Source organism: Heterocephalus glaber, unplaced genomic scaffold, assembly GCF_053883595.1.
Source record: "Heterocephalus glaber isolate CG9 unplaced genomic scaffold, H.glaber_assembly_v1.0 deba00001724, whole genome shotgun sequence".
Taxonomy (NCBI): domain Eukaryota; kingdom Metazoa; phylum Chordata; class Mammalia; order Rodentia; family Bathyergidae; genus Heterocephalus; species Heterocephalus glaber.
Genome location: NW_028258435.1, coordinates 5,602,348 through 6,179,063, shown reverse-complemented (window position 1 = coordinate 6,179,063; position 576,716 = coordinate 5,602,348). Strand labels below are relative to the sequence as shown.

General features: G+C 45.2%; 1 protein-coding gene and 2 long non-coding RNA genes across 20 annotated transcripts; 2 read left to right on the top strand and 1 right to left on the bottom strand.

The window, feature by feature from the left end:
• Positions 1–31,415: 31,415 nt before the first annotated feature.
• LOC147821645 (uncharacterized) lies at positions 31,416–41,252 on the top strand. The gene is made up of 3 exons (XR_015446725.1): positions 31,416–31,613; positions 34,754–34,972; positions 35,488–41,252. It is a non-coding gene; the product is annotated as an uncharacterized LOC147821645 (long non-coding RNA).
• Positions 41,253–176,782: 135,530 nt separating this feature from the next.
• Myt1l (myelin transcription factor 1 like) lies at positions 176,783–562,228 on the top strand. 18 transcript variants are annotated; one of them, XM_087199650.1, is made up of 26 exons: positions 176,783–177,186; positions 218,054–218,158; positions 303,397–303,511; positions 384,815–384,959; positions 427,847–428,002; positions 440,607–440,661; positions 440,827–440,860; positions 441,135–441,197; positions 463,798–464,174; positions 480,526–481,497; positions 486,219–486,353; positions 490,838–490,928; positions 492,480–492,587; positions 498,012–498,226; positions 503,389–503,642; positions 505,897–506,133; positions 508,353–508,474; positions 509,341–509,409; positions 538,420–538,482; positions 543,739–543,822; positions 544,520–544,741; positions 554,657–554,748; positions 556,401–556,510; positions 560,845–560,988; positions 561,278–561,412; positions 562,023–562,228. In XM_087199650.1, the coding sequence occupies exons 6-26, from the start codon at positions 440,607–440,609 to the stop codon at positions 562,047–562,049; spliced, it is 3,609 nt and encodes a 1,202-aa protein (XP_087055776.1). In that variant the 5' UTR covers positions 176,783–177,186; positions 218,054–218,158; positions 303,397–303,511; positions 384,815–384,959; positions 427,847–428,002; the 3' UTR covers positions 562,050–562,228. The 18 variants fall into 18 exon arrangements, 17 of the variants coding, with proteins under 17 accessions (XP_087055776.1, XP_087055775.1, XP_087055768.1 ...); XM_087199649.1 differs by having other exon boundaries at positions 480,526–481,503; positions 556,401–556,504; XM_087199642.1 differs by having other exon boundaries at positions 480,526–481,503.
• Positions 449,199–473,839, bottom strand: LOC147821644 (uncharacterized). The gene is made up of 3 exons (XR_015446742.1): positions 473,719–473,839; positions 472,731–472,813; positions 449,199–449,336 (listed from the first exon to the last, which is right to left on the bottom strand). It is a non-coding gene; the product is annotated as an uncharacterized LOC147821644 (long non-coding RNA).
• Positions 562,229–576,716: the final 14,488 nt, after the last annotated feature.

The window sequence follows — 576,716 nt, the reverse complement described above, 5'->3', positions numbered from 1 at the left end:
GAGCTTCCCGGACCTGTCTGGAGCCCACAAGCAATTGGCCTCCAGCTGCCCCCAGCTCCAGCTGTCCTGCACATGCGGGACCTGAGCAGCAGGTAGATGAGCACGGTGCTGGAGCTTGCGATCACTCCCGGTCCAGGGTCCTATCACCCTCTGTCATTTCTGAGGCTGTGCCCTGAGCCAGGCCCCCTGCTGCCTATCACAACCTCCCTGCCTCCCAGCCCAGGATCACTTACATCTGTGGTCTTTCGCCTGGTGGCTGAAGATGAGAGGACACAGCACGAGACCTGACTCCAGCATCTCCAGGTGTCCAGGTACAGGGGCTTCCGGCAGGGCCCACGTGGGACAGTGGTGGAGGTCAAGGATGGCTCCTCAGAGGTGTCTGCCCTCCGCTGTCACAGAGAATGTCCTAGACCCTGGGCTTGCACATCTCCAGGAGTGGAGTTCCCTTCAGAATGCTGAAGCTGGAGATTGAACGACTTAGGAAAGATGGCTTCTCTCCTAATCATCTTAAGTGCATCCTCAGTGCTAGGCAAGTGCCAGGCACATACCTATTGTTCAAAAGACAAACACTATTAAATAGCCCAATTACTGATGTGGTTGTCAATGCTTAATAAATAGCTCTCCAAAAAATAGCCCTGGTGTGTAGCATTTGCCCACATCTGTGGTACAAACACTGCTCATTTCATGACACCAGCGTGCCATCACCGGGCTCCCAGAACTGACAGCTGGGCAGCTGGCACTCACCAACCAGTGTGAGCAGCCCCAGACCACCCAGAGGGGAAGCCACCAGTGCACAGTGTGTTCAGGGCCAGCTCACCTGAGCTACATGTCACCTGCACTGCCACTGTGGCCCTGTGAGACTGCAAGCGCCAGACGGGCCGAGCTTAGGTCTCACTGTCCTCGGGGCAGCTGCAGCTCCGTTTATCAAAGGTCGAGGATACTGGGATTGCTGGGATTGCATCCAGCATGAAATCCCTCTCAATTGTGCTGGCGGAGTTCTCTGATGTGGATGGGAGTTTGCTTCTCTGAAGTCACACGTCTGCTGAGAACCAAGACTCACCACCCCTGCTATGTCTGGTGGGAGACTCAGGGCCCTGGATGAATGAGGGCTTTGACACACAGGGCCAGGTGAGGAGGGGACTGAGCAGGGTCCAGAAGGCAGGGGGACACACGGGGGACCTGGAGCTTGAGTCCAGGCCCACCTGTCAGCCTCCATCCAAGGGGCTCAGGGTCCAAGTCTGCACTTGGAGAGAGCTCAGTCAGCTCTGGGTGCAGAAAGGTCACTCAGTCAAGATGTTTATTATCTTTTCACACCTTGGTAGAGGAGATGACAGCCAGCTCAGATGAAAAGAGGACAGAGGAGTTTCGGGAAGCTCCCGGGCAGCTTCAGGCTGGGCTGCTTCCCTGACCCATGTCCTGTTCCCCATGGTGGTCAGGATCTTTGCTTCAAGGTGTCTGAAGCCTCATTGTAACTTCCGGGCTGGGGCTGCCGCCACCACTCCTGCCACCTGCAGACCTGCATGTGCTCTGAGCGCTAGGCTGGTCTGCCCCATGGGCTAGCCTGCTGTCCAGGAGGCCCTGTCAGGATTCACACACCTTCCTCCACTGTGCTGGACCAGCCCTGGTGCCCACTGCAGAAGATCAGTCCTGTCCCATGCCAGCTCTATGCTCAGCCAGTCCTGCTTGGGTGAGTGTCATCATGGGGCTCCTAAGGCTGCTCTGACACATCCTGGACTCCTCAGCTTCCGGTGGACCTGCTGTCCAGGAGACCACCCTGAGACCATGGCTTGGCCCAACCTTCACAGGTGTTGGAAAACAATCCCACCTGAAATTCTTCCAAGGATATCCAGCTACAGCAATATCTCGGTTGACAAACGCTTTTGTTTGCTAACAGTTTGGTTTGTAAACAGAAATGTTTGACAAAATTTTGTTTCCTTTCTGGAACTCTGCATTGGGTGATGAACACAGCCACACACATCTTCCCCAGAATCTGGAACAACAAATTAAGTTTGTGAACTGAGGTGCCACTGTATCTACCAGGGCACTTAGGGAAATGTTTCCCTGGATGGAGAATTGTGTGTTCCAGCGCTGAGGGCTTTGTTAGCAGTGCACACTTTCCTCCCCCTTCTCACAGCGTGTGTGGTTGTGTGTGCTGTGTGTGTTGTGTGGTGTCTCTGTGTGTGTACAAGGTGTGTGCTTTATTTCCTCCACCGATGGGAAAAGCCTGACAATAAAATTACTTAGAAGCCTTTGGAAATCGGCTTTCATCTCCCCTGTTACAGAAATGAGCCATTTAAGTGTCTTTGAGGCCATTACCGGATCTTTCAGAGGGAGGACAGGGCAAATCAGAAGGAAAAAGCCACACACATCTGCTAATGGTGTTAATCTAATTTGCTGTCGACACTCATCGAGATGCCTGTCCCCGTGTCCCTGAGGCAGAGGCCGTGGAGGAGGAGAAAGAGCTGAGTGGATGGAGCTCAGCAGCTAGGACCACACTGCAGGGCCGGGACACCACGTGGTTTGGGTTGGGCTGGGACAGGTTCACAGTTGAAGTTGGGAGTGTAAGGGTAATAGAGCCCAGGGGGAGGCAACAGAGCCCAGAGCAAGGTGAAGGCCCTGGGGACCGGAGATTAGGCTGGTTCCCGCCCCCTGGCGCCTCCCATATCTCAGGCCCACGCCACCTCCTGCTCCCGCTGAGGTTGCTGCAGGAGTGGCCAGCCCACCTCAGAACCTCCACAGGACCCCTCTCTTCTCCCTCCTGCACTGGCAGGGACAGTGCAGTGTGAGCAGCGCTTTCCTCATCGCTGGTCTCCTACCACCTCTGTCAGCCCCAGGGCACAGCAGGACAGGGGCATCTACCTGTGGGCCTGGAGCAGGGGGTGCGGCCCAGAGACCTTCCTCCAAGTGAGCCGGGGACAAGTCCATGTGTTTGTGGACAGTGGGCGCCCACCTGCCCTGCCACAGAGCCCAGGAGGTGTACACAGACCCCTGAGCGGGGCCCCTTCTGCAAGGGCTGGGAGCTGTGTGCGTGGGAGCCTGGCCGCCTCCATCCGCTGGTCTCTGGATCACGCCCAGGTCTTTTGGGACCTGGGAGCAGCAGGTGGGAAGCAGAGGCCGTCCACACAGGGCTCCACACGAAGGGCGGCACTGGAGCCAGCTCAGCAAAGGGGGAAAGAGCCCCACGGGGGAGCGCACAGGCTTATGGGAAGGGGGCCCCATTTCCCCTGGGAAAGCTGCTCAGCGAAGCTGATGAGAGATGGCTGAGAATGAAAGCATGCAGGCTTCCACGGTGACTTCAAATGGATGGCGATGGCTTTCCACAGGGGGCAAACCTGACCGAGTCTTACCCGGGTGGGGCAGATGGCAGGACCTGAGCTGCGGCCCTCCCTACAGGTGCACAGAGTGTGTGCTGTGGGCCTGAGGATGGCTCTGGACCATGGGCCAGGCTGAGCCTTGCTTTCTCCAGTGAAACTGAGCCCCTTGGGGACTCACTGCCAAAGCCCAGATTCTCGCCGTACCTGGAGGGCCCCTCTGCTCTCCCGGTGTGCAGTGTGCGCTTAGAATCCAGACCTGCAAGTCCCAGTCTCTGTGCGCGTTACCGGAACCCCATTTGCCTGTCGTCAAACGTTCTGCCACAGAGATAAGGATGCTCGGGGTTTTGAGACCGCAACTAATTCCTAATGTTATTTCCTGTAAAATTCCTCTTAATTGTTATTGCTGCTCAATCTCTGGGTCCCTAGAATGCTCTGGTGGTGACGATCTGACCACAACTCGGAGCTCCCCTCTTTCACTACTTGCCTGGAGTCTGGGAAGGTGAGGTGGGGTGGACGGGCTGTCCCCATGCCTGTTGGAGGGAGCTGGCCTCCAGCAGCAGCCTCGATTCTCAGGACCTCTGCTCCAGTGATTCTATCTTCTCCCTCCCAGGTAATTATCCAGTTTTTAAAGTTTGGATGTAGGGTGGACGTCCAGCTCCTTCATCCGGGAGAGCTTCCTGAATTGTCGCTATAAGAAGGTCACCTCATGCCTGACCTGGGGGTGGAGTCTCACCACCTCAGACCATGAAGCAACCCAGCAGGCTGCAGTGGTGGTTGTGGAAGGTGACAGTTTTCCCTCTGTTGACCTTCACGGATTGTCACGCCTTGGTGTTTCATCCCCACCCCACCATCCCATAGCTCAATTCTGGATGTGGGACTCAGATCTGACATGCAGCCAATAGTGATGACATCATAATTCAGAGAAGTGGTTTTACCTGGCCAAGGACGGCAGCTGTGTCCACTTTCTGAGGAAGCTGTGTATCCTACCCACACTTCCCACAAATCCTCCAACGGCTTCCCTCTTGGTTCCTTGCAATGCCCCTCACCCCAGAGGAGCCAAGGATATGCTGATTCCTGGGAGGGGACAGATCTCACAAGCTTTGGGGTTCCAGAGTCAGTGCCCCCCCTTTCAGTAGAAGTCTGTTGGGCATGGATATGTGGATCATAGAGCTAGACACTGGCTCCCTTCTGTGTTACCATGACACCAATAAATCACTGACTTTTTAAATTTCAAGGGCTCTTTGTTCACCCCTGCTACAACCTGAAGCTCAATGGCCAGCCCAGCCCCCTAAAAGGAGGTTGACTACCCCATCCTGGACTGTAGACACCTGAAGTATGTCCCTTGCAGTCCATTTCTCAGATATAATATGGACCTTTCCTTGCTGTTCTCCTCTTGAGACATTTAATTTCCTTGGGGATAGGCCAGCCCTTTAAGAATGGTCTCTTTCTTTCCAGTGATGGTCAGGGAAGCCCAGGAACTAACACGGGAGCCAAAATGTACCCTGACCCCGATCACTTCGTCTTCCGCCTGCCAAATATACCTATGCAAGTGCTTACAGGATCGCTGCAAGGAGCCATGAGCCTGCCAACCTGCCTGACTTAGCATTTGCCACTCAGCTCAGCTGCAGGGTTTTCTAATTGGCACTGACCCACTGGTTTCCAGCACCCAGGGCTCGCCCGGCAGGTTCCTCCACCCAGTTCTCTCCCCATCTCTCTCTAGATCTTCTCCTCTGGGACCGTCTGGTGCCAGATGGAAGACACATCCTCAGAGGGAATTTCTTTGCCTCCTAATTTAAGCAAAGGATTTTATTCTATCAATCTGTTATTGTTGTGAGACTTGAGCCATGTTGGCTCTGCAGAGCCCAGGAACAGAGGAGGAGAGAGACACTCAGTCCCAATTCTGCTAGAGTCAACTTCACACACAGCTCCCTGCTGAGCAGGGAGGAAGTGAGGGCCACCAGGCGGGCATCATGGTGGGGAGGACCTGCAGGGTGGGTTCACTCTGACCTCCAGGATGAGGGCACCCAGTCACCTTGCTCATGCAATGGTGGAGCCAGGCACCCTTGGAGCTGGTCCTACTGCTGTTAAACACCAAAGCACCTGCACATAGTGTGTCAGTCTTGGTCCAGCCTTGCACTGAGCTTTTCTACATGAGATGCTCTATGAGCCTGCACTCCCTGGCCCTGGGTCACCCCTCACCATGAGCTCATGTATTTGAGAATCTGTTCTCATCATTGGCTGTATCTAAACCTCAGTAGAAAACAGGGCACAGAGAATGCTCTTTGGCAGTGGGTTAAAATCATGCGAGATAGCAAAAACTCATGGAGTTCGGCTCCACAGCATTGCAAGGAATAGACATTCAAAAAACTTCCAGCTTCCAAAAGAATGGGCTCCTAAACATCACATATTTCATATGGTGCCTTGTACTTTCTTTGTGACATTCAGTTCACTTCTGCAAGGTGATCCACTGGAAGAAACCTTGCCAGCAACGAAGTGGGCAAGACAAATTTATTATGCAAATATTTTAAAAATCAATAGCGTTACAAGGGAGGCCCCTGGGAGGGAAAAAACATGTATGACTCACAGGAAAGCAATAGAAAAACTCAGCCAGAATATGTTCTTCCCATAATGACTTCTGACAAGGAGGAACTATAACAGTGAAAAGATCTTGGTGCACCCCATGGAGCAATCTGAAGGATCTTTCTGAGGTCATGGCAGAGGCCAACCAAGCACCACACCCCACATCTCTGAATCCAGGTGGTCTTGTGCCTTTTTTTGGTGAGGTTTCCTGGTGACCACTGAGAGAAGCTGACCTGTGGGCTTCTATCCATTGTGGTGGTCACAGAGTCAGAAATGTCAGGGAAGGACACAATGTTGGCCTTATCTGCAGCACACCTCTCTTCCAGCTCACCTGTGATGACCCCACACCTGAGAACACAGGTGTCTGGTTCATCTCAAACTCAGAAAGATGTTTTTGAAGACAGGCAAGGACCAGCAGGTTCCATGCAGACATTAGAGAATTCTGCTTTGGACAGTTTAGTGCCAGATACAAACGATAATCTACAGCTCCTTCTGCTCAGCCCAGGTCCTGGTTTCGGTGTACACGCAGGCACCATCTAGCCCCTGCTTGTCTGCTTTTAAAGGGGGTCTCCATCACCGAGAATCCTGCTCCTCTTCAGGGCATCCAGGGTGCATCCCGGAGTTGGCATTTCTGACAGTCTCTCACAGGAGCAGGAAGATTGCAGTACACAGTGCTGTACCATCCTCAGGGGACTGTGGGGCTCCCCTTCCTCAGCCCCCACTCCCCCACCTCATGGCACAGCCCCCCACACACTGCGGGTTCATTCAGAGTGTAATGGTGACAGATACTGAGCCTTTTATGAGGGAGAGTCAGGCCAATTTATGTATAAGCTGCAAATTGGCAGGAAAGATGGACCCAGCCTATGTTCTGCACTTCTACCAGTCCATAAACAAAACAACCCACCTGTCCCCCACAATGTGCCTTTAGGCTAGCGGGGGTATCAAGCCATGTCATTAAAAATAACCTTCAAGTTGAAATATTGACTTCAAACTATAAAACCAATCTGAATAACAACAGAGCTGGGCTTTTTCAAAAGGAGACAATTTTATTATCTTATTTTTGTGAGAAACTTTTTTTTCAAACTGATTATAAAGATTTAAAAATTCTCTTTTAAAAGCCAGAAAGCAACCTTCCCTTTTCTGGGTACCAGGGTCGTGCGTGAGGAGGATCATCGTGGGGCATGCAGATTGGAGGAGCCCCAACCCCGGCCCGGACACAGAGTGCATCCCGTCAGGTCCCCTGCTACTTCTAGTCCGGCTCGGGCTGAGGCCACTTCCTGCAAGGGGACAGGAAGGGCCCCTGAGGGTAACAGCAATGACTGCCACAGATGCTGCCCACAGAGGGCTCCATGTCCAGGGTCTCCCAGGCCCTCACCTGCCTCTACCCCCTTGGCACCTGAGTCACTGCTTTCTGGAGACTGCCCTTCAGAGGCCACGGTCCTGCAGGGAGAGCACGGCTTCCTGTGCCTGGCTGTGCACCCCTCTCGAGCAGCTCGCGGGCCCTTCTGACGAGCAGCCTCTGTCCTCCCTTCAGACAGTGCGCCCCGTGCATTCCAGCTCTCTCCTGTGCCCATCAGCTGCAGCCACCTGATGGATGCCATGCGCTTGGTAGCTGTTCCTCACAGGTCTGCAGGACAGGAGTCCATGCCTGGGGTAGGGCAGGCTTAGCCTCTGCAGTCTCCCCTGGGGCTTGGAGACAGCCTTGCCTCTGGGAGCCCTCATCCTCAGCCTTGCTTCCCCTTCTGCTAGGAACCAGGCATGGTGAAGCCAGTCAGACCCCGTGTGTAATGTGTTTGTGTGTGTGTGTGCATACACAATCCTATTTGCAAGCACACACTTAGGTTTGTTTGTAGTCTAAGGGCTCCCATAACAGGTGGGGAACTTTTCAAGTCACGATGCATATTAGGAGGGACATAAGTATTCTAAACATTTGCACCCTGGCTCAGGGACAGTGGGAGAGGAGATAAACAGAGAGGGTGAGGAAGAGCAATCATCAGCACCAATCACCCAGCAGGGCTGCCCCAAGGCACAGGCCCCAGGGACCTGATCAAGATGCAGGCCTGTCTGCAGCCTGGCAATCTCAAAGCATAATGAGCCTCTAAAAGTGGAGCCCAGAAGGCGGGTGGTGGGGGCTGCATTTGCATTGCCAACTGGGGCGATCGTAGCTGCCCTCCTCTGACCCTCTCCCAGGCAGGAAGAGACAGTTGTGTGTGGGAGCCAGGAGGAGCTCTGTGAGGCTGAGTGGCTTGGGGGAGTCTCATTCGAGACATAATCTCCAATGTGGGAAGGAATGCAAAGAAGGCTTGGGCAAGGAGGAGGAAGTGCACATACCAGCAGTACAGAGAGTGCAGCTGGGGGTGGGGGTGCTGCTGTGTGTCACGGGATGCATCTTACCCTGTTGTCTAGAGTGCATCCTTCTGTTCAGGACAGGGCTCTGCGCAGACAGGTACCCTGTGACCATGGAGTCCCCGCCCTGTGAGCCCGGCCTTACCTGTCCTCATACCTCACCTGCTTCACCTCTCTCCCCTGCCCTCCTGCCCACCTGCCTACCTGCTTCACTTGCAGAGGGCAGCATTTGCACACTCCCACACAGGAAGAATTTTTCAGAAGCACCCAGGTGTGGGTGGTGAACTCAGGTGTAGGCCCCTGCAGCACCCCCTGGTGGATGGCAGAGAGGGGCTCAGGAGAGCCCTGGGCAGAAGGAGCTGGCTGCTCAGGTGTGGGAGGGCAGGTGACTGGGGTCTGTGGGGTCATGCTGCATGAGCCATGGGACTCTAAATACTCTGCTTCCTTTCTGGGCTCACTGCCAGAAGCTCCCCAGGGCCTGCAGAGTCAGGAGTGACCAGACCCCATCTGCTAGGGAAGACTGCAAGACTTGTCCCTGTGCTCAGGTGTAGAGGGAATCCAAACATGCATTGCCCAGAGACCAGGGCTCAGCCCTCATGCAATAACCCATGTTACCTGGACAGACAAGAAGCACAGCCACCCTTCATGGAGGGCTTCACCGTGGTCAAAAGGTACAAAATTTCAGTTAGAGAATGAGGTCAAGGGGTTCACTGTACTTCAGGTGAGGGTCATTAATAGCAATGTATTGCCCACATGGTATTGAGATGAGCAGATTTTAAGTGACTTCACTATAGGAACATACATAAAAATGGTAACTATGAGAGGCAATGGATATGTGAGCATATTAATTAACTTGATTGTACAAATCACTTCACAATATATGCATATATCAAAGCATCTTGTTTTACATCTTGAATATATTCATTTTTATTTGTCATCTAAATTGAAAAAAGAAACAGTAGGAGTGTATGTGTGCATGCATGTGATTTACTAAGCTAAACATTTACAAATAATCCAGTAGATGAAACATCCAATTAGTCACAATTGAATAAGAATAAGTGAAATAAAGATCTGCCCAAAGTTTATAGGAAGGAGAAGGTGTGAATGTCAGTTGACCTAAGGACAGAATAAGAAGGCTTGGTGTGCAGCTGATCAAAGTGCAGAGGAGCGGGTGTGGAAAATGAAGGGGAACAACCTTGGAGGAGCTGATATCTGAAAACTATCTAGAAATGCTGGGCAAGGGGGCACAGATCCAGGAAGCACCAGGTAACCCCAGCAGGAAGGATGGCTAGAAGTTCTCAGCTCCTGTTTTTCCAGTGGAGCTGAGACTAGCAAAGGGAGAAAGAAGATGCAAAGGGGAAGAAATGAGCCACAATCAGAATGATAATGGGTGCCCTCAAGAGCAACTGGGAAAGGCAGTGGAATGATGGCTTCAAAATGTTGTGAGACAGTGCCACTACTCAGCAAAGGGTCCTTTCAGTCCAAGAAAGAGACACTGCCAGACACATAAGGAGAGAGTGTTCACTAGGAATTCTCAACTCAGATACTTCTGAATAAAGAAACCCGATCCCCAAAGAAGGCTCTAAGTAGAACGTGATGGTGAGCCCATAAATGCAAGTCATGCTACAAAACATAAACACACACATAAGTAAAAAGAAACACCACCTATATTAGTTAAGAATGTGAGCAATAACTCATATCAGGGCTCAAAAGAGAAGATATCCTGAAATTATAAAGGAAGATCATGTGAGGGAAGTAATGGTGATTAAAGTTAAGTGATTTTTTCAGAATAGTGTTGGGATATTCTTTTACTCAAGATGTTATTACATTGGATATGCATGGAAATTACCAAGGTTAATCAAAACCATAAAAATAGACTGTCCAAATTTTGTGCCAGCAGAGAGAAAAACAGCAAGTAAAGAAAAGCAAAAGAGCAACCTAAATAAAAGAAAAGAAAGGGAATTGGGAGACAGAAGCAGCACAGGGCAGGCGAGGTAAGATGATAGGAACAAGTTCAAATCAACTAATGATCATAATTAATCACAAAGTGTAATTAAGCCAATTAGACAGACATCAGATTGGATATTTTTATCATGTGAGCAATTTTCATTCTTTGAGATTGATAAAGGATGGATAGTTGCAGCACTCATTTGGTATCTGATCTGTCAGTTTAGCTTCTCTGTTAAAACTTCCGTGTAAAATCCCATCCCATGTCAGACTCGCACACAGAGCCCACCAGAAGACGTTCCCATTGTCACCACCCTCCTTTGCATCGCCATTACTGCCATCACTACCACTACCACTATCATATCATCCTCATTGCCACCACTGTCACACCATCATCATCATCACCAGCACCATTATCAGTGTCATTATCATCACCATCAACATCAGCATCATCACCATCATTACTACCACCACCATGATCACCATTGCCATTACCATCATCACCACCATCATCATGATATCATCATCGCCATCATCACTGTCACCATCACCATTATCACCATGGTAACTATCACCATCATCATTAGCATCATTACTCACCCTCTCCTGTCAGTAGACTTGATTCATGCCAATGGATCTGTCTGGTATGAATCAGAGAAACCAGGTAGCCCTCTAGACCCCTCATGAACACCAATTTCCTAATCTTACAGTTGAGAAAACTGAGCTGTGGCATCACATAGAGTAGGATTATTTGCCATTTCTGACCTGGCTTTACCAGGGTGGAATATTTGGGCTGTACCCACAGCATACAGATTGAAATTGGCTGTGTTATCCTATAGGACAAAAATACTCTAAAATCTCCAGGATGCATCCAAACTAAAGCTATTGTTTCATCTCAGCAAGATAGGCTGCATATCTCAAGGATTTGGGGGATCCTCTTGGAGGTTGGCATGGGAAAGTTGGAACCCACAGTGGACAGCAACAGAAGCAGTCCAGCCTGGTGTGTGGGGGCTATAATTTGTCAGTATGGCTGGTATGGGGTGTTGGACATAGGACAAGAGGCATAGGGAGAAGATGGAGGGCTGTCCATGAAGTTTCTTTGGACTTGTTCACCTACCTGGACCCCACCGTTGGCCAGTGAAGGAGTGAACATTGACCCTGGAGTAGGGTCCCAGTCCAATCCTTCCCTGGCTCACCAGTGTCCCTGTGGATGATGCTAAGAGAGAAGACTCTTGGTCCATGCTGTAGTGTGCACAGAGCCCTGGTGCTGCTGTTGTTGCATCTCTGGGTTTTATGACAACCTTTAGTGGACATGGTCTTTCTGCTGGGTAGAGGCTAGAGAAACACTCCTGTGTGGAAGCATGAGTCCTGTGAGCAAGAAGGGCACACATACACCAGGCCTGGTACAAGAGCATGAAGGTTACAGGAAGGAGGGGCAGGGACAGTGTCCGCTTGGGCTCTGATGGTCAGCATCTGCCCCCATTTTGGCAGACAGCTGCCTACCTCTCCACATGAATGACCATCATCCTCCAGCTGTGATTCTCTTCTCAAAACATGGAAGATTTAAAGATTGTTGGGCTGTCTGTCTCACCTGTGGATCTCGGGTTTCATTTGAGCAGAGCTTGAAAATGCTTGTTTTAATGCTTACTGAGAGACAAAGAGGTGCCCTGTATGATGTGGGTGAACAGGATTTATTCTAGCCAAATGTTTGCTCCTCCTTATGTGCCACAAGGAATGCCAAGGTGAGAAGGATCTTCCCCGAAACTTTACACCTGCAGAATTTCTGTGGCAGTTATGGTGGAAGGTCAATTTGATTGGCTTTAGGATTGGCCCAGGGGATTGGTGGAGCACACTTCTAGGTGTATCTGGGTAATTTATGGAGATGTGACCTTGGGGTCTATATCTGTTCCCTCCCCTTCTTCCCTGGCATTCTTCCATTGCCCTGCTTCCTGACCACCATGAACTGAGCAGCTTTACTCCCCCAAATCTTTCCACCATGATGTTTCCACCTTGGAGCAGCTAACCATGGACTGAATCCTCTGTAACCATGAACCAAATTAAATCTCTTCTTCCTTAGGTTGTGAGTGTTGGATATTGTGTCTCAGCAACAGGAAAGCTGACTAACTAATAGAGTCTCCCTGAGTAGCAGCTGTCAGACAACCCCACTAAATGCATCTCAAAACAATTCCTTAGTTAAAAATAAACATGCCAGGATCTCTAGGGGAACCCAGAGTGTGCATTTCCAGCCAGCTTCTCAGCAGTGCTTTTGCACATTGAAGTGGAGAACCTTGATCCAGAGTTCAGGAAGATCATCCATGCTTGTGAAGAGGATGACATTCAAGGGTGACAAGGGGCCTGCTTAGCCCTTTGTCCCTCCCTCATCAGGGTCAGGGAATGGTGAAATCTTGCCACTTGTGTGTCTCAAAGGGACTCCCACAGCCATAGGAGACAAAAGCCCATGGACATCCTGGATAGACATCTGGAAATCTTTGGAAGAAACGGTTATGCTGAAAGCAGCACTTTTAAAAAGAATCAGCTTTTATCATGAGGGATAAAAAAGAATGTATAGATTCTAACTTGCCCAAATCCAGAAAACTGAGCAGAAGTTTTCATTACCTAAACCAGAAGGTGGGGAGAAGGAGCAGATGTCCTAATGGCCACATTCCTACTGACAAGAGTGTAGAGTTGCACCAGCAGGCAGGAAGAGGATATCTGGGGGCACAGCTAGCACCTAGATGCTGCCTGGGTCCATGACAAAGGGAAGAAGATTCCCTTGTGGGCATGGAGAAAAGTGTGGACAGCAGAGACCCTGAGGGAGCTCTCAGGGTGAGGGCAAAATCTGAGAGTAGCCCAGGACACTGAAACTCAAGGAAAAGAACCTCCGTTGGTAATAGGCAAGGCAGTCAGGGGAGCAGAGCAAAGCAAACCACAGCAGTGGAAGAGCCGGGTGCCAGGAGAGAGGACCAGAGGGACCTAACACAGCATGATGCAGAAGGCACTGGCCTGGGGCTGGAGACACACACGGCAGCAACTGCCTAGCACCAGGACCATGGTGTGGGGAGACCTGCTCCCCTGACCTGAGCCCCAGACTCACAGAGAGCAGTCCATGGCCTCAGTGCCCACACCTGAGCCCAGAGCACCCCAGGACACAGACCATCCTCAGAAGGGTGGAGGACAGTGACTGGGGAGCTCCTGACTGGTACTTTTGCCCCCAAATAAGCTCCAGTCTAGACCCAGCAGAACCATCTTGCATTGTGGGAAGCTCGGGTTTCTCCGCTACTGAGCAAAGGAGGTTTGTGTGTCTCTGATGGCGCAGCCTCAGAGGAACGGGCTTAGTTACACTTTTCAACCCCCCTTTCAGGACTGTACACCTTGAACCCAATGACCGAAGAGACACACAAATGGTAAATGTCACCCCCTCCCATAAACTGCTTTTATTGAGAGAGAGAAAAATTGCTGCAAGCTGGATGTATCCAGGACTGACCAAGGAAGAGGTGTCTCTTCAGAAGCCAAGATGTCCCCAATAAGTTAAGGACCTTACCTACCCTGCCCTGCTGTCCCTTCCCTGCGCTACCCTGCATTCATGAAGATAGAGTTGCTCTGTGCGGGTGACACTGGGGTGGGAAAAGTCCCATATCAAGGCCCAGTGTGTTGCGGGTAACTTGGGTGTGGTTTGAACAGTCATCGAAAAGGGCTGCTACAGAGACTGTTTATTAACAAATGATTAATAAAGGGCTACGTGCTTAGCAGGGATGACTGGTGCAGGAGACCTCAGGATTGCCGGGTGGAAGTGGAGACCCCTGTAAGCACGTGTACCAGCTGCAGGGACACACACCTCTCAGGGAGGCTGTGTGGTCACTGACCACTCTTCCTTATGACTCCCAGGAGATGCACAGAGGACCCCTGTGCCTGTGGCCGTCATCCACACACTGACTTTCTCCCTGTTCTTGAATCTGCCAACAGGTCAGATGCTGGCCCAGCTGTCACATCGGTGGCTCACCAATGCTGACCCAAGATTAGAACTGCAGTGAGCCAAATACAGAGATGAACATCCTTCTCACCTGAAGACACCTGCCCTGACTACCAGGCATCCCAATAGCAAACCACCCACCTGCAACCTGTCTATACTTCCTAGAAAAGCAGAAGGCAAAAACACCCACTGAGACCATGCTGTCTCGATCTGGAGGTCTCTCCCTACTGCAAGAGCCTAAAAAAACAAGCCTTCACTCATTTAGTCTTTGTTTTTGACAATAGCTATGTCTGCCCTCTGTTTGCTTTCTCTCATTTGTCTTTCTGTCATCTCTCACCATCTATTTACTCTATCCATCCATCCATCCATCCACCCATCCATCTATCTCCCTATCCTATCTATCTATCTATATCTATCTGTCTATCTATCTATCTCATCATATATTCACACACACCTGTATTTGTGCCTGTAGCATATTTGTATTCATTCCCAGAATTTAATCTCCTTTTTTCCCCCAACTTGACACATCCTTGACTTTGGGAAGGAAGGAGAATGCAGCTTCAAGCTGTTGTTGAAAATTTGCTACTCCGGATGTGGTCCTCTGACAGCAACCTTTGCATCACCAGGGTCGAGGTCAGGGAACTTTCTCTGTGAAAGGCCAGGTCATAAATATCACAGCTTCTGAGGGGCACGCAAGGTCTCTGCTGGACAGTCTTGTCTCTCTTTTGCAGCCCTTTAAAAGTGTGAATCTGTTCTTAGCTCACTGTGAGCTGGGGGCTGGATTGGGTCCTGGGTAGTGTTTTGCAGTCTTGACCTAGACTGTGTAAGCAATGCAGAACTGCAGCCTCATTGGACACCTACTGACTCAAAATTTGCATCTTAACAAGATCCCCAGGAGGTTCTGGTGCATATTAAAGTTTGAGAAGCAGGTAACTTATTAATCCCTGTCAACCTAGGTAGGGTTGCTTTTCATGTTTGTCGTGCATAAGCTGATTTTATTGAGATATTTAGCCCCTCCCTGGCTGCAATCTGTGCTCTGAACTACATTAAAAGCACCTTAAAAATCTCAAAGTCACAAACACAGCTATTTCATCTTCAGTGAACAATTCTCAGGATCCAAGGACATTTAAGCTGAAAAATATTTCCTGCCTACTCCAAGAGCTATGGAGAGCCAGTGACCTGCTGTGCTTAACTGACCCGGAAATAGCTTTGCACTTAATTTTAATTTGCTATGGGCGGCAGCAGCGTTCTTTTTCCAGAGGAAAAAGCAGCAACCCCTCCATAGGTGAAGGGTGGCAGTGGGACTGACTGTGGGGAATCTTGGCTGAGGGTGGACAGGGCTGTGTGGAGCCCATACCATCTTCCTGGGCTGTGGGGGAGGTGACCCCAGTGTCCCCAGGGCTTGGGGAGGCCCAGGACAGGATGGTACAATCCCCCTGCAGGAACAATTCTTTCTGCCTTCTAGACCAGGCCAGCCCTGGTGAAGGTGGGCATGTGGTCAGGGGTGTGCTCTGGGACCCCCACCCTACTACCTGCTCTGCTCCACTTCCTCCCCGTGTTGGCCTCAGTGACTTCTGTCCTGCTCCAAGTCTGTTCCCAGGGGTCAGGTCAGTGACCCTGCAGCTCAGGGCCCAACCCCACTCTCCAGCCCCCTTAAACTAACATGTCCCTGTGTCCCAGTGTGCTGGAGAAGAACCATGCAAGGCTCCTGAGATCCCTCCTGGGCCAGGAGTTGCGTATCTCTGTTCCCAGGCTGGGCTGGAACTTAGGACCCACCTGCCCCAGCCTCCTAGAGTGCTGAGATTACAGGTGCATGCCAGCTTTGCTTTGTAATTATAGCGGCCATTACTTGCTTTTTAGCCTAATGTCTGAGACATCATCTACAATGAGCTCTGGCCAGAGTTAAGTCTTCCTGTGTCTGGGTTTCTTGGAGGAAGAAGTTGAACCGGGCAGAGACTGGATTGGTGCATGCTTGCCTCCCCAGGAGGAAAGGTTAGGGTGACCTTGGAGACATAAAAATGCCTCTCAAACTGTAGGGAGCAGAAGTTTCCCCGAGTCTCTGACCCCAAAGGAGAATCCTAAATAGACTAACCCCCGGGTCCCCCAAGTATGTGGATCCCTCTGGCCTACAAGCAGGGTAGGAATGTGGTTTTGGTATTCAAAAGTGCTGTAAGAGGGAAGAGCTAGAATTAGAACGTGCATTTTCCCAGCATGACGTCGTTTCTTGTGAAGTCCTGGACTCCAATGGTGCTCATCGTCAGGCCCCTGGGCCCCTGTGCTTTGCTTGGGCCACCATTCTCCTACATGGTGAGGGCTGTGGATGTCTCAGCCAAGGGCACAATGGTAGCAGAGGCTGAGAATTGCAGATATGCATTTAGTGGCCTTGGCTGGCCTTTTTGTCATGAAAAATGTGCTTTGCAGCAGAAGGAATGTTGGTGCTTCCTATAGAAAATTTTCTCCTTTGTAAAAAGAACCCCAAATTTTAGCTAAGCACATTGCCCCCAGCTGGAAGACTTTCTTCCTTCAGAGCTTAGTGTGTCCAATGATGAGGTCTGGGCTAGTGACACACAAACAGGTGAGCTGTGTGTGCCTCTCAGGAAATGTCCTGAGTGATGGGGACAGCACGTTTCTGCTCCTGCCTCCCATCTTTGGAAAGTGGGTGGAATGGGGGAAGCAGAGCTCCATGCACGGTGAAAGGTCCCCGAAGAAGGGGGCACACACAGACGTCCAAGCAAGCTTTATTGGAGCGGCAGTCTGCAGCCTGCTGGGCTGACTCACAGGAGGGAGATCAGCCAGAGTATGGGCTGAACTGGGGGTTTACATGGGATTTTGCAGGAGGGAGAGCACTAGTCCACTGGTGCGGGGAGGTGGGTAATTGGGGCTGGGGTATGTAACAACAGGTTTTGGCTGGGGGGATGGAGTCACTGCTTTCCGGAAGCTCCTGTCTCACTGGAACATCTGACTCAGAAACCGGTGGGGCAGAAAGACCTTAACTAGGCAGAAGGTCACTAACAAAGGGAGGTCAGGCCTTAGCTATGCTGTTCCTTGTGGCCGGAGTGGGGTAAAGGGAAAGGAGAGGAGGGGGCTTGCTCTGTGGGGGCTCTGAAATACCTAACAGACAGGACTGGGACTGCCCCCAGGCTCTCACTCCTGGGACCCTTTGATGGAGAGAGAGGCCAGCGCATTCCCTCACAGTAACGCTGACTGTTCCACCCAACACACCGAGAACCAGGGCTCCAGGGAGTGTCCCCTAAGCTGTCTCCTGGCCCCGAGTCATGAGCTCAGCAGACACAGGGACTCAGGGGTGAGCTCACAGGCACCAGACCCTGCTTGTCACCCAACTTGAGGCATCTTTCTGGTGGGGCTCCTGGTGTATGGTTTGCTGATGCCCATTTGGAAGGATTGCTAGCTTTTCATTTCTGCCTGTTTCCTCTTCCTTTGCAGACAGCAGCTACTACATAACCTCGGAGCAACTTGTCCCTCTAAGGAACCTTGCCCTCCCCAGCCTCCAGATCATCCACCTTTACTCCCACCCCTTACGTGAACCCTGCAGCTTCCCAACAGAGACCCCCAGCTTGGCCTTCCCATGTCCGCATGTCCACTTTTGAGCATCTCAGCAAGTCCTTTTTATGGAAACAGACATCGGAATAGCCCTGTCTGCATGGGCTGATGATAATAGCTACTGCCTGGGCACGATTGCATTAGGGGACTCCTCTGCTGGATTTATAATGCGAGGAGATGCGGTGAGGGCGGACTGGGCGGGGGGAGTGCAGGGTTGGCTTTGCAGCACCCGAAAGTGCACTTCCTCTAGAACACTCAGCCAGGCTTCTGGAAGGGCGATTGTTTCAGGACTATGGTCTGATACCTGGTGGCTATTTGCATGGTCAAGAGCAATGTAGATGCAGGCACTGTTGCTAAGCAGCTGTCAGCACTCACTGGAGCCATGGGACCATCTCAGGGCACCTTGTGCCACAAGCTTCCTGCGCTGCCTGTGCTCCTCTCCATCAGGTTGGGAATGTCTACAAGAAGTGGGCAAACACTGACCAACTTGGCAGTCTTGCTCCGACAGCCTTTATGACCTCTTTTTCCAGAGTGGTAGTGCATAAGTGAAGGAAGAAGCCCTCAGAGCTGGTGAGGAACCCGCTCGCCCGATATCTAGGACCTCAGGCAAAGCAGCAACTTCAATCCCGCAGTCTGGGGCCCAGGATGTGACTCAGTTTAAGCCCTGTCCTCGCCTGTGAGAGGCCCTGGGCTCAATCCTCAGTATCACAAAAAGCAAGAAACAAAACCCCACAGGCTTAAATGTCTGCACCTGTCAGTGCAGAAGGCCATATTTGCTGGAAGGGACCTCTAAGATTTCATGTAGTGATATCGATGAGCTTCCGGAACAATGTCCACATCGATGGGTGCTTGGCAGTTATTTCTGCACTTCCCTCCTAAGCCTGGTGCTTGGTCCCCTTCCCTTTTCCTCTTCTCTCCCTCTGGTCTTTTCTCTCCAGGCCCAGTTGACACAGGAGTTCCCCTTCAAGAGATCTCTAGCTCTTCCCTGGAAATCGCGGTGGACACATGGACTGAGACTCTTGCAGGAGCATTACAAAGGGTTTGAAGATCGGACCAGAGCTGGGTGGAGAAAAGATGCAGAAGAGAAGTAGCTCAGGGGCCTGGGCTTGGACAGGCCAAGAGGCCCGGGGCCTTGGCTGCTCCCTGCTCTGCCTCTGAGACCACTCCAGCCTCCACGAGGGAAACGTGCTGATGTCCACAGCCACCATCCCTCCCACCCCTCCTTCACCAGAGCCCAAACTGTCCTCACTGTGAACATCCTCTGCAAAGAAGAGGAGCGTAAATCTCTGCATCTGTCCATTCTCTTGTGGGGCTGCCTGCACCCCAGAGAAGCTGGGTTCTTCTCGTCCAGCCACGCAGACATGGCAAGCTTCCCCACCCTCCCTGCTCCTGAGTCTCGGGGGAACACACGCTGGGGTGTGGTGGGCTCTGGGTTCTGCCCAGAAGAGTTTTGCTATCACTGGACACAAAAAGAACCACACTGCAAAATCTTGCAAGGGAAACCTAGGTATGGTGGAGTTGAGGCAGACAGGAAGGTTTCTCGAGATGGGCTGAGGAATCTGTAACCCCACAGGGGAGGAGGTGTGTGGGGTGGTACCCTTGGGTTCCTGCCTGGCTCTATGTCTTGGGTCCCCAGTCAGTCCTCGCAGATGACACCATGCATGTGGGAATGTGGAGGCCACCCTGCACTCAAGTTCTAGCTTGTCAGCCACATTGGAATGAATTCACGTCAGAAAACAAGGGCTCTAGGAGTGCTGACTGTACTTCCTGGTTGGCTACAACAGTCCTACAGAACGTGGCCCAGCAGTGCTGAGTCCAACCTGACGTTCCCCTCAGAACTTCCTGTCTTGGAAACAGAATTCTCTGGCCGATCTGATTGTGTGCCACATCAGAGCCCAGATTCAGAGGCTGCACCATCTGAAAAGCTCATTTCTTACACAATCCCTGCCTGTCACATGGGGGTGAGAACCGGGAACTGCAGGACCCAGCCAGTAAATGTGCCCATCCCCCACTGTCACTGCCCACTAAGGTCCAGCCTGGAGCCCGCCCACCCAGGGAGCCACATCTGGGTCCAGCACGGCAGGGATGTTGGGGTACAGGGAGGGGTGAGCTTTCCAGTCTGCATTCCAAAGGAGCTGCAGAGGGTCTGAGACTCTCAGACCCACAGTCAGCCTCTCTGCCCTTTCCTCAAAGCCTCTGCATTCCTGTCTTTGTCTTTAAAATGAGAGTTGTTTCAAATGCAGACTTTTCCCCTCCTCAGCAGTGTGGGGAGGAGGGCACCGGCAAAGCTGTGCTGAAGCCCCAGCCCCGACCCAGACCCACCAGGTAACCCTCTAAGGTAGCTTAACTCCTCCAGCCTCAGTCAGCTCAACCTCAACATGGTTTACCTCACTCATGTCTCTTTCCGTTCTTGCAAAATGGACAAAAGGGATGATGCACAAATCCTGTCTCTCCAAAGTGCATATTTAGCGTGCGATGAACACAGGCCCTTAGTGCTGTTGTTGTTTAAAAAGACAAAGGACTCTGAGAGGATTTAACACTCCATCCATTCTGTGCTCCCGGGCTGCTGACGTGAGCGGAGAGGATGACGGATGGAACGTGCCGGGCCGGCGCTGGAGGAGGAGAGAGATTTGGGTTGTGCAGGTGGACGGACTGGGGACACCAGAGCCCCTGCTGCAGGTAAATTCATAAATGCACCCCCCCCCGTCCTCCTCCTCCTCCTCCGAATTGAACCCAGGGCTTTTGAACTGAGCTACACCCCAACCCTTTATCATTTTTTATTTTGAGACAAGGTCAGTCTCCCTAAGTTGCTCAGGCTGGGCTCAAACTTGCTACCCTCCTGCCTCAGCCTCCTGAGCGCTGAGACGACAGGTGTGCTCCACCACACCCAGATGCCCATCCTCCCACTTACTGAGCCCTTCGTATGTTCGGCAAAGGCACAAAGAGCACAGCACATTCATTCCAAGGAGACCAAACCAAAGGGCCTTTTGCAAATATCGCAGAGGGAAAGGACTGGATGAGAGGGAGAGGAGCGGTGGCCACATAGGAAGGCTCTGAGGCTGCTCTGTTAAGGCTCCTTCCGGGCTGAGCTCTGCGGGATGAGGCAGCACAGGGGTGGGGCAGGCGGGGCGGAGGAGAGGGTGGGTGGCGCAGAGGGTCTGATCTCAGATGGTACCAGCATGCAGTCTTCATCTCAGGCGCCCTCACTTGCTGACTACAGGGCTCTGAGCCTTAAACCTAAGAGAAAGTGGCCCTCGCGGCCTCCCTCCCGGGCCCCTCTGATAGGCTGCACCACCCCCAGGACAGGGGAGGCGGGCCCCTTTGGCTCTGGTGTGGAACCCGGTGTCCAGTTTCCTGGCTGCACTGGGGAGATGGACACAGTTGGAGTTGGCACCCGGAACAGCTCCAAGAGGCCCCATCCTAGAACTGGAGGAGCGACCGGGAACCCAGTGTCTGGTCCTTAGAGGAGACTTGTGCCTTGGGATGCTGGTGCCCAAGACCTATTACATTCCAGATGCGTGAAGATGGTTTCCACGTGGGGGAAGAGCGGGGGCCCCTGGGCCACAACCCGAACGCCCTACTCAGCCCAGAGGACCCTCGATGCTTCCCACTGTGTGTACCAAGCAGGGACTGGCATTTCCAGGGCAGTTCTGGATGCACACATGACGTGAGCTGCCAAATGCTGTACAGATGTGAAGAGCCTGTGATTCAACACCCAGATGTGTACAGACGTGCCAATCTGTCTACACTCCTGACAGTGCTGTGCACTCACTTTGTGTGTTTCCTACAGTGGCAAGAAGAAAATCTGGAGAACAGCTTTCACTTGGAGAAAGTAAATACCACAGAGACGCTGAGGACAGACAGGCTGTGTGTACCCCAGAGGTGAAAATCCTCCTCTAATCAGCACAGCTGCTGGCAACTGTCTTGAAAATCCATGCAGGGATGTATAGCAACCATCGAGCACACGAGAAAAGCCCCAGAATGTCACCTTGCTGTATACCAAGGTACCATTGTGTGTCACCACGTCTGGCTTCGGGCTCTAATTGTTGAGATCCCAATGAAAGGCTCATGCAGATGTTTTTGCAAAATACCATCTCACTTACCCCTACCTTTCCACATTCCAACAAAGAGCTGTTGGCCTTGCTGATGTGGATGTGTGTATTACACAAAAATGATTGTTCAGATCGATCTAATTAATGTAAATATCATGTCGGCTCTGTTGTATTAATATACTAAAATAATTGGCTATGTGAAATATTTCTTGTTTGTGCATGGAGTCGGGGTACTGGGCATCCTTTCTTGTGAATGCTGTGTGTTTACATCCACCTAGCAATAGGTACAGCAGGAGGACGTTTGGAATTTCCCAGTACCTATAATCTAACTCAAAATGATTGGGCCATGCAGCATTTTCTTCAAACATGCATGTGATACATTGAAAATTCCCCCAAATAAGAAATCTCACATCATAGACCTTCATCTTTGTACATAGATCAGCTTCTATTTTAGTAAAGTTCAAATATAAATTCTGTATGTTTTAATAAAGCTTGATAGGTTTTCATAGTTTATTCTTCACCACTTTTATTGAAACAGAAGTCTTTTCTTGGTATAATGGGAGATACAGCACAACATTGTTTTCTTGAGCAAAATAAACAAGAAAACTGTAGGAAATACAGATCCTAAGGACTTTATGGCTCTGTCCCATAGGGTCACCAAATTCTGTGACACAAGAGAATACAACAGAGTCGTGGATAATGTCATTAACATGTTTGATATGCTGTATCATTACAAACAATCTACTATGATGTCAGTTAAGATATGCTCCCTGTACCCCAGTGGGATCCCTCTATACACCTGTTAGGATGTGTAAAGTTAGAAAGGCTGGGCTGGCCAAACCAGGGTTGGGGAGGGAGTACAGAAAATAGAAGTCTTCTGCGCTATTGGTAGGGACCTAATCAGAGTGGCCACTTTAGAGAAGAGTTTGGCCGTTTCTGATAAAGCTGAAGATACACCTACCACTTACATGACTCAATCTTTCACTCCTAGGTATCTCCCAAGAGATGAGGAAATATGCATGCAAAGAAGACTTGTGCAGGAATGAACGGTCACAAGAGTAGCAGTAAAACTCCAGAAACAACAATATCCACAGGAAAATGGCTATGGGGTACCACAGACTGTGCCTGGCAAGAGGAATGATCTGTCCATAACCCTGAAGTCAGGGTTCTGTCTCTACATGAGTGTGCTGCCAGAAAGAAACCAGATAAAAAGTTTCCCAGATTCCACTGATATCAAATCTTAGCATGCAAGTTGATCTGTTAGCCAAAGACAGATTTGCAGTTGATTTGGAGGTGGAGTCAGGGCTGGAGGGGGAAGGAGCAGAAAAGGACTTCTGAGGCAGCAACTAAGTTGGACATCTTGGTGATGACAGGAGTTTCCTGAGAGCACGCACACCTTTAAATCTGTCAGGTTGCAGACTTTTAATATGTGTGGTTCCCTCTATGTCAATTAGTTCTTAATACAGTCTTTGAATTTCTTTTTTTATAAAGGGAGTTTCCTCCTACCATAAGCAAACAGCAATGTCCTTGTAGCTCAGGTTTACTGAGAGGATGACAGTTTTAGTTATAATATTCCTTTTTGGTTATAATAGTCAACATTTTGAAGAGGGAGAGTATGTGGCATTTTCACCTACTCCTTGTCCCAATACAAAGTGTCTCGTTTATCTCAGGGATATTTAGTGACAAAGACTGAAAGCCCTACTCCAGGTTATGATATAAGATAAGCCAGGAGGCTTTACCCATGTGCATATTTTCTGAAATATCCAAAATGGTATCCAGAATAGGGAAAAAAATAAGCAACCAAAATCCATCTTGAAGGAATTAGTGAAATAAATATGGATCGTACAAGACTTGTTCTTTATCTGTCTTTTCAACTCTCTCTCTCTCCTCTCTCTCTCTGTCTCTTTCTCTCTCTTATATAAGGAATTTTGAAAATAAAAAGCACAACTTGAATAGTCTTTTGCATATTACTTTACAGCAAGCTCATGTATGTATCCCTTGCGCATATTTCCATATCAGCAACTGAGGAATTAAGTTGTTTTTTTTCAACACTTCATTGTAGATGTGTGTGCTACAAGTAATTTAGTGTGCTGTCAACAGACAGATTTAGATTTTTTCCTATCTTTAAAAAATTCCAACACTATAACAATAAACATCCAACTGCATATATTTTTCATTTATGAGAATGTATCCACCGGTAGAATAAATTCTAATAAGTGGCACTTCTAAGTCAAACTATATATTGATCGAAAGAATTAGTAGATATTTGATCTCCAAAAATTGTGCTCCAGATATTTTTATAGTCCAACACCTGTCTCTACACAGCTTCCCAACAGTGGATAACATCAGATGTGCTGATCTCTAATCTGATGGGCTAAAATGCATGTAATTATTGTTGTAGTGCTCATTTCCTTAAATTTAGGTTTGGTGGGGGGTTTTGGTGAGGGGGAGGGTACTGGAGACTGAACTCAGAGACTTCCCACTGAGCTATACCCCCAACCCTTGTTTTTTTTTTTTTACTTTGAGACAGAGTCTTGCTAATTGGCTAAGTCACCCAGCTGAGCTTGACTTGTGATCCTCCTGCTTCAGTCTTCCAGGGTGCTGGGGTTACTGATGTATACCACCACCTCCACAATTACAAGGCTAATTTTTCTCCAGTACTGGGGATCATACCCGAGCATACTCAGGTGTGCTAGGCAAGTGCTCCACCACTGAGCTACAGCCCAGGCCTTTAACGGTTCTGTGAATGTTGCTAAACACATTTCTAACCAGGAGCTGCCTGGGTGGCTCTAGCACACACGCCTCTGCTTGCTTGCCTAGGTTAACCCTCTGTGGCGATGGCCACCCTGCAGCCCCTGCCTGGGACCCAGGCCTGTGAATCCTGGCTCTCCTGCTCAGGCTCACTCCTGCGCCACCTCTGGCTGGGCCACACCCGAGCAGGTGCACTGGGTTGAGATGTGCAGGTGACTCTTCACGTCTCTGTATGCTCAGAGGTTCCCTCCTATGCTCCGAGAGGCAGCTTTTGCTGATCTGGGATCATACGGTATAGGAAATCTGGCCTCTGCTGAATTACTTTTTGTGCCCTGTGGACGGACTGTGGTTGTAGTAGGAGAGAATAAATCCAAATCACAGACCATCAGAGTCCGGCAGAGTGTGAGAGTGCAGAGAAGGCATAGGATGCTCTGTGGACTCTTCGGTCTGGCCTGCCTGCATTCGCCCCTTCTGTCTTTTCCCTGTTCCTTAAGCCAATGTTTCCCCCTGATTGAGGTGACAGCAATGTGATTCCACCCACGGCTCAATATCAAATGTCCTCTTATCATCACTAGAAAACTGGTTGTTGGTTTCATATGGATAAAATAACTTGAGAAAATTAGTCCCTGGTTACCAAGACCCTAATTAAAAATAAATAACAAGCTCAGGAAAAGTTAAGGTGTGCTGCAGTGGGGAGAGGTAACTGAGCCAATTATTTTAACCAAGTGGCTATTATCTGACAAAGTAAATTAGCTTAAAGAGAAAGATCCAACCTGAAGATCCAGCCAACTGGTTCCACTGGGGCAAAGGCATCCAGACCTCAGCAAAGCTCACTGTTTGTGAAGTTGAGTGGCCACTCTACTCAGACCAACAGCAAAACTACCGGTGCCTGCACTAGACCTTGGAGTCTCCTACCTCCTCTTCTAACCAGGTCAGCCCAGGGACCAGTTGGTGGCAGTGCCAGCCAAAAGGAGCATATGCAAAATGAATTAGGTGGTTAGTCAGCTCCTAAGACATTCAGGTCCCTCCCAGCCTGGAGAGGTGGCAGAGAGGTAGCCAAGCATCCCGAGACAGGAGTGGGCAGCCAGCTCCCGCTAGTAGGCCGGCAGCTCTGCTCTGCACCAGCTGTGGCTGCCATGTGGCAGTCTGTGTCCATGCCAGGTTGGAGCAGGCTACAGGATGGGCCTTGCTAATGTGACTCGAAGGACAGTTTCTTGCAGGGAGTTTGGCTCTCCTTACACTCAGCTTCTTTCATGTGGTGCTAGTAGACTGGTGCACATGTGCACACACACACCTATACACACACACACACACACACACGTGCACACTGAACCCCAGACTCCTGGGCCAGAGCTGCCTGCACCCCAGATGCAGAAGAGGGCACTGTGGCTGAGTCCCTGGGGAAGGAGCACTTCTTGGAGCGAGGGCTGAGGAGACATGGTGAAACAAACTTCTATCTTGACCTTCTGGGGGAACAGCAGGTCTCAAGCTGATCACAGCAGCCCAGTGCTTTCTCTTCCTGTCCCGGGCAGGCTGGGACAGGAGCCAGGTTGGCCCCTTCAGAAAGCAGCCAGACCACAGCACGAGCATTTCGCTTTTGGAGAAAATTCCAAGATCACGGCAGCTGGTGTCATTAGCATCCTGGGGCCTGGCTGGCACCCTATCTCTCCTTTCTCCCAGGGACCATCTTTAATGACAGCAAGAAGGGGGAAACGTGCTTGTCAGGTGAGCAGCGGAAGAATCGGAAAAGGACCCTGTAATCACGGACCTGGGCCTCAGGTTGTGGATGTGGAGAGAAGTGCACAGGTATCCCTTTCTGGATTTCAACCAAACAGGCCTGAGAAAGTGTCCTTCCCACCCCATCTCTCTGTCCTGTAGTCGCCCTCCCAAGGGGCTGCTCTCTCCTTTACCACCCAGTGGGCCAGGGGCCCAGTAAATCACAAGATGTCATTGAAAATGCAGCAAATGCTCACATTTCTTATAATAAAGGACAGATTGTTATGAACGCCCTCAAAGTCCTCTCCCTCTCTTTGCACACCCTCATCCCATCGTCCTTGCCACTTCCTGCAGCAGCTCTGGAGTCCTCTTTCCTGAGGGTCTTTAGCTGTGCTGTCCCGGCTGCCTCGATGTCCTGAATGGACTCAAAACATCTCCCTTTCCTGGTCATTGTGACTTTGGGGAAGAGCTGGAAGCTTCACGGTGTCAGATCAGGTGTCTAAGGTTGATGAGGACACAGCGTCATGCTTTTACAAGCTGCCTTTCTGCTGTGTGGCACTTAGCAGCAGCATTCACTGTATTTTTGATCATACTTCGTAAAGACACTCAGGAAACAGAACTCCAGAGCTGCTTCAGAAAGTGGTGAGAATTCTGGGATGAGTGTGCTCAAAGTGAGGGGAGGATTTTGAGGAGATTCACAGCAATGTGTCTTTTACTGTAATAAATTTTTTAAAATTTAAATAATCATCATAATTTTGTCCAAACCTTGTACAACTCACTCTTTTTTGTGTCGCTCTAGCCAGTACTCCCACACTTTAGCACTAAATGAACTAGTAAAACTTCATGAAGACACAGAGGAGGGGAAGCTGGGATTGAGGGGAGAGCTGTGGAAACATTACCACCTGTGCATTATTTCATTAAAGGTCAATCCTGCACATGCCCCAGGGCACAGCTGTGTCACATCACTGTGAGCACTATCATTTCAACAACTGTGCTGAGCCTCCTGGGTCCTCCCTGTGCTGTCCGCAGCCTCCTCTGCTCACTGCAGAACACAGGTTATAGCAGCTTGTAATGTAAGGACCATGTCATCCATCCAGTCCCCAAACCTGGCGTCTGTTGTTGGTCAGGTGGGCAGGGGCAAAGCTGCTGCCTCTTCAGGAGAGTTGACAAGGGCACTGCTCTCTGTAGCCTCTTCCATCAGGACTCTGCGCTCATTAACAACAGACAGAGCCTCTTCCTAAGTAAATACTTAGGTGTCATTTTAGACAAGGGGGCAGGCTGACTGAGCTGTCCACCTGGGCCCTGCCACTCCAGGGTGGCAGCACACCTGTAAGCTTGAGCTCCCAGGCTGCAGGCCCGGGTCCAGTGTCTTTACTGAGACATCTTGGGACAGAGACAAGATCCACACCCACCTCCCATTCACAACCCTGATAGCTGGCTCTAAACTCCTCAAGTTTTTCATCTTTGATAATTCAGAGACCTTTAATTCTGGTTAAGAAGGAAATAATCTAGATGACAGTGGGTACCTGCCTAAGGGCGGTCACATGTAAACTCTGACCTCAGGGTCATGGGAGACATAAATTTGAAAGATCAGTGACCTTAGGGCAAATCCCAAATCTTATCCTCTCTGGCACCATGGAAACTGCTGAGGTGGCCTTGCCACAGACATCATGCTGTGGACACAGACAGGACCAGCTCCACGAGTGCCTCTCCAAGATGCAGAGCTGAGCAGACACACAGAGATGGAGGGCGGTGAAACCTTCTCACAAAAAGGACTACACGGAGACTCCAGGTACCAGCTGGGCCTTGGTCTTCCCAGAGACCAGTGGGACCATAGCCTTCCAGTCCTACGTCAGCCGCAAATCCTGCCAAAGTGTCTCCATTTTTGATTCACTTTTTTCATTTCCTCCTTTTTCCTTGCTCATTTTAGTCCAAGTCAGCTTCTGTTACCTGTAACTCAAAACTTCTTGTAACCCAAGCAGGCAAAATACTTCTTGACCCTCCACTTCCTGTAGAATAATTACCATATTAACAGCTCCTCCTAGTGCTGTGGTGGAGATCACAAGCTATGAAGTATGGGAAGCCCTGCCAAGTGGTCAAGTTCAAAGCTGATACTGATTACTCCGCAGGGTGCCAGCAGGACCAGAAGCAGCATACCTGGCTCACATCACTTCCTGAGCTCTACCTCCTGTCAGATCAGCTGGGCTTTACATTTTCATAACAGCACAAACTCTACTGTGAACTGTGAGTATGGGGGATCTAGCTTGTGCTCCTCTGAATCATCTGCAAATAACCATCCTCCCAGTCTGTGGAAAAATTATCTCCCAGGAGACCGGTCCCTGGTGTCAAAATGTTGAAGACCGCTACTGTAAATGGAATTGTTGGTGGTCCCATGATGGTATGATTAAGCATGATGGTTATCTACTGTTTCATGATATATGTCTACACGTGCCTCATTGGGCACTGGGAGTTTGGGAGAAGGGCTCCTGTCCTAAGTGCTCTATGCCAGGTGCCAGGGTGGGGAAAGAAGAGGATGCTATGGGGAGGTGAGAGGTCAGATGAAAGTCAAGCCAAGCTGCAGAGCCCTCTCCCTCTTCCTTTTCTGCAAAGTCATTGGACAGGAAGAGAAGCAGGTGGAAAGTCTTCAAGAGGCAAAGCGCACAACCACAGAGCTGCCCTGGGAATGATGTCCAGACTCAGCAAACAGGAGGCAAGAAAGGAAAACAACCATCCAAAAACAAGGAAGCCATTAAAAATGTAAGAGGGGGCTGGGGGTGCAGTGCAGTGGTACAGCATTTGCCTAAGAAGTGTGAAGCCCTGGGTTTGATCCCCAGCACCACCATAGATAAACAGATAGATAGAAGATAGATAGATAGATGATAGATAGATAAAAGGAGAGACGTTAATGTAGTATAAAAAGCTCCAGGAAGGGACAAGATGCTGAAGAGATGGCAAAAGGAGTGAGAGCTAAACATGAGGCCTTTGATTTGGCCAGGGGAGTCACTGTTGAATTTTTCGAAGGCAGCTGTGGCGCCATTCAGGAGCCATAGGAGAGGGCAGAGTGTGAGGGTGCCCAGCTGGCTGGACCCCAAGCTTCCCCCTTAGAATTCTCAGAAATTGTCCGTCTGTGCATTAAATATTAAGAGACTTTCAGTTTTAAAAAATGTTACTCCAGTTTTTGTTTTTCCTACTTGCTATGCTGGCCTAGAAAAACTAAAAAACAAAACATTACTGCTTCAAAGCCTGCTAGGGCCATTTAGAATGTGAAGCTATCCTTTCCAGTTTTCAGAAGGCCGGTGATTTCCTGCCATCTGCAGGGCTTCAGCAGGTGCCTGGGGCCTCCCTGGGTGCTGCCCACCCACAGGGCTTGTGATTGGGAGCAGGCAGGTGGAGCAGTCACTGGGCAGGTGCGGCCCAGTGACACAGCTGTGCTCAGCAACTGCCTTCTAAAATACATGGCCCGGAGTCGTCTTGTGGATGCTGTCATGGATGGCCAGGAAGGCAGGCACCCCAAAACCATTACAGAAGAGAACCATCATCAGTACCCAAGGAAAGTAGAAAGCAAGAGCCACATGTGCAGAGCGACTTCGGGCAGGGCAGGGCAGGGGAGGGCAGGGCAGGGCAGGTCTCTGTCCGGGTCATGACAGCATCACCTACCCAAGTGCAGCTGTAGGTGGGAGTTAGCTGTGTGTCCTGAGGCCCTCGCCAGGCACCCTCCTCTTGCCCCCAGGGAGGAGGCTGGTGGGCACCTTGGCATGGCTGGAGCTTCCCTCCTCATGGTCCACTCCTTTCCGGGGCCTCTGCATTTTAGAAGTGAATTCTAACAAATGAAGGGGAAAAATTCAATTATGGGAGCTGATGGAGAAGATTTTGGCAGAAAGCGGAGCTTGAATTCACAAAAGCAGTCCAAATAGGCCACCTTCTGCCACCCCAGTTCTGTCCTACATACCCCGAGCAGCTGTGGACAGATCTCTGTCCCTGCTGTCAGGATAGTGCAGAATTGGGTGTGAGAAGAATACAGTTTTGGCTGTTGCTGGCATCAGAGTGTCAAACTGTGACTGTCCCTTCCACTCTGCATTTGAAAAAGAGGAAGGCAGGGCTTGCTGGGCTGGGCTGGGCAGTGGGGGCCTGAGGGTCCCCAGGGGCTGGGGTTGGGGTGCTGGAGACCCAGAGGGCCTTGCTGTAAGAGTGTGATGTGTCTCTGTGCTGTCCCGTACGATGGCCTTTTCCTGGTTCCTTTCCGCAGCTACAGAAAGGGACAAACATGACTTTGGAAATCTCATCCACAGGGTGATGGGGAGGCTCAGGGGCTGCTGGGCACGGGCATGCCTTGGAAATGCACCCTATGTGCTCACAGATCCCCCACCCCGCAGTGCAGGCTTAGGGACACTAGAAGACATTTTATTCCACCTCCTCACCCTCAGTACAGAGGAGCTGGAAGTGGGGAGATAATACAGCTGGCAGGGCCAGGAAGAGGGTTTGCGGTGAATGCTGGAAATACAGAGGGGATGTTTTGTGACCCTGGGAAGACAGCATCTCAAGCCTCTCAGGCTGTGCACATGTTCAGCTGTGAAGGGCTCTCAGAGCCAGAATGCTGTGGCTCCCTGTGTGTCTGACTTCCCTTAGAGAAGAGAAACCACTTCAGCACCTACTGAGGTACCCAGCTTGCAACTCCCAGCTCAGGTGCAGGCTCTTCCCGCTCAGTTAAAACCCTCCTTGCAGGCACAGCATGTGGCCTTCAGTCAGAGGCCAGCCTGACCTGCCTCTGAGTACTGCAAAATGTGCTCCCTCCCACGCTTTTTAATTTCAGAACCCTAGGCGATCCGTGTGGGGGTGACAAATGGCAGTGGCTCTCCTGATGTTGGTATTCTGAGGTCAGAATGTGGTTGCAGCCAGAAGCCCAGGGATGAAGTATAGCATTAAAAATAATAAAGATTAAAAATATGTACCCTCCCAAGTCAGCAGAGCAGAGCTAACAACCCCACATAAAGAAGCTCTGAGAGAGATGATCTGGGTCTGGGAGGCAGAAGCCGAGCAGCCAGTGATAATAAATCTTCCTGTATCCACCGCCAAGCGAGGGCCGGGAGGGGTGTGGGAAGTGGAGATGAAGGGTTCCGGGTGCTGGAGGTGGGAGTGGGGAGTGAATCTGTTCGTGTGTGTGTGTGTGTGTGTGAGAGAGAGAGAGAGAGAGAGAGACTATAGAGGGAGAAGGAGGGGCAGCCAGGTAGCTACAGACTTACCTGACCGGAAAGGAAAGTGAGGAACGCCCTCATTTCTCTTACATAACCTGAAATGGCAGTTGGACTTCCCTGATTCCAGCCTGTGCGTTTATCTTTGGAAATCACTTTTTGCCATATATCAAGATTCCACAACACGGTGTGTGTTTTTTTCCCTTCATGTCTATGATTCCTAGCGAATCTCTCTCTACTCCCTCTCTGCACCGGCACCCCTGGCCCATTCCCTTGCACCTTCTGGTTCCCTTCCACACCCTTAGTTCATGGATCATATTCAGAAGGCTCTCTTCTCTTCTACTCCTGCTATAAATAGTAATTTTTCAGATGACGACTTGCTTATTTAGGGGTAAAAATCAAATCTACTTTCCAAGCCACACACAAGTATCAACCACCTGTTTGTCATGTGTGAGTCTGTGTGCTAAGTGCTGTGTGTGTGTGTGTGTGTGTGTGTGTGTGTGTGTGTATGGGAGGCTGGAGCAGATGGATCCAACTTTGTTAGGGGGACTTCTCTTCAGGGAGCTTGAGCACGTCCCTGTGCTCACGGGGCTTGGAATCAGTAGGGTCCCCTGACCTGCAAGAGAAGACACCATGCATTGATATTCGACAAAGCCAGGGGGCTCAGGACGCTCCCACAGCTCCCAAAGCCAGGCAAGGGCATTGCTCTCCAGGGGCCTGTGGCTGGATTTCCACTCACCGTGTGTTTGTTGAGTGGACTTCAGCAAGCGGTTTGGCATAGCTCTGTTTCCTCATCTATAAATCCTGAACAATAAAAATACCTTAGTAATGAGGTTGTTGTAAAGATAGTAAGCAGGCTATGTGAGGTAGGGCACACACCAGGATTCCATCCATGCTGCTCTGAAAGGAGGCTTAGGATTCTGTCTGGTGTGATTCCTTACAATTCTATGATTAATGTATTATTTTAAATCTATCTACCTGTGCGGCCCAACCATTTGTGCCTAATTTAAACTTCCCTGCAGGCACATGGAGGTCTCTACTGGGTAGAGCACAGCTCCCTATGTTGTGGGGTCTTTTTATGGATGCTTTTTGATGAGGATGATGAAAGTACTATAGAGTATTCAAGCTGGAAGTGGGGTGAGAGCTCATCAATCAGAACCTTTCTTTTTACAGAAGAACAAGGGGCCTGAGAGGTTTCATGATTTGTCCTGTTCAAATTTGAGTTCTTCTTGATGGCTGGCACAGATCTGGGTTTGGGGGTGGTTGCTAGTGCAAGACTGCTGAGGGAACGGACAAATGGGTGGGTGGTGGGGAGATGGATGGATGCATGAGAGGATGGGTGAATGAGGGAATGAGTGGTGGTTGAGTGGATGGGACAGCTGGGCCAGTGGATGGATGAAAGGATGAACGGCTGGATGCGTGGATGGATGGGTGAGTGGGTAGGTAAATGGGTAGGGGTGGATAGATGAATGAAGAGGCATGGGTAAGAGGATGGGTGGAAGATGGCTGGGTGCATAGTGAATAGGCAGATCAGTGGGTGAATGTTTTAACTTTAATTTTTTTATTGTGCAATAATATAAGATGTCACTCTAGGGTGTAATTCGCCCTTGGGCTTTCAAGGAGGAAATCCAGGTAGTTATCCATAGGGAAAGACACTCAGGTTCAGACAGTTCCTTGAATAAAAGCAGGTAACTGAGAGAGGGCCACACAGCAGGAGCTGGGGCCCTGGGGAGGGCGGTAAGGAAGATACCGAGAGCAGCTGTCTCCCTCACACGCATGTGAAGGGACTCCATGCCGCACTGTTCTAGATGTTGTCTCAGTTGATCCTCCCCAGTGCCCTACAGGCAATTTTTCATCTCTTTTTTTAAAAGAAATAAAAAGCAGAGACAGAAAATAAGGTTTGGAGAGGTTGTACATTGTTATAAGAGCACACAGCAGTTGGTTTCCAAGCTGGGATTTAGACCTAGGGCTCCAAATCTCCAAGTGGCTGCAGCTTAGTGAGTAGCACCCCACTCTGGGGACAGGCAGGGCCCATGTGGCCCTCCCAGCACATGCTGTGTTCTGGCGAGGGCCAGAGGGCTGGCTTTCTGGGGGAGGCAGATGGTATTGGTGCAGCAGGTGCCTTTGGGGTTGTAGCTTTGAGATGGAGTCTGTCCCTGCATGGGGGGTTCCAGGGTGAAGCCTCTGAAGTCGGCTACTGCACTGCCTCAGGCCCTTCTTCTAAGAAGAAAGCTGGCCCTGTCAGTCTGGGAGCTGTGCTCACTCACTCAGTCCAAATGGCCCCAGGCTGCCATCATTATCCTCCATGCACCCTGCCCTTGGTCCACGGATCAGGTAGGAGCGGAGCCAGGCTGAACGGGGGCAGCAGGCTAGACCCACCCTGCTCCTCCAAGGACAAAGAACAGCTGGCTCTCTGGGTCTGCGAGGCCCCTGTCTGCAGCCAGTGCCCACGAAATCCACGCCCACCCAGCCCCAGGCTTGGAGGCTCAGCACCTGCAATTTGCACAGGAGGGGTTCAGCTATTTCAGACAGTCGGGGAGCTCCCATGTGGGGGGAAATTCACACTCCTGTCACCCCCACACACACACACACCGCCCTCAGAATCCAGGGCAGTGCAGGGTGAATGCTCGACTAAGGTGACACTGGATTAAAAATAGACAAATGGCACTAATTTCTTTTAAAGGCTGGGCAGAGAACTGGAGAAACCGAAGAATAAACGAAACTCCCCACATGTGGCCCTTCCTGGGAAGGCAGAACAATTGCTGATAGGGGCATGCAGTCCCCAGATCCTGTTGAAATGTGCATTCTGACCCTCAGTAGTTTGGGGTGGTGCCTGGAGTCTGTGTTCCTAACAAGCTTCCAGAAAACGCTGTTGCTTGTCCTTTAAGGCATGCTGGGTCACAAGGAGGTCCCTGTCTCCAGGGCACATCCTCTCTGCACAGCTGCAGGCAGCAGTTCCGGGGGCTCCCTCCATTCTCTGCACAGGGCAGCTGCTCTCTCCTGGAGGGGACACTTCCAGGACAGTGGCACTGGTCACTGGCAGTAAAAGCTCATGCTCTCCCAGCAGCCCCATGACACAGGACTGGGGGACGAGCTCTGCAGACCACACAGCAGGAGCTGGTCCTGTCCACTGAGCACTCCCGGAGCTTGCTGGTGGGAGAGGTCACCACAGCAGCCCTCAGATGCGGCCCCTGTACTGGGCAAACTGTCCCGGGCTTGGAAGCAGGGTCCACTTCCCTTCAATGACCTCACAAGACAGACTCTGCCAGCCTATGGCTCCAGCCCAGACAGACTCAGTATTTCTAATTATTTTTCCAATAATTTCAGGGAGATGCCATCACTAGCCAGCTTGATAACAGCTGCCATCATGAGCGACTGCGTGCTGCCCAGAGAGTCCCACGGGCACTGGGCTTCATCACGACAGGAAATGTTCTGCCATGTTTTATTTCCTCTCTGAAATATATCTGTTCTGGGATCCTGATAGGGAAGAGAAGGGGGATGTATTAGCTCCCGGAGAAACACCGTGTCTCCAGAAACACAAACTGGGTGAGTCTGGGGTCTCTGACCTCTAAGTCCTGCTCCTCCTGGAGACTCTGGGTTGGCATAGGGGACATCAGCTATGCAGAGGGGCAGATTCACAGACCAGTGGTCAGCAGGTTGGCTCACTGCACAGTAGCCTGTGGCTTTGGCAGCACACACAGTATCATCTTTCTGTGTGTGTGTGTGTGTGCATGTGTGTGTGTGTGTGTGTGTGTGGTTCTGAGGACTGAACTTAGGACTTTCAAACAGAGCTACATCCTCAGCCCTTTTTATTTTCACTAAGTTGTTCATGCTAGGCTCAAATGTATGACCCTCTTGCCTCAGCCTCCCAGAATGCTGGGATTACAAGCATGCACCACTGCAACTGGCTTATAGTATCATCTTAAGCCTGTCCCAGCAGCCACTCAGCAGTAGATATGGCTATTTTGATTTCCCATGAGAACTTGATGAAACCAGAGTCTGAAAGATTTTCTGGCATGCTGAGCTGGGACTTGAACAAGCTACCCTGCCTTAATTCCCAGCCTCCCTTCCCCGGCTGTGCACACCCAGTCCCTCTGGACCTGAGGAGGCTCTCCACACGGTGGCCCATGCAAGGACATCCCTGCAAGATGACAGCCCAGACCAGAAACTCCCTGCCACCAGGAGCAGGGGTGGTGTTTGATTTCTGGCTTTTTGGTTTCCAATTTTGGACTTGCTTGGAAGGAGTCCCTGCTAAGGACATCTGACCGTCCATGTTGTGACTCACCTTTATGTTTTAAGTGGACCTTGGTCTATGCCTCTCAAAATATAGATGGCCACTCACACTTCCAAGTGGATTTGGTCCTAGAAATGACATTGGCAGGAGACAGCAGAAGCAAAGAGGGCCCTGAGCTGGGCACCTTGCTCCAGCCGCACTCCTCTCCGATGGCCTCGACTCGCTGCATGCAGCCAGTGGCTGCAGCTGTGGGTGACATCATGTCTGATCAGAAAATGAGGAGCGACTAATGTGGTGACATCACTGCAGAAGCTTCCGGTCCTGCGACTCTCTAAGCATTGTGATGACCTGAGAGGCTTCATGGTACCTCTCGGGGCATGCTGGGTCCTCATGTCCACATGTAGAATGGAGGGATGCTATTTGTTAGGCTGTGATTAGCAGGGGACAGAGCCAGGGGAGGACAACGTGACTCTACGTGACAGGGACCAGAGTGTCCAGGCCCCACATCCAGCTCCTGCTTCGCTGTCAACAGGGCACCCCCTCCCCGGGGTTAGGAGGGCAATGGGCTCAGCTGCTCAGCTGGACACTGCCTCTCCTAGCCTGTCTCCCAGGGAATATGGTCAAGCAGATCAAAGGGAGAGCCACTGATACAGATTCCAAGCCAGCCTTGTCTCCCTTCCCTCTCACTCTTTGCTGTGGGACTATGGGTGTGATGGCTGGAACCCCAGAGCCATCTTGGTGCTACAAGAGGAAGGGCATGGCACTCAGCATGAGACGTCTGTGCCAGTGCCTGAGAGCATGTGGGTGAGACCATTTCTACCCTGCTGTGGACTCCTCATTATGCAAAAGTCAAATGCCCAAGTAAACAGGCTGGCAGGGCTGCAGCACCACCAGTAGGAGGTGTGGCCACCCCAAGCTGGCCAGGCTCACGGAAATAGCGGTGCTCAGCACTGTGCCTGGGGTCCCTCTGGGGTCAAGAAGGAAGGAGGTGAATTTTTAAATTTTTGGTACAGAGGATTGAACCCAGGATCTTCTCCCTGAGCTACATCCCCAGTCCTTTCTAAAATTTATATCGTGAAACAGGATCTCACAAAGTCCCTCAGTTGCCCTGGAACTCATGGCCCTCCTGCCTGCCTCAACCTCCCTCAGTGCTGGGATTACAGACACGTGCCCCCACTCCTGGCTTTCATGAGTGTTTTCTTAGACTGGCACTGAGTGAGATTTGGGAATGTGGTTTCTGTGCCCTGGGGAGGTGGCTCCACCTGGGTGCTCTCGATGAGCTGGTGGCAGGCACTCAACATCAGAGCTTTGAGGTCACTGGAAGTAATTCAGTACAGCACCTTCATTTTACAGACGAGGAAACAGCAGGGGAAGGTGGGGACTGGACTCAGGCAGCTCATGAGTGTGTGTGTGTGGGGCTCCGCACTGCACCTCTCCCCTCTGCAGGCTCTGTCCCTGCTGTGCCAGGTTGGGGACAGTCCTGTGAGAGGACTCAGGCCCCACACCACACTCCTATCTGCTCTGAATCCTCCTGGGCTCTGTCTCTGGAGAAAACCAGATTCTGTTGTTAGCTGGAATCATTGTTTTTACACAAATAAGGCTAGATGTTCAGGACAAAATCCAGATACAAGCTGGGCATGGCAGTGCACACCTGTACTTCTAGCACTCTGGAGGCCAAGGCAGGACTATCAAAGCCAGCCCAGGCTACATAGTATGTTCAAGGCCAGCCTGAGCTATATAGTGAGATCCCAACTCAACAAAACAAAACAAAACAAAATCTAAACCTAGTTGCAATGAAGTGACCACGGGTTCGAAGGGGCTGATGATGGAGAAGGAAGCTGCTTTAAAATAGATGCAAAAATTACAAAGTGTGGATGATCAGACCCAGAATGGAGGCTTTTTCCCTCCTCAGCCACATCCTCTCCATCCTTGGGGGAAGGAGCCTGGATGAACACTCTCCTGCGATGATGTGGATAGGATGCCTGTGACCACATTTAGGAATTCATTGGCTGGGATGATGCCTGTGTCCTGATACTGCTGTTGTTTAAGAAGTAGGGACAGTGGAGGGAGAGGAGCCCCGGCAGAGCTGGGCATGGCCTATTTAGATGGTGGTGAGGATGATGCCACAGAAGAGGGAGAGACACTGGGGCAGCAATGGGGGCAAAGCAACCAGGCCAGCAGAGCTGAGCATGGTTCTTGACCGAATGCCAGCCAGGCTGGGGCTCAGGTGCACTCTGACCTAGTTTGGGGGAGACCTAGATTGAGGAGGACCTAGCAGGGGAGTTGACACAGGGGTTGGGCTGTGCACCAAGCAGAGCCAAGATACCAGTGGAGAGTGAGGGTGGGGGTGGGGGACAATCACAGGAAGGAAGGAGGCGCCATGTGGCTCCCAACAGCCTGGCTGAGATGGATGGCAGCAGGAAGCTAGGTATGTCAGACTGTGGAACCCCAGAAAGCAGAAACCTCTGTTATTTACTCTGTGCCAAAGCAGGTTTTGTGATCTCAGTGACCAACAGGAGAAATTATAATGTAATATGTTGCAAATATGCTCAATAACATCTTATTTTTTCTTCCTAAAATTCACAAAGCAATTTCTATCATGTATTTCATGTTGTGGTTCCAACAACTTCCTCAGGGTGACATTTCTGTCTTCCTGAGAAGTTGGTGACCATGGAAGCTGAGTCAGTGTTTCCAAACTGCTGGCAAGAGACCAAACTTCACTTCCACCTCTCTGTCCTTGATGTGGTGCTGAGGGGTTGGGGATATGGAAATGTCTTAGTTACTTTTCTCACTGCTGAGACAAAATACCAGACACCTAAAGTTAAAGAAGGAAAGGATTATTTAGCTCACAGTTTGTAGAGATTTCAGTCCATAATCAGCTGGCTTCAAGGCAAGATGGCATGGCAGTGGGGCATTGCAGAGCAGAAACAGTTCATGGCAGGCAGAAGGCAGCAAAGCGAAGAAGTAACAAGTAGCAAGCGAGCAACAGAAGCCCTCTTTCTGTCCCTTATACTCTATCCAGGCTAATGCCCTTAGGGTGGGTAGCACTCACACCCCGGGTGGGCCTTCCCATTATCCACTCCCAGAACCATGCTAAACCAATCAGAGGACTAATTTAGTAATCACATACTTAGTCCCAGCATCACACACCCTAGATCTGGACACCTCTGAAAAGCCCCACCTATGACCACTTGAGGCTTTTGGGGAACAGCTAGACCAAGCCATAACAGAGAACCAGCAGCAGGTACACCAGCATAGGGAGAGGATTGCAAAGAGCAAAGTGAACTTGGGGGTCTTGAGTGTTCCTTGGTAAGAACCTGCATTGAATCCTTAATTCCTAGAAAATAGCTCCTCATGACCACTGTGTTGGTGATCAGAGTAGAATTATGATTGGCACCTTGTGGAGGTAGCTTATATACATCATTTACATTCCAAAGCCTGATTTAATAAAGCACACCTGGGACTGGGGATTTAGCTCAGTGTTGCCACACCTGCCTCACAAGCCCAAGGTCCTTAGTTCAATCCTTGGTACCAAAAAAAAAAAAATTAACAAAGCACATCTGTATTTTTAACAACCTCAGTTTGCTTTCATTTAACAAAGAACATGTCCAGTGAATTAATATTTATCTCACCTGGCTAGTGGAAAATTCACTGAAATCTATAAAATCACCCGGCTTGGTTCCACAAAGATGTGAGTTCAACTTCTCCCTTTATCTTTCTATCTATATATAAAGCCTTAACCTCTTCAAACCAGATTTTTCACAACTTCTGTATAAAGATAATAACCTCTCATACTTATGAGGATGTCTTCATGTATATAAATCATCCAACAAAATGTCTGGTGCAGTCCAGGTCATGAGAAAACGGTAGATAAAAATAATAGTATTAGTGAAGTAATAGTGCACTTAACAATACCAGATATGAAGAAAAATAATTTTAGCACAGCAGACAATTATTACTGGAAGGACAATAACCCATGTCTCTAAAATAAAAACAGAAAAATCATAAAATGTAAGAGAAAGACTCAAGTGACTTTTGGAAATAATACATGAGATGATCTTTCAACCATGGCCAAAGTTTCATCAGAACAGAGCCTTGGTCTTATTTATTCCTATGTCCAACTTTTCAAAAGCACACAATAATGTTTCATTGAATAAATGAGCAGAGTAATCCAGTAGTTATGACCAATGGGTTGACTTGAGATAGGAAACTTTGTAAGGTGAGACTGTCATTAGATAAGAGCTGAGCAGGTAACAGTGCTCACATATTGCCAATCTTCTTACAGGTCGAATGCCCCACATCCTTAAAGCACAATAGTTAATTTGGATGCATGTGTGAACATACTGATGATTTGTCTCACTAGCTACTCTTCAAAATTTAAGGTGTCATATGCACACACATATTCTTCTATCTATATACCCATCTATACTTCCAAATACCCCTTCATATTTCCAAATACTCATCCATTTACACTTCCATCCCCCGTCCATCCATCTACCTACTCATTTATCTACCCATAGATACATCTACCCACTCATCCATCTACCTTACCATTTATCTACCCATTCAGCCATCCACCCACATCTATCTATCCATCCATCCATCCATTATCCATCCATCCATCTACCTACTCATCCATTTGCCCTTCATCCATTTACCCTGCACCCATTTACCCATCCATCCACCAACTCACCCTTCCATTTATCCACTATCCAGTCATCTATCCACCTATCTACCATTCATCCATCCACCCACATCTCTCCATCTATCCATCCATCTTTCTGCCCATTTGTCTGTCCATCCATCTGTCCATCCATCCATCCATCTACCCTGAATTCATATAACCTGCATCCATCTACCCATCCATCTATCTACTCACCCGTCCACTTATCTCCCCATCCATCCATCTATCCATCCACCCATCTACTTTTCATCCATCCACCTCTATCTACCTATCCTTCCATCTACCTACTTATCCATCTATCCATTCATCCATCCACCCCATCTATCTATTCATTAATCCATCATCCAGCCATCCATTCACCTATTTATCCATCTACCCTGAGTCCATTTACCATGCATCCATCTACCCATCCATCCATCTATCCACCCTTCATATATCCACCCACCCATCCACCTACCTACCCAATTCATCCATTCATTCCAATCTCTCTACCTATCTATCCATCCACTCACCCATATATCCTGCATCCATCTACCTACCCATCTATCTAACCATCCACCTATCAACCCACTCATCCATCCACCCTCATCTATCCACCCATCCATCTATTTACCCACTTCTCCATCCACCCATCAGATGTTCACTGGACACCTGGGTTTGTCACACTATGCATTCAATCCTGGAAGGTACATCAGTGGTTCTGGCCCTCTACATTTCCTGTATAATCCTGTAGGCAAAGGACCATCACGATACATATAGATTTCTGTTTCCACTTTCCTGTAAAGAGTAGTTCTAATAATCTACCCTAACAGTGGCAACCACCTTTCGAATTCCATGCATTTCTGAGGCTACAGTTTTACCTATGTTAAATTAATTTATATAATTGTTTTTCAATATTCCAAGGCTGAAGGATGTTTATGATGCTCTTCTCATTATTAAAAGACTTTTACCAATTCCTAATTGCTTCCTGATTGCTCTATCCATCACTCTTAGATCATTTCCTTGAAGGCACCTCAAGTTATAAAGCTTGAATTTTGTCATGTAGGTTAATAATCTTTCTTCATTTCATTTTGGCACATTCAAGAAAATTTTTTTAACCATCATGGATCAAAACTGCTCATCCTAATGCAGAATAAATGGCAGAAGTGGAGGACATGGAGTTGCAGGATGCAGTCAATTAATGATATAATTGAGAGTGTGGAGAAAAGTGTGCGTGTTCTTGAATGGCACACATTTCAGCACAATTTGTGTTTAAAATGTTCTGTGGCGCTGTGATCAGAGCAGAGCCCCATGTATGCCTCCAGGGGCAGTTGCTCCTATAATGGAGCCCAGGGGCTGCTGAAGGACTGACACCAGCCTTCCTCTGTCTACTCCTTGCTGCAAGGATCTGTTGAGACCAAAGGAAGTAGAAGAGCAGAGTCCTCCTAACACAGGAAGCTCCACATCTAGGGTTACCGGGGAGAGTGATTTGGGATGGACGATCTCAGGGTCAAGGCCATGGTGGGTGAAGTCAGGAGATGTCAATGCCCAGTGCATAAAAGCCAACTGGGCAATGCCCTGAGGATCTTTTGGGGCGGGGGCATCAGTGTGACCTTCTTGGAAGAAAGGCAGCTCAGTCACTGCCAAGGAAGCCCTGTTACGTGTGAGAGGTTGACCAGAAGGCTCTCTGCAGACAGGATGTGCACCACCATGCCTAGCCCAGCCACTCTTAACAACAGGTCAACACAACAATAGGAACTGTGCGCCCCAGACCCATATCTGCTGCCAGCTTTTGCTCCTGGGCTCTAGTGTGCTTCCGGAAAGGCAATTCAACCTAGCCAGTTTCTGCTCTCCCCTCTTGTTCTTGCCTCCCTTTGGTCCAGGATTCTCCCTGTCTCCATGGTGACTCAGTCACTGCTCTTCCAAGATAGACAGTGACCCCAGAAGCTGACCACAGCAGGGAGTGTCCAGTGTGTGGCACACAGGGCAGTCATATTTTCTGGCTTCTCAGAGACCTGTGCACTGTGGGATTTTCACAGCCTGTTAGAGCACTGGGCTTCCTGGGTTTGGGTCCTGCCTGTCCTCACTCTGTGCTCTGTCCTTGGAGGACAGTCCTTCACTGTTTCTGCAAGCTCCCTCCTGGCTGACCTGGCCCCTGTGGTCTGGTGCTCAGCTCCTTGACCTCCCTGAGAGAGGGTGTCATGTGCTCCCGGCCCTCCCCATGCCCCTCTCAAAGTCCTTTGCACTCTGAATCTATGGCTGCTCCTCCAATGGGACCACAAGAGTCAGTGCCTCACCTCTCCCTGTCCTCCTGCCCATCGTCATCTTTCCCCAGATAATGTGGCTTCATTCCCTATGTCTCACAAGCCAAGCCTACTTCTGCCTCCCCTGGTCATTGCGCTTTAGACAGGGCTGGGGACCACACCACAGTGAGCGTATGCAGATGCATCTGCTGGTCCTCTAGGATGCAGTCGCTACAGGATCATCAAAGGGATCTGTTTTTCAAAATGAGAACCTTACATGGTCATCCCACTCCTTAAAGTCCCTCACAGGAAGGAAACATGTTCATTGTGTCCTACCCTGTCCCAGTGCCCAGGCCTTCCTCACTCACTCCTAGGCCACCTGGCATCATTTCTATCACCGCTCTTCACCTGTCCACGCTGCTGAGCCATCAGGGAATGGGTCCTCCCCTCTGTGGCCCATAATTCCCCATCCTCCATGTGCCAGCTTCACAGTGATCCCTTCCTCTCAGAAAGCATCCCTTTCCAGTGTGACCTGGCCACGCCTCCCTGCCACATGCATTCTTGGGTCTGCAAATGTCTCTCCCTAGTGCTGGCTGTGAATGAAATTTTCCATGGGTCCATGAAGTGATTTAATTAAATCCTGACATTTTCATCCTTCCATAAGCTCTGTGAGTATAAAGACAATTCAGACACACCACTGAATATGTTTTGGGTGGATGGGTAGAAGAACCCATAACTGGATTCCCTGAGATGAGCAGCCCAGACCTGCATTTCTTGGGACCCATGCATTGGGACAGCTGAACACCATGCAGCCCAGGACATGCTTGAGTGTGCTATGAAGTCAGGGAGGGCACAGCCCACACAGGCAGGGGAGTCTAGGACAGCCATGGGTGCCACCAGCCAGGGAAGCAGAGACTGGCCGAAGATATGATTGTGTGGGGCTGACTGTGTCCCCCCAGTTCACGTGTTGATGCCCCTACCTCAGTACCTGGGGATGTGACTGCATTTTGAGAAAGCCCTTTACAGAAGTGATCAGGCTGGAACTGTCCTTGAGAAGGTGCATCCTGGTGGCAGAAGCAGCAGCTGTTTCCCCACAGCTGTTCAGCCCCTGCCCAAGCCCTGCTCTGTCTGCTCTGAGTTCTACACTCCGGTCCCTTAGCAGAGGTGCTCCCGGAAGCCACCAGGGTTGCTTAGAACAGAGCATTCACCAGCTGTACCCACCCCCAGGGTCTCTGACTGCCGGGCTGCCTGGCCTAGTAGTTTGCTTTTCTGACATGCTCCATAAATGCTGATGCTGCGGTTCCAGCCTCCCCCGAGTAGCCCTGGCCCATGTCCCTGCAGGCCCTGCTGCCCTGCTGGCTGGCTTCTCCCTCCCCTCTCTCTGGAAATGTCGGCTGTGGAAGCAGAGCAGCCAGACATGCTCTGTGCTCATGCTGAAATCTCCTGACTCAGCATTGCCCTCGGACTCTGGCAGAGCCCTAGGGATGAGGGGGGCACAGCCTGGACAGGCCAGGTCGGCTCTGCAGGGTAGCTGGTGACCCATGGAGAGCCGCTTGCCGCCCTTCCCTCTGGTCGGTCTGCGGGTGATGAGCGGTAGCAGCCAACCCAGCCTCTCTTAGAGAGGATGCGGGGGTGGGTGCCTGAGTTAATCACCAATTGGAGCCAGGCTGCTGTTCCCATGGTGATTGCACACCGAGCCCTGTGCCCTCAGAGCTCACCTCCTCCCATCCGCTGCAACCTCCATTAAACAGAAACAAAAGATTAAAATGGCAGAAGCCATTTAATGAACTCATGCTGGCAGCGGCTGGTAGCATTTTCCTGGAACCATGACGAAGAGGCCTCTCCGCCTCTTCCAGGAGAACACAGGGGCTCCTGGCATCTGATCTCGCCTGTTGTCAGACATCAGTGGTGCAGAGGGGCTCCGGTTTGGGGGGACACCCTTTCCTTTCTCTCCCTGAGCTGGAAGTCATTTTATCTCTCCACACAGGGAAGGGAGGAAGTAGGGTATCAAAGGGCTGTGCACTCGGTGCAGGGGGAGAAGGGGATGCCAGGGCCGGGCTGGGCAAGGAATGGAGGCTGTGGAGGGCACCTCTCCTCCTGTACCCGAGCCCTCGGGCTGCTCTGTGGACCATGGGAGGGGCCAAGAGGATTGCACCCCTGCTTCTCTGCCTTTTCCAGGCCTCTTCTCTCCCTCTTTCCCTCCTCCTTCTGCTTGCTCTTCCAGCTCAGCAACCACCCCCCCGCCCCCCGAGGGCCAATGCTGGCTGCAGCCCTCCCTGCAGGAGTCTCTGGTGTTTCCTGAGCTCTCTCTGCCTCCTGTGCTCCTCTGCCAGGTCTTGGGCCCTGGAGCTCTCCCACAGTCTGCACCCCTGGATGTGGGCCCTGGAGATACAGCCCAGACTCCTCTTCCATGAGAGTTGGGGCCTCTGCAGCCTTCTAGGCCATGCACAGAAGCAACACAAAGGGCCACACCCTCACTGCAAAGGCAAAGCCTGATGCACAAGCTAGAAGCAAGTCTGGAAAGGGTCCAGAGGCAAAGTCACAGCATTCAGGGCTTCAGAGCCTGCCTCTAGTAGGAGAGGATCCTGGTCCCCAACCCAGTTCCACTGTGTTCTGCTTGTGCCAGCCGTACGGGTTCAGGGACCTCTGCGTGCTATGCTGGCCCATGCTCTGCACTTCCTAAGTATACAGCTTTAAGCCCATGTTCCCATCTCTCTGCTTTCCCCGTGCTGGGCACAGCCATGGCTTCTCTGGTGGCTTCCCCTTGCTTACCTCTTGGGGAACCTGGCCAGTGGACAAGGCCAGGCTGGACTGGATGCCGTGCATTGCCTGGTGGGGCTGTGTCCAGACACCAAGGCAGGCACTGGCCCAGATATATCTGCAAACTGGGACCACACGGGGAATGTGGTCAGAACCACTGTGAGGTGAAGGGCGGGGAGCAGATGAAGCAGGGGCTGGGAGGAGAAAGGGCTGAGTGAAGGCCGGGAGGCTGGGGCTCTGGGTGCTGGTCCTGCAATGCTCATCTCCTGTGCTGCTAGGTGGGTCCCGCAGTCTCAGTTTAGGCCCTCAGTGGGTGAAACGGCAGGAAAAGGGAGGAGATGCTGAGACTCTGTCGGGCGTGGGGGGCTCACCCCAGCTGAGATCCACCCAAAGGGAAGAATCCAGGCTGCACAGATAGTTGACTGTTTCTAGTTCCAACTCAATCCCCTATTTTCATTTTATTTTTTGCAGTACTGAAGATTGAACCCAGGGTCTTTTCACAGAGCTACATTCCCTGCCTATTATCATTATTATTATTATTATTATTATTATTATTATTAGAGACAGGGACTTGCTAAGTCTCTATGTTGCCCAGGCTGGGATTGAACTTATGATCCTCTTGCTTCAGACTCCCAGAGTGCTAGGATTTCAAGCATGTGACACTATACTAGGATCCCTGTTATTTTAATAATCAAATAGGCTTCACATTTTATCTCATGGAAGACGGTAACTCATTGACTCGGAAGCATGGTGACTAGGGGAAAGGTGGTTCTGACCCAGGTAGAAGGCTATGGTCTCCTTCTGGCACCATGGGACAGAGACCCCTCCAGGACTAGCTCTTTTCCAGCTCAGGACTCTGTTCTCAGTGACGAGGCTGCTCTCAGCACTGGTGACAAGAACATCCTCCTTCTACATAAGTGAAACCACACATACACAACTCACAAATCAGGGTAGCTTGTACTAAAAGTTGGAGAAAGACAAACTAAAATGCAACCTATGCATTTTCTTGCAAATTGAGTTAAAACAAGATACTCTTTCCTACAGAATAAGAAAGAAGACAGGAAGGAAGGAAGGAAAGAAGGAAGGAGGGAAGGAAGGAAGGAAGGAAGGAAGGAAGGAAGGGCTACTACAGCTAAGTTACTAATTACCAGGTGTAGGATACCTCTCAAGGTGAATGCACTGAATTTTAAGTTAGGAATCATCTGATCCATCTAAACTTAAAGCCAGTTTTTTGGGTGCATTTTGAGTTCCATCGCAGAACTCAGCATCTGTCCATTAGGCCCTGCTGGTGATGTTCTCTCTCTTACCTTGGTTGCATGAGGGACTCCCTGAACCCCCTGGAGTCTCTTCAACACCCCCAGACTTTAATTCCTCCTCACAGGTGTGGTGACATTGTCTTGGTGCAAGCTGACCTGGGGAGAGAGCCCTATGCCTGGTTCCTCCTAAGAGTGAGCCATCCCACATGGGCAGTGAGAGCCACCTCTGGTCTTTGGGAATACTTGCACCCCACCCAGGCACCTGTCCATGCTTCCCAAGCTCTGCAATGTGCCTTCTGACATTTGTAGTAAAGCATGCTGCTGGGACCTGAAGAGGACAAATCTAAGTGTCTCAGGACACTGAGTGCTACCCTGCACCCAACTGTTACTTTTGAAGGCACCATGGTGGTAGGCATATTTGAGAGAAGTAGCAGTGATGGGATAGGGTTCCAGAAAGACCAAAGTAGTGTTTTCAGGATTTATAGACTCTCACTGCAGACCCAATTCCAGACCTACGTTCTCTGATTGGACTAATGATCATCTGAAAGTCATGCTAGCTTTCCTACAGTGGGATGCATACATTAAAATTAAGCAACAGAACATAGGTTAAAAAAGAAACTAAGCAGGTCAGACTTCCCTTCCCCAAAAGGAATCCACTAGGTGGGGCAGCAGTGTGTACTCTTTTGAGATAAGGAGACTACAGAATCCTCCAAACTGGAAGATCAAAAAGAGCAACAGTTCCTTTCTCTTGGGCTGCTGTCCTGAGGAAACATGCAGGAAGTGCTCAGTCAGCCCCATGGGTAAAGTAGCTAAGGGCAAAGACACCCTGAGTGGGCAAGAGTCAGGGATGTTTGTGTTTCCTCCATGTCTCCACTGAGCATGAACATGATCATCCCTTCTGTAGGTCCCCAGTGAGAGCTGTCTACCTGCTGTCAGGAGATAGGAGATGCCTGTGGACATCCCCAAGTGTGGCCAAGGGACAAGGACGGCCTCTGTGCCGCAGCACAGGAGTGAACTGAGTATAGTGTTTTGGTTCAGGTCTGAAATGTCCCTGAAATGTCTCCTGTGTGTGGAAAGTGATGGGATCACGGGGCGTTATACTTATCAGTGAATTCACCCATGGATGAGTTCATGGCTAAATGTACTCTTAGGAGGTGGGGCCTGGTTGGAGGTGGTCACCAGGGTGTGACCTGAAAGGGTGGATTATTGTCCCAGGCTTCTCCCTTCTCTCTCTACTTCCTGGCCACCATGAGGTAAGTAGTTTTCCTCTGCCATGGCTTTCCACCATGCTGTTTCTGCCTTGGAGCCTGTGGACCATGGACGGAACCCTCTGAACCATGAGCTAAAACAAACCTTTCCTTCTCTAAATTGTGAGGGTCCCAGCAATGGGAAAGAGACACATATGGATGGGATAAATCGAGTGCCTGGCTCCATTTCCACATGTGTTAGGTGGGGAAGCTCTTCCCAAGGGCTGGGGGCAGGAGGGGAATCACCAAGATAGCCTATGGGAAAGCATGCAGCAGAGACTGGGTCATATTTAGTGACCAGAGCTCTCTGTGCCTGATTTCTCCCATCGCAGGCCCTGGCTGGGATAGAGGAGGGGGCAGCAGCTTGTGTCAGGGTGAGAGATGCTATGTGGTGTCCACACTGTCCCTGGAGCCCTGGACTGCACACAGCTGAGTGTGAACTAAATGGCACTGGCTTCTGGATGGAACTCCAGGTGTGGGTCCTAAAACACCTTCATGTCTGAGTTGAGGGGAGCAGAGCAAGACACTGCTGCGAAGATAAACAGTTGTCAGTGGGTCACACAGATGCTTTGGACAAATGTCTCTGTCCCTCCACTTACTTCCTCCTCCATGTCACTATATTTGAGTCAGCCTCACTAGCTTATTTTGAAAGTTGGGGTTAACTTTTATTAACTGCACTGCTTTGAGCCCTGGATTAACAGAAGCACCCTGCATTGCTGTGATCAGAAAAAAACGCCAATCTCTGCTCCATCCCAAGGCCCTGGCTCCAGACCAGACACAGATCTGCAAGCCTGGGGGTGCAAACCCTCCCTCTCTGCTCACAAGGAAATAATGACAAGGTCAGGCTGTGGTGTACCACACTGGGAAAGCCCCCAAGCCCCTGAACCTGCCCCTTACCCTGACATCAAGGCTCTCAGCAGTGTCCCCTGCACTCAGTGCCTCCACTTGGGACACCCTGCCACTCACCTGCTTCTAAGTACTACTAGGAAGCAGCCTGCTCTGTCCTCTCCCTGCCATCTCCTCCCCACTTCAGCAATCAGGTCCAGACGTTGACCAGGCCAGCAGAATTTCACCTCCAGATCCAGATGGTGGGGACACTACTACAAATGCAGACTTGTGTGTGTGTGTGTGTGTGCATGTGCACAGGGTTATATGCACACATGTGTGCATATGAGGCATGGGTGTGTATGTACGTGAATGCACATGTGTATGTGTTCATGTTTGCATGTACATTCACACATATCCGAATCACATTATCACCTCTTTGTGTGTTTTATCCACTTGCCCGACCTCTGCACATGTCAGGAACATTCTGTCATTTGGTCCCTCACTCAAACAAGGGTTCTCTGCAGCTGCTGGCCGATATCCTCCCTGGGAATGAGCAGAAAGGGGCTTCTCTTAAATCATCTGACTGCAGTGTGCAGCAAAGACAGGGACCAGGTCACAGTCCCTTTTGCCTCTGCAGCAATTACTGAGAAATCTGGGCCATAGTAGTCTCTCTTAAAATGAATAAAATAATGAGTAAGTGAAGTTAATAAAATTACTGTATAAATAATACATGGAAAGAAGAACATTGCTGGTAAACTATTAACACATGGATATGGATATGATTAACCCAAAGAGGGAATAACTGTATGTTAACACAAGTACTGCACACATCAGAGAGTAGCATGGCTCAGGGCCAGGCCCTGGTGTGTATGAATGAGTTCCTCACACACCCGTGCCACAGGAAATATGGGCTGGATCTGGCCTGAGGCCACTTTTAAAACAACTTTAAGATGTCATCTACACACAGTAAAATACCACACCTTACTTATACAGGTGGAAGGACTTTTATGCATGTGTAAACCCACATAGCTGCCACCAGGTGAGGGATCAGACACACGCATGCCCAGAAGGAACTTCCCTTGCATTTCCTCCAGGAGACAGCCACCCAGAGCTGAGTTCCCAGCACTTGTGAGCTCACTGAGAGGAGAAGCCTCACTGGAGGGATGGAGAGTGGTAAGACCAATGGGCACCCTGTCCTGGTGCCCTGGGAACTACACAGGCACCCTGCCATGGTTTGGATTGCGTTCCCCAAAGAGATACCTTGAAGTCTCAGGTGCTGTACCTGTGAACATCACTGCACTTGTAAATGTCTGTCTTTGCAGATGAAATTCATATAAACAAGGTCTTGGGATGAACCCTGATTCCAAATTCACTGATACTTTTAAAAAGGAGAACAGACACGGACATACAGACAAGAAAGGCCACAGGTCAGAATGATGCAGCCACCAGACAAGGATCACCAAAGACAACCACCATTCCCAGGGACCTGGAGAGAGGCCTGGAGTAGATTCTCTCTCAGAGCCTTCAGAAGGAACCAGCCTTGCAGATATTGACTTAGGACTTTTGGCTTCCTGAGCTATGGAGCATATTTGTTGTGTTGAGCCACACAGTACCAGGTGGCCCTATGAAAGCTGACACTTTTTGGGAAATGTCCTGCAGACTTTTACCTTGCTGAAGCCATTGACAACTGAGCACTGTGGATTGTTCCATGAATAGCCCACTAGCTGGGACCCAGGCATAATACCTACTTTGAGGACACTGTATCAGAAACAAGAAGTTACTCATGACAAAAGCAGTGAAATTCCACTCTATTTTCTATTCACTAGTTATCTGAAAGGCAGAAGAGGAATGCAAAAGTCATATCCCAGGGACACATCTATTTTTCCTTCTTATGCTCCTCTACCCTATTGCTACAGCATTATTTTCTAGCTATTTCCATGCAATTGGGTCACTTTCTCTGATATTACTCATCATCATTAAGTAAATTTGCTTCTTGATTTGAAGGAGGTGGTCACACTCCAATCACTTTGCATGGTCCACTAACATCATTCATTCTCTCTACAGAACAAAATCTCCAGTGCTCATTGACAGTGAACAGGGGATTTTTCATTAGTTCATTGACTTAGCAAATATGAATTGTCCACCCTGGACTTAGTGGTGCACAGAATATCAAGAAACACCTATGAGCCCATCCTCAGAAAGCACATGCTACTTAACAACACAAACTAGCACATATGGAAAGAACTTTTGAGCAAAATCAATAGAATTTTCTTTGGATTTCCAAAGTTTGTTCCTTGAAATCTCCTCAGATCTTACTGGTAGTATTCAAGTGGTAGCAAAGTTTCTTTTTTGAAAACAACCTCTACTGTAAATTTCCACTGCCCACTGGAAAGGGCCCTCCACGAGCTGCAGACACAACTTGGAGTGCTTTCTTGGTGATCTCAGTCATCACCACACTATTATAGACACTGGCCAGGTTTTCAGGCTAATAAGGCCACATGTGGCTTTGTGACCATCTTAGCTTGAAAACATTGAGTCATATGAAGAGCTTTTCACTCAGGGTCAAGCATTTGCAGTACTGAGTTTACGCAATGGGTACAGAAACCCTTGTTCTTGTCTTACAAATCAAGAAGTCCTATAGCTGTGCCTCACTTGTTTGGTGTGTAGTCCATGGCCTGAGCTGCCCCCAGTTCTCACTTGATCCCTGACTTCATGCAGGGTACAGAGCACACTGTTTCCATCAGCACAAGTTCCAACTCTCCTTCATATAGATCAAAATCTCAATTAACTGCACAGAATCCATAGCTAAGGTTTATAGTATGTCAGTTGGGCTGCGCTGCCACAAGTATCTGAAGAATTCAAATTACCCATAAATTACCTGATTTTAGGTGGTCTTGGGGGGAGTTTGCAATATTTAAGAAGGCAAACATTTTCTAGTGGTCAAAGCACATTCAGGCACTGCAAAATTCTTCACTGAAAACCTCGAATGGAAGTTAAATGTACTTGCCTGACATTTAGTCTTATACTAAAGAGATTGTATCAATGACTTACTCGATCTCACTTAACAAAGATGATCCTTTTCTCACAGGTAATCTAGAAAGCCTTTTGTGATTGCTGAGAGCATCTGAGGAAAGTGTGCTGCATGCTTAAGGGGGTGTGGAGCTGACTGCAGGATGGGAGTGACATGAGTCTTCCTATAGGTTCTGATGACACCTGAAGACCTCTTCTTCTCCCAAGTCCTTTTGCTCATGTATTTGACTCTGTCATGACCTTTGGTTACATATATCCACCCTCAAATCTGCATTTTCCTTTGATTCTCTAAATATAACTGCAACAGGAACTATGTGTCAATTGTGTGTGTAGCTTTGGCACCCACGATGATGGGTGACACTTGATAGGAACACATGTATATTAACTCATCAAGGCAACTACTGTACAGACTCCGCAGATCATCTGGAAATGCCTGTAGCAGTAACTAACATTGTAGGACTTTTTAAAAAATGTGTAGCTTAATCCATAACGATCACCTGTTCTGGTGAGACATGTCATCAACACTTCAATGAACATTTCTGACAGTTTTCCTCATCAAAGTTTAGGAGAGAGAGGAAAAAACCCCCAGCATTTTCGCTTCTCATCGTTTTGTTTCAACCTTTTCATGTAAATGGTCATGAGGCTGAAGAAATTGCTCAGACTTCTAATTATGCCTCAAAGCTTTTCAAAGCATTGCCCATGTTTTCATGCTTCAATATTTCCTTCTGTGTGCAAGTACAGGAGCGCATCTTCAGAGCTCACCAGTGTTTGGGTCTATTCTATACCCAGGCACCTCTATCTAAAGTTAGATGAATACCTGCAAGAAAGACAAGACTATTTTCTCTCTGTTTCTGGTCCCACTTGCTGTCCAACCAGCTTTGCTACAGAGAGGAGGCGCTATGGAGCTGTCCAGAGCCCTACCTGCACAGGTGGATTCTCACAGTGTCTAGGGCCAGGTAGCAGCATCATTCTTTTTTTATATATATATTAATTGGTACTTTTTAGGTATACAATACATTTACATTTATCATTGGGTGTTTGTACCTGAACATGATGTATCTTAGTTCTTATTTTTTCCCCATTACCTATGTGCCCTTCACCCCCACCACCCTTTCCTATTTACATAGACTTTGTTTCCATTTTTTTTTCTTTCTCATAATTTTTCCTTTCCTTTCTTCCCTTTCCCCTTCCCCTCCCACCACCCCTACCCCTTTGGACCTTTTCCTATTTCAAATTACCAATTATTCGTTTTAATCATTTTCATCCTTATTTACACTTTCAGTTCCTCACACTAGAGATGCTATTTGGTATTTATACATGTGTGTCCTATTTATTTCACTTAAGAGTATGGCCTCAATATGCATCCATTCAGCTATAAATGACTCTAGTTTCTCATTCTTTATGACTGAGTAGTACTCCATTTTATTTTAAAAAACCCACATCTTCTTTATCCAGTTTCCAGTTGAAGGGCACTTGGGCTGTTTCCAAACCTTAGCTATTACAAATTGTGCCACTATAAACATAGGTGCACATATATTGCTGTAGTATGATTCTTTTAATTCTTTGGGGAAGATACCCAGTAGGGGAATAGCTGGGTCAAATGGGACCTCTAGCCCTAGTTCTCTGAGGTATCTCCATATGGATTTCCACACTGGTTGCACCAGTCTGCACTCCCATCAACAATAGAGAGGGGTTCCTTTCTCTCCACATCCCCACCAGCATTTGTTATTGGTTGATTTCTTGATAGCAGCCATTCTTTGTGGGTTGAGGTGGAATCTCAGTGTGGTTTCCATCTGCATCTCTCGAATGACCAGTGATGTTGAACATTTTTTCCATATATTTATTTGCTGTTTTTACTTCTTTGTCTGAGAAATGTCTGTTCATTTCAGATGCCCATTTTTGAATTGAGTCTTTGAATTTGGGGCATCTGACTTTTTTCAATTCTTTATTCTTTATATATTCTAGATAGTAGACCTTTGTCTGAGGTACAGCTGCTAAAAATTTCTTCCCATATTGTAGGTTGTCTCTTAGCTCTGTTGGTAGTTTCTCTTGCAGTGCAGAAGCTTTTTAATAAGATGAAGTCCCAGCTGTTGATTTTTTGTGCTAGCTCCTATGCTACTGAAGTTTTGTTCATAAAGTCTTTTCCTATGCCAGTGTCATTGAGAGTTCTACCTAACTTATCTTCCAGCAAGTTTACTGGTTCTGTCTTGATATTTAGCTCTTTAATCCACTTCAATCTTAGTTTAGTGCATGGTGATAGGTATGGGTCTAGTTTTAATCTTTGGCAGGTTGAAATCCAGTTTTTCCAACACCATTTATTGAACAGGCTATCTTTTCTCCAATGAGGGCGATTGGCTCCTTTGTCAAAGACGAGGTGGCTGAGTATGTCTGGAGCTGTTTCTGCATCTTCTAATCTATTCCACTGATCCTCGGGTCCGTTTCTTTGCCAGTACCATGCTGTTTTTATCACAGTAGCTTTGTAGTATAGTTTCAAGTTGGGGACTGTGATACCCCCAGCCATGTCTCTGTTGCCCAGAAATGCTTTTGCTATTCTAGGTTTCTTCTGCTTCCAAATGAATTTTTGGATTGTTTTCTCTAGTTTTGTGAAGTATATTGTTGGAATTTCAACTGACATTGCATTGAATCTATATAGTAGTTGTGGAAGTATGGTCATTTTCACTATATTGATTCTTCCTAACCAGGAACAAGGGATATCTTTCCATTTTCTTATATCCTCTTCAATCTCCTTCTTCAGAGTGCTGTAGTTTTCAGTGCAGAGGTTTTTTGCTTCCTTTGTTAGGTTGATTCCTAGATATTTCATTTTTTTTAGATGCTATTGTAAAAGGAATTATTTCCCGAATTTCTCTCTCAATGAATCTGCTATTTGCGTATAAGACTATTGTCTTTTGAGTGTTGACCTTATATCTAGCTACTCTACTGAATCTGTCAATTAGGTCTAGAAGGCTTTTGACCGAGTTTTTTGGGTCTTCTATGTAAAGTATCATATCATCAGCAAATAATGACAGTTTCACTTCTTTCTTTCCTATCTTTATTCCTTTTATTTCTTTCTCTTTTCTAATTACTGTGGCTAATGTTTCCAGAACAATATTGAACAGGAGTGGTGATGATGGGCATCTTTGTCTTGTTCCTGATTTTAGCATGAAAGTTTTCAGTTTTTGACCATTTAGTATGATGTTGGCTGTTGGTTTTGCATAGATAGCCTTAATCAGGTTGAGATAAAGACCTTCTATTCCAATTTTCTGTAGTGTTTTTTATCATGAATGGGTGCTGGATTTTATCAAATGCCTTTTCTGCATCTATTGAGATGATCATATGGTTTTTGTCCTTGACTCTGTTAATATAGTGTATTACATTTATTGATTTGCGAATGTTGAACCATCCTTGCATCCCTGGGATAAATCCGACTTGGTCAGGATGTATGATCTTCTTGACGACCCTGTGTATTCTGTTTGCCAGTATCTTGTTGAGGATTTTTGCATCTATGTTCATTAGGGAGATTGGCCTGTAGTTCTCTTTTTGGGTTGGGTCTTTCCCTGGTTTTGGAATCAAAGTAACACTTGCTTCCAGGAAAGAATTTGGAAGCTTTGCTTCCCTTTCAATTTCCTTGATGAGTTTAAAGAGTAATGGTGATAGTTCTTCTTTAAATGTCTTGTAGAATTCAGCAGAGAACCCATCAGGACCTGGGCTTTTCTTTGTTGGTAAATTTTTTATTACATTTTCAATTTCACTCATTGTAATTTAGGTGTTTAGAATTTCTATATCTTCTTCATTTAACTTTGGCAATTTGTATGTATATAGGAATCTGTCCATTTCTTCTGTGTTTTCCACTTTATTAGAGCACAGGTTCTCAAAGTAGGTATTGAAGATCCTCTGAATTTCTGCTGGATCTGTTATGGCTTCACCTTTTTCATTCTTAATTGCATGGATTTGAGCCTTTTCTTTCCTTTTTTTGATAAGGTTAGCTTATCGATTTTATTTATTCTTTCAAAAAACCAGCTCTTCTATTCATTGATTTTTTTGTACCATTCTCTTAGTCTCCATTGCATTGATTTCTGCTCAGATCTTTATAATTTCCTTTCTTGTATGAGCTTTAGGTTTGTTACGCTCTTCTTTTTCTAGGAGCTTGAGGTTCTGCATTAGGTTATTTAACTGAGTTCTCTCTGTTGTCCTAATATGGGCATTCACTGCTATGAATTGCCCACATAGAACTGCTTTCATTGTGTCCCACAGATTCCTGTATGTTGTACTGGCATTATCATTTACTTGTAGGAACTGTCTAATTTCTTCTTTAATTTCCTCTGTGACCCATTGGTTGTTCAGGAGAGTGTTATTCAATTTCCATGTGTTTGTGGGTGTTCTGTGGTTTCTTATGTTATTAATCTCCAATTTTATTGCACTATGGTCTGATAATATACAGGGGGTAACTTCAATTATTTTACATTTACTTAGATTTGCCCTATGAGCTAGCATGTGATCTATTTTGGAGAATGACCTGTATGCCACTGAAAAGAATGTGTATTCTGATTTTGTGGGGTGGAACACTCTATAAACATCTCTTAAGTCCATTTGTTCAATAGCTTGGTTCAGTTCTAGAATTTCATTGTTAATTTTTTTCCTAGATGATCTGTCTATTTGTGATAGAGGGGTGTTGAGGTCCCCCACTACAATTGTCTTAGTGCTGATTTGGTTTTTCATGTCCATTAATATTTGTTTTGTATAGTTGGGGGCATTCATATTTGGTGCATAAATATTTAGGATTGTCATCTCTTCCTCTTGGATTGTTCCCTTCACAAGGATGTAGTGACCATCTTTGTCTCTCTTAATTAGTTTTCGTTTGAAATCTACTTTGTCTGCAAATAAGATTGCTACCCCTGCTTTTTTCTGGGATCCTGTCACATGGAGAACTGTTTTCCATTCCTTTACTTTCAGTCTATGAATTTCTTTTTGAGTTAGGTGTGTTTCTCATATACAGCATATTGCTGGGTTTTGCTTCTTAATCCATTCTGTCAGTCTGTTTGTTTTGATTGGTGAATGGAGGCCATTAACATTGATAGTTATAATTGAGAGATATTGACTCATTCTTGCCATGATGTTTTATTATTGTTGGCTCTTTTCTCATTTTTCCCCCTTTCCCTTTAGTGCCTTACCTTGCGTGGTGTCTTCTCTCTGTTGGCCCTCATAGAGTTGTGACCTTCGTTGTCTTTTTCTAGGACATTGCATAAAATTGTTTGGAGTGCTGGTTTGGTGTTCATGAAATTTCTCAGGTGTTCTTTGTCATGAAAGTATCTAATTTCCCCATTGATTTTGAAAGATAATTTTGCCAGATACAACAGTCTAGGTTGGAAGTTATTTTCTTTTAAGGCTTGAAATACTTCACTCCAGGCTCTCCTTGATTTGAGAGTTTGTGTTGAGAAATCTACCGTGATTCTGATGGGCTTTTCTCTGTAGGTGATTTGTTTCTTTTCTCTAACTGCCTGTAGAATTTTGTTCTTCTGTTGGGTTTCTGGGATCTTGACTATTATATGCCTAGGTGTAGATTTTTTTTTGATCATGGCTTGGTGGAGTTCTATATGCCTCACTTGTCTGTGTGTCCAATTGTCCTCCTCTGTCTGGGAAGTTTTCTACTATTACTTCTGTGAACAGTTTTTTATGTCAATTGTACTTTCTCCTGTTTTTTCATGGACTCCTATCAGTCTTATGTTATTCTTCTTTGCCTCATCTAGCAGCTGTTAGATTGATTTCTCATGGTCCCTTACTATCTTTAAGAAATCTCTGTTTTCATGGTCCTTAACTGCGATCCTGTCTTCTATATCTGATATTCTGTCTTCAGATTCTCTTAGTCTGCTCTGCATGCTTTCAATGGAGTTTTTAATCTCCCGAATATCTTTTTGAATCTGTTTCATGGATTCCATTTCTTTCTTATGTTGGGTGATCATGGTTTCCATTTCTTTCTTATGCTAGGCATTCATGCCTTCCAGCATGTTTCTGATCTCATCTATTTTCTTATCTCTTTCTGCTCTAGAGCCTCTAATCATGTCTTTCACTCTACTCTCCATCTCTGTATTTATCTGGGAGATTATTTCTGCTTTGAATTTTTCTAGAGCCTCATGCATCTGCTTTGTTACTTTCTGTGCTATCAGTTCAGGGTGTCCAGGTGGTTGATTATCCGACTTTTCCACCTCATTTCCCCCAGAATTTCCTTTTTGTGGTGTGGAAGCCTACATTTGTGCCTTGCTTAAATGTCTTTTCATTTTTGTTTTTGTTACTGTCCATGGTTTAATTCCTGGGTTGATATTTCAAAATTGCTTAATGCAGGTATCTTTGTTGCTTGTGTTTAAAACCCTTGTGGAATGATTGCTTTTCAGAGGTGCCTTCCAGATATGGCTTGTGTTTAGGCTTTGAGGCTCTAATGACTCCAAGGCTATTTTATTTTCCTTATACCAGGAAGGAAAACTGATTAGATCAATCACAACATGTTAGGCCAAATGTTACAATCAGCAACACCATAGCATCAAGTGCAGCTTAGAAAATGACAATTTGTGGTAGTTATTAATCTATCACATTTAACTATGTGAAGTATAATCCCCTGTGCCTCTGTTGTGAGGGACCAGGTAGCAGAAGAGCCGTAAGGCGGGGTGGCAGGGGAGATGGAATTGGGCCTTGCGGGAGCCCGCCTGGCTAAGGAGAGCACCGAATGAAGGCGGGGCTCCAAGCCACTCCTGGGACCTCACTGTGCCATGGGCAGGGACCAGAACACAGATGAGGAGCCCCAGGCTGCCTGGCCCACCCGCAGAGAGAAGCCGGTAGCAGCATCATTCTATGGGCTATAGTACTGAGGAGCCTCAAGAGAGTTCTCTGGGGCACTTGATGGTATCTAGCCACCTGGCCATGGAACTTCTCCAGTCTCTCCTGAGCACCAAGCAGAAGAAGAGAATGAAGTAGGAAGAGGTTCCCTTTTTGGTCCCCAGGACCAGATGTAGGGGAATATCCTTGTATGTCTTCACTTAGTAACACAGCTAGAGAAAGCTTCCCCCGAGAGTCATCTTCTCTAGTTTAAAATGATTTTGCCAAGCGGGAGGGATGATTAGTGTGCCAGTGGGTCCCCCAGTTCCAGGAGGACTCAATGTGGAGTTGGCTGAGGGTGTCTACTCAGCAATAAAGCATAATTGAGTGTGCTTTGGGGCTCCTGTCCTTGTTTTGTGCTACCACAATCTGCCAAGGAAATCATTCTGCCTGGATGCTCCTGATCAGAATTACCTTCCAGTCTCTGAGGAAGATCAGGCTGGAATTGTTATTCCACTCACCTCCTGTCCTTCAGGGCAACAACAATACCTGGAATGTGGAAGAGATTCTAGTTTTTAGAGTTTCAGGAAATTATGAAGGAAATTGTGTAGATAAAACATCAAAATCATAACACTGGACATAAACTCATCAATCATTGCTCTTGCACATACTTTTTTCATGTTTAAAACACCCCAAAAGCACATAAATAAAGGAAAGACATTTTATTTCACTTATTCAGTAAGCACAAAGAGTCATTCCATAACTTGCTAATATCCTCAGAGGTGACTAAAATGATATTTTTAAACATTAGGAATCTTCTAAACATGGTAAGAATTTAGAAATGATTGGATTGGTTGCTAAACATTATCTACATATGGTAATCATAAAAATCAGGGTAGAAAATTTCAGAGTGCCAAAATCAGTCAACACATTGTAGCCACCATTATGTGCCTGATACTCTGTCAACTCTAGGTACCAAAGTCATAAGGCTTATCCTCCCAGGGGAAATACAATTAGTAAGAAGAGACAAAGGATATACCTTAAATAATAATTAAATAAATGCAATAAGCAGCTTTCCTTTTGCTGGACACAATACTAGACACCTACAATTTAAAGGATGGCAGGTTTATTTTTGCTCATGGTTTCAGAAGATTTAGTCCATGGTTGGCCGGCTCCAAGACAGGAACATCATGTCTGAAGGGCATGGCACAGCAAAACTGCTTAGTTCATGAAAGCCAGGAAACAGAGCAGGGGAACAGCACCAGAGAGGAAGGGACCAAGGAACAGATATAGACCTGAAGATCATGCCTTCGCAAGCCACCCAGACACACCCAGAAGTGTCCTCCACCAATCCCTGGATTGGATCCCAAAGCAAATCCAGTAGACACTGAACCATAATCCCCACAAGTTACTGCATATTGTAGGATAAATCATTCTAAATTCTAGCACCATATTATTAGTCTTTAATTGTGCCCTGGAGCTCAGAAGGCTGGGGAAAAGGAAGTAAAGCACAGAGGTAAGTCCACAAGGCACCTGTAAGAATCTGCCTGCCATGTACAGCTGCCCCAGGGAGTGCAGAGCAAGGCACTGGGGGAGAGGGTGCCAGTCAGTGCTCTGCCGAGAGCATCCCATATGATGTATGCAAAATAAAGCTATAAAAATCAAAGACTTTTAGAAAAAATTGGCTTGCATACATGAAGACTGGCATGTCCCAAGATCCACACGGTAACAAGAAAACTCAAGACCCAGAAAGAACTGATATTTCAGCTCAAGTTAAAAAGTAGGCTCTGTATCAATGTTGCCTAGCTCTCTCTCTCATTCACAGGATGGTTCATCTTTTTGTCTTATTCATGTTTTCAACTGACTGACACAGCCTGCCCACATTAGGCAGGGAAATTTGCTTTACTTGGTCTATAATTCAACTGTTAATCTCGTCCAAAGATGCACTCAGAGAAACACCCAGAATAATGTTGAACCAATATCTGTGCACCCTGAGACCCAGGGAATTGACAAATAACATTAACCACGGGGGAAAATTTGAGTTGTGGGTGGCTTGACCAGCCATGGTAAGGCACTGGTCCCTCTGCCTCTGTGGGATGGGAGCTGGCAGTGGATTTGAGCTAGAAAATAGTGTCTTCAGGGTTACCTGGGTTCGAGTCCAGACTCTTGTTCTGTGAGCGGTGGAAAGAAGGGAAATGTAAGTTCTGTGTGGGAGAAATGGAATTGTATGCACCTTCTGGGATGAGTGCACTTCAGCTTGAGAACTTAACGATGGGTAGGGAACAAAATTGAAAAAGGTCAGATTGCCTGGTACTCAGAGAATGCAGGTTATAAAATGACAGAGACTAGGAAGAACTGGTGTGAGGAATAAGCACCACACACGTACCTGCACATGCATCCTGGGTGTGTATATGACCAGACATCGACCCCGGAAGCCCTGGGCTTTCCCTGGTAGGGTCCTCACACTGGTCCTCTCCAGCAGCCTTTTGATGCCTGGATTTCTGTTCACTCCGTGCACCTCTGTGCTCATTTCCTCTTTAGACTATTCACTACAATCCTGGAAGGCTTCAAGGATTCCATTGTCCCTTTCCCAGGGTGCATGTTCCATGCTACATTCCCTGTCCAGTTTGTCCCCTCCAGGGCAGACAGACACAGGTCTGCCTTCCTCAGGACCCGAGGCTCTTGTCCTTGGCTCCTTCCCATCATTCCCCAATGCCATGCTTCTCGGTCTCCAGTGACATCCAGCCAGATGAAGAGTGATGCAGGCGGTGAGCCAGGAACAGCTCATAGTGGGTGGCAGGGCCAGCGCTTAGGGCCTCCTAGCCAATAGAACCTAATCTTTTTGTGCATTCTGTTTGGAAGTCAGGACTTTTCTTCTATGCCTTATGGGCCCAGTTATTTTTATGGACTCAAAAATAACATTTGCTGCTTTCCATTGTATATTTTATTTTTTAGAAGAATCTGATGGAAAAGGACAAAAATTCAAAAAGATAAAGAAAAAAAACCAAAAAACCCTTACAAGCCAGGTAGGCAGTTGATAGTACCTTAAAGGTCACAACAAGCTTGGCTACTGTTTATTGCTTCTGTGCACGTTTGCTCAAATTATTGTTCTCTTTGTTTTTGATTTGTCTTCTCTCTTCCAACACTTGTCCCCTCATGGCTTGCTGTGGGGTTGGGATTTATCTGAGCAGAAGGTTGGCAAAGCAGGAGAGAAAACAAGATCTTTGTTCTTTTGAAGGGATCATAGCTCTTTGCTTTATTTCCTGCCTCCCTTCCTCCCTCCCTCCTTCCCTCCATTCCTTCTTTCCTTTCCAGTGCTGGGGATGGAGCCCAGGGCACTCCTATGTGCTAGGTGCCTGTCCTTCCCCCAAGCCATAGTCACCTAATAGCAAGTTTATTCTCCAACTTTCCCTTCTCATTCCTGTTTACCATCCCCAACATCCTTTACCTTTGCTCTCTCTTTTTCTTTTTTTCTTCTATCGACTTTTCATGAAAACTTTATCAAGGCCAGAGATCAGTACAAGAGGACATTCCTGGTTACTCGCTCACCCAGAACCTACAGTGCTGACCCAGGAGTAGGAGCCAGGTCCACTACATGAAGGCTTGTGACAGTGCCTTATGGAAACCAGGTGACATGATTTTTATGTGCATTGGTGACCAACATCACCTAGAGGAACCAGCTTATATTTCAATATTCTCATTTTATGACAGAAACTTGAGGTTTAATGCATACTTGGAAAATGGTGGTCTTTATTTAAATTCAATATTTGTGTTTACTGTGGCTGTGGTCCCATAAAATATCTCTAGACTCCATAGATAAGACCATAATGACTTTTTCAAAAAAGAAAAGTGAAAGCCAGTATATCCCTTCTTCTCATGTGTTTTTCTTCATAATGTTCTACCACGAAAAGATAAAAAAGACATTTTAGTTAATAAAAGTAGCAACAATAAGTAGAATAAAGACTATAAAGATAGTGACTTCATTCATTTATATGAAACAAGATAAATAGTATTCATGTGCAGATAAATCCCTTCAATGATCATTTTATGACTACAGAAAGTAATTTACAAATGCTCAAATTGACCACATGCAATTCTCAGCCACATCACATATCTTTTAGTCCACCTATAAAATCTTACATTTTTAATTAACCATACTCATAAAGGTTATCAATAGAAAAGCCAGCTGCCCATTTTCACATGATAAATAAAGATTTTCCCTATTTCCCAGTGGTCTCTCTGTCCTGTGGACGCTTACAATTTGGATTTCCTGTATGTATTTATGATCAGCATGAAGAAGAGTTTGCAAATTAAATGTAGGTAAGACAGCAATGAACTCTTTTTCTCTTATATCTTTGAAAATTCTTTACCTAGAATCAAGCTGATTCATATGTTGTGTTAAAACGATGCTACTCTACACATGATGTGCTTATGAATTTAGAAATTCCAAAAGTTTCTGCAACCTTTGAAAATTAAAATGTCAAAGGATGTCCACTATCACCACTCTTGTTCAATATAGTTCTGGAAACATTAGCCATGGCAATTAAACAAGAGAAAGAAATAAAAGGAATAAAGATAGGGAATGAAGAAGTCAAATTGTCATTATTTGCAGATGACATGATACTCTCTATAGAAGACCCCAAGAACTCCACCTAAAGGCTTCTAGACTTAAGAACCAAATTCAGTCAAGTAGCTGGTTACAAGGTCAACACACAAAAATCAATAGCTTTCCTCTACACCAATGACAGACTCACTGAGAGAGAAATAGGGCAAATAATTCCTTTCACAATAGCATCCAAAAAACTGAAATACCTAGGAATCATCCTAAAGAAAGAAATCAAAGACCTCTTCTCTGAAAACTATGGCACTCTGAAAAGAGAGATTGGAGATGATATCAGAAAATGGACATACATCCCCTGCTCCTGGGTAGGAAGGATTAATATAGTGAAAATGGCCATACTTCCAAAACTGCCCTATAGATTTAATGCCATTCCAATTGAGATCCCAGCAGCATACCTCATAGACCTCAAGAAAACAATCCAAAAATTCATTTGGAACAAGAAGAGACCCAGAATAGCAAAAGCAATTCTAGGTAACAGAGACATGGCAGGGAGTATCACGATCCCCAACCTGCAACTCTACTACAAAGCTACTGTGATAAAAACAGCATGGTACTGGCAAAGAAACAGACCTGAGGACCAGTGGAACAGATTAGAAGATGCAGAAACAATGCCAGACACACTCAGCCATCTGATCTTCGACAAAGGAGCCAAACACCCTCACTGGAGGAAAGATAGCCTCTTTAATAAATGATGCTGGAAGAACTGGGCTTTAACTTGCCAAAGATTAAAACTAGACCTATATCTCTCACCATGCACTAAACTAAAATCAAAATGGATTAAAGATCTAAATATTAAAATAGAAACTTTGAACCATTTGGAACAGAGGTTAGGTAGAACCCTTGAAGACATCAGTGTAGGAAAAGATTTTATGAACAAAACCTCAGTTGCCTGTGAACTAGCACAAACAATCAACAAGTGGGATCTCTTCTTATTAAAAGGCTTCTGCACAGCAAGAGAAACCACCAGCAGTGTGAAGAGACAACCCACAATGTGGGAAATAATCTTCACCTGCTCTTCCTCAGACAAAGGTCTACTATCTTGAATCTCTAAAGAACTTAAACAGATCAGACCTCCCAAATTTAAAGACCCAATCTGAAAATGGGCATCTGAAATGAACAGACATTTCTCAGACAAAGAAGTAGAAATAGCAAATAAGTACACAAAAAATGTTCAACATCGCTGGTCATTCGAGAGATGCAAATGAAAACAATGCTGAGATTCTACTTCACTCCAGAAAGAATGGCTGCTATCATGAAATGAACCAATAACAAATGCTGGCAGTGCTGTGGGGAAAGAGGAACCTGCTCCACTGCTGGTGGGAGTGTAGACTGGTGCAAGCACTGTGGAAATCAATATGGAGATACCTCAAAGAACTAGGACTGGAAGTCCCATTTGATCCCACTATTCCACTGCTGGGAATCTTCCCCTAAGAATTAAAAGAATCATACCACAGTGATATATGTGCACCCATGTTCATAGCAGTGCAGTTTGTAATAGCTAAAACTTGGAAACAGCCCAAATGCCTATCAACTGGAGACTGGATAAAGAAAATGTGGTGTTTTTTATAAAATGGAGTACTACTCAGCCATAAAAAATGAGAAATTAGAGACATTTATAGCTAAGTGGATGCACATTGAGGCGATACTCTTAAGTGAAATAAATAGGACACACATGAATAAATACCGAATAGTTTCTCTGGTGTGAGAAAGTGAAAGTGTAAATAAGGACTAAATGTATAATAGGTAATGTGAAATAGGAAGAAAAGGGGCAAAGGGGAAGGAAGTGGGAGGGCTAGGGGAAAGGATAGAAGGGAATGGGATTAATATGAGAAAATGGAAAAAAAGGAACAAATCTTTGTAAATAGGGAGGACTGGAGGGGTTGAAGGGAGGGCTGGGCAAGGGTGAAAAATAAGAACCAAGAGAGACTATGTAAAGGTGCAAATTTCCAATGATGAATGCCATTATATTGTATACCTAAAATGTACCAATGATTAGAATGAATAATCGATAATGTAAAATAGGAAGAAAAGGTCCAAAGTGGTAGGGGTGGTGGGAGGGGCAGGGGAAAGGAAAGAAGGGAAAGGAAAAATGATGAGAAATGGAAAAAATGGAAATAAAGTCTTTGTAAATAGGGAAGGGTGGAGGGGGTGAAGGGAGGGCTAGGAATGGGGAAAAATAAGAACCAAGATGCATTATGTAAAGGTACAATTCCCAATGAGAAATGTAATTGTGTTGTATACCTACAACATACCAATAAAAGAATTTAATACAAAAAAAAGTCAAGTTAGCAAGGTTACTATATGCTCAAATCAGTTGCATTTATATATAGTAAAAAAAAGTGGGAAAATGTATAGCAACACAAAAATATACAAGAATAAGTCAAACAAAATATGCAAGACTTGTAGGCTGGAAATGATGGAACATTATTGGAAACAATCCCACTACTCAAATGTCTCCCATGAAGAGTGAAGTCTGCACTGTTCCCCACAGCCAGGATGTGGGATGGGAGTCAACCCCGCTATCCACAGCAAGTTATGCGTACAGAAAATGCGTCACCTACACACAGTTCAACCTTTAAAAAGAGAGAAATCTTGACATTTATAAAATCTATGTGAACCTGGAGGATACTCTGCTAAATGAAATAAACCAGACACAGAAAGGCAAATACTGCATGATCTCACTCAGATGTGGAATCTAAAAAGTCCAACTCACAGAGGCAGAACGGAGAAGGCTGGCTCCCAGGAGCTGGAGGGAGATGGCAGGGTGGGAGAGGTTGTCAAAGACACCAGATTTCAGGGAGACAGGAAGGATCAGTTCAAGAGATTTACTGTGCAACATGGTTACTACATGGAATAACAATGGACTGCATTCTTCAAAATCACTGAAGAGTAGATTTTTAACTCTCCTCACCACAAAGTATGTGAAGTCATGTGTGTGTTAGTTAGTGCAACTCAGACCTTCCACAATACATATGTCATCACCTTTCAAATACATGAAATGCATATTTCAAAACATCATTTGATCCCATAAATATATACAATTTTCATTTGTCAAATTAATAATAAGCAACAATTAAATACCCCAATTTTTAAGAGATACATCATGCATGTGGCTTGGTAAAATAATACCATATTGATTTTAATTCATTTTGGCAGTGGAGAGTAAATCCTGGGGGCTCTGCTACTGACCTATATCCCCAGCCCTTTTTAAGTTATTTTTTAAGTGTTGAAACAGGGTCTCAGTGAATTGCCCAGGCTGGCCTTGAATTTTCAATCCTCCTACCTCAGCCTCCTGAGTGACTGAGATTACAGATATGCACCACCACACCCAGCCAATTTCAATTTTTATCATGCTAATTTGTAGATATAAGATAACTACAATTAAAATGCCAGCAGGATTGTTGGGGGGATATTGGAAAAGTGGTCCTAAAACTCTTGATGCAGTGCACATGGTCAAGATAGTTTTGAAGAAGAGAAATACAACTGGAGTACTAATGCCACCAGATATCCAGCCCTATTCTAAACCTGCAGTAACAAATACAATGGAAAGAGAAAAATGCACAAATGGAGCAACACAGAATCATCTCCATATACCAAAGTCACCTGGTTTATGACAAATGCCATACTAGGTAATGATGGGAAAATAACCATCTTTTCAGTGCATTTGGCTGGGGCAATTGGATATATACATGGAAAAACAATCAATATTAATTTTTAACAATGTACAAAAATATAAATTCTGGATGTTTTACAAATCTACATGTGAAACATAAGACAATAACTCTTTCAGAAGAAATGAGAGATCTTCTGTATGACTTGGGATAAACAATGATTTCTTAAATAGGATCAAAAGTGTGAAGAAGAATTTGGCTGCAATAAGGTCAAGTACTTCTGTTTCTGAAAAGACACTATTATGGAGGGCAGGGGATTTAGCTCAGTGGTTCCGCCACCTGCCTCACAAGCAGGAGGTCCTGAGTTTGATCCTCGGTACCAAAAACAAACAAACAAACAAACAAACAGAAAGACATTATTATGCGAGTGGGAAGAGAAGCCCTAGAAAGAGGGAGAAGATGCTTGGGACTTATCCATGCAACAAATCTTCACACCAAACTGGGTAAATAATTGATCCAATCAGTTTAAAAAACAGGCAAGAAATTTGCATGAATACAAAAGCATGTCAAAATGGCCAATGAATATATTAAAAGACCCTCAACTTCCTTCATCATAAAGAATATGCAAATTCAATTTTCAATGTGATACTATGATATAATCATCCAAAGAGCTAACATGAAAAGGAAAAAAGAAGACTTTTGATGTCAAGTATCCTCAAATATGAAGGGCAGCCATATTTGTTCATTTCCTGTGGGAAGATGAATGGGCATGACTTTGGGAAACAAAGACCAGCAGGTGCACTGAGTGTCACTACAGATAGCACCGCCATAATAGCTAAGAGCTAGAACCACCCAGCTGCCCTGGAGCAGGTTGAGGGATCTGGAAATCAAGAAGGAGTCACACATGGACCTTTAATGCACTGTGACACCTGAGCCACAGTTGCTTGCAGTAATGTGATGACTCTAAGTTACCCTTGGAGCAGGGTAGGGCTTGAAGGGTTGAAGGGACCAGGTGACTTCTCTGTTGTTGTTTTTTTCTTTTCTTTTTTTCAGTGCTGGTATTCAACCCATGGCTTTAGCACTGAGAACATCATAGTCCTTTTCAATTTTTCTTGAAAAATTTGAGACAGGGTCCTGCTAAATGGCTAAGTTGCCCAGGCTGGACTCCAACTTGCAATCAATCTTCTTGCCTCAGCCTCCCAGAGTGCTGGGCTTAAAGGTGTGCACCACAACGCCTGGCTCTCTAATGGTTCTTGGTGCGGGTTCTGGCAAACACAGATATAGTCTGTTTGTTAAAATTCCTTGCATCACCTGCTAGACACATGCTTTTATGCTTTTACTTGTAGATGTCATACTTTAATAAGAAACCTCCTGAACTATGTCTTATCCTATAAAACCATGTGCCTTGATGAATGTAATGATTTTTCAAACTTTCCTTTGGTAAATCTAACTTTTGTGGCTTACTGAAGTTCAGAATTCTTGACTTTGCCTGATAACCTTGCTGAAAAAAGTCACCTCCTCTCAGCAGTATTAATTCTGATTCCTAGAGTCTTCAAAATAAAATTCACACATTCACCAAAACTTTCTTTAATGTTCTACTTTCAAAGTTTCTATACATTTTGGCACATCTTATTTTGTGATAAGAGGTGTTTCCATAAGAAATCTTCTTCAATATCATCTTTCAGGGTGAAACACACACCATAGGCTGCATGTGTGTAGATTTAAGAATTCTTGGGTCTTTTTAAGCCAATTGTGTGAATGCCAATTACACAGGAAGTGCACCAATCCATTTTGACAAAGCAGAAATATAAAAGAGTAAGGAAGTCAGAATGCTTCTTTAAAGAGTAACTTTCCCCTTAAAAGTGGGAATCGATACTGTTGCATGGCAGAAGAGAAAAACATGGTGTTTCTGGCCTCATAAGGAGGGGTGGCTGGAGCATTGCCACACCTGCCGACCCTTCCTTGCTGGTCAGTTGTGCCCTGAGCCAAGGCCACAGGCGGGAGGCAGGCTGGCCACAGGGATGGTGGATGCTGGATGGGTCCTTACCTTTTTCTAGAAATGTCCCTCTTCAATCTCTCTCCTGTGTGTGTGTGAGTGTGTGTGTGTGCATGTACTGAGAATTGAATCCAAGTCCTTCATCCCCAGTCCTTTTATTATTTTTTATTTTGAGATGGGCTCTCGCTAAGTTGCCCAGCATGGGCTTGAACTTGGGCTTGAACTTGGGATTCCCGGCATTTTAAAAGAGTTCCATGGTCTTAGTTTGCAATGATCTTATAATCTATGAATATTTTATTCTGATTATGCATAAAAAATGAGGGCTCCCAGAGATGTGGCCTGTTCTCCCTTCCTCCTGTGCAATTCAAGCACACGACAGTGTGGAGCTGTGTCCTTTAGATGCTTCTGTTTCTTTTGGTCCTTGTTTCTCTAATACTGTTGATTTCTTTCCTCATTCTCCCAGTCCTCCTCACCACCAAGTGTGCACATGTGTGCACACACACACACACACACACTCAGCTTCACCCCAACTCATTCTGCAAAAGTGGCCATCATGAGCCCCTCTCCAGTACCCACCCTTGGTGTTGTGCACAGCCAGGCTGCTGCTTCTCTTCCTGCACATGAGCTGTGCTGTCTTTGTGGCCGCAAGCCTGTGTCATGGTGCCCAGCCTTCAGGCTTGAGGCACAGCCTCGAGAGCCTGCTGCCCCGGCCATGTCCCCAGCTCCAGGCCGCTGTGATTATGTGAATTTGAAGCAGTACTTGGGTCTGACAATCGTCCTTGAGTGTGTTCGGCAATAAATTATTTAAGTGAGATGTGGAAGAACTAATTGGTTAATAACCACAATTGGGATTAAAGAGTAATTTTGATTTTTAAAAGATGCTTAAAAAGGAAAATATTCAGTTGTCTCATTTGCTATTAAGAAGAAATAAGCCTCCTTAAATGACTCCACATAATGGAAAATATAAGTGGGTTAAGTACTACCCTGCTTGTGGAGGTGACAAGCCATTGTCAATGCCCCTGCTGGTGACCAGCAACAGGAAGCAAGCTGTTTGCTTGTGCAGTGCCCTGAGGACTTGGGCTATGATTATTTATGTTTTATGTTGCTCAGTAACTGTACATTGTGCAGAACAATGGATGAAATTGTGCTGAACAAAGAACATGATTCCCGCCCCCAGGAGGGGACTTAAATTTCAGACACTTAGGACACAGTGCAAGTCTTACACAGAGCGGGGAGGAATGGGGCTCCCTAGCACCATGAACTGGGGGTGGAGGGAGGCTTAACCAAGGAGAGAAGAAAGCAACTGTCAGCCCTTAGGAAGTCATGCAAAAAAAAGAATGCAAAACTCCAGCTTGAGGAGAAGAAAATACACTAAAGGAGGAAGAAAATCCAGACATAAGAAAGGCAAAAGCCACATAAATTTATCCCACAGTTGTACCAAGTCAAATTCAGTCCTTGTCAAGCCTGCCTGAACCATCAGATATTTTTTTAATAGACCATTCATGTGAATGTTAGAGTCGATGTCTTTTTCACTATCAGTGATTTGCAGAAACTGAGAGCACTCAGAGCAACGAAATTACCAAAAGCTGCTTACACCAATTCTGAGTGAATCCTAGAAGCCCAGGCCTCCTTTGTGTGTACCCCACAGTCACCTGCACATTTCCACATGCTAAAAGCTCAGTCAATACTTATAAATTGCCTCAGGATAGATGTAATACTCAGCTTTCCCATCCCTGAGACACATTACCCAATACCCACAACTTAAAGAAAGAGAGGTTTAATTTGGTTTATGGTTTCAGGGGTGTCATCCATGGTCAGCTGGCTTTAAGGCAGGAACACCACAGCAGAAGGAGGTAGGGGAGTGAAGTTGCTTAGTTCATGAAGGCCAAGAAGCAGAGCAGGGGAATAGCACCAGAGAGTAAGGGCCAGGGACCAGATATAGACTCAAGGTCACACCTCCATGACCCAGGAGTGTGCTTTATTTGTCCTCTAGGCAGCTCAAGCCAATCAAGATGACACAATTAAGCTAACCCACTGCACTAGAATTCAGGTCTTACCCTCCTTGTGTGCAAAGGGATTGAAAATGTATTTCAAATTCCGATGCCTCTGGTGTTTTCCTATGGACAAATTGGTACTGTGAGGCATGCAGCACTCATTGGACTCAATATGAAAAGGTTTAGGTACCCCTTAAATGTATAGGGGTACATTTCAAAATGATACTCATAATCTCAGGATGCATGCCACACCTTCTTCTGGAAATTGTGGAGACAGTCAGTTCTAGTCACATGTTTCATGACCAAAGCTGATGTTGCTCTCTCATCCCTTTCTGTAACTGAAGCCTTCCCAAATGCTGCTTGTTCCAAGAAATTTCTAATCCGAAAGGAAGTCCAAGTTGGCACAGGCAGAGCATCTTTCTTGGCACGAGTACCTGTTTAGAAAGTAGCATCTTGGATGTCTACAGGAAGCAGATCTCACTCACATTTTCTTGTCTCAGAGGCAGAGCACTTTGCTGTCAAGGAAAACCCAGTGCCTATCACTTCTCATTTATTTTACCTCTCAGCCTCTGCCCCCTTTACCTAAAGCACTTGCAGATATTCACCTGCTGGAGAAAACATGGTTACTTCATGGTCCTGAGCAAACCCAACTCCTTATCTCAGAAGACACAAAGGTCCTGAATTACTAGGTGTAACCTGTAGCTTGGAGCATCTTCCCTCCTAATGTTCCATCTTGGAAAATAGTCCTACACATCCCTCATTCTGCAAGAGCTGAATGAATAGTACATGTAGTACATTCCACTGGAGTTCAGGGAAAGAAGGATGCTTAATAAACTGGATAGAAAAAAAGATCTGACCTGTTTTTCCCCCATATATTTTTGTTGAAAATTTGATGACTGTAGCTCTGTATGTTAGTTTCTGGGTCTTTCATTCTATTCCATTGGTCTCTGTGGCTATTGTTGTGCCAGTTCTGTGCTGCTTTTGTTATCATAGTTCTGCAGTATTTTTAAAGTTGGGTGTAATAGTGCCTCCAGCATTAAGAACTTTTGGAGGAGTCACACTGGCTTGCTTTTTCTTATTTCTTGTGTTTATTGGCTGAGATTTGTGCAACTCTTGGGATGAACATCTCTCTCTCTTTTTTTTTTTTTTGGTACAGGGGATTGAACTCGGGTCCTTGCGCTTTCGCAGCAGGCAGCAAAACGACAGAGCTAAATCCTCAGCCCAGTGATAAACATCTCTTTTTACGTGAGGTTCTTCTTAATGTTCAGCCTTCTCTTGAGAGCTCAGTCAAGCTGGGAAAAAAACAAACCACAGTAATAACAACATAAAATGACCCACACATTGAAATACAGTAAATACAAACAAAAACATAGAACTATACCAACAATAGAAAAGAAAGAAAAAACAATGTTGAGTAAGCAAAAGAGTTACAAATTAATCAAGTAAAACAATAGTAGAGTAATAAAATAATAGAATGGGAAAAGGGAAAAATGGAAGAAGAAGCAAGATTTCAGAAAGGGAAAAGAAAATGAAGAACAGGAAGAGAAAAGAGTGATAGATAAAAAACAAAGGAAAGAATAACAAAATAAGTGAGTAGAAGTACAAGAAAAAAAGAAATCCAAAACCTCCTCCATGCTGAGGGGTTTGGATTGGTGGAACTCCTCTGCAGGACCTGTGGTTCTGAAGCCCACCATGTATGGGGGTGGTGAGCTACCCCTGAGCCTGTTATGTGCCCTCATTTATACCAGACAAGTTGGCCCTGCATAAGAGTCAAGCCTGCCCTGTCCTTCACACTGTGTCGGGCTGGTCCATGGTGTGTTAACTACAACAGGGCTGTATTCTTTTTATTTTTAATTAATTTTATTGGTACATTTTAGGTATAAAATATGATGACATTCGTCATTGGGAATTTGTACCTTTACATGATATATCTTGGTTCTTAGTTTTTCTCCATTCCCTTGCCCTCCCTATTTACAAAGACTGTTTCCATTGTTTCATTTTGTCATATTAATTCCATTCCCTTCTTTCCTTTCCCCATCCCTCCCACTTCCTTCCCCTTTGCCCCTTTTCTTCCTATTTCACCTTATCTATTATTCCTTTTACTCCTTATTTACACTTTCAGTTTCTCACACTAGAGAAAATATTTGGTATTTACACATGTGTGTCCCATTTATTTCACTTAAGAGTATCGCCTCACTGTGCATCCATTTAGCTGTAAATGTCTCTAAGTTTTCATTTTGTATGGCTGAGTAGTACTCCATTTTATTAAAAAAAAAACCCACATTTCCTTTATCCAGTCTCCAGTTGATGGCCAATTGGGCTGCTTCCAAGTTTTAGCTATTACAAACTGTGCTGCTGTGAACATGGGTGCACATATATCACTGTGGTATGCTTCTTTTAATTCTTTGGGGAAGATACCCAGCAGGGGAATAGCTAGGTCAAATGGGATTTCCAGTCCTAGTTCTTTTTTTTTTTTTTCTTTTTGGTACCAGGGATCGAACTCAGGTCCTTGCACTTGCACAGAAGGTGGTGAAACCACTGAGCTAAATCCCTGGCCTAGTCCTAGTCCTTTAAGATATCTCCATACTGATTTCCACAGTGGTTGCACCAGTCTACACACCCACCAGCAGTGGAGCAGGGTTCCTCTTTCCCCACAGCCCCGCCAGCATTTCTTATTGGTTGACTTCATGATAGCAGCCATTCTTTCTGGGGTGCTGTAGAATCTCAGCATTGTTTTCACTTGTATCTCTTGAATGACCAGTGATATTGAATATTTTTTCATGTATTTATTTGCTATTTCTACTTCTTTGTCTGAGAAATGTTTGTTCATTTCAGATGCCCATTTTCGGATTGGGTCTTTAAATTTGGGAGGTCTGATTTTTTAACTTCTTTATAGATTCCAGATAGTAGACCTTTGTCTGAGGAACAACAGGTGAAAAATTTTTCCCACATTGTGGATTTTCTCTTGACACTGCTGGTGGTTTCTCTTGCTGTGCAGAAGCTTTTTAATAAGAAGGGATCCCATTGGTTGATTGTGTTATTTCACGGGCAACTGAGGTTTTGTTCATAAAATATTTTCCTACACCAATGTCTTCAAGAGTTCTACCTAACCTCTCTTCCATCAGGTTCAGTGTTTCTATTTTAATATTTAGATCTTTAATCCATTTTGATTTTAGTTTAGTGCACGGTAAGAGATATAGGTCTAGTTTTAATCTTTGGCAAGTTGAAACCCAATTTTTCCAGCACCATTTATTAAAGAGGCTATCTTTCCTCCAGTGAGGGTATTTGGCTCCTTTGTCAAAGACAAGGTGGCTGAGTGTGTCTGGAGTTGTTTCTGCATCTTCTAATCTGTTCCACTGGTCTTCGGGTCTATTTTTTTTTTGCCAGTACCATGTTGTTTTTATCACAGTAGCTCTACGGTATAGTTTCAAGTTGGGGATTGTGATACTCCCTGCCATGTCTCTGTTGCCTAGAATTGCTTTTGCTATTCTGAGTCTCTTCTTGTTCCAAATGAATTTTTGGATTGTTTTCTCAAGGTTCATGAAGTATGCTGCTGGAATTTCAATTGGGATTACATTGAATCTATATAGCAGTTTTGGAAGTATGGCCATTTTTACTATGTTTATTCTTCCTACTCAGGAGCGAGGGATGTTTTTCCATTTTGTGATATCATCTTCAATCTCTCTTTTCAGAGTGCTGCGGTTTTCAGAGAAGAGGTCTTTGATTTCTTTTGTTAGGTTACTTTCCAGGTATTTTAGTTTTTTGAATGCTATTGTGAAAGGAATTGTTTGCCCTATTTCTCTCTCACTGAGTCTGTTGTTCGTGTACAGAAAAACTGTTGATTTTTGTGCATTGACCTTGTATCAAGCTACTTTACTGAATTTGGTTATTAAGTCTAGAAGACTTTGGGTGGAATTCTTGGGGTCTTCTATATAGAGTAGTATGTCATATGCAAATAATGACGGTTTGACTTCTTGATTTCCTATCTTTATTACTTTTATTTCTTTCTCTTGTCTAATTGCTGTGACTAATGTTTCCAAAATTATATTGAACAGGAGTGGTGATAGTGGACATCCTTGTCTTGCTCCTGATTTTAGTGTGAAGGATTTCAGTTTTTGACCATTTAGAATGATATTGACTGTTGGTTTTTCAAAGATGGCTTTTATTAGATTGAGGTAGAGACCATCTATTCCAACTTTTTGTAGGGTTTTTATCATAAATGCATGTTGGATTTTGTTGAATGCTTTTTCTGAATCTATTGAGATAATCATATGTTTTTTATCCTTGGCTCTATTAATATAGTGTATTACATTTATTCATTTGCATATGTTGAACCATCCCTGCATCTCTGGGATGAATCCCACTTGGTCAGGGTGTATGATCTTCTTGATGATCTTCTGCATTCTATTTGCCATTATCTTATGAAGGATTTTTGCATCTATGTTCATTAGTGAGATTGGCCTATAGTTCTCTTTTTCGGTTGGGTCTTTCTCTGCTTTGGGGATGAAGGTGATGCTTGCTTCCAGGAATGAATTTGGGAGTATTGCTTCCCTTTCAATTTCCTTGAAGGGTTTAAACAGTAGTGGCAGTAGTTTCTCTCTAAATGTCTTGTAGAATTCAGCAGTGAAGCCATCAGGGCCTGGTCTTTTCTTAGTTGGTAAGTTTTTAATTACATTTTCAATTTTATTGATTGATATTGGGTCATTTAGAATTTAGAATTTTTAGGTCTTCTTTGTTCAACTTAGGTATCTGGGAATCTGTCCATTTCTTCTGTGTTGTCCAGCTTATTGGTGTATAGTTTCTGGAAGTAGGTATTGATGATCCTCTGGATTTCTGCTGGGTCCATTGTAGTTTCACCCTTTTCATTCCTAATTGCATGGATTTGGACTTTTTCTTTCCTTTTTTTGATAGGGTTGGCTAAGGGTTTGTTGATTTTGTTTATTCTTTCAAAGAACCAACTCTTTGCTTCATTGATTTTTTTTGTATCATTCTCTTAGTCTCCATTGCATTGCTATCTGGTCTGATCTTTATAATTCCCTCCCTTGTATGAGCTTTGGGTTTGTCCTGCTCTGAATGAGCATTCACTGCTATGAATTTCCCTCTTAAGACTGCTTTCTGGAATCACCTCGCTGCAGACAGGCAGGTCTGCCCACACCCTACCGAGGTCCTGAGTCATGCAGAAGACCCCAAATCACGCTGCTGCAGACAGGCAGGTCTGTGCAAGCCCTACTGAGGTCCCGAGTCGGGTGGAACATGCCGAATCAGGCCGCTGCAGACAGGCAGGTCTGTGCACACCCTACCAAGGTTCTGAGTCTTGCGGAAGAGCCGAATCACCCCGCTGCAGACAGGCAGCCACCTGGTTCCACACTACAAAGATGCAGAAGACAGCAGACCACCAGAACACGGTATTGAGTCCCGCTGCTCCCGGCCCAGAGGTAGGGCCTTCTGAGCCACTGTCCCACTGCTCCTGCTCCAGAGGAAGGGGCTTTCCGGTCACCATCCCTCCCGCTGCTCCTAGCCCAGAGGAAAGAGCTTTTGGGCCACCTTCTGTCCCCCTGCTCCTGGCCCAGAGGAAGGGGCTTCCCGGCCACCATCCCTCCTGCTGCTCCCAGCCCACAGGAAAGGGCTTTTGGGCCACCATCCCTACCGCTGCTTCTGGCCCCTGTCCCACCTCTCCCAGCTCACAGGAGGTAATCCATGCAGGCGCTAACAGCCTGCCACCCCAGTCGAAATGAGAAAACATGTAAATAAGTCTCAAAACCAGACTTCCAGATCACCTACAGCAACCTCAAAGGGAAATGAGATGGAACACTCTGATACTCAACCACCTGGACCCACTGAACTGGCAACAAAAGGGGATCTGGTAAAAATGAAATCAGAAATAATTTCTCAGGTAACAGGAGAAATTGTGCCCCTAGTGCAAGACATGATTAATCAATCAAGAGTGGAGCTCAGGAACATGATGGAATCCCAACACATGAAACAAATGGAATCCATAAAACAGATGCAAATAGATTTCCAGGACATGAAAAACTCCATTAAAAATCTACACAGCAGAATGAGGCAATGTGAGGACAGAATTTCAGATATAGAAGATAAGATTGCAATTAGTGACCAGGAAAAGAAAAATTCCTTCAAAATTATAAGGGAACATGAGAAATCAATCCAGCAGCTGCTAGATGATGCAAAGGAGAATAACATAAGACTGATTGGAGTCAATGAAGAAACAGGAGAGAGTGGAGATGACATAAAAAATCTCTTCACAGAAATAATGGCAGAAAACTTCCCAAGCAGGGGAAAAGAGCTTGACATACAGATAAGTGAGGCATATAGGACTCCAAATAGCCTTGATCAAAAAATATCTACACATAGGCATATAATTGTTAAGATTCCAGAAACACAACAGAAGAACAAAGTTCTACAAGCAGTTAGAGAAAAGAAACAAATCACATATAAAGGAAAGCCCATCAGAATCACAGCAGACATCTCAACACAAACCATCAAGGCAAGAAGAGCTTGGAGTGACATGTTCCAAGCCCTAAAAGAAAACAGCCTCCAACCCAGATTGATGTACCCTGTAAAACTATCTTTCAAAATTGATGGAGAAATAAGATACTTTCATGACAAAGAGCACCTTAGGAACTTCGTGAATACCAAACCAGCATTCCAAAGAATTTTACACAATATCCTAGGAATAGGCATTGAGGATCACAACCCCAGGAAGCAAAGCAGAATGAACCCATCTGGCATGACAAGAAATTAAATGTAAAGGGGGAGAACCCAACAAAAAGAAAAAGTCATGACAATGATAAGTCAATATGTTTCAGTTATAACTATCAATTTTAATGGTCTCAATTCACCAATCAAAAGAAATAGACTGGCAGAATGGGTCAAGAAGCAAAATCCAATGATATGCTGCATACAAGAAACACACTTAATTCAAAAAGGAAACTCATAAGCTGAAAGTTAAAGGGTGGAAAACAATACTCCATGTGATGGGAACCTGAAAAAAGCACGAGTAGCTATCCTCTTTGCAGATCAAGTAGATTCCAAACCAACACTGATTAAGAGAGACAAAGAAGGACACTACATCCTTGTAAAGGGAAGAATCCAACAGGAAGAGATGACAATCATAAATATCTATGCACCAAACACTAGTGCACCCAACTATATAAAACAAATCCTAACAGACATGAAAAGTCATATATGCACTAATACAATTGTAGTGGGGGAACTCAACACCCCACTGTCACAAATAGATAGATCAACTAGACAAAAAACAAGCAATGAAATACTAGAACTCAATCGAACTCTTGAACAAATGAACTTAACAGATGTTTACAGAGTCTTCCACCCCACAAAATCAGAATACACATTCTTCTCAGCTGCACATAGGTCATTCTCCAAAATAGACCACATACCCATGCATAGAACATGTTTAAGTAAGTGCAAAGGAATTGAAGTTATCCCCTGTATATTATCAGACCATAGTGCAATGAAATTGGAGATCAATAGCAAAAGAAACCGCAAAAATTTCATAAACACATGGAAATTGAACAACACACTTCTGAATAACCAATGGGTCACAGAGGAAATTAAAGAAGAAATCAGACAGTTCCTTCAATTAAATGACAATGACAATACAACATATCGGAATCTATGGGACACAATGAAAGCAGTCTTAAGAGGGAAATTCATAGCAGTGAATACTCATATTAGGAAAACAGAACAAGATCAATTAAACAACGTGATGCTGCACCTCAAGCTTCTAGAAAAAGAAGAGCAGGACAACCCCACACATGCAAATCAATCAATGTAATACACTATATCAATAGAGCCAAGGACAAAAACCATATGATTATCTCCATAGATGCAGAAAAAGCATTTGACAAAATCCAACATGCATTTATGATAAAAACCCTACAAAAAATTGGAATAGATGGTCTCTACCTCAAACTGATAGAAGCCATCTATGAAAAACCAACAGCCAATATCATATCAAATGGTCAAAAACTGAAATCCGTCACACTAAAATCAGGAACAAGACAAGGATGTCCACTATCACCACTCTTGTTCAATATAGTTCTGGAAACATTAGCCATGGCAATTAAACAAGAGAAAGAAATAAAAGGAATAAAGATAGGGAATGAAGAAGTCAAATTGTCATTATTTGCAGATGACATGATACTCTCTATAGAAGACCCCAAGAACTCCACCAAAAGTCTTCTAGACTTAAGAACCAAATTCAGTCAAGTAGCTGGTTACAATGTCAACACACAAAAATCAATAGCTTTCCTCTACACTAACAACAGACTTAGTGAGAGAGAAATAGGGCAAATAATTCCTTTCACAATAGCATCCAAAAAACTGAAATACCCAGGAATCATCCTAACAAAAGAAATCAAAGACCTCTTCTCTGAAAACTATGGCACTCTGAAAAGAGAGATTGAAGATGATATCAGAAAATGGACAGACATCCCCTGCTCCTGGGTAGGAAGGATTAATAGAGTGAAAATGGCCATACTTCCAAAACTGCCCTATAGATTTAATGCCATTCCAATTGAGATCCCAGCAGCATACCTCATAGACCTCGAGAAAACAATCCAAAAATTCATTTGGAACAAGAAGAGACCCAGAATAGCAAAAGCAATTCTAGGTAACAGAGACATGGCAGGGGGTATCATGATCCCCAACCTGCAACTCTACTACAAAGCTACTGTGATAAAAACAGCATGGTACTGGCAAAGAAACAGACCTGAGGACCAGTGGAACAGATTAGAAGATGCAGAAACAACACCAGACACACTCAGCCATCTCATCTTTGATAAAGGAGCCAAACACCCTCACTGGAGGAAAGATAGCCTCTTTAATAAATGGTGCTGGAAAAATTGGGCTTTAACTTGCCAAAGATTAAAACTAGACCTATATCTCTCACCATGCACTAAACTAAAATCAAAATGGATTAAAGATCTAAATATTAAAATAGAAACTCTGAACCATTTGGAACAGAGGTTAGGTAGAACCCTTGAAGACATCAGTGTAGGAAAAGATTTTATGAACAAAACCTCAGTTGCCTGTGAACTAGCACAAACAATCAACAAGTGGGATCTCTTCTTATTAAAAGGCTTCTGCACAGCAAGAGAAACCACCAGCAGTGTGAAGAGACAACCCACAATGTGGGAAAAAATCTTCACCTGCTCTTCCTCAGACAAAGGTCTACTATCTCGAATCTATAAAGAACTTAAACAGATCAGAACTCCCGAATTTAAAGACCCAATCCAAAAATGGGCATCTGAAATGAACAGACATTTCTCAGACAAAGAAGTAGAAATAGCAAATAAGTACACGAAAAAATGTTCAACATCACTGGTCATTCGAGAGATGCAAATGAAAACAATGCTGAGATTCTACTTCACTCCAGAAAGAATGGCTGCTATCATGAAATCAACCAATAACAAATGCTGGTGGGGCTGTGGGGAAAGAGGAACCTGCTCCACTTCTGGTGGGTGTGTAGACTGGTGCAACCACTGTGGAAATCAGTATGGAGATACCTCAAAGAACTAGGACTGGAAGTCCCATTTGACCCCGCTATTCCACTGCTGGGGATCTTCCCCAAAGAATTAAAAGAATCATACCACAGTGATATATGTGCACCCATGTTCCTAGTAGCACAGTTTGTAATAGCTAAAACTTGGAAACAGCCCAAATGCCTATCAACTGGAGACTGGATAAAGAAAATGTGGGTTTTTTATAAAATGGAGTACTACTCAGCCATAAAAATGAGAAATTAGAGACATTTATAGCTAAGTGGATGCACATTGAGGCGATACTCTTAAGTGAAATAAATAGGACACACATGAATAAATACCGAATAGTTTCTCTGGTGTGAGAAAGTGAAAGTGTAAATAAGGACTAAATGTATAATAGGTCATGTGAAATAGGACAAAAAGAGGCAAAGGGGAAGGAAGTGGGAGGGCTAGGGGAAAGGATAGAAGGGAATGGGATTAATATGAGAAAATGGAAAAATAGGAACAAAATCTTTGTAAATAGGGAGGACTGGAGGGGTTGAAGGGAGGGCTGGGCAAGGGTGAAAAATTAGAACCAAGAGAGACTATGTAAAGGTGCAAATTTCCAACGATGTATGTCATTATATTGTATACCTGAAATGTACCAATGATTAGAATGAATAATCGATAATGTAAAATAGGAAGAAAAGGTCCAAAGTGGTAGGGGTGGTGGGAGGGGCAGGGGAAAGGAAAGAAGGGAAAGAAAAAATGATGAGAAATGGAAAAAATGGAAATAAAGTCTTTGTAAATAGGGAAGGGTGGAGGGTGTGAAGGGTGGGCTAGGAATGGGGAAAAAATAAGAACCAAGATGCATCATGTAAAGGTACAATTCCCAATGAGAAATGTAATTGTATTGTATACCTACACTGTACTAACAAAAGAATTTAACAAAAAAATAAATAAAATAAATAAAAAATAAATTAAAAAAAGACTGCTTTCTTTGTGCCCCATAGATTTCAATACGTTATATTGTCATTGTCATTTATTTGTAGGAATTGTCTGATTTCTTCTTTAATTTTGTCTGTGACCCATTGGTTACTCAGAAGTGTGTTGTTCAATTTCCATGTGTTTATGAAATTCTTGCAGCTTTTTTTGCTATTGATCTCCAATTTCCTTCCACTATAGTCTGATAATATACAGGGGATAACTTCAATTCCTTTGCACTTACTTAAACATGTTCTATCAGGAAGTTACGTGGTCTATTTTGGAGTACAACCCACGTGCAGCTGAGAAGAATGTGTAATCTGATTTTTGTGGGGTGGAAGACTCTGTAAACATCTGTTAAGTTCATTTGTTCAAGAGTTCGATTGAGTTCTAGTATTTCATTGTTTATTTTTTTGTCTAGTTGGTCTATCTATTTGTGACAGTGGGGTATTGAGTTCCCCCACTACAATTGTATTAGTGCATATATGACTTTTCATGTCTGTTAGGATTTGTTTTGTATAGTTAGGTGCCCTAGTGTTTGGTGCATAGATATTTATGATTGTCATCTCTTCCTGTTGGATTCTTCCCTTTACAAGGATGTAGTGTTCTTCTTTGTCTCTCTTAATCAGTGTTGGTTTGGAATCTACTTGATCTGCAAAGAGGATAGCTACTCTTGTTTTTTTTTTCAGGTTCCCATTGCATGGAGTATTGTTTTCCACCCTTTAACTTTTAGTCTATGAGTTTCCTTTTTGAATTAAGTGTTTCTCTAGTATGCAGCATATTGTTGGATCTTGCTTCTTGACCCATTCTGCCAGTCTATTTCTTTTGATTGGTGAATTGAGACCACTAGCATTGACGGTTATAACTGGTACATATTGACTTATCATTGTCAGGACTTTTTCTTTTTCTTGGATTCTCCCCCTTTGCATTTAATTTCATGTCATGCCCAATGGATTCATTCTGCTGGGCTTCCTGGGGTTGTGATCCTCATTGTCTTTTCCTAGGATATTGTCCAAAGTTTTTTGGCGTGCTGGTTTGGTATTCATGAATTTCCTAAGGTGCTCTTTGTCATGAAAGTATCTTATTTCTCCATCAATTTTGAAAGATAGTTTTGCAGGGTACATCAATCTGGGTTGGAGGCTGTTTTCCTTTAGGACTTGAAATATATCACTCCAGGCTCTTCTTGCCTTGAGGGTTTGCATCGAGAAGTCTGCTGTGATTTTGACTGGCTTTCCTTTGTATGTGATTTGTTTCTTTTCTCTAACTGCTTGTAGAAATTTGTTTTTCTGTTGGATTTCTGGAATCTTAACTATTATATACCTATGTGTGGTTTTTTTTATCAAGGCTATTTGGAGTCTTATATGCCTCACTTATCTGTATGTCAAGTTCTTTTTCCCTGCTTGGGAAGTTTTCTGCCATTACTTCGGTGAACAGTTTTTTTAATGTTGTCTACACTCTCTTGTTTCTTCATTGACTCCGATATCAGTCTTACATAATTCTTCTTTGCATCATCTAGCAGCTGCTGGATTGATTTCTCATGGCCCTTTACTATTTTAAAGAAATTTTTCTTTTCCTGGTCACTAATTGCAATCTTGTTTTGTATATCTGAAATTCTGTCCTCAGATTGGCTCATTCTGCTGTGTAAACTTTCAATGGAGTTTTTAATCTCCTGGAAATCTGTTTGCATCTGTCTTATGGATTCCATTTGTTTCCTTAGTTGGGATTCCATCATGTTCCTCAGCTTCTCTATTTTTTTATCTGTGTCCTCTCTGGATTTATTAATCATGTCTTGCACTATGGGCACGATCTCTGCTGTTATCTGAGAAATAATTTCATTTTTTCCAGATCCTCTTTTGTTGCCAGGTCAGGGAGTCCAGGTGGTTGAGTATCAGATTGTTCCATCTTGTTTCCCTTTGGGGTTGCCTTAGGTGATCTGCAAGTCTGGTTTTGAGACTTGTTTACATGTCTTCTCATTTCAACAGATGTAGCCTGCTGTGGCTTTTTTGAGGCAACTTTTTGCTCACCCAGTGGTCTTCAATTCTCAGCAAGCCACTGACCAGCCTTTTCTCTGCTGCTCACAAGTACACTAATTCCTGGGTTCAAAATGGTGGCCTTCTGGATCCCTGAGCTGACCTGTTGTTTGGGCAGGCTTCTGGCTGGGGCCTGTACACACTTGGGATGGTATTTAGGTGTGCCTCTGGCTAGGGCCCCTATGTACCTGTTGTCTGGGAGGGCCTTTGGCTGGGGACTGTACACTCCAGTTCCTGTTGTGTGATCAGTCTTCTGGCTAGGGTCTCACACACTTAACAATGGTATTGGGGCAAACCTCTGGCTGTTGCTTATGTACCTGTGCAGCTCTTTTCCAGGCAGGCCCTTGGCTTGAACTGGTGTGCTCAAGCCTCTGGGGTCAGGGCAGTGCCCTGGCTGGGATCTGCTGCTCCACCAACTAAGGTGGTCTGGTGTGCCTTTATTGCAGATTTTCTTCACTTTTTAGTGAGCTTCAATTTTCATCAAGGAGCCCCAGAAAGGCCCTCTTTCTGTTGTTCACTTCTACTCTATCTTCTGGAGCTCAGAACAGTGTCCTTTATGACCCCTGCAACTCTGTGGTGTGGATCCAGGTAATGGCTTGGCATAGCTACCATGGGAGGGGGGCAGTGCTGCTGGCGCCTGTGCACTTTTCCTCCTTGGTGCTAGGGGGGCTCTGCCCACCAGGCTTTATTCAACCTAGAGGCTTCACTGTTGTTGTCATTTCCTCTGTGCACCCGGAGCCATGGCCAGCCCCAACTAGCTTCATGGCTGGTGGCCCTACTCACTTCAGAGGCCCTTGTTTATGCACACAGGGGTGTGGCAAGTATCCATTAGAATCCAAGGAGTAAACAGACCACTGGGTTCTGTACTTTTGATCCCAGTGACTGGAACCAGCCTCTTCAGAAAACTACACACACTGGGTCTTTGTCCTCAACACAGAGAACAATGCTGCTCAAACTGTGCCTGCACAGCCTGAGATCCACACTGCTTAAACTTCTCTGCAGGTCTGTGACTAACCTTCAGCTCTCCTCAAATGTCTCTCACTGCATCTTTCCCACTCAGTCACTGAAGCAGGCTGTCCCCAGGGACCCTGAATGGTGGTCATTCTGTGACTTCCAATCCCCAGGGTAGCTCCATCCCAAACACAACTCCCCTCTTAAGATGACTCCTGAATGTGCTACTCCCAAATACAGCTGTCCTTCAAGGAAAGCCCCTCTCAGACTAAATCCCCACAGTGGATCCACAGCTTCTGATAACCATGAGTTTCTCCTGTGGCAATGGCTGTAAGCCCATTGTTTATCATTGGGGCTGCCAGTTCTTTTTAGGCTTCCTTTGCCTGGTTCCCACCCCTGAGAGAGCTGGGTCATCATTGGGAAGTGCTTCCTACTTCTCTTTAAATTACCTTTTTACTTATTCTCGCCTTTTATCTTTCTCATCCCACTTTTTCTTGATTCCTGAAGTTTTCTTCTCTTTCATCCTTGGAAAATGGTTTTTCTTTTGTTTCCTTAACCTTCAGATTCTCAAAGTCACATGAAAGATACTTCTTTTCTGCCATCTTTCCCAGAACTGAATATTATTTTGTCTGTGTGGTATATTCAACCAAAAATTATTAACTGTGACCTTAGCAAGGTGAGTGTGACCCATAACTAGGAAAAGTATCTTGTAGTGACTCTAGAGTTTGGAGTTACCAGTTGATAATTTAAAAAAGGATGTTATACAGATATTCAAACAATTAAAGAAAATGATGATCAAAGAAGTCAATGGAAATACATTATAGTGAAAGAACAGTTAGAGAATCCCAAGGGTGATATGAAGACCATAAAAGAGAACAAGTTGGAAATTCCAGAGATGAAAATCACAATCTCTAAAATAAAAATCCACTAAATAGATCCATCAGGAGCACTGATATAGAAGAAAACTCAACTTTAAAAATGACACTATAGCAAAAAAAAATTCTATTTAAAGAGCACAGAAAGGGCAGGGGATTTGGCTCAGTGGTTCCACCGCTTGCCCCATAAGCGCAAGGACCAGAGTTTGATCCCTGGTACCAAAAACAAGAAGAAGAAGACAAAAAAAGCACAGAAAAGAAGACTGAACAAAATTGAAGAGAGCTATGAAACATTATCAAGCATCCCAACATATCTATAATTGGTGTTCCAGAAAGTTAGAAAGAAAATACAGGTCATTAAAAATAATCAGAGTAAAAATGTCTGAAAATTTCCCATTGACTTACAAATCTATAAAGCTGAAAAACTCTAAATAAGATACATGGAAAAAGATATGCACCCAGGCACATTATATTTTAACCACTAAAAACTCAGACATATCAAAGTTCTTAAAAGCAGTGAGATAAAAGGAGGATTCATATATTGAAGAGAATAACATAATTTATAGCTGACTTTTATCTAAAACAATGGAATCTATAGAAGTTGGAATATAATGGTCAAATATTGAAAGAAAAACATCTTCTATAGTTATCCCCTAAACATAAAGGCATAATAAAGAATTTTTGATAAACACTGATAGTGTTCTTTCCTGGCAGAGCTATACTATTTAAAAAATCAAGGAATTTTTTTTTTAGAGTGAAAGTTTCAGATTAAAAACTCAGATCCATGAAAGCAGTAAAAAAGACAAAAAGTGAAAAATATACAGTAGATATAAAAGATTTTATTTCTTCGACCTTAAAATAAAATATGGGCTTACTATATATTATATATGTCTCTTTGGCTCTCTTGAGTTTATTAAAAGATGTGTGACTACTTAAAGCAAAATTTGTAAAAGTGCATTTAAAGGTTAACAATATATTTTGATGTAATAGATAGGGCAATAAAATAACAAAGTTGAGAGGAAAGGGAAATATTCCAAAGGAAATTATTTCCTTGGTATCAGATGTATATCAGTATTAAGTTGGATTTAAATATTATATTATTATATTGCCCAGATCATCAACAAAAACACAAAGAAACATGGCTCCATAGTCATGGTGATGATGGGGGAGGATTGGAAGAGGAGGAGGATCAGTATGGTGCTCTGGGTGTGTAGGTGGCCTGTGAAGCCTAAATATGAATTAGTGGCCTCCTATTAATAAATCTGCTGACACCTTGACCAGTAAAAGTCAGAGATTTTGAGACTAAACAAAAATAGAAAAATCAGCTCAGCATGGTGGTACACACCTGTAACCCCAGCACTCTGGAAAGCTGAGACAAGAAGATCACAAATTTGAGCCTAGCTTAATCAATTTAGTCACTTATCCTGTCTCACAATTAAAAAATAATAATAAAGGAATGTAACTCAATGTGAAGGCCCTGGGTTCAATCTCCAGTACTGCCAAACGAAAGAAAGAAAGAGAGAGAGAGAGAGAGAGAGAGAGAGAGAGAGAGAGAGAGAGAGAGAGAGAGAGAGAGAAAGAAAGAAAGAAAGAAAGAAAGAAAACAAATCACATTAGACCTTGTCAAATACCAGCACAGCCCCTATGAACATTAAAGCAACAATGATAACGAAGACATTGCAAGAAAAAAATTTATGTCTTCCAATGATTTAGGTCATGGCTGTTTAACCTTTTGGTCTGCCTGGGTGGCACAGAGTAAAGAAAAATTGTCTTGGGACACATATAAAATATATAGTAGAGCTAATGTGTATAAATAACAAAGCTTCCTTAGTTTTTGTAGGTTTACTCATTAAATTAATTCATGAAATTACACCAGAAGCCCAAGTTTAAATGATCAAATAAGAAAACTTCAGTTTTCTCAGCAACAATAAACGTCTGTCCTCCCACATGTGTAGCTGGGACAAAATGCTGTCCTCAATAATCGCTGCGTTTACTTCAGAAGTCATGCATGCACATGTAACATCTGATGCACATGGATTTCCACAGTTGGACTGCATGTGGCAGACATGGGAAGCAGAGTTAGTGCTACAATGTGCCCTCCCCTGCCTAGCTTTCTGTTATCCTCTAAGCTGTTCACTCCTAAGTGCTGAGCAATCAAGTCATGAAAATATTGCTAAAAACCACATAATAGCTCTGCATGGTGGCACACATCTGTAATTCCAGCACACTGGGACACTGAAGCAGGAGGACTGAAAACTCAAGCCCAGCCTGGGCAACTTAATGATCTAAAGAGATCTTGTCTCAAATTAAAAAAAAAAAAAAATTTTTTTAAGACTAGGGTTCCATTCCTGTGCCACACACACACAAATCACATAATACTGTGAAAAGTTTGGGATCTCGTAGAGACACATGTCTAGCTGTCCACAGCTGCACATGGCCTGTGGGCTGTGGGTTGGACAACCCTGACTTAAATAAAGTTATATATTATGAAATCTGACTCAGGAAGAAATAAAAATCTCACCAACCTCATCTGCGTTAAATTTTTAAGAATTGAATTTATACTATAAATGTGTACTACCTTAAATCTATATTACATTTATAATTTTACATATTTATGCATGTACATGTGTTCACAAAGTCTCCATGCCTAGGTGTTTCCTCTAGTGAGTTATCTCAAATAGCCTTTAAGAGGAAAGAAGAAGAGACCAGTATTATATCAAAGCCAGAAAACGAAAAGTAAATCACAAAATAAAGACTAGCATTCACAAAGACTAAAGACTAGTAGTTTCCAGAAACACAACTGTGAACACTCTCATCAACATATGTGAAAATCAAATAGACCAACGTAAAAAAAGGAGTCTGTATAAAAATTAGGTAAGGTTTATCCCGGGGACTCAAGATTCATTTAATATCTGAAAACCTATCTTAATAAATAGGTGAAGAGAGATCACTGGACAAAATGAAACACTTATTTGGGATGAATCTTTCTGTACAAAGGAATAAAAATGTTCCTTCAGCTGTGTACAAGGTGTCCACAAACACAGCTAACAACATATTTAATGGCAAATAACACTTTTCTGTCTATACTCAGGAGCAAGAAAAATATCCACTTTCATGAACTTTGTGTTGGAAGTTGTAGTGTAAATATGACAAGAAAGAACAAAATGCTTATACTTAGAAAGAAAAGATTGCATTTATTTACAGATAATGTAAATGTATGTGTATATATAGAAAGTGCTAAGGAAGTTACAAAATAAGCTATAACTTATAAGTGAATTTTGCAAGTTTTCAGAACATTATGTGAGTATACAAAATCTACTTTATTTCTTCATACTAACAGTAAACCATTCAAAAGCATCCATTCAAAACCAACCATACTAAGAAATAAATTTAACAAATATATATAAAGTGCATAGGTATTAGATATTATTAAACAAAGAAACTATAGAATGTGAAAGTAAGTGGAGAGATATATTATGCCCACCAATTGGACGACTTGATATCATCACCAAGGAAATGGTCCCCAAATTGACCTCTAAATTTAATCAATAGTCACTGAAATTTACTCAGGTTTTTGAAGCAATTCACAAGCTCATTCTAAAATGTACATGGCAGCGCAAGACACCTAGAATTGTCAAATTTTTTAAATGACCCAAGTCTGAGAACTTGTGCCATCTGAATTTGAGAGTTCTCTGAATACTGTTTACCCAAGATAGCAGGTGCCACAGGAGGAGAGACACACTGGTCAATGAAACACAACCAAACATCAGACATAGGGCTTCAATTGGTTTTTGAAAAATATGTCTTGGTTATTTTTAGAGAAAAGAATGGCCTTTTAAATAAATGGTACTAAAATATCTCGATATCTGAATGGGGGAAAAAAAAAGAATCTTGACCCTTTGCTCACACTGCACACAGAAATTACTTCAAATGGGTCAGAGGTCCTCTAAACTTTATGGCTGAAACTATGAACATTACAGGCAAAGTAGGAGAGAAATTGTGTCGTTTTGAAAAAGGCAACATTTCTTTAAAAAGACAAAAATACAAATCACTGAGGAACAAAGGTTGAGGAGAGGTAAAAATGATTAAGATATTTTGGACATGTACCAACTTCCCAAGATGCATGTAATTATTATGTATTGCAAGCATATATTAATTCAAAAAACAAAAAAGGGAAAGAAAGAAGAGAAAAGCTTGATAAATTAGACTGTTTTTAAAGACTGCCATTAAGAAATGAAAATGCAAAGTACAATGTAAGGGACAATATTTGCAATACATAAATCTTGCAAGGCACATATATAAAGAATATATAAATGATTCCTAAAACTCTAGCAAGAAGACCAATAACTACAAAGGGTAGGGAATGAGATTTGGACATTATTTCACATGATACACAAATGACCAATTAGCACAGGGAAAATCTTTCAGTATCACTGTCACGGAGGTAATATATTAGCAGCACACACATTAGTATGGCTGAAACTTAGACTGATTTCCAAGTGTGAGCAATATGGGAGAAGCTGGGTCTTGTACACTGCTGCCAAGAAGCAAAACCACACACCCACTTTGGAAAACACCTTATCAGTGCCTTCCAAGCTAGTGCATACTTATCTCAGCAGCCAGAAACCTCACCCCTCCATGTTCATCCAACAGTGAGGAAAACAATCTCCACACTGAGGTCACTATGAAGTATTCTTGGCACCTTCACTTATACAGACTGAAAGCCAGAAATGATCTAAAGAACTGTCAGTGGTGAGTGCATACATATAATGAATAGCCACCCAATGAAATATCACTTAGCCCTGAAAAGTAATCTGTTATGATATATACAAGCAGCTGAGTGAAACTTAAAGACATTGTGCCATGTTAAAGAAGTCAGGCACAAAAGGTATCCCACTGTGATCCATGGATATGAAATCCTAAAAAAGGTAACAGGTAACAGCAAAAGCCTGTTGGATGACAGTGTGGAGCTAGGGGTGGAGGCCCAGGATGGTAAGTGAGGTGGAGATAATTTTTTTTTTCTTTTGGTGCCAGGGATCGAACTTGAGACCTTGCACTTGCAAAGCAGGCAGCAGAACCACTGAGCTAAATCCCTGGCCCGGGTGGAGATCATTTTATTTTATTTTTCTAAGTTCTTTTATTGGTACATTTTAGGCATACAATTCATTTACATTTATCATTGAGTGCTTGTACCTGCACATGAGGTATCTTGGTTCTTATTTTTTTCCCATTATCTGTGCATCCTTCACCCCCTCCACCCTTCCCTATTTACATAGACATCATTTCCATTTTTTTTCTTTTCTCATAGTTTTTCCTTTCCCTCCTTTCCTTTCCTTTCCCCTTCCCCTCCCTTCACTCCTTCGTCTTTGGACCTATTTTCCTATTTCAAATTATCAATTATTCATTTTAATCTTTTTAACCCTTGTTTACACTATCAGTTTCTCACACTAGTGAGGCTATTTGGTATTTACACATGTGTGTCCTATTTATTTCACTTAAGAGTATGGCCTCTAGGAGTTGAAGGGAGGGCTGGGCAACAGTGAAAAATAAGAACTGAGAGATTATGTAAAGGTGCAAATTTCCAATGATGAATGTCATTATATTGTATACCTAAAATGTACCAATGATTAGAATGAATAATCGATAATGCAAAATAGGAAGAGAAGGTTCAAAGGGGTAGGGGTAGTGGGAGGGGCAGGAGAAAGGAAAGGGGGGAAAGGAAAAATGATGAGAAATGGAAAAAAGTGGAAATAAAGTCTTTGTAAATAGGGAAGGGTGGAGGGGATGAACGGAGGGCTAGGAATGGGGAAAAAATAAGAACCAAGATGCGTTATGTAAAGGTACAATTCCCAATGAGAAATGTAATTGTGTTGTGTACCTACAATGTACCAATAAAAGAATTTAACAAAAAAAAAAGAGTATGACCTCTATATGCATCCATTTAGCTATAAATGACTCTAGTTTTTTGTTCTTTAAGTCTGAGTAGTACTCCATTTTACAAGAAAACCACATCTTCTTAATCCAGTTTCCAGTTGATGGGCACTTGGGCTGTTTCCAAGCTTTCGCTATTACAAACTGTGCCACTATGAACATGGGTGCACATATATCACTGTGGTATGATTCTTTTAATTCTTTGGGGAAGATGCCCAACAGGGGAATAGCTGGATCAAATGGGACCTCTAGCCCTAGTTCTCTGAGGTATCTCCATACTGATTTCCACAGTGGTTGCACCCGTCTGCACTCCCACCAACAATGGAGAAGGTTCCTTTCTCCCTACACCCCTGCCAGCATTTGTTATTGGTTGATTTCTTGATAGCAGCTATTCTTTGTGGGGTGAGGTGGAATCTCAGTGTTGTTTTCATCTGCATCTCTCGAATGACCAGTGGTGTTGAACATTTTTTCATATATTTGTTTGCTGCTTTTACTTCTTTGTCTGAGAAGTGTCTGTGGTTCGGGATCCTGCCTCAAAAGCATAAGGACCCGAGTTTGATCCCCTGTACCAAAAAAAAAAAAAAAAGAAAAGAAAGAAATCTATGGGGATCATTTTAATAGGACAAAGATGCCAAGAACTCCCGAGGCTGGGTGGGAACTTCGAAGGAGGGGCTCCGGAGCTAAACTTCCTAGGTTCTTTGGACGTCATGGTCCTCTCTGTCTCTCTCAGCACTGGAGCCTGCACCCTTCCTCTTCTGGCAGCCACAGAATTCAGAGAGTGGTGCAGTCAGCAAGCTCCCAATCACTTTCCACACCTGGCTCTAAACCGGGGACAGAGGTTCTGGGGAGGAGAGAGTATCAGGATCCTTTCTTCTGGAACGGAGCAGGAGAACTTGCACATGTGGTGGTGACAATTAAGCATCACACATGGCCCACAGTACAAATCAAGTACTTGATCAGTGTTGTTTCCACTGGGCTCTGTGCTCTGAGATCAGAGCTGCAAGGAGAATCTTCCTTTGGCCTCCAATGGCCAGGAAACATCTTCTTAGGTGTCTTGAAAGACAGGTAGTATTTACCCAGAGAGGGTAGGATGGTTCTCCAGTTTGACCTAAGTCAGGGTTAGGAGGCAGAGGTGCCCCAGCATGGGCGAGGTGGCCTGGCTGGACTTGAGGGTGAGGCACAAGTGTTCTAGGGAGCAGGTGGAGAGCGGAGGACTGCAGCCAGATGGTGCAGAGCATTGAGGAGGAGAACTGAGGCTGCTGGGAAGAAAGGCTGGAAGCTGAATGAGGAGAGTGGAGAAATGACTCTGGCCCCAGGACAGGGAGTGACAGAAGAAAGAGCAGTAGAAATGGAAAAGAGGGAAATGAAGACTCTGCTCTGCAAGCAGCATATTGTGTTTCTGGGTGAAGCAAGAAGACGACAGAAGGGGGCGCTCTGTAGGACTCGGATCCAGGGGGCTGGGTGAATCTGATAACCAGAGACAAACAGGAAGTACATGGAGGAGCTGAAGCATAGGAGGAAGTGGAAGGGGTGAGTCTGCAGCTGACACGGAGGTTTACCCTGAAATGCACAACTGGATATTTAATGAGATGTGGGCAGTGAGGGTTTAAGAATTGCAAGGAGAGTAGTGTATTATCTTTTTTGAGTCAGCAATACAGAAATGATACAAAAATGCCAAGAATGGCTGCAGTCTCTCAGAATAGACTCATTTAAAGAAAACGTCTCTCCAAGTCCCTTGACATGTACAGGTCTGTTCTGAGTCAGATAATGTGTGTTTGACCCCATCCTTGTGACCCTGCAGTGTTCAGAGTCTGGACATTGCACTGATAGTGCAGTATGGCTATCAGAAACATCCTAGAGATCAAATTACAGGAGCCCCCTCTGCATTGTGGCTTCCCTGTGTGTTTGTAGGCCATGAATACCTGCACCAGGTGTATGCTTCCATTCTTCCAGACCATCCCTGCTGCATTGATAGACAGGATACCCTTTAAGCAGCCTTGGCTCCCCTGCATTAGAAAGGCTACCGAGTCAGCAGTCCACATCCGATCTCGTGCATTCACTGAGGATGCTAAATAAACAAGGCATAGGGCATGACATCCTGTCCCCTATACTGGGAGGATGCCACCTAAGGAGTTAACCTCTAAGAAATATGTACTGAGGTGAGCATGGCAACACATGCCTGTCATCCTAGCACTCTGGGAGACTGAAGCAGGATTCCAAGTTCGAGCCCAGCCTAGACAACTTAGTGACTTAGGGAGACCCTGTTTCAAAATGAAAAAAGGAAAGGGCTAGGGTGTAGCTCGGTGTGGAGGACCTGGGTTCAATCCTGGTTCAATAAAATGTGTACCGAGTGCACTGACAGCATTATAGATGGATGAACGGCTTTGGAATTTGGATGGTGGGAGGGAAAGAGGGCCTGTGTCACAGGAAGGGACAGCTGGTGCAGGTCTGGCAGAATGAGCAAGCTCACATGACGGTAAAGGGTGGGGGGCCAAGAACACATGAGCAGAGTGTGGATGCATGAAATTAGATGTAGTTTGCCTTTCCTTTTCACTCTGGTTTGTTCTGATGGAGGTCACATCATCCTTCCGTACCTAAATCTGTGTGCTGTGTGGGTCCACAGTGCTCATTTCGAGACCTGGACACCAAGTATCCCATGATGTTTTAGGCCCAAGAAGGGATCCCTGCAGCCTTTCCAGCATGGTCAGAGGCTCCCTTTGTGTAGGTGAGCACAGAGCAGGCCAGGATGCTGCAGAGAGTCGGATCCCAGGTCCACAGGAACCCGGCTTATTCTTCGTCTTCTGACACTTGAGAACCTCTGTGGCCCCAAGAGGGAGGAACCGAAAGCAAAGCATTGTGTGGTTCAAGAGAACTGAGCACCAGCCAGAATCCGTGCATTCGCAGTGATCTCTTAATAGCACAGTAAAAGGCAAAGCAGCTTTTGTGTCCTGTAATTTCTTGACTTGCCAAATTCTTCCAGCTCATTTCATGCATGTAATTGAGGCTACTGAGGCCCAGCCACTGGTATTTTTATTGGAGCGGTGACTCTTTGAACATGAGATCCATCTGTCTTTCTTGACTTTGCTGTGGGCTCCCTGCACCAGAGATGAAGGCAGTTTGGGAGCTGCAGCTGTCACCCCTTTGTTTGAACCCTCGGCCCCTGTGGCTCCTGCAGGAATGTGCCCGAGACAGCTTCAGTGTCAGCCAGCAGTGCAGCCTCCCCTTGACATCTGGCTGAGCTCCTGCTCAATTTGGGGCAGCCGTGGTTATTCCTCTGTTCTAATGACTTTCCTTATTACCTGACAATCTATCTGAACTATCGACTCATTTCCGACCTGCCAGTTCTCTCAGAAGTTATGGAAATGGTCTTCAAACTGCAGCTTCAGCATCTCCTCCTCCCACAGGCTGTCTGCATGTCAATGGATCCTGTCACTGACAGGAGGGAGCCAGGAGCCATCTATGTTCCTGCTCAGGTGCCTGAGAAGGAAGAGGGAGGTGGCTGCATGGCTCACCTGGGGCTCTGGCCTGGGAACCAGGGCAGAGACATCTGTCACTGGCCAGCATTCCTGCTCTGTGGCAAGGTGGGAGGTGCAGGAGCCACATGTCATCAGCTTTACACGCTAGGCAGTATGCTAGTGATTGAAAACTACAGTGTGTGATCAAACAAAAAATTATTACAGTGAAAGACACATTGGCCTGAATGCCCCTTAAGATCCTCTTCCTCACTTTGAACACACTCATCCCATCTTCCTTGTCACTTTCTGTAGCAGCGCTGGAGTCCTCTTTCCTGAGAGTCTTTAGCTGTGCTGTCCTGACTGTCTCAGTGTCATGAGTGGATTCAAAATGTCTCCCTTTCATGGTCATTGTGACTTTGGGGAAAAGCTGGAAGTTTCACGGTGTCAGATCAGGTGACTAAGGTGGATGAGGACACAGCAGCATCGTTTTATGAGCTACCTTTGTGCTGAATGGCACTCAGCAGCAGCAATCACTGCATTTTTGATCACACTCCATAAAGACACTCAGCAAGGAGGATTCCAGAGTTGCTGCAGGAAGTGCCAAAAATGATGGGATGAGTGTGTTTAAGTGAGGGGGAAAGTTTTAAGGGGGATTCATGACAATGTGTATTTACTATATTAATTTTTTTTCTATTTAAACACTCACTGTGTTTTTCAATCCCCCTTTTATGCCACTTTCCTATCCTTGCTTCCCTAGGACCAGGCATGCTCTGTAATACCTTACTGTCCCTTTCCATCCTTCAGAGGCCTGCGTCTCCTTGGAGGATGATTGCTTTTGAGCTTACAGGAAGCTCAACCAAGACAAGGACCCTCACCTGTGCTTTCCCAGCTCCCCTGGGTCTGCTACTGTGGAGAAGGTAGTGGGGGAGATGCCCTGGTGCTGAGGGCAGGAGACCCCCCACTTGCTGTCTGTCCCTTCTTACTAGCCAAACCACACTTCCTGCCTCCACATCTGTAAGAGAGCCTCAACACACCTTTCCCTCCTACACTTGTGTGCCTTCTGTTATAGGAGACAAGAGGAATGGAAGTGTGTTGAAAATTACTAAAGAGATGTACTAAATTTCTATTGGTCCTATTATTTTTCATGTACCACGAAAAGCTTGGTCTTTGCCCTTGGAGTGTCAACAGCCCACTTAAGAGTGAAAGCAAGCAGAATGCAAATAATTTAATACAATAAAGTCCTCCCATTCTAGAACCACTTGTGACTATATGAGGTTTTCTGTGAAGGGAGACAGGAAAATTCCATGACATTCAGCTTCTTTTTGTGCTTGAATTACTGTGTAATGAAGAAAATGGGAAATGGCTAAAAAAAGAAAACTAAACTTAATAATCAAGACATTTGGCTTTTGTTTCTAGGCTTACAGTGTCCATCAGAAAGCTTTAGCCTGCTAATATGTTGGCTTTAGTAAAATGCCACCGAGAGTGTCAGCTCCATCCTGAATCATGACACAGCAAGTCACCCAACTTATGCAAAAGTTTTGGATCCCATGGACCCTTGTTCTGCTTCCTGTACATTCAGTTTCTCCTTCTGGGCCATGTGATGACTGAGAGTTCATCAAGCTGATCACATCTTCAAGGCCACCATCTCCAGCTGTAGGGCTGGAGGCCAGGTGAAGTGTGCATTTTCAGGTTTCCTGCATGCAGTGTATGACAATGTGTTTTGCCACTACAGACTCTTGGTAAATGTCGAGGAAAGGAGAGAGGAAGAATAGGAACATAGGAAGCAAAGAACTGAACACAAATATGGAAGTCATGGAACAAGAAGGAAAGATTAAGACAGGAAATCGGGGATAAAAGTGTTTAATAATTAGTAGGAATATTTAGGAGAAGACAACAGTAAATGTTAAATTTTCTATTCAATCTTAAATAATTTTTATCTTTTCATTTTAAAGTAAGGCCAGATTTAATACAAATGTTGCAAAATGACTATGTGGTAGAAATTGGAAATTAGATGTGTCTGACCTTGATCATAGAGAAAAGGGGCTTGAAGCTTTACAAAATGTGAACTCAACTAATAATATTTGAGTTTATTTTTAATTATTTATTTCTGAAATTAAACACATCACTGTGCTCAAAATTTTGTATTCTTACTTTACAGAAATAAGTTTTTCAAATCAATCAATTAATCAAGATTGTACAAAAGGTATTTGTTTTTGTTTCAAAAGTCAGTGTAGAATTTTAAGTTAGTTTTATAATCAGAGAGATAAAAAATGAATAGATGTAAGTTCCTGTGGATTCATAATGCAAACCACAGTAGTGCTCTTTATATAACGATTGGACTTTGAATTCTCATCCCGTCTTCTCTCCAGGTACTACTCAGGCCTCCCCTTCTCTTCTGTCTTTTCTCAAATAAGCAGGGTAAATTTTACTAATCTGAAAGTTTTACCAAAGCTAGACTTTCAATGATGTCTCAGGGGAAGCCTCTCACACACGTGCCTTTAACTCATGATGTGCAAAACCAGCTGTATGACTTTTTCCTTCGCTACCCTCTTCTCTGAAACAGACCAGATCCATTCATCCATTTAGTCACCCAATCCTTTAAAAATAAAAGCACGCACTATCACTGTCCCAGTGACAGAAAAGGGCACACACATGTCCCGTTCCCACCACATTGAGGTTCCAATGGAAAAATAGAACAACTTCCCTTCTCAGATACCCTGCAAAAGAAGACCGCAGGACAGTGTCAGCAGTGCACTTTGCCGTGTTGGTTTGAAATGAGAAACTTTGCACTTGATGTATGAGTTGAGTCTGAAAGAACAACTCCTCACGAGCTAAGGAGAGAGGGAGGACACAGCCCAGACATTCAACATACACATTCCTGTGCACCAGTCAAGTTATTTTCCAGGCTGCCTAAACTGTTTTGTATTCCCACCAGCAAGAGGTACTAATTACTGCTACCCCACACATTTGCCTTTGCTTGGTATTAGCAGATTATTAAATTCTAGCCATTGTCATAGGAATGTGGTGGCTTTTCATCAGGATGTTCTTTTGTGCTTGTCTGATGACCAAATCTTCTGAGGGCATCTCCAAGAAGCTGATTCTTTGTAGTATGTATGCATACTGTGATGGTCATCTCCTGTCTACACTGCTGCAGGTAGCTGGACTGCTACTGGTGTCTTTGCTCTCTCCTTCCTGCCTACAGGTCTGCTCTTGAATGTGCTGCACTCTCTGAGCAGTCCTCCAATCACATGGAGCCTCTGCTCCACCTTCTCCAGCGCTCTTCCTGCTCCTCCTGAGATGGATCCTGGCATCAGATATGAGGCCCAGTGAGCGTGCCATCCAGCCCCATGGGGCATCATGCAGCAGCTGTCTCATGGAGCGCTGAGAGGCTGGCCTTGCTCTTCTCTAGATGTGCCTGGCCTAGTCCCAGTTCCATGTGTTGATTGCCTGATCCCCTCTCCCCAGCCCTCCAGCCTGCAGATGTGAGCTTAGATAACCACAGTATTCCTAAGAGACCCTTCCCTGAGCTTTCTAAACAGGCCAAGCAGCTGTATCATACATGCTGGCTTCCTTTGTACCTTTCACTTGCTGCAGAACTTGTTGCAACCAGGATGGTATGTAGTGTGGGATTCTTTGATGCATAGACATTGGCCTCTCCCACTCTGCCTTAGGTGTGCAAGACGATCCTACTCTTTCACACCCTTACATCCCTGGGGCCCAGTGATGAGTCTGGTGCTCAATGCACATTAAACAAAAATGGATTATTTACTATTAAATACTAAATGAGCAAGTAAGCAAATGTGCAGTCAAGGTGATATCCAGAGCTGAGTTTTGTGGCAATGGTAGAGAAATCTGAACGACTCTCATAATGAACCACAGGGATATTTTGACATTGCCAACAGGGAGCGGAGACAGTGCAGGGAGGACTGTGGGATCCTGCTGGCTGGTCCAGGAGTTGGCCAGGGGCCAAAGGGCCTCGGAGCCCAGGCTGTGTGTGTGTGTGTGTGTGTGCGTGTGTGTGTGTGTGTGTGTGTGTATGAATCTTTTGAAGTAAGTGCTTTCATCTTGTAGCCTTTTTCCAACATGTGCTATCGTAGGAAGGCCTGAGTGTGAGTACGTAAGGGATTTTGTGTGTTCAATGTATGTTTGTGGGTGCATGTGAAAGTCTGTATAGGTGTCTGTGCATTTGTGTGTATATTAGCTCATGAGTGTGTTAATGAGGCCAAGAAGGAGGTATGTTCCACGTGTCCACCAGGCAGGGACCAGGAGTCCAGTTGAGGCAGGAAACAAACAATTGAACATAAATTTCTCTCCTGGTAGAATTTGCAGAAAGACTGAGAAAGACTGTATTTTCCTCAATGAAATAAAATTGAGCTTTGCCATAATTTTACATGAAACACAAGGTTGGGTTGTCCCTGCTGGTAGCTCTGTCCCCACTGGGCTAGGAACTTGCAGGGCAGAGAACTTATTCATGTTTATCCCACTCATTGTAACTTGCACTATGTTTGCATATTAACATGTCGAAACAAATTGAAATCCTTTCATTTATTTTCATTTTAGAGTTTGCTTTGAGGACTTCTAGTTTTGCTGTTTCAAAATGGAAATAAAGGAGTGATTGGTATTTCTTTTTGATTAGTTTTCTGTAGGAAAAAATAACAGGTTTTATTTTAAAATTGCCATAAGCAAACTGTCTAGATATGAACACAGTTTCCCTACAGTGAGAAAGCTTTGCAGCTCATCACATGTGGTCCACAGAACCCAGGGGCTTTGGGATCAGAAAAAAGCAGGTTTCTCCACCTCTACACCCAGGTGGCCCTGAGACCCAGGTGTAGCCAGGGAGACCTGTGTGGCAGTCGCCTGGTACATGGGGTGTGTTGAGTCTCTACATTACTGTCTCGAAGGTGGCGCTTGTGGGGCAGCAGGGATCTCGTATCCGTGAGCCGGGAGGCTCCTGAGAGTGGAGAAACAGAGATACAGAGATGCTGAGGGCCCAGATGCTGGAGCCCAGTACAACCCCCACCCCCCACCCCGAGTGTTGTTCCCTGCCCCCACCGTGGGCTTTGTCCTGCAGAAGGGAACAGGCTCTTTGGGTGTGGATCTGTGTTTAGGGTCTTCAGATGTGCAGCTGAGCAATAAAAATCCCCAAGTTTTTATTCAAGTATTCCACCCCCACCCTGCAAGGGTGATTTCCCCAGCATCTGACTTGAACCCCAGCCAGCCTAATCTGACTTTGCTCCTGCTTCCTGTGCCACAGTCCCAGGACGGGATGCTATTTAAGCAGCCTCACTTGGAATCTGGAGCCAAAGCTGTTCTCTCTGATCAGAAAGAAGCAGGAAGCTGGTGATCTCATCACAGTGTCACTGCTCTGACCTTGTCATGAGTGCCAAGACTGATGCTGGGGGAGACAGGGCAGAGGGGATCTGCATTCTTGGTGACACTAAGATGTCAACCCAAAGTCACCTCTAAAATTTAAAAATTCCCAATTGTATGGGGCAAAAAAAGGAAGTTTATGCTGAATTTTCCATGGTGTGTGACATACAGGCCCCGAGAGTAAGCAGGGCTGGGGGCCTTTCACTCTGGGATTCTGCATCTTGCTCTTCTGGGTCTGGGTGAGGATGCCTCGTGTCACATTCAGTCAGAAGAATAGGAAGCAGTGGATCAGGCAAGGCAGGCAGGGCTCAGGGGGCACGGTTCTGAAGCAAGTAAAAGGGATACCAGGCAGAATGAGACATGATTCCCAGGCTTGGGATTGGGCCACATAATGTGCTCCCCTATGCAGCACAGGGAGCTGCCAAAACTCTGAATGGAAGATAACATCACTTCCAAAGGAAGCAGTGTGTGTGCTCAGGCTGCAGGAAAAACAAGTCTGCCAGGCAGGGAAGAGGGAGACATGCTTTCCAGAGATCAAGAAGCATGAAGGAATGTGACATTCAGGGCACAAGAGGGACATTTGCACATGTAGAGAAGACAGGCTCCATGGTGAAGAAGCCTTGCTTCATTGTGGTCATGGAAGAGCAAGTGGATGTGATAACTGGACTGAGCTCGTGGCTGTATTGGGGAGGAGAGGGAGGGAAGGCGGGAGGGCAGATAAGGGTCATTTCCATCACACAGAGGAAGACAAAGCCTGGACCTGGATCAGGGGCCCCAGAGATGGGGAGCAGAGAGAGAGAGGGCAGCCCTGAGGAGAGGCCAGTGAAGGACGACCTTCTCCTGACCTTCAGGGGAGGACAGAGAGGATGCTTCTGAAACCTGGGAAGAAGAGAGGAAGGAGTAGGAAGTGGGAGAGGGACTAAGGGAGGGGGCTCTTTCCTGGATTATAGGGGACCCGCAGATTAGAAGACACATGGATCTGAAAGACGGGAAGAGTTTGGAATGCCATGGAGGAAAGCCCAGCTGCTACATGGGACCAGGGCCAGAGGGCTGAGCTGAGACAAAGCTGGGGTCAGGGTCGGGGCGGAGCCTTCGCCTGGACTGCTGTTCACACTGGGGTCTGGGTTCTGCTTCAGCCCAGGCATTGTTCCTCGGCAGGAGACCTGTGCCACCTCTGAAAATCATGCTAAGGGTTCTGACCCAAGATATTGATAGGCAGCGATGGCTTCCTGCATGTGGGCTCTGGGGCCTTGAAGTGAGGGCCAGGGGTGATTTGGGTTCTAACGAGCTGAAGCTCCTTTGAGACCATCAGACAAACATGGAAGTGGGTGATGGGGCATCCAGGACAGAGGTCAGACTTGAGGTGGAGATGTGCCACTCATTGCTGGTCACGTGCAGTGGATTGTTCCACATTTGGTGGGCAGTCACTGAGGGCTGGGCACCTGAGCCACACGTAGTCCCTGTGTGAAATGGTTAGGTTAAAGGCGAGTGAATATCATCCCCACCTTCACAAAGCTCACAATGTAAGAGGACTCAAAGGATAAAGCTTCAGAGACCAACCTAAGGAATGGTAAAAGAGAGGTGTGCTGATGAACAGATTTTTAAATATATATATATTCACAGAGTATTATACAGACATAGAGAAGAATAAATTTGAATCATTTATAGGAAAGTAGATAGATCTACAGACCATAATACTAACTGAAATAAGTCAGATATAGAAGGTTAAATACAAGAAACCCAAAATATATAAATAAAGAGCAAAATAAAGGAGAGGTGGTAGGAAATAGGAAGTTAGACTCTGGAGAGGTGGGAGAGATTTGGGGAAGGAGGGAGGCAAAGGATATTGCGGGAAGGGGTAGTAAAAATGAGCAGAACAAACGGAAGTGGATTAAGGGATGGGTGGAAGGAAGCAGGAGGGGAAGGGAAAAGGGATGAAAAAAGGAATTGGGGTGTATGTCAATGCACCAACTCCCCACATTATGTGCTACACTTGTGTAAACATTATGTGCTACACTTATGTAGTAACAAGCTAAAATGATAAAAAATACATATGTACCCATTCCTCAAGAGGAATGTAATTAGTATGTCTTGTAAACATATACGAATAAAAAAGAATATAATAAAAAATAATGGATTTCTTAGTCACTGATCAATCAAGAAAACAGAACCCACAGGTGTGAAAGGGGTAGGGGCTCTGGGGAAAAAAGGGAGAACCGTTTATGGCCGGAGCAAGGAACCCTGGCTAGGGCTGCACTGCTCACCACCCACCCCTAGCATCACTGTGCAACCAGGAGGAAGCCACATTGCCTCTTTGAATGGACACTCGGAGCCTCACTCCCCTGCTGCTCTGAGAGATATCGCCGGCACTGCGAGAGCTTGCATCATCCACAGCCACCTTGCTCTGCCTCCCTAACAGCCTGCACCAAGCAGAAAAAAGTTCCACCCTCCACTTCCTAACCTTCATCCAAAATCTCCTGCCCTGCACCTACCACAAGCCAGATTGTGGGCCAGGGCACCTGTAGGTTCCCCCAAGACAGAGGAGAGAAGAAGGTCAGGACGGGCTGAGGACAGCAAGGGACCCAGCCCAGGCCACGGTTGTAGCTCCTCCTGGGCCACAGGCACCATCTACCCATTATATTCCTGCAGGCGCTGCAGTGACAGCAGGCCCATCTCTGCACGCTGCAGGGCAGCTGCCCTCAAATGCTATCTCATTCCCTACGACAGAGAGAACAGACTCCTGTCACCACCTCCATGTCTGACAACCGGGGTTCGAGCCTGAATCTCACCCGCCCATTCTCTGCCCTACAGTTAAAATTGTAAAGTTAGCCAAATTCAACAGTCCTCAGATAAAAGTGTAGAAGTGATAAAGGATGAAAGAAAAGGAAATTATTTGTTAATATATTCCCTGAATGAATATATATGTGTATGTATGTAAATATACAAACATACACACATATAGCATATTATGTACATATCTGTTTATAAATCTGCATGTCTCTTTTATGTGTGCATACACACACATCTGTATCTCTGTATCTGCATCTATTTCAGCTTGTCCATGTACCATTTTTGTCTGTGAATCCCTATATCTATCTCTGTACTTGTCTATGTACCTATGTATTTATTTCATATTTCTATGTATCTGTGTATCTATGTGTTTGTCCGTGCATCTATGTATCCATTTCTGTGTTTCTATGTATCTATTTCTGAGTTTGTCTGTTTATCTATTCCTGGGGTTGTCTATGTATCTATGTATCTATTTCTGTGGTTGTCTATGTACCTATGTATCTATTTGTATGATTGTACACATACATATCTACTCCTGTGTTTGTCTATGCCTCTGTGTATCTACCTCTGTCCTTATCTATGTATCTATGTATCCATCTATTGAAGAAAATATGCATACAGGTATTGCAGTCTGCATTTATGTAACTAGCCTTGAAGTTGAAATGATTATACTTCCAGTGTCTTTCTTCACTGCTAATTCCATTCTCCTGCTGCTCTCAGAGTATTTAACTAGTCAGAGTTCTTTACCTGGGGGACACAGGTGACCCAGACCTTATTCTCAAGCACTCTGAGTCCTTGCCACTCTTGCTGTTTGGGTTGAACCTCCCTTCTGTCTACTTTTCCAAATGGGCGTGGCTGATTTATTTCAGAGAATTTAGCAGGATCCTCCTTGTTCCCTCCTGTCCCCAGTGTATGCTGCAAGTCACTTTCTGCCCGATGATTTGGAAATCTCTTGGATAATTCAGTAGCTCCTTTCTTTGTGGGACAAGTTAATGGTGTGTAGAGTCCCAGATGGCAAGGCCTCTGTGTCAGCTGCCGGCTGGAGGAATGGCTGTCCTTTGCACTAAGAGAGGTGCTTGAATTTTAGGAAATTAGGAATTCTAAGCCAAGAGAATATGAGGATCCCGAAATCACAGCAAAATCATTCCCAGTGGCTTATTAGAGTTTGTGAGAAGAGTTACTCGACTTCTGGAGCTCAGGATCTGTGTGTTTGGACACTGGAAAGACAGCACCTCAGTTGGTGGCTGGATCCAAGCTCGTACCAGTCTGTAAGACAGCACCCGTCCTGCAGGTTGCTGCCCCTAACTGTGCAGGACTGAGTCTGTGCAGGGCACACTGTTCCTCCCCTGAGAATGTCTGGATGTCAAAGTGTGTGGCCTTATGCCTGCGAGGCTTGACCCCATCATCCCTGCTGGGCTGCCTGTGACCTGGTTAGGAGTGGTGCTGGGGGGGGGATGAAGATAGTCCTGAAGCAGCGTAGACACCCACAGCAGTGTTGGGTAGATCCAGTGCAGGGCAAGGTCTCTGACACTGAAGACAGACTGTCTGCCTTCAGCGAGAGACCACAGGGACACTCCATCCCCTGCATGGTTCATCTACATGCTCTCAGCAGGCCCCATTCCCCGATCCTCAGCTTTCTCTTCAAGGTCTGGCTGTCTGGCTATAGGCTCACTACTGCCACAAATCTGTAAGTGTCCATCCTGAAGCCATGCCTCCTTCCTGAGCACCAATCAACTGAAAGGTCACACTCTGCCCATGGCAGGATCTTTACTTCTCTACTCACTCACAGCCCGGGAGGATCCATACCGAGGCAGACGCTCCTTCAGCCTGGGTCAGCGAAGCATCCTGCATCACCTACCAGCTGGGCAGATGTTTTCTCACCAGATCCCCAGGGCTAGATGACACCCCTGTGTTCCTGAAGTGGGGTGAGGGACAGCACTGTACCTAGGCAGAATCTGTCTGAGTCTTGCACCAAGCAGGCCTAACTCTGTGTAACCACATCCCCAGCGTGTGCCCAGATTTGCATGTGCAGTCCGTCCCCAGTTGCCTGTCACTTGATACCCATGGCCAGGTGCTCTGCTCTGTCTTCACTGTGGCCCAGGAGGAAGCCAATGTCTCTTTCTCATGGGGACAGTCAGTATTTCTGGAAGGCAGCATGGTTTTTCTCACAGCCCAGGGACCTGTGAGCTGATTCCTGTGGAGCTTTTAGAGGCCCGTGTAGAATCCATCCCTATCACAGTGATGCAGGCTCTGTCAGTCACAACCCAGCCACACAGGGCTGAGCCACACAGCAGCCTCATCACAGTCTGGCCTCACCATCCTGGTCCAGGTTCTGTGCAAAATGGACTGACGGCCGCAGCTCCCCCATAAAAGGACCAAGTGGCAGGCTGGTTGATGGTCCATTTTGTCTCCAAAATCCAAAGAGGCTCTAAAAGCTATGCATTTTGTTGTAGTAAAGTAGCACAAGGCACATGATGTGTCTTCATCACTCCGGGGAGCTCTGACACTTCCCTGAATGCTAGATCCCAGAAACACCCATAAGATCCTCACCCTGTTTCCATGGGGCTCACCTCCCATCATCTGATGTGGTCTGTTTTGGTAATTCATAAGTAATTCAGTATGTCTGAAGAGTATGGCTTTCATAGGACATATGTGATCTATTTATATCTCCACCTAGCCATCCCGAGCTGCACAGACAAGCGGAGTACAAGCCGTGGAGTGTACAGTGGGACACAAGGAAGGGTTTGGAATAGATTTTGAGGGCTTGGGGGGACTTGCATGCCCAGTCATGTGCCCCGGAAGGACACTCTGGCCAGTGTGGCACATGGGTGAGGGTCAAGGCTGGTGGGGAGCAGCCTGGCCAGTCGTCACCTTGTTCATCATTAGGAGAATTAGGGCCATGAGTCAGGTAGTGCTGGGTGGACTCAGGAGACATCCATGGTTATAAGCAGGCAGAATCCCAATGGCCAGGCCAGTATGCAGTGGAGAGAAGGGGAATGCCTTTTTGTGAAGTTTACAGTGGCAGAGGTGACATGAATAAAATGATAAAGTACACATGATCCTCAGTTTACAGCAGATTACACTCCGATGAATGACATAAGCCCACAATATCATAAGTAACAAATGCAACCAATGCACCCACCCCAGACTAAGTGTCGCAGCCAGCCAGCCTCACGGCGTGCCATGGAGTGTCACCATCCTGCCGTCCCTCTCTGGGTAGGGGCTGACTGTGCACCCCGGCTTTTTGCTGCTGTTAGCAATGGGAGAGGATCACACCATCCATCATCAGCCCAGGAAAAGATAAACACATGACACCCAAGATACAGTTTCTACTGAGTGTTCATGGAGTTGACAACATCTTAAATCCCGCAAATCATCAGATAGACCATCATAAATCAAGGGCCATCCAGAACTGCATAAATTATTGTACAATTACAGGTATAATAAGCGGTTGGAAGTAGAGGAGTCTGGTGCTACAGAAGCCTTCAAGGAGCCGGGGCGTCACTCTCTGGGAGGTCCCAGAGGAGAAGGCAGTGGGAGCTTTTTAGCCCCACAAGGGACAGAAACAGATCTGGGCCCAGAACTGAGAGTGGGAGGAGCAGGGAGCCAAGTCCAGGAGGATGTGAAGGGGGGCAGGGTTGCTAGGGAGACGCTGTCACCCTCCCTGCCAAAGAGAAAGTGATCATGGGAGGCTGAAGAAGGGCCAAGTGTGACGGTTCTAACCTGGGGTCGTCCACTGGAACCTGCAGGGGAACAGCAGCTCAGAGCACCTGGGAATAAGCACAAGAGGGAGAGGCAGGACCCAGTGGAGGGGAGGCTGCTGGAGGAGCAAGTGCAGAGCCTTCCTCTAGGATGGAGGTGGAGGGGACCTCTAGGCTCCACAGCTGAACTGGGTTTACTCACATCCCGCGATCTTAATAAAGGCAGAAAGCACCATGTGAACCAACCATTCAAGGAGGACAAAGTCAGCAAAGTGAAGCCCTCCATGTGGTGGTAGACATGTGCTCTTTTGAGAACAAGTATCTTCCATACTTGTTTCTTTTTGCCTTATAAGAAAGAATATCAAAGGATGAAAAGCTGTGCTGTTTTGAAGTGTTGGCTCCAATTCTAACATTCTCATGTTTCAAGCAAATTAACAGGGTCTTTTTGACATTAAGATTGTACTGCTTATTTTTTATTGATAAGCTTTAATTTTTATAAGAGCTCTAGGTTTAAGGAAAATTGAGGGAGAAGAGCAGAGTGGCCACACAGCCCCAATATTCCACAGTTTCCATTGTTATTAACACACTGGGGTAGTGTCGCACAGAGTTCTGGTCAAGACACTAACACTGAAATGTTTTCACTAAAGCCCATAGCTCGAATTGGGGTTTACACTGTGTTTGGTGCCCTGTGGGGTATGGCAAAGACATGCATCTGCCTTTACAATACAGAGTAATTTCATTGGCCTAAAAGTTCTCTGTATTCCCTTTACTCATCCCTCTTCACTCCAGCCTTTGGCCACCACTGATCTTTTGCTATTGCATTAGTCACTTTTCTGTCCCTGGGACAAAATACCTGACACCTGCAACTTAAAGGGGAAGGATTTTATTTTGGGTTATGGTGTTGGAGCACTCAGTCCATGGTTGGCTGGTGCCAAGGCAGGAAAGGCACAAAGGAAGGGTCTGGTGGAGGAGAGTTGCTCATCCCATGGCAGCCAGGAAGCAGAGAGAAGGGAGGAGCTGAGGACAGGAATGCACCCTGCCAGGTCTCACCCCAGTGACCTCCACCAACCAGGCCCCACCTCCTACAGCACAGACAGCCCTGAATTCATCCATGATGGATCCACTGGTGAGTGCAGTGCCCACGATTCAATCTCCTTCCAAAATCCCCACTTCTGAACACATGATAGTTTGGGGGGACATTTTAGATCTAAATCATAATGATTGACTCCAAAGTTTGACTTCCAGAGCATCATATTGTTGGAATTATACTGCATTCAGCCTTTTCCAGCTGGCTTCTTTCACTTAGTGGTACACACTTAATGTTCTTCTACACCTTTTCATGTCTTGGTGGCTCATTTCTTCTTAGTGTCAAATAATATACCACTGTCTTGATCTACCACAGTGTATTTATCTACCCACGTACTGAAGGCTATCTTGGGCAATTATGAACAAAGCTGCTATACTCATTTGTGTGTATCTATGTGAGTGGATGTATACATTTTAAATTCATCTGGGTAAATATCAAGGAATGATTTTTGGAGCCTCTGAGAAGAGTATGTTACATTTTGTGACAAAACACCAAACTCTTCTAAAGTGGCATACCACTTTGTATTCCCACCAGCATGAGGGCTGCTCCTGCCTTTACATTGCTAGCATTTGGTGTCACCAGAGTTCTAGATTTTAACCATCCTGTAGCTTTCTGCCATTCTAATTTGCATTTCACCAATGGCATACGCTGTTTAGAATCTGTTCGTATACTTATTTACTCTCCATGTATTTTCTTTGATGAAGTGTCTGTTCAGACTCTTTGGTCACTTTTTAATTAGTTTATTATGTTTTCTTATTGTTGAATTTTAAATGTTCTTTGCATATTTCAGATACTAGAACGTTATGAGATATGTGTTTTGCAAAGATTTTTCTCCCCATGTGTATCTCGTCTCTGTGTGCTCTTAACAGTATCTTTCGCAGAGTGATTCAACTTTAATGAATCCTGATTTCTCTTTTTCTTTCATGGATATGTTTTTGGATCACCATTGCATTTTTAAATAGGTTAAGATATTTGGTTTGAAAAGAGTTTTCTTTAGTGTTATTACCTTAAAGTATCTTTATTTTGATAAGATGGGAAAAAGATGGATGTGCGTAAGTTTTCAAAATGATAAAGCTGGTGTTAGTTATGAAGTTGTATTCTTTTTGGTATGGTTTCAATGATGTTCTTGTTGACGATGCCATTGTTAAGAAAGGTGATGCTGATGTTGTCAGTATCAAATGAGTGTTTTGGGAGAGATACGTCACATTCTTCTTGCCTTCACCACCCAATGCTTCAAATCTTTGAGTTAAACAAAAATAATTTGTGTTTAAAAATTAATGATTTACATCAGATTTGCATTAGCTCAGTTCATTGGCAGGAGATTTTAGTAATAGTATATCATCAATAAAGCCATATGAAAACTGCTTTTCCCATTTTAAACCTAGATTCCATTTCTTTCCTATGTTCTGTTCTACAATTGCTATGCATCAGTCATTTCTTGTGTTTATGTAACTTGTAGATCCATGGCACCCCTGCCTCTTCCCAGGGAGTTTTGTGGCAGCTGTGGGCTTCCATCTGCTCACAGATGTTGGCTGAGACTCTACAGGGTATCATTTTCCCACACACAGGTTCCAGAGCAATCGAGTAAAAGCAGCCCTGTTCCACCTCCCCGATCCTTTTCTCTCTTTTTGTTCTCAGGCCACTTTTCCACTCAGAATTGTGTAGTTTTTCTGTCTATCTGCCTATGCTTCACCTTTTTCCATCTGATCTCCTGGGACCAGGGTTGCCCCTGCCTGGCACAGCTGCCCTGTGGTCCTTGGGGAACTTGAGCACATAGGAGCAAATCTTTTGTCCCATTCCTTTAATGACTTGCAAACTCATTGGAGGCCTGGGCTGTTTCAGAATGCTGTTTTAGGAAGAGTACAAAGCCGATAATGTTTAAATGTTCTATTTGGTTCTACTGTCAACTCAGAGCCTCAGTCCTGGCAGATGCTCTTTGCTGTTTTACAGGAAAAGAAAGCACAGATCAGAAGGTCTTTCTGAGTTGCAGTAATTTCCTAATACTATGCTTCCTTTTTTATGCTAATACACATTTTTGCAAAAGAGAAGAAAGTAAATACAGCAAAGAAAATGTGTATCACTGTTTCCCATGTTATATGGCATTCCCAGGACAGAGACTAATGTTGGTATCACCAAGAAAACTTGGAAATGCTTGATATCATATGCCTTGCAGGTAGACTTCCAAAGCAGCAGGTGTAGCAAAGGTTCTGAAATGTCAAGCAGATGTGAAAACAAAACACAAAACAAAACAAAGAAAGAAAGAAATGGTTACACTTTGTTTGGGCTAGCCGTTCACAAATTCACTAGATCTGTGTTTGCTGAAAAAAGTATTAATAATCTTTAGATCTAGTGTTACAAAGACTGCCCTTGGGAAGTATTGCTTTTTCCATTGCTGTTAATTTGTTTGGAAAGGAACTGAAAGTGTGCATCATTTCAGGTAGTTTTCCAGACTGATGAGAGCGAAAGGTGGGTACCTAAATCATTTGATGTTGTTATTTGATATTATGACCAAGACTTTACTAGCATAACTCATGGTAAAGAAAGCCTGTTTAATAGTACATGAAACACAAGCAAAAATTATAGGACATAATGTAAATCACTGAGTTTTGTTGCCACTTTCCCAATTCCAAATGTGACTGGGAGGACATCTTAATTACATGCAGTATTAACTGGGAACCGGTTCTGTAAAATATGTAGGATAACTGAATAAAAGTTCCTTTACCATGTTACCATGAAAGGGGCACTATTTTCCCATGTAAAATATCATTTCTTCACAAAGGCCATCTCAGACCTCTCAGTCTTCAATAGACTACCACCCTGAAGGCATTCTTGAAACATTTATTTTTTCATATTTGTAGTTGTATTAGCTGTTTTATTGTCACTGGAACAAAATACCCAACACCTGCAATTTAAAGGAGCAGATGTTTATTTTAGCTCACCGTTTTGGAGGGTTTTGTCTATGGTTGGGGGCTCCAAGGCAGGAAGAGCCTGGTGGAAGAAAGCTGCTCATGCCACAGCAGCCATGATGCCCAGAGAGAAGGGAGGACCTGGGGACAAGAATGCACCCCTCCAGGTCTCACCCCAGTGACCTCCTCCATCCAGGCCCCAGCTCCCACAGCACGGTCAGCCCTGAACTCACCTCACCCATGGATGCATCCGCTGACGATTGCAGTACCCCCTGATCCAATCACATTTCAAAATCCCCACCGCTCTGAACACATAGACTGTTGGGAGACAATCTATATCTAAAACACAACCGCAGTATATGACAGAGTTTTAAAGGCTGCCCAGAACTTTAGCTCACCTACCTCACAGAAACTTCAGAGAACTGTCACATCGCTCCCTCAAACTCAACACCAAGAATGGGGCTTAAAGCCAGCACAGCCTTGATAAACCTGCTTGCTGCCAGGCACTAACATGACCAGTGAGGAACTGACTCATGGTGCAGTGACCTTGAAACCACCCTGCAGTTAGGTAGAACAGTGTCATGTTCCTCTGAACTGGCATAGTATGGAGCTGTACACCATGCGGGTTATCAGAATTGTTAAGTGACTAATTCCTGTGTCACCAATGTTAGCCCACTGCAAATAGTGCTTTTCATGCTAAGAAATGCTTACTGGGATCACGAAGTAATCCATTAACCACCCAACAATTTCCAGCAGTATAGACACATGCCCTATTTGAAGGAATGTGCATCTTTGAACTTATCCATCAGCCCAACAAACCCTACTCTAATTAGGCCTACTCTACAGTTGAGGTGTGAGTGAGATGCAGAAGATGAAAACCTACATTGTGTGCACATGGTCAAGCTCCTCAGTTGGGGAGACCCGAGCTCGAAACCCTTTCCCCAAAGGAAATGAGATTGCTGCACCCACAGGTCTCCAACCTCAAAATACAGCCCTTTGGGACCCTTCTAGGATGCAGGATTTCTTAAGAAGTTAAGAAGTACGTAGCATCATGGTGGTTCCCAAAGACTTCTGGTGACTGTGTTTACCAAATTTCTCGGTTAAATTAGAATTTTCAAGAAGCTTTCATTCTTTTCTGTCTTGAATGCTTTTTTGAAATCATAAAACATTTCAAGGTAGGAAATAAGATCTTTCCCTGAAGACAGAGAGCGTCTCAAATTCTAGGCATTATTCTTGTTCTGGGAAAAAATGCTGAAACAACTGCAGTTCTCCTGCAGCGTAGACGGTGTACGACCACCTCTGAGGGCTGGCTTAGCGTGATGCACGGAGGCTGTGCACCTGTATCTATCATAAGTCCCAGGTCCTAAGTTATCTTTGTTAGTCCATGATTGCAATACACAACGCGTAAATTCCTGGTATAGAGCTGGTGCACGGACAGAGCACATCTTGATCCCCTTTTCATTCCCTTTCCCTCCCCTTCCTCCCTGCACCCCCCCCACACACACCACCTTTTGATTCCCTTCCTATTTGAGAAATATTTTTCTCCCTACCTCTTTTAATTGTACTCTTGGAGCATACTTTTTTTGGGTACTGGGGATCTAACTCCGGTCCTTGTGCTTGCAGGGCAGGTGGCAGAACCACTGAACTAAATCCCCAGCCCCTTAACTTTACTCTTTTTAACTTGAGTTTCTTACTTAAGAGAAACCACGTGATGTTTAAGTCACAGTTTTACTTACAGGTTTATGGCCAGCCGAAACGCATTAAAGAATATGCCTGGGAATGACCTGTTTCTCACAAACACAAACCAGAAGTACTCTAATGTGTCCATCAACACTAGAATGGCAAGTACCTTACTTTGTATTCACATACACCACACAGTGCAGCATGACATGGAGTGATATGGTGTAGAACAATGGAGCTGGGCATGACTCGTGATCTAGCCATCAGTGGGAATAGGAAAACTACTGCCTCATTCATCGTGAAAGAATCTCAAGAACAATGTTGAGCAACAGAAGCTGGGCACAAGGTGGGCATAGTGCTGCCTGCCTGTAATCCCAACTACATGGAAGGCTGAGGCAGAAGGATCTCAAGTTCAGGGTCAGCCTGGACAACTAAATGAGATCTTGTCTGTAACTAACAAAAAGTCTGAGGATGTAGCTCAGTGGCAGAGCACTTACTTAACATGTGTGAGGCCCTGGAGTCAATCTGAACACCACAGAAACACACACACACACACACACACACACACACACACACACACACACACATACCAGAAAGTAGGCACAGAAGAGCACATATTGTCCTATTTATATAAAATTGAAAAACAGGCAACATGATCCTATGGAATTACACATCAGCAGGGTGGTTTCCTTTGCCACTGATTATCATGATTTGGAAAGCCTGGTAGCAAGCAGACCATGAAGGACGATTCCTGCTGTATGGCCATTTGGGCTCATAGGGCTCCATGATTAGGTATTCTTTCTCCATGGATCACATGCCAGGTAGAATTTTTCTAAAGGTGACAGTTCTCCAGTGCTGATGAAATGGCCTCATGGCAGAACCCCAGAGTCTTTTACCATGGATTGACCATAGTGTTAGCCATAAAATCCAGGTGATTTCTCTTTCCAGCTGGCCTCTTGAATGCCATATGGTCTGATGGGTCCCCTAGTTCGAGATCTGTCTGCCTGGTAGCTTGGACCTGCTGCAATACCCTTCCCTCATTAGTCTGTACTTGAAGCTGGAATCCTTTTGTGTGGCCTTGTAAAGGACTGAGGTAATAGTCTCCAGTACGGGACAACCTCTTCTAAGACTTCAAGTAGTGCTTTTTTGTGATGGAAGTCAAGATGCTCTGACTTGTTCTTTATTTTGGCTAAGACACTTTGACCACTGGGCCCCTAAAATTTCCCAGAAGAGGCCTGCTCCTGAGATTGCACAGAGCTTCTCCACACACAGAGTGTGTGCATGACCATGACATCACACAAACACCCTCCTTGCTGGCCCAATGAACATGGCATTATAGAGTTGATCAACATGATGTTAACATGGGCAAGATCTCACTGACTGGATCCTGAGTGAAAGAGGGAAAGTTAATGTGGCCCTGACAGAAAACTGCAAATATACGTATGGTCACTTTTACAAAGTTCCCACAACTGTGAGTCAATCACATTTTGTGGATCATAAATAACTCAGCTGCGGGGGGGGGGGGTTGCTACAGCAGCACAAAACAGACTGGCACACTAATCTCGTTTTCCAGCAGAGTTGGCAATGTGTCTCTGAATCAAAGGCCCTTTCCAATGTGCCTGCAGCCCCGTTAATCTTCGGTGGCAGGGGTGTGGCCCTGAAGCTGCACTAGACCTCCCTGACTTTTTGATCGACTGTCACTGCCTGCTAGGACTGATCTGGTCTCTCCTTGGGACTGGCACCAAACAGGCTCAAGTCCACACCCGAACCAGGAGGCTGCTGCCTTCAGCCTCCAGACTGGGTATCATTGACGCACTCCCATGATGTGAGCAGCCAAGAGGAGCCTTGATGGGCCGCCTGTCACCTTTGTCCCCAGGCCTCTGTGTTCTCTGCACCATCCTCACATTTCTGAAGGTCAGGACCCACCAGCTGCCTCTCCACTCCTACCAGTCATGATGATAATTGCATCCACCTGCCTTCTGATCTTGAAGCCCTGCCACCTGCCTTCTATTTTTGCAGAGTTCTGTCACCCCCATGGCTGCAGAGAGCCTAATTCTATCATCACATCACGCCCCTGCTGACCTATGCAAGATGACAACCCCTGAAAGTCCTCATGAGGTCGATGTCCCTCTTCTCATATATTCCCATGCTGTTGGCAAATAGTGAATCTGCCAGACCTTCCTGTGGTCCATAGCCCTCTGGTGGTGCTCTGACCTCACATGGCACATCCGCCCAGCGTGCCCACTTCCCAGATCCCTCCGTACCTCCTTCCCCTGCCTGCCACGTGGTGCTGGCATTCTAACTCACTTAGCAGGTGCCATTGATTTTTTTTTCTGTGCTTCTGAGAAGCATCCTGGTAGCAATTTCCCCCATCTCCTAAGGCTGATCCAAGATGCCGATTCCTGTATCTCCAACTGTTTCCAAATCAATAAGCTCTCCTTTATTCAAGCTTTTTTCCCAGGTGCTCTCGATCAAACATCCTCAGAATTCAGTCCCCCATGCTCTCCTCTGGCTTCTCCAGAACATATTCGCTGGATCTTGTGCCTGTTTCTGAAGCCCAGATTAAATCAGCCATAGCATCACCTTGATTATGGTCAAGTGTCAGGAGAGTGGGGGCAGATCCTCAAACAGACACCTGATGTCTTACCAGTTGGTGGAATCTGCGGTTTAAGTGTTTGCTCTGAACAAGAATGTCTCGAACAATTCTGTAGTATCAAAAGTTTGGAGGATGATGAGAATTCAAGAGTTTCAGACCCCAGCCCAATGTCCCCAACTTAGGACAGGGCTCTCTTCTTTCCCAATCAGAACCCTGACCTTGACATTGCAGACCTACATCGGCTGGGAGCGTGGTTTCCTTTGGACTTAAACTCTGGATTTAAAAATGGGTATGGCAGGTGAAATGATGCCTTACCATGGCCACAGGACGCCCTTGTCTTAATCTAAAATGTGTGAGAATTTTAGCTTTCATGGTAAAGAAGAATTAAGGCTGCAGATGCAGGGAGATTACCTGGGACTTTATTCGCTAGTTCCAGTGAATCCTGAAGGCACTTACAATGGGATGAGGAAGGCAAAAGAGGAGAGTGGGAGGTAGACACAGTGACACAAGATGGATCAGAAAGATGAAAGCTGCAGAGTCTGAAGGTGGCAGAAGTGGACAGTGAGACCCCTGGGTGGTCGCGGGAGCTGAGCAAGGTAAGGAGGTGGATTCTCTGCAGTCCTCAGATGGAACAGAGCACGTTGATCTCAGCCCAGTGAGACCATGGCTTAGTTTCGACCTCCAGGATGTAAGGTAATCATTTGTATTGTTTTTGAATGTGTTATTTTATCCGCAAAAGGAATACAGTGTCCATCTCAGCTTTCTGTGTCCCTGGATAAGAGACAAGAAAGAGCATCTCTGCAGGCCTCTTCCTGTATCTTACACTTCTCTCTGAATTTCCTGTTGCAGTCTCTCCTTACATTACTCTGAAGCACTTATTAAGCTTAAATAATGGTTCTCAAGTGCATTGCCCTGCTTGCTACTTTTTTTCCCTTCTCATCAGCTGCCTGGAACTCACTGCTGGCTAGAGGACCCTTCCGGCAATACACACCCTTGGTTCTCCACCTGGCAGAGTTTCAGCAGTGTGCTGTAGCCTTGTCCCTGGAGGCCCTCTTTGATCCACACCTGAGGATAGGGTCCCCTCACCAGCCACCCAAAGACAATCCAGCTCCTATACCACATTTTAGCACCGCCATCTTGTCACTTTACAGAATTTTCCTTCTACCCTTACTTAATATTTTTCCTCTTGTAAACTTTGAAGATAGACACATATCTTTCAGTAAGGTCATGCAAAAATATTTTTACCGACCTCCACTGCAACAAAGTAGATTTTCAAAGAGACTAGTGGAATTTCACAATGCTGAAGCAAAATAACCATAGTGTCTCTCAGAAGTAAACATGCACTTAAGAATTCTTTACTCAAGACTGATAGAGAGGACTGCTGAAGGGTGTGCTTGGGAAAGAAGGAGATTTTTAAGACCTTGAGGAAAGGATGCAATGCAAGGAAAAGAGATGGGCAAGCCAGTGACTAAGCAGTGAGTGCTTCTGGGGATATACTGAAGGTGTAGAGATGATGCTTTGATATAAAATATCCCGGTGAAGTCACCATTATGGGTAACCACGGTGGCATTTCCATCACCAGAGATGATGCCTCTCTTTGCAGAGAAGTGACAACCTTTTCCTCTATCTTTGTAGTCTAAAGTCTCTTTTAGCAAAATTCTCAGTGAACAACACAACATGATCCTCCTGTTGTACATTCGATCTGTAAACTTATCCATCTTACCTAACTCCAAATAGGTGCTGTTTGACGTAAGTTTTCCCCATCTCCCTGCCCACAGCACAGCAACCAGTGTTCTCCACACCATTTCTATGTATTTAACATTTTTTTGAAAGATCCCACATATACATGAGATTATGCAGAATTTTCAGTTGTTTCTTCAGGATACTAATTTTGTTTCCTTTCGACATAAACCCAGAAGAGCTATTGCTGGGTCATATGGTAGCTCCATTTGCACTTTTTTTGAGGAAACTTCACACTGTTTTCCATAATGGCTACACCAATTTCCATTCCCAGGAACAGTGTGCAAAGATGTCTTTTCTCTGTACTCCCAGAAATGCTTGATACCTTTGTCTTTTTGGTGACAGACATCCTGACAGATGTGTAATGATATCTCCCTGTGCTTTTGATTTGCATCTCCCTGGTAATTAGGGGTTTTGACCACCTTTTCCTCTATCTGTTGGTGACTTCCACGTCTTGTTTTGAGAAATGTCTGTTCTAGTACTTTGCCCATTTAAAATTAGGCTATATTGTTTTTGATGTTGTATTACTATTGATTTGACTGAGTTTCTTATATATTTTGGATATTAGCATTAATCAGGAATATGGCTTGTAAATATTTTCTCTCATTACATAGGCTTCCTTTTCAGTATATTGATTGTTTCTTTTGCTGTGCAGAAGCTTTTTAGTTGGATATGTTCTCACTTGTTCATTTTTTGCTTTTATTGCCTGTAATTTTGGTGTCATACCCCAAAAAATCATTGCCAAGGCTAATATTAAGTGGCTTTTCAGATCTTAGCTTTAAATCTTTAATCCATTTTGAGTTCCTGTTTTGTGTGTGGTGTGTGATAAAGGTCTAATTCCATTCTTTTACTAAATAACAAGTGATGCAAAAAGAAGATAAATGCCTAAAAGTCTGAGCATAGCCACGGACAGTACCAGTAAATGAAAACACAGGGAACCATGTGAAGACTGAATCGTTCAAAAGTCCTTTCATTCTTGAAAAGAAAACAAAAGTGTTCGGTAGGTTTTGATACTGATAATATGTAATTAATATTTAATGAAAACAAAAGTATGGAACTAGAAAGCTTAATAAATCAGCAAAGTAATAAGTGAAAACATTTCTATCCATATAAGAGATAAGAAAGGAAAAATATGGTAAGTAAAAAATAAAAAATTAGCCAGAATATATCAATAACAATCATAAATTAAATATTTTAAAACTTTATGTCCGAAAACTCCAGAATAAATTTCCAAACAATATTTGCTATATGCATTTTATAAGAGATACACCTAAAACATGGTAGCAATTTTAAAAGGAAAGTAATACAAAAAGACACTCCAAATGCAGACAAGGGAAACAGGCATCGTGATGTTATTATCAGAAAAAGCAGAATCAAAGAGACAAAGTCAAGCATCTTTATCAGGTGTAAAGATAGGTGTAAAAAGTCACAGAAAACTTAAACTTATATGTTCCTCATAATATAATCCCAAAAATATAAGATATGGTAAAACATATATGGATAAAAAATTTAGAACCTTAGCTGGATATTTTCATCACACTATTCTTAGAGTTGGACAGATCTAGCAAATTAGAAAAAAACATTTTGTGCAAAATCAACATGTTTGATATGGCATTGGTCCAATGAATGTATGTACTCAACAATGAGAGAACACACATCCTAGTCTGTATGGACCATGCATCTAAAAATTAATCATAAAAGAAGTGTCTGCAAACACCCAAGAAATTAATGGTATTCAGACCACATACTTGTACAAAATTTAATAGCATCAAAAATGTGAAAAAAATCTTCCCATACATTTGCAAATTTTAAAACATATGTCAAAGTATTCATATATCAATAAAAAATTATAATGAAAATGAGAAAATTCTTACAAATGAACAATGTTAATAAGCCCCAGTCCATGCTGTATCCAGTTGGAGGGGATGTGGTTCTGCCTGCTTGCTGCACCCCGAATCCTCCTCCCAGACCCAGCCCTAACCCTTAAGAGGGACAGATGCAGACACAAAAGCATCCTTTGAAGCAGGGCTTTCCACCCAGGGCTGGACAGGTAGAGCCTCAACTTGATTGGCTCTGGGGAATTGGTGCAGCACACTTCTGGGTGTGTCTGGATGGGTCCTGGAGTCATGATCTTGGCTACTATATCTGGTCCCTGGCCCCTACTCTCTGGTGCTGACCCCTGCTCTGCTTCCTGGTCACCATGAATCTACCATGAAGATATATTTTTTCCACCACACCCTTCCACCGTAATGTTGCTACCTTGGAGCAGCTGACCTGGAACTGAATCCACTGAAACTGTGAGGCAAATTAAACCTCTCCTCCTTTAAATTATGGGTGTTGGGTATTGTGTCCCAGTGACAGGAAGTTGACTCAGACAGCCCTTATCGCTCCAACACATCTCAGTCCCACTGACCCATCTGGGTCCCCAGCAACTTCCCCACTGACCCCTATCCCTTCTCATCAGCTGCACTCTCTCCTCCTTTCTGCCTCCAGCATCAACCTCTAGGTCCTTCCTGGACTCCACTTGCTCTGTGAACCCTTGCCTTCCTCTTCCAATAGTTGGAACCCTTCCTGAGTGATGTCATGGACTCGTACCATGCCTTATTGTTGCTATTTTCTCTTTCCTGAACAGCCTGCAACTCTTTACAAGCCCTGTTCTTTGTTTCCTAACACAAAGCCTGATCCATGTATGGCCACCCAACTGTTTGCTGATTGAATACATGACTTGATAGAAGTTCTCAGTGCAGAACCTGGCAATGAACCATAGGAGGCCTGGAGAATTTCCTTGAGAAGTTTGAGTATAGCCAGAAGGAATGTAGGAGAGAGTGGACAGGCAGATGGCCCCAGAGGCCAACTTTAGGGGCCTGAGAAAGCTCTGTAGGTCCAGGTTTCTGACAAGGATACGACTCTTAGCCCCTCAGGCTTGGGGTCAGGAAACCCTATTGATTTAAGGAGGGAGACCCAAGCTAGGTGACAGGATAGAAAGACTCAAAACAAACAAGTCACACGACATCCTAGAAAAGCCCATGGCATTGGGATGTAGTGGCAGATGGTGGCCGGGGCTACTCTGCCAGTGCAGACACTGACTTCCTTTGAAGGCAAAACTGCAGACAAAGCCATGGTAGTGGGTAGCACCTGGCCGGGACCACCCCCGTGAGACCCAGACCCACACAGTGCCTCCTTCCCAGGTGGAGGGTTAGGATTTGGCATGGCAGATAATGGCAGTGATTAACTCCTGTCATCCCTGCTAGACTGCAGTGGGGGAGGGCGGAGGCAGCGAGAGTGGCATATTGGGCACTGACTTCCTGTCACACAATAGCACTCACTGGTAATTATTTCCTTTCAATTTGCTGTGCAACAATAGCCTGCAGTGACTTGAAATCTTTACACTTCGATGTTCATATTTAAAACATAACTGGTGAAAATTCAGGTTTTATTTTTCTCAGTAATGTGTGAGCTCAGTGCAGGGTTTTCAATATTCACCATGCTGCACTGAATGCTTATTTTTCTCCCTTTTTCTACAGTGCTTGATGTTCCTGTCTTCTTGGAGGGACACATATTTCTCAGCCCTTTTTTTCCTTAAAAAACAGTAATTAATTAAATCAAAGAATTTCTCAATTTGCTTCAAAAAACAATAGTGAATGTTTTTGAAAAGCAATAAATGCTAAGTATCTCATATCCTAATTGATTTTCTTTCTTTCTTTCCTAGGAATTGAACCCAGGGCCTTCTTCACATTGAACTACATTCTCAGCCCTTTTTAAATCTTTTTGTAAAATTTGGAGGCAGGGGCTCAACTTTGCTAAATTGGGAGTCTTGGGATTATAGATGTGCACCACCATGCCTTGCTTGCAATTGATTTTCTTACCAGTCAAATTACTTCTGAAATCTGCACTCTTCACCTTCCTCTCAGACACCAAGGGGCCAATAATTATTTTCTTCTGTCTCCACTATGCCTTTTGAAGTTGGCTTAGGAGCATAGTTATAGGCTATAGAGATAAACCCACTGACCTCAAGCTCTCCACCCCATTCTGCAAGTGATTATCCATGACAGGATCTCCTGAAATATTTGTTGGATTTAACTCTGGAATGCAGAAAGTTCATGAGTGGAAGCTGGCATTTCAGATTTACAAGTGACCTCGGGAGTCATGTGAAGCAGACACATTATTTTAGAAAGGAAACAGTGATTTAGTAGAGTCAGGAAGAAAAACGTGCAGTGGTCCCTGGCCTTAGGATCATTGTCAGCATGGGCTGTGGATGGAACTGTGCCCCTCCATGCCTCTCCAAAATCTATGTCGAGGTCTTGACCACTAATACAGCGGAGTGTGACCTTACTTGGAAATAGGGTAGCTGCTGATGTGATAATTTAGGATGAGATCATCCTGTATGAGATGGGCTCTTGTCCAGTGTGACTGTGGTCTTTACAGAGGGGAGGCAGAGACCCATGAGAAGATGTACTGGTGTCCATGAAGGCAGAGCTTGGAGAAGCTGAGCAGCTAAGGAAGGCTAATATGGTAATCTCCCACCAGGAGCTGCAAGAATCAGGAGGGACCCTCTAGTGGCAGGCGATCCAGAGGGAGTGCCATTCTGCTGATGCTTGGATGTGAGCCTTACAGCTTCCAGAACTGAGACAAGTCCTGCTGTCAAGTCACCCCTTTCATGGTATTTGTTAAAGAAGCCCTCCCTAAGGCTTGATCTAAATTCTTTATAGCCCTATTTCTAAATTTCAGGGCCTGTGCTGGTCCTGGGGTAAAATGAGCTATGTGCCTCTTAAAAGGTAAATCGTGGCTGGTTCCCTTTTCCTCTTGTCATGGCTTAGATCTAAAATGTCCCAACAAATCTCATGTGTTTAGAGGTGGGGATTTTGGAAGGTGACTGTATCATGGTGGTGCTATACACATCAGTGGATTAATTCGTGGCTGAATGTGCTGTTAGAAAGTGGGGCCTGTTTGCAGGTAGTCACCGGGACTGTGATCTGGAAGAGTGGATTTTTGCCACCAGCTCCTCCCTTCTCTATTTCCTGGTTACAATGAAGTGAGCATCTTTTCTTCACCATACCCCTCTGCCATACTGTTTCTGCCTTGGAGCCAGCTGAAGCCTTCTCTGCTTCCTGGTTACAATGAGTTGAGCATCTTCTCTTCACCATACCCCTCTGCCATGCTGTTTTAGCCATGGATTGAACCCTCTGAAAACCATGAGCCCAAATCAACCTCTCCTCCTTTAAACTGGAGGTATGTCTTAGTTACTTCTGCCATTGCTGGGACAAAAATACTTGACATCCAAAGTTAAAGGAGAATATGTTTATTTCAACTCTCAGTTTGAAGTTTCTGTCCACAGTCAGGTGGTTCCAAAGCAGGGCAGCTTGGCAGCGGGTATCATAGAAGAGGAACAGTCCATGGCATGGCAAAAAGAAGGCAGCAAGCAGCAGCAGCAGCAGTAGCCAGCCTACCTTCTTTCTGCCCCTTCATATTCCATCCAGGCTACAAGCTATTGATTGGTGCCACCCATACCCAGGGTGGGGCTTCGGTCGTCCACACCCTTAATTCCAGTATCATGCCTGTAATCCACATTCACACAGTATAACCCAAACACCTTCAAAACTCCACACCTATAACCACATGAGGCTTTGGGGAAAGATCTAGGTACAAGCCATAATAGGGTATTTGGTATTTTGTCCCAGCAATGGCAAAGTGATTGGTCCATGTCTCTACACCTTTTGATTTTTGAAAGGTCTTCTCACCTTCTACTCACTAGGACCCAGTACCTTCTTGGTCTCTATTTCCTGAAAGAGTAAAGGCCCTCCTTTTTTGAGGAGTATTTTACCACCTGCATTTAACTACCTCTTCTTTTTCCATGGCTATTTTTAGTTCATATGAATCTGTCTGATCTATTTTTAACAGTTGCTTTCTTTTAACCTGCTCTACATAATAGTAATGATTTGACATCTTATAGATTAAGATAATTTAATCTTTTTTCTTTTCACCAGATAATGTTGATGAATTGGATCACATAAAATATGTTAAGAACCTATGTGGGCACCCCATGTGCCTGCTCTGGTCTGGTTGTCTAATGTCAGCCTTGGGATGTGCAGGTATCTGCTCAGACAAGACCTTTCCAAAACGTGCTACTCAGCAACAGTGCTTGGCCCAGAGGGTTTTAGTGAGTGTGTGTGGTCCAAAATCAGTACCCTGAAGGAGGTTGCAAGGGTCTGCAGCACCTTTGGTCCTGCATGTGATCAGAAATTCCTAAAGATCGGGCAAACTTTCTTCTGACTTGGGCCCTGGTCATTGCCAAATAAACAGAAGCCAAAAGGGCATAAGGAAAACTTGCATGTTTGGATCTGAGAGAGAGGATGTCTAAGTTCCAACCTCCAAATCCTAGACCTTGATCACCAGTGTAACATTCCTTCAGAATATGTGTTCAAGTTTATCTTACCAGTCACACAGGCGAAATTCTTCACCAGTATGTAGTGACTGATGCAGAGACTGAACACCCTGTGATAATAACGCACATTGTCTTCAGTCTGTGTTCACAACTTTGTATGTCACTCACTGAGGGAACCTAGAGATTCAGAGATTCTACTCACAACATTTTATATGTTTTCTTATTTTTTCAGTAGTAGGATTGATTGTAGGGTCCTGCATTTTAAAACATTTATTTATTTATTTATTTATTCATTTATTATTTTCAAGAGAGAGTTTCTCAAAGTTGTTAAATTTGCCCAGGCTGGGCTTCAACTTTCTATCCTCCCGCTTTAGGTTTCCAGAGTGCTGGGATTATAGGTGTGCACCACCACATCCCATTTGTACCTGATTTTAAGAAACTGAAAGTGGCTCAAGTAAATTAAAAGCAATTTGATTTTCATTAAAGAATACTCTAGGAATTGATTTTCCCTTCTGGAGACACTTAAACTTGGAATAAAATGTTTAGGTTCTGGTGATCCTGTCTGTTAACACAGAAGGCACAGTGGGCTCCACATTGTACCTGCATATTCTTTTGTATGATGGAACATAAAAATACGGATTTTTAAACAAAAATTAAAAGTTTGACTTTGACTTTAAAGTATGCAAATTAAATAAAGTACAGTTTGTATTCTATTATGCCAATCTTTATGGTACATTTCGAGCATTACTCAGGGAATTTAAGATTTTTTTTCCTGAAAAAAGTAAGAAAAAAAAAAGATCTTCATCTGAGTTCCTCAAGTTTCCTAGAATTATTGATCTTGGGAGATGAAAAGGATAAAGGTGAGGTTTGGACTGAAATGGAAACAGTGCGTTACCAGCTTCCTGTCCACTGCCCAGGGACAGGAAGAGTCATGCAGCACTGGCACCCAGAGGACCTGAACCAAAGGGCTCCACCTCAGCAATGGCAGAATGTTCTGTTCTGCATCTTCCACTTGGAAATGCAGCAGAGCAAACAAAGGCTACAGACAAAAGAGCAAGGGATCATCTATATCCTCCAAACACACAGGCAAGAACTGCTAGATCTCTGATGAAAGTCAGCAAAATGAAAGTAATTGGACAAAGCAAGCACACAGAGAATCTCACTCCTGATGTCACAGAGCGGGAGAGAGAAAGTGTTGTATATCTCATGCAAGAATAGTGCATAGTAAAAACACAGAGCACTTGCTGAAGAATCAGAAAGAAGATTGTCAAGACCGGACAGTTGACAGACAAATCCAGCGTAAATGCAGTTGGGGAATAAAATCATTAACTAAAGAAAAATAATGATTTAAGAGCACATTGTCAACATCTGAACACATTAGATCATTGGGTGGGAAACAAACCTCAGCAGCTCATAAAGGGCAAAGATATATAGGTAACATTTTGTTAACTGTAAATCAAAGAAAAGTTAAGTTGCTGCCATACTGTTTAATTACTATAGCTTTGTAAGGTCTTTTAAAATCATTCAGCTTTGTCTTTTGTTCTCAAGGCTGCTCTGACTATTTGAAATCCTTTGTGGTCCCATATGAATTTGAGGACTTTTTTCCCTATTTCTGTAAAAAATATAATTGGGATTTTGACAGGGATTTCTTTGGACCTATAGATTGCTTTGGGTAGTATGAGTACTTTAAGAATATTAAATCATCTAAACAATGAACACAGGATGTCTTTCCATTTATTTGTGTGTACTTTAATTTGTTTCATCCATGTTTTTATTGTTTTTGGTGTAAAAGTCATTTATTACTTTAGTTGGGCTTGTGCTTAAGTATTTTATTCTCCCTCAAAGTTGCAATCATCCTGCTTCAGCCTTCAGAGTGGCTAGAATTATAGGAATACATGGCACAATGGAATATATATATTTTTAAACTTTTTTTTTCCAATCTGGATACTCTTTCTCTTTTTTTTCCTACCTTCCCTGGCCAGAACTTCCAGTACAATGTTGAGAATTGATGAGAGCAGGCTTTCTTTTTTTTATTTTAGTAGAAAAGTATTCAGTCTTTCCCAACTTCACAACTAGCATGTTATTATTTGTATGATGCTAGCTGTAGAGTTTTTGTAAATTTCCTTTACCAAGTTGAGCAAGTTCCTTTCTACTCCTAGATTTTTAGGACATTTTATCATGAAGGGGCTGGTGAATTTTGTCGTATTTTTTCGTCTATTTTGATAATCATGATTCTATTTCCTTTTATTATATTTCCATGATACATTATATCATTAGAGTTTTGCATTTTAAACCAGCATGGAATTCCTGGACTAAATCTCACTTGATCTTTATAAGTAATCTTTTTTATGTATTTTGAGATTTAAATTATTATTTTGTCCATGATTTTTGCCCCTACAGAGCACTTAGTATTTGTTTTCATTTTATAAACGAGGCAAAGGAAGACCTATGGAAGTTCATCCCATTTTGAAAGCTCACACAGCTAGGGAAGCCCATGCGTTCCATCATCAGAACACTTTTAGTTTAGGTGACATGTTCTGCTACTAAAACTTTAAATTCTGAAGCAGAATAAGCATAGTGTTCATCACCACGATGTTGAGAGGATTCAGTTCACCTTGATCAATCTCTCTACGCATAGTCATTTCTCAATGTACGCATATAGCAAACCAACCATCCCTTGTATACTTTAAATATATATAATTTTTATTTGTCAATTATACTTCAATGAAGCTAGGAGGGGTGGAGAAATAATGCAAAGGAGCTGCTTACCAAGTAATTTTTTCTTTTCTTTTGTGACTGTCAGGCTAGCATGTAAAGAATTGTTGAAATACATTCCAGCATTGCTGGTATTTTGCTTTAAATAAACCTATTCAATAAAACTGTTGTTTGGCATTACATTATTTCAATTAGTCAAGCCCATTTTGCATTTTCCTTAAATTCTCTAAGCATCTGGTCCAGTGCTGACTATATGTTAATCTGATTAAAATTTTAAGATATAAATTGCTTTATAATATCCAAAATGCCATACATATATGTGATGTAAATAATGAGTAAAATAGCATTATACATTCAGTAAATATGTGTTAAATTTCATGACATTATAATTCTTTTTTGTTTTGCCAACTCTTACAATCTAGGAGTCAACATTTACATGCATATTAGAAGATATAATTGGGCTCTTAATCATTTATAGAAGATCACAGTGAAGTTTGAAATGGGCATCTACACACTTGTTGGGCTAAAAGTACTAGGCTACATGGGCAAATACATATAGTATGTATATGAATGCTGGGGCTGTGAAGACTGGCAATCACAATGAGGTATTTTATGTACTTGCTTTGAGGATAAAACTGATACTATGCAAACTTTAATCAGGGCTATTTCAAAATGCAATGTCAAATTAATAATAGTAATGCTCACCCTAAAAGCAGAGTAACACAAGCACCTCACAGACTTCATGACATCAGCAGTCAAGTTGCTCAAGGGCACACAGAGAATTAGGGGTGGAGGTGGGACCAAACAGAATTTTCTTCTGGCAACCAGAGGGCAAAGGCTCACAGTCTTTCCGACTCGCTGACAACTACAGTTGCTAAACCTAGAATTTCTTTTGAACAAGCAGAGGAGGCACCTTCTATGGGAAATATAAAGCTATTTCAATTAGCTCCATTTTTGGAAAGCAAGTCAATAAAAATCCCACCCCAAGCAACTTAAGATTTATCCTCAAAATGAGAAATCCGGCAGGAGAGTGGCAGCTTCTGATGGTGACAATAATGATCAATGGGACCCCAGTTCTCTGTGCTTTGATGTGGCCTTTTCCAGGTTGCTGGGTCACCTCTGAGTTTTCCTGTTTTCACTGCTAAGAGATAACTCATTCTGGACTTTGCGTGCAGGCAGGATGGTGCTCTGGGGAAGAAAAAGAGCCCCCACCCCACATCTCATTTGTCATATTTTTAGTTTTAGGCCATGACCATCTTAATTCACTTTGCATGCCCTGCCTTTCCCTCCCTCCACCTCTTGGTCCCTTTCCCTTTTGAAAAAGATTTATCTCCACTTCCTATAAACTATCTTTTATTTTGCTCTTTCACTGACGTATGCTTCGGGTTTCTCCTATAAGAGAAACCATGCAATATTGAAGTTTATGCGTTTGATTTATTTCACTTAACTGTAACAAAGCCAGATTTCTTTTGGGAAACCTTCCTCAGTCCCCTCTGGGGTCTGCTTGGATGGAACTATGCTAGATGCTCTCACCTAAGCCCTTCACTAGAAGGAGACCAAGGACACCGTGAAATGGTGTAGGTCGAGGTGGTAGAAACACATCTAGCCAAGTCAGCCATGTGTCACCTAGGAAGAAGATGAGATAGATAACCAGTAGTGATCGCTACTGTTCTCCCCTTAAACCCGTGCACTGTAAGCATGATGTACCTCCCTGAAAATATACACCAAAGTAGTATTTTGAATGTATTTCCTTGCTACCTGGAAGTTTAACTCAGATTTACAATTTTTCTGACTCTTAAAAAAAAAAGGAGAAGATGAGTCTTGGGGGAAATTCTGCAAATACCATAAGACATTCGAGTTTTATCCTGAGAGGGATTTCATCCAGGCTTGGAGGTACAGCCACCGAGTGCCACTGTCACCCAGACTCCTGCCACTCAGCCCCCTGGGGCTCTTTCTGATTGCAGCAGTTGTTTCTCATATTATGCCTGCATTAAACATGAAATCTTAGCTGCCAGCACTGACAAGATTGCAAACAGCTGAGTTGCAGTCATTAGGATCTACATAAACAGTCTCTTGAAATGCGTAAATGAGTTCAAATGCACAGGCATAAACCTTAGAATCTGGAGACCATGAAGAGGGGTGTGATTGCTAGAGTGTCATTGTTGCATGCAAAGGAAGGTGCAAGACAAATGTCTGGGTGTTTCGCACTGGGCCCGAGAAATGTTTACCAGAAACAGTGTCCAGACCATTAGAGGGGCTGGCTTTGCTCTCTTGTCACTAGTCAGGGGTTGGGACAGGCTTTGGAGGAGTGAGCAGGGATGGAGATGGGTCAGGTGACCACATTTATGCGGCCTTTTGATCTCTCAGATCTATCTCAAAAATATCACATCCAAAGGAGACTCAGGTTTGTTTCCTAGAAACTAGAAAAGCAGTTTATCTTATGTAGTGAATTAGCAGAGGAACTCACAATGTATAACAGGCAGAAGAGCCCCAAGCTCCTCTTGGACACTTTTATCTTACTTTACCCACCTGACAGCTACTCCAATTGTGCTCTGTGAAGAAACAAGAACCCATGTAGACCTGTGCATCCACCTGCTTCTGCTTAACAGCTTGCCACTGCCTCCCTGTCCTCTCTCCTACACTCAGAGCTCTCCAGCCTGGGCTTGTCACCCTCAGTACCATGGTGGGCATCGATACCAAACCATCAGGGGCCTTTCTGTGTGCTGTAGGACCCATTCCAGCTCCATGCCACCACCCACTAGCACAACACTGAGGGTATGTGCACACACTGCCACTATTCCTACAGATGGGGACAAAGTTACCATCAAGTAAGAAGCACAGTTCTAAGCAACTCAGACCTTCTCTTAGATTTCTGCATCTACCTTTTCCCATCTCCACATCCTTCAAGAGAAAAGAAATTCATCAGAATCCATCCTTTTAAATTGGTGAATGAGGGGTCACAGGAGGAGTGAAGCAGAGGTCCAGACAGGAGAAAACCCAGCTCCGGTGCTGGAGGGGCACAGTGTTTGCGTCCCCAAAGCAAGGAGTGAGAGGAAGGGCTTCAGATGAAGATCGAGAGAGAGGGGGCCCAGGAAATTAGGAAAACTGAGAGGGGAGAGCAAGATGAGTGAACAAAAAGGATTCAGATCTAGGATCTGAAAGGAAGAAGGAAACACATTGTGACAGCTTCTGCTCTTCTGGGTGCTATGCAGCACCTCAGGTGCTGTGGGGTCTCTTTCAGGGGGCGAGGCTTGGTGGGGCAGGAAGGAAGAGAAGCGAAGAGATGAAGGAGTTCGATCACAGGAAGAGCCGCGGCTACGGGGAGCAGAGGGGCTGGGGCCACTAAACTCCATGCACCGAGAAGGGCATTTGTTAAGTGTTGTCAAAAATACGAAGAATGCATGCTAATATCTTTATGCTCTGTTATGCCTTATACATAAAAAGTGCAACATAAGAAAATTTGTTATATTAATCTAATTTTAGAGGAAAAGAAACTTGGATTCATGGGAGTTGAATCCAAGAGCTTAACTGGTCAGTAAGAAAAAGAAAATGAGGAATTTAAGAATAAAAATATTATATTATCAAATAAATAATATATAAACCCAATTAATGTTTCATAGTAATGCAGAAAGAGGTGTCATTTTAATATATATTTTAAATTGACACATAATATTTGTATTTATTTATGAGGTACAGTATTATAATTTGATGTCTACCTGTGGACAATTTTTAATGATCAAATCAGGACAATTAGCATTTCCATCTCCTCAAATATTATCATTACCATGTGTTGGGAAACTATGAACTCTTCTCTAGTTATTTTGAATATAGAACTAATTGTGTTAGACCATAGTTACCTTACGATACTACAGAACCTTAGAACTACTTCCTCCTCCAACTGTGCTTTGGTGACAGGTATCAAAGTACAATTCAAGGGGCATCATTTTGAAGGGGAATGTCCACCACCACCTGGCTTGGCATGTGAGGGGCCAGGAGATAAAAGGGGGCATCGATGAGCATCTGCTGTGCGTTAGGCTGTGCTGGATAGGTTACACTATATTTGATACTCACAGAAGTCCTATGAGATTACAGATTACAGACAAGAGGCTGGTAAGATCCATCATGCAAATGAGGGGATATACATGCTAAGCAGCAGTGTCAGGATTCCCATTTCAAGAAGTTTCATTGTTTGCGAACACAGCTGTATTTCAATACTGCATAAATCCTATCCTTCGATGGCAGGGGCGATGCACTTGCAAACCAAACAACTTGCCATCTGAAGTTTGGCATACATGTCAAAATAGTGAACAAAACATTTGTGCATAGCTCAAGGAAAAATCTCCAAATGGTTTTACCCACTAAGTCAGCAGCATGATAAAGAAATAGAACAAGGATAGGGCACTAAAATTCACCAGTTCGTACACTTTTCTTCTATGACTTTTTCTCCTGTGACTTTTCTTATTCAGGAATGTAGTCATTACTCTGACTTCTGAAATAACAGATGAGATTTAGTCAATACATAGGTGCATACAGGAAGCCAAGGAATCACACAGCATTTATTCTTCTCGTACAGCTTCATTTATAAACATTTTGTTGTGAAATTTGTCCACATTTCTGTGTGCAACCACTGGATAGCACAGAACTCCAAGTATGAGTGAACCCCAAGTATATGTGAACACCAAGTTCTACTTAACGTATATTCTTCATTATTTTCCCATGGAATAAGACATGATGATTAAATTTTCTACATCCTTGACTTTTTAAAACTTCTTTTATTCTGTTTCCACAGTCATTTGACAGCTTGACTAGGTATAAAATTCTACATGGAAATATTTTTTTCCTTCAGAATTTGAAGGTAAGTTTTTCATCTTATTATCTAACATAAAATGTCTTCCTTAAAAGCCCAATATCTTTCTAATTTTCATTCTCTTGTGTGTAACTGAGTTTCCTCATATCTGTCTCCAATGATATCTTTTAATAAATCCTTTCATACTTTCTCACTGGGAGACTCAGATATGACTTTTCAAATCCCGAATTTCAGTGTCCTTTTCTTGTCTTGTGATTGTTCCCTGGTCACAGCAACCTGTTATTCTTTCATAGATGTGATGCCTTTTCTTATCACTCTAAGCTTTAGAATTTTTTAATTGTCCTTTTCTCTCTTGCATTATCTCCATTTCCTCCACACTCAACCATTGCATTTATCTCAGATATATTTTTCCTGATGAGTCTTAAGAGGTACCTGAGTGTTTACATTTGCAAATGAAGTGGTGTCACACTGACCACATATTGGGAATACCTGGCTGAGCTTGGGGAACTGCTTGACATCACTGTGCATCGATAATCCTGGGGGCTCCAGCTCCCTTCAGGACCTTGAGGGCACTTGGGTGAAATCAGGGCTATGTAGCTTTCCCAGAGAACAACTCTGGTGTCTCCTGCTCCAGCACATGTGCTGGGGGCCTGGGCTCTAAAATTGAGTGGCTACTTGTCTTGGGGGCTATCTTTAACACACTCTGAAAAGATCCCCTATTCTCAGCAGTGCATTTCATTTCCTTGTAATATTATAAAATAACCTCTGCTACATTCTCCTGAGGAGTGGGTGGAGTCTCGTGGAGGGTGATAATGGAACATGTGACATCACCACAGGCAGAGAGTCAGGCGACACGCCTGTTCTTATCTTTGTATAACATCTCACTATGCTGTGCATGATGCCACCCCTTCCTGAGGTTTCCTGGTGAATTGCTCTGCACATCAGCCAGCTCCTCTTTGACATGACCTCGTGCACATATTTCACTGTAGCTTTATTCTCCTACTTAATAAATTTTGACTTCTCCCTCCACTTTTTTTCCATTCAGCATTTTGATTGCTGTAGATTTAGAGATTTTTAAAAATTCTCACTATTACAAGAAGAATAGGTAGATGCACGTGGTGAATCTGTGGTCACCACTCAGAACACAATTAGGGTATTTATTTATTATTTACTCATTTTCCATGCTACAGATTTGAAGCCAGGGCCTCAAATATGCAGAGCATGTGCTCTGCCTCTGACCTGCACTCTCAGATCAAGTTTTTGAAAGTGTTTTTGTCTTTAAGTAGTTTTGTGAGTGACCTAACATCACAGATGAGTGTTAGTGCATGGAATGAGGGAAAAGCAAATTCCTTTTATTAGTTTGTTTTATTTCAAATAATTCCAAATTTGCCAGCAGCAATCATTGAATTGTACTTTGCTTCCCTAATGATATGTAGGACTTTCATTAATTTATAAAGATACATGTTGGCTTCTGTCTCAAGGCTTCCTATTTCTCTCTCTCTTTAAAAATAGCTTTGTTTTCATTTTTATATTAAAATATGACTTATTCATTTAAGAAATTTGAAAAATAGGGAAAAGTGCAACAAGTCACCTTATAAATTCTCCAGACATTCTAATGCAAGTATGCACAACTGAAAATTGCAACTTTCTTTGTCTATTACTGAACAGTCTCCTCCAGTCACTTCAGATTATATGGCAAGCACTTTCTTATTGCATTAATTATTCCTTTACAGCATGATTTGTAATTGCTTAAGTGTATTTAATCTTACAGATGTGCCATAATTTGTTTCTTTAAACAGTTTGCCAACACTGGCTATTATGTAAATTTTAAGTTGTCTATTTCCTGTTCAAAAACAGTTCCTCTTTCTAATTGGTGATTCTCATATGCCTTGTGAATAAACGGTTTTCTCCCTCTGTTTCCTGGACATATTGTTCTTGCTGCTCTTTTTCAAAGCTCTGGAATCTTTCCAGCTAACTGACCAGCTTGCCCCTGTCAAGAGACGGGTAGTCTCAGGGCTGGGGCTGCAGAGCCCTGTGGCCTGGTGGCCGCCAGAGTCCTGTAAGCTCCTGTCACGCTGGGCCCTTGCTTTGCAGAGAACCTGAGGGTGATGCGCAGCATGAGGTTTTCGAAGGTGGCTCCTCCATGCTGCTCCTCCTCTGGGAGCCACTGATTCCTGTGTCCACTTCCTCAGACATCACTTTCTGAATCAGACCTTCCCTGACTGCTGTAATGAAATCAGCAGTCTCTCTCTCTCTCTCTCTCTCTCTCTCTCTCTCTCTGTGTGTGTGTGTGTGTGTGTGTGTCATCCTCTGTGCACACCAGAATGTGCCCCCAGTCCCTGGTCCATCCAAACACCTTTACAATGCCTGACGTATAATATAAGTCCTACAAATCTTCCTTTCAATGACTAAAATACATCTTATTTTTATTCTAAAATACATTCTGTTTTCATTCTCTTATTTAGTTACCACTTGCTGACCATTGGCCCTACTGTAGGGTGTGGGGAAAGGACTGATATCCGCCACCAAGGTCATGGCCAGGCGGGGAGTAAACTGGCAGCTGCAGGAGCAGCGCCTGTGCTCAGCATCACACTAGGCTCCAGGACACACAGTGGCCCCAGGAGGGTTTGGGAGAAGCAGCTGGCCTGTGTGCAGAATGGGTGTAGAGGATGCGCTTGCACGAATCTCCTTACTGCCGAAGACCATCAGGGTCAGAGCCACTCTGCAAGGGGGCTGCTCACTGTGGTGGTGGCAGGAGCCAGGTAGGGTCACAGCCTGAACCAAGATCCAGCGGGCACGGGTGGGACTCTGTGCTCTTCCAGGAGGCAGGAAAGTGGAGGGATTTGAAGAAACATCATCAGACAGGCGCTTTTGAAAGTCCCTTTGAAGCTCCATGGAGGATGAGCTGGAAAGAAGGTAGACCAGAGACTGGAGGCCACTTTGTAAAATGTTTCTGTCTCTGGGCCGGAAGTGACAAGGCCTGCACAGAATTCCCAGCAGGAGGATGGAGGGAAGGAGGATGTCATACACAGGCAGCACTGTGGTCCGTGGTTCTTGTGGATCAGGGGATTAGGAAATTGTAGAAAGAGAAGAAGAAAAAGCCCAGAAGTTGTTCCTGGGTGTCTTAGGTTAGGGACAATTAGAGTGACGTAGGCAGGCAGGCACAGGACAATAGGGTCAGCATATCTTTAACGTGCGTATGTTGATGCACAGAGTATGTTCAGGTGAAGTTCTCTTGCAATCAGATAAGAGGTTGCATGTAAAATTTTAATCCAGCAACCTTGATAAAAAATGAATGCCTGAGCTTTGTAGCCATAGGTGGTGTTCAATCTATGGAAAAGTAAAATTGCCCATTGCATATATGAAGTGTAAGAAAAGATGAAAACACAGAAGAAATCTTGAAAAGTACCAGTAGTTAATTGTCAAGGAAGGATGAGGATACAGAGACCCTCACAAGAGTGAGGATCTGGAAGGGAAAAGAGTTAACAAGAAAGAGGGGAATAGGAAACCAGTCAGAAACAACACTTCTGGAAGGAGGGGTGGTCAGAGCCCAAGAGGCCTGGCACCAATGCTGAAGTCCCCTGCCACCTCAGGGTGGGGATGAATCCTACAAAATGACAGAGAGGAAGCCATGTGGCCACCACTGTTCTATTTTGTTTTAATTTTATGCAACTTCATCTTTGATAACGAGGAAGAGCAGGTAGAATGGGCATCCTAAAGGAGTTTGTAGTTCTCGTTTCTGTTTTAAGTATGTGTCTAAGGCTGTGCAGGTGAGTGTTCCTGTCTACCTGCTGTTCTGGAAAGTCCAGGTGGGTGGGTCCCCTGGAGCTCCTTATACATCCACACATCCACAGGGTGGCTTGTAGACAAAGCACATCAAGGTCAGGAGAGGTCCTGGCTCACTTGAAAGGACTGTATTGGTGTGAGACATCTCTTGTTGGATCCTGAAACCTCTGGACCCCCAATGTCTTGTGACATCTATACTTGCAGCTGGTGGTCGTGCCGTGGAGACACCTCTAGCAATATATGGCTTGGAGACAGCTGTGGAAGATGCCTGGAAATGATGGGAATGGAGTTGTTTTGTGATTGCTGCCAGCATGACCTAAATCCAGCTTCGATAAGTTTGAGAAGCTATTTTTCTGAAGTTTTTGACAAGCAAGAGAAATGCTCCGCAGCTCTCTCCTGAGGCACCCGCACTCCAGTAGCAAGCAAAGCCATCCACAGTGCTGATTTCGGCCACTCGGAGAAGCCTCACACAGGCACTGAGTTGACCTCTGGCCTCATCAAGGGCAGAGGGTCCATTACTCTAGTGCAGGGGACAAAGTCGTCACTGCTCTTCCCAGTCTTCTCCTGCTGCCCCACATGCAGCCATGGCTGTGCTGGGCTCTGGTTTCCTGAGACCTCAGTGAATGGCCCAGCTGAGCCTCCTGAGTTAGGTGAAGGACCAGAAAGCAGTGTTTGACAAACACTTGACAAGCTCCAGGCATCTCACCTGGTACTCATGGACGTCAACCCACCTGGTCCTGGTCCTGATACACCGAGGGAAGCTCCTGTCTCTGTTGGATGAGGAAAGAGGGATTAAGAGCCATGAACCAGGTCTCATGGTGTTGAATGGAAGGACAGTGTGGTCCAACACTGAGGCAACCTGCCCCTTAGAATCAGAAAGAGCATGGATATTTAATGTGAGTGCTTAATTACCTTCACATCCCTGAGACCAGGTCACTTGCATCTAGATGGCCCTTCATGTCTACCCTTGTGGAGAAAAAGCCATTGCCTTTTACAGCGCTGCCAATTAACATCATTTCTGGCCCTCCCAACTGATTTCAGGGAAATGATCTCTATTTAAGAATTTTGCCGTGGTGTGCGCCATTATTAGCATTCCAGTGATGGAGCTGGGCCACTATTAACAAAAGCTTGCAACAACCCAGCGCTCACTCGAACAATGCAGAAGGCAATGAGAAATTTCAAATTCCAAATGACAAAACATCCCACAAGCTGAGGTGCTCCTGTATTTTCAATGCATGACTGGAATGTCAAAATCCCAGCTTCTCCTTTGAATATTAATTAGTATTTAAGACTCATTAAGCTGGTTTTAGTGATTTATTTCATTCTGTAATTAGATATTATAATTAGATTAGATCTATCAGATTTTCAACTTGTCTCTAATAAGAAACTGTTCAATACATACGGATATAAATTTATCAAATTATAACACATCATTTGAACTACATTATCAATCTTGTTTTGAAATAATTGAATGATAACAAATAGATGACATGGTTACTTCTGCTTTTGTATGAATGCATATTTTCTAGGTGGTCAGTGTGTGCCAGTGGTACTTTGGGACCTTAGCTAAGTGACATAAATATTTCTTCGTGTTTTGTCCCTGAGAAAAAGTAGGACATTTAGCTCCATGTCCCTGACACATACCTTTTTTTTTTCCAAGACTTTTGCCAAGTCAGGGGACATTAGACACATCCCAGGCTGGACTATCTGGATACAGATGATCCAAAGGACACTGGACTTGCGCAAACTAGAGCCACCTGTAGAAGCTGCCTTTCTGCCCCTCTGCTAAGGCAGAGGTTTGTTGGGATGCTGGTCACTCATCACAGCCCAGGGAGCTCCTAAGTCACTGTTGTGAAGTTTAACCTACAAACCCCTTCCCTGCGGCCACTGCATTCAGACCAGAGCATTGCAGAATGCTGTCATCCAGCTGCCATCATTGGACCCCTCTGGTTCTCTCTGGTGGTTTCTCTGTCCAGCTGGCCTTCTGACCATTAACTAGTCCAGTCCACTGCCTTTGGACACCATGAGTACCTCCTGACGACCTTCCTGTCCAGCCCACCACTGCCAGGCTCTGTGCTTTCCTGCTCATAACTCTCCATTAATCGTATCCTTTCCTTTTGATGCCTTCATGAGCCCTGTCTCTCACAAACCATCTCTTTGATCTCCTGGCAACCTAAACCCCTGCCCCAGCACTCCTGGGCTGTGAATGAGACAACTGGTATTACATTTTCACCTTAAAAAGTCAGAAGAAAATTTAAAGAATGATATCATATACTGCTTCGCTATGTCATTACTAACATTTCCAAAGAATAGTTCCTTCCTGTAACAGGAAATAGCATAAAAGAAAATAGAAAACAGAGTAGGGTTAGGGTTAGGGCTATAGCAGCTGTGCCCAGCCAGACTACACTCTGGCAGAGGTGAAAGCACTAAACATAGTTTTCAGTCCATGCCTTTATACCTTTGTGACCTGGGAGGTGCCACACCTGCAGGATGACCTGCAAGTAAACAGAGTCATGCTCCCTGAGGGACAAGAATTGCTGCTCTAGGCAGGGGTGCAGGCACTGTGGCTGAAAGGGGAGAGAGACAGGCATTTGCACTGTGAATATGAGAAGGCAATCTAGGCGAAGGGAAGTGTGTGGACATTTTTCTTCTTGGTTTTTTCGTGGTGTGTGTATGTGTGTATGTGTGTGTGTCTGGTACTGAGGAGTCAACCTTTTCACACTGAGCTACATTTCCAAACCTTTCTAGTTTTTTATTTTGAGGCAGGATCTCCCTAAATTGCTAAGTTGTCCAAGCTGGGCTCCAATTTTCAATCCTCCTGACTCAGCCTCCCAGAGTGCTAGAATTACAGGCCTGTACCACCTTACCTGCCTGTGCTTGGACAAGAAGAAAAGAACTGTAATCAAGAATTACTTCGAAAGGGGCCAGGCATTTAGCTCAGTGGTGCTGCAGCCTGCCTTGCAAGTGCAAGGTCCCAAGTTCAATCCCTGCTACCAAATAAAACAAAAACAATAAAAAAACAAGAATTACTTAGAAAGGAGAGAGATCGTGGAGCTGAGAGTGTAAGGTGCAAGTGTAAGGTAAACCTGGGCTCACAGGTGTAGCAGCTGGGACTCAAATCCCGGACATAGGACATGATTACGAGACTCTAGGAAAATGTTAAAATTCCCTGGGGCTGAGCTGTCCCACAGAGTATCCACTAGCCACATGTGACTACTGAATGTGACTAGTGTCCTGGAGGAACTGAATATTTGGTTGCATTTAATTTTAAGTAATATAAATTTAAAAGATGAAGATGAAAACTTTTAAATGTGTTTGAAACAACTTGAGTATGTGACTCACCTTTTTCAATTATGAAATCAAAATACACATCATTTATTTCTGATAAAAATCTGGCAAGCAAATTGTGATGTGCTGCTAGTGTGAAATACACACTAGATTTGGAAGACTTGGTAAGGAAGTAGAATGTAAATAACTCATTAATAATTTTGTTTTGCAGTGCTGCAGATTAAACCCAGGGCCTTCGAACTGAGCTACATTTCCAGCCTTTTAAAACATGCTTATTATTTTTATGAGATAGAGTCTTGTTAAGTTGCTAAACTTCCCAGGCTGACTTTGAACTTCTGATCCTCCTGCCTCAGTCTACCAGAGTGCTGGGATTACAAGCATGTGTCACATCGGACTCCATTAAGAATTTCTATATAGATTCTATGTTTTAAAAAGTCTTAGATATATTGCTTTAAATATAATATATTATTAAGATTAATTTCAGTCTTTGGGTTTTACTTCCATTTATGTGGCCACCAGGACACTGTAAACTAAGCATGAGGCCCAGTCTGTTTATGGAGGGCAGTGGTGGTTAAGGGCTGTCCCTCTCACACCCAGTCCATCTTACATGCACCTGGGTCCCCCTCTGTCACTCTGCAGTGTTATAATGGGGCCCTGCTCCTCACCAGGTCACCACAGCTGTGCTGTCTGAGCCTTCCCGCTACCAGAACTGCAAACCACGTAAACCTGTTAATGTAGCACCCAGCACCAGGTCTTCTGTTACAGCAACACAAAACAGATTCGACAGGTATAAAGGTCAATTTTTATGTGCCTTCAGATTGTCCTAGAAATATATTTAGAAAGACTATCCTTTCTCCATTGTGCTCCAGTGTGATTTGTATGCTAAACCAAGTGTCCATATTTGCATACATTTCTTTCTGAACTCTCTATTCTGTCTCTTTTCTGTATCTGTCTATCCTTGTGCCAGTTTCTCCCTTTCTTAACCATTACAGCTTTTAACTCAGTTGTGGCATAGAAGGGGTGAATTCTAAACTCCACAAGCTGCTCTGGACTTTTAAGCAGTTCCATGTAGTGTTGCACTAAACTTCTGAGCATGCACACACAGACACACATACACACACAGACACACACACACACACACACAAACCTGTTGATATTTTGAGATAATATTAAATAATTCTAAATAAATTTGAGAATTATTAAGATATTAGCTACAGTGAGGCTTTGAATCATTGAACATGAGATTTCTTCACATATTTCTGTCTTTTAGAATGTCTGTCAATCAGTTTTATAATTTTATCTATGATTCTTGTCCATATCTAGTTAGCTTTAGTGTGAGGAACATGGTTAAATGTCTTATTGCTATTTTAGAAAATATATTTTTCAATTTAATTTTATAATAAATTTTTATTTATTATTATATATGGAATGTTCTTTCAGCAACTTACTAATCTAAGATTTTAATTATTAGCAATTATGTAAAGAACCTGAGATTTCTAAGTATATAGTCCTACTGACTGTAAATAATAATATAGTGAATTTCTGATACAGATATCATGTCTTGGTTTTTCTTAGCTTACTGTCCTGGCTAGGATTTCTAGAGAGGAGACTAAAGAGAAGTAGTGATAAGCAAAAAATTTATCTAATTTCTGATCTTAAATGTGACACTTTCATTTACCATTGAGTGTCACGACAAATCCTTAAATCTCTACTACAGGGCAGGTTGCAATCCTATTCTAATAGGAGAAAGAAAGGCATGTCTGCCTGCTGTTCTGCATAATATCTGACATTCAACCAAAACTATGAAGCATGAAAAAATTAAGAAAATACCTCTGACTGGGAAGAGACAATGCTCAGAATCATACACAGGTATGATGCAGGTGCTGGAACTCTCTGACAAGGGGAATGAAATAATTGTCCTAATCCATCTCTAGTCTAAAAGGCGAATGCTACCCAAGTCCAGGCATGTGGACTTCTGAAGAGAGAAGGAAACAACACAAAAGGATCAAGTGAGAATTCTAGACCAAGAAAGACACAAAGAAAGGAGAGAAATGTCACAAACCAGCTCATCAGTGGAGTTGACACTGCCCAGCACAGACCCCTTGAACTTGAAGAGAGGTGAATAGAAGTCACCCACCTGCACACCTGCACCACAGAAAGTCAGAACTGACTGCACTGCAGTCAGCCAGAACAGGCAGGAGCTGGACAACCTTAGAGCACCAGGAGAACAGAGACAGAGTGAGAGGGGGGCAAAAGAAATACTTTTAAAAGTAATGGTTGAAATTTTTTTAAGTAATATAGCCAACTGGATTCCCATCAAGGTAATTACCAACAAAAGGTAAAAAGAAAAAGAGACAAATTCACAACCATTGTTGAATGTCTTAGCACAGCTCTCAATTCTAACTAAAGAAGCAGATTGTTTTTAAAGTATTGTAAAATCAATGTTTATATAACTCCACCTCCAAAAAAAATCATAGATAGAAGCTTTATCCCTCATTAAGATGGAGCCTTTGGGGGTGATTGGGCGTGATGAGGCCATCAGGATTTTGGCCCAAGATGGGGTGAGGGAAGCCACAGCTCTGTCTCTCTCACCATCTGAGGACACACCCAGGAGGCAGCCATCTATGAGCCAGGTAATGGGCCTTCAGCGACACTGGATTCACTGGCATCATGATCTTGGATTTGCTGAAGAACTGTGAGACAGATATGTCTGTTGTTTAAGTCTGTGCTATTTTGTTATAGCAGCCCAGGCTGAGCAATATCAGTAGACATATCGGAAATCACCACGCACGGTTACAGAATACTCATTATTTTTAAGTGCTTATGGAATGTTTACCAGAATGTACCATATGTTGCTTTGCGAAGCAAGAGTCACCATATTTTCTAAGATTGAAGCTCCATAGAATGCATAACACTCATGGTAGTAGAGTTCATGTGGGATATGTTTTATTAACAACCTTGATCTATTTATTCTATGTTCTTTAATACATTGAATATTTACAGATTTTTCTTTTCATTATTATTTTTTTTTGGTACTGGGGATTGAACTCGGGACCTTGCGCTTGCGAGGCAGGCACTGGAACCACTGAGCTAAATTCACAGCCCTTTTCTTTTCATTATTTATGGTTGGCACACATAGTTGTACATTCTCTGGGGGTAGAATGTAACATTTTGTTACATGTATACATTGTATAATAATCACATCAGAGTATGTAGATAACCACTACTTTAAATACTTACCATTTTCTTTGTGAATAGAATATTCAAAAACATCTAGTTGGGCCGAGGATTTAGCTCAGTTGTTCAGGAGCCTGCCTCACAAGCGCAAGGTCCCAAGTTTGATCCCCGGTACCAAAAAAAAACCTTCTAGTTCTTTTGAAACACATGCTATGTTTAACTCTAGTCATCATATTCTGCAAGAGAATACCAGATGTATTATTCCTATTTAACTGTAACTTTTACTTGTTAATCAGTCTCTCTCTGTCCCCCTCTTCTTAGTTGAATCTGTTTAGTGAAATAACCATGATAGAAAGACAAGTACCTTGTGATCTTTTAAACAGTTGCTCTCATAGGAATAGAGAGTAGCATAGTGGTTGGTTAATATTCACAGATTTCTTCCTTAACCACAAAGCCCTAGACATAAATGTGCCTTGAAATGGACAAAAACATAGCTGCCATTAATTTGGAATTTATCAATATGGCCACTTTAATCATTAATCCCTGAGAGAACAATCTTGCTAGAACACATCTGTCTCCAAGTGAAAAGCCATGCTACAAACTCCTGGTTGACCTGGGCTGGTGTATGGGAGCGTCATCTCTTCTCTAACCTGTCCACACTGCTTGTTTTCAGGATGGTTGAATCTGAGTTTGAAGGTCTATGTCATTAGTTCTTGCACAAATTCTGCCCATCTCCCATATTTCCAGCATGAGGAACTGTCCATGATAGGTTGCTTCCTTTGTTTTACTGCTAAGGCAAATGTGAGCCACGTTGTTGCCTTTGCCAGTTGGGTCTCCTCATCCACTGTGGGAAATCCTTTGCCAACCACCATACCTGATCTTCTACTGTCTAAATTTGGGTAGGACCTGAAATTAGATGTGTTTATGAACCACCACCAAAGGATCTTCCCTTTTTCATCCATGTAAGTACTCCTGGTTAAGTAATCATTCTTTCCCCCTGGTGCTTCACAGGAGCAGATCGCATAGACAGAGGGGCAAAGCTCCTGCTCCAGGCTGTCCTAGTCCCTGGGGCTCTCCACTGGGGCAGTGGGTTGATGATGTGGCTCCATACTTAGCACCCATACCAAGCCCACCGCAGGTCTGCGGGACACAGGCTGTCTTTGAAGCACAAGCTCAAGTTGGCTCTTCTTCAAACAAGGATGTGGAGGAAAACATTGCTTCTCAGTCCACCTCCAGTTAACATATCCACCAAGCTGACCACAATGGCTAGTCTACTCTGGATAGCACGACCTGGTGCATGGCTGGATAAAAGTCTCTGCCTCTGGGCTTCTTACCAACCATTGCTTCCTGATTCCTACTGGATATGATCCTGGAGTCCAGATTGAGTCAGAGGTCAGGACTCATGATGACAGTGCCTGAAAAAGGCTTCAGAAGGGATGAATGATCCTGATAGGTACACATCTTAATTGGCTGGTGTTGCTACCACACCAGACAGTAAGCACCTTGAGGGCCAGGGTGGTGGCTCACATTCAACGGTAGCTCCTCAGAGCCTTCCCAGGAAGGAACTTTCAAAGTACTAGAAACACACATCTTCAAACATTGTGGACTTATTTGCACAGTGAGAAAGACTCCCACGAAATCTCCGGTCAGATGTTACCTATGCTGTTAAGTAGGTCTCTAGAGCCCATGGGAGAAGTGAAAAAATGTTTGTGGAATGAATGAATTGAAAAGTCCAGTATTCTTGCAAATTATCATTTGCTAAAGATGCATTTTGGTCTCCATGGGAACCAGCCCTTTCCTCTTCTTGCTCTTCCTCCTGCGACATCATTATGTAAAGTGCAAAGCTAGACTCAGTCTGCTCTAACTTGGCAGTTGACAGTAATTTTTCAGTTGCAGGATCTTTGTGGGAGGATAGAAAGGCTCCTCTACCTGCAGGAAGTCATTGTTGGGCTTTCTTTTCCATGATAGTTATATTTTTAGTTTTAAAAGAAATCTTCATACTCTACTAATGTATATTCTCACCAACAGTATATGGGAGTCTCCTTTTCTTCGCCTCCTCATCAGAATTTATTGTGTTTTTGTGTTTTGACTTTTTGATAATAGACATTCTAATTGGGGTAAGATGATATCTCATTGTAATTTTGATTTGCATTTTCCTCATGATTTATGATATTGAGGATTCTTTCATCTATTTCTTGGCCATTTCTTGTATAACCTCTTTTGAGAAATGTCTCTTCTGATCTTCAGCCCATATTCTAACTGGATTAGTTTTTCTTGGTTTTGGGGTTTCTTATATATTCTGAATATGAATTTCTAGTTGGAAGAATAGTTTGAAAGTATCTCCTCCCATTATGCCAGTTGTCGCTTAACTGTTTTGAGTGTGTGTCTTGATGTACAGAAGCTTCTTAGTTTGATAAAATCCCATTGTCTATTTTTGCTTATGTTGCCTATGCTACCATCTGATCCAGCAATTCCACCACTGGCTGGGAACCAAGGGAAATAAAATTACATCAAAGAGATACCTGCACTCCCATGTTTATTGCAACACCATTCACAAGAACCATATATGTAATCAAGGGCATATTATTCAGCCATAAAATAAATGATATTCTGTCATTTGTAGCAATATGAATGTACCTGGAGGACTTTGTGGTCAGTGAAATAAACTAGACACAGAAACAAATACCACACATTCTCTCTCACTCCTTAGTGGAAACTACAAAAAAATCAATCTCATGGAAGAATGGAGTGGGACAGCGGTTGCTAGAGACCAGAAAAGACAAAAGGAGGGAATGGTAAGAGGCTAGAAAAGATCCACAAATCAGCGATACAGCAGGAGTGAGTCTTGGTATTCTATAGCACTGTAAGGTTACTACTGGTTACAACAATCATGATACACTTTATTATTTATTTATTTATTTATCTATCTATCTATTTATTTTTTGTTTTTTTGAGGCAGGGTCTCCCTTTGTAGTTCAGGCTGGCCCCAAACTCACTACGTAGCCCAGACTGGCCTCAAACTCGCAATGATCCTCCTGCCTCAGCCTCCCAAGCTCTGGGATTACAGGCATGCACCACCATACCCAGCTATGATATACTTTAAAGTAACTAGGAAAGTATGCAAGTTCTCAACATATAGAGAAAATTAATATTTGAAGATATGGAAGTATTTATTATCCTGATTTGGTCATTACATGTTGTATACATACTTCAAATTATCATACCATAATACACAAATATTGTGTCTCAATAAAAATGCAAAAAATCCCCAATTTTCTTTTTCTTGAAACATATTCTAAGGAGGACATTTCATGAACACTGGGTCATGGCAGCTGAACACCTAGAATGTAATTGTTCTGCTCTGACAATTTACCCCATTATCCTTTTAAAAACATATGGAAATATCCCTAACTTTCTAGAAACTTCAGCCAGTTTTGATTTTCTTTTATGAAGATGCATTAGTAGAAAAACTAAGAAAGATCTTTACTACCATACGCCGGGTATAAATCTTTACACGTGTGGGCCGAGAGCACGTGGTATTTGGTTAGCACTTGATAATCTTAGGTGCCCCTCCTTGCCTGCCTCAGAAAGCCAGAACCAATCAGAAAGCCGGAAGGAATCAGACGGTCATCAGTTTAATGGAAATGGAAGGCAAGTCACAGGAGGCCAGACTCTCCATTGGCCACTTTAGCTTGTCTTTCAATCTCTGTGGAAATCAGCTGACAAACTATGTAGCATGTGGTTCAAGGCAAGTTCACTGACTAAGCTTACTGATCAGCCAGGATTGAATTACACAGCACACTCCTAGCTTCATTTTTTCTGAGGCCTCCATGAATGTCAGATGAATTAGAGTGAATCCAGATATTTGTTTGATGGTGACTTTGTGGACTTGAAGCTTTTATAAAATAACCCAGGATAGCCCATGAAGGCCAAAGGTCACATAGATAATTTCTAATTTGGTGCATGGTATTTGAGAAAGTGTAATCTTCATGATGAAAGGAATGTCAGAGGCCACACAAGTCAAATTCTGCTTTTCACCAGTGGATAAACCAGAGTTTCATATGTGCTCAGGTTCCTCTGGCTATCAGAAGACAGCTGGAATTAGACATCTGGATTATGGTTCTTTGCAATATCCATCACCCACGCAGCCCTGGGATCTGTAACGTGAAGGCATGGTGTCCTGTAAGTCTATTTGGAAGCTGATAGCTTGGTATTTAGGAATATATTATCTTGTGAGCACAACTCTGCAAACAGCAAATGCATTCCAAAGTGTGTCCACAAAAGCTAATTTAACCTGAACTGTGGCCAAAATAGAACAAGGATATGGCAGTGTGGTAAATTTCTGACTAGCAAGGATCTTCAGGGACATACTCTAAATAATTGGTTTTTCCAGGTAGCTAAAGACTTATTATTGCAGTTCTAAAATTTTTTCAAATCTTGTTCCTTTGTGCACTGAAGGGAAACTCTGAGTACTTATCATGTGGTAATCACGGCTCTGTGCAGGGATACAGAGATGGGCAGGAAGGTAGACTACTGCTGCAGAGAGAGCCTGATCTAGGGTGAGGGACAGAAAACACACTCAATTACAGACCTTGTGGGAACAGGAAGAGTGCTGTGAAGGGAAAACCAGGCAGGGGATCATAAGGACTCACTGACAAAGAGGGACATGAGATTCCAAGTCAGCAGGTCCCCACAGATATCCATCCCCACACCTGCAGGAAGAGAGGGAGATGGTGACGTGTGTGTGTGTGTCTGTGTAGAGGAAGAGCATTCCAGGCAGGGGAGCACAGTTCCCACGCTGTGTGAGAGTGCATGGAGGCCTGCAGTGGTGGAGTGGATGGACACTCACCAGGATAGGTAGGAGCAAAATCAGAGAAGAAACAAAAAGCCACATCACAAAGGGCTTTGAAAACCAATGAAGAGGATTTTGCCTTTTATTTTTAATGAAATGAGCAGCCACTTTATGATTTTGAACAGAGTGGAGGATGATTTAAGTTCTTAGAAGGATCAGTCTGCTTTTTTTGGTGTTGAGTGCAGACTTGGTCCATGAAAAGGAAATGTAAGTGGCTATGTTCTGCAGCTTTTGGAATAATCAGTAGCTGGTTATAGTAAATGAGGAAGCAGGGGGTCTCATTCTAGATGGATTTGGGAAACTTATTTGTTGAGTTTTGCTCTCAGCAGCAAGAAAACATGGCCTTTCCATTCTGGTGGCGGGGGTCGGGGTATGCAAGCAGCAAGCCTGAGGAGGAGACAGAAAACACATCTGGACATGCTGGTGCTGTGATATTTACTAGATATCCATGTGCACTCGTCAAGGTGGCATTGGAAACTATGGATCGCGAAGGTAACCAATTCCTCAATAAATCAGACACACAAGCTTAAATACCACGTGGTTTCTCTTACACGAGAAAACCAAAGTATAAATAAAGAGCAAAGGAAAAGATAGACAATAGGAAGTAGGGAGGTAGCTTGAGAGGTTCCCTTCTCAGATGGGAAGGGATCAAGTGATGGAGGGAGGAGAGGGGAAGGGGATGAAAAAGAATTAAGATGTGTGATCTGCATGCACACAATGAATATGCTTATTATACACTGCAGCATGGACTCATAAAATGAAAACTGAAAAATAAGACAAGTGCAAATGTTCTAATCTCTTTAAACAAGAGCATGTGTGAGATGTTGTGACCAGTCCCTGATGTCTCAGGTGACATTTCCTGGGTCTCTGGGATACAAGATCTTCAGACACTCTCAGTGGCTGGAGGGCTCTTCATCCCAAAGATGCTGCACTGCCGTGACTTTAGAAAAATGAAATCAACTATTGTTTCCATTGTTCCTTGCTACTTATTGTCACATCTTGATGTGCCTAGAGGATCTCTGGCTAGGAATCCAGAGAACTATGTTAGAGGGAGGAAGGAAATAAAGATAAGGGCTAAATCTCTCAGAAAGAGCAGCACTTTGCATTTGGGAAAGGAATAGTTTCCTAACAAGAAACTAAAAGGAATTGGCAGAGGGGTTGCAGGAAGGTAGAGAGTGCGGCATGGTCGAATCGTGGGCAGGGAGATGGTAAGAAGGTACCAGTCAGCTTTCTGGGACTAGAGTGGTACCTGGGATCATCAACAGGAAGCAACCAGCGTCCCAGTCACCTTCAAGGGCACACTCCCAAGGACCAGAGGACTCCACAGCTCCACCTCCTAAGGTTCTTCCACCTTCTTATAGCGCCACCCTGAGGACCAAGCCTCCAACACATGGGTTTTGGGGAAAATCCAGGCCCCAAAGACAACAGAGGATACAGTTTTAGAAAGGTTCATCACCGTGATGTTTGCTGGCAGACCTTGCTCCCTGCACACCAGATGTTCCTTCCTAACTGTGAGAGCGGGCGCAGAGCTCTTCCAAAGCAGAGCGGTGAACACCAGTGTCCCAAGGGAGTCGAGACCTTACTGGGCCAGGCAGGGTGCTGCACTGTGATGTCTCTCAATGGAGCTGGTTCAGAGCACGATTTTCAGAAGGGCTCCAGAGGGCACCTTGCTGAGAAGGGGACCTCCAAGCAAACCCTTGCAGAGCCAAGTGGTGTGGCTGAGTGTGGGGACACAGGGGTGAAGAGCAGAGAGAGGCATAGCATGCTGGGGACAGAGGGAACTGCGTCTGGAGCAAAGGAAACGGGGCTGAGGGAAGCAAAGGGGTGTGTGCGGGTGTGTCGGTAACTTGCTGCTTCCTGTCTTTCCGAGCTGGTTCATGCTGCCCTTTGGTGAGAGCTGAACACTGGCTGTGAAATTAAGCTGGCTTTCCTCAGTCACAGTGCATCTTGGAAGTTGGTTTTCTTACATCCTATCTTCATCCGCTCAACTTTTCAGCTAGCACAGCTGTGTTCTCCTAGGGGTGGATGACCATGTCCTCTATCATCCCAGCCAGGTCCTGCGGAGCAGTGGGACCACTTGGCCACGTGCTGAACCACAAGACTATGTCCTGCAGTTCCAGAAAGTCCAGACATATAGTCACTGATCATCATCCTCATTGTGTTCTCTCTGGCATTTTGTGTTTAGACCTTTCATAAATCACCTCTATGACCATTTTAATAATATTTAAGGCTACAGCCAAAAATGCAAAGATTGTATGCATTTGATTTATTTGTTGGCTAAATTTTGATGGTCAGTTCTGATTTTTTAAAAGTTTATTACATTTTAGGTATTATCCAATAAATGTTCTTTATTGAGATGGTTTTTCCTCATTTAAGTTAATCATTTTATTATTATTGTTTTCATTGTACATGCTTATGGGGTACATAAACCAGTACATGTAACCGTGTAATGTTCAAATCCAAGTAGCTAACATTACCAGTTGCTTAAACAGTTTTTAAACATTTTTTATTTAGACATGGTAAGAGTACATATATTTGAGGTACAGAGTGACATTTAAATTTAGATAGGGGGTTGGGGATTTAGCTCAGTGGTTTTGCCGCCTGCTGCGCAGGTGTAAGGACCCAAGTTTGATCCCCAGTACCAAAAAGAAAAAAAAAAGAATATAGATTTAGATAGGGTTTACTCCTAGGAAAAAATCCTACTTGATTTTTTTTTTTGGTGTTTAAACAAGATACACACACATTTTTTTTTTTTTGCTAGTATTTTATTTCAAATTTCTCACCTCATTTTCTTAGGAAGTTTGGCTCTTTTCATCTGCTAAGATGTTTTGTTTCATTTGTCTTATTCAAGGTTATTATAACTTCAAAAATGATTTCAGTTACTCCTCTTTTTTGTGTACTTTGGAATGTTTGGGATAAATGTGGAGTTACTAACAATTACAAATTGGGGCTGGTCCACCTGTAAAGCATTTGGTGCTGGAGTTCCTTGGGGAGGTTATTTAACGACTCAGTTTTGTCATGGTTACAGAACTCTCCCGGTTTTATGCTTCTACTTGAGTCAATGTTTAGAAATTATAATTTTGTAGCCACTTGACCATTTCATCAAAGTTTTCAAATTTACTAGCATATTTGTTCATAATAATTTTCTTTCATTTATTTTCTTTAGCTTTTGTGGCTTTACACACTGTCGGTCCTAGAAATATTTACCTGCACCTTATCTCTTTTTTTCCCTTAATCAATTATGCAAAAACCATCTCAATTTATTTTTCATTGTTTAGCTTTTGGAACATAATCAACTCTATTGTAGATTTTTAAAATTCTGTTAATAGTTGCTCTTTATCCTTCGCACCTACATTTTCTTTCTGGGTGTTTTTCTACTATTTTGCCTGTCTTCTTGTTCTAAGCCCTGAGTGGCCTTCTGTCCCACCACAGGGCCCACAGCTGGTGGGCAGCTTCACCCAGCCGGGCCGACTCAGAGTTACACTGGGCACCACTTCTCGGGATTTCATATTGCCAGCTTGAGGATGATGCCAACACAGTGTTTCTAGTACATTTTTGTATTTTTCTTGAGCTCCATACTGGTTGGTTTGGTGGCAGCTAGGAATCATCCTGCCTGGGCTTGGTTGCATAAGAGACTTTGGTCACCTCTCCCGTCAACCTCCTTGTCCAGTTCTCTCCCCTAGTTACACATGTTTTGGGAGTTTTGGTGTGTAATATATTACATGCATTGCGTCCTGATCCCTCCTCCCCTTCCTCCTGCTCCCTACCTCTTGTCCAGTCTTAGTGTCCCCTCTGGGCTAGTGATTGTCTCCCCTCTACTTTCTTGTCATCTTTTTTGGATTCCACATATTAGGGAGAACACGGGACATTTGCCTTTCTGAATCTGGCTTATTTCATTTGACATGATGGTCTCTACATGCATCCATTTCCTTGCAAATGAAGAACTTCCATCTTCCTTGTGGCTCCATGGCATATATATACTACATTTTCTTTATCTAGTCACCTGTGGATGGACACCTAGGCTGGCTCCTTGTCTTCGCTATTGTGAATTGTGCCGAAAGAAATGTGAGACTGCAGATATCTCTCCTATGTGCTGTCTAACTCCTTTGTGTATACACCAAGAAGTGGTAGGGCTGGATCAAATGGTAGCTCTATGTTTAGATGTGTGAAGACCCTCCATACTGATTTCCATAGCATCTGTACTAATTCATAGTCCCACCAGCAGTGTAGAAAGGTCCCTTTTATACCCTGTGTCTTGGCCAGCACTTACGGTTAATTTATTGTGTACATGAAGCTTGGCTGTCCCAGGGCATAAGGGCCAGTCTCCATCTCAGAACTGGCCACCAAGCTTGCTGTTGGCTGTTCCAAGAGCCCAAAGCCTTCTTTTATTCTGCTGCTGGGCCTCCCCTGTGAGCTCAGCAAGATAGACCTGAATATAACGGCCCCCATATTGACGGGGCTCGACTTTCTCCTAACAGGAGCCTTATCCCCTATAATTGTACGGGTGCAGACAGATGGGCTCAAGGCAGAAATCAAGGCAGTAGCGGGTGTTGTTGCTCTATTTCTTCGTCCCAGATGTTTATGAATCTCAGTTTCCATCCAGCAGCGACACTAAGCTACACTTCTTTGACAAAACAACAGAAAAAGCAACAAGAGCAGTTGCAGTTTCATTGAGCACCAAACCTTTTAGCCCAGGAGGTACTGTTTTACAATCGTGACTATTTTTTACCACACCAGCCTGGGCCACTTAGTGCCTTAGGATAGACCTTGTCTGAAAATAAAATAATAAAAAAGGGATGAAGATGTAGCTAAGCACAAAGGCCCTGAGTTCAATCCCCAATACTGCGAACAAAAAGGGGATGGTGATAGCACATTTTGCTCTTTACAAGCAAGCTCAGAAAGTTTGTGAAGACCTTGTAGTCTTTATCAGGCTTCCCTCAGCCTTAGGGCAATCAGGATTTAATTTTACTAATACCCTGTGAAGGAAGAAACCAAGGCATTCTTGAGAGGGGAAATGACTTATTGGAGATCTCACAGCTCCTGCGTGACAGAGATGGCCTTTTGAACACACCCCCCCCCTGAGTCTTGCTCAATTATCTCTATATCCAGTTACGTGGGACCTTTCTCCTTTGAGTGAGGTTGGACATGCACATCTCGAGGTGACTGATGCTTTCCGAGTGCAGCCTGTTTTCATAGCCGGCTCTCTGGTCACCATGTCAGCCCTCTGTGCTTTTGGGAAAAGAGCACGGACTTGGAAAGGCCCAGGTCTGGGTGCCTGCAGAAGGCAGGGAAGACTTTGTCTGTGGTTTCCATGTGGACAGCAGCTGGAAGCAGCCGGGAAGGTGCTGCTGGGTGCCTCTTGCAGCCATCAAGGTGAGGCACTGGCCCTCTCCTGGGACGTGCTGGCCATGAGGAGGTTCTGAATATGGAGGAACCACTTTGTTCTGAATCTGAAACTGCTCTAACACTATTTTTTTTTTTTTACTTCTGTATATTTGCAATGCATCATAACTGCATTTGTTTGGGGGATTGGTGCACAGCTACAGCCATCTTGCTTATTCTTTATCTTTTTATCCACCCCCCACCCTGGCCTGCCCTCTCCCGCAGACCCCCTCCCTGTCTCCACCAAGTCTGCCTTTTTGTTTCAATCACTTCCTATGTCTATCTGGAGGTGACTTCTAATAGCCGATTGGCAATTATACCTACAAGATAATTACAAATATGTCAAGAGATATTGTGCTGGAAAGTAAATCAAATGACATGCTTTGGCTTTCTTTTTTATATGTATGACAGCGCTTGAAAATTACAGGCAAAAATTATTTAAATAACTTGCAAAACCACTCTGGTTCGTGTGCAACCTAGATGGGTGGAAACTGAGCTCTGGCAGTAATGAAAGTTCCTACTCCCATATCTATACAAATCTAAGTGGCACACAGTTTGTCAACCGCTTGTGTGTGTGTGTGTGTGCGCGCGCGCGCACGCGGCATTTCTCTTTTGTCTAACTTTGCTTTGCATTTGCATGATTTTTGTCAGAGAAGCACAGTAGGATGGACTTCTGGTACCACATTCCCCAGCCACCTGTGCAGTCTCCCTAACCTGCAGGTCTAGCACACTCCACGGTCTTTTTGTACTGCTCCCTTTTTATTGTGCCCTTTGGGTGCTCCAGATGGCATGTCTAGCACTTCTCTTAGTATTTTAAGCGGACCCTTGCTTGCAACATTCCTTCTAAGTGCTCTATATTTTATAATGGAGTTTAAAATAGCTCCAATCTGAGTGGAAGTCATGATATTGGGCCAAAGCCAAGTTTAACCCAAGCCTTCCAACTCACGGGAGCTCAGTTGTTGCTTTAAATTTTGATTTTTGTGTTTGTACACATCTCAGGGCTCTGTGAAATGACAGGTCTGAAACTGATCTCTCCTGATGGGGCTCACGAGATAAATGTGGTAAGCTCCACCAGTCCTGAGCTTAGATTGGAAAGGTCCCTCTTAGCCCCGTCATTTTATCTGAAGACTACTGTGGACAATTACTTTAAAATGCTCTTGTTCTTGCTTTGTTTACCCCTGCTCCATGAAAGTAGTTCTTCTGCAACCAGGAAGTCAATGGATATGGACATCTTCTGAGATGGAGGAGATTTTCACTTTCATTCATAAGAAATCAATTCAATTTTGCTGTCCTCTCTTCCCCAGGAATTAATCTTGCTAATTTGCTCAATAATTTTTTTTACCATTTGTTTTGTTTTGGTTTTGGATACAATCAAACATGATCTTTTCCCAAAGCCCTGTTATATTTGTTTGTTTATTGTTTGCTTTTGTTTTTGCCAGTTGATGTATTTGCAATAGGTTCTACAGCTCTGCAAAGTAATTCTGGTAGCAAATTTCTTATATGGCAACAATATTTGAACCTCCCTGTTGGCAGACTGGCCATTAGATTTTTTTCTTTTGTTACAATCTCATTCATTTTGGTGGATGATCATGAATCTTAGATATATTTTATTCTTTTATAGATGTGATTACATAGTTGCCCCAGGTTTCCTTCTTGCATAAATTGATACAACTGAACTAAAATTTATTTAGTTGAATTTATGTTTAATGATTGTCTTCAGCCAAGGAACACACTTGCCTTTGTTAGGATAATTTAATTGTCGTCTTTTGGGTAACAGTCTTCACAAGACCGTTATTAATGTGGTGGTGGTGGTATGTGTGTGTGTAGTGTATGCAGCATGTGATGTGTGTATTCACACGTGTGGGTAGAGTAACTCCCTCTTTCCACAGTTTCAGTTACATGTGGCCAAATGCATTCTGAAAATATTAAATGGAAAAATCCAGAAGTGAGTAGTCCGTGAGGTTCACACTGTGCTGTTCTGAGCTTGTGGTGAGATCTCTGCTGTCCTGTGTCCTCTCATGTCCAACATACTCATGCTGTGAGCCTGAGCAGCGGTCTTAGTTGTCAGTGGAAGGTCGTAGTGTCACAGGGCTGTGCTCAAGTGACCTGTATTTTCTTAATCACGGACCCAGAGTGCAATGCTCGTGATTTTATTACAGGGGATTGTTAGAATTGTTCTATTCTACAATAAGCTATTGTTTTAAATGTCTTCCTGTGCCTAAGTTATAAGTTAAATGTTGTCATAGGTTTACATGCAAGGAAAAAACCATAATATATGTTGGGTTCTATATTCACAGTTTCAGGCATCTACTACCCACACCCAGGAACATACCTTTTGCAGATAAAGGAGGAGTGTGAGTGTGTGTGTGTGTGTGTGTGTGTGTGTGATATACACATGCTCCACAATTTCTGATGGGCTTACATCCTCATCAACACATCATAAGTTGAAAATATCAGAAGCTTTAAATCCATGTAAGACAGCTAACACACCAAGTATCCTGGCTTTGGAGGGTGGACGCTGTAGAGTGGCTGAGGTTTACTTTGGTGATTATGGGGCTGCTGTTGCCCCAGGTCATGAGACAACATCGTACTGCACATGGCTCGCCTGGGGCAAGGTCAAAGTGCCAATTTCAGAGCATAGCTGCTACTGGTACATACTGCTTTTGCCTCAGTGCAAAGTTGAAAAATTATAAACTAAACCATTGTCAATCAAGGACCCTCTGTGTATATGTATGTGTGTATGTATTTGTGTATATTTGTGTATCTGTGTACATGTATATATGTATGCATAGATGTATTTATGTGTATATATATGTACGTGTGTGTCTATGCATGTTTTTGTGTGCATGTATATTGTATGTGTGTACATGATATGTTTGTGTGTACACACACACACACACGATTTCATTGGTTGTACTCCCTCCTCTCTGTTAGAACAGTCTTGGGAATTGCACTATTGTCCATATTACTATAAGAATTTTTAGTGTCTTCACATACTTACCACATAAAAACACAGGTCTACAATCTGTCATTGCAACTCAGAAGTTCAAAACCCCCAGAAACTTGTACTTCCTCTGTGTGGCCACCTGCTTTGCAGCAGCCCTGCCCTGACTCAGCCTTGCTAGAGAGGGAGCCAGCCCTGCACATATGGAGCCCCCGCTGCTTCTCCATTTGACAGTCCCAGCAGGGCTCCCCATGTGCTGAGCCCAAACCATTAGGGGTGATGTTGGTGTGCAGCACATGCACCCAAGTCTTCTCCATGATCTGAACCTCACAACTCAAGACGCATCTGATAGACGCTCTCAGGGTGTGATTTACAGGCCTGCACTTGGAAGTAAAACCAAATTTGAGCCTTTCTGGGCTGTAATCTTGTTTGAGTATAAATGATGAATTGTAAGTTTGATCAAGGTCAAAATCGTCTTGAGCTCTGATGAAATGCTGACTTTGCCCAGTCACTATTACATACAGGGGTTGATTAATTTCAAGAATGCAGATATTGAAAAATAACCAAGTATTTACTAAGTAATATTTCCCCTGAGAGTCAGGGCTTTCTCTCTAACTGGCCAGCGACGGTCTTTCAAACTGGACCTCAGGTAGTCTGGTCTCCAGGGAGCCTCAGCTGGAGTCCTCAGTATGAGAAAAGAAGGACTTTTGCCAAATGGTTAATGATGAGCTTGGTGGTTGTCTCAGGATGGCAGATGCAAGGCCAGCTGAGTCACGATGATGTCTCACTCTGGCCTCATGGAATCGCTCCCTGTGAATCCAAGCCCTCAACCTCACCCAAAGCCAGGCTATCTCCCCAGCTAGTGCTGACAGCTGCCCACGGTCCATGTCCTGGAAATAAGAGGTGCCAGTGTAGGTGAGACCCTGCTTAGACATTCACACTGTTAAAGGTGGCTCTCTGATTTTGAAAGCAAAGTCCCAAAGGACTGGGCCCATTATGCTAGGGTGCAGAATTAGGGTGGATGTTGAGGGAGGGCTTATTGTTGCAAATCTCCACAATCCTCGATCACGCACTCGTGCCTGTGGGTTCAGGACCACTCCTTTGTGCTCTGGAAATAGACTTCACTCACTCAGTTTTGTTTATCCTTCCCTGCATGCCTTTAAGATATGTATATATGAAAGTCTATTTAACTTTGCTTTAATGGACTACTTAAAGAGGATCAAATGGCTAAGAAAGGTGGCTTGCAGTAGGGTTTAATTAGCCTTGAAATGCAGAGTGTAGGAGAAGAGGCAGCAAGCAGCTCTCTCCCAAGGTCAAACATGGCTCAGAAACCCCCCGTCTCACAGAAGGGCTGGCTCTGGGCTGCTCCTAAGTCCCATCATTAGAGGAAGAGGAGGCATATAATGGTGGTCCAGGTGAATATTTGATTTCTGTCACTTTTAATATTCATTTTCATTTGTCTTTCACATGCTAACGGTTCACCATCTGTATAGGAATAGCTGCTGCCCAGCCCAGAGCCGCGGTTCACTGTCAAGCTGTGGTTTCATCGCAGATTCGAGGGCTGACACTGACTTGGGAGAATAAAGTGGCAAGAAGTGCACAAGCACAATGAAGCACTTTGGGTTCCCAGCTGGAAACTGTATCTTTAACTACACAAATTTGGGGGTATTAAACGAATGCTTTGCTATCTGTATGGTTATTTGTAGGTAGAGTAGCCAATAACTGGCGACAGAATATTTAATACTCTCTCCCTCTCCCTCTCCCTCTCCTTCTCTTCCTCTCTTCTTTCTTTCTTTCTTTCTTTCATTCTTTCTTTCTTTCCTCTCTTGTGCTTCTAGGGATTGAATCCAGGGCCTTTGCACTGAGCTATATCCACAGCCCTTTTTTATTTTTTGTTTTGAGACGAGGTTTGCTAAGTCTCTAAACTGCAATGGTTGGGAGTGAGCTTGTGATCACCCTGCTTCAGCCTCCCAGAGTTCTGGGATAGCAGGCATGTGCCACCATCCCTGGCTGAATTCTCTTTCTACATTGCTCGTTCTTCTGTTTCTGGTTGAGGCAGCACCTATTGGCTTTCTGGTCTGGAAGATGAGGCTTTAGATTTTTAATCCCCGCTAGAAATACCTAACACTTCACATAAAACCCATCCTCAAAACCCAATTACATTAGAATTTTGAGAGGAAAATCCACCATTTTCTTTATCATTATTACATAGGTAATATTCACAAGTGATAAGTTACTATAATGATACAGGTTTTTTTTCATTTCCCCTGTAAGCAATACAGTACTTGTCTTTTTGTCTTCCAGTATCTAATTTGGGTCCCAACTCTCTTCCAGAGTGCTGATCTCTCCATTGTCCTCGGCGGTGCCCAGACCTCTTGGTCATCCTGACCCAGGATGGGCCACTTCCCCTCTGGGGCATGTGCCCCACTATTGTGTTGGGAAAGCCCTCCACATCCTGAGCCCACTTCCTGCTCCTTTCCTGTCTGGTTGACAACTTCCACTTTGTGGTTTCCTAAGAAAGGGCACATGAGTGGCAAATGTTTGAACCACGTATTAGGCCAGCATTTGCTGTTTGCAAACAACAGCTAAAGGTGGTGGCAGGCACAGCCAAAGACTGAGGCTATGCAAGAAGCACGAAGGTGTTAATTCCAGGTACACAGAGTGTCTGCCCTGTCTTTGGGATCTCAACATCATTCCTCTCTCTACCTCATTCTAAGTGCTCATTTGTATCCCAAGAACAAAGACAGGAATGAAGATTTCTCCTTACATATCATTTTCTTTTTATTTGGAAAAAAATTCCAGTAGAATTCCACATACATCTTATTGGCCAGATTTATGCCACATAAATACTCCTAGACGTTGGGGTTATTATCTGGGGATTTTTCTGTTTTAAACAAAATAGTGATTCTGTTAATAAGGAAGATGGGAGAATAAATCATGATAGGTAATGAACCTCATGATTCATATATGTGCATTTACAGACACACATCCTTCCCCATCTATTCTTCTTTGAGCTGAGTGTAGAGTTAGGTCCTAGGTTTATAGTGTGTCCCGCTGTGTCTACAGCATAAAAGTTCACAGGCTCTATTCTCAGCTGCTTCTGTGGCTTCTTCCTGCCTTGTGCTGGGGTCTGACATCGAAGCATTATTCATTTTAACGGGGCTCCCTTGGGTCCATCCACTTGGGCTCTTTACTCTATGAACCTATATCCTTCCATTGAGGGTACAGTTTTGAATAATTTCCTAGTTTCTTTTTTTTTTTTTTTTACTTGATTCTCTCTTCCTGAATCTCTCAGACACGAGGGTCTCTTTGAATCCTCTTATCTGTCTTGCTATTGTCTTAGCTACTTTTCTTTTCTATCTTTTTTTTTGGCTCTACTTTCTAGGAAATTTTTGCAAGATTATATCAGAATCCTTCTATCAGAATTTTTGTGCGTGCAGTCAAATTTTAATATGTGAGGAATCTTTCCGGCGTTTGGAATCACCTCCCTTTTTATATGAACATTAATTCCTGTTTTAGATATATATTCTCTTATTTCCTGAAAATATCATTTTTTAAAGTTTGAAAGAGGAAAGGAGGTTGAACCTTTATCACATCACTGACTTCAGAACTCCTGCAGCTCCGATCCTCAGCCTGGTGGCATTTTGTCCGGAGATTCAAGAAATGGGGCTCTTCTAACCCACATCAGCTCGAGGAGTCTGCTCTAGCCACACCTCTGGGGCCCCATAGAGTCACTCAGGAAACCCCCCTTTCCCTCCCACACACTCCGCAACTCTCCATTTCCCAGGCTTCACACCTTAGGGCTTCCTGAGATTCCAGCTGACAAAGACCTGGAACCAGTTCAGACACTTTCTGTTGCAGTTATCCAATTACATAGCAACAATGGTGATGCCCCTGAAGACCCGAAGCCCCCTACAGTCCTTGTACTGTCCTTTTGTTTGAGACAGCATAAAAGCAGATGGGATCTTAGAAAGCTGGTTAACACTCCTTCGTGTATCCAAGTTATCCTAAGGAGTAGGATAAGAAATCATCCTAAGGAGTACTAAAAAGTGAAAATCTAAAAATGTGGAAAACCCAGAACTCACTGTCACTGAAACTATGGTGCACACATTTGCAGTAACCGAAGACCTACTTGCAGCCAGAAATCTACCAGTTTCACTGGTTTGGAACTTACTAAGGACACAAATGCAAACAAAATGACTCTGTTCAAAGCAAACCTTTTTACTTAGAAGCTGTCAATCATATGGCCACATGTCAAACTCTCACTTGGAGTCACTTTACTTTTATTTTGGAAAAAAAAATTCCAGCAAAATTAGCTTATTCTAAAGCCATATAAATGGAAAGAGAAAAAGTGATTTGCTGTAGGAAAATATTCTAATCAGAGAAAGCTTTACAGTTAATAAGGCAGAAGACACAAAATATATTCTCAGCAGAAACTGAGAAACAGATCAAACCCCATGGTACTGAGTTAGATTTGAGGCATAGTAGCATCTCCTGCTTAGTGTCATATAGAAGCAGATGCAGAGGTATGGACATACTTGCAGAGCTGGATAGTCAGCAGGATACGAACACAGGTCCCCAGTTCTGTCTGGAACTACCCAGGCTGGCTGGGAATACCCAGAAAGCAGCGAGCTCCCTCAGAATGCAGACCTTGCTCTCTAATGCTATCTTCCTACAAAAGGATACTGGGCTTGTTGGAGAAGTGACCTATCCCAGGATAGGCTGGAAGTACCCAAGCTGAGCCAGAAGGATAGGCCAGAAGTATCCAAGAATCTTTTCTTTCTGGAAAGAAAGGAGCAGCTCAAATCACACAAAGATGGGGACCTGTCTTGGGCATACATTGACCACCATGTGCAGCATCCAGTGACCAAACTGAATGGATCTGAGCAATGACATAAATAACACAATATGGGATCGGACCCCAGAGTATGAAATAAATACCCGTGAGTCCACACAAATACAAATAAATGATTGAGTAAATAAGCAAACATGGAAGAGAAAATTCATGCAGAGGAGTTTCAAATAAATTCTGTGTCTCCTCCACCGGGGGTTCCACCAGGCAGTTGTCAAGGTCAAAGTCAACAGTAGCAGCCATGAGTTATGTCAATGGTACATGGTACATAGCCTCGATAGGATGTGATGAGAACTAGGTTTTCTCTGTGGTCTTTCTCCACCAATTGCTTGAGTCTAATCCTGAGAGGAACATCTGGAACAATTGAAAGACACTTTTAAAAAACTGATCAAAGTCACCAAAAACAAGGAAAAACAGAAACTGTCAGCCAAGAGGAGTTTAAGAGGACATTACAACTAAATGGAACGTGGTGTGCTGGATGGGGTCCTGGCACAGAAATAGGGCCTTAGGTACACTTTGAGGGTATGTGAATAATGTATGGAAATGGACTTGGCTTAGCAATAACCTATCAGCAATCCTTCTTTCCAATGTAAAATGCTGTCAACAGGAGAAACTAAGGGACAGGTATACAAGAATTCTCTACTGAAATCAGTTAAGAAAAAACTGACATATACCTGTAATCTCAGCACTCTGGGAGGCTGAGGTAGGAGAATCTGAAATTCAAACCCAGCCTGAGTAATCTTGTGACTCTGTCTTAAAATAAAAATAAATAAAGGGCTGGGGATGTATCTCAATGTGAAGGCCCTAGGTCCAGTCCCCAGTCCTGAAGAAAAAAAAACAGGGGAAATCCAAATATGTTTGTGCAGTCTTCAGTAAGTCAGTAGGTGAGCAGGGAAGTTTACAAGTAGGGGGCCAGAGGGTCACCCTCCACCCAGAGCCTGACACCCGAGCTCAGGTTCTAGGAAAGCTTGCTGAGGCCTCTACTACTCGCAGGGACTGACCACTGCAGGGCAGATTTGGTTTCTAGTTTGCAAAGTGAGAAGAACTCTATCTACTTCCTAAGGCTTTGTGGACAATAAATGATTCAATTAATTCAAAGGACTCAGCCCAGCCCCTGGCTGGTGAGGAATACTCAATAAATGCTAACAATTGATAGAATGTTCAAGCACAAGGCCATGCCCACAGTTCACAGTGACGGACTCGGGTCCTTGTAAAAGGTGACTTAGTTATAGGATGATTTAAACAAGGAAAAGAGAAGTAACGCATTGTAGAAAGTCCTGTTCCAAATGGGAAAACAGAAATCTATCCACAGAAACAAGGTGCAGAGATGAGTGGGTAGCAGACCCTGGGAAGTGGAGGCCCAGCGGGGGAGGAAAGTTATCCAGAGACAGAAGAGGACTGGACCCCAGCCCCAGGTGGGAGTGTTCAGAGATCACTGAGCACTCAGACTTCTCCAGCCCTCTGTCAGATCTGCAGCCTCTCTGGTTTTGAGGGAGTAACCTTCAGCAGCGAGTCCCCACCTCTTCTCTGCTATTGTTTCTTTGTTTGTTGGTTTGTGATACTGAAGATTCAATCCAGGGCCTTCTCACTGAACAACAATCCCCATGAGGGATTTAGTGAGCTGCTGGAGTCCCTTGCCACACTGGCTTGAGCAGGTATGTTTAATGAAATAGTAGATATTTCTGTGCCTACTATGTAACTTGATGATGGCAAACATTTCAGTCTCCTAAAGGTGCTCTGGTGGTGGCTAGGAGACCCACATCTTCTACAGAAGCCCCATATCTATTTGAAACTTTAGTAGGCTGTTAATAACTTTTCTCTGAAATAATTTAGATTCTTACAAAGCTTGTGGAGAGAGTTTCCATAAGCCTCTCACCCATGTCCCCATCATATGACAACTCATATAATGGCGAACCCAGGAACCAGGCCTTGGTATCAGGGCACGTGTAGGAAATCATCTGCAGGCCTCCTTCCTGGGCATAGCCTTGTGCCTCTCAACTCTCCTGCAGTCTGGGGCCAGTCCTTTCTCTTGTCTTCCAGGACCTTACCGAAAGCAAAGACTGTATCTAAGCCAGGAATTCACCAAGAGGCACTGTTGAAGCCAAGGGAGGGGAAGCAGGACACCCCAACAGTGTCATAGGTCAGCTTCTCCTTCTTGATGCAAGGGTTGGTCAGTGCGCACAGGAAGCCTGGCAATTGCTGCCATGTTCAATTCTAACAGTGGAAGAAAAATGATGCAGAGACTGAAGGAGCCCAGTCTTATTTCAGTGTAATCCCACACCTCTAGTAGAGAATTCACTAAGTCAGTAAATGTGGTGAAGTTCAGCGTTAGAGAGAAGGTTTCTTATTTTTGCGGTGATGATGATAACACACATTTTTATGAAGCAAAGCCAAGAACAGATGATATTGGTACTAAACTGAGAAACTACAACATACATATATATACACATAAAATTGATGTGTCAAGTAATTATACCTTAATAAAGTGGACAAAAGTAAGCCCATGCAATACAAATACACCGGGACATATTTGCATGTAGTTTATATTTCCATCCAAACAACCTACATTAGAGAGAAGAAGCTATAATTTTCAAACACACACATGCCATATAGTGAACTACAAAAGTTGTTTGACAGTGATGGTGTTGACTACAAAAAGAAGAATTCCACATGACAATATGAATGTTCTCTTTTTGCTGCCAATTATAATTTTTTAAAAATATTTAATTCTAAATACAGATATTTTAAAAATATTTAATTCTAATGCAGACTATCTTGTGGGATGAACAATTCAATAGAATCATGATATTTAATTAGATAAATGTGTATGCAGTGAAATATTCAAAAGACATGCAGGAAGTTTATTTCATCAGCCTTTAAGTGGGGGAGGAAGAGGGACAGGAACAGGGACAGAGCACGTGGAGAGGTCTCAGGTGGCCAGCAAGGTGTGATCTAAGCAGAAGTCAAAGGGCAGCTTGCTTTGTGATAATGTGTTCATCTCTACACTTGTTCTAGACCATTTCCTCTATCCCTGATTTATTTCCTATATCTGAGTCATATCTTGTAACTTAAAAAAGTTAAAAGACAAAAACAAAGAAATAAAAAAGATGTGTTTACATTTTTTACTTTTGGAGCAGATCAATGCTATTAGACTATGCTGGCCAAAGTTGTATTTCAAAATATGAGCACTTTCACATATGTAGAAAAATAAAGGAATAATATACAGCAGCAAGTGGGTATCAGTGGGAATTACCAATGTTAGCACGTCATTTTTGTTTCAGTTGCTAAGACAAACATAACACTCTCTATAAGTTAGGTCCACTTGACTTCACCCATCGCATTCTGCTTCCTCACCCAGACGCCCTAGAAGAAGCTGCTCTCAGTTTATAGGCACAGCCAGTGACAATGACATCTTCCAGCACTGATGGGACCCTTGCTCTATGCAGACGAGTCTTCCACACTTGGCACAAATCAAGTCTTTGAATTTTCAGAACAGGTCCAGAAAGCAGGTGCTGTATTTCCCCACTTTGTAGATGAAAAAACTAAGGCACAGAGCAATTAAACAGCATCCCGTGGTGTCACAGAGGAGAGGCAGCAAAGGTGGTCAGCCCTGAGTGTGGGGACCAGCACAACGGGTGTGCCTGGGCAGAGCCACCATGGCCTCAGAAGTTGTGTGTTCTTTTCTCATACCTCTAACATTTACAGATTCATTTGGGGTTTCTATACATATTATTATATTGTCTGTGCTGAAATTATATTGCTTAGGACCACTAGCATAAAATTGAATATAAAATCGTGGCAAAATGGCATGCTTTTCTGAGACTGTCTTCTGTCCCTTATGATGTTTGAGCTGTGTGTAAATGATGGAATCACAGATCACACTAGCTGTGGTCCTAATTGCAAAGAGGGTCCACAGGGAGGTAGCTCCTCTCCTCTCCTGGCCTCTTTTACATCATCTACAAAGATAAATGAATTTACAAAACCTCAAAGTTTTACTTTATATAAAAGTTTCATATGTGTATCACAGCATCACATGGTACCCAAAAATATGCACAATTTTTATGTTTTTATGTATGTTAAAAATTTATAAAAGTTCTATGCTTCTGTTATTTATAATTTTTGCAACTATTGCTGACTGAATAAAATAGGATACTTTAGTCGTTATTTCAAATACTTAAGGACTAAACATTAGGGATAATGTAAGATAGATGTCTTACATTTTTAAAGAAGTTGCTGAGTAAAGGCCAGATAAATGGATTTTATTATTCTATGATATGGTAGGGTTCATAGAAAGAAGTGTTAAAAAATTCCTAGGTGCAACAACACAATGCTAGTTTCATTAAAAGCAGATTGGTGAATTTGGCATGACTTTTAGAATTCTCATTGTTTAGCCGTCACTTTCTAATTGATGACAATAGATAACTTGAACAATAAAATAGAGAACAAATCTAAGATGTCTTAAGTACATATACTGTATCTTTAATAAGCATTTGTCTTTATGAGATGTGATCAAAATATATGCTGAATGTTGAAAAATATTTATTACAATAAAAGACATTGCCATGAATTCCTCAAAATCCTCCCACCTCACTTTAAACACACTCATCCCACTGTCCTTGCCACTTTCTGTAGCAGCTCTGGAGTCCTCTTTCCTGAGTGTCTTTATCAGGTGTGGTCACAAATACAGCTAACGCTGCTGCCAAGTGGCATCCAATGGAAAGGCAGCTCATAAATACATGATGCTGTGTCCTCATCCACCTTAGTCACTGGATCTGGAACTGACTGAGAGACTTCCGGCTCTTCCCCAAAGTCAAAATGACCATGAAAGGGAGACGTTTTGAATCCATTTGGGACACAGAGACAACCAGGGCAATGCAAGGAAAAACACTCAGGAAAGAGGACTCCAGAGTTGCTGCAGAAAGTCCCCTAGATGATGGGATGAGTGTGTTGGAAGTGAGGGGAAGGATTTTGAGGGGGATTCATGGCGTATGTATTTCACTGTAATACATTTTTAAACATTTCAACGCTGTCAACTGACTGTTAGGCATCATCTTATCTTCCCTCTTGCCTGCCTGCGTCTCCAGCAGCCCCTGCTGCCTCTAATCCCTCTTCCCTTCCAGCCCCTACAGGTCTCAGTTTTCTTCCCCACTTTGCAAGCTCCCTTTTCCTACCTGATCTCGCAGCAGTTCTTAGTAGGGATGGAAAGAGGAGTCAGTCCCCCAGGACATCCTACCCATCCCCTACCCTTGGGGTACAGCACTGCAGGTGTTTCCTGCCCCCATATTTGTGCAGCATCCCTAGGGCCCAACCCCAGCCTGTTGCTGCGGCTGCAAGCTTGGTACAATTGCTCTTTCCTTCCAGCCCACACCCCTGCTCTGCCTGATGCTCTGCAGTCTCTCGCTGTTTCACCATCATCCAATTTCCTCCACCTTCCCTGGTATTCTTCACAGCCGAAGGGGACCCAGGGGACCCCAGAGACCTCAGTGAGCAGCCTCAAGTGACCCACAGGGGTTCAGTAATACCATGTTTCTGTGGTGCACATGTGTGTGAATGGCTTGATGTGCATATGTTGTCTTTGAGACCCACTTTTCAAGACCAGTCATTAGGCCTACAGTTTAAAATCAACCATATTCTACAGTACTGGGAATTGAACCCAGGGCCCACATCCCTTGCTTTTTAAAAAGGCTTTTTAAAAAAAATTTTGAGACAGAGTCCTACTAATTCACTAAAGTGCTCTGGCAGGACTCAAATTTGGGATCCTCCTGCCTCAGCCTTCTAGAGTACTAGGATTAACAGGCATGCACCACCTTTTCCAGCAGCCTTATTACTTTTTCAACATATTTGATTTTTTTAAAAAATTCACAACAGAGTATTCATGAAAATAGCATTTATTGACTTGAGTCAATTTTTGAATGATTTTGGCTCTAAGAAATCCATCTTCCTCTAAGACTGAATCTGCCCACACTGAAGATGTCTGAGAACCTGAAGGTACCCAAACAGCTCTGGACAACTCAAGCCTTGTCACAAATGGTATGCAGCTCAGGGGTAGAAGTCACCCTCCTGATAGCTCCCGGGCAGTGGGAAGTCACAGTACTGGTTAGGTCACACGTGTCACTGTGCAGTACAGCTCCCGACCTTTGGAGGAAGGGAAGCAATATGCTCAGTGCTAAGCATTGCTCCTCTCCTGCCGGCTGTGTTGGATTCAAGTAAAGGAACACAGGGAACTCTTGAGGTTTCCTGGACCAAGCTTGACATTTACCTTGGTGTAGGTAAATTCATTCAAGTTTGGGTCCATGTCCCATTTGAGCTCTAGTGGCCTAGAAATGAATTTTTAATTTCCTTCTAACCAAACACATTAGATGTCCTCTCAGGACACCACCAGGCTCAGTGTCCTGTGAGATATATTCATTCTCTCTCTCTCTCCCTCGCTCCCTCCCTCCCTCCCTCTCTGTCTCTGTTTCTGTGTTTCTGTCTGGCTCCATCTCCAATTCTCTCCCTCATCACTGATCTTGAACCAGACAAGATCTTTCTCAACTTTAGTTTCTTAAACTGTAAAGCCAATGATCTCTAAGGTGGCCATTTCACTTCTAATTTCCTGTAATTCTAACATCTGCTTATGCTTTTCTTCCTATTTGGAAAGCAAGTGCATTTGGGAAATGAGATTCTAACCCTGTAAATCAAGTGGATTGTCTAAATTGCACCACCACCTAAAATAAATTTAAATAGTGGCATCAGGTGCCCACTTCTCATGGCTTCCCTAAAGTGACATAGAGCTCAGCCCAGCCCCTGGGGTTCTTTTCTGGTGAGGCTGAATGGAGGACACAGAGCCCAGTGGAAAACACAGGCACTGAGAAACAGTACTGAAGAGGCATCTGGGTCATCTCAGTGCAAACAGTTGCAACTTGCTGCAGGGATGGTCACTGAGATTAGTGAAAGGAGCAGACGCCAGCACCATGTTTGTCTTTGTCCAAATTGGATGCTAGGGAATGGCAGCCAGAGGAAGCCAACATGTCCCATGGGCTTGGATTGTGGGTCAGACAGCTGGAGGAGCCACAAGGTGGTGACATCCCAGCCATGCCCCGCGGGGAGACCCAGGAGACAACAAGAGGTCGGCCTAGGCAGGACTGAGGAGGTCAACTGAAGGCCCAAGCTCTGAAATGTAGGTTCACCCAGACTTTCTTCCTGGCCCATGCAACTAAGGCACTCAGTAGAAAGAAGTATGGGGCTGTGTGACAGCAACCCCACGCCAGCACCAGGGTGGACAGAGCAGCAAGGACCCAGCTGTCCTGGGGAGACAGGAACAAGTGGCATCCCCTGGGCCAGTCCATCATATCCTCCAAGACTGTGTCTGTCTGGGAACAGGCTGGGTTGCTGCCTATAACTATTATGTCCTCTTTCTTGAAGTGGACATTACTATAGACTGGGGGAGCAAGCAGCTGTCCCAATCTGAAGACAGAAGAGAAGAACGGCAGATCCCTGCTGAGAACCCACATGGCCATCGCTGGACAGATGTGGCCACGGCACACGTAAAATGTAGCAGACTCTCCCTGTGCCGGCTCCAAGGGCAGAGGCACAGCAGATTAAAAGAAAATAAAACCTTTCACTAGTGAGCTGTCTGGATTACATTTTGAAATAATATTTTAGATTCACTTGACTAAGTTTCCCAGGGTAGGCTTGATATTGCAATCCTCCTACCTCAGCCTCCCAGAGTGCTGGAATGCATGGGGCTTGTGTTCTGTTTGTTTTGGAAAGTACTGATGGAGTTCAGGGTTTCTCTGTGATGCAGATTCTGATTCTCTGCTGTGAGAAGGAGGTTCAAAGATGCCTGGGAGATGCCCAAGAGTTTGAGGCCAATGCCACTCATCTCAGGAATAAGACAAGGTAGAAGACAAAGGCATTTTCAGTCCATAATTGGGCAGTGGAACTCCTGCTGTGTAATGTATTAGAAGGCAAAGCAAGAATTGCCCATTATCACAAATTAATAAGATCCTGCACTGGTGATATGTTTTTAAGATGCTTCTATTTGCAAAGTTTCTGCGATCTGGAGATCACAAGAAGCTGGAGAGCAACAGAGCTTGTGTTCACCCAGTTGCTCACTTCTTCCTGCTGTGATGGGGATTCTGGGCCAGGGTATGGTGCACCCAGGGCCTGCAGGACTTTGTGTGCATCCTTGGGAGTGGAAATGGCCAGGACTGGACGTGGACAGGGACTCCTGGATCTGAGGGAGGGAGGGAGGGAGGAAAATGGAAGCGAATAGGCCAGAATCTGGGAAGACAACCCTGATGGGGGCCAGCCAGGAGGGAAGTTGTCCATGAGCTCATGGTCTCAGCAAGGAGCCCAGCTTTGGTTTCAGAACCCATGCACATAGTCTTTGTGTTCCATCCTTCCTGCAGTATCAGAGTTCTCACATGCATGTCTAGTAAACCATCTAGCTCAATTTAGCAAAAAGACAGCTCATTCAGAAGATGCCAGGAGCCCTCAGAATGCCCAGGAGTTGGGACTTGGGATAACAGCGTGACCTTGCCAGGTACTTACATCAAACAGCTGAGGGATTCGTGTTCCTTTGGTCCAGAAGGTTAGAAGTGGCATTGATGGCGTCTCTCCTGCCATGCCAAGTCCTGCTCCTGTTGCCTCCCTTTGGCAGCCCAGTGAGTCTCTGCTCCTTGCCCCATGGGGAACTCCAGATGTCTGCACCTAAAGATGCATGTCTTTGGTGCCTGGCCTGCATACAATGGCTCAATTCTGGCATATCTACTAGAACAAGACATGTGTGCTGTTGTACAATCCCCCAGAATCCCCCTTTTTGTTCTGATATTTCTCCCTCCCTTCTGCTATGAGCCAACCCCAACACCATAAGCCCTACTGAGCCCCAGTTGGCAGCTAAAGCAGAAGTGAGGAATACCAGGCAAAGCCTCTTGTGCTTCTGTCTGCAGACATAACCTAGGTGCTCCAGACAGATAGACCCCATGCTTTGCCCTGCATTTTAGTTAAATTCACTTCCTGACCTCTGGTTAGCCTCTCTCTAGCCAAGAAACCTTCCTCCTCAGGACCTTTCAGCATTTTATTGTTGCCTCAGCATCCATCCAACCTCATCCCCGAGGTGAGAAGAGAATTGTGTTAGCTTCACAGAAGATGAATTGTCCAATGGGAAGCACACAGTGGAGATGTTCTGTTGGTCTCAGTAATGAAGGGAATCCATGCTTGGTCTTTTCCTGCTGTTGAGACATAGCCCACATCCTATGCATGGGGCTCTGCTGATTTGTTTGCGTGAAGAGGCTGAGTTTGGAGGAGCATGTCATCAACGCTCCCCTGAGGCTGGTCTTCTTCCCTACCCAAGCCAATGACTGAGAGGAGATAAGATGAGAGCCTCCCTCTATCACCTCTGGGCACCCTGAATCTATGATCTGCCCAGAGATGTCACATGCTTTTCATTGACTGCTTTGATAACACAAGTATTAAGAATTCAAGGCAGGGATTCCAGCAGTTGTTGGATAGGTCTCTTTCATCTCCACCTACAGGGATTTGGGGGAAATTCAGGGAAAGCTTGAGGTCCCTGAGCATATATAATCAGCCTCACACTCCTTCAGTCTGCACATTCCCAGGTGGATGTGTGATATTATGGTCCCCAGTAATAACCAACGTCTAATGATGCCCCCAAGGTCTGGGAACTTCCCTTTCCTGGTATGCCTCACTCCAACCATCCACTGCTACTCCATCTGGAAGAGGGTCATTTATTTTCTTCATGTTACTGCAAGGTCTTTTCTCAAGGCACCTTTATTCTAGATACCCTAGTCCTGGAAGCAAGTCATTTCTGCTATTGGCCAAAGAACCAGGGATCTTGTTGGCAGGGCTAAAGCCAGACTTATTATCTTTGTTATTTTACTATTGTTGAGACAAAATACCTGATACTCAAAGTTAAATGAGAAAAGCTTTATTTTGGCTCACAGTTTGTAGAGGTTTCAGTCCATAGTTGGCTGGCTCGAGGGCAGGGTAGCATGGCACAGGGGCATTGCAGAGGAGAAACAGTCCATGGAAGAGCAGGGCAGGTGGAAGGCAACAAGCAGCAAGTGACTACAGCAGCCCTCTTTCTGTCTCTTATATTTTATCCAGGCTACACTCCCTTAGGGTCGGTAGCACTCACACCCAGGGAGGGCCTTCACATCATCCACACCCAGAACTATGCCAAACCAACCTCATCAAACACTGTAGACCCAGCCACCTCTGAAAAGCCCCACCTCTGACCACATGAGGCTTTGAGGGGACATCTAGACACAAGCCATAACACCAATGTTCACAGTGTTCACCGATGTTCACAATGTTACTTCTGCAGGTGAAGCAGGACCTTTGCAAACCACCACCTAGTTCTGTTCAGCAAAGTATCCATATGGACATGGTTGACAAATTAATCACCAGATACCATGAGCAGACACATTCCTGTGTGGCTCAAATGTTCTCTACCAAGTGAAATGATGAACCTTAATTTATCCCATTTCTCCAGAGTAGATTTATTTGCATTTATTGCATTAATATGTATCTCTTAGTGCACTTGGTAGCAAGAGTGGTGGTTAAGCTGGAGTGTCAACTTGATTAACTTGGGAGATTCCCAGACAATTAGTAGATCCCACTTCTGGGTGGTCTGGGTAGTCATGGAGGTGTGACCTTGAAGTCTATATCTGGTCCCTAGCCCCTTCCTCTCTGGCTCTGCTCCCCTGATCTGCTTTCCGGCCACCATTAAACCGAGCATCTTTCCTCCACCATGCCCTTCTGCCATGATATGCCTGCTTTGAAGCCAGCTGACTATGGACTGAATCCCCTGAAACCATGAGGCATCTAAATCTGTCTTCCCTTAAATTGAGAGAGTGGGGCATTTTGTCCAGCAATGGGAAAGCTGATAATACAGAAAATTGCTACCAGAAAAATAGGGTCATTGTTGACTATACTTGCCCAAGTGGTGCTGGTGGTTCAGAAGCATTTAGAAGTGGTTTGCAGAAGGAGCTTGGAAAGTTTTTGAAGTGTGATCTAGTAAAAGCCTAGAATGATAAGAATGTGGCCAGTAAAGGCCAGGCTCATGGTGTTGCTGACTGGAATGTGGATTCTACTGGGAATTGGACTAGAGGCCATGCATGTTACATTCTGGCAAAGAAGTTGTTTACATTTTGCCCATTTCCTTATACTTTACAGAAGGTTAAGTTTAAGCGATATGGACTAATTGATCTAGCAGAAGAAATTTCCAGACATCCTAGTGTTCAGGTTGTGTAGCATGACACTTATGCCATCTTTTAGCCAGATATATAAGGAGAATTAGAAGGAAAAAGTAGAGCAGGTCACTTGAAAAACCTAAATATTGGCCTAAGAGAAACACATGTAAAGTTGAGACCAAAGGAACTGTGGTTGCTGAAGAGATTAATGCCATTAAAAAGATACCAAGTACTTTGAACCAAGACAAGAAGAAAGATGCCTTGAGGGTATCTCAAGAATCAGCAAGACCCCACTCATCATGAGTTCAATGTGCAAAAGTATAAATCATTCATTTGAGAAGACAGTTCTTGGGCTGTTTGCTGAAAAATGGCAAGCTAAGTAATTGGCTCCCTGGAATTCATTTTACCATACTCAGCTATCTAGGCATCCAGAGGCCATGGTCAAAGGGGGCACAGCTAATGTTTGAACTGGTGTCAGATGTTGGCATACTCCAAGTGATGCTGATTTTTCAGGCATGCAGAATGCAAGAGTTGTGGGGTTGTGGAGGCTTTGACCCAGATTTTAAAGAAAGGTCAGGCAGTGTATCCCTCAGAGGAGTATGTTTGAAGCTATAAGAATAAAGCCAAAGGTACAGTGGAGACCCCAGGAAGTTGGGGATTCCAGACATGTGGATTTCCTGTCTAGAAAAGCTATAGGCTCTGAGCAGCCAGCCCAAGAGCAAGATCATGTGAGTTGCAACTGGAAAGGCCATGGGGTGGAGCTCCCTAAGCCCTGTTGAATTCACATTTTACCACATGTGCTTTGGATTCCATAAATGGAGCTACTAACTTTGCCCTGTTGGCTTTTTGTCTTTCTTTGGTCCTTTTCTAACCTCCTATTTCTTCCTTTTAAAATGAAAATATTTACTCTATACCACTGTTTGTTGGGAATGTGTAACTTGCTCTTTTAATTTTATAAGGATTCACAGCTAAGTGTTTTCCTTGAGTCTTAGAAGAAATTTTAGACTTGGACTTTTGAGCAATGCTGGAACTTTGGAGAAGGCATTAGTGTCTTTTCATTTGTGTGAAGGATAGTTATATCATGTTAGGCACAATGAAGACCTTGCATTTATTTGGAGATGAAGCATTGTTTCAGGGGTCAAGTTGCTAAGGGGTGGAATGTGACAGTAAGCTGAGTTTTGAACTTTATTGACTTGAGAGCTGCCTAGGGGATCATTAAAGAACATTTCTGGGTGAGTCTGAATCGGTCATGGAAGCATGACCTTGGACTCTATATCTGATGCCTGATCCCTTCCTGGCACTGTTCTCTCCTCTGCTTCCTGGCTTCCATAAAGTGAGCAGTTTTTCTCCAGTATGTTCTTCCACCATAATTCTTCTGCCTTGGAACCAGCTGACCATAGGCTGAATCCTGTGAAATCATGAACTAAATTAAACTAATATTCTTCTAAGTTGTGTCAAGTATTTGGTCCAGCACTGACTATTACAGCAAATAAATATATAGGCTGACTTACAACAAAATAGCCAGGATGGTTGCCAGAGACTGGGAGGTTAGCTCATTAGTAATAATGCCTAAAGGCATATAGAAGGGCACCTCTGGGTGCTCCTGCTACCAATATCAGCATCTCTCTCTCTCTCTCTCCCTCCCTCCCTCCCTCCCTCCCAGTTTTATTACCCTGCCACCATTGGAAATAGAGAATCTTTGAAGGCTATGCATCCTGGAATAACCAACTTGCAATTAAAAATCTAGAATGAGCATGCTGTAGTGGTGGATTAAAGGCCACATGCCTAGGTCTCACCTGAAGGCAATGTTGAAAAATTAAGTAGAAAGCCATTTCATAATCTACAGTGAGGGAAAGTTACTACCCATAGCAAGACTCAAAGGCTGGGGAGGCTCTGGATAAAGGAAGAAGATACAAACACTGGAGACTCAGAAAAGATGAGAATGTTCACTGTAGAGTGGATGGGAAGTGTGCTGTCTTCCACCTTGATTATCTCTGTTCTACTTTTGTGTTTTTTCTAGATTCTCTAGATTATGTTTTCCTAATGATTTTCAGTATTAAACTTTTCTAGGATGGTAACTGCTATTTTCAGAAAAATATAGGAAAATACAATAGCCAATAAAGTCCGTGATCTAGAGTATTTATTTTCTTGCTTTTTCTTCTTCATTCTTCTTTTTTTATGACATCCATAAACTAGCTGGAACGTCAATCAGAATACTTTTATTAATCACCTATTTTGTACTTGCACTATCCTTATGTACTCCTGAGCTAAAAACGTACATCTTTTTCTTCAAGTAACTGGAATTAGTGTAAGCAACATTAAGCTGGTTACAAAGAGAGAAAATGAGATATAAAGACCCCTGAATGCAAAATAATTCAGAGGTTGATGACTGGGATTCTAGACATAGCTTGGAGACCCTTGTCAGAAGATTTGAGTATTTGTGAATTCAGTGGACTATCAAGGGTAAGTACTTATTTTTACAAAATTGTAGATAATGTTCTTAAAATTATGGACTTGGAAGTAGGATAAATACTTTTTATAGATTATCTTAGTTTTCTGGTTATAATAATTTAAGCTTAAATTATCTATGTTCTTTTAGATCTCAGAATCATCTTTGATGTAATTTATATCCATGTATATCACCGTAAAATGACTAGTTCTCATTTTATAAAATCAGGCCAAGGCCTATGTACATGGATTCTTTTTGGGCTGCTTCTCCAGACCCCCACCTTGATCACTCTGTGAGAGATGGGTATAGAAGTAATTCAGAAGCTTGAAGAGGCCCCTGGCCCACACTACCTGATCCAACAGTTGCCACTATGTGTGCAACTAAATCTGTTCATGCTTGACATATCCACTCCATCTTATTGTGTCATCAAATTTCTTCCTCATTTCTCTGTTTAGCAAGTTAAGCACCTTCACCTTATTTCTCTTAACCATTTGCTGCTGAAGAGCTGCAAGCATACTTTCACTCACTGATGAAAATCCATTTCCCATCTTTATCCTTTTTTTGATGCTAGGGAATGAACCCAGGGCCTTCACACAGAGCTATATCCCCAATCCTTTCTATATTTTTTTTACCTAAGTTCTTGCTAAGTCTCTAACTTGGCCCAGGCTGCACTGGAAATTGAGATCTTTCTGTCTCAACCTACCAGAGTACTGGAATTACATGTGTGCGCCACCATGCCTGGCTCTTCATCGCCATTTGCTATATTAATCAAACAGTCCTTGTCTCACTTATGCCCAACCTAGAAAGTTGTTTCTGTTCCCCAAGAGAGTGGTCCATGTCAGTGTCTCATTCGTCTTAGTCCACATCTGGTGTAGTTAAACTGGACACCAGGTTTTAACTATTTTCTACTCAACTCTAATGAGGCCATGTTATTTACTGGTACAAGATTCCCGGTAGGTGTGAGTGATGCAAGCATAGTTCTAAGAAAAGTAAACAGGTCGTGAGTTTCCTTTGGCAAAACACACATAAATCTTCATTCTCTACAGAGAGGTCTACTTCCTGTGCCCTCATCATGGGGTGAACTGTGGTGTCTAGGGAGATGTGGAAGCGCAGAAATCCAGAGGACAGGGAGAAGCAGTCACTCTCCTCCCTACACTTCAAGAGACAGAGCTATTGTTTGTTGTAACAATCAGAACACACACCCTGCAGACAGAAACACAGTCTGGGGTATAACTTGGGTATTTTATGCTTTGAGCCACAAAAATCTGGGATTTATTTGTTTGTCTTACATTAGAAGACATATTCATATAGAGGGACTAGATATTCAAATTTCTTTTCTCTTACAAATAAATAAATAAATAAAATCAAAGTACTGTGCATTCCTTAATACAGAGAGGCTTGAATCTGTGGAGTAGACATCTAAGTGAAGCAGGGAGTATGTTCACAGTAATGTAATGAAAAGTTTGATTTATATTTGGATGCAAATCATTTCATTGTATGGTTTAATTGCAAACTATACAGTGATTTTAATCTAAACTGTTTCCAAGTATCCCCCAATCCTCATTCATTCTGAAGGGTTTTACTGTACCTTACTGCAGAAGACTTGATTTAATTTTTTAAGAAATCATAATTTATCAAGTGTGGCTACAATGGAGCTGCTAAATGCAGACAGAGATGTTGCTCTGCTGTTGCTCTGTGGCTTCATGATTCATTCATTTTTTTCCCTTCTCTTAACCCAGCTGAGTGCTGGCATCTCCAGCTCTAAAAGTCACGCAGAGAATGGGTGGGAGGAATACAAATGCTTCCATGGAGCCAGATTCAGACCGAGGCAGTTGCTGTCTATTAGATGAGGTTAAAGGAAATTCGGGGAGAGCCATGAGGGAGGAGGTGGCTTCCTGTGGCTGAGTCCAGGGACACCTTTCCTTAAGGGCAAAACACAGGAGTCTGTGCTCACCAATGCAGCAGCCTGTCACACCAGGGAGACACATAGCTTTTGGTGACTAAACCTGTTGAACTGACACTGCACACATATACACACACACACTCACACACACATGTGTAAGTGCTGTCACCTATATCTGATTATGTTTTCATAGATGCGCATAAGAAACATACATATATAAATCTATGATTCAAAATATCATGGCTTATGATTATTTAGAGATTTCTTTCTTCATGTAAGACAAGATTGGAGGGGCAAATTTTAACTCTGTAAACTGAATTTATTCTAGCACAACTAAGACATACTCACAGGGGATAATACACATATGTGTCTGTGTGTGTTCTTTCAGTTTGTGATTTATTTTTTAAAGGTGCATTTGGAGATATTTGAGAGGTGTGATATTTATTGGAACTCTTAGAAGGGGCACAGGATCTCACTACTTGACCTTGCCACTCAAATCGTCATGGAAATTTTACTGGGCTTACATTTTTAGAAGGATGCTTTGTCCTTCACAAAATGGAAAACACATTCCCACTGCACTACTACCACTGGCCCACGATTGCTTTTGGCGTGCTCCTTTACCCCATCCTGAGCACACAGCCTCATGGACCATCCTTCACCGTGTGGCTGTCTGTCTGAGGAGATCAGAATCAGCGTCGTGGACACAGGAGAATACGTGCTCCCATTTTTTTCCAGGGACTGTAAGTGATTCCTATTCTTTGCTTCACAGAACATCCGATGTGGTACCCAATCAGCTGAAAAAGCTGCACAGACGTCATTAGCCATGTGTGTGTGCGTGAGTGTGTGTGTGTGAGAGAGAAAGAGACAGAGACAGAAAGAGAGAGAGAGAGAGAGAGAGAGAGAGAGAGAGAGAGACTGCAGCTGCTTTGCCGCGTGCTGAGTAGAACCTCTACTAGAGCAACTCTATTGATTTCTGGTTCACACTGCAGCAACAGGGGTAGAGTGCAGGAGAAAAAACACACCTCAGAAGCAGGAATCACAAAAGACAACAGTGAGCAGATAGATAGATAATAGCTCCATGTCGAAGCCCTGCATCTGTTACCCAAAGGAAACCAAAAGGAGGGGTTTTGACAGAAAAATTTAAAGATTATTTCTGATTGGAGTAAAATGTATAGAAAAGATAGAGTACAATCAGTTAAAAAAATCTTACTTTTTATTTTCAACCCCTTTCATTCATGAGAGGTAATAATGATCCAATTCCCAGGATGCCCTAAAAAATAGATTTTAAAAACCCTGTAAATTTGGCATAGATATTGAAATATATTAATTTGTTGGAGGCTAATATTAAAGCTATGCCTGAGAACTTTGAAAAAAATTAAGATTTATTTTTAATAAATTTTGTTTGATTATGGCATCACTAGGTTTCATTTTTCCATTTTAATTCCGTGTGTTGCATAATATCTGGGATACAGTAAAGGGCTGCTTGCAAGTGCTTGGGGCAGAAATAGGCTCCCACCACGGCTGCACTTCAGCGTGTCCCACTGTGAGCCCATGAAGTGTAGCAGCTCAGTGCTCATAGCCAGCTCTGTTTCCAGAACTGAGCTAGAAATGATTGTGTCTGGGCTGTAAAAATGTTGTCTTGGTTTCAGGCGACCTCCACATCAAGGCTTACAACCACTGTTCCTCCTGCAAAGAAAGGAAGACTGAAGTAAGTTCAGTTTTAAAATAATGGTGCTAAGTGTGAGAGGGGAATATTGGAAGAATAGAACAGTCCGTTCTCACCCACCCTCACCCATCCCTGGGCACGCACACGCGCATGCACACACACATATACTACAATGCCAGTCGGTTCGGGGGAAAGGGGTGATACCTTTTTAAAAAACGAAAGGCAGTAAGCCATTATTAGCAAGAGCTATATTGAGCATGCTTGCCAGACAGGCAGCAGAGCTGGGCTCCGGTTCCGCCCAGACATGTGCCTTGCCATTTTAATTTTAATCAGCCTGCTCAGGATGGCTGCTGATTCATTTCGCAGGATGTCCTCCTGGGAGCCAAGGTGGAGCCTCAGGCGAGCTGCTCTGCATCCATGCAGCTCACCACATCAGAGAGGGAGAGGAGGAGGAGGCGGGCGGAAGGAGAAAAGACTTCCACCCGTCGCCACATCCCCAGATTCAATATGGCTAGGTACATAGCCTGCCTATAGGGAGGGTGGAAAATGTAATGAAAAAAAAAGGAGAAGGCAGAGAGAGGGAGAGAGAGAGAGAGAGAGAGGGGAGAGCATTGTCATTTTATTATCCACCTACCCCCTCCCCCACCCCTCCCCCAACCCCCCACTCCCACTGAGTGGCTTGGAATTCTGGCTTGCTTCACGGTCACTGCAAAACACATATTATATCTATATATTATTTACCTGGTAACTAGCTGGGGTGGTATACCTGATTTAGCTGGAGACTTTGATTTGTAGGACTGACAACCTTATTATGCAGTGAGCTTATTATTGATATTATTCTGCTCTCGGTTGCCATGGCCACCTTGTGAGAGACATTCAATTTTCTCTCTTCCATCATCATTATCTATGAGGCCATCTGTTGTGGAAAATGAATTCAGCCTCATTTGCATGACTGATAAGCAATTTTTTTTTTTATCTATTTAACAGAAGGTCATATGCCGGGGATTTGGAGCTTGTGAAAAAAAAGTGGAAAAAAAAGCCTAGGAGAGGATGAGTGGAGCTGCGTGCATTAGGGGATGGATGTGGAAGCAAAACAGATCCCTTAGGCCCGCGAGCCTATCGTACTGCATTTGTCATTCTTACCCAGGCGACATTTTTTTTCCCCTAAGCTACCGCACACTAAACAGAGCGAGAGAGCTTTTCCCTGCAGCCCTGCTGAAGCCCCTGGTTTTTCACCCGTTGTTGGTGGGTGTATTTCAATTTTTTTTATTCCCTGGACGATGGGTTATGATATCAATGTTCACTGAAGACAAAAGCAGCTTTTTCTGCCTCTCGGTGGTATGCTATTGCTCCTCATCCTCTCCAACTTGTGAGGAACAGGGTTCTCGCTTCTCTGTGTGTGTTTTGAGCCAGCACAGTTACCAAAATTGAACTTGCTGTCACTTGTGAGCCGTGTGGTCAAGGTGTGAGGTACGTGATATTCCTTAGGTTAATTCTTTGGACTTAAAGGACAGAATCTGTTTTTACCATAGTTCAAGGGCTTGTGCTGCAATCCTATTGTTTGCTCCTTTTTAAAGTTATTTTTATAGTGTGACTGGTAGCTGAAAGCTTCTTGAGCTAGAGGTCTTGTAATCACAGAAGTCTGTCTTTAAAGCAAAATGGGTGTTAGGTTGCATGCCTTAACTAATGTTGTTTATAAAAACACAACAAAACTTACCGCATGTATAATACTTGGGTGACACAAGACTACTGAAACAAAAACTTCCCAGAGACTTTATTAGATTACTTTACAATACAGATGAAGTAGACAATTTCATACAAGGGCTGCTAAAATATTAGATATTCTTGATGTACTGTTCTATTTGTCTAATTCTAAGAAGAAACTTGATTTATATCGTCTAAACTGAGAAACTCAAATAAAGATTTTGAACAGTAACCTCAATGTTTGCAGTTCATAATAATGAAACAGCACTTCACTTCTAACAGAAATATGTCTTTTAATGCCACTTAAATTAATAAACTAAAAGTTTAAGCTGCATACTTTTTAGCTTCAAGAGAGATCAGAATAAGGCTCTAGTGATACTCCTGAGAGTTAGTTATACAAAATATACACTACAGATTCTGAAATTATCATTAATTTATTCACAACACTTTCTTAGGTCACTAAAAACTTTGTAAGATAGACATTTTGTTGTTTGTTTAATTACTGCAAAAATATTTTACAGTAGAGCTTTTTTGTTCAAGTGTTTATATCTTTACTGAACAAAATTAACATTATAGACAAAAGCATCCCACTACTCTCCTTACAGACATCAGAGACCCTTTTAAATGGCTCAACTTTGTAAAAGTTATGAAGCTTTTCAAATAAATAGTAAAAGCATGTCTTATATATAGGTAAAATATGATTATTGTTCAGATGAAAGTGCTTTGGTACAATACTCCTCCTGAAAACAATACCATTGCATCCCTGTAAGTTTTCCCCTCTTAAAAACTTAGAGCTCAAAGTGCTGACTGTACATTATAAATGCTACTAAATGACACATCTCAGATAAAGGAAGTCTGTGTGTTTTTTTCTCCAATTGACCTGAAGGGATACATATGATCCAATCACCTCATGTGCAGTAAGTCAATTGGTTAAAAGTCTCCTTGAAGTTGTACTTTAATGCTGAATTTTCTTTATTCCAGACAAGTGAAGAATGCTGGTATATTTATATGATAGCAAAACACTCAGTAACACTTTAAAAGACTCTTATCCCACTGTCACAGACCTTCTGAGGCAGTGGCCGTTGTTATATAATCTTTTCTTTTTTAATCAGCCATTTTTTAAATATTTTAGCTTGAGTTGGAGAGAAATAAATTCATTAAAAATACTAATTATATGCTTAAGAAAGTTTAAAGGCATGAAATATAAATAGTTTATGAAGATTATTGAAGTGGCATCAGTTTCCTCAGAGGACAATAATTCAAGCAACAGTAACGTGATACCTGGATGTGGATTATAATAGGAAAGATTATGCTGTTGCTTTTCAGGTGTACCTATGGTCTTCAAGATCTGTGAATCAAAATTTTCAACTTCTAGAAAACCTAAGAGATAGCACAGTTGATTCTTCTCCCCCCCTGCAAAAAAAAGTTAATTACCAATCTTGGTTGGATTCTTCCTTGCCTCCCTGACATTTGACTGCTGCTAATTCACTGATTAATCTCATTAATGTGATTATAGTAGGATTTGGAGCTGGCTGCTATTGTTCAGCAGACAGTGCTATTCAGCCCGAGCACTTGCCACCTCATTCAGTTTTGCTGTGATTTTTCAAAGCTGGTGGAGCGAGCCATTGTGAGCAGGGTCCCTCTGCCTCCCTTTCAGCACCGGGAGCTGTCCTCGGCTGATAGCAATTGCATTGAGCAGGGGGCTGGCTTCCTACAGGTTTACTGGCAATGTGAAAATAGCTCGCTTTCATCACCCTAATGATGTTGCTCATTGAGGTAGAAGTAGAAGCAGCCTTTACGGTCACAATTGGATGTTTTGAAGATGGTGGCAGCAAAGATCTCCCTGCTTGAAGATTTTTATTTTGTAAAGACCTTCCATCTGCCATTACATATACATTTTATCCTATGTTCAAAATTTTACCAAGCATATATAAATCGGGTGAAATTACTTGTGTATGCATAACTGGGAGTTAAAAGACTATAAGCACTACCACTTTTCAAATGGAGAATCTTTATCTAAATATTGGTGGGTTTCAATTCGATTTCACTTTTGAAAAGATGACCCAGGCTTATCTGGTGTTACATTAAGATAGGGAGTATGCAGGAAACTTAAATGTCAACTTCTCCTGAGCAAAACTTGCATCTGGTGCCCTAACTTGTGCCAGCTTCATAAATTTATGCTAAAACTGGGTTGGAGGTTGAAGGCCTAATTATTTGTGACTATGTATGAGCAAGATACAAAACTTCTTAAAGGGACATGAGTACACAGTCTTCTTTGGAATAATAAAAGCTGTATAGGCTTGATTTTTAAAATATGTGGATATTTTCAGAGAATGAGTGTTCTTTAAACTATTGTTTTCATTGTTCCTGCTGTCTTGTTCACCTGATTTATATATTTTTACTCTTTTGAAAAATATTTTACACTTTTGTTTATTCCTAAACCAGTGATTTCACTGTCTGATGATTTCTGTCTTGTTTTCTTTGTCATTTTTCAATGGTTTGGAGAAAGAAAAAAGGAAGTTATTTTGCAACTTCAAAGCTTTTTGAAAGTTTTTCTATTTATTAAAATTATACTTAAATTCAAAATGTTGAATTGATAATCTGATTATTTGTTCATCTGGCTTTAGGAATACTTAACATGTGTGATTTTAAAAAGCTAATTACTTCTATGAAAAAATTAACTTTGTTAATAAAAATATTTTAATGTCACAAGCATGAGCTAGACATTGCAAATCTGCAAACCAATCTAATTTGAGGAACAGGCATTGTTTTAAAAATACTTACCATGTCCTCTACAATACTTTGTTTACTTATCATGAGATTTGGTGGCCACACGTTTAACTTCAAACAACATAAAGTTTTACACACTCCTGAGTATTTTACATAAGAAAGTCTATTCTGTGGATAAGAGGGAATACTAAAATGCTTTTTTGATTGGAGTTGGAATTGGGCTCAGCTGGGTGCCCCCTTTAGTCCGAGACTGCAATTTCTAATCAATGACCATTTTTTAAAGTGCACCTAGTACTTTGCCAGAAAGCCTACCTTGATGCTGAGTCTCCCCAGAACTCTGTCCAGGGAGCAGATGAATGGCAGGTTCCAAGAGAGAACTTCAGGGCTGTGGATTCTCACTGCCAAATTACTCCACAGCTTACTTTGATTCCTGTGGCATTTCGCATGCTCTTATTGTTAAGGCTTTTTAAAGAGCCCTTTCCATGAATGTCTTTTTCTCTTTTAAAAAATCTTTTCAATGTTCCTTAGAAAGGAGTCATAGAGGATAAACTTGAACAAAAACTTGGAAATGATTAACAGGTTTCTCACCAAGCTAAGTTTCACCCTACTCTATTCTGTCCTACAATTCTACACCTGACACTGATCTACAATTATTCCAAACTAATGCCAAAAAATATTACAAGCTTTAAAAATAATATATAGTATAGATTTTTTATGATGGGGGAGAAATGTGGGAGGGTCGTGTACAAATATCACGTGGCTTATATGAAAAAAGACATTTTAAATTCCCATACCTCACAAATCAAGAATACTGCTTCTAGTGACCATGACTTGTGTAAGGAGTGATATCACATACTCCACTTTCTAGTGACTTATTGTATGATTTTTTCTGCCATCAAATTATTTTAAGAGCAATGCACTTTTCCATCGATAGACTATGTTTCAGGGCAACGGGGCTCAGTTTGGAGCATCTTTGTCTCTCTCTCTCCCTCCCTCTCTTCCTCCCTCCCTCCCTCCCCCTCCCGGTTTTCTGCCCCTTCTCTCTTTAACTCTGTCCCTGTTTGTCTCTCTGCCCCTCTGTCTCTTCTCTGCTCCTTCTTCACACCTGCATTGTTCAAGCACATACAATGATTTTTCTATGCATGTTTCCACAATGAAACTGTTTTTGGCATTGACACCCTAATGAGTCCTTAGGGTATCCACACAAGTATCAGAGATGGCAGAGAAAATGTAAGCCAGGTGTGATAAAACTAGAAAGAAGGCACTAATGCTTATTTATTATATGAAAAATCACTGATCAACCCTGCTGTATTGGGCTCTTCTGTTAAGAAAAATTTCCTGCAATGTATCGCTCTTAGAAAAAAGAGAATCCCTACTCCCTATGTGGGGGTTATCAGGAAAGTTGGGAGGGGGAGGGCATATCCAAGGGAAGTGGGGGGGTATTGTGCTGTGGAGATGGAATGGCTCGGGATATTCCCTGGAAAGCCTGCTTGTTTGCACACTGCGGCGGTTCCCGGCAGGGCTGGCTGGGAAGGGAGCTGGACCCTCTGTAGGAACCAGTGAGTTTGGTCTCCATGCGCCAGGCAGACTCTAGCTTCAGAGGAATTACCTTCGGGAGCTACAAGAGGTGTTCTTGGTAACTCGGGACTTCCGTGTCAGTCTCCCCACGGAAGCCACAGTTAGTGCTGTGTTCCGTGTGGGTCTCTTGCGTGTCTCTGCCTTCAACTCTCACTGTGGAGAGAGAGCTGGCAGGCAGAGGGTCCTGGCGGGTGGGGTGCACAGGATGGAAGCCCAAAGGGAGCAGAGACCAGCACGTGCATTGAGCTCCCCATGGCAGACAGAGATGCGTGAGTGAGAAACAGACTGCAGAGAAGCCCTGAGCTCCATGGCTACCAGCTCTTGCACAAAAAGGTACCTCTTTCCTTTTATTTCAAGGTGACATGTGGGTTTTATTTATTTGCCTGGCTGGTGTAGCTCCTAGCCTTTGAGAATTATTTCAGATATGCTCTGAAGTACTTCAACAGAAAGCTGTTTTTCCACCTGCCTAGCCATCTCTGGCTCCTGTCTGATTGCACATTACAGCACTTCTTAGCATCGCATGGTCTGGTACACAAACAGCAACAATGGCCCGGTTTGCAGCCGGAGTTGCCCCTCCGTCCACCTCCGTGGGCCTCTTGTCTGCATGGTGCTGGAGTTGTTGTTAAACAGGAGAGTGTGCGTTCACGGCGAGGTTCTGGGGGAGGGGGAGGTGCTAAGGTGGCCTTTATGATTTAACGGAGCCTTGGAGCCCGGAGTGTTACCAGAGAGAGCCTTGCTGAGCTTGATGGTGGAGTTACCACCAGAGGAGAGCATGTATTGCTGGACTCTGAAGCCATTTATAAAATCAGCACTTTTAAAAAATGGAAAAATGCTAATGGAAACCATCTATCTGTGCTCTCCTTTGTATTTTGAATCCTTACTGGGTCTTGCTTTGCAGAATAAACTTTTTCTGATTTTTTTTTCTGCAAAAAATACTAAGAAGGTTAATCATGCAACTTTCTTAGGGAAACAGTTCTGTCTCTTGTTTTAAAGAAACTAAGAAAGGAGCTTCTACTAACACAGAATAACGTGGTGTGGCTGGCAAGCCGAAAGAGATTTTAAGAATCACTTAAAGTTAACTCTTGAATCTCCCTTCTCCCATCTCCAGAAGTGGTGGGGGGAGGCCTGAGAACCTCTTTGTGTTTTGTTTCTATGTTAAGCAGAAGTACCATTGAAAACCCTGTAGGTTCAGCTGACTTTTGTGAGCTTTCTCTGGCCACAGCATGAATTTACAATAACATCAGTGATAGAGGAGATAATTTTAGATGCATTGCCTCGGCAGTAGCTGTGAACAGTCTGACTCTGGTATTTACAGTTCTCATCTATTACATTAAATACAGCACCACGCATGATACACATTCTGCTCTAGAGATTTAGGGGCCTATGGGTACAATGTAAGAAGCCTGTATCATTCATCCCAATCTTGTCTGACTGTATTGCAAGCTTAATAAACAGGAAGATTAGAAATCGCTGCTTTCATCCACAGCTGTAGCTTGAAAAAAAATCCCTAGATCAGCAGTGAAGTTCCCTCCCATGTTAGGGTTTGGGGCAATGGATATGTTTTGTGTTGCTTAGCAGTCACAACCCGAGCCAGGGTAAGTCGGCACTGTGCTCCAGTGTTATTCTGCTGCAGTGATGTGGTCTCTGAGGAAAGCAGAGCTCGGTTCCCACAGCCGGGGCAGGATTGGCAGCCTTGGGCTGCCTGTCTGCTGCCTTTGGATGGAGTCTGCGTGCTACCGACCAGGCAGGGCGCTGCAGCATGCCCGTCTCCCCGTCGTTTAGTGGTGTCAACTTATTAATTTCCATCTCCAACTTCAGGCCTGTTAGTTTCCTGTCTGAAAGCATTATTACTTTTGTCCATGTGGCAAAATAATTAGCATACAGATGAGAAGTGGCCCCAGGTCTGCGCGCCGATAGAGAGGAGAGAGAGAGATGTGCAGTGGAAAGTTGATTGGATGAATGGAGAACAAATGGTGGGCATTCAAAAGCATTAGAAGAGTTTTGTAGTCGTGGAGCAGGCTGGAGAATTTTCTGGGTGAGTCCCTAAGATGGAAGGCAGAGGTGGCTGCTGTGGGAAGGACCGGTTGTCAGAGGCTGGCTTGAGCTGATGGTGCCATGTGGGATTACGGGAGCAGAGGATCCATTCGGACTACTTTGTTTTGCAGTTCTTCAGGTTTGTCTTTGACACCCCCTCCAGGTAAATATATCCTGTCCTCCTGTGGTTTCCAGAGCTGTGACTCCGCTTTTCCAAAGTGGAGCAAAGTTCAACTCCTTATGGTCAGTAACAAAAGAATAGTCATTTGTTGTTGGCTTGGGGTGGCCGCTGCATCCGTCTTCCTGTGCATAAGTCTGAAGTGAAAATTAACTGTTTAGAGATTATTGTTTTCAGAAATTTACAGCAGCCATTATTCAACGTGTTTAATTAATATTTTCTGGAACAGTATACTGAGACCAGCAAAATTAGCAAACGTTGTGGCAACGAAAGCCCAGACATAATTAGTTTTGACTAGTATACATTTTTCCTGGCTGGAAGAAGATTTTAGTTTATTTAACCAGCAACTTACTGGAGAAGGTTGTGAAAACCAAACTGAAGTTGCCATTGATCTGTAGAATCTACAGATTGGAGATGGGAAAATGAGCACAACCTTTGATATTTCCAGTTCTTTTCAGAAAAATGGAGATCATTTTGCGAATCAGTTTCCTGAGTTGAGAAGTGAGAGTCAAGCTGCTAGAACCCTAATTTTCTATTGTCATGAGTAACACGGTTTCTTATATAATTCTGGGGCTGTGCTGCAACATGGGTGTTTTAATATTTAGTGAAATCAACATCCATCTGGGGGCTTCACTGATAAATACTTCTATCCTCTCTTAATCATTCCTGTTCTCCTTAAAAGGCAAGGCATTCATTTTAACTGACCTAATTATTTCATTTGTTTTTACAGTGGAACCTAAGTAGAAATTATTAGACTTTAACTGTATTTCTGCAGTTTCCTGAAAATTTTAGCTCACTTAATGCTTAGATGTGGCTTTTATTTTTCAGCTTTAAAAAAATGTTATTCTACTTTAGTTTGCTTTAGACAATGACAGTGAATATTTGACAGAAAATACAACTTTTGAGGGCGAGGGTGTGATTTCTTCTATTTAGAAAACTATGCCTTTCCAAAAAAGAAACAAAAATACCTTCCATGTACCTCAAGCTCAAGCAGAAGGCATTGGAAAACATATTAACCCTTCACCTAAAGCTGTGAAACTTGATTCTGATCATTTTTTTGGTCATATTGCAAGTTTCTGAATATTCACATTCAGCTACATTGTTTGCATAATAGCTAAACTATTTATTAATATTCTTTATTATATATATACACACACACCTTTTTCTATTTCATCTTTAAATTTGCTGGTAAACTAGAATGATGAAAGAATAGAATTTTAAACATATTTAGCCTAGAGTAATAAATACTATATTGCTCTCAGATTCCTAAACTCCTAGAGAAAAAAGTAATACTTGTGTTTTCATTGCTGCATTTCATTCCGGAGTTGAGTCAAGCTTTGTATGATTAACTCCTTTTCATTTTATGATAGATTGTAACTTTCTTGGGGCAAAATATCATTTTGTCTTTAACCTTAGCTGGTCTGCTTAGAAACAGGAGGGGCACTTGAATGTCACTGTGTGTAAGACTTTCTTTGTGCCTGGCTGCCTCTCAGAACTACAGCTTTAAGGTTTTAAGGGCCAAAACTATGTCCTATGAGTTTCCACTTGACAGAGTTACTTTATGCCAGTGGTTGTAACATTACTTCCCAGGCTCTGTGGAGAGGAGAAAGGCTTGCCCTGGAAGACAATGAAAAGTCCCAGAGCTGGAAATGTGTTGATATGTGCCAGCCTGAAAAATTGGATTTCTAAGATTTTTTTTCTTGTTTTAGTCTTGCTCTTAGGTTGAAGATCAACTTTGGAAGGAAATGCAGCTTTCCATAGCAGAATTGTCTAATCTGTCCATGAGATCCCCAAATATCAGCCCCGAACACCAGGGCTCTGTGACTTAGCTGCTCTGCAAGGGAGGTGGCAGTGGTACATGAGAGCATGACTGTGGGGTTGTCCTGGGCCACGCGTGGTGCAGGCTGTTGCCTCAGTGGGGCTCCCACTGCTTGTGAATGAAGAAAATATGCAATCACCTTCCTTCTAAAATGTCACTCGATCTTATTTCCTTTAAAATTCTGTGCCGTGATGAATTTTCGCACTCTTAGGAATATATAACGAATCTCTTCAGTGGTTTGGGAAGTGCATGGATAGATGTGTTTTTAAGACACCAGTGGGGATAGGTGTTGTGTAGACTACTCTGTTGGAGCCATGGGGCCAGCATGTATGCTGTGTGGACCTGCCTGATGTACATGTGCACTCATTAATATACTTGAAAGAACTTTACGACTTTACATTACATACTGACTGCCTTTTACTGAAGTCTGGCTGCTTAGATAGCACAGTCAGATTGCTTTAAAGGAAATTACCTCAAGGATATTGGACATTTGCTTGAGAAATTTTAAAGTGTGGATTTTCAGGCTTAGATCTCTAAAGCAAACAACTCAAGGATGAAAAATTTATTGGGAGGAGGCTTTGTTTTTTGTTTTTAATTTTTTGCTCATGGACAGTGATTTTTCTTATGGCCTTTCTAGCTTCAATCCTGTTTGAAGTAGGACCTTCATGCCATTATTTATCACCACCTGGAACAGAATGCATTTTCATGATACCCCACAGAGTGCTTTTTTCGAAAGTCAGCATTGCCCCCCCATTTCCAAGGGCTGCCACATCTCTGAACCCTGAAAGCAATGGGTAATTCTTAGAGGTTTGCTGCAGATTTGGTTCAGTCTCCCTCCCTGGTCCACGCATTGCCTAGCCCATCTGAGCAGGAGCTCAAAGCACAGAGCATTGTCGCCATGAAACAATGCTAGCCAGACTGGTGGTGGAGATAATCGAGTCTGCAGGGCACCCCATAGAGAGCCATCAAATCAAGTCTGCTCTGGAGCTGCCTGTGAGATTGTGAACATTCAGAAATCAATGCTGCATCTGCTAGTGGACCCTCTGGTTCACTGAAACTCCCACCTGGCTAATGCATCTGGGCAAAGAGCTTTTCAGAAACCAGTTTCCTTCAGGATAAATTTAATACATCTTGAGGGCCAGGCGCAAGCAAATTGATTCTATCTCTGTACCAGGAAAACTCATAAACATCTGTAAGAACACAGATTTCCAGCAACCCCAGGATTAGAGGATGCGATTTTTTGAAATATTCCAAGCCTACTCCCTTCATACCTCACGCCAGCATGGCATTTTTTCATTAGGAAGTTGATTAAAAAGGGCACAGTAGACCACGGATGTGTGGTCCTTTGGCATCCATCCAGCTGTTTGTTGTCTGAGTCGTGGAAAGCACTGCTCATCACCAGTTTCGGGGCGGGGGGGTTGTTATAAGATGAAGGACTGGCGAGATGGAATCGTCCTGCCTGTGAGCTCATGGCAGCTGGGGTGGCTTCCTCCCCGTCGCCTTTTCTGCAGACAGACTTGCTGGCTTACTTCATGACCCAGATCACATGCACTTGGCAGCCTGGAGCATAGAGCAGCAAGATGTATTACCCTCTGGGATTCTGGGGTTCTGGTTTTTCAGTGGTCAATAGGAGAAGTCAGCATGGTTTGCATTTTCTGTACTTAAGCTTAATTTTGACCTCATATACTATAGGCTGGAGCCAGGGGTAATAGCTGTTCTACTAGTACAGTGCTATTTACCCCCAAGAGTAAACTGGTTTTGTTTTGGTTTTTGTTTTCTAAGGGAAATTCCTTTTTTACTGGCTCTTTTTGAGGGCTGGAAGTATATTATCACACAAATAAAATTTTATGCCTAATTGCAGTGTTCCTATGGCTAATGTGGTGTGAATAAGTACCGTGTTATGAATTTAACCCTGTCCATTCCTCTCATTGTTGGAGCACTTCCCCAAGATGTAGTGCACTCCAGAAAGTAGAAACAGTAGCCCCCGATGGCAGATGTGCAGCACCAAGGCAGATCTCTAAAGCTTCAAGAGAGGCTCTGGGGCTTTTGCAGGACCCCGGGGACCCTGCTTGGGGCCCAAGCAGAGGGTGACATCCTCAACCCACTGGGATGCATCAGCTGCTGGCCAGCAAGGCTCTCTTTTGTTCTCCATCCCTCTGAACCTTCTTGCAAATTTACTAATTATTTTTAGAGTCTGCATTTTAGAAGAGTTCAGGGAGAGAGCAGCTGGAGTCAGCAGCCGTGGGGGGCAGGCCAGGGATTCCTAGCATCTTCTCATAGGGAAAATAAAATACCAAAGTTAACATCGAAGATTCCAGGCCTGACTCCTTCAAGTCAGCTCCTCCCTCTATTCCTACACCCCGAAGTAATTCATTCATGTAACATGCACATATTGAGCCCCTACTGTGTGCACAGTCCAGAGGAAGACTTGAGATTAATTCTTGCCCTGCAAGGAGTCAGGACATAAATCTCCATGTATATCCTTCAATTCCAGGATTAGAGGTTTTTGAAATATTCCAAGCCTACTCCCTTCCTACCTCATGCTAGCATGGCATTTTTAAATTAGGAAGTTTTTACAAAGGTCTTTATAAATACTTCTACATTGACTTTTTAAAATATATTTTGAGATAACTTACATCATTTTCTGACTTAAGAAGAAGAATATGCTGAGCCTTGATTTCTCCTGCTTGGATGGTTTGCACTGAAGGAATCTAGGTGATCATACTGAAAATTAGCATCCAATTGCACAGCATTGTCTGCCCATATTTTTTTAAAAATTAAATACATGATTTGAGTTTATGACCTTCTTATAAAATCAAGAGCTGGAGATTCCAGCATTTCAGGGTTCCACATGGCTGGTCTTTAATTGCCATGGTTGTCACATCACAGTGGCTGCCCCTTCATAGCGTGTAGAGGAAGGGTGGGAATTGGCCTTCCATCTTTGTACCTGGGAAAGCCAAAGACAGCAAATAGAGCCCTATGTAGAGGAGGGAGTGTTGGTAAACGTCAGGTCTCTTTTAAGCAATTTTGAAGCTCTTAATATCAGAGATCAAGAAGGAAACACTTCCAGTACGGCGTAGTCAAGGCCCAGACTGCTGACTGAGTCCCATTCTCCAGGTGTGGGCATTCATCCCACCTCTGGTCTGTGACAGGGCCCAGCCCCGCCACCTGCAGACCTAGAAGGGCAGCTGACTTGGTCACCCTGCTCATCATTGGCTGCAGAGGTATGAGAAAGAGGAGGAGGAGAATTCAAATTACATACAAAATGGGAGTGCATTTCAGGCCCTTTTGATGAGTACCTGCCCCATTTCCAAGAGTCAGATCCAAGGGAACATATCTGCCTATTCAGAATGAAGAATTTTGTCATTAAATCCTGCACAAGACAAGTTAGGTTGGAATTAGCATTTTATATTCTCTCAGAGTCTGGAGATTTAAGTAGCTCAGGCATCAGAAAGCCACATGTCTTTGCTTAAAAATGGAATTCTGAGATTACATAAAGCAAGAAGTATTGGTTGATGCTAGCTACTTGTATAAAACAGGAAAGAATGTTAATAATTTGCTCACATAAATTTTGTTCTAATTTATTACTTGTCTTTTGCCGAATATGACACATTTGGTTCTGAATTAAATGCATGAAATCTTCCACCAAATTTGTATTGTGAATCTTCCGAAATCTTTTGCAATTCCTTTCATAGTACCGAGAAGAAAGGAACTGGTTTTTTCCTGCCCAAATGTTTTTTAGCTAATATGCTGTTACTGGGATTTTGCTAGCTCAAAAACAATCCTTTTCCCTCAGAGACCCACCCCCACAGTGCAAGCCAAGAAGTGTCATGTCTGTCCCCGGGGACAGGCTAACACACCTGTTTACAAACGGGCTGGGCCACCTGGTCTTCAGGCTTCAGAGTTAATGATCAGAACAGGATCTGATCAGGGGGACAGTGGGAGGGGGAGACGATCAGATTTGTGACACAAAAAGTCACTTCTGAGCCCAGAGCCACATGGCACTACCTGTATGGAATGCTTTGAATGAATTAAAAAAGCCACTCAGCTGATGATAAATAATCCAAATTATAAATATCAATATCCTAAAAACTAAATGCAGAATACATACACAGAGTCGTATAGCCATTGGAATCTTGCGTTTCCTGCTTTACATTTTCAAAATCCAGCAAATACAGATTAAATCATTTCTTTTAGCCTCAAGGCATCAGTGAAATGTGAGGTCACTGATTAGACAATCAGCACTAGGAAAATAGCTGCTTTTAACAAACCAACATTCATGTAGTCTTTCCACACTTTTCTCCCCTCTGACACCTGCCTCTTCCCTTTCTTCCCTGACCAGGGAATGTGTCCTCTGGGGCCAGGTGACTCCATCCTCTCTAACTTCCTGGCATTATGCCATGAGCACCCCCACCTGCTCCTTCCCCTGCCCCTTTATTTTAGTAAGGGCAATGAGGAGTACAATTAAAGACATCACCAGTAAAGACTTTCCTTTCCTCAGTTCCTTGGACTCCACTCAGCAGGTTCCGGTTTTGGCAGCTGGGCTGCATAGAAACTTCTACTTTCTACCAAAGTATTAAAAATGACCTGTGTCCCAGGGAGATTTCATTTTTCCACACTTCGTTTTTCCAGGAGGATATATTCATCAAACACTAAGCACATAGACATTTTTCTGTTTTTCTTTTTCCTGTTCTTGTTATTTTCTGAGATCTTGCACCCATAGTTAACTGAAGCAGTGATGCCCTGCCTGTGTGACAGGGTTCAGATGGAAGGACTTGAGTGTGTGATTTGAGGATGGCTCTGAACCTGTCATCCCAGCTCTCTCTGCTCTTCTCAGGGTGAGGAAGTTGGATTCACTGATTACTCAGAGCCTTCTGGTTCTAATGGGTGACTCTGTTTGCCGTCCTCATATAGAGACAACTCTGCTAAGGCAGGGCTCTGCCACATTGGACCTTGGCACTCCTGGCAGAGAAGTGCAGCCTAGCCAACCCCACCACCTAGATTGGCCTAGAAGTTCCAATCCTCATTAAAAAGGACAAATCAACTGACTTGAAATTCACGCAATCAAATGCTTCTCAGTCATCTCTACAGTCACCTTGTGGAGCTCAGATATGGACCTAAGAATTAACTCTTTTAGCTTCTCCTCACTGTTAATCTCATCTAGTTTGTGACCATGAGTTGACTTCAGGCAAGCATTCTTTTAGGGCAGCAGAGTTGACAGAAATACGCATGTACTGCGTGGCTTTCTGGCTCCTGATGGGATCCTCTCGATTCTGATTTCCTGGATCTTCTAAACCCAGTCATGATGGAGGCAAATCAACTGCACATAATTTATATGACTCGGGCTACTTAAGGAAACAAACCTGCTGTCTTTATGGCTTAGGTTTCTTTTCAAAAAGCAGGATTTAGGATATACACAGGTGAAGTAGGAGCACATTTTTAGCAGCTAAAATCTATTATATAATCCATGTCCTATTTCTGGGAGCCTAGAGCAGAAGGTACCCAAAATGGCACTTGAAAACTTGTGAGGTCAAATAAACCCTAAGTTTTACTATGGTGGCCAAAGGCTATTCCTCACCAAGAGGAGTAGGCCCCGATACTGACCACAAAATAGCCCAGAGACAGAGGAGAACATAACGTCACAGTGAGAAAAGAAGGGACACAGGAAAGTGAGGACAGCTGGCTGTCCTCCTGAAGCTTGGACAGCTCCCCTGAGTTGAAGAAGCCCTTGCAGGTCACTTTTGATCACAGGAGGCACCTTCGAGAAAAACTCAAGTAAAGAGTAGGGAATTGGAGGGATGGGAGAGATTGGGCAATGGGAAGTAAACTACAGTTAGGTAGGAGCCAGAAGTCCTGGTGTGCCATCGCACAGTAGGGAACTAGAGATGACAACGATGTACTGTGTGTGTCAAAACACTGGCAAAAGTGGTGGGATCCCCCAACAATCCCAGCACTCTGGGAGGCTGAGGCCAGAGGATTGTGAGTTCAAGCCCAGCCTGGGCAACTTAGCAATTTAGGGAGTCCCTGTCTCAAAAGGGCTGAGGATATAGCTCACAATGCAAAGGCCCTGGATTCAATTGAGAGAGAGAGAGAGAGAGAGAGAGAGAGAGAGAGAGAGAGAGAGAGAGAGAAATGTAAGAGGAGGTGGCAGAGGAAGAGGAAAACAGAAAGGAATTAGAAGGGAAGGAAAGAAAGGAAGGAAGGGAGAGAGAAAGAAAGGGAGAAAGAAAAAGAAGGAGGAAGGGAGGAAGGAAGGAAGAAAGGAAGGAAGGAAGGAAGGAAGGAAGGAAGGAAGGAAGGAAGGAAAGCACTGGCGGACAGAAGTTTCTATGTTTACCCCATTTTGAGTATTACAAAATGCATATGTGTTTCTAAATATCACATGGCACCCCATGAATATGAACACTTTCTGGCAGTACTGGGAATTGAACTTGGGCTTTCACATTGAGCTATATCCCCAGACATTTCTTTTTAAAATTTTCTTTTGAAGCAGCATGTCACTAAGTCACTAAGTTGCCCAGGCTGGGCTGAGATTCCTCTGCGTCAGCCTCCCAGTGTGCTAGGATTACAGGTATTCACTCCCACGCCTGGCTAATATGTACAATTTTTAGGTGTCAATTTAAAATTTTTGGAGTTTTTTTAATGCACACATTCAATTTGATGGAACAACCCACTCTCTCCGAAGCTCACGGTGCTGCGTGTGGAGTTTCTCTGTGTGGTGGGAAGCAGTGACTGGGGGGTTTGGGGAGAGGGGACCGGGTGTGAACCGGGAAGAGGAGGGGAGAGAAAAGGAAGGAGTCAACGGTGGAGGAACATTTTCTCCTTTTGAGATTGAAGAGAAAAAAACCAAAAAGAGGCCATGGACACGTGCTTGTGACCTGCATCTGGACTGCTTTTCCATTCGAATTTCAGGGCGCGCAGCATAAAGATGGATCACCTAGCAAGATCATACTTTTAGAAGATCAGAAGTTCTGTAACATTGAATGACAAGGACCCACACGGTCTGTTATACAGGTCCAAGCTGCTCATGTATTATACGGAGAAATTAATGAGAACAGACTGTCGGGAAAACACCCTGTTAGCAGCAATCACCGACCATTACATTGTGGCAAATATCCAGGCTGAAGTCTCTATCACGGAAGGGCTGCCACAGGTGGATATCCTACAATGGCAAGCCCACCCACGGCCTGTTTGCTTTTTTAAAAATTTCAAAAATGTGTGTCACTTCTCAATTCATTTTTTTTTCTTTTTTTCTTTTTTGGTACTGGGGATCGAACTTGGGACCTTGTGCTTGTGAGGCAGGCGGTGGAACCACTGAGCTAAATCCCCAACCCCTCACTTCTTTCTAAGCATGGGACAACCTAGAGGTGTATCATTTCTACTGAGCAGTTGACAAAGACAATGAAAGAGTTATTCCATGTTGCCTATTCATAAAATATTTGCATCATATTTCTCATAAAACAGAAATCTTTAAGGAAATAATGGAAATAATTACTTCTCCTTCACTCTGAATGTCTCCATGTGCACGTAGGATTTATTGCTTTTTCACATGCAGAGGTGTGTTAGAAAGATGCACTTATAGTAAGCTCTCTCGAGGGAAGGGACATGTCCTTGAAAGGTTTGCGACCCTAAGAAAGAAGCTAAGCTGTCCAATTTCAGGTTTCACTGTGGCTCTCAAATTAGTAAGCGTTCACTCCTTCATAATGAGATCTAATTTAGCTGTGACTTATGGCATAATATCTCTAAGAGTAAAAGTATAAATAATATTTCTTAAATACTTTTCCAGGACAGGATCAAAGCAGAAGTACCCCAAGTCACCCCATGTGGCACCTAGCAGGGTCTTAGTCCCCTTCTTTTCTCCTTTTGACACAAATCACATCTTTTCAAAAAAAAAAAAATAGTTATTTTGAACTAATTTGTAAATTTAAATCATGCTTCCTTAAGCCTTATTCAGAATATCTGATTTACTATCTGCTTAATTTAACCAAGTATCACCTCTACTGAGCTTCAAGCCCTCTTAAAACCACAGCTGTACCCCACTTCTGAGCACACTTAAGATGGCCAGGATTGCAGAGAGCATGTTCAAAGGGTCTGTGGCCCCTCAGTACAGCTCCATTTCCCAAGAGTGGGTTGTTCATCAACTGCCACCTTCAGAGAACCACAGACTCAATTTTAACAACTTTGCTTTTTAGATGAATGCCTTTGCTATGCCAAGGATATTGAGAAAGAATTACTTCCTTCACTCTTTCCCACTGATGCCCTGAAGATAGTGACCGTGGAACAAGAACCCTTAATATGCATATGTTCTGAAAAGCATGGAGAGTGTAATTTGTTCAGGCTCTAAGTTCACTGCTGTTTCCATACTTTCCTTCCTGTGCCCAGATGACCCATGATCTCTGCATCTTCTGCCTCATTCATTCTTTTCAAACAGGAGCTGCTGTCCCTTAGTTGATTCATCGAGTATCCACAGAAACGTCCTTCTGCCTCGCTGCTGGCTATTCTTCCTGTCTTCCTCCTCTGCCCTCTCTGCAGGCTTCTGCCCGGAGCTCCTTCCTGCCTCGTCCTGGCTCTCAGCACCCTGACCTCACCTAGTTTCCTCGCATGGCTTTGGGTGAAATGTCCTTGAGGCAATGCGTGTGTTGTTTCTGTCCTTGGTGCACCTGATAAAAACTTTGTCTTCATCTCCGTGGGTTCAAATGCAGGAAGAAAGGGTCATGGGATAGAAACAGATAACGGAATCATCAGAAAAGCTGGTAGAGAATCCTCCATAAAGTTCAGAAGTGCTATGTTCTCACAGGCAGAAAGAGAGAGTTGTGATTTTGTTTCTCAGTAGTCAAAGGAAGCAACCTAGTGAGGAGCCCAAGATAGAAGCCACAGGAGAGGAACACAGTCGGAAAGGAGAGAGTCGCATCCTTCCTTCCCATTGGATTCCTTCCTCTCTTTCCGAACTGGGACTGCAGCCACTCCCCCATCATCCGTTCAGCCAGGCAGGCCTCTGTCAGAGCACCCAGTCACACACACAATTAGGTCCCACAGCACTTGTAATTCAGCCTTATGATTCATCTGCATCACACGATTTAACCAGGGAACCTGGCTGTCACAAGGAAATGCACTTGGAATCCCGAACTGTGGGTGCACAGCCCGTGAATCCACTGTGGCTGAGACTTGTATTATTGATATTTCAGAAGGATTTTACTGAACTGATTGGGCTAAGTAGCACAAAGCCAAAGTTACCAGGGTTTTGGGTAAAGTGAACTATCCTCAAAGCTCCAAGCAAAGTAGATGCCAATATGCGTTTCCTGGGGCTGGGACTGGAATGCCTGCCTAGGGACTTCCTATGTGTCTTTACTTGCTCCTGCATCCCTGTCGTGCAGCACTGTGCCATGTCTAAAAGCCAGCCATGGGTTCTTTATATATTCTAGGTGTTAGTCCTCCTCCCATTCTATAGGTTGTCTCTTCACTCTGTTGGTTATTTCCTTCGCTGTGCAGAAACTTTTTAATCTAATATGATCCCATTTGTTGATCCCTGATGTTATTTCTTACGTAATTGGACTTCAGTTCAGAAAGTCCTTGCCTGCTCCTATAACTTCGAGAGTTTTAGCTATTTTATCTTCCAACAGGTTAGGTGTTTCTGTTTTAATATTTAGATCCTTGATCCATTTTTATTTTATGAGAAATCCAAATATAGATAAATTAAAGAGCAAAATGAAAGGTAGAGCATAGGAAACAGGAAAACAGGTCTTCTGCCAAAGGGAAGAGGACTAAGAGAGGGAGGGGGCAGGGAGAGGGGAAGGAAGAAGATATCAGAAGAATGAAGATGTGCTGTGTACATGTACCAACTCCCCACAAGAAATGTAATCATTATGTACTGCAGATGTGCACGAATAAAATAAAAAATGTTAAAAAGCCATTCCTGATCAAATAGATGAGGGGCTGGGAGGGCCTGGCCTTGTCTCCAGCTGTGCATGACAGGAGGGGTCCATTTGTCCCAGCTGCACCCCCAGCGTGTCCTGAACCTGTGCATTCCAGAGGGCCCACTTCACTATTCAGATGGTACTTCTAGGGCTCTCAGGTTCTGGACCCACTTGGATCAGCTGTCCTGAGCACCTTCAGGATGTCCCCACTAGCTAAGGAGAGGCAGAGATACTTATTAGACCAAGCAGCATGGTGGGCTGACCCAGGAGGCTCTGCCACATCCTTGTCTGGACACATCAGCAGGGTGTGGCTTGTTCTGGAGGAGAGAACAGCTTGCTTAGCATCTTCATTCTCGCACGCCCCTGGTTGCGTGTGGCATCAGCTCTTTCCCTGGTGTCCCCTGTGGTCTCATGTCACATGTAGCCTGGAAATCAGATCTTCGTGTATGCTCAGATTGGGGTCTGGAGGGACCCAAAGCCACAGCTGAGACTTTGAGCTATCAGGATGGACTGTGAGACCCAATGTCATTGTTCTGATTGGGACCCAATAAGTAGGCTTTGCCTCTAGACTGGTGGTGGAACAGGAAGCCTCTTCATCTTCTGGTTTTTATTTGTTTGCTTTTGCTGATTGACAAAAGGAATTTTGCTCCGAGCCCCATCTCATCTGAAAGTTGCCCATGTAAATGTTGCTCTGTCCATTCCTTCAGCTACCCTGGTGTTACATGAGAATTAGATGGTGTGGGTTAGAAGAATGTGACTCACACCTGTCCTCTGGGCCCAGAAATTGTGCACACAGGTAGGGAAGGGAAGAAGCATTGATGAATCACTGTGACACACTTTGGATTTTGATGAACAGAGTAAGTCACGGTCAATAAAGTGTTGTGATTTGCTCATGAGAGGGGTGCAGGGATAGGAGCAGGGACACTGTGAAGATGGTAGTGTCTGTGACAATCCTCGAAGGGAAAATAGGATTGGCACGAACAGCAACAGAAAAGGAGAGATGTGCTGGCCAGGAAAGGAGCAGAAGCTCCTGGAAAAAATACCCTGGCTTTTCTAGGCAGTGGATAGGGGACCCAGCCTGGAGCCCAGGTAGGGAAGGTCTTGGGAGTCATGGTGCCATGCTCACAACAGTCTCTGGTGAGGATTATGACTTTGTTCTCTAGATAATGGGAAATTACTGAAGGTTTTGTGTAGCTGAATGGCAAGGCCCGAGCTATTCTTTGGGATAATTAATCTGGCAGCCAATCAGGGGCTACTTCCTGCCAATTCTGCCTCTAAAATAGCTCTCCCAACTGCTGCATCCCTCCATCCTCTCCACCACCACGTTAGCGTAGACTCTCATTATCCATCTCCTGGGCCGGCACCGCAAACGCCACCCTTCCATGCACCACAAATATGTTCCACTCACTGTTTGCTGATCAATTATCCCAAAGTATAATTTTAACATTTTTCTGCTCAAACAATGCCAGGCTCTTTCTATTTCCCACAGAAATAAAGTCTAACACCTTCCTCCGGAGTTTGGGGTCGCTCCCAGTCTGATCCCCATGCACTCTGCATCCTTGCTCTGTCCCTTACACAACTCCAGACAGAGCACCAAATCCATGCCGACACCTCCTGTCCACCCTCCAAAGGCTGATTCAGCGCCACTTTTCTACAAACCCCACCCCTTCCAGGTGAAACCCAGCGCTCCTTCCCTGCCCTCTCCTCCTATAAGGCCCTTTCCTTGCCCACCTAGCATTTCTAGCAACTTTCATTTGTTTTGCTTTGTTTTTTGAGACAGGCTCTCCTTGTGTAGTTCAGGCTTGAACTCACTATATAACCCAGGCTGGTCTGGAATTGGCAGTGATCCTCCTGCCTCAGCCTCCCAAGTGCTGGGATTACAGGCGTGGGCAGCCACATCTAGAGACTTACACATGGTTTAACTTTCCTAGGCAGCCAGGAAGCCCTGCTTTTCAAAGCTGTTTCCTCTGTCAAGAATGTTGTGGGAGGCTGATGGTGATAATGCTCTGCTAATGTGAGGGAGCCCAGGGCGGAGAGGCTAGACTGCACCCCGCCCCAGAGGTGACCGAGCCACTGCTCCCTGTGGGACCTTGCTGTCCACCTTCTCTGGCTGTCCTGATTCAACATGAGGTCAATTCTCCCAACAGCAATGGTCACCTCACGATGGTCTGTGCCGTCCGTGTATGCTGACATTTGGAAAGAGGTGTGTTGTCCTTGCAGGGAAAGCTACCATGAGGTGTAGGGATACAGGAATGCCCATGACAAGTGCTTCCTGTGTCCCTTGAGATGTCCCATAGTGTTGCCTCTGGGTGTTCTGACCCCAAGATCCAGCTCCTGGTAGGAAGCCTCCTCCTTCTGCACCTAGTACTTTGCTTTGTCCACTTATATGAGAAGTGTGCTCCTTATTGCTTGAACCATTCGATGCCACTTAACAGATAAATAGCTGTGTGCCAGCCTCTGGAGAGTGAGACACAAAGAAGGACCCTCGAAATCTCCAGCTCTAGGGCTCAGGCGCAGCAATCAATGCTAATGAAGGGGGTAGAAGTGAAATCTGAATGGATACTGGGAGAGCAAATCACCCTCTCCTAGGTTCTTCCTCCCACCAGGGCAAAACCCAGAGCAGGGAAGGACACCTGAGCATGGAGCACCCAGAGTCCCAGGCTCAGGGCCAGGCAGAGAGAAGCTGCAACCCCATTTCAGGCTCAGAAATCCCACCTTTCTGATGCTAAAAGCAGGTCCTGGAAGTTCAGTGTGGCTATGAGCAGTGGCCCTGCAGAAGCCACTTCAGAAGCAGTGGGCACAGGGTGTCTCCCTTTGGACGCAGGGATTCTGAGCAAAGGTCTTAGTGGAGCACCTGCTTCCGGGGCAATGGATGGAGGACGCTCCCTGTCTGATAATCACCTTTAAAACTAAAAGCAACTATTGTAATTTAAATAGCACACCGAGTGATTCCAGAAATAGACAAACTTATTCAGGAACTAGACATTTAGCTGTTATATTTCTTTTCTGGGTATGGCGAAACAAAGGTTGGGTCCAGAAGTGGACAGATTTTAGCCATCAAATCCAGGAAGGAACAGAACCAACCTAGTCTGGAATAGCCAGGCATGTGTATCAAGGCCTCTGTGACCCCCTGAGGTGTCCACCTGGAACCATGGTGTCCTCTCTGCCTTCTCTGATCTTATGACAGAGAGGTTTGTGACACAGATATACAACCTTCATCATCCATTTCCCCTCATCTCCAGGGCAGATCCAAATTCCAAATGTTACAGAATAAGCTTCTCAAAAATTTTAAGAATATGTTTTACCTTATTCAATATAGCAAACCTACTGTTATTCCAATGTATCACAAGTATAGAATAATTATTAGTGAGGCAAGTTCACCTTATTGTATATAACAACTTCTAACCCAAATGTGGCTCCTACACTCGGAGCTCCCTCAGACCAGACTAGCTATGCCCAGGGTCCAACAGCCAAATGGGGTCAGAGGCAGTCACACAGGACACCTGTTCTCAGAGTGATTATTCCTTCCAGACACCATGCCTGTGATTTTAGTGACCACTGGAGGATACCAGGTGAGATCATTTAGGAGTGATGGATTTTCTAGGGCAGGGATTGGCAAACTGTGGCCTGTACATATACCCAATCTAGCCCACTTCCTATTTTTGTAAATAAAGTTTTATTGGAACACAGCCATCACCATCCATATGAGTACTGTCATCTATGATTGTATTTGAGTCCTAGGATAAGCTTTCCCAAGCCTTTTGGATAACCGCTGATAGAGACAGAAAGGCCACCTGTTTCCGAAGACTTCATCATCTAAAAAAGATCAAAAGATTGGAAAAGTAACCCAGTGCTTATAATTAAATGAAAGAGAAGAGGAGGTCAAGGACTAGTATTGCAGAGAGCAGGAATAGGACACAGGGCATACGCCTAAGATGGGAGGAGACAAACTCTCCTCAAAGCTCAGTTTGCCTCACTCTTCCCGATGAAACCTTCCCACACAAGGTGTGGTGACTTGTAGCACCTGGTCTTGTCTACACCACTCACCTGCCAACATTCTAGTCGCCTGACTTCCCAGGCTGCTTACTGCCTAGTGTGTTCAGTCTGCCCATGGAGAATGTGTCCTGGTCCTGATTTCCACTGGGTGAACTTCTCAACAGATTCTGCTCTGGTTATTGGTGCTGCTCTGGAATGTAAATAACATACTGTATATTGTTAGGATTTTGTTAAATCCAGCTTGGCTATGGCTTCTTAGTTTACATTTAGCACCTTTTTTTGGTTTATTGCTTTTAAGTAATCTCAATTCAGATATTTTTCCTGGATTAAAAGCATCTTTGAGACATACAGAAGCACAAAAGGTGATCAAAATATACAGTGAATGTACAAATTTTTAAGAATTATTACAGTAAAACACACATTGCCCTGAATCCCCCTTAAAGTCCTTCCCCTTGCTTCGTACACTTATCCCATCATTCTTGCCACTTTCTGTAGCAGTTCTGGAGTCTTCTTTTCTAAGTACCTCTACAAAGTGTGATCAAAAATACGGTGAATGGCTGGGGTTGTAGCTCAGCAGCGCAGTACCTGCTTAGCAACCATGAGGCTCTAAGTTCAATTCCTGCTACCAAAAAGAAATACAGTGAAAGCTGCTATTCAGTGCCATCCAAAGGAAAGGAAAAGCTTGTAAAAATATGACACTGTGTCCTCATCCACCTTATCCCCCAGATCTGGCACCATGAAACTTCAAGCTCTTCCCTAAAGACAAAATGACCATGAAAGAGAAACACTTTGAATCAATTCAGGTCATCAATGTAGCCAGGAAAGCGCAACTAAAGACAGTCAGGAAAGAGAATTGATGCAGAAAGTGGCAAGGAGATGGAATGAGTGTGTCGAAAGGAAGGGTAATATTCTGAGGGGGATTGCTCTGGTTTGGATCTGAAATATCTCCCCAGTCTCATGTGTTTGGAAGGCGACTGTGTTATGAAGGTCACTGTGTTTATCAGTAGAGTGACCCACGGATGAGTTCACAGCTGAATGTGCTGTAGGAGGTGGCCCTGGTTGGAAGAGGTCACTGGGGTATGACCCGGAAGGGTGCATTCTTCTCCCTACCCCTTTCTTCTTTCTCTACTTCCTGGCCACCATGAGGTGAGCAGTTTTCCTCCACCACTACAAAAAGTGACCATGAAAGGGAATAAGAGCAATGTGCCTTTTACTGTAGTACTTTTTAAAAATTTCAACATTCACTGTATTTTGTGATCACACCGCATATAAAGAGAAAAGCGGGGACTACGGTCACTGCTCATGGTCAGGCAGCTGTGAATGAGCCAGGGTGCTCTGACATTGCCAGTTGTGCCTCTCTGTCCCCTGTGGACACTGGAGTCCAGGGCGATTCTTCCTGGAAGGGGACGTCTTGTTTCATAGGCTGGGTCCTAAGGAGTCAGGCACTGGGTGTCCATTTTTATAGGCAATGATTTCCATTACTTGGCCATGGTCCATGGAGTGTTGCTGCTCTTGTTTGGTTTGTTGGTTTGTTTAAGCCTCCTCTTGGCCTGTCACAGGTGTATGACTTGTGTGAACACATGATCCTTTGTGGAGAAGAGTCCTCAGGTAGCCTCCATGCCACCCAAGCCCATTCCTTCTGCCATTGGAAACTGGGGGCCTAGTGACACACCCTTGGGCCACCTGGTCCCTTCTCCCAGCCAAGCCAGGCTTAGAGAGCACAGCTCCTCCTGAGAGGACAGCCACATGTGCTTTGCAGGGTCTGAGAGCCTGGCTTTCTGCACACAGTGACAGGAACTCTCTGGCTGACCCCTGATCTGTATTGGTCGTGGTGCAGTGCAGGCGGCTCTGGGGGCGAAAGTGGGAGACAGGTAGCTCAGTGAGAAAGGGGGACTGCAGGCTTCACCCGACCCCTGAGAAGCAGGTGGACCCTGGCCAGCCTAGGTTTAGCTTGTCCACTTTCAACAAGCCACAGAGAATGGGACAGGGCATCCCCACTGTGCAACTGAGCAGAATGTAAAGAATTGAGTGTATCAAGGTTGCTGCAAAGAGAAAACAAGATCATGTTCATGAAAAGTGAAACAGGTCTGCAAGCTCTCTTACTACAAGGATGATGATCACGACAACACTTTTATTTGCTTTTGCAGCACTGGGGATTGAACCCAGGGCCTTTGCACTGAGCTACATCTCCAGTCTGCTTTGTTTTGTTTTGTTGAGACAGGATCTCCCTAAGCTACAGGCTGGGCTCAAACTTGTGATCCTCCTGCCTCAGCCTCCCAGGGTGCTAGGATTACAGGCGTGCAGCACCACATCTGGTTATTTTTGTTGTTTTATCATTTTTAACCTAGAATTGAGGATGGAGCCTCATTGCCTGCTCCTTGACAAATAGTAGATGCAGAGTAAGTGTAAATTGAATGGTTGAATAAATAAAACCAAAGATCATAATTACCCTGAAGGGTCTCAGTGTTGATGATGGCTGAGGGACATTCCTGAGTGGCCCTAATGCGGTCACCTGGGTCCACACAACCCATCATCACTATCTGTTACCATGTCCATAATCTATTTAATGATTTTGGTTTTAGTCACGTTTCAGAGGAGACAAAGAATCCACTTAAATTCTTTCACAGGCCCAAGGATTTGATCAGGTTCACACTTGTGTTCCATCCCAGCCACTTGCTCACACTGAGCTGTCTGTCTTTCCAGGGATGGGAAGAACTCATTGTTCGCTGCACACAGACACCAGCCACCGGGATGTGCATATATCAGCATATTTAGTGGCAGGCACAGTCATTGCGATTTGACATCTCAGTCGAGTTTGTCTTGAAGTCTGGCAAAAATAGAAGTCTCGCAGCCCCTCCTCCTCACCATTTCTGGGGAAGGTGGTCCCACGTCCCCAAGCGCCTCGCCAGGGACACAGGCTCACAGGAAGGAATGAGCCAACACCACTAATACACAGTTTTTATCAATCCGTCTGAAATATTCTGAATATTTAGACGACCTGAGCGGGCTGATTCATTAGCTAATTACTCATCACGTTACAGTCTGAGTACCCGTTTGCAGAATTAGTTTTCTCCTTCGACATCCACTGTGTCTTACATTTGTGAAAAGAACTGTGTATTGAGGCTGTTTCTCCGTCTCTGCTTTTTCTGCAGTGTTTGAAATGTGTTCGGGTGAATGGAGGGGAAACCGAGGAAGGTCATGTGAGCCTGTTTCAGACATGAAATTTGGAGTAGAAAGACCAAAGAGTGTTTTCTTTGTAGTTTATCAATAGGATCTAACTCAAAGCCTGGCCTATTGTATATATGTAAATGTTTTTGTTTGGGGAAGTACCCACAAACTTAATATTTGCACGTGATAGTGGATCTTTGTAATATTTCCATATTTAACCTTCCAATGAAAGAAAATGTTTAGGATGGTTACATTTACCAGTCCTTCAAATTTTGTCTTATTCTCTGTCAAAACCTAGGGCTCAGAGCAGGGCCTGGCGCACAGTAAGGCTCAAAGTGTGAGTTGCCTACTTGCTAATAAAGTGATGAAGAAATTAATTTGCCCACCTGCTCCCGTGGTGTGGCATACCTAGGAGATCAAGGGAATTTTCAACAAGTCTGCAGCAGATAGAGGAGAAAGGAAGCGAGACATGGAGGAAGGAAAGAAAAAAGGAGGGAGGGAGGGAAGGAAAGAAAGAAGAGAGAAGGGGAAAGAAGCCAGAAGGACAGGCAGGGCTGATGGGGCAGAAGCATGCGAGCCTAGTGTGTGTGCACAGGTCCGCCAGCCAGTGCAGGGGACAGCAGCAGAGTGTCCTTGGTGTGGCCACAGTGACAGGATGTCCGTGCTCATCCATCTTCCTAGAATATTGCAGATGTGGCCCACTGCCCACCCCACAGCCCCAAGACAGCAGAACAGGCGGTTCCTGGAGTCTGTTCATGCTACCACCTTTCTAATAATCATTACTATTCCTTGCAAGATTGTGCTTCATTTATTGTGTTTTGTTCAAACTGGGAGAATGTAGCCACAAAATGAGGTGGAGAAATACCTCACACGAGGAAGTCAGGAGAGCGACTTGTCGTGTCACCTTTTGTTGGGTTAGTTTTTTAGGGAGGGTACTGGAGATAGAGCCCAGGGCTTGCATACTAAGCTGCATCCCCAGGCCTTTCTTATTTTTTATTTTGAGACAGGGTATCTGCAGCACTAAGCTGCCCAGGGATGGCTGGGTTTGAACTTGGGATTCTTCTTCTCAGCCTCCCACAGTGCTAGGTTATGACAATGCCTCTATGCCCCAACTCTTTCTGACTTTTGACAGGATCTATTTATGGACATTTTCATATTACCTAAAATTGATTTTGCAAACCAGATAAAAGTTGACTTCTGGGAGTAACACATTGCTTTGGTGTAGTAATTCCTCAAGTAACTGGGAGATCAGGGTTACATGGCTTAGAAAAACCGTCATGCCATCTACTGAGAGCAAGAAGAAGGGACTCAGTCCAAGGGTGCCAAAAGCAAACGCCTGTCCTCACACAGAGCCAAACTGTGTGTTTGGGGAGGGTGTGTTTATTTGAATATCTGTAAGTTAAAAGCATTTTTACATTTCATAACTTGTATATAGTTGTTGGGCCCAAAGAGGAAACATTTCCATGAAAGAGTTTGGAATTTCTGGGGCTTATTTAATCTTCTTTTGTGACGTTTCCTGATAGACTCTCATTCTCTCCCAGGGTTCCATCCCATAATAATAAACCGACTTCAGGCCAGCTTCGACAGCTCGGGAACCACTCCAAAGTCCCCAACATACCAAACAATATTGATTTTTTTCCTTTTGATTTAAAGTTAATTAAAAGGACATAGTACATCAGCAGGCTGGTAGAGAACCCTCTCCTGCCAAAATCTAATTCAGGAGTCTGATGAGCAAAAATTGTGATAGTATGGAAAAGGTCATCATGGGGTTGGATGTTTTAAAAAATCACCTTGAAAGAAATTATCTAAGTGCCCGGGAGCCTCCTGCTGTGGTTTTTAAGGGCTACATCAGTCATTACTAAACAGAGCTAAAGAAAATCAGAAGGGGGGCAGCATGGATGCTCAAAGCTTTCAACTGCATTGATAATTATGGGTTCATCTAGAAGAAAGAAGCCCAGTTGTGGTTGGTTGTTTTCTTGCAAGGCTGACAGATGTACAGCACCAGGTCTTCTCCTGTGCTGTGGGCCCCAATGAAAGCGGGGACCTCTTTTTCCAAGTGAGGACCCCAGCCACTGTTACCTCTGCTACATACGGAGCACTTGAGGTCGTGAGCCAATTGGTGGACAGAATGGCTTCCAAGTCCCCACAGCTTCTACAGGTCAAAAGGCATTCCGCCTCAGTAGGATTTGTGGTCCTTAGAGGGGAACCCAAAGCCTCTGGTTCCTGAGAAAATTGTACCCCTTTTCATCAAGGCAGTCTGCCAGAACCTTGAGACAGCTGTCCCTAGTGCTACAGATTGGGGCACAATGCTCTTACAACAGAGGGAGGCGGGTGACCAGAGAGCACTGTGCCCTGGGAATCTTTCTGTTAAGATTTAGATTTAGACATGGGGAGCCTGGTCAATGCTCGTGTTTCCCTACAAACCACGCCTTCCTGGTACCGTCTTAGAACCAAGGTATTCACCATTGATCGAAGCATCAAAGATGCTTATCGTTTAAAACACAGAGTTGCTGTCTGCCACGTTCAGTATTTGCATTTTTGTTTGTAGAGGCACCTTTACTTTGAAAGTTCACAATATCTCATGCTAGAATGGCTGCTTTGCCATGGCAGGTGGCATATTATTACTGCCAAGCCTCCTTTAAATTAAAACATACCTTCTTACGGGCTTCCCCGGGCAGACCCATGCCAGAGGGATTTTGATGCTTGGTGCATGGACTGGTGCCACACTGGCTGCTCACCTGAGATTTCCCTGCTCTTGTCTGTCTGTCTTGCCTCCTCCAAACGGAGAAGACCTTCAAGCATGAGATTCAGGTTTCCCACCACCTCCCTCCATATTTCCTTACCAGAAAGTCACTAAACAACACGCATGTGTGGCCGGGTTGGAAACCAAGCATTTGCATTTTAATTTCAGCCCCTAATTGAACTCTGGCCCCGGCCAGAGACCATGATGTGCTGGGGGATGGACACTTGGGTCAGCGTGTGTTATGGGGAACCAGTTGGACGCTGGCTTCTTCCGGGTCCTGCTTCATGCTGCATCCAGGGTATATTTGCTGTTCCTCAGGCGATCTCAGGAGCTTTCTGAAGCACCCTGAGTGGTCACAGCTGCTGGTGGCAGAGGGGCCAGGCGGGAGGATCAAGAGCTGAAGGGCGCAGGTTTGGGTAGAGGGGGACCAGACGCCAGGACTGTCTGCAGAAAGGCAGGGGCTTGGTGAGAAGGAACATGGTTCACTATTGGGGACGGTGCTTCTGTGCCTGTCCTTGGTGTGGGTCTAGGACCGTCCCGGGTGGCTCCTCATGTCCAGCCGCCCCAGCCTCTCTGGTTTCCATTCCAAGCAAGGGAGCCCTTTGCTGACTGAACACCACTTGGTGATGCTGCCTGTCACAGCTTCACAGAGACAGGACACAGAGCGAAGCTGGTACCAGGCAGGACATCGGGCTGTCACTGGGTCCCTGGTGCCTCTGGGAAGCAGAAAAGCAAAGATCCAAGAACCAAAGTGTGTATTCTGCATAGCCGGCTCACTTGATGGTTGCATTATTGCTGGCCTTCCCAGTGTCGAAGCTGCGGGTGGCACCAATTCTCCCTGGAGAGTCCAGTCTTTCCGTGAACCATCCTGGTGCGGACACAGGTCTTACTGCTGGGACACAAGAGGATTCTTTAGTCCTTTGCTTCAGGATGGATCTGGATGCCCGGGAGCCTGGTGCTACTGAGAGCAAGGTGACCAGAGGCCGGGGGCACCACACATGCTCTGTTTCCCCTCCTCTGTACACTCTGTACACTGTTCTTCAAGCTGCCTCTGGCTTTCTGCTCCCCTCCCTTTCCCCTGGAGGATCTCGTGATGTTAGCCAGACAGTGCTTCTAGGAAAGGGAAAATGTATGTTTCATTGAAAGAAAAGAGCCATGGCCCATCCGTTCACAGAAGAGCATCCTGGCACTAATCACAAACTTTTTAAAGTTTTTTAAATTTCTTCAACAAAAGAGAAAATCTCCCAAAGTGGAAATAGTTGTTCCATGAATCATATTCCTTTGCTTAATTTTTTTTTAAATCATGTGAGTGGGAATAGCTAGCGAGCAGCTCGAACCTTCTCCAGGCAGAAGGTGCCTCTCCCGGAATAAACCTCTCATTCTTCGTGGCCACAGCTCTGCCCGGCAGTGGCAGTGCCACCTGCGTCCCAGTGATCTCACAGCTCGGCTCCAAGGCACCGCACACCCTTGGCCGACCAGCTCAGTTACAGACTGCACGTGGGAGGTTGGAATAAAGTTTCTGTGTTTTCTCTATTTGTCCTGCTGGGTTTTAAAATGTACCCCTGCTCTTGAAAGTGTCTTGGCTCTGTGTGCTTGGGTCGCACGCGTTTTGAGGATAGACAGTGGCGTTCTCTCGCCTCTCCTGTCTCGTCTCGCCCTCTGCCTCGCTTGTCTCTTTCTCTCTCCCGTGGATCTCTCAGTCTCTTTCTCCTCTCTCTGTCTCTCTCCTCTGTCTCTCTCTTCCCTCTGTCTCTGTGTCTCTGTGTTTGCCTCTCTCCTTTCTCTGTCTCTCTCCTGTTTCTCTCCTCTGTCTGTCTCACTCCACTCTCTCTCTTTCTCTCTCTCCCCTACCTCTCTCTCTCCTTTCTCTGTATCTCTCTCCTCTATCTCTGTCTCTCTGTGGCTCCCTCTCCTTCCTCCTCCTGTCTCTCTCTCACTCTTGCCTCTGTGTCAGTCTGTTTCTCCTCTCTCTCTCTCTCTCTCTCTCTCTCTCTCTCTCTCTCTCTCTCTCTCTCTCTCTCTCTCTCTCTCTCCCCCTCTCCCCCTCTCCTGTCTTTGTCACTGTCTCTCTGTGTTGCTTCTTTCTGTATGGTTCTTTCTCTCTGTTTCATTCTCTTTTCTCTCCTGTTTCTGTCTCTCCTGTCTTTGACTCTGTCTCTCTATGTCTGTTTCTTTCTCTCTCTGTTTCTCTCTCTCTCTCCTCACCCTGCCCCCCCCCTTTCCAGGGCAGGCGGGTGGCAGAGTGTCCAGACTTGCTGCACGTTACTCACACACAGGTGCCCACAGCCGTGATGTGCCGCCCTGAGGTCCCCGCCTCGGATGCAGTGAGACCTCCCATCTCAGGCTCCTTGCTGTTCTCCCTGCATCACTCCCAGGCCTCTGAGCTCAGCCCCTGCCTGCCCCGACTGCACCCCACTGGAGCGCACAAAAAGTCTGCTGAGTGCTTGCATGTCCCAGGCACTCTGTGGACTTCACGCCACCCAAAGTGCCTCCGGGGTCCTCCCAGAACTTCCTGGCGAGTTTCCATTGGCTGGGGCAGCATGTGCTTGATGCTTCCAGGAAGGAGGAGAAGGCGCCTTCGAGGGGCAGTTCACTGCCACCCGTGCCCGCTCAGTGTCCATCTTGTAAGCTGAATACTTCTCTCCCTGGACCATTAGCTTCCTGAGGACCAGGAATAAGATATGATATAATGAATATAACATAATCCCTCTTATAACGCCCCCCAGAGAGCTGTGCACATGCTACGGTCTTCAACAAACACTTTAAAAACTGAGTTCTTCTACAGGGTAAATGGTAAAATGTGCACTGGTGTGTACGTAATAGTAGACTGTGTATTTGTTCCTATTTGCTAGTGACTTGGATACCTTCTCCCTCCCCAGTAAAAAGAGCAGATACAAAATGAAGCATAATTAATCCACAAAGCCTCGTGGGTAAAATGGAGACAAGTGCTCCTTGGAAAGATGCCTCCTCCTCTTCCCTCTTCCCATTCACACACGGAATGAAACACAATCTCCATCCTTTGTCCCACGTCCTAAGGAGCCTGCTCGTCCTCCAGAGAATCTATAAACGGGGGACATCCGGTCAGGCTTTGGGGGGTGGCTGCTGAACTCCAGTCAAGTGCACATGATCTGAGGTCTTTTGCCAACTCTCTCCCCCCATTCCAAGTTAAAAGCCAGCCTAAACTGTGCAGCCAGGCCTCTGAGGGAGTCTGAGAATGTGTCTGGGCTCACATTGTCACATTGTGTCCCTGGGATAGTGCTTTGTTTGCTGTGACCAAAAGCATACCCCCCTGGTCACCACTGTCTGTGGCCAGCTCTGTTTCACACTCTGGACACCTTCTAAGTCCACCTCCTCTCCTCACCTGGCTGTTCTATACTAATTTAATATTAGACATCAGAAATGAAGACCCGTAATAGGAAGTACTTGGTTTCTTTCCCTCTTCCTCTTTATATATCTACATATTCATCTCACTGCTGTTTAAAGCTGGATCACATAATTCCCACTGGAAGTGGCAGGACAATCTCCAGCATTCTAAGAGCTGACTGTGACTGCCACCCACAGTGGACCTTGTCACATTTGCCGAGATGGCAGCACATTGAGGTCTTGGAGCTAAACCTTAAGAAGCTTGAGTTCCTTCCAAGGATCTCATCCTGTATCTTCTCCGTGTGTGTGTGTGTGTGTGTGTGTGTGTGTGTGTGTGTGTGAGAGAGAGAGAGAGAGAGAGAGAGAGAGAGAGGAGATTGAACCCAGGGTCTTCACACTGAGCTATATCCCCAACCTTTTTATGTATCTATTTTTTAAAATTTTGAGATAGGATCTTGCTACATTTCTAAGTTGCCTATGCTAAGCTCACTTGGCGATCCTCCTGTTTTAGCCTCCCAGAGTGCTGGATTAGAGGTGTGTACCACCATGCCCAGTAGGGTTTGTGCATTTTTAAACACTGTGACTCCAGAGGAGCTAGGAGGAGGTATCAGGGCCAGCCTTGCCCCTCTGGGCTCGTGTCCCCTCTCTCTGTCCCTGGGCTGAGGACAGTGCATCCATGTGACTTCCAGGAGGGACAGGGAAGCTTCAGGGCTGAAGCTTTAACTCTGCCACACCTGGAGGATGCACTGTCTTCTCCACGCTACCCCTTCCACTTGGTATGCTCCATTTCCCCCACCATCACCCACAGCCTCATCTGTCTCAGCGGCTCTCCAGCTCTAGAAGGAAGAACGGGCTGGGCGTCAGTTTCCTCTCTGACAGTGACACATCCTCCTTGTGAAGGGGAAGTTGAAGTCTTCTTTCTGTGACGCCTGGGCTCTGGGGATAGCACTCTGGAATCTTTGTCTCTCTTTGGAGCACTTAGCTGGCAGCTGCTGGAGCAGACAGGCATTGTTCTCCCTCATGCTGTCCTTGCTCCATCCCCCTGTCAGAATTTTGGACCACGGAGAAGAAGATAAACATTGCTGTCCTGGTAAAGGAGATGCCAGGCCCCGTGGGATCTAATCTCTCCCAGAGCGGCCAGGCTCTGTCCTCTGCATCCCCTGGCCCCAAGGGCCTGTCCTGGCTATAAGTCTAGTGCCTCTGCCATCATGATCTGCCCTCTGATGACTTCTGGTTTTGCCTGTGACCAGAGTGTGCAAGGGATACAGAAATGTGCAAGAGAGAGGAAAGCACTCTTGTGCAGCATGTGTTTCAGGGAAGAGTAAGCCTGGCTTCCTTTCTCTTCCATCTGATTTTCACATTTCCTTCCTCACTTCCAAGGCCTTCCCCTTCCCTGGGTTTATTCTGCTTTGCATAAAGACTTGGGGTTAAAAGAAGCAGCACGAGGGAGAACTGTTTATCAGTTCTTGTTTATCTAACTCATCTGATCCAGGGAAAGCTGACTTTGTGTGATAGTGGAATGCAGGCCCATTTTGTTATTTTCTTAAATTACAGATACACACTTGCCCTTCATCCAACTGATCACAGTACCGAGTATGGTATCCTGAGGTGGGGACCACGCGGGTCCCAGGGGGGCTGTGCCTGGCTGTGTATGAGCACCTACCAGCCTGGGCCCTGGGGAGGGGTGTGCTCGGCCTGTCCCTCACCCTGCAGAGGTGCTGTCTCCACTCTCTGGGGTGCAGTGTCCTCGATGTGATGATACATGTGGTCCTGCCATGTGCAGCAAAGTGAGAAACAGCCAGAGAAGTCTAACTGGAGAATTTTCCACCTAAGCAGAATGTGCATTTTGTGAGAATTTTTCTCTCGTTTCAGATTTGTTTTCACATCAGACCTTTGGGAACAGAATCACTTCCAGACTCCCATATCCTGGGAGCAGCCACACCCAGGTTCAAGGGGACAGGAGCTCAGCTTTGAGGGGTGATGTACCCCAGCCACAGCCCCGCCTCTACTGTCCCCACCCTGGGTCCCTCTGCAGGACACCCCTGTGTGCAGACAGCAGCGCCTCAGCCTGCAAGGATCTTTTCTTTCCCTTTTAACTCAGTGCCTTCCTTCTGACTCCACGCCAACAGGGGGCAGCAGAGGCCCAGCCTCAGCCAGCCAGAGGTGGGGTGTCAAACTCCGGATATAGGTACAGGGCTCCCCAGGGTCTGGGTGCTTGCTCTGCACTCATAGAATCACCGGTTTTAATTTCTCCAGGATACTCCGGGAAAAGGGTAGAAGACATCTGACGGTGAGAATGAGTCAGTGTGCCGTGAGGCTGATTTTAGGTGCCCCGGAGAGCAAGGTTTTCTGGCCCAGGGCTGATGCCTGGGAACCCAGAGCCCAGCTTGGCAGGGTTACAGCAGGGCAGACGTCCAGGGCTCCGGGCTTCAAGACCCGCACTTCCTGCCTCTGTAAGGGCTTCCTCCTCTTTCCCTGAGCAAATCCATGGGCCTTCATTTTGCGTTCGGTGTGCATGAGGAGGCACTGAGTCCGGAAGCCTGCATCTTCCTCTGGGCTGAGCTCCTGCCTCAGTCCCCAGTCACCTGCCCGCCCTGTGCAGGACCGAGCTCCTGCTGGATTAGCTCCTCTGGAACCCTGGGCACAGTCACTTCCGGTGTCAGCCCCGCCACGGAAAGCCTCAGGCTTAGACGTCTCATTGTCCTAAGCCCAGGGCACATCATCTTATATCATAAAAGGATTTAAGCTCAAACCACAAATCACCAGTGTCATAGTCAAGAGCTAGAAAAACTGTACCATGGCTTTGTAGATAAAACCCAAGAATATAACTCTTTTTTACTGAGTTTTCAACCATTCTCGCTTCTTATGTGGCATCTGTGTCTTATCCCATGGCTCTGAGTTTCCCTTCTTTGAGCTCTTCCTTAGATAAAAATAGGCAATATATAAGAGTAGCGTATTTATCAAGACTTTTCCTTTACATACATTCCCTTTTAACTACCAAGCTCCATTCCTGTGGCTAGGTCACTAGATGAATTGGTCACTAAAAGAGAAATTGTATATTCCATTATATCACAATATTCAGAACAAAGAAGTGGTCAGAGGAAACTCCTACTTGAAATCTTTGCTTCTATTTGCATAACTTTTACATGCAGTACTGTAATGTGTAACAGAACTTAAAACTATAGGACATACTATGCAATGCAATCAGCAAAATGACAGTGCTGTATAAACGAGTGTACAGTACAGAAAAGACATTGAGCCCTTATCAACAAGATGTACAGAATTCTACAAAAATAAAAGATGGGTTGTAAGTCCAACCAGTGGGTTGTAAGTTCAAACAGTTGTCAAACAGGTAGATCATTAAATGAGGAACATCTGTCATTGGAACTGATTTCATAATATCCCAGGCAAGTGGAAAAACTGTTCCCTTTGTGGGGTTCTTACCCAGGAAGTGGCTCAAATTTGGGAAGGCTCTTGCTAGTGGGATGTTCTCAGTCTTGGCTGAACACTGACATCTCCTAGGGTCTCAAAAACATGGGAGCCTGGGCCACACCCAACCAGCCAAATCAGAGTCCCTGCTGGTTGGTGTCAGGGTGATTCAGAGTTCCTGAGGTGACTCACACACAGGCTTCTGATCTGAGAGGAGACTTTCCCCACCTCTCCTGAGAGAGCGAGTGTGCTGGTGTGGACCGCTGCACAATCACAGAATCTTAGCTTGCGCTTCCTCTCCTTGCTGAGTCTAACTGGTGGAGATTAAGCTTGACCGACGCCCTTTCTTTGTTGCAATCTTTGTCTCACCTCCATGTTGTCTTTTTTAAACATGGAAGTAGATGAAGGCTAAGATATCCAGCTTGCAGTAAAGGCCAGGACCCCGGACCTTCCCCAGCTCAGCTCTGCCCAGTTTGAATCTCAGCTCATGTGGGTACTTGTACCATCTCTGCTCACTGCATCTAGAAATTGACTTTCTCTCTGCTGGGCTGGTGCCTGTGGTTGTGAGCCGACCTCGTGACACTCAGGGCCCGGGTTGTGATGGTGAATTTCCAAGCCAGCATCAGGACATAAATACCCTCGCTCCCACTGGGATCTGGAACTGACTCAGGGAGGACTTCCCCAGCGGCAGATTCCCTCCTGACCCACACTCTTCCCCTCCCTCCTCCTCGAGGGATCCACCTCTGGGAGGCCTGGGGCTGGGCTTGGAGTGCAGCTCTGTTTGTAGCCTGACGCAGGCGAGCTGAGGCTGGGGATTGCTGGCTTCGTGGGCTGCTAATTGGGCCTACAGCAATCTCTCCCTTTGCATCTCCTCGGACAATGTTGAGAAAGGCACACGATGCCTCCCATATCAAACACTGTGAGTACCGGTCACCCACAGCCCATTTAGAGAGGAGCTCTGGGTCGCTCATCCAGTCTGCTCTTATTGCATGGTAGCAGCACTGAGGGTCACCTGTGTTCACAGGCCCTCAAAGCTTGGGCCAAGAGGCGTTTCACTCAGTGCCGCAGAAGGACGGCTCCCATGACAGTGCAATGATGAGCAGCTGCTTAGGACCTTATTACTGTATTGTTGCCGTCAGTTGCCCTCTATGTTGATATATTGGGAGACCATTTTGTATTTACTTCTCGAAGCCCAGTTTCTCCACAGATGTACATGAAAAACTAGTTCACTGGCCTGAAAAAGTCATAATCCGCATTTTTAATAAATTAAAAGTATGAACCACTCTGCCACCATAATTGAAATATGGAAACATATAGTATAAGCCAGAAGAAAATGGGATACTATAAAGAAGTGCACACAAAGGAATAAGCATTTAGGCTAGTAAGCAAAGAAGTCAGAGCTTGTGTGCCAGCTTAAGATGGGACATGCTGTTTTGACCCTGTGGAGCTGCCCATCAATCAGGTGTCCCTCCTTCCGGGCGAGGGACAGTCCCCTCCTGCCTCAGCCACACGGTGTGCTCACTGGAGGGGCTCTGTCTCCCAGACTGGATTGCCACTGGCTCCCTTGGCCCCAGAGGAGCTTGACCTGCCTCTGTCATGAGCCACTGAAGCCTACAGAAAGCAAGTCAGTAAGCAGCTGGAGGTTTATCGAGAAGAGGCAGGAAGTTTTTAAAAAAATCATCATTTTAGAGAAGGTAACTTGTGTTGTTAAGTAACTCTGACTGAAGAAAGAGTTGACTTTGAGAAGAATGTAAACTGGACAATCCCGAGACTGACCTAATGAGTTCTGTTGTTTTCGAGGAAGGATATCTTCAAACTCAGCATCTTTATGTGGCCCGATTCTGATAAAAATCCAAATACGGTTCACTCTAAAATTAGCCTGATGAGTAAGACTCAATCAGTCTGTCCAATAGGAATATGATGTGAGTTGCAGAATTACCTAGGTGATATCACACATTCCAGTAAAGATGAAATGTGTTTCAGAAGGAAACAAATAAGACTGATTTTACCAACACAGCTACCTATGCTGAAATATGAGAAAGTTCCCAGGGAACCAGGACAGAGTGACTAGTGAGCCCTGTGACATTCTCTTTCTCAAGGCATCACCCTCCTTGGTGTGCACACGCGGAGCTCGGCTGCAGATGACGCAGAGAACAAGGAATCCTCGCTCAGTTCTACCAAGGATTTTGCTCTGTGTGGGTCTAGGAAGGTTTGATTTTTTTAAAAGTTAACTTTAACTGTACAGAGGGTTCAGTTTAGTGGTTAAGAGGACATGGTCAGAAATTAGATGGTCAGGTTTCAAGTCTAACAGTCTGTCATTTATAAACTGAGTGACTTCGGGCGAGTCACTTGGCATCTCAGTGCCCAGCTTTGCCATCTGTAGAAGTGGTATTATCAAGCATTACTTAGCCTCGAGGACTAAATGCCACAACACATGCCCAGTACTTGTGCTCAGTCCCTGTCATAGATCCTTCTCCACACATCTTCCTTCTCTGCAGACATGAAGGTTGGCCCAGCAGAAAACAAGAGTAAGTTTTCTTGCTAAGTGTGATGCCTGTTTTGAGAAAGCTCCAAAAGGCTGAGTGAACATGGCAGTGCAGAGGGATTGCCCTGGCAGCCAGCTGATGTCCAGCCTTGAGCTGGGACATGGCCCTGCTTAAATCTCCAGGACACTGGATTCCAGAGTCAGCCTGGTGTATTGGGGTTGCACAGCCAGAGTGTTGGGGTCACACAAGGTCTCCCTGCCATATTGGGGCCACATTATTTATTTATGATTTAATTACATTATTTATATATATTTTTTTAAAAAACCAAGTTCCCCAACTAGCTGCAAGCTAAGGCTGGATTCCAGAGCCCAGGCAAGCCCTGAAGATCACCTCCTCAGTTATTCTCACTTTGCAAGGGAAACCGTCACCCTGTTTCCCATCTTTAGAAGCAGAGTGTTTACATTTTTAAACAGATTGAAAGGAAAACATTAGGACTGACCCTGGCTGACTAAGGAATATTTGCCCAGTTCTTCCCAAGATTTTGCTCTATCTGGGTCTTTAAATTTTTTTTAAAGTTAACCTTAATTGTTCTGAGGGCTGAGTCTGGGAGTTAAGAGCACATGGTCAGAACTGAGATGGTCAGGATTCCAGTCTAATATTCTGCAACTTATAAACTAAGTGGCCTTTGTTTCTTCAACTCACCTACCACAGAGGGACTGTGCAGGCCTCGGTCCAGTAGTTTTCACTAAGACACTAAGACATTCAACAAGGATTACAAAAGCTAACGCACCAGGCGTAGTCTAGTCAATGCTTTCAGAATGTTTAAACTCCAATACTGTTTTGATAAACCAAGAAGTCTTAACCATTTTAGAATTATCTGAATATTTTAAAGAAATTAAATAATGTGACAAAACCCAAATAAAAGCAATGGTTATATTGGGTTCAAAGTGTGTGTGCGTGTGTGTGCGTGTGTGTGTGTACACAGGTATGTCTCTGTGTCCTCATTTCTCCTGTGATAACAGCAGGATGGGAAACAGAATTCGGCCAAGCTTGTTTGTTACTGGTCCTCACTCACTGTCCTGCAGGTGACTGGCCCTGAAGGGGTTGCCCTGCCCTGCCTGCAGCAGCTCCTAAAGCCAGCCTGTGTTGGGGGGTTTGGGAGTTGGGGCCAGTGTTGGCCACGAATGATGTCTTCTCTGCAGAGAGTGTTGTGCTGATTCTGTGCCCACGAGAGGCAGGCGTGCTCTAGCCCAAATTCACACTAGACTTGTTGCCATCTCACTTCTAAAGTAAAATCCCAAGGCCAGACAGCCCCATAAATATCTTCTAATGGGTTTTGGGTCTTCTTTTTATCCACTTATTAGAAACCATCAGAAACTTGGTATCTATATCACTTCTTTTAAAAGGATACATCTGTTTTCATTGGATTTGGAATGACCCAAATGGTCTCCACGTTTTAGTAATGACGTTGTCTCAGAAGAGCCATTGGCTGTTTGTGCAAGAGAATGTTTCTCTGTGTGAACCACAGTATATTCACTAAGGCTGGATTTTCTAAAGAACAAAGAGCCCAGGATTGATGTTTTGAGAGCCTGAGAAACCAGCCTGGAAAGGAGAAAACCCTGCAGGTGAAAGGAGCTGGTCTAGAAGCCTGTCCCACTGTATGCCAGCTATGTGTCCAAGAGCTACTGAGCCCCACCAAGCAGGGAACAGGGACAGTGACACCACTGTGAGGACTGGCAGAGATATGGACCCATGCATCTCATCAGAGATTTCTTCTAAATCCTCACTCTTGGTAGCTGTTCTTATTTGAGCATTTCTTAATACGAAGATTCCTTTTTGTTTCCAATTCAAATTTTGTGTTATTGCCTGCATTTGAACTGCACTGTGAATTTTTACTTTCCAGCAAGTTTTACTTCATTACATGTAATGTGTGTATTGGCTTCCCTAAAACAAATCAATTCCACTGTCAGACAGGAAGAAAGGAAAAATTTGGGGAAGGGGAATCTAAATACCAGAAAAGTGTGCTATCATTCTAAATGGTAGTGAGTCTGGCAGTGTGTGTGCATATGTGTGTGTGCATTCCCGTGAACTCCAGTGACAAGAAACCACACCAATATAACTGCACCATGTCATGAAAGAATGATGCAAATAAATGCATGCAAGAAAAAGAGAATGGTTAACATTTGTTAGGCTGTCTACAAGCACGGTGTCCCAGGAGTGACACCAGAGCGCAAGGTTTGACTTCTGGGGAGGCCCGGAGGCTCAGGAAGAGCCCGTCCCATAGAGCTAAGGCGCATACACACACTTGGAAGCAAAGAATTTCGTGTTTCGTTTTTCCTCCCACAGAGCTGCTAAAATTGGCATGAATGTGGTTAGTAGTTGGAAAAAGTTGAATTAATGTTCCAAAGGAATTGTCCTTTTCTTTGGAGAGCCTGGTTTCCCATGTGAACCTGGGAAATGGGATCTATCAGAAACATCCTTCCTCTGGGATTCTTTGCCTTTATTTTTTATTTCCATTAATTACTTATTTATTTTGCAGTACCAGAAATTGAACCCAAGTCCTTCACATGGAGCTCCATCCCCAGCCCCCCCTTTTTAAATTTTTTTTTGTTTTTTTGAGACAGGTTCCTTGCAAGTTGATAAATCACCCAGGCTGGGCTCAACTTTGCAATCTTCCTGCCTTCCAGGGTGCTGGGATTACAGGCATGTGACCCCAAACCTGGTTTGATGCCAGCATTATTTCCCCGCGGCACTGGTTCTGACGTGGCCTTAGCTAATCTCACAGATGTGAGATGGGGTTGGACCTGCTCGGGTTGCATCTCTGGGATGCAGGTGCAGGCTGAAGTCCCCAGTCTGTTGGTCATGTGGTCACAGCAGGCTGTGTCTCAGGCCCTGAGCTCCCCTCTGAGCCATGTGCCCTTTGCGGGGTCTCTGCAGAGGAGCCTGAGACAGTGGCATAGTCCAGTTTCCTCCACCTGACTTCATTCTCTCATCTTTATTAAAACACAAGCCTTAGGTTGAAAGCACCACACCCATAACAAACATGACAGACAGCCTGTCCCAGGGCTGGCCACATGCTGAGTGCAGACGTAGGTGCAAGGCCTCCACTGAGACATAGGGAAGCTGTCCTGACTGGTGAGGACGTGAGAGAAAGTCCCAGTCCCAATAATGGCTTCTCCTTCCTCTCTTGCACAGGGAAGGTCACGTGGAGGCTGCTGCCAAGGTCAAGGTGCAGGTGCGGCACATGCTCGGCCGGATCTGGCCCCACCCTCGCTGATGTTTGAGGAATCCTCCAGTGTGGTATGTTCACTCCAGCAGAGCTTATCATTGTCTTAGGAACAGTACCTGAAAGCAAGTGGAACTCGGGGTGCAGGCACAGCTGATTCGAAATGAGGCCAATTGAGTCAAAGCCCTTTTCTGCCACTTACTCATCTTTGCTTTTGATTTTAGATGTTTCAATTTGATGTCATTGTTAGTCATGAAATATACATGCAAAATGTGTACATTAGCTGGGACTTCTGCTTCTCTCTTTACACCAATGAAAGCACTGTTCATAATCCAAATATTTCAAAAACCAAATGAAGCAGAGAACATTATCTGAAAATGCATTTATGTATTTTGCATGGTGTTTTGGATTTCTTTTTCTGTTCCTTCTACTAACATGGTACCTGGAGGTTTGGGGTTACTTCCATTCCTGTCCTTGAGGCCAGTGTCGGGGGTGAGGTCCTCCGGGCATGGCTGGGGTCCTGCCCTCCTCTGACACGGACACGAGGCCAACCTGCCCCTACTCTGGGCTCTGCTACACCTGCTGAGCTGGGGGAGCTGAAACCTACATTCTTATGAAGATGCATGTAATTCTGGCAAGACTGTCGGGAAGGAATTAATCCCTGGGCCTGATGTTCTATGTCTACTATAAAATCAATTTCTAATTGTTCAAGAAAATCTCACCTTTCAGACATTATATCATTATTCTCTTTTACCTTTGGGGTCAACATTATCAGCAACTTATCCTCTAAATACTGTCATTTGCCTTAATGTCAAATTACCAGAGTGATAGGGTTTTTTTTTTAACATTTGTTTTCTTTACATAATTAGCATATGGAAAAGTTGAAATATTTGAATAATATATGTAATAATAAACTACTGAAAATTCCCAAATTCAGTAGTGACCACCATTAATTTAAAAGGGTTTAAAACTCCTTGTGATTGCTTTCTTTGGATGTATAGTTTTTTAACACTTTTATGTTTCTTAGTACATGTTTGCTATTATTTTTATTACCACATGTTGCTGAAAATGCACTAACACACCTTAATTTTTGATTTCACATCCTCTCACCCTCCCCTCTCTCTCCTCTTCTTCCAAGTTCACTTTGTCTTCCCATCTGGAGAGGATCTATCTCACTGTTTCCTGTTATCTATTTTCCTGCTTATTTCTACTCTGGGTTTCTCATATAATAGAAAACATGTGGTATTTAAACTTGTGTGTCTGATTTAACATTGTGGTCTCGAGGTCATCCATTTTCCTACAAATAACTCCTTTATCCTTCTTTGGGGCAGAGTAGTACTCCATGGTGTGTAAATACCACATTTTCTTTATCCATTCATCCATTAATGGACATATAGGCTGCTTCACAGATTTAGCTATTATGAGTTGTGCTGCTGTAAACATGGGTGTGCATGGATCACTGTGATATGTTGACTTTAACTCCATTGGGACAATACTCTGAGGTGTTATAGCTGGGTTAGATGAAATTTCTATTTTTTCATTTTTTGAGGAATCACCATACTGATTTCTGTAGTGGTTGTACTAGTTTACATTCCCACCAACAGTGTAGAAGGGCTCCTTTTCCCCTGCTATCTCACCAAGATTTATGATTATTTGATTTCCTGAAGATAGAAATTCTTTCTGGAATGAGGTGGAATCTCAGTGTTTTAATTTGTATTCCCTCATGGCCAGAGATGTTGATCATTTCTTCTTGTATTTATTGGCCATTTACACTGCTTCTTCTGAGAAGTGTCTGTTCATTTCACTTGCCCATTTTTGAGTGGGTCTTTTATAAGGGGGCTCTCATTTTAAAGTCCTCTATGTATTTTAGATATTAGTCCTCTGTCTGAGGAGTAGTTAGCAAAATTCTTTTCCCATTCTGTAGTTTTTCTCTTCATTCTCTCTGCAATTTTAAATTAAACCAGGTCAAATTGTACATTTTATCCTTTATACCTTTTTCTCTTTATGCATCATACATAGCTTTCTGTATCATTGAATATATCTCCAGAAAATCATTTTTACATGATGTATGATATTCCATATTGTTGGCTTTTTAAAGTTTTGCTTATTATACTTATTCTCCAACCTAGAACTTCACATGGTGTTGATTATTTCCTGAAGGTGAGTTCACAGGGGAGTCTGTGTCCACCGTGGGTTGAGAAGGGATGTCCTCTCCAAAGCTCCATGTCCCATCGTGGTCCTGGCTCTGTGTGTGACACACGGTGTTCTCACTATAACACAGCGATCACGGGGTTCTTGATGCCTAATCAGAGAACTGCACCAGCCCATCCAAGCACCGAGTTCACTGTTCTGCATCCAGAGTATGCTCTAGGGACACGTCTGCCCCAGGCTGCTGCCCCTGAATGGTAGCTTGGTCATCTCCCTTTCATTATTTCCAAGAATGGAAAGGGTTCCACTCAACAAGGAGCCCATTCCACCCCCAGAATTGCACTAACAGCTGAATTTTAGTCCATTTATGCCAAGTGCCCATCACTCTGCACTTAGCCTCTGAAGAGATATAGAATAAGACCGGGTCAGCCCAGTGGGCACCTGGTACAGATCTGCGTTCTGGGTGTGATCTGGTCTCCAGAGCGCATCTCCATTTCACCTGAAGGCATTTCAGGATCTGGCGGCCATTGTCAGGTTCCCTGAATACACAAGTGAAGCCATTCACCCATTCAAGGTGCTGAGCCACCCGGAGACCGAGCCTGCTGAATTCCTATGAAGGCCCCAGGGCTGGCCTTAGACCCTGACCACATGGAGAAGAGGCAGGAGGACACAGGCTCACACCCAGTCACCTTGGCATGGAATGCCAAGAATTGCACTAATGAGAAAACAGAAGCCACCAGCCCCAGGAGACCAGGAGTTTAGTAGCAGCTGTGATGCAGAGGGCCTCAGTGGTTGTGTAACTGGTGTGAAGGACACACTGGACTGGGAGACTGAGGAACCTGCTGGGCCCCTGCCATGCTGCTCCCTTTGGCCAATGCTGGTGTCCCTAGACATCAGTCCCATCAAGGGAGAGGTGAAGGTGTGGGGATCTCCAGGGGGCCATACTTGCAGGCCCTGGGCTGGGGTCTGAGCTTTGGATCACAGCCCTCTGTGCCTCCCAGATGTATGTGGCTTGTCTGCTGGAAGATTCCTCTCCACCTCCCGATGGCATCTCACGATGTACCACAAGTGCAAGCTCGGACCCCATATGCTTGTGTGGAGACCGAGTCCTTTGGCGGACACAAATTAACTGAGTTAATCCTTAAAATAACACTAAGAGCTGGGTGCGGTGATGCACATCTGTGATCTCAGCACTCTGGGAGGCTGAGGCAGGAGGATCACACATTTGAGCCCAGGCTGGGCAACTTAGTGACTTACCAAGAACATGTTTCAAAATAAAAATTTAAAAAAAATTTTTTTTAAAAAAATGAAGAAGAGCCAGGGATGTAGCTCAATGCAAAGGCCCTGGGTTTAATCCCCAGTGCGGAAAAACAGTGATAGTGTTAAAATACAAAGTAGTACCTCTGCATTTCACAGAGGAGGAAACCAAGGCAGACAGAGGGTCCTGTCTCATGCTCAGGGCAGAACCCAGCTAAAGGGGCTCTGAGTTTCTCAGCCCTGCATTGTGCTGAGTGGAGATACAAGTTTACCGCTCCACGTCTTAAACCAGAAATACTTTTATCAACCACATGGCTGTCAGAGCTCAATGCTTCCTTACCACCTTTCACATGCATAAAAAAATAGAAATATCAGCACATCACCAATGACAGAACCTTGTGAGTTGTACAACCAGGCAGGTAAAGGAGGCATAGCTGATTGACTAAAATGCCAAATCAGAGCAGATGAGCAGGCCGGGACCCTCCTAAGAAGAGATTTGAACATCGCTTTTTGTGTTAGCCCATGCGTGCATTTAGTTGCTTGTGCAAATTTCTAGGTCTTCTGCTGATAGATAGCATCAGTTGTCTATTTCTTCATTTCTTCCTTCTCTGATACCTGTGTTGAGTCCTTCTCTTCTCCTCCCTCTTGCTTCCCTTATGTTGGGTCCTTGAATCAGGACAACAATACTTTCCGTATGGAAGATGGAATTTTTCTGTCTGTACTTCAGACCATAGTTACATTTAGGAGTTGCTCTGAAATGTGGATTGGAACTGCTTTTAGCCCACAAGTCTCTGACCAGGACACCAGGGAGTAGTGGCCAGCGGAGTCACAGAGCGGCTGAAAGAAACCGAGCCACTAAGGAGATGTCCTCTGCCTTTGCATCCATCTCTCCTCCCAGAGCTCTTTGCTTGGGGTACACAGTGTCCCCTCATTTCCTCCAGCCTCCTTTGTTCCCCTTTACATGAAACACAGGCATTAATGTACAGCCAGCAAAAAATGTGCCTACATTATATTTACTCCTAAAATTTAAAGTACCAACTGTTTAAAATATCTACGTGGTATTAAAGAATTATTGTTGATCCAGGTATGGTGGGACATGCCTGTGATCCCAGCACTCTGGGAGGCTGAGCCAGGAGGATGGCAAATTTGAGTCCAGCCTAGGCAATTCAGTGACTTAGGGAGACCCTGTCCCAAAAAATGAAAAGGGCTGGGAATGGACCTCAATGTGAAGAAACAGGGTTCAATTCCCAGTACTGCAAAATGATAGGAATTATTAGTTTTTAGATATGCTAATAACATTTATCATGTGAGGTTTAAAGGTAGAACTCTTTGTATCATAGGGTTACACACTGAGAAATTTCTAGATCTGGTTCTGTGGCATCTGTAGCTTCGTTCAGTGTTGAAATGGTGATGGAGACAAACAGCTGTGGCCTGGCAACACTGTCAAAGTTGACTGGTGGGTGTGGGGGCTTATTAGGCTCCCCTGTTTGGCTTTGTGTCTGCCTGAAGTTTGCAGAAACATCAAAAAGTTTCTTGTTTTAAATTTTTATTAATCCATGTTGCAGTACATAATGTCTATACGCCTCGTGGGAGAGTTGCTACATGTACATAACACATCTTAATTCCACTTTTCGTGCCCTGCCCCTCCCCTCCCCCCACCATCCCTAGATCTTCTTCCCATTTGTAAAAGATCTATCTCCCTGATTCCTATTATCCTTTTTTTAATTTTTTGCTTTAATTTATTTATACTTTGGGTTTCTCGTATAAGAGGAACCATGCTGTATTTCAGCTTGTGTGTTGGTTTTATTTCACTTAACGTTGTGGTCAAAGTGCATCCATTTTCCTACAAATGACTCCAATTATCCTTCTTTATGGCAGAGTAGTACTCCACGTTTTCCGTATCCATTCATTTATTGATGCACATACGGGCTTTTTCCAAGACTTGGCTCTTATGAGTTGTGCTGCTAGAGACATGGATGTGCATAGATCACTGTGACATGGTGTTTTTAACTGAATGGGAACCCTCCTGACAGTAGCTGAAGGGGTGTCTGATAGTTCCAGGTCGCCTTGGAAACCTGGGATCAATGTCCTGTCTGTGCCTCAGTTTCCTCATCTGTACAACAAGGAGAATAACAGTATGAACTTCATTGGACCCTGGTATAGGCTGAGGTGTTGTTACATGTAGCACATTACAGGTACATGTTACATACAAACCATTCATGGCCCTACATATGGTCATTACCACTAGCTTTCCTAGAGACGGGAAGTTGTGTTTTCGTTTCCTCCCTGGATTTCTTAGATTTGCAATTGATATACAGAAAGCTATCCTTAATTTTGTACATGAAAAGCATGTTAGAATTAATAGTTATCTTTTCTATTTTAAAATAAATGACAGAATGAACTTGATAATGACCTTGCTGTCACTTGTTATATTGGGTGGATTTCTGCAGATATTTAATGAAATGATTTTAAAAATAAGTTTCTAAAATTTGCTAAGGATATATTGTGGGTTTTTTCCTTCCAGGTAAGTTAGGTTCATTGATTAGACAGCTTAGCCATAACACTGACTGAACCTTGGGTATTTAATTTTTTTCTGTCACAAGGGCCATAAAGCTGCATTTTTCCCCATAATTACAGTTATCATGAAACTGCATCCTCTTACATAGCCCTGGTAGGTGGAGATTTCACGTAGTTTCCTCCCTTCCTCTCCTCTTTTCTTTTCTTCTTTCTTTCTTTCTTTCTTTCTTTTTTCTTTATTTCCAGTACAAGGAATTGAACCCAGAGTCTTCCCCCTAAGCTACATCCCCAGTCGTTTTTTTATGTTTTACTTTCAGACACCATCTCAGTGAGTCACAAAGTTGCCCAGACTGGGCTGGAACTTGCCATCCTCCTGCCTCAGCCTCCCAGAATGCTGGGGCTCATGGTTTCTTAATGCTGCAATTTTTCTTTTCTGCACTGCTACATCCTAACTCATAGTTTTCCTATGGAAGGAACCAGTGCTGGGGATTTCCACAGGATATTTACCAAGGAATGCACACCCATGGTCCACAAAGCCAGGGTTTCAGAGCCTGGGGGAATGTTAGCTATTTTCTGCACAGTCCCTGCCCTCTCTCTGTGCAGTCAGCTCTCCCCTCTCCCGTATGGGTCACCTACACGATCCTGGGGTCACAGAGCGGAAGGGTCCCCACAGGGCTTATCTTTGAGAACCACTTGTGAAAGGTGAAAGATGGGTACAGACCTTGGGCTCTGGAAAATTAATCAGAATCTGGTGGGGAGCCAGGTTAACACACACAGCAGACTCATGGTGCTGACTTTGTCCTTGAGCCCCCAGGAAGGGGAGGGGGGCTGATTTGATGGACCCCCCTGAGGGCGTCCCTGGAAGGTGCAGATGGAGCAGACTCTGACATCTAATGTGGAGGAGAGAAACAGGAAGAGGAGGCAAAACTGGGCAAAATATGAAATGGAAATCACGCTCCTGTATACAGAGAGGGTGAGACTCAACGAACTGTCAGTCTTCCATCGGTGAACAAGGATGATGTCAGATTCAGCCTTCCCAAACTTCTGTTGGCTCCATAGGTCACGCCATCACTGTCACAAAAGCCCAGCGTTAGGGCCATTGGGAACAGGAAGAGGCTCAGATGACCAAGGGGAAGTGGAAATTACCAAGCAACCGATAATGGGCATCTCCCGTCACTGGTCCCACTGCCCAGTCTCTGAGCCTCAGATTTGTGAGCTTGTTCCCCCTACAGTTGGAAAGGACTTTGTCAATGAACTACCATATTTTTAAGATTCAGAAAGCTGCCTGTGCTGGCTGAGCTTGTAATCCCAGCACTCTGGGAAGCTGAGGCAGGATTCTGAGATCAACCCCAACCTAGGCAATTTAGCAACTTGGTGAGACCCTGTCTAAAATTAAAAATTAAAAAAAGGCTGGGGGTGGAGCTTAGTGCAAAGGCCCAGGGCTCAGTCCCCTGGGATGCATCGGGTGTGGGAGAGCCCCAGGCACGGAGCCCAGAACAGATGAGCAGGGAGCCCACCGCAGGTGGCACAGTGAAAAGCATGGGCCTTGTGACACGTAGGGTGGCAGGCACTGCAGGGGACCAGTGTCATAGGAGAAAGTGGTTGGGATTTCCTGACATAGGACAGTGGCTGGAACTCTCTGTTCTAGAAAATGAGTGCAATAGCTGGTATGGTGGGTGTGTTGACCGCACGTTGAGGACTGATATAGAAAGGCCTGGGACTGGATGAGTGCTGGAAGCCATTGTCCCATGGGTGACATGCTAGGGTTTATCTTGCAGGTGTCATGGAGCATAGAAAGTGTGCCAGCTGCAAGTGTGTGTGGTGCATGTGAGGATCGAGAGGAGCCCGCTGGTTGGGGGTGGCTCTGAGCAGGGGTAGGTGTATTAGTGATCTGGAGTAGGCTGAAGCATGCTAGTGCAAGCTCCAGCTCACCTGGCTCTGCAGCCCTGAGGAAAGCACATCCCCTCTCCCAGCTGTGGGGTGCTTACCCTAATAGCATCCGAATGGCCCCTATTGTGTGCTGAGCTTTGGAGCATGATATAGGTGGAAAGTCAATGGGGCACCCCCAGTGCTAAAGCCAGGGGTACAGTGCAGAGTGGAAAGGAGTTGGATCCATCCTCTGAGTCTCCTCCAGGGCTCCAAAGTAGAGTCCCTGCAGTGTGGCCTGGGCGGCCTGCTGTCCAGACACAGCTTGCCCTTATGTGTGTGCTAGAACATGCACATGCTCATGCATGAACACACACATATGCCTGTATTAGATCCATTCATACACACTCCTTTCCAAATACATTCACTGGGCCCTCCTGGATAGAGCTCACATGTCCACCTGTGGGGACACCAGCCCTTGATACCCCTGGTCTGGCCCCTAGATTGAGCAGACTTGGGTCAGGCTCTGCTGGGGGACTTACTATGCAGCCTCTCTGGTCTCATGATGGTGACCGAGAGGGACACCAGACCACCCCTGGGCAAGGTCTGTGGGTGACACATCCAAAGGGATGGATCTAAAACATTCCATCCTGCACCCACATGGCTAATGTTTGTACTGACTGCTTCCTTTAACAATATCTTTTAGGGGGGCCGGGGATTTAGCTCAGTGGTTCCACCGCATGCCCCGCAAGGGCAAGGTCCCGAGTTCGATCCCCAATACCAAAAAAGACAATGCTTTAGGGCCAGAGGTTTAGCTCAGTGGTGCCAGTGCCTACCTGGCAAGCACAAGGTCCTGAGTTTGATCCCCAGTTCTGAAACAAACAAACAAAAAAAAAAGCTTTAATTACACTAGACCTTCTTTCTCAGATGATTCTCAATTATTTCAGAAAAAGAAATGAAGCCCAAATTTGCTAGAACAAAATGCTTACTATCCTGAAAATAGAAGCTATGAATTTTCACTTATTAACAGTAATTAAGAATGTCCCTTTCCCTAGTCTCCTAAATTTTTGGAAGAAAACTGAATTGAGATTGCACAGAAATTCCAGAGACATGTGAGTACTTCAGATGCATTAGCCCGGCCTCCCTCCTGCCTCCTTCCCTTTTCCTTCCTCCTTCCATCCTCCTCCTTCATGCCTAGCATTCATTTTCCTGTATACAAGCCAATGAGAGGTATGTATTTGAGTTTCAGGTCCTTATATTCACTTCTTAATTATTTGTTTAGTGTTCTTGGATGGCTTTATATCATACTTCTTAATTTTAATGAGAAGTAAAAAGAACACAACTTTTCATTTTCACCCACAATACTACTTTCCGTGGGTGGACAGAAAGGGGCACTTTTACATAACTCTCACCTCCTGAGGTGCACAGAGCGGTGCAGCCATTGTCCTCATGATGTTTTCCTTCTTATAACCGTGGTGATCTGGAGCTTGAGCATGGTGACCTCGGCAGCTTGGTACCACACTGGGCAGCTGTGCAGCTGCCATGGGCCCAGCTGCGTGACCCCTTCCTGGAGCAGGTGCCTCAAGGGTCCTGAGCTCTCTGCGTCCTTTCCACCTCCCCCAGGAACTGGCTCAACTCTGTCTGAGGACTCCCGTGGGGACCACTTTCTAGGGAGGAAAACAATTTTAGTCCTGCTGGTATGATGCTTTGAAAAAGCTACAAAAATGATAGTTTTGAATCCTATAGGAGGACTACATGGGCTGATCAAAAAATACAGTGAATGTTTAACTTTTTAAAAATTATTACAGTTAAAGACCTATCACCTGAATCCACCTCAAAATAACTCCCTTGTTTTGAAGACACTCATCCCATTGTCCTTGCCACTTTCTGCAGCAGTTCAGGGAGTCTTTCTGAATGTCTTTACCAGGCGGGATCAAAAATACTGTACTGCGGCTGAGCGCCATCCAACAGAAAGGGAAGCTCATAAAAACATGACACTGTGTCTTCATCCTTGTTCAACCTTAGTCACCAGATCTGCACCATGTGACTCCTGGCTCTTTCCCGAAGTCAAAATGACCATGAAAGTGAGACATTTTGAATCCATTCAGGACATCGAGGCAGCCAGGACAGCACAGCTAAAGACCCTCGGGGAAGAGGACTCCAGAGCCGCCACGGGAAGTGGCAAGGACAGTGGGATAACGATTCCAAATAGGGGAGAGGATTTTGAGGGGGGTTAATAGTGATGTGTCTTTTACTGTAATAAATTTTTTTAAACTTAAATACAAATTTGAAACATAAAATATGATCACCCCTCATAGATTGGGATTTGGGGAGGTTCCCACTTAAACATTTTATTTATCAGTGGTCAGCTAAGTATGTTTTTAACCCTTATGCAGAATCTCTCTTCATATTGGTTTTGATTATCCTGTCATCCACTATTTCTTTCTCAATGGTTGAACATTATCAATTTTATATTATTGATTCCTGTGCTCAAAAAATTAAGGCTTGCATCTTAAACTCCATGAACACTGTAGGAAATTCTTGCCTGTAAAGAAAAAACATCTTGTCCATGTGCATGTTTAAGAGGGCAAACAATAAAGAGACAAATTAATTAAGATGTTTTGTATGAGATAAAGCTGTGAAGAAAAATTAGGCAGGACAGAGGAAAAGTAGCACAGAGGCAGGGAGGTGGCAAGGTGCTGTTGTAAGTGTCATGGATTGGGGGGAGGTCTAGCTGAATGAAAGACTGCAAAGTCCAGGAGATGAGGAGCGAGTGAGCTTTGTAGGTGTGGGGAAGGTGCCATGCAAAGGTCCTGAGGCCGCAGAATGCTTAATAAACAGTCAGTTGGCCACTGATGCTAAGGCAGAATAGAGACAGCGGTGGAGAGGGGCTGGAAATATAGCGGGGGGAGTGCAGAAAATCTAGGGGACACCAGAAGGGCTTTCCCTCACACTAGTGAGACAGGAAGCCATGTCCAGTTCCAGGCGGGTGGGCAACCTAGTGTCCTGGGTCCTTGCAGAGGAGATCGAGGGCCTGGCAGATGGAAATGGCACTGGCTTGGACGGGGGTGGGAGTGGTAGGGAAGGCAGATGGGGTCCGAGCGCTCAGGATGGGAGACAGTGGGTGCCTCCGAGCAGAGAGAGCCATCAAGGGACCAAGAGCGTGCTCACCACACTGCAGGGGCTAGGGGGACTTTGGGACACTGACAGGCACCAGGTGACGGGCAGTGAGCTAGGGGCACGCTGCCAGCTGTCCCCGGGGACGTGGGCATGGGCAGAGCACAGCCAGCCCTGACCACAGCAGGGGTGGTGGGGACAGAGTGGCCCAGCGAGCGATCCCCGGGAAGGCCTGGGTGGCAGGGAGTGGGAACTCCTGTCGAGAGTGGAACGGGTGACCGGCTGTGGCTGGAAGCAGACTCGGGCTCCCAGGGGATTTGCTTTTACTTCTGTTTCCTTGAGAAGGGAAATAGCAGCACCCAGGAGCTTGGGATGGGAAGGGTGCAGTGGAGATGGGAATTCATGATGCAGCAGATGGGGGGGACCAGGGCCAGTGCTGGATGGTGGCATTGATTCCTTAGGGACCAGAAGCCCAGGTGCTCCTGGGAACAGGAATAGGGACAGAGTGGAGGGCAGGGACAACTTTGGGGATGGGGAGAGTGAAAAGGCAACAGCTGGGGCAGGGGTCTGCCCTTGAGAACGTGCTGGTGACAGGGGTAAGCTGTGGCATTTGAGCATGGACAGGAAGAACGAGGAACAGCACATTGCAGAAGTGTGAGGAGCAGAACGGAGACAGTGACTGGACGCATGCACAGACAGCAGCCACGGGCCAGCCAGGGTTGGGGACAGAGGAGGGGATGGGCACCATCAGGACCAGAGGACCAGGGTCTGGAACCCAGGAAGCACTGGGAGAATCGGGGCGATGGGTTCCTTGGCAGTCTTTGGCGTTGGGGCCAGAATTTCAGCCTTAATGTGGGGCTGCCTCGCTGTGACCGTGCAGCATTCACCGGGTGCCACGTGTGCTGTGAGTTTGTAAGTGTGGCAGAAGAGACTCTTGTTTCCCCCTCTGAACTTTTCTGGGTTTTGATCTCTTTGTTTGAAGTCCTGTCTGTGTACCACCCATGGGTACAGCACTTCTGTGAGGAACTAAGCCCCAAGGTCCATGCATAAAGGCCTGTGGCCCAGTGTGACTGCACTGTGCTGGAGATGGGCTTGTAAGGGGGGATTCAGGTAGAATGAGGCCCCAGGGATGGGCGGGAACTTCGTCTGGTGGCAGAAACCAGGACATGATGCCTGCCACATGAGGACACAGCGAAGGGGGCCCGGGCCACAGCCTCACCAAAAACCAAATTTCTTGGCATCAACACTGATATTCATGAACCTCAGGTTATGAAAACAAGAAATGGTCTTTTGTCCACTGGGATAAGGGAGCCAGGAGAGCTCCCCAGGGCCATTCCCAGTGGGTGCTCCTGGGCTGTGTGGATGACTAACTTCTAGTGGGGTTCCTCAGGGATCTGACATCAAAATCCATGTTCTCAGCACTGCATTCACTTGTGACCCGGTCCAAACTGTTGAACCAAAATGAAACAAAAGTCACTGGTCAGTCCTTGCTCAGATTCTTCCCATGAGACAGAATGCTATGATGGTGAGAATCTGTAACCGGACATACACACACACACAGACGTGGAATCAGCGAGGGATAGGAAGCCAGGATGCATGACCCACATGCAGACAGGAGTCTGTAAGGGGTCAGAAGTGGCATCCATGCACACGCATGCAGAATGGGATCCTTGAGGACACGGCCACCTCTCCATCAGACCCCACCACACTGGCTCTGTGGCTCAGCATTGTCTAATAAAGCAGGACAGGGCAGAAAAGCTTGAGACCCTTGCCAACATCAGGAACTTGTGTATTCTGTCATAATAAAGTCAACTGAACTATAACAAGGGAGGCAGAAGGAGCAGGGCACGCTAAGGAGGAAGGTGGTGAGGGACAGGACCTGGGCGTTTGCTCCCCTCCCTCAGTCTGCAGCCCTGAGCTGACAGAGCAGGGGGAGCCTGGGGACACCAGGAGGCCCAGGGCCAAGTGCACTTTCTTTATTAAGTACTTTGGTCTGATTGCATTTTGTCCTCACTGCGCTTTATGACTGTACTTAAAAATTCCTGCGTAAGTTGAGTAGCAATTAGGGAGATTGGTTGTAATTTTTTCTCAGCTCATCTGTCATTTTTTTGGGCAAGCCTCAAGTTGGACTTGGGTCTACAACTTAAGTGACACATCGTCCCTTTCCCTTCCTCCCCCAATACCTGGCACACAGTGGGGTCTCAAAAAACACAGCTGCAAAGAGGATGCGTAATTTTGTGTGAGTGGGTAAAGGCTAACAACTGACCAGATGTGACTAGGGAAATACCAAGCTTGCCATCAATAGCGGTCAGTAAACACTGCATTCGTCAGCACAGGCTGCATAACAAGACTCCATATACCAGGGGACTTGAAGAGTGGGCATCTGTTTCTCTTGGGCTCAGAGAAGTCCAAGCTTAATGCCAGTGCACCTGGTGTCCAGTGAAGGTTCCCTTCCAGTTTGCAGAGAGCTGCCTTCTCATTGTGTTTTCAAGTGGGAGAGGGAGAGAGCTAGCACTTTCTTGCTTTGTAAAAGGCCACTGATCCCCCACCAGGGGCTCCATCCCTATAACCTTCTTACCCCCCAAAGGCCACATCTCCCCACACCACCACATTACAGCTTTGAGATATGAATTTTGGAGGAAGACCAACATTCACTCCGCAGCATACACACACACATACACATGCACATGTACATAGAGGAAGATTTCTAACACACATATATGTGTGTGTATGCATTATTATATGATTTTTGATAGTAGATTGGAGGTCATAAATATCTTTGGGACCAGAAATAAAGGACTACATGATTTGGGCATAGCAAAAGCTCATTCTATCAAGGCCTAAAGAGGATGGAACTATACAGAAGGACCCACTGAGATTCTGCCTTGTTGGTCAGAGGAAGAACACATAAGTCAAAGATACTGCAGAGAATAGAAAGACCTGAGCAGATCAAAAGCAACAGATGTTCCTCAGTTTGCTGGAGCTGGGGTGGGAGAGCTGGGGACACTGGGCTCAGCTGCAGGAGCTCCTTGTGGTGGATGCGCCAGGGGTTGCTTGTGGTTACCCAGCTCAGGTGTGGCATGATGGTGCTCAGCTTCAGCAAGGTGACTCTGCAGAGGCTCAGAGACAAATGCAGCTATGAGGAGTCTTAGCAGGAAGGAACTGGTGATGGCACTGACCTACAATCTGCCTGCACATAATAGTCACAACTATCATCTCATTTCCCCTTCACGCCTGCTGAGCGATGCGGTTTGGTCCTCCTTGTTTGTAGGACCAAAGAGACTGTGAGAAGCTACTAAGGTGGTGCTTAGCATGGGCTATGCAGCTGGAGCAGGGCCACAGACTCTTCTTCCCCACCCTGCCCCATGCACAGCAGGAAGCACATGTTTAGAAACTTCCAGAGCAGTTGTCATTGAGGCAGCATTCAAGGGCATGACCATTTGAAACAACTACTTTTATTGTACTTTATAAAACAATTGGCCTGAAATAATTACACTGGAATTTTTTTTCAAAATCTCGTGCCCTACCAACACATGATTTAGGACCTGAGACTCCATGACACCAGCAAAGAAACCGGGGCTGGGACACTGTGACCCAGGAGTTAATCAAATTGTTCTTTCTATTAGCTTTGTAGGTAGTTGTTTGTTTTTTCCCCCTTCCCTACAGATTTATCTACATAATTGTATTTTACTCAGACTAATAATTAAATGAGTCTGAAATCCCTGAACATATAATCCTCGCCTTTGAGCAGGGTGTTGTTAAGATCCTGGAAAGGGAAAGCCAGCCCAGATTAACACCCAGCTCGGGTTACTTCCAAGCCAGAAAGAAGCATCACTAAGAGCAGATTGTCATGTATTGGAAATTAATGGAAAATAGAATTCCCCTTGAAGATTCTCTGCTATTGTTTCCCAAGTGAACCTGATTGGCATTGATTTGTCAATTTATTATCCACCGCAGCGGTTTCCAAACTTTCCCCCCCAAGTTGTTTAACATGAATGCTCTACAGTGATTTTGGTTATACCTCCAGCTATTTTTCAAAACAAAAAATTCATGAATAATTTTCATAAGGTATGGCTTGATCTAAATGTGGGCAATTTGACCTTAAAAGAATAAATTTTTTATTTCAATCAAAGGTGTTTGTGTCCCGTTCCCCTCTGTTCTTTCTTATTGGCTACATCCCTATCAGAAAATTGGTAACTTTATGTTCAAATTCACAAATAATTATTCTACTCATCTCACTAACTTGTATCCTAGAATGGGTGGAAAATAAACTTCTGTAATTGGGAGGTGGATTATTTTATTATTTCCATACTTTTTTTCATTACTCTTCATTCATAGTTAACGACAGGAAACTTTGATTATTTGGAGTTCAGAAAATAAACTCCTTCCATCCAAAGTAGGTATATACCTGAATAGAATATGTATGGATTTATTGGAAAGTGAAAAATGACCTTAATTTAAACTCTACACTACATCTTATGTCTTTTTCTACCATCTTGAAATCCCCTTATGATAGTCCCTTTTAATTCTCATCCTTTATTGAAATTCATTAGAAAAGTAAATGAATTGTAAATGAATTTTTTAAGGTAGATATTCAGGGCAAGTATTGAATTTATAGACTTGCAAGGATTGGATGGCAGGGGTTTAGGATGCTATTCCCAATCCTTTGTCCTTGGTCTTTGTCCCAAGTCACACATTTGCTGGAAGGATGCTGTCCACCCTCGACCTTACCTCTCGTATTTGCAGCTCAATTGCATCTCCCTGACTGTAGCTGTCTAGAACGCCCCTGTGTGGACGCTGCTTCCTGGGTTCCCTGTGGGTAGCTGGAGCCACTCACAGCATCACGCCACCTGATCTCTTCTTCCTGCTGGGGTCACAGTGGTTGGGTGGTTCCATCCTCCTCCTGCATGTCAAGTGCAGAATGCAGGCCACCTCCGCTGCCCCTGCACCCTTTCCCTGACTGCACAGTCATGCCCGCGATCCCAGATCTTCTGTTAGTGATTTTACCCTCTGTGCCTTCATGACACTGTGCCCTCCTGGTTTCTGGCAATAAGGTCCGTGATCACATCTGCTTCTTACATGGTTTCTGGTTTTGCTTGTCCAACCATCTGCAGCACACACTCAGAGCCACCCTGGTTGGTGAAATTCGGCTCTGCTCTCTACCTGGCTGGAGGCCTTGGGAATTTGCTTAACCTCTCTTGGTGTCCCTGTCCCCATCTAACACCATAGAAAGGACAATAATGTGCAGGCTTCCGGTGAGTATGACTCACTCTGGAGGGAGGAGCACCTGGCAAGTGTCTCATCAGCAAGGGACACCAAAGTCACAGCGAATATGGTTTTTATCCTGGGTATCGCACCCCTCAGCAGACTCTTTCCTATTTTATATTTCACAAAACTGCCACCCCTGGCAAAAGCTGTGCCCCCTCTACCACACAATCTGCACAGGGTCACACTCCCTATACCATTCTGGGTGCCCAGCTAGGTTCTTCCTTGCTCCAACCCTGCCTGACTCTATGTCTCCTAGTACCTGTGGCCTCAGCCCCAGGAACCTAGGACACAGAGCCACAGTTAGTGGCGGGCCCTGCCCCAGCTCCCTGATCTTTGCTCTTACCACTGCACCTTTGATGCATCCAGGCAGAATGCAGGAAGGGCCCGCTAGGAGCACCTCTGTCCACCCTCACTGCTCAGCTGGGGTCAAAGCTGGGGTCCTGATGGAGACACCCTGGCTTCCTGTTGTGCATGGAGCAAATGTTCCCACTAGGAGCAGAGAACAGAGCAGTGAGAGAGAGCTGCATTGAAAGCCTTTCTCCTCCCTGTGTTATCTCTGAGCTTTGTTGAGTTATATAACTCTATTTATCTGTAGTTGGGGTGGAACCAATTTCTAACTGATAGAGCCATGGTGAAGACTGAATGAGCTGATGCTTGTGAGGTCCCTGGAAGTCGAGCTGAACGACTTGGGCTGGTGAGCTCGTGTGTGTGTGTGTGTGTGTGTGTGTGTGTGTGTGTGTGTGTGTGTGTAGCTGCTCACCCCAGCAGGTCGGTGCCTGGGGCTGTATGCTGAATTTCTCCCTTCTCTTCACCCAGCCTGCTCTCTCTACTGCTCACTAGGGATGGTGGAGGCCACCACACATCCCCAGTGTGGACCCCCATAGACTTCCATTTTGGGTTCCTCTATCCATCATGCCTCATTAAGTTCTTAGACCCCACCTCTTGCAGTGGTCTTCCCTTCCTTCCTGGCATCACTGTCAGAAGCTAAGTGCTCTTGTTCCTGCCACAGCTGTGGGGATTATATGCCCCGACTCTCAGCAAGACAAAGGATCTGCATCAGGCTCCACAGCACCAGAACCCAAACTCTCACAGGACTGAATTCTCCCGGGCTGCCCTGGTCTCACCACTTTCTCATCACTGAGACACAATATCTGACCCATAACTCTAAGGAGGAGAGGCAAACTGTGGCTCACCGTTTGTAGAGGTTTCAGTCTATAGTCGGCTGGTGCCAAGGCAGAGCAGCATGGCAGAGGGGCCAGGCAGAAGAGAGATGCTCATGGTATGGTGGATAGGAAGCAGGGAGAAATTAAGGGAGGAGGGAGGGGGATAGACCCTTCAAGGCCACACCCCCTGTGACCCATTTCCTTCCCCAACACTTCACCTCCAACACTGCATTTAGCTATAGACTCAGCAGTGGACTAAGCCATGATCCAATCACTTTCCAGAGCCCACCTATGAGCACATGAGGATTTGGGGGAACATCTAGATGTAAACCACTATACCAGGGTTATGGTTTAGATCAAAGACATCCCCTAAAGTCTCATCTGTTCAGAGATAGGATTTTGGAAAATGAGTGGATCAGGAGGGCTCTAAGTTCATCATTGGATTAATGCACTGATGAGATCAAAATTTAATGGCATTACTAGGAGGAGATAAAAACAGGAGATGGTGCCCAGATGAAGGGCTGCATCATGGGGGCACGACCTTGGGGAGTCTATCTGGTCCCTGGCTCCTTCCTGTCTGGCTTCAGCTCTCTGTGCTTCCTGCCTTCCATGAGGTAAGCAAATTTTCTCTGTCACGCCCCTGCCTGGCTCGCCTGTTTTCTCCAGTTCTACTAGAGCCCAGGGTCTCTCTCTTGCTCAAACAGTAAGAGCTGCCATGTATTGCACCATCTTTGGACCTACCATACAATGTTCTAAATGTTTCAGTTACCTGATCTCATAACTGATGGCAATTTTAGAAGGTAGATCCCCACTTCTCACCAAACAACAAACAAAAAACTGAACTTTAGCCACCCAAGATTTTTCAGAGTGATAAAGCAAGAATTGGAACCCAACTCTGCCTACCTCCCAATTGGATGCTTCTACCTCATTCTCTCCTCATCTATAAGTGCCCTTGAGCATTTACTCTGCTATCTTGTACATTAGAAGTGCTTTTAAAAAAACAAGGTGGCCAAATTGATCCAGTGGCCCTGGGACTTGCTATTCTGCAATCTCTCACCCTGGAAGGAGTGTCCAGTGTTCCCAGACAGTGCTGTGAGCCACCACTCTGAATTCAGTTTCAGCTCTGACCTTTCAGTATCATCGAAGTCCTGGGTGAGCCACCAAGGCTGCATGGTCCCCCAGGAGCTGTCTGGGTTCACACATCACAGGACACTCAAATTCCTCAGTAGGTGGCATAAAGAGCCTGGAACTCAACCTGTCACAGTCACCCATGCCAGAACCAATGTGTTATTGCTCTCTTGGGTTGTAAGGATGCTTGGCTATTATATTCATCAGCTTTCTCATTGCTGAGACACAATACCTGACATCCAGAAGTCAAGGGAGGAGAGGCTTAATTTGCTTATAGTTTCAAAGGATTTAGTCCATGGTTGGCTGCTCTAAGTCAGAAACATCATGGTAGAAAGACAGAGCAGAGGAAAGCTGCTCACCTCATGGCAGCCAGGAAGCAGAGAGAAGGGAGGAGTTGGTGAGGGAAATATACCCTTCAAAGGCTCTTCCTCCAGTGACCCACCTCTTCCAATCAGGCCCCACCTCCTACAATACACTCAGCTATAAGCTCCTCATGTATGAATCACTATCAGCACAGCATCTCCATGATCCAGTCACCTTCCAAAGCCCCAGCTCTGAACACAGGAGACTTTGGGGGAACACTCTAGATCTAAACCATAACAGCTATGGTCTCATTTTTCCAACTCCCATTCTTTTATAAAGTAACTTACAAAGCACAGTTCTTGTGAGTTTGCAAATCACTGGGGGTTTTAGAGGAGGAGGGTGAGAGGTTCAGAGCACCATATTTCTGATGTCGCAGGGCACCATGTGGATGTGAAGAAAAGAAAAGGTATTACCAACATATTTCAGGGCTCCAGCCTGGGTTGGGGATTCATGAAAGCAGAGACATTAGATCTCAAGAGAGCACAGTAGTTCCCACCCAAGCTGACCTGACATTAGAATCTGGAAACAGAGCAAGTGAGCTGTGCTGAAACTCCAGCTCACCTCAGATGAGGCTCCGGGATGGGCATGAGCTTCAGTCATAAGCATGGTGTTAAGTTCTGGCCCTGCTGCCCCAGGTCATTGGCCAGCAAGCTAACTGTGCTCAGCCCCAATGCTTCCAAGTGGTACAACACTGTAGAATTGTTGCAGGGATTACGTGACAGGAGCATATGCAGTGCATAGATAGCATCAGGCTGGATGTGGCGCAGAACATGCAGAAATCCTCCCTGCAAAGCCTGGCTTCCTGGAGGCCAGCACCAAGTCCCCTTTTCCTGCAGACTTGAACTCCAAGCCTGAGTCCCAGAGCTGGGAGGTGAGGGGGCCCAGGTGCTTTGCCTGCAAATAAAACTCTTCCAGCCTTCCATTCTCAGAGCGATTTTAAACACATGATTTTCTTAAATGCTGGAGGACCGTTCCGGAATGGTAATCAGTTAATTAGTCAAAAAGGGAAGCTACATTTGGTCATTCAGGGAAGAGTTTAATTTTACTACCTCCTCCAAGGGCAATGATAGTGCTCATTTAAATGTTATTAGTTTCAATGTGTTTTATATTTTAAATATTTGCTTGTGGCTTTTATACTGCCTTTTGGGGAAAAAGAGCATTTTATTTGTTTACTTTGTGCTATTTTTTTCCTTCCTTTCGAGAGGTAGATTGTTCAGTACCTGGAATGTACATATTTGTGTCTCCCAAATGGGTAGCACATCAAAAATCCTTCCTAACACTCAGAAAACTGACAAGAACTCTGCCCATAACATACCCCGGGAAGGGAAAATACCACATGTTGAAAAGTGACTTTAGTTAGACTTGGACTAATTTAATTGAACATTAAATTAGCAGCAAAGATGTTTAGACAAGGTTTTTTATTTTTATTTCCGGTACCAGGGATCGAACTCAGGACCTTGCACTTGCGAGGTAGGTGCAGCACCACTGAGCTACAACCCGGCCAAGAATCAAATTTTATAGTTTCAGTTCCTGTGACAATTCTGAAAACTGTTTTGCTTAGCAGGATAGTACAGCACAATTGGAAAGTCTAAGGAATTTCAGGAAGTTCGAGGATTTGGGAAATATAGGAATCACAGCAGCTATCTATTCATGATTTTGCACCAAAGGTAATGTTCAGTTATTTATTTCACAATATTTATTTAGTGTCTACTATGAGCCGAACACTTTCTAGGTGTTGTGATTCAATAGTGAGGAAATTAAAAGTGTGCAGAAACCCTAGCCCCTTGGAGAGAGAATCCCATCCATGGATCATGGAATTTCCATGACTGTAATTGGAGTTGTCTCTGTTTTATCATGTTCTGTTTTTATTGAAAACCACCCGTTATGGAACCATTAACTATTAAAGTTTTATCTTATTTCACTAGTGATTTTCTAAATCATATTTACCCTGTTAAGGGGTGAAGGACACCCTCTGTCCTGGGTGGCCGTGGGTGGTCTCCCTCAGATGTCCTGAGGTGGGGTATGCTCTGTCTTCTCTCACCAAAGCCCACATTCACTAAGCTGCTCCCCAAACCTTGAATGGTCCAGCAGTTACTCTAAATTTGTTAATTTTTAAATTGTGGAAGTTGTTTTGATATCTGCACAACTGTCTTATTTATTTATTTCTACTGACTTGTGTCATAATATGTTATATATCCCATTTTGTTGTCTGTCTGTTTGGCCAAATCTGAAAATCTTATGCCAACTCGCCACTGATAGAAGTTTTGAGGATTTAGCAATGGAAGATAATTCTATTTCATATCTAGATGGGAGAGAGGACTAATTCAAAACTCTCTTGGGGACTTCTTAATTATCTTCTAAGTTCCATTCAAATGATTCTGTTTCTACTTAACATGGGGGGTTGATATAGTTATGTTCCTAATTCATAATATTCCTTCTTCATTTCCGATTTGTCTGAAAGACTGTAATCAGGTTTATAATGCAAATGAGCAGAAATAGCAGAAAACGTGTGTAAGTCCATTAGAAATATGGTTTTCTGTTTTGCTTTGATGTTTCCACGAAAAACACAATGAGAAGAAATTGTCCAATAATGGGGGAGATTCTGTTGAAGATGTGTATTTAGGGGACACACACACACACACACACACACACACGCACACTCAAGGGTCCATCTGGGAAGAAGGGCAATAAACCAAGTTGCATACAGGTCAGGGATGGATGCCAGTATTGCCTGATGAGATTTTCCAAGATGAGATGTCGGGGCACTCAGCTTGTCTGAGTGACCTAAATATAAAAAGCCAAGAAATCAACTTAGTCTTAGAATAAGAGACTGAAATTTCAGAAAAGAGCATTTTAACTAAATGTGAAGGAAAGGCTCCCGACAGCAGTGTATTTTAGATGTCAGAAGAATTTCCAAGGAGAAATGGCAGGAACACTGTCCCAGAACATACTAAAATAATAAAAGGGAGCAAATAATGATCCTTTCTCATTGGACCAAAAAGCAGATCTGGTACCAGCTCAGGGTCGGAATCTGAAGATCCCATACAGGGGCCATGGTAGATACATTGGGAAATGCATACCTGTTATAAGCTAGGACTGTTAGCAGAAAGAAAAACTTGCCTAGATGCATTTCTTTTGGGAAATGTAAATAAATCAGTATCTGGGTAAAATGTAATAAAAATAATTCTCCAGGAAGTTAGCTTCTGTAAGATAGAAAGAAATGTGTAAGACAGGTAGAAAGGATGAAATTCCAAAATACCTCCACCCAAGACACAAGACTTGGCTTAGAGAGAGGATGAGACCATTCAGTCATCAGTCATTTGAAATTAGAAGCCTAAATGATTCTGGAACATGTGAGCTAATAAGAGATCGTAATCATCACATTCAATTTCTGGTTAGATGATATGACTGTTCAATAAAATTCATCATTTTTATTTGAGATGCAGTACAAATTCTGAGCTCTTAGATGGTAGGTCTTGCTGAAGTCTGTCTATCCCTCTATTTTTTCAATCTTTTATCCACGACTTCACTGGCTCACTGGTGGAAGTTGGAGGAGTTCTATTACTCTGATACCTACATCGTGGATGAGATCACTGAGGTACAGATACAGTGAACCAGTGATTTTCCAGGATGACATGTCCATGAAGGAGGAACATGTGTGAAAGTGGACCACTTGCTATCAATCTTGTGCTTTTTGATAATACAGCCTGCATGCTCATCCTGTGGACTTGGACATATTAGGGAAGGGGGGTGCTCTGGTCTTGTTGGCAGACAGTCGAGGCAGAAGCATATATGTGAAGTGCAGCCCACAGTCCTTGTTTGCAGAAAAACCCTTGTCACGGCACAGTCTCGTGTTCCCCAAACACGTTTTACATACATGAGGTCATCCCATCTGCTTAGTACCCCAAGTCAGGGTTGTTAGAAGCAACTAGATCTCAAGAAGCTTCAGGAACTGGGCCCAGTGCATCCCACGGTGCACAAAGGGAACCTGGATGCACATTCCCCACCCCAAACCTACCCTGCCCTTAAAGACGCCCCACTTGCCTGAGTGGGTCAAGGCCAGCCCTGTTTGCTCTATGATGAACAATGTCATTGATCTTAAAGATAAAGCAGTTCTCAAGTCATAATTTTCTCCTTTCTCCCCCACCAGTTCTGTTGGGGTCTAATGGACTCGTAGAAATTTTACATATTCAAGAGCTGCGATGTGGCCATTTGATACGGGTTCACACTGGGCGAGGATCACCATGATCAAGCCCACAAGCACGGTCACTACTGAAGAGTTCCCTTCGTCTTTCACTTTTCACGATGAGCATGTGTGGGTCTACCCTTAGCAAGTTTCAGGTGCACGGTGCGGTGTTAGGAACTATCGTCCCATGCCGTGCCTGGCTCGCAGCACTTACTCTCCCTGACTAACTGGAATCTGGTGTCTTTTGAGAGACATCTCTCTCCATTTCCCCTGCCTCACCATCTTCTACTCATTGTTCTGCTTTCAGTCCCTCCCACTTGGGCCTTTTTCCCTTTCATGTGTAAGATCATCTGGACTCTGGCGTTCTGTACCTGGCTTACGTTCTTAAGTCACCCAAAGGACAGGACTCCCTTCCTTTGTAAGGTAGGATGATAATTCCTTGGGTGTTTGCACCATATCTTCTTACCTGTTCAGCTATTGGTGGACACTGACATTGTCACATGAGGTCACATGATACGTACAACCTAAATGTGTGTCTCCCCAGTTCTCACTGTCCTCAGTAAGACCCTTCAGAATGAGCCATAGTAAGACTGTGTAACGTTTATTTATTCACTACAATTGGTACTGGGGATTGAACCCAGGGCCTCTGCACTGAGCTACATCCCCAACCCTTTCGGATCTTAGTTTTTTAGCCCTGAGTTGCTAAGATGCCCAGGCTGCGCTAGAACTTGCCATCCTGCTGCCTCAGCCTCCCAGAGTGCTGGGATTACAGGTGTGTGTCACCACAACTGGCTTGTAATTTTTGACGTATTAGAGCTGAGGTGAAACTGCTTCTGATGTCCAATCCAGCCTCATTTCCCGAGAAGGATGAGTAAGGTCAAACTCAGGCCCTAGCTTCTGCCTCTCCTCCCTGCATTGTGCTGAGGCCTGAGGAGCCTGGGGAGAGGTGGAAAGGGATGAGCGGACCTCCTGGCCTGCGGCCACAGGAGGACTTCCTCTTGGGAAAATGAACTGCCCCTTTACCTTGCCATGTTGTCCCCCTACAGCCTGGGTCTCAGCAGTGCAGCACAGGTCCAGGGAGGAAAGGCGTGACTTTAGCAGGAATTGATGACACCCTTTCCGGGCTTCGAGGTGTCCCCTCTGCTATGGTGGTGGGTGTGACTGGGCAAAACCATCTTCTACACCTGTCACATCGCTCCCATGTGGGCACACACTGCCAAGAGAGAAACACTGTGAAACGGACCCACCCTTAGCTCTGCAGCTCTTTCAGGCCCAAAAGATTCACATTTTTAAAAACTAGAATTCTTAATGAAAACTTTTTGCAAACCTAGTTGCAAATGGGAGCTGATTTAATGACTGTTCCCAAAGTGGTTTGAGTTTCCAGTGGGAAGAGTAGAATCCTCAGCTCAGTGGTTCTGAGGCCAACAGCTTCTGGGGCAAAGGTTACACTGTTTCTTGAGGCTGAGCCCAAAACGGGGCTTGCGGTTAAAAATATCCCACCCTCCGACCCACACCCCCCCACACCCCCCCGCCACATGCTGTTGAGGACAGTGTGCTCTGGGCTAATCGGCAGTGGGCGTGGGTGGGATTTAGAGGGGAAAGATCTCTCCACAAAAAAGGGCAGCCCAGGAGGAGGAGCCATCCCAAGGACCAGAAATGAAGGGCGGTGAAATGATCCCTCTCTCTCTGATCTTTTATTATTAATTATGAATGGTTCACATGCTTGTTGTTTTCAGTATTTTCAAGTCTTTCTTGGAGGTAGAAGTTATAATAATAGTAATAACTAAATTGGAAACACTGAAGTAGGAAAGGACGTGATATGTGCAGATTGTAGAAGTGGAAGAAGTAGCCGTGGGTGGGTCATTTCCTGTTGTGACGATCTAGGAAGGAGGAAGAGAAAGTAGCAGAGCAGCTGATGATGTGAATGAGTCAGGGGAGGCGTCCCTTTGGCCAAGAGGGCCGAGCTGGGACTCCCAGGACTGTGACTGAGTCTCCATTAAGTAGAATTGAAACAGGGAATGCAAAAGGCATTTTCATCCAGAGGAAGTAAACCTTTCCGTCGCCATGCTGCTAACTTGGTGACTGTGTCTGCGCCACCTTGTGCGGTGTTTACAGCTAACTGTTCCAGTCCTGACAGCAATTCCAGCCAGTACTCAGGGACGCGAGTGCCTCGTGGGCTCTCAGAAATGCGCATGCGTCAACTCACTTCCTCTTCACAGCCAACACTGGGCAGATGAGGAAACTGAGGCAGGGGCAGACCCAGGCCACGGGGCTCCAGAATCAGACCTCTCAGCAGCAGCTCCATGCCCAGGATTTGCCCCCACGTCCCTGTGGTATCACAGCAGCAGGGATGCAGCAGTGAGCCCCCACAGCCTCTGGCACACGGCCCCAAGCGACAGGGTTGGGCCCTGACACTGTGGTGCGGCTCCACACTGCTGTAAATTATTGAAGCTTTCTCCCAAATGGTGTTGACTGAATCTGCTACAAAAATCTGTTTGTCTAGTCCTATGTGCATTTGAACCAAAATAAGCAAAATCTTATGTGTAGGTCAAAAATTTAGCAAGCAGTTTCACACACTCAGGGATGTAGACAACACCAAGTGTGGACCCTGAGAGCCCAGCCCCAGGCCAGACTCCTGCTAGCCTCTCTTTTAATTGTGTGTATCACAGTACTGGGGGGGGCGGTGTCCTGTGTGTGTGTCCTCTGTTGTTTGGGAACTGTTCCCCTGGACTGTGATCTTTTTAAATGCCTTAAACAAGACTTAGGTGGAAGTGAATTTACAGCCTGACTCAGGGAAGTGCTAGGGGGTGGCACTGGGTAGAACAATTATTCAATTATTGGCGTCAAGTCCTGACCAGTTCTAATGTTCTGCTTCCTTTCCATGGTGCTGAATTCCTTCTCTCCTGAGGTTGTAGCTTCTGATTCATGCTCTCTCGCCATCTTCAGCCTCTTCATTCACACTTTCTGGCACTATTTTTAACTAATGAGTTCCAAGTCCTTCTCTTAATTGTACCCCCTTTTCCCCTATTGAGCACTAGCTAGGACGGCATTATCGCTGGCCATGCTGGGTGACACCATTATAGAGAGATGCCCCACTGCATAATGCTCTGTTTTGACAATTACTCAGAAATTTCATATGTTGACTCAGCCAAAGCCAAAGAAGTAAGAGAGTACTTTAGGTGTCTTTATCACCTCCAGAGCTATGCTTCCTGTCGGGTGACCATGTCACCACCCTACCTTCTGGGGTCTGAGGTGGCCATCCTCAGAACTGAAGGTCCAGCTGGGACTTGGACAGTGGGATGAGGCTCCTTCTATGGGGCCAGGGTCCTCACAGTCTCTCTCTCTCTCTCTCTCTCTCCCCACCCACCCCAATTTCCCCATCTCCTCCACTCCCTCTCTCTCTGTCCCTCTCGCTTTCAGCAGGGCTTTGATAGCACATGCCAAGATATTTTTATATATCCACCTCTTTGCCTTTAAAATAGTGTAGAAAGAGTCGTCTAAGAATTTCACTGAAAATGAAGGATTTGAGGTAATGGATAGGAATTTGGTTTTGTTTTTAAAGTTCCATTCCCTTGACTACACATGTAAATGAGGATTTAGGATAGATCCCTTAAAAAATGTGTTCTGAAGGCGAGAATCATCTGGTTTAGACATTTGTGGGCCTCTGAATGTTCTAGAAAGATTCAGATAGAGAAGAGAAAAATGAAGGGGAAGGTGGAAAGCATTTTGGAAGAAATGGGGTGCTCCCAGAGTACCTCAGATGAGGTCAGGAATATTTCCCATGCCAAGCAAACAGCCACCTCCCTCTCCCCTCCATCTCCCATCCAGCCCCCAGCAAAACTCCTCCATATGGCAGTTGCCCTTATATTTAATAATTTAGGAACCAGTTTTTAAATTGCCATGAGAGTCCTACTGTTTCCCAGTGGCTTCTGCATTGGCCCCTTGCAGAGATGTCTCTGTGATCCTCCCAGGTTGCAGAATGCAGAGACACATGTGTCCCAAAGGAGACCACATGTGCTCTGCACAGATGGTCCCGTGCAGGACAGACACATTCAAAGCTACAGCCCAGGCTGCAAGGTGGGTCAGTGCTGCAAGGGCCCAGAGCAGAGGTGAATCTCCCCACATGTCTGAGCATCCAAGAGTTAGTGGGAAACTTGGGCTTAACCATGAGCTGGACAGGGAAAGGGTAACAGAGGAGCCCTGATCAGACTGTCTGGGAAAACCACATGGATGAGGAAGCCAGAAAGGTAAACTGAGGCTCAGTGGATGGCAGCTCCATCTCCCTCCCAACCATTTGAACACTTGACAAAAGGAATAAAGCATTTATTAGCAAGGAGAGCTGAGTTTTAGTTTAATTTTCCCCCTGACTAAAAATGGGGGGCTTTTAGTCAAATCCCATTTGGCTTTGATATTCAGCAAGTGCCCACTTAGTACACGATTGCAGAGGGGGCATTTCTTCCTTTCTGCTCCCACACTGACCCTGCCCAAGTTCAAAGCTCCAGACAGCCCCTGAACAGGTCAGGGCTGAATTTCGGTGAGCAAAGCTTTCTTGAAAAAGGTCTGTCTGTGACTTGGGTCGCTACGGAGGACCTCATGGTGAGGCAGCTGGTGGTCCGAGTGAACTAGCGATCCTTGCACTCGTCCCACATGAATGAAAACAGTGTGCTTTGCCTGCTGGCCAACTCCTCCTCCTGCATCGTTCCTTGTAATAACAACTTTGTAAGGAAGGTGGAGAAGGTGCTTGTCTGGGGTGGGTGCTGGGTTTGGGCACCCAGCTTCCCCTGAGGTTGGAGATGTAAGGCACAGAGGCGAGAGGAGGAGCTTTTTCAGATGACAGCCTGCGGCTGGAGACAGTGGACTCTTCTGTGCACTTGCAGCTTTCTGCTGCTGAGGGTCACCAGGGCACGTCACAGAGCTCACAACGCAGATTCTCACTGTCATCTCTCCTGCTAGCTCTGCTTCAAATGCCCAGCTCCCACCGGAGAAGCCAGTACTGGGCAGAGGAGGCTGGAGAGGGTGGTGAGGTACCATGGTTCCTGCATGGATTCACTGCAGCTGCAACAGGGCCCACACGCCGGTGCCCAGAGTGTGTGATGCACTGTCTTACCGCTCTCCAGGCTGGAAGTCGGAAAGGCAGCTCCCTGGGTTCACACTACAGTTGTGGCAGCAGCGTCTCCCAATCTCTCTCCAATTCCCCAGCCTCCTCAACCCACACAGACCCCTGTGACTGTGCCAGGCCTAGGTGATCAGGAAGCTGTCCCCATCTGATGACCTTGGCTTTAGATGCCTGTCTGAAAGGGGTTCTTTCTGTTCAGAGGTTCTGGGGACCTCCTTGCGGCTATGATTCTGCCCACCCCAGGCCCTGTCATCTTTCAGGCTCCAGTGACCACTTAAGCATGTGTTAGAAAGACATTTTCAAGTAAGAAGATGACATCAACTAATTAAAATCAAGGGCTCAAAGTTAAATTCATATTACTCTTTTATATAAGCTTTTTATATTCATCTTAGTGGGTCTTTATCTTCCTTGTTTCCAGAGATTTTTTTTTTGACAGAGAAATGGTCAAATCCATTGACACATTTAACAGTCCTTCCATACTAAGCAAATTGGTGGGAACTAAAATGGTTTATCTCTCTGGGTTTGGCTCTGATTCGTTGACATCTGTGGGCAGCCAATCACATGAGAATGAGTCCTTGGCATCTTCCCATTTCCTACTGTTCTGATTAAAATTGTTCTCTGAAATGTCTGTCAGTCGAAATCTGCAGATGACACCTGGAATTGTGGGCTTTTGCTTCTGCATTTACAGTTGGTTCAGCACAATCTCTTCCTGACATCACTACAGTACAGCAGCTCACATTGAGCACTCTCCTCCAGGGTCCGAATTAGGGATTGATACCTCTTACTTTTATAGAAGGTTACCCTGTTATGGAGAAACTGAGGCATGTGAGAGCAAAAGAGAGCAAAAGTGCTTCCCTCAATCTCATTATTCAGAAAATCTCTGTCTGCCTTGAGTTAAGAAGAAACTTCACATCACGTGGGAGACTCTAGGGTTTTCTCCTGACTTCATGCTTTGAGCTAGCTGTAGAAATAACACAAAGATACATAATAGCATTAGTAGATACAACTCCCCACTGGGTGGTTGGTGAGGATAGATATTTTCCAATGGGTGTGAGTATTTCTTCACTGAACACCAACTTCACAGTCACTATTGTTTCATGGGCTGAGATGTGTAAGACTCAGACTTCACTATGTTACTGCAGCTCCCACCAGAATCCAAAAATGAAACCCCAAAAAGAAGGAAAAAGAAAAAGAAACAATACAATAAAGTTGTCCAGCTAATTCACATGTATTCTACCATAGGAGTCCTGTGCGTTCCTATAAACTACAACCCTGGGTCCATGGAACATGTGGCACACCGGGTACTTGTGTTTACTTGAAATTAGGCATGAAATCAAGATCAACTGCTCTGTATGTTACATGATGTATAAGTGCCTCCCGGGGGTGTTCGTGAGGTTGTGTGAGACCTTTCTACAACTAGCTTTCAATTTTTTGGTAGGGTCTGTTAGACTATATTTCTCTTTTGAAGGAGTCCTTAAATCCATACTAAAGAATATTCCACGAGAGGCCGTGGTGTGATTTAAGCAAGCCAGGGGAAGATAAGTTTGCATAGCAGATTGTTTATTTTACAAAAGAATTGTTCTATTTGCAAAAGACTTCGGGAAGAACATGTTTGGATTGTAAGCTCTCTTAGGGTTTTTAAATAGGATTTTCCTGTCTAGAGCTTGGTCCTAGCACTCAGGAAACTGGGATAAAGTGTATTTTCACTTAGCACAACTTTATTTTTTCAACATCCACATTACTGTCTTGTTTTTATTTTCCTACTTCTGGTGGGCCCCCTCTTCATGAATTCTCTTGCCTGGCTCCCCCTCTGCTCAGCCCTTCATTCACCAGTGGCCACACACAGCCCACCCTGCAGCACCATCTTCCCCAGCACCCAGCCCTCCCCTGTCCACCTCTGCATCCCAAGAACTTGGCCACCGTGAGATCTCAGGAGCTGGCTGGGGTTCCTTACCATCGGCTGCCATGAGCCCTCTATAATCACTTTCTGCTTTATGTCGTACACATTTTTGACCATAATGGGTATTGAACCCAGGACCTTTGTGCTGAGCTACGTGACCAGGTGTTTTTTAAAAATTTCGTTTTAATTTTTATTTTTTGAGACAGTGTCCCACTAAGTGACTAGCTACCCAGACTGGATTTGTCCTGCCTCAGCCTCCCAAAGTACTAAGGTTACAGGTGTGTGTGACCACCCTGGCTCATATTGTGATTTAAGTACTTGCTCCACCTATTAGACCAAAAACTAAAGACACTGATGCTTCTTGAAATGAGTCTCCCTCCTCCATTATCTAGCCTTATGCCTTCATGGGCATACAGTGCCCCCCTTCCCCACGGGGATACCTTCCAAGACCCTAAGGGGATAGATGAAACCATAGAATATCAAGCCCTGTATAGACCATGTTTTCCCCACATATATCTACCCATGATAAAGTTTATTTTATAAATTAAACACAGTAAAGGGGAAAGGGAAGAAGGGAAAGAAAAAATTATGAGAAAGAAAAAAAATGGAAACAAAGTCTATGTAAATAGGGAAGGGTGGAGGGGGTGAAGGGCACACAGGGAATGGGGAAAAAATAAGAACCAAGATACATCATGTACAGGTACAAGCACTCAATGATAAATGTAAATGTATTGTTTACCTAAAATGTGCCAATAAATATATAAATTTAAAAAATTAAACACAGTGTAAGATTAGCAACAGTAACATCAAAAATAGAAAAATTATGATGGTATGCAGTGCTAAAAAGTTATGCAAAATATATTCATTGTTTATTTCTGTAATTTCCTGTTTTTCTTAACACACAACTCTTGTTATTCTTTTGTTTCACTTTTTTTTACTAGTGTACGCTTACAGTGATTGTACCCACCATGGGCAGTTGGTCCATGGACAGACATCTTAATCCTTTCTGCTTCCCCTTCTCCCTCCTCACCACTCCCTCCATCTCTCGGTCCTCCGTTCCCCATTTAATGTTTTCACACCAAGTTTGGCCATGTGGAAAGGGAAGTGAGGAGCTGGTTTGGCCTCCTGTGAATGATATCTGGGGAAGGACCCTGCCTTCTGCTTCGTGGGGTGCTCACAGGACTCCCTCGTGAACAGTGCTCCACACGAAAGCTTCGTGGGAGGACACAGGGATTTATTCTGGCAACTTTCCCTTAGGAAGCTCCTATGTTATATAAGCACTGTGCTGGACTATGTCATGTGAAAACCACATTCTAGGGAAAATACTCAATGAGGGAGAAAAAGATCTAAAAAGGATGTATCCTGGCTAAATCATCACATATTTTGCCTAATGTGTAGTGAAAATTTGTAGTGTATCTTTAGCCCCTGAGCTGCTAAGGATAAATGGCTCTACCAACTATTTCATTATATTTCTACCAATATGAATAATGTTGGCCTGGAAGATATGTTTGTTTTACTTTTTCATCCATTTGGGAGATTCTTCCCAGGCCTGGGCTCCTTTACAGGGTATCAGTAGGCAGATATTTACAAAAGTCACAGAAAGATCTTGTCTCGGTGCTCACGGAGTTATTCTTAGAAAAGTTTTGCTTACTTTAAGCTTCCTAGGAATGAACTCTAATCTGTTATTTTCCAAAGTGATGAAATCCCATTCTACTGACATTTTTAAAATTTCCCCTCCTCCCCTTATTTCTCCTTCCTTCCTCTCATCCATGCATTTATTCATTCCTTCATCCATGTATCCATTCATCTATCCATTATTCCTTCCACCCACCCAACCATCCATCCATCCATTATTCCATCCATCCACTGTCCACCCATCCAACTACCCATCCATCCACCCGCCCACCCATCCATCCAACCATCCCTCCATCATTCCATCCCTTCACCTGCCCACCCATCCATCCACCAATCAGTGTTTATTGAGCAGTCCACTAAACACGGTGAGGTACATAGCACAACATATGCATTTGAGTTAGTCCCTGGCCTCACAGGGCGGTGTATGAATGGGCAGCTTGGGCAGCGCAGGTGGACTGAAGGAAGAAATTAACACAACTAATGCCATAGTGTGGGAGAGGAGCAGAGAGGAAAGGCAGATACACCCCACAGGGCTTCCCAATTTTATCCTGCTCTTCCCCCTTTTCTGATTATTTCTGTGCTACTAAAATGATATATTTTACAAGAAGCTAAGCTATATTTAAAAATCTCTTTTAAGATAATACTTTTTCATGCATTGGCTATGCCAGGATAAAAGGAGGGGTAAGTTCAAATGAGGTTCACTGAAAAGTGTGCTATTATGGATATAAGAACGCTCACTGCCTGCAAAATTCAGAAATTCAAAGAAAATTTCCTTGGTAGCTTTCCAGTGTCAAACATCAAGAAGAAATAAAAGGAGTTCCCACATCACATTTTAGATAATGTTTTCCCTTGTTTCCCCTCTGTCTCTCCCACAAACATGTAGGGTGAACATCATACACCAGAAAGCTGAGCCCAAGTAGCAGGTACAAATTCATAAATGGGAAAGGGGGACGTTATTCTGGTTCTGGTCCTGACAAAAAGAAAAGAATGAAATTTCCCTAAATTCTTCCATCCAGAAATGACCATGTTGGAATCTAGCTGTCGACCTTTTCCATAATCATATACATTTTAAAAATTAAGAGTGTCACACCCAGTTTTTAGAGCAAAGAATTTTCTTTTTACTCAGGAAACATGGCACAGGGAAAATTTACATTTTATTTAATAGGACGATCAGTTGTCAGAGTGTAAGATGAGGCAGAATGGAGAGAAAAGAAGGGCAAGGATGAAAGTAAGAATGGCAAAAAGGGGCGGAAAACTCAGAAGAGACTGAGAACCAGGGCCCCTGCAGCTCCTGCTCTTCTGGGAGACTGCTCCCCGCATTCCACCCACTAACTTGCTAACTAGTTTAACTAGCTGGTTACTCCCCTGCCTTTCTCATCGATGTGGATGCTGTTGACCTGCAGCTGTGGCTTGGCTGTCTTTGGATACCCAAGCCAGCCCACAGCAGGAAAAGAGAAGATGCCCTTGGGCCAGGACAGCAGTGATGAACCAATTAGGAGCCAGATCAGAGGGAGCAGTTCTGCTGCTCGAAGTTTGGGGGTGCACAGCTCATTCTGGGTGACCCTCGGAAGGGCCTATGAAAGGCATCCCTTCCCTGAAGAACTCCTTTGTCAGTGCCCCACAGCACTTTGCAGATCTCTTTAAGGCTTTGAGTTTCTTTCAACCCACGAAGTTACATTAACTTCTTTGCATAAGAAATTGAAATGATGTCACCTGCTACCCGCCATGCAGACACTTCAGCAGTAAAGGAGAAGAAAAGGGAAGCATCCTCAGCGTTCACTGCTCCGGTTGTAATGGTTTGATGGCGGGTGTTGTCTGAGTGACACTTTGTCCTTCTTTGCCGCCTTGTCTGTATACATATATGCATGTGTGTGCCCACGCCCACATTCGACAGTCTTTTGTGGTCATGTGTTTCCTTACAGGGGCTTCACACTCTGTGGAGAGGAGCTAGGTGTGGGCTGTCTCCTAGAAATATTAACTTCCACTCACCTCCTACTCCTGAACTAACCTTGCTTTTACATACCCTCTCAGGTAGATGATTGCTAAAGTGGAAATGACTTTTATCACCATTTGTAGAGGTCAGGAACCAGGCACTGTGTGGCTAGCAGTGTGGTCAAGGTCACATGAGGGTCAGGAGGTGAAGTACCCATACATCACGCTCACTGGTATGCTGTGGCTCATGGTTGCTCCAGGTCCAGCAATGGAGACCGGAAGGACACAGCCAAGAGATAAGTGTGTCTCTAGGGGCAGCCTAGGAGAAGGCTTCCAGTGAAGTGGGGCTGGCTCTGTGCTTGTCCTGTAAAGATGAAGCCACTGTTCTTTCAATTGTGTTTGCAGAAAGCATTCACACCCAAGTGCATCTGCAAAGGTGCTGCTGTAGCTGAGCTCACTTCAGCTGTGCACTGCACCCAGGTTTCATCCTGAGGCTGAGGTTTGCTTGTGGACCCTTGTCCCAGATTGTGCCCTCTCTGGGGCATGCTCCTGGCAGTCAGGGGGACACAGGAGGGCTCAGCCACCTGGCAAAGAGCAACCTCCACACACTTCTGAAGAGAGGAAGTTTTCTCTCAAACACAGGTTCACAGAAGTCAAATCCACATCCTGGATGTAACTGAAATAGCCCCAGCTGTACCACCCTCCTCTGCCAAAGACAGGAGTGGCTTCCTCAGAAGCCAGGGTGAAAGTTATTGATCCAGCCAAACACCCTCATTTTTCTAGTTAAGACGTTGAGATCCAGAGAGTGGGTGCTCCAGCAGGGACTCGAGCTCCTGAGCTCCAGGAAGGAGGCCTTTGGCAGCAGATGATGACCTTGCCTTTCCTTAGTTGTGCTAAGAACTGCAGTGCAGGCTTCCCCTGTGTCCCCAGGCTCTGAGAAAACCCTGAGGATCCAGGATGCTAAAGAATAATCCAGCAAGAACCCTGGAACATTCGTTCCCTTTCACCATGTGATGCTCTTATCCTTCACCTTACCTTTTTGTGGAGCAATCAGGACACCTCCTTTTGTCTCTAGGCCCCTAAGCACGAGAAATTCAAGGCTGTGAGGCTTTCTGGCCATTCTCCCCTCTGTGTGCGACCTGACACTACCTTTTCCATAGGTAGCAGGTGCAGTCGTGAGAAGTATAGGTGACCAACTGTCCCAGGCTGCCTGGCACTGTGGAATTTCTGGGCACCCTAAACATTAGGCAAAGAACCCAGATTTAAATGTCACCCCTGCCCCCCATACACACACAAATGATACAACTTCAGTTACTTAAGCTGCCTGTCCCCATCTTCAGAGGAAGGACATCCCCAATCCAGGTGCTGGAGTTGGTGTGGCTTCTGAGGAAGGGCCTGGCACCCCAAGACCCCTGCACAAGGGGTACAGGCACCCCTCACGCTCGGCAGGGGGGCTCATTCTCCTGACCTGTGGGTGTGCAGGACAGGACAGGCAGGGAGGGGACTCAAATCAGAACGAGGCTTGTGTGGGAGCAATTGGAAGCACTTCCAAGCAATGTGGGAGACCCTAAGATTCTGGATCCAGGTCGCTCCCTATATCACTCTATACCAACCACTGGTACTTCGAGGTGAGGACATTTGGATGCTTAATGCGCAAAGACAAGTCTTGGCGGTGCCTGGGTTTGACACTGGCTTAGGTGTGACAAAGCTGTAGGCTTGGCGGCATCGGACCAGGTGAGGTTCTGCCTGGGTCCTCAAGGTTGTACCAAGTGTCACGGCTACTTGTTACCGGATATGCCACACTTTCCAAACCTTTTGATGCAACAAGGCAAGAAGGGCAGGAGGGGCAGGAGTGGGGCAGGGAGGAGAGGGAGGAGGATCCAGAAAGGAGGGTGCGGGATGAGAGTGTTCAAGTTTCTCCTTCAAAAATATCCATCTTGTTAAAGAAAGGAACAGCAAGGAGTACTCAGCAATCTGCGGCAGGCTACGGAGATTGGAACTTTCCAGTGTGATGGGATGGGCTGCATCTCAGACTGAATTCCTGGGCTCCTGGAAGGATGAGAAGTGTAATGATACACTGTATCTGTTTGCTATCTACAAATTCAAATGCAATGCAAATAGAACCATTGATCTTTCAATAAAGAATAGATTTTCTGTGCCTCTTGCCGGCTAGCAGTAAAATCCATTCACAGCCAAGTTTCCCAACCCTGTAGAAATATTTTAATTAAGAATGAAGGGAGGACAGGGGATGGGGTCTACATTATAAAAATATAGAATGAAATGGCATGAGTGTCCAACTTGACCACGGAAATCAGCCAGCTGTCTGAGGTCTTAGTGGGAGGGCAAAGCGGTGATGGGTCTAGGGTGCAACATATAGGGACTGGGAGGGGCTGGAGCTTACATTAGCCAATCAGAATGCGAGATAGAAGACAAACAAACCCAAAGGCCAGAGGAAGGAAGACACAAGTTTCTCTTGAAGAACTAATCAAAAGTTAGTACCCAGGACAACAAGACTAAGAGTTGGGAGACATGGGGAAAAGGGTGACAAGGGCTAGGTGAGGAATGGGGTCCAGGGAAGGGACAGGACTGCAGGCAAAGGGATCAGAAAAATGAACAGGGACAGGAACATCACCAGATGGAATGAAGCTGAACTATCACCTTACTTTCGTATACAAACAACAAATTCAAACAAAGCCTGCTCTAAAAATAATAGTCTAAATCAATTCGGTCATGGCCGTCCTTCCCAGTAATCCCAGCACTCTGGGAGGCTGGCACAGAAAGACCACAAGTACAACCCCAGCCTGAGCAACTAAGTGATTTAGTGAAATCCTGTCTCAAAATAAAAAATTAAAATAAAAAGAAGGCTGGGGTGTAGCTCAGTAAGAAGACCTTGGGATAAATCTCTAGTACAGCAACACCAAAAAATAAAGAAAAATATCTTTAAGTCCAGCTCATTCCCTGGAGCCCTCCAGACCCCTAGCCCCAGTGAGGAAGCATAGCTCCACATTCTCATAGCAGGCTTGGAATCAGAGGCCGCTCTGTGATGCCAGCCAGGACCTTCTGCAACCCTCTTCCATTGCTGCTTCCTAAAAAGTCCCCATTGCAGAGGATTTTAGGTAAAGCAGACCCTCAAGGTGAGGTGCTGTTCATTTGTAGAGACAGCTAAGCAACAGTATGAGCTTTGTCTACCCAGCTTCCTGGCTTTCTCCTTATCTGAAATCTTTTCATCTCTAGCATTAGTAACCGGCAGATGCATATGTGATATCTCCAAAAATAACCTCTCTAACTTTCAAGATCTGCCTCCACTGTCAAGGCACCGTACAGAGCATGTGGTGCAACAGCAGAGACCTGGATTCAGGACGTGCGAATGCCCTATCCAGTGTCCTCAGGCTGCAGACCCTCATGGGGGTCCCTGTCTTCCTTTACGGCCTTCAGCGCAGTGAGCCAAGACAAGTATGGCACGATGAGCTCAACCAACACTAAGTTTTAATTGAAATGACCTAGAAAGCAGCCACATGTGTGAATTATATCCTCTTCCCCTGCTCTGTGCTTAATTCTCACATGTCCAGGGCAGGATGATGAGGGCACACTCCGGAGCGATGCACTCTTGCACTTCACAAATGCAGCTTCTAGCCTGGTACGTGGAGGAGAGTTGCCATTTCAAACTCACAGAAGAGGCTCTCCGTGTCGACTGATTTCACATGAGACAAGTGTGGACCTGTGTGGGAGCTAGAAGTCCAGCTTCCTGTGTCCCTCTGACCTACATGGCCTTGTACAAAAGAGAAGCCAGTAAATAAACCGAAACTCTCCACCATGGAAATAGTTCCAGGCAGTGGCTGTTGGCCCTGTGACCCCAGGACCTGGCCATGGCAAAGTCCAAGTCGCCAGCACAATGTGAGGGCCGGGCTCCCCTTGGTGGACCACTGCAGGCCTCCAGGCACAGCATGGTTACCAAGATGGAGCCACACCTGACCCCAAGGCAGCGGCTCCCGGGGTCCAAGTTTCATCTGTGCACCTGGGGCCCTGTTCTGCTCTTTCCTAAATCCCTCCGGGGCAGGGAGGGTCAGAGCCAAGGTTCCAAGGCGCTTCCTCTGTCTAGGATGCCAGACATCCTACTTTTTCTCCTTTCCAAGCCATGGACACCTTGATGATGGTCCCAGGCTCCGGGCTCACCCACACCAAACCAACATAGGACACAGCCCAGTGACATGGGGAGGGGCCCCAGGGCTGCTGGGGCATCCTGCCTCCTCCACCCCTTGGGTAAGGATGCCCCAGCAGGCTGGGATCTCCAGCACCCAGGAGGACAGAGCAGGCTGAGCCTCCGCTTTTCCATGGCTGCTGAATTGGGCCCCACTCTATCATATGGTCTGTCCCCTGAATAGGGGACCCCCACCCAGCTTTTGCTCCAGTGGGACTGAGAGGTGGCAGGGAGGGAGCTGATCCTACACTCAGCATGGCCCCACCCAGGTACAATCCAGTCCTTCTATTTTCCTAGGTTTTTAAATTTTTCATTTTTTTTCTATTGACAAATTTTAATCTTACATATTTGTGAGGCACAAAATGATGTTTTGATTTTTGATACAACATAGAATGATGCAATCAAGCTAATTCCATCATCATCACCAAATATTTAACTTGTTCATGTTGAGAGTGTTAGAAATGTACTCTTAGCAAAGTTGAAATGTGCAGCACTCTGTTATTTGCAATAGGTGCTGTGATGTGCAATTGACCTAACAGAATTCAAGTGAAATGTAGCTGCAGCTTTGTACACTTGCAAGATTGTCTCCATCTGTCCCCAACCCCATCCCCATCCCCAACCTCCAGTAACCACTTTTCTACTTTGCTTCTGAGTTTAATTGCTTTTGATTTCACATTGACTTAGTACACTTCTTGTTGCTATAGCAAAATACCTGAGGAGGAGACTTTATGAAGAAAAGAGGTATTCTGAGCTCATGATTTGGGGGTTGCAAGTCAAAGATGAGGCAACCTTGAATGCTCATCCTCTGCTGAGAACTTCATGGCAGAAGCCTCACAGTGGGAGTGGATGGAGCAATCACACAGCAGGGCAGGGTGAAGAGAGACTCAGGGACCATGAAATCTTTTTATAGCAACCTAGTCCCCTGGGAAGTAGCCACAATCCTGCAAGAACTAAGAGGCATAGTTGACAAATACAGGAAAGTTTAAACTTCAAGAGACAATTTACAGTAAAAGATACATTGCCATGAGTTCCCCCTCAAAGTCCTTCCTCTCACTTCAAGCACACTCATCCCACCATCCTTGCTACTTTCTGAAGTGGCTCTGGAGTCCTTTTTCCTGAGTGTCTTTATGAGGTGAGATAAAAAATGTGGTGAATGAAAACAAACAAAAAAAAATATGGTGAATGCTGCTGCCAAGCACCATCCAACAGAAAGGCAGTCTATGAAAACATGAGGCCATGTCCTCATCCACCTTTCACCAGATCTGACACTGTGTGACTTCTGACTCTTCCCTTAAGTCAAAATGATCATGAAAGGGAGACGTTTTGAATCCATTCAGGACATCGAGGCAGCCAAGACAGAGCAGCTAAAGACCTTCAGGAAAGAGGAGTCCAGAGCTGCTGCAGGAAGTGGCAAGGATGTTGAGATAAGGGCGCTTGAAGCAAGAAAGAGGATTTAGAGGGGAATCAATGGCAATGTTTCTTTTACAGTAATTTATTGTTTAATTTAAACATTGAGCAGACCTTTTAGCTAAGTATGAGGTGAGGGGAGTGGTTATAGCAGATAAATGGAAACCCAGTGGCTGGGTCCTTAAACCAGGTTTCCTGCTTTGCATCTGTTTTTACTGCTTTTTCCCAACAAGACTTGGATATCCTAGGTGGTGACTCATTCCTCCTGCAGATGTTTATGAATTAGTCAGCAGTAGATAGACAGACCAGAAACGGGTGGGTGAAGGTACAAATGAACTGATGATCTCTCTCCCACTCTTCCACGACATGGCACATTTGTTTCATGCTTGAGTGCTTAGCTGCTAGCATTTTCTCCATCTGACTCCCTACTTTGAGTACCACTGAAGTAAAAACCAGGGGATGCTACATCTGTATTTGTAGTGGAGACGGAATAGGAATAGGACCTCCACAACCTCATGCACTAGCTCTGTGCATTTGAGAAGTTCCTTGGCTGTTCCCTGTTCCTGGCAAGACTGGGGCAATTTCTCTGACAGGTGCACAGGTGGTGGTGGCCCTGGGTGGTGCCTGCATGTCTCCCAAAATGATGTTCCATGAAGCCTGACTCCCATCTGGCAGAAGTCCCTGATCCCCTCCCCTCAAGAGTACAGGGAGACCCTGGGAGGTGTTTGCCAGATGCCTGCTCCTCCCACATCAGGACTACATGCAGGGACCAAGGATCAAAGGTGTGTCAGAGAAAGTGGCTTCAAGTGACTTCCCTGAGCTCAGCGTGCAGCCTGCACCCCGACAGCCACAGGCAATGTCAGGTTGTCAGGCCAGTTCACTGCCCAGCTGCTGCTGGGGGGGTATCTCCACAGTGTGACATCTAGACAGGGAGCTGGCTGCTACCATTACATGTCACCTTGAAGGCATGCAGCTGCCTGGTGGCAGTTGATGTGCACAGGGAATTTTTCCGCATGCTCTCACAACTCAGCAAGACCCAGAAATCATCCCTCAAAGAGAATTCTGTTTCATATATACTGAGATTCATAGTTCTGATTTCAGTGCCTCAAAAAATGCACAAGGAAAGGGCAACATATTTTATTTAAATGCATTCTAATGAATTACTTTCAGAAATCAGAGCTGGAGGGTAAATCCCTGCCAGCCAAAATAAAACTGTATCTTCAAAGTGCTAAGGAATGGAAAGATCTTGGTTCCAAAGCAAGAGCCTATTTAGCACCTTGTAAGTTGCTTCTCCCCGCCACACACACACACACACACACACACACACACCCTGGTATCATAGACTGATCTCACACAACCCTGATTTCCTTATCATTTCTCTAAGTATGTTGTTTAGTTGTGAAACAAACTCAACTTGCTGATTTTCCATGTTGAGAAATCACCGTTTGCCTTATAAAAGGTTGTCAAGTGGGGTCACCAGGCTCCATCTACTGACAAGTTGCTGTAGAATTTGAGTGCAGTTGAAGTGCAGGGAAAGAGGAATTGATTTGTATTCAGAGCTATGTTAGGCAAATAAACAGTTAAAAATAAACCTAAAGAGGTTGTCAGGTATGATTTCCTGCTTAATCATGGAAGGACTTCAAAACAAGTTGATTTTTTTTTACCCCAGAGGGATTTATAAATTATAATTTGTAAACATGATTTCCATTTCAACTTTGAGAAGGCAGCACATTTGTGGTTGAGAGGACAAAATCTTTGCAGATATGCATGGCTCTGATTCTGATTCTTCCACAACTGTGTGTGACTTCAATACATTATGGGATGGTGACATGTGCTCTCTTGGGATGGTATGAGGTTCACAGATGATCCCCATAATGTTAGTCATTTATAGACCACTGGTTACCTAAGTATCAAAACACCAAACTTTTCTGCTTGTGGGGGTTTAAGTAGCCGCAGCCTTCTGAGTTGCAGGTCGGCAAGGTCACCCTTGTGACCCAGCAGTTGCATGGGCAGACACCCATCCTGCAGACACACCTGCAAAAGTACTCAAGGATGCCCAGAAAAGAATGTCCATTGTGCTGCATTTGCAGTAATAAAACCATGAAAATCCTTACATTTCAAATATATGGGAGAGGATGATAAATATTTATTCATATATACACTGGGATTCTATGAATTTTCAAGGGAAGAATAACACAGATCCGTGAAAGCCCATGAAGATATCAGACCCATGATCTATGATCTGTAGATGAAGAACTCATTTCAAACTTGTTGAATATGATTTCATTTGCATAAAACAGTCATATTAGTTATTTTTACATACTTAGATGTATGAAAAGTCTAATATACATATAAACATGTCTAGATATACTTGTATATTTTATGTATGTAAACATTCTTGGGAAAGCATATGAGACATATACCTGAGTCCCCAGTGGGCTATTTCTTGAAGACAGATAGGGACAAAGATCCCAAAGAAGGGCCAGGGATTTAGCTCAGTGTTGCTCCTGCCTGCCTACCAAGTGCAAGGTCCCAAGTTTGATCCCTGATACCAAAAAAAACAAAAGAAAAGAAAAAGATCCCAAAGACTTCTCTACTGCCCGAATTTCTTGTAGTTGGCTTACACTTGTCCTATATAGTTTTTTTAAATCTACTCCATTTTATAGATGAAACAATAGTAATTAAGTTGTCCTGTCACCTAGCTCATAGCAACCAGTAAACACTCAGAATTACATACAAGTTTGTTGACGCTCACACTTCCATATAAGAGTTAAGAACAAAATAACCACCGCCAATATCATCAGTACAGTTAACATTCATGTAAAAATACGAAGCAAAGGTGGATGTTCTGAGACTTATTCTACATCAGATTGAGATTATTGAATTAGGTAGTTTAGTCTCATAATTACTTAAGACCAAATATATGGAACAGTCCATAAGAATCTCAAATCATCAAAGAAGAGTGATGTGTTTAAATTTTGTGAAAAAGCTTATCATGATGATTTAACTAGGGTCACAGTTAATTTTCCCAGAATTAGATTTTCAACACTGTCAGATAGCAAAGAAACTCTGTATCATCCAATGAATAACTTCGCTAAATAATGCTAGCATTTTCAAATTAGGTTGCTATTTCTTACCCAAATCACAAACATATAGAACTTCCTTCCCATTGATAAGGTAAAGCTAAGAGGATGCATCTTTTAGAATATCTGAAAAATTGGGCAGGGGATTTAACTCAGTAGTTTCTCCATCTGCTGCACAAGTGCAAGGAGTTCAATCTCCAGTACCAAAAAAAAAAAAAAGAAGAATATCTGAAGAAGAAAATGAACCTATATGTAGATCAGAGAGCACAGGGTCTGACCAGCAGTAGGTGGTCAACAAATATTAATTCCCATACCATTTTGCTTCCTACATTTTATAAATGAGCACAAAACCATCATTAAACTAAAGTTGTTTTTGGTAACCTAATAAAATACTTTTTAAGCAATATGTGATGCATGAGTTTTAATTTTATGAGTAACAGCATGAAAATTATTTGTGCTAGTTTTAAAACAATGGTGTGGGTTATATTACAAATCTTATCCCCCAAATAAGTCTTTCCTAGCTCAAACAAATAGACATGGAGTTACTTAGGACACAGCTTTCTACGTTAATCCATGCTGGGCCAGAAGCACTGGCTGGTGGTGACAGCAGGTAGCCCTTACCAATGGCACTATTCTATAGCCCATCCCCAGTGGACCCCAATGGTCCAACATCCTGCTGGCTCACCCAGCAGATCAGGGGTGCAGGTTTGTGGGAGACACATAGAATTCCACTGTGGGCTGCTAAAAGCTGGTTCTGCTAATTAGATACCTCAGTGGAGGTTGAATCCATGAATCTAAAGTTCAGAGGTGAGTTCCATCCACAAATATGCCTTTGAGAGCCATCTATGTAGAGATAGTGTTTAATACAATGAAACCAAGTCAGATAAAACAAGTAGAGACAGGAAAGACAGAGCCTGAGGGCTGGGACCTCCAGCACTCCAGATTTGGGCCAAAGTGGGAATTAGAAAAAATTCCAGGGAAGAAGATTAACATCTAGAATATATAAAGAACTAAAAAAACTTAGACCCCCAAATAAAAGATCTGATCAAAAACTGGACAAGTGCTTCTCAGAAGAAGTACACACGGCAATAAACACATGTGAAAATGTTCAACATTGCTGGCCACTAGAGAAATGGAAATTAAAACAACGTTGAGATTCTATCTTACCACAAAAAGAATGGCCATCATCAAGAAGTCAAATAATAACAGATGCTGGTGAGGTAAAAGAAACCCTTCTACATTGCTGGTGGAAATAGTAAAACCACTTTGGAAAGCAGAATGGAAATTCCTCAAAAGAATAAAACTAGAAATTCCATTTGACCCAGTTATTCTCCTCCTAGGTATCTTCCCAAAGGAGTTAAAGACATCATATTGCAGTGATCCATGTACACCATGTACATGTACATCCATGTACATGTTTATAGCAGCACAATTTATAATAGCTAAATCTTGGAATTAGCCTGTATGTCTATAAACAGATGAATGAAGAAAGAAAATGTGGTATTTATATGCAGTGGAGTACTACTCTACAATAAAGAAGGATAAACTTGAATCATCTCTAGGAAAACGGATGCACCTTGGGACCATAATGTTAAATGAAATAAATCAGACACACAAACTTAAATATCACATGGTTTCTCTTATATGAGAAATCAAAAGCATAAATAAATTTAAGAGCAAAAAAAAAGGTAGATAATAAGAAAAAGGGAAAAAGATCTTCTGCAAATGAGAAGGGGACCAAAAAGATGGAGGCAGAGGGAGGAAGGGAAGGGGAGGTAAACAAGAATTAAAATGTGTTGTGTGCATGCACCAGCTCCCCATGGTGGATGTCATCATTATATGCTCCAAACATGGACTAATACAAATAAAAGTTTTTTAAAATTCTGGGAAAGAGCTATAGCTGCAGATAGAAGCTAAACAGGGAAGAAGTGGCCCCTAGAAACCAAGAGAAGAAGGTGTGTCATGGAGGAATGAGAGGTTTTCCCAGGCCATGTGCTGGCAGGGAAAACAATATGTGCATGGAGAAATGTCCATCATTTAGAAATCTCTCCAAGTCAAAGCACAGTTTCAGTGTCCCCGCGAGAGAACAAGTGTATAATCAGCTTGTTTATCAAATATGGGAGATGTGCGTGCGCTCTGTGCTGTGAGGGGGAAGCAAGGGGTCACCTTAGCCTGGAAAAGATGTCAGGGTGACCAGTGGCAAAATAGATTCAGTGACACACAGAGGACAGCTTTAGCTGAGAAGTGCTGAGTGCACCCCGGCTGGCCCCTAAGACAGGTTAGGTGCAAAGCAGGACAATGGCCCAGGCAGTTGGGGATCGCATCAGGGTATGAAAGCCCCCACCAGAGGCTGGCATTGCCCTGTGTGTGGACCTCCTGAGGCAGGGAGGCCCAGGCAGAGTGGGGTGCATGCAGGGTGTCAGGACCAGGAAGTAACAACATGGCTTGGTGATCTGAAGTCCAGCTGTCCACCATGATTGATGGGCACTACGGGGTGCAGGTAGACTTCCTTCCACCTCTTTTTACTTATTTTGTTCATTCCTTGTTATTTATGATATTAAGAAGTGCTGAGGATATTCCAGATTTTCACAAGTGATCAACGACCACACTCTGGCATATGGCCACACCCCCTGATCTTTTTTATATTTGTTTTATTTTTGAGACAGGACCTCACTAAGTTGCTCAAACTGGGATTCAACTTGTGATTCTCCTGCCTCAGCCTCCCAAGTGCTGGGATTACTGGCACATGCCACCATTTTGGGCCTCTCATGCATGTTATTATTTAGTTTAGATTTTTTTTAAAAAAATTTTCATATACCTAGTTAGCACAGACTGATCAGACAACCTTGTCTGATTTTTGCTTTGCAAAAGTGATATAAAATTGAAAAGAATATCTTAGCTCCCAGAGAGCAGAGCTGAGCAGAATCTATGCTGGCATGCTGGGATATGTGGAGAGATCATAACTTTAATAGCATCTGTGCTTCAATAATAGAAAACTAACTGAAGAAGGGAAAGCTGTGGTCACAAGATCAGTGTCAAGATTCTTAGACTAATTCTGACCGGAAGTTATGATGCCCTGGCCTAGGGTAGCTTCAGTGGCAAAATCACAGAATAAAAGTTGGAGACTGAGTCACAGGTGGTTTTCAGTCAGGGCAATGTGGGCCTCACTTCTGCAGCAAGTGAGAGGTGGAGTTGCCCGGGCCCTCCCTGCACTCAGCCAAACACTCACAGTGAAGGCAGCTCCTGACTCGGTTGCCAGCTACTGATGTTGCAGTTTTGTAGAAACTAGGAAAGTCTTGAGCACTGACCGGTCCAGGTAGGGTGGGGAAGTTTGAGGCAGGAAGAGATTCCTCAGTACTGAATGAGCTTACTCACAAGAAAAGGCCGGGCTTGGTGGTGGAAGATTTCCACTTTCACACGCAATCCTCCTTGTTTGCAGAGCTTTTACTTAAAACTCTTTAGTAAACTTAGAAGGTGACCAAAAGATGGAGAGAGGGTGTAAGGAGGGGAGGGGAAGGGAATATAAAAGAATTAAGATGTGTTATGTACATGAACCAACTCCCCACAATGTGAACAGATTTTTCACCTGAACTATCTCCTGTTTCTTCATTGACTCCAATCAGTCTTATGTTATTCTTCTTTGCATCGTCTAGCAGCTGCTGGATTGATTTCTCATGGTCCCTTGCTATTTTTAAGAAATCTTCCTTTTCCTGGTCACTAATCACAATCCTGTCTTCTATATCTGATATTCTGTCCTCACATTGGCTCATTCTGATACGTAAACTTTCAAAGGAGTTTTTAATCTCCTGGATATCTGTTTGAATCTGTTTTATGGATTCCATTTCCTTCCTATGCTGGGATCCCATCATGTTCCTGAACTCCTCTATTTTTTTATCTGTATCTGCTCTGGAGTTATTAATCATGTCTTTAACTATGGACACCATCTGTTATTATCTGAGAAGTTATTTCTGATTTTATTTTTTCCAGATCCTCTTTTGTTGCCAATTCAGGGAGTCCAGGTGGTTGAGTTTCAGACTGTTTCATCTCATTGCCCCTTGGAGTTGCCTTTGGTGATCTTTGGGTTTGAGTCTTGTTTAGTTGTTTAGTTGTCTTCCCATTTCTCTTTTTTGTTGTTGTTGTTCGTGTTATTGATGTTTTTGGTTTAATTCCTGTGTTGCTGCTTGTAAAATGCTTAATGTATCTTTGTTAGCATTTGGAACCCTTAGGGAATGGCTACTTCTTGGATTGTCTTCCAGGTTTAGTTGGCCTCTGAGATTTGAGTCTATAATGCCCCTTAGGCAATCTCAGTCTTGGTATACCAGGAAGGAAAACCGACTAGGACAATCATATCATCATGGCCAAAGTAATACAATCAGCATCAACAATAGCATCAAACACAGCCTACAAAATGACAAACTGTGGTAACTATTACTCTACCACCTTTGACTGCATGAACCGGACTTGTGGTTATATATCAAAACCTAGAAACAACCAGAAATAGTTTTGCAGTGAATAAGCCCTTCAGTATAGCGAATTTGCCCTCTGGGGAGATATAGGAGTTGGGGGATAGAGAAGAAGAAGGAGAGGGAAAGGTTTGAAGTAAGGTTAGAGGACACAGGAAAATCACTGGGAAAAACTTTGGGAAACTGGTGAAGACAGGAGGAAAAGAGAGAAGGAAAGAACAAAAACAAGAACAGAACAAACTGACAGCAACAGAAAAAACAGAAACTGGTTTTTGCTCCTATAAGAATAAGAGCAATTGAGAAAAACAGGACAAAAACAGGAAAAAGAAAAGCAAGAATGAAGGAGAAAAGAAGAAAAAAATGTCCCATTCAAGGCGAGTCTCTGTTGTCCCTGGTGGTCAATATGGGTAGAGTAAAGATCTGTGTCAACTGATCTCAGTGAGCCAGCCATAATCCACGGAAGTTCAGGCTGGTTTCTGGCTGTGAGGCTGGAATTGAGCTTTCTGAGCTCCTTCTGGTTTAAACTCTGCACAGTTCTACTGCGGGTTCGAGCTGCCCTTCCCCACAGAAATTCTGATTCCAGTAGGAGATGTTGACTCCAACAACTCACAACCACTGCAGTCTGTTGCACCTTTATTGAGGTGACTCTTTGCTTTTCCACTGGGCTTCAATTCTCAACAAGGCTGGGAGAGGCCTTCTCTCTACTGCTCACTACTATGCCAATTCCTGAGCTCAGAATGATGGCCTACTGGATCCCCACCCTGTGCTGCTGTCCCAAGAGGCCTCTGGCTGGGGCCTACACACACTTACAGATGGTGTCCAGGCAGGCCTCTGGCTGGGGCCTGTGTGCCCACGCTGTTATTGTCTGGGAGGGCTCTGGCTGGAACCTGCACAACTTACTGATGGCATCGTGATATTTGGGTGGACCTCTCAACTCCTCACAATGAATATGATCATTATATACTGCAAACATGGAGTCACGAAAATAAATAAATAAATAAATAAATAAATAAAACAAAATCATAGCAAAAAAGAAAATAACAAGTGCTTTAAAATAAAAATGAAATTAGAAAGTATGCTAGGTAGATCGCTTCCCCATCTGAAAAGATAAACAGACTTGGATTTTCAACTTTTAGCTATTGTGTTGAATCTAGTTTTATAAAAACAAAATTAGACCACAAAGTTTTGTAAAAATATACCAAAGAAAACAGTCAAATATGTGAATGAATACTGTCACAAGTCCCTGTGATCTACACGCCAGCTATTTTAAAGATGCCTGATATCACATATCAGTATGGCACTGGCCAAGAACTGGATCTTAGTTTTTAAAGCAATAAAACATGGAATGTTCAAAAAAAGTGAAGTGTATAAATCTAATTTCATTTGTTATAAATCCAGCTGTGCTGGGGCTCCCTCTCGGTCCAGAGGGAGTAGCTGTCATCAGGAGTTCAACTGGTAATGGATGTTGATGGGGCTGTGGGGAAGGGAGAGCCCTTCTGCACCATTGGTGGGGGTGTTGGACTGGTGCAGCCACCGTGGGGGTCAATGTGCAGCTTCCTCACAGGACTGGGGCTGGAGGTTTCGTTTGTCCCACCTGTTTCCCTTCTTGGTATATTCCAAGGGGAGTTGGGAGCATCATGCCATAGTGATATATGCATGCCCATGTTTGTGGTGGCTGGGTCTTGGGGTTGGCCCAGATGCCTGTCGGTTGATGAATGGATGGAGAGGATGTGAGTTTTTTTTTTATATGCTAGAGTACTACTCTGCCGTAAAGAAGGATGGGCTCGAGACATTTCTGGCCAGATGGATGCACCTTGGGACCATATTCTTAGGTGAGATAAATCAGACATACATGTTTCACTAGCACAATGATTCTCTGGTATGAGACTCTGAAAATGCAAATAAGGACCAAAATGTGTAATAGATACTGGGAAATGGGAAGAAAATGTTCAGATGAGAAGGGGAGGTTGGAGATTTAGCTCAGTGGTGCAAGGTCCAGAGTTCTATCCCCGGTACCAAAAAAAAAATGAGAAAGGAAACAAAGGAGGGGGAGGGAGAAAGGAAAGAAAGGACAAGAAAAAAAGAATGGAAGGAAAAAATGGAAAGAAAGCTTTTGTAGATAAGGGAGGAGGGGTCAAAGGGAGGCAAGAGGAATGGGAAAAAGCAAGATATATCTTATACAGATACAAATTCCCTATGATGAAGGTTATCATTATGTATATCTAAAATGTACCAATAAATATTTTGCTTCAATAAAAAAAGATCAGAACTTTTTAAAAAAATTTTTAAAAAAATAAATAAATCCAGCTGTGACACATGTACTGTAAATGCACTTAAATTACTTTTCAAGTCATCTTAGAGGACACATATTGGTATGAAAAGGATTGGGGGCACAGACTGGCTGGTGTTGTTCCCTTTATTTTAATACTGTCATAATGCTCCTTTCTGCTTGTCTTGAGTTAGAATGCAGTCAGCCCCAGTCTGAGTTTCAGGGGTAGCCCACCCTGGGTGCAGGACCACCCCAGGGCCGACAGTCACCTTCCCAGGGCTCCACCCTGCTGGATGGGAGGTGTGCTGCGAGGTGCACTAACTTCGAAGACAGCCCATGAGCGGCCATTCCCATGTGTATTTCCATCACCGTTCACAAGGCAGGAAAAATGTGACTTTTTGGATATACAGAAAGAGTCTTCTTCCAGTTTGGGATCTCATTATGGTGCTATTTTTACTCTGCATATTTTACAATAATTTCCAATATCATTTTAAAGGTACCAATTGTAAGAATTTTTTGAAAGTTCTGATGTTTTACTTTCTCTTGTCAATATATCACATTAAGATTTCATCATGAACATCTTAACATTTTTACTTTAAAATGTAAGTAGATAGCCCAAAGTTTAAAATGTACTCCTCTCAAGGAGGCGAGGGAGTATTTCAAAATGTTGGGCCTGAGGTAGTCCAATTGTATAGACTGTCTGTCTTATTATCTCTTTTGATTGGCTTGATAAAGCCAAAAGGGAACCAGGCAACATTATAATCCTCACGTACAAACACATACTTCTCAATACTTAGCCCCTATAATGTTCAAAATCATTTAGAAATTTAAGGAATTATGAAATACTCAAAATTTCCTAAAAAGATACTGAATTCTTTGTCACTGAGTATCAGTACCTTAAAATATATTTCATATATAATAGATTCTTTGTATAATATCATATTATATATTAAAAAGCATTATGTAAATACTATATGTTATAAAAGATAAATGAGTAGATCATATAAATATAATAATACAATATTTTCAATATAATTATACAAAATATAATAATACAATATAATATACAATATAATTATACAAAATATAATAATACAATAGCCCCCAATCCAACAGACTTTGAAGTACAATGGGAAAGAAGTTTGGTTCTATATATACACACATAATAAAAATAATTCAGTACCCAAGGTAAAGTGAGAAAAGGCAGCTGAGAATTTAGCTGGTGGCTTCAGACAAGAGTGAGCCATCGGGCCATCCCTTCCAGGTGGCCAGCATCGACCTCTGCACACCTGAGGACAAGGCTTTGGCAGGAAGTTCTGCAGCATTGCCCTAGAAGTTCCTATACCTTTGTCTTCAGATATCTGCTCCTAGAAACTAAACGCTTCTCCAGCTTTGAAATTTCTTCTAAAACTGAACACTGCAAAGGTCTTCCTGCGTAAGCTTTGTTTGTGGCTTAGGCAGGGGAGACCTCATTCAAGATCAGGTGAGAATACGGCATGCAGCTCTAAAGGTGGTGCTAGGACCTCAGAGGGGCAGCCCCGTTCCAAGCACATAGAGGGTGAGGGACTGTGGTCACCCCTGCTCCACACCTTCCCACTCAATCATGACTCTGTAATCCTCTGATGTTTCCATTCCCACTCTGCCTTGTCTTAAATGACATCACAAAGTGGCTGCAAGTGGTGGCCCTGTGAAGTCCCCATGCACAGACTCAGATGTGCTCTGTACCCACAGCAGCTCTGAACAGACTCCACCTCTGCCCTGATCCCATACCGGGAGCCACTCCTTGGTGACAGTCTTCATCCTGACCTTACTTAGCTGGAGAAAGTCAGTAGGCTCAGACTCCTGACTCACCATCAAAGAGACCCAAACACCAAACCAGGGCAGCCATGCCCAGCCCACCCTCCTGGGAGTGGGAAAGCTCAGTGCCAGGGCCTCTGGACAGCATTCTCTGGAGAGGCTGTCATGTTTCATCACCCCAAGATGCAGTGGGACCAGCTGTTGGCTCCATGACCAGCTTCACATAAACCTCCCCTCCAGGACTCAAGGAAGAAAAGAATGCAGAGGAACAGCCCAAAGACAGAGCTGGAAAACTGCTTTTCACTGCCCTTAGATGGCCTTGACCACCACTGTCACCAGTGTAACAGAATCTCCAGCTTCAAACTCCATCCTTTTATTGAAACAAAAACATAATTTCCATTTTAGCCAAATTTACCCATGCCAATGTGTTCCTTGTCCCTTATTCAAGATTTTATGCCTTTTATTTCAAATTATGCCACAAAAGGCTCTGACCCTTGGTCTTGAAATTTATTTGACCTTCCTCAGGAAGGAAGTGCTGGTGACACCAGTATGCTGGGACGTTGCCAGGATGCTGTGAGCTCAGCTTTAGCATCTGCTCCTCTTAGGTCTTTGAAGCTAAAAGAGGCACGACAGACCCTGGAGCAGAAGTTGAACTCTTGTTGTTCTAATAGCTCTGCTAACTTCTCATCAACACAGCAAAATCTCCACATGTGTGAAGCATTTAATTAAGTTCTGACATCTGTACACAGTACACAATAAACCCCACTTCATCACTCCACATCTCCTCCTGCTCTTTACAGCATTTTCCCCTGGGTCTTTCCTATTTCCATGCAGGCAGTCACTGACAACTTCCTGTCACTATGCATGAGTTGCTAGTTTTTAGGATTATATATACATTGTGTAACATGGTGGGTGTTCTTTCACTCAACATAAGTATTTTGAGATTCATTCATTCTGGATGCATCAATAGTGCATTAATTTTTATCATCAAATAGTATCCCATTGCGTGGTTGTTATCTGATTTGTTTAGCAACTCAAGTGGTAATGGGTATTCAAGTTGCTTACAATTTTTGGCTATCTGAAGTCGAGCTGAGGTGAAGCATTCATGTAAAATTCTTTGTAAAGACGGATGCTGTCATTTATTTCGGTGGGATACCTAAGAGTGAATGACAGGGTCATAGGACAGATGTTATGGACTACCAAACTGTGTTCCCTATTGATCCACTTCACATTCCCACCTGTGGTATATCAGCACCCTAATTTCTCCACATCTTCACCCAGACTCTGTTTGGGCAGCCTTTTTATTAATAGTGTTGTAACAGTTGTGTGAGATATCACATTGTGTTTTAATTTGCTATTTCTATAACATCCACTGATACTGAGCAACTTTTCTTGTGCTTATTGGCCAACTATACACCTTGTTTAGTGAAAGACCCATTCAAATTATTCACCATTTTTTAAAGTTGTGTTGCTTATTTTCTTGAGTTTTGAGAATTCTTTATGTATCCTAGAGACCCAGTCTTCTATGTGATGTGTGAACATTTTTCTCCAAAATTGGAGGCTCCTCTTCTCACCCTCTCAAGTGTGTCTTTTGAAGAGCAGGTATTTTTAATTTTAATGAAATCCGTATTTACAATATATTATCTCATGGATTGTGTGTCTGGTGTTATATTTTTTTAAAAAATATTTGTTAACTCTTGGTCAAAAAGTTCTTCTGTTTTCTTTATAGAAGTATCAATGCATTGTTTTATAGTTATATTTAGGATCCATTTTGAGTTAATTTGTATGTGGTACAAAGTGTCAGTCAAAGTTTATTATTTTTTGTCTTATGATTTTCCAGCTGTATTGGCACTATTTGTTGAAAGGAGACTCCTTTCCCCATTGATTTTCATTTTCACTTTTGTCAAAAATCAGTTGTGTGGTTCTGTTTCTGGACTCCCGATTCTTTGCTACTTCTCTGCTGTATCAGTCGGCTTTCTTGTTGCTGAGACACAATACTTGTAACACTCACAACTTAAAGGAGGAAAGGTTTATTTGGCTCATGGTTTGAAGGAATTCAGTCCATGGTTGGCTGCCCCAAGACAGGGACATTATGGCAAAAGAGCATGGTGGGACAAAGCTGCTCAGTTCATGGTGCCCAGGAAGCAGAGCAGGAGAACAGCACTAGAGAAAAAGAGGCCCTCCAGACACACCCAGAAGTGTGTTCCACCAGTCCTCTGGGTGGTTCCCAAAGGCAACCAAGTTGAAACTTCACTTTAACCACCATATCTACAATCTATTTTTATGTCAATACCATGCTGATTACTATAGCTTTATTAGAAATCCTAGAATCAGGTAATGTTTATTTTCCAACTTTGTTCTTTTGCACTGGGTCCTTTTCATGTGAATTTCAGAATGAATTTGTCAATTTCATTAGAAAATGATGCTAGATGTCAGTTGATACTGTAACAAAATTATAAATGTAGAGCTTTTTAGGATGAATTGTCATCATAAAACATGGCATTTTCTGATTGATAAACATGGTATATTTCTACCTTTACAAAGTTCTTCTTTAATTTTTCTAGCAGCAATTGTTGATGGTGTTTAGTTTTTACAATATAGGACTTGCACATTATTGACTCATTTCCACCTAGATATTTTTTCTTTTTTATTAGTACATGTTTGCTATAATGATCACATTCATCATGGTGAATTTGTACCTGTACACAATATATCTTATGTCTTTTTTTCCCATTCCCTTCCCTTTAACTCGTCTTCCATTCTCAATTTACAACAGCTCTGTTTCCATTTTTTCCTTCAGTTCACTCTTTTTTAAAATCACTTTTTCCTTTCCTTCTCTTCCACTTCCTTCTTCCCTTGTTCTCCTTCCTATTTAAACAAATTCTTCCTACTTCCTAATATCTATCCTCCACTTTGCTCCTTATTTACACTTTGGGCTTCTCACATAGGAAAAACAATGCAATATGCCTCATTTATTTCGCTTAAGATTATGGTCTTGACATGCATCCATTTGCCAAAAAATGCCTCAAGTTTATCCTTCTTTATGGCAGAGTGGTACTCCATTGTATATAAACATCACATTTTCTTTATCCATTCATCTGTTGATAGGCATGTGGACTGTTTCCAAGATTTAGCTATTATAAATCTGCTGCTATAAACATAGGTATGTATGTATCACTGTGCTATGATGACTTTAACTCTTTGAGGAAGATACCTAGGATTGGGACAGCTGGGTCTAACGGAACCTTTAGTTTTAGTTTTTTGAGAAATCTCCTACTGATTTCCATAGTTGTTGTACCAATTTACACTCCTACCATCTATGGAGAAGAGTTCCTTTTTCCCCACAGCCTTGCCTAGGTATTTGATATTTTTATGGCATTTAAATTTTAACTTATGATTGTTTGTTGCTGGTATATAGAATTATTTAATTTTTATCTTATATCCTGCTACCTTGCCACATGCATTTATTAGTTCTTGTAGCTATTTTGCAGACTCCATCAGATTTTCTATACTTAATATCATGTCGTCAACTAAAGTTTTACTTCTTTGTCAGTCTGTATGCCTTTTATAATTTTTTTCTATCCTTATTGCACGGACTGAAATGTCCAAAGCAAAGTTGAACAGAAATGACAATGAAGAACATCTATCTTGTTCCTGATCTTGGGAATAAGTTATTTCTTAGATCTTGTGTAAATGTTCTTTTCAGGTTCCTTTCATTCTTAGTTTGTGGAGTGTTTTAATCAGCAATAGATGTTGGATATTGTCATATAACTTTTGGCATCTGTTGAGAAGATGATGTATATTTTTTTCTTTTTAATTCATCTGTGGTGAACTACATTGGTAAACTTTGAAATATTATACTAAATTTTATTAAGGCCTGATCAGTCATAGTGTACTATACATTTTACATGCTATTGGATTCACTTGGTTAAAATTCTGTTTAGAATTTTAGCATATATTTTATTATGGGTATTGTTCTGTATTATTTTATCTTGTAGCATCTTTATCTGATTTCACTATCAGTTATTAGTGCACACATGTTAAGATTGTTTTCTCTTCTTGCTTCATTTATCAAAATTTAAATGGCCCTCTTTATTCCTGATAATATTATTTGTTCTAAAAGCTACATTTATCTATTATTAATAGATCATCTTTTTATACTTATCCCACTTTTATCTTTATATATAAGATGTGTTTCTGAAGGAAACATATACTTGGGCCTTGCTTTTTATCTAATTCAAGAATTTCTGAGTGGAGGGGGTGAAGGGCGTATAGCTAATGGGGAAAAAAATAAGAACCAAGATACATCATGTACAGGTACAAGCACCCAATGATAAATGTAAATGTATTGTTTACCTAGAATGTACCAATAAAGGAATTTAAGGAAAAAAAAAGAATTTCTAGCTTCTCGTTGTTGTGGTTAGACTATTTACATTTAATGTGAGCATTAGTACAGCTAAGTCCAAGACTACCATCTTTCTATATGTTTTATATTTATCCCAATTGTTCTGTTTGCATTTTCCTGATTTTCCTTGTTTTGAATCCTTTATCTGTGTATTAATTCTTTAGTTGGACTATTATCTGTAACTATTTTATAATTGCTGTTGTCATTTTATTTTATTTTTTCCCCTTTAGCTTATTGGTACATTTTAGGCATACAATACAGTTACATTCATTATTGGGATCTTGTACCTGTACATGATGTATCTTGGTTCTTATTTTTTCCCCCATTCCCCTGCCCTCCCTTCACCCCCTCCACCCTTCCCTATTTACAAAGACTTTGTTTCCATGTTTTTCCTTTTCTCATATTTTTTCTTTTCCCTTCTTTCCTTTCCCCTTCCTCTCACACTTCCCCTATTCCTTTTAACATTTTCTTCCTATTTTATAATATCAATTATACATTTTGATTCTTATTTACGCTTTCAGTTTTTCACACCAGAGAAACTATTCGGTATTTACACATGTGTGTCTTCAGGTATATAAGATATTTAAAGTTTACCATCAAATGATATTACACCACTTCATATGTGAGATGTGATCAAAATATATGGTGAATGTTTAAATTTTTAGAATATTTATTGCAGTAAAGGATGCATTCCCATTAATCTCCCTTGAATTTCTCTCCCTCACTTTGAACACACTTTCAAATTATTCTTGCCACTTTCCAAAGCAGCTCTGGAGTCCTCTTTCCTGGATGTCTTAATGAGTTATGATAAAAAACACAGTGAATGCTGCTGCTGAGTGTCATCCAAGGGAAAGGGGAGCTTGTAAAAACATGAAGATGTGTCTTTATTCATCTTATTTACCAGATCTGGCACTGTTTGACTTCTGGCTCTTCCCCGCAGTCAACATGAGCATGAAAGGCAAATGTTTTTAATCCATTCAAGACATCAAGGCAGCTAGGACAGCACAAAGACTCTCAGGAAAGAGGACTACAGAGCTGCTGCAGAAAGTGGCAAGAACCAAGGAATAAGTGTGTTCCAACCAGGGAGGAGTATTTTTAAGAGGAATAATGGCAGTGTGTCTTTCATTAATTTTTTAAATTTAAATTCCCATTATATTTTTCAATCACACCTCATATAATGTGAGAATTTTCCAGTATTATACCACTTCATATAAGAATTTTCCAATTGTATATTTCCAATTCTTTGTTCTTAGCTTTTGTTCTGTTATCATAACTTCATATGTATAATGCATAATATGCTACATTATTATTTTAACTTGCATTTATTTTGAATAAAACAAATACATGTTATATAATTATTATATACTTACCAATTCCAGTGTTCCCTGTTACATTGTGGCTACTTGCTTGAAGACTTCTTTTAACATTTCCTTTTAATTAAATTAATAATATATATTAATTGTAAGCATTAATGGATTTCACTGTGACATTCCCATACATGCATATATCATACATTGACATACTTTGATATCTTACAGAACTAATCTGCTGATAACATACATTATTTCAACTTTTCTCATGTCTGAAAACATCATTATTTTACTTCATTTTCAAGTGATGCTTTCTCTGAGTAAAGAATTTTAAGTTAACAAGATTCTTTCCTTCCAGTGCTTTAGTATCAGCACTGTACTCTCTTCTTGCTTGCATTTTTTTCTGATAACAAACATTACATTCCTTATCTTTTCTCTTCATATATAGCACCTATTTTCTTCTGTCTGCATTTAATATTTCCTGTTTAGCACTGGCATGAGCATATTTATTATTATGAACTGCATGTAATTTTATTCATGGTCTTTGTGATTTTTCTGAGTTTTTTTAGATCTTTGGGTTTGAAATATATATATTCTAGCTTATTGGAGTATATATATTAGGAGACATAGATATAGATGTTCCCTTGTCTTTCTCCTTTCTGTGATTCTGATTACATGCATATGAAAGTTATCTCAAAACTCACTGATGTTTTCTGCATGCTTTTAATCTTTTTTCTCCATATTTCATCTAGATGATTTCTATTGTTTGTCTTCTAATTCACTAACCTGTCCTTTTGCAAAGTCTAATCTGTCATCAACCCATCCAGTGTTTCCAGTGTGTTTTTTGTCTCAGACATTGTTGCTTTCATTTGTTAAAAATGTGATTCAGATTTGTTAACTGCTTTTATCTCTGCTTAACTTTTTGAATATATGAGATATAATTACAATAATTATTTCCATGATCCTGTTTTATAATTCTGACATCTGTCTCAGTTCTGCAATCACTTGAGTTGATTGGTTTTTCTCCTTGCTGAGGATTTTATTTTCCTACTTCTTTCTATGTCTGGTAAATTTTGCTGGAATCTGAGACATTATAAATTTTCCGTTTTTGGGTGTTGGATAGATTTGCATTCCTAGAAATATTTTGGAGCTTTTCTCTAGGAAGCAGTAAAGTTACTTGAAAACCATTTGATCCATCACAGTCTAGTTTTTAAAATTTAATAGGCAACCAGGGTGGTGGCTCATGCCTGTAATTCCAGTATTTGAGAGGCTGAGGCAGGAGGATTGCCTTGAGATCACAGCCAGCCTGAGCTACATAACAAGACCCAGTCTCAAAACACAATGAATGAATGAATTAATTAATTAATTAACTTGACAGGAAGCGTCTGAGCACTCTCCAGTCTGTGACTATTTTCTGCTATTGAGTTAGACTCTTCTGAGTCCTCTCCCTGGAGCCCCACAACTTGTGGGTTTAACACCTTGGCTGGGAGACTCAGGTGTCCTTCAGGCCCCAGATGAGCACTATCTGCCACTGCTGTAGTTCCCATCCTGGAAACTGTCATGGTCTGATATCTGGTTACTTGAAAACCACAGCTTCTTATAATTTGCTCAGTTGGTTGTTTCTAGTGAGAAGGTAAATTTACTAGCTGTTACCCCATCTTGGTGGGAATTCACATCCACTTTTTCCTTAATTTCTGTTACAGCTCTTCAATCCCACTGAAGTCCACAATTGATGAGATCATAAAGCCCACTTTCCCACCCTGCCCTACACTTCTCGTCCATGTATATTTCTCCCTGTATCCTCTTCATGAAAGAGAGTGAAACTACCATCACCCTTAGAGCAGACAGACAGGAACACCAGCCCCAGATTTCTCTTCCTCAGGCCACACACCGTGTGACCTCAGACATGGAACACAGAGCAGCCTTACCAAGGCCTAGGGCTGAGGTTGGCAGAACTCCCAAACACCTGGAGGGGTGAAAGGAACATGAGCTCTTCAGGAGCCAAACCCAAGATCTTTGTGTTTCAGCATTTGTTGATATATATGTGACAACAATGCAACTCCGAGAACTTGGGACGTAAGCAAAACCATAACTATGAGAGCAGTTACCAGGGGAACTATGGCTAATGAAGACAACAGTGGATGATACAGAAGGTAGACCGTACTGGGCTGGGGATTTAGCTCAGTGGTTCCGGCGCCTGCCTTGCAAGCGCAAGGTCTGGAGTTCGATCTCCGGTACCAAAAACAAAAAACAAAAAAACAGAAGGTAGACAGTGAGGACAGAAAAGATGGACATGTGACATCCCTGAACCAGTATTACTAATTAACACTAACCCCATCTATGCAACTTCCAGACCTGTTACCTTTACCTTCCTGTGACCAGCTGATCCTGTTGTACGGAGCCCCTCACCTTGGAGAAATGGTCACACTGGTGGCCAAAAGTGAACCATCCCTATTTCAGGTGATTTAAAACATGGCAGCTCTAAGAAAAATATTCAAACTTCTTTGTGTTAAAATTAATATACTTATTTGTAATAACATTAATTTGTTTTCCTAAAATAAAATATATCCTCGGGTCTAGACGCCCTTCCCTCTTCTCTTGTCACCCCAGTGTCCTGCACAGTGTCTGGCAGATAAGTGAGCCCCACCCCAGGTTGCAGAGAGCTTGACATTGGAACCCTTGCTCTTCCTTTGGCTGTTGGCATCTTGCTCTGCATGGTTGCCTAAAGGATGCAGAAATTATATTGCAGTATTTTATAGTACTTTCTAATGAAATGAAACACTACTCTGAACATCATCTGTCTCACCCAGATACCTGCTTGTTACTGTGTAGCAAGTCTGGTAGAGTTCTCTTCAACACGAGATACATTGTTCCTTTACAAAAGAACACATGCCCCTAAATTGCTATTAACTGATGACAGTGGCTAAAGTAGTGTGGTCCCACCAGATATTGGTTTTTTTAATACATTTAATCTTGCTTCAAAGTAAAATTAAGCTGAAACAGTTTATGAAAATCACTTTTAAAAGAACTTGGTACTATGGAAAAAAGGATGCTTAGGAAAATTGTCATTGTTACATGACCTTTAAAGCTCTGCAAACTTAAAAACTCTGATCTGTATACTTTTAAAAATTGGAGTCAAAAATGAATAAGAAATTTTTTAAAGTTTCAAAATTGAAATTGAATCATTTCAAGAATTTTGAACGTATTTGAGATATATACACACCTACTGTACATTTATATTTATATTTGGTTTTCAAGAGCACCCAGTGACACTTGGGAAGGATGGGAATTGAGTAGATGAATTTCAGTACAGTTGGAGTTAGTTTATAGATAGAAATGAGAAGTAACTGTTGTGATTTTTATCACACCAGCCAAGCTTCCTCTTTCTACTTTAGATAAATGTATTTTTGTGAGGTATCTGTCCAACTATGACAAGCCCTAAAAGCAAGTATCAATATAAATTGAACTTAGAAACAGAGATCAAACTTGGTCATTCACAAAGTGTCAGGCAAAACTTTAAAAAATAATGTTGCATTTGAAGATAGTTCCCACAGTCTAAAAATGTTCTTAATGTTCCTCAGAAATTTTGTGCTGTTCATAAATTCTACAGGTGCATACATCTGAGATATATGTGTGTGTATGTGCTTGAACATACATATCTATACAGGTACACACATATAAAAATTTATTTTTGAGTTCTTTTATATTCTAAATATCAGCCTCGAGCACTGGGTTCTTACTCTGGGGCCCACATGATCCCAGGACTCTGTGGATGTGTTTCAGGAAAGTCATTATTGTGGCTTGTATCTAAATGTCCCCACAAAGCCTCATGCGGTCATAAGAGGGGCTTTTGGAGAGTGGCTGGATCTGGAGTGCATAATGCTGGGGCTAAGGATCCCCTATCCTGGGTGTGGGTGGCACTGCCCAAAGGGCGGATAGCCTGGACCCAGTGCTCGAGGCTGAGGGTGCAGCATCTGACCCTACCACCACCAGTCCCTTCCACCTGCTCCCTCCCTTTGACATGTGTCACTGTCCACTCTGGCTGGATACCAGCTGAGCCCTCTCCATGTCCCGGGCAGTTGCTGTCTTCTTTTCATCAGGATTAAGCCAGTTGCACTGCCCGTGTACACCAAAGCGACTCCAGGTGCTGTAATTTGAGAGCTAATAAGAGGTACTAGGTACGGAGCATAGAGAGCAGAAGCATCACTCATGAGTGGCCCCAGAGCCCTCACAGATGGAGGACCAGGGCATGCAGCCTGAGAGGGCAGCAGACCTCAGAGGTGACAGAATCCGAGCTCTGCGCCTGCTTGGACCTGAGCATTTTTTTAAAAATCAACATTCCCAGTGAAAGGTGATGGTAAGACATTTTGCTCATAGGCTGTGGAGAGGGCTGCACAGGAAGAACAGGCAAACTGTCACCATGTTTCCACACAGCAGTGGGCCTGGCCTTACACTCTGTCAGTGTTCCACCCCGTCCAGGTGGGCTCTGTGTCCTGGGAGGGGAGCATAGATACTTCAGGCAGCCCTTTGCCTAGGAACTGAGCCTCAGTTTTAAATTTTTATTACTATATGTTTATAGTACTGATGTACTAATGTGTACATGCAAAATAGGGAGGAGGTACATGTCCTTATCACATCTTAATTTTGTAATTCCCCTTCCCCTCCTCTCCCTCCATCTCTAGATCTCCTTCCATTTGCAAAACCTCTATCTCCCTATTGTCTAACCTATAGCACGGGAAAAATTTTGGCTAGCTACAACTCTGACAGAGAACAGATAGCCTGGGTGAAATATAAAGGTGGGCTTGCTACTGCTGCTTCTGCTGCTTCACTGCTTGTCTGCTGAAGCTTCCTGCCAGCTCGGTGATGCCCCTTAGCCACACCATCCTGCCTTGGAGCTTCTAACTATAGATTGAAACCTCTACAAAATGTGAGCTGAGATAGACCTTTCTTCTTTTAACTTTGGGGTTGGGTATTGTGTCCCAGCAACAAGAAAAGTAAATGAGACAATCATTATCCTTCGGAACATTTGTGTAATGTTGCGTGAGTTCCAGTGTTTATATATTCTTAGAAGAGATCGCGCGACCTTCCTCAGATCTTGAGAGAATCCATGATCCAAACTAGTCCCACTGTACAGTCTCCACAGTACTAGTCACCACTTGCTTACAGGATGGGAGTTCTACTATTCTAACCTCCATGGTGAACAAAACAGATGGTACATTGCTCTATTCTTTTAGAGTCAGTAAAATTAAACGGTTAGTAGGTACTGTACTTAAAATAGGTGTCAAGACATACTAAACATTGTATTACACTTATATGAACTGGAAGCGTGTAAGGCTGCCCTGGGGCTGGGGTTGTAGCTCAGTAGCAGAGCATTTACTCAGCATGCATGAGGCTCTGGGCTCAATCCCCAGTACTACAAAACAAACAAACCAAAAAAGACAAGGCTAGACTCAGGCTGTCAATTTCATGACATTTCAAACTGTTTTCTCTTAACCAGAGGACAGTGACGGGACAAAAAGAAGCATAAAACCTCTTTTTAATTGATGGGTTGGGTTGTTCCAGGAGATGACTTCATTATATTTTTGTTTTATAAACATAATTTAGATTTATAATCTATAATGCATAGTAATTGTGCTTTATAAGAACATTCAATGAATTCTGAACATCGCTGCTTGCAGGGGTAACAGGAAGTTAGGTTCCTATGAGCACTTCCGTAAACTGATATGTGAGCTTGTGTTTTGTGTTTCTGTTTAATGAAACTTTATTTAATTTATATTGTTGAGTTGTTAGCATTAAACTCACCTCACCATAGGGCCGGGGATTTAGCTCAGTAGTTCCGCTGCCTGCCTCGCAAGCACAAGGTCCCACGTTTGATCCCCGGTACCAAAACAAAAAAACTCACCTCACCACCAATGGTACTTTGTTCGGGTCGATGCTGACTAGAACAAAGCTTGTTTAATACACATTGTAGCCTTCTTGCTTTTGAGGATATTAGACAATACTTTGGCACTGTGCCTGTGGGCTACTGTCTCACACACACACACACACACACACACACACACAAAGATAGAAAGAAAGAAAATTTAGCTCTAAATAGACTGCAAAAATGGCCCTTATCTGCAGCATGATGGCAAGTAGGCAAATTTATAAATACAGAAATGGCAAATCATGAGGACCAATCATATGTTCACTTTGGTGGCCTTATGGAGAATAGATTTCAGAAAGACAACCCTGCAGTAAGTTATTTGCATTTTTGTATTAAAGGATAAACTAAGCAATTCCTACTCTTCATATACTATATTGCTATGCTTGAATTTGAGTAGGTAATGAACGTCATATTGGGTAATGAAAATAGAAATATTCACAGACACAGCCTCATCCTGGTCACTTTCAGACCAGGCTTGGATGTATGCAAACCTAGACCAGTGCAGAAGCACTGAGTGAAGTGTGAGAAAAGTAGCATGAAGGTTTCATCAAGAGCACTTCCTGGTGGGCTACACTTGAAGGATGACTAAGACTTTTGCAAGGCAAACACCAAGACAGAAATAAACCAGTGAAAACAGATATTCAAAGACTTGAAGATATGAAACACTTAAAACATTTGGAAAAGTGAAAGGATTAAGATTGCCATAATGTGCAATGTTAAGCAGAAGAAAGGTGTTGATAACTGAGCATTGGTCACAACCAAACCAAAAGGCCCTGAGCTGATTGGTTAAAGATGTGTGGACTTTCATCTGTAGGTGAAGAGAAGAAGGCAAGGAGAAACAGCATTTGAAATGTGTTTGGAATGATACTTCTGGCAACATCAAGGAGCATGGTTCCCCGGAGGGAGCAATTCCAGGGTCCTGGACACCTGAAAACCAGCTCTGTTATTCTCCAAGGAAGCTTACAGGAGATGGAGAAATGAAGAGATATTTTTAAAAGAAATGATGCTGAAAGTAAAAGCAGTTAGTTGTTCCTCATGTGCATGGCTTCCATGTCCACAGATTCAACAGTGATTGAAAATCCTCAAAAACTTCATCTATACTGAACATGATAAATGAAGATCTCTTTTTCTTATATTTTCCTCCAAAACTACAGTACTACAAATATTAACATGACATTTTCCCTGTATTAAGTATTATAAGACTCTAGAGATGATTTAGCTATACAAGAGGATTTGTGTGTTATATGCAGATACTGCACAATTTTATATAAGACACTTGAGCACCCTTTGACATTGGTAACCCTGAGGGTCCTGGAACCAGTCTACTACAAATATTAAGGAAAGACAGCTATCTAAAATTCTGAGAATGAGTATCATTCAGTTTAGATTCTCCCTTAAACATATTATGTGCATTATTTTGCATGCCCTTCAATCCTTTTCCCTCTTTTATTAAGAAAGATGGAATGACAACTTAGGAAATATTACTAACCTGTGTCTTAATAGAATCACAGGGAGTCAGTAAGTTAAGAACTGTCTAAGTTTCACATAGTATAAAAAGAATTAAAGATAATTTAACAACAAAACCCATTATTTTATATGATTGGTATGCCTCATTTATAAGGACATTTATTTTATTGATTAGCTCTCAATAAAAAACTGCATTTCTTGCTACTGCAAGAAAGATTAAGTGCCACTAAATATAAGACTGAGAAGGACTCTAGGAGGGTTTTAGGATCTTGAAACCCTGATAGGTAGATAATAGGAAGTAGGGAGATAGCTCTTTCTCAAATAGGAAAGGGACCAAATGATGGAGGGAGAGGGAGGGCAAAGAGGGGGGAAGGGATGAAAAAGAATTAAGATGTGTTATGTATATGCATCAACTTCAGAGAATAAAATTATTACATGCTGTAAACAAGTACTAATAAAAAATAAAAACAAATCTTAAAAGTTAATTTATTAGTAGTAAACTATGATTTTAGGACTTCAGCTCAGAATACCACTAAGAATTAGATATTAAAATCCTTACTACGTTTTAAAAGCCTAACCCTCAACGTAGGTTTTTAAATGATAGATTTGACCATTTTTAAATTGGAAAAGTAAGCTAGACCATGGGGAAGACAGGCTTTGTCTGGGCTCTTGGAGCAGCAGATGGAGCCGGACTCTTGACCCTCCATACAGACTCCAGTGATTATCTATGCGCATTGTTGCATCTTATGTATCTGCTTGATTTTCCCCTCAATACACGCTTTTACTGTCTGTTTCAAGTTAGAGGTCTTCAGCATTTTGGTTCATTTTGCCTCCTTTGGTAGCTGGTGTATCACATATTGTATAAAACACTCAACCTTTGGTCACTGGTAATGGGTCAGCTTCGTGCTCAACTTGTCATGTCTTACCAGTTAAATGTTAATGAGCTTCGTGTGTTCTTCCAAAACCTCACTTACATTGTGCCAACCAAGTGCTCACAGGAATCTGATCTTGATGCACCAGCCAGAGCACCTCCTCACATGCTGCGCCTGAGTCCATGTGCCCTCGAACTTTCCTACACAGCTCCAGACCAAGAAGTGTGGGTTTACTAACACCCCTTGCCAGGCAGACATGCACCAGGGGCCTCTGAACACACTTTTCAGAAGAGGTGTCAGTGGAAAGTTTGGCCCACGATATCTCAGACTTCCTTCCAAGAACCACTTCCCATGGGCAAGGTGGACAGGGTGTAGTCCAGGGCTAATAGAGGCAGTGAATACCCTAGACTGGGTGACACAGAGATCTCGTGGAGCTGGCTATGTGAGGGATTTTGAGCTGAGAATGTGATCTGGGATTGTTGGGTGGGCCTGATACAATCACAAGAGTCCTTGGAAGAGAGAGGCAGAGGAATGTGGTTGAAAGAAATGTGGCTGTGGTGAGAGAGGCGTGGTTAGGGGCCAGGAGCCAAGTATGGTGGTGACCTCTGGACTCTGCATAAATTAGGGAATGGATTCTCTCCTAAGCCTTCCCAAAGGAACACAGCTTTGCCAACACCATGAGTTTGGACTTTTGCCTTCCAGAGCTGTAAGAGAATGAATTTCTGCTGTTTGCAACCATTAAGCTAATTCATTACTGGGATTCTGTGGCATTAGGAAGCTAATGTGATGCACATCCTGGGCCTCCTTGAACAGTCTCCGCCATCTATGAGTTGGTGATGGAGCTGCATCCACTCCCCACAGCACCCCATGGAAATCCAGTGGCACATCTGCAGAAAAGCATTTTATAAACTCCTATCCAGCATGGATGCCAGGGCCTTCCCTAAGTGAAGGCATGCATGGGAAGAAGGAGCAGCATTGTGATGTGTTTCTTTAGGTCAACTCAAGTACTCTATGCCAACACTGTGAGTGAAAGCTGGAACTACTCTGATCTGTGCTTTGCTCTCAGAAACACCCCCCAAGGGACCTGGTTGTACCCGGTCCTCTGGTGGGGAAACACAGTTGTCCCTCACCTACTCGTACATGGGAGGAAGGATGCAGCAAGCATGTGGTAGTCCTGCTAAAAAGGCCATGGTGAGAATAGAAAATGCACCAGAGGATGGAATGGATATTCTAAATAAAGAGGCTAAGGCAGGAGCGAAGACCCACCTTTCTAACACAACAAATATATTAGTCACTTTCCCATCACTGGGGAAAAAAATGCCCACATTCAGAAGTTAAAGGAAGAGCAGTTTATCTTAGCTTATGGTTTCAGAGGGTTCAGTCCCTGGTCAGCTACTCCAAGGCAGAAACATCATGGCAGAAGGGCATGATGAAGGAAAGATGCTCACCCCATGGCAGCCAGAAGCAGAAAGAGAAGGGAGGAGCTGGGATCAAGAACACATCCTTCCAAGTCACTCCCCAGTGACCACCTCCAACCAAGCCCCACCTCCTAACAGTATATTCAACCATGAATGGATCCATGGATGAATCCACTGATAAGTATAGCGCCCCATGATCCAATCACCTTCCAAAAGCCCCAGCTCTGAACATAAAATTTTTGGAGGACATTCTAGAATTCAACCATAGCACCAGATAACTGCTCAACACACCACCACCGATTTCTCACTGGATCACATGAACTCCTGGTTGGAAATGAGAAGTGTCTGCCCATGGCCACACAGAGGCCCACTCTCTTGTGTCACAGGCCCCACCATTTCCCTCTGATGCCATGGACAGAGAGGCAATAAAGGATCGTGGTCTGGAAGTGGGCACAAGAAGGGTGAAGGGCTCTGCCTTTCACATCTCCTTCACCTATCCCCAGGTTACAGGCTACAGCTGGTGTCACCTGGGGTACCCAGGGAGGAGAAGACGCTCTGAATGTCTCTACCCCACAGCGTTCTATGCATAGTTTTTCTGAAAACTCTTGTTTACTTTATAAATTGGCATTTCAAAATATCTCATCAAAAGTGTACAGTATTTGTTTCACAGAGCAAAGGATAAGCATTTTGTGAAATGTCTCTCTTCTTGGCTTTATTAGGGACATTGTTTCTCTCCATTTCCCATCCTTCCTGTGCCTACCCTTCCTTCCTTCCTTCCTCTTTCTTTCTCTCTTTCTTTTTCTTTCCTTTCTTCTTTTCTTTCTTTCTTATTTCCTCTTCCTTCCTTCCCCCCTTCCCTCCTTCCTCCCTTCCTTGCAGCCAGTTAAGAAGCCTCTCTGATCCTTTTGAAGACTAGGCGTCTCCTCATTCCCAGCTTGTCCTTCACTCATCTGGTCTATGATATTTTCTCTCTTGTGCCCTTTGTAAAGCCTTTCCTTCTCTGTTGTTTTGTAGGTAGTTCTACACAAACACCTGACTTTGGAAATGTGTGAGCTCAGGAAGCATACCTCTTCTTCGTGTAGCTCATGGTCCTGACTAAAGGGGCAATGCTGCATCCTTCTCTGGCCCCAGCTGGGTCACCAGTGCCCAGCCCTAACCATCCAGCAAGGCACCAGGGTCACCACAAACACCCATAACAATCCCTTACCCAGGCCCAACCAAGGTTAAACATCACGATCGCCAGTCTCAGGCCTACCCAGCAGTATTTTTTAAAGTTCCATGGATGGTTGATTTAGTTAGCCCTTATATTGGGTATACTTCTTTAGTCTTTTGTTCTCAATGTTTTTGCGTCCTTGTGTTTCAGCCATGGCTCTTGAAAACAGCATTTCACTGGGTGTGGATTTTAATCCAGAATGATGATTGCTGACTCTTAGGGTTTCTGTGTTCTACTTTCTCATTTCCATGTGATTGTTCATGGGCTGCATCCTCCAATTTAGTATTGCTTTCTGTTTTCCACCTTTTTAATGACTTTCTTACATTTATTTGGATTTAATATTTTGTATTATTCATTTTCTGCTGGTTAGCTTTGCTTGTTAGTTGTGCTTTCTTCACTGCTTATGAGTCACTCTGTGATTACTGTGTGCATTCTTGACTTATTAAAATTTAGGGTCAACTGTAGTTGGTCCATTTCCCAAAATGCAGTGACCTTACCAGTGCTTTACCTTCGGTTACCCTCCTCACTCCCATTTAGGTGCTGTTATGAGGGCGGGAATGCATATAACATGATATGGGAGTATCAATTACATATAATTATTTACTTTCAAATATATGAAATCCTGCCAGATATTGTTATGTGTTACCAGGGACTCCTTCTGTTCACCCACATGCTCACTGTCCAGTTTCTCTGCATCTCTTCACGCATCTCAAAGCTGCAATCATCATTTTCCTTCTGACCAGAGACTCTGTTAGTGTTTCTCTTATTCAAGACCTGCCCATGACAGTTCTTTCCCTTTTCATTTATCTGAAAATGTCCTTCCTCTCTGTGCATTATTGAGCACTTTTTCGCAGGCTTGAGAATACCTTTCTTTAAACATTTTTAACATAGAATCACACTGTCTTCCAGGCTACATCATTTTGGCTGGTGAATGGGCCTCAGCCGTTAGTGAGTGGTGAAGCCTTTCTCTCTCTGCTGGCTCCCGGCTGTGGGAAGAGCCTGAGGCTGCTTTTCCTCCCTGTTTACCTACTTGGGGCTCCCATTGCTGGTGGGACTTGGGGGTGGATGCCACGTTTGAAGAATTCTTAGCCTTTTGTCTTTTCAAACATTGTGCATGCTCTTCTTTGCTCTCTTTCTAGATTTCCTATTTTGCATTATGTTTTCTTTTCACTGTGCTTCATATGGATCTTAAACTCTTTTACATACTTCCCATCATTATATCTGTTTATTAATCTTATTGTTTTTTCTGGCCCATTTTACAGTTCACTGATTTTCTCTTTGTTTCATAAGCATAATCAGTTGTTAATCTGCCAACTGATTTCTTAATCTTTTGTATCATATTTTTCCGTTCTAAAATTTCCATTTTATTTTTAAGATAATTTTTATTGATTTCCTAAAGTTTAAAATTTTGTTAAATTCTGTACACATTTTGATAATTATATTCCTACAAGGTAATTTCAATGTATCTATTGGCTTTCCTTTTTTTTTTCTTGAGTTTTGATCAAATCTATCTGGTTATATGCCTTGTTTTATTTTGTTTGAGTTGCCAACATTGTAGAGGAACCTTGTCACTTTATTCTGAGGCTCTATACTGTGTGATCTCCCTCCAGGAAAGATTTATTTTTCCTTCTTTCTGGCATCCAGATTGGGACCAGGCACCTCAATGCAGACTTCAACACCTATCATGCTTCAAAGCTGTGGTTCAAGAGCTGAGAGGGTGGCACGGTTTCTGCTTTCTCTTCTTCCCAGGATACACCCCTGCAGGCAGCACCCCAAAGCCTCTGCAGTTTCCTAAGGGGCTTCCTTCCCAGCAGCTAGAGCCCAGTTCTTGATTCCCAGACCTGCAGTTTCAAACCCTCTGTTCAGATTATCAAATCACTGGTGCCAGTGGTTGTGTAAAGCAGGAAGATGGTGCTGAGTATGGGGTGAACCGCCTGGGCTGCTCTGCCTGGAGTCCTGGCTGTCCAAATCATCACTGTGTCCCAATGACCTAACAGGGCTTCATAGGGCCAAACCTGTATTCCTTTCACCAGCAGAAGGCTCCTGGAAACATGACTGTCTTCCAATACTTGCATAGCACCTCTCCCTTGTCCAGTCCACCAGGAGTGGCTCTGTGAGACAAGTAGCTATGTTTGAAAGCCACTCACTTGGATGGGTGATTTCCCAGACCCTCTGGTGCTAATACCAAGCAGTGTATATGAGAAGGGTGACATGACATTTCCTGTTATAGAGTACACTTGTCTCATCTTTAACCATCACTGGATTCTTACAGTGCTTGGTGAAGAACCCACAGGAGGGCCTGATGGGGCTGGAGCAGTCACTACACCAATGTGTGTTTCCTGGAGGGACAGACATGCTATGGCTTGCTCCTGCCACCCCTGACATGGGCCCAGGATGGCTGCCCACAGACCTCCCACAAGTGGCTCCTGCAGGCACAGTCCTGTCCTCCACTACAGCAGCAAAGAAGGCTTCAGCAGGCATGCTGCCAGCCCTTCCCCCACCCACAGCATCATGATCTGAGGATACAGTTGTGGAATTCAACTCCAGTGTAGTATAAAAGACTCTGAGGTCAGAGCATTTCTAGAATGTTCTAAAGAAGATATGGTAATTCATCTACAAACTTCATTAGCTTTCCCATTACTGGCACACATACCCAATACCCACAACTTAAAGGAGGCAAGGTTGTAACTGGTTCATGGTTTCAAGAGATTCAGTCCATGGTTAGCTGACTCCAAGCCAGGAACATCATGATGGAAGGAACATCACGTGGTGGAGCAAAGCTGCTTGGTTCATGGTGGGCAGGAAGCAGAACAGGGTAACAGAGCCAGAGAGGAAGGGGCCAGGGACCAGATACTGTCACACCTCCGTAACCCACCCATTTACACCTACTAGTGAGCTCCACCAATGCCCTGGGAGGCTTCCAAGCCAATCAAGTTGACATAACCAAGCTCAACTGTCACAAAAAATGACAATCATTGGGTGAATAATCTTACAGATCATTGTGTGAAAAACACAATTTAAATCAGAATCATGGTTTAGAGAACAAAAGCATTATTTTTATTAAACATCTTTTTATACATAGAGTACATTGAAGTAGTTTAAGTCTTAACTATGAGACACAACCTTGGACTGCTTAAATTTTGAGAAATTGCTCTAGTTCAAGCGTCACCCAGAGGAAGCACATTCACTCTCCTGATCTCTAAAAGCACCTCCACATGACCCAGGGTCCATGGTCTCCTTTTCTACAAATTGATCTGTTTGGGCCTGATAACTCTCCACATCTGATGAAGTTGCAGAATTAGGTGATGAGGCAGCAGAGTGCTAAGGAGTTATTTTTAATTCCTACAGGTTTGTCTTTTTATATAACTTGCCAAATGTGAGTAATATACCCAGCATTCTAATATAGACTGTGGGAGTCAAGTTCCAACCCTGCAGTGCATCCATAGCATGTTCCAAAGTTCCCCAGGTGGGAATACGGACAGCAGACCATACATCATTGCCTCATTTAATGAAGGTGAAAAACCAAATCTTGGAGCTGTAACTGACCATGAACAGTGACAAGACGAGGCCAGCATCTGACACCAAGGCCCGCTCCTTTACTGCCTCCATAAAAAAGGAGGCATTTTCCTGATTCTTAATTAGCAACACCTTTAGGAAAAGGTATTGCCTTCATCTTACAAACTCAGAGAGACAAAATGACTTTGAAATGCAGACACTGGACTAACACTCAAAGGTCCACCAAGTTCCAGCGTGGAACTGGGGGTTCAAACGTTACAGTGAGTATCTCCAAATCCACAGTGTCAGCACATCTTGGAGCCCCTTCGCCTTGGGGATTCCCAAGCCAAGGGGGCTCTTGCCTCTCTTAAGAGCAGGGCCACATTGCCATGGGCACACTCTTGGTGTTGTCCCAGGATGTGGCTGCACAGATCAGGAAGCCATCCAGCAGCGACCTTGCATGGAAAAACATGAAGCTAGCATGCTACGTGGAAGATGACAAAGAGAAGAGTACCAAAGGCCATCATTGGGATTTTGAGTCCTTAAAGTGTCGATATTATTTCCTGTTTCTTGTACTTGTTTAAAAAGACAGAGTAGGGCTGGGGATTTAGCTCAGTGGTTTCGCAGCCTGCTGCACAAGTGCAAGGACCCAAGTTCGATCCCTGGTACCAAAAAAAAAAAAAAAAATTAAAAAAATAAAAAGACAGAGTAGAAGGCTTAGTTCTAGATTGTGCTCTGTAAGACCACACTCAAAGTGTATGCATTGCATTCATTTCCACTAAAATATCTTTAAAGTGTGAAGTGCTTCAGATCAGTTCTCTAATTCTAGAAATTGGATCTGCTGGGAAAGTTGTGGCAAAAGGTAAGGTGAAACTGGAGCCAAAAGTCAGTCCCAAGCTTCCCACCCAGATTGCGTCTGACCATGGAAATGACTCCAGGAAGTGTTGGATTTCTACTCATTACTGATGGGATAATAGGATAATTGGCATCTGCTTTCCTCTGGGGATTCCTACAATCATTGCATCTACATGAAAAAGCAGGTATCTGTTGCAGGGTGGGTCCTCGGGAATATTTAGGAAATGAACTGGGTGGTGATGGTGCCCCTTCCACCTTTGGGGTTGCTGAGTAACTCACCTCCTGAAACCTGAGCTCATCTGTGCCCTGCAGGACCTTGTCCCAGGGCATCTTGGCTTAGAGCATGAGACAGGGAAAATGAGATTTGGGAGAAATCAAGCTGAGAAGTCATGCATGAAGCCTCAGCATCTGCATCATCAGGGTCTTCCTGGGGCTCAATGAGAGCTGGGCTCCCTACATCTGTGGGTGGTCCAGGCCCCAAAGGGGTGCACCCTGCATTGACCTTGTCTGCCCAGGGCCTCTTCTCCTCTGGAAAAGAAAGCCGTGCAGTCTGCAGAAAGCTGGGACCACAGCTAGGGAGCAATGCATAGGGCAGCCTTGAGTTCAGTTGGCAGTTTGTTTGCTCAGTTAGATTTTTTTAAATCTCACCACATGCTCTCCCAGAGTTTCCATGCAGGACAGGACTGTGACATTTTCCTGGGGTCACAATGGTATTTACCTGGGGAACTCCGATCTGACCTGCTGACTGCACTGGTTCCTATGACCCGGCTCTGTATCACCTCCACCTTACTCAGGAGTCCTAGAGAAGCCAGATCCTTGGGTGCTTCCTGGAACCCCACCCTGTGCTGTGAGAGGCCACCCTTAGCTGCAGGGTCTGGCTTCTCAACATATGGCACACATTCCCCTTCCAGCTTCCAACAAGATCTCCCTGAACACTTGTCATGCAGGGAAGAACAGCTGCACGTGTCAGTGTGGACCCAGCAGCTTCCGGTCTTTCATTGAGGAGTTCTGTTCTGAGATACAACCACCTCTTATCTTGTCCCTCCATTGACTTTCTTGTCAGGCATTTACGGAGCACCTGTCATGTGCCAGGCACTGTACAGACATTTAGGGAATAAGGTCGACAATTTGTGGATTTCAGTGAACTTCCTATTAAAAAAGCGAAAAAAAATTAGAAGTTAAAAGTAGAGCTCCTCAATAAAGGAAAATTACAGGATAGTACAGAAAATGAGGTGCCAGTCCTTGCAATAGAGAGAAGTAACACTTAGGCATCCCAGGAAACACAACAAGGGCGAAGAAGGCCCTGGGCCCACAAAGCTGAGCACGTGTGGGGACCATGACCTCCACCCTGATCCTGTGGTCCTCAGGCACTTTGTTCCGAGGCCTTTTTGTAGTTTTATATTCAATTCCTCACAGGGACTTTGTTTTTGAGGATTATAGGATTTTTGTCTGTTTGTTTGTTTTTGGTACTGGGGATCGAACTTGGGACCTTGCACTTGCAAAGCAGGCGATGGAACCACTGAGCTAAATCCCCGGCCCTTCAGGATTATAGTTACAATCCCCCAAATTAAAACTGAAACAGTGAAAACACCTCTACTTGGCTAATTAATTGATTTAAAATAACTAAAAACCCATTACAAATTAATATAAATAATACAGATTTATTTTTAAAAATCACCACATTGTCCGTAGCAGGCAAAGTTTTGACAGTTGTCATTTCACATTTGGAAACCTTTCTAGTACTTGTCTCATCTACAAGGGCACTCAGCACATTTTGTATGATGTTTCACTGATGCCTCTGAAGAGAATCCAGCTTTGCAGGAAGTGTAGGTGACCACAAAAGACCTTGGGGACCCTTTGGGGGGGTGTCCTATGGGCAGGTGTGAGGCTAGGGCTTTCAGGTGCTGCTGTACCATAGGGAGCAGCTGAGGGTCTCCCATGGGACAGCACAGCACCCTGTGACTTCAGACACAGACCCTCAGGCTTCCGGGAGAGCGTGTGCAGAGGAGGAGAAAGGATGGACCCAGACCGGCCCAGAGGAAGTGGCCACACTTCTGCTGAGGTCCCACAGTGTCTCAGGCAGTAATGCTGCCCCTTGAAGCAGGTGTAAGAGCCCAAGAAGAGAGGAGGGGTCCCAGATGTCCCTCCAAGTGAGGGCAGGACAGAGCTTCTGACCTTTCATTTTTTCTTGGAGATAGATTCAAAATTCGTCATACACAGCCCTGTCCCCTGGATATGGCCAGCCCATCAGCAAAGTAGCAGCTTCATTCTCCAGGTTTCCATGAGCTTCTACTATCCCTAGACAAGCAGTCAGCTTGGAGCACATGAGCGTCTGCCTGGGACAGATGCCAGGAGCAGGAGAGCCTGAGCAAAGACAGGGCAGGGAGGGAGTGCAAAGGACCTGGGGTCCCCTGGGAGGTCTGCACCCAGGGTTCCACACACCATCTGTCTGACTTCTTTCGGTGTATGTAGTGTATGTACATTGTAGTTACATTCATTTTGGGCATTGATATATGGATATAGCATATCTTAATCATTTATAATCCCCTGTCTCTTGCAGACATGGACCAGGACCTATGTTCTAGGCCAGTTCGAATAGAGTAGGAAAGGTAAGAATCTGTTAGATGATGTCATTTGGCATTATTAAGCACTGTGAATGCTTAATGCATGGCCCCTGAGAGCAGCCTGCTGGGTCAGGTCACAGCCACCAAGGTGAAGAGGGGTGCAGCAGGGGTCCCCCGGACTCCCAGGACCCCAGCCCCACGCCCAGGGCCCCAAGACCACACTGCAGACTCTAACTAAGCAGTTCCAAATTGATGTTCTGCTACCAGTCTGCCAATATTGCCATGAAATATCAGTAATACCCAGGAAGGTGAATTTTTGTGTTTAGTTCATACATTCATGCAGGTGTTTTGATATAGGAAGAGAGCACATGTGTGCATGCGCGCATGTGTGAGTGTGTGTGTGTGTGTGTGTGTAATTTGACCAATAAATGGCATATTTTTTTATCATTCAAAGACAGTTAGGCTCACAATTAAGTATTATTAGATCGGCCTTTAAAGCGTACTTTAAATTCAACATTTGCTATTTTAATGGAGATATGAACAAATGTATATACTATTCATTGACTATACATGAAAATATTAAATATATACATAATATATATGGGATGATTTGGGGACATTTTTAGAATGCTCTTAACTTGCTTATAAAGAATTAAGAATAACAACAAAGATTGACATACTTAACAAATGAAAACCCGGAGAGTCTGGGGAACACTGTTAGAAATGAAGATGGGTTTCAAGAACTTTGTGCACAGGATAAACAGGAAGTAGCCTGACACAAAGCAGCTGTGGTCGTTCCAGTGTGTTTGTGTCAGTTTCCGTGGCATATACCCCCAGGAGCAATTCTGACTTTTGGAGATGTATTTTTAGCTGGCTGTTAGGTGTTTGGTCCCTTCCCTGCCTCCAGGATTATTTTTAATTTTCTGCAGTGTGTTCCCCTCTGCCACTCATCCCCGTGTTTGGTGCTTGCTCCCTTTCATGGGGGCTAAGCTGGCTTCCTCTCTTTGCAGCTCATCAATACAGAGCTGATTTGGAGCCGAGCTGTATAATAATAAGCCTTTCAGCAGGCAGCCCCACACTTGCCTCGTAATTAACGCCTGATGGTTGTGTTGACGGCAAATGAAAGAGAATTGGCTTTGTTCTCCCTTCCCTGGGCTTGATTGCGGGTTCTCGCTCTCACCTGAATTCGACCCATTCTGCATTGTGCCTGTGATTGCTGGAGTGCCAGTAATTGCAGTCCTGGCAGATGACATTTCCACGGCACACTCTGTAAAGCTCTGAAGGGAGCCGAGGGAGCGGGGAGCCGGGGAACTCATCAAAGACAGATTTAGGAGATGCCTGTGCAGAAGTGCAAGTCCAGGACCAGATAATGTGTGGAAGCCTCTTCTCTGACGTTTGCTTTTCCCTGTGGGCTGAGCCTGCATCGGCTTTGTCTGAAGGCTGCCGCCACAGACTGGGTCCTGGGTGAGGAAGTGCTGCTCACCTTCGTAAGAGCCAGGATGAGATCGCACCTTTTCAAAGGAACCCTTAGACTGTTTCTCAGGAGAGGCATCCAAAGCAAATAAAACTAAATAAAAGCAAACCCTCTACAGAAACCAGAGTAATCCACATGATTTTATTTATCTGGTTGCTTAAAATGTATCCATCTTGGAGGTGTCTTCATCAGATCCTTGATGCGTAAAGGTAGAACTCACTCTTCAAAGCACATTAACCACCAACTTCTACAAGGGAGCTGGTCAGCACCCCTGGGTTCACCTGCCCTGGTATTTGGACATGGGAAGGGATCAGGATCACTGTTCGAAAAGAACAGTAGAAACTACTTGGGCATCCTCCAAATGCCTCAGCAGAAACATTGAGTTATATTTGTTAGTATTATTAGTATTCATTTTTTGAGGCAAGATCTCACTGTGTAGTCCAGACTGGCCTGGAAATCACAGCGATCCTCCTGCCTCAGCCCACTGAGTGCTGAGGTTACAGGCATGCACCACCACACCTGGCAAAACATCAGTAAATAGCATAAAAATTGACCCTTGCCATAGGCACTGATGTTCATTCATAACAGGGATTGACAGCACTATGGAATTGGCATTTAAGAGTTCCTTGCATTATTTTATATCAGTCTACTAATTTTCAATTTTTGATTCTTGTCTTTGCCAAAATTGTGTGGATAATTAACACTGTAAAGCAGGAAAAGCCCAGGGATCTTGCTGTGTTGGAGGAAAGGTGGGAAGGAGGGCAGAGATGGGGTGTGGACATTTCGGGGTGACATTGGAAGGGCCATCACGATCCATAGTCCTCTGGTGGTGCAGACACATGCTAGCCTTCCAAGGAGGATGAAAAACTTAAGATGGGGCTGCATCTACCAGGAAGGGGTACCCATCGGGAGGGCCTGGGCTTTCAGTCTCTCACTGTGGGCCCCAGTCAGATGGGTGGCTGAGTTGGCATGTTATACAGTTTACTGTGAGTTACCTGTTTTTGAGGAGAGCTGTTACGATACAAAGGAGTAAAGAATGCACAGTGTGCTGTGTGCCGGGAATATTTTAATTGAGCAGTGTGTAGATGTGACGCAAACTCGGTGTGCTAAAGATGCCCTGGTCTGGACTTTGTGTCATCTGTTTGCTGGACTTGTGTTTGCAACCTGTCCTCTTAGAAGGAGGTGTGTGGAAGAGTGTGAGCACCGAGCCTCACTAGGCACAGCCTGGAAAGGTCTGGGTACTGGGCAGGGGCTGCCTGGTGGTCACAGGAAGGCCTGCAGATTGAGAGGACTCTCGGGTGCTCAGTGAGTCTGCTGACAAGCCCTGCAGGGAACAGTTACCAATCCCATGTGCCTGCATCCCACAGACAGCAAAGCAGACGAGTCCCAGACCTGCCTGGCGTCACCCAGTTCTGCACAGAGCGAGCTCTGCCCCAGTGGGTCTCTATGCAGAGCCCAGCTGATGCCCTCAGTGTGACTTTGCTCTGCAGAATCCCTCGAGACAGCTGCAAAGTGTAAGTCACCTGGTGTACCCAGAGGCTGCACGGTCAAGCCTCAGTGGGTCCTGTGATTAGAGATTGGATGGGGCGCGTTTCACTCCAGGAAGAGCACAGAGTTCCCCACCCCCAGTCTGGGAGTCCGTGGCTGTTTGCTACAAAGAGCTGCTGAACCAATCCATGGCTGCCCAGGGCTGGGGGCTGCAGGGGTCCCTGAAGATCCTCTGTCAGGACATCGTTGCAGGATGGGCAAACTGCAGTGCAGGACATTCATGTTTGGAGACTTTTCTATTGATAAAATCATCCATGAAATAATCCCAAGTTTAAAAATTTTTGAAAATATGTTCTTTTGCCACCTAAACTTGCTATTTTAAAATTTATAGATGTACAGACATCTGCATAAAAATCAAGATGATGGGACAGAAACCCTAAGGGCCTTCATTCATCCTCTTCTGCCCTTCGCTGGTTACCCCTGGCCTCGGCCGCCTTGTCCCAGGACGTGGACTCCTCATCATTATTTCCCTCTCCACTCACCTTTCCTCACACATTGACTTCTAATATGCATTCATTTCTTTATCATCATTGGCAATTATGCATCTTGATAACATTGAAACAGTACAATTTTATTAGTGACTCCTGGATACTAGCAGTGCTCTTGTAGGCCCTGTGACCCTGAAGGGAGTTTCCTTTTATATTCCTAGGAAAGCTTTAAAAAGGAGCCACACTTTAATGTGAGGTACTGGGTGGATGGTTTGAGTCCCGGGCTCTGTCCCTCCTCCTCCTCCTGATGCAGGCACCTCAACTCTGCATGGATTCAAAAGGTATTCATTTTCCATGCAGGAAGTAGATGGTTGAGTTAGTGAGGGGCAGCTCCCTGCCTTCCTCCTGCCCCTTTCTGTCTCTCTGCCTCTGCCTCTGCCTCTCTCTCTCTCTCTCTCTCTCTCTCTCTCTCTCTCTGTCACACACACACACACACACACTCATTTTCAATCTCTTTTCTACCAGGAAAAAAGCCAGAGATAGCGATGAGGGGATGTGGATGTAGGATTTGGGGAGATGTGTGCCCTCGGCCTCTCCAGGCCCACACTTCCCCAGCACGCAGTCAGTCTTGCCCATCTTCCCCCGGATTCGCCCTGCCCCACCTCCACCCTCCACCCTCACTCCGTCCCCAGGTCCCTGTCCTGCATTAGCCTGACCCCCGCCCCCATCCCAAGATGAGACAGAAACCCACCAAGGGGGCTCTGCCCTGCCAGGTGAGACATACACTTGCCACACACACTGTCAGACAGGCGGGGCCCTTTTGCTGTTTCCTCTACTGGAGACATCTCTGGACCTCTTCTGAGGGTACAGGAACTTCTCCACACTCTGCTGTCACTCTCCTGAGGACCTCCAGTCCCAGGGAGAGGCCCTTCACCTCCAAGCAAGCAAAGCTGTGTGTGCATCTCTCCAGCTCCCTCCCTGCCTTCAGATGCAGTGGTCTGGTGCCTTTCCTGCTCTGCACAAGTCTGATTGCCTCGGTTTCCCCCACTATGGGCTGAGCTGGGACCCCCCCGCTCTTTCATTGTGTTTTGGTTTCCAAGTCTTTGCTGCTTCCAAAGGGAGAAAAGCACAAGCAACACTGCCCAGAGGGAAGCAGTGCAGCCTCACCGACCAGCTGCAGAACACTGATCATGCCTCTGCCCTGCACGTTGATGCACCCAGGCAGCTCAGAACCCCAGACCCCCAACCCTACCTGCATGCTACACCTGCATGCATGCAGTCATACCTCTGGCTTCCTCTGGAAAAGAGAGAGATCCAAAGTGAATGTGTGTGAGCGAGACACACACATACACAGACAGAGGGACAGACAGACAACGATGAAGGTAGACAGCTGAGCCATACTAACTCAACTATCCTTCTTGCTCCAGGGAAAGTGGGCAATTTTTTAATCCATAGTGACTTACAATATCGGCTAGTTCGAGATCATTGTACTCACGAAGGTAAATTCTTTAAAAAACAACATTCAGAGGAATGGATTTCTGGTGTTGAGCTGTGAGGTTGTCCTGGGAACTGGTTTAACAACCCAGAAACCTCCTCAAGCTCCTCAAAGAGGGTCCTGCAGGCAGGGTCCCTGCTCTTGGAACAGGGTCCTTAGGTACAAACAGACTGAGGACTGGGCACAAGGGGAATCTGGCCCTAGACATTGATGCTCAGAGTCTTTGGGAGCTGGTGGCAGGTGCAGAAATATCCAGGCGGGACTCCTGAGATCCAATCCCAGAACTGTGATCCTGAGCAAGTCACCTTCCTGAAAAATCAATTTCTCTCTGAAAATGGGGCTGCTCATATCCCCCTTGCCTATCCTTGGGATTGTTTTGAGGATCAGTTGAAGGCATTAGCGTGAGAATGCTGCGACTTGAAAGGTCTTTATCACACAGGATGTAGTTATCTGGAAGACAGTTCTGTGGGAGCAGCCTCATTTCTCCAGGGCAGCCCTTTCAACAGCTTTGCAAGAGAAGTGGCTGTGAGCTCCACCCGGCCCTTGGCAGGGCTCCCAAAGACAAAGCCACAGATTCCGCGGAAAGCAAATGTTGTACATGTGCACATCCTGTTGTTAGGGGTTTTTGCCTGAAATGTGAAGCCTTCATGTAAGTTGAATTAATAACATTTAGGTCCCAGGCTGCAATCGTAGCCCTCGACAGGCAGTACTTTATCTATGTGCTAAAAGTGGCCTTCAGCTGTGGCTCCTGTTTTCTACACAAGGATTCTGTGCAAATTTTGTGGAGTTCAGCGAGCAATCAGTAAGACAACCCAGGAAGTTGCTGTGTACCAGAAACTTGGGAGGGTGTGCACACACCCACACACCCAAGCGCGCAAGGTGTTTCCCTGCATGTCCACACACACCTAGCGCTCCCCACTTCCCACAGTCCTGGGCTCTGTCCTTATCTTTCCTCATTCAGGTTGTTGGTTTCCTTTTGAAAAATAGCTTGCATTTTTCCAATTGATCAGTAAATATCCACAAGTACATGATGTCCACCGAGTGCTATGCTAGGACCCTAAAGAATTCACGGTATAGTACAGGTACGTATGGTTAAAGAACCCATAGTCTATTATTATTAATTGATTCTTTTAACGAAGATGTAAAGGTGGACAGATACGGTTGTGTCTTCAAGAATTTCACTGTCAGCCAGGTGTGGTTGGCACACCTATCATCCCAGGTCTCTGGGAGGCTGAGCAAGAGGATCCCAAGTTAGAACCCAACCTGGACAACTTAGCAAGACCCTGTCTCAAAGAACTGTTTTAAGAAAAGGGCAGGGAGGAGGCCCTAGGTTCAATCTCCAGTACCACAAAAGAAAAGAAAGAAAGGAAGGGAAAAAATGAAGTAGAAGGAAAGGGAAGGGAAGAGAAATGAAAAGAGAGAAGAGAAAAGGAGAGGGAAAGGGAGGGGGAGAAAAGACAGACTCACAGTCTTTGATACAATGGCAGCCGCGGAGCAGGGAAGACCGTGGGCAGCTGGCTAGCTCTATAGATGCAATAGAAGCACTCTCGGGGCACATGACCTGTGGCCTTACGAAGGACTGGCTGGACGATGACTGCATTCATAATTTAGGGGCCACCAGCCCCGGCCAAGGGCTGGAGTCATCTGGAAAGCCTCTGCCTGGAAAAAAATGGTGGCTGTATGCTGTGAACCAGGTGAGGAGGCCCCGCCTGTGTCTGAGGGACACAGAATGTTATGTGTTTTAACCCAGGGCAGCAGTGAGACAGGAGAATTGAGAGGCATCCCATCACCATGCTTCAAAGGTCTTGGGAGCCAGGCTAAGGAGCAAGTTTTTCATCCCATCCCTGCCTGTTTCCCGTCCTTCCTCCACTCCCTGAACTCAATTTCCTCAAGGGAGAAGTGGGCTTGGATCTTCTGCCTACTTTACACATTCGTGTGTGAAACTATGTTTACCTTTCCATTGTGATGGGAGCGTAAGGGGCTGTAATGATGATTATGACTGTTATTAATGTGACGATTTATGACAACAGAAGCAGTGTTTTTAGAGCCTTTTTCTCACAGTATGGAAAGAAGAGAAACAGGGTTAGGAAGGCAGGCGGGGAAGGTGACGTGGATGCAGCTGAGTGCCTTTGGGATTTGGGTGGAGGGGGTTCAAGGAAAGAAAGGAAGGCTCGCCAAGGTCTCTGAATCCTCGGACTGGGAGCTAACTGGGAGGTTATCACTGAGAAGCTGTGGTTGCAGTGCAGTGCGGTTGGTTCTCCAACAGGACCAGTGGAGGCCACAGCAAGCCATTGACCCACTTCCAAGCTGTGGTGTGGGGCGAGTGTGCAGGTTCATTCCTGGAAATCTAGACTCATGCATCCCGGGCTCCCCAGCCAAGCATTGCCTGTGAGATGTGAACTGCAGACATCAAAATATTGCTCTTTGGCTAATGCTAATCTTCACACTTTCCACTGCATGCCCACTCTCAGGGCTGTGTCTCTGTTAACAAATTCTCACTCTCCAGAGTGGGTCACAGGCTCCAGCCAGCCCTGGTGTGACCGAGCAGCTGTGTGCCAGGGCGTGTGTGATCCCCCACAGCCTCAGCACGCAAGAACAAAGGACGCAGGATCTTGACATAGCGCCCATCCTACTTTGTCTTAATTGCTTCATTTTTAATTGCCTTGATATCATTTTGCTTAATCTGGAAGATTTTTTTTAATGAGCTACAATGATCTAATTGGCCCTAAATGTGATTTCCTTTTTGCAGTGTTTCTCAGCGTGTAAACATCGAGCAGATCCCAGCACCATCTTCAACTATGTGGTGCACTGGTGGGGGTTTGGTTGCCTTATGATTATCATCTGACTTTGGCATCATAAACCTTTAACCTCAATTTACTAATTATTCTTCACAATAATTGGGACATATCTTTGGAACGTGACAATAGATATATGAAATTATCATCATTTTATTTCAGTTTATTTTGTTACATGAATATTACATGAATTTGCTTTGGCCATAAAAGATTAAACAATTAGAAAAATGGAAGGGAAACAGTAGAAGTCTTTCTTAGTCCTCAGAATCCTGCTCTTTTTCCAAAGATAATCTGTTGGCCATTAGGTCTGTCTCCATCCTAAATGTTGTTTAATGTATTTGCCTTTCTGTCCACATAAACAGAAGCTGTCTTACTAGGTTCTTCCTCCCAACATTCAAAATGGTCCCAACCATGGGCGAACACAAGACACAGCAAGAGGTATTTGAGCATTAAAACATGAAAAGATGAGAATTTTAACATTTCCCTCCATTCTTCTGATTTCCTGTTATTTCTTCCTATAGCTTCTCCATTTATTACTTCTCTCGGCTGCTTCCTCTTCCTTGTCTATATTATCATCTTTACTTTCTGAAGGTGATTGTTGTTTCTTTTCTGAAAACCTGGAAGTGGACATGTTTTCCATTTCATAGCCAACTAGAGGCTGAGCAATGCTCCCAGCAGCATGTCCTAAAAACAGAGTGCAGACCCTGACACAGAACACGGGACAGAGCAACTGTGCATCCATCTTAGCCCCATCCCAGGGGCTCTAAGAATCCAGCAATGAGGGAGAGGGTCAGCAGCTGAGAGGAGCAGAGATGTCCTGGGAAGTGCTGCTTGCTCCCTTTGACCACTGGGACCCCAGATTTGATCACTGAGGTGCACATGAAAACCCTTGAAGAGCTGGTGCTCGGCCCAAACAACACAGAGCTCAAGATCCTCCGGACTCACTTCCCGAGCCACCTCCACCCCGGGAACTGTGCCTCCTCTCCAGTGACTGGGGCATCACCTCTCTTTCTTGTGCATGTGACAGGCAGACTGGCAGGCAGTTGCCTGGTTCTGATTTGCTTCTTGCTACAAGCCTCGGGAAGAGGCTGTGTGTGTCAAAACATACCCTTCATCTCCTAATCAATTTCACACAGGACTTTTTGGGAAAATAAAAAAGCATTTCCCCTGGTAGTGGTAGTTAGTCCTGCAGACGTGATTAAGGTCACCAAATAAGCACAGACAACACATCATTTCAGCAAAATTCAGCTAAACGAAAGGTCTTTTTAGCAATAAGAAATCTGAGGAAGCCAGAATGGCAGGGCCAAATGCCACAACAGGAAGTCCCTGTCCCCTGAGCACCTTCTTTCTGCTCTGCAGCCTGGGGATGGGGGCGATCTATCGGGTTAATAGCACCTGTGTAAAAGAACCATGATCTAATTTCACAATCAACAATATCAAGCTTATACAGGAATTGCCTTTATATAATCTGATTGACAAAGCAAGGGCCAGTTTCAGAAAGTTAGAGGAGACTAGATTGCAGGAAATAGCAACTAAGCACAACTTCGTCTCCACAAGGCTTTGTACTGGAAATGAGCAGCAGTGAGGGGAGGAATCGGCACATGTGCCCTGGCCCCGTCTGTGTCCTGCTAGACCTCCAGCTCTCGATTCTAAGCATTAGAATGACTCATAGGAGTGTCAGGAGGCCTGTGGTTTTGGCATGTGAAAATTAAGTGTACAAAACAGCTGTAAATAAACAATTAGAATTGTGTATTTGTGTATGTGTATGCACATGTGTGTTTTTGAGTGTGTGTAAGAGTGTTGAGCATTGGTAGACAAGCAAAGGATATGAAACAAGCCTTCCAGTTTAAATAGCTGTGCAATGCTGTACAGAAAAATAGTCTTTTTTCTTTTTGGTACTGGAGATCGAACTCAGGTCATTGCACTTGTGGGGCAGGCAGCAGAACCACTAAGCTACATCCCCGGCCCCCAAATCATAATCTTTATTAAAACCTTAGTACATTTAAAAACATTACAAAATAACCCACGCTCGTGATCCTAGATTGACACACAGAACAAATATACTAGGTTCTATTCACATCTTCAACCTTGATTTTGCAGGGTGATTTAAAAATCCCCCTAGTTCCCTGTACACATTTCCAGATTATTCTGTTCTTTATGTGTCTGTTTCAGGACATTCTTATTAGGGGGAACAATAAAATCAGTTCCGCTCGTACAACAAGGGCTGCCTGTGTGTTTCTGGGAAATTGCGTGTTAGCCTGTCTCCAGCCCCACTTGCTAAGCACGTTGCACATTGTCTCTATTTCGGGGGACTCTGCAAGAAGAGAAGTCGAGGATGCGATCTTTTAGAGGATTTATGGCGATGCTGCTGCGTGTGGCTGCTGGTAAGCAGCTCAGAGAGCCCCTGAGGGTCTCTTCATTCCCAGACACACTTCACTGCTGCCCATTAACACCTCCGCTGCTATTGCCACAGACTGGATTTAATGAGCTTCTGAATGTGGAGGTTTGCATCAGAAACAAAAGCTTCAAGGACCGACCGACCAAGGCACCTAGCTCCCTCACTTCCTGATTTTCTAGTTCAGCTTTAAAACAATGAATTCTCTCTTTGACAGTATTCTTTGCTATAATCTGCGTATGTTCCTTTTGAATTAGAAGAGTCAATAACTTCGAATGTGGAGACAGTATCACAGGCAATTTTGATATAAAGCTGATAAATAAATTCTAAATTTCCACTCATGAAGACAATTTCTCTTGTTCTGTTACGATACAACTGAGCTGACGTTTGGAAGTGCCCTTGGCATCCTCAGGCTATATTTTGTTATGAATGAAATTACATTTTTCCCAAGAAATAGTTAAACATATTCCTCAGTTATTACATTGTTTCCTAATTGCATCAAAGTATGGAAGAAGGCAATAATTGTACAAATTGGCTGGTAATTGGTCAATCTAAATATTAAGTGCACTTAGTTTTACCTTCAAACCCAGGCATGTATTTAAAACTGTTAAAGAGCTTAGATTTCAAAGTAAATTAACTAAATGTTTAAAGGCAGTTTCTTCTTATCCATTAGAAGCTTTCAAATCAAGGATCCCAGAGCGAAGTGATTCGCACATCTTTTTAATGTGTGGTTACCTATCTTTAAGCATAAGCCTTTGTTAGAGTAGGAGGGCAAAGGAGAGAAGGCACCTGGTCTCCTCTTCAGTTAGTGACCATGTCCTTGTTGTTCTGCCCTTCAGAAGATGCACTTGAAGGAGAATTGGTGAGCTCCATCCAGAGGCATCATCAGACCCCGTGGAGGAAGGCAGAGCACTGTCCCCGGGAGCACCCAGCGGGCACCTCCGGAGAGCTCAGGTACACCTAGCCCAGCACCCTGCCCTGGGGACTGGGGACCAGAGTCAGTTCCATATTGCTTTTTTATTTGCTGATCAGGGTAACTGCTCTTCAGTGTTTTGTGGATTCTAGGAGGCAGTAAAAGGCAGCCTTACATCCCCCCCCCCCACAGGCAGCGCATGCTAAAGAGAACCATTTGCAGTTAAATTAGATGATGCATATATTGTTCTCCATACTAAAGGGATATAGGGCAGGGAAGACCTATAGCGTGTCCCCATGGTCACTATGAGGAGTCCTGGGGTGGCCAATGGTGAGAAGATGAGAACAGTAACCCTCAAATGAAGTGTTGCTTTTCGGATCGGTGCAGACAGAAACCACACTCATAGAAGAAGCAGCTGGTTATGCATGCTCACAAATTCTGGTTGGGAGGAAGGGGGGTGGTGAAGGCTGGCACATGACAGGCGATCGCTGCCTGGCAGCACATGTTTTCAGGGCTGGAGGACGACGTGATTGTGATCAGGCCCAAATCTTGCCAAGTTCAGCTTCTAAATTCGTGTGTGAAAGTGAGTCAGAGGTCTGGTGTTACCCTCCCGGTGCCCACATTCAGGAGTACATTTTACACATGATCCCTCACTGGAGGAAAAGAAAACAGAATTCCTAAGGCAAGGTAATTTCTCAGAGTGCTCTGTAAGGAAAACTGTGCCCTGCATCTTAAGGTTCACTGTGCAATCATAATTTGTCTGTCTGCCGACTACCCCATTTGCCTGTCTGATAATAGAGCAGCGTCCTGCTCCCCGGAAATCAAGGCCCAGCATCGTCTCCCATCTGCTGCAGCTCTGGGGGTGCTGCCGTCTTTAAGAGCTTTATGAACTGCTGTAATAGGTCACAGTTGTTCTCATTATTTTCTCGTCTACACCCTACTCATTTCCCCTGAAGAAACCCACTGCTCTCATTGGTTGGGTTTGGGGAAAGCATTATGTTTAATTGTACATTTCTCTGCAGTTAAAAAAAAAAAAAACAGGAAAACAAAAGAACCTGCTCCATTGAGTATTAACCCTTGCTTAGCTTTCAAATCAGTTTGTTTCTATATTTTAGGTGTTTTGTACATATAGGCAATCTTGTTCTGTCTGACCTTGTTGAGTTTTAGGAATGAAAATGCTTAGTGAAATATTTTATGTGAGTCTAATTTTTAAATGTAACTTTACTGAATTGGCCCTTCTAAGGCCAAATGATCATATTAAAATGAGGAGTCTCAATGTAATTTAATATAAAGCATTCAGATACAAACCTTGCCACAAATTAAACAAAGCAACAAAAAAGAAATGTAAGCTAGTTTTGGACAAAGTTGGCATTGAACCTGCTTCCTTGTGGAGACATCTGATACAGTTTTGAGATACTTGTGTCCTTCTGCCTTAGACTTGTGACTTCCAGACACCTAGCCACTCCTGTGGCCTCACGTGACCATGCCCATCCTGGTTTAGGGTAAGGTGACGCCATAGTCTCTATGGTCCTGGAGGTCCAAACAGAAAATAATACCAGCAGGAAGTAGAGGCAGTGCTTGCATTTCACATAGACAATGTCACTGGATTCTCACTAGCACCACACTATGTCACTATCAGAGCTGCAGTGATGTGAGGGTCAACAGAAGACAGGGGACACTTCCTTTCATGCTGTGTCTGCCAGGAAGGCTCAGCCCCCTTCTCATTCTTCAAAGATTAGTGTTTGGCCCTTGGGGATTGATCAGTGTTTATTTTTGGTATGTGTGTCATAAATATATCAGTCTATGGGTGATGAAATTATAATCAAAATGCTAAGGTGAAATTAAAAGGCTAGCATTACAAAATGGCAATGTATAGTTATATTAATGAGAAGACAGTGCTATAGCATTAACTTCTAGAAATAAAGTAAATCTTCACATATCACCTATACAATGGCAATTTGTGAATCATCATATTGTGTAGATCAGGATGGGCGGGTTGGAAAGGACCAGTTCTACAGCTTTATTGTAAATGCCTCCTCCAAGTCAATGTGGTAGGGATATGATCCAGAGACCGTGGTGCTATGGAAGGTGATCGAGCCTTCAGGATGCTGGGCCTGGTGAGGCATCTCCAGGCCACTGGGAGTGTGCTCCCTCCTCTTCCTGTTCACATCCTGGCTGTGCGAGAGTGGGTGTTCTCTGCCATGTTCCACCGTATTGTGCTGCCTCACTACAGGCCAAATCGATCATGGACTAAATCCTCCTAAACTGAGCTGAAATAAACCTTTCCTCTTTAATTGCTTTGTAAGTCCCTTTATAATTACCTTATTACCTGGGGTATTTGTTATAGAGCTGGAAAGTGAATTAACACATCCAGATTCTGTCCACAGGGTCTCTGTACCAAAGACTCATGACAGCCATAATTATGCAAAATGAGCCAAGAGTATGAACAAATGCATAATACATTTCAATAAGGCTTTACTTACAAAATGGGCAGCAAGTGGATTTGGTTCATAGGCCCAAGTTTGCCAACCCATGGTAAAGATCTAAATTCAGAGTTCCTAAATAGCTACAAGAACTTTGTGAAGGAAGACTATGCTCCTTACTCTTTCAGATTTTAATACTGACATCCTGTGATGGTGAACCTTACTTGTATTGACTTGATTGCCTTTGTATCTGCCAGGGGAATTGATGGTGCACACTTCTGGGCGTGTCTTAGCCAGTCATGAATTTGTGACCTTAGGGTCTATGTCTGGTCCCTCCCATTCCTTTCTGGTGCTGTTCCCCTGCTCTGCTCCTTGGCTACCATGAACTAAGCAACTTTGTTCCCCAACACCATTACACCATGATATTACTGCCTTGGAGCCAGCTGACCATAGACTGAATCCCCTGAAACCATGAGCCATATTAAACTTTCCTCTTTACCATGTGGGTGTTAGGTATTGTATCCCAGTAATAGGAAACTGACTAATACACATATATACCTTAAGCCAGACATCCTCACTAGACTCTGGACTTACACCTATTTTCCCAAATACTCTGTAAGCACAAAACAAAAATATAAGAACATTGAGACTAAAATATCAGGCACAAAAGAAAATAATTTCAAATTGCAGTATATTACACATCAGAAGCTTGATCAAGAGGTTAACTTTGGAAAAGGCTAAAGATGCCAAGGATTATTTTTAAAGGCACTTTTATGAATGTTGCAAATGTTTTATTTTATTTAGGATGTGAGTTTGTAGCAGACCTCATTTAGTCAAACACAGTACATCAATTGATTTTTTCCACTGACATGGTCGGCCAGGACTAGTGGGGCTCTGCCTGATCAGACGGTTTCAGTGTGAATCAGAGGGTGAGGTGCTTCGAGAAGCCCCACAGGTGTGGTCCTAGAGCATCATCCTGGCAGCTCAGGGAAGGACAGTCATCTGGCCCCACACTAATTTAATATCAAGCCAAAATGTGGACACAAGGTAGAAGCAGGGAACAGGGAACAGATTCCAATTCTACCAGACCATTGTGTGTCTTGGGAGAAGTTACTTGTCTCTTAGAATCTGAGCCTCAGTATCCCCTCCAGCTAATGGCGATAAGAACTTCATTTTAATAAGACTACCACAAGGATTAAGAGAGATAAAGTACATAAAGCCCTAAGTTTAGTCCTTGAAAAACAGAGTTGGGTTAGAATTTCAAGCCACTCAGCTGTGTTTGAAACAGGGAGTGGATGGAGGTGCCCATTCCCACTCAGATTGAAGCTGCCATGGTAAATTGGCAGCATATAGAATGCATGGTGTTCAGGCCAGCCAAGGGCTAAGAGCAGAGAACTTTGGTGCGTCTTATTTCCACAACTTCTCAGAAGAAGGAACTCTTGGCAATGAGAATTGGCAGTCAGAGGATACCCCAGCATCTACCTCTGTGGCCTGGGAAAGACGCTCAGCCATGCATGTTCCATCCCAGCTGCTAACCCTCCCAACCCTCTGCATGCCCCTGCATCCTGTCCCCAGCAGGCACCTGATGTGTGGCGGCTCAGTAGGAATGGATCCGTGGTTTTTCTGAGAGAAGGCTTGTTATTATGCATTTATAATTCGTGAAGTGACCACTCTTAAAGGTTAATAAGTGTGTAAAATGGAATCTGGGACTTTCTGTATTGTGTCCCAACATTTACATAATAAATTATTTTACTCAGGGTCACAGGTGGTAGAAACACATGCTTTTCAATTCCTACTATTATGTGTTACCTGCTTTCCTTGGGTATGCACATGTTACTTCTTCCAGAGGACCACAATGCATCCCTCATGTCCCTCGACAGGCACTTTCTGGAGTTCCCACTGCCCACCCTCAATCTCCTTAGCTTGGCCCCACAGGCTTCCACAGGGTGCCAGACTCCTAAGTCTGCACTGGGTAACTCTACTGATTTAGAGTTCCCTGTGTTCTTGAGAGTTTCTGATAAATAGATTCTTCTGGCTGCAAGTCCAGGGAGAAGATTTTAACTATAACTAAATAAAATAAATGCCTATTTTTTCTTTTTAATTGAAAGCATTGTTAACTAAATTATTCCAAATGTCATTCACATACAAAAGTGCATTCTGTGCACTTGTGTAATACATTTTTGAGTCAACTATTTCAAACATTAATCACAATATATACAGTGATTATTTTAAAAACTTTTTTACAATAAAAGATACATTGCCATGAATCCCCCTCAGACTCCTTTGCCTTGCTTTGAGCACACTTATTCAATCATCCTTTCTTTCTGAACCAGCTCTAGAAGCCTTCTTCCTTAGTGTCCTTATAAGGTATGATCAATAATGTGGTGAATGCTGCTGCTGAGTGCCATCCAATGGAAAGACAGACTCATAAAAACATGATGCTGTGTCCTCATCCACTTTAGTCACTGATCTGCCACCATGCAGCTTCTGGCTCTTCCCCAAAGTCACAATGACCATGAAAGGGAAACATGTTAAATCAATTCAGGACATCGAGGCAACCAGGACAGTGCAACTAAAGACCCTCAGGAAAGAGGACTCCAGAGCTGCTGCAGAAAGTGGCAGGGATGATGGGATCATTGTATTCAAAGCGGAGGTGGGGTTCATGAGGGATTTGTGGCAATGTGTCTTACTATAATGAATTTTTTCAAATTTAAACGTTGATCATATTTTTCAATCACAACGTACACAGCAGATATAGATACAAAAGGGATCATAACTCTGCTAAAAAGCTGTTTATGTTAAACCATTTAGTAGGAGAAGTACATATATTTTAAAAACTAACCAGTCTGTGAAAAAAGAGCTATAAAAATAGTGTGCATGGAATAATACAGTGTAATGCCACCCAAAAGGGGAGAGCCTCAGTATTGCTAGAGAAAGCTGGGGGCTGGCCAAAAGCACCTCCCATCCCATCATCCCTGACAGCGGTGGCCTCGGGGAAGCCAAAGTCTGAGAAGTGGGGACAAGGTGGGACCATTTGCACGTTTAAGCAAAGAGCATACATGATCTGATTTTCCTTTTACAAAGACTGTGCGAACCAGGGGAAAGAGACGCTCCTGTGGGGTGGGAGAGGCTGCAGAAGGGTCCAGGAGAAGCTGCAGAAGTCTCAGGTGGAGGACATCAGGGTGAAGGCAAGGGAGTGGGTGGGCAAGACCCTGGGCAGAGGGTAGAGATGGTGTGCATGTCACAGAGGGTCGAGGTGAGCCGCAGCTCTTGCAGAGGTGGGCAGAACACCACCCTGACAGCAGGAGCTACACAGCCACCTCTGGCAAGCTCAGCTTTGTCATCTGTGACACTGTAGGAATGTTTCCCACCTCACAGGGCTGATGAGGATTCCATGGGATAATGCACATGTAGCTCCAATGAGCTATCCTTATCCTCATTGTTATTCATAAAGAACCAAGACACACTTGCTTTGCCGTAAAAGACCCAGGCAGCAGGCATCTGATTTACATCTGTCTTGTGCTTTCTGCCATTCCAATCAAAGTGCCTCACTTACGATGCCGGTCTGTGAGAAATGTAGCAGTGCTCTCCAAACGCAGGCAGGCAATCTCAGGATATATGTGAAAGAGAAATGAAATATGCAGAGGGGGAGTAAAACTATGAAGGCACACGTATGAATATTTGCCTGTATCTGCATAGCAATTCTAGAAGGATAGACAAGAAGCTGCAGAAAATGGTGATGTATGTAGATTCTGCAGAAAAAAGGCAGGCTAAAGGGGGCATTTTTTGTTGTTTTCGTCCATTGATTTATTTATTTGTTTCTTTATTACATGTAAATGTATTTATTAGTCAAAAAAATGAAAATTAGAAAAGTGAGGGTGTTTTCAAATATCAAATAAGCCATTGAATTTGTCTCCATAGGCCCTTTGTGTTAAGCAGAAAAGGCCCTGTTTGCTTACTTTATGTTGCAGATTAGGAAATTCAGGGTCCACACCTTCATTGACTCCAGCACAGTGGCAGAACCAGTGGAACCAGGGAAAGCCAGGTCTGGATTTGAACCTGAGCACTGAAGCCACATGTTGCCATGGTTCCCTTGCTAGGATGGGAATGGTTCTGTTTTCAGAATGCTACTTGGCATTGATTTGTGAAGCAGAGGCACGGGACTTGATCTAAGTGATTGGACTCAGAGATAAGAGAGGGAGCAGAGAAGCTGAATGGTGGTAATGGTGGGAGGAGGTGGAAGGGAGGTCAGAACCATGTTTGAGGAGGATTTCCTATTTAATGAGTACTCACCTGAGTAAAACATAGAAAAGCAGTCATACCAGTTTCAGTTTATTACAATGGAAAGGAGAGAGAGGGAGGGAAGGAGAGAGGAAGGAAGAAGGGAAGAAAAGAAGGAGGAGAACTAGAAGGGGAAGGAAGGGAGGAGGAGAGGAAGAAAGGAAGGAAAGGAGAAAAGAAAGAAAAAGGAAGGAAAGAAAGGAAGAAGGGAGGGAAGGAAGATGGGAAGAAAGGAGGGATTCAGAAAAGAAGGAAAAACACTAGGTTACTAAAAAGCTAAGGAAGAAAATAATGATTTGGGGGCCAGGGTTTTAGCTCAGTAGCACCCCGCCTGCCTGGCAAGCACAAGGTCCTAAGTTTGATGCCTGGTTCTGCAAAAAAAAAAAAAAAAAAAAAAGGAAAATAATGATTTGAGGAGAAAATAAATAAAAGAAGGGAGGGAAATTCTCCTAGTTAACAATAGCTACATATTATCACAATTACCTTTTAATAACTTCCATTTTCCATGATGTTTTAATATTGCATACATGGTCTTCTGAAATTCACTTGAAACTTGATTTACAAAATATAAGATAGAGATTATTTCACTACTTATTTTATAATAGAGTTTTAATTTCAAGGTCAAAGTCTAAGAATTATTTAAAGAAAGTGTTTTGAATATAAGATTAAAGAATAGCTATTAAATGAAAAAATGGGAACTATACCAGCAGTGATGGAAGAATTTCTTTAGAATACTAAGGGAAAAGTAATTTTATATCTTAATTATATTTTATGTATTGCAATAGCTACAAAGGACATATGAACAATCAGGAACTGTATATGTGACATGTGATGGTTATTTTTAATTGTCAATTTGACTGGATTGAGAGGCTTCTGGAGAGGTAACTGAATCTTGCAGCTTCTAATTAACCTACTGATGAGTGTGTAGCAGAATATGCTGTTGGGAGGTGGGGCCTAGTTGAAGAGGGATCACTGGGGAGGTGTCTTTGGAGGGTAAACCTCTCACAGGTGTTCCTCCCCTGTGCTCTGCTTTCTGGCTGCCATGAAGTGAGCAGCCTTTCTCTACCATGAGCACAGCCAACCATGAACTGAATCATCTAAAATCATGAGCCAAACAAACCTGTTTCCTTTAAGCTGCAAGTTTCAGGTATTTTTTTTTTACCTGCACTGGGAAAGTTGACTAATACAAAAATTGATAGCAGAAAAGTAGGATCATTGCTCTGATTATACCCAACCACGTGGTTCTGAAGTCTTCAGAACCTATTTGCAGGAGGCTTTCCATAAATTTTAAAGAGGCTGGCTAGAGAAGTTCTCCAATGCTATAAGCAGAGCCTGATCGATTCTTGTGGTTGAGCTCAGAAGACCACAATGCTGATAGGGATTTGAACAGTAAAGGTCAGGCTCAGGAGGTTTCAGATGGGAACCAGGATTCTGTTATGAATTGACCAGAGGCCATATACAGTGGCCTTGGTTGATGAACCTAATTTGTTTTACAATTTGGGGGAAGATGACTGCATTTGTGTTTGTGTGGGAAAGATGGCCATGGTCATGTTTGTCACTCAACACAGAGTTTGTGAATGGAAGCAAAATTTTCGCAAATATTTTGTTTGCAAATAGAATTGTTGCAGACAAAAGCATTCATTAACCAAGGTATTCCTTCATGTTACACTCTGACAAAAGTTTTATTCAAATTTTAAGACTGTGTAAGACTGAGTTTAAAGTTGACAGACTGCCAGGCATGGTAGTGCACACCTGTAAGCCCAGCATTCAGGAGGCTAAGACAGGAGGAACTCCATGTGCTCAAAGTCAGCCTCAGCTATATAGTGAGTTCAAAGCCACCCTGCACTGCATAGTGAGACCCTGTCTCAAAAAAAAAAAATAAAAAAGTTAAAAGACTATTAATCTGGTGGAGGGAATTTTAAGGCATCCCAGGGTTCAGGCTGTAGCATGGATATTGCTGGCAGCTTTTAGCCATGTTTATAGTAAGAATAGGGAGCAAAAAGCAAGGTACAAAATTTTGAAAAACTTACATATTGGCAGAAAAGAAGTACCTGTAAATTTGGGGCCAATGGAAGTACGTTTGATGGAAAGATTAACACAATTAAAAAGACACCAATTTACTTGAACTAGGACAAGAAGATATCTTGGGAACATCTCGGGAATCAGCAGGACTTCACTCATTGCTAAAGTGTGCAGAAGTGTCAACCTTTCATTTGAGAAGAGAGCTCCTGGGCTCCTGGCCCAAGAATGGCTGCCTATTTACATTTTCACTTTGATTGAAATGAATAATGGCTAATTTGAAATAGGAAGAAAAGGTCCAAAGGGGTAGGGGTGGTGGGAGGGGAAGGGGAAAGGAAAGGAGAGAAAGGGAAAATTATGAGAAAAGAAAAACATGGAAACAAAGTCTATGTAAATAGGGAAGGGTGGAGGCGGTGAAGGGCACACAGGGAATGGGGGAAAAAATAAGAACCAAGATCCATCAGGTACAGGTACAAGCACCTGATGATAAATGTAAATGTATTGTTTACCTAAAATGTACCAATAAAAGAATTTAAGGAAAAAAAAAAAGAATGGCTGCCTAGGCAATTGGCCCCCTTGAGGTGGTGGGTCACTGAGGGTATGATTTTAGAAGAAATATCTCTTGCTAGAACTCTTTTCTTGTCTTCTGCTTCCTGACTGTCATGAATTGAACAGCTTTGCTCTACCATGCCCTTTTGCCATGATGTTCCTGCTTTGGAACCGACCAAGCATGGACTGAACCCTCCAAAATCATAAGCCAAAAGTAGACATCTCCTCCATTAAGTTGCAGATGTCAGGTATTTGGTCCAAGCAATGAGAAATTTAGGTACTGCAGTATATTTTTTGGTATGATTGTAACAATATGAGTATTTTTGTTAAAATTATGCATAGGATATTTTGGAAAACAATGTGTTTTTTTCCCTTTGGAGGCAAATATCAAAGTGTTCAGGTGTGAGTTGCCATGATTTGTGCAATCTACTTTCAAAAAGTTCAAGGATATGTGTGTGAGTGTGTATGATGTGTATGTATATGCTAGCACTTTGTACAGTTTGCATATGTACATGATATATGTGTGTGGTGTGTACAAGTGTGATCAAAACCTAAAGCAAATGTTTCAATTTCTAAAAATTTATTACAGTAAAAGACACATTAATCTCACACAAAATATTCCCCTCACTTTGAACAATTTTCCCATCATTCTTGCCACAATCTGAAGTCTTTCCTGGATGTCTTTATTTGCACTGTTGTGGCTACTTCAATGTTCTGAATAGATTCAAAATATTGACCCCTAGTGGTCTTTTTGACTTTGAAGAAGATCCAGAAGTTACGCAGAACCAGATCTGGTGAATAGAGTGGATGAGGACACACTATCGTGTTTGTATTTGACAAAAATTGCTGTTCCAGGAGCAATATGTAACACGGAGTAGTGTCATGATGGAAGATGAAACCCTGCCCATTTCTCAGGCTGCTTTCTATGCTGATTATTTCTTAAATGCCTTAAAATGCCCTTATTATATTCAAAGTTGAGTGTAATGTTCCTGAGTACAAATTCAGCTTGTACAACTCCATAAAGGTCAAAGAGCACAATCAATATCACCTTGAAAAAGAATATTGGAAGAATATTCAGAAAATATGGACCAGTTCCATGAAGGAACAAACAAGAGGCCAATTTGGGTGCAGGGTATAGACTCTCAAATAGTATCACTACATCACTTTCATCAATTACTTAACTACAGAGTTCATCAGCAAGGGCTAATCATGTTCACTATTCCTTGTTCAATAGCCATAAAAATCATTTCTATATAATGCATAGATTTAAATTATAAATTATGTGCATTGCAGTAGGGAGTGGTATTGAAATTATTTTGGCCACATTAAATTATATCACAAGAATAACCTCTGTCATTGGAAAAAGTTTGTATCTCTCCATGAGAAAGAGAAGCGGCAAGTTTGCTTTTTTCCTGGCAATATATCAGCTTCACACCCAGCCATGGTCCTTCTTTATTCTGCTCCCTCAACACTTCCTTGATATGCTAAGGCAAGGGTATATGCAAAGCCCAGGACAGCACAGGACATGAAGACTGCTTTGTTTGTTTGTATTTTTTACTTCTTTTATTACCGGAAGAAGGTGATATAAATTCTATTTCAGTTATAAATCTTTACAACACTGTGCCACAAATTTGCAACTAATGACTTGCTCCTACAGAAAACAGGAATCCATGTAACATGAGCAGTGAAGATAAGCACTGGCCATCTTAGCAAACACAGAGGTGGCACAGATGCCAACCCCCAAGATGTGGAAATTTGGAACATCAAGTTGCCCTGAGCACTTATAAAAGTGGAAGTAAGCAGGGCCACCTGAGAGAGATAGCGTGTTCTCAACATCTGTAAACTTTACTAGGATCTGAATTCATCGGGACAAACTGGGATGTTTAAAAAATTAACCCAAACATGAACTCAGAAAGCATAACATGATGAATATTTACTTCTTGCTCCTACCCCAACCTGACACCAGCCGGGCAGCCTCCTAGCATCTTGTGCCTCTGCAACCTGGAATCTGTGGCTTTCTGGAAAGTAGAGGGCCATAGGGACGGTGCAGGATGTTTTGGGCAGGGCTATCACACTCCCTTCATCAGATCCAGGTGCTAGATTCCAGTCTGCCATAAGCAAAGCTGGCGCATGGGATTTCTGAGTGCCAGGGACCGAATTCCTTGTTCAACAGCCATAAGCAAATCATATTTATATAAAACATATGCATGGTTTTAAATGATAAAAAAAATATGTGTAGTGAACAATAAACATCACCCTGGCCCTGCTCTCTGTCCCAGGGCAAGTTAGCAAGCTCTTAGGTGCCCCAGACCACCTGTCACTGGGAGCACTCCCACCCAGCCAGCCTCCCTTATTCGGCCTCGATTCTGTCCGAATGAACCTCATGGACATGGCAGGGAGGCTCCACAGAGCTGCACAACAGGAAGGACCTCAAGGAGCTTCCTGGCCAAGATTCAGGTCCAGACATCATCACTGGTCCTGCAGACCAATGTCTACTCATAAGCCCTGGGCTGTGAAATTGGAGCTTAGCCTGTGTGCAGGTGTCCTCAGAGGAGGGACCTTGTGTGCACAGGCTTCTGCACATGCACAGTGAGTCCTGGACTCGTCCTCTGCAGAGGCTCTGAAAGCTCTGGCATAAGCATCACCAGTGGTGCTTTTGATTCTGTAAGAGATTGCTGATATCCATTCAAGATCTGTGGCATAGATCCATGACAAGATCTATGAATGAAACTTAACATAACAAATGCCCCACAAATTCTTACACCCATGAATGACTATGTAGCTACTGCCCTGAGCGAAAGCAAGTTCACCAGGCTGAGTCCCACTTGACACTCGGAAAGCTGCCCCTAACCCAATCCTGCCTGGCAACACCTGATCCAACCAGCCTGATTCATCTTTTCGTTTACTTTTCTTACTTGAGGACTGACACTCATCCCAACATCCTTGCCACTTCATGCAGCAGCTCTGGAGTCCTCTTTCCTGAGTGTCTTTAGCTGTACTGTCCTGGCTGCCTTTATGTCCTGAATGGATTTAAAAGATTTCCCTTTTATGGTCATTTTGACTTTGGGGAAGAGCCAGAAATCACACAGTTGCAGATCTGATGAACAAGGTGGACGAGGAAACAACGTTGTATTTTTATGAGCCTGCCTTTCTGTTGGATGGCCCATGGCAGGGAATACACCATATTTTTATCATACCTGGAAAAGACTCTCAGGAAAGAAGAGTCCAGACCTACTGCAGAAAGTGGCAAGGACAGTGGAATAAGTGTATTCAAAGTGAGGGCGAGTATCATAAGAGGGATTCATGGCAATATGTCTTTTACTGTAATAAATTTTCAAAATTTAAATATTCGATGCATTTTTGATCCCCCCTTGTTTGTATATATGGCAGTGAGCCTAAGATATACCTCCAGGCCAGGTGAATAATTGGGCTTGTTTTGAGTCTAACTAGTAATCCATCCTCCCCACACATGTTATTAGAAAAAAAATAAAAGTTAATGTGTAACTTAACTAGAAATAATTCAGTATAATATTTTTAAATAATGGTTCTTTTTATTTATAAAAACATAACCACTTACCAATTTTTTTTTTTTACCACTTACCAATCTTAAAAATGTCTTAACTAACATCAAATATGCCTGGCAGAATTCAAACTTCCCATTATGCCTCACAAATTCATTTGTAAGGTTTGGTTTTGGGTCAGAACCTAAGCAAGGTCCCCAGTTGCATCTAACTGATGCGGTCTTGATCTAAGAGCTGTTCCTCCCTCTCCTCCTCTGCCCTCACCTCTGGTGACCTGTCCATTGAGCAAGCACTGCTGTCCATCCTAATGAGGGTCCCCCTGTCTGGTTTTCCCCAGCTCAGCCCTGTGGTGTCTTGCGCAGAAACCTGCACAGCCCCAGTGTTGACCGTGAGTATGTTTTATTTGTGACAATGAGAAAGCTGCGCACTCTGTGACATTTCAGGACCTGCCTGGCACCCATTGCCTGCCTGATGTCTAGAGACCCCCTGGGACTTTGCTTCCTCTTGATGTCAGCTGGTATTGTGCTCCAGCCTAGATGACTCTGCTCTGGGGTAACAAGATGTGTGTCTTTCTCTCTTCATTTATTAGCAGAAATGTTTCTTTTTTAAAAAGTTACCTTCATCAACTATTTGGTCCCCTGTGTATAAAAAGCAAGATAAATCCTATTCCCACTTTGCTCTATTTCCAAATAATCCCATTCCTTCTCTTTCAATGAAAAGTATAAGCCCTAAAAAGTAAAAAGGCATTCATTAGAGCCAAACTTTGGCATCTGCTGAAGCATCTTTTCCTTTGTAAAGTTTACATAGTCCTTGTTACATGCACAGTCTTTCTGATGGTGGAAACAAGGACTAATGTTTATGTGACTCTCAGGAGCTATGTGCTGGACCCACATGTTGACACTGAAATTTCCCTGGCTCCCTCTTACCCTGGTCCCCTCTTACCCTGGTCCTGCCACTGTCATAGGAAGAGCAGGTTTCTGTTGCTGGTGACCACACAGCCTGGACACAGCAGGTCTCTGCAGTCTCTCATGCCCCATTGCATGCTTCTGGAGATCAGGAGAAAAAGAAGAAAAAGTAGCAAATGCTCCAAAAGAAAGGCAAGCTGTCAGCCATTAAAAATGAACAGTTGAGATGATAACATGGGGCTTTTCAAGGTCGTCTGATGGCTTCGCTGAGCTGAAGGTGGCCCAGGGACCCTAATGGCCAAAAGTTGCTAAGGCAAGATTGTTCTTATAAGATCATAGTTCCCTGGTGACACTGAGAGGGTTTAGCCCACTGGCTGACACATTAATTGCATTTTCTTGGGGTCTGGGCTCAGGTGCGGTGCGAGGGAGTAGAGAGGCAGGCCTGAACACAGACACATCTCAGAAATGACTCCCTGATGCTCCCAGAGCATCCCTAAGCAGGTAGGGAAGCCAGGCAGGATCCTGTGCATTGAGAGATAATTAGGGAGTTTCCAGAGGCTTCCCTAAGCACCTTCAGCCACCATTCAGCACACGTCTGCACACCTAATTAAAACAAGCAGCTGCCGTGAATTCAGAGCCTTCCTGCCTGGGCACGGAAGGGCTTAGGAGACCCCTGAGCCTCTGGAGATCAGCAGTGCCTGATCTCCTCCAAGACTGGCTGCTCCCCTCCTTCCTGGGGCTCCACGCCCCTCCCAGACAGCCTTCCCCATCGTCTCAGGGCAAAGACCCTGGCTTTGCAGTAGAGGTCTCAGGGGGCCTCCTGCAGTCCCTGTGCTGCCTGGTTGCTGGAGTGATGTGCAGATTGTTGATATGCATCCTCCCAGATGTTAGGTGGCCAGTTTGCTTTACCTGCCACCAGTCCTGAGATGACCATACCAGCAGAATGCCCTGTAGATAGGGGGTCCAAATAGTACCATGCCCTGGAGTTCTCCAGCTCTGAACAATGATCTTCACCCCTTCCCCTGGGGGAGCGCCAAGGCCCCAGGTGCTCTGGCCTTGTCCCCTGTGGGGTGACAGATATATGATGTCATGGATTATGGCTACCATGTTGCTGTCAGTGCCTGTATACTTGGTTTCATGTGTGTGTTTGTAAGCGTGCACATGTGTGATTGTGCACCCATGTACATCTGTGTGTACGTGTGTGGGCACACGTACGTGCACGGTTGTGGGCAATGCAATGAGAAGGAAGCAGCACTCTGGCTGTAAAGACAGCTTACCTGACACAGATCCCAGCTTGACTCAGGACGTGAGCAGCCTTGCTCAAGGCCTCCGCTCGCAGACTCCTCAGCACGAGAAGGAAGGAGCCAGCGCGGGGCACACGTTCTTGATAGGCCCGGCAGGTCCTGTCAGGCGCAGCCTGCGGATGACAGCCCGGAACATGCAAATTACTGCCGAGGTGTCTTCGTGCCAAACATGCTGTTTCACAGCTCCCCATGAATCCGCCAAACCTTGCCTTGAAGATTTTTTTTTTCTTTACAGGAAACAACAGCAGGGAATTGGGTTTTTTCTTTTTTTCTTTTTTCTTTTTTCTTTTTCTTTTTCAGTCTCCCTGGCAAGGGTGCAGGCATGTTGAAGGTCTGTCTCCCTGCTAACTCCAGAGCCCACTCATCCTGGGCAGCGTCACCTGGCTGCACCTGCTGATGGTGGCTTCTGGCTGTCAGGGTGGTGGAACAGGGAGAAAAGATGGGGGAGAGTGAGCTCTGCGCCCAACTGGAATGTGGACAGGAACCCTAGGAGGAGACGGCCAGGGAGGGCAGACTGCAGGGCATGGGGCCAGGGTGCGACTGGGAGCAGGCATGGCACTCGGGGAAGTTGTGTGTCATTCCTATCTCCAGGCCTGAGAGTGCCCAGCTTCTGAGAGGATGGCACTGTGGACCTATCGTCTGCTGTAAGAATTTAGAAAGATAAACCCAGGTCTTTTCACTAGAGAGACACTGGCTGCAGTTTAAAAAAATTAAAAACCCAAAACTGATATGCAACAATATCAGCATGAAAAACTATTTCTATGGCAACAGATACTCCCTTGACATCAAGTAGCACCAAGCAAAGAGTCGTCCTGCAAAGCGAGCAGGTAGAGGTGTCAGGACAGAAGTGATGGCTTCACTTTTTGTTGAATGTTTAGGAAATATGGGCGTGTTTCTCCTTTTTCATCTGCTGCCCTTTCTCATATGCTCAATGCATAAATCATGTGAATTTCTCACTGGCCTCTGAGGTTGTTTATAACAAAAATAAGGAGACAACAGAAATCACTGCTCTCTGAACAGGAGAGTGGAATTAAAGCAATAACCGCTGACCCCGTGTTCCCTGTAGTCACTCCTACCCCTGCTGCTCCCAAATGGAACAGAAAGCCCTCTCCCAGAGCAATAAAGATAAAATTATTAAATGGTTGTTTTACTGAAGTCTAGTCCATGCCCGTATTAAGTTTGCTTAATTACTTGGAAAAACTCTGAGCTGCCCGATACATCCTTGTTAAACTCATAAAGCCACATTATGAATAATAACAATGCCAGGCATCTATAAATACCATTTTCCTTTTTAAAGTGATTTTACTTATATTTTCCAATTTCATAATATATTTTTAAAGGGTGAAATAATACCTGTTAACAAAGCTCATAATTATTCTTGCAATGTTACGCAGTGGCCCACTGCCCTGCCCCACAGTTTCATGTTCTCCAGGTGCCTCTATTCTGTGCTTCTCAGTGGCCGTGGTTATATCAATCTAAGTCTTACTCCGTCTGTGTCTCCATGCAACACGGGCTTTGCCAAGCCAATGATAACATGATCCCAATTCTCCTGTGCTTGAATGCACTTGAATGAAATTTTGGGATTTCCTCCTGAATAGATGGAAGTAAGTGCACAAGAAAAAAGTTTTATTTTCACTGGACAGGGTCCAACTGAAGTGAGTCTGCTCTTTCCCAGTGTCTGAATCTCTTCCTGAAGCCCATTCTGTCCAGGCCTGGTGCTCTCAGCAGCCACAGTGTTCCATGCCTGGCCCCCATCCCTCCCTCTGGGTACCACCTCCCTCTTCCCTACCAAAGACTTCTTTACGGGAAGCTATGGACAGAGGGAAGCAGCAGCACTGTCTTTTAATGGCTCCAGTGAATTGAGCACAACAATTATCTCATCTACATTTGATTTTTAAATTAAATGTTTATTTTTCTCACTTGCCCATGAGAGAGGACTAGACGGAGGTTTACTGAAATGTTTTTATAGAACTTGGTAAAACCAGTGCTTTGCCTGTCTTGCCGTTTGAGGATCTAGCTGGTCCTTAAAATTGCTGCTAGTCAGATGTGCCTGTCACCTTAGCACTCTGGAAGGCTGAGGCAGAACGATCACAAGTTTGAGCCCAGCCTGAGAAATTAAGTGACTTAGTGAGACCCTACCTCTAACTAAAAGATTTTGAAAAGGCTGGGAATGTAACTCAGTGCAAAGGCCCATGGGTCAATAATCCCTAGTACATCAGTACAAAAAAAAAAAATTCCTGCTTATTTCTCTCCCCTGAGGGGTGCTGAGTCAGTGGCCCTCTCACACCATCCAGCTCCGGAAGGAAATAACCTCTCGGCAAGCACCTCTAGATCAGAGCTGAGTCTTCCTGAAACACAAACAGGCTCCAGACAACCTATGCTGGGGTCCATAGCTGAAATGCAACCATATCCTCTTAAGACAGCACCCCAGCTTGGCTAGTCCAAGGTTTTTTATTAGCAGATTTTATTAAGCATTTTATGACTCCACTCTCTGCTAAGGAGTAACCTATTTAAAGTAATGATAATAACAGCTTTTTAAATGCATTTATCTGCCTGCCTGCCTGTCTGCCCTTGCACCAGACCTAGCTGGGTGATGATTGTGGTATTCTCTTTGGCTGCCGAGTTGGGGGGGGGGTGCTCTAGACTTGGCTCCTTTCCATACAAAGTGCAAGAGCCTCAGAGGCAGGAAGCACTGCGCCCACCAGATGCCTGGAGCCAGCTTCTGACACATACGTGAGAAGGGCCAAGGGCAGCTCTGTAGAGAGAAATGATGTGAACAGACATCCAGTAAAACTGATCCCCAGAAAGCTACCCAGGTCTCCTCCATTCCTCATGGGTGTGAGGGTTCATGTCCTCAACAAAAGGCTTCTTGTATCTGGCACGTCTGTGCAGGATGTAGTAAGTTCAGGAGCTAAGACAGCACATTGCAGTGGAAAACCCGAAAGCTCTGGCTGCAGACAAACCCCATTCACATCCTGGTTCAGGGTGTAGTAATTTAGACAAGTTTGACTTCCTATGCACTGGGAGTAAATGAGACACACATAGTCTCTCAGTTTGGTGACCAACACATATGAGACTTACCGGCAAACAGTGAGAATTTATAAATGGAAAGATTTTCATCTCACACAGCTTATATTAAAGGCAAGACTTCAGAAGAACCTCAGACTCTTGCTGAGAATTGTGAAGGGCTGGGGGGTGTGGCAGACCCAAGTTCCTTCCAGGACAGACCTTGTCTTTCTTAGATGCTTGAGATGTTTGTTGACTGCAAGGCAGCTGAATATTTTTAATTTACTCATTGTAAAAATCCAGCCCAATACCTTTTAGAGGAAGGTCCTCCTATGGTACAGGTATGGATTTGTCTAGTGTTTATTCTTCAAGGATGCAACCAGTGCCTCATTAATTTCAGGTACCACTACAGGCTATCTTTCTTTAATTTTCCTAGCTATTGAGTTCATAAATCTTAGTTAATCTCAGTATTGTTTAGGCAAAGAAGCTCACCCAGCAGGTGGTGAATGAGACTCAAACCTGGAACTCAGGAACCAAGGAGTTAGGAAGGGTTTCTTCTTTCTCTAGTGTAAGGAGGCATCGGCCTTCCCAGGCAAACCCATGAGCTGGGCATAGCAGCCTGGGCTGAGTCCTTTGCTAAGTTCCTCGACTAAAGAAAGCACCTGCAGCTGGTTGCACTCAGAGCTACTGAGCACTGCAGCCTTGGGCCTCAAGATCCCCAGGCCCTGCCTTGGGCCCTGACTCCCACTGCCCTGTCCTACCCATGTGTGACCTGTCTCCTTCTCAGCATCTGCTAGTGCACTGCATGTTCGGGCTACCTGTGTGTCCTCCCCACCCTCCTGTTTCTTCCAGGCCACACTGGTGCCAGCCCTCAGAATCTGCCTCTTTCCCTGCTCCTCCACTGAGCACAGGCCCAGGGCACTGTGTCACCACTGGACTCCACACCCACCTGATGCCTTCCAGCTGGTCAGGCAGGGCCTCCATGCGAGCTCTGCACTTCTCCACCAGTTACTTTTACAGACCTTCCCCACCTCCCCATTTTCTGGTTCGCCCCTCCCCCTCCTTACTGCTGCCACAGAGGCCCTGGGGTCCCCACAGGTACCTGGTCCAATGTCCAGGGCTGAGCCACCGACAAGCTGCCAGCTTCAGGCTGGATATTGCTCTGCAGGCTCTCACTGAGGCCTCACTGGGCACCTGAGAGCCAGTCCTGAGCTTGGCTGGGCCTTTCTCAGCCCCGGTGCCCCACTGTCCTTTTCACTGCACACTGGGGCTGGCAGGAAGGTCTGAGTCCTGTTCAGTAGATGGAAGAGACTTCTGATCGCCATGCCAGGACACCTCTGCTCACAAGCTCAGAAGCTGGAATTTAGGATTTCATTGCCTCCCACTGGGATCTGTGTGTGTGTGTGTGTGTGTGTGTGTGTGTGTGTGTGTGTTGTAAGCAGAACCCAAGACCTTCACACTGAACTACATCTCCAGCCCTTTTTTGTATTTTATTTTAAGTCAGGGTCTCACTAAGTCACTAAATTGCCCAGGTAAGGCTCAATCTTGTGATCCTCCTGCCTCAGCCTCCCAGAGTGCTGGGATTACAGGTATGTGCCACCATGCCTGACCTCCACCTGGATTTCTCCAGGAGACTCACAGCTAGAATTGAGGATACAAGCTTACATTCCCTCAAACCCATCCTCCATATGGCTTTTCTGACACTCTCCATAAAATCCAAATTTACCCCAGCCACTTCTCTGCTTAGAATCACTGGGGACCTTTTCATCGGAGGGACAGACTCTGTGCCACCACTTCAGCAACAGCTGACACCAGGTGCCACCTGCAGCACCTCTGCAGGCCCCGAGCAGCTCCTGCAGCCCTGGACACTGGTCTTCTGTCTTCTGCTTGGAATAATGGTTGCCATTATGAGATCCAGAATCTCATCATCATTCACCTGCCTAGCCCCTCCCTCCCTCAGACTGAGTTTCTTCAAGATCTTGGTTCAGTCAACACTCATGCAAACATTGTACATTTCCTCTGGTATTTTTCCCTTGCTTCTGCTCTGTCCTAGACTCCAGGCTTCTTCGGATGCAAGCTGAACCCTGACTTCAGCATCCCCCCAAATCCCCGGGGCTGTGCACATCCTTGGGGTGTGGGTGGGAGGTGATCAGAGCTGGCTCATTGCTCCTCAGGTGCCCCTTCCCGTGGGAGTCTCCATACTGTGTGTGCACGTCCACATGGCATAGATTTCCTCTTTGTCCTCCTCTCCTACCTAAGCAGCAAGATCTTTCGGAGTCCCCTGTTCATAAAAGCCATGTCTCCCCTCACGCTGGCTCACAGCTCTTCAGAAAACACCTTAGCTTTGTTAGCCACCATGCTGTAGGTGCTGAGTTTAATAGGAGACATGAAAGCTGCCCAAGTTCTACTTCCTCCCTCCGAACATCTTCAAAGAATAATTTCTACTAGTTATCTTAGTGTGGACAGAAAATTTTTACTTTGGATTTGCTTACTTTATCAGAGAGGATCCACAGTCTACTTGCACAGCCTGCCCTTCCTTCCTCACCTTGCCCAGCCTGCATGAAGTAGCCCTCCAGCCAGCCCCCAAATTCTCAGATGCCCTCCTTCCCTCCCTTGCTCCCTTTGCCACCTCAGAAACTCTGAGCATTTGGCAACTTGAAGAACGGTAAAATTGAAAGGATGAGCAGCATGGATGAAGAGGTGGGAATCCCAGGCGGAAGAAGGAAGTGTCTTGATGCTCTTAGGTCAGTAATGGTCTGAATAGTCAGGGCCGGGGTGTGGGTCAGAGGTAGGTCGCTTGCCTGGCAATATGAGACTATAGGACCCAACCCCAGCACCACAAAACAATAACAAAAAGGAAGAAAGGGAGGGAGGAAGGTTAATATCATCACAATGTGTGATGCGATGCCTAAGAGAATTTTAGCTTTCTCTAAACTGCCAGCCGTCTAGACTCTTTTGGAGAAGAGACCTTCGTATCCAGGACAGATAAAGACAGCCCTCCTAATAGTGGCTCCAACCCACACTTTCCAAGCTGCCATTAGCTTGTTCCTCTCCACATTACCTAATGCACTACAGCAGATAGGAAAGTAAAATCTGCACTGGCTTTCTTCACTGATATTCATAATGGCTGTCTTTGCTTACTTTGAGTAGATGCCAGGAAGTTCAGGTGGGGCGCATTCTCTGCCCATGTGAAGACCGGGTTTCAGGCTGCTCTCTGTTGGGTTGAGGAGGGAGGAGTGTAGGGTGGGCACACCTTCTCTCCACTGGCCTTTCAGGGCAACGTCTTCATGGGACTCTGGCTAAACTGCCACTCCTGTCCCTTGGTGAGAACACCCAGGCCGCCTGGCCCAAAGGCTGCAAGATGAAAACTCAGGAGAGGAGAGGTGGAGAGACGTCCACCATTGGCAGGTCGTGGGATGTGAATGAGGACTCTCTCTCTCTCTCTCTCCCTCCCTCCCTCCTTCTCTTTTTCCTTTCTTTCTCAGTACCCTTCCCATTGAACTATGTGTCCGGGCCCATTTTTTAATTTCTTATCTTGAGTCAGAGTCTTCTTAAATTGCCCTGACTGGGCTTAAACTCAAAATCCTCCTGCCTCAGCTCCCCAGAGTGCTGGGATGACAGGTGTGCACCACCACGTGGATGAAGATTCTTATCACTTCCTGACAGTGCAGGGCTGGAGCTGGTGGTAGTGCATGGTAGAGTTAGGATGGGACAGCTGGGGTCCAGAGGAAGAAAGAGACTCCGGAGCCCTGGCGGATTAGAGATCCCAAGGGCAGATGGACGTTCGGCCACAGAGACACAGTGTGCAGCAGAATGCGGGTTTGGCTTTTAGCAGCTGTGCGGTCACATCTGTAACCCACTGTGTCCCGTGGGAGGAGCAATGACTCCACTCAGCGCCTGTCATTGCTGGCTTGAGGTGCAGTATGGTCTGTGTTGTTGGATGTGGGTTCCTTTCTCCTCCCTCGGACTCGGCAGATGGACAAGGGAACAGGGTGCCAGAACACCCCACCCAAGGCAGGGCTCTGCAGTCCGAGGACAGGCTTGGAGTCACCTAGGGTCTCAGCCATGGGGCTCAGTGATATGACCTTTTCCTGACCTTACACCGGCCTCGCTTCAAGCCATGCCCTCCATGTCACAATTTTCGTGTTGTTGACCTTTCTGATTAAGAGTGTAACTGGGAAAGAAAGGGAGTGTGGAAGTGAAAGAGAAAGGAAGAAAGCAGGGAAGAAAGAGTGGAGGGGAGAGAGAGGGAAGGATGGAAAGGGAAGCCAGCATGCATAGAGGAAACCTCTCCTCCCTGAGCCTGGGGACAGGAGTCACTCTCTGCACGGCTCACAGCGCGTGACAGACCCTCACTGGCCCAAGGAGAAGCAAGCCTGTCAGCAAGTCTAGACTCAGCAAGGACACACCGGGCACTGTTCTGGATCAACACAGATGAGCTCAGAAAGGATCCACAGAGAAATGATGCTGCACACACAGGCAGTAGTCACGTTCTGGGCTTACTAAAAGCTTTAAGGATCATCTTTGGAAAAACCTGTTTGGCATTACTTACCCCAGTGTTTTGGCCTTTTATGATCTAGAGTATTTTCTATGGAATATCTACTAATACTCAGTGCCCTGCAGAACCTGGAGAGAGAGATCATGCCCTGTAGTTAACCCCATGCTCTGATTCTGGATCCCTTTTTGGCTTCATTTGGGAACAAAGGGAGGCTTCGATTATACTCAAGCCTCTTCTTGTGCCCTGAGTAAAGAAATCGCTACTAGCCACCTCTGCCATGCTCTGGCCTGTTGAGATAATCCCTTCACATGAGGACAAAGGTGTGATCCCCGACCTGCTAAAATGAGAGGTGTGTGTCTGTCAAGAGGCTGCTTGCTAATTGCCTCCCGGGCTCTCAACTCTATGGATTCAGCTGGAGTTTCAAATCCGGGCAAGGGAAGGCAAAGTGCATTAAAATGCAAAGTTGGAAATCCTGGTAACCGGGAGGAGACATGGTAGCAGATGGACTTGTGTCTCGAGTGACAGGGAGCTGTGTCTGGTGCAGGGACTCCCAGGTGGACGGCACTGCATGCCATGTGCCCCAGCTGTCCTCGTCTGGGACACAGACATCCTGCCTCCCTGCACCATCGGCTGCCGTGGGACTCCGTGAGCCAGGTGGCAGCTTGTGGGCCCACTGCCAACCCTGAAGCCCCGGCCACCTCCATCCTGCAGGTGGAAAGAGCTCACAGCCCTCTGCTGTCACCTTTAAGGCTGAACACAATGGTAGGCTATGCTGCGCCACCTGAGCAGGGAGCCTGCTACAAGTTCTACCACATTCACCCGTCACATTCCACAAGGCTAAGCCAGCCGTGCTGGGGCCTGGTGGAGGTGGCCTCCGATGAGACGCTCTCCATGAGTCTCCCATCCCTGCTGCCCCAGAGCTGATCCCCAGAAAGTCTCCACCTAAGGTCCGGAGCCCCACATTCAGGCTCTGCAAGGTGGAATGGCCCCTCTCACAGTAGTATTTCCATGAATGTGTCCCAGGCCTTGCAGCTTTTTGTGTGGCACCAATACCCAGATGCAGACTTGAAAGGGTCCCCACTGAAAGGGCTGTCTGATTGGCATTCATCAGCGCTGGAAATTAGGCTGCCAGAGGGAGGAGGATGTGGTCACAGAATGGTGGTCTCCAAACTGCCTGTGTCTGCGGGGCTGCGTGGCACGAGGTCCTCTCATGCCTGCGAGCAGTTGGAGTTCAGCTGCAGCTCTGGGTGGCTTTGAATGCTAATCACTGCAACAGCCTGGCTGTCACTGAGACTCAGTGCTGAGAAATGTCACCCCGAGTCATCATCAGGCCGAGAGAGGGGCTTCAGAGGAGAAACAACAAGCACTCCAGATCACCTTCCTTCTGCGCCAAGTAACAAACTGACAGTGAGACCTGTATCTAGTGCTGGTGGGCATGAAGGACATTCAAGGTCACATCAGGTGCTGGCCTGAGTTTTGTGTCGGAAACACCAAAGCAAACACACTCCGAAGTGACCACACGTGTGACACAGTCTGTGTTTCGAAGGACGTCAGCTTCTGGATTATCCTAGGGAAATTGCAGCAGGAAAATTAAGAGCAATGAGACCCTGCTTACCCACAAGATGCACTAATTAATGGTGGGGCTTTTTTTCCCTGAGGTCCAACAGAGCTCTTGAGAAGACCAAATGTCACTGGGGACAGGGATGACTCTGTGCTGTTTCATGTTTGTACCCAGGGGTGGGTGAGGAGCGGTGGGAACACTGAGCATAACCCAGATGGTGCCTGCTGCTCGGGTTCACTCCTGTTGTCCCCAGTGCCACCCTGCCCAGCAGCGCCCCACCTCTTGCTCCTGCCGTGTGAGAAGCCAGGTCCTTCATTCTGGTGTCAGCCAACCCAGCCGATCTGCTTTCTTCATTTTTAAAGAAGTAAGACTCACTTCTTCCTAAACCAAATCATATAATATTTTGTAAAAAAAGTAATTAAAACATACAAAGCACTAACCTAAATTGCTTGCCTAGAAGTGCAGACTTACGTATCTCTTCATAGCTTACATAAAGGTTGTCAGAATCAGTCTTGGTTGCTATGAAGTCCTGAGACAATGGCACCAAAGACTTACTAAGACCTGAAAATACACTGAGACATTGTAGACCACAGGCATCTGCTGGGATGATGTATACCATCTTGGTTTCCATACTTTCCAAAGAGAAAGGTTTAAATTCATCTGGACAGTGCATCAGCTGACAGAACCATCATTCTATAAAATCCTTGCATGGAAATTCTCTGCCTATTTGAACACTCCTAAATGGCTTTCAGTTTTAAGCCCAATTAGTTTATGTAATTAATACATTTACCAAAATCCTCTACACATTTATTACAAACTACTGAATTATTTTGTGAAATCTGCCCCAAGCCACCATGTTATGCCTATCTTTCTAGCAATTTGTGTATGTGTGTTTGTGGGTGAGTGGGTATCTTTCTTTTTGGTGAAGACCAAAGATTTCTTCCCCTCCTTCCTATATCATCTTGAATATTTTACGGATGAGTTACAGCCTTCCTAACTTTTTCAGTTCAAATCTGGCTCTATGAAGACCCTTTTTGTCCTGGTGCAGCAGGTCCAGAAAAAAAAAATAGGAAGAAAGAGGTGAAGACAGAATGTTTTTATAGATTTTGTTATCTTGCCTCTTATGTACCTTGGCCTTAGCTCTCTGTCCCTGGTGCTGAAGGCTGTGTGTCGGGCAGGGCTGCTTAGCCACAGCCAGCAGAAAGTGCGCTGCTGGTTGTGTGTCATGTGTTCAGAGCATAGCTTTGTCCCTACGTGGCCATTGGGTGTTCAGTTTTATTTATGAATAATAATCTCCCCGAAGGTCTTTTGCTGAGGACATGGAGTAGCTGTGTGATCACATCCTTGGGGTCACATGGATGCAACTCCATGAAGTTAGCAGCAGGAAGCTTCTTGTTCCTGGGACTGTACTGTGCCATGGCCTGGAAGTTTCCTTATGGGTTCTTGCCCTTACACACACACAGACACACACACACACACACACATGCATACACACATGCATGCACTTTTCAACACAGCAGATACTAAGACAACTCATCTGCATATTCGAGTCATTTTCTATCCAATACATTTCTTATCATTTCCAGGGGAGGTTTATAAGAATAACTATATAATTAAAGGTGTAATTCTTTACAGCATTCTTCAGGTTTGCATGGCAAAAGAAGTGTGGTGTGGTGTTGAAGTTGTGAATGCAGTGTTACATCTCGTTAGCTACAACAGCACGAGGCTGGCTAACTTGTGAAAGTCGTTAAAAATTAAATTTCTAAAGCACACTGTAAGTTTCCTGCTTCCTTTGGTCCTGGAGAAACTTCCCCGTTTATGTAAACATGTGTCTAGGGCACTTCTAACTTCCAAGCAGCTGACTTTCAAAAAGTTGGTGGGAAAGCAAGAATTGGGGAATCAAAATGAGTTTTCCTTTAGAGATGAAACCCAAGCTGTGCTCTGATTCCCACCCTGGTCCATGAGTTCCATTTTCCGCTTCGCTTGGACCCTAGTAAGCCACAGTGTTGGAGATGTAAGGCCCAACTTTTCATTCTCTGATCTTACTGTTCACTCATATGTTTCTAATTAGTTACTGTCCATGGATTTGATTATATAAGGAGCAGCAGATCGATGGCAAATGAGTCAATTTATCTGAGGTTTTGCAGAATAAAGGAGCCAGCCATGCAGCAGCTAGTATGCTCTTCCCAGTGGTTGGGACACTGAGACCATGATGCAGCCCGAAAAATCTGATTGATCATTTCTTTGCCTGGATTCAGTCCCATGGTGGAGGTGACAGGGGGAGGGGGGAGCTGAGGGTGCCCCCATAGATAGTAGCCAGGATGCTGAGACTCGTGGTCAGGGAGGGAGGGCATGGAACAAAGCCCACTGAGCCCAGTCTGGCTCACACTGCAGCTGAACATCACAGAGCCTTTCAGACACAGGTCTAGCCACACAGATGCCATCAGGGACCCACTTGTGCAGGGCAAACTCCTCACCGCCCATCCCTGCACACACATGGCCACACCCACCTCAGTCCCCTCTACTGCCACCCCAGACCCCAGGTGACCTGGCCCTGCCCCAGACAGGTGCCAGGAACAGATCATCTTTCCAACCAAGATACTGGGAATGAGTGAGTGGACAGGCGAGTTGAAGGAGAATCAAGTCAGTGAAGCCTCAGGGGCAGATCAGGAAGTGTGGGGATGTGGGAGGAGTTCTGCTGCCCCAGGATGCTTCCCTTCACCCTCCCAGCAGCAGAGCCCACAGCTATTCTGAAAGCTCCAGGTGTGGTCAGCTTGTTTGGCAATATCCACTTGCTTGGACTCTTGCTATGGGATGCTGCCAGTCTGTACGTTGACCACCCACAAAGGCAGCACCGGACAGACAGGGATGTGGACGGACGTGGACATGGCCGTACATGCAGGCTTTCTTCTCAGCCCAGGATGCTTCCATATCCCACCTGGGAGCCACTGCTTTGTGTGTGGTGAGTTGGTCCTACACTGTCTGTGCCAGGGACCACAGTTTGAGCAAAAGTGTTCTGTTAAAGTGTTTGCAGTATAAGGCAAGGTACCCATGCCTGTAATCCCAGAATTTGGGAGGCTGAGGCAGGCGGATCACAAGTTGGAGCCCAGCCTGGGCAACTGAGCGAGACCCCTGTCTCAAAACACAGTCAAGCACATCTGCAAAGTTACCAATATGCGACAGGCATGGCAAATTTTAAAACTGCAGAATTAAGTCGTGTTGAGAGATGGTACGAGAAGGGACACCATGCAGAACAGTGACATCTCAGAAGGGCAGTGGTGTGGTCCGCAGAAGTGGTAATAGCGAAAGACATAGTGCTGAGACTAGAAAGTTACTCATGTATCCCCCCAACAAAGCATGAACAGGCAAGAAATAGGCTCAGCTATGAGGTCATGTTTTACCACACACAAAGAAAGCTGAAATTTGACATTAACTTTTGCCTTTCAAGAAAACAGGAAAAAATATCATCTTGCTAAGGGAAGACATTATTTCCTTACGTTAACTAGGAAGAAAACATTGTGATGGAGTGGGGAAAGTTCTAACAGCAGAAGATGTGCTTTGGTTTCTTACCACTTTTTATTTTTTAATTTAATTTGATTGAATGATTGATTGCTACTGGGGATTGAACCCAGGGTCTCTGCACTGAGCTGCATCCCCAGATGCTTTTGTTTTTTATTTTGAGACAGAGTCTTGCTAAGCTGTCCAGTCTGAGTGCATGATCCTCCCGACTCAGCCTCCCAGAGTGCTGAGATTATAGGCAAGCACCACCAGCCTCAAGTCTTACCATGTTTTAAATGCCCAAGACTAACTCACTCATATAGTCCCCTTACTTAGTTTCTCTATGATCTTGAGAAAGGTTCCTGGGTGGAGCTTTCAATTGAGAGACAGAGACATTCATTACTGGGGTCTAGTGCTCAGCCAGTCCATGACTTTTGTATTTATAAAATTCAAGCACATCCTCAGAGAAAGAGTGTGATGCACTAGAAATATTTTATTGAGCCAGAAGATTTTCAAAACCAGATTTCAGAAGAGATGTTAGGGATTTAATCACCCCACCTCTTTTGATGGGTGGCTTGGCCTCATGGACCAATGGTAAGAAAACAGATGTCCCAGCAGAACACAGGCCTAGAGTCAGACTTCTGAAGTGTATCCCAGAGGTGACCCAGTGCAGATAAAGCAGTGGAAAGTGAAAACATGTTCTCTGTGGTGGCTTCAGGAGATCAGGACCACCTTATGAACCATTTCATTACAACCACAGTGGCTACTAAGTAGACACTCAATGTTAATGTAAATTAAATGAGTAAAATGTGATGAAAACATCATCACAGGATTTGAGCAGAAAGATAGCTTATTAAGAGCTTATGTGTGATCCTACTTATACATAAAAAGCATTTTCATGTGTATGCATGTATGTGTCTGTGTTATATAGAAAGAATGCATGAAAGGACATCATAAAAATAACTAGCTGTATATGTATTTTTTGAAACAGTGTCTCGCTATGTTTCTCAGGCTGCATTTAAACTCTTGATTCTCCTGCCTCAGCCTCTGCAGTAGCTGGAAGTAGTTATCTCTTTGCAGATGAAATTTCTACCCATTCTTCACAGTATGTGAGCATCTTACCAAAATATGCTTCATGGTCACAATAAAAACAAGTAGTACTGAACTTAGCATAAGCTTTTCTGAGATATTTTTAAAGAAACCGGGAGTTTATAAATATATGAATTTTACTTAATTTTTACATTTTTATTTGATAATAAATTCCAATGTGTGATTGTCTAATTCTGAGCAATTAAAAAATCTATCCATTACCTTGCCTCAAATTAAGCAAAAAAACCCCAAATATCCACAAAAAGAATATAATAAATACCTTTTAAAGTCTTACCGGTTTCTGATATTTCATCTGTATTCTATTTTTAAATGCCTAGTGGCACATTGTTAAAGCATTGTATTTAGTCTAAATTGAGAAAATTTTACATTTAACAGTAATGCTCATCAGTATGTATCTGTTATTATGAAATTCTAATAGGATTCTCTTAAAGTAGGAATTATGATTGATTGATTGATTGACAGATAGCTGGATGATAGACAGATAAATGTTAGATCACAGGATTAAATACTAGGAAGAAATAAGCAACATGTTTTATTTCTGCTGTAAGAGATCCCTTCCTAATATAGTTTCTGGGATATTTCATGTTGTACTCTACATTTTTAAAAATTTTAATTAAGATGTAACTCACACATCACACAATTTCATGTTGCACTTTATAATTTCTCCCACATGATACAAAAGTTCTGACTGAACTTGGGTCTCTGCTCTGAAATGCTACCCTTAAAAATAGAACAAATGAACCAACAACCTGAGGAAAGGCAAATATGTCATTTCCTTCTTGAGAATAGGAGCAACTTTAATAGAGAAAATATCCTACCCCCCCAAAAATGATGATGTCATTTGCCACATGGATGGACGAGCTGTCTTTTGTATTTTGTCCTGTTCTCCTCCATCTGTGGTCAAACATCAGAAATGACGGCTTCTCTTTTGTGCAGATGTGGGGTCTTCCCAGGTCCTGCACCTGCATATTTGTTGACCTCCTCGGCTATATTTTGTTGGCCTTAGTGGGCTGTAATGTAAATAATAAAGGTGAAATGTGAAATTTCAGGGCTGGAGTTAAGTCTCCTGTTCCATCTGGTGGCACTAGTGGCCAAGAGACAGACAGATGACACTCGGCCAGGCCATGTCCCCATTCAGCGTGCTCTGCCCAAGTCTTCCGGGCCCCTGTGCCCTCTGGGTAGACCAGTGTCCCTTAGTCCCACACCTGGATCCACACTTCACCCAGTGCAATGCAGTCATGTCCCCAGCATCGGAGCTCCTTGCTAAGAAGTAACAAGATAATTTTGCATGCACCATTCACAATCCAGCTCCTGGTGGCAGGAGAGAGTCAGCAACAGGCTGGCACCGAGGGAAGAAGGCTGTGTCCAGCGCTGTCCAGGCGAAAAACTGCCAGGGGCTTCAAGAGGAGGTCTGCGTATCTAACAAGCCACGTGCCTGGTGGCCAATACGTTAGTGATCTCTCTAAATCCTGAAGAACATCTCAACAGTAAAATTACATAGATTTGCTGAAATTGAAGGTTTCATAACCAAAAATGAATAGAGAAAGAGCGCATATTGATTTTAAACCAACAAAGAAATTGGGTTATGCCAGCAGGCTGGGGCTCTCTGATTGACTGGTGAGTCCCCTGGGGAAGGGGGAAGGGGGAGAATCCTCCCTTCATTGACATCACTCAGCAACTGCTACCTGGTGCTGGAAAATGCATTCGCCTGTCAAGAAGATTCTCAGCCTTGGCCTGAGGAATTTAGCAGTTTCCTGGATATCAGACCTGATCTTATTGGTGAGGAATGGAAGAATTTAAATTTTTCACCCTTTGGTGACACATCAACTCTTTCCAACCATGGCAGTGGCTGTCCACCAGGACGCACATAGCTTCTGAAAGTGTTGCTAAGGATGCAGAGGAGGTATCGAGAGCCCCCTGGAACACACAGGTTGCTGCCTTTGCCCAGTGATCGCTTTCCTAATTGAATCACAGGCTAGCAGGGCATAAACGGTGGGAGATGCCAGGGGACCCAGAAAGAGCAGAGTCCAACTCCGCACTGCTGTGCCCAAGTTGATACGACGAAAGATGACTCTATTCTACCCACCTCATACATGCTTTCTGGTCCTTTCCCAGCTAGGAATGACAGGCGGTGTAATCAGAGATTTTTTTTTCCTGAAAGTAAAAGACCCAGCCCCTTCTCTGCCCATCCCTCTATCCATCCATCCTTCCCTTTCATCCTTTCTTCCTCTCCTTTCTCCATTCATTCATTCATTTCCTGCTTTCCACCAACAAACATACTTCATACTCTGGGAGAGAATGGTAAACACAACATGGACACTTCTTGCCCCTGCCACATACTGGACACCTCTGGAGGCCAGAAGTCCAAAGTGAAAGCACTGAGAGATTCAGTGTGCAGTGAGCACCCGTTTCCTGGCTTGTGATTGCCAGCTTCTGCTGTGTCTGCATGTGAAGGAGAGAGGAATTCCGGTCTCATCCTCTTCTTCTAAGGGCACTGATCCCAGCCTGAAGGCCCTGCCCTGGGACCTCATCTACCCCACCCCCCAGAGAACCTGCTTCATAATCTGTTGCCCCGGGCACTCCTTCAGCACTGAGTTTGGAAGGACGCCCCCATCCGTCTATAGTAGCACTGATGATTTTAATCAAGGGACGGATATGGTCACTTTTGCTTTTTAATAACGACATTCCAGCCTCCATCTGGGAAAGGGGGGCTCGAGGGAGCCAGGCTGGAGGGCTGGGTCTTTGGGGACCTCAGGAGCATGGACAGAGGGAGGGGCTTAACAGTGAGGACCATGGAGAGCCCCTCAGTGGCATTTGAGAGAGGAGCCACCTGATGCAGGGACCATGACACCACTAACTGAACCAGGCTGCCGCTGAGGGCCAGCAGATCTGGGGGGAAGGTGATCAGTCACTGAGATCCAGGTGTTTTCAGCTTTTTGGAGTAGGGACAAGGAGGTGGTTAAGACAGAGAGGGAGGCAGGTGGTGGCTTCTGGAGAGAACTGAAATCTCCTTTTCCACACGTAGATGACTAGTGTGTTGTAAAACACAACTGTGTGTGTGCCCTTGTACTTTGCTCCTAAAGCTGCTGTTGAATGTCTGTACACAGAGGACACTGAATGTGTTCCCAAGCACTGTACAAGGTGGAGAGTCAGGAACAGAGCCAAGAGCAGAGGGAGCAAGAGCCCAAATCCATACAGATGGGGTGACGGGGCCTCCCAGAGAGGGAGGCAAGGACCCAAGTCATACTGGTGCCAGGTGACTGGGGGAACCTTGGGTAACTGTGACATGCAGAGTAAGGGGGAGGGTTCATGGGCACCCATCCCCCTGAAAAATGAAATCTGTGTTAATGATATGAATGAGAGGATCGGCTTTGATGTCAGCTTGCCCAGAAAGTGTTTTATGCTTCCAACACATTCAGGTGCCTCTGCATTTACCTGAGGCTACTTCGAAGAAATTAATTTCCTTGGGACTTAACCTCCAGGAAGAAAACTGACTGAAAATTAGCACTGTAAAAGACAAGCACACCTGGAAATTATGAGAAGGACTGGCAAATTCAGTTGACCATTTAAACTGAACTTGTTTTCCATTTTTTGCTAAATTCACTGCTTTATGATATACCTCATTCCCTGTTTTCAGATAGATAGATAGATTGATTGATTGATTGAATGACTGATTGATTTTGCAGTACTGGAGATTAAACCCAGAGCCTTCATATTGAGCTACATCCCCAGTCCTTTTTTAAAATTGTTTTTAGGGGCAGCGGATTTAGCTCAGTAGTTCCGCCACCTGCCTCTCAAGCAAAAGCTCCTGAGTTTGAGCCCCAGTATCAAAAAAAGGTTATTTTTAAATTTTGAGACAAGGGTCTTCCTAAGTTGCTAAATTGCCCCGATTGGGCTAGAACTTGTGATCCTCCTGCCTCAGCCTCCCAGAGTGCTGAGATTACAGGTATGCACCACCATATCTGGCTCTGTATTTCCCTAATTGGCAATGTGGTGTGAAGCTGGGTTCCAGTAGCATGCTTTTAAGTAGACCAGGTTTAAGTTTCATCAACCCTGGCTAGGTCATCTCTCTCTTCCACCATCTACAAAAAGTTTTAGAAGTATCTCTGGAGATGAGCACAATTTGGGAGATGTCAGCAGGCTACCATCACTGACGTTCAAGAGGCACCATCCTCTAAGTGTGTCTTCTGTCCTCAGAAAGGGACAATCTGCAGAGGGAGAAACTGAGCAAAGGGAGACCCTCACTTCCTTGTCCCATTTTCCCTTCAATTAGCAGTTGTCAGAGAACATGAAGCAAGAAAATTCTAGCTGAAAAGAGGGGTGAGATTTTCTCAAGCACAGGATCCTGGACTCATTCAAGGCTGGATTACAGGAGTCCACTAACTATCCAGCAGGTGGCAGTGAGCAGTTCAGAGTATGACAGGTCCCCTGGAAGAGCTCAGTTCTTCATTCCCTGTAGCACTGAGTATGGGTCTCTTGATGCTACAGAATGGACTTCTAGGAGGCCCTTGGGCTCTGCTCAAGAGTGACCCACTTTCTGTGGAGCCCCTTCCAGTCTCGGCCCCGCCCCCGGGGCAGAGGGCACAGTATCTAAATGCCACCTCCAGACCTGACACCGGGCTGCCTGAGGCAGTTCCACTTCTGGAGGTGCTGTCTTTGCATTGCTAATTCTCATAATCTGCCTTGGAAAGTCCTTCCCATTGCCCTTATTGTTGAGACAGCTTGTCCTGAATACATTCCATTCGTTCTTCCACCTCAACCACACATCACAGGCTAAACCCAGATATTTGCAAGCTGCTAGCTTCTTGTGGACTCATTCACATGCTTTTTCCTCTTTCTATCCATGTCCCCAGCAGCTAGTGGTGGGCATTGGACCTACAACCCCAATCAGTAAATAAACACTCTGCATAGACCCTTCACCAATAAACATCATCCTTCATAAGAAAGCAGTTTTTAAAAGGGAGGTGACACTCGCCCTGTCTTGTTGCACACTGGCAGCCACAGGCATAATTTTGCCATAACTGTTGTATCATCCGCTCTTGGATTTATGTGCACCCGTGTGCTCGGGGTGTTTTCTCTAAGTCCATTAAGTAATATGCATCCAGATGGCATCTTCTTTTCCTGGGCCACACACAGGCAGTGCCATATTCATAGTGGATGGTCCCTGCCCAGTTTGGGTGACTTTTCTTCCCTCATATTAGTAAAGCTCTTAGAAGTAAGAGAGGGGAGGACCTGGAACAGCTTTGCTCCAGCAGTGGACTGGTTAAAGTTCATCTCTTTGTGCATATGTAAGGCCATTCCATCACGAGTCACTTCTCTTAAAGCTTTCAAAATAGAAGCCAGGTGTAGTGGCACAGACCTGTAATCCTAGGACTCAGGAGGCTGAGGCAGGAGGGTTGTCTCGAATTTGAAGCCAGCCTGGATTACACAATGAGTTCAAGGACAGCCTCAACTACATAGAGAGACGCTGTCTCTCAAAAATAAGACAAAAATTTAATAAAAACACAGAGGTAATAATAACTTAGCCTTTAAACACTGACTGATCCTGTGTAACATTTTTAATGTTGAAATTCCTTATTGGATTTATAAACATCTTTATGAGAAGAACTTTAATTTTCTTTGCCTGCATTTCTTTTCTGAAATTTCAAGAACAGGATTATAACAAAACAAGCAAACATGAGCACCCACAGAAAGAACTCACAGAGCTTCCCTGTTTCCCTCCAAAAGTTCAGGTCTGATTTTATCTCCCTATAAAAGCATCTATGTTGCAATAAAACTGTTTTCTCCTTGTGACAATGAGATTATGCCTTGAAGTTCTCTGCAATTTCCTTTTCGTACTTCATCATATTTCCATCACAGGCATCTCTCTGAGCCAAAGCAGTGTGGTCTGTCTCATTCTTTTAGAAGAGTGGCAGGGTGTTCCATGGTATGTTTTAACTTTAATTTACTCTACTGTTCCTTTGTTAATAGAAATTTAGATCAATTGCAAGGCTTTGCCACCTCCAAAAAAAAAATACCCACTGCCATGGACATCTTTGTGCATCTTGGACACCTGTGCCTTCCTTTCTGTGGGAGGGATTGGGGTCAATAGGGTATCATTTGGGATTTTGATCAGTAATGTCAGGTATCTGCACACATGGTCATCACAGTCTAGTCGCTTACCAGAATCTGCACCTGTTGCCAATCTTCTGAAATATTGTCAGCTTTGTTGGCAAAAGTATCCCATGTCATATGCTTCTCTCTGACTGCAACAAGCCTGGACATCTTTTGTGAGGTTCTGACATTTGTGCCTCCCTTTCTGTGACCTGCGGCTCCCTTTCCTGACCCTGAACCACTGAATTACATTTCTGTGGTCAAATTTCAGAATCTCTTTGTATTTGGGGAACCTCAACTGCTATTCTTTCTCATGTTGCGTTTTCTCAGTCTGCCATTTTTCTGCTCGCTGCGTAATAAGCATCTACGGTGCCTTTTACTGTGTAGAAATGTAATTTCTATGAAGTCAAGCCTATTTATTTCTATGTCCTATTTATTTCTTATGTTATTTAAGAAGTTTTTCCCCTTCTTTAAATAAGGATCCCCTAAAGCTTTCCTAATATATTTACAGTTCCTTAAAACATTAGGATCTTTCCTCAATATGAAATTTCTATTTGTGATTATTGTTCGTTGCTGGTCTGACTTTATTTTCTCCTGCCTGCACTTCCAACTTGGCAGGCATCTGTCATGAGAAAAGCCATCGATACTCATGAAAAGGCGATGCCATCTTTCTCACATGTGATTTGCTATATATACTTGGAGCTATTTCTAAGCTTTTTATTCCTTTTAGCTGATTTGGTTTTTTTCATTTCTATGCCAGTGCCATCCAGACTTAATAACATTAGCCTTATAGTAAGTCTTATTGTCAACAAGGGCTCGATCTTTGCTTAATTAACAATGAGCACCTATTCATTTTCCCAAGTGAACTTGAAGATAAATTTATCAGAGACCTTGACCTCCAATTCACCTGTTTGAAGACAGACTGAGGCCACATTCAACTGCAGTTGTGAGCTTTGGAGTCTTCCACTTTTCACAGAGAGTGCCGTGCCCACTCTGTCCTCACAGTGAGCGAGGGCATCGTGCGCTGTCTCTGTGACACTGCGGTGACAGTTCATGCAAAAAGAAGCCATTTGTGTTGACATATTTTCTTAACCATAGCCACGTTTTTTGCATCCCCTACTAGTTTTAATATTCCTTAGAAGTGTTTCTTCTGTTTTCTTGGTAAAAAATCATTTCATCTACAAATACATCATCCCTCTGTTAATATTCATGCAAACAGTGCTGGGCAATTGACTTGCTGTGTTAACTGGAGCCTCCTAAATAATGTTAGCTAAAAATGCTGATAAAGGGCATCTCTTTTTCCTGATCGTGAGGAAGTGTTATTAATATTTTACCATTTGATGTGATGCGAGTCGTCAGATTTTGTAATTATCTATGTCTACTCTTTACTTAAAATTGCTGTAAAATTTTTTCTGTTGCTTTTCCCTCATCTATTTATGTTTTTCTTTCAGTTTTGGTATAATAACTGATGTTTTAAGTTTTATAAGTAATAATAAATGGGCATATAATAAATGGGAATACAAAATTGATGCATATTAGCCCATGTCCACAAAAATGACCTTTAATAAGTGTTTAAATGAGTAGTGTCTTAGTTACTTTTCGCATTGCTGAGACAAAATGCCCCACACCCAGAGTTAAAGGAGGGAAGGTTTATTTGGCTCACAGTTCATAGAGGTTTCAGTTCATAGTTGGCTGGCTCCAAGGCAGGATGGCAGGGCAGAAGGGCATCACAGAGGAGAAACAATCCATGGCAGGGCAGGCAGAAGGCGGCAGCAGCAACAAACAAGCAACAAGCCAGTCATAGCTCTTTCTGTTCCTTATGTCTTACCCAGGCTACTCACCTTTAGGGTGGGCAGCACTCACACCCTTAATCCTAGCATAGCACTGAGAATCCCAGCATCACGTCCATGATCCCAGCAGCACACACCCTAGATCCAGCCACCTCTGAGAAGCCCCATCTATGACCACATGACACCCAGCATAACAAGCAGTGACTTTCTCCATTCTTATAGCAACCCATATGAAGTGCTATGGACAAAACCATTCCCAAACTCAAGCCAGAGTCATTTTACAGAGATGTCTGAGTAAACCAGAACCAGTTCTCAGACTTACAGATCTCTCTGGTTTACCTCACTCTCTTAACATCCAGGAAAAGGTTTTTTTAAGTAACTAGCACTTTATTGCACTTTTCAGTTCCAGTTAATCTCTCACCCACATTACTTCACTCAATCATCACAACAAATGTGTGATGATAAAAATTAATTCATACATTTATTTTTGAAAGACTTAAGACTGGTGATTTATTTACTTTCATGGAACTAGCAATTAACTGACAAACCAAATGAGACTAAACATCATATTGCATACCTAAAATGTACCAATAAACTTAATGAATTTTTTAAAATGTGCTTGTCATATGACTCGATACATATAAAGCTCAAGAAAGAGAAAAGCTACCAGTGTTCATGGATGGCAGGGCAGAGGGTTCTCACCAAGAGGGACACCAGGGGACATGCTGGACCCCAAGCTGTTGCATTTGGTGGAAAACTCAACCTGAGCTGGTAATCAGGTGTATGAACTTGGCCAACTTTAGAGAATTATAAAATATACATCAGATCACTGTACGCACTCAACTACATAGATATCACAGCTAGGCAAAAACACTCCGAAATATTACCTCCTTGTATTTAAGCGAAAAGTGCTGTCTTTATGAGAAAGTTGTGGGACAGTGACGGGGCACACTTTCCCTCAGCAAGTGTATGTCTACGCACACACGCATGTGTAGCGAACTCTAACCCAAAATAGGCAAAGAATTTAAAGTGCATTTACTATTTGGTTACTATTCCATGTCACCCCAGCTCTTTAGACATGGATGAGCCCAGAGGATTGTCCAGGATGGAAAAGCCACAGGAGTTTTCTTTATGAAGAAAGATTCCTGGTTTAAAATATGTGGAAACATTTTTGACTGCATGATGGGAGACAGCAATGTCCTCTAAAAGTCAAAGAGAGAAAACTGCCGGAGTCAGATCCAGTGCTCATTGAGGTGGTCCGTGCTCTAGGGGATATCAGTATGCAAACACCAGAACTGGACAAAAGCATAAGGAAAGACATGACCCTAGGATGCTCTTACAGCCACAGGGGCAGCCTTACTTTGCAAAAGCCAGCTAGCTCCAAAGGGAAGCTCTGCAGAGGGAGAAAGCTGAACATACACCCCTCTGCTCCACTTGGCTCAGATTAGGTTGCAAACCCATTTTTCAATCAGCCCCTGTGATCAGAACGAGCCTCTATGACCTCTGACCCTCACCCTGGACACTCCTGCATGCTGAGATGGGGCTGTCTGGAGAAACACAACCCAGCCAGGCCCCGAACAGGTCTCAGAGCCATGTAGGGGGATCCCAGTGGCTTCTTCAAAGGATGATTCTTCTAGTTAAAGGATGCTCTTCACAGTTGGAACTGAAGGATTGCTTTAATTCAGAGCAAATCTAGTGCAAATATTAGATGTACTTTATAGATAATGAGCTGCCTTGTTTACTGAGGACTGGCACGCTCTCTGTAAATCTCAAAATAATCACGACAGCTAGGACTGCAGCCTTAGAGCAACTTGGCCTGGAAGACAGGTAGAGAACTTTCCTTTCATCAGGGCTTATAGAAAACTGGGGTCTGGGTACAGGAAGAGGGTGTTCACCCCCAGTATCTTATTTCTCCCTTACTAAATGAGCATGCTCACCATCCAGGTTGGCCACTGTGGACACGGGGAAACATTAGGCATCTTCTATGTCCTCAGTCACAGTAAGGATTAAGCACTGTGCTCTGTGTGAAACTATTTTGTAGATGTGCGTAAGACATTAGCTCTGGATCTGTAGCATTGTGACAACATCACCTTGCGAGCTTGGAAGTCAGTGGAAATACAATCAGTTTCCTCTTTGGACTTTATACTAATTGAGATTATTTAGATTGGTTTGTGATATTAATGGTTTTCAGCACTTTTACTCTTACTCATTCAATTTTTTTCTTTAGTCAACTGCAACTCAAACATACTAGGGATGTTCAAAACCTAAAATATTTCATAATATTTCTAATTAGTTTTTAATTCTTCCATTTTGTTAAACTTGAGTGTCCATATATTGTGTCACCGTACTCTTGAGTGGTACTTAATTTTTTAAAATTTTTTTTCAGATTTTTGTTAGTCCGTGTTTACAGTTCATGATGAACACATTCCTCATGGGGAGATGGTGCATGCACATAACATATCCATCAGAATTCTTTTTTATCTACTTCTTCTCCCTTCTCCCTCTTATTTTCATGTCTCAATATTCAAGCATTCAACAAACACTTGGGTGTTTCAGGCTTGAGGCCCAACATCTACCACCAAAGCTATGCTCAGGTGAACTGCTATGCAGAGCCTAGAGCTCAGTAAAGGATGTGTACCGCTTACTTAAATGATTATCTGTTTAGAAAGAATTACAAGAAATTATTGTTGAAGTTTTAAGAGATTTTGAAGGGCTGGGCTTGTGGTGGAAGACAGGGGCTGGAGGATCATGCAGGAGTCACAGGGCATAGATCACCACCGGCCAGGCGTGGACTCCCAAGGCCAAGGGAGATGGGACAGGTGCATGTGGGGTAAAGTGATCACGTGGGCCCTCCATAATGCAAAGGTCCCGAGAGAGGAAGGAGGGGTAGATGGTGAGGACAAGGAGCTGTGAGAGAGTTATATGCTATTTCAGGCTTCCTTTTGTGACTCTCTAATGCTTGATGGCCCAGGTAAGAAAACCTCACCTGACTGTAGATAAAGTTTGGCTTTGAAAGTTTCAATTCTTTGGAAATGCAGGCATCAGGAGAGTGACAAAATATTGCCTGTAATTGTTGAAAAAGATAATCCACGCTGTGACAGGAAGTGTGGCTGGAGAAGTCCAGCAAGGACAGGACCTTCAGATCCTGGGGAGGGAAAATAAGTTGTGTGGCACATGCTGGATGGCTTTTGATGGGGAAGGACAGAGGAACAAGTTTACTCTTACACACTGGTCAGTTTTCCCCATGTCCCAAGGTTACTTAATAGTCAGCATTCACATAATTTACGTTTTGCTTTAAACACTGTATTTTGTTTAGAGGACTTGCCTTCTAGGTGGAACCTAAGACTGGTGAAGATGTCAACAGTGTTGCAATGAGTGCCACTCCGAAACAGTAAATTTACGACTTCCTGCTGCTAATTCGGGGGCAGCAGACCTCAGGCATGACCGCATCATTCACCAGCATCCCACGAAGTAGACCTTTCTGGTCCTTTTAAATTTCGTGTGGAGGAAAGAATGGAGAATATGAAAGAGAAAGCCACGGCGATAACAAGTCATCTTCCTCTCCTCCCATGGCACAGCTAAGTGGGCATGAGGTCTGCGCCTCTGACTGAGGACCGCCAGAGGCTTTGCGAGAGGAAAGGAAAGACAGGAAGCGTAAAGAAAACAGTCATCAAATCAAAAAACGTTTTCGTCTCAAAGTATTAAACCGAGGGAGTGATAAAAAGGACCATTAGGCACAATTACTCTGGATATTAAATAATTGTAAAAACTCAAGTTGTTAAATCATATAAATCTGGCGGCTGAAGCCCTTGGATGGGACCAGACGCCCCCCTGCCCCCCTCACCTCAAGGCAAAGCGCTTCTCCTGCCCTGCCCCTTGGACTGCCTGGCTCTGCTGTGACACCCAGCGCCACCTGGTGTCTGTGGAGCTGAAACTCAGGTTGACTGCAGGTGGAACTGGCAGGCAGGATTAATGACGCTAACAGAGCAGTGCCTTAGGAGCACAGGAGAAAGGTCGCTGTTGTGAACACGCAGTGCCCTCGAGGCGAATGTCCCGCAGTGGGGAATGACTAACATGGGATATTTTTTGAGATTTGCACATTGCTTTGTCTGAACAACCAATTCCTTCAGAGTTACCTGCATTCTAGATTTTCAGCTTCATTTAAGTTCCTGCAGCGACACCGGTTTTGTGAAGTCACTGTGTCCTTCAGCCTGCCTATTCTTCACCAGTGTGAACGGCCTGCCTCCGCGCCACAGTAATTTAGGGTTAAGAGAAAGGGGTGGAGAAGGACCGCTACATTGAAATAAAAATAAATGAGGGAGCCCTTAGAGGAAAGTTTAATGTAGCGGGAAGAGGAGGAAAACAGAGAGAGAAAGGTTAGCTTTTGAAACAAGTTAAGTTGTGGCCACCACATTCCGTAGCCACGGGCAAGTTGGGACTGAGTCCTCGACAGGGTCCGCGTCAGGTGGGAGGAGCAGCGGTGCAGGTGAGGGACCCGGTTGCAGGGTGGAAGCAGGGGACTCAGGGGCTGCCCTGTGCTGCGTCTGGGGAGCATGGACCACAGGAACCGGGGCTGTGGTGAAGAGAATGGAGCCACACCCAGGCCGGGTAGAAAATAAGATAATTAGCAAGAAACTCGAATTCTCTTGAGGCTCTGGTGGCCTAGCTCTGTGCCTTGGAACCTGAAGAACCGCACCCTAACGGGTCTGCCCGACCTGCCCCTCCTATTGCTGACCTTTATTGTCCTCCTCTCTAAACACTAGGCATTTTTAACCCGTTAAGTTCGCATTATTCTCTTTCTTATATACACACGCCTGCACTAGCACACAGATTGAGCCACGTAAATACTTCTTCTCTTCTATTTCGGAAACCAAATTTCCCTGTCAGGTACCTAAAATAGCCAGGATTAAAAACAAACACAACGTTTTTATTTTGCATTTGCTATGTATAAAAAAAAGTTAATGTGGCTTAGCTTCTGCACTTGAAATTGTATTAAACTCACAATTCATTGTATTAACTCGCAATTATATTAAAGAAATGCAAATAGAAAGTCAGACATGGTGGTGCATGTCTGTAATCCTCGCACTCAGGTGGCTGAAGCAGGAGAATCCCCGTGAGTTCCTGGCCAGAATGGGCTACACAGTGAGTTCAAGACCAGCCTGAACTACATAGAGAGACGCTGTTTCAAAATAATGCACATATAAAAATGTACATGCTCAAGTATTATTTCTAACCACATGAAATGGGTATCATTTCTTTGTGCCAATACTAATTGTGATGTTAATTCTTGTCACTAGCAAGGGGCAAATAAGGGATGAACTGGGAGCAAGCACAGGACTTGACTCTGGGGGGTCCTAGAGGTAGGCCTCCTGCTCCTGGTGTGGTATGAAAGGTGAAAGCTTTCTTAGGGCATAAAGAAGTGACTATTTCATCCTTTAAACATGTTTTAGAATTCAAAGCCTTCATCCAGTGTCCTGGATGGAGATAACTTTTATAATTTTATTAGTACGTTTTCAGTACATGCAGTTACAGTCATCTTAGGGGGTGGGTACATTGTACAGCTAGTCTTCTTTTTTAAATCCCCTTTCCCTTCGCTCCCACCTCCTCCTCTGGTTCCCCTATCCTGATTTTCGTTGTTGTTAACATTATTAATCTTAGCTCATGTTACCCCCTCAATAGATGATTGAATAAAGAAAATGTGGTATCTATATATAATGGAATACTACTCAGCTATAAAGAATGACAGTTTTGAGACATTTATAGGAAAATGGATGCACTTGGAAAATACAGTGTTGAGTGAAATAAACCAGACACACAAGTTTAAATACCATGTGGTATCTCTTGTTGAGTGAGGCAAAGTAAAACAAAGACAAGAGTAAAGTATGGATAGAAAGGGACAAGAGGGATGGACCTCTTGCAATAAGGAAGAGATCCAAGGGAACAAGGATGAGGGGTGAAGGGGGAAGGGAAAATAAATAGAATAAAGATATGCTAGATACAGGAAATAGATTTTTAATGCATTCATTACATAAAAGCTGAATTTTTGGTTTCCCTTAATTGCCTCGTGGTAATGATTCCCAAATAAGATGAGATATTTATGAGTTTCTACCTTACTCCACATTTTTCAGATTACTATTTGTAGATGGTAAACATCAATTCTTAAGTGCCTCTTTAGGTAGGTGAGAAGTACCCTGTGATTTTTTGAAGCCATACATTATTACAATTATTATTTACTCTCATCAAATTACCTACAGGTTGTTCTTGCACCATTTTTATTGATTTTTATTTGGCCACATCAAATATCCTGTTCATACCATGGAAAAATGTACACGAAACATTTCCTGTTAGTTTGGGGCTCTTATTCTGAGATAACGTAAAGCTTAACAGAGGCTTGCATGTTTAACCTAATCGATAAAACTGCAGGAAAACCAAAGGCGAATGTGCACTCTGCCAGCAGCTGCCATATGTACAGTTCTCCTGATTTCATACTCATTCTTCCTCATGATGGCTTATTCTGTTTATCTTCTTTTACTCATTACAGAAACATCAGTGTCGTAAACTTGGTCAGACAGCTGTAGGGAAAGTATTTGATGTTTTCTTGTGATATTTTACTTTGGGGGAACGAGGAGTGAAATTTGATAACAATCACTATTTTTAATTTTTCCCTTTGTCATAAAAATTCAAGTTTCATTTAAAATCTGGTGATCAAAAAGGTTAGAATTATTTTATATTAACTTGTAGTACCTAGATGGATATACTTGACAGAATTTATTGCCTTCTCAATTTTAAATTTTAGGTAATTTTCAAATATTTTGAATGGCTGCACATGATATAAAACCATTTTCAGCTCTTCTTTATTTATAACAAGAATCCCTGTAATTGATTTTATGGCTGCTGGACATCTGAGCAGAGTTCCTTTGGAAATCTGTGATTCTGGCATCTTCCCTTATTTATGCCTCCCATAGTAATGTTGAATAAATCATTAATCTCCGTTTTTATGCCCCAGTTATTTTGCTTAAGTTATCTTGAGGTAAAACTTCAATTAGGATATGATTCTCTCAGTTATTTTCCTGGTTAATAGCAACTAATCAGTATAGGTTTGAAAACTTTTAAGCCCACCCAAGCTAAGGCTCTTGAGATAGTTTGGAACATGCTGTGATCATAAACTATTACAAAGGAATGGCTTTACATCCTATAATGCCTGTCACAACTCTCCATATATACTCCATATACCCCAACTAGAAGGAGAGAGAGAGAGACATGTTTAAAAATGAAGCACTTTTTGATTTTCAAACTCTCTGTGTCCCACCTATGACCTACTCTGGCTGTTTTATACTTGGAGGAAGTGTCACCATGTTCTTCCTGTCACAAGCAATTTCTGCATTATCTGGTGGAACCACAGCTCTTAATGCTGGTTTGCTTCTTACTCTGTATTTGGATGATCCTCCTCCTGTCACTGTTTTCTTGCTCAGTCATTAATGTAATCAGCAGAGAATAACTGAAGACTAAGGGGACAGTTTCATCCAACAACAGGCCACTGATATTGGGTCACACACCACATGGCTCTCACTTGGTCCCAGCTCCACCTTGGGGCCAGGTTACTGGTCACTCAGTGTAAGAGCCTGGGAAATGTGGAAAGCAAGGAGAAGGAGAAGGAGACTGGAACAACACCTATGAAGTGCAAGGAGCCACGGAGTTAGGGAAGGGAAGGAAGAAAGGGAGGGAAGAGGGAGGGAAGAGGATGGAGAAGAGGGACAAACAAGATGAGGACTGAAGGTGACCGCCGGGTTGTAGAAACGGGGAGTCCTAGGTGACTTAGACAAAATCCATGTCAATGATGCGCAGACTCAGAAGTGAGAAATGCAGGGCAAATATGAGGCCACTGAATGGATTCAGAAACTACACAGCCCACGGTTTTGGGCTCTTCCATAAAGGGGCTCAGAGACGGGTGCTGGAAGCATATAATGAGGCCAGTGAAGACTGCTTTTACAGTGGGAGATCCTGAAGGATGTGTGCACTTGCAGAAATAAGTGGTTAGGGGAACACAGTCAGATCTGCCTCTTCCCTGACCCACTTCCCCGTCCCTAAGCAGGCACTTGGCACAGGGCCCTGTGGGGCTGGCGGGCCTGGGCACCGGGGGGGGGGGGGCTGAACCAGAGCATGCAGACCCCTCCTCCTGTGTCTCCACAGCGACAGAGCCGTGAAGGAGGCCTTGATTTAGAATCCTTCAGCTCTAAATTTATTCTGAAAGGATTTTATATACGTATCAGTACTTTTGTGAATCTGCCTCCCTGAAATTATATTTCCACACATGGCTGATTTTCTTCACGTGTGTGTGTGTGAGTGAGAGAGAGAGAGACATGGAGAGACATGGAGAGACCCAGAGTTAGAGACAGAACTTGAAAAATGCATTTGTCTGGGTGAAATCACTATTAAATTCTTAGCCAAAAACCTTAATAAAATCAGAACATCTGTCTAGCAAATTCCTTTAGCTTTCTGTGTCTCTCCCTCTCACACTCTCTTAAAACATCTCAAGAATTACAGGAAATTGTATTGAGTGGGACATGACTTAAAATCACTTCATTTTTTGTTTGCTTTTTTTTTTCAGACGATGTTAAGAAAGTTAAATCCAAAGCTGACTTTATTATAATACCCTGGGCATTCTTCCCCACCTGACTCCCTCTCAAACGCTACCCTTGCCAATCTCTGCCCCTAGACCCAGCTCCCCACAGCTGGGGGTCTGGCAGGTGCCCTCGGTTGTCTGGGGCTGTCACAGCTCTGGGTCAGGACCAGATCTGCAAGTGTGAGCACACCACGTGCCCAGGCCTCTGGGGACACACCCGCTCCTTCCGCAGGGAGCAGGGCAGGCTAGCAGGTTTCAACCAGGCTGACCCTGGCTGGCCCTTACAGCTACACAGGATCTGCTTTTGCAGGGGGAAGGTAGAATTTGAACCTAGGTCTTTGCACTGAGCTACATCCACAGCTCTTCTTAAATTTTGAGACAGGATCTCAGTGAGTCACTAAGTTCCTAAGGCTGGGCTCAATCCTGAGATCTTCCTGCCTCAGCCTCCCACAGTGCTGGGACTGCAGGTGTGCACCACCATGCCCAACCCAAGGAGCAGAACTTTATGTGGTGACTGTTCACAGTCACAGCTTCCACAGATTCTGCTGATTCTTGTGACCAGCCCTGAGGAGCAGTTTGACCTCAAAAAAGTAAGAGCCACAGACTTTGAGAAACTTGAGAATGGACTGCTTTGAGTTGGGTCCCCTACCTTGTTAGGACCGCCCTCAAGTACTGGCAGGAAAACAGGACTGCTGCAGGGACATGGAGGAAGGCCCATCACACACCTCAGCCAGAAAAGTGAGCACAGCTGATGGTCAGAAGCAAATCACAACTGCAGTGGTTTGTCACCTACACAGGGTGCAACATCCACGGCTAGAAACTCAGTCAGTGGAGAAAATGCAGCCCACAAATACCAACAACAAACTAGATACTCAACACCTACACCCAAAAGAGAGAAAAAAGGCACTGGGGACATTATACAGTCAAGTGTTGTATCTTTCTGGATCGGACAAAATATAAACAATGAATGATGGCTCTCAGGATCCTGCAGACGGAGGAAGGAGATGACCCTGCCCAGAGAAAACTGGGGTACACGGGGCTGGAGGCTGCTGTGTGAGTGGCACACTGGACCTTGGACAGCGCGGTGGCCAGGGTGCTTTCTGTCAAGGGTTAGATGGGACAGCGGATGGATGCAGGAATTTAGGGTTAGGGTTTTTGAAAGGTAAAAGAAGAAGGAAAAGAAGTGCTTAAGAAGTAGAAGTGCTTTCTAGAGAAGAGAAGATGTGCCCTGCACACAGGATGGCCTGCTGCATGAGCAGGAGGGCAGTGGTGGTGAAATCAGTGACCACCACCCCTTATATCTTCTTCTGACCTCAGATCCAGGCTGTTGGAAGCTGTTCTGCGCCGTGATTTGACAGCACTCTGTGATTGACAGGTCACACCCTGCTGTCCAGCCTCTTTGCCATCTCCTAATCTCCTGTCTCAGTAGCACAGAAGAACTTGGGTTGAACTTAACCAGGGAGGAGTGGAGACTGCTGAGGGGGAGCCCTGGTTCCTGAAAACCCACTTAATATGTCACAAGCTGAACCAAGCCCTGAACAGTACAGTCTCATCCCCTCTGTTCCTCATATACACAGTGTACTTAGGCAGAGGGAGGGGACAAGGATGATTTGGATAGACACTAGTCACCTTATGATGTGAGGAGCCCCTGAGTGTCTGACCTTTTGATCTGTCCTCTGGTGAAATATCATCAAACTCACCATGTTTGTCCAGAGAGACAGGCCCAGTGTTAGACCATGTTGGTAAGAGTTGGTCTCCTTGGCATCAGTTGACAAGCGTGGTACAAGCCCAGCCTTGGCTTGCCAGACAGGCACGTGAAAGAACATCCAGGCTGGCTGGACCTCCCTTGTGAAGGAGCTGGTCTAGATTCTGACACTGGGTCTCAGACCAGGACTTCCTAGGATGCCCAGGGTAGGGAGGTCCCATCTGTGTTCCTCAGGCCCAGGGTCCTGCTCTCTCACCTTCAGGGGCAGCTTCCTGTGTCCTCCTCCCGACACCTGTCCCCAAGATGTATTCTCTCCTGAGACACACTCTTCCTTCCAAATGGGCAGTGTTTGAACACTTCTTCCATTCTCTCCAAAACCAGTACCAGGCAAGCTGACAGAAGGAGACACTCCACCACGTCTAAACTGCAGAAGGCCCCTCTCTGCACCTTGGGCTTCAGTTCCCACCTTTTGCACACCTAAGTGCTAGGATGCTTGGTTGTCCCAAAGCTGGCAAGGCCACAAAGTTCTCTGCACCAGGCAGAAGGCCCTTGGTGAACCTGCTCATGTCTGCACAAAAGCAGGCATGGCCAACTTATTGTGAATGAGTGCATCAGCATTCCAATAAAACTTTATTCACAAGAACAAGCTATGGGTCAGGTGGGGTTCCTGGCTTGTGGGATCCCACAGAGACTCCGAGTTCTGTCCTTTCAGGTTTTTGTTGTAGTTGTTGTTGTTGCCACTGTTGTAATTCTTCTGCTTAGTGCCAGAGTCCGGGCCAGTGCCTCCCAATCACTGTTTACTGGAATGTAGTTCTTGCGAGAGTGACAGGGGACAGGTCCTGTCTTATCACTTTCCTGTCACTGGGACACAATACCCAATACCTGCAACTTAAAGGAAGAGAGGTTTTGGGCAGGGGATTTAGCTCAGTGGTTTTGCCGCCTGCTGCATGAGCACAAGAACCAAAGTTTGATCCCAAGTACCGGGGGGGGGGGGCGTTATTTGGCTCCCAGTTTGTAGAGGTTTCAATCCATAGTCAGTTGGCTCCAAGGCAGGGTGGCATGGCAGAGAAGTGCTCCTCATGGCATGGTGGACAGGAAGCAGAGAGCAAGAAGAGGAACCAGAAAGGAGATAAACCTTCTGGGCCACAACCCCATGACCTGCCACTCAACTATATGCCTCCATAATGCAATCGCTTTCGAAAGTTCCACTTACGAGCACATGAGATTCTCGGGGGACATCTAGATTTAAACTAGAACAGGTCCAATCTCTGCTTTATGAAGGGAGCCTGACAAAGACCCCTTGAGTTTTGGCTGGGCTGTAACTCACACACACCCATCCATCCACCCAGCACCTGGTGCTCACCCTCCACCAATAACCAGGCAAGCAAGGAGCCACCAGATCAGGATGGAGAGACAGGCTTGGGGTTCACAGCAAGCTCCACATTGGGCATATCAACCCCCAAATGCCTCTACTATATCTGATGTAGCAATGCTGCCACTCAGAGTTGGCTCCTAATTTAAAGGTGTTTAACTTTGGTTTCAACCAAGAATTGCTTTAAAGAAATGCACAATCACTCACTCTCTTAGTGAATCCGCCTATTCTTTTACCCTAATATTTACACACTCACACACATTTACTCTAATATTTACTTCACTGGATTTATCGAAATTCATTACGTTTCTCCTCTCCTAAACAAACCCCCAATGGTGTATACATAAATTCCATTTTTAGTCCATGTTATTTCAGAAGGTAATTTATGAGGGCATTCAGATCTGGCAAGAGCTTCAGATTGGTTTACCTCTCCTGTGCCTCCAATCATTTTACGAACACGCAAAAGTAAAATAGTAACTTACAAGAAATCTGCTGGCATCCCATGCTTTCTTACTTAAACAGATTAGAAAAACTCTGTGAGGACAATGTCTGGAATCAGTACCAATCCAGCTTGAACTGAAGTATATTTGTTTTAAAAATTAGCGTTTTGTTGTAAGAAAAAAAATCCAAAACATAGATCATATTGAACATGAAGAAAAAGCAATTATTCATATGTGATAGGCAGAAATGCAGAGGAGAAAAACACAGTATTAACTGAGTTTTGCTATTCCTATGGAGTCAGTGTAATGGCAGATGTCCCGGTGCTCTGCCGTGAGGTCCTAGTGCAGAACACAGATCCTCTTCCGTGTGCCCTGTCCCCCGTCTGCAGTCTCCCTGGTCATCCTGTGAGCTCACAGCACCCAGAGAGGTGGAGCCTGCGCTGCCACAAGCTTGCCACATTGCGAGTCAGATGCTCACTGCATCTGGTTTTTGCAAAACTGTGCTGCTAAATCACATTTTCTAAGATTGAGTCATTCTTGCCTTTGATATAACATAAAAACACCAATAAATAATACCAGATGACATTATGGGATATGAGAAAATAAGACACTTGTGTTCCAATAATAGAAAGGGTTAAGGCAATAATCCAATCTGTTATCTTCAATGGTGAAGGTGATGTCTCCACTTGAAGGATTTAGTAATTGGGTTGAGCGACCTGGGACAGTATTGGGGGTGGTAAGATTTTTCCTTCAGGAAAACAAGGATTGCTAATGCTGACATCGAGGCCCTTCCTGTGGCATGGGGATCCTGCCATGTCCACCCAGTGGTGCCACAGAGGACCCTCGGAGTCTGGTGGTGTGCGGGGGGGAGGGGGGGGGTCCCGTCAGGGGTATGAGGCCCAGGTTGAGTATTTCCTGCTTTAGCACTCAAAGACTTTGGACTGCAGAAAGGTCCCCTAAACTGGGTGGTTGGTGTCCAGTGCGGGGCCCCGTGCCAGTGGTTTCTGTCCCAGTTTCCATGCCAGGACTCTGAGAGGGCACTGCTATCTGTGCCCCGAGATGCCCCCTGCTCAGGAATTACACACAGGGCTCACGCACTTGCCGAGAAGCCAGCATTCATTCTTTCCCTTTTACCTTTTTTTGTCTAGATGATTACTTAACACATTTAAAATTTTAACCTTCCAATTCTATCTTCAACATAGTGGTTGAGTATAGTACCTTTCAGCACTACTCAGAAAGTCATCTTTACAGAATTTTAGAAACCTGGGCATGGTCGTGAATGCCTGTAATCCTAGCACTTTAGGAAGCCAAAACAGAAAGATCACAAATTCCAGCCCAGCAGCCTGAGTGACATAGTGATTTAAGGAGACCCTGTCTCAACATAAATAATAAAAAGTGTTGAGGATGCACCTCAGTTTGAAAACCCTAGGTTCAATTCCCTGTACTGCAAAAAAAAAAAAATTATAAGTGTTAATTGACGCTCCTTTCCTGTGGAAAATGTGTTACAGCGTTTTGGGGTTGATTTTGTTTGTCTGTAGTTTGTTTTTTGATAGTTGCCCCCTGTCTTCTATTACTTCAGGCATTCTGAGAATTTCGATCATTTGTCCTATCTGCTGAATCCTTACACTGTGAAGACATGAGGTGAAGTTCATGCCACTTGAATGAAGAATTTGTTTCTATCTTTATAATCCAATAGAAAGTCTTATCCCACACCACTGAATTTCATTCAGGTTGTGTTAGTGTCACAAATTCTGAGCTCTCAGAAGCGACCCTCATGAAAGCATTGCAATCACCTGATTGAAAAAGATGGGTCAGATGGCATCTGATGTCTGAGGTTTGGGGTCACCTCTGGCCCACAAGCCTGTGTCACCAAGCTGTGGGCGAAACCATTTTCCTACGTCCCCAGCTTCTGCTTTGTTGGAACTTTATGTTGCTCTGCCCCTCAGATGAACCCAAGGTGACAACCCCTGCCTGTTGCAATCAGAGTTAGACGGGCTTTGTTCCTCTGCAAGGCATCTGTTGAGCACGTTCGCCCCACTGGGGAGTGGGAGTGGGAAAGTGAGGGCTGTGTGGGGGCAGCACCCACAGTGTAAGTGTTGAGAATGCTTGAGCACCTAATGAGACCCCCGCACACACGGTGGGAGCCATGGAGAGTTGCATGAACAGAACTAAGCACTGCTTTTAACCTCGCATTGCAGCATCCCAGGTCCCTAAGGGTGCCTTTGTCCTCTTGCTGGCTAACACCAAGCCATCACTCAGAGGTGTCCCGCTGTGCCCTGCAGCTACTGTTGCTGCCTGTCTGGCATCCAGGTAACTTCCACAGTGGCCCTGGGGAGTTGGTACCCTGTGGATACAGACTGCACAGCAGCCAGGCCCCCCAGCCTTCAGGACAGTGGCAGGGTTCAGAGGCAGAGGCAGGGGTGACCTTGTTTTAAGTGACTAAGGATGACTCATTTTTCAAATGTAGGTCCTTGTGGAGGCCATTGTAAATGTGTTTGTTTCAGTACTGGTTTATTGCAGTGATAGGTGATTTCTTTTCCACCCACAAGCAGAGATTTCTTTGGGAATGAAAGGTGAAGTAGGCAGGCTTTCTCTGGTACATGCAGGCATGTGGAGGAATTTCTAAACCTCCTCTCCAGGACGGTGTCCATAGCAACAGAGACTGCTCTGTGCAGGGATTCTCAATTAGCACCAAGCACACAAATGGAGCACATTTCCCTGCACACTGCATGCACTTTCACAGGGATTAGAAGGTGTTCTTCTGTTTTATAATATTGTATGATATAAGGACAACTTATTTTTAAATGCTTGTATTAATCATGCAGAAGACTTTCATACAGATTCATCTTCCCCTGGAGAACTATGTTGGATATTGTAACTAGCTGCAGGCTACATTGAGAGCAGTAGACAAACAGGGAGGTCCGGGCCCCACTGTGATCTTACACAACTGACTTCACCTATCCAGGACTCAGTGATTTAGGGATTAAATATGTTACAGTCCTATAATGTTATTATATAATATAGAGCTCTGATTAACTTCATGAATATATTTCTAAGCCGTATTGCCAAATGAAGAGAACAAACTAACAAATGGCAGAACTGTACAGCAAAACTGCCTCTTCTGTAGCCAAAAGAGAGAATGGACATTTTTTTGTTTGCATATTCTGATAGTCTCTGGAAGAATCTGCAAGAAACCAGGAACCATTTTTGTATATTTAGGAGCCTTGAGGATTAGGCAGATGAGAGATGAGAAAGGAAAAAGACTTTTCACTGCAGATTCCTGCAAACTGTCTAGTTCTAAACCATGTAAACAACTAATCTATAAAAATTTAATTTAAAAAGAAAATGCACATATGTTGCACCAGGGGCTGTCAAACTAATCAAACTAATGAGTAAATTATAATTCTCACACCAAATTTGAGGTGTCATTCAAGCATTTATTGAGCACCAACCATGTGTAAGACTCTTTGCCAGGATCTTGCAAAAATGTATAAAATTTATTTAAAGGAGGCCTTTCTACGACAAGCATAAAAATAACAATGAAGCGTGTTCACACCGCGGTGTAAGTACAGGGCTGCAGGGATTTGGATGAAACAAAATGACAGGCTCTCTGGGGGAGGAGGAAGGTTTCTGAGATAATGTGATCCAGGAAAGGGCACAGCGGCAGGATGAAGAACGTGTGCTTAATTTGCTCTGCAATCAAGAAGCACTGAAGTGTTTGGAATGGGAGAAACCTAATCATAGATCCTGTCTTTCAAGAAGGGTATGGCTGGTGATCCTTTTCACACAAGGTACAGCAGTAATAGCTGTCACTTCACAATTACAGGGCAGACGCTGCACCAGGCACATTAGATGAAGTACTTTAAATGCATTGTCTCTTAATCCTTAAAACACCCCTATCAATGGAAAGATGGATGGATGGATGGATGGATAAGAGGATGGATGGATGGGAGGATGGATGGATGGATTTATTGCCTAGCAGAGATCACAGCTACTTTATTATTAAAATTTCATCCTATGTATGTTGAAAATGGAGCTTAGAGAGGTTAAGCAGCCAGCATGCGGTCACATGAAGAGCATGCATTAGTGGAAGATTGACCCTTAACACGGAAACTTGCATGCTAATCACTTCATAATCGCACACTGGTGGCACCTGCCAGTGGGGGAGGGAGAATATCTACTACAAATAAGCAGGTTTTCAAAACCCTCTGATATGAAACTCACTTCTTCTCAAAGCCTGTGCAGAACTACGTGCATAATATATAAAATATCAGACAAATTTGATTGAGAGTTTTTATTTTAAGATTGCAATGATTCTATGTGAAATTCCACTCAAGGGCTCTGGGTAAATGCTGGCAGGCAGCCAGGTTAGGAAAGCAAACCCTCAAATAGTTTAGGAACACTGTGTCTTTGGGTAGTGAGGACTCTGTGCTCTAGGTAGATGTGAAACTTGAATATTGTTTTATTTTTATAAAGGCTGTGTGCTGTTGTGTTTATTTTTCCCTTCTTAATGATCAACAGTATGGCAAACATGCTAATTAGGTCAACATGTAACCCAGTCTTTCTTGGGTTCCATGTGGAATTAGGAGGCAATGTGTCCTTTGTATATCTCAGGCAGGAGTGTGGACCCTGGACCTCACTAAAGAGACTGTTGCATGTGGATGGGTGGAGAAAACCAAGGGCAAATTTCAAGGACAGAGGAAGTGCCATGGAGTTGTAGACATCGGAGGCAATCGCAGTGGACACTAGAAAACACCAACAGCAGGAATTCTGTCACTCTTTCATGATGTGACCTCTTTGGGAGTCTGGTCCTCGATGTTACCAGGCATGACAGGAACCCAAGAGCCACCCATTTTCCATGGACATGTGACCCTCATCAGGCCTGGCTCCATGGAGACCCTGTGCACGATGATTTCCCTTGTGCTTGTGGATGCAGTGAATGCTTCCCTACCTCCTTTCAAGCCTTCTACTTTGCTATCCTGCCCTAGACGAGAAGCTGGAGTCTGGCCTTCTGGGTGATGAGGAGGCCTGGCCAGGGTAGGAGCAAGGCTGCAGCTCAGTGTCCACTCAGCAGTGAAGCAGTTGGTCACTCTGCTGCTGGTGACCTGGGTTCGTCAGGAGCAGCCATTATGTGGTTCAACACTTTCTTAGGGTGCTTTACTCAGAGTTAAAATGGAATATGGCGTCTTGGTGCCCAATGTCTGCACCTCCACATCCCAGTAAATGGTGATCAGGTTCAAGGCCAGATATGATTGGGGCCACAGCAGCACCCCCAGGCCAGGCTGTGAAGCTGTGTCCTGGTTGCTTTCTCTGAAGCCTGTCTGTGTGGACCCAGCTTCTCCTAAGGGCTCCTCAGTCTGAGATCTGTGTCAGGAGCCTTTCAGAAGCTGTTCAGGCTGAGCCAGTGGCTTCCTAATTCCTATCTTCCCCCGTTTTTCTCGAATGGAAGCATGAAATCCTCACAGTCCTTTTCATTACAGTGTGAATCCATCCCTAGGGAAAGTCAAGAACTGAGAAGAGCCCAGTGAGTGTGTGCCTGCTCCATGAGGTGCCAGTGACTTACGCTGGGGCATCAGCCGGAGCCATTGCATCGCTGGGAGAAGGTGAACAAAAGAGCAGGCTCAGGCCTGGGAAAGCAGGTGGACCTGCTGTGCATACCTCCTCCTGTTTCTAGGCCACTGGTGATTTTCCTTGGCCTGCAGGTGTCATGTAGAGAGCTGAGGTCCCACAGGGCTGGGCTTGCTATCTGCAGATGGCTGGGGTGTCTCTCAGGCCATGTCATTTCACCATGGGGTAGAGTGCAAACCAAAGAGTATGGCCCTGCTTTCTCCCCCAGACCAGGCCTCTGATGTGGCCTCACGTCCTGACTGCAGCAGATGGGACTGTCCAGCTAAGGGCGGCTTGGTGTCTTCTTTGTGTTTACAAAGGCCATTATATGGGCTGGGGAAGTTGATGGGTCAGACAAAGCTCTGTCACTAGGACTTTCCCTGAACTCCTGGCCTCTGTCTACTGCACACAAAAAACACTGCTCCTTCCTTCCCATGCTTTTTTAATTTTCAGATTCTTTGAAAAGCATAAAATACTGGTGCTGTTAAAAAAAGACAAGGTCTGTCTCCAAAGACATAAATGACTTACATGAGCGAAGGAGGCCCAGGGCCACCCTTGATCAATATGTTTATTGATTGCCCAATAAGTCCTAGAGAGGCCATGGCACTGTAACGTGGGATGCTGCCTTCTGCTCCTTGCCCTTTACCCTATCACTGGGGATGGAAGTGAGATGCATGCATGAGCAGATGTGAATGTTTCCAGAGCATGCTCTGCATTCTCAATGGGTCACTGTTAGGAACAGTATCAGTGGAGTGGAAATCCTCTGTCAACCTCAGGTCCTACACAAGCAGTGATTGTACCCGTGTCACACTATTCCTCCTGTGTGCCACCCAAACAAGAGAAGACAGCCCTTGAGCATGGTGTCCATCCTCAAGAAGCCTGGTGTCTCTTTGAGAAGAGTAAACATTCACCTGAGAGCAGCAGTCAAGGGCTTGAGACTTCCCCGGAGGGCCAGGGCAGGCTGTAAGCAGTGTATGCATGGGCTCTGGGGCTTCAGAAGTCTTTTTGGCAGCCACAGACAGAAATTTAAATAAGAATTCACACTCAGTTTTGGGCAGCTATGTTCTGAGTACTATGAAAAAAGAAACATCCTTTCTGGTATTATGGTTCATATCTGGATGTCTCCCAAAACCTCCTGAGCTCGAAGCTGGGGCTTTTGGAAGGTGATTGGATCACAGGGGTTACAGTTGACTTGCTGTCAAGAGGTGAGGTCTGGTCAGAAGAGGTGGTCGCTGTGGGTGTGACCCGGAAGGGTTCATCCCCCAGGCCCTCCCTTCTCTGCCCACTTCCTGTCCCCCGTGCTGTGAGCAACTCTCCTCCATTATGCCCTTCCGCCAGGCTGCCCTGCCTTGGCACCAGTCGATGATGGACTAAAATGTTAGCCAAAATCAATCTCTCCTCCCCTGAGTTGTGGGTGTCAGGTATTCTGCCCCAACAATGTGGGAAGTAACCAAGCCCCCTGGGCTTTGCCTCTGCTTTCTGGAATGCAATTTCCATCATAAGCTGAGAAGTGTCCTGGCTGAGTCAGGACTGGAATGTCACCACAGGGTGACATGCTGTACTGTAGTTTCCACCATGACCATCGTGGTCAGCCGAGTCTTGAACACTGGGCCCTGCTCTGCATGATCCCTCCATGACTGTGGACTTGCCTTTTCTTCTATAGAGAGTTTTCTATCTCTGCTCCTAACCCATTGCTAACCGCTAGAAACAATCTGAACTTTAAAATCTTGTGTGCACGTAAAGTAGATCGAATGTAAGGCATACTTCCCTGAAGCTCTGGCTAATGGTCTCAGGGAGGCATAACAGACCAAGAAAGACTAATTAGTGAGGCTCCTCACTGCCTGTCACAAGTGGAGGACAGCTGGTCACAGAAACCACCAGCCTCCTTCACATCCAGGGCTGGTCTCCTACAAACAAAGATCTTCCTGTGCTACTCCCTTTGTGCACCCAGAATTGCCCAGGAGCTGTGAGGTGTGGGAAGCACTGCTCGGATGGTCTTTCCCCTGACCTTGCAGGGATATCTCCTGATGCTCTCCAGAGACCACATCCAACAGGAGCAACATCAGGGATGATAGTAAAATGAGCAAAGCGCTGGCTGGCAAGAGAGGCATTTGAGTAAGTGGTGATAGAATTATTTAGAGAAGGAAGAGCCTCCATGTGCACCATGCTGCAGGTGGATGTGGCACAGAAGCTCCTGAGGAGGAAGGAAGCAGCTGGCAAGCACCACACATGGGCATGTCTCTCAAACCAAAAGGGAGCTGCAGAATAAGACACAGGTCACCTGCTGCAAGGACAGAGCTGTCCCCTCCTGGCCTGGGCAGACACAGGTCCTCCTCCTGTGGTGACCCAGAGTGGTCATGGCTGGGCTGTAAAGAAACTCCCTTGATGGGCAGAGGTTGCTGCTGGGACTTCCTGCCCATGCAGGGTCAGGTGGAAAAAGCTAGTTCCTTGCTCAGCACAGTCCTGGTATCAGAACCCAGTTGCTGATGGCCAGTAAAGTAACTAGTGCACTTCATGGGAAACATTGATGGGCATCCACCCTTGATCAGCCAGAGGATTCTTTCCTCTTCTTTGAAGTCAGTTTTTTGTGGGTGTGTTCTACTTGTGTATCTAACAGAATGAGACTCCCATTGTTTCCCATCCTCATTATTTAGCAGATATCTTCTACCATTTAATAGGAATAACAAAACTATTTATTCTGAGAACTTCATTTTGTGGGGAAAGAATCTAGAAAATATTTCCAGGGAGAAGTCAGTCTGTATTGGCAGGAGAGTGGAATGTTGTTTCCTTGTGGGTTGATCAAGAAATGAAGTCGACCTCACAGGCCTTGTGCTTTTGTTTTAAATAAGATACCAACCTTGTACCCCTGATCATAATGATGAAGTTCAAATTGCTGACACTTTCTCTTTTCAAGGGTGCTGCTTGGATCAGAAGCACCATGTCACATGGGCTCACACAATTGGATTAAATGAACAGAGTGACATGAACATCCTGTCTTTTGTGGTACTTTTAAAAATCAGTATCACTGTGTTCCAGTAAATCAACCCATGCCAGGTCAGACTCCTCAGAATGCAGAGTGGCCACAGCGGGCACTCTGTGTCCCCTCCACCTGGCCATCACTGATCACTGGGATTTTCTCATGTCTAGATCCTGCTGGAAGGGTTGAGCAGCTGCTTTGTCCAGGACACCAGGTCAGCACCCTGCTGCTACCACCTTAGTGCCAATCGCTGTCAGCTGCCCCATTCCTTCCTGCATCCCTTTGCTCCTTCTCTCATCCATTCTTCCTCCAGACATTCAATTCTGTTTTTTTAATTTTTATTTTATTGGTACATGTTTGCAGTACATAATGATTACGTTCTTCATAGGGCAGTGGCACACATACGTGACACATCTTAACTCTTGTTTCATCCTCTTCCCTTTCCCTTCCTCTTCTTCCCTCCATGTCTTGGTCCTCTTCCCTTTTGCAAAAGATCAATCTCCTGTGTTCTTTGCTCTTTTTTATATTTTGGATGGGACTGGACTGAATAATTTTTAGAAGATCTACTGAACTATGCAACTATCGATCCCTGTGGTCTCCTTTTAGGATTTCTTCAACACGCTAAGATGAAGCCTTGTACCAGTAGTGGTCACTTGTCGGGTTGCCCTCCCAGTGGCACTTGGCAGTGACTAATTGGACTGTGTCCTGTGGCTTTGTGTATTCTGGACAGCTAACGTAAGAGCAGTCAGACAAGATGAGGGAAGCCTGAGATGTGACTCGCTTCTTTCATTTGGAACATAATACTACCTGGATTCATCTGTGACTTAACATGTATCAGAACTGATCCCTTTTAGTGAATGAATCCATTGTCTACATCTCTAGTCTTACACTAATACCACATTCTTTGTTTACTGCAGTAATTATTGATTGGTTAACTGAGTGATTGATTTATTGTAAGTTTTGAAATCTGGAAGAGTGATTTCAACATCATTCTTTTTCAAGATTATTTTCCTTATACTGGGTCTTTGCATTTATATATGAATTTGGAAACCAGATTAAATAATTTCATTGAGCACACAGCTGCCATTTTGAATTGATCTGCAGATCCACTGGGAGGAGTGTTGCTATCTTGATAATATGAAATCTTGGGTTACATACTGTGATCCTCTCTTCTTAGATATATTCTCAGGTATTTTATTCTTTATGCTGCTATTATGAATAGAATTTTTCCCTAATTTTCATCTATTATTTTATCTCTAGTTTCAGTCCAGTCAGGCTGTTTTAACAAAATGTCATAAATTAGATGGCTTATAAGTAACAGAAATTGGCTGAGCGTGGTGGTGCATGCCTGTAATCCCAGCGCTTAGGAGGCTGAGGCAGGAGGACTGCTACAAGTTTGAAGCCACCCTGGGCTGCATAGTGAGTTCAAGGCCAGCCTGAACTGTAAAGCAAAAATAAAGTAACAGAAATTTATTTCTCCTGGTTCTGGAAGCTAAATGGTCCAAGACCCAGGCATTGGCAGAGTTGGTGTCTGGTAATGACCCACTTCCTTTTCGGTGGACAACTGTCCCCTCTTTGTGTCCTGGCATGGTATAAATGGCAGGGGAGCTGTCTGAGGCTCCCCTTTTATTACCTTAATCACCTTCCACCTCCTAATACCATCAACTGATGGGTCGAATTTCAACCTACAAACCATGGAAGAACACAAACACTTAGAGCAGTGATGGTGAACCTTTTAGAGCTTCCAATGTATGTGCATGCCATAGGTTCACCACCACTGATTAGAAAGTAGATTTAGTGAGGAAAAATAGAACTGATTTTGTTGTGTTGCTCTGTTATCCTATAAACTCGATGAAGTAATGTATTAGTTCTAATCCTAAAGATTTTCTGTATAATATATATGACCTTGTATCAAGATTGTTTTATTTCTTTACAATCTGGACATGTTTTACTTCTTTTCCTTGCCTAAATGTGATGGCTAGAGCCTGTACTACAGAATTAAGTAGAGGCAAATACCCTTGTGTGTGTATGTTCATGGGAGAGAGCTTTCTGTCTTCCACCAGTTAGAACAAGTTAAGCTGTGAGATTCTCATGTGGGCCTTTTGGGAAATAGAGTTCCCTTCTGTTTCTAGTTTTCAATTTCTCTGCTTTTTTTAGATGATCTTATGTGTGTGTGACCTTTAATCTATTGGTATGGTGTACTACATTAATTATATTTTCAGATATAGAGCTAACCTTACATGTGTTAGAGAGATCCATTTGGCCATGGTTTATAACCATGTCTGCTGGATTTGGTTGCTAGTATTTTATTGAAATTTTTGTTTCAATATCCAGAAGTGTTGTTGATCTGCAGATTTTCTTTTCTTGGATGTCATTGCATTGTTTTGCTGCCAGGGAAATACTGGCCCCACAGAACAAGTCGGGGATACAGCCCATTCTCTCTGAATTTTAGAAGGGTTTGTGAAGGATTACTGTTAATTTTCTTTAACTTTTAGATAAATTTACCAGGAAGTCATCTAGGTCTAGGTATTTTTCTTATTGAAAGTTATTAAAACAAATTAGTTCTCTATGCTTGGCAGAGAGACAAACTATGTGTTTCTTCTCACATCTATTTCAGTAGTTCATGCCTTTCTAGGTATTTTTCTCCTTCATCTATGTTATCTACTTTGTTGACATACACTTCTTCATATATTCCATGATTATCCTTTTTATTTCAGTAATATCAATAATGCTGTCTTCTCTTTATTCCTCAGTTTAGTACTTTTCATCTTCTTTCTTTTTTACCTTAATCAATCTAGCTACAGATTTCATTAATCTCCAAAAATTTCTATTTGTTGATTTTCTGTCATTTTTTCTTTATTTTCTGTTTTGTATCTTTCTGCTTTAATCTCTATTCTTGATTTCTGTTTATTTTGTGCTTATCATCCTTTGTTAAAATATCAGCATTTCTTCCTCCAAATTTCTACTTTAGCTGCATCCTGTAAATTTTTATATGGGACATTTTCACTTTCACAGTGTACTTTCTAATTTGATTCTTTTGCTGTTGCTGATTTCTAATTCAGTTTAATTTTGGTAAAGAATATAGTTGGTGTGATTTTGATCTTTAAAAGTTTATGGAGATGTGGTTTTGGCCCAGGAAGTGTCCCTCCCCTGTATGCATGCATCTTGCTGCTGGGGAATGGTCCAAGGAGCTCAGCTCATTGCTCTGTAGGGTGACTCAAGTCTTCTGGTATTTTGTGGACAATCTTCCAGGTTGTCTTGTTTTTTATTGAACATGGGGTATTGACAACTCCAACTATTAGAACTGGATTGTCTCTTTATCCCTTCTACTTGGTCAGGTTTTGCTTCACTATTTTGGGGCTCTTGTTGGTAGTGCCTGTGGACTTAAAATTGTTAAATATTCCTGGCTTATTGAACTTTTTATCATTGTAAAATGTCCTTAGTCTCTAATAAAAAATTTTATCTTTAGTTTATTTAATTTGATGTTATTATAGACCACTGATGGCAAACATAGAACCCATGCTGCAGCACACGCCATCACTGGTACAGACTCTCCAGTTGTTTGATTATTGCTTACATGAAATTTCACTTTTCATGCTTTCATATGCAACTTATTTGATCAAAACTGTGTTTTTTATATGTCAATCAGTTGAATATTTTTAATCCAGCCTTCCAGACTCTGCCTAGTGATTGAGGTGTTTCATCTATTTACATTCAATGTAATCGTTGATAAGATTTACACCTACAATTTTGAAATTTATTTTCTGTATGTTCTGTGTAATTTTTATTCCTCTACTCCTCTATTTTTTCTTCTTTTCATTTACTAGGTCCTTCCAGTGTATCTTTAAATACAGTATCTTCCTTATTTATTTTAATTTTTCTCTTGTTAAAATTTTCTCTCAGTAATTGCCACAGTTAATCTATTCCAATCCACAGTTAATCTATTTCAGACTGATATTAATTCAAATTCAGAAAGAAATAAAAATTTTGCTTTAAAATACTTTCATTGCTTCCAGCAACTTTTGTATTATTACTGTGAAACAAGTCATATCTTTCTCCATTGTAAGTCCTAAGCACAATTTTTAAATTATTCATTTTTGCTCATATCTTTTAGAACATATAGCAGAACAAAAAAGCAGTAATTCATTTATACTATCTTTCCTAATATCTGTGCAATTATCCTACCCTTTATGACTTTATTTCTTCATGTGGTTTTGCCTGTCCATTCAATTGAGGATAAAAGTTTACCATTTGTGATTACAGGACAGTCTTCTAACAAATTACTCTCTCATTTTTCTTTATCTAGAGATGTCTTAATTTAATATTCTGGGTTTTGGGGGGGTACCAAGGATCGAACTTGGGTTCTAGCACTTGCAAGGCAGGCCACGGAACCACTGAGCTAAATCTTCAGCCCTAATATTCATTTTTTAAGAGGACTCTTTAAAAATGTCCCATTAGCCTCTTCAATTTCAATTTTCATTTTATAAGTCTTCCTTGCACATGATACACCATCTTTCTCTTGCTACTTTTAAGATTGGGTTCCTCTGACTTCGTCAACTTGATCTTGATATGTCTGGGTGTGAGTCCACTTGAGTTAGTTCTATTTTTAGTCTGCTGAGCTTCTCAAATGTAAAAGGTAAGTTTTTGTTCATTTGGAATATTTTCAGCTACAGTGGTACCTCAGCTTATGAACTTGACTCTTCCCATAATCCTGGTTGCAAACCCAGTTGGATGAGAACCAAGTCAAATTCAATGATCAGTTTCAATGCTGACCTCTTGGGGAAATTTGATTTAGTTCTTGTCCAGTTTGCAACCAATTGTGGAAAGTATTGAGTTCATGAACTGAGATACCACTGTATTATTTCTTCAAATGTTTTTTCTGGCTCTTCTCTTTCTCTTCACCTTTTAATACTCCCTTTATAAATAGATCAACAGACATAGCGATGTGCCACAAATCGCTCTAAGGCTCTTTCCATTTCTCTTAATCCTTTTGTTTTCCTGCTCCTAAGACTAGACAGTCTCTTTAACCCATTTTCAACTTTCTGTTTCTTGGTGATACCGACTCAAATCTGTTGTTGAGCCCTACTAATGCATTTTTCATTTCAGTTATTATACTTTCCAACTCTAGAAATGTTATTTGGTTCTTTTTGATATGTATACAGTGGTACCTCAATGAGAAACTTAATTCATTTCACAATTCTGAAAAAGATGGCCATGTTCATATTTGTGTGGGAAAGATGGCCCTGGTTATGTTTGTCACCTGATGCAGAGTTAATGAGCAAAAACAAAAATTTGCCAAACACTTCAGTTTGTAAACCAAATTGTTCACAAACAAAAGCATTTGTGAACTGAGGTACCATTGTGTGTATATATAATCATTCCCTCTGTATTGATCTCCTTTATTGAAGAGACATCATTTCCATTTTTCACTTGAATTTTTTAGATGTAATTTCTTTCATTTACTCAAATCTATATCTCTAACGTCTGGTATAAAATCTTTGTCTATCAAGTCCAAAATGTGGGCCCATTACAAACATTTTTTGTTGACTGTATTTTTTTCTCTTGTATTATGGTCCATATTTCCCTGTATTACTCATAAATTTTGCTATGAAAAACTGAATGTTTTTAACTATGTCATAATAACTCTGCTATTAGGTTCTTCTCTCTCCTGACATTTGCTGTTGTTGCTGGTATTTCATTGCTATACTTTTCTTTTATTTTCCTATTGTTTCATGATTCCCTAGGACTAATTCTATAGATTGTTTGGTATAAAATGCAATGTATGACTACTGAGTTCTCTGCTGCTTTTTTTTAAAGTTCCTGGCGTTTGTTGTTTGTTATTTTTTAAGCCTGCCTTCTTAGATGTCACACCAAGGTCAGTGTAAATCAGAGCTGAGCCAATGGTCAGCCAGCAGAGTTTCTCAAATACTCTCCATTAGTCTCCCGTCCTTTGCCAAGGGGCTGTGTGTGAGAAGGCAGTCTCCAAACTTCAGGACTTTTGAGGATCCCCTACTCTCATTCTCTGCCTCAAGGTCACCCCGAGATGAGCTCCTTGCCTTTTTCTTGTCTTTATGGGCAGGCACTCAGCCTTTTAAATCCCCAGGCATAAGTCAGAGCTCTCTTAAGTTCCCTATGGTTGACTAGTTCTCTAGGATTTTCTTTTAAACTCTCAGCCAGACTTCTGTTTATCCCAACTGAAATTTCAGCCTTAGGCAGCTGAGATGTTGCCAGAGTTCCCTATTGTTTCAGCAACACTGGGAGGAAGGTCTCCCCAGCATCCTAGCTAAGAACAGAGATTTCCCAGGGAGCCAGAAGTTCAGACAAAATATCGACTATGCTCCAGGGATGGTGCCTTTAATGGAGCTCCAAAAGCCATTAAATCTCTTTGCGGTCTTCAAGCTACCGACTTTGGCTTCTGTGCCACTCAACTGAGATAACGGGGGATGGGAACAACCTCAAGTTAAATTTTCAGACCCTTGCTGCTTTCCCAAAATGCAATTGTTTCAGGTGGTTTCTCTTAGACTCCTGGATGGATAATTTTCATTTTATTCTGTGGCTTTGGTTAATTGGTATACTTCTGAAGTCATTTCTACTTCCATTTATTAAAAGTTGTTTTGCCAACCCATGGGTTAATTCTCCACGTTCTCGTGACTTTTAGTGCTACAGTTCATGATATAGTTCTGGCTGCCTTTTGAACATTGTACGACTGAAGAATATAATAATCCTATTCATCCAGGCTCTATTTATTCCTCCTCCTACAGTACACAGTTCAGTGCTGAAGATGGTAAATGGCCTTCTCTTTCTCTCAAGATGAGTTAGATCAGTCTTTAATTGCCACACCAGGCTGACCATTGCTTAGTACCTGCTTCCTGTCCTGTCCTCTCCTTTTACTTCTACAGCCTCAGATGAAAACTCTTAACCTAGCAGAGCATGCTGATGTTTTATGTGACTGGTGAGTGTGGAGCATGTGTAGATTATATCCTCCACAAGAAGAACCATGGCTTCATCCTCTTTTCAGAGGAATGAATGACCTACAGGAAGTTAAAATTTTGTTCCCTTAAAATAAAAACATCCCTTAGTTGTTCCTTCTATCCCAAAGTAAGCAATAATGTTATCATCTTATAAATGGCTTTCTTCACCTGGTCTGTTTCCTCTATCTCTTCCTGCATATCATCTAAGGTTTCTCCTATAAAATCCTCCCAAGATGGGGTTATGGTGAAAAGTGTGGATTCCTGGGTTTCACTGCCCAGGTTTTAATCCCAGTTCAGCCACTTACTTCTGGCGTGATAATGGAACTATGCCCTGACTTCATATAGCCTGAGGGCATTCCTCTGTAAGGTTGAGCCTATAGTCACAAATAATTAAACAATTGATTTATTCTCTTTCTACTGAGCTTTTCGGCACAGCACAGTTCAACATTCACTGAGGGATTTTCTTTCACTGGACCCTGTGCCTTGCTGGTAGAGTACAAAGCTACCATATTCTCAGGACCTGAAGTGTCTTGTGGGCAAGACACATGACCCCAATGGAAGTCATGCATATGCTAAGCCACATAGACAGAACTAAGATGACACAGAAAAGGTCTTGCCCCTGGCCCTTGAGGAATGGGAGAAAAATGAAAGGAAGGTTTCTTTGCAAATGCAGGTGACACCTGTCCTAGGTGGTGATGGAAAAGGAGGGAGAGAATGACACTCCTGGAAGAGAGTGACATGGATACAGGGACAAAGAGGCATGACTACATGGAGCATGGGAGCTGCCTTCAGATTGGGATCACTGGCATATGTCACCTACAAGGAGCAGTGGCAAGAGGCAGAGCTAGAGCCTCAGCTGATGGTCCTGTATGCAGAAACAGGATGATAAGCCAGATTTGTTGTTTTCTATAGTAGATGGGAATCCAGTAAAAGATTTTAAGAAATTCAAGACTTGGTCATAAGTTTGGTGGCTTTGGGAAGGATGGCTTTAAGAAGGGAAACATGAAACATAGGGTAGGTGAAAGTGGCCCTTTTATCTAATTGAGAGAAAATGAAGGCCTGGATTATGGAGGTGGTAGGGAGAATGGAGGAAATGGGATGGTTTGGGGAAATATCAATCCCCATAAAAGAGTGAGTGAGAAGATCGATCCACAGTGTGGCTAAGGTTTGGAAGTTCATGCACGGTCAAAATTTCAAATCTAGCCCCAGGTGGTGGATTGGGAAATGAGCCCTTAGGGATGGGATGAGGTTGTCAGGGTGGAACCTTATGAATGGGATCGATGCCTATAAAAGAGATCCCCAGGAGCTCCCTCCCCATCCTGCTACGTGAGGACAGGGGGAGAAGGCACCATCTGTGAACCTATCAGAGACTTAGCCCCACAAGCCAAATCTTCCCATGCCTTGGCCTTGAGCTTCAACCTCCAGAAGTGCAAGAACTGAAAGTCTGTAATTTGTAAGCTATTAAGTTTATATTGTTATCCTGTATGTGACTATATGGACTAAGACAAATATCTCACAGATTTATTCTTTGCACAACTGATGATAGGAAGAGGGTGCTCAGCGAAAGGGGCAGAAAGTCATGATTCACTCACATTGGAACATGGTGAATTTGAGGCACCTGTGAAATGTTCCAGTAGATAACTTCAGACATTTGGATTCCAGATTGTGGAATTCACTGAAGTGCTCAGTGTATAGGTGAGAGCTGTCAGCATGTGGGTGTAGGCAAAACCCAAGAAGAGTGATCATGACCTAGGGAGAATGAGAACAGTCAAAAAAGGCAATAAAAGCTCCAAGTACAATGTTGTTCAGAAGCAGAACCCACTAAAAAAAAAGGAAACATCACCAAGAGCTGCTGTGAAAGCCAGCCTGTGGTGCAGGTTTCAGAGACTGTGCATTTGCACAACTGTGCTGATCTTGCCAGGGAAGCCAGGCACAAAGCTTTCTGAGGATGATAACAGGATATGGAAGGCAATGGTAAAATCATCTGCAATTCCATATGCTCATCTTCCTACCACAAGGCTCCACCCAGAAATCCCAGGTTTATCTCAAAATCCAGCTGGAAAGCAGGAATCATCTTTCCCTCCTGACGTGCAGCTCTCCGCAGTTTTCTGGTGTTGTCAAGTCACCATCCTTACCACTTGGCCCAGGGCTAGGATGTCCCAGTGACCTCTCATCTGTGTATCTTCTGAGCTCCTCCCCAACCAGTCCTCCACATCCCAACCACAGGGAATTTCAAGACATCGGGTGCTATTGTCTAAGATTCCTTGTTTCAAAATCATTCTCTGTCTGCCTTTTGTTAGGATGAAGTTCAAACAACCTCTCCCCTTTTATTTTTGGCTTATTCTACTAGATCTCACTATGGGTGCTACTTTTTATGAGAATGCCTCTGTCAACCCCAAACCGAGGACCCTGCCCTTCCCATGTGAGCATCTTGTACTTCCTTGTGGCAGAACAGTATTCATGGCATCATGCAGTAATTATCTATTGACTTGCCAGTGTCTCCACTTCCTTCATTGAAGGGAGAGCTGGCTTTCTTATCCTCAGGGCCCAGCTCATAATAGAACCTGCAAACTTGGCAGATATTTGGCTGAATTAATGAGTGAATAATGATTAAACATATCCTCATCTCGTTATTAATGGAGGTCATCACAGAAGTTTATTAACTAGTAGCTTGTATTTCTATATGCATTTTAAAATAACAGAACTATATTTCTTTTAAAACTCTTAAGAAATTCAAATTGACTTTCCCCTAATTAGTCAGGATTTGTGAGATTTTTACCAGATATTAACATTTTTATTTCCCTGGCATAAGTCAGAATGCCTCCCGGATTTACCTGTGTGTTACATTTTAAAGCACTGTTCTCTCTTATTTTTAAACTTTAGCTTGCATCTTCCCTTCTCATTGATATTATTATTAACATTGCTATTAGTCTTAATCTTTCCTACCTTGAATTAGTATCAATTCATTCTGTCTAGAGTATTTCATCACTTTTGTCTCAATCAAACTTCAAAATAATTTATTATGAATGCAGATAAAAATGTAATTCTAAAATTTACCAGATGTAGATATTCAAACAGAATTTAAATGACTTTTCCAAGAGCATCCAAATAATCATGGAGAAGAAATCAATATCTGGTGCTCTTTCTATTTTATGTCCCTTTGCTTTTCTTCAAATGGATATCGTCACTATTTTTACTTTTTTCAAAGTAATGAATTATTGTAACAGATAGTTGCTGTTTTTAAATATTTGAGGGCTGGCAGAGATATGTCAGGATGTATTTAATGCATGGCATATGTGATGGAATAGATATGTGTGCAGCACATGCTTCACAGTTCTCTATCTTGCTCTCCAGAGGAAAGTGAATTGGGTCAGATCAAATCTCAAAAAGTGATTGCATGAAAAGTAAAATATCTCAAAATATCTCAATATCTAGCCTGGAAGATTCTTTTAGAATTTCTTCAATATCTTTTTATTGCTTTGGACATTTAATACCTAATAAAACTGTAACCTAATTGAAGAGTAGGACTGCATTTATTCACCTGTGAACATCCCACACATAAGAAGGGTTCAAAAATGTGGGAGGGTTAGATTAAGAAATCGTAAGTGGATGTATGGATAGATGGAGTGGTAGATGTAGAAGTGAATGGATTGGTGGATGGATGGGTAGATAAATGGGTGGTAGAGAATGGATGGGTGGATGGATAGATGGGTGGAAGGATAGTTAGATGAATGGGTGGGTAAATGAGTGATTGGATGGGTGGATTGGAGAATGGATGGATAGGTGAATGTGTAGATGAGTGAATAGATGGATAACAGACTGGTGAGGAAATGAAAAGATACTTGGATTATGTTGAAAAGAATGAATTTCCCTTCTGGGAAGAATAAGTAATATTGATGAATTTACTGTCATAGTTAATTTCTCTTACTCAATTAGTGTTTTCTTTCTTTTCTTGAGAGATTGTAGAGATGGAGAAGCAAGGAAGCTGAGATGTATAGGTTAATATCTTTATTCCTGGCCACACAGTCTTAATTACTAGAGCTTCAATTTCCCCTTCCCTGATTTTCATCTTCAAGAATGTCTTACATTTCCTCAGTCCTTCAATGCTACATATAAATATATATATGTATATATATACATATATATATATTTCTTTATAAAATCCATTCAGTATTTTTGTTGAAATCATATCACCCATTAATTTAGGGGAATAATTGACATTGTCACAATATTAAGGCTTCCTAATCATGATGTGATTTATCTCTCCATTGATTTAGGTCTTCTTGAACATCTCTTAATGAAGTTTTGTAATTTTCCCTGTGGAAGGATTCCAGTTCTTTTATAAAATTTATTATCCTGTTTATATGCTTGGATACTACCATAAATGCTCTTCTGAGCAGTAATCCTGGAAGTGACATCAATGAATATCAGCCACTGTACTAAACTGTTCTACTCATTCTAGTTATTTAATTGCTAATTATTTTAAGGACAAAAGCAGGGAGAAGTTCAATGCTTCCTTTTTTACTTTTCCCTCTGTCACAGTTCAATTGATTACATCAATTGGATTGGCTCAGGAGCCAGCCAGGGGATTGGTGGAGCACACTTCTGAGTGTGTCCTGGGTGGAGCATGGAGCTGTGACCTCAAGGTCTATGTCTGGTCCCTGCCCCTTCCTCTCTGGTGCTGTTCTCCTATTCTGCTTCCTGACCACCATGAACTAGAAGCTTTGCTCTCCCACACCCTTCTGCTATGATGTTCCCGCCTTGGAGCAGCCAACCATGGACTGAATCCCCTGAAACCATGAGCCAAATTAAAGTTGTCCTCCTTTAAAAGCTATTGCCTGTTGCCAAAAAAGGGCAATCTAATACACCCTCCTCCGGGTGTGAGGGACTGCTACCTGCCCCAGAAAAAAACATATAACCTACACAAACCACATTCACATTTATCCTTCACACCCACCCCAATTTTTTTCTTTTCTTGGTATTGCTTCCTGTTGTTCCTCTTGAAGTTGGCCTTGCTACAGGTGGTAGTCTTCCTAACTCATTGTTTTGATAAGAATCACAACTAATCCTTACTTAATTTCACAATAAATGTATGGAGACTGTTCATAAACAATGCCATCTTAGTGATAAAGAACCTGAGGTTTTCAAGGTCAAGTTCTGAGTCTACGATTACACAGATAATTGTAGCAAACCCATTCCCTGGAGGCTGCACCTGTAAGACAGACAACCCCCTATTACCTGTCTTTTGGGGTTGTTGAGAATTTGTTTGATTTCATAATTATGAAGTGCTGATAACACCTAGTACCTAGAGAGTACCATGTGAGCTTTTCTATCACCTTCATCATTATTATAATTGTATATTGATTTTGATCTCAAATATCTAGTTTAATAAGAGAAATAGAATGAGGATCTGACCCTAACAAACTATAATTGGTGCTAAAAATTTTAAAGAACTTGGTATTTAAGAACTATATTTCTTCAGCAAATTGAAAGGAAGTATTTTGTGAATAGTAGATGTTTTTAAATGAGTAGAATTTAAACAGGTAAATTTGTAGGTAAGAGCTAGTATGAAAAATGACAAAGGCCAGAGGACATATTTTGCAAAGGGACAAATTGCTCTTGTAAAGTACAAGAGGTTGGGATTTCTTTCTGTTCTTTTGTGCCTAATATCTTCTTTCTCTTAAAACTTTCAGCTAGTATTCTAGATCCTATAGGTATGTGTGTATCTGTCTGTGTGTGCAAAGTAGATAGATTGATAAATACTGAGAGGTTATCGAGGTCCTTAGTGTTTTTATGGATTCATTATTGGAATGTTCTTATCTGCTCTGATTAGGTAAATAAATACATGTTCGTCATGGAATAGAAAATTTCAGGATACAAGCTCACCGCAAGGAAACAGGACACTCACTGATAAACCAGAGGTGGACTTTTCTCTCTCACTATGGGATTGGTACAGGAAACCATGCAAGCCTTTTGAGGCTGGTAATCCCAAGTTGGAGCAGAGTACTTAAAAGGCTACTGTGAATGAATAGTTCAAAATGTCAAAGACTTGCAGGCAGGTAATGGATTTAACCAAATGGCAGTGATGTTGGGAAAGGCTGCCTTTTGGAAAGGATTAATAGATACACCAAAGCCGGGAGGTTATGCCATTAAGTTTTTAATATTGCTATACATTTTCACTTTATATGTTGCCCTGAATATCAGTATTATTATTTAAGAATTTTTGTTAATTTTTATTTGAATATTATAGCTACCACTATAATTTGATGAGCTTTTAGAAGTGCATTCCTTTCTTAATCTTGATTTTTATCACACTCACACAAAAGTGTTTATTCTAGAGTCATCTTTTTGTTCTGTGCTGGGAAATGCACCCAGGATCTTAGCACTGAGGTACATCCTCAGCCCTTTTCTGTTATTTCTTATTTTGAGAGTTCGATTGAGTTCTAGTATTTCATTACTTATTTTTTGTCTAGTTGATCTATCTATTTGTGACAGTGGGGTGTTGAGGTCCCCCACTACAATTGTATTAGTGCATATATGACTTTTCATGTCCGTTAGTATTTGTTTTATATAGTTGGGCACACTAGTGTTTGGTGCATAGATATTTATGATTGTCATCTCTTCCTCTTGGATTCTTCCCTTTACAAGGATGTAGTGTCCTTCTTCATCTCTCTTAATCAGTGTTGGTTTGAAATCTACTTGATCTGCAAAGAGGATAGCTACTCCTGCTTTTTGGGGGGTTCCTGTCGCATACAGTATTGTTTTCCACCCTTTAACTTTCAGTCTATGAGTTTCCTTTTGAATTAACTGTGTTTCTTGTATGCAGCATATTGTTGGATTTTGCTTCTTGACCCATTCTGCCAGTCTATTTCTTTTGATTGGTGAATTGAGGCCATTAACATTGATGGTTATAACTGAAACGTATTGACTTGCCATTGCCATGACTTTTTCTTTTTGTTGGGTTCTCCCCCTTTACATTTAATTTCTTGTCATGCCAGATGGGTTCATTCTGCTTTACTTCCTGGGGTTGTGATCCTCAATGTCTGTTCCTAGGATATTGTGTAAAATTCTTTGGAGTGCTGGTTTGGTATTCACGAAGTTCCTAAGGTGCTCTTTGTTATGAAAGTATCTTATTTCTCCATCAATTTTGAAAGATAGTTTTGCAAGGTACATCAATCTGGATTGGAGGCTGTTTTCTTTTAGGGCTCGGAATATGTCACTCCAAGCTCTTCTTGTCTTGATGGTTTGTGTTGAGAAGTCTGCTGTGATTCTGATGGACTTTCCTTTGTATGTGATTTGTTTCTTTTCTCTAGCTGCTTGTAGAACTTTGTTCTTCTGTTGAGTTTCTGCAATCTTAACAATTATATGCCTATGTGTAGATATTTTTTGATCAAGGCTATTTGGAGTCCTATATGCCTCACTTATCTGTATGTCAAGCTCTTTTCCCCTGCTTGGGAAGTTTTCTGCCATTATTTCTGTGAAGAGGTTTTTTTATGTCATCTCCACTCTCTCCTGTTTCTTCATTGACTCCAATCAGTCTTATGTTACTCTTCTTTGCATCATCTAGCAGCTGCTGGATTGATTTCTCATGTTCCCTTATAATTTTGAAGCAATTTTTCTTTTCCTAGTCACTAATTGCAATCTTATCTTCTATATCTGAAATTCTGTCCTCACATTGGCTCATTCTGCTGTGTAGACTTTCAGTGGAGTTTTTCATCTCCTGGAAATCTATTTGCATCTGTTTTATCGATTCCATTTGTTTCTTCTGTTGGGATTCCATCACGTTCCTGAGCTCCTCTTTAGATTTATTAATCATGTCTTGCACTAGGAGCACAATTTCTCCTGTTATCTGAGAAATTATTTCTGATTTCATTTTTTCCAGATCCCCTTTTGTTGCCAGTTCAGTGGGTCCAGGTGGTTGAGTATCAGAGTGTTCCATCTCATTTCCCTTTGGGGTTGCTGTAGGTGATCTGGAAGTCTGGTTTTGAGACTTATTTACATGTTTTCTCATTTCGACTGGGGTGGGGGGTGCTGTTGATTACCTCCTCTGAGCTGGGAGAGGTGGGACAGGGGCTGGGAGCAGTGGTAGGGATGGTGGCCCAAAAGCCCTTTCCTGTGGGCTGGGAGCAGTGGGAGGGATGGTGGCTGGGAAGCCCCTTCCTCTGGTCCAGGAGCAGTGGGACGATGGCTCAGAAGCCCCTACCTCTGGGCCAGGAGTGGTGGGACTCAGTACCATGGTCTGGTGTTCCGGTGTCCTCTGCGTCTTTGTATTGTGGAACCAGGTGGCTGCCTGTCTGCAGCGGGCTCTGTTATTTCTTATTTTGAGACAGGGTCTTGCTAAATTGCCCAGGCTGGGCTGAAACTTGCAATCCATCTACCTCATCCTCCAAAAGTGTATCATCAGGTCCAGCTGAGATTCCTCATATTTTCTAATGAAAAGCAATGGCTGAAAGTTATTCAGTTGAAAAAAAATTTTTTTATCAAACTTCTCTGAAATTATTTATTATACTAAAAAGGAAATACCTGTATGTTTGCCTTCATGGATCCTATTAAATATCTATGGGTTTTGGTACATTGTCAATGGTTTCACCTAAAAACAATTTAAGATTGTTAAGAATTGAGCTAGGGATTTAACTCAGTGGTTCCGCCGCCTGCCTCACAAGCACAAGGACCCGAGTTCGATACCCGGTACCAAAAAAAAAAAGAAAAAGATTGTTAAGAATTGAGGGTGTCTGTAATTCAGGAATTTATAGATTATTGAGTTGAAGAACCATGAACAACACCTTGGAGGTATGGTGAAGTCACCACTCCGGACCCAATCAGTCTCTCTGAAGGATGAGGAACAGATGTCTGCAGACCCCCAGAATATCTTCCTCTCTCATGAAGTTCAGATGGCTCTTTCTCTGGGCATCTCCCCTTCCTGGCCTCCACCTCTCTGTCAATCTTGTAGAAGCCAGAGGGGATCTAACTCGAATGACCACTAGGAGCTTAATCCCAAATAATAGGTAATAAATAACCATTTGTTGAAAATCATCTGCCCCAAGTTTCTGGGGGTGCTTGTTGTCACAGACCTCATGAATGCCCAGTATTAAAAGTCTTCAATATGGTTAGATTTAAGAAAGGAGATCTGGACATATATGTTGGGAAATGTCATGGAAACTTGTAAAATTTGGAGAAAAGGCTTGTACACTTAAAAAGAGTTAAATATCAAGCTAACCATGTGAGGTTAGGAGGGCAAGTCAGTGATGTTCTTTCACCAAGTACATGGAACCCCAAATCTGGTGCATGTGGGTTTATCTCCGCATTTATTGAAAGGACACCAAATAGTAAGGATATAAAATTGGGGTTGAGGGTTAGCCTCAGGGATCAGATAAGAAATAAGGTAGAGAACATGTTATTGAATACAAACATCTAAGTTACAACTGAGAAGAATGCAGGAGAAAACGGTGAGACACACAACATGAACAAGGTAGATATTTTTGATGTTCAGCAGATATTCATTGTGCATTGCCTGTGTTTTGCTAATCTATTTTTTGTACTATAATCTAAAGATACAAATATAAGCAAGCCACGGTGCCTGTCCTTGAGGAAGCCTAATGTTTAATCATTAAAAAATTATATCCAAGGACAAGACCACAGGAGAGAAAGAAGAGGATCCGAAAGCAGACAGGCAGGACGTTGTTTAGAAAATTTAGGAACATTGGAACTGAAAGATGTGGGAAGAGAACGTTGGAGAAAAGAAAGATAGAATTGCAAAAAGTTGTTATATAGTGGAAAACAAAGAAAAAGCTAAGGTGGAAAGTAATGAGGAATAATTATCCAGGACAGAGACACTGAGATAAACAGGAGGAAGTTCATTTTATTAATTGGTTTCAGGCATAACTGTTAGACTGTGATATGCAAATCTTATTTAGAGTCAAGTGAAAATAAAGATCAGGTCTTACATGGCTCTGATTTTTAGAAGGAAAAAGTTTCAAAAAATCTGATCTCTCTCGCCCTCTTGGAGTGTAGTCTTGTGTAAAAGAGAGTAATAGATGTTAAGTCTTTGGTGTTCAGTTAAAGACAGCAGAATGAAAAGCAGGAGGCTCTGATCTGTCCTGAAATTCCACTAGAACTGCAGAGAAGTGATGCTTCCCACAGCACTTTTTTTTTCTTGTGGCTCCGGACATTGAACCCAGGGCCTTCACACTGAGGTACCTCCCCCATTTTAAAATTTTGAACCAAGGCCTTGCTAAGTTGCCCAGGCTGGTCTCCAACTTGTGATCCTCCTGCCTCAGCCTCCCAGAGTGCTAGGGTTACAAGCGTGTACCACAATGACAGCAGAGTTTTGAGAGCAGGAAACAGATGCAAAGATGACCAACTGAGAGACCCCAGAGGTAGACACTGAACTGCACTGTGGGGAAGCCAAGGGGCCCCTGCCACAACTCAGAACCTAGAAGTCTCCATACTTTGCAGAAACAGCACCTGGGAGGGCATGAAGTGGGACTGAGCTGGAGGGTGGGAGGGAAGGCTGAAGTGGATGGACATCAGCTGCCCTCCTTCTCAGCAGGATATTCAGGGATTACCCTTTAGGGGACAAAGCAGAGGATGCTCCTTCAGCTATGAGACCTTAATATTTCTCCCTATCTGTCCCCCACATGGCTTACCCTGAAGCTACAGGCAAAACAATCTTCTTTTCAGTAATTATGTATCAAATGATTCATTCTAAAGATACTTCTGTACCAAAGATATGATGCTTTTATGATTTTTTAAATTATCGTAAAGTCCTCAGTGCCTATCAGTTTACCAAGCAGGATCTGGTACAGAGAAAGACTCAGGAACATGCCAAGGACAGGTAGGCAACACAGGGGAGAGTTATTGTCCAAATGCAAGTCCTGCTCCAGAGCCCGGCTCTCAACTGGGCACTCCACTGAATCTGGCTCTCACAAGGACCCAGAAGGCACCCACAAGGCCACCTAGGGTGACAAGCCATACCAGGCATAGCCTCCTGGGAGCTTCCTGACATTGCCCCTTTAAACAGGAACTCTGAGTGTTACAGCAAATGCTGTAACATGGAGGAGACCAAACAGGGAGGGTCAGGAGAGGAAATGGGAATAAGTAGACACACACAGGAAGGACAAAGAAACCAACATTAATCTCCTCAGAGTCACAGGAGATGAACTACTGAGTTTGTTTAAAAAAAAAAAAAAGCAGATTTTAAAAAAAAAAACATGTTTCAAATAACAAGAGATTATCTGGAAATTGAATATTTGTTAAAATTTAAATTCTAAAAACTCACTTGAAGGATGAGAAGGCAAAATAGAAAAAGGTGAAGTAAATTAAAGAGCAGAATGAAAGATAGATAATAGGAAAGGAAGACAGATCTTTTCCAAAAGGGAAATGACCAAGAGATAGAGGGAGGGGAGAGAATGGGGGGGTAAAAAGAATTGAAATGTGTGATGTGCATGCACCACCTCCCCACAATGAATATGATCATTGAGCACTGCATCCTGGACTAATAAAAAAAGGAGCAAAGGTAAAATAAATTTTGATTAGAAAACAGAATGTAAAATAATGAGAAACAAGAAAAGTTAGAGGATTTTTTTGGTAGAGCCACAGTCTGAATGATACAAGCTCCAAAGAGCACACAGAAGATGGGAAAGGAAGGGAAGGGAAGGGAAGGGAAAGGAAGGGAAGGGAAGGGAAGCAATGAGAAATGAAAAGAAAACAAAAGAAAGCAAAGAAGAAAATGCCCAAGAGGTCCCAGAGCACCCACCTGGGGATGAAGACAGATCCGCACCCCTTCCCATCCTGAAGGGATTTCAAAACATGAGAAGCAAAGAGAAAATCCTAATAACTCTGAACATGAGGTCCAGGGAAAGGGATTCCCAAATTGAACATTCTTAAAAGATAGAAGAGAAGGGAGTGATATACCTTCAAACATCTGAGGGAGAGTTATCTCCAGTTTAGATTTCTTTACTCAAATATTCATCAAGTGTCAAGGTAAAATCAGATGTTTTAACATTTGGAAAATATTAAAAATCATACTCACCCAAGATCGTTTCCTTAGGAAGCTGTAGGTCGATGTCTTCCACCAAAAAGAGGAAGCAAACCAGAGGAAGGCAAGGATGAGGGGTGGGACCCTGGTGATGGCCAAGGGAAACCCCGTCCTGGCCTCAGGAACCCCCCGTGTATCCCTGGGCCAGTGTCCCCTTGAAGTGAGAAGGGATGGCTTCATGGGAGAGGGGTTGAGGAGGAATCATAATAAGGATGTAGTGAAGTGTTGCCCACATGCACTGCCAGACGTATGTGGGTCAGACATATGGTGTAACCTATGGTCCCCCTTTGGTCCCTGTCCTTGATCACCTGACCATGGGATCCCTGTGAATGAGGAAACCTGAACTTCCAGCCTGGTATGATGCACTCTGGGACCAAACCAAGAGGAAAATCCCAGCCCAACATGTCATGCAGCCCTCAAGCTTCCCAGAAAATTATTTCCAGAACATTCTCCATGTTTTCAGTCAGAAATGATAGCTTTTAAGTATTCACCTACAGAACAATGTGTTTTGACATTTTTTAGTCTTTTTAGTCACAACAGTAGAGCATTTCTAGAGCCCATAGTGATGTCTGCTAGACCTGTGCTGGGCAGGCCTATGGTGCGCAGGGTGTGAGCATGTGCCAGTGTGGACATCTAGCATGCAGCTAGATGTTGCCACATGGACACCACAAGGCAGAAAACCCTGGTAACTGAGGTGTGCTGGTGCCCACTGTGTCACCTTCCAGGAGGAGATCCATAACCCAGGGGCTCTGCAGATGCTGCAAGGCATGGCTGTTTCATTTTTCTGTTAACAATGGTGCTAAAAATCACTGCTTCAGTTTCCATGTTTTAAATGGGTGACATAAATATTTTTCATTATAAACAGGCTCCAACTGGGACTCTAGTTTCTGGTGTCCTGGTAGCCTGCACATCAAGCTGAGATATAGCAGCCCCTCAGCCATCCCTCCTTCAGCAACTGCAGCCCCATGATCCATCTGCAGGGTTGGTGTTTATTATGGCAAAGCTTTGTGCTGCTTAATACATAAATTCCTATCCAACCAAGAAGCATAAGGAACACTGATAATGGAACGCAAACTAGCTAGGAGCAAATTTGGCCCCACATTTTCTGTACCGGCTCTCCAAGGTCAGTCACATGATCAAAATTCTTGACTTGCCGATTACCAATTCTCTGATACTTTTAAATGTTAAAAGGAAAAATAATACAAAGTTAAAAATATGTACAAAGGAGCTTTTTTCATATACTGATAATAAAAATGACCTCAGTTGTATTATACTGCATATGGAGATGTATTGTATTTACAAATATCTGCCTGGAGTATTCTTTTCTACCTTATCATTTGGAAATAAAGTTTAAAAGGTACACAAGAAAGGAAGGAGAGAAGAAAAGAGGAAGGAAAAAGGAGGGAAGGAAGGAAGGGAGAAAGAAGAAAAGGGAAAGAAAGGAGGAAGAAAAGAAGAAAGAAAATATATCTGGCTTTCTTTAGCTCCAAATGCAAAAATCTCAAACAGAAGGTCACTTTACATCTATTTGTATTACAACATACATTATTAAATTTTAAACTATCTCATAATATACATGAGTCTAAAGAACCAAACACGCAGTAATTGATCATTCTTGAATTTGGAGACAAATAATGTTGTTTATTGATTGCATAACTAATTTAAAGTAAACTGAACACACATCCGTATTACAGGGGAAAGAAAACTTTTTCATTCATCATGAATATTAATAAGGTTAAAATTAATCTTATAATACTACCATTAATAATTCAGAGATCTAAAACTAGGGTTTACTTGAAATCACTTCTTACCATATCCTGGGTTAAAATGAATAAATAGATAAGAGGTTCACAAGACTTTGGTCCCTGCCCTTGATCACCTGACAGTGAGGTCCCTGTGAATGAGGAAACCTGCACTTCCAGCCTGGTAGGATGTGCTCTGGGACCAAACCAAGAGGAAAATCCCAACCCAACATGTCATGCAGCCCTCCAACTTCCCAGAAAACTCTTTCCAGAACATTCTCTGATTCTCTCCTGAACAGTCTCCATGTTTTCAGTCAGAAATTATAGCTTTTAAGTATTCACCTACAGAACAATGTGCTTTGAATTTTAGCATATATATATATATATATGTATATATATATATTTTTTTTTTACTGCAATAATTCTGGAAGGTAAAGAGCCTAAGAGGAAATGACATTATCCAGACTTTGAAGAAGAAATTTCAGTAGAGAGCCATCCACCCTCCAAGTGCCCCTGCTGAGCCGCAGCCCTGGAGTGCTTGGTCTTGGGTGTGAGACACCTGGGGCCTAGTGTGTGAACCCAGTTGCACTCTCCTACCTGGAAAGGAAGGAGCCCCAGCTTGGGGAGACTGTGTATGTGGACAGGGAGGGCAGCCATGTGCAGCCCACTCCTGCGGGTGCAGGATGAGATGTGGTGTCTTATACAAAGGCCCCTTGGGTGAGAAAGCAGCTGTCTACAGGCTGCACGGTCCCTTCTGGACAGCCCCACTTGGGTGAGAAGCAGGGACTCTGTGGAGGTTGCAGGACCTGTCTTCCAGGCCAGAGCTTTTGTTCAGGGTTATTGACTCCCGTGACTATACTGACAAATCACCAGACAATGATGCTGAACAAGAAAAGCCAACTCCTAGAGCTTGCATGATCTCTAATTCTACTGAAAGAGCATTCTTTAAATGTCAAAAAGAACATAAAATATCCAAGGTCATGCCCCGGGATGGAAGGATCTCCCACATGTCCCAGTGCCCAGTGATCCCCAGCACCTCCCAGCAGCACCGCCGGGACCTTGAAGGACATTCGCCACCCACACTATAGTGCATGTGCACTGAACAGTCCACACCAGACTGGACCATTGTCATTCTGGGTGTTGTCATGTGTGACCGTTTTGCAAAATGACAACACTGAGGGCCACCGAGGGCCACAAGGAGGTCTGTATCTTTTTTCCCCAACTGCACATAGATCTACAGTGATCTCAAAACAAACATTGTAAGGGCCAGGGACTTAGCTCAGTGGTTCCATTGCCTGCCTCACAAGCGCAAGGTCCCGAGTTTGATCCCTGGTACCAAAAAAAAACCATTGCAAAACAAAAAGCTCTGCAATCTAATTTCAGAGAATGCCAGCGGCCTTGGCAAAGCCCCGACTCTGCCTAGGAGGCTGAGGAAGGGGAGAGGACATCCAGGGAAGGTTTAGCCTGCAGGAGAGAGGCTGAGCTGAGAGCAAGCTCCTGCCTGCCCGGCTGGTGTCGTGTGTCTCACAGCCCTGCAGCCTGCCGAACAATTCTCTCAGAGCCCATCCTGCAGGCCTGTTATGAACAATCTCACACAGCTTCTGTGCCAGCAAGCTGGAAGCTTCACATTCCCCACCGGGCTGGAGTAGCTGGGAGAAGGTGCCACCTTGAGCAATTCCGTCATCGACAGGCACACTGGGTCCATGGTTCTGTGACTCTCTACCCAGTGAAAGCAACATATATGTGTCTCTGTCTATGACACATACTTGGTAAGGAGCAGCTAGGACTCTTGAAGGGTGTTAAGTCCACAAGCCACCACTCAGGGCTTCTCGGTCCACCTCTCATAAATGATTCCCGTGCCAGGGCAGCTCAGGGCAGGGGTAGCATCAGCCATGGCGGCTGCTCACACTGCCACACTCCAAGGGGGGTGAGGGGGCTTCATGGCTGTGCGGTGGCCTTGGCCTAATGGGACCCACCCAGGAACCAAGGCACAATGGCCTGAGGGTGACAGAACACACACTGTGCCCCACAGCCCCCATGAGGAGCCTCACATGGGAAATGAAAGGGCACTTGTGGACTCTCTGCTCTGTGACCATGTGCGTGAAGGAAGCCCGCTCCAAATAAACCTGTCATTTCACCCACAAAGTTCTGTCTGGTAGATGCTACCGCTTTAGTGAAAATCATGTCTTTCTCCAGACAATTCTCATAGAATTAGTGTAGCTGCCCCACTCCTGGGGTGGGTCTGGAACCCAAGGTCTCCTCCCCACATTCCACAGCGAAGAGTAGGAAGTAGACTTTTCCCAAATGATGCCAGGCCATGGGATGGATTTGTGGAACCTTATAAGAACCTTACAGGATTACCAGAAGTGTGAGACATTGCATAAATCAAATTAATACTTTATGACAGCAAAATATTATGATATTTTAACACCATGTTGGTGATATGGCAGATAGAGCAGCTTTGATCATTAGCATCCAATCTGACTAATACATTCTCAATCATCTGTTTTGCTCTATGTTGTTTCATTTATAAAATTTATTTAAATCTATATATTTAGTGCTACTCGTATGACAAGAATCAACATGTGTTTTCATAAAAATACCACACTGAACACCATCCAAACTGTTCTCTGTCAAGTTAGTAAGTAGTATCACAGAGTATATTCAAAGTAACTGTGCCTGTCCTATAAGTTTTAACCATAGAAATTTATACATAAACCCATTTCAAACACTATATTTGGTAGCAGCCTTATACCTGTAACAAATGAAAGTTTAATTTATTACTTAAAATGTTGTCTTTTCTCCTCCTTTTAAATTGGGAAATAATGTGCTCTTATACAATCTCATAGGTGGAAATGACCAAAGCTTATTTGCTGTCTTTTGAACTGAGAAGGACAAAAATAAAACGCATACGACACCTCCTGATGATATTAGCTATGATATTAGCTTGAACAGATGCCTTTCTTCTGTCTCTCCCATCAGCCTATTTCACACTCTTGATGCTTTTTATTTAGAGTCAATCACAAAAATAACTCACCACGTTCCATAGGAATATGCGTACAGTTTTGTGTAACTTTCACATGACAACAGTAATGGAAGTAGTTTTCACTCCCAGGGTGAAGTAGTTGTCACTTCCAGGGTCCCTCGCCCTGCTGGTCTCCCTGCTGTCCCGTCACTCAGGCCAGGTGATTTCCCTGCCACTCCAAGTGCATTAGAAATCAGGTCTCTTTCCGATGACCACATCCCTCATGTGAGGGTTTGGATTTATGGTGAATATCAGCCTCATTATTCTGCCATTTTCTTCTTCTCTAGAGTGACCACATCTGGCAGAAGAAGGAAAAAATGTAGTTATTGAATCCAATCCAGTGTTTGTGTCTCTCACATTATCAACAAAAGTGGTCAAGAAAGGTTCCAGTTGGCCCCATGAACACATGGATATAGAAGGAGCCACATGAAGGTAAGGAATCTGTTGTATTTTTCATGCTTTACCTGCAGACAAATGTATATTTACCTAAACCTTTACCTGCTACTTTAAGGAAGCATAAAAATAGGTTTGTGAGTGATGGAGTTCTGATTTGCTAGGAGGTGCCACATCCCCTGATTTTGGAGAATAAACCTAACAGAAGTCAGAATGTGCTATCATTGCTCGATGTGGCCTCCAGGAGCCCCTCTGACCAAGCCCTGACATGAACCACGGTAACTCCATGGCTATATTACCAGGCCTGTCCACCCTTGGCACAAAAGCAAAGAGCTCACAAGAGTCAGGCCTCTGTGTCCACTCTGACTTCTACTCAGGGGCATTTCCTGCTTAAGGGGATTGAGCAGGTCTGTGACAAGGGCCTCCTTCATGGAGCAAGGGTCTCGGGAGCTGCCATCCATCACCTGGACAGACCTTCTCAGGGCCACCATGTGCAGTGACAGCCGTGCTCTCTCCAAAGCTTCAAGTTGTGGCTAAATTTCTTTTATTTAAAAAAAGTTCTTGGGTAAAACACACATAACATAAACTTTACCACTTAACCATGTTTAAGTGCACAGCTGGTGGCCTCAGACATTCTCACATGGTTGTATAATCGTCGCCACCATCTATTTCCAGAAATTCTCTCATCTTCCACAACCTCGCCTCTTACCCATTTCTCAGCAACTCTGTCCCACCCCCATCCAGCCCCTGGCTGCCACCTTCTCCCTTCTGACTGCTGCGGACACCTGGTATGAGTAGAATCAGAGCATGTGTGTTCTTTGGCAACTGGGCTATTTTCCGAGCACAAGCCTTCAATGTTTATCCATGTCATAGCGTGGGCCAGAACTTTGTCCCTGCCTTTAAAGCCCAATGATATTTAGCTGCATATCAAGGGACATGCATGTTGCTTCCACCTTTTAGTTATTGTGAATAGCGCCGCTCTGAACTTGGGTGGAGAAATACAGGTTTAAATCTTTGCTTGTGAGAATTTGCCCTGCTGTTTCACAGTGGCCACAGCATTTTGCATCCTCACCAACAGTGCCCAGTGGTTCTAATTTCCCCTCATCTAGGCCAACACCTGCTGTTTTCTGTGTGTGTGTGAGTGTGTGTGTGTAGCAGGGTACGTGTGTGTGCTTGAACATAGTCAACCTAGTGAGTGTGAAAGGGTTTCCCATTGTGACTTTTATTTGCATTTCTCTAAAGATTAGTGATGCATCTTTATCTTCTTCATAGAAATGTCTATTTAAGTCCTTTGACTTCAACAGATTTTTGTATTGTTGAACTGTAGGAACTCTTTATATATTGTGGCTATGAACCCACTCTCAGATACATGATTTGCAAATATTTTGTCCTATTTCATGGTTGTCTTCTATTCTGTAAATAGTGTCCTTTGATGCACAGCAGTTTTTGTTTTAATCTTTAGGGAGCCCAACTTTTTTTTCTTTTGTTACCTATGTTTTTGGTGCCATGTCTAAGAAATGATTACATACAATGTTGTAAAGATTTTCCTATATCTTTTATTCTGAAAGATTTTGATAGTTTTATCTCTTATGTTCAAGTCCATGGTCCATCAGGAGTTAATTTTAGTATAGATTTAAGATAAAGGTCAAAAATTGACTGTTGTGGTGCAATCCTATAATCCCAGCACTTAGGAGCCTGAGGCAGGAGGGTCACTGTGAGTTTGAGGCCAGTCTGGGCTATATAGTGAGTTCAAAGCTAGCTTGGACTACATAGTGAGGCCATGTCTCAAAAAAACAAACAAAAAGCTCATGGCCACATATGCAAATGTTCGTGTCTATCCAATTCCATTGGTCTGTGCATTTGTCTTTATGCCAATGTCACATTGTGTTGATTAATGTAACTCTGCGGTAAGTTTCAAAATCGGGAAGTATGAGATCACTAACTTTGCTCTTTTGCAACATTGCTTTCAGTTTGGGGAGGTCTCGAGATTCCATATGAATTTTAGGATAGATTTTTTCTATTTCTACAAGAAGATTCCCTTGAAATTTTGATAAGGATTGCACTGGATCTGTAGATCACATAACTAAGTCTCTTACTAGATGGAAATAGAAGTTTTCATTCTTTCTAGTAGTGGATTTCCATGTGTAGTTTGAGTATACACCATGAATGAAGTTAGATACCTCCTTTTGTTCAGTTTGAAAAGAAATTCAGATCTTTATCATCGAATTTTTCTGAGCCTAGTACGGTGAGCAATAAGCAAGACTAAATGTATAAGAATATTCAATAGAAAGTTTTCCAAAATCTGCCCTGAGGATGAAGATGCTGTTTCTATGTGGTTTCTTGAAATTCAGCAGCATCTTGAAGGCTCTTGCACTACGCAGTTGTTCCTTGAGTTGGGAGCCAGTGATGGTGGGAATGTTCTGAATGATCTCTGCCAAAGTGAACCTTTCCTGGCTCCCAGGACAGACCAGAGATGTGGACACATAGGTACTGTGGGGTGTCCTCCAAGGCCATGGTCTGTACCACCCATGTGGAGAGGCTGAGCATGCCTGATCACCCTCATGGGTCAATTTCCATGTAGTCAACGTCACATGTGTACCAGGCCTGTGTTAACTCCGCCAGGGGAGACCCCAGGATCAGAGGTCAGTGTAGGGAAGGCTGAGTGCTGTTTGAGCAAACTTGCATGGTATTATTAGCACATAAACACCAGCACATCCTTCCCCAGCCCTATGTACTGTGGCAAGAGGTCCAGGTAGGGAGGAAGGGAAGATCCCACAGGAAGGCCAGATTCAACACAAATCACTAATTCCAAGTCGCCTTTAAATTTCATCCATGAACCAAGCTTTAGAAACATATGCAAGAGTTGGCCTCAGAAATGACAGGACAGAAAACATCCCAGGTGAGAAAGCTGCTGCTCCCTGTGCTGGCTCCCATCCAGTGCTGTGGGTGGGAGTGTGTTTAGCGCCTTCCTGTCTCCTCATTCTTTCAAGCAGGTTGAACAGATCTTGGTGCCTGGGGCTCTTCTAGTCTCTGCAGATATAAAAATAAACAAGACAGGCCAGGGCCTCAAGGTGCCTGCCAGCTCTGCCACAGGAGGCTTGGAAGACCAGAAGGACCCAGAGGTGGGCACCTTCCTTGGTGCTGCCTGTCCTATCCCACCCTCTATCCGGGGCCAAGCATGCTTGCTGGCTGCGTCAGGAGCTGGGTCACAACTCATTGCATCCGCAGAGGTCTCTGGGGGGCACTGACACAGGGACGTGGTGGTACGTGGTGCTGTCCCACCCCTAAAAGATGTAGCACCGGACAGAGTGTCCCCCTCTACAAGTTTGTGTGCCTTTCTTTTTTGAGGGGAACAGGATCTCGCTATGTAGTTCGGGCTGGCCTTGAACTTACTAAATGACCCCGGTCGGCCTCAAACTCAAGGAGATCCTACTGCTTCAGCCTCCCAGGTGCTAGGATTGCAGATGTGCACCACTGTGCCTTGCTTAGCATCTCCACTTAAGAAGAACTATGAGGTTTGTGGTTATTCAAGAAATGAAAGTGCCATAGAACAAGCTTGAGATAGAGGGCATTTTTCTGTCCTCCTTTGTCCCAATTAGCCACCATGATTGCTGAGCCCCAAACACCTGTGACTCTTCTGCAGCTGGCCCTCTAGGAAATCCAATTTCCCCAAATTGGAGCCCAAAAAGAAAATCACACTGTGCATCCCATTTCCATGCTAAAGACTGCACCAAAAATAAAATCAATATCTGTTTCCCCTAAACCAGCGTGAGTGGCATTCTAAGTGGAGACTATTTTCAAGAAAAGTGGATCAGTGTCCAGAGGGAGAAATCTGCTGAAATAGGGCCGACTCTGTAAATCTGTGTTCTCTGACCCTTTGGAAAAATGCACTTAAAAATAGCTGACCATGTCGTTAGATTCAGCCCTGCAACTGCCCACAACCTTTATCTTTGGGCAAATCCCTTTGAAGTCTTCAGTTTCTTTTTCTATAAAATAGGGATACATGGGCTGTGAAAGGTCAAATGCGATGCAGTCCATGAACCCAGCGTAGACTACAAATGATAAGGAGAGTGGCTAAACACTATTACATGTTCCCTGGGTATCAAGCCTTTCAATTCCAACTTCCTCCATTCCGTCCTCAAAGCCCTATGAAGCTACTACTTTTTCTATTCATGTTTTTACCCATAATTTATAGTAGAGGAAACTAATGGACAGAGAAGTTAAATAATGTGTCTAACATTATACAGTTAGGAAGTTGTTCTGACAGTATCAATTCTGCGCAGACAGTCTAACTTCTGACTAACACTTCTGACCATGTGAGCACCCCTCACCAGCTCCACAAAGCTGTCCACAGGTGCCACACATTATTGTTACTCCTGCCTACTCCTCAATGTGTGTGATTATATTACTTATGTACATGTAAAACCTACTGTGTATATACACACAAAGAATTTACAAAACCACTAGGTTGCGGCTAAATCAAATTATTTCACTTAGCAGAGCAATGCTAGCAATACAGCTCTGAAGTTTGTTGATTTCACGCATCTTTGCCCCAAAAAGAGCCAAGGAATTTCATGTTGGGCTTTCTCAAAATCATCCTTAAGTTGTGCAAGGATGCTTTCCAGTCTTTTCCATACTAATTCACTCGTATTTCTTTAATAATAACTTTTATTATTTCATCAACCTCTATTATCATGTTATTTATTAAATGTAATGTCATAAGATATTGTGGTGGGTTAAAAATAAATACAGCTTCTGCTTCCAAGTTCCCTCCAAATAAATAAATAAATAAATAAATAAAATAAAGCTGAGCTCTGATTTTTCTGGGATTTAGGTTAGGTGACAGAAGAAATTGTATTTCTCATGACTTCCATTATTGAAGTCATGGACCACCACTCTTTGAGGAAGCAGGGTATCAGATTACTGACCCCTGTCCTCCTGCAGGGAGCATGGTGAAAACTGCACATCACGAGCTTTCTTTCCTCCCAGTGGAGGACAATTACCTGCGGCCTGTGGCATGTGGATCAAAGCAGAGCTGGGAAGTAGGCGAGGTTGTTTGAGACCATGGCTCATTGGGCAACTCAGACCTAGGGGCGGTCATATATTGTGGAGGATTTAGATAACACAGGTCCATCTAGGGACTGGAGGCAGAAGACCACAATGGGACTCACTTCTCTGCTAAGGGTGCTGGGGCAATGTGTGGAAGGAAACGTGTGAATCCCTACAGTGTGTAGGCCACAGCTGAGCCCATCTCAGGGGACAGAGTCAGGGACCTTGAGGTGCTACTTCCTCACCTAACCTGGCCTCAAGAAAGCTTCAGGCTCCCACATGCAAACATCAGAGCACAGAGGTCTCTTCTCCACATGCCCTTGGTATAGAGTTAGAGAACCTCTTAAACTCAAAAATGCCGCAAGAAGCCCACATTGTGCTGAAGCCACACATTCAAATTCAGAGAAAGGGCAAGCCACAGTATCTGTTCCTGACTCCTTCAGAATTGTTTCGTAAGTTGGATTCTTAGCGTTCACAGGCAGGCACCAAAGGTGTCCCAAGACAACCAGTGCCTGTTGTTTGGAACATCATACTAGATATCGTACATTTCTCAAAAGAAAAAAAGCCGAAGTGCTCGTTGAGCAGATGGGTGAGTGTGGTCGTTGCCCTGGTGCTGGGCCTCTCCCTTCAGCAGGCCACAGGCTGAGCTCTGTCGCAAGCCACCATGCACTCTGGATGCCCCACATCTTGGAAAATGCCTTGGGAACACATATTTAGGGGAAGTATTTGCTGAGATGTGCATCAGGACATGCAGGCTTTGCTGGGAAACTGTTCCACAGTGGTATAAGCTAAGCATAAACTTAATATTTCCTCCTTAATAATAGTCTGCATCCTTTCCATAGGTCTTAATTTTTGTTTGACAAAACAAGTGTGGACCATCTTACTCATACAGATCTACTGTTATTATTATGTTTGGAGAAGCATTAGCCTACTAAAAAAGCTGGTAACGTCTTTTATTTCAGCTTTTCATAGTTAAACTTCTTTTTCTGCAGATGTCAATAGTTCTCTTTCTGTGAAGTTAGCCAAATTTTTATCAGAAAAAAGATGATGCATTGAACTGTTAAATTCCCCTCCAAAAAATATAAAGTTGTAAGTTGTTTTAATATGGTAGGCCTTGCACAATACTTCTGCCAAAGGTACACGTGTCTTTTGATGTATAACCTTCATTGTCACTCTTAAAGAGAATTTTCATACAGTCACATTCCCTGGAAGGTTCTAGAATGGCCTTTGGAGGTGCATAGTTCAGGAGATTATCCTCAGAGGTCCTCTTTTCATAGCCTTTCAGATGCATCCTAACATGACCAGGATAAAAATCACACTAACCTTATCTATCTCACAGGTGTGAAAACCCATCAGATCTATAGCTGAGAATGAAGTTTGCCAAAGCATAATGAGCAACTATTTAAGTCATGAAAGGGTTGTTAAACGTAGATCCCATGGAAATGGAATGATCAATTCTCCCTGCACACACTGCTTTCAAGATGAAGGGGAAGAAGGTGGTGTTGGCAGTGGCTGGTTCTACACTGCACTTCTGGACCATAAGAGTCGGCCTCATAGGACAGAGCGGAAATGGGTAGCTTTAGTCACTTACTAGAAGTTTAACAAAATTTAACTAAAAAATGGGCAAAGAGCCCCAGGTGCCTCTCTGTCGCTGGTAGCCATCAGCCAGGTGACAGTGGCCATGTGGAGGAGTGACAATCATTGTTAGCAATGTGAGTACAACTTCACAAGGGTATGCCCACTCCAAGTTGTTCCACTTCTAGATGCTGTGGCACACATCCACACACTCAGGAGCAGGGTGCGAGTACCTAGCTCTCCTGAGGCTGCATCGGGTGCCACTGCCCAGCAGGACCTCGGGAAACACCTGGCATCTGTGATCTTATGCCAGCCGCTTAGTCTCCAGGCGCCTTGGTTTCCTCTTCTGTATGTCATGGATAATCTTGCATTTATATAGCCAAGAAGGTTGCACTTAGAATCGAATATACTTAAATGGCATCTGTCACATAGTAAGCCTTACAGCAGTGTGGCTATTCTTATAACGTTTGTTATCATCTTATTTGTAAGAGCAGGATATTGTAAGCAACGTATCGGTCTCCAAGTGGTTAGTTAAATAAATGATGCTGTATTCAAGTCCTGGCACATTATAATTCCTTTTGGAGGTGGTTATATGAATCTAACCTATGCTTAGATACATTTCAGGGTGCAAGGCTCTGTGTGTAGGGTTATCAGTGTGCATTTTAAGGTGTGTGCTCTTATTCCTGGATCAAGCTGCAAGGGAAGGAGGTGGGAGAGGCTGACTCCCAAGGAGAAGGAGTTTCTTTTCACCATCTGCCTTTCTTTGCTTTCCTAACACTGTGTCTGTTACATGTGCCCATTCCACTTACAGGTAAAGTTTATGTGCATATCCACCAGATACTCATGGAGAGACCATGTGCAAGCCACAGTGCTGAATCCACAAAGGTCCAAAGGCACAGTCTGGCATAGCTGTCAGGAAGATAAGGGTCCCAGGCAGGTTCAGGCGCATTCCCTAGGCTCATTGTCTGAGATAGGCCAGCAGCAGAGGCATGAAGAAGGATGGGTAGGGTGCTGTCATCAATGGCAGACCCTGGGAAAGGAGGAAGCTACCCACACACCTCAAATGCACTTGTGAGGGCATGGAGAGGGAATCTTTCACCAGCTTGAGCAAAGGCCCTGAGGCAGAAGGGCATAGTCCCCATCTGAGACAATGACAATCTAATTTCTGAGACACCATTCTCTGAGCAGGGGACAAGATGATTGCAACCGTTACTAGAAACTTGTTTAAAATGTTCTGCTTGCCCTCTTAGGAAAAATAAAAATAAAATTATGAGCACAGGCAGCGTGATCTCTACCCACAGGATAGAGAGGTATGCATTTCATTTCTCTGATGTTTCATGACCAGGTGGGTGGTTTTGATGGTGATCTGCAATTACTCAAACCCTTGTCCCCCCGCGTGTCCCGTGCACAGCTCTGCAAGGGCACCTTCCCAGGAACTCTCCCACAGGCCTCTGCCCCAGGCCCCGCTGCTTCCCAGCCCTGGGGTTTGGGAGGAGCAGCTCCGTGCAGCACAGCAGCGCCTGCCTGCTGGAAGCCTGCCCCGGAAACCACACCATCCACATGGTGACGGATGTGCTCATCTCCCACCGTTCCATGGGAGATTTACATGCATAACTCTCATTAGTGCTAATGGGAGTTTCTTGCATAAATCTTACATGTAGGAAGGTAAGCAGAGAAACCGATTTTCTTTATTCTTCCTAAGCCTTCCTGCTCAAGCTTCGTCCCTACAGTCTGGAGGCTGGCCCCGGTGTGTCATTGGGCACCTTGCTATCAAACTTGTCTCTCTCTCTCTCTCTCTCTCTCTCTCTCTTCATTTACATGGAAATGGACCCTAAACAGGGCTCTGAACTCACATGTTCAAACATCTCCTACTTGGGCCATCAGCCTTGCAAGCACAGATATCCAATTAGTGCAACTGATCCAACAAATTTCCCAGTGTCAGTTGTACCTGCTGCTAATGTCATTCTGTTCGGTGATAATAGGACTTGCATCCCAAAATAGAGATGGGGGAGAGGGATAGGAACACAGAGTCCTTGTTGTGAGCTGAATTATTTTTACAATACAGATACCAGGTCCTTTTGAAACTGAGAGGCCAGAGATGAAACCAGGATTGGATTTAGGAGCAGGAAGGCTGGATATGTCTCCTGCCACCCCTTCCCCAGCCTATGGAGTATGTGATTTATAATTTATAATTTAATGCACATTTATAATTCCAGTGCCAGTGTTCAGGAGACGGGTGGTTCTGCAGCAGATACTGAGATGCTAAATAGAAGAAATGTTTCCATAGGTCTAAGACGGACTGTAGCATATTTAAAGCCTATTGAACATGTTCGTGTTATTTCGTATGCGTGTCGCCTCCCCATTATTCATATCACAATCAGAGCTTTTGACCATCTGTGCTTGCAAGTGGAGAGGGGTTGATGAGGAATTTGACTGTATTTGCACTGGCAACAACGTGTCTGTGTAGCTGCTGATAAACTGTACCTTGACCTTGGGTACATGGTGACTTCCATTCAGATTGGGAGTAAAGAGTGTGGCATACAGGACCTTAATGTAAACTGTGTGACAACAGATAGGTGGATATTAACACCGGATGCTGCCCTGTGGTTGTATTATGCAGGTGGATATGGTTACTATGGTAACAAATCAGAACTCACTTGAGTGTGTACTGGTCAGCTTTGACAAACGTCTGACAAGTAAAGGAGTAGAGGTTTGTCTTGGCCCATGGTTTCAGAAGCTCCAGTCTTTGGTCAGCTGGCTGCACTGCTTGTTGGCCTGTCGCCAGGCAGAAGCATCATGGTAGAAGATAGTAGTGGAAGAAAGAGTGACCCCATGGTGTGCATTAAAATGATACAATCATTTCCCAATAAACCCATCAACTGGCAGCCTAGCCTGTACCACATGGGTTTTGGGGACATTTCAAATGCAAACCACAATAGAGTCAAACAAGACAGGGCATTAAAAAATGCATGTATATTAAGGGAACAAAAAAGACTACAGAACAACCACATTAAGAATGTCATCTAGAAAATCAGTACTTCAATGAGTTAAATTAAAAATGGAAGAAAGGCATCTTTCTGAGCTTTGGTTCTTATTAATCCTTTTCCTAAAATATTAGCATCGACCTGTGCACACTAAAATGGTAAAAAAAAGAAAAAATGTGTCTTTCTCTTTAATCAGTCATTCTTCTTTGGTCAAAATTTGGCCTGCTTTCTACCAGAGATGAATTGCAAATCAGCATTCACTTTGTCACCAATGGGCAGTTTGATCAGCTGTGCGCACCCACATGCAGGCACCGTCCCTTCTTCCAGCTAGCATCCCCGGCTCCTGCTGGGTGCAGGTCCTGCTCCAGGTGCTGTTGACAGGCAGAGAGCACAGAACAGGTGTCCCCTCCCCAGCCTCCCAGCAGAGAATGTGGGGAGGCAAGGGCAGACACAGATGGAGGGCACCAGGTAGGGACAAGGTCAGGGGATACTGAGCCCACAGCTCTGCAACCAGCAGGAGAGAAAGCAACAGGAGTGGGACGGTCAGGAGAGTCACCCTGTGTCTATGAATGTGGAACAGATACCTTGTCACATTTAATCCTCACCTCAAGCATGTACAAATGGTGACAGCTACTCTTCCCACTTCAAACATGGGAACTGTGGAGTGAAGAGACCAGACGTCCTTCCCAAGGACAGCCTTCAGACTGTCACTGCTGTCCTGTGTGGCTCTGTAGAATGACCCAGGAGTGGAGGGACAGAGAAGGATAGAGAATGGTGAGGGGAAGTGGCAGGAGAAGGCCCCAAGCAGGGAAGGAAGCTGTGCTCCGCATAGAGAAGGGGCTGCCCATGCACAGGATCAGGGGCACTTGAGGTGGTGACAAACAGGAGGGAATGTCACTTGGGAAGTTCTCTTCTAATCTGTTCCCTTCCCTGATGACATAGCAAGTTCACTATGGCAGAAGGGATGGGAAAGGGGACAGGCAGGAGAACAGGGATGTGTCAGGTCCCAGCAGGCACCATGGCACACTGGAGGCCAGCTTCCTGCTGTGAGGTCACACAGCCAGCTACAGGCACAGGACGGAGCTGACTAGGGTTCTGACACTTCCATGGGGAGCAGCTCAACATGAGAGAGCCTGGGATAACCAAGGGGTGGTGTGATCCTGACCCTAGAAAGGTCATGACCAAGGAAGGAAGTGAGGGCCTAAAGATGGTAAGGGTCAGCAAGGGGATGGCAGGGTCCTTAAGCGACATGCTGGCCCTGAAGTGGTTGCTTGAAGGATTGCTGGAGTCAGGGACTGGGAGAATGCTGGCAGACAGGAGTCAGGACACAGTGAGATATTTAAGTCTCCAGGGATGAGAGAGTGGTTGTTGTATGGCCAGGGTCTCAGCTTGACTAGGACAAGCAACAAATAAGCAGTTGAGGATCAAGGGTCCATGGTTTGGGAAGGGCAGTTAACATGAGTGTAGAAATCATCAGGAGCAGTTTTGGGGGTTGTGAATTGTGAACTGGGAGCTGAAATCAAGGAGAGTAGGTAGGTACCTGAATTTGGGTCACCTCAGGGGTGCCTGGGAGTCTTGGAGGAGCTGAGGTTCAAAGCTGGAGAGTTTTAGAGAAACACAGGGAGCATGGCCTGGAGCAAGGTGCCAGAGTGGCCCTTCCAGCTCAGGGCTACAGAGACAGAGTCAGAATGGACCCACTAGCAAGGAGGTCAGGAAGGCCAGGCCCGAGGACAGCAGCTGGGACAGCAACAGCTGCCGGTTCCAGCGGTGCTACATAATGGTTTCAGCAAAGAGGAGCAAGAGGGGGTGAGAGTCAGGCTAGAGGCACAGAGGCTCCCAGGGCACTGACCTGACGACCCAGGCTGGGAAGGGTGAAGGTCAGGTGCAGGCTGCTGGCCTCCAGGTGAGTGACAGAGTGGGACCCGCACTGGGCAGGACTAGCCTTCCCCATCATTTCTCAGCCTTTTTAAATGTCTGCCAATGGTGATAATCGATAAGAAAATAACAAGCAATGTCACAGGATTTCTGTTGTAATTTAGCACTAATTAAAGGCCATATATTAGAACAAGGCTCCTGGAAAATAAATGGAATTAGTGTGACTAAATTTAATATTTGCAGCACTGGGACTCTGAGTACAGAAATAATACCCAGAATGTAATCTGTATCACTCAAGTTGTGTTTACACAGTCTGCCATCTTCACCATGCTGCAGAGGTGGGTGCAGGGACTAGGCACTGCCATTGTCTTGAAAACAAAACTCTACCAACACACTGACTTGGGCAAGAGTCATTTGAGAAGACAGCTAGAGGTGGAGAGAAGCCCCGCAAAACCATTTCCTTGTGAGGGTTTAATACATTCATGACACAAGCAGGCTAGAAGGGAGAACAGTTTGACAGCTAGAGAATTTTTGTGCTCAAAGGTCCCGTATGGGATGGTTAAAGTAGGAGGATCTGGGCACGATGCACCTGCAGATGTCTAACTGCACACCATCTGCTATGCTGCTTGACAGAGGTACCAGGAGCCCTTCTCTTCTCCCCAGAAAATCTGCCAGGAAGCCAGTAACATGTGCCTGGGGAGTGAGCAGAGGTGAGGGAGGGAGACTCACAAATACTCTCTGCCCCAAGAGCGGGGGGTGTGGGGTTGGATAGCAGGGATTGCTCTGATGTTTAGGCATTTGATGAAAGACAAAATTAGCTTGGTAAGATGACAAGTAGTGATAGCACAATTCAGTTCACAGTCAAATGACTTCCAAAGCCTGGAGCAGTTCTCCAGGAGGCTATGCAGCTGGGGTCCCACAGCAGAGTCGCCCCTCCTTAAGGCTTGAATTCCAAGAGTGACCAGGCAGGGAAGAGCAGTCTTCCTGCTTCAAAGAAGGAGATCTGAGCTGGATTTTCAGGTGACCTTTGCAAACCCCAAAGGTGGCGATTCATAGTCTTCATCAACTTCCCCTAACAGTAAATCGATGCCGCACAATCCAATTCTCACCTTTCTTTAAAGCTTCCATTTAGTTCAAAATATCAAGTTGCCAGAAACAAAATTATTAATGCACCATTAATATAGTATATCTCTACATTCACCCAGTATGTGAAACTTTTGTAGGATAAAACTTCAGATAGTTCACAAACTTACATAAATATTTTATAAGCAAACAGTTTTCCAGAAAAGGCAGTATGATAAAAACCTATGTTATTCTTCACCATGACTTTTCGCCTTACTTGACTGTTTCTATTTTTCCTCCTTCTAAGCATATTGGTTGCTATGGAGATGGTGTCAGCATTGGTAATCTCACAAATGCAATAGAAATAAGTTCATCACTGATAGGTTTTTGACCTGAAATTAATATAAGGATAAGTAAAACAAAGGAAGATAGCAATTCCCTAAGAGGAAATACTTTTTCAATAATTTCCCCCTAAATAACCAGCCTGAAACAATGATTTATTCTTCAGGAACTGTCAGAAAATAAGATACGAGTATTTATTCCAAAATATCACATTTCTAATTTTCCCTGAAAAGAGGCCAAGTGATTCTTTATTTATAAAATCATATTAATTCTCATACAGAAAATGTGGATTTAAAAATTCATTTGTCTGTTTAGGGCTTTTGTATTCTCTTGATTCAATTTTCATAGGTCACAAGTAGCTAGAAATTTATTCTGGATTTTTTAATTTACTGGAATATAGGTTTTTCCTTAATGATTCTCTGGATTTCAGTTGTATCTGTAGTCATAAAAAATTTCGTTCTTTAATCTCTAATTTTATTGATTTGCCTCTTCTATTTCTTTATAGCATTAATTTCAGCTTACATCTCTATTATTTCCTTCCTTCCACTGCATTTGAGTTTGGTTTGCTCTTGTTTGGCTACTACTTTAAGATGTATCATTGGATTATTTATTTGAGATCATTCTGATGTGGGTACTCATAGCTATAAACCTCCCTCTTATGTTAGTTGCTTTTTGCTCATTGCTGAGACAAAACACCCAACACCCAAAGTTAAAGGGGGAAAGGTTTGTTTGGCTTACAGTTCATAGAAGTATCAGTCCATAATTGGCTGGCTCCAAGGCAGGGGGGCTGAGGAACCACAGATCATGGCGGTGGAAAACAGCAAAAGCAACAAGAGAGTTTAACAGTGTCTTTCTGTCCCTTTTATCTTATTCAGACTAACAGGATCAGAGCGAAGCCAAACCAATCACTCACATGTAGTGGCTTAGTAATCACATGCCCTTAATTCTAGCATCATACACTCTAGATTCAACCACCTCCAAAATAGCCCCACGTTATTCACATGAGGCTTTGAGGGGATATCTAAGCACAAGGCATAACACCTCTTAAGACCCTTCCCACAAATTCTGGTATGTTGTGTTTCCATTTTCATTTAATTCTAGAAATTTTTAAATCCTCCTTCCCAGATTTCTTTAAAGACGTGGTGATTACTCAAAAGTACATTGTTTAATCTCCATGTGTTTGTGTACTTTCTGTGGTTTCTATTGTTTTTATTTCTAGTTAAATTGCATTATAATCTAGTAAAATGCATCAATTATGTCAATTTTCTTGCATTTGTTAACACTTGATTTGTGGGCTAACTCATGGTCTGTTTTGGAGAAAGTTTCATGAGCTGCTAAAATTAATATGTATGTCACTGTGGTTGAATGAAACATTGTAGATATCTGTTAGATCCATTTGATCTATAGTGTAATTTAACTCTGATGTTTCTTTTTTGGTTGGTTTGTTTGTTTGGTCTGGATGACCTCTTTTATAGTTTGATGGGAATCCATCTGCCCCTTTATGTCAGGTAGTGTTTGTTTTATGAAATTAGGTGTGCCAACAGTAGATGCAAATACATTTACTATCATTATATCTTCTTGGTGGATTGTTTCCTTTACCAATATATAGTAACTTTTGTGGCTTTTGACTAGCTTTGATGTGAAGTTGCTTTGTTGGATATAAGCGTATCTGCTCCTACTTGTTTTCAGGTTTCAATTGGTTGGCAAATCATTTTCAATCCTTTCAATCTGTGCGTGTCTTTATGGGTGAGGTATGTATTCGGCATTTATTTGGATTTTGCTTCTTAGTCCAATTTGTCAGTCTATGTCTCTAAGTTGGATAACTTAGACCATTTTCTTTCAGGGTTATCATTGAAAGGTATGTACTCTTTTGTCTACTTTTTTTTTTTTTGTACTGGGGACCAAACTTGTGACCTTGCAATTGCGAGGGAGGGAGTGGAACCAATGAGCTAAATCTCTGGCCCAAAGAAACAGTTTTGTGTTTTCTTTTCTTTTCTTTTCTTTTCTTTTCTTTTTTGGTGCCAGGGATCGAACTTGGGACCTGTCTTATTCTATGTGTAGAGTCCTTTTAAGAATCATTTGTAATGCTAGCTTAGTGGTCATGATTCCTTTAGTTTCTGCTTACCTTGGAAATTCTTTACTTCTCCTTCAACTCTGAAGAATAGTATTGCTGGCTAGAATAATCTAGTTTGGGAGTTCTTTTTTTTCAGTGGTTGAAATACATCATTACAGTCCCTCCTGGTCTTTAGCGTTCCTGCATAGAAATCTGCACTTATTCTGATGGGGTTCCCATTATAAATGACTTGACATTTCTCTCTCGCAATTTTAATATTCTTTGTGCTAAATTTTTGGCAAATTTAACTATAAGATGTTATGGAGAGGTTTTTTTTGCTGGTCATGTCTGCTTGGGGTTCTAAAGGCCTCAAGTATATGAATGTTCACTTCATTCCCAATATTTGGTAAATTTTCTGCTATTATTTCACTGGATATGTTCTCTATGCCATTAGCTTGTAGCACAAACTTCTTCCTCAAGACTTGTAACTTTTAAGTTTGGTCTTTTAATAGATTCATAGATTTTTTTCTCCTTGTTACCATTTGAATGTTCTAGTCCATTCACTTTGTCTTCAAGCCCTGGTATTCTTTCTTCAGCTTGATCTACCCTACTAGTGAGGCTTTCCACTAAAATTTTCTTTGGCTTATTAAGCTATTAATTTCTAATATTTCTGCTCATTTTTTTCAGAATCTTTTTATATTAAAATGTTGTTAATATCCCACATTATTTTTCTTATTTCATTCAGTTGTTCATCTGTATCTTCTTTGAGTTTATTGACCATTTTTATAATCATTCTTTCAAATTCTTTTTCTGGTATTTTGTCCTCTTTGTTATCATTGGGATCCATTACTCTAGAAGCATTAACTTTTGGAGGGGTCATATTGCCTTGCTTTTTTCTTCTTCTTAAGTTTCTACTTTGCAATTGCACATATTCAGAATGGTGTTCTTTTACACTTTTTCGTGAAGTCCTTCATGAGCAGGCTTCTCTTAATGTTAGGTTCCATGATATCAGCCTATTGTATAGTTTGCTTGAGTTTACTTCTAAGTAGATTTGAAACATTTATAGTTAAGTAGATACACATTGAGGCCATAATCTTAAGAGAAATAAATAAGACACACGCGTGTAAATACCAAATAGTTTCTTTATTTTCTTTTTTTTTTTTTTTTTTGAAATAAATTCGACAACTTCTAAGAAGTACCTTGGAAGACAAATTAATGAAACTAACTCTGGAGGAAATATAAAATTTGAATAGCACCTATTAAAGAAAGTATATTCCTAGCTTGAAAACCTACCTATATGACAACAGCAGGCTCATATACATTTTAACTGATAAATTATATCAAACAATTAAAGCAGAAAAAAGAAGGAACACTTCTCCCCTCATTTTAGGAACTCAACATTGTGCTAATCCTAAAACTGGATAAAGATAATAGAAGAAAAAAAATATGAACATAGATAGAAATTTGTTTAACAAGAAAAACTAATAGAAGTCAGATCTGGCAGTATGTAGAAAGTGGTTTTGTTATAGGGATGGCAGTGTTGGTTCAGCACTGGAAGATCCATCCCCAAAAGTCATCATTTTAACAGAGGAAAGGAAAAAGCCATATGATTCTGTCACTAGTTGGAGAAAAAGTATTGGACTAAATTCTACAGCTGTTCATGGTAAAAGCTACCAGGAGACTAGAAGTAGAACAGAACCTTCTCAACAGATTAAAGACATGTACTCCATACTTCCAGTGAGAAAGCCTTATATGAATGGAGAAGATACAATGCTTTCTCCTTAAGGTGGGGAACAAGGGCAGATATGCTTACTCTTTATCTGTCTATTAAACTTTGAAACCTAGGCCCCACCAAAATAGTCTGGCAATACAATGACACAATCAGGACAGGATTGGCAAAGTAGAAGCAAAATCTTTATATGTAGATGAAATGATCATCTACAGAGAAAATACTAAGAAATCTCTAGGAGCCCCTAGAACTTGTATTTGAATTTAGCAGGATTACAAAACACAAGATACATATAAAAATTCAGGTCTGTGTATACTCGCTAAAAATGAAGAATTGGATATTGAAATTTAAAAGTTATGTAGGAGTACAAAGGACCTAGAAAAGTTTAAAAAAACAAAAACACTGTTGGAAGATGTTTAGTACCTAATTTTAAGACTTCCTCTAAAGCTACAATAATCAAGGCAGTGTTGGTGTAAGGAAAGACATATAGATCATTTGAATAAAACAGAGAATCTAGAAATAGAACCATAAATATATGGTCCACTGAGTTTTGAAAGATTATTTAACATTAGCATTTTATAGAATATAAACTCAATTCAAGAGCTGAGGAAGAGATAGTGTTTTCAGCAAATGGCACTAGAACACCTGGTATCCGTATATAAAAAATTAACCTCAACCCTTTATTTCCATACATAAAAATAACTTGAAGGGATCTATGAACCTAAATATGAAAGCCTAAAAGTATAAAACTTTAAGAAGAAATTATAGGGGAAAATGTTTATGGATTCAGGGTAGGCAAGGACTACCTAGTATACAAAAGACATGATGTATAAAAGAAAAAAATTGATAAGTGAGATTCCATCAAAATTTAGAACTTTAAATGACATCATTAAAATGAAAAGTAGTCCTTAAACAGACCATATTTACAATGCATATAACCTATGACCAGAATATATAAAGAATTCTTAGAGCTCATTAATAGACAACCAATTGAAAAGTAGACATAAGATGATAAATAGCCAGTACAGCACAAGGAAAGGTGTGCAACTCTAGAGTCAGAAAAATACTAATCAGTACAATAACAAGATTGAATTATACATTCATTAGGGAGATGAAGTTAAAAGTTTTAAAAGGCTTGTCATGACTTTTTCTTTTTGTTGGATTCTCCCCCTTTGTGTTTAACTTGTCACGCCCAATGGATTCATTCTGCTGGGTTTCCTGGGGTTGTGATCCTCATTGTCTTTTCCTAGGGTATTGTCTAAAATTTTCTGGAGTGCCGGTTTGATATTCATGAAGTTTCTGAGGTGCTCTTTATCATGAAAGTATCTCATTTCTCCATCAATTTTGAAAGATAGTTTTGCAGGGTACATCAATCTGAGTTGGAGGCTGTTTTCCTTTAGGGCTTGAAATCCTTCACTCCAAGCTCTTCTTGCCTTGAGAGTTTGCACTGAGAAATCTGCTGTGATTCTGATGGGCTTTCCTTTGTATGTGATTTGTTTCTTTTCTCTCACTGCTTGTAGAATTTTGTTCTTCTGTTGGATTTCTGGAATCCTAACTATTATATGCCTATGTGTAGATTTGTTTTGATCAAGGCTATTTGGAGTCCTATATGCCTCATTTATCTATATGTCAAGTTCTTTACCCCTGCTTGGGAAGTTTTCTGCCATCACTTGTGTGAACAGTTTTTTTATGTCATCTGCACTCTCTCCTCTTTCTTCATTGACTCCAGTCAGTCTTATGTTATTCTTCTTTGCATATTCTAGCAGCTGCTGAATTGATTTCTCATGTTCCTTTACAATTTTAAAGCAATTTTTCTTTTCCTGGTCACTAATTGCAGTCTTATCTTCTGTATCTGAAATTCTATCCTCACATTGGTTCATTCTGCTGTGCAGACTTTCGATGGAGTTTTTAATCTCCTGGAAATCTGTTTGCATCTGTTTTATGGATTCCATTTGTTTCCTATGTTGGGATTCCATCATGTTCCTCGGATCCTCTATTTTTTTATCTGTGTCCTCTCTAGATTTATTAATCATATCTTGCACCATGAGCACAATCTTTGCTGTTATCTGAGTAATTATTTCTGATTTCATTTTTCCCAGATCCTCTTTTGTTGCCAGTTCAGAGAGTCCAGGTGGTTGAGTATCAGATTGTTCCATCTCGTTTCCCTTTGGGGTTTCTGTAGGTGATCCAGATGTCTGTTTTTGAGGCTTGTTTACATATCTTCTCATTTCCACGTTGGGGGGGGGGTGCTTCTGGCACCTGCGCGGCTCACCTTCTCTGCCCTAGGAGCTTGGGATGGGGGTGAGGGAGCTTCCTTCCAGGTTCTGGGGCCAGCTCACCTTCTCTGCCCCAGGAGCTTGGGATGGCAGTGGGGGAGCTTCCTTCCAGGTGCTCAACCCTAAATTTTAAGAAAGATGTTATCTGTGTGCTGTGCCAAGCGACAGAGACTCAGTGGGGAACAACATGGATACAGTCCCATTTACCATGGAACTTAGAGTCTAGAGGGGCAGATGGCAGAAACCAAAAAATGTGCACATAAGACAATGGCAAACTGCAAAAAGTTTGAGGAGCAAAGTGTAGATTGAGAAAAATACTAGCAATAGCACATCCAGTCTTAGTGAAGTGATGTGGAAATGCTTCTCCAAGGAAAATAGCAGGTGAACTGAGAATTAAAGAAATTGGCTCAAAGTAACATGATGGGAAAGTAGGTCATGGTGGAAGAGAGGAAATTGGAAAGACTCTGAGATGGTAGTGGGTGAGGAACTTTTGCTGGAGTTCAGTGGAGACAGGATACCAGGGCACAAAATAAGAACAAAGACAAAGGGAGAAGCCAACCCATGCAGAAGTCTGTAATAGAACACTTCTACATTTATTTCAAGTACAATGGAAAGCACTGATAGGTTTTTAAACAAGAAAACCCCTAAAGCATATTTAATCATCATCTTAAAACTTATCAAGGGCTAGAAGGAAAATGGAGAAACCAAACAAGATGTGGCTTCATTAATCAGATGAGTTTGGACTGAGATGACTGTATTGAAGAAGAAAAGATTCAAGATTATGTTAGGACTAAAATCATAAACAAGTGTTGACTTGAGAGGCTGAGAGGAGGGAAGAATGGAGGATGCTCCTGTCTCTGATATGAACAGCAGTACAGAGGAGACCCTGTTCCCTGGACAAAGACATTAGCAGGGAGCAATTGTGGGGCACCAGTGGTGAGCTCCTCTCTAGTCCTATTAAGTTTGGGTATTTACAGAGATGCCAAGTGTTCTGAACCCTGCTTTCAGGACATCCCTTAACATCTGGACCCAACTTTCAGGATACAGCAGAATACATGAGTTGAGTTGATGCCACCATTCTCTCCTGCGTTCATTTCCACTTGGTAGCTGTAGGACTTCCAGAAATCCCAGAAAGAAATTTTAATAATCAACAAGAACTTGAGGAGAAACATTAAATGACTCATATACTGTTATAAAGCACCTGAAGGAAGAGTCTGAACCAGAACCAGGGCTGTTGGCTCCCAGCCTGGTGTGTTTTCCCCACCTGGTTTCTGACAAAGCCACCACATGTATTTGTCAGGATTCAGCTGACCCTCTGTGGTGTGTCCATTCTTATTACCATGGCTGGACTGGAACTGAAATGCAAATGGGACCTCTTGGTGTGAGGTCTCAGCCTTCCTCACAACACTTCTCACAGGGGAGCCTCCACAGCAAAGGCTGCCCTCCTCAGGGGCTGCTGGGACAGCACAGGGTCTTTCGGCCATTTCTGAGTAGGGACAAAGGAGCTGGGAGTGTGAGTCATCTTTTCCAGAGAGTTTAACAGAGCCCTCCTCATTCCCTAGCATTTCTATTAGAATATAAAGACCTAAACTCAAATTTCTTCAGAAATGTGAAACCTAGCATTGCTCTAAAGTCCTCATTCCTGATGTCACCTCCAAATATTGAAAAATGTGAGCATTTCATCATGGCTGGAGGATGCCCATTCTTCTCCAGCATCCTGTCTGTCTGTCCTATGATGGGACCTGGCAAGGGAACAGATGGGTGCCTCTCTCCTCCTACAATCTGTGCTGCTGCTTCCCTGGGTGACCATGGAAATGTCACCTTCTCTCTGCAGTCCTCACTTTCTTCTCTCAGTGTAAAAACAGGTGGTTCAGTGAATCTACTTTCCTCTCCCTCACCTTGGCTTCTCCCATGTTGTCTGAATGCTGTGTCTCCATGTTACACCAGCTGTGGGTTCCTGAAGACATTGGACGATCCTAGAGGTCCTAGCTAGGCTCCCAAAGCTCAATGATATTGACATGCCATATTTCTAAATTTATGGAAAAAGGAACTTTCATTTCTGAAGCCAAGATTTGCTTGGAAATTTTAAGAGGCATGCTGTTTCTTAGAGCTAGAGGTGAAAGACACGTCATTCCAGAAAGTTCCACCAAAAGAGAGCAGTGTATAAACTCAACATGCCCACAAGTACCACTGGGCCAGGTAACTTCTAGGGACCCACTGGCCCAGCCCTGCTGGAACCTAGTACCCTGAGACAGGCATGATGCTGCTGGGCCACTGTGACAGGACCTGAGCTCTCCCTGTCACTTTCGTACTTCCTGCTGAGGACCCGCCCATCTTCGCCCCAATCAGGCATGCAATTGGTTGGTTTAGATGTTTGTTTTGCTTCCTGTTATCTTGTTTTGGATTTTGAGTTTGAGTATAATTGCAACAGGCCACACTACCTTTTTAAAAAATTTATCCACTCTGCAGGTTTAGGAGCTGGGTGACTTGAAAGTTATATGGAAATGTATGGAAATGAGCACACTGATGTCCCTGAGCCCTTGCATCCACCACACTGCTGAGTGTGTGGGTTGTCACCCTGTCATACACGGGTCTGTCCACTGGGAGCTGGTGACCGCACACAGATTCACTCGCCCGCTGATCACTTTTCTCAAGAGTCTCAAAATTTTCCTGTGCCTTTCCTGTTGATGAGAAAGTCATACTGGGATCTCCTGACCTGTGGCTTTCCCATATAGGTTTCTTACATGGCTGGTTGTGAAGCTCATTTCCATTCCTGTGTCCTTGCCTGTCCTCTTGTGCAGATCATCATGCTAGTGGCACAGCCTGTTAGGAGCTAGCAAAACCCCTACCAGCAGAGCCCAGCCCCCCACTCCATCCAGAGCCTCTAGACCTCAGCATCCTTCATGCTGGGTTCGTGCAAAAGATTTCAGGAACAAAAATGCCCTCTGGGAAATAAATGATGGTACACAAGGTGACCAGACCATGGTGCAGGCAATAAAGACAGGGCCAGCCAGTGGCTCACAAGATTGTCCATGGTACAATGATGAGGCTGGACTCAGGTAGCCAAGCTGAGCAGGTAGAACCTAGCAACAAGATGCAAGTTGCTTCCACTCAAAGACTGAAAAGAATCCAAACCTTACAACTGGTTGGAAATAGGAAAGAAGCCAGGTGTGGTGGCTCATGTAATCCTAGCCCTGTGGGAAGCTCAGGCAGCCTAGGCCACTTAGCAAGACCCTGTCTCCAAATAAGAATTAAACTCAGTGTGAAGTCTCAGGATTCAACCCCCAGTACTGTAGGGAGGAGAGAAAGAAAGAAGGAAACAAGGAAGGAAGGAAGACAAGAAAAAAGAAAATGAAAAAGAGAAAGGGAAGAGTCAAAGATGACTTCCTGGTATCAAAGAATGATGACCCAAAAAATAAGCATGACATTGACAAAAGTAGTGAGTGGGACTTGGTTACTTGGTTGGTTGATGGAGAAAGAACCCGGGTGTGAGACCCCACTGAGGTCTGGTGGGGAGCATGGGCTGACACTTGAAGTTTGAGATAGATGTTTTGATGAAGAAAATCCAGGCTTAGTGCTAAAGCTTTTTTGAGTTGTTTAATTAGAAAGGAAAGTTAAATTCATGCCATAAATGAAATTTCCAAGGATGAAAGTGAAGATTCTGAAGAGAATTTTGGGAACATCTTAATTTGGAGAGGAGGAGAGTAGAAAGAATTATTTGGCAATCATGGAAAGAATCACCTGAAACAGAGGAGGACAGAAAGTAAAGACCAGTGGAATGACCAAGCTGATCAAATACCACAGGAAGAACAAAGCAGAATAAGAAAGTGTTCCTGGGTTTGGTAGATTTGGGTGACTTTTGAGAAAATAATTTTAGTAAGAGTAGTGGCAGAAGGTAGATAAAATATGTTAATTTTTAGATTATAGTCATGATAAAAAAAATTCAGAATTATTTGAAATTGGCATTTGTTTTCAGGGAAGTATTTTAAAATCCATTTAAAATGTCTTCTCAGCAGAGAATCCAAGTTTTCCAGATATAAAGAAAGCAAGCTGACAAAATAATTCTGCCCTGAATTTTTGTTTTAATCAAGGGGGCTTTAAAATTGGTCTATTTTTAAAGGTACTGAATGCCACAAATTATGTGTAATCTTATCACTGCTTTATAACTGTCCCCAAAGGGTCGTCTCACCTCAGGAAAAGTTTCCTATTGACCTTAGTCTTTGGGTGACAGTGAGTTAATGGGGTGCAGACACCCCTTATCAAAGGGCCACATAGGTGGTCCAAGCCCTGGACTTAGAAAAGGGAGAACTACTCGGAGGGTAGAGGAAGATTCATCAAGCAGCTTTTCGGCTTCCTTCCTATCCGACAGCTTGGTACTCTGAGTTTCTGGAGAAAGCCCAGGTTCTCAGTGCTAACAGGGAAGGACTCCAGTTCTGGGCCTTCCAAGATCAGGAGGAAGGATCCCAGGTGTCACCTCTCTGGGTCCCTCTGAGCAGGTGCTGAGACTTTCCCTTCTATACCCTCTTTTTTTCCCCAGCAAGGTACCCTGTACCTTGTCATTGCCTAGGGAACAGATTAAAATAGTCTGACTCAATTTCCAATCTGTTTCTAGTCCATGGCTATGGCTTTGCCCCACGCCACTCCCTTCTGACACTCAAGGATTTATTAGAGAAGTCAATATGCTTGAATATTTACTGCTTTATTTTGACTTTGGATTCCACCTGGAGGGTCAGTGGTGTCCATCTGACAGGAAATGGGCACTTTCACAACTGCCTAGTCCCTCTGCCTGGTGGACTATGCCAGGGCGACAGGCCATGCCTAGCATGTTACCATGACCACTTGACCTTCATCGCCATCCAGATGCCAGATCCCTCAAAGAGGCCATATTGAAAGTCCTGATACCAGACCATGATAAAGTAAGAATGGTTCATGGTATTGAGCACCTTCCTAGGCAGAGCCTCTTAGAGAGTTGGCAGACAAGATCACTGCATTTTGAGGGCTTCTATAACAAGCTCATAGACAGAGACTCAAACAATACATGCTACTCCATACAGTTCTGGAGTCAGAAGTCCAAGATTCTGGTGAGGAACAAATTGTCCCAGGTCTCTCTCCAGCTGCCTGTTCCCAGAAGTCTTTGGCATTCCTTGATCTGAAGAAACATCCTTGGCCTAGACCTTCGAGTGGCGTTCTGCCTGTGTATGTGTGTCCACATTTCCTTTTTGTGAGAACATCCACCATATTGGAGTATGGTGTATACTTCAGTATGACCTCATTTAACTAATTACATCTGAATTAGTCTTGGTTCATTTGTTCTGCTTCAACAAAATATCTGAGTCTGGAGAATTTACTAGAAATACAAATTTATTTTCTCACAGTTCTATACACTGGAAGATCTAAGATTAAGACACCAACATAACTAGTGTCCAGAGAAGGCTGCATCCTCCGAGGGCAGGAGGAGCCCTGTGTCCTCACATGGCAGAAGGTGGAGGCTAAAGGAGCTCCACTATGTGACCAAGCCATCTCCCAGATGCCCCACCTTTCCATACCATCCTGTTGGTGATTAGGTCCCACCATGAATTTCAGAGAGAACATCATGTTCCAACCATAGCAGACTCTATCCTAAATTAAGGTCATGTTCTGAGTTACTGGAGTTAGGATTTCAAAATAAGAATTTTTGAAAAACAAATTCAACCCACAACAATTTCGTTGGGTGAAACATAACATTGGCAAAAAGTTGGTATCATTCCTTCAGCAGTGCGGCAAGCTAACCCAACACATTTCCAAGATGTTTTCCTTTGGAGATGATGGAAAAAATTACCCAATTTTAAGTCCAATGAGTGGATCCTGGTTGTGAATGACATTTGATGCATTGGCCTCCAAGTACTGCTGCCCAATTCCTGGGTCGTCGTGGTCCTTTAAGATGGAATGGCCCTATTGGTATTTATTTCCAGGTGAGCAGATGATTCATCTTCTGCCATATTTGACCAAGTAAAGTATATCAAATTGCAGGCTTAAAAATAATTATTTTGAGGTAGGTAAAAATTAATTGACAATATACATCACCATATTGTATATTTTTCTGATCCCAGAGAAGGTCTGAGAGGTTAACAGTTGCAAAAGAAAAGACGGGGGTATCTCTTGATACCTGTCCTATCATCATTTAACAGTTGAGTTGGTTCCCATTTACTCAAAAACTATTCCAAATCAGTACTATGGCACTGTGAGTCTGCTAAGAAAGAACTACTCTCCCGAAAAACAAGGAGCATTTCAGTTTGTGTAGGAAGACACAACCCAGCGTAGAGTGCCACAGACTGTTTGTCAGACCATGTGGATGTAGGTGCCAGAGCTCGCTGGGACAATGTTTGCAGAAAGAGTGCCACTTGTTCCCTGGCAGAAATCCTCACCCAATTTGGAAGGCATCCTACATAGTATGAGTAAACGCATGCCTGTGGGGTTGCCAGGTTAAAGTAAGGCCATATTGAACCAATATTCTGAGGCAATTCCTTTGGCAACCAAAGACAGTGCCAGCATGTTCAAGGGAAATGAAGACAGCTGCCTGAAAGTTTCCCTCACACACACAGCTCTGAGGGTCTTAGTCCATCCTGCACATGCTTACACTCCACACATTTTTGGAACTGCTACTTATTTTCATGAATGTCTGTTATGTCAATAGAGTCCTGGTCAGAGGAGGATCTCCGTGGACTTACACGGTTAGTGAATGCAAACCTAAGTCGCATTCCTTGCCCTTCCCCAAGCATCTGAGGATCAGCCGGGTCTCAGAATGGGAAAAAAGAGCTATTTTCTAAGAAATATGTCCCCAACTACTGGTGCTCCCCACCATCTCTTTTCCAGATGAAACCTGCAAAACCAGGCAGTAGGGGTCTGTTTATAAATAAATTCTATCTCTTGCTCCCCTAGTTAAAGTCTTATAATTAGTTCTGCACAGATGAAAACAACACTGAGATTCCACCTCACCCCAGAAAGAATGGCTGCTATCAAGAAATCATCCAATAACAAATGCTGGTGGGGGTGTGAGGAGAAAGGAACCCTTCTCCACTGCTGGTGGGAGTGCAGACTGGTGCAACCACTGTGGAAATCAGTATGGGGATACCTCAGAGAACTAGGACTGGAGATCCCATTTGACCCAGCTATTCCCCTGCTGGGTATCTTCCCCAAAGAATTAAAAGAATCGTGCCACAATGATATATGTGCACCCATGTTTATAGCAGCACAGTTTGTGATAACTAAAGCTTGGAAACAGCCCAAGTGCCCATCAGCTGGAAACTGGATAAAGAAGATGTGGTTTTTTTATAAGGTAGAGTACTACTCAGCCATAAAGAACAAGAAACTACAGACATTTATAGCTAAATGGATGCATATTGAGGCCATACTCTTTAGTGAATTAAATAGGACACACATGTGTAAATACAGAATAGTTTCTCTAGTGTGAGAAACTGAAAGTGTAAAATGAGTAATTGATAATTTGAAATAGGGAAAGGTCCAAAGGTGTAGGGGTAGTGGGAGGGGAAGGGGAAAGGAAAGAAGGGAAAGGAAAAATTGTGATAAAAGAAAAAAAATGGAAACGAAATCTATGTAAATAGGGAAGGGTGAAGGGGGTGAAGGGCACACAGGTAATGGGGAAAAAAATAAGAATCAAGATACATCATGTACAGGTACAAGCACCCAATGATAAATGTAAATGTATTGTATACCTAAAATGTACCAATAAAAGAATTTAAGAAAAAAAAGTTCTGCACACTCAAAATAAACTCTGAGCCCCATACTAGGGCATCAGAAGCCCAAGTGGGCATGACCAGGCATGCTTTTCAACACCATCTCAGGATGCTCACTCCTCACACTATGCAAGCCCAGGCCATGCCTCCTTTCTACCCCTGTAAACCACTCTTCACTTGTGAGCTCTGGGCTTGCTGGGTCTTTACTGTGGAATTGCCTGTGCTGGCTTTCAGCTGACCTGCTCCTTCCAGTGGGACCCAAATGTCTCTTCTTGTCTTAGTTCCTTCCTCACTGCTGGCACAAAATACCCAACAACCACAATTTATGGAAGGAGAAGTTTGTCTGGGCCCATGGTTTTAGAGGTTTTGATCCATACTCTGGCTTCAAGGCAGAAACAACATGGCTGAGGAGCACAGCAGAGGAGAGCTGCTCACATCATGGTAGCCAGGAAGCAGAAAGAAGGGTGGATCCAGAGAGAGAGAGATACAAGATTCCAGGTCTTGCCCCCAGTGACTTGGCTCTCGGGACCAAGCCCTGCCTCCTAATAGCATGTTCAATTATGATCTCCACGATCCAGTCACCTTCAATCCGTGAGACTTCTAGGGGGACGTTCTAGATCTAAACCATAATACATCCTTAGAAAGCCTTTCATCTATGCCACAGGGTCATCCCTCTTCGAGGGTCATCCATATTCACTGATGCTGTGAGAATATAACCTTCCCAGGGTACCCAGGGCTCCACTACAGTGGCTAGGGGAAGCTGACCAGTGGAGGGGTCCTTCAGCTGGGAGGGGCTACCCAGGGCAGCAGTGCTGCACTAATTGTAGCTATGCTAACCAGCTAGGTTCCCACTCTCCCTAGATCCCAAATAAACTTGAGGTAATTGAAGATGTATATTTTTTAAATCAAATGTTATTTTGGAGAGAAGGAGGTACAGTATATCATTATTTTGGAGATAATGTTATTTTATTAGGAGATAAGAATTCAGAGAAAATCCTAGATTATGTCTTTCACCTTGGAGTAGAAAAAACCTTAGATACAAAATGAAAAGTAGACTGCATGGAACTGGGAGTGGTGGCACACACCTGTAATCCCAGCACTCGGGAGGTTGTATCAATTTTAGATTTGGGGAGACTAAAGAAACTAAAAGTCACTTGAAGAGGTGGAGAAAACCAAGCTTTATTAAACTGGCTGGCCCAGAGGAGTTAAACAATCCAAGTTCTGAGCCCTGAGCATTGGGGAGAGGGAGGTTTTATATTTTAGTTTAAGTTGGAATGGGCCAGGGGTGACCAGAGTGGAATTTTACAGAAGCAGAAGTTTAGCAGGTTTTGTTATGTTCTGAGGTTGAGGGTTGGGGGATACAAAGCAGAAGTTAACAGGAGCATTCTGTTGTTACGGCAAGTACAAAACATTACTTACTGGGAGGGGTCATGGGAGTGTGGCACCTGGGTGTAGCAGAAACCAAAGAGTTTGTCGTCTCAGTGTTGGGGATTTAATTTTTCTGTATGGGGGAGGCTGAGTCAAGGAGGATCACTGCAAGTTCAAGGCCAGCCTGGGCTACATACACAGTTCAAGGCTAGCCTGGAAAACGTAGTAAGGCCCTGCTTCAAAAAAAAAAATGTATAAAAAATTTGATGAATATAACCATATCAAAGTATAAACTTTTGGCACCAGAAAAGCATATGAGCAAAGCCAAGAAGCCATTGATAAGCTGGGGGAGGAAATATTTGCTGCATGCATAATACGAAAAGATTAAATATGCAAAGTGGATACTTATATGAACAATGTAATCAGAGGGTGACAGGCACCATTAGCAAAGTCACAGAGAAGGAAGAAGAGCTAGCAGAGGCAGCATGCTCAGACACAAGTTAGCACAGTCAGGCTTTGGCATGGGTCTTGAGGTGTGACAGCATCGAGTGTGATCAAGAGTACAGATGGCCAGATGTCACGGGGGTACAGCAGGACCAACGGAAGAGTTCACTTCATGGAGGGAATGGGATGGGAAGGCTGGCCAGAAGGCACTGCCATATCCTGTACAATGTCTGACCGTACAGTCCCAACAATATGTGTATGGTCACTTAACATCAGTGCACTTGGGTCAGAACCTTGGCTTGGATGCCAAAACTGATCTCTTGGCCAAAGTGGCCTTGGCCATGTAACCTGACCTTGCCTACACATCCAGTACTCATTCCTTCCTGTGAGATCCAGGAGTGATCCCTAGTCTGGAAGCCAGCAGAACCTGCAGTACTGGACGGGGGTGATGGCTCCACCCTGAGTCAAACTCTCCTCTCCTCCTACTTAACTGACAATACCTCTGTCTGGCACATGTAACTTATCCAGGCGAGGGGTCGGCAGATCCAGGGCCCTCCCAGGAGGTGCCCTGTCTCTCTGGAACTGGGCATCAAGCGGTCATCTGTTCTAGCCTCTGTACAAACATCAGGCTTATCTCTGGGGGCCTGCTGGAAGCTCTCTACCAGGACAGTGAGACAGGAGGCTCTGGGAAGTTCTGGTCCTGCTTGGGCCTCTTTCTTACCTCTTGGGGTTTTGAAAGACAAATACCAGCTCATTAACCCTGCAGGTGTGCTTGGCAGTGTAGAAAGCTGTGGCAGAAGACCGAGTAGGATAAAGTGCCACAGAGTGGGCACAGGGAGTAGAGAGGCGGTCACCAAGGACTTCGATCAAGGGGCACAAGATTTCCTTCCATAGGAGGATTGAGTCCAAAGATCTATTGCCCCGCATGATGGTCATAGCAACACACTGTGTATTTCAAAATTGCTAAAAGGTTTCAACACCCTCACCACAAAAAAGAAATGGGGGTGAGGTGATATGAATTTGATGGAATCGTCCTACGATGTATATGTAGGTCAAAATGTCACACTGGACCCCACAAATGCACACAGTTATTATGTTGTTCATTAAAAATAAATTTATTTGAGGGCCGGGGATTTAGCTCAGTGGCACCTTGCCTGCCTTGCAAGTGCAAGGTCCTGAGTTCAATCCCCTGAACCAAAAATAAATAAATAGATTTATTTATTTGAAAAGGCCAAACTTTCTGTCTATCAAATAAAAGCCCCAGTATGAGATCGACATCAGAATCTTTCTGGCCTGGAGATTTTGTGCCACTAAAATGACATTCACCTTGTATCACTGTGTTTCCCTGGTGCTGCCTATGAATTCGTCACAGAAAATAGGCTGTGCTCACATGCCCATGTGTGCACGATAAAGACACAAGTGGAGAGGAATCAATCTGATTTGGAGCATGGGTGCTTATGTACAGGCACAAGCAACAAATGTCTGCTTGCCTTAGATTCATGTGTTCTCGATGCTGCCACTTGGAGAAGACAGCACGTGGACTCTTTAGGGGTGCAAAACTTTGAAGAATACACAATAAATAAATGCTCAGCTGTCACCCAGGAACAGAGCATTTGCACACAGGAGGGAACTGGGAACACAGCAGGTCTCCATGTTCAATGGACTCTAGCAGGTCTCACACAACACCTTCTGCATTGTGAAACACTTTGCTCCTCAGATAGACAAGGATTTGCAAATATGTCCAAGGTCGGCCTGGAGAAGGACACTCAGGTGTCACTGTTTAGACTGGGTCCCCTTCATCCATCCTTTATGCCCTTTCTCCCAAGTAGCACCAGTCCTGCATTGAGAGGCAAGTGCAGGGACGAGGTGCCATGCTGGCCTTGGTAAGACATCCAGAAGGAAGGTGGACTCTCATTAGCAGCCACAGCACCTGGACACAAAGTGACATCAGCCAGCAGCCTACCAGTTCCAGTTCTTGATCAGTGCTCAACCAAGGTCACTGAACTTTGCCCTCTGCTAAAGCGTAAATAAACTGAAAAGAAAAATTATGGTCAAACTCTTCCAAGTGTAGCAGCCTCCCTCAGTCCTGAATGAGACACTATTCTTAAATGAGTCAAATGAAACTTGGGGTCCTGGAATTAGCAAAGAAGCATGGGCAACTTTTATTTATGGAAGATCCAATGTTTTCCAAAGTAAGCATGCTCTGTAGAATCTTTATCCTAGGGTTGTTTAAGCTCCTATTGCATTAAAAAAAATAGTTCAGTTGACAGTTAAGTTCAGAATGTCAGCAAAGCCCATTACTTTTTTCTACTGAAGGAGTCTTTAGGGTCTTTAAGAGTCTTTGTGTGTCATTAATTTCTAAGAGGGGGATAGGTGTGCAGTCTTTTGTACATGTGTTTGTCTGAGTGTGCAACTTGTTTCCCTGTGACACAGTGATTAGTGGAATGACTTTGGAAAATGCAGATAGGAATTCTAGGGAATTCTGATTTGTACTGCTTGGGCTTATATCGTTCCTGAAAAGTCGGTTCCAAGCCAAGTCCCGCAACTTTCCTAGAACACAAGTGGGCTGCAGGGAAGGTGGGTTGGAATCGGAATTCTGCCTTCTAGTAGCAGGATAATTCCTACAGCTTCCTGCTGATGGAACTAGAGGAAGTAGCATATAAGTGTATAATATATATTTTAAGCCTAGCATGCATATAAAATAAGACACACAAATGTTTTCACTCTTATTTATGTCCTCTGTAAAAACTAAGTCCTAACTGTAGAAAACAATGCAAAACTCTCTGGTATCGTTAGATTAGCATTATTGAGAAAAGGAAACTAGCAAGTGAATCTCTCTTTTTACTTGGAATTTATTATTAGCCAGAATGTTCATTCAACGTTTGAGGGCCATCTCAAAACCCGTAATATTGTCGTCACCAGTACTGGCTTAGGAGTGCAACTTAACAATGGTAGAGAAGGGCCAGGATTTAGCTCGGTGGTTCCACCACCGCCTGCCTCACAAGCACAAGGTCCCGAGTTCAATCCCCTGTACCAAAAAATACACACACAAAAAAAACCAATGGTAGAGAAAGTTTGGAGGCTAAAAAGCGCCTATTCCAAAATCACACCCTGTGTGATAGGTGTTAACATCTGTATTTATTTCTTGCTAATCTTTGCTCATGTCCATCATGAGTTTTGGTTATAATCATATTACAAATATGATTTTACAAGCTCTTCAAAATTACCACATCAACACTTACACATCACCCCGGAATCTTCATGGAAATGACTTGGTTTTTTTGGAGAAGAAAGACACATCTGTTGGGCACCAGTTGTGTGCTGGGTATTTGGTGCATTCCCTTGCTCAATACATGGAACAACCTAACAAGGAGGTATTGTGATCCCCACATTGTAAGGGTGGTCTGGACTCAAGCACTCAAGTACAGGCAAGGAGATTCTGCAGGGACCGGGCTGCATCTCAGAGCATCTTTGTCCTATAAAGTCTGTGGTCTCCCTACTCATCCTGGGGGGTAGGTTTTCCACCCAACATTTAGCCTGCCCTGCATTTTGGTTTTGTTTTGACACTGTCTCACTGTATTTTCCAGCTTGGTCTACAATTCACTGTGTAGCCAGGCTGGCCTCAAACTTGTGGCAATCCTCCTGCCTCAGTCTCCTGAGTGATGGGGTTACATGCATGCACCACCATGCCCATCTCCCAGGTTTGGATCTTTAAGTTGTGTTCTATTTTCCCCTCTCCTGAATAACCTCTGCAAAGCTGAGAAAGCAGAGATGCAGAGGGAAGAGTGTCATCACGGGGCTCTGGAACTGCTGGCTTCCCCTGTGCAGGAGGAATTGGCCACGAGTCTCTCTGGAGTGACCTTCAGCACCAAGTCCCAGGGGTCCATGAATAAAACAATACCCAGGCCTCTCTCCACCCAGGTACTCCGAGGGCTGCCCACCTGCCAGCATCAAGGGGAAGCTGCCATCTGTCAGGGGCCTCTGGACTTGATTACTAGCAAACCCTCAACGTTGCCTCCTCGAAACTGAAATTTAAGCAGGTAGATGCTTTTAATTGCCATCTGTGAGGTGAAACCCACACCAAGAGGACGAGGATCCTCTTTAATTAGCAGTGTCCTGGCTGGCTGGTGTCAAAACACCAGGACTGAGATTGGCAGGGAGTCCAGACACCCGGTGTCCATGGTGGCTGCTTCTCCGTGCTTCCTGTTTCTGCGTGACCTGAATAAATGCAGATGTGTGTGGACACGAGGACAGCTCTCTCAGTGATCCTTCTGCTGTTTCCTGGCCAGCTTCTCTCTGACTCTTGGTTCTGAGTAGCATTTTCATCCCTGTCTATCAAGCACTGCTTCTAACCGTGTTTCTCCTCCCTCCAGAAGTTGTCCCCAGTGCTGTAGAGTCCAGCTAGCCAGGGACACTGGGCTCACGTATGGCCACTGAGCCAGTTCCATCTAGGAAGCATGTGGCCATAGCCCCCAGGAGCCCCAGAGGCAGATGCCAGCTGTGTTGAGGGCATCAAAAGGTAGGAGGGAGGAGGGCCCCACTCATGAGCCCAATGCTCAGTCATCTGGGCCTCTGTCCTCTGCCCCTGCACCTTTGCACCTCTCCTGTGCACCTGCACCAGGCATCCTTGTGTTCCTGTGTCCCCTCCTCCTGGGTGCTGAGCTCCTGGGGTCAGTGACTCCTCTGGCTCTGTCATAGCTGTGTCTCCAGGACCTGAGCACCACCTAGCATGCAGGGTCACAGGCTCAGCTGCATGTGAGCCCTGGTGCTCACCTCCCACCAGATCTCTGCGTGGCCAGGAGCTGCACCCTGTGGGGGCCCCTGGGCTGTGCTGATCTCTGACCTTGCAGGGAAGGTGACCTCACAGACAGGGAAGCTGCTCCACTGTGAAGAAGCAAACAAATGACAGTGTGAGACAGACGCTGCCTTGGACCTCGGGCCTGGTGGATGTGTAAGAGGCTCCCCTGCCCGCACCTGGCCAGGCATCACCTGCTCCCTTTCTTTCCTTTCCCCAGAACAGTGATGAAGCCACAACAGCTGTGACTGTCACTGAGTTTGCAGGGAGCACAGTGCCTGTGTAGCATTTGGCAGCCTTAGCTGTGCCGTGTCCTCAACACAATGGTACCGATAAGTCCTATTTACAGTCGAGCAAGTGCAGGCCCAGACATGGCCATACCATTCTGGGCACCCAACCTCCCTCCACTCAGCCTCCTTATCTTTAAAGCACAATGACAGACTGTGACAAGGGCCCTCCTGGCGCGCTGGCTTTGTGTGACTGTGACATGCAGGGAAACATCCAGCTGTACACACTTACCGCTCCTCAGCATTACCACTGAGCCCACAGTGAATTCCCAGAGGCCTGGAATTTCCTGGAGAAGCCTTTGGTGGCAACACCCATCCTCATGATCCACTCTGTCTGGTGTCCATGATCGGGGCCATCCTCCGTCAAGTTCACAGACAGGTTGATGACGGACCGTGACAGCACACGTGGTCCCTCAGCGTGGATGTGCCCACCCACGAGAAGAGACTGCATTGTAAATCAGGACCATCGGTGCCTTAAAGTGTGATTCTGACAGCTGCCCCTGTCCAAATCTCTTTATTTATGGTCGTGGTGAGGGTTTTTTGTTTGTTGTTTGATTTTGTTTTGTTTTATTTTTTGAGACAGCGTCTCACTATGTAACCCAGACTGGCCTCAAACTCATTCTGTATCCCAGACGGGCCTCAAACTCTTCGGTATCCTCCCACCTCAGTCTCACCCCTGTTGCTTACTCCTCCTCCCTGGGATCCAGGTCCAAATGCCCTTCGGTCCCTCCAGCATGGACACTTGCTGACCAGCCTTGCTGGCGGTCTGGGTCCGGAGTGCATCTCCTCTGCCTCCTAGAGCTCAGGCCAGGTGAAGCCTCTGGGTGAGGTATAAACAGGAATGAGGCAAGAGCCTACCCTGCACCCACCCCACATGGTGGCTGCCTGCCGTCCCAAGACCAGGAGTATCTGGAGGAAGGGAACAGAGACCTCCTGGTTTCCACAGCCACCTCCCAGTCCCTCCTCAGCCTCTGTCTTTGGGTTGTTGAGCTCTGCCACACTCCCTTCCTCCTGGTAGCAGTGAGGGTGGATTATCATGTTTACCCAGAGCTCCAGGCTGCTGTGAGCATTAATTAAATCGCTGTTTGGAGGAACCCGGAGACGCCCCTAGAGGTGGCTCAGAAGTATGGGGGCTGATTATTAAAGTATTAAATCCCCACTCTGCCACTGGATAGGAGTAGCTCACCTCTCCCCAGCTGCTTGGAAGAAAACAGGATTCCTACACATCCCACCCCAGGGTGGAAACGGAAGCAGTGCCAGGGCTCACTGGGCTTGCTCTCAAACACATTCATTTCCATTTAGAAGGTGCAGCAGGGCTGTGGCCTTGGCCTCCTCAACAGCGAGGTATTATTTACTAGGCATTTGGTTCAGAGAAAAAAGGCTCAGGCATCAAATATCTGGGTGTAGTGGTGCATGCCATGGACCCACCACCACTACCCACCACCCGGCCAGCAAGGTTGTTGCCTTCCTTGTGAGAATCATCCTTCCTGCTTGAGCACTGTAAGTGAGCTAACAGGAATAGGTGGGTTCCCTGCAGGACATCACGGCAGCCCCCCCAGGGCTTCTCTAGGGACAACCTGGTCCCCAAGGGATGATGACCCCATGCATCAGAGGCAGGAATGGGGCTCAGGAAGCTTGGCCCCATTCACCGAAAGCTCCTGAGTGTCCCTTAGAGTATCTTAGGAGTATTTTTAACATTATTGAGATATAGTGCACATACTATAAAATTCACCCATAGAAACTATTCAGTCGGTTTTAGTACTTTCACAGATAGGCACGAGCATCTCCCAAGCATTTTAGAACATCTTATCACCTCAGAAAGAAGCCCCACACCTTTGCCAGGCATGGTGGCACCACCTATATAATCTCATCACCTGAAAGCTGAGGTAGGAGGATAGCGCTAGTTTGAGACCACCTGGAGCCACATAAAGAGCTCAAGGCCAACCTGGGCTAATAGAAAAACCCTGCCTCAAAAAACAAAATCAAAAACAAGAAATCCAACATCCTTTAGCCAATGAGCCCCTAATTGCCCCATTCCTCTGGCCCTAATCAACCACTGATACACCTTCTATTTATTTTTTTATTCTGGACATTTCCTATAAAGGCGTTCCTATAATGTGTGATCTTTTGGGACTGAATCTCCCTTAGCATAATGTTTTCAAGTTTGCAATACATAAAAGTTGGGGTTTATGGTAAGTGTCAGTACTTCCTGCCTTCTTGAGGTTGAATAATATTCTACTCACCTGTTGGGAGCATTGCCAACTGATTTAACATGTCGGCTATTAGTGCTGGGATGAGTGTCCTATACCTGTGTTTGTGTGGACAGGTTCCCACTTCTTACCTGGGAGTGAAATTGCTAGACAGTGCTGTAACTCTTTGTTTAATCAGTAAGCACTGCCAGATTATTTTCCAAAGTGGCTTCGCCATGTGGAATTCCCACCAGTAGTGCATAAGGACCTTAATTTCTTCACATCTTCAGGGATTCTCACTACCTACCCACCATCTGATTTCTGGTGTCTCAGCCACCTTCCAGTCCCTGAGACACAATACCCAACACCCAAAACTTGAAGCAGGAGATGTTTATTTTGGCTCACAGTTTCCAGTAAGGTGGGGTCAGTCCATGGTCAGCTGGCCCCAAGGCAGGAACATCATGGCAGGAGAGCACAGAGGAAGATAGCTGCTCTTGTCATGGTAGCCAGGAAGCAGAGAGAAAAGGGAGGAGCTGGGGACAAGCATGCACCCTTCCAGGCCACACCCCAGTGACCTCCTCCAACCAGGCCCCGCCTCCTAGAGCACAGTCAGCCCTGAACTCATCTGTGTATAGATCCACTGATGAATATAGACCTTCATGATCCAACCACCCTTCACATAACATGGGACTTTGGAGGGACGTGTTAGATATAAACCACAAACTGGCTTCTGCCCATCCTGGTGGGTGTCTAGTGATATCTCATTCCTCTTTTTTTTTATATTTCTTTGATGACCAAGAATACGAGCATCTTTCATGTGCTTATTGGTGGCTTGTATAACTTATTTGGAGAACTGTTTATTTATATCCTTTTCCATTTTTATTTGGGCTACTTGTCTTTTTATTATTGAGTTGTAAGAATTTCTCATATATTTTGGATAGAAGCCCCTTAATCAATACATGATCTGTAATTATGTTCTCTTCTTCCATAGTTTGTCATTTTTCATGGAGTATTTGTAGCATTTAAAAATTTTAGTTATAAAGTCCAATTTGTTTTGTTGGTTAATTTTGGTGTCATATCTAAGAATCTTTTGCTGAATCCAAAGTTATGCAAATTTACTCCTCTGTTTTCTTCTAAGATTTTATTGTTTTAGCTTTTACATTGGGTCTTCAATCCGATTTGAATTCATTTCTGCACGTGGTGAAAGATATGAGTCCAAATTCACTCATTTATGTGGGATTACTCATTTGTCCCCACACCGCTTGTTAAAAAGATTACCCTTTCCTCCCCAAAACCCCAGGGAAGTCAGCAGACAGCAGCTATTCAGGCTTATTTCTGGACCATCAATCCTCTTCCATGGATGTGAATGTCTCCCCTTGGGTGATGCCACTTTGTCTTGATTATTGTCGCTTTAGATTGAGCTCTGAAACCGGGCAGTGTGAGTCCCCCAACTTTGCTTTTTATGACTTTTGTTATGGGTGTCGCTTCAGGGTCTGAGGCATTGCAGGGTTAGCACACAGCAGAGCTGGACCTCCCCTCACTCCTTCTGGGACAGAATATTCCTGGAAGAAGTCACTGAACCATGTCTAGGAGGTCCCAACAAGGCAGGCTGTGTCCAGGAACACCACGACTTGACCCAGCACAGTGGACCCATGGGTTCAAGGCTGGCCACCAGCAGAAAGGCCTCCCCGTTGGTCCTGACATGGGGTGGTGACATGCTGTGGGCCCTCCTCTGCAACCACGTACAGCACGTTGGCGTGGCCAGGCAGAGCCTGTAGCCTGAAGCCAGCTCAGCCTTCCTAGCTTGCGATGCTTCTGTCACCTTAAGCAGAGCATCCGGGTCTCTAAATGGCCCCTGCCCACGCAGCCGTGAGGGACATACTGTGGAAAGCCAGCTGCCTGCACTTCTCCCCTCCCCCACTTCTGCCCAGAGAAACCGAGAAGTGAGGGACAGGAAGACCCCAGGGCCTGCCAGCCTGCCATGGTCCCTGCAGGAGAGACAGGTTCCTCGAGAGCACAGAGCACAGGGCTTATAGGCAATGCCACCTCAGAAGATGATCAGGGACAGACCCAAGAGCCAGGGAGGGCTGGGCCCGGTCTCCTGGGTAAAATGAGGCTGAGCAGGAAGAGAAAGGACTAGCACACATGCACACATAAAGCCCACAAAACCCGGAATCCAAGAAGGGGCATCATGAGAAACACGACAGTGGCCATCTGGGAGGTCCCCTGTCCTGCTGGGAACCCTCCACTTGTCCACCCGCTTGGTCACCAGGAACACCTGGGACGGTACATATTCCCAAAAGCAAATATGCAAAACGGAATTAGATCTGTGGCCTTGCTGGCCTGAGATGAGTTTCCCAAGAAGAATTCCTGTCTCTGACTTAACTTTTTAAAGAAGTAGACCAAGAAAGCGGCATTTGGAGCTGGTGTTGTCAGAGCCACCAGGGGAAGGATCCCACAAGCCAGTTCTGGCTGCCCAGGCCCAGTGTTGGGCTGTGCCTCTCCTGCCCAGCAAGAGGTCAGGCCACTGGGCCTGCCCTCGTTCCTTTCTGTACCCCCTTCAGATTCAATCGCGTGCACAGGCAGATTCCAGGCAGGGAATTTGCTCCATCTCCTTAGGATTCTCTGTTCTTCTGTGTCTCTGAGTTCTCCTTAAGCCTTTTCTAAAATGGTTTATTATTAACAAAATTAAAAAGTACAAATGAGCACACTTTAGATGACAATTTTAATCAATAGAAATATCAAGTCCAGTTTGATTTATGCTAAGATGCTAAGAAAGCCAAGCATGGTGGTACATGCTTATAATCCCAGGACTCTGGAGGCTGAGGCAGGAGAATCATCAAGAATTAGAGGCCAGCCTGGGCTACACTGTGAGTTCAAGGCCAGCCTGAACTACACAATGAGACCCTGTCTCAAAAAAAGAAACAAGGACAATTTATGCTAAGAGTGAGCTCTACCATAGTTAATAGTTTTTCAGTCATCAATACATCATTTTATTGTTTAATTTTAAATATTATATTTGTATATATTTCTCAATCATATTATCAACATTCAGTTGAATATTTTCTGGTTGCAAAATACTTTTTGGTTCTTTTTTTTTTTTTTGGTACCAGGGATCAAACCCGGGACCTTGCGTTTTCGAGGCAGGTGGCAGAACCACTGAGCTAAATCCTCAGCCCCAAGATACTTTTTATAGCTATAATTTTGAAAGGAATTTACAAAAACAAGCATATATCATGGCATTAGAACTGAATGTATTAAGGCAATAACTTGTTTTAATTTGTATCTCAAAAGGTAATATGTTTTCCTTGTGTGTTTATTATTTGGGGATAAATTTAATGACAGGCATGAATTTTTCTATTTTACTTAAGCATACTTTCTTAATGTCCTTTTCTCTTCTGTTCTTTCATATTACCAATTTTTCTTTGTATACAAAATTATTTTTCTGCATGTGTAAGACTTTGTGCTGATCCTAACTTCTTTCTTTTAACTTGATTTGAAATTGTCTAGTCATATCTGTCTTGTTTCGTATTGAGCTACTAGAGTCTAGCAGAGAACAAAAGAGGGAGTCATCAATAAATATTGGCTGAATTAATTACTAGTACTCATGCCTAAGCAGCCAGTGTTCTTGTATCCAGGGTTAGTATTTATTTACATGATCACATTTATAAATAAGAACCCAAAAGTCAGAGACATTCGTTATTTTAATACATTGGTGATAATATCACTACCTTCTACTTCTATAATAATATGACTATCACTTTTTTAATATTATTTTATTGGTACCTTTTAGGTATACAATATAATGACATTCATCATTGGAAATCTGCACCTTTACATAATTTCTATTGGTTGTTATTTTTCCCCATTCCCCTGCCCTCCCTTCAACCCCTCCATCCCTCCCTATTTACAAAGACTTTGTTTCCATTTTTTCATTTTTTCATGTTAATTCCATTCCCTTCTTTCCCATCCCCTACCCCTCCCACTTTCTCTTCCCCTTTACCCCTTTTCTTCCTATTTCACATTATCTATTATACCTTTTAGTTCTTATTTACACTTTTAGTTTCTCACACTAGAGAAACTATTCGGTATTTACACATGTGTCCTGTTTATTTCACTTAGGAGTATAGCCTCAATGTGCATCCATATAGCTATAAATGTCTCTAATTTCTCATTGTTTATGGCTGAATAGTACTCCATTTTATTTTTTTTTTAAAACACACTTTCTTTATCCAGTCACCAGTGGATGGGCATTTGGGCTGCTTCCAAGTTTTTGCTATTACAAATTGTGCTGCTATGAACATGGGTACACATATATCACTGTGGTATGATTCTTTTAAATCTTTGGGGAAGATACCCAGCAGGGAAATAGCTGGGTCAAATGGGACCTCTAGTCCTACTTCTTTAAGGTATCTCCATACTGATTTCCAAAGTAGTTGCACCAGTCTACACTCCCACCAGCAGTGGAGCAGGGTTCCTCTTTCCCCACAGGCCGCCAGCATTTGTTATTGGTTGATTTCATGATAGCCGCCATTCTTTCTGGAGTAAAGTGGAATCTCAGGGTTGTTTTCATCTGCATCTCTCAAATGACCAGTGATGTTGAACATTTTTTCATATGTTTATTTGCTATTTCTACTTCTTTGTCTGAGAAAGGTCTGTTCATTTCAGATGCCCATTTTTGGATTGGATCTTTAAATCTGGGAGGTCTGATTTTTTTAAGTTCTTTATAGATTCGAGATAGTAGACCTTTGTCTGAGGAACAGCAGGTGAAGATTTTTTTCCCACATTGTGGGTTGTCTCTTCACACCGTTGGTGGTTTCTCTTGCTGTGCAGAAGCTTTTTAATAAGAAGAGATCCCACTTGTTGATTGTTTGTGCTAGTTCACAGTCAACTGAGGTTTTATTCATAAAATCTTTTCCTACATTAATGTCTTCAAGAGTTCTACCTAACCTCTCTTTCAGTCGATTCAGTGTTTCTATTTTAATATTCAGATCTTTAATCCATTTCAATTTTAGTTTAGTGCATGGTATATCACTATCACTTCTACTTCTTGGGCACTTAATAAACTAGAAACTTCTTGTGCATTTTCTAGTTTAGAAATTGAAAATTCTAGAAAAGTAATGCTTATAAAACAAGTTGATGTCATGAGGTAGTAATAATTCAATTTTTCTTAAATCATTTAAACACTAAACATTTTACTAGTGGGTTGGCTCCCTGATAGCATTATCCCATCAATTAGACCTGGAATTCTCTTTCCCAGGTCAGTGAGAATACTTTATTTTCTTTCCTGATTTCCTTCCTTCCTTTCTTTTTCCTTCTGTCCCTTCCTTGAATTCTCCTTTTCCTCCTACTCCCTTCCTTCCTTGACATCCAACCCACAAGCCCATGCCACCCAAGGACTAGGCACAACATGTAAGATGCAAAGACAAGTGGAAATTATCCCTGCTCTGGAGTCCTGCAAGGTCAAGAAGATAGTGCCTTGGACCCACAAAGAGTTCAAGAGAAAGTTTAAGGGAAATTAGTCCAGCCAAAGGCAAGGCAGTTTTAATTAGCAAAGTCAAACAGAAAAAAACATCATACCTGGTCTAATCTGTTCTTCTGTCAGATGTCTGCTTTTAGATCTGTGTTCCGTGTCACTCTGTCCTTGAGAAGACATGCAAGCTCAAAGACTTAGTTACTGTCTGTGGATGAAAGTGTCCTTCCAGGAAGAATAAGTTTACATGGAGGATTTATAGCTCAGTTTCGAGCAGCCAACAAAAGTTGACAAGGAAAATTGGTTTCCAGGCCAAAAGAAAGGGCTGCTAGTTTTGGAGGAAATGACCCAGTAATGACTCCCTGGCCTTCTTATTTAACTCAACCATCAAGGAAGCTGAGAGGACCCCAGCACTTTTATGTGATAAGCTGGGTGGTGAAATGCAGATGGGAAATGTGAAATGCAGATGTAAAGTGTGCTGCCTCCCCAGGCATCTCCAGGATTTTCTGTCTTAACCCCTAGACTTCTAATGCCAGCAAACCACAGAGCACAAGGCCCAGATTGCCTGGGATGAGTGAACAGTGGACATCTGTGGGAACTGTCAGGGGCCAGCATTCATTGCCTCTGTCTAAGGAGGACCACAAAGAGCTCAGATTCCTGTCCCCAGCCTCAGCCCTCTCTCTTCCAGGCCAGTGTGAACAGGCTTGCCACTTTGAGAGAAAAACTAGAGCTGCAGGTTTATGTCCCAGTCCTGGCTCTCTCCTCAATGGCTGGAGAGCTTCATGTAAATACTGTACCCTTTCTGAGTGTTTCCTGTTCATAAAAGTAGGATGAAGTTTGACTACTGGCTACACAACACAATGGGCAAGAAAATGCTCCAAAAATTCTTCTAGTCCTACATACTTTGAGAAGTCCAGTCCTGTAGCTCTGAAGTCCCTGAAAAAAAACATGGGCTAGATGACATTCATAGTTGGTATAGAATGCCCTATGTGGGCTGATCTGCCCCAATCAGAGGAACGTGGGGCTGTGGCAGTGCTTGGAGACCCCTGGTCCATGTGAGCCTTCTCAGGGGAGCAACACATTTCATAGTCTCACTTAGTGAACAGGGAATGAGACTTCCCAAGCAGGATGAACCAGGAGAGAACCTTTTCAGAGCCCAAGTGCAGTCCTGGAGTGCAGGAAGAATCGACACTCTATCCATGATAGCAGAGAGACACCTGGTTCCTGGAAGAAACATAGCATCTTGTGGACGGTTACAGAGGGTGCTCACGTATGATACTGTCCACTGTATCCATGACACGCATATGTGCTTGTATTGGCCAGTTTTCTGATTGCTGGACACAATACCAGAGATTCACATCTTACAGGAGGAGAGGCTTATTTGGCTCACAGTCTCAGGGGATTCAGTCCACAGTGGGCTAGGTATATGGCAGGAACATCACGGTGGAAGGGTGAGGTGGAGCAAAGCTGCTCAGTTCATTGTGGCTGGGAAGCAGAGCAGGGGAACAGAGCCAGAGAGAAAAAAGACAGGGACCAGATATAGATCCGGATATTGTCACACCTCCATGACTCACCCAGACACACCCAGAAGTGTGCTTTACCAAACTCCAGGGCATTTGTTCCTTAATCCAATGAAATTGACATGTCAGGATTAAAGTCACCGTGTTTTATCTCGTCTTTCATGGTTTTCAGATGGAGAAATCGAGGCACAGAGAAATCAAGTGACTTCGCCACAGTCACAAGCTGGGGAGGACCAGAAATAGAACCTGAGAGAGCCCGGCTCTGGGCCTGCGTCCTGCCCACAGAGTCACGCTGCCTCCATCCTCCGGGGAGAAGGCTCCTTGCAAGGTAAGGCTGCCTGTTCTCCAGGGTGCAGGCACCGCACTGTGCACAGGGACAGTCGCTCTGTGTGTACAGAGAACCGAACAGAGCTGGACCAGACCTCCCTGCCCTGCATAGCTTCCTTGGACCAATGCCTGGGCACACGGCCCTCTCCAGAGCTCTCTGTGTGCCCCTACTTCCACTCATGGCAGCCCTGCTGTCTTCTGCGGAGTCCTCCATCTCCCTATTCTCCCTTTCTCTGCCTGTCTCCTTTTCCACTCAGAGGGTGGAGTACCCATGCTGGAGTTTAGGCAGAGAGAGAGAGAGGCTTCTGTGGCCTCTTCCCAAGCCACTGTGCCTGTGGCTGCCCTGGCCCCTCATGGCTGCAGCCATCAAGCCTTGACCTCCAAAGTGGCACTGCCTTCCTCTGCAACTTCCCCAGAAGCCACCACCAGCCTCCAGAGCACCACATCCACTGTGGGTGGGAGAGATTCGGCCTTTAAGATCCCACTTCTGACACAAACCACCCAGTCCTCCCATGATGTCTGTGCTTCCAGCTCGGTGCCCTGTCCTTTCCCTGAACCCTTCCAGAACATCCTCCCCTTTTACTGCTCCACCAGGTGTCTGTAGGTCTCTCCCTGTGGCTTAGGGAACCCTTCTAGGGACACCTTTCACCAGCTCTGCCATGCAGTGTGGATGCCCCGAGTCAGAAGAGGTCACCCTGGGAAGGGTGACCTGGGATGGGACAGGACAGGGGCCACCATTGCAGCCAAGGGCCACAGGTAGCATCTGTATCTCTGGGCTCTTTACAATGTGCAATGCATGCCCAGGTCCTCACAGCAAGAGCACAGGAAACGTGTTCTTATTCTATAGCTCACACCATGGGGAAACTGAGGCTGGGAAGGCACAGAGCTGGAGCGGGGCCTCACTAATTCATGTCTGTGTGCTTTCTGAGCCTGGTGTCCTCTTGGGCCCACTCATGCCTGCTGATCACTTGGTGACCCTCAAGCCCTTCTTTCCTGTGGGATTCCATGGGACAGAACCCACATGCGATCACAGATGAGGAAATCCATCATGATGTGTACACACGAGCTGCTCTGGCTCTTTTCTTCTTTATTCTTTTAGCATTTTCTTCCACCCTAAAAACTAAGCAAAAGAGTTTTGAAAAGAAAATTCTGTTTAACAAAATAATAAACTAGAAAATTACTAGAATAATTTCAAATTCCTCTATAAATGGAGAATTCTAGGAACAATTTTCCATGTCAAATGTATATGAATTTTAATTTATTTTATGTTTACCCCCAGACTTAAATCTGGGAGAAGTAAAGGTAGGAAATAAATGGTGAGGACAGACGGCTGCAGTGTCAGGGTGTCTTACAGGCCATCTGCTCGTGATTGCAGAGCTGAGTGTGAAAATGTGTCAATCCAATGTGAGATTTCTTTTAAAAGAAAGAAAACTAGGCAAAGGATGTGGACAAAAACTTCACAGGAGAGGAACTGCAAAGGCCAACATTTAAAACAATGCTTGACCTCATTAGTGGCCAGGGAAAGATGAATTTAAACAACAAGAAAACCATTTTACTCAACGATAGGAAAAGAATTATATTATCTATAAGTAGCAGGCAAGGGACAGAGAGAGGCGCACCATTTTAAGAACTGGGCCTGATCATGCATTACAAAAAAGCCCGCGGAGTTTCGCTTTTTTGTTAGTACTGGGGATTGAACCCAGGGCCTTCACACTGAAGCACATCCTCGATCCTTTTTCCTTTTTAACTTTTCAGACAGGGTCTCCGAGTCACCCAGGGGCTAGACTTGAACTTGGGATCCTCTTGCTTCAGCCTCTCAGAGTGGTGGGATTACCGGTGTCTAGGCATGCACAACTCCACCTGGCAGATTCTTATATTTTTAATGATAAACTGATTATACCTTTTTATAAAACTCTTATGAAAATATGTATACCAGTTTGTAGGATATTTATTGCAACTCACTTTTTGCAGTGGAATAAAACAAGTCGATGAAATACAACGACCTAAATGCCCATCAGTAGAGGAATGGAGGGGCCGGGTGGTAAACTGTGCTGTGTATTCCAGGCACACTGAGGAATATTACAAAGGCTTTCAGACCACAGGCACTGACCTCAGAGACTGCTGTGACTTCCTGTAAGTGGAGAACAGCAAGTTTTAGAAAAGTTAGTGGAGAGCAGAGCCTGCTTTCCTGAGCAGGAAACACTCAGAGGAGAAGCCGCCTTGTTTATTCCTTCTGTTTTGGAGCAGAGCATGGCTGTTCTGTGGGTAAAGAAACACAAGGAAGGAAAAGATGGGAGCCATGCCTGGTTCCCAGCTGTGCTCATCAAGCTGTCCCAGGAACACCCTTAACTCTGCTCCTCCTGACCATGGAAAAGAAGCTGACCTGGCTGCTTGGATGTGCAGTGGACGGCTGAGGGCCAGCCAGTCCTCCAGCCAGGGAACCCCACGGTGAGAGCCAGATGATGGTGTTGCAGCCACCAACATGCTGGAGGACATGGAGGGGGGCATCGTGAAGATGCTGGCAACAGAGCTAGGCACAAAGAGGGCACTGGCCAGAGAGATGGGAGGAAATGGGGAACGACAACACCCACGTGGGAATGTGATAAATGACTCCACGGGGAAAAGTGTCAAAGAAACAAGTCAAACGTGACTTAAATAAATAATGTGATCAAGTAAATAATGACCAAGAGGTGTTGGGCTGATGCAAACACAGAAGAAACCTTCTTACCCCCACGCCTGATAAAGACATTTACCAAGCACTGAGGGAGCCGAGGAGAGAACAGGAAGTACCAGTGAGATAAGAAGAGACTGGGGGAGACCCTAAAGTGGACTTGGCATGAGACAGCAGGTATCCGGGGGCGGCTGGGTCAAGGCTGAGGCTGGTCTGAGTCGTTCCCTATAGAGGGGAGAGGGAGAAGGAGCGGGAGGGGAGGAGAAGAGAAGGCGGGAGAGAGAGAGAGAGAGAGAGAGAGAGAGAGAGAGAGATCCTCCCAGCGAAGAGAGGCCTGGATGGGAAATCAGGGACGGTGACACATAGCACTCCACGCTTTCCTGAGCGATGGGGACTGACCAGGCTTTGAGGACAGAGCAAATGGGTCCCTGGTGTTCTCAGAAAGGAGGATTCTAGCAGAGATATCTGATGGGGTGGGTGGAGGGGGTGGAAACAGGATGCAGGACAGGGAAGTGCTCAGAGGAAGGAGAGAGGTGGCTGGTGCTGAAAGGAACAGCGGAAGAGGGAAGATGGACAGGTCAGGAATGGGGGCAGCTCGTATCCCCTCTAGCAGGGACCTCGGGCCGCACCCCTCTTCCTTCATCAGCCTGTCTTTGTAAGCGAATCTAGCCTAGCCACAAAGGCACTGTGGAACAGTGCACAGACGTCACAAGAACTTGGTGCGGTGCCCCCCACACCATGAGCACCCAATCCAAGCTGCAATTTGGGCCGCAGCTCTAGACCAAAGAGACTTGAAGGGGATTTCCTGCCCAGAGAGGGATCAAAGGGGCTGTCGAGTTAGAGACGTGCTCCCAGGGGTGACACTGCAGAAGGAGACAGCTCTGCTGCTCTGTAACAAAGGGATCAGACGTATCTATCTACTAGAAGAGGGGCGGGTGGAGACTCAGGCTCTGGATGGGTGAGCATGCCCCCTCCCTGGGGGTGACCTGGCTTCCACCCCATGCAGGCTGGCACCACAGCAGCTTCAGGTACATCTAGCAACCCAGATGCCCTCAAGCTTAGAGGACAGGGTGTAGGCTGAAGTACCGAGACACCAGCCCACACAGGGTGATCTAAGTCAGGCAGCCCTCACTTCTTGGCATAACTTTGTCATAGCCCTTGAACAACACTGATGCCTACTGCTCCAAGGCTCCAAGCGATCCTACTCCTTAGATAGAAGAGTGACCCCTGCCCAAAGCACATTCAAGGCACTGTCTCCTCCCAGCATCCCTGGAGGTGCATAGGTGCCGTGACATGCGGGTGCAGAATTCAGAACAGAGATGCTTGCCCAGGATGCATTGCTAGGAAGAGGCACAGGGAGGATGTGCCCTGGAGGGACAGCTATGGGACCCACCTGCGGGATGTTGCTGGCCACAATACCCCGGAGCAGTTCTGGGTTTTGTCTTGTCATATAGCTTGCTGTTTAAGCATCAGTCTTCCTCAGGGACTTAGCAGCTATTTGAGGGTCTCCTATTTACTTTTAATAAGCAGTGAAGCACATTGAGGCACCAGGGACACCACCATGCATGTCCCTGGTGTGCGAGCTTGTAAACAGCTGCAGGGACACACCAGGCAAGATAGCTAAGCTTGTGCTGCAGGCACAGGGCTGGGAGCTCCTAGTAGACTGTCTTCCCCCACCTCCTTGGTGAAGAGAAGAGGGAAGAGGACCCCAGAAGCCGCATCAGCCATGCATGCTGGACAGAACCACTTTCCCATGGCCACACCATCGATCCTGCCATAAATTGATTTTAAAAGTACCCAAAGGCCTGAAATCAATGATTCCTATTTCAGACCATACTTGCCTAAGAAAGCACCAACAATGGAGCTATATCCCAGCCCGTTTTTATGCTTTATTTTGAGATAGGATCTCACTAAGTTGCTCAGGCGGAGCTGGAACTTGTGATCCTCCTCCATCGGCCTCCTAGAGTGCTGGAATTACAGGTGTGCACCACCGCACCGGGCTTAGCCTACCTGTTTTGAGTCTTCATTCTTTACTTAATATTTTGGAGTGTGTCCTTCATGGGTAGGTGTTTTTTCCACTCTGGGAGAGATTTCGCTGTTTATTTACCTATATCCATCTCTCTGGAAGATGTGTGGCTCTCATCTGGCCCTTTCTGTGGTGTCAGAAGCTATGCCCAGCTGCCACACGGTTCCCAAGCAAGTGACGTTTCCAATCATGACATCTCAGCGTGGGTGCATCAAGCTGGGCTCTGCCCCAGGAACGGCACTGGGGAGGAAGAGGGACTAGGCTGGCACGCACTGCGGCTGCCTAAAGCTGTTGGGCTGAGTCCTGCTGACCTGCAGTACTGGGGGCTCACTCTTCTGACACATCCACCCTAGGCCCCTAGAGCCGCCGCTCCAGAACACGCTCTCCACCTGGTAGAGGGCACTTAGCATAACGAAAGACCCTCAGGAAAGAGGACTCCAGAGCTGCTGCAGAAAGTGGCCAGGAGGACGGGATGAGTGTGTTAGAAGAGAGGGGCTGGAGGGGGATTCATGGCCAGGTGTCTTTTGTTGTGATCATTTATTTAAAATTCCAACAGTCACCGTTTTTGTCAATCACACCTCACTCACCCATTCTGTATAATTCAAGAGTCTAGGGCGTGAGTGTATTTCATGTTGGTTGCTTTCTTGTGTCTGTCGGGTCCAACTCCCTGCTGTGCCCATCCATGAACATGCGCACACATGCACACATGGCTGTGCACACACACATACACACATAGCAGAGGCATCCTTACTGCAACCTGTCATTTTGGTTGCTACTTCCTTAAGATTTGTGCCATTATTTTTAAAATGTCTCAAAGTAGACAGGAGCCTAGTACTAGCTGAGCAGGGCTGTCTAGGTGGATTTTCTTTTAGTGTTCCTGATTATGCTTGGCTGCTGCTGGGCTTCAGTTTCACCGTCCTGCGCCTCTAGAGCAAGCGTTCACTCGCCTCTTTCCAGATGGATGATCTGTTCGCGCTCCAGCCTCTCAAGTAACACTGTAAACTTCCCAAGTGTCCCAGAAGTTCCAGAAATTTGGCTTTAAAGCTCACAGACTGCCTCTTGACCCAAGAAGCAGCGTAAATATTATTTGTCAGACCATATGTTCATAACATTTCCTTTGCAAATGCCACCTGCACCACTCCAGCCTCTTCTCACTTGTGTGGCCAGCATGAGCAGAGCACACTGGGGATGAGAAGGAATCTTCACAGCGTCTCAAGGCTGGGGCTGAAGTGCAGGCACACGCGGATCTTAACGCGTGGCGCACTTGCCTCACAGCTGAGTGTCAGGCCTCAGATCCAGCCCTTCATAATTTCTGTTTAACAAGAGTTCCAAGAGGCAAATCTTTGGGACTGGAGTTTAGGAAGAGAGACTAAGTCCTCGAAGGTTTAAAAAATAAAATTTGTTTTCAATACTAAGGATTGAACCCAGGGCCTTCACATTGAGCTATGTCCTTGGACCTTTTCTAACTTTTTTTTTTTTTTTGAGACGGGGTCTTGCTAAGTCACTAAGTTGCCCAGGCTGGGTTCAAATTTTCAATCCTCCTGCCTCAGCCTCCCAGAGTGCTGAACTTATAGGTGTGCACTGAAAAGACAAAACTCCATGACCAAATGTGAGTGGGATGCTGTCGCTTCAGCATAGATGAAGGTCATGTTCAATAATGCCATACTTTTATGAAGACTTTCTAAGGTGTCTTCACATACCATATTTAAAGCTTACTGCATTTTACTGACTAGCTCATAAAACAGCCTCCAGGTCTCATTGCAGGGACTTCAACTGTCCCAATTCCTTCCTTTCCTTAAAAGATGCTCCCCACCAAATGGCTTTTATTTCTGGGGGGAAGGGAGTGGCCTGGTGGAGACTCAGCTAGCAAGTAGCCATCACTGCATCATTATTTTATTTTTGCCAAGAGAATTTTTATTTAACTTTCAGTTTATCTTGCCTGCATTGACACACGTGTGCTTGGTTTAGGGGCAAGAAGTCTTCATCTGTTTTCTCAAGGAGACGATTTCTCTGATCACCATTTGTTATCCGTAAGGAGAAAAAAAAAGGAAACATGGGAATGAAAGCACAAAACAGGGCTTATTGTCTGCCCTATTGCCCTGATTTCCCCCTTATTTCCATCCTATGGAATTGGAGAAGTGAAATCTAACAATTCCAAATCACAACATCACAAACCAGAAACTCATCTGTCTCTTTTGACTCTTTTCCAACATGATTTCACTGTGACTATCACATACAAATCCCAAGTACCAGTGTACTCACACTACATTAAATTTCCCCAAAAACAGAAAATTTTACCCTCTTTTGGAAACCAGTTTAAATGGCAGCTCTCCTTCTAAATGTGTTTCGAGGATGGCTAGGCCCATGATTCCTGCTGACCTTCACAGATGGGCTTTTATGCACCAAAATCTCCTTCAATCTGAGTTGAGACTTGGACACATTTCCTATCCCATGGAGTGGTGCAGGTGGGAGTTCCCAGGTTCCTGGAGTGAGTTCCCATGGGGACACTTGTGAACTGCGCCCCGTACCCCTTTGCTGCAGTCTCTGGTTCCTCCCATATCTTTCTGCTGAGTAACCCACCATGCCACATGCTGAATTGGACTTTGGCTTCTGCCCTTCCTCCAAGCTACACTCTCGATGCCACTGACTCCAGAGGCAGGCGTCAACTGACAAAATGGACCATTGGTTCCTGGATAATTAAATAATAGGTGGCAGGAAAAGACAGTGTGTCTGACTAGGAGTCATCCACCTGCAGCCTGCTATTCATGCACCCCTTGCCCGATCCTGCAGAAGGACCAAGTGGTGGGGACATCAGGTCCCCAGTGTGCAGACTCTGACAGGACATCACCAGCTCTCATTTCCTGGGACCAAAGTGCAGCTCCTGCTGGGTGTCTGACTGTGATCTGCACAGCGCTCAACATCAAAAATCAGCCTCCCAGGCACCAAGGGATTGCACAAAATTTATGCAATTTTAATGCATTTAAAATATTCTCTTCACTGAAGCTCAACTTGAGGAAAGTATGCATTTTATGGAGAGAAAAGGGGAAAGGAGATCAAAGTCATAAAATAAATACTGGTTCCCGATGTTAAGTTTACACATTATAAAATAGTTCACTTGCTTTCTCTTCAACAAGTCGGTCCTGATAGCTTTTGTTGCCACAGAATAAATTTCTTAAAGATTTCAAATACAAAACCACTTAAGCCTCCTCAGAAAAATGTATCATTATTTTTAAAATAAACCCTAAAATCCTTCATAGTAGTATATCCCTATAATTCTAGCACTCTGGGAGGCTGAAGCAAGAGGATCTCAAGTTGGAGAACAACCTGGGCAACTTAGGAGACCTTGTCTCAAAATAAAAAATTTAAAAAGAGGACTGGGGATGTATAGCTCATCGTGACCACCTTGGGTTCAATTCCCAGTACACAAAAATAAATAATAAGTAAACAAACACTAGGCTTAAGAATAAAAGCAGTAGTGCATTTTAAGGGTGGTTTTTCTAAATTTGAATTGTTGGAGGGTCATCAGAAATCCAGGCAACAATGTCTGGGGTTAAGACTCTTCAGACTCATAAAAATCAGAACTGATTGTCATGGGAGACGTCTCCTGGTATAGCTAAATGCAGCACCTGCAGCACAGGTTCAAAGCCACAGCAAGGATGAACCCAAGCCAGGGGTACCTGAAGCTGCTGATGAAAAAGGCTTGGCTTCAAGGCAGCAGGCAGGAATGGGGTCTGGATCCTGGAAGAACCACAGCCCATATCTGAGCCTGTAGGGGTCCCCAACCTGCTACCACACCCCAGAGGTGTAGACCAGTAGAAACCCTTCTGCATTTCAGGCCACAGATTTTTTTGCTTTCTTTTCAATCTGAACATGACCATTTGCACTTATTAAACATCCATCTAAAGTAAAATTTAAAACAATTTCAAAACATGGCTTCCTTCATTGAAAGAGAGAAGAAAGGGAATCACCATTTCTTAGTGTCTATCGAATGTTGTGTGCTGTGCTGGACATTTTTGATAAATTATCTTCACAGCACGAGAGTCTCGGTTGGCAGAAAGTAAAACATATTTGACAGCCACTGTGACCAAACAGTGACAGCGCTGGACAAAGGAGCAGGTGGGGGAGGGGAGAGTGTCAGAGCAGACCCAACTGCGGTGGGAGTCAGCACGGGGCAAAGGGGACCTGTCTGAGAAGTGGGAATAGTACAGTGACTTCACTAAGTGTTAAGTTGAAGGAAAGCTATCCAACTCCAGAAGGAAATGAAATCCACCCCTGCAAAAGACCAATGCTCAAAAGATGAAGAATTTATATGCAAAAAAGAAACAATTTCTACCCAACCGTAGAGCAGTTAGCGAGTGAAGCTTAACAGTCTCATGCTCACAGAGCAAGCTAGGTCTACTGCCCTTGGGTTAAGTCTCCTCTCCCAAACTGCAGCCACAGAAATCATCAGTGCAGGTTTATTCATCAGATGCTGATGAGTGTACTAAACAAGGCGATCTCTGGGGAGCACTGAGCCCAGAGTCTCATTCTTGAAAACTGATAAGCGCATACCCTATTGAAGGATGCCCCACAGCAAGCCCCCAATCCCAACCCCCCGGCATGCCCCCCAGAATACACTACAAGCCTTCGAGCCTGAGGGGTCTTTGCACATCGTGTTCCCTCTGCCTGGACCCCACCCCTACCCACAGGAGTGGTGGTGAAACCTAAAACATCCAATTAACCTTTAAATCCCAATTCCAACTTCAGCTCCTCCAGGGAGTTACCTGCACCAGCTCCCAGTGTCCTCCGTGCCACCTGGAGAACGCCTCTCACCTTCTCTCCCCTTGCAAAACTTTTAATTCAGTTTTCCATTCCTGAGATCATAGGATTTTACCCCATTATCTCTGCATCCCCAGTCCTGAGACTATTGTAAGAAACCTCAAGAAGCAGATGATTTCTGCGGGATGTAAGTTAAAAGTGTTTGTTATGTCACCACAGGCTTCGCCAGTCTTCCTGTGTGCTTGCCTTGTCCCAGGCAGGTCCTGGGGTGCTTTGCTAAAATTTTGCCGTGTTTGGAAAATTTCTACATGCTGCACAGCAATTGCAGAGCCTTGAATGTCACTCAGGGGCACTGTGAATTGGAGCTATGGTCCCCATGGTGTGACTTCCTCCCCGCGCTCATGTCCAGTAACAGCAAAGGACAGAAGGCCCAAAGAGGCTCACAAATCCTTGTGCCACACAGATTTCCCCACAAAAAGCCTCTGGGACTTGTCTCCTCCTTCCTGTATCTTACTTCCCTGGACAGCCACATTCCAGGAATGAGACGGCCTGGGACAGAGCCACTGATCGCTGGAGGTGACCGCCCCCCCCCACCCTCCCGGGAGGACAAGCAGTTGAGCCCTCCTAGCCTGCTCTCTCCATTCTCCTCAGACTGCAATCACGCTGATCTGTCTCCAAGATTCTCTGTGGCCTCCTGACCCGTGTTCCGGAAGCACCCACAGCTCTGTCCAGCTGGGCCCGCCGGGCCACCTCTCAGGCCTCAGCCTGTCCCTCTGGCCACAGCTCTTCCCTGCTCCATCTCACACTCCTTTCCATTGTCTGCCTGGCCTCTGCTGCCTCCTCAGCCCACAGTTTCCCCCGCAAATGGATTCATTCCCTCGTTCGTCTCCTTAAAATGCTCCAAGCACCTTCACTCATGTCATAGCTGCAGTCTCTCTCTTCCTCCCGCACCGGATCACAGGCTTTCCTGGTACCTCGACTTTTCCCTACAGATCTTCCCTGAGGACCCACTTGCCCCAGGCTCCTCCCTTTCTGAAGTTCTTCTTGCGCTAAATCCGGCTTATTCTTAGGTTAGGTCTGCAACTGACATCTCCTGTCACTAGATACCAAGCCTACCCCAGGAGCTGGTGGCTCTTCCTGTGTGCCCTCTTTGTCCCAACACCACTCCCAGCACTCGGTGTTCAGAAATAAATATCCAGTGGTTGACTGACATAAATGTTGAGCCTGCTGCTACAGATGCAACTTCATGAAGCCCCAGTGTCACACCTGTGGAGAGAAAGCACTGATGCTCATAATCCATGGAAACTGTATGTCCAGCCAGGTGTGGTGTTGCATGCCTGTAATCCTACCACTGGGGAGGCTGAGGCAGGAAGATCATTCAGAGTTCGAGGCCAGCCTGGGCTACATAGTGAGTTCAAGGCCAACTTGAAATACCTTGCAAGACCCTGTCTCAAAACAAAACCAGCCAACCAACCAAAAAGAGAAAGAAAGAAACCAGCACATTCACTCCACACTCTGAAGCATGTGTCTAGCCAGGTCACGTGCACTTAACCAGAGTCCTCTTCATTCTGACCTTTCTGTGCATAAACGGTGAAGGAAGCAGCTTTGCTGCCTGGTTTGGTGGGCTGGGTATAGATAACATTGTCCAATGCCCCCTGCTCTGTCTGGGAACACAGGCTGGCTGTGCTGGGCAAGGTGAAGGAGTCATAGATGGGGGTTGGAAAGTTCTGCCCATGTAATCAGGTCTTATACTGAGTAGAATTCAATATAGAGAGAATGAACGTATACCAGGTGTGATCAAAACAGTGAATGTCCAGATTTTTTTAATTTATTAAAGTAAAAGGCACATTGCCATGAACTGCCCTCAAAATCCTCCCCCTTGTTTTGAGCACATTTATCCTATTGTTCTTGCCACTTTCTGAAGCATCCCTGGAGCCCTCTTTCTTCAGTGTCTTTATATAGTAACTGCTGCTGCTGAGCACCATCCAACACAAAGGCAGCTCATAAACACACGGCACTGTGTCCTCATCCACCTTAGTCGCTGGATCTGGCACCATGTGACTTCTGGCTCTTCCCCTAAGTCACAATAACCATGAAAGGGAGACATTTTGAATCCACTCAGGACATTGAGGCAGCCAGGACATCGCACCAAAAGACCCTCAGGAAAGAGGACTCCAGAGCTGCTGCAGAAAGTGGCAAGGATGATGGGATGAGTGTGTTGGAAGCCAGGGGAAGATTTTGAGGGGGACTCGTGGCAATGTGTCTTTTATTGTAATGTATCTTTTAAAATTTAAAGTCACCATATTTCTCCATCACACTATCTGTGTGTACATGTGTGTGTGTCTACATCTAAGGCATTTGTACATGTGGAAATATTTGGTATACTAATATGCCCATATATATTCACATGTGGCCATGTGTCCTGTGGTTTAAAGAGGACATTTATGGACAGGTATGATTTTGGGTCCCTATACCAAAGATTCGGAAAATCTTAAGCAACTAACATATCCTGAATTTTAATTTTTTCATACATAAAATAGATGTGATAAAAAACATTTTCCCTACAGAATTGTTGTGCAGGACAGTTGCATTCTGAGACTGAGACAAATTGAGAGGAAGCCCCTTGCTGGCAAAAAAATGTCTTCCACTCTACCTGCCTTAACTACTTAATCATACTAAACCTTTCAAGTCCAAGGAGAATCTAGACATTTTTTGCCTGCTTAGGCACTTAATGGCTATCCATTGTATTCTTGGTACAAAGGACAACTCAGATCACCCAGATGCATCGTGATCAAATCCTTGACAAGAGAGTAAATAGATTGCTCTCCCAGATTCATCAAAACCTACCTCTGCTCAGTGCAGAGGCCTCCTGAGAAAACATTCCCTGCGAGATACAAGTCTGCTTATTATTTTTAAATAATACATTAAAGGGGCCAGGGATTTAGCTCAGTGGTTCTGCCACCTGCTTTGCCAAGCATAGGTCCCGAGTTTGATCCCTGGTACCAAAAATAAATAAATAAATAATACATTAAATTGCCTGGCCCCTCCACTGCCCTGGGACTAAAACCCTGTCTATGACACACTGGGCACAGCCAGGAGCCCCTGGCACAGCCAGGACCCAGACATTGACCGCCTGCTGTCTATCCCCAGATGGACATGGACGCCGAGGAGAAGCGCCATCGCACGAGGTCCAAAGGAGTTCGAGGTATGTCCCTGTGTCCCCAAAGCCAGCTCCAATTACCTTGGTCCTGCAGAACCACCCTGGGGTTCACTCTGATGCCCTCCCAGCTCCACCCTTTTGGTGATTTTCTGTGAAGAGGGGCAGTGGTGACAGGTGATAAACCCTGACCTATCTTCCATCTCTCTGCAGTTCCCGTGGAGCCAGCAGTGCAGGAGCTGTTCAGGTCAGTGTTCGGTGGGTGAAGCGCATCCCCACTTGCTGTTTCGGAAATTCGTGCCTTACGGTGGGTCTGCTGTGCTCTCAGATCCCAGGCCAGCTTGTTCGTGGCCTGCTGCACTGATGAGATTTATCCCCCAGACCTGCTAACAAACCCCCCACCCTGCCCCAGCTGTGTCTCTCTTTCGGTCTGGGCTGCCCCTCCCTCAGTGGCCAAGAAAGTGTCCGTCTCCCCGCCCTCAGTGCATGGCACCTGTATAACTGACTCTTTCCTGTTTCAGCTGCCCCACTCCTGGCTGTGATGGCAGTGGCCACGTTAGTGGCAAATATGCAAGACACAGAAGGTAATGCCTGCATTTTTCACAGTGTCCTGTCTGACATGCCTTACGTAGTGAGCCACCCCAGATGGTGGACCTGTGTGGGCAGGTGTGCTCAGGAAACAATGTGTGGGGCACTCCTTTGTCCCCTCTCACTTCTCAGAGTCCCTCTAAGGAACTGCCTTTGTGCTCTTGTACACATTCTCAAACCATAAGCCACTCCAGCACCTCCCAGGCGGAAGTGGCGATATCCCTAGGATGGAGACCAGCGTTGGGCTCAGTTCCCACATCTGCGTACACAGTGCCCAGCCTCCTACGGCACAGTCCTGCCTGGTTTATGGGGATGACATATTCCTTCTTCTTTGATTTCTCATTTGGGGAGCTGGGGAGGATAAATTAAAATGTAACCCACTGACCTGCCTGTGGGAACTCCGGTTTCACCCATTAAGAGAGTGTGTGCTATCCAGGTGTCACAATCCCAGCACTCTGGGAGGTTGACACAGAAGAATTGCAAGTTCAAGCCCAGCCTGGGCAACTTAGCGAGACTCTGTCTCAAAATAAATGAATGAATGAAAAGGCTGGGGGTGTAGCTCAATGCAAAGCCCCTGGTTTCAATCCCTGGTACCACAAAAAAAAAAGTTCTGGGAAATGCAACCCAAGCATGTCACTAGGCAGTGGCAGGAAGAGGTCATATGTGGGAGATGGTAGGACAGATCGTGCCAGTGGGGCTTTGGGGACAAATGACTCCGTTATTCTGGTAAATACTGGGATTTCAGGTTCCTATGGGGATGGGCGTGGAGGATGTCTGAAAGGTAAGGTGACACAGCAGGTCTGTCTCCAGGCCCTGGCCAGCTGTCACCCAGGCCCAGCTGCACAGCTGCCACTGGGAAGTGTCCTCTTCACTGTGACATGAACATGGCTGTCCATCTACGGGAAGATTTTCATCATGATGCGTGAGAAGGGAGTGTAGGCTACAGCACATTCTTAGCTCATTTTTCCCAACTTCATTCTGTCCTAACAAACCCTCAGTGGCCAGACCTCAGTCACCCTGGGCTCTGTGGCGGGGTCTTCCACGGTAGTCCAGGGTGACCACTCCTCACTATGATACGCACTCTGCTTCCTTTCCACTGGAACATTAATTTGTGGGTAAAATAGAGCAATTATTTTGATTGTCCTTTAGTAAAAAAAAAAAAAATCAAAGGAAAAATTACAAATTACTCCGCAAGTCCCCATTCTGGTGTGGAAGGAGACAGGGAATTTTTAATGAGCATCTATCCTGAAACAGTTGTCTGACTTTCTCCGCCATGTACCAGAGGGACTGCGGGGCATTTTATCCAGGGAATTTTTTGATTTAAATCATTTCGTGTAATCTATTATATTATTATTTTTTACTGTATAAAATAGTAAATTACTGAATCATGTTTAAGGGTTTTATTGCCCTGTGAAGTAGATATGTAAGTTCTTAATGTAGTTGTTTTTAAAACTGCACTATGTTCTCAATAGAAAACAAGTTAGCAAACCCTGAGTGAAATCTATGCCCCTCAATCATGTCTTGAATAGTCAACAGTTAAACTTTATCATACTGTTAGAAAAAGAAATTATTAACTTTAGCTAAAAAGTTATAATTGGGTTTGAGCTGGTCATGATTTTACAAAATCAGATCATGAAGTTTCCAACACTTTATTTCAAACATTCCAGTTACTTTTGTGTTGTTAACATGCAATTGTTGTACATATGAATGGGGTACATTAATATAGGCATAGTGTACACTGATCAAATCCAAATAATGAGCGTTTGCCTCTCCTGATCATAACTTTATCAAACATCCATATTCTTCACCAAGGGACATTGGGCTCAGATGCGGATTGATGCATCCCTGCACTGGGTGTATGCATCTGTCCATGACATCTACTCTGCGGACAAATGTTACTTAGGGTTCTGCATGGTGGTTCACACCCATAGGGACCACAGCAGAAGGGCAACTTAACAAGACCCTGTCTCAAAGTTAAAAATAAAAAAGCCTGAGGATATAGCTCAGTGGTAGAACACAACTGAGTCAAGTCCCAGCGCCACAAAATAAAACCAAAACAAAAATGGTGCTGGATTGAACTGAAAACATCTGGTCCTCGCCTTCCTTTTTAGCTTTGATGCTGAGTCATGACCCCCAAAGCCCACAAACCTTACCAACAGGTAGGAAGTCAGGAAGGACTCAGAAACACCCAATTTGGAAACCGCTTCAGTGACATTTTTATTTAATTTCAAATAATACCCTCATTTTTAACCATGATTAATATTATCTGAACTATTAGAATTCCTTTTATTTAATACAAATAGTTCATTTGGAAATTATAATGTAGTATATTGTAGTTGAAGATTAACTATCACAGCATCTGGACACCCAGATTCTGGTTTCCCCTGTGCCACTAATTGTCCGAGGGGCTGGGGACACCTGTGGTCTCTGGTGTCCTCCAGGTGCCAGTGAGAGCTGTGGACTTTGCTGCCTAGAACCAAGAACAATTCAAAACTGATGTCATTCAAAAGTGACATCATTTCAGAAGTGACATCATTTGAATGTGATGTCATGTGAAAACAGCAGCATTGTCCCAGGCTTCTCTTGGGAGGACATCTTGTGAAGGTATCCATTTGTTTGATGTCTATACATTATCAGTAATTTCTAACTAAAGGATGGCCTTCTAATTACTTAAGCTAAAAAATACTATTCCTCATTGTAAGAGATAAAACTTGCATATTTTAGCGTCTTCTATTTGGTGTTTCGAACGTGGAGGATGTAGATTACATCTGGCTTTGTTTTATGCTGGTTTTAAATGATTAGCTAAAGACAAAACTCCTCTGACAGCCACTGATCCCATGACCAGCACACACCTGGCAGTGCAGGTGTGGCACTGACACTAGGGTGACTTCTGACATCACCAGAAATTTGGGGCTTTTCACCTGTGATGGGAGCAGAAGCCCCGGCCTTGGTGTTAGTCTTATGACAGGCAGATGTGTCGCATTACATATTCAGCTTACTCACATGCCCCCCCACCATGGCCCACAAGGACATTATCTCCATATGCTGAAGAGTCTGAATGTGCAAAAAAATCATTTGTGGCTGGGAATTTAGCTCAGTGGTACCGTACCTGCCTTGCAAGCACAGGTCCTGAGTTCAATCCCCAGTACTGGGGAAAAAAAAGTGTAAAAAGAATCATTTGTGGCAGATGTGAAGAATACAATGTAAAAAAACCCCACATTTTTAAGGAACTAATCACCAAGTGATAAGATGGTGCCTTTATTTTTAATGTCAGGAAACCAAGTATCACTGAACTTTCAGGTCACCCTCCTGGATGCCTCCGAGCACAGGCACTGCCATGGCCTGAGGTGTGGGGTGACTAAGGCTGAGGAGGATGGCTTTTCTTCCCCAGTGTGATGCAGATGGGACTGTGGGTTTGTAAAAAAAAGAGGAGGGAGGGACTGAGGAGCATCCAACACCAGATAAAATCTGAGAAAGGGAGCAACAGTTTAAAAAGGGAAGTCACCATTCAAGAGCCTGCTTAAAACTTGGAAGATAGGAGTAAGATTATAACACTTACTTTTTGAATGATTTATATTAATTCCAAGATTGTATCAGTGAAACAAAAGATAAGCAATGGGTAGACATTTATTTGTGTTACAGCCCATAAGCAATTTGTGGTGGCCAGTAAGACCATGTACAATAGCATGGTTACATGATAAATCAAGAAGATCAATTAGTAACAATATAAGAGAGGTGAACACATAATTTTTTTCCAGAAATCTGGGGTACAGCAGGGTTCATATAGTATTGCATTTAGTATGAGTCTCCTGACAGCCAGGGCAATAACAAGAAAGATGAATGATAGAGGCCACTGTCTAGGAAAATGGCTTCTTGTTTTTTGACTCCATTGTTACACTTCTGTACACATGGCTCAGTATATTCTACTACTCTGTGTGCTTATGGATTTTCTTAAAGTACACTTAGAGGTAGCCAGAAACGTTTATGCATCTCAAACACTATGCATCTCAAAACTCCAAGCACAGCTTCATTTTTCAGATAGACAAACTAAACCTAGGTCATCCTGAGTTTTCCAAAGCTGAGTTTTAGGTCCCTGAGCTTGAAAAGGGAACCTCCCAATTGACTTAGCTCTCTCCACTTGTATTACCTCCTACTTTATTGCACAAGCCTGCTTGTGCACAAATAAACATTTAAAATGCCAAAGACAAGAGCCCTCTCATGTGTCTGTGCTGTGTTCCAGTGGATGGGTGGTAGGAATAAAATGGAATACCCAGAAGGCACCGGACATGGCACTGAGGTTGTTGCTGAGTGTAGGCCCTGACCTTCCCAGCCAGGGAGGCCTCCAATCTACACAAGCAGATGCTCCACAGTGGACATCTTCACACCAAGGCTGGGAGGCCAGCACTGGCTCCCTGCTACCCAGCTGGTCTTCAACACTGGACACAAGCAGAGGGGTGGGGCTCAGAAGGAATCCTGGGACTCTGTATCTCCCATGGCATGCCCCAAACCAAATACCAGTGGGGACATGTGCAAAAAAACTATACCCATCAACTGGACTTGTTGCCATTCAATGTAGTTCAGCTTCCTGGCCAGGAGGTTCACAGTGTTTTATGGATACTGAGATACAAACTTTAAAAAACCAAATGTCACACTATTTCCACAAAAATCTAGATGTATCCTCAAAATAATAGTTCATTGTTATCAAAGCTTTTTAAATTTTCCCAATAAAAATTAGAAATAAGAATAGTCTAAATATGTTAATATTTACTACAGAGTAAATATAGGAATTAAAATTTTAGCCTTATTTGCAATTATTACACACATATTAGAGTAATTTATATTAATTGGATTTGCTTACTATTCTAAAATAATTTTTGCATAAATCTCCAATGCATGAGAGAGAAAGGGAAAACAGAGAGGAGAATTTGTAGCATGGATTCATTTTTTACATGTCTGTTTTGTGATCCTTCCAAATTTATTTCTTTTACATTTAACATATTTCATTTAATTTATCCTTCACTGCAATTTTTTAATTACTTGTTTGTCACGCATCAGGTTCTGAAAAAAATATCCAACCAGCCGATACTTGAGTTTTGGAATCTGTGCACACCCAACAAACACCCTGAAGGTGATGCATGTCGGTATTATATCTCAGTATTTCCCCATCTAGAAAACACTGAGCTAAACTATTTAATTTGCAACTTTCAGATGAAAAGCTTCAAATGGTAGCTTTTCTTTTTTATTAGAAAATGATTAGATGCTCTCTGGCTTTTTGTGTGTCTTCCTTCTTTGGAATTTTTTCCATTCCATATACCTTTCCACCCACCAGCATGATTGCCAGGCGGCAGGCACCGTGAGTAATTGCCTGTCTTCACAGGAGCTTGCTGGGAAGCTAGTGGAGGGCTTGCTTCCTGATGTATGCACGCCTCATTTGGATTCTGCCAACAGCCTCGGGTGATATTATTCATGCCTTGACAGAGAGCACTCACTAAAAGCTTTGGAACAGAGCCAGGTACTGGCTGGGAGATAGCAGAGCATTGCAACTTGTACTAGAACAGCATCCATAATCCAAAAAGAAAAAAGGGAAAAGATACAGAAAGGAAGACACAGAGAAATAGGACTCCTGATTCCTTACTGATTCCTCATAGATAGAAATTTCTTTTGCACTGAAATAAAATACCCTACAAATAATTGCATCTCTTCCTAATCACACTTGAAAGTTGAACACAATTTTCCACATTTAATTGCAAAGCTGATTTTAATTAGCAAGGCCCTGCATGTGAAAAATGAGGATCTACTTGGGTGTGCAGAGCCCGCTGCCCCGTGTGCCGGCTGCTCTAATTAACGGATGGCTGCCATGCCATAGGCACCGGGGGATCCTCGGGAGGGATTCTGAGACATCACTGCCCCGGCCGTCACCCAGCGAAAGCTCCATGGCATGCCCCCTCTTCACTCTTTGTCACCGGCACCATAAATCAGGAGTTAGAGCATCCAATCTCCAACATTAATTCAAGATTGTGGCACAGGGGCGCACAAAGCAAAAACGTTGAGATCAAGGTATCTATCTCAGTGATGTCAGTGTCACCACTGCTATGAGCCTTCCAGAGAGCTGTGTGTGCAAACGTGAAATCCAGGAACCATCTTTTTGGACTGCAGTGGCAATTAGCCTTTATTTCACAATAAATCCTTTATCTGAAAAACACTCCTGGCCATGAACCTCAAAGAATGTTCAGCTGCTGCTGTCCATGGCTCAGCAGACCACACAGATCCAGCTCTGGGCTTTCCCAGTTGATCACCTGGTCTAGGACACAGTCACAAACTGGAGATTTGAGGCCGGGAAACAAAACATGTGTGCCTTTCAGTGCATATTTTTGATATTTGATTAAATTACATAAATATATTTTGTGAATAATTGCACATGCAAAGAGAAAGCCTCGGGCCAGGGATTTATCTCAGTGGTTCCGCCACCTGCCTCGCAAGTGCAAGGACCGAGTTTGATCCCCAATACAAAAAAAAAACCAAAAAAAAAACAAAAACAACAAAGAGAAAGGCTCCGCCTATTTTCATACCAGTTTCTAAAAACAGTAAGTCAACATATAGGAAATTAATAATGATAGGATTTGTGTTGACCAAGTCTAGATTCAGCAATTATAATCTTGTCCTGAGTTCTTGACTAATGATTAAAAATATATAAATTTGCCTTTGGAACAACAAAATATGTACTAGAAATGAGTGTGCAGGGCCGCTATTGTCTGGGGCTCGTGCACCAGGAAGCTCAGCGTTCAGTTCATCCCTCCGCTGACTGTGTGGGGACTCTGGCGGGTACGTGGCAGCCACCCCTCTATCCTGTTGTGCCAAGATGGGGCCCTGCAGTGGCAGTGGGGTTCACAGGCAGGACCTGGGAGTGAGCAGGCCAGCATCTACCTCTGAGACCCCAAGCCAGGCCTCCATCCCACCATAGGATCTGGTGCTGGCAGGGTTTACACTTGTGCTGCCACCACATGATGGTCGGTGCCAGGAGAGGTTTATGAGCTGCATCTGCTCAGAAATGAGGCCTCCAGGAGCAACCAGGAGCCTCATGGAGGACATTTTACATAGTGGGATCGCATGAAGGAGAGGTCACATTGCCCCAGAGAGGCAGCCCTGATCCTGAGGGGACAGCACCTGACTTGCTCACTTCCATAGGCACCCCCTCTTCACACCTCCACCCCAGGACCAAGTCCCAGCAGGGAACCTCGAGATCAAGCCACCTCCAAACCTTCACAACCACTGGAGATTTTTGGAGAAACCATCAATATGAGCAGCAGTGCCTCTAGTTGTTTTGTTTTGTTTTGTTCTGTTTTCTGAAACAGTATCTTGCTATATAGTACAGGCTGGCCTTAAACTCACTACGTACCCCCAGGCTGGCCTGGAACTCACAGTGATCCTCCTGCCTCAGCCTCCTGAGCACTGGGATTAGAGGTGTGCACCACACGCCTGGCTTGTATCTAGTTCTTCATATCCATATTTGGGACATCAGATGTCATTATTACTGTTGTCATCACTGTTTACATTCACACTTGAAGACCTCAAGGGAATCAAGAGGATATCTGAACAGTGGATAGGAAGTAATTTCTTCTCTCTTCCCTGCCCTGCTTTCCATTGTTAGACCCCAAATTATGATCATAGTGCCAACTTCAACATTCTCTTCCTCCTCAAATTAATAAAAGCTTCAAAGGAAAGAAATGCTACCTTGGTCATAGCATTGTCTCATTGGAGTAGGGTTTTAGCTTTTTGTCTGTGTGAGTTGGAATGTTGCCAGCTGTGGGGTCCAGAAGCTTCACCTCAAACTGGCTTAGAAGATGCAGATCGGGTGGCCACCGAGACCCCAGCACCGTCCTGGCATTTCTTGGGCTGATGGGGTCCCATGACCTTCCCAGCACCAGCAGGGATGAGGAGGTAGAGCTGCCTCATAATGCCAGGCCCCTCTGAAGCTGGATCCGATTACCTGGACCTTGCCCATGCCGAGACTTCACTGCCATCAGGGAACTTGCTAGAAAGGCTGCTGAGACCTGCGGCATGAGAATCCTGGGACACCGATGTCCTCTGCTGAGAGTCCCTAAAGGAACAGGCCTGGATTCCCACAGAGACAGCATCTGTAGGGATGGAGAGGAGTTTGTTCCGGGCTGGCAGCTCACAGAGCCACAAGCATGCTGAACTGAAAACCAAAATATCCCAGAAAGATGAAGGGCCCACATTCACCCAGAACCTTGACCACACATGCTGGAGCTGGCTGCCTCACACACCCATCCCATCCCTGCTCCTGTCTGAGACACAGCTGGTGATACGAGGAGTCCTCAATCACAACACAGGATGGTGAACCTGAGCTAGAACTCACATTCAGCTGCAGACCTGAGGCTGCCCGGAGGTGGGGTATCCCTCAGCCCTCCTGGGAGAAGAGTGTGGCAGCACCCAGCATTCCCACCCTGCCAAGAGGTGCTGCCTCCCATGGGAGGGACAGGCGCTAGAGCCGGGAGGGCAACTGTAATCAGGACAGAATCACCCTCCACTCCCCTGTGCTCCGACTCTGGATTTATGCACCTGACCATCGAGGATAGCGCAAGGAGAATGCAGCAGCCGCTTCTCTGGGGAAGGAGAGGCTCCAGCCCAACCTAGCCTTCTACTTGGGGCCCCTGGTCAGCCCAGGGGAATCAAAGCTCAGTGGGTACCTGGTGTTTCTGCCTGCAGCCTGCCTGTCCAGAGCCCAGCAGAGCTGGCTCTGGGGACCACACTGCTTCTGCATGTATCCAGGGATGGCACCTTCCCTTTCCTCTCTGAGCAGTCTAGGTGACCTGTCACATCCTGCAGGCTGCACTCTGCAAGCGTGAGCAGTGTCTAATGCTGTGTCTGACAGCACCAGAGAAATGCTTCCCACACAAAAGGATTCATTTCCGAAAACCGCAGGGAGTAGGGTCGTGAGCCTCCTGGGAGAAATCATCTTCTTCAATACAATAATTTGTGGGGACTGGCAACGTCACCCTCAGCCATTCAGCGCCACTCCTCAGGCTTCACAGGGGTGCAGAGGGGATGCAGGTCCTATACTGGCCCAGCCCACAGGACAAGACATGGCCTCACCATGCCACCCGGCCGGGAGTGCCCTGTCGCTGGGCGCACTCACTAGTGTAACCAGAACACGTGACCACTCCACCTCCAGGTCCCTGTCTGGGTTCAGCCTGCTGAACCAGCACAGTGCTGGGGCCCTGACCTCAGAAGTAGGCTGGGGCTCTCCCTCCTCCCAAGCCCCTTCCTCTCAGCCTGGGGGAGGCCAGGCAGGGGGACAAGAGGGTGCAGGGGCCGGGCAGCTCCCCATCCACCTCGTGCTGCCCCGATGTAATGAGAGGGAGGTGGTTCTTCCCTCCTGCCGGCGGAGGCCCCTCTTTGGCCCCAGAATGCCTCAACCCGCAGTCACAGTGACAGGCGTGGGAACCACCTGAAAGGCCTCCGTTTGCAGCCCATGCTGCTGGTTTCCCCATGCACAAAAAGAAAACAATATCTCCTCCGGCCTTTGCAGCACTGGAGGCCTGATGAATGGAAGTAGTGTGTGGCCAGTCAGCAGGCCCAGTGCACTGAATCTTCCTTGTCTCTGCCCCTGAGTACCTGGAGGCTGAGGCCCTGCACCAGGCACAGCAGACACAGCTGCCCTGCACTGACGCGGGTGTGTACATAGAGGACTGGCGTAAGCCCTGCTCTCTGGGAGGCTGGGTCGGGAGAATCACAAGTGTCAGCCCAGCCTGGGCAACATAGCAACTTAGCAAGACCCTATCTCAAAATCAAAAGGGCCAGGGGCCAGGGATTTAGCTCAGTGGTTCCACCGCCTGCCTCGAGAGCTCAAGGTCCCAAGTTCAATCCCCACTGCCAAAGAAAAGAAAAAAGAGCTAGGGATGGAGCTATGGCATGGGGACCCTGGATCTAATCCCAAGTACAGGAAAAAGGCAAGACAGAGCAAAGAGAAGATGGGAGGTCTGTCGTTACCCCTGAAATGCTGGAAATCGCCAAGTCATTGATGTGGACTGTTTCATTTACACATCTAAAAACATTAATATAAAACAAGTCATTGAGTTCAGATGTTTTCATTAGAAAATTTTACCCTGTTTTTCTGGAGCAAAAAAAAAACATAGCTTATAGCACTTTGGAAGCCATTTTCTTAGAGCTATTTTTGCTGTTACTCGAGTGGTAGATCTGAGTATCATAGGAAAGCTCTTTGCAAGGTAGAATCCTAGCAATTCAGATCTGAGGTGACCCTAGAGGCTCTGCATCTGGGACAGGTGAGGCCACGCCACCCACCTGTGTCCCCGAGCCGGGTCTTTGCAGGTCTGTCGAGGGCCTCAGTTTGCTGCTGCTGCTGCTGCTGCCCAGGACCAGACCCTCTGGAGGGCACAGGGCAAGCCAATGGGCTCTGACGGCATGCCTTCCGTATGCACAGTGCCAGCATGGGACAGGGATGGACACACCCGGCACAGCAAGGTACCGGGGTCTCAAACTCGGGTGCCATGATGAATTCAGGAGACAGGACCAGGTGGCTGGCAGGTCTGTGCTTCCAGGTCAGTGTCTTAGACCACTCTGGAAATTTGTCTGGTTTCTTTACTTCAGAAACAACATTATTTGGGTTGGGAGTTGCACATAGGCAAGTTTAAACAGCGGTCTGGCTGGGTAGAAGACAAAGGAGGAGGCTAAAGCTGCTAAGGAGGAGGCTAAAGGACATTGTGATGCTCTAACTATTGAATGCCACCTGCTCACACAGCTCTGTATCCAAAACGAGAGGGACAGGAACACGGCCCCCTAGAGAAGGTGGTGTGACGTCAGGAGACAGCGTGTGACAGACAGTTGTCTTCGTGGGAGCAGCACGAGCGGGTGTGCTGGGGACACGGGCGGAGGGCTGTCAGCAAGGCAGCACCCACACAAGCGCCATGGGAAGCATTGGAGCTGGGACTCTGATCTCATCCTGCCAGAAAAACATAGAAAGAAGAGAGAGAAGAAGGAAGGGAGGGAAGGAAGATATACGGTGTTTTTGTTTTTGGTGCCAGGGATTGAACTCAGGTCCTTGCGCTTACAGGGCAGGCGGCGGAACCACTGAGCTAAATCCCTGGCCCAATATACAGAAGGCTGCGAGCACAGGGGCCCAGGTACCCACAGAGACCCCAAATCCAGGTGGGTGGAGTCGGTGACAGCTACTGCCTGACTTAGGTGCAAACACCTGTGCGGGTCACTGGTTGACCACTCAGGATGCACAAGCTGAGCAGACTCTTGAGCAGCCGGGACAGAGAGGCCCAGAGTGCACCCCGTCAGGACCCACAGGGACCCAGCCAGGGCCACCTGGAGCCATGTGGTGACCCGCAGACAGCAGCCTCCTCACTCAGGGATTCAGCACCCTGCCACAGAAGGACCAGAAACAGCTGTGAAACCATCCACAGTTCCTGCCTGGCTCAAGGACATTGATTCTGCACCAGGACTGGAGAGAGGATGAAGTGGTCATGAGCTGCAGATCTTTAAGGTCAGGACTGCCACATGCAGAGGCACCTCACACCCCACTGGGACTCCATGATACATCTGCTTCCAAGCCAGCAGGAGGCCAGGATGCCAACCATGCCCTTCAGACCCAGCCTGCAGAGGGCAGGAGCCTCAGAGGGTGGACAAGGGTGGCATCGGCACCCTGAGCTTGTCTCCTGACAAGCATCAGTGGTTCCCAGCTGTCTTCAGGCGTGGCCCAGGATGCTGAGACCTCCTGATGCTAAAGAGCATCTTTGACTGACTGTAAATATGCCCGCCTCCCCTCAGCCCCTGCGTGGGCACCAGAGACTCCTTCCCTGTCCTGGGATTCCAAAAACTGCAGCTGAAGACCTGGAAAATGTGAGACCTACAGTGATAAAGCCACCAACACAGAAACTAAGAAGGCTTTATTTTTAAAATCCTTGGCCGGGGATTTAGCTCAGTGGTTGTGGCCTCTGCCTCGTGAGCGCAAGGTCCCGAGTTTGAGCCCCGGTACCAAAACAAAAAAAAAGTTAAAATCCTTTTCCTGAATAAAAGTCTGAGAACTTTGCATTCTGTAGGCCTGAGATTAGTTTTCTATTACAAGGTGGTGAGGGTAGGCAGTTCTTAAGAAAATTTGTAGAAAAAAAAAAAAAGATACTTGTCTAGTTAGTATTATTAAATATGGAGACAGATAAAATGGCTTTAGGCACCATGGTAGGAGCACAATCTGCAGTCAACCAATTAGGGAGCTGGAAGCCAGTGATTTTATTTTTAAGCTGAGAAAGCACCTGCCTGATTCTATATGCAGTAGCTGCCTCATCTTCCTCAGGCCCCTTCAGCAAATTTTCTGCAGATAGGGAAGAAGCAAGAGTCCATTTCTTTGAAAAAGGAAAATGCTTTACAGCTTTGACCTCGCTTGTGAGTTCAGGGATCTGGCCAGCTCTGGCTGCGTGTGACAACACCCCACTAGCAGTGCCTCCTTCTGTGGGGCACAGTCCAGGGTGTGCGAGGGACACTCTGAGACCCATGGGGACATGCTGGAAACATGCTGGAGCCTGCTCGCCAAGGCATCCCATCAATTCCTCTAAATAAGTGATGCGCTCATTTAAACACAAAGAGCTAAAAGCCAAACTGAGGACCTACTGTGTGCTGGGTCTGCACTGTAGGACCATCTCTTCTCTGTGTTCCCAATGGCTCAGGAAGCTTCTCTGGGACCAAGAAAAGGGGCTGAGTGTCTTCATCCAAGCTCAAGGAGAGGAGAGGCTGCTGAGTTTGTCATATATGGAGAGGCAGATGGAAGTAGGTAGGCAGATAGACAGATAGGATAGATAGATAAACAGATTGAGATAGATGGTAAATGCAAAAACAGATGGTAGATAGTAGGTAGATGATAGAGGTGGAACTAGCTAATTGGGATAGAAATATAGCTACATACATGGGTGGATGATAGAGTATAGAGACAGATAAGTGATGGATACACAGGTAGATACGTAGATGAATGATGACACAGTTAGATGATAGATACACAGATAAATAGAGGATGAATAGAGATTGGGAGAAATAAATTGATATAGACATAGATGATGGCAGAAATGATAGAAATAGATCGATAGAAACATACGTGATAGATACATACATTGATAGATGATAGACATATGTAGATAGCTGATAGACGACACAGATAGGTAGAGAGGTGGTAGATTTCAGAGAGAGGTGATGATAGCTACATAGATAAATAGATTATAGAAATAGGTGATGGGGACAGATAAGTAGAGATCGATAGCACGTGACAGGTGGAAGACACGGATATAGACCCGTGCACACACTCATATACACACTCATCTCTCGGGACCTCACTCGCAGCCCACACACCCACAAGCCACACCTGCACAGCCAGTGTTTTCTCTGTGACCTCCAGAAACCTCAAGTGCCAGCTGCTCCACTGTCTGCCATGGAAGCTGGGATGCTACAGATATAGCAGCCACAGGGCCTCCAAACCACTGGCTGCTCCCTCTGCTCACAAGGCAAAGTTGCTGGGACACAGGACAGAGATGCAGTGTTCAGAGCACACCAGGACTAGGACACCAGGACCCTCAGGGACATTTTCAACTTGTCCTAGAAGCAATTTTTTCATACCATTTTACCCCGTGTCTTTTTGGAAAACAACAGAATTTTCTATTGCTGTTCCTGAGATGATTTTGTCAAACAGAGAACTGCCTGTTCAAAACTGGAGTCATCTGTCACAAGAAAATCTGACATTTTTTATCAACTGAGTTTGGGGCGGGGCGAGGAGACCATCATGACAGCATCAGAAACCCAAGTTATATTTCCATGTGTGGTGTCCTCAGAGGAGGGTGGAGTAGGCAATGAGACATTCTTTCATAAGTATTTCTGATGGTCCCCTGAAAAGCAAATAAATAGAACAAGAACACCTGTGTCCAGGCCAGACATGGCCTGAAACGAAAACGCAGACTCACAGCTTGTACCTGACCATGCTGAAGAAATTAAAATCAAGGAGCTGCAACAGTGAAAATATGTCTGAATCCTCTTTATAACAACCAGGTCTGAGAGCTCATTATTGTGACCTGATGCTCAATAAACCACTGAGCAATTCTGGAAATCTATGTGGAGCAAAAGCTTATGTTTTACTTACAGTAACTTATTAGAAAATGCACATTTAAGAAGATTCACGCTTCTCTGGAAGCATATTATGTCAAAAGAGAGTATGTGTGTGCATGAGTGTGTATAATTTTTATACATACTACTTGTATATGATCATAAGCAAGATCATAATGCTTTGATCTAGGAATGTTCAGTTATATTGCTCCACTACCAAGTCAAGGATGTGAATTAAACATCTCATCTGTCAACTATCAAAACTTTAAATATTTCATAATGGAATAATTTCTTGCCAACACACCAAGACAAAGTACTCTTACTGAAAAGTCTAAAGAGGGGATTCTATCATGCCCTTGAGGGAGAATAGAGAGTTATACTAGTAAGATCAAAATGTATGTTGAATGTTTACCTTTTTTGAAAATTTATTATAGTAAAAGACACATTGCCCTGAATCTCCCTCAAAATCCCTCTGACTTTGAATACACTCATCCCATCATTCTTACCACTTTCTGCAGCAGCTCTGGAGTCCTCTTTCTTGAGTGTCTTTAGTTACACTGTCCTGTCCTGGTTGCCTTACTGTCCTAGCTGCCTCGGTGTCCTGAATCGATTCAGAATATTTCCCCTTTCATGATCACTTTTTCTTTGGGGAAGAGCCAGACATCACACGATGCCAGATCTGGTGAATAAGATGGATGAGGACACAGTGACATGTTTTTATGAGTCTGCCTTTCTGTTGGATGGCACTCGGCATTCACCATATTTCTGATCACACCTCATTAAGATACTCAGGGAAGAGGACTCCAGAGCTGCTGCAGAAAGAGGCAAGAATGGTGGAATGAGTGTGCTCAAAGTGGAGGTGAGTATTTTGAGGGGGAATTGATGGCAATGTCTTTCACTGTAATAATTTTTCTATTAACAGTCACTGTATTTTTTTATCATACTGCATACAACCAGGAGGGAGAGAGGAAGGAAAGAAAGTAAGGAGGGGAGAAGAGAAAAAGGAGGGAGAAAGGAAGGCATTGTTGGTGCCAGTGGTGGTAGTGTGACTATCACAAGGGTTTGAATCAGGTCAACTCTCACTTTTAAAGGCCCAGAGACACACATGGAAGGGAACAGAGAAAGAGGAGGTGAATATTTTAAGAGTATCAAGAATAAGAAAATAGATATAAAAGAATCATCTTAGCTGCCAGGGAACCGAATCCTCTGAGGGGCTGGTTTGCAAATGTCCTGAGTGTGAACCTGAGCTCCATCTGCCCCAGAATAGGATGTCACCCCAGAGGTGGACATCACCATGGGCCACTGCATGCTGAAAGAGGGGCCTTTAGCCTCTTCCTTGAGTCTAACTGCTTTTCTGGCAAAAGGAGACTAAAGTTAGTGGTCATTTTATACTTTATTTGATTCTTTGAATTATTGTTCAAGGAAATAATTCTTTAATAATAGGCAACATCATTTCAAGACATTTTTTTAAAACAAGTTTTTAAAAAGCAACATTTGCCTCCCAGAAATGGAGATTTGTTTAAACTCCCTAAGCAGAAAAATCAAGTAAAGATTTTGAACAATTTTTCATTGAACCTTTTTAATGCCTGGAACATTTACACCAGGTTCAAACTAAAATTTTATATATATAATTTTCAAATCAACTAGACCTTTGTTAACAACCCTCTATATGGAGAATAAAAGAACAAAATTGAGAAAATACATTAATATGTCGCTGAAACCAAATTGGTTTTATAAGTGAGTGCGTTGTTGAAAAGATGTACCGGGAAGTTGGAAATGCTAGTGCTTTAATTGAATCATCAGTGATTTTAAATTACTTCTAAAGTATTTTTAAATGCTTTTTATGTATTCTAGAGTTTTATGAGAATAACCCTTTAAAAGTTTAATGGTAAGAGGCAGTACGCGAGATGGGAGGAGAAGAAAAACAAGAGCAGAGACCTCAGCTTTGGCCAACCCCCCAACATGCTGGTCTTGGGGTGCCTGTATGTGTCATACCTGCCACTGACTGGGACAATGAGGTGGAGGGGAAGCCTTGGGCTACCCCAGGCCCAGTAGTTCAACAGCCTCAAGTGGGTAGCTTGGGGCAGCTTATTCTCGTATTGATGGGGCTGTTTATTGTGTGTGGTCCTGAAGATTGAACCCAGGATCTTTACACTAAGCTACATTCCCAGCCCTTTTTTATTTTTCATTTTGAAACAGGGTCTCATTGAGTTTCCCAGGCTGAACTCCAACTTGGAATCCTTCTACCTCAGCCTCCCAGAGTGCTGGGATTACAGCCTCCCACGCCTACCCTGCACCTGGTTCTTAATGTTGATCTGGGCCTCAGACCCATTAAGAAAGGACCCTACTTTCATGGATATGGATGTGATCTGCCCTTCCAGGGCCCCAGGGCTCCCCTCTTCTGCCCCCAGGATGCCCCAGGGGCTGTGTGGGTGTCGTCTTCAGTATGGTGGCCCCTCTCTCCCCTCTTCCTACCCCCCAGTGACCAGAGGGTTTGGCCACAGTCTGGACAGTGGGGACTCCCGGGCAAGAGTGCCAACCTCAACAGAACCATGGCCACCACCCACCCACCCCCACGGGGCATGGCCAGCAGAACCCTGTGATGCCCACGTGCCAGCTGAATTCTGCACAGGAACCTCAAATTCGGCACCCAACCAGCCGGTCCTTTGTGCTTCTTCCCGCACTTCAGAGAGAGGGTCTTCTCCTGCATCTTCCCCATCAGCAGCCAGCCCCACTGTGTACCAGGCACATCCTTGTCCTTGTCTGCTCCCAGCGGGCCATGTTTTTCCCATGCCCAAGCCACTGAATTGCTGCCTGATGTCACTCCCCAAAGGCCACCTGTCTGCTTCCAGCTCACTCCACCCTTGCAGCCCATAGCAGTTTCTGCAGTGCAGCTCCAACTGTGTTGTTTCAGTAGCCAAACTCCTGGGGGCCTCCCAGAACCCTGGGCGACACCAACAACCCTATCATAGCCAAAGAGACCTGGGTGACCACTGCCAGCTCCATCTGCAGCCGCCTGGCTCTCCTAAGGCCACTGCACCCACCCCCTCCTTCCTTCCCTGTCTCTCCCTGCCCTCCCCATATTGGTTCCCTGTGTCACCTTCTCTGTCCCTTCCTTCCCTTGTGGAGCTCTCCACCATGCCCCTTGAAGTTAGGGCTTAGGTTGGCACCATTTATTAAAATGCCTCTGGAACAAATCACGCAAACAAATTCCCCAAAACTATTCATGCAGCAAATACTAACTGATTGCCTACTTACTATACATGAAAGGGTTAGAGCAAGTACATTACAGTTCCAGTGGCTCCTTACCCAGGGAGAGATGAGGACACCTCATCAGAAACCAGAAAACCAAGACAGGGGCAAACAGAACACATGGAGTCACCCAGTGTTCTCTCCTGCGGAGCCCCAAGCATGGTACTCAAACCCTCCATCCTTGGCAGTGGGGTTTCGAAAGTCTGAATCCTAGGCTGGCCTTGTGGATTAATAGATGCAAACCAGGAAAGGATCTAGAAAACCCCAGGCCCTGGGAACTGCTGCGACTTTAGTGTTAGCTGAGCTGCAGTTACAATTCATAACTCCAGAATTGTGCTCTCCATTATTTCTATCACTACAAAATATTTCTTTTAACCTTGACTCAATTGGGACTCTTCAATTAATACATGAAAAATAACATCCGTAAAAAGATTATGAAGAATGCTTCATGATCTCTGTTTATGCGGTGAGGCCAGGAGCTGCACGAGAGATGGTGGGCAGCAGACACCCCCCTTGTCCTCTGTTTGTATTAAAATTGGATGTAAGAAAACATCATGTAAAAGACCACTAAAAATAGCACAGAAGCCCGGCTCGAGACCCTGGACTCCCTGGGATTTTAAGCATGTGCTTTCACTGAGAAAACTTCTTCTTGGGCAAGTGAATAGCCTGGTGGGAAGGGCTGAACTCTGTTTAAACCAAGATCAGAACAAAGGGATCATAAAAGCCAAAGAAACAACTAAAGGATGTTTTGAAGGATGCCAGAGAATACAGAGATGTTCTGAGAAGGGCAGCGCTTGTAGGAGAGCAGGGAAAATCGAATGCGATCTTTCATTTGCCACTGTAAGTAGCTTAAATGGGGTCACAAAATGGAAGCCCAGATTTCTCATTTCTAATTGAGCATTTATTTCTCTTTTCACTCCACTTAAAATACTGGGACTTTCTTTTCTGCTCCCAGGCACTGGTGAATTACAGGAAGCCTGAGGGTAACATTTAGCAGAATTCTATGAGATAAGGTCACTGCTGGTTTTCATGCCTGGTATCTGCATTAAGAATCACTTCATACAAAGGCTGGGGATTTAGCTCAGTGGCACCACTGCTGCCTCACAAGCACAGGACCCAATTCCCGGTACCAAAAAAAAAAAAAAATAGAATAGTTTCGTGGATACACTCTGGAAAAATTAATCTGGGCATGGTGGTGCACACCTAGGACTAGGGAGACTGAGGCAGGAGGATTGCCAGGAGTTCAAGGCCAGCCTGGACTACATAGCCATTTCCTGTCTCAAAAAAAAAAATCTGCAAAAGTTACAAGAGATGGCTTTTTCAACAAGAAGACTTGAGTGACCATTATCTTCTGAGTAATGATGCTTAGTAATTCTTTGACATTTCAACTGTGTGCAAAGAAATATACCATGCAGTCTTATGATTCTCAAGTGCTGCATTTTCTATAAAGTGAGGAGAATACAAGGAGGATGTGAGTGGCATCCCCGTGGCACCACACTGCAGGCATACATGGGGTCACCTTGGAGGCTCAGGGGCTTGCAGGAGCCTGCAGGCCAAGCCTCTCTGCAACCTGCGTCCCAGCACCACCCTGTCCCTTGGGACCAGTGAGTCTGACTGTGCTATGCACACACAGGCCATGGCTCCTCCAGCTGACGAGGCCAGTGAGGGCCTTCTTGGGGCTCAGCCAGAAACCTTGAGTTCCCTTCCATGCCCCAGCCCTTCCTCCATTCAGCGCCCTTCCCTGTGGTATCCAGACCCTCTCCACCAGTGTGCTAGGCTCTCACAGATCTATCCAGAGAACTTGGTGTGAGGGTGGAAACATCGCCTCTCTGCTCCGTCCAGTGTGGTAGCCACTCACCTCACATAGCTACCAGACACTTGAAATGTGACCAGTGCACTCAAGAAATTAAATTTTTAATTTTCTTTCATGTTAATTAAATAGCTGCTTATGGCTAGTGGACACTGCAACTCTGAAACATGAGTCTCGGTTAAGCACCTTCCAGAAGCTGTGTTTGTGCCTCTGGTCTCACATGAGTGCACTTCATTCCCCTACGAGCAGGAGAATTACGGTTTGCTCCTTCTGAGACATTCACCGAGCACCTAATGCTAACTGGGTCCCTTAGCCACCATGGGACACATGCAGCCCGGGGAGGCTTCACAGAGAAGCAGGCTTCGGCACGAATTCCAAGTCAGCTGAGCTTGAAATCTCTGCACAGGAAGATGAGAACAAAGGCCAAGTTCATTGCTGAGGACCTCCCTTGGTGACAGCTTCCCAGGTGACACACAGGTGCCCGGCTGGGGCTGAGCGTACCTGCGGGTCAGGTGAGCTACACAGGTAGACAGGAACGAGGCCCCCCTCTTCATCCCTCTGGGCACCATCCACCCTGCTCACAGACATGGCATCCCTAGGACATGGTGGCTCTCTCCTGCAGGCCCCTGAAGCTCCAAGGTGACCCTGGACACCACATCAACACCCGCAGCATAGTGACAGATGGTGGGAGGCCACTCACACACTCTCCTGCATTCACGTCACTTTATGCAGCATTTGAAGATCACAGTAAGCCTGCATTCAACATGTCCCAGAGCCACCTTCCAGAGCGTCCCTGTGACATGTCCCAGGCCTTCACTGCAGAGCCCAAGGACCTCTGCCACTCTGAGCACGTTCCTGAGTCCCATCATCCCTATAAATAGAATGAAATGTGCCTGGGGTTTGAATGTTATGATCATGTTAAAAGTAGATACAGAAATGGACAGTTAGCGAGAAAGAGCCACACAGACAAGGGACAGAGGGAAGTGGCATCTAGATTCACATGTGGTTGGAAGTAAAATTTTATTTACACTACCTTAAAGGAGGCAGAGAAACTTGTGTGCACCCCTGTACGTTGGCAGTGGGACACAGGACGTTTGAGGCAGGCTGGGCTGATGGCTTCCAGTTTAATCCAGATGGTTTGTGAAATGTAAGATAAGGGAGTAAAACTGGCCCAGGTGAAAACAGAAATCGATGGGAAGGTAGCAACACCTACACTTTGCTAGGAAGTTCCCATACTGAGAAAGGAACCATTCGGGAAGGTACTGGTAACTTGCAGATCCAGGTAAACTGAGGCCTGGCCAGACAGCCCAGGTCCCCCTTGGTGCTGACGAAGGAAGCCTAGCTGTCGGCACCTTGGGTGCACGGTCCCTCCACATCGCTTCCTCCTTCTCCCCGGGTGGCTGTGCCGCATACCCTGGGAACTAAAGCCCACTGGATGACGACAGCACCACACTGACACCCACAGTGGGACCATTGTCCAGCCCTCTGTTCCCGCCTGGCTTCCCACCCACACACTCACCTGGTCTGGTCAAGCAACAGTGCCAAAGGGTCAGCAGTGTGCTCTCCCCTTGCAATAGTGCCAGCTGCCTACTTGTCTTAGAAGTAGTGATACTAGAAAGAGTTAGTTTCCAGAACCCTGAGGAGTAACATATTTCCTAAATAGCCTGTCACCCAAGCAATAATAAGACAGCAGAGGTGATTTCTTATCATCAATATTAAACAGCAGTCCCTACCGCGCACTGAGTGCCAACCACATGCCAGGCACTGTACGAACCTCCTATGTGGGTTTTTTTCTTTTTCTTTTCCATTTCATCTCTAAGGCAACTGGGTGACATGAATATTTTTTCATTCTGAGCTGATGACTCTGAGGTACATGGCTGGACATTTTTCTAAGTCACTCAAGCAGTAAGATCTGCCATGAGCAAGTCACACTCCTCGTGATACAAATGCAGTGTGTCCTGGGTCCTGTTCCTGGGTCCCTGCTCCCAGCACCTGCCCGCCCTGTCAGCTTTGTTCCTCCTGTTGCCGGCAGAGGTGGAACCCGTTACCCACCTGTGTCTGAGTGTTTCACCCTCTACCTGCCGAGACTGCTGATCTCTGTCCACCTCGGCTTCACAATCCCAAAGTGCCCTCCTCCCCACATGGCTGGCCATTGGCCACAACTTTTCTAACACTTGAACTTGTTTGCATCTCTAAGGGCTTGGAAGTGGTGCTGTATTTCCTGCAGAGCCTCATACATGACCTGTACTTTATCAGAGACTCTGTGATCCTCTCCATACGTGCATGAGGCTCTTGGTGCCACAGTGAGCAGTGGTCAGTGGATCTAAGATGGTGCCGTCCCCATTGGAACACAGACCCTGGGCTGAGGGCTGGTGCCTTTCCCTCTTCGTCTCCTGTTTAGCGCTGCCTCCTGCCCCACAGAACCCACAAGGCCCAGTGATCTGGTCTCCATTCCCAGTCCAGAGCTGAGCCAGTCCAGGGCTCCAGGGCTCCACGTGGACCTGGTCAGCAGGGAGTTTACACGCCGCACTTTAGACACATGGGGTATTTGCCCACGGTACTTTCTCCTCTCTGTCTTTTCTCCCTTATTCATTGCAGCATATGTAGGATTTCCGGAAAGAAAAAAAGAAGACTAACGTGGCAGCATAGCTTTGGAAAATTGCCCTTTCTCAAGGAAATTTTGTGAGCTGAAGCTGTAAGGGTCTTACCCAAGTTTGGACCAATTTCAGCCTGATTTGGTAGTGACCACCAATCACACATAGGTCTGGGGATGGACTGATACTACCCAGGACTGACAGGGTCCTGCACAGCTTCCTCTCCTGAACATCACCAGCAAGCACATATGTGGCTTCACTTCTTTCAGTAGGTTACTATGTCTATAGGTATACTTTTACCTACAGAATATACAAATCCAAAGCTTGTTCACAACATAACACACTTTTATATCTTATGTAAATCCTGTAGGTTAAAAGAGCATGCTCAAAATCAATATTGTTTTAAATGTACATCACACATGCTGTATATCTGGTAAAATGTTGACTAAACTGAATTTGCATTGTCAACTGCATGCTCTGCATCTCATGCAAATGTTTCATAAACCATCCTCGGGAATTTTATCTGCATCTCCATGTCATTTGGAACCAGAGTAATGAGGGACTAGGAGACTCAGAGTACATGTTCATGGCAGCAGACAACGCAAACCATCTTTCTTTGGAGTGCATTTTCATTAACAGAAATTCAGCACATGTGTGAGGCGTGTGTCTGCCCATCACCCTCTGGCATCCACATGGATGCTGTTCGTGCTCAACCTTAAATATCTTCATCAGGATCACCCATTGCTCTGATCTTTAAAGACAATAACACAACTCTCTCTCTCTCTCTCTCTCTCTCATTGTCTGTTTTTTTATCAGTGTATATGGTTGTCCCTTGGCTAAAAAAAGAAAAACACAAGATAAGCAGCCCCAAGAGCCTGCGCCCAAGCGAAAACCATTTGCAGTGAAAGCAGACAGCTCCTCGGTGGATGACTGCTATGAGAGCGACAGGACCGAAGACATGGACGAGAAGGAGGAGGAGGAGGAGGAGGAGGAGGAGGAGGACTTCTCTGAGGACAATGAGGAACAAGGAGACGAGGACGATGAGGAGGAGGAAGTGGACCGGGAGGAGGAGGACGAGATTGAGGAGGAGGAGGAGGAGGAGGAGGAGGACGATGACGAAGACGGAGATGATGTGGAGGAGGACGAGGAGGAGGACGACGAGGAGGAGGAGGACGAGGAGGAGGAAGAAAACGGTAATCTTTCAAATACTAGGAAAGCGTCGCGCTGTGCCCTGGGCCTGGCTTTCTAGGGGAATTCTGTGGTGTTGACGATCCCTGACACCCTGACATTGCCGCAGCAACGGTTCGGCTTGATGACTCCTGAAAGGAGTAGGTGCGTGTGAGATTTTCCCTCTGCCTTAGAGGACTTCTTCACCTTATCTCCTAGGCTTTAAATTTTGTTTTGCTCAAATTGTTATTCGGTTTGGTGGTCACAGCAGTTTGCTGAGATATTTACGCTGTACATATTCGATTAGCTAAGCAAAACTGAGCAAGAGAAGAAATTTAGCATCCTTCGTCTTTAACTTGCCATTCTCTTGAAAGTTCCCCGCCAGCGAGACTATTGGGGTGCTGTGGGGTGGCCTGAGTCCACGCATCTCCCAGGCAGGGGGTCCTCAGGTGGTGACTATTAGGTGGGCTCTGTCAACAGCCACAGCTTGAGTTGGTGGCTGTCTGTCATGTGAGAAGGATGCGAAGAGATGCAGTGGGGAGGAGATGGTCAATGGGCTGGTCACGTGCTTCCTGTCCGGGGCACCCACCACTGTGGCACCTGAGAGCAAGGAGAGTTCTGTGCGGAGCTGGGGACCTGGCACAGCGCACCTGAGATGACGCTCGCCTTCTGTTAGGATAAAACTCAAAAGCACGGCTTTGACATGCCCTTCCCTGAAGGTCATTTCTTTTCTAGAAATGGATAGCTCACAGTTTACCTCCTAGAGATACACCAAAACAATGACAGTGTGGCAGTGGGTGCTCTTGCCCTTCCTCCTTGGGCTCAGAGCTCAGGTCCAGGAGAGCAAACTTCTCAACACGAAGACCATCATTTGAGCCAGTGGGGAGAGAGCCTTTTAGATCATGCAGCTATGGGTCCTGTGTGCAGGCAGACAGGGCTGTTTCCCACTCAGAAGTCACAAGCATCTTATAAGGAAGCCAGAATTGTATGCCGTAATTCTAGACTGTTCCAGTGGCTTAAAATTCTTACAAAAACAATTTCCCACTTACATTTCCCCCTTGGGCAAATATACATATATAAATAGACATACACTTACATATGAAAAGCATAAATTAAAATGTACTCTCCCCCAATTTTTAATAGTATATGTTTGCAATACACAATAATCACATTTCTTTGGGGGAATTATTATGTTTGTTTGTTTTGGGGGTTTTTTTGGTACCGGGGATTGAACTCGGGACCTTGCGCCTGCAAGGCAGGTGGCAGAACCACTGAGCTAAATCCCCGGCCCTGGGGGAATTATTATGTATATATCACATCTTGATTGTTTTTATTCCTTTTCCCTCCTGATGCTCCCCTCTTTCTCCTCTCCTGAAGCCCTTTCCCCATCTTCAGAAACTCTACTTCCATGTGGCCCTACCATCTCCTCTTTAATTTACTCCTTAAATTATTTATAGTTTGAGCTTCTCATAGAAGAAAACCCATGTCATAGTCAACCTTCAGTGCCTGACTTCCAAGATTTTCCTGACTTAATGCTATAGGACATCACGTGGAGAAGATTTAACAAAGAATGAGGCATTGGCACAGAACACGGGGACCAATAGAGTTGCTACTGACTCTGCTTACTCTGCTGGGGACAAAATGCACCACTACCATTAATGAGATGTTAAGACTTAAAAGCCATAGCTCTATGTAGTGAAATATGTGGAGAGTTGGACAGCAAACCAGCTGGCCAAGTTATTTGCAGATACCGTATTAAATGCATGCAGTTTGAGGTGATGTCATTAGTTGAGATCCATGCATGATTTGTATTGTGGGCATGGCGTATTATTAAAAAGATATAAAATATTGCTTTTTAAAATGCTTATGCTGTTTGGAAGGCAGTAGACATTAACATTTCAAATTATGAATGTTTTTGCATGTGATGGATTAAGGTAGGAGGTTTGAAATACGTCATTTAACCAAGGGTCTTAACCAAATTTCATTTCAGCTCTTTACTACCTAGAGTTAAACTTCTCAATCTTAGTTTATTTAGGATGATAATTCAAGTAATCTACTTTCCAACATACAAAGTAGCACATTTGGAAAAACTAGTCAGAGGCCTTACCAGAATGGCCTTGGAGTGTCATTGTCTCGGGTTGTTTGCCGTGACTTGAACACTTGGAATATGGTTGTTTTAAAATGGCAGGTAGCATCTCAAACCCAAGACATTTTTGCTGAACTAATGCAAGCAAAGCTATCACAAAATGGATGCACAACAGTGTCAACAAGCAATTGCATGTTTAGGATGCAGGCCCTAAGATTGCCTATTTCCAGAGCACATCTGGCATGGTGACCATGCCCAGGCTGTCAGCCAGTGAGCAAGCAGTCCCAGAGAGCAAACTCCCAGGAGAGGAGCAGGGCACAGTCAGAATCCGCTCTAAGATACTGATACTGGGTTCCAATTCACAGCGGCATCTGCTCCCCAGTTAGGCAGTGCCCACAGTCACTCGTTACCTGGACTTTAAATGAATCCTTGAACAACTCGAGCTCAGTGCAGCCCCAGGGAGCTGCTGTGGATTAGACAAGCAGCTTCCGGCAGAAGACAGATGTGTCCACTTGCTGGGTACTCACACACTGGTGGGAAGTGCATGCTTTACCCCTTTCTGACAGCCTCTCCTGCAAACACCAAGCCAAGGAGCCATGGAGTCAACAGTGGTGTCTCTCTCTCATGGGGAACACTCCACTGTGACTCTGACTATTGTGGATTCTCTGCAGGGGACACCAGAGGCTTGTCTGATTTCCAGGCCAGCTTACTGCTTCCTGGAGACAGCGGTACAGGGACAGCCTTTCTGGCACAGGGAGAAATCTCCACTGAAGTGCCCCCACAAGCGGGTGTTCTGAGACACCATTTATCAACATCACACGGTGAAATTCCCAGTGGATTATTCTCCCTTATTTCATAGCCCATGAGGGTCAGGAATCTGCAGAAAAATTCTAGATCCAAAGCGCTGGAGAGCTTTGTTCATCTAGCAATCATTTTTCATGAACAAACTCCTAGTGATGTTTTATTAAAATAAGGCTTTGAACAGCATCAACCTATTGGCCTCCTATTCTCCTGCCCTCCTCACTAGACGCATCATGGTTTACCTTACTGCTAGAGCTTGTACCGCTGTCACTGTCAACAAGTGCAAACTTGTGCCATGGCAGGGACACCTTCAAAGTGGGGGTGCAGTGAGAGCACAGGGTGCCAGGTAGTGGGCAGGAGAGATACCTTCTTGGGGTCTGAGCACCATGGCAAGGTGGCCCTTCCTGTTCCTTGGGGAAGTCACAGCTCTTCCTGCCCAGAGCCTGCAGCAGGCCCCTCTGGGGTGGGCTGGGCCTTGTTCCTAACACACACAGGCCCAGTGACCTAGAGTTAAAGGAGAAGCCATGCAGACGGGGACATTTGTCAAGGGTTCCAGGCATGATGCAGGCATACCCTCTCCTCTCCATGGTGCAGATGGCTGCCGAGCAGAGAGAGAGCAGGGCCGTGACACAGGCCCAAGGACAGAGCTTCCGATGACTGACACCAGCCTCGGGAGCAGGTGTAAAGTCTCAGGTTATTTATACACCCAGGGAAGCATTTTCCACCTTGATTAGAAATTGAAATGTTGAGTTTATCAAGAGATTCTGTTTTAGACAAAACAAATTTATACAAATCACTGGATTGTTACAATAGGAATCCACAGGATGTAGAAAGAACATTATTTATAACTTGGAAATTAAGTATTTATTTTAATTCCAAGTCTCCTCCGTTGCTGCAGTTATACATAAACCAAAGTCCTACTAATAATGTGCATTTCCTATGAGCATATTTCTGTGCATCATTGGGCTGGATCTTCACAGTGATTATGTAGAGATAAGTCGGGTAGAAACTATCTTCCTCTCCTTGTACTAATTAGAAACTAAAGCTCATTAAGATTAAATTATTTTCTGTAAGTGGTGGCTATGTAGTCATTCTGTTGATGGTTTTTCTTATTACAAATTTCATGTGCTTTTTTATCATTTTTTGCTTATTTGAGCAACAGCAAAGAGCATCTGAGTAACCCAATTCAGATTACATCAAGTTCATATTTAGTCAGTCATCTTATATTTATTATACAGTTGACCCATCATCCAAGGCTGGCCTTGTATGTGAAGAATTTATTTTCAAAATACATAGTAATGGTCTAATTCCACAGTTTTTAAATAAAAACACCCTTATCCTAAGGGTCAGTAAGTTATACAGGGTCACAGATTTTTCTATCAGCAGATTTTGCACATATGATGACAAATGTCCTTTGGAATGCCCATAATTTGATAAATGTGGATTAGGTGGATATAATGCCTATTGAGTTATGGTTTATTTTCCTACTCCAGGCCACCAAAAATATCAATTATTTAAAGAAATATTTATGAATCTGTATTGCATATATGCAGTCCTTCTGAGCAGGTATCTTATTTCCCTATGGTTGGGAATGGAAATTTCAGAAGGAAAGCCAGAGACTGAAGAAGGCACCTAGGCACTGCCCTTTACAGCACACAGCTGATTCTTCAGAAGTTCTGCTTCTAAAATGCTTGGGTAGACCTGCGGAGTTCTTTCTTGTCTACCCCTGTGCTGTCCCAGGACCACCTTTGACAGGGAGACTTTGGAAGACAGCTGATGGTCATAGGGGTAAATGAGGTACACTCCACACACTGCCTTTTCAGGTGACCTCAGGGTTCCCTGGAGCACTCTGTCCATATCAATCGGTGTGTGCAGTGGCTCCCTGGCCAGTACACTCTGGTGAGGAGCGGGTTGTTAGAGGAAAATGGTGAATAGTCATGCTAAGGACCTTGTTGGATGTGCTGTGTGATTGCCAAAAGCCAGGCAATACAGCTAACTAGAGGCAGAACCACATCCTGGGGTCCAGAGCTGACAGAGGGGGGCTATTCTTGTTAGATGAGTGCGCTGCGACTCTCTTTGGTCCACTCTTGAAATAACTGCAATGGCCGGTGATCAGCACCCACTGATTCGGATTTTGGACCCTGTTCCCTCCTCTGTCATGAATCAGTCCTCTTCCTGACACTGTCTTCCAATGGGGCATTTCCAGGGCAGTAAAGGGTGGTAAAATTTCCAAGGTGTGTTTCCTTCACGCAGGTGACGCACGAGGTCCCAAGTCACTAGAGTGTCCTGATAATCTGCAACGGACAGGGCTGAATGTCCGTAAGGGAAAACAACGTGAAGGAGATGGGCGGCCCTTTTTGGCCTCTGAATTCCCTGACTTCCCTTCCGGCTGCTGCTCTCCATGTTGATTAGCCAATTAGCCTCTTCCCTCGTTCCCTGGGAACGGCCCCTGATGAGGAAAGCAAGCTGAAACGCAGACCGACTGTGAAAGTCAGAATTAGCCCACCCGTTTTCCGCTACAGTCAGCAGAAAAGGCAATGAGTTCTGAGCCTGACATAGAACAAAGATGATGTGATTAGTATGCAAGGCTTCGAGTGAAGCAAGGCTATGGACAGCATTGGGATAGAGAATATGGTGATTTTTCTTTATCATTTTAAAAGTTAACCTTTCCCTGTGTCCATGCAAGGGTTCTTTCAGGGCATTTAGCATCCTGGCAAATTGAAGAAGATGGTGCCATAGCCACCACAAGGCCTTTCTAGGGATCAGCCAATAAAAAAAAGCATATTCTTCACGCAAACTAATTTTTGCATAATTATAAAATACAACTGTATCTTACATTTCAGGTGCCTCAATTCAAACCAGAAAGCTGGCTGAGCATATAGCACCATGTACATTTAAGATTCAAATTCCATGCAAAGTGCTAGGGAAACATCTTTTCTATCTAATAATGAACAAGAAGACTCTAAGACGATAAGCCTACTGTGATCTTATTCACCTTGTTTTCCAGGTACACGGTAAAGAATTAGCTGCTCATTTGGTTATCTTGTTAACTTAGTTTTCATAGAAAGCGCTAGTCTGTCCCAGGGAAGCATGATATCTAGGAGTAGGTGCAATTCTGGCCCCGGCTACGTGGCTTGTCCTGAGCAGGTCACCCTATTCATATTTGATGCAAGGTTCAAGTATCAAGACCTGCCCATCCTTCATGAGTGTGAAGGTCTCTGCACACCAGTGGCTCATTTTATGCACATGTATGTTTTCTGTGTGCCCAGAGGACAGTGGGTAGCATGAGCCCTTTTTTTTTTTAATGAAAACAAAGTACAATCACCAGGTGAAATGTGTAATAAGCCTACAAGAGTATACACGTAAACAATGCAGAGCATGGTCCTTCACAAAGAATTGGAAACCATAAACTGAGATGGAGGTATGAGGACTTGAGTTTAATAAGAATCTAAGCTTTGGATATTAAGAAACACCAAACTTTGGGTCACCAAGGAAAATTGTCTCTGTGGGCTGTTTAGAAGCAAGTTAGAGTGGTGCCTCTCTCTCTCTCTCTCTCTCTCTCTCTCTCTCTCTCTCTCTCTCTCTCTCTCTGCTAGTAATGAAACTGGGATAATAAGAAATGAAGAAAGGGCTCCTGTGTTCCCTCTAGTTCCCTGTGTCCCCCAAGCCACCAACCTCAAAGAGAAGCACTTTTTCCCACCACTGGGAAACAGATCCTTTTCCACTCCCTGATTTATGACCATGAACAACAACAAACGCAGTTTTGCTCTGGGAGCAAGCAATGTTCAGGGTGGTCCAGTTAATTTGGAAACTCTGACCATTATGTATCTAAGAGACAGGTACTATACAGTCAGCTTTCCTTTCACTAGGACACAATATCTGACTCCCACAGCTTAAAGGAGAGAGGTTTAATTTGGCTCATGGTTTCAGAGGATTCAGTCCAAGGGTAGCTGGCTCCAAGGCAGGAACATCATGGCAGAAGGGCATAGCAGAGGAAAGATGCTTAGTTTACAGCAGCTGGAAAGCAAAGCTAGGGAACAGCATCAGAGGGAAAGAGGTCAGGGACCAGATACAGACTCCAACTTCACCCCTCCATGAACCCCACAGACACACCCAGAAGTGAACTCTACTAATCTCCTGGCAACTTTCAAGCCAATCAAGTTGACAATTAAGCTTAACCATCACAGACAGACAGACAGACAGAAACCTAAAGACAGAGACAAGGAGAGAGACAGAAAGAGACAGAGAGACAGAGACAGGAGAAATTGCGTGTGTGCTCAGAGAACCCTTGGGGAGCCGACACGACCATCCTACTACTCCTAAATCCCCAAACTTAGACAAGCCAGAGACCTAAACACCATCAGAAAGAAAGATCCCCTAAAATTTCATGAATAAATGTAATTCCCTTTGTTCACATTCCATTAACTTTGACCCCTAAAGAGTGAAAACTTTAATAGAGAAAATAACTCACAGTTTCTAAATTGTCTTCTGCAACTTGGTTCCCTAGTAAAAATTCTTTTTCCTTCAGTTTACCTCACTGGGTTTGATGGTAATTGTTTAATCATGGCTTTGCTTATAAAATGCATGACATTTAAAGTCAATAATCCCCTAGGGACCCTGAGAAAGCCCTGCACTCTCTGCCCCCATGGCCTTGTGGACCATTGTCCCTTGCAAACCTAGCTCTAGACCCAAAAGGGCCACCTGGCAACAGACTTCCCTGATGAGGGAGAGCGTGCAACAAACACAGATGGACGCAGATGGCCAGTGGCTTCCATGGTGACCCTGCCTCCAGCACACCTTTCCTGCCTCCCTTTGTCCGCTGACACATTTGATGCTGACTTAATGTCTCCCTCTGTGTCTCACTCTTTCCTCCAGCCTGGGGACTCAATCTTGAGAAAAGGGGTGAACGGTGGCTCTGGGAGTCCGAGAAATCCACAGTGGGCCCTGCTGGTGGTTGCTCAGTGCACAACCTGTGCCCCAATCCCAACCCCAGGAGCCACTCCGAGCAGGTCTGCTGTTAGATGACTTACATAAAATACAGATCCCACAAATACATGTGTCACTTACAGGTGTGCGATATAACATCACAGTCAGACCCCACCCCTTAGGAGCCTTTACACTCTGGCCCTGTGCTGACTGGTAAGCATGGTCCCCTAAGTGTAACCAAATTAAATCTAGTAAGTTTGAATCTAGACTGATGGAAGTGACATCTAGTTGCAGATTCATTTCCTCTTTCACACCAGCCCCCTTTAGAAGCCATGTGTAGCTGGCAGTACCCTGCATGACACAGACTGTGCTGTCCCTTCTGCCCAGGTGTGCCGCCTCCTGGCACGGTGCACAGGGGCACACTCCCACCGACACCTGTTGGAGTCTGAGGCAGAATGCCCTGGCCCGACCTGTCCTCACTACCAGCCACCTGCTGTCCGCCTGCTGTCTCTCCATGCTGGCCTCGGACATCAGCACACACAGAGCACAGTTCCCTCGCCTGTCCTCTGTCCTCCACCCTGGACCATCTTCCTGAGATCCCCTCCTCGCTTCTCCAGGATGCTGCTCCTGTCCCCTTCTCCACAAGGCCTGGCATCATCCTCTCCCAACGGTCCCCTCTCCCAACCTGTCCATCTTCTCCTTCTGCTTTGTCTTTGCCGCACTGTCCCTCTGCCATCATGGTATATATTTACGTTCTGTTCGTTTTTACCTCTCCTTGACCACAGTTTCCATGACACAGGGATGTTGTCTTTTGGGCTCCCAGCTGAGCTGTAAATGTGACTGCAGAGACAGCTGTTAGAAAAACGAGTGCGCATTATTCACTTTATTCTGTTAGCACCCTGGAGCCCAGCAGGGCTGGCTCATGTGACTGTGACAGTGACTACTTTGTCATCTGACACGGGGTTGTGAGATACTCCCCTGATCTAAGGGTCGTGAGGATTTCTAGAAATGCCAGTGTTCAACCCAGGCACATGAATGGCTGGTGAACTCCATGGCTGTCTCTGGGGTCAGGGAGACATGTTCCTGGCCTCGGTTTCCTGTGCAAAATGGGCCCTGTGCCTCACAGGCGCCAGGTCTTCAGTGTCTGCTAGAGCATGAACATGCCTGGGCTCTTACTTCCTGCAGAGGAACTGAAGGATTCAAGGCACGGACAGGAGCCAGGATCCCAGCCCTTGTAGAGTCAGGTGACTCAGTGGGGGAGACCACTTGCATGCAAAGGGTGGGGCTGGCTGGGCTGCGCTCCCCTTACCCCTTGGCAGGGGCGTGGACAGTGGCAGAGCCCACCTGGAGTCCAGGGGAAGACTGATTTTCAAAATCAGAAGATACCAGCAGTGAGCACCACACACACCCTGGGCACAGGAGTCCAGAAGTGCGTACTATTGGCGAATCACAGGGCAGGCCTCTCGGTGTGCAGACTGGGAACAAGACTGCAGCCCCAAGGTATCCACAGAGGAAACAACAGAGGCTGGAGATGCACTTTAAGCAATTGCATGGGACACGCCCGGACCATGTCCCAGTGTTCAGCACCCACAGGATCAGAGAGCCCCTGAGTAAAGGCCCTGGAGCTGCAGGGGACAGGCCAGGAAGGGGCTGCCTCTCTAGGTGTGTTTGCTGCTCCAAAGGTGGGGGCGACTGTTCCTTGCAGCTGCACACAGAGACAGGGACAGAGAGACCTAGGGGAAGGCAGGCAGTCTCACCTGGGCAGGCCCTGTCCTTGATCCTAAGAGCAAGAGCCTTGAGATGTCCTGACCATGTGCACGCAGTGTCTTCCTCCCCGAGCTGAGTGTCTGCAGACCCAGGACCTGCCTGCACAGTCTCTAGGAAACAGGAAAAGACACCAAACCAGACCAAACAAATCATGTGCAGATGCTCAAATCAGCTCAGTCGAAGTTCCTTCCTGAAAGGCAGGATTTCTACTTTCCTTTGTTAAAAAAAAAAAAAAAGTCCTAGCTAATTTTAAATAATTTTTTATAAACTCTAGGAAATCATATGCTGGCTATCAATCATGCATTTTAAACAACTGTTTAAGAATTTTGTTAGTATCTAAAAATAAAATTCAGATACCTCTTCATGTACCTTTAAGGCCCTCAGCAGCAGGGGTCTCCTCTTGACCCCAGCTCTGGTCCCCTCCTCTCCCCCCAGACAGGGCTGCTTGTCACTCTGCAAACATTGCTCCAACGTGTGATCAGCACTCCAAGCTCTGGAATTGCAAAGAGCCATGGCTGAAAGACACCCCGTGGCTTGGAAGAGTAAGAAAAAAATAGATGAAGATTGAATTCAACCATGACCAAGTATGCTCATCAGAGAAGAGGGCCCCGGCCGGGGTCCCCAGGTGCTGCTACACTCTGCAATGAGGCCCCACAGGAAGTCAAGCTGGTGAGGACTCCACGGCTGCTGAGGGTGGGTTCATAGTGGAGAGGTCACTTCCAGTCTCCAGACCTGCATTGCCTCAAATGTGACCTGAGACCTGTGGATGGGTCCTCTCTGAGTCTCTCCTTGTAGCTGTAAAATTCTGTGATTGGAGAAAACAACAGGAGACACTGCTCCAACTGGTCAGAGCGGATTCTAGCAGGACAGTGCAGGGAATCATGAAGGGACTGCACTAGCCACATCCTCAAAGGCTCCCTAACCCCAGAAGGGAGGCAGATGGCAGCACAGTTGGGGAACATGCAACAAGGAGCAAGGATGGTTGGTCTGCGGTGGTGTCACACACGGTGCCTCCCATGGTCCCTGCCAGCCACCATGCCACTCCCCACCTCTCCACACCCCTGCATCCACATGGACCCAGAAGACTTCCAACCAAGGGCAGGGTACAGGATTCTGGTGCCCAGTCCAGAGAAGCACTGTGACCAGTGACCAAGCTGCCCCAGCAATGGGGTCCCAGGGAGGCCCTGTTTCCTGATCTCAGGACTGGGACTCAATAGCAAAGCCTTTGACCTGAGCAGCATAGGCTGAGCTGGCTCCTCTCCTCCCAGCCAAGTAGAGGACCCATGTGGGTTTCACCATGCATCCAGGACATTTGGGGCACTGAGCAGAGGTGGTGGCCCACGCTCCAGATCAGCCTGCAGACATGGCTGGCTGAAAGTACATGACCACAAGTTCACAGTCAGAAGAGCGAGGAGCTGATTGAGATACCCCCAGGTCCTCCTAGGCCCTCTCTGCACACCCGCTGCCAGTTCTCACCTGCTTCCTGTCTCCCTTCGGGTCCAGTTCCCTAAAACTCCTAGAGTTGTGGGCTTAGGCTTCCCTGGAATGTGGATCTGGAGTCCAGAACCTTCATTTTCCAATCTCTTTCCCATGCTGGAATGGACTCGACTTTGTGAATCAGGGCAGGGTAAGTGGGAAGGCCAGGCTGAGCTGCAGTCCCAGCACCAGCTGTGGAGACAGGTTCAGGAATACAACCTCAGTTCACGCAGCTCCAGGATGAGTATGAAGGGGAGGAAAATAACAGAAGATGAGCGCTATCAGCAACCACGGAAGCCTTCTGATGGTTACACAGAGTGATTTGTGCTATGTGCCAAGGAAGAGCTGAGGTGTAGCTAGTCTGGACCAAGCCCACTGGTTGCCATGGAAACAGAGCCAGTGCTGCCCCAGGAAAGGCAGCCTGGATCCCAAGATGGCCTCCTAGCCCTCCCACTTGGCAGCACGTGGCTGGCGAAATCCAGCCACACATGGCTCACTGTGGTCTCATTCAGAAGGAGTTTGGGGTACCAACTAGAGGGCCTTCCGGGGTGCTGTGGTGAGCCTCTCAGAGGACATGTGGATCCCCCCACCATAAGGGCTGAAGAGCTGCATGCTATCTGCACTGCCCACAGGAATGGCACCTACTAAACACACGTGGACACTGCTTCCCCGCCCACAGGACATGGCGTGTGTAATATCACTGCAGTCACTGCTAAATCACCTCATCTTCGTGTGATCAGAAAATATGGTGGATGTTTGAATGAAAAGATTTATTACAGTAAAAGACACACTGCTGTGAGTCCCATTCAAAATATTCAAAACACTCCCCTCACTTCAAACGCACTAATCCCATCATTCGTGGCAATATGTCTTTGATTGCGATAATTTTCTTAATTTAAACATTTGTTCTATTTTTCAATCACCCCTGGTATAGAAGTACATTTGGATAGTGGTTTATTTCTATAATTGTTTTAAAACATTGCCTTAATGCAGCAGAAGTCAGGGGTCTTTATCATTGAAAGGCCTCCCCCAGCCTGGGCATGTCTGCGGTGATCTCCTCTCTCACTGTTCCTCTCCTGGGCTTCCTCCTAGGCTGCAGATCTGCTGGCCAACAGCTTCTGTTAGTGACTAGGGAGAAAAGCAGCAACTCAGCCAGCACCAGATGTCAAAAGAATCCAAAATGGTATTTCAGACATGCTTTTTGGAGACAAACTGCTCAGAAGCCAACACTTATATTTATAAACTTGAGTCCACAGAGCTCTAACCAGATCAGATCCTCGTCATGAGGGTGGAGCAAGGTATCCTACAGAGGTCACACTTCTGATTCTGTCTGTGGATCCTAAGTTGTTTAGCACCATCTGGCTCAAAGGAGAAGATTCAGACCTGCTACTTTTTATGAAGCTGTCACAGGGGTTAGAACTCCACATGTAACAGCAATGAAAGGAGGTCTGTACCTGGCTGGTGGGGACCAAGGGAGGTCACCTGGCTGAGCCGAGGAATTGCCTCTGCTTGCTGAGCTCACTCAGAGAGGGTCAGGTCTTTGCTCCTTTCCATCCCACAGTGAAGACTGGCAGTCCCATCCCCACCCGGGAAGCACCAGGGCTTGCATCTGCCAAGAGGTGATCCCTTTCCATGTGCTCCTGTGGTTCCCTTGAATGAAAGATTTTAAACATTAGACTGCAGAAAGGAAATTGAAGTACTGTGGCCTCCACTAAGCCTCTGTCTAAATAACCATGTTATTTTGCCTAGAATGTCAAAGTGTACTTTAATTCTCTGAGAAAAAAAACACTTCTTTTCATGACAAATATGTCCCCCTTCTTTGTTGGAATATTGCTTGGTAGATACAAACTAGTAACATTGACTCCTGGAAATACTGTGGCTGGAATATTTACTTTCTGCCTTGTTTGGACCACATTTTTAATCCCCCATGGTCACAGAAAATTCTGGTCCATTTGCCAAAGCCCATGTCATTGTGTTACTCATTTCCTTATCAGCCTCAGCAAAAACACACCCAGAGAAGGGAAAGGGACCTGAATACATAAAACCAGAGATGAAATGCTAGAGGATCCCTGTAAGTGATCCCCAATTCTAGACGATGCTGAGGCATACCACTGGGAATTCAACCCGGGGCCTTCCCACTGAGCTACATTTTCAGCCCTTTCTTTTTTATTTTAAAACAGGGTCTCACTAAGATGCTAAATTGCCCAGGCTGGGCTCAAACTTGTGATCCTCCTGCCTCAGCCTCTCAGAGTACTGGGATTACAGGTGTGCCCCAGCACACCTGGATTATAGCACATATTTAGAACCTGCGTGCTAATAGATTGACTGTTCCTCTCCATTACTCCACATAATTAAAAGCTTTATTTAAAATGTGTTTTGAAATAGTTAAGTACTGGTGACTTGAGAAATTCTATTAACCTGCAAAGTTTTGGGCCATACATGCCACTTCCAGTAGCCATTCCACAGGCACTGCCATCAGTCACAAAACCTCATCAACACCAAGCCATAGTGACTTGGAAGAAAAGCCAAATCCTTCAATAGGCTGTGTATTCAGATGCATTTCCTACAGCTTCTTTCCAGATTTCTTCCACACACTGTCTGGCTTCCCTGGGCATCTGCTTGGGAGCAGACATACCCTAATAAGATAGCTACATCCACACCAGCCACTTCAGAACACAAGGAGTCAACACAGCACATCCCACCATATTTATGGAATTCTCCTAAGACATGCCCAAGAAGGGCTGGGTGATTCTATTAGCCCCTCTGTACAATCAACTGATTAAGGCTCTGCAAACGGGTTGCCTGCATCACACTGTTAGCAAGTGACCAACCTGAGGCAGGTTCTATGCTCAATCTCCTGTAGCTACCGAGGTTGGTGCAAACTGTGTGCCTGCTGCACTTCCTGGTCAGAACCTGCAGGGGGCAGGTTCTCACCCTCCATTGCTCAGAAGGTGCAGACTCCTGTTTTGTCTCATCCTAAGCTTCCCCCATCATCAGGGCACTGATGCAATGTGAAGAAGCTTGTCAGTTTTCTTTTAATCTCCTTGGGAGAAAGTAACATGAGTGGAGTGGCATGATTAATAGGTGCTGAATATTAAAAAGGTAAGATGTTCTCCCGAGCTATGCATGGCAGCAGGGGGAAGGAGAAGTGCACTGAAGATAATCCTGAGATTAACACATGGGCATTAACAGTCTTATACCTCACTCACATGGTGGAAGGTGAAGAATTTCAGGAAACATGGGACCACGGTCTTATTCCAAGTGCAGGCTTTATTGTGGCTTTGGAAGCAGCGAGGAGGATTAGATGGGGTTTTCTCTGCATATTCCCCATTTCAGTGACTCCCTCCTTTTCCAAATTCTTCAGAATGCCATGGTGAGTTTCCTAGGAGAACTCAAGGAGAAAGCCATGGACTAGACCTTCACTGGCTGTGGTTTCTTCTTTGACTCAACTTGTGACCCACTGCGTGTGTTTTCCTGTTTTCAGATCAGGACTCATAAATGATCTCATGGTTGGTTTTTCTTAGACGCAGTGGTGCAGCTATAAAGCATCTCCATGGTTATCTGCAGAGACAACCCAGCCTGGTTTTTCCAAGGACGCTTCTCTGTCATTGCTCATGAGTATAGCAAAGTGCATAAATTGAGAGGAGAATGTAACACTTATATTTACAGAAATCCATTACAACAGGATTGGCTTGTCTCCTAAAAGACTAAACCACAGGCCAATGGCAAGTGTACATTTGTGATTAACATTGCTGCAATATTTCTGAGTGTGTTTGTTGGTTGTTCTTTTGTTTTGTTTTTCTTTCCCCTTGCTGCTGTTTGAGGGTTATGTTTATCCTTACAATAAGGACAAGGATGTATAGGAATTGTCCAGAGAGAAACAGTTGGATGAGCAGTGTGCTCTGGCTAACACATGGTGAATTTGACTGGCTGATGTTTGGGAGGTGTGCCATACCTTAACTATTCATTGACTCTAGATGGGATAACAAAGATGCTATTTTCTGTTCTTGCTAGATTTTGGATCTTTTTTCACAAACAAAATCATTTCTCCATCAAATCCATGAAGAAAGCACAAGAGATTCTATATCTCAGCTTTAGTCAACCATTATTTTCTCCTACTCAATACGCTTCATGCCTTTAAATCGTTATTAAGCATTAGAAATTCTTCTCACTCTGGTATTCTAATCATGGAAACAAAGAACAGCTGTGAAAAGGACACACAGTTGCCCAAATCCAACCTAAGAGACCACCCATTTAGAATTTGAGAACTCATTTATAATTGTCAGTACAGTATTCTGCAATGTACATTACAGTGATTACCTAGGATGGCAAATGGACATATAAATCCTAAATATTCTTTCAGTGTGATGCACAAGGTGTTTCTGATGAAACAGAAGCGTTTAGATCACTTTTAATATGACATTTTTAAAATAGTGCCTAAATGCTTTTTTGAAATTGAGTGCACTGATTCATTCATTATTTCTCCCCATTCACTTAAATTTTCCCAAGCCCACAAGACAGAACTGAACAACACTGTGTTTGAAATCAAATGCTATGTTGTCAATGTGACAACTTCCCTAATTCCTTCTAGTCCTGTCTTATAGACATCCAGTCACTGAGCACGTTTTCTACCTTCTCAACCCTGCAGAGACAGAGGTATGGGAGTCGTAGTTCATTAGATTTACCTTCCGTACCTTTACTGCGGAATTCCTGTAGATTCAATATGTTGTCTCAAAGGTATCAGGTTCCAAACGACTCTTAATTCAGTTCCAACCTGTGCTTTCAATGCGGAGCTCACTACATAGGCAGCATCCCTGTGTGATTCTCAGAAACCTGAGGCTTTCTTCCGTGTTGCTTAAGTATGACTGCAAAAATAAACCATTTAAATGCAATTGCTACCAACATCTGTTTATGGGCTGGCAAAAGGAAAAGTTCATGAACTCTTAGAAAGCTTAGTGACAGGGTGGATATAATAACTATTCAACCATTCGGGCTGAAAATAAATAAAGCCAAGGGAGACAAGAAATCATTCTTAAAATTTAGAAATTAAAATGTATATTTTAACATTATGTTTACCATATTTTAAGGTTAATGAAGGGAGTCATGGTGAATATTTTAAGAGGCCTCCTGTTTCCAAGGGCAACTCATTTTCTTTATGTCAACACTTTCAACCCAGGCACCCATGGACCTAAGGGTTTATTCTGGGCCCCACTGGGTGTAACTTACTGTTAGCTTACTGTCCATGCTGTTGCAACTAAACTTCCAATTCTATCCACTTTTTTCTTTTCTTTTCCTTTTTGTCTTCTCTATTTTTTTTGCAGAAGATCATCAAATGAATTGTCACAGTACTCGGATCATGCAAGACACAGAAAAGGATGATAACAATAATGATGAGTACGATAACTATGATGAACTAGTGGCCAAGTCATTGCTGAATCTTGGCAAAATCGCTGAGGATGCAGCATACCGAGCCAGGACTGAATCGGAAATGAACAGCAACACGTCCCACAGCCTGGAGGACGACAGTGACAAGAATGAAAACCTGGGCCGGAAGAGCGAGTTGAGTCTAGACTTAGACAGTGATGTTGTCCGAGAAACAGTAGACTCGCTCAAACTGCTGGCCCAAGGGCATGGTGTTGTGCTCTCGGAAAACATCAATGACAGGGGTTACGGGGACAGCATGTTGCAGCAGGACAGCAGGAATATGAACTACGTCATGCTGGGCAAGCCCCTGAACAACGGGCTGGTAGACAAGATGGTGGAGGAAAGCGACGAGGAGGTATGCCTGAGCAGCCTGGAGTGTCTACGGAACCAGTGCTTCGACCTGGCCAGGAAGCTCAGTGAGACCAATCCACAGGAGCGCAGCCAGCCGGCCACCATGGGCATCCGCCAGCACGGCCGGCCGGAGGATGACTTCCCAGGCAGGACGCCTGACAGGAACTACTCGGATATGATGAACCTCATGCGGCTCGAGGAGCAGTTGAGCCCCAGGTCTAGAACGTTCTCCAGCTGTGCAAAGGAGGACGGGTGTCACGAGAGGGACGATGACACCACCTCTGTGAACTCGGACAGGTCCGAGGAGGTGTTTGACATGACCAAGGGCAACCTGACCTTGCTGGAGAAAGCGATTGCCTTGGAAACAGAAAGAGCAAAGGCCATGCGGGAGAAGATGGCCATGGATGCCGGGAGGAGGGACAATGTGAGGTCCTACGAGGATCAGTCTCCAAGACAGCTTCCCGGGGAGGACAGGAAGCCCAAGTCGAGTGACAGCCATGTCAAAAAGCCATACTATGGTAAAGGTAATATTTCTACCTAAAGTAAGTTGCCTCAGGAAAGCATGAGCCTTGTAAAAGATGTTGCTGGTAGTCTCCGATTAAAATATGAGTCACACTAAGTTTTATCTCTAATGCACATCTTTAGAGTTGGTTCCAGAATTCAATTTTGTGATGCTGTTTCTGATGAGCTAATAAAATACGTGTCTGAGAAATACATTAAGCAGCTCAATGTCCTATTATTAGAGCAGATGACTACTATGACATTCAGGGGGAAAATTCGTTTTCCTTGGGAAGACAGAGCCAGTGCACCAACCCATCCTGCCATAGAAAATATTAGAGTGAGCCTGAGCTGTTGCAAGTGATCTGTACTCTATGTCAAGCAGCAAGGGTTCATGTAACAATTAGACCATCAGAGTTGAAAGCTCTTACTCTGTTGATCAGATTGGATAGGTGGCATTGTGATTTATAAAATTATCATCCAACAATAGTTATTGATGAAACAATCCCCTGGAAAACACCCCTGACAGGAATTGAACAGCAGCAGGTGACCGATGGCATGAGATAAGGCCAGAGACTGCACATTAATTATCTAAGATAGTCAGGTAATGGAAACCATTTGCTATGCACAGCATGATGTGGCCTCAGCTATGATCAATAGTGATTTCTGTAGTATATTCATCCTTCCACATTGTGGAAGCAGTGACGGTCCTTTTCTCAACAGAATTCATTCTGAAACACTCAAAACTATCCAAGATGATAGTTTTAGCCAAATTTTCCTTTATGAAATTGTGGGCATGTATTTGCCTATATCTGTATATTTAACTATATGTACATATGTTACACATATGTATAGTAAATATATCATAGATACATCCCCAACCTCAAGGAATGATTCTGTTTACAGCAACAACCATGTCTAGCGTGAGGAAGGTTAAGATTCAACTTCTCATAGGGTTCCAGCTCTGTCAATATCTCATTTACAAGCTTCTTTTAGAACTAAGTAAGAAGCAATTTCGAGAACAAAATTGGCAGATCCTTATAGCCTTCCATTTAGTGCCAGAAAAGATCCTGCTTTCTGCTTTTCGTTTTATTCTGTGAATTATGAGAAGCTGAGTTGCGTTACTGTGGATCTAAGAATGAGGTGCAGGAACTTAGTTTGAAAATCAGTTGTTGTATAAACTTCAAATGATGAGAACAACAGTACCTTTTCTGTTGTGGCATGGGTATGTACTCTCCTCTCAATGTATGCGCGTAGCTTCTATGGCGAGTCAGGCATCATTATTCCCAAATCCAAACTGAAGATGAATCCTGGCCGGAGCTCCATGAAGAACTGGTTGGCAGGTGCCCCTTGGGCCACTGAGGAGAATCCTAGACTACTGAAGGCATGGAAGATATTGAAGGGGCATTATCTTTTAAAGGAAATAGAGTCTGTAGCTTAGTGGAGATTCAAGTTTGCTTTGGACATTTTTTTTTTTTTTTTTTGGTACCGGGGATCAAACTCGGGTTCTTGCACTCGCGCAGCAGGCAGCGAAACCACGGAGCTAAATCCCCAGCCCCGCTTTGGACATTTTAAAGAGTACAATACTTAGCACATACATATTAAATTACAGAGCTACCATTGTTACCAGGATGTACTCAGCTTATCTACTAAGAAGGTTTAGTTGAATTTCTGAGAATCATACAGTAAACAAACATTTTTAGGAAGAAACAGTGCCCTTTTCTCATGTGCTTCTCAGTTGTGTGCACAAATCTAGGCTCATGCTTTAGGGTGACATTTTAGTGGCTTTCTGGATGGAGGTTCAGCACCGAGCTCTGGTGTGTTACTCTGTGTGGTCGTGGAAGTTTATTTGGCTTGCACATCCTGTGTCACCACTTCTTTAGTGTCTGTAGTCCCTCTAAACTCAGCTACTTATTGCAAATCTGGACTTGTTTTGTTTTGCTTGGCTATTATCATTATTATTATTATTATTATTGTTATGCAAGAATGGAATTCAAACCACTTGTTTCCCCTGGATAAATGGGGGCAGGGGAGGGAATGTACAGGACAAACTGAGATGTGCTTTATTCCTGAAAAGGAAATAGGTTGGGGCCCTGGATTTTTCCCAAAGTTGATTTATGCTTCTCCCAGTTTTTCCAGATTTCTACCTCTGACCAAAGTTATGTCCATTTTCTATCAGCATATTCAGTATTATTCTGAGTTTCTTTTGAATATGTCTATAGTTAGATTCAGAACCAAAGAAATAAACCCAAGCAAGGCCAAGAAAGCAGAACAAAGAGACTAAGGCTCCCTTTTAAAAGGAAAAAATCACGGGTTCCTATCTCACCAATATAACCAATGGGCAATTACTGCCACCACCCAGCATGTCACCAGTCCCTGCTTTCAGTAAAGGTGACAAAACAGAGCTGGAGATGTGACCCCATGATGCAGTGTTTGCCAAGGGATGCATTCAGCCCTAAGTTCGAACCCTAGTACTGACCAAAAAAAAAAAGAACAAATACTTGTATCTATGGAAGAATAACATTTCCGGAATTGTGAGCTAAAGCAAGAGAGGTCAACTTGAAACTTTTCTGTCTTCCATATGATCATCTGCTCTACCCAAACTGAGAGGGAGCAAACTAAATTGTGCATACCATTTTTTTCATAAGTTGTTGCAAGGTTTTTGGTTAAGCTGTTGGTGCCTTTGCTTGCTTTGCTGTTTCCTGTTTGCTTACATGTTTCCTTTCAAGATGAGTTGGGATTGCAAGAAATAAGAAAACCAAGGGAGGTAACAGTGAAGGCAAACTGCATGCCCCATCTGAATCAGAACTTCATGCATCGAGAGGAGACTATACCTGTGATGGCTTCCAAAACTTGAAATAGTTTTGTCACATTGTTTTTCTAAAAATCTGTGCCTTAAGTTTGAGACACTTGAAAGGTCTAGGAAATAATATAATTTGGGAGAAATTGTAAATAATGTCCTGATGAAATCATCACTTTGTGGTTAATAAGAGTCATAACTTCACTTTTTTACCTGTTGCAAGTCCTGTGCATGTATTTTAACATATCTTATCTCTAGCTTGTGATTTTTTAAGTAATTGAAACTTTCCTTTGAAACTGTTACCCTGCACTTGCTATTTTAGATTTACATTGCTTGAATTATACCAATATGATTATGAAATTACTCAATAGGCAATAAAATGCTAGGCTTTCTGTTTGCATATGTAAGAGAAACCTCCAAAAGGTGGTGAGACACTAAAGTCACAACACATAGCTTTGGATCTGTGACAGTGGCGTTGGCGCTATGACTCATCCACCCTCAGTGGACAATGGATGACAGTGGTGGAAAGGATGTTTCCCTGAGAACGTGCCCTGGCTCAGAAGGCACCAGCATGTGACACATGACAGGCACATGTATAGAATAAAAGAAAAGGAAAGTGTCTTTTATATGAACGTGACAGCATTTATAAATCCCTGTGAGTCCTTTGTCTACTTCAAGTTCACATAAACAACTTGAGAAGAAAGTCTGTAAGAGTTCAAAAATTTTAATACCAAGCTTCATTTCTTGGTGTTTCTTAGCAAGACAAAAACATGCGTTTTCTAACAATCATGATTGGCTTGTTGAATGAGATTATCCATATAAAAGGATTAAATCCTAAAGAGAATTTAAGTCTTGCATTCTTTGGACTAAATTGCAACACCTACTGTCTACTGCTAATCTAAGCAACTGGTTTTCAAAATCTGGCTCAAAAACATAGATTGCAGTTAGATTGACTATTTGGCCTGAGATTAGCCTCAGAAATGCTTTCTGGAGTTATTCTACTGCACAGTTATGAACTGTGGTCAATCCTGGGTGTAGAATTAATTTTGTTAGCCATGTCATTACATTTCTGGCATCTAGCATTGAAATCCAGAACAAATGTCTGCTTTAATCAGCCCTCCGCTGGTACTGCATAGAAGCCGACAGGGCTCTAGAAAAGCACTCCCTCTTAATTGGATGTATGCATGGACAGCATTATACCAGCTCTCCTCCGGTTCCGAGCACAGACGAAGAAATCAAAACAAATGGTTGCTCTGGCGGCTTCTGAAGCATTTTCAATTGCCCATCACCCCTGCCAGGTGGGATTCCACCCTCTCGGTCATTTGCTTACAGTGCCTTCTGAGAGTTCAGCTTATTTTCTGAGAAGTGCTGAATTGCTATGCTAAGACAGTGTTGTTCAACTCCAAGAGCGAAGTTCAATGCCAGTCAAATTTTGCAGCCTGTAGCATTTGCAACCAGAGCTCTCAATAAAAAGAAATTCAGCTGAGGAGTCTTGGAGAGGAATCACTCTTTGGTTGAATTTCACAGAGAAATTCCTGAGGGATAACGGCATGGAGTTTTGATCTCTGAGAAGGCCATTGCCTCATCATCGTTGACATTGATTTCTTTGAGCAACACGGCTTATCATGTAACACACGGGAAACCAGTTAATCAAGAGTTAAGGCTAGGGAGAGATGTTTTTGTTTGGTTTGGTTTTGGTTTTGGTTTTTTTACTTTAGGATAAAAACAAATACTTTCTGATTCATGTGACATTGTATAAGGTTGAAAAAGTCACCCCCAAAATCCAAGAAAGTACCTACATGAAATTCTCATGTCTCAGCCTGTCCCCTGACACCTGCTTTATTTCTTTCTATAGCAAAGGTCTCTTCTGATTGTTGAAATGATCACATTTGTCTTTGGTTGGTAAACATTCATTCTCTTGGCAACTGTTGTCACTTTTAGATCCCTCAAGAACAGAAAAGAAAGAGAGCAAGTGTCCAACCCCCGGGTGTGACGGAACGGGCCATGTGACCGGGCTGTACCCGCATCACCGCAGCCTGTCCGGATGCCCGCACAAAGATAGGGTCCCTCCAGAAAGTAAGTCTGCCACGCCACGCCTCCGCGCCACCTGGGGGTGCCCGCACTGTGGGTGTGTCTGTGTCGTCCCTCCTACCTGACTCATTTCCATTGCACGGCCCCTCGAACCCGTGACAGTCAGCTACCTAGGAAGAGGGGGCTCTGGCCACCTCCCTACCCCATGATTTCTGGGAACCCTGAAGCCCATCTCCCTGGAGCAAGAGTCCCAGACCCACCTGGGTCCCGTCCCAACCTCAGTCCTGCTTGCTCTGTGACCTCAGGCAGGTCCCTTCTGTCCTCCTCACAAGTTACAGAATCAAACTACATGGGCTCTAAAGTCCCACCCAGCACTGACCCACTTTGACTCCCTGAGGGAAGGGACCCAAAGACACATCATGCAGAAATATCTGGATTTCTGTGTACCACCCAGTGAGCGTCAGCTCGGGGGTCTGGTTCTATTTTCCTAGGAAAGCCTGTTTCATGCCACAGTCATTCCCCATTGCCACACTAGAGGATCTCAAATAAGCAGGTTGAAATCAGGAGGTTTTGGTCTTACACATTCTTTTTCATAGTTAGGTTCTGATCAAATGAAATGAATCTATGAAAAAAAAGAAATTCTTTTAGAACAGAATGATATACACCTTCTTTGTTGTCTTTGTTTTGGCAGTAAAGTATGCCAATGATATGTTGTCAGAATTGGGAGCTCAGGAAAGTGGCACATTTTCAGAAATGAGTGAGTTTAAGATGCTGGTTTTGAGCTGAAGGCACCTAGAGGCATTTCCTCTTATCTGAGACAGTTTCCAGAGGGGCAAACTAATAGTTGGCTTGTGACATGCCCAGATGACCAGTTGGTGATTTCAAGAAATCTTAAGGGCCATCCCATTAAAATCGGTGATGCTGAAATTCTTGAGAAATAAATTTCAGTTAGAGTGAAGAACATTCCTGGTAGAATTCAAGACATAGGAAGCAGGCTTGCTGAGCACCCTTGGGTGAAATTCTTTCAGAAGCTAATGGGCTCTGGATTTCTAAAAAACCTACTGAGCGTAATAAGCTCAGGCTTCCTGTCACTGTCCTGAGAACAAAGCGGGAAGCGTTGTGCAAATGAACACACTCCTGTGTGGCCACAATCCCGTGTGTTACATGAGCAAGGAGGCAGCATGGGTTACCGCAGCGGCTTCCACGTGCTGAGCAGACACTTGGATTGGAGCTTGGCTGGCTCCCGCAGGCACTAACCCACCCAGGTGCCCGCTACCCCACAGGGTAACATGGGCCCCGCTTCTCAGGAGAAGGAAAAGAGGAGCAACGACTCTGTCTTCCTTCTCTTTCAGGAACTAGCACTGTGGCTGGCAAATTGGGGGTGTTGGTGTTTTTAAAATGAATGTGAGCAGGTACTTACTGACCTAAGCAATTGATGAGCTGAGCCATAACTCCAAATCTGACTCCCAGGCCCACAGATCCCGCTGAAACCTGGGCCTGGCACTCCACTTGGACCTGGCAAGCTATGCAACGGCAGGCATCTGCACGTGCTCTGAACTTTGCATCCCTCATCTACAAAGTGAGGTGCTAGGGCCAACCTCTAATGTTTTAAGAAGAAAGATTTTGCCGGGCATCGTGGTGCATGCCTGTTAATCCCAGAACTTCGGGAGGCTGAGACCAGAGAATTGTAAATTGGAGCCCAGCCTGGGCAACTGAGTGACTTAGTGAGACCCTGCTTCAAACTAAAAAGGGCTGGAGGTGTAGCTCCAGGGAAAAGATGAGAGAGAAAGAGTTTTATTTATGCAAGTTTTCTTTAGAGTATAGATTTTCATCTTAAAGGAGGGTCAGTTCCTTACTAAGGGTGAGAAAGTCTCCTGACTCTGTATTATCACAGGAAAAGCCCAAATGTAAAGGAAACCTGGGCTGTATTCTGATAAATGACAGATTGCACAGTCCTGTCCCCACCCCAGGGAGACCACACATAGCGTCACCTTAGCAGGAGGGCAGGATGTGGGAGCCCAGGACCACTCACCCTGTCTTACAAACACTCCGATGCTTCTACAAAAAAAAAAAAAAAAAACGGTTCTTAGAATTTATTCATGGATCACTCTTTATCACTCCAAAAATACAAAGGAAAACTTCCACGACAGGTATTTTGGTTCTGTTTTTTCTGGACGGGCTTCTCCTGCCATCCTTTCTGTCCTGCTGATTCCTGTGCAGGGATCTCCTCCACAGTCAGGACTGGGAATCACATTCGGGTCTGGTCCTCAGGGAATCCCCCACCCAGCTGGCTGCTGTGCAGTATTGGGGTCACATGGCAACACCCTGGGTCCCTGAGCCATGCTCCAAACTGCCTGTGTGATAGAAAAGGCATCCACAGCAATTTCTAGAGGTTTCTGTCAGAGTCCACGAAAGGACAGGGCACAGAGAAGATAGCGGCTATGCAAGGAGGGTGGGACCAAGTTCAGGGATATTTTTAGAAAACACCCCAGGAAGCAGCAAAGGGGAGAGTAGAGAAATGCGAGGGACAGAGCCAGGAAGCAGAGCAACAGGGCCACCAGCAGAGGGGAAAGTGTGCTGAGTCTCCTCCCTGCCTGGCTTGGTCCCATGCAGAAAAGTGATGCTCAATGTACACAGAGAGCTGTGGAGGTCCCTATGTCTGCCCATCAGAGCCTGATATGGACCTCACAGGGGAAGATGCCAGAGAGTCAGGTGGCCTTGATGCCCCCTCCCAAGAGCCTGAGAAACAGGCTGGAGATTGATCCCATAGAGGCGGCGTGGAGGCGTGGAAGCAAGCAGCTCCCGGCCCAGTGTGGACATTTGGGGTCTGCGCCTGTCCATAGCAGGAGTCTGCCACGGTCCCTGTAAGAGCTACATCAGAACCAAGCTGGAAGTGGTTTTCTATCTCAGGAAAGACCACATCTGAAAAGCCTAGTGTGGGGGGAAAGGAAAGATGAGCATTGATGTGGAAGAGACGCTGTGTTGAAGGAAGTGTTTTTGGGCTGTTGTAGAAGGGTGACAGGAAAAGTGTAAAGAGTAAAAATTGAATGAAGTAGGGTCAACAGAAACCCTGCAGAGGGAAAGGTAAGACTGCAGACTGAAGAGCTGGCCTGAAAGAGAGGGGTGTTTGGGGGCCGGGGATTTAGCTCAGTGGTTCTGTTGCCTGCCTCGAAAGTGCAAGGACCTGAGTTCAATCTCCAGTACCAAAAAAAAAACAAAGAGAGAGGGGTGCTTCTTCCCCTGAGACAGGCACTAGTGCCTCAGTTTACCCCATGACCCCACTCCAGATCCCCACCACAAAAATGAGGTGTGGGGTGACTTCATTTTTTTGATCACTGTTTATTGAGAACCGTCCATCTCTAAGGACAAGGCAGGAGCTATGAGACATCTAAGGATAAAACCAAGCCTGATATGGTGGTGCACACCTGTAATCCCAGCATTCTGGGAGGCTGATGCAGGAGAATACCATGTTCCAGCCCAGCCTTGGCAACTCAGCAACAAAGCAAAACCCTGTCTCAACATCACATTTTTTTTAAATGTCAAAGGACAAAACCAAAATGGACTCTTTCTTTAAGGAACTGACCAGTGAGGCTGCTCTGTGTGAACTTGGGTAATGGAAGTACCGTGTGGATGGGGCTTCAGGGCCTGCAGATTTCAGGGGAAGAGAGATTGCTGTAGAGAGGGGGAGCATGATGGGAAATACAGAGATGTCATCGTGCGGCAGATGTGGTGTGGAGCACTTTCCTGACCATCCAGCCCTACGTAAACCCTGCTGGCAGGGAGAGCTGCCACCTGCCCACTGTCTCTGGGGTTTGCAGCCAGCTCAGAGGAGCACAGCACCCTGCTGTCAAGGCCAGCGCAGGCTCCGTGTTCTCCAGAGCTTGTGCCCCAGGCCTCCCTGATCCAGTTTCGTAAGTGGACACAAATAAGCCAGGGCATCATGGCCCTGGTGGTCAGTGTACCCCGAGTCCCCTGAGGACAGCAGGCAGTGATTTCCTGACCCACAGATAATCCCTGCTGTCCCTGCCCCCTTGTTGATTTTCTGGAAGAAAAGGCCCATACTGCTCCAGCTCCTACCTAGAGAAGAAAAAAGTGTTTCCTGAATGCAAAATCATTTTAATGCAGTTCATTTACAGATAAGGTGTGGGCTTTCTACTCGTGCATGCTCACCACACTCTGCTGCTACTGTGTGTTTGCTGTGGTTTGGGGAAGCTGCTAACCGGTGTCCAGGCCGGCAGACTTGGGAGGCCTCATTTGCCTAGCCCGTGTGGAGCTGCCCTGTGACCGAGCTCTGCGACACCCACACCCCCTGCCCCAGCACTCCCCGCTCCGCATGCTGACCAGAGCACAATGGAAGCAGCCTTCTCTACCTCCCCACGCGTGTCTTCCTGACCATGCCCATCCCAGACGTTCGTAGGACTGTCTGTCATGAACAAACCCAGCCTCTGTTGTGATGATTGCAGAGTCTTGTATTCTGACCAATTCTCCATTTTAACGCTGGGCTGTTTTCTTTGCCTCTCCTTGTCAAGTTCTTGCCATGCATGAAAATGTTCTCAAGTGTCCCACTCCGGGCTGCACAGGGCGAGGGCATGTGAATAGCAACAGGAACTCTCACAGAAGGTAAGCCACACCCCCCGGTGCCATCCACCCCACGGGACCCCCTGTTGCCCATGGAGACAGACAGCCCTCAGCATATTTGTGGCCGAATAGTGTAGGGAGGTCAAGATGCCCTTTTTGTGGATTATATTTTCTTAGTCATATCACTGGCTCTGTCCTAATGGGGTCACCACTCCTCATGAGGTACCCTGCTGGGTATAGTTCTCAGATGAAAACCATGACCACTTATAAGGACTGGCCTGACCTCCTCCAGGGTGGAAGGGGCCATACTGCTCCGTGTGCAGATGCATGACCAGAATCCTATAATTCTGTCTGTCCTTGACTATCTGCAGAAGCCCCAGGCCACCAGGACGCAAATCACTAGAATGCTAGCAGATGTCCCGAAGTGTTGGTCAGGGCTGATTTGGGATCACTTTTCCTGAGCTATTGCTGTCAGCACACATGTTCAGAATCACTCTTTGGTTTGTGACAAATCCTGTCCACTTCAGACTTGGGGAGAGACACTAAGTTCCTCCTAATATTCATTTCCAATCAGATGCCTTCTTTTTTTAGTAGTAGAAAAGTGATCCTGTTTAAATTGGTCTTGTAGTCTATAGCTTCAGCTTTGTGAAAAATTTTATCTAAATGGAGAAAACTGTACAGCTTGGGTTTAATTTGGGGTGATCTGTCTGATCCGCTAGGTTCCTTGTGTTAGCTGTGTAATGAAACAAGTCACGTCCCTGAGCCCCTCAGAGGCTTTCTGGTGCTCAATCTACAGAGGCAGGAAACGAAGGAGGTGTGAGCTGGCACCACAGTGGGTAACAGTGTCCACTCCTTCCCTGAACTTCAGCTCCGCTGTGCATCCATGAGCCGGGACATGTGCACTCGCGGGCTTCTGCTCCTGTCTGCAGGCACAGGCGCAGCAAGCCCGTGATTTCATGAGGACACAGCTCAAACACGAAAGCCCTTCTCTGTCTCCTCTTCCATATTGCCCAACCTCAACCCTTTTGTTTCAAAAACCACTTCCTTGCATCCCTGGAGATGAGTCCACTTCCTCCCCCACTCCCATTTCCCTTCTTGTGAACAACACAAGAGCTTTGGAGTCAGACAGACCCACCGGAACCCTGCAGGTCAATAATGCCTGCAGAATCGGCTTCGGGCGCCATCTTCTGGTACCAAGCTGCTAGTTACCATTCTTAGGCTCAGAATCCTTCAAATCCCATCCTGCCAAACTGTTCACTCGTCTCCAGGAACGGCAGAATGGAGTCTCTCTCTCTCTCTCTCTCAAACTTTAACTGGCTCATGTTCTCTTGAATACATGCAATGTGGCTTAACCTTCCTGGGAAGGATAGTCCGTGCTTTATACATGGTGTTGCCCTCAGCATCTTCCGCTGAAACTAAGAAAAAAACAAGCAAACCAGAGACAGGATGGTTTGCATTCCCCTCACCTGCTGGGATGCCCTGCGCGGGTTTGAGAAGCCTTTCTGTGCTGGTGGAGGGAAGGACGTAGTGGTTGGGTGCCTGGGTCGGGACTCATCCAGAACAGACCATTAAAACCCCTTTCTGTGATTGCAGCCTCTCTGGGTGCCCTATTGCTGCAGCAGAGAAATTGGCAAAGGCGCAAGAAAAACACCAGAGCTGTGATGTGTCTAAGTCCAACCAGGCCTCGGACCGAGTCCTCAGGTACCAAACCAAACGGAACATGCTCTTCATGGGGGTCCACTGATAATCGCTCCAAACACACTGGGCACCTGAGACTCTCTGGGAGGTGGCTGTGCCCACTGAGGGACAGGAGGGACAGGGACAGCTGTGTGTGAGCTCCAGGCCAGCTCTCCACTCTGTCCTCCAGTGCCCGGTGTGACATCCACAGGAGAGAACTGGGTGCAATGGCTTTCACTCTGGTTTAATAGTTCATAATTCTGTGAATGGCAAATGAAAGGAAGCTGTGAAAATTAATCAGATGCCCAAAGTCATTTTGTACAAATCTGAAGGGGGTGACACTGGCCACAGGATGGTGCTGCTGCTTTTGGAAGGGTCACAGTGATAGGACCCAGCTTGCATGCATATGGAGCTTCATATAGGATCAGCTCAGAGCCACTGCCTCCCCTCACCCTCCCACACCCCAGGACGCAGGCAGAAGTAGATGCCACCACTGCCATTTGACATGCAAGACAACCTTGAGTGCAGAGGGGTTAGTGACATACCCGGAATCAGTCACAGCAGGGGAAAAACAGGAGCAGCATAAGGGCCAGCAGCTGGGCCAGTATTTGTATATTTTTTAGACTTAGTTTTTGTGATACTGGAGTCTTCCGACTGAGCTATATCCCCAACCTCTTTTCTTTTCTTTTCTTTTCTTTTTTTTTTTTTTTGACAGGGTCTTACTAAATTGGTAAGTTGCCCAGGCTGGGCTTGAATGTGCAGTGATCCTCCTGCCTCAGCCTCCCAGAGTGCTGAGAATACAGGTGTGCACCACCACTCCCAGGTGAATCCAAAGTTTCTTCAGGTTTGGGGACAGATGATTCTTAGGGTATGTGGCAGAGGAGGAAATCTGTATTCCCATAACTTTTTCATACATCTGTGCTTTTTGCACATTCCTACAAATCGCTGTCACCAGGAACACTGTGACAATCACTGCACATTCTGCCTTTTTATTTAGTGCCCTGGTCCCATGTACACTAGCCACAGCCACCACCATAACCACACATCTATTCAGTGCTGGATTCCCACCTCTTCCTGTTAGTGAGTGGACATAGATACAGCATTTGGGTTTGGCTAAATCACTTCTCTGGGATAAATCACATGGAGAAAATCACTAGGGAAGTGATATATATAAATATATATAATATTAAATATCAAAAAGATATTAATATCTTTTTGATTCTCATATATCATTCCACAGTTTTCTTATAGGATCTTAACACACTTATTAAATTTCTTTCTCTTCCAATAGAAAAGGCAAAATATTTTTTAGAAAGTTGCAAGTATCTAGTTAACCAAAAAAATAAAAAATAAAAACATCTATGATCTCACCATTCCAAGATAACCGCCCCCATAAGTTTTGATTTTTCTACGGGTGGGTGTCAACAATTTATAGTCCCTGGAGTGTACCTGTCCCCTAGTTTTTCCTTGGCTGTGGCTTATTCATATTGCAGACCTTCAGACTGAACACCAAAATTCTAGTGCTTTCTGTGTCTCCTTACAGCACAGTTAGCTATCGGCAGCATGAAGAAAGCCCCTCCCTCCAACTGAAAAGCCCTCTGTGTCATGTAATTCAAGAAGTCATTTGGTCATTAGCCAAAGGAAATGTTGAAAATTGGTGGGGGAAATTGGTAGCTGGGAGAACTTATTCCTTTTCTTTTGCCAACTTTGGCCAAAGCCAAAGAGCCCTGTTTATGGCCTGTCCTGGGGCCACCAGGACCAGGCTGAGGCAGGTGTGGGTCAGTACTGAGCTTGGACTTCACTGAGAAGCTGGTGGCAGCTGAGATGGAGGAGACACCCCTATAATTGCAAATATCTGTCACCTTGTTTGAACCCAAGCCTCCACTGAGATACCCAGGCCAGAGCAGCTGCCTCTCTTGTTTCTGAGGCTTTCTCCCTTGGGCAGACATGGCAGAAAACTACACCAATGCCAATAATAATTGCGCATACGTGAACAGTTTTCTTTAGGAGCCTCTGGCTGGTTGGGACAGGGTCCTCAACAGAAAGAGAAAGACCTGGTCCCACTGAAGCCTTGGGCTTTCCCTGGAGGCCCTGGACCACGGGGCAGGGGTGTTGGCCTTGCTTTTAGGGCTCTAGCAAGCTCCCCACCCCCAAAGGACTCACCCGGAGGACAGTAGTCGGTCCCAGCACCTGTGTCTCCCCGTGTCCCATCCAATGGCATAAAGAGACAGGAAGGAAGGAAAGAGAAAGCAAATTAAACCCACAATCATTTAACTAGTTCAGGTGTTTTTTGAAGCCTTAAGTAAGTTGTCCAGCAGGAACCTAAGAACCGAGAAGAGCTTGCGGTCCTGTGGCTCTCTAGGACCCCGTCGGAGCAGCCTGGCTGGAGCCTCTCCCTCTTCCTCCTGCGGTCTGGCTCCCCTCCTCCTCCTCCTCCCTCCCTCAGCTCCCACCCTCACTTGGGCTTGCAAGTGTCCAGGCCAGGCCCCCAGCCCCTGAGCTGGTCCGAGGTCCCTCACCCAAAGGTGCCCTTAGCCTCCTGATCTCTCACCTTCAGACCCTGCAGTTCCTTTCATGCGGCAATTCTAACCCTCCCTTGGGTCTCACCCTTGGAATTCACCTGCTCTCCAGCTTCCCCTTCAAGCTTCCCTCCCGTCACTACTATCCGGTCCCATAGCATGATCACCTCCGGAATCCTCGGAACACTTGGACGCGAAATGCCCTCGAATCCCACCCGAGCCCTCAAGGCAAGGTCTACAGCTTTCCTCATTTATATGCCCCACATTGCCATAAATGCCCCAAAGCACACAACCTAGCAACTGTCACATCATTCTGTTCCTTCAGCGAGAAGTGAATAGAATAAGTTAGCAAAATTTAAACACATAGGTTGGAGATGTGATATTATAAAGGCAGTATAGGTATGCTATTAAACATGTAACAGATGACTTACTTTCCTGTTTGAAAAATTCAGTTGCGCACACCTATCATCCCAGCACTCAGGTGGCTGAGGCAGGAAGATCACTGCGAATCTGAGACCAACCTGAGTACGTAGTGAGTTTAAGGCCAGCATGAACTACACAGTGAGACTCTGTCCCTACCCCCAAAAAAATAAGTAAATAAATAATTTAAGATTCAGTTATAAAACATTTGCAACTACTCAAAAAAAAGTATAAGAATAACATAACCAGAGAAGAAATAGATTATGTAGACGGATGCATATAAAGTCACAATTTATAGGAGTAAAAAAATTATGAAAGTTAGAGAATATTTAAATAGTATAATATTCACAGATGTTAGCATCACAGTTATTAAGAACTGTTTTTAAAGCCTAAGCAGCAAAAAGTAAAATTAAATGTTATGTATGTAAATTGTGAAATACGTAAAAAATTTTAATTCTATTTACATAAGTAATAAATACATTAAATTAACCAGAAAAGATACACAAAAATCTTGACAGCTTTTAATCTCTGAAAGAATTAGAGGTGATTTTTAATAGTTTTTATATTTTCATCTGTTTTTTCAATGAAGAATGTATTAATAACTTTCATAATTATAAAAGGCTTTTATCCCCAGGGCAGATATAGATGGTCTGTGTGCTCAGAGATGCACAGAGAACATGTATTTACCAAGACTCGTAGCAATCCCAGAGGAAAATTTCTTTGGAAAGGTGCAGCCTGGATCCTCCAGGGTCACCATCCTGGGGTCCCCGGGCAGGACATTGCTTAGACTATCTGCTCCATAGTACACACCATTCCTGCAGGAATCCTACACTGCTACAACCCCACCCTGTTTTTGAGATACAGCAATATTTCCTGATCTGGTACCACTGATCAAGAAATAGGATCTAACTGGATGTGGTAGCACTCACCTGTCATCCCAGCACTCTGGGAGGCTGAGACAGGAGGATGGTAAGTTCCACCCCAGCCTGGGGAGCTTGGAGATTTAGCAAGACCCTGTTTCAAAAAAAAAAGTTGGTGATGTAGCTCAGTGGAAAGGTCCTGGGTTCAATCCCCAGTACTTCAAAAAAACTGCAAAAAGAAATGGAATCTTACTCAAAAAAGACTTTTTCACAAATTGAGCGTGAACCCACCACTCATGCCTGGATTCATGAATTTCGTTTTTTCAGCCTTTCTTGGGTCTTTATGTTTAATACATTTTACATATCAGAAAGAGAATTACGAGGAAATACTGTCTGTGAAATTCAGGGGAGTTTTTTTGTACTAGTTACAGTATTTTTTAAATGTTGCTTATGTGAAAACACAAGTATTTTTACACACACACATTTTACCTTTCAAAAGTTAAAAATGAGTGAGTGGCCCACAGAACTGAGGTTTAAATATCCACCTGTATCTGTGCTACAAAACAGAAGGTGGGGGAAGCAGGGGGAGCCCTTCACACAGCTTCTGAATCTAAAATGATCTCAAATAAAAACTCTGAGATTAGCACTTTTAGGGAGGTTCCCTCTGGCAAACACACTCATGTGCACACACAGCAAGACAGGATGTTGTGAAGAAATAATCAAATTCTAGGCTGGGAGTGGTGGCGCACACCTGTAATCCCAGCACTTGGGGAGGCTGAGGCAGGAGGATTGCAGTGAGGTCGAGGCCAGCCTGAGCTACGTAGTGGGTTAGAGGCCAGCCTGAACTATGTAGTGAGACCCTAACTCAAAAAAAATCTTAGAAATAATCAAATGCTCCTCTATTTTAACATTTCATCCCAAAGTGTAAAATAAATAGCTAGTAGGTGAAAGTCTGGAACATAAATGCAAATATTTAACAAAATGCTTTACTGCTATCCCATTTGAGTGTTCAACTAAATAGAGCATGGTACACTTTTGTCCCAATTCCCCTAAGACTATTTCTGTATTTCTTTGTTGTTGCTGCTGTTGTTTTCAGTACTAGTGATTGAAACCAGGGCCTTCGAACTGAGCTGCGTCCAAAACCCATTTTTTTATTGTTTATTTTGAGACAGGGTCTCACTAAGTTGTTAAGTTGCCCAGGCTGGGCTTGAACTTGTGATCCTCCTGTCTCAGCCTCCCAGAGTGCCGGGATGACAGATGTGCTCCACCATGCCAAGTCAAGGAACCCTTCTTTTTAGCTCACATCACTCTTGTGTGATTCTGTGAGTCTTTGAAACCACTGCAAAGAGAATACACGGCTGTCAGATTCTCCCCAACTTCAGATCTCCTATCTCCACTGAACCCACCATTACCCTTTTACAAGAAAAGGAAAGAGAGAGGGCATTTGAAGTATTCTGTTTCTTGTTCTTTTCATCTCAGATGGCTGCTTTGGGCTGTAGAGCTAAAGCACACTTGGTCTTTTCTCAGGAAAAAGAAGATGTTTCAGTGAAAGGTCCTGTTTCTCGACACACATAGGAAGCCAGTATGTTGGTGTGGCCGCAAATCAGTGGGGAGAGGGTGAGCTGTTGTTGTTGTCTTGTCTATTCCAGGCCCATGTGCTTTGTGAAGCAGCTGGAGATTCCCCAGTATGGCTACAGAAACAATGTCCCCACCACCACACCACGCTCCAACTTGGCCAAAGAGCTTGAGAAATACTCCAAGACTTCGTTTGAGTACAACAGCTTCGACAACCATACTTATGGCAAGAGAGCCATAGCTCCCAAGGTGCAAACCAGGGACATGTCCCCCAAAGGATATGATGACGGTAGGAGGTGCATACTCTTATACATGAGACACAGTTCCGTTGATGTTGTTGTTGTGTCGGTCCATGCCCCACACACCGGCCCAGCATGAGTGGCCATAGGCACAGGGCGACCCCAGGGCCACGCGGGGTAGGTGGACGGGGAGGATGGGTCGGTGCTCTGCAGTGACTCCCAAGCTATCCGTGCTGGCTGTATTCGGGGCTTAGGGAGAAGCCACCAGTTCACTGTGTGCAGCTGGGTGGGAGACAATGGCTTCCGCTTCATAAATGGGGAAGAGCAGTTCCGGGCTCTTTCAGTGACTCCACATCCTCCACCGCTGTCCCCCTGGGGTGCACATTAGAATCACCTGGGAGGTGGTTTTTCTCACACTCAAACCCCCAGGCTGCACCCAAACAGACCAAGTGGGGACCTCTGGGGTATCCCCGTGTTGTGGCCTAAGACACTTCCAGTGGCTCTGATATGCAGCCTGGGCCCCCAGCCCCACCTGGCCGCCTCTCAGAAGGCCGGGACCTGTGAACCCTCTATCTGGGAAGACAGGCAGGAGGAAAGCCCACCTAGGTGTGCAGCCACCTGGTCCTGGCGTCAGCAGTCACTTGCTACTGTCCCAAAACAGATGCAACAAGTGACCTGCCACCTGCTTCCCGGGACAAGGTGACTGCTTTTCCCTTCACACCCTCTTAGCCCACTGCTAGGTGTAAACAGTGACACCTCATCCCTCAGCTAACTTGGTAAGTAGTTTATCACTGAGGCCAAGACCATGTTTACCTAATCCGGTGGCTGCTTCAAGTTCTAGGATATATATAGCATGCGCTATATCTATATACAGAGAGAGAAAGAGACAGACATAGGGTTAGCCACCAAATTTTAACCGCTGGACTCAGGGTTTGAAAAATTCTGGTGATTTTTAAGCCTCATCTTGATGCAAAGGAAAGGAAATCAGTTTTTAAGATTTGGGAGCTCCTCTCTGAAGAAGATATTTTATTAATTTCGCATATATACACACACATGAAAAAATATCTAAATAGAATGCTTAGGGAATTCAGAAGCTTTTTCAAGATTCCGTAGGAATTGCAGACCTTCCTGAGCTGTGTCATTTCCTATCTAATAACAATTCATTTTGTATAGTGAATGAAATTTAATATCTCTTGGGTGTGTCATGTATTGATTATCTTTGTATATCAATTCTTGAATATTCAGAAACAGAATGGAAAAAGGAATGGCTGTAGGGTATAACAGAGATATTTTTCTTTTATTTTGCTGCTTGGTAATACTTGCCCATTTCAGATTTTACTCTAACTTTGTTCCTTCAACTACAAAAGAAAGATCTAAAAGAAATGAAGATTCCATTGTCATAATTTCCAACCCACTGGCATCTTACAGTGGTTCCATTAGTTCCTTCTTTAGATGTTCCTTCTCATACACCTATTTCGTGCTGGTTCTGGGTGGCCTGGATTCTTTAACCTGACTGTATGGTTGGACTCTAACCTTAGAAGCCAAGGGAGGGGTCCAGGTAAGGTGGTCCTGGCTGTAGTGTCTCTCAGGGCTGCTACACTTCAGGGAGCTAACGTCTATGTAGAACACCCAGCCAGACATCCAGCCACACTCTTTGGCCCACAGCAAGCCCTGTGTCCATCCCTGGGCAGCTGACTGGAGAATCTCTGGTCTTCCTGCCAGACTGCAAGTTTCTGGAAGACCAGAGACACTATCCTCAGAGTCCCCAACTCACTCTGCAGGGCAGGCCAGGCAGAAAGTAGCTCTGCCGCAAGGACTCTGGCCAAGGGACAGAGGTCAAGCCCCTGTGATACGCTGTCTACATGGCAGGCCCCAGCTCACAGGGTATCTGTGTTAGTCACTCCTCTCATTGCTTGGACAGAATACCTGATACCCACAGTCCAGGCCTGGCAGAGGAGAGCTGCTCCCAGCATGGTGGACAGGAACTGGAGAGAAGGGAGGAGTGGGGGCGGAGATAAACCCTTCCAGGCCACCCCACAGTGCCTGCCTCTTCCCACTTGGCCCCACTTCCTAAAAGCAAGTTAGCTGTAAGCTCCATAATCCAATCACCTTCCTAAACCTCTACCTCTAAGCGAGTGGACAGGAAGCAAGCATTGCTGGGACAATTTCACCAGCAGAATGGGCCATCGGCAAGGTTGTGACTGGAAGCCCTGAGTTTGCATTGTTTTTTCATTTTTAACTGGGGTACGGGGCCACACCTAACCCTTGGAACCCACGGTTGTCTCCTTCCTCCTCCAGGCAGGGATAAGGTGCTAAAGGAGGTGGCCTTGGTGTGGCTACTCATTCTGGCAAACACCTTTGGCCTCCAGAGGAAAACTGGTGACTTTTCTAGTGATCCCTGCTTTCTGCAGGACATCCAGGTCATTACTGGGTTCTGACCTGTTGTTCATCACTGGCAAAGCGACTTGGTTTAAGGGCATGTGTCACTGTTCAGTTTTTCTCAGCTGGGAAAGTAGGGCTGGGTGCCTCCTGGAGGAGAGGGTGACAGGGAGCACCCCAGCCTGATCCCCACTGCTCTGCTAGGTCAGGACCCAGAGCAATGCTAAGTGCAGCCAGGTGATACCGACATCATAGGCTTTGTAGACATTTAGGAACAGGCAGTGGTAGTCCACTCATTCCTCCCCGGGACCATTTAAAGCACAGACACTGTTGTTTTCATTTCAAATAAAACCAAAAACGGATGATCTTTTGCATTTTGGAGAAGGACAGAGATGGAGGTTGATATTGTCATGATCACTTGCTTGATATGAGTTGCCGGGGGCTCCAGGGTTCGGTCTCCTGCTGGGGAACTGTACTGTCCCACAGCCCTCTCCCGATCCAGCGACTGCAATGGAAGTGTTTGGGGAAGTCGAGGCATGGCTGTATTTACATTTTATAACTGCAGGGTAATTTAAAGCCATCCACTTAAGATGAGAGAAGGAATCATTTTTAAAGATTCGCTTAGGTAAAATGCTGTCCTACCGGGCAGTCTGCACCTCCCCTGCAGCCCAGGCTCCGCCTCTAGGCTTCATCCTGCCCAGCCGATTAGTACCATCTGTCCGCAGACCTGAGGTGCAGCTTGCTTATGTTTACCAATCAACGTTCATTCATTTCAAAACAAAACATCACTTTTCATATTTATGTAGACTATTTCTCTCTTTTTTTTTTTCCTGAACCCCTGGCTAGTCTTTAAAACAAACCAGTTTAAAAATAAACACAAAAGTAGGACCAGGGATTTAGCTCAGTGCAACGGCGCCTGACTTGCAAGTGCAAGGTCCTCAGTTCGATCCCCGGTACTGCAAAAATAAATAAATAAACAAACACAAAAGCCCCCTATGTGAATTATTTCACTTCTCCAGCCTCCACACTCCTATTTTTAACAAAATTTAAAGTGATAGAGAATCACGAACTTTAGTCCACAGCACCCCAACGCACCACAGGCAGTGACACAAAGAGGCCCCAGCACCCACTGTCAGGTGGCTGGTGTCCCTGTGTCCTGCTCCCAAAGGGGCTCAGGGCTGTGTCTCTCAGAGACTTAGAAGGGGCTGTGCTCAGACCTGTGGCCCCTGCCACCCTGCACTACACGGTTCTGCCATTTAAATAAGGGCACGCAGGGAGGAGGGAGTGCCATACCTCGGTGACCATGCCCCACATCGGACACTCCCGACAGCTGTGTTGAGACAGATCCACCTGCCCAGTAGAAGTGGCTTTGTCTGCAGGCCACTTGTTGCACTTTATAGTCATGTGTGTGCACATGCGTGAGTGTGAGCTTGGCCCACTGGCCCACGCAAGGGAACCTGAGTGGAAACCAGTTACCTGTGTGTGTGGTTTCCTTCTGTCTTTGCCCAGAGGCTGAGCCGGGCACAGGGTGCCCCTGTTGTCCTGGGCTCTGGTCATCATTGTCCCCAGATTGCAGCCTTGGTCCAAACTCGCATCATCAGAGCTGACTGTCTCATTCTGTTTCTCCTGCCTCTCGGAGCCCAGTGCTCCGGGACACTTTCTTAGCATTGCCTTGCAGAAGGTTTGTTGTTTGGTTTTGTTCTCTTCTTCCTCTCCAGAGGAGCACTGAGGTTGGGCTCCAGGTACAGGGCTGCAGTCGCCAAGTGGATGACACCCAGGGCACAGGGTCCAGTGGGAGGCCCTCTTGCATCCACAACTGCCCTTCCATCGGGGTGGCAGCAAATGCTTTGCTGTGCTGCTGGTATGACCCTAAGCACACCCAGCACCCTGGCCACTCTCACCTATTTGCCCTGCCCAGGACTGACCACCAAAGAAGAAAATCCCACCTCGGAGGGGTCAGGACACCTGGAGAGACATGGGGTCTGGGGGGTCGTGCAGCACCTGCAGGGTTACCTTTATGTAATCCCTCACACCTGCACCTCACGGGAGTACCTGGCCCCTGTGCAGATGAACACTGTGTGATGTTAGGTGGGGTAACACTATTAGAGAAAAGGGGGCATCCTGATACATCATCCATCCATACGCGTTCTCATCCACATACGAAAGATATCTGACCAGCTCTAAAAATAATCCTGTTCTAAGTGCTGTTAGTGAGGATGGCTGCTCATAAGGGGCACTGCTCTGCCAGGGCCCATGGAAAGGGCGCGTGCTGGCGGTATGAGGATGGGGAGTTGCCCCAAGGGTGTGGCCCAGCCTGTGTGGGGCTCCCACTCGTGCCCTGAGCTGATCTACATCCACGGGTGTGTGCAGTGTCCCCCCTCTCACCCCCGGCCTCTGTGAGAATTGCAGGACAAGGGGTGTCTGGGTCACGTGTCTGGTCTGCACAGCCAGCCAGAGTCTTACTGCCCCAAGCTCCAGCAGGCAGTCCCCAGGTCCCCTGTGAGTCTGGGTCACCTGCAGCAGCACATTGTGCCCTAGTTGCTGGCTCAGCCCCTTGGCAGCAATGTCCTGACCCGTAAGTGGCCTGCAGAGGTCCTCGTCCCTGAACGGGCCAGCATCCTCAGGGCCATGGCCAAGTCGGAGGCATGCATGGTGCCGCTGGGGACCGGAAAGGACGCCTCCTCTCCCAGGGTTCCCAACTCTTAGCTCACTCCAGCACAACAGAAGGTTGGAAGGGGGAAGGAGCCGGGGCTCTTCGTCGTGAACCAGCCCCTCGTGTGCGTGGCCGAGCATGGCAGGCTCGGGCCTGAGTCCCTGCCACGTGTCTCCGCAGCCAAGCGGTACTGCAAGAACGCCAGCCCCAGCCCCAGCCCCAGCAGCAGCAGCTACGCACCCAGCAGCAGCAGCAACCTGAGCTGTGGCGGTGGCAGCAGCAGCAGCAGCACTTGCAGCAAAAGCAGCTTCGACTACACACACGACATGGAGGCAGCGCACATGGCGGCCACAGCCATCCTCAACCTGTCCACACGCTGCCGCGAGATGCCACAGAACCTGTCCACCAAGCCGCAGGACCTGTGCTCCACGCGGGTATGGCCCCCTGGGGTATGGGAAACCTGGCAGGTCACCTGCTCACAGGGAGGGAGGAGGGCTCCTTCAGCATGTGCAGGGTTGCACATGGACCCAACAGGTGCAGCAGCTCATACACCTGATGGATGCAGGGCTCTCCGTGTGGGCCTGGCAGGTGCAGGGCTCCTCACATTCCCTCACCTGCATGGTGAGCACCAGGGCTCTCATAGTGTCCAAGAGGGTGGTAGAGTCTAAGTCACAGGAAGCTGTCAGACATCTCCCTCGCTGAGATCTAGAGTCACAACCACAGATAAAGGATATCATGTGCCTTCATGGCATCTCAAATGACCACACAGAGAATGTGAAAGACCAGTGTCCCTTGAAGGAGGAAGGGTTGGCAGCACCAAGCTGTGTACACAAAGGGCTGTGCTCCCACCACATGCCCCACAGATGGCCCTGGGGGACAGGGAAACAAGGGAACACCACTCTGACTGTGCCTCCCTGATGACCTCGTGGTCCCAGGCTGCACCCCTTAGCTCAGCGTGGCCATGCACATGGTGTGCAGGGCTTTTCTGTGGTTTATTTTCTTATCAGTCAGCACCTTGTGTGTGCTAGAGGGAGTGAAAAAGCAGCTAAGACTAAGATGTGCAAACAATCGAGACAGCTGCCTGGCCAGGGCCACTAGGTGGCCAGCACGAGCCAAGCTCTGCAGCCCGCAGAGGGGCCACACCTGTCCACCTGCTCTCATAAGCAGGACGCCTCCCTCCACTCCCTGGAGCGAGGGCCCTGCACCCTGAGCCCACAGCCCTGACAGTAGGGCTATAAATCCATGTCATCTGTGCGAATGCAGAAAGGTCAGTAATCTTATGTTTTTGCAAGTGCTTTCTTTTCTTTTGATAACGGTATCTCTAGATAGATTCAAAGCCGCGGGAGCATGCAATGTTTTTGGTGGTCAGGGTTTTTGTGGAAAAATTCTTCTTTGGCAGAGAAGAAAGATAAGGAGCCCTGCCAAACTTTTTCTTTCTTTCCTGAAACTGAAGTCAGAGAGTAACTCCGACATCACGTTGCCTACATTGGTATCCCAGCTTGAGCATAGGAGAGCACTTGGAAAGAGTTCAGGCCCAGTGCTACTAGCAAAGGTTTCTTAGAGGCCGCCTCAGGCTGAGGTTCTGGTCCCTCTGCATCCTCCTCCTCCTACAGCAACATCGGAGGGAAATGACACAGGGGACACAGCATTGTCACCCCAGCTCTGAAATCATGTTTGTGCACAGGAGAGTGTAACCGTTTGAGAGGGAAACGGAGGACTAATGGGGACATTTGTATTTTTCTTACTCTCTGTCCTCTTGTGCCCCCAAGTGTCTCCTCTGAAGAATCCTTAGCCTTCTTGAAGGCATCTTTATATTCAAAAACAAAATGCCTCACCCTGCACTTCCTGGTCTAAGAGTTGTGCGGACTGCAGGTGTTTGACACCCAGACCAGCAGAAAGGAATCCAGCCACCAGCCTTTGGATTGGGATTCCTATCCCCTCTCAGCACAGGGTTTCCTGTTAGAAAGAAATTCTACTTCCTTCCTCTGCTCAACTTCTTCCTTTGTTTCAATTCTTGAAATATCAGCATCAATGAATCTAAAGGAAAAATTTTAAGCTGATCCGTATATGTATACACACACGCACACATATTTTTCATCTTGTAGGTATTTGAGCCAGAAGGAAATCAAAACTCAGCATGGCAGTGCAGGAGGATGGAAAGTTCCAACTAAGCCTGGGCAACTTAGTGTCCTAGTGAGACCTGGTCTCAAAATAAAAAATAAAAAAGGCTAAGGATGTAGCTCAATGCAAGAGCCTTGTGTTCCATCCCCATCCTGCAGGGGGGGAAAAAGCATTTCTTTGAATTTCTTCTGGCCCAACTCTTTTCTAAAAACAGAGATGTACTAGGGCCAGGGATTTAGCTCAGTGGTTCTGCCACCTGCCCTGCAAGCGCAAGGATCGGAGTTTGATCCCCGGTACCAAAAAAAAAAAAAAAAAACAGACATGTACTGAGGGGCAAAGGAGAAAGAAAGGGAGAAGAAATAAAAGATGGTAGAGAAGTGGGTGGAAAGAGGGAGATGCCCCTAGAGCCAGGAAGCCAGGGAAGCCCAGTCCTCGAGCCAGGAAGCCCACTGACCATGTGGGTTCCCCAGGGGCCATGTCAGGGACCACAGTGGGCACTGACTGAGTGACTTACAGAGAGTCCCAGCCGGGTCAGGCCAAGCCCACAACCTGCTCTTCTGCCCTCAGAACCCCGACATGGAGGTGGATGAGAACGGCACCCTGGACCTCAGCATGAACAAGCAGAGGCCGAGGGACAGCTGCTGCCCTGTGCTGACGCCCCTGGAGCCCATGTCCCCCCAGCAGCAGGCGGTGATGAGCACCAGGTGCTTCCAGCTGAGCGAAGGGGACTGCTGGGACTTGCCAGTAGACTACACCAAGATGAAACCCCGGCGGGTGGATGAGGATGACCCCAAAGAGATCACCGTAAGTCTTTCCCTGACACCATCTGCCCTCTCCATGAGGCAGTAAGTGGGAGCCTGGAAATGCAGTTTGGATGGAGATGGTGGCACACACACCTGTAATCCCAGCAACTAGAGAGGCTGAGGCAGGAGGGTCTCAAGTTTAAGACCAGCCTAGGCAACTTAGTGAGACCCTGTCTCCAAAAACAAAAAAAAAAAAAAAAGAAAGAAAAACATTTGCACATCCCTCAGGGGAAAATATAAGATGGGATTAAAAACTAGGGTGAATGTTTACATTTTAAAGTGTATTACAGGAAAAGCCATATTGCCATAAATCTGCCCCCCCCACCACTTCCTGCAGCAGCTCTGGAGTCCTCTTTCCTGAGTGTCTTTAGTTGTGCTGTCCTGGCTGCCTCAATGTCCTGAATGGATTCAAAAAATCTCCTTTCTTGGTCATTTTGACTTTGGAGAAGAGCCAGAAGTTGCACTGTGCTAGATCCAGTGACTAAGGTGGATGAGGTCACAATGTTGTGTTTTTAGGAGCTGCCTTTCTGCTGGATGGTGCTCGGCAGCAGCACTCACTATATTTTTTGTCACTCCTGGTAAACACCCTCAGGAAAGAGGACTCCAGAGCTGCTGCAGAAAATGGCAAGAACAATGGGATGAGTGTGATCAAAGTGAGGGCAAAGATTTTAAGGCGGATTGATGGCAATGTGTCTTTTACTGTAACAATCTTTTTAATTTAAACTTTAATCAAATATTTTGATCACCCTTATCCATTTCCTCTTTAAATATGACCTGTAGCTAATTAGGACTTATAAAAGGAAACTTTTTGTTGACCCAGAAGAGATGTACGATTGACATTGTTTTGACTGATAGAAACTATTAACGCTTTTAAATTTTACTTTTCAACACATGTGTTTTGTTACAAATGACTTCACTAGAAAAATGCATAAACAGCACATCAGTTCATTTCCGAAGAAAATAGTGTTTCCTTTGCTGGCAGAAAATTATAATGAGAGTGATAAATACTTAGATGGTTACCTGTGTGCTCTTTAAAACTAAGGACAGTTCTTCTCTAAGGAAACAAAATATTCAGAAAACTCGAGTCTTGCCTTGAAAACATTATTTTAGTACAAACACTAAATCCTTGAGTATGACAATATTACTAAACCAGCTGTGCCAAGACACAGTGTTAAAGTTCAGATTTTCAAATTCAGGTCCTTAAGGTAGATACACTTCTCCTTGGAGTAAAAATGAGAAACGGAGTTTTTTTTTTTTCTTTACTGGAGTGACTTCTTCAGAATTCAAGTCGAAAATTAAGGCATCTTCTTTGTTCACTGTAAAAGGGAAAAGTTTTGAGGGGGATAAAGGGACAACCATCAAAGCAATAACATCTGCAGAAACAAGGATGTAGAGAAAGAAACGTCAGCTCTGTGAAGGAACTGTCAGGGAAAGCACTTGCATGCCTAAGAGCCTGTTATTATTTTGTTATTGTTGTTTGTTTGTTTGTTTGTTTGTTGAAGTACCAGGGATCGAACTAAGGACCTTGTGCTTGTGAGGCAGGTTCGGTGCCACTGAGCTAAATCCCCGGCCCAGAGCCTGTTATTTTGTTCTTCAAATTGATTTAAGTATCAGGCATGGAATAATTAATTAATTTAAAAATCTGAATGGCTAGCTAAATTTCTAAGTATTTTTTCTCTCCTGCAGAGTTAAAAATTATTACTGCCAAAAGAGAGCATGGTAGTTGAATTCCCTAATTTATTTTAATTAAAGTCCGGGGGCAGAAGCGTTTTTAGGACATAAATTCAGAAATCAGACTTTACCAAGTACAAGACTTAGAAAGCTCATGCGCTCATTAGTGCCACCCATAGGAATATCCGGGTTACTACTCAGAGCAGGTACCTGTTCTGTAACAAAGACACCGCCTAAGAATAATTTAAAAGTATGACATGAACGTGATTGTTCTTCTGTTGCTTTGAGACTTACTATCTACCAGGGATGGGTAAGATCTCTATTCTGAAATAGATCCTGGGGTGGCCTAGTTCTGTTCAGAGCAGTGTTAAACCCAGTCGTCAGCAGCTGGAGAGCAGCTGGTGGACCAACCAGGCCTCATCTGCAGAAGAGACCTTGTCAGGACCGAGATGCGGTGGGTTCTCAGTGCGTGGTGTAAGAGGCAGGTGGCAGAGAAGGCCACCCTGTGCGTGTGTCACCTGTATGGCTCAAGCTGTGCTTTGTCTGCAGCCGGAAGACTTGGACCCGTTCCAGGAGGCTCTGGAAGAGAGAAGGTACCCTGGGGAGGTGACCATCCCAAGCCCCAAACCCAAGTACCCCCAGTGCAAGGACAGCAAAAAGGATTTAATAACGTAAGCATAACAGGAGGCGCCACCACGAGTCTCCTCCGCCCTCCCTCTCCTTGGCTTCCCTTAAGACCGATGGCTGTGTCGCGCCTGGCCGGGTGAGCATGCACCTTCGCGGCACACACCTTCTCCGGCTGCTGCGGCACGAGAGGCCAGGCCGCCTGCTGTTCTCAATGACGCTCTGTCGCTCAGGCGCCATTCCATCAACCCTGTGCGCTGGCAGCTTCTCCTCAGGGTCCTGGCCCCCTTGGAGACATTGCAGCTAAACTGGAAACAATGAAACTTTTTTTAAAGTTTTTTTAAACATACTTACTATTTTGGCTGTTTTTTTGTTTTGTTTTGTTTTTGTTTGGTGGCAGATGTCCAACTCCAGGGTGTGATGGGAGTGGTCATGTGACTGGTAATTACGCCTCACACAGAAGGTGTGACTTTATTTTTTTTCATGGTGGATTCTGTCTTTTCAATTTATTGTTTTCAGCTTACCTCAACAATGCTGTCAAAGTAAAAATGTTGAATTCTGTGTCAACCCTTCAAGTGCTCCATGTTGACCTTGCAAAGCATGCCGACCAATGTGTTGTATAATGTCTTTTAACCTCGAGCTTCCTAAATTTGCACAATTCTTCTCAGACATTTAAACCAAAGAGCACAAATATTTTATTTTTTTAAAGTTTATTAACAGAGTTGCTTTCTTGAATTTATATTTGAACATATTTAGAGTTCATTGTAAGAAAAAAAATTCAATATACAGCACTGGCACCATCGCTTTTCTGCATCGACCTCTTTTAATTTAAATTCAGTTGTATGTTGTGTTCGTCCGGGTGGCTCTGCTACCTCAAGGGTCACTCACCTGCCTCTCCCGGCCTGTCTTACAGTCTGTCTGGCTGCCCGCTGGCTGATAAAAGCATTCGAAGTATGTTGGCCACCAGCTCACAAGAACTCAAGTAAGCATTCATAACAATCATTCTCTTTTTTAAAATCTATGCATTCATTAGTTCACAATAAGAAATGATGCGTCACTGGAAAAGAAAAAGAAATATCTCTATAAGAATCACCTATGACATCAGTGCCTTATTTTAGTTCAAAGGACCAAGGTCTCCAAGTTTCAGCCACATTTCTGGACAATCCAGTCTGCCTTTTTCCCTTATATGAATCTAGTCCTTTCATATGACCCCCATTCTGTTTGGAACTTTCTGAGGCACAGGAATTTTCTTGTCAGGTTTATGTGCACCTGTCAGCAAAAGTTTAGAGTGACTCAAACTCTTAGCAATGATTGCAATTTAAAGGATCAAAACTAAGCTTTTAAATCAGAAATTAATATAATTGTTTAAAATATGGATACTTAAGGGCACGTAGAACAAAAATCTACCAAGATAATAATTAACTCCTTACACACACTGTGGTCTTAGTTAATGATACTGCTCAGGAGAGTGATATCGAAGTTCACAAGCCTATGCAGTGATGGTAACCAGCTGGAAGCACGCACGCACACACACACACACACACACACACACATCTTTCTAATAGTTTTGCCTCCTCTGCTCCATGCCTGTAACTTTTAAGTACAAATCTAGCAAAATGGTGAAAACACCACCATCCACGCCCCAGGCCCAAGTTTTCCTCCTCTGCATGTGTGTATGTCACATCCAGGCCCCATACAAGGTTGGGAAGTAGTTTGGTACAGGTTATGAGAAGTGAGCAGCAATGGTCGAATGTTTGCAAGGAAAGAAGGCAAGATTTGACAATCCCACAGCATCCTGAGAACCAAGTCCCCCAAATAATTGTTTCTTTGTCTGACATATCCTGTCATGATGTCACATTGCTAGATTTACATCTTGTTTGGAAAGGCTTTAGCATCCACACAAGGAAAAAGATGTTTTCAAATCCATGTTGATCTCTCCCCCAGCCCTCCACCCACACCCGTCCAGGTCCCATGACCATAGACTGAGGGTATCACTGGGTCAGGATTTTGTTTCACACCCTGTCATCTTTTGCAGGATCCCTGTCCAAGGCCCTAGTGCCATAGACCAGCTGTTCATGTTCAGTGACTTCCTGAACTAGCCCCTCCATCACCAGCCTCTGGGCTCTCTCTCTTCCCGGACAGTAAACAGTAAACCAAAGCGGTGCCTGACGGACACATATCTCTAAACTTTCAGAACGGACAGCCTTCGTGGCTGGAACAATTCCACACACTTTGTTCAGGCATCTTTTAATCGTGGCTTCAATCCACATTTCTCCCTCCTGGTCAAAACGTGACTAACTGCACTTGGAATGTGTTCAACACATCTGAACATGGCAGCATTCCTTTGAATTTCTTGATGAGAAGTACTTTGCAAAAGCTTGGTGTGTCTCCAGTTTCAACAGGCCAGCTGCACATAAGAAAATAGCCCTCGCGCTGCTTGCATCTAGTATTGTGACTACCACTTAGTGTCTCAAGAGTCCCATGACCAGAGCATTTTTCTTATGTTCTGTTTTCATTGCGTGCATTCTTTAGCATTGGGCTTGGAAGTTTATGTTGTTGGTCTGAAATCCCAAGCAGACCTGCTAATTCTCCAGTTTCTACATTTTCTTATCTCACCTTTTCTTGGGAGAGGGTATGATGGTCCTTCCCATGGCCATCTTCACAGGGAAGTGTTTCTCTCTCACCTCCTCCAGGGAAATGTGGGACTCAGTGCCCTCCTTCCTGCCTCTTCCTGGAGGCGGATCATGTCATCCTGAGGCCAGGTGGCCTTTGCCTAACTTTGATTAAGCTTACAAACACACCCATTTCTAAACTTGTCTTTACAAGTAAGTTCTGTTCTGCTTGACCCTGGCTGGAAAATCCAAACTTGACAAATTTCCTGAAATGGTCTATTTCTATTCATGGATCTTTAAAACCAAGGATTTCCATTAAATATCTTCCATAAAGAGACTGATATTTAAATGACCAATTTTCATTTGACGGCTAATGTCTTTCTAAACTGAGGAAACCATGGACCTTACCGATTTTTAACATTTTAATTGTGAACCTGCATCTGTTACTTTGCTGGCTGATTCAGAAAGGACTATTGGGTAGCAAAGGCAAAGAAGGGTGGACCGACCCCTTTAGGATTTGCAACCGTTTTCTTTTGGAGTCATTTGTGCCTGAGCCCTTTCGATGTGTCATTCTTCATTTACCTTTAAAAGCTTCATCACCTCCTACAGCAGCCTTTTCCTTAAGTGAGAAAGTAGGGTCTCCCTTCACTGTACAAAGCAACACCCTCTATTCATAAAGACATATGAGGAAGGGGGTTCCAGTTACCTCAAAAATTTTCTTTATTATGCATCAGCCAATACAAGGAACTTTTTGGAAACTTTCCTCTTCTCACATCCAGCACTGAAGTTTTGTATTGAGCCATTATCACAACATTCTTGACCAGGGACAAGATGAATTTTTCCAGATAAACCCTAGGTCCTGGATCTTCTTCTGCTTCCTGAGCTAACACTCTGCTCAGTTCTAATCCAGAGAGACAATTGGTTTAAAAAGAAATCAGTAATTTTGTGTCTAATTGTGTACAATATGTAAACTTGAAAATGTATTAAAGTGTAATGTATACATGAATTTTATTCCAAATCCGGAGCTCTGCTTTCCCTGGCCCCTGGCCACTGGTCCCTTGAAGGTAGACACACACTTGGTGGCTTGGAGGGCGGAGGTACCCGTGGCGGGTGGTAGGGCTTGAGGGAGATGGAGTCGGAGCCCTGGGCACTGGTGGGTGGAGGCAGGGATGCATGAGGAGTCCACCCTGAGGCCACAGGCCAAATAACGTGCAAAAGAGAGCAAAACTATGCAGATTAAACTGGATTTCTGGTGAGAATTATGCTGAACATAGCTCCAACTTCAAAGGGAAATTGCTTGTCTTAAAATGTCTTTTTCTAAGATTCCCTGAAGGAAGTAAGGTGGACGAAATCAGAAACCATTGCCTGCAGGGCCAGTCTCGGTGGAGCTGGAGCTCCTTCTCCCACCTCCTGGGGCAGGCAGAGTTGCAGACACCTGTGGTGCTCAGGAACCAGTTTAAACCAACACAATCAGATTTGAATCAGAGGCAGTTAGCTCTTAGGATGGAGCCTAGCTTGCTTCCATCTATGCTGTCATTGGCCAGATGTGATGCTTTCTTCATATTCATGCCTGTGTCTCAGGATCCTCCTGGGCCTTTGTTAACATCTAGCACCTCAGTAAGCGCAGTCTCGGGCCACTGGCTGGTCTTTGCTTCTTCATGTCTAACCTTTGATTTAATCATCATGGGCATGGGGGACCCTACTTCTGACCTTTAAAATATTCTCTTATGGATTCTGGAGCCCCTCGGCAAGCATCCTGGGTATTTTTAGCTTAGGCATACAGTAATTTTAACCACATACAACATGAACCTTTTTTTAAACCTGATTACATTTATTTTTCAAGTAAATTGGAAATCAAAGAATTAGAACTTTGAACTTGGGTCAAAATATAAGGCTGCTGATTTCTAGACTGTCCCCGGGCTTACACGCTCAGCTGTAAATCTGACACGTGTGCCAGGCGATGATTGGCTGGGACCTAACAGATGTTTCACACCCCGCAGCGACACTGTCCAGGGAGCAGGGGTTTATACACATTATCAGCCTCATTTCTATAATCTCTTGCCTTCTCCACTTATAACAGTAAATGCACAGCTTTGGGAATTACAACTTCCCTGACTCAGGGCTGATTTCCATTGACAGCTGGATTTCCTAAGGCGAGGGTCATCGTGGCTGCCGTGTAGACAAAGCCTCTCTACACAGAAAGTCATCATGAGACCCCCGCCTCCATGGGGTGGGGTCCTTTCACTTCAAAGATTGCCCCCACACCCCCTCTTGGGTTAGAAAGCCTGTCCTTTCCAGCCCTGACTGAGCGAACTCAGGTCCCTGGTGGTGTAGTCCCCTGTGCAGGAAGGCTGTGTCTGGGTGAGGCATGGCCAGTGGTCCTAGCCCTACCCCAGCCCTCCTGCAGCCACAGAGGCTCCTGCCTGCAGATAATGCTTCCCGTGTCTGTGGCTTGGGTGTCAGCAATATGAGATGAGGCGCTAGAGGGCCAAGGCAACATGGGGAGGCCCAGAGGTGTGGGGAAGTGCCCACTCCTCAAGCTGTGCAGGTGCACAGGCAGTCAGTGCTGATGGCAAGGACTGAGCTAAGTTTTCCAAATACTGTGCTGCCTCCTCCAACTACCCCTGAGGGGTTCGACTTTCCACCAGGAATTAGAGTTTGTATGAAGTGTGGCCATACACACACACTCATGCATGCATACACACACACCAGCACATCCATATACATGCACACAAACAATGGCAAACACACATGAGCACAATAATTGTGCACACACGTGCAAACATGCTCCTGCACATTCATATATCTAATGTATGTACACTAGTGCATTCTTGTGCATGCACGCGCACAGCAATACATTTGTGCACACACCAGCATATACACCAGTATGCTCTCATACACACACACATATGCATGCACACACGCTAAGACACACATGCACACAATCATGTACACACACCAGCATACTTGTGCGCACACATATGCATGCAAACAGTGGCACCCATATTTACATGATCTTGCGCACACTCGCACATACACATCAGCACATTGGCACACATTCACACACACCAGCACACACTTCCACACCTTCATGCACGCTTTTCTTGACACCACACAGGGAGTTAAACTGGGTTGGCCCGGTGATGTGGCATAACTGTATATTATATCATATCATCACACTCAAGGTGGAAATCTTCACATTCATTTCTCAAAATCAGCTGAATGCATTTGGTACTTGCCCCTGCAGGGACCTAGTTCTACTATTTCTAGTTTGACATCTAGGGCTGGGGATTTAACTCAGTGGTTCTGCCGCCTGCCTCGCAAGCGCAAGGTCCCAAGTTCGATCCCTGGTACCAAAAAATAAAAGGACACAAAACCTATTTTAACATCTATGAAAGGTTATAAAGTTTGCACTTTAGCATTTTTTAAATACTCTACAAAATACAGCTTGTTGCAGATAATCTTTTATTTTTCATGATAATGCTGCAGCCAACTTAAATTCACTGTAGGAAATACCGCTAAGAACAACTGTGGTAAAATTTCTAAAATAGGAGTGTTTGAGGGTGACTTCGGTCACACTCTCTCACACACACACACACACACACACACACACACAATAACTGATAAACTGAAACAGGACCATGTAGGTAATGACAGGTCACTGACTTTCCCAGGAAGGAGGGGAAGGTGAGAAGTCTCCAAGTTCCCTTCTATCCCTGCTGCACCTGTCCAGTGCAGAGAGCCCACCAGAGGCCCCGGGTGGACAGAAGCAGCCTGGACACTGGCCCCATAGGCATCCTGGAGTGTTTGCTGCTTCTGTGAGATCCCAGCCCGAGTCCTCCTCCCGCTTCCTCTCCCCCAGCAGTGAGGGTGAGGACCCCAGTGTGGCAGTACTGTGTGTGGCATGAGGTCCTCCCAGAATTCTCTCATGGCAAGTGCTCTGTGGACCTGTGCTTTGTCACTGACGGTTTTGATGTCAGTTGTTTGTTTGCATTTGTGAGTCATCACAATTTGTGCACCCTCATCATTTAACACACACCTCCAAAGCCCCCTCACTTGAGCCCCCTGAGCCCATCTGATGTCTGTGTTCACATCTCAGGGTTCTGAGAAGAAGGGACAACTTAGGAACTCCCTAAGCTCGCTGACTTCCCATGTGGAGGCACAAACCATGAAAAGACATTTTGAGGGACACCACAGACAGTAAAATTCCATTTGTAAATTTATTTCAGAAACATCCAATCCATACCCAGGGATAAGACACAGTTTGTGCCCTTCAGGAACTCATGGTCAGGTATGAGAGCAAACCAAAGGGGAGAACGCATATAAATCCAGAGATTCCCCGGGGATTCAGTGATGAATACACACACCTCACTGGATGGGCCAGAGCAGCCTCAGAGGACGGTGAGCGGCCACCATGGGCAGCTCAGCTAGGGTGTCTGGATGTGGAAAGACGTTCACACTGAGCAGAGTGTCATGGACCCCAAGGCAGAGCCAGCCAGGCTACCGCAAATGGATTGGTCTGCCTGGGGCGAAGGACACAGCTGGCGAGGACAGCAGGGATGTGAGGACAGCATTGCTAGAGAGGGTTATGGTTACGGTCCTGAAACTCAGAGTGACCAGGAGGGCTGCAGGCAGAGCCCAGAAGTTGGCTGCAGGTGGTGCTGGGAGGAGGGCATCCCAGAGACCTCAGGAGAGGGGCAAGATGAGGGTCTGGACTTGAGTAATTCCAGGCACTGCTGTGGTTTCTGGACCCTCACTAGCAAGGAGCACAGGCATCAGTCTGGAGACACCATGTGGCCCCAGCAAACAGGACTGTCAGGAATCAGCTTGGGGGTGAGTGTTAGAACAATGGCTTCTCCTAGGAAAGCATGACTAGCAATGCCTAACAGGAACTGTGATTTTTGAAGCAGAATGCTCTTTGGACCAGACAGGGCTCAGTGCCCTCTATAAGGCAAAAGAAGGGTTGAATCACTAGGCCTGACCTTGAAAATAAACAAAGTTCTCAAGTTTTTTCATTGATAAATAGAGCAGACCAGATATCAACAGTTTCCTCTGTCCTGCAGCATGAAGAACATGTATCCCAGCAGGGACCTCATGGAAGAGCTTTGTGGACTAGGCCTTCCGCCTGGGCATCTGTGGATGCTGGGGCCTCCCCTTAGCAATTGGGTCACACGAGCTAAGATGGGCTGGGACACATGGCCTGGCTTTGATTCTTAGTGTGTCCACCACTCCAGTACCTCATCTGCTAAACCATTTTAAAAGCAGTTACTGCAGCCTAGGTGCAGCCGAGCTGAGAGATGAAGGCTCCCCGGATCACCCCTCCCAGAGGTGGAGGTGACACTCCATTTTACAGGAAGCTGGCTGTGTGTTTCCATGGGTTTTATTGTGGCACAATTGGGGATCATTTTACGTTCCGAATAAGGCCACAGGCAGCTTTTCCTTATGAAATATTATTTAGCATTCCATTCTCCCCTTTAGAAATTAGGAGGCCTTCAGTACAGATGTCAGTAACTACTGTGTGATATTGCTTACGTTCAAACAAATAAGAAATGTGTCAGCAAGTCAAATGTAAAAAATACCTTTTACAAAGGCCATTGGGAAATTATTCCAACTTTTTTCTTTTTTTTATTTTTATTTTTACTAGTCCATGTTTGCAGTACATAATGTTTACACTTCTTGTGGGGAGTTGATACGTGTACATAAAACATCTTAATGCTTTTCATTTCCCTTTCCCTCCCCTCCCTCCACTCCTGGCCCCTTTCCCTTTTGCAAGAGATCTATTCTCCCTGTTTCCTGTCATCTGTCTTTATTTTGCTCTTTAATTTATTTATACTTTGGGTTTCTCATACAAGAGAAACCATGCGATATTTAAGCTCATGTGTCTGATTTATTTCACTTAATATTATGATCTCAAGGTGCACCCATTTTCCTACAAATGACTTATTTATCCTTCTCTATGGCAAAGTAGTACTCTATTGTGTATAAATACCACATTTGCTTTATCCACTCATCTGTTGATGGCATGTAGACTGCTTCTAAGATTTAACTATTATGCACTCTAATTTCTTGAACTTCTGAATTTCTTTTCTTTTGAAAACATAGAGCATATTTGATGCACATGAACAAAATGAGAAATTGATGTTCCTTACAATTTTAAATACTGAATTTTAAAGATATTTCCAATATACACACATGTATTTATTAACTTGTAAATATATATTATAAATTATGCACACGCACACACACACACACCTTTTGTGGTCCTAAGACTATCATTCAAAGCCAGACATCTTGTCTCTCACAACACACATTAAATTATGAGTTTTTGTCAGATATTTTATCTGGCTAAGTTTGGCCTCCCCTCACCATAGGAATGGCCCCAATTTTATCTGGGCCTCAGCTCATCTGGGGTGATCCTGAGAAACAACCCCTCCAGATTCCTGGTGCTCCGGATCCATACCAGACACGAGCCCCTAGCAAGTTGAGCACCAAGACCATGCTGAGAAAGTCTGGCTTGTAATACAAGGTTACATCGGCCTTTAATTGTAAATCTGAGGTTTTAATCTAGTAAACACTTCACTAATTTATAGTTCCCTAGAGCAGAATGAATGAAATTAGAAATAAAGTAGATGTTCCCTTTGGGAAATTATTGACAAGGATTTTGGAGTGAATTTATTTCTTGGCAGTTTCAGGAGAGAGAATCCCTCTCTCCAGGGCTGTTTCCTGATTGGAGATGCTTGGACAGGACCCAGGGCTGTTTGTGGGGAGGGAGGACTGGGCTTGGGGACAGTCACAGCAGCCCTGCAGATCAACCTGTCTGGATATTTAGCCCATTTATGTGTTTACCCTTAAACACGGCCCGCAGATGCTCTCCCAGGAGTGACAGTTTGAGGACACCACATCTCATCTGCTCTATGCTTCTGTTGCATCTTTGCAGAAAGAATTATATCCCTGGAGCTACAGAATTCCCATCCAATTCTAATTCCCATCCAATTTATTTCAAATTATCTAGGCTCCACAGGTGAGGTGCTTAGATGCTCTCTATTCAGAAATGAGAGATGGAGATGACCTGCCTCCCTGCAAAGGGAAATGCAGAATATCTGATGGCAGGAACCAGTGAGACATCCCACTGTTACCTGACTTCTTTCAGGAGAAACCATTCAGACCAATGCTTTCCGGCAGCTTTGGCTCTGGGGGATAAGTGCCAGTAGAACCCTCTGGAATGATGGGAAGCTTATTCTGTGCTGACCCATACACTGGTCCTGAGCTACTTGGAATTGGGACTCTAACTACATTTAATGTTTATTAATCCAAATTTAAATAGACACCCATATCAAGTAGATCCACATATGGAGCCATATCAAATACAATCAGACTTCACTGGCATTGTTCTTATGCATTTTTACCACATTCTAATAAACATTTAGGAAGATTTCACTCCTGCACCTGAACAATTTAGGAATTTTCCTTAGCACTTCGGTGCTCAATTTTTTTTTATAGATTAAGCCATTGGAGAGTAGATTGATATACTTTTTATTTGTATACTGTTCTTTTTTTTACAATTGGTGTAGTGGATAGATTAACTATGACATAGTTTCACAGTACTGGTATCAGAACAGAATACTTGCGTGTTCATATTAAAATAAACAGCAGCCTCACTCCATGGTACAGTGTGACTGAATCTAATACCAGTTAGTAGAAAGACTTATTTATTTACTTATTTATTTGGCACTAGAGATTGAACTCAAGCTCTTTGCCCTGAGCTACATATCTGGCCCTTTTCTATTTTTTATTTTGAGTCAAGGTCTCACTAAATGGAACTTGTGATCCTCCGGCCTCGGACTCCCAAAGCGCTGTTTTTATTTTTAAAAGACATTCAGCTTTATGACATTTGCACATGTGCAGGAATTCAAAATTGGCAATTGCAGTGTGATCAAAGAGGTCCTTTGGCCATCTCTTCCATGTGTCTAAGTGTCCCTGAGACCATGAGCAGGTTCATTAACAACCCCAGGACTTTCGGTTGTGAGGTGCCAGTTTTCTGCTTATATCTTAAACATTCCTTTCTGATCCTCTCTGCTGCTAGCAGCCTCCAGTAGGGAAAAGCTTGCCCAGCTAGGAAGGGTGAGTGCGGCAGCACTTCCCTGTCCTACTTTTTCTTTCTGTCCTAAATTGTGAAGGTGCCAAAATAATGCTTTTTTTTCTTTTTCTTTTCTTTTTTTTTTTTTTCGCCATTTAGAGTTCAAATAGGGAGCTTGCAGAGGCCAATACAGACAGGTCAAGCTGGGCTGCTCACACACTTATGTTCCCTTTTTTCAGTACTGCAGATTAAACCCAGGGCCTTCACACCGAGCTACATCCCCAGCCCTTTCTATTTTTTATTTTGAGACAGGATCTCACTAAAATGCTAAGTTGTCTAGGCTGGGATCAAACTGGAGATCCTTCTGCCTCAGCCTCCCAAAGTGGTGATGTTAGCATTTTGACTAATCACAGTGCATCTGGAATCTTGAAGCCTGCCTTTCTGCTTAACATATAGATTATATCACCTCATTTGTAATAGCTACATACTATTTCTGGGGGGGAATGGTGGTTGTTTGGTTTGGTTTTCTGAGACAGAGTATGGTAGTCCAGGCTGGCCTTGAACTTGTGTCAATCTTCCTGCTTCAGCCTCCAGAGTGCTAAGATTATAGGCATGCGCCACCAATTCTGGCAGGAAAATATTTCTGTAGCTTCTATCATAACAAAATAATAATAAAACCCGAGCACCAGGCATCCGGCATCTTGGCCAGGTGTCGCCTACTTCCTCACGGGCTGCGGCCAGCAGCAGCAGGTTGTGAACGTGAGTGCCTCTTGCAAGGTGTGGTTGGCAGCGACTAGGGTTTCATCGAAGCTGGAGAAACAACCGCAGACGTCGCCAGCTGTCATCGGGCATCTGTGATGCTGTGAGCAGATGCGTCCCTGTCCTCCGTGGCTTCTGACACCTGGGCAAGCAGCAGGCACCTCATCCATGCCTTCTGGGTGCTCTCCTGGAAGCCCAGCACAGCAGGCAGGGCAGCAGGTGGTCCTGTAAGGACTGCAAGTCTTGGCAGGACCTGGGGTTCCGGTCCCCAGGGTGAGCTTTACGGTGTCGTCCAACTTGGCTTCACAGTGGCTGCCAGAAACATCTGGAGACCCAGAAACCAGAGGCATTTGATGGGGATGTTTGGGTTCCTGTTGCTGTGGTGATCTTGCTGGAAGCTGGCCTGGAGGTCCTTGCAGAGCCTGAGTGGCTTTGGGCAGGGTGGGGGCCGAGCACCCAAGACCCACCCTCCTGTCCTTGGACTGGGCGGACACGACCCTCAGCCCTGTCTACTTCCTCGCTGGCGGGAGCCAGAACAGTCTTCTTTCTGGAAATGAAAATAATGACAAAATCTCAGCACAAATATCCCGCCTCCGAACGTCCAGTGTCTCCAGTGCAGCAGTCCTCCTCTATTCCATGCAATTGGCCCAGGAAGGAGAGTCAGGTTTTCAGTACCAGCTGGGCAGCCCCCCTCAGACATCGCTGCCCACTGAGCTCCCCTGAACTGTACTGCAGAAACACAGGGCCTGAACTTAGGCTGCCAGTTCCTGTTGAAGAAAGATGACACTCCGGGATACTGGCCCCAAAGCCGGCTGGACCCTGAGTCTTTGTGCAGCAAGAGGGCCTGGGTGCCCTTCAGCTGCCTGGCACCCAGGATGTACTGAGTGCCTGGAGCATGGCACGACATCACTGAAGCCCACAGAAGCACAAATGAGAGAGGGACCGGGCGAGTGTCACCTCTAAGTCAGCAGAGTCTGAGATCGTAACCAATATGAAACCATTGTTAAAAAAGAAAAGAGGCCAAGTGTGGTAGCACAAGCCTGTCATCCTAGCACCCTGGGAGACTGAAGCAGGAGGATCTCAAGTTCAAGCCCAGCCTGGGCAACTTGTTGAGACCCTGTCTCAGAGTAAAAAATGCACTTTACAGAAGAGGAACTAAAGGCTTATTAGAGATTCATCACTTGGCTCCTTCCATTTAAACTCACATCTGTTTCCCAAATTTAAAACTCATCTCAGAAAAAAAAAAAAAGAGAGAGTTTTGCCTGATTTTAAGGCCAGGATCGTTTGTGGAGGGAAATGAGATGGAAATTGAGCTGTCCTGGAGAGGATTTCTCCTTACGGATGGATCCTTGCTGCCCTGGATTCCTGTATGGGAGGCTTGACCCTCTGACCTTCTACTAGGTCCTTCCTCCTGAGCTACAGCTCCTTGTCACCGTCTCTAAGCTCATAGGATAGATCCCTGCCCTCCTCTGCCCCCCACCACTGTCCCTCCCTGACACCTGGGATGAGTGTTAGACTGAAGTTCAGTGATTTCCTGTTGATACATTTTCAGGGCAAATAACGTTGGTGTAACATCACCTCACAGAAGTTTCTATCTGTTTATTGGATGTTCTGCTTGCTTGCTGCTCGTTTTGGATGAAACATCCCATGTTTTCAGACTGGTTTTCCTGGTTTCAGCAAGCCTCACACATGCTCAGGGCAGTCTCAGAACTCACTAGAAGGTGGGCTCACTGACAGGGACCTGGGTACCTTGTCCATGGTGTATGCCCAGTGCCTGCACGGCACCTACCATCCTGGAAAATGGGCAAACGAGAGTCAGTTGACCTGCAGCGTCCATCACCTTTGCTAACTGTGGCCTTTAGCTCGAGATCTTTCCACATTACAGCGCCACCTGCAGGATTGAGTTGTGGCTCCCCAAATCTTACCTGCAGAACAACGCTGTAGTGACCGCTGAACAGCTCTCCATAGACGGCTCTGGAGCATTTCTCTTTTCCTTTCTTTCACGTTGTAACAAGAGCTTTTGCCATAGAAAATGTGTGTCTCTGGTTTTTCTAATTCCCCAGGGAGATCCAATGGATAACTGTATAGATTAAGTAGAAATAGTTGAAAATTTGCTTTTCATTTCATTGCAAATGGGGAGATCTGTTATTTGTTTTCTTTGAACAGTTCCTTCTAACAATCTGGTCCGAATGTCACATGAATAAAGACTCCTCTGGGGCCTAGAAGCTGCTGAACCCCCTGGGCCATCTCAGAATGCGGTATAAACAGAGCCACACAGACCTGTGGTGACCACAGAGTCCCTCTGCTAAAGTCCACGTCCGAGGCAGGACCAGAGCACACTGAGACCCAAGGCCAGACTTCTATGCCAGTCATCCCTCTCCCTTTCTGGGTGCCACCTACAATATGGGGACACCACTGCACCTTCCCGAGAGGTCATTATGAAGATCAAGCTGAGCCTATTTGTAAAGTGCTCAGAATGGCACTGGGCATCCAGAGGAGCTACATAGGCATTTGTTCAGAGAGTGATGGAGGTCTGAATCCACACAGAGCACAGAGCCAGCCATGGGTGTCATCGTGGGCCAGGTCACAGGAGCTCTGAGATCATCTGGAGGGAGGGGAGACAGGATGGCAGGACAAAAACAGGACAAAGATAATTAACCCACTCGAATTCAACCCAGTTCCAACAACGAAGGAAACAAAGCTTCCTCTATTTGAAACTCCAACAATGATGATCAAAATATTTCAAAGATAAAAGAATTCCATTTTCCTAATATGTCTTTTTCTCACTCTTCTCTAAGAGGGTACAATTTTAAAATACTTGTATCAGACTTGCAAATCAGGTTGAAAATCATCAAATAAAAATGCCCATCAAACACACTTCAGAGCTAATCCACACTTACTAATTTCACTTTCCTCGCCCTGCGTTCTGAATTCTGAAACATTTTCCAACTGGCATATTTTGATCATCTTTCTTCTTTGTCATTTCTCTATTTTTCAAATTACTTTGAATGCTTGCTTCTTTTCTCTTGCCTTTTTTGGATGGCTTGTGTTTTAGGATGAGACTCACCTCTCAGAAAGTGAGGTGCGCTTTACCCGCATGGGTCAGGCGGGGATAGACAAGTGTAGAGAAGTGGAGATTCAATCAATCAATCTCTCTCTCTCTCTCTCTCTCTCTCTCTCTCTCTCTCTCTCTCTCTCTCTCTCCCCGCTATTTTTCCTTTTGTGGATTCCGAGCCAGACCAGCCCGTGGCATCTTCAGGCCACTACTCTCCACCAGCTTAGCTCTGGACTCTTGGTTTTGTGTCTGGTGCACCTCCAGGTACCTGGCTGCCATCCTGATTGGTTATCACGTGTGCGTAACCCGTGCCACTCCTGCAACAATACATTTCACAATGTCCATCTTGATTCTTGCTAAGGGTCTGTCTCAGACATGACCTCTGCTGCAGCTTCAGAGAAGCTGTCTTCTCACTCTAGGAAACAACAGTTTGAGTTCAGATCCAGAGCTCTGTCGCCCACCATGACACGACGTCTTAAATTTACTAGCTCTTCCATTCTTCCAAAATGTCCCGTGTGTCCCTGGGTCCACACACCAGCTTGCTCAGCTCACGCTTATCAAGACTCAAGCCTTCTCTCTGTGCTGGGCCTTGACAATACAGACAGGTGACCTGGACAGAGAGTGGAGCAGCTGGGCCAGGTGTCAGCCCTTCTGGGGACAGAGGAAAAAGGACACATGGGTCACTCTCCACACTCACCAGCCACAGGGCCTTCGGCAATCAGTTAGACTTTCTGATTTCCTTTTTCTTATCTAGAAAAAGCAGCAGTCAGGCCAGCGCAGTGTCCCAGGGCTCTCATGGGGTCAGACAGAACCGCGCTGGGTCACAAGGCCGCAGGGTGGGCAGTTACCCCTCATCATCTGGTGAGGAAGGGACAGGGCACCTGGGGCATGAAGGGTGCTCCCTGATAAGATTAGGGTACTCCCTGGTGAGGTCCGATCCTTACAACTGCTCCCAACCTGGCTCCCTCGTGCACAGCCTTCCCACAGCCCTTGGAGAACAGAGCAGGAACTAGTAGTGAATTCCAGAAAAAACGTTGTCCCTGAGTGTCGAGCAGGCTGAGGACCTGGCTGGTTCCAGCCTGTTAGTTTGGGTGACAAACAGCGACAGGATCCTGAGACGCCTTCACCCACACTCCCAGTGTCCACCCAGGCACCCCCCACCCCCAGCCAGGAGGTGACAAAGAGCCCTGGTTGCTGGAATCTGTCCTTCCTGGAGCTGCTGCAGGAATAAAGCCAATGGAAGAAGAACGTCAAAGCCCATGCCTGACTTCTCAGCCCTGAAGCACCACCTGGCAGCTGCTCATTGGCCCTTCCGGGGGAACAGCTCTTCTGCTCGGGGGATGACATCTGTTCATTCCGGTACCCCTGAGCCTGGGAGGCATCACAAGGTGACAGCTGCTCTCCTGACGACGGAGTGGGACACTGGCTCCCATCATTCTGACAGCACTGCCCTGCCTGGCCCTGCTAGTGCAGCCCCCTCTACTTGGTCCTTGATTTCTGTGAACCTCAGACCCCTCATCTTTCAAGCTAGGACAATGACGGTAACCATTTCCACCTCAAAGGTGAAGACCCACTGAGAGTTAGCATTTGAGTGCCTGATGCTGAGCCTTGCAGACTGTAGGAAACTGCTCTCCGGAACAGAGCAAGACCAGAAGGAAGGAAGGACGGCTGCATATAAGCGCCCATCGCCACGCCTTCCATCCCCAGAGCGGGACGCATTTGCCTCACCAGGGAGAGGCCTCCTTGAGCCTGTAACAGAGAGCACACGGTCACTTCTTTCACACACTGCATATGCCTACACGTGCACACATGCACACTTATGCCATACAGAGACAGACACACTGGGGCACCACACAGATACACACTCATGTAACACACGTCTGCACACACCTGAAGCAGGCAGATACACACGTACACACAGTATACATACATGGACACAAGCATACACACATACACACAACACACATGCACATGTTCCACAAGACACACACATGCAACACACGTGCTAATGCCCCACGTGTACATACACAACATATGTGCACAGACTCACATGCTAACATCCCACACATGCACTCACATACACACAGTGTGCAACCAAATACACCATACACACACATGTAACACCTGTATGCACACACCTCACACAGGCATTTACACAAACATACACAGAGCATGCACGCATAACACACATACACGTGCAACACACACGCACACCACACTGCATACAACGTGTATGTCTATGCACTCAGACCCACCATACCTGCACGTGCACACCTGTACACACACACACACCACACCCCAGCACAGAAAGTTGAGCCTGCAGTACCAGCTGGCTCCTGAGAGGGCGGGGTCCCAAGGCCAGGTCTCAAGAGCCTCCCCACCAGGCTGTGCCCTTAGCCTGTTTCCCGTGAGAGATGTGCAGGGCGGCCCCACAAACCAGCACAGCCTGAAACTCCAGAGGTGTGTGCTTCAGATCTGCTGGGGGAACAGTGGCATGCAGACGAGAAGGTCACAGCAACCACATGATGTCAGCGGCCCATTTAGGCCCAGCAATCCCAGCTAAGCCTGCACCCGTGTGACCAGGACTTCCTTCAGCAGCCTAAAGCTGTCCTGGCAGCAGGCAGCCCTGGAGGCACCCAGTGTCTGGCATTCCCTTGAAGCTCCAGGAGGGCCAGGGTGTGTATCCGAGCGGCTCCTGGCCTCAGCATATCTACCCCAAGCCACGCTGCCTGAGCTGCACCCTCCTCCCCCAAAGGCCTCCTTCCCGCCCAGGAGCTCCAGCTGCCCCATCCTCAGCGCCCAGCTGCTCAGGACCCACGGAGCTGATCCAGGCTTTTTTTTCCTTGCACATTATGGAACCAGCCTGCACCGCAGGGATGGCTGAGGAAAGAGGGAGCCTAGCAACCAGGTCGCCATAGCAACTCACTCCCCCTTCCCACCTCCCTCCCAGCCCCAGGGCAGCCTGGACCACTGGAGGACACAGGAAGGATTATGCATCTCCCCCGCCCTGCACCAATCTTCAAAGTGCCTCCCCCCAGGCTGGCAATGCCTGCCCTGCCTTCTGCTCAGGAAGAGGCCCCAAAAGCCTGTCCCAGGGGCACACACAGACCTGAGGATTAGAAATTACTGCAAGGCTCACCTCTGAGAGGACCCTTCCTCCCCTTCCTTCCAGAAACCATCCCTGTTCAGGCTTTAGAGCTTGCATAACAACAAATCACCTTCAAAATGCAGTTCCTTTCCTAAGAAGCACATTCTTAGCATTAGGCCACTGAAGGTGCTACTAAAAATCACTCTAGGCAGCCACATTTTGAAATACTTTTCTTCAAAATCAGAGCCTAGGGGGCCGGGGATTTAGCTCAGTGTTTCCAGCACCTGCCTCACAAGCACAAGGACTCGCGTTCAATCCCCTGTACCAAAAAAAAAATCAGAGCCAAGGCTGTTAAAGGGTCGGTAAATAAAGATAAATACTGTTAATACTTCCATTCGCCACAGTCAGCAGACCCCACTTTCTGATTCCATATTAAGGGAGAACAGTTCATATAATGAAGGTAATGCTCTAACAATGGCCTGAGTCTACATGTTTGCATTAATGAGCATATCTATATTTAATCACGAAACTTCTTATTGCACACAGACCCTGCAAGGAGCAGGAATTGCAGACAGAGCTAGATTCAGCCGAGCCCTGCTCCCGGCCGGGCCATGGACTCAGCCACCAGCCACCCTTGGTCACTGCCTGACTCTGAAGTCCTCACAGGATGCCATTTCTCTCTCCAGCCAGGCTACATGCCCCTTGAGGTCCAGAACTTTGTCTCAACTCTGTGTCCCCCATGTGGAGGACAACCGGGCCGACGTTTGAACTAAAGCCCCAGTGACAGGATGAGCCATACACAAGGGGATGCACCAGGGCATGTTCCGGGCCCTGGAGCCCGAGTCAGGGAGCCTGCTGGGCCCCTCAGGGTGGCACATGCAGCCTCAGCAGGGTGCTGGCAAATACCACTTCCTCCAGAGCCAGCACTTGTCACAACCTTGCCCATGATTTGGGCCGGGGGGTGTCTTTCCCTCTGCCTGCCAAGAGGTCTCTCGCACTCCCTCCTCCCTCTCCTGCATGGCTGTCATTCTCTACCCCAGGAGGCTAAGGCCACGGGGCCACCCTCTCCCTGTCTGGCCACCGTGCGCCACCATCCCCATCCCTGCTCTCTACTTGTCCCACCCCTACACGAAGCCATCTTCCTTCCTACACATGTCCTCTACTGGGCTGCTCTTCTCCCCCGGCCCCTCTGCCGTCTCCCCACTGCTGGCCCTAAGCCCTCTTGTCTGGAAATCCTGCCTGTGTGCTTTTGTCTGTACTGCTACACATGTCCTGGGACAGGGGCAGCTTGGTGGTCCCAGTAGGACAGCTGGATTCCAAGCCCACTCCCCACTCGGCAAATTGCTGAACCTGCCCAGGCCAATTTCTTCTAAAAAGCAGGGATGGCAGCAGCTGTCATAACACAGGGAAGTGAGGAAAGGTGGGTGTGGGCGATGCACTCCAGGCTCACGGGCCAGGCTCACTGGGTGGGTGTGGGGAATTCGGGCTGTGCGGTGGGGCTAGTTCTCACATGGCCTAAGCCTGCAGAGTCCATGGATCCTTCTGCTACATGAAAGAAGGCCCCCAGCCTCCAGGGAGCAGGAGGCCTCTACAACCCAGCCCATCTTGAAAAGCAGCAGAAACAACAAGAGCAGAAACAACAAGAGCAGAATCACAGGAGTCCATGCGTGTGAGCTCTGTGGTCCTCACCAAGACCCTAGAGAGTTGGAAGCCATTGTTTTCCTATTTTGTGGGTGCAAAAAACCTACAAAAGTTGAATACTGAGCTGATCTGAGTCCTGGGCTTCCAGGCAGGACTTCTAGGGGTGTTTGTTCTTCTATGCTCCTGAGCTCCCCAGTCTAGAAGTCAGCAGGACCCCTCAGGGCTGGTGAACAGGAAGCCACCCATCTTCCTTCCTGCCTCTCCAAAAAAGTGCACACTGGTACTGCAGAGCAAGGGCTTCTGGCAGAAACACAAGGACAGGAAAAATCAGCTCTGTAGCTCTTCTGGACAGAGCTGAGGCTGCAGTGGAAGGAAAGCTCATCAAGGGCCAGCTGATCAAGGACTGGAGCTGCCACTCTCTAGCCAGGCAAAGGAAGGAAGGACACCTGGACAGACCACACATCAAGGTTACCATCCACTTGGGCTTGAGGCCAGGTCTGAGGACTGCTAATCGGGAAACAGGATTCGAGGTCAGTGTCTGCTGAGACCCAAGGAGGAGGAGCCTGCAGTCCCAGGCTCCCATTGTTCTGGAAGACAGCAGTGGCCACTGGTATAGTCTGAGGAGCTCAGCCCATCCAGGGAAGCCCACATCACACACCAGTAACACAGACCTGGATCTGTGCACGTTCTCGGCACCAGGACAAGGCAGGACACAGAGGACAGGAAGAGGGACCCTCAGGGGACCCTGGGGGGAAGTCTTCATTAAACCAAGAGGTGTTCCTGGAATTCCCATAAGAGGTGTCACCATCTTCAGGGGGAATGGATGGATACTTGCTGTCCTCATCAGGCTGCCTCAGGCTATGACAAGTGTGGAACCCTATTCAGTGGTCACCCATGGTGTTCCAACCGCCCCAGGCTGGACAGCTTCCCAGGACAGCCCCTCCTCCTTGGTCAGACTCATGGTGGGACACTCTTGCTGAAGGGGCCCCAGGAACATTTGGAAGGTCTCCCTCCCCCTCTCCTGAGATCCCCTCTCAGATGCTGTAAGGCTTCTCTGGCATCTTCTCTGAGCTAAATGCATGACTCATATCTGCATCTTGCTGCCCTCCTGGACTGGGGCTGTATACGCTGTTTCTCACCAGCACTCAGGGCTTCATCCTTGTCCCACAATCAGTCCTTCTACCATCAGTCATGGAAGGAAGATCAGCAGAAGGTCACCATCTTGAGATCCTGCGTCTGAGCTCAGTCTTCCTTGCACACTCAGTTTCTTGAAGTTTGCTTTGTTCAGTTCTTCCAAGTGCACCTCGCTTCTTCCATCAGCCTGTTCCCCCTCGAGTGCTGTTGGCACAAATGGGAGAGACTCCACGCTTCTCCGGCAGCGCCCAGCTCACTCTGAGCACCCTTCCCTTGCCCACATCCCTTACATCTGGCCTCCAGGCCCTGGATGAGCTCCGACAGTGCCTCCTTCTTAGCCCTCCCACAGCACTGATCTTGATTAAGGCTGCCCCAATAGTTGGGAGCCATCCAAGGCATCAACATCTGGTCTTCCCTCCATGAGAAGATCAGAGCAGGGACAGAGCCCCAGAGTGAGCACAGTAGTGCTGGGGTCCTTGCCCTCTGACACAGAAGAGTATGTGTCCACCTCGGCCTCTGCACACTGGGCCTGCTCTACTGTCACACCTGTGGCATCTCCAGATCTGTGGATTGCCCACATCTGCTTCCTCTCAATTCCCTCTCCCTTCCTTTCCTCTTTTCTCCTTTCCTCCCACTTTCCTTACTCATCCTGATTTCCTGCAGGTCAGCGGAGGCTCAGCCCTGGGCCCAACACCTCTGACTGCTGACCACTTCTTGCCAGGCCTCCTCACAATCAAGGGGAAGGCACAAGAATCAGGAGAAAAACTGTGTTGTTTTTAGGCGCCACAGATGGTGATATCCTTGACACACTGGTCTAAATAAATCTTAAAAGTCACTTTCATACTATCTTCCCCACTCTCCCCAGTTCTGTAAGACCTGAAATGTCCATAGCAATTGATTCATCAACAGTGCAGACCAGGGACGTGACCTTCCCCCCAGAAGTGAGGGACAGGTCACACAATAGCCACAGGATGGGAGGAGCGAAGGTGGGAATATGTAGATTCTACTCACAGAGAGGGCCTGGAGGAGGACAGCAGAGAATTTCTTACAACCCTGACTCCCGTGTGACCACTAGTAAGCTACCTTCTCTGATTCAAATCTATTTCCTTGCCTGTAAAATAAGGACATTGATTGATCTATTTCTAAAACCTCTCACAAAATTAAGTCTGTGAAGTCCTTGTCAGTTTGACCCCCCTCCCCAAAAGAAGCCATATTTGCAACAAGGAGAAAAGACAGATTTTGTAAGACGGATATAATTCTGTTTTTATAGAATAAAGGACTTAAAGGGGAGACAATAAACTAAAGATAAAAGCTTTAAAAGCAGAGAGTTATAAATAAGAGAAGAGGGCAGGAGGCAGCACTGGGGAAGAGAGAGAAGGCTGAGAATCCTAAGGTTGTGTCTACACAGGGTGCATGTGGAGTGTGGAACCCTTTAATTTCTCCTGATTAGAATTTTTAAAAAGATTCTTCTGGGAGATAAGATAGGAACTTCAAAAACTAAAAGATCCATTCACTTGACACACATAGAAACAAACAGACAGGAACAAGAGTAAGAAGAATGTTAAAGATTAGGAGCATCGTCCCAGCTACCAAGAAAACATGTGTACCCTGCCTGCTGTTCCCATAACCCGCCTCTCCCAGGGCTGGCCAAGGTCAGAGCGAGCTGACCTGCTTTTCAGTGCTAGAAATGCCTTCTCCACTCAGCTGACAAGCATGCTAAGCCATCCGTGGACAGAGACACGGATTGCCCTCCTGGGCCACGGTGGGTTTGGACACTCAATGCAGCGGGGCTCTCCAGCACTCTGGGCTCTGTCTGCATCCTTAGGTCGGGGGCACCAAGTGTGAGCTGTCCCGACTTGGTGGCCAGGCCTTGCAGAGGGGGAGTGTGAGTTGCTGTGTGTGGCTGCCTGTGGGCCTGGAGCGGTGTCAGCCAGAGGAGCGTTGTGGATGTGGTCGATTTCCGTCTATCTTGAATGCAGCCCTGCTGTTCATGGTGTGGAGAAGATGGTTGTGGTCAAGGAGAAATCCTTCCAAACAGTCCCCTGCCTCTCCCTGTCCTGTCCCCATCAACAGAGTCAATGAGTCAGTGGTCAGTGGTGAGCACCAACTCACCCTTGCCTGTCGATGACTTATCATCAAGATCAGGGGCATAAGTTCACCAATGACTTCCACTCCTAGAGGTAGGACCTTGGTGAGAGAGCTCACCCTGGTCCATCTCAGGGTAAAGTAGATGCATTCATCTAGCCAGAAAGGAATCCCCTGCATCCATCTACATGCCATCATTACACTTTGCCTCTCACTATATAAACGGCACTGACTGCCCCAGACCTCCATTAGCAACCGAAGGTGAGTACTTCCGGGCCCAGCCCCCCAGCCCTGGCTGGGACCCAATGCATGTCAGATGCAGCCCCCACCCCGCATCGGGAGCGTTTGGTGAATGTGTCAGGCCCTGAATGTACCCCTGACCCCGGAGAGGGCTGGCGGTGAGGAGTGGTGGTTCTGTGGCCTTGAGTCAGCTGCGCCAGTCACCTTTTGTATTTTTTTTTTTTTGCATGGGTCCTCCGAGTCCAATTCCAATTCTGACTGCAGCTGCCCCGCCTCTTGTTTAGCTGGCCCACTGCTGCTGGACGTGCATGTGCTCTGGCAGCAGTTTCCCTGGACACACCCTGTTAAATGAAGGGGACATCAGGATGTGCTAGGTACGTTCTGCCGCACTGGACAGGAGCCGCCTGACTGCTGGATGTATCTGGGACGCTATCCGCTGTCCAGCAGTTTTCAGTGTTGGCACCGAGGGGTCTGAGCTAGGTGTCCACCCTCAACTGCAAGGGCAGCATGTGCCACGCAGATGACCTATGAGTTAGGACCTTAGGCTGCATGACGGAAGGACCTGGAATACAGCACTGCATGCAGCATGAGACACAGCTGCCAGGCAGCCCGGCGTGCACCCACAGAACCCTCCAGCAGCTCGAGGGTCCTGCAGAAACGCAGCTTGTGCGGGGCAGGCTCTCTCCTCGCCACTCCACGGTGGGTTCCATGCCCCTTATCAGCCAGTGATGAAACCAAAAGCCAGTGCAGCGTATACCCCCCAGGCCACTCCAGGGCCACCCGAGTCAGGGACAGGGGAAGGCAGGATTCACTCCGTGCCGGTCAGATGCTCTGAGTCAAAAATAAACCTATTGCCAATGGCTGTGCAGGAAGCTCGCTGTCAGGTGAGCCTTGCAGAATGTCATGTGTGCTCTGGCTAGGACAGCTGGCCACACACTACCTGACCATGTTTGGGCCAATGTTGGGCCACATACACCACACTGGTCTCACAGCATTGTCAGGGAGCTGGAAAACACCTGATGCTTCATATTTTTACCTTACTTTTCTATGTTTAGACAGGGCTAGATGTACACACAGATACCATGGTGTTCTAGCCGCCTACAGAACTCAGGGTGGTAACACTCAATGTGTTGTGTGCCCTGGCTGCACCATGTACACACTGCCCATGCGTGCTGGCAGAAGGCTGCACCAGCTGGGTTTACCCACCTGCCCCCTGTGACCCTGGGGCAGCAGCATATCCCTGACCCTACATCTCTAGAACTCATCCCCAGTATTGAAGGACCCACTGTACTGGGCATCCTGGAGCCAGTAAGGTCCCTGCGCCCCTGGTGGCTGCCTGAGTCACCCACTCACCAGCACAGTGCCAATGTTCTATCAGCCACGAGTCCCACCTAGGACTTTTGAGTGTTAGCTCAGTTTTCACATTCCCTGGCTCAGAGAGTCAGTGAGCTCCTCGCTGGCGGCAGCGGGTGTGGGTATCTGTGGGGTCTCCCAGCATGGGGGTCCCGGGTCTGAGGAGCCGAGCACAATGTGGGTCCTCCACGGGGTCTGGTCGAGGGGTCCCTGTGCACCCCAGGGAAGCATAGGTCTGCCCCCCAGATACCCAGCTGGGGAAGCAAGGAAGAGGCAGGGCAGGCAGGGAGAGGGTCCACCCGAGGAGGGCACGCAGGCCCAGCGTGGGGTCCCCGTCCTGGGTGCTGAGTAAAGGAGGGACAAAGCTTCGCATGTGCATACCTCACATTGTATTTTGAAGAAAGAGAAAGTCTTGAGCACCTGATAAATTGCAAAAGGACTTATAAGATTCTGTCCTTTTCGGAGTTTTAGGCAATATTTTAAGAAATTGGCCAGAAGTTTATACTGCCTATAATTGCCTATTTCTTTCCATTTGGGGGCAGAGTGGCAGAGCTGTAGAGTAAGAATGAGCATATATCGTCTGCGTTTTAATATCTTTATTCGACAGCCAGGTATGGTGGCACAGGCCTATAATCCCAGCACTTAGGAGGCTGAGGCAGGACATAGCTGTGAGTTTGAGGCCAGCCTGCGCTACATAGTAAGTTCAAGGCCAGCCCAGACTACACAGTGAGACCTTGTCTCAAAAAGAAAAAAGGGCTGGGGATTTAGCTCAGTGGTTCTGCCGCCTGCCTTGCAAGCGCAAGGTCCCAAGTTCGATCCCCAGTACCAAAAAAAGGAAACAAAATGTCTTTGTTTTGTTTTGTCCCTTTCTACATTTCCTGTTTCCCATTTATGGCAGAAAGAATGAAAATAAATATTCTTTTAGAACTACATGCATGCGATAAAACATTATACACATAGCTAGAATCATTCTGACTTCCAAATGGGGTTAGCTACTATAGACATGATTTTACATTTATAGGCCTAATTTTACATTTTTATGATTTCTTTTAAATTCGAGGGCGCTGAGAAAAAAGTATATTTCTTCATACTTTGTATTTTACTAATTAAGATAAGAGCTGCCATGTAACAAAAGAATAAAAAAGACCCTACTCAAGGGCTCCCCTTGAGATTCTTCGAAATACCTCATCCAGCATTTCATGTCCTTGTTTCAAATACTCGGGGTTTTTCTGTGTGTCTTAGCCATTGAGCTCCACATCAAGGCATGTTTTTAAGCCAGGCTTCTGGGGTCAACTGAGCAGGAAGCAGGCTGCCTCGGAGATCAGAGTGCAGGTAGAGTTCCATCAGGCCTGCAGAACTCGGCCTTTGTTTACAAAATTTTAAAAGTAAAGGGCTGGGGATTTAGCTCAGTGGTTCCGGTGCCTGCCTCACAAGTGCAAGGACCCGAGTTCGATCCGGGTACCAAAAAAAAAAATTTTAAAGTAAGCAATTGACCCTATCAAGAGGAAAAGCCATGGACTACTTCCGGTACTTCTCCTGCATGGTGTGTGGGATGCAGCAGACATGCCTGATAACAATGAGAAGCTCACTCCAGGGCCCTGCACAGAGGGGACATCCTGCCTGTCAGTGTGACCCTACTCTCCAAGTACAGGAATCCCCAGCTGTCTGACCCACATTGTTGGGGTGCTGTAGGGAGTCCCTAACTTGCATTGCTCATGGGCTTGGCGAGAAGTGGGTCCCCTGCTCAGCCCACCTCCAACAGCAAGCCTACTTCCTGTGCACAGTCCTGTAACCAGAGGCCACGCCCATCCCAAAGAATGTCATGTCGGAACAGGACTCTGAGCCTTGATTTAAGCATCATCATTGCTTTCTTTTTGGAAAACAGAGGGAGAGATGGTAGAAGAGAGAGGAAGATGGTCTGGTGAATAATTAACCAGGCGGGAAGCAGCGGTTCAGTGCTACTGCCACTTCCAGGCTGTGGTTTTGCAAGGGGAGAAAAACACAGTGCTGAGTACAGAGGTTTGTGTATTGCTGAGGACAAATCAAAGGAAGATTTGAGATGCATGGTGGCTGTCCCATCTTTGTGATGTGTGCCAATGCAAAATCGCATGACATTTTTTTCTCTTTGTGGCACTGGGGATTGAACCCACGGCCTTTGCACCCAATTATATCACCAACCCTTTTTAATTACTTTGAGACTGCATCTCACTGAGTTGCTCTGGCAGGATTGGAACTTGCAGTTGCCCTGCCTCAGCCCCGCATTGTGCTGGGATTACAGGCATGCACCACTGTGCCCCGCTGGCTTTGGTGATTATATATTCTAGGGCACAGGTATCAAATTTGTCTTCAATGTCAGAAGATATATCTGATGACCTCTAAGAAGATAGATCTGATGACAATTCTTTTAAAGGTTCAGTATTTTCTTAGTAGTGAATAAGAAAGAGAAACCCAAAAGCACAAGGGATAGGGGGCTCTCGGATTTGGGGCTCTCTCTGGCATCTTAGATGTACAAAGGCAACAGGAACATGGCTCCTACTACTGAAAAGAGCAACTGTCACAAGGCCAGAAAGCACACATTTGTGCGGGCTCCTGGATTTGTTCTTTTTTAAGATGTTGCCTGCATCTGTATGTCACACAAATTAAGCACTGCTTAAAATATTTTAGTACGATTTTTCTATCACCATTTAAAAATGTTAATACCAGACCAATTTGCCCAGCCAGACACTAATAGGTGCCACCAAAAATTATATTCTGTTATTGTTGCTCAATGTCAAGGCAAATGTAAGACCAAGATAGTGCAAGCAGATCAAGAATATTTTTGTCTTGAGTATATCTGAGAGGCAGCAAGCACAGATTTCAAGATTATTTATTCATCAGTTTCTTCCTCTGAGTGTTTTTACCCTCAGTACCTTTGTACTAGAAAAGAAAAATATATAGATAAGGCCAAGTGTTTGATGTTGTACAACTCTGCATCCTTAGCTATAAGGACTTAAACCTGCCCAAGTACTGTTGCTCACGGTAACAACTAGGAAAGCAAGAAGGAACAGAGTGTCCTTTAAGATCCCTTCTGCTGCTCCTGCAGCTGGCACTCCAGTGCTAGCAGCCTCCAGCAAGGAGCTGAGACCTGTTTCCATGGAAATGCAGCCCAGCTCCTGCGGTTCAGACCCACACTGTGCTCACAGGCTGCCTTCCACTCCATTCTCAGAGATTCTGCTGGCCCCACATGGGCCCGCCTCAAGGAGCACTGTACTGGATGGGCGGGCACCCATCGATTTCCGTGAATCGACTGATCCCACCCCAGCTCCATCCTCTGATCCTGGAGCCCATGACCTCTGAGAGACCAATTCCCTTTGTTAGATGAGCAATCGCTTCCTCACCCATAATGGCAGAAAACTGTGCTGCGCATGTTGAGATTTCTAATTTTTAATTCACAAAAGAATTTTTTTTCTTATTAGTGTGCATGTTTAGAATGCATCATAAGTACCATTGTTTTAGGGGATTGGTGCACATAGAATAAAGGAGAGGCGGTAGGAAACAGGGAGACAGACTTATTGGAGATTTCTTAAAGCTAAGAAATCTGTATGTAAATGTAAGAATTTTAAAAAGCATTAAGGTCTTGAACAATCACAGAAATAAACCCCAGAGCTTCTGGAAGGACCAGCTCACACCGTGCCCTGCAGCCTTCTGTGGTCTGCAGGCGCCACCTAATGGTGCAGAGCTGAACTTACAGAAAGATAGGGGCCCCTTCTGGCTCCCTTCTAGTCTCAGAGCTGGGGTGCAAGCCGCCCCGCCCCACCCCCGCTCTCCAACCACCCTGGAGCCCTGGAAATGAAACAGAGTTTAAAGAGAGAAAGACCTCTTTCTCTTTTTCTCCCAACACAGTGAAAACCCTGAAAATGAACAAAATCAGTAATGTTTGTCTGTTTTCAAGGTGAAAAAGGAAAGTTAAAACACTCCTTTTCTTACTGAACAATAAATTAGACATTTGTAAAAGGTAGTTTAACATGTATATGGCTACAAAGAGGTTTTTATAGGTAATGAGATTGGATTTTCATTCATATTAGTTATAAAACTGTGCTTTAACTTTGAAAATATAACACCCTTCACCCCCACCAAAGGAAGACATGGAAACTGTGTAGCCGTATTAAAAAGAGTACCTTTTACATAAATTTACACTAAATACTTAACTTAGGAAGAGTTTATAAATCATTTTCCTTAAGAAAAAAAAGGCCACCAAATATATCTTCCTGTCTAGGGGGAACACATGTACGTTGGCACATTTCCAAAACAGACACTTGGGTAAAGATTAGCTTCTCTGAGAATGATTTTGCTCTCTGTAAATTCCCCTCCCTTGTGAGCATCCCAGGGTTGTCCCCCTATCCAGGCCAAGTGTCCTTTGGAAAATCAGGTACTTAACTTCAGTCAGTTACTTTATTCTGAGAAAATGCTTAGCAATTGACTGGATGGTCTTGGGATCCAGCTTTACATGGATCTAGTACATAAACACAGTTGTCACTTTATCAAAAATCAGCTCCACGGTCTGCTCTGGAGTTCTTGCTTTGAAATGTGGATTCGCTTTAAAATACCACAATCATTTTTCCCTGCAAGCTCCTATTTTAAACATCCCAGTTCCTGATGAGCTGAGGGTATTCACAGGCACCCAGCCAAGATTCCTACACTTCCCCTTCCTTCAATTAGTTTTTATTCTCCCACGGCATGGACCATAAATTGAGCTCCAACTTTGAATTTAAGTTGTTAGAGAAGGAAAATACTGATTTCTGTGCTCTAAAACCTGGAATCACATTCCCTTCTCAGGACTAAAGGGGAAATAGAAAATACCTGAATGCTGAAAATTGTTTACACACCTAAGTGTCGAGGTGCAACATTCACACTTGAAGTTTGTCCAGTTTGCTGTATTTTCCTGACACTCTCATCTGATCTGCAGGGAACCACCAAAGGGTGGACTGTGCCAGCCTACCTCGAGCATCCACTACCCAGAGTGACGTTCTAAGGGGAATGGGCGGTGCCTCTGCAGTACACGTCTATGTCATATTTAAAATGTGTGATTTTGCCTTTGACAAGATTTCAGACCCTCACTGAGTAGGGATGCGCACAGAGTGTGATCTGAGCAGCACTACTAAGAGATCATATTGCTCATCATAGGCCTTCATCCTTGTTACTTTTGGAGGGTTTCAAATCTAAAGGAAAGAAGAAATTTTTTTCTTAATTTTTGTCCCTTAATTTTTACACTCAAGGTAGCACAACATTGATGGACCAGCTTAAAGCGAAAATATTTTGTGGTCCTATGCTCAGGCCATTCTGTAACCCCTGCCAACTTGGCCGGGTGCATCCCAGTCTGTCTCCTACACTGCAATCCCAGTCATCGAACATGACAAAGATTTCAGGGAGTCTCAAGCCTGCCGAAGTGTCCAGGGACAGTCACTGACCTACATCCCGAAGCCCAAGTCCCCCAGGCTGGCAGGAGCTGTAGGAATTGGTCCAGGGACCCCTGACTAAGACCAGGATCTTGCCCACAGTGTAAACTTGTCTTGTGTTTGCCTCTTACGTGCGTTGCTGTAATGACAAACCCCACTGTTAGCTGGCTTCCACTGAACTTAGAGTAGTGATGGGGGAAGGAGACCCAGGGTATTTGAAGGGAACAGACATTCTGGAGTCCACAGCCTAGTGGCCAAGGAGGTATGTGGAGTCCTAGGCAGACACAAACCACACTCCTCCTGGAAATGTCCTTGCACTTGGAAAGAAGGGGTTGTGAGTAGAAGGTTTGGATGCAACCATGGTGACACTAGGCTGGGGGCTCCCAGCTCAAGTCTGCCTTTCCATGGGAAGATTGAGGAATAAAGATTTACTTTTTGGACAGATAAGAAGTTAATTGTTCTTGGGTTGGATTTCACTTGAGTCGGTTATCCAATTTGCATTCTTTCCTGCAGGTGCCCCACACCTGGCTGTGACGGTTCAGGACACATCACCGGCAACTATGCTTCTCATCGGAGGTATGTTGGAACATGTTCTTCCCCTCTGACACAATCTCTCTCTGGGTGGAAGCTCCAAACCTGGGCTCTGAAGCAGGCTCAGCTTGGCTGCAGGGGTAAAATTGAAGATCTGGGCTCCTAGGGCCAGGAAGCTGTCCCTAAAGGTCTTACCCACCAGCCCTAATACAGCCTGTGGCTCCACGAAGAAACATTTCCAGCTCTGCAGCAGGCTGCTTTTCAAGGAGAAGGAGTAAAGGAGAAAGATCCTCCTCTTGTGTTGTAAGATCTCTGAGAAAGGTCCCTGGGAGACCAGCATCCTCACGTGCTGAGAGCTAATCCTATAAACACCAAGCAAGCTACAGTGATGCACAGTTATTGTGAGCAGGATGCTACAGAAATGGATACTACAGAAATGTTGCACTTTCCAAATTCTAGGTACAGTCCCCCAAAGAAATGGGAGAGTCTAAAATACGGCATAGAGACCAGACATAGGAAATCACAAAGAATCCATACTGCAGCCAGGGAACAGTGTGTCAGCACTTGTCTAATTTTAGAGAATCAACAGGAGCTGTAGAAAAAGATTCACCCAAATATCATTAAACATGGCAAGGGGGACTCAGGGCCACTACAGCAGGGTCCTGCAGGTGGACACTGGCCACCACTGGCTTCCACCCTGAACCAGTGGGGATCCACAGCCATGTGAAGTCACTAAGGATGCACCGAGGATGAGGACATGATGGGACATGTCAGTGTCACTGCTGCAGGCAGGCCGGGTGAGTGAGGCCAGGGCTGTAGAGCACCAAGGTGAGATTTTCCTCACACTGACACAGTGGGATTCTCCCTCACCCTGGACTCTGCCCAGACAGAGAGAGGAGCCCAAGGTCAGGCTGGGATCAGAGGAGCCTGGCTCAAATTCAGGCAGAGGACAGTCTTTGTCAGCTCACTGTCCACACCGTGGAGAAAGTCCTACCTGGGCTCATATCATATGGCCCATGTCATTAAGTCAGGGCCAACAGGGCCAGGGTCAGGGCAGGAATGTTACCGAACTCAGACCAACAGCGCAGCCTCCTGTGAGACACGGCTGCACTCAGCCCATCCCTGAACTAAGGTTAGGAGTGCGGTGCCTTTCCTGCCTCTAGAGTTCACCTTGCAATGTGTGTGTCCAAAAGTAGAGTACTTCTGCTTCAAACACAGGAAGGAGAGGGAGGGAGGCAAAGAGAGAGGGAAAGAGAAAGGGAGGGAGGGAGGTCGGTCAGGACAGCCACAGCAAGTCAGAGATTAGTCGTATCCCGCAGTCTCAGGGCCACTCAGTGCACATCTGGAGAGTCATGAGATCCGCTGCCTGTGCAATGAGCCCATGAGTGACCAGATCCCGGGGCTGTCAACGTGGGGATGCCCAGCTGGCCGGGCTGGATCCAGGGCAGGACTCACATGGTGACCATCCTAAGGTTCCAACTGCACCCACGTTTCTGTGCTCAAAGCCCTGCTGAGCCCGTGCATGTCTGTGAGAAGAACCAGCTGCGACGGCACCCAGGGCCACCCAGGCACACAGCTCACCGGGGTCCCCCAGGCCGGCAAAGACATCTCTGCTCTTCTCCATGTTGTAGCCACTCGGGCCCAGAGACTGTAGGCCGGTCCTGTGCGCTTGGGGTGCCAAGCAGCACTCCAGACTCCAGATGCTCCCTCTCCTGTCCACCAGGGATCCCCAGTCACAGGACGGGCAGCACAGGTTGTGGACAGGATGATGAGGTCATTCCTAAGGATTTCCAAGGTCAGCAGACTGGTTTAGATTCAATAAAAGTTTAAAAAACACTCCAGTTAAATATGAAAAGTCAAGGTCATTCTATGTCAGTTTTATTTAACTTATCTTAGAAATGTCACAACTCCAGCATTTTATAAATCCACACAACTAAAAGTGTCCATTCCCTGGTCACTTCCTATCCAAATGTCTGTTTTTCTACTGTTTTATCTGGGAGAGGTGGGTTGACATCATTTGAATTCACTCATCAGTTTAAACAATTTTATTCATTCCACTTATAACAGACGGTATTTATACAACGCAAACTTGGGATTCAAGTATAACAAGTTTAAATTGAAGCTGAGCAGATCCTTCCAGGGTTGATCGCTGGAATTGGAAAGTCAGTTTATGTTTTGGGCAAATCTGAGCTCAGCATACAGCCCTAGAAAGGATTTAGGGAAGAGAAAGAAGAGCACGTTGTGATATCATTTATTCTAGTAACAACTTCCCTTGCATGGAGGTTTGAATGCAGTCAAACATTTTATTAAACAAAAGTTTGCATTCAGTTAGTTCTTACATAAATGACCCCGGAAAGCAAACCCGGGGCTTGCAATGAAGCAGGCTGATCTCTAAACCCAAGGTGGCTGCTGAAGACAAACAGAAGCCAACAGTTAGATAAGAACCTTGGATCTTGATGGCCACAGGCCTGTTCCTCTTCTGATGTCTTCCCAGAAACACCTAGCCCTGCAAATTATACAGAAAATTTTTCTTAACTTAACTTAATCATCCACTGCCTTTCCTCCCAAATATGCCACAATTCAACTCAGTTTTGAGTTTGGGCATCTCCTGCTTCATGGGCTACAGTAAGAACTAAGCAGCAGAAAAGGGCCCGAGCCTGCCACTGGTCCCAAGGACTCCTGGTGCTGGGGCTGTCCCCCTCTGCTCGAAGCAGGAGGTCGGTCTGGGGTCCAGGTGGCCTCTGTGCCCTGGCTGCACTGCCCTCTCTGCTCCAGGAACTGGGGGAGGGGGCTTCCTGGCCATTCCTCCCGCCCTGCTGCTGTCAGGCAGTCATGGTGTCTGACTGGGAGGAATCTGAGCCTCCCAGAGTCAGGGATGGGCCTGGAGCCCGTGCTGTCTGGCAAAGCCACCTCTCCGCACACCTGCCTGCCTGGAGTGGACTTTGACGGTCTCAGGGGCGACATCTGGGAAAGCGGGCCCTGGCTATCCGAGGGCCCGACTGCAGCTCGCCTTTGTGTCTGGATGGTTTTCATGGTGCTCCAGCTTCCTCTCTCTCTGGCACATCGAGCTTCTCCCAGAGCTCCTGTGGGACTCTTCTCGGACCCTCACCAGGACTTCCTGCTGAGGCAGTTTTCACACACACACACACACACACACACACACACACAGGACCACCCTGCCCTCCTGCTTCCAGCAGGCACACTCATCCTCCCCTCGTCTCTGCCCCCGGCCATTGCTGGGCTTTGCAACAGGATCCTGCAAATTCCAGGAGACCCCAAAGCCCTGGGGCTGCTACTCCAGGGCAGAAGCAATGTCTCCGCACCCCAGTATCTCACCAACCAACTGCACCCCTCGAATAACACAAGACGCAGTTTACTGAGCACTCACCATGTAGGAAGCACTGTGCTGAGTCTCTGGCATGCACAGCCTGACCCCGAGAGGCTCATGAACCCCGTCATGAGAGGAAACAAGGGCACACAGATGCTGCTCGCCTGCCCATAGATTCCTGCATCCTCCTTCCAGGGGCCCTTTAGATCTTTTATGATACAAAACATCCACCCTCCAGACAGACCCATCTGCTGCTCAGTTCCCTTATGCTCTGGGCATCCACACAGGTACCCCAAAGCCCTTGTGTGAGTGAATGGAGGCATCATCAGGTCCTGGGGGTACAGTGAAGACATCAGGCTTGTTGGCCCATGGAGCATAAGGAGGAAGCTTTCCCTGGAGCTCCTGAGGCCCCTACCACAGAATCACCAATTTGAGGAGAAGGAGGAGGAGGAGAAAGAGAGGGAGGAGGAGGGAGAGGCGTCTTCAGGTTCCCAGCAGCTGTGACTGTGTTCTCACCAAGTGAAGCCTGGAGTGAGAGAGACCCTGCCTGAAGACAGAGACAGGTCCCCATCCTGAGAAGCCACCTTGAAGCAGGAGGTGGCAGGCTGGGCCCCTTTCCGCCAGCACACTGGGCGGGGGAGGGTTGAGGACTCGGCTCACTGGGAACCCCGGGCTGCTCTCCGCACTGCCCTCTGGGCCCTGAGGGGCCCTGCCTCCTTCCTGTGTCAGGCACCTCACTTGTCTCCTCCTCATGTTCAGACACTCACCACGCCTGGACCACTCTGAATGGCGGGAGTGACCTTTCAGCAGTCTGTCTGGGGTGCATCGATACCACCTCCAGGCCATGCCCCACCCCCACCCCGGGTAGCCACAGTGTGGTCCATTTTCATGTCTGTGTTTTTTGTTTTGTTTGGGGTTTTTTTTTCATTTGTTCTGTTTTGGTACCAGGGATCGAACTCAGGACCTTGCGCTTGCAAGGCAGGCGTGGTACCACTGAGCTAAATCCCCAGCCCTGTTTGTTCTGTTATTTTGGCACAGGGGATGGAACCCAGGGCCTTCATACTGAGCTCCACCCCAGCCCTTTTATTTTTTATTTGGGGATAAGGTCTTGCTAAGTAGCTAAGTAGCCCAGGCTGGGCTCAAACTTGAGGTAACTCCTGCCTCTGCCTCCCAGAGTGCTGAGAATACAGCTTGTGCCAGCACAACTGGCTTTCAGGTCCACTTTTTTAGGCAGAAAAAGAGATTTAACTGAATTTAGACACTGAACCAGTCTTCCTTGCATGTCCCTGACTTTCTGGGCCTCGGCTAGGGGTAGGGAAAGGCCTCTTGTTTTCATCAAGCATGAAAATCAGCAAGAAGCGAGTCACAGAGAGTGTCCCACCTGTGATAAAACCTTGCTCAGGAGAACAAGTGCCCGAGTCCCTGGACTTGTGTGGCCAGGACGCTGAGGAAGAGCACGGTGGCTCCTGCACGAGCAGGGACACAACCAGGCACTGGGGGGAACGCAGCCACCCTGCCGCCCTGCTCCTGTGTCTGTTCGGCCATGTTTCCAGCAGCTACCTAGCTGTCAAGGCTCCATGCAGTGCCCTGGGCTAGGGCTTGGGACACAGGTGCACACACGCATGGCTGCCTCTCCCTGGGACAGCCACTCTGAGGAGCCCAGATGAGGACAGCAAGTCGGGGACAGGGAGGGCTCCAGGGATGGCCCCAATGTCTTGGGGAGGGCCGAGGGCCAGCAGATGGATCCACAGAGCCAAGATTGCCTGCCACCGAGGCACTGGGGACGGCTCAGAAGTGAGGAGTAGGGGACAACATTGACAGGGGCTGGATGAGGACTGTTCCTTCCAGAGATCAGAAAATGAAGTGAGCTTGCCCGGCCTCCCTCACCCCCTGCCCCTCGCCCTCTCGGTGGCCAGGACAGAAACTTTTCCCGAATCGAAGAGAGGTGTTTCTGACTCGCATCTCTCCTTCAGCCTTTCAGGGTGCCCGAGAGCGAAGAAGAGCGGGATCCGGATAGCACAGAGCAAAGAAGACAAAGAGGATCAGGAACCCATCAGGTAGGGGCCCTCTGAGGCCAAGGTGCTCAGGGTGGCTCGAGGAGAGGAAGAGCCCTGGAGCACAGGGGCATCCGATGAGGTCAGGGAGACCAAGCCAAGGAGTCCCAAGGGTGTCACCGGCTGCCGTGCACGTGACCAAAGACACAGGAAACTTCCTCTCCCTAACAGAGCTCGTGGGGAAGGCAGGCTCATGGGAGAGTGAGATGGCAGTGAACACAACATCCAAGTGACGATCTTACTGCTATGCCGGCTTAACAGTCCCTCAATTCCACCCTGCCTCTCCCGGGACAGCCCCCTGTCCAGCAAGTGTCTGCCGTGCACCAGTGCCCAGGTCTCAAAAGCCGTGCAAGAGCGGGACACGGTGGCGCAGACCTGTGATCCCAGCACTCGGGAGGCTGAGGCAGGAGGATTCCATGTTCAAGTCCAGCCTGAGCAACGTCGTGAAACCCTGTCTCAAAAAATAAAAAGGGCTGGGGGCTGCTGTCCCTGAGCGGCCCCGGGTGGTTCTGCCAGGGTGAACTATCTCCCCACACCACTAGGTGGCATCTCTGGGCAACTTTCCCTCTTCTTTCTCCTCTGCTCCAGTCGTCACGCGTGGTCCTCTTCTTCAGCCAGGCTGCTCTGGCTATGTGGTGGAGCCCACTGGCCCGTCGGGGACACAAAGGCAGTTCGTCCCCTGTCTCTTGTCTCCGTCCAGGTGTCCTGTCCCCGGCTGTGACGGTCAAGGCCACATCACGGGGAAGTACGCGTCCCACCGCAGCGCCTCGGGGTGCCCATTGGCGGCCAAGCGGCAGAAAGATGGGTACCTCAATGGCTCGCAGTTCTCCTGGAAGTCGGTGAAGACGGAAGGCATGTCCTGCCCCACGCCGGGCTGCGACGGCTCGGGCCACGTCAGCGGCAGCTTCCTCACGCACCGCAGGTGGGTTCCGCGCAGGACCGGTGGGCGGCCAGTTCCAGAGCCCTAGAACGCTCAAGGAGATTTTCTTTAATGATTGCAGAAATTCCAGCTCAGGGAGAAAATGCAGATGGTAGAAATGTGCTCAAGAACAAAAACAGAACGTTCTTTTCCTGCCTGGACTTCTCAAGTCCTTTACAAAGCGAGTGGCCCTGTCTTCTCAGAGACACTGTCCTTGAACAGAAAATTGTGCACACACATACCTGGGTGCCATCTGCCCCGTTTCTATACAAGCAGGGCGCTCTGTCTCCTCCCTCTCTGCTCAAGGGCGGAGCTCTCTGCCCACCGAACATCCGGGGCCTCCCCAGGCCTGGCCAGCTCCCCCAGACACCCCCACCTGCCTCCCTGGGGTTCCGAGGCCACGGGCCCCTGCAGTGACCCCCTTCTGCATCTGTAGGTTCTAGTGCAGTCGGCGCTGCAGGAAGCCATGCCCAAGCAGGGACGCCAGGTTTAAACTGTTGACGGCTGAGGCCAAAACTCCCTCATCTGAGTTTCCCCCTCCCCACAACTTCAGCTCTTGGTGAAATGTTTGGAAACTTGGAAAGTCCTGCTGGGAAGGCACCAGCGTAAGGACGAGAGTGGCTTCTAAGGTAGCGCACTCAAGGCCGCCGTGTGTTTCCCTGGGGAAAGCTGAACTTCCCAAGTGCTAACTCCGCGGTGGAGGCCCCACTCCCGGGAACAGTGTTCCTCTTGCTTGGCTTTTGTCAGTTTGATGTTCAGATGCAAATCCGGGGCGCTGTGTGGCTGAGGCCACTCCTGTCTCCACACCTAGGATCAGTTGGCACACTAGGGTCTGGAGAAGGAGCTCGAGAGACCCCAGCTTGTGACACCCTGCAGAGGCTGGGGTGCCCTGGCTCAGGTCCTTGGAGGCCTACAAGCAGCTGGGCTCCTTCTCTGCCCCACCACTCCCCTAGGGGGGAAGGAACGCCCCTGCCTGGGGTCTGCTGCCGGCCAATCCCCTACTTCCTGTGTATCCTTTTTGCAAAGGAGGCCACGTACACGGCGTGTGCTGCGAGGAGCCCTGAATGTGCCCATGTGATCCTGGGGCATGGGCCACACTCCCAGGCTGGGGTGCCCGGGCCATTGGCCCCCACTCTTCCCCAGCAGTCTGTGTGCCTGAGCTCCCCACCCGGTCCCAGGCTGTCACACCCCCTTTCGGGGCCACAGAGGCCCAGGGCATTCGTGATGACTCCCAACCCCGGTGGGCCTCTCTGCCAAGCCCAGGGCCCGGTGAGTGTGGGGAGCCCAAAGGATCAAGACTCTTCTCCGAGTCCGGCCTGCCGGGGGAGCCGAGAGGAGCTGGGGAAAGCAGGCACTCTCCCTACAGGAGAATATCCTCAGGCCTCCCTATGCCGCTGGCCCCGGGGTCCCAAGGAGGGAAGGAGACCACGAGTGGGCCCTGAGCACCAACGTGCAGGGTGTCTGGATGCACGGAGGGACTGGCGCCCCCCACGGGTGTTTAGTGTACACACAGGGAGGGGTGATGCAGCCCGGAGCAGTGCCCATCTTGATTTGTTTTGTTTTTATCATTGTGGTAAAATATACATACAGTAGAATTTACCACCTTAGCCATGTGCAGGGTATGGTTCTGTGGGGTGAGAGTCCACATGGCTGGAGATTTTCCCATCCCCTCTGCAGCAATCCCTGTGCCCACCCTGCCCCAGAGGCCACCACCCCCTGCCTTCTCTCTGAATCTGACAGCCATGGGGATGTGTGACTCTTGCAGTGTGACTCATGCAGTGCTTGTCCTGCTGTGATCGGCTCGTCTCTCAGCATGACACCCCATGTACATCTGTGTTGTAGTCTGTGTCAGGATTTCTTCCTTTTTCATGGCCGAATAATATTCCATCATATGTAGATCAGGTTTTATCTGTTGAACAAGCTTCCATTGACTTTATTAGGTGGCCAAAGTATCCTTTTCTGAAAATCCAATGATTTTAATCCCATACAAGAGCACAGCTAAGCATAGGAAGGCAAGCTTTTTGGAGAGACTATATCACAGATGCCCATGGCCTTCCCTGGGCAGAGCAGGGCAGAGGAGTGGCAGGGGAGGGCTGGCCTCGTGGTGACACGAAGACCTCAGATCCAAGACAGATGCATTGGGAACATGCCAAGGAGAAGCAGGCACCCTGCATGGGTGAAGCAGCACACGAACTACGGTTTTGCGCAGCGCCCACCTCAGAGTCGATGTTGAAGGTGTGTCTGAGTGTGCGAGGCTCTGTGCGCCTCCCCCGGGGGGACACGAGGGGCTGTGGCCCCGAGGCTCACCTGGGGTCTCAGAAGCCATCGCCATGGATACGGCATTGAACACACTCGTGGCTGTCTCTTATTCCACTTAGTAAATTTAGTAGAATTCTCCGGAATCCCCAATTCTCATTCCAAAACCCAGACAGGCTCAGAAGTAAGCCAAACTTCTCACGCAGCCTCGACAAAGACTCGTGTTCTTCCAAGTCATTTCCGAGACCCTCGTAGGCCCTCTGCCAGGGTCACTTGACATCATCTGTTTTTCTTCACTTCCTCTCCCGTGCCTATTAAATGAGGACACAGCCTGTTTTAGAATGTTTGTTTTACTTGATATTTCCTAAGGGGATTGTGGCAGGGCTAAGTCATCGAGTTGAGAACTTCCTTTGTGAGTTGTTTTTATCAATCAGATGGTTGAACTGAACCCAAGGTCAGGCTAGGGAGGCCCCACAGCCCAGGCAGCTCATGCAGGAGTCGGAACAGGATGGGGCCCAGGAGACAGAGCTTCCCAGAGCTGTTTCCACCCGAAGCCCAGAGACTTACACGGGGGTGACCAGGGTCCCATCGGGAGCAGCAGGGCACATCCTTATCCTGCAGGCTGTCACCGAGGCAAGGGGATTGGGGTGCAGGGCCTGTGGTCCCAAGGGAACCTCTTGTGCCTAGAGATCCCAGCACCGCAGTTCATGCATAAATGTGCACGAACAGCCTGCGAGGCTGCCCAGGGCCTGCTGAGTCCTCCACACAGAGGACTGTGGCAGTCACTGGGAGAGGGTGTGGCCCTCCCTGTGAGCTCCATGCCACGAGGAGAAGGGCTGGGACTCGGCCAGGCCACAGCTTCATCGTGGATTGGTCCTTCTGCAAGCTCCAGCTCGGGACACTCACTGGGTCCCAGCCTTGGGACACATCACCACTGGTCTTGGGAGAAAAGGCACCCTCTCTGGGGACAACACCACCCTTGGCCACCTTGAGGACCTATCCCTGTCTGCAGACAGCAGGGGCAGGATCCTTGCTCTCTCTGCTGTAGCAAGGGCCCCTCCCTTCTCTGAAGCCCCCTCCTGCTTTTGAGGGGCTGGGCCTGAGGGTGGGGTGGGAAGACACCACCAAGGTGACCTCTGGACCCATGGTGGGTTTTGTTTCCGTCCTTGGATTTACAGCCCAAACAAAGAGGTCTCCCCCAGGCCTCCGCGTCTCAGTCCACAGGAAGTGGGGCAAGGGAGAGCGGTCCCCAAGGCAGGCCTTCCAGGAGCCGAGGTCCTCCCTGGCTTGGGGGTGCCATGTCCACCTAGCAAGCCGTGTGCCAGACAGAACTGCAAGGACCCTGCCCCGGAGGGACCCCCTGGACCCACTTCAGCCATCAGCCCTTCAGCAACAGCCCAGTGCCCATCTGACCTGGTGCCACTTCCGGAACAGAGAGAAGAGCAGTGTTTCTGCTAGACCCAGGCCCAGACTCTGGTCGGACATTTGTCTGTTAGCAGAGGAGGCTGAGCAGGGGCATGCATGCTGAGAACTGCAGAGCTTCCCCTGTGCTCAGGCGAAGATGTCCACAAGGGTTGGGGACCTGAGTGGCATCGTGTGGGGACACCTCCCCCACAGAATCCAGGGCCGACCAAGCTCAGCTGTCCCCCTGGTGAACCGGTGCCCCCGCCTGACTGATGCCCACCCTGCGCTGATGCTGCATTTGATGCCACCTTCACCACGACCTGGGAGCACCATGGATGCTCTGCTTCCTTTATGTCGTCCCATATCTCAGCACTTGGGAAGGGAGCTCTGCCAACATCTGTCTCTCACTCTGTGTCCCCCGGGGCCCAGGAAAAGCTCGAAGCCACAGGTCACATCTGTTGAGCTCCTCAGCCCGGGACAGCAGAGCCTCTGGCCCACCGTCCACCAGGGTAGGACCCAACCACGCCTTATTTTTGCAGGAATCTCTGAAGCACTTTCCCACTTGCTCCCTCACTCCCCTCTCCCTGGGGCCCTGGAAGTATCTGACAGCTGTGGGGTGAATATCTGGAAAAGGAAGCAATCTCTTTGAAAACCTACGGTTTGTTATGAGATCAAAAAAAGAGAGAGAGAATAGAGAGCATATTAAAAGTAATTGTGTTCCTATTCCAAGAAAAATATGTTTTTTAAAAAAATAAAATGGAGAGCTGGATGTGGTGGAGCACGCCTGTAATCCCAGCACTCAGGAGGCTGAGGCAGAAGGATCACTGCAAGTTTGAAACCAGCCTGGGCTACATAGTGAGACCCTGCCTAAAAAAAATAAATATATAAATAAAAATAAATTGGAAAGTCATTTAGAGAGTTAAAGCTACAGAAGTCTTCCATACCTTGTAAAGAGCTGTGTAAAGGGGATAAAATATGTCTCTAAACCCAAGAGATGAACAATTCGGAGGCTTAATAACCAGCTCATAAGAGTTTCTGAGAAAGTTGAGAGAATGGAGAAAGAGAGAGAAAGAAAATAACCAAAGAAAGGAAATAAAGAACCCTCGGTGCAGAGACCATGGGAGCCCCACGGAGAGGCCTGGCAGAGGCCACTGAGCAGCGGAGAAGAGGCTCCTACCCGGAGCAGGACAGGGCCTTGCTGGGTGGAGACTCCAGCCAACAGCTCTGTTCACGGAGGCGGTGGCTCCCAGGAGCACCCTCTTTTCAAGGCCTTTCAAGAGATCAGGCCAGGCCCATCTGCGTGTTCATCTCCTCCACTGAGCAGGGATGTGACTGCTGCACAAAACACCTTCCCAGTCAGGCTGGGCTGAGTGTGTGGCCTCCCAAGGTGGAGCATACAGCTCCTGCAGATGGCCGTGCCCTAGTTCATCACCACAAAATCTGGAAGGGTGGACGGCCGGGAGAGAGATGGACAGGAAGACAGAGTAAAGGAGTGCTGGCCATGTTCTCAACAGCAACCGGAAGCTAGAAACACTAGCAACGCTGGAACTGCACCCTTTAAAGCTCCAAGAACTATTGCCACCTAGAACTCTCCGCTCAGTCACACTGTAGGTCAGGCACCAGGCAGAGATCCATTGAGGCCACCTCTCCTTCTCTCTCCTGCCTGGGGAGGGGGGTCTCCCCTGCACCCCCACCACCCCAGCCCATGCCAGCCTCCTCCACCAGCTTGGGAAGGGCTCCCCACCTCCTTTCCAGCCTTCTGCAGATGTTCTTTGTCCTCCATGAGCTCCCAGGAAGCAAACCCCAGGGCACGAGCTCTGGATCAAACTCTTCCCATTCTTCGTTACTGCCCAGAGAGTGGGTCCGGGCCACCCCTGCCATCTGCCGCTCTTCCCTCACTCTGCCCTGGCCTCCCAAATTCAAGCCTCCAGATGTTCCACTCCTGTCCCACCTGCCCTCCTGGTTCTCCTCCCTGCAGGCCAATACTCCAGGGCAAACATCTGCCAGATTTTCCGTGGCATCCTTTAAGGAGGAACCGCCTTCTTTAGTGTCTAACCCCACCTGGAGTCGTCTGAAACTCGAGCAGACACAACTGGGCCATGGAGGAAGCATGAGGACACAGGCCTGGTATGGCCCCTGCTGTGACATTATCCGGTCCTGCTTGGGTCCAGCAGTTGCTGCCACGCTAAGGACACAATGAGATGCTGTTGCATGAATGAACACAGACATGGATCTGCATGCTGGCTCTTCTCACGCCTGCACACCAAGCTCTCAGTATTGTGACAGTCACCTGCTGAGTGGCAGGAGCTGCACACGGGGGTGAAGAGCAGACCCCGCCTGTGGCTGTGTCCCTGAGCTCAGAGAGGAACACATGTCTATGAGGACAAGGCTACTGGGGTGGGGCTGCTCCCCTGGAAGTCCAGGCCGCCTGGCAGGTCTAAGTGGTCGTGTAGCACCCCAGGTCCACTTTCTCTCGGGGCCCACACAGGATCAGGGTTTCCTAGGTCTGCCTGGTCCTCCCACCTCGGCCCTGGGTTCTCGTGTCTTCTGTCACCTTGGCCTGCGCAGTTCAGGTCCCTCGTTTTCTTTTGCAGTGAGCAGCCCCAGCCCTGCCCTATGAACCACATGCCCCTGGACGCCTCCTTTGTTTAGAAATCTGCAGCTCAATGCTCTCCAGGAAAAGCTGCTGGGCTGACGTCCTGACAAAGCAGGGGCCTCCACTTCCTCCTCCTGCAGTCCAAGCTGGAGCCGCACTTGAGCTCTCGCTGGCGCCGGTGCCAGACGTCTGGCCGGCCCGGAGCCACCTTAACCACTTGCTGCCTAGAGCACGGAGGGAAACCCCAGATCCCAGCCCCTAACCACCACCTCGCTGCTGCTGGTGCTCCAGGAGAGAAGGGTGTGGACTGGGGCTGGCATCCTTCATCAGGAACTCAGCCGTCCCAGCTCCGATCCACCGTTGGTTTCCCTCCCTGGCAGGGACGGGTGTACAGACGCCCCCAGGCCCTGGACGAAGCAGAGCCAGCCGGACTACTGCCAGATGGCAGCGTGGCCACGGGAGCCCCACCACCCTGAGGGCCTGAGCCAGGCGCTCAGGATTTACATCCAAATTTGACCCTCACGGTGATGTTCTCAGGGGATCGGAATGGAAGAAGGAGTGGGAGGCACCATGCTCTGGCCTCCCTTTGTTTCCTAATTTAGTTTTCTGGACGCTGGCTCCAGCCTGAGAGTCCTCACCGATGCCCTCACTGTTGCCCCAGCTGCAGATTTGGGATCTGAAAGCAAGAACCCAGACTTGGCCTCCACAGGGCCTGAGCTTTCAGCTTCTAGGTCATTTGGAGCCACAATCTCATCCCCTCAAAATGCTTAGCCCCCTTCCTTCACCCTGAGCTCCATCTGCAGCTCTTTGCAGTTTTTTGTTTTGAGACAGAATCTCATTAAGTTGTTAAATCACCCAGTCTGGGCTCAGACTTAGCATTCTCTTGCCTCAGCCTCCCGGAGAGTTGGATGAGAGGCATGCACCACCACTCCTGGGTAGAAGTCCCCTTTTCTTCAAGTGCTCTTTCCTGATTCCTGCCCCTGTCCTGTGAAGTACACACACCTATTCTCAAGGAAGTGGGGTTCCAGGTGGGGAGAAGATAGGATGATGGTTTGTTTAAATCCCCTTCTTTGGGGATTTTTTTAGAAATCAAGGCATGAGAAATGTGCCTTTGGGAGTGAGCCTGCAGGAAGCATCTCCCAATCACTGCTGTCACAGCCTTTTCGTCGGGGACAGCCCTGGAACCTTGTCCTCAGCAGGCCAGCATCATCAGGGCCATGTGGCACAGGAGTACCTTGGCCAGCCAGACACGGAGCTCAGTGTGTCTCTGAGGGCCATCTGGTCTACCTATCTCTGCAGGTGCAGGACCTCAGGCCAGGAGGGTTCTAGCCTGCACAGGGACTTCAGAACTGGGCAGCAGGTTGCCCCCAGGCCCTGCGCACAGAGCTGCCACCCAGCACTCACTCAGCAACTCTGGAAGAAGCAGCCATGCGAGTTTGTATTTTATACAAACTGAGCTCATGGTTCCATGAAGGATGAAAAATTAAGTTGTGAACCAAAGAAAGAAGTTATGACTTTTATTGGAAATAATGAGAAATAATAATAAATGTCTATGGAGAGGGATTCTGAGCAGAAAAATCTAACTTCTGGTCCCTGTCCTGTTTTTTGTATGTATAAGCAAATCACAGGAAGGGGGCTTGTTTTAAAGGAAATGAGTTCAAAAGTGTTCAAAAGAAAACTGGTTATCTTGCATTTCTGCTTCTGGAGGTCCAGTTGAAATCTGGTCAGGAGTTAGGAGGAGCTGTTGGAGTCTTCTTTCCAGAGGGAAGAGTCCTTACCATTCCAGCCTTTTATCCTTTGTTCTTGTGAGGTTTCTTCCGCTTTTACATTCTTACATTTTTAGGCTTCACCGACTGCTTGATTAGATGGCTGCTTGATATATTTTATGCCATATCATTCGGCTGCTCTCACTACCCAGTCCTGATAACTAACCCAAGGTGCTACCCTGGGAGCAGAAGGAGCGGTCCACCTCCACAGCCTCCACACTGAGGCTCCCACCCTGCTGTCCTGGCTGCTGCATTCACAGTGCGCTAGCTCTACACCGTGTCTCCTCCCTGGCTTCCCCAGGACCTAAACAGGGAGCAAAAGGAGACGCTGTGAGTGCTGCAGGTGCCCAGAAAGCCTCTGTCCTTCCCTCAGGTGCTGGGAGCCTGCACTGAACCAGGCTTTTTGTGTGCAGCAGAATCTCTGGCTGCATAGTAACCTGGTGGCACTGGCAATGGAGGATGCATGCGTTTACCCTGGAACCATTGCCCACCTGAACCTCAGTTATTCTTTTGTAAAGGAAAAAGCAAAATAATAAGTGTCCTGTGGGGCTGTCACTCTGCCAGGAAGCCGGGCAGCTCCTCTGGTCCTGGGCATCCTCGTGACACTCCAACACCCAGTCACTGCCCATCCTAACACTGGGGACCAAGAGACGCTACCGAGTTCTGAAAGAGGCCTGGGAAGTTAGAAGCTGTGTAGAGAGGGACAAAGAAATAATTACCTTAGCTAAACGTGGTACTGTAGGCCTGTGATCCCAGCCAGCTGGGAGGCTGAGGCAGGAAGATTGCAAATTTGAGGCCAATCTGGGCAACTTACTGACTTAGTGAAACCCTGCCTCAAAATTTTAAAAAAACTAAGATGGACTGGGGATGTAGCTCATTGAAAAGCCCCTGTATTCAATCCCCAGTACGACCAAAAAAAAGTATATGTATACTGTCTATACCGTACATTATTTATAAAATCTTATCTATAAAATTCTGCAGCTCCTTGTCATATTAAGTGCTAGATGACAGCTGACCACAAGCCCTGGACAGTGGGCTGGGAATGGTCAGGGAGCCTCCAGGCCAAGCCCTGGGCTGAGGAGGATCACAAGTTGAGCCCCGCCTGGACAACTTAGCAAGACCTTGTAACAAAATGTTTAAAATAAAACAATTTTGGGCCAGGGATTTAGCTCAGTGGTTCTGCCACTTGCCTCGCAAGCTCAAGGACCTGAGTTCAATCCCCGGTACCAAAAAAATAAATAAATTAAATAAAATAAAACAATTTTTAAAAGGCTGGGGATGAAGCACAAGGTCCTGAGTTCGATCCCCAGTACCAAAAACAAACAAACAAAAAGGCTGGGGATGTAACTCTATGAGAAAGCTCTGCGTTCAATCCCCAGTGCTGTCAAAACAAAACAAAACAAAAACTGCAGCTGACAATGTGGTAGTTGTTACACCTGAACTTTCTTCCAGAGAACCCACCCAGGTGGAGGGAGGTGGGGAACAAGCCGGGTGGGCCAGGGCTGTGGTGACAAAACCTGGTGGAGACTCACCATCCTGCTCTGTCTAGGTCTCCTGTTGGAAATCCAGTTTGAATTTCAACCTTTTGTGTAGTCTGATGCTTTCCATTTAAAAAGTGCTTTAAGCAATTTAGTCACTTTGCAAACGTTCCTGACAGTGCTGGAAGGCACAGCATGAGGCACAAGTGTGCACTGGCCTCAGAGGCGCCACTCCAAAGGGCCCACAACACATGCGCGCGCGCACACACACACACACACACACACTTCACCCTGCATGCACAGGTCTTTTCTGGTCCCCACATTTGCAGAGCCCCGGGCAGGCCTGGGCCTGGTCCAATGCACTGCACCATGGCTCTCCCTGCGCCCTGTGACTAACGCCATCTTTGTCTGTCCCCAGCCTGTCCGGGTGCCCACGAGCCACGTCGGCCATGAAGAAGGCAAAGCTGTCTGGGGAGCAGATGCTGACCATCAAGCAGCGAGCCAGCAATGGTAACTGTGCCCTATCTGTGCCTGCTGCTGGGGGGAGGTGGCCAGGACCGGCGGCCACCTCCCTGTCCCTGCTGGGCTGGCACAGCTCAAGTCTTAGGCAGGGAGAGGAGTGATACTTCTGGCCCTACCTGCCGCCCCGTCCCTAGCATCCATGATGCCCACTGTCCTGCTCTGCCCCCAGCAGAGGTTCCAGGGCACTGGGGACCAGACAGCAAGGATGGCAGCCCTGCCTGTCCCCTCCCCTTTGCTCAGCATGCCCAGTGCCCACGTTGCTCCAATTCCTCTAATTCTCACCTGCTTCTGTGCGTACAGAGGTGGTGTGGGCAGGGGCAGTGCTACATACACCCCTGGGCCCAGAAGCCCCTGTGCCCCACCTTCAGGCCTCTGGGACACAGTGTGCTCAGACTCTCCTGGGGTCATTCATGCCCTTTGGGTTGGCTGTTTTTTCTTTGTTGAAACAGGATCTCCCTAGGTAGTTGAGACTGGCCGTGAACTTTGAGCAGCCCAGGCTGGCCTTGAACTTGCAGTGATCCTCCTGCCTCAGCCTCCTGAGTGCTGGGATGACAGGCGTACACCACCACCCCCAGATTGCCCTGGGATTTTGGTTGGTGATTTTGTGGTATCACTGCCCCAGAGACAGAGCAGCAGTCTGGTCCAGGGTTCCTAAGAGCACACAGCCGCAACCTGCCTGGCATGGCTCAGTTCCACTGTGAATCAGTTCAGTGCTGCTCATGAACAATTGGCATTGACCACATCGTCCTTACCCAGAGACACAAAACAAGGTGTTTATTATTGGGCTGATTACACAAGGTGTCCAGAGGAGGTAGCCCCTAGGTGAAATGGCTCAGTGCTCCATTCAAGTTTGAGAGACTTCATACAAAATGTGTCCTCATAGCTAGGCGTGGTGCTGCACACTGTCATTCCAGCACTAGGGAGGCTGAGGCAAGAGGATTGGCCAAGACTTCAGAGCCAGCCAGTGCTACACAGGAAGACCATGGAGAGAGAGAGAACAAACATGGGTCTCTAACCCCATGCCAGGCGCTGAGCGAGATGCCTAATCCAGCATCTCACCCACAAACACACCCCGAGCTATAGCAGGAACCCTTGGCAGCTTGGCCCGAGTCTCTGTCCATCTGCTACTCATTAGAGAAGAAAGGACGTAGCAGTCGATGAAGGCCCAGTTCAGAAAGAAGAGAACACTGAGGGGAATATTTGAGGTCCCAGAGGAGGGACTGCTCGCACCTGGGCCACTGCCTGACAGGATCTCAGTACCCAGCCACCGCCCCCTGGTCAGAGGCCCCAGCTGCCGAGAGGGGCACTAGCTGCCTTACAGAGAGGGCTTTTCCACACTGGGCATCCCTGTTTAGGGTGCAACTTCTCTTTCATTCACAAGCCACACCTGAGGTCCAGCCTCAGGAGGTTTTCTTGTAGCTTTAGTTGAATGTCTTTTTGCTTTCTTAGACACCTAGGTTGTGGTGGAGGCAGCACTAAGGGGAATAGAAACACACACTGTGGCACTGTTGTTTTAATCCAAGGGATATTTCCCAAGCAAATTGCAGTCTAATTATGAAAAGAGCAAAGAGGGGGTCTCAAAATTCTAACTCTGAAATCTCCTGGGGTCGTGGTTTTAATGTGTTAATTTTGCCACACAGGTATAGAAAATGATGAAGAAATCAAACAGTTAGATGAAGAAATCAAAGAGCTCAATGAATCCAATTCCCAGATGGAGGCCGACATGATTAAACTCAGAACTCAGGTAACAGTTTTTGAAGCCCTTAATTCTCGTGCTAACGTGCGCTGTCACACAGAGGAGCATGGCAGAGAAGCCACTTTGGGGAATGGGGTGGTGTTCCTCAGCCTCACTGTTGGACCCTTTATTTTTTCCCCCAGTACCTTGGTCTTCTGCCAAAATCGTCCGGTGGCAATGCTTGCTGTGACGGAGTGGCCTTCAGCCAGCTGTTTTCTGTGTGTGTGTGCGTGTGTGTGTGTGTGTGTGTGTGTGTGTGTGTGTGTGCGTGCCCAGGCATGTGCATTTCATGAGATGCCTAGGCAAGAGGCCACTCCCCAAGGGCCTCCTGTTCCTATAGAGGAGGAGCTTCCTCCCCAGATGTTGTGGGCCCAAGTGTTATAGGATCGTGGAGTTGGGTCTACACTGACGTCGGCTGATGCGACATGCCCTGTGTGTGAGGTGCCCAGGATGCCTGGCAAGTTGGAGAGAGGAGAGACAGGGCTTTGCTGAGAACCTGTGAGTGTCTCTCGGTAGGCATCGTAGCCTGCAAGGCAGGTGTCGCTGTCACACACAGAGCATTTGTCCACACAGACCCTGGGGACACATCGTCGTTCCTTTATACGCTCGAGCCACACACGGTGACACAGCAATTGCAGCCAGCCAGAAACAGGGGTGAACAACAGTGGGATGGTGGAAGGTGACAGTCACTCAGCAGAGAGTGTTTCAGGACTCAGAAGTGGGAGGCAGGAAGCAATTCCCAGGGCTTGGGGCTCCACCAGACAACTGGGGCCGGCCCACCGAGGGCTTAGGTCTGAGGAGGCTGGAGCTCTCTCCCAGCATTCCTGAGTTTCAGATGTTGCCCCTGGTGAGATGTCCCTGCCACCAACAGTAGGTGCTCAGGGTGGCCATCTGCAACGGTCTGTTAACTGTGGCCAACAACCAACGCCACAGACGGGGCGAGTTCTAGAGAGAAGAGAGAAGAGGGTTATTAGGGCTCCCTGTTCTGGAAATGCAAGGTAGAGGGGCTGCATCTGGGGGTGGCTTCTTGCTGGCAGAGTCCTGTGCGTGGATGCTCAGGATGTCATGCAGGGAGGGACAGGGAGCCTGAGTGGGTGTGCACGTGTATGAATCTTCTGGCCTCTCGCTCTTCCCAGGACTGGATCACCGGCCCTGCCCCATGAGCGTATCAAACCCTCATCACTGCCAGATGGCTCCACCTCATACACCCTGGCTGGAATCTTTCCACCCGATGGGGATTTAATCCCCACCCACAAAGGCTTGAGATACTAAGGCTGTATTCAAACCACAGTCTCTAACCCGAGGGCTCCCACTGCATAGACAAATGAGTTCCCTTCAGTGTCCTGTTGTAAGAACTCAGATTTAGGAGAAAATCACCTGGTGAGATTCCATCCACAAGCGCCCCAGGTTGCAGTGTGCTTGAGCAGCGTTTTGAGTCAGCTCAGTATGACCAAGACGACGTTTATGTCCCTGGAAATCTAGACATTCTTATGCTCATAGATCAATAAGAAGAGATCTGTCCCTGGGGTCATGACCCAGCAAAAGCTCAGGTCAGAAATCCTCAATGCCCATCCCATTACCACTATGCACAGCAGCTCATCCAAGGTGCCCCTGAGGCCACCCTCACCCCGGCCCAATTCAGCTGGATCCAACTCAAAGCAGAAGCATCAGGCAGCCGGGCTGGGTGCACCCAAGCCTGGATTCTGGATTCCATGACATCATCAACACACCTCATCCCATTCAATTCAGTTTACACCAACAGTTATGGCCACAACGAGGGGCAGTTGCCACTCAGACTTTGCCCCGTGGGACGCGTAGGAACTGCCCGTCAGTGTCCAGGAAAAGAAGTGCCCATGAAGGAACAGGAAGGAGGACACTCGGGTGTTGGGCCAAGAGGGACTCAAGGAGGCCGGAAGGAGAGACGGGTGTGAACCCTGGTCCGGGAGAGGCAGGACTCCACAGCCAGGCGAAGGGAAGGAGAGCCCCAGTCCGGGACAGAGCAGAGGGAGGGCCAGCAGAGCCTCTGTGGAGGCTGAGAAGCAACCTAGGGTCAGGGCCAGCATAGTTTTATTGGGGACAAGGGAGCAGTAAGGTCTTAGAATGTGAAATCGCAGTAGTTCAGGCCAGATTGCTAGTGAGAGATTACCTGGCTTCTGGCTCAGGAGCCGGTGGACCAGAGCGAACGTCCCCTTGTCCCTGCAGTGGCTTTGTTCCTGCTGAGGTTAGCAGGGCTGGGAGCCCCTGGCTCGCTGTATTTATGCCCCGCTCATCAGACTTCTGGTTGTTTTCCTTTGAGCCAAGATACTCTGTGCAGCCCAGTCTCCTTCCAATCACACACTAGAAAGTGTGACTGGAAAATATGGTGAATGATTGCTTTTTTTTAGTTTTTATTTTTACCAGTCCGTGTTTGCAGCACACAATGATCACACGCACCACGAGGAGCTGGTGAACGCACAGGGTGCATCTTCATTCTCTTTATGTCCCCTCCTCCTCCCCACCCCCTCAATCTTTTGCTCCCTTTCTTTTCTGCAAAAAATATCCAGCTCTCCATTTCCTATTATCGCTTTTATTTTGCTATTTCATTCAGTTATACTTCGGGTTTCTCATATAAGAGAAAGAGTGCAATATTTAGGCTCATGCTTCTGATTTATTTCACTTAACATTCTGTTCTCAAGATGCATCCCGAATGTTTAAAATTTTTAAATGTCTTGCAATAAAAGACACATTGCCATGAATCCTCCTTAAAATCCACCACCCACCACCCCCCTTGCTTCGAACGCACTCATTCCACCATCCATGTCACTTTCTGCAGCAGCTCTGGAGTCCTCTTTCCTGAATATCTTCAGATGCACTATTCTGGCTGCCTCAATGTCCTTAATGGATTCAGAATGTTTCCCTTTCGTGATCATTGTGACTTTAGGGAAGAGCTGGAAGTCACATGGCGCCAGATCCAGTGACGAAGGTGAATGGGGACACAGCATATTTTTATGAGCCTGCCTTTCTGTTGGGTGGTGCTTGACAGCAGCATCCACAGTATTTTCAAATCCTATCACACTCAAAACACCTGTTCCAACCCTGCTTTGAGAGAGACAGGCACATCACCCCCTTTAGCAAGACCACTGCCTTCACTTTGCCTCCCCAGTCTGAAACCTCACCCCCAGCACCTGGACCATAGTATACTTCTTGTGCAAATGTTTTTAAAGCACCATCCTGGGCACTTAGTGCAGACCAGGCATCGGATGGCAAATGTTTCAGTGCTAGTCCATGCAACCTTTGTCACATCTGCTCTGTCACCATGCGCAGAGTCGTTGGCTGCAACCAGCACACCTGCAAGCCACATTGAAGTGTGACTAATGCATTGCCCCAAAACATCATTCTTTTGGCTTTTTCTAGCCATCAAAAGAAGCAAAGACCAGTGATAGCTCCCAGGCCTTTCTAAACCAGCCCCAGGCTGGATCTGACTGCTAGTGGCTCCTGGTCCTGCCAGACACCCTTCTTAGCAAAAGTCTAGACCTGCAGAGAGATGATATGGAGAAGCAGGGTCTGACCCAGTCCCACAGTCCTGAGACAGGAAGCAAAAATTCTGCAAAAAATGAGAACCCCTCCATTTCCAGAGCCACATATTTGGGCACTGGGAGAAAGAGCACATGTATTGTTGGCTGAATCTGATGGTGAATACATCTTGTAAGAATTGTCTCTCCAGGGTGTTGCATCAATTCTTTCCCCCCTCCATCAGCTGGACAAGATTCTGATCTATCAGGGCAGACACTCCTATGGGGTTGAATGCACATTATCACCAGCGGCATCTGGGAAACAAGCAAGACTCAAATCCTCACTCTCTTCATAGGAGAGCCCCTCCCTCTGTCACAGGAACTAGACGGTCCTCAGAATCTAGATTTGTGCGGGGACATGTTGCTGCCAGAGTTAGGGGTCAGCATTCCCCCTCCTTGAGGGAAGGAACATCACCAAGGACCACTGATGTCCAGCTGCCCTCAGCCCAGGCCTCTCCCCAGGTGTGGTGGTGCGTGCCTATAATCCTAGCACCCTGGGAGGCTGAGGCAGGAGGATGGCAAGTTTGAGCCCAGCCTGGGCAACTTAGTGACTTAGCAAGACCCTGTCTCAAAATTTAAAACAGTAATAATAATACCACTAATCAATATGGGCCAGAAATGGAGCTTCCAAAACATAGAAAGCAACCCTTAAACTGCCACATTCTCAGCTCCAAGCCTTTGCATCTAGGCAGAAAGGTTCCCCTCTCTGCATTCCCCCACCTGTAGTCCATGGGGCAAGAGCTCCTGCTCCCGGCCCCCCGCCTCATGTTACATGTGGCACAAACCTGTGCCTTTCAGATTACAACGATGGAGAGCAACCTGAAGACCATCGAGGAGGAGAACAAGGTCATCGAGCAGCAGAACGAGTCCCTCCTGCACGAGCTGGCAAACCTGAGCCAGTCCCTGATCCACAGTCTGGCCAACATCCAGCTGCCCCACATGGTAAGTGATTGAGCACACAGCACCGGGGCCTCGCGCCAGCACAGTTCACGTCATGACACACGTGTCTTTGTGTCGTTGTCCCATGGTTCCTCTGGTCTTTGGATGTTTTCGGGTACCACCCAAAACCATAACATTAACTGCTAGACACATCGGAGGGGCTACTCCCATAAAGTTAAGTGTGCTCTGACTAGGCAACACGGCAGGATGCTATGATACTGTTTGATGCTTTTGTGAATATACTATGAAGAAAATAAAAGTTGTATATGAACTACTATTTAATATCTCGTAGGATCCAATCAATGAACAAAATTTTGATGCTTACGTGACTACTTTGACGGAAATGTATACAAATCAAGACCGTTATCAGAGTCCAGAAAATAAAGCCCTACTGGAAAATATAAAGCAGGCTGTGAGAGGAATTCAGGTCTGAACAGCTGCTCTAGAGATGAAAATCATGCTTAAAAAAGGATGCCTCTTGCTTTTTGCTGCTGTAATTTACCAGAAAGTGTTCTATATTTATTTCTGTTGAAACAGTGTTATGCTTACAAGACTTCATAATGATTTTATGTCTTGCTTTAAAAATAGTACCTGCAGAATAGTTTTTTGAATACATTCACATTTTGTACGTTTTCATATGAGCCGACATAGTGTGATATGCCATGTAATGTTTATAGCTGCTACTGTGTGCACATCTGGGGGTATATATATTTCTGAAGAGGTAAGCTGATCAAAATAAATAGAGTGTAAATTCTTTTTAATGCTTTAGTGATTAAATGTTTTAGTATTTTGAACTGAAATGGACAGAAAAGAAAAAGATTTTAAAAGAAAAAAAACAGCTTTGAATGATCATGGGGTGGCCTTCAGGCCACCTGTAGACATTATCATTTGCCTCATGTTAGAGGACTTTATGGAACTTAAGAAGTACATTTTGTGTGCATATTGTTTCATAGCAAGAATTGGTTGCAAAAATGCTTTATTTTTGAACAATGCTTGGAAATATTATGTGATTTTTTTTGTTTGTTTGTTTGTTTTAGGAGGATGGTGTATGGTGGGGGCAATAAATGAGGTTTTTTGCATTCCAAGGAAATGGCTTATGGATTAACTGTAAGAAATGAAATAAGTAATTTATTGTAAGACAACATCAAGCCATGGAAACTTGGCAGAAGATTCAAAGCAGCTTAAACAGCACTTTTAAATTAACTCCTAAACATTACATGGTGTGACTATGGAGACTTCCGTTAAGACAGAGCTTGTCAGAGGTGGACAACACGAAGATTTCCTTTTGCATTTTCAGTAAACCTTGGAACAACCTTCTCTTATCTCTGCTAGAGTCCCGTGCCCCTCTGAACTGTTACCGAAATGTAGTTCACCTAAAAGAAGTTGTGTTTCCAATTTGAGCGAAAAGATCATTTAAGAGCATTTATTTCCCCTTTACACTTTTTTTTTAAAAGATCATTATTATTGTTGTTATTTCACATTCAAGGGGAAAAAGGCTAGTGGCTTGTGAGTATTCCGGTTGCTGGACTGGATTTTCTGCGGGACGGGTAGGGGAGTGGCTCAGTAAACACATCCCTCTCCTCTCCTGCCCCAGCTGACTTTGAATAAGCTTTGGACCAATTCAGAGCTCTCTGAAAACGACGTTCTACCCTCCGCTGGGTCCAGCTGACCACATAGCGTTTGCATAGCCTTGTTTGGTTTTGTGACCTATTCTAAGAATGAATGCAATCAGATTTTAAAAGTAACTAAATATACTTCAGCACTTTTTTTGCTTTAAACTAGATCATCTTAGACTTGTTTATACCTTGAGGATTTGATTGTTTTATTCCAAATGACTGCACTATCTGTATGCATAAGACCACTTTTGATTGCTGCATTTGCCCTCTGAGTAGTCCTTTGACAAATGTGTTGTGTTTCCTGATGTTGACTTGATTTCTTTTAGTAGCATCTCTCCCTTCCATGTCTTGATGTTATGCAGGAAGTACAAAAGTACTTTAAAATTTTGTTATGAAATAAAAAAAAAAGATGGGTTTTGTAAAAATAAAAAAAAATATTTTTAGCAGAACAGGACTTACAGGGTCATTGTTCACACAATGTGCCAGTCGACTATTTGCACTTACCTTGTCCTACATATCCGTACGGAGGTGTGCAATTCCTGTGTCAGTGGCCTGGTGGCCCTGAACCTGGGTGGATTGATCATAGAGGAGGCCCTCACGGCTGACCCAGCACGGTTGCTAAGGGAGACTACAGGGATCTCACTACAAATATTCTGATACAATACTCAACCTCGGTATATATATATATGTATAAATATATGTATATCCCAGCGGCACTTTATACTGCTCACTGTACAAAAGCTTACAGTTTTCCACGAGGACTTTAATAACTAGCTGGGAAAAAAAAAAAAAGATTATGTAATTACTTTGGGGCTCTGCCGTACTGTCTCTTACAGCGCCCCCTTTCTGTTGCGCGATTAGTTGTAGCTGCCACGCTCAGAATTGCCTTTTTGAAAGCTGAAGCAAGGTGCTTACTGTCACCTGTTGCCATACACATGGTCCCAGGCGCTCGCCTCGCCTCAGGACGGCCCCTGTTCATAGCGGCATATGCATTTCCCCACCGCGTCTTGTCTGCAGCTTCCTGGCCAATGTAGTAATGCTTTTAGTAGAGTATTAGGTAGTATCAGTTTGGATTCTTATTGTTATCACCTATGTACAATGGAAAGGGATTCTAAGCACAAATTTGCTGCTCATGTAACGTTGGTACATAATATCAAATCAAAAGTTATCTGTGACTATTATATAGGGATCACAAAAGTGTCACATGTTAGAATGCTGACCTTTCATATGGAATTATTGTGACTCATCAGAGCTTATTTATTATAACTTATTGTTCATATTCATTTCTAAGTTAATTTAAGTAATCATTTATTAAGACAGAATTTTGTATAAACTATTTATTGTGCTCTCTGTGGAACTGAAGTTTGATTTATTTTTGTACTACACGGCATGGGTTTGTTGACACTTTAATTTTGCTATAAATGTGTGGAATCACAAGTTGCTGTGATACTTCATTTTTAAATTGTGAACTTTGTACAAACTTTGTCATGCTGGATGTGAACACATCTTACTCTAAATAAAAAGGTGTTGCCACGTTTGTAGCACGAAGGATCTCTAGCCGTGTCTGCGTTTTCAATGAAGCCTGGGTTGCTGTCTGGGGGTCCCAGTGTCAACTCCAAAGTCCCTCCAAGCCTGTCCCCTTTTCTTTTTGGTGCTGGGGATGGAACCCAGGGCCTCATGCTTGCGGGACAAGCCCTCACCACTGAGCCACACCACAGCCCATCACTCACTGCTTTGCCTTTAATATCTGCAGAAGTTAGACTCTCAACTCCAAGGTGTGGTTGTAAAACTTGGTGAGTAGTTTGACATCTTGCCCTGCTTTTTGGAAAGGTCATTTTGCCAAAGATCTATTGTACCTGCTTCCTCCCAGGGTGACAGTAAACACAGACAGATCTGTCCTCGAAGGTGGCTCCTGAGAGGGGAACATTCCCCCACAGACCATGGCGCTGCAGCCTCTCTGGAAACATCCTTGTTCCTGAGCGTGCACACATCCGGGGCTCCCAGCCTTACCAATAGCGTCTTTCATGGCTTCCGCCTTAGCTGGGTCCCAGGCATCACACGCTGCGTCAGCACCTGCCCCTGCCCTTTTCATGCTCATTCTCTGGATTCCTCAGCCTTCCTGGCCCCCAGAAAGTGAACAGTCTCCAAAGGCCCAGAGCAGCTGCTTTGCCGAATGTCCACACATTGGCTTGTGCGATGGCCACCTCCTGACTGATTCGGTTTAAATGGGAAATGTGTTCCCCTCTTGGTCCCACGTCTGGGGCATATAGTGTCACGTGGCCCTGTACTTGCTGAGCTGCCTTTTAAAATGATGCACAGTTACTCCCACACGACCAGCAAGGATCTGAACATCACAGTCACCCCGAGTTCAATCAACCGTTCACTACGACTGAACAATGAAGTACCCACTTTCCCGTCATCTCTATTCAGACAAATCCAGGTTTAAAACTCCAAAATACCCCTCTATAAAAGAAGGACCTCCATAGTCATTTTTCTTTTCTGTTTTGTTTTGTTCTTTTTGAGACAAGGTCTCGCTATGTTGTTCACGCTGGCCTTGAACTCACTATGTACCCCGGGCTGGCCTTGAACTCCTGGCAATCCTCCCGCCTCAGCCTCTCCACCACACCCTTTGTTAAATTCTAAAACTTATTACCAGTGGAGCCTTCGGCTGCTGCAAGCAGAGTAAAAGTGAACCTAACAGAGGTGGGGGGATGGTGTAGCCTGAGAATCCCTTCACTTTCGCCCACCCTTGGGAACAAATAAAGTCAGTGAGAGACAGCGGCTGCTGGGGACTCATTTCTGCAACCTGAATATTAAAATCCATCTCCCCTCAGAGGCCACGTCCCTCCGCAGTGATATAAACATTTTTAAAGCAGTTTACTAATGCTAGGTAACTTAGAAAAATTCTAGTTATTGATGCAATAATTCCCCATGTTTATCCAAAAAGCATCAAGAGTTGTAAATGTACCAAAATAAATAAAACCAGCCTTAAGATCCTATTAGAGAGGAATGAGTGACTTATAAAGAAATGCACTTTGTAGAACACAGTGGAGGTATGAAAATGATGCTTAGAAAGACCACAGTCACATGGTCACAGTGGACTCCGTGAACTGCGGACACCAGGCAGTGGGTGTGAACATCGTAGGGAGCAAGGCAGATGTGCACTGCTCCAGGGAAGGGCTCAGTCACACTTCCCTCACCACGGTCAAAGAAATCAATCTTTAAAAGCACGGAGACAGCACAGGGAGCTTGGCAGGCTCAGTGCAGGGCCAGCTCTAGGGCTGAGACTGTCACAGGTGCCAGGGCACCCACAGGCAGCTTCTCTGTCACCTCCAGTCCCCCGGCAGGTGTTCGAGCACAATCAAGGGACCAGGACCCAGGGGGGAGGAAGGGAGTAGTGGTGGGGCCACCAGGCACAGGGCAGCGGTCCCTGGCGGGTCAGCCCCAGCTGCTCCAAGAGAGGTCCTGCTGGGCAGCGCAGCCTGGCCTCATCGACCTTCCACAGTTCGTGCTGTCTCTCACAGCCTCACAAGCACCCTCTCCCCTGGCACGGCTCACTTGAGGCCACTTCCGCTCAGGGAAGGCAGGCGGGCAATGACAGTCCCCTGAGCAAGATGCACTTCCCACTTTGTCCTTGGCGGGATGTGCATTTTCAAGACAGCATAATGACCATGAACCTAGGATCCCAAACAAAAGCCAATATTTTTGTTTTGGTTTTTTGAGACAGGGTCTGCCTCTGTAGCCCAGGTTGGCCTTGAACTCATAGTGATCCCCCTGCCTCAGCCTTCTGAGTGCTGGGACAAAAAGCAATTTAAATATTTATCACAGAAGATAATTCCAACCTTATGTGCCTCTTTCCATCACCAGGTCATCCACAGAGTTATTAGTTGTGCATGAGTATTCCTTTTGTGAGGGGACTGTCCCCTCGTGAACAGCATCCGCCTGCGTTGCACCAGGAAGGGAGGACTTGACAGAGAGCCCTGGTCAGACCTCTTGCCAGTACAGGTTTCTCTTGTTTTGTTTTGGTACCCAGGATGGAATCCAGGGTCTGTATTCTGAACTACAGCCCCATCTCTTTTATTTTATTTTGAGACTGGGTCTTGCTACATTGCTAAGTTACTCAGGCTAGTCTGGAGCTTGCAGTCCTCCTGCCTCAGCCTTCCAGAGTGCTGTGATGACAGGCCTATGCCATCAGGCCAGTCTGGCCTGCCCGATTCCCAATGCTTTCTAGGAAGAAGGACCAACTCACTTTTCTTGTGCATCCAGACAGGCCCTGGTAGGCCTGGGGCACAGAGGAAGGACCAGACACAGGACTCACTGGCCCCCACGGCTCCATGGGAAGGCGGAGGACTTGGGCCCAGGGGCCATAGACCAGGTCCCCACTGCAACAGAGCCCGTGTGTGGCCAGAGTCCCTGAGGCAGGGGAGCGAGGCCTGAGAAGGGGGGCGGGGAACGAACAGAGAGCTGGAGGCATTAGGGACAAAATGTCCCTAAAGACAAAAGGTACAGTCTGAACGAAGAATGCAAACCTCCACCGTGTTGCTGAGATGCAGCCTGCGGCACAATGGTCCACCTCGCACACTGCTAGGCTGTTCGTTGTTCTTAGAGCTGCACAGTTTTTAAGTCACGGAATTGGGCTGAATTTCAAGTGACCCCTTTACCAAAACCCAAGTGTGCACCTGGGTGGAGATGGAGGACTGTGGCCCAGCGGGACCGATTGGTAATGCTCTGTTCCGGGTCCCCAGGACCCGCACCTGGACACGGGGGACGCGGACCTGCATGAATGGCCTTAACTTTGCCAAATTCTCCTCAGCCCTTCTGTCAAGCCAGCTACTTTACAGTTTGTGAGAATAATATGATACCACATGCTTGGGCTGCAGTTTCTGTGTTCTAGAGTGGGGGGTCCCTAAAAAGAGGAGAGGAGCTGGGCATGATGGGGCACACCTGTCATCCCAGCACTCTGGGAGGCTGAGGCAGGAGAATCACAGGGTCAAACCGAGCCTGGACAACTTAGTGACTGAATGAGACCCTGACTCACAATTTAAAATAAAAAGGGCTGGGAATGTAGCACAGTGCAAAGGCCCCGGGTTCAATTTCCAGTACCTGTTTACGTACCTGGAATAAAAACCAGAATCCAAGTCTGTGTTCTGTGTCTCCGTGTGCTGCTCCTCAGGACAAGGTCACAGGCTCGGGGGGTAACCGGAGCCCGGCTCAGAGCCCACAGCCCACAGAAAGCCTGACAGGCCTAGACACACATGAGGCTGCCCAGTGCACAGGGCACACAGACACTGCCATGCCTCACCCCTGCCCTGTGTCTGCCACCCAGACTCGCCTCCACCACTTTCTTTCCTAAATGGACAGCAAAAGGCTCCTGGGTGCCCCTCACTCGGATGCTCCCTCGACAGTCCCTGGGCCTCACCACAGGAAGGACACTCACAGCAAGCTCAGCATTCATTTCCACTGCCCTCCTCCTTATTTTCTCGTGGTGTGGCTCAAGTAGAATATCAGAAGCCAGCCGTGGTGGTTATCACACACCAGTTATCCCAGCATTCAGGAGACTGAAGCAGGGGAATCCCAAGTTCAATCCCAGCCTGGGCAACTTAGTGACTTAGCAAGATCCTGTCACAAGAATTTATTTAAATTTAAAAAAAAGAGGTGGTGAGGGTTAGCAATGTAGTTCACTGCAAAGGTACTGGGTTCAAGCTCCAGTATGGAGGAGGAGAAGGAAAAAGAAGGAAAAGGAGGAGGAGGAGAAAGAAAGAGAAAGAAGAAGAGGAGAAAGGAGGAGTAGAAAAGGGGAAAGAAGAAGGAAGAGAAAAAAGGAGAAGAAAAAGGAGAAAGAGGAAAAGTAGTAGAAGATAAAGGAGGAGGAGGAAAGGAAGGGAAGGAGGAAGGAAGAAAGGAAGGAAGGAAGGAAAGAAGGAAGGAGAGAGAAAAAGAAAGAAAGAAAGAAAGAAAGAAAGAAAGAAAGAAAGAAAGAAAGAAAGAAAGAAAGAAAGAAAGAAAGAAAGAGAAGGAAACTATTTAGAACCAAAGAAGGTAATGCCATTCAAAATCCTCGTGGCTGCTTTTACTGTTCAATGAGGCTGATTTTGGGGATATGACTCAGAGGTCAAGAGTTTAGAAATGTGAAGTCAAAGCCACTTACACACAGGAGACCTAAATTCTTTCTTCCAAAAGGAGGCTGTATCCGCTGCCCTAATTACTGAGAAGAAACATTCAATTTGCCAGAGAAGTCCAGACTGGCAGGCCAGACACTGCTGTTGGCCTTGGTTCTCTGGAGTTCTAGCCCTTGGACACGTAGGCACATTTTTAGCACCCCATAAGTCCTGAGACACATTCTTCTCATCTCACACGGGACGATTCTGAGGTTCTCGGGTCGATTTGTTCAAAGCCCAGAAGGTGGCAGTTGTTGGAGGAATATGGAAGCACTTCAGGCATCTCCGCTGATTTCTGGTGCTGCTCCCTGCACTGTGGGTAACAGAAGCCCCTCGAGGACCTGGCTGGCCCTGGGATCTGTGCCGGGGACCCTGGGGTGGTGTCCGGCAATGAGGGAGGGAGCCCATTTCCCACCCCTCATCCTGGGCTGGATCTGTGGGTTTCAACTCCCAGCCAGAACCACACCTTTGAACCTAGGGCTTGGAAACACTTACCATTTGGTATGATGTGGACCTTGAGAAACTCTTTTGAAGTTGTATTAAGTTTTCAAAGCAGGTCCCGGAATTTCTCATAAAACAAACGCCTGAGTCTTCCTGTCCGGTCTGGAAAACACACCCGCACTGCAGTCTCAGTGGTTATGCAGTGTCCTCCTGGACATTCCTTGGCTGCTAGGGGAATTCTGAAAGGTAACGGAAGATGTATTTAGCATGATTATGTATAAAAGCTCCTGACAAATGGGGAACCACCCGCCAAGGGTGTGCCGGGAATTGCTGAGTCAGAAAGACTCCCACTGCAGAAGGAATTGGCCACTGGGCCCACAGTATGGTTCCTAAGGTGATTCACCTGGTATGCAGGGTTCCAGGAGCAGTTTTGATGGGGGCCTTGTGATGATTTTGACCCATTAGCCAAATTCTCACCCAGCATCAGACCATGTTCTTGGCTCTGGGAAAGCCAGTGGGCTGCTGACCCAGTGGAAGTGGGAGAAGTGCCCTAGCTCCTACCCAGCTGGAGAGCTGTCACACTGGACATCAGTCTACACTGAGTTGCCACACCAAGGCAGTTTTCTACTGAATGAAAATAGCTCACTCTTGCCGGGTGTGGTGGTGCACACCTATAATCCGAGCACTTGGGAGGCTGAGGCAGGAAGATTGCTGCAAGCTCAAGGCCAGTCTGGGCTGCCTAGTGAGGTCAAGGGCAGCCTGGACTACATAGTGAGAACTTGTCTCCAAAAAACAAATATAGAACCCCCCCCCAAAAAAAGGTGAAGGAAAAGGCTCACAGTGGCCCCAAGAATAAGGGACAGAGGACTTTCGCATCTAAAATTTCCAGGTCAGCATCTCCCTTATGCAAGTAGCTATTGAGACAGTTGTCCTATCTAAAACTCACCTGGTCTTGCACCAGATTTAAAATCTCCTGTGGAAAAACTTGCTTGGCTTCCCACCAGATGCAAATGAAGGATTGAAAAGAGCATCTTCTGATTGGTCCTTCAAACAGCTTCAAATGAAGTCTTGAAAATAGCACTTGTCTGATTGGTCCATGGTGCTCAGCCTTAGCACATCACATTGGCTCCCCGTATCTACAAATACCGTCTTTAGGAAACGTCTCGCTCAATCTACTAGCCATTGGTGCCTGGCACATAGTGAATACTGGATTCATAGTATCTTCCCCCTCCTGTCTTCTTCCTCTCTCTTCCTTCCTTCTCCCCTTTAAGTGAATCCTCTAACATTGGTTTTCTCATCCACAGAAAGAAGTAATAACAGTGGTTTCATAGGTGGCTATGAAGATCGGGAAATAAAATGTGTGCTGTGGGTAGCCGTGGGGTCGCATGATAAGACGGGAGCCAGGAGCCCAGTGGGCACAGCTCCCACCGGGGCAGGAGCTGGACAATCATGAGTGCCCTCACTGTGTCTCCAGGGCCTACTAGGGTTCAGGGCAGATGTCCTGCACCAGGGTAATGCCTTTCCATGCACTCATCTTGCCTCTTTCTGTGAATCTGCAAACAACTAAAGAACATCAACCAGTATAGTTGGCACCTGAGAGAAATGTGTGCTGTGAGACCAACCATGGATGTGGGGTGGATAGAGGGATTCCCTTCTCAAGGAAATGGGAGTGTCTCGCTCAAGTCTCATCCTCAGACAACTCGGCCAGGACCTGGAGATGTGAGGCCCACATGGACCTCTAGAGGACAGACAATATGGGTGAGGTAGGAGGGTAGGTGAGCCCATTTAGCTTAGTTTAGGAATGTCATGACTAAAGCACAAGTTCTTACAGGCCTTAGTCATGGTGCTGCCCCCACTCCCACCACACCTCCTTGTCCAGTGCTGTGCAGATGGCAGCTGTGCTCTTCAGAGGTCTCCTGGGAAACAGAACCAATGAGATGGGTGGACAGAAAGGTGGATGGATGGAAGGGTAGGTGGGTGAATGGAAGGGTGGGTAGATGAGTGGGTAGGTGGATGGATGGGTGGGTGGGTGGATGGATGGATGGACAGGTGGATGAATGAAAGGATGGATGGATGGATGGATGGACAGATGAAAGAATGGATGGTGGGTGGGTGGATTTACTTTAATAAATTGAGTCATGTGATTGCAGGGCTGATAGGTCTGACCTCCAGCAAAGGTCAGCAGGTTGGTAACTCAGACAGGAGCTGTCTCTACAGTATAATTTCTTCTTCCCTAGGAACCTCAGTTTTTATTCCTAAGGTCTCAACTGATCGGGCAAGGCCCATCAAAACTGTTCAGGGTGATCTCATTCACATAATGTCCACTGGTTATAGAGATGAACCACACCTACCACACTGCTTTGGAGAAATACCTAGATTAGGGTTGGACCACATCACTGGGTGCTACAGCCCAGCCAAGTGGACACATAAAACCAAGCGTCACAGCTGGTCTAGGAGATGGCTCTTGAACTGAAAAGAAAAGCTAAGGATTCGTGGTGCCCTGAAATGTCTCAGCCTCCTGGTGCTGGTGGCTGGGTTACTTAAGGGTGTCTTACTGCAGATAAGGGAGGCCAGACGCTAGATACTGGGGAGTGGGAGGCATGGGTGACCCTCTGGCCGTCCCTCCAAGGTGACATGAGGACATTTAGCTGGTTAATGACAACCTATAGCCTAGGGCTCCCAATGAGACACCCACACACAGCACTGCCCTTAGCACTCATGATAAAGCATCATGACTGTTATTTTTGTTTTTCTAATGATTCTAAAACCTGAAAAACATAAAGTAGAAACAGCAAAATCTTGCCTGGCTGTTTCCAAGGTGCCTTTGAGATAAGACAGAAGGACTAAAGACAGGTAGAAAGGAGGCAAGGTAAATCATAACCAAAAAATTGTACTTTCGAAAAGACTACAACTTCCGGGACACATTCAAAATTATCCCAGGCATTTCCTTGGTTCATTTAGGTCCTTTCTGTCCAGACTTATCACATTCAAAATTCCTCAGGAATATTTAACCCTATAAATTGCCTTGAGGAAGTAAAGAGCAGGAGTCTGATCCTAAAATAAAGGAACAGGCTGAGAGAATTCAAAGAATGCTTAAATTATCCTTTTTTTTAAAAAAAAAAAAAAAAAAAGGGAGGGGAGCTAGTTGTGGTGGTGGAAATCTATAATCACAACACTTGGGAAGCTGAGGCAGAAGGATCACTGCAAATTTGAGGCCAGCCTGGGATATCTAGTGAGTTCAAGGCCAGCCTGGATTACATAGCGAGACCCTGTCTCAACAAAACAAAACAAAACACCTGGCTCATACTTGTAAAATGGAGTCCGTTCCCTTCTGGGGGCGTGAGCCACCTTTTCCTGGGGTTTCTACCCCCTGAAAAGAAGCATAAATGTTCCCAGTTTCAGGAAATAATGTGTCTTCCTCTCGTCTCTCTATCTCTATCTCTCTCTGTCTATCTCTCTTTCCCCCTTTCCCCTGACACCGCCCCCCCCCCCATTTCTTTGAGTACCTTCTTTTAAATTTCTGCCTAGGGCCAGGGATATAGCTCAGTGGCACTGCACTTGCCTGGCAAGTGCAAGGTCCTGAGTGCAATCCCTCATACCAAAAAAAAAAATTCTGCCTAATAAAACCCCTCTACGCCTCTTACTGATGAGTCCTGCCAATTCCTTCTCCATGCCCAGTGAGCAAACTTCGGTAAGTCCAGCCGAAGGCTTTGCGTTTTCTTCCTACTTCCCCCAACCCTTTACCCTTTGCCCTCTGAAACATAGCTTATTTCTTTTTTTCTCCCTTCCTCCCCCCCCCCCCCGCCCTCTCTATCTCTCTCCCCAAACCTCTGCAACCTTAGAGGGTTTTTGTTTTGGTTTGTTTCCTGTTTTTGTTATTGTTTTCTTTTTCCTTTTCATCGGAGGCTCCCAGTTCCCAGAAAAGTTAGTGCTCAGACATAAAAGCACTAAAGACAAGAGCCACGGGCTCCCTTTAACCAGAAATGGAAAGAGGTGTCTGCAGTGAGCAGGACCCCAATCAGCATACTCCGTTCCTGGGTCAGACAGACCTAAAATGTGCTCACCAAGGAGACATACAAGGAGAGGCACAGCAGTGTCTTCAGTAGTTTCTCATGCAACCAGCATAGGAAACCCAGTCCTGAGACGCTGCAAGAGAGGGTCCCTTCTGCTCTGGCCCGTGGCACCACAATGGATGGGAGAAGGGTCGAGGGTGTCTCTTTGCTTTCTGCTGATGCACTGAGAGGGAGGGATAGATGACCACTCCATGGTTTTATTACTGAATCAGGCTTGTCCGGTATCTTAATACCTTAAATGAACAATGCAGCAGGACCACCCACCCCCTCAGAGGAGCAGCAGGATCAAAGATTTATGTAAAAAAGAAAAAAGACAAGGGGACAAACATTGTAGTCCACTGGGTTTGCATGCAGGCCCCCCATGGGGAGGGCTCCATCTCAGCCCTCTGCAGCAGTCTGGAGGGCATCTGCCGTGCCCTTCCTGTTCTAGAGCCACTGTCCAGCCCTAGCCCTGCAGGGGGTACCTCATAGGGCCTCTTCTCTAATGCTAGCATGCTTCCTCTCTCTACCTCATTTGGTTCTGATATTATGACACCGTTAGCCTCAAGATCATTTTCCTGCCTAAAATGGTACATGATTTATAGTCGCTAGATGGCATCTCCAGGCTTTTTAATGAATTCTTTTTTTTTTTTTTTTTTTTTTTTTGGTACTGGGGATCAAACTTGAGACCTTGTGCTTGCAATGCAGGTGGCAGCACCACTGAGCTAAATCCCCAGCCCTTTAATGAATTCTTTACAGATGTTACAAGTCCCTAGATATACAGACCTTTGGGTTGACTTTATGAGTAAAGCCCAGCTGTGCGTATGACTTGTTTTTCCTGCCTTTCTGATCTGTTGAAGGTTTGAGTAGCACTTGTCCTGGGCGAGATGACAGTGGGACTGGCCAATGTAGCTAAATCCCAGGAATAATTTCTGCATGACTGGCAGGAATGCCAGGAGTAGTCACAATAGAAAATGGGGTGAGCTGCTTTCACGGCCTGACCTCAGAGTGTGTGGCCTGACTTCAGGGCAGAACGGGCTGCACAGGCAGCATAGCAGGAGGAATAGTGGGGCAGGCTTTGGCCAAACCCAGGAAAATAGGGTGGGGCTGCTTCCATAGTCTAATGTTGGGGACCGAAATCCTACCATCCGGTCCTTGTTTTTTCTCTCCTTTTTTCCCCCGCTATCTTTTATTGCAGAAGCACCACCAGTACCTACTACTGCCTAAGAAAAAAACAACTAGGCTAGAGCCATATCTTTTCTTGAGAAGCTGAGATTTGAAGGGGGGATTCTATAACCTGTGCTGCCAGTCTGTGACTCATGCTAATCTGGAACTGGATCGGACCCTGAGTGCAGAGACTGAGTTGGGATTAAGAAAAAAACAAACAACAACATCTTAAAGAATTGCTCCTGGGTGGGAGGCAAACTTCACCCTCTTCAAGTAAAGTTTGTTGGACCAAGCAATTGCTAAACTGAACCTGCAACAGGACTGGTTACTTAGGTGTCTCTGTCACTTTGCTGTGTTTTTTTTTAGTACTGGAGATCGAACTCAGGTCCTTGTGCTTCTGCAGCAGGCGGTGAAACCACTGAGCTAAATCCCTGGCCCTGTCTCTGTCACTTTGGCTTCTTGGTGTCACATTGGTCCCTGGGTTGTCCTTCTAGGTCCAGGTGCTGTCAGACAATTCACATAACCCTGCTTGTGGACAGCAGCAGTTCCCTAGTTTAGAACTAGGCTATAGTTGTACCCAACTGAACTTGCTGTAAATGAATGTTATCAAGTCATTTTAGAGCTGATTGTTATCCTGACAATCCTGCTACTACAATCCCTTTTATTCCTTGGTCTTCCCCACTTGGTGGGTGCCCCCAAAATCTTACCAAGTGAACCTTTGAAAAAGCTCCCAATCCGTTTCTTCTGGATCTTCCACCAGTTAAAGAAAGGATATGTAAATTCCAGAATAGCTGTTTTTAATCCTGCTTATAGTTAATCTTGACCAGAATAGACAAAACCTTAAACATAACAAAAAAAGCAAAAAATCTTGGCTAAGTAAAGCAAGTAACTCAGCAACTTTGAAGAAGCTGCTGAAAATATCTCAGAAGCCACTGAACAATTTTTAAATTCCACTTAAGATGCTAAACACTCCAGGGCCTACTCAAGAGCTCAAAGATGTTATCAAGGACCAGTTTCTGTCTTTCCCCCAGAGACCCTTGTGATATTTGCTTTGTGTCCTCCTGGCTGTTTCTTTGGGGAGTACCCTATGGCTCCTTGCACTAGACATTTCCCTGACTTTTGTTTGGGAATCTTTCTCAAAAGTCGCTAATGATTTCTTTTCACAGCTCATCAGAACGTACTGGCTCACAGGGGAGCATGGGGGAACCTGGGAGAGGATGGGGCTGGCATTCCCTAGGGAGGGTGTGTCACCTCCATTGGTAAGTTCAGAATTCTTTTAGGAAGGAAGCAGTGGGGATGGGTGGCAATTAATGTGCAACAAATTGAACTGGCCACCTGTTGTAAAAGTAAAGTTACTTGCATGTCTGTAGAATGTACTCCCAGAGGCTCTCGTGTGTCTGCCTTGTGCCTATCACTGTGGCAGTTCCATCCTGCTATTTTCTTGAATTTATAAGCTGCTAAACTGAGTGAAGATGTTAGTTTATCAGTAACCTGTAATTAAGAACTATTTTTTTTTTTCTTTTGGAGACAAAGAGTCTCTCTATGCAGTTCAGGCTGGCCTTGAACTCACTGTGTAACCCAAGCTGGCTTCGAACTCATGGTGATCCTCCTGCCTCAGCCTCCCAGTGTACAGGGCTTGCAGGTATGGATATATATTTTTTTTCTTTATTAACATGAGTCTTTCTTTGACTTGGTATTAAATCCCTAGAAGGAAAATATAACCAAATATGTGTGTATGTGTGCATGTTTGTGTGTGTATAGAGATAGAGAGGGGAAGAAACTGGGAAACAGTAATAATAGTAACATTAAACAAAAAGCTAGGCTAGAAATAGAAATGGGCTCCACACTGCACCCGTCCCCAGCAGCACCTATAACAATCTGGCCTTCAGGCCTACGCAGTTGTGGTCGCCCTCTCACGAGTCTTCCAAAAAATGTGCCCCTCCGCCTCTCAGCATATTCCCATTATGTTATTTTAGTCAACTGTGAAGTATCCTACAGGTAGATTTAGCTTCTTATACAAGTGTCCCTATAAAATAAAAATGACAAAATGTATAAATCATCTAGCCACTCCACTTTGTTACCTTCGCAGTATAAACTCTCTTCCTCCTTTATGTGTTTATATTATGCGGAGGCAGTCACTACACAAGGCCTTCAGCTCTACAAAATAAAGGCCAGACACAGGTCCAGAGGCCTGAGCCCTATAGAAAAAAAAAAGTTAACCCAATGTTGGTAGGAGGTGGGGCCCCCAGGCAAGGGAGCACCCCCAAAGACCCGCCACGGAGCCCTCTGAATGGACG

Excerpts from the sequence above, each read along its gene's own strand:
- Myt1l (XM_087199642.1), top strand. The coding sequence starts at position 440,607 with ATGGACATGGACGCCGAGGAGAAGCGCCATCGCACGAGGTCCAAAGGA. Across the intron at positions 506,134-508,352 it reads ATGACCCCAAAGAGATCACC|CCGGAAGACTTGGACCCGTT; the intron begins GTAAGTCTTTCC and ends CTTTGTCTGCAG. Across the intron at positions 560,989-561,277 it reads ACATCCAGCTGCCCCACATG|GATCCAATCAATGAACAAAA; the intron begins GTAAGTGATTGA and ends AATATCTCGTAG.